The sequence below is a fragment of the Canis aureus genome, chromosome 12 (genome assembly GCF_053574225.1).
Source record: "Canis aureus isolate CA01 chromosome 12, VMU_Caureus_v.1.0, whole genome shotgun sequence".
Lineage (NCBI taxonomy): Eukaryota > Metazoa > Chordata > Mammalia > Carnivora > Canidae > Canis > Canis aureus.
The window spans coordinates 32,450,593-33,006,702 of record NC_135622.1 but is presented as its reverse complement, the minus strand read 5'-3'; the positions used below and the strand labels follow the sequence as shown (position 1 = coordinate 33,006,702).

At 38.6% G+C, this 556,110-nt stretch overlaps 1 protein-coding gene, 7 long non-coding RNA genes and 2 pseudogenes across 37 annotated transcripts; 6 read left to right on the top strand and 4 right to left on the bottom strand.

Annotated features, from left to right (window-relative positions):
* Window positions 1-39,727: 39,727 nt before the first annotated feature.
* On the top strand, window positions 39,728-109,256 carry LOC144280937 (uncharacterized). 2 transcript variants are annotated; one of them, XR_013349385.1, is made up of 3 exons: window positions 39,728-39,843; window positions 59,576-59,742; window positions 108,997-109,256. It is a non-coding gene; the product is annotated as an uncharacterized LOC144280937 (long non-coding RNA). The 2 variants fall into 2 exon arrangements; XR_013349386.1 differs by lacking the exon at window positions 39,728-39,843 and adding an exon at window positions 51,930-52,210.
* On the bottom strand, window positions 69,236-70,370 carry LOC144280932 (glyceraldehyde-3-phosphate dehydrogenase pseudogene; annotated as a pseudogene).
* A 6,766-nt stretch (window positions 109,257-116,022) lies between the features above and the next one.
* On the bottom strand, window positions 116,023-501,524 carry SLC8A1 (solute carrier family 8 member A1). 22 transcript variants are annotated; one of them, XM_077843500.1, is made up of 12 exons: window positions 501,209-501,524; window positions 447,144-447,440; window positions 425,819-427,653; window positions 184,050-184,156; window positions 180,847-180,867; window positions 180,396-180,413; window positions 180,269-180,283; window positions 174,657-174,725; window positions 170,245-170,375; window positions 166,240-166,339; window positions 143,208-143,483; window positions 116,023-119,490 (listed from the first exon to the last, which is right to left on the bottom strand). In XM_077843500.1, exons 3-12 carry the CDS (start codon window positions 427,615-427,617, stop codon window positions 119,114-119,116), a joined length of 2,913 nt encoding a protein of 970 aa, XP_077699626.1. In that variant the 5' UTR covers window positions 427,618-427,653; window positions 447,144-447,440; window positions 501,209-501,524; the 3' UTR covers window positions 116,023-119,113. The 22 variants fall into 22 exon arrangements, with proteins under 22 accessions (XP_077699626.1, XP_077699623.1, XP_077699624.1 ...); XM_077843497.1 differs by having other exon boundaries at window positions 425,819-427,650; XM_077843498.1 differs by lacking the exon at window positions 501,209-501,524 and adding an exon at window positions 447,756-448,025 and having other exon boundaries at window positions 425,819-427,650.
* On the top strand, window positions 177,782-178,990 carry LOC144280933 (methionine-R-sulfoxide reductase B1-like; annotated as a pseudogene).
* Window positions 225,304-231,931, bottom strand: LOC144280939 (uncharacterized). Its single transcript, XR_013349388.1, has 2 exons — window positions 230,994-231,931; window positions 225,304-225,607 (listed from the first exon to the last, which is right to left on the bottom strand). It is a non-coding gene; the product is annotated as an uncharacterized LOC144280939 (long non-coding RNA).
* On the top strand, window positions 231,827-248,516 carry LOC144280938 (uncharacterized). The gene is made up of 6 exons (XR_013349387.1): window positions 231,827-231,863; window positions 236,448-236,537; window positions 238,317-238,448; window positions 239,203-239,357; window positions 247,641-247,667; window positions 248,164-248,516. It is a non-coding gene; the product is annotated as an uncharacterized LOC144280938 (long non-coding RNA).
* LOC144280929 (uncharacterized) lies at window positions 361,383-363,146 on the top strand. 2 transcript variants are annotated; one of them, XR_013349377.1, is made up of 2 exons: window positions 361,383-361,425; window positions 362,257-363,146. It is a non-coding gene; the product is annotated as an uncharacterized LOC144280929 (long non-coding RNA). The 2 variants fall into 2 exon arrangements; XR_013349376.1 differs by lacking the exon at window positions 361,383-361,425 and adding an exon at window positions 361,466-361,896.
* Window positions 453,548-459,865, top strand: LOC144280928 (uncharacterized). 2 transcript variants are annotated; one of them, XR_013349375.1, is made up of 4 exons: window positions 453,548-453,595; window positions 453,946-454,228; window positions 458,664-458,815; window positions 459,476-459,865. It is a non-coding gene; the product is annotated as an uncharacterized LOC144280928 (long non-coding RNA). The 2 variants fall into 2 exon arrangements; XR_013349374.1 differs by lacking the exon at window positions 453,548-453,595 and having other exon boundaries at window positions 453,605-454,228.
* On the top strand, window positions 500,454-555,670 carry LOC144280934 (uncharacterized). 5 transcript variants are annotated; one of them, XR_013349382.1, is made up of 9 exons: window positions 500,454-500,945; window positions 503,458-503,536; window positions 507,264-507,444; window positions 511,272-511,329; window positions 512,635-512,733; window positions 516,313-516,481; window positions 521,812-521,865; window positions 552,531-552,701; window positions 552,859-555,670. It is a non-coding gene; the product is annotated as an uncharacterized LOC144280934 (long non-coding RNA). The 5 variants fall into 5 exon arrangements; XR_013349379.1 differs by lacking the exons at window positions 552,531-552,701; window positions 552,859-555,670 and adding exons at window positions 512,481-512,579; window positions 524,686-526,356 and having other exon boundaries at window positions 500,476-500,945; window positions 512,658-512,733; XR_013349381.1 differs by lacking the exons at window positions 512,635-512,733; window positions 552,531-552,701; window positions 552,859-555,670 and adding exons at window positions 512,481-512,579; window positions 524,686-526,356 and having other exon boundaries at window positions 500,487-500,945.
* LOC144280936 (uncharacterized) lies at window positions 505,370-520,561 on the bottom strand. Of its 2 annotated transcripts, none has more exons than XR_013349384.1 (4): window positions 520,258-520,561; window positions 519,488-519,602; window positions 516,323-516,505; window positions 505,370-505,648 (listed from the first exon to the last, which is right to left on the bottom strand). It is a non-coding gene; the product is annotated as an uncharacterized LOC144280936 (long non-coding RNA). The 2 variants fall into 2 exon arrangements; XR_013349383.1 differs by lacking the exon at window positions 520,258-520,561 and adding an exon at window positions 519,904-520,035.
* Window positions 555,671-556,110: the final 440 nt, after the last annotated feature.

The window sequence follows — 556,110 nt, the reverse complement described above, 5'->3', positions numbered from 1 at the left end:
TAGCATCTGTGCTAAAATCTGTAGAGGCTAACGGTAGAAGCCATGGGACTATGTAGGGGGATTATTAATCTTTCTGATGAGAGACAAGGGTGGTGGTTGCTGGTATAGTGATGAGAAGTAGTTAGATATATTTATATGGATGTGATTTTCCTGTGTTTCCCTGGATTTGAGGGGAAACAAGGATTTATTAATCTTGACTCATGAAACTCCTGGCAGTTGGTTGACAGTTATGAGACTTTTTCTCCTCCTGTCCTTTTTTTTTTTTTTTTTAAAAAAAAAAAAAAAGCCTACAACTTCATTTTGTCTCTGCTGCTTGGATTATCACCTTTTTATTATTTAAAGTTATGGAATGTTGGGAGGAATAGTATTTGAGGTTAACCTTCACCAATACAGACTTGGGAACAATTTAGCAGCTTGTATTCCATTTTTAAGTTTTATATCACAGATGGGTGTCTTTCCATTAAAAAAAAATCAGGAGTGGCAGCAATTGTCAATGTTCCTTTCCTCATAATTTTAACTTGAGTATTTAAGATAGAAACTTTTTAAAGAATTCACTATTCTGGGAATAGCAAATATGTAGCAAATATTGTCACTCCACCACTTTCTCACCAATGGCAGACATTGCTAAATAATCATAACACTCTTTGTCATTGAGCCCTGATGGAGCACTGGAATCTTTATCAAAATAACCACAAATAGATCAGAGTTGGCATTAGTTAAAAACCCGTTTGCCATTTTTGTGTGTAATTATTCTTTCTGACATCTGAATGGGATTGGACAGGAGACTTGTGTAGTGGTACAGCTGGAGCCAGACTTTATCTTTGTCTTATCAAATCCTGTTGCCACCACTTGCTAGCCCTTTGATCCTACACTAGCATCTTAACTTTTCTAAGCTTCTGTCTTCTCCTCTATAAAATGGGGAAAATATTAATACCTATCTTATAGGTAGCTAGGAGAAAAAAAATGGTTAGTACAGGACCTTACCAGATTCATTTAAGTACTTAATCTCAAACATTATTACTTGAGTTAGAGCTTGATACACTGATTTCTTCAGTACACGAAGTTTATGGAAGCATCCTACCTTTGTCACTTTGTCCTTATCTTTTTTTTTTTTTATTTAAAGTTTTAGCTTACAAGCATACCTATGTTTTCTTCAAGAAAGGAAATCATTCTTGAAAATTACTCCTAAGTCCACACAGGCATTATTGGAGTCCTTTATCTCTAATTCAACCTCCTCTTGGTTTGGGGTTGGGTGGGGTTCAGGGTCTAGAGGCAGGAGGACTGGTGGATTATGTAGTGGAAAAGCCATGGGCTGGAGGTAAGGACTTTGGTCTTCTGGTCCTAGATCTAACGTTTTTACATTGCATCTACATGTGGACGTTGCCTTAGGGACAAGACACATTAGTGAAGTGGGATCCAGTAATACATATTCTGTTTCAGGTTCATTATGAGCAATGCAGATTTATGTCAAGTTGGTTTGAGATACAATCATTTTGTGTTACATAGTTGATATGGGAAAATATATTCCAGGTTCCAAAGCCTTTACGTACTTCATAGTCTTAATTTTTTTTCAATTTAAAAAATTTTAATTCCACTATAGTTATATACAGGGTTATATTAGTTTCAGGTGTACAATATAGTGATTTAACATGTACTTCATAGTATTTTAGTTAGAATATTTCCTTAATTTGGAAAACTAAAACCAATAATGATTATGTGGACATCTGTACTCATAAATGCTAAGCCATTGTTGAGGAAAATGCAGCTTATCAGGGCTAGTCTGGTATTAGCTCCCTGAAGTTTCATCTTCAGTCTCCATGACACAGGGATCAACTTCTGCTGAGTTAAAGAGACCACGTCTGGGTGCCAAGTGCTGGGTTCAGAGGCCATTGCTGAAGGCTTTACAGCAGTGTCCTCACAAATGCCATTCCATTTATTGAACACAAATCTTTTCAGAGACATGTTCTATACATTATCATGATTCTTGAAACCTCCTTAGATAAAGGCCATGTTCGTGAGATTCTGGCCATAGAGGAAAGATGTTCTCTGCTGTGGGGTAGTAATTTCACTGAGCCTCACCATGGCCTGTATCTTAGATGGATCTCACTCAAACCCCCCACTCTGGAGTTTTACTTGCCTTTCTTTTGATAATGACAGACAACAATAACTAAGGGATTTTTTTTTTCCCTGTTAGAACTAAATGAATTTTAAAAGCCTTCTAGGGAGATATAACTAAATAATGGAGGAGGGCATACAAAATAAAACCTACTTGTCCTCTCTGGCCTAAATCAAACTCCTTTTTAAATTCATTCCATCAAGATTTTATTCTAGTTTCTGTTCTTGAACAGAAATCTGCTAGTCTAATTGTTCCTTTTTTCCTTGGTTAATTCTGATTTTTCTTTTGTATGTGTTTTATGCAATTTCAGAATTTTTTATTCTTCTTGGGACTCGTTATGATTCTTGAATCTTCGGATTAGTGCCTTTTTTGTCATTCTAGGCCATGTCAGCCACTACTTCCTTGAAATCTCCTTTCCATTTACCCCTAGATGTAAATTAGAGCTGCTTTGTCTTCTATTCCTCTGAACTTTTTATATTTTCTAACTCTATTTCTGTTTTATTCTGGATTTCCACAGATCTGTTTTCCAGCTTAAGTCTCTAAAACTGTTTAATCTTTTATTCAATTTCACTGCCTACATTTTTTTGAGATATATTGGCTTAATTTTTTCCTATAATGTCTCATTCTTCAGCTTCTGACTTTCCTTTTTCTTTTTAACATTTTATATTTTCTTTGAAATTCTATAACATTTAGGTGAAGTTTTCCTGAATTGTGTATTTTTTAATAGTATCATCTTAGGACTTTGATTCTTCCATTGGTGTATGTAGTAATTTTAAAAATACTGGTTTCATATTTTCTTGTAGATTCTTTGAGAATACTTAACTGTCTCTATTTCAAAATGGGTTGTTCCTTTGTGTATTTATTTTCTTTTAAGATTGATTTATTTTAAAGAGAGCATGGTGGGGAGGGCAGCAAGGGAGTGAGAAGGACAAGCAGACTCTGCACTGAGCACGGAGCCCAAAATGGGGAGTGGATCCCACAACCCTGATATCATAACCTGAATTGAAACCCAGAGTCCGATGCTCAACCGAGTGAGCCACCTATGTGTTCTTTTTTGTATATTTTAGATCACGGTGGGGATTTACAAATGGAAGCTGTAACTGTTTTCACTTGACATTTGGGAATTCCCCTTCCTTGTAAGCTAGTAATGTATCTTAAAGATTTCTTAGGTTTCATTAGTATTTGTAGGTGTTTGTAGTGGGAGAATTTCCAAGTTACTTTGCTGTCACTTCAAAATCAGAAGCCTTTCCACATCAAACATTTATTAAGGACTAGTTAATACTAGAAGATGCCAAGAAAGAGAAAAGATTTACTTATTGGGGTCTATATGAGACAAAAGGGAGAGGGAACAGGAGAAGGCAGAGACCACTCTAATGCAAATCTCACACTTCTTAAAGGAGAGGGGGAAAGAAGGAAAATCGGGTAGGATAGGCCTTAGACTGTGATGCAATTCTAAGAAAATGTTTTCCAAACTAAGGGGAGCTCTAGCAATTTCCTATAGAAGGAAGACCTAGGTTGGGCAGAAATGGCCAGGCCTATGGAAAGGGAAAGTCTGTGTTAGGCAGTTTCCCTGCTCAGTGCTGTACTCAGTAGTTGGCAGGGGCTGCCAGGTAAAGCATAGCCTCTGCAGCAGATTCCTAGGATCTAACCACACTCATTGTGTCAGGTTTGCTTGAACTTCCATGGCTACCACACCCCAACAGGAAATTTCACAAATTGACCTTCTGGTTTATACACAAGTCTCATTTGAGTTTAATTTTGTGCCTATTAGTCATAATCTGTTCATTTCTGAGTCTCCAATACCAAGGACTATAAGGTTGAGAATTAGAACCATGTCATGATAGATTTATCTAGGTGTAATGTCCAATTGGCTTCAGGCTTCTTTTCAACCTGCCCATTTTGGGCAAAAACCTCTGTCTTATGTATCATATGCTTGCCCTTTCTGTCCTAAATTCAGACTATTATCCTTCCTATCCTGGCGGTATATCATTTTCCTAGGTGTACTTGTTGTCCTATCTTCATCTAGACTGGAGAAGGCTGGAAATTACACTATTAGAAAACTTTAGAGAATAATTATAAAAGGATTGAAGATATTTAGAAAAATTATACATTAATATAAAGAAGATATTGGTAGATAACTATCATACCCTCCATCCCAGGAAATTTTTAATTGCTGAGGGATTTAACACATGTCATCGAAAAATCAGTCACATAATTTGAACCTTTGAAATTACATGGTGTTTTTAAAAATTTGAGAGAGTGAATCACTGAGAATGAATCATTTCTGTTCCCTTTGTACGCTAACCACCTCATCAAGATTCAAATTCACATGCACCTGTCCTAAAATTCTTAGGGCATAAAGACAACGGAATGTCTCTGCCTTTAAGGTTTTCATTTTCTTATTTTAGGGTACATAGAACAAATGGGATTAACAGTGAATCTGCTCTGGTTATACACCTCTGAATATTTGTTGTCTGTGCACAGAACATCATGTACTGATATGTTCTGTCCTTGACACTTATTCAGCCATTTCATTGCAGAACAGTATACCATAGTGACAAATTTTTTTTTCCAAAGAGAATTTTAGTTTTACAAACTGCATTATATATCTCTAGCTTTCATTTAGACTCAAGAGGTGTATTTTTGAGAAAAGTATTTTTAAAGCAAGTGATTTAGACACACGAATCTAAACCACATCTTCCTTGGGAACTGAGTCAAGCTGCCAAGGACCTAAGCATGTAGGTTCAAGGAATATATATTTATAGTTTCTGTGCAAGAGGATGGTAAGGAGGAAAAGGATGTGATAGGATATTGAGAAAATAAGGTCAGAGAAATGGCTCCTTTTAAAAGTTTCCCTTCAGGCTAAAGAAATGGACCTAGAACTACAAAAAGGTCTTCTAAAATTATATGACATTTTCATTTACAGCTAAATGCTAGAGGTTTTCCTGATAAGCTAGTGTACATGTAGTGGAAGACTCATTTAGGATTTTAATCTAAGACCTTGTGCCTTCTGTGGTCATGGAAGGTCTAATTCCAGACAAACACTCTCATGCTTTTCTTCCCTGTTGTTATCCCATAGTGTCCTGTAATTACACCCCACCTATGTTTCCAAGGCTCCCAGGCATATCTCTGAATCAAAATGAATATATGTGTATAAGAATGACACCTAAGTAAGGAAACACCCTATAGCATCTCATTAAAGAAAATGAATAAAGATGCAGAAATCAAAGGACATAATAAAACAGATAGCAAAGGCCCAAACCTCCAGAGATATGCATATGCAAATTAACTCTCTAACCTGGCTAAATGTTAACTGGTCTTGCTTTATAATCATCTTGCTCTGTTTATATAATTACTCCAGTCTTTTTCTTAGGATGTTTTGGTTAGATAATTCAACTAAATGTTAAGGTATCAAATGAATAAATAGAACTGCAATCGACTGGGGATGATGCCAGCCAGCATTGAGTATCATTATTAAGGTTATAGGTTTTAGTAAAGATTGGATTAAATGCTGATTATGCTGAAATGCTTCAGTGGGTATATTATTACAAGGTCTTTGGAAAGACATTTTTTTTAAACATGTGGTATGCATTTCTTTGACAACTGCTTAAAATGTATCCCATAGAGTCTGATCTATAGAAATCTCTCCTTGTCTGAATTTTTAATTCTGTAACTTCGTTTTGTATTTCCCCTTTTACTCAAGAATTGTTTAATAAAAGGTTCATAGATTTCAAGATAGACTTTCTATTGGTTAGTGATTTCTAGTTTTATTGATTTGATCATAAAATACAAATAAATGATACTCTATATGAGTGGTGTGCTAGAGTGGACTTATATATAATTGGCTTTCATAAGCCAGTACCTCTCTTCCCAACTTCTTGATCAGTGACACTACATGGATAGCTTCAAATCGACCATAGGATTTACGTATGTATTTTTATTTTTTATTTTAAGATTTTTATTTAACTATCCATGAGAGAGGCAGAGACACAGGCAGAGGGAGAAGCAGGCTCCATGCAGGGAACCAGATGTGGGACCTCATCCTGGTACTCTAGGATCATGCCCTGAGCTGAAGGCAGATGTTCAACTGCTGAGCCACCCAGGTGTCACATATGTATGTGCTTTTAATGACATTAACCTAAGTGGGTTACTCAATGTGAAAGACATATTACCATGGGCTTAAAAATTTCTTTCTGTGGGGTGCCTGGGTGGCACAACTCTTGGTTAAGTGTCCAACTCTTGGTTGTAGCTCAGGCCCTGATCTCAGGGTCCTGAGGTTGAGCCTCTTGTGGGGCTCTGTGCTCAGTGCAGAGTCTACTCGGGATTCTCTGTCCTCCGCTCACTCTGCCTCTCCTGCTAGTGCTCTTTCTCTCAAATCTTAAAAATTCTTTCTATGGCAAGTGGATGGGAAGGGAAGAGAGTTGATATTTTGCCACTAGTTCAGTTTATGGAAAATAGCAACATAGCTGCAGAATAACAAAATGAATTGAAGAGGTTTGATTGTTTTTTTGCCAGTTATAGAGGATAAGCTTCAGCTAACCAAAATATTAACTAGGAAAATTTCAGCCAAAGGATTTTACTGAAAATCCTAAAACTCAGGTGAATATTTCAGTATGTAAATGTAGATATAATAAAAACTTGGTGGGGAGAAGGGTGGAAATCTAAAGTACAAATGTTGTATATTGTGACAAAGTAGATAATGCCCTGGAAAAGGAGAGAGAAGAGAATTAGAATAAGCTTTTTGATTGTTGTATAAGCAGTAGATGGGAGTTAAAGCAGGATAACAAAAAGTGGTAAACCAGATCTTCAAAGGCAAAATCCAACCAAAAAATACCAAGAAATTAGAAGTACTAACAAGTACAATGATAATCACCAGAACAAAAATTTAAACACTTCAAAATATCAAAAAAAAAAAAAAATTCAAAGGGCAAAGAATACATATATTCTTAAAAAAAAAAAGCATAGCAAATGTAATAAAATACATATATTTTCCACAGATAAGACAAAACATCAGTCATATCAATAAGTGTGAATAGGTTTAACTTATGTACTAAGAGAAAAACATTCAATTTGGCTCATAAAACATATACCATACTGTATATAAGAGATATATACCTGAAGCAAAGTAATTTTGAAAGGTTAAAAATAATGGGTGAAAAAAGCACACCAGGAAAATGAATAAATAAGGAAGTAGGTATAGTAAGCATGATATTAGACAAAATAGAATTGGTAAACAGAGGGTATTTTTCCCTTTTATTATAGAATACATGTAACATAAAATCTATCTTAACCATTTTAAAATGCACAGATCAGTGCTATTAAGTACATGCATTGTTTTGTGTTATACAACTATTACTACTTTCCATCTTTAGTACTTCTTAATCCTGTAAAACTGAAACTCTATACCCATTAAACCATAACCCTCCCTTTCAACCTCTGATAACCACCATTCTAATTTGTTTCTATGAATTTGACTATTCTAGGTAACCCCTAAAAGTGGAATCATAGAGTATTTGCCTTTTTGTGAGTGGCTTATTTCACTGAGCATGATCTCCTCGAGGTTCATATTGTAGCACATGTCAGAATTTCCTTCCTTTTGAAAGCTGAATAAAATATCGTTTTTTGTGTATACCACAGTTGGAATATCCATTCATCCTTTAGAAACTTGTATCATTTATACCTTTTTAGCTATTGTGAATAATGCTGCTATGAACATGAGAATAAGCTTATTGATTGTTGTATAAGCAGTAGGTAGGAGTTAAAGTATGGTAACAAAAACTGACCAACCACACTGTCAAAGGCAAAATGAAACCAACCAAAAAACCTCAGAAAATTATGGGCACTTTTTGATGGGAAAAGTCACAATTTACAATGTAGACATAGCCTTGTGAATATTTTTTTACATCAAATAACATAGCAATCATCTTTATAAAAAGTACTAGAGATGCAAGGAAACATAGAATCACAGTATCACAGTAATAATAGGACCTATTAAAAAAATAGGACCTATTTATATAGCACTCTTAATACAGGAATGACAAGGTAGACAAAAAATGAGAACACCTAACATGATCAATGGAGATCATATGAATAAATATCAAACTCTATACCTGCACAATACAGAGTAAATTTTCTCAAGCTCATGTAACAGTCACATAATTTGTACATTTTCAAGTACAAAGTAAGTTCACCAGTAGGATGGTAAATAATCAGCTCTTTTGGTGGTGGTGGGGAAGCTCTGATTTATAGTACTTGCTGATTTTTCTGATATAAATCCTCCTGTAGCTGATTTGAAGCTACCCATGTAATGTCACTGATCAGGAAGTTGGGAAGTGAGGTATACAATTGGCTTTCATAAGCCAAGTACAAGTCTGCTCTAGCACACACAACTCATTTTCATAGCGTATCATTTGTAATATTTCTATCGTATGATCAAAGCAATAAAACTAGAAATTTCTAATCAATAGAAAGTCTATCTTGAAATCTAAAAACGTTTTATTAAGCAACTCTGAGTGAAAGGGGAAATACAAAATAAATTATAGAACTAAAAATTAAGACAAGGAGAGGTCTCTATAGATCAGAATCTATGGGATTCTTTTAAGCAGTTGTCAAAGAAATGCATATCCCTAAATACTTTTACCAGTAAAAATGAAATCCTGAAAATATTTACCTTAATAAACTAAAAGAACAATGATGTAAATAAAACATAAGGGAATCCTAAAGATAAAAGAAGTTAATGAAGTAAAGAATAACAAAATAGTAGACTCTAAAATCCAGTTCTTAACAAATCAACAATATTAGCTAACTTCATCAAGAACAAAGGGAGGAAAGATTTATATACAAAATAAGAATTGACAGGGCAGAAATAACTGTTGAAACAAGAAATTTAAAAATTATCAATGACTATAGACCTTGACATCAATGTTAAAATCTAGATGAAATAGAATTTATTTTTAGGAGAATAGAGCTTACCAAAATTGTCCTAACTAGAGTTAGAAAGTTCCATTTTCATAGTAGAAATAGTGAGTTATTAAAGAACTATCCCACAACAAAAAGACCAGGCTCAGATGGTTTCACAAACAAATTCTAGTAAATCCTCAAAGACCAAGTAGTCTTAATGCTCTATAAGTTATTCAGGGCTTTGAAAATGAGGGAAAACTTCCTAACTTTTATGTAGCAAAATTGAATATTGAACTTAATCCTGATAAACATGCTACAAAAAAAGGAAATAAAAGACCAGTAATTATGAATATTGATGCAAAAATAGTAAATACAATTTAGTACTACATTAAGAATATGCTATACTAGATCAAATGGGATTTATTCTGTTTGGCTTAATATTAGGAAATTCATTAATATCATACATGTTACTAATAGCTCTAAAGGAAAAAAATCATGTAATTCTCTCAGTAGATGCTGATAAAGCCATTGCTGGAATTCAATTTATGAGGCGAATTGAGGAATACTTTTTCTGGTATATGTATTATGTACTGTATTATTTTTTTAAATTTAAATTTAATTTAGTTAACATATAGTATATTATTAGTTTCAGAGGTAAATTAAGAAATTAAGGGTGGATGAATTTCATCAGACATTAAAACTTGCTATACAGCCAGTTATGATTAAGTACTGGAATGTAAATAGATCAGTGGACTAGAAAAACTCAACAGACCAAAGTTCATATGGAGATTTGGCATATGCTAAAAGGCAAAGATGGGCTTTTTAATAAAGGAAGCTTGGACAACCTGGTTTAGCCACTTGGAAAAAAGATTAGATTCCATATTTCACACCACACAAAATTAACTCAGTGTGCATCAAATATCTAAATGTAACAGTAAAACCATTCGGTACTGTAAGAAAACAAGTGAATTCACCTTTAATCCTGTAGGAAAAGCCTCAAAATCTATAGACAGTAAAAGAAGACTGATAACTTGGACTACATAAAATGTTTTTGCAGTCAATACACCAGAACTGAAAAACTAGGAGACAGTATTTGTGACATATACTACAAAAACCAACTTCCTTACATGTAAAGAAGAAACCTTAAACAATGAGGAACAAAAGACCAAAACCCAACTAAAAAGTGGGAATGGAGATCTGATCAGATGATTCACAAATTAACATAAAAATGGCCCTTGAACACAGCAAAATTTCACATTATTGAAGAAATGCAAAGTAATAAACCCCACTCTGATGCCATTTTAACCTATAAGATTAGTGAAAAAGTATTTACAACATGTTCGGTTAGTGAGGCTGTAGGGAGACCATTACTCTTGTACCTGCCATTTGTGATGTAAACTCATATAAACCTTCATAAGTGCTATTTAGTAATACCTAACAAAACAACATAGGTGCTTACCTTTTGACCCAGCAATCTCACTTATAGGAATCTATTCTGAAGATACAGCGCCAACAGTATGAAAATACAAATGTACAAAGCTTATCATTAGTAACTGTAAATATTGGAAAAATCTAAATGCCCATCCACAGTAGGGATGTTGCATTGACTGTGGTACCTCCATACCACATAGTGGACTTCCATGTGGTTGTGAAAAGAATGAAGTTCCCTATGAACTGATACTAGAGTGTTTTGCCAGAATATATTGGTTAAGTGAAAACAAAGTCCAAATAAGGTTTATAATACAGTATTCTTCATGTAAGAATGAACTAGAGGAAAAAATATATCTGCTCATTTGTGCAAATTAAATACGGGAAACTTAAATTAGAAGCTGATGACAGGCTCAGTATATAAAACTGGTATCCTGAACTCTGAGATCCCTCTCTTCATAGTATAAGTCCTTTTTTCTTCCTGGAAGCAAGAATATGTAACATGAGATTTATCCTCCCACCCACCCTCGGGCCCTAGAAACCACTGTTCTATTCTCTACTTCTAGGATTTTGACTATTGTTGTATTTAGCCAGGGATACGCTTTGCTTCTAATCAGATACTAACGTCTCAGGGCTGGGGTTAGAATAATTTATTCAACTGCCTTTTAGGAGGCTAAATCTTATTTGCTATTCTGTTAAGTATTTGATCTTCCAACTCTTACAATCAGTGCAAATAAGGAAAGAAATCGTAGGTTGATACAAAACTCTGATTATTCAGGTACCCAAACCGCTGCCCTACCAGCATCTGCCCCAAACCAATGGAAGTGTGTAGCTTGAGTTACCTGTAAACAAGACTTCCTATCCCTTTGGGGGCCCTCACTCTTACTGTTTCCATATTAAGTCCTAAGGAATCTTGTCCTGAGATGCCTATGATTAAAGGTTAGGTAGAGAAAAAACTTCAATAGAAGGCAAAGCAAGAAGCGTGCAGTCAACCATGGGGAATTCCAATAATTAAACAGCTAAGAAGGTGAATGGGAACTTAGAAAAACATTTAACGTAGAAATCAATGTAAAGATGTAAAACTATAAGATAAGAATTGGAGGGAATGACCTAGCACTCACTAAAACTCTAGTATACTGCAAATATACACAGTGCATTACCTAGTTCTCACTAGTACAACAAAAGGAGCTGACCTAGCTTTCCACATAAGGAGACTAAAGCCCAGAGAAGCTAAGCACTTTGCAAATGTTGCACTGACTTAAGTGCTTGAATCAGGATTTAAATTTGGGTCTGATACAAATCCCTTCTTCTTTGCCCTTACACCATTGCTTGTCTAAAATAGTTTTTCTTTCCTATTTCAATTAATAGGAAATATAAACACAGATACAGATGTAATGTGTTTGAATTTCCACCTCTCATATCTAATTTCTGCCTCTTTCTTACTATTTCCCTATGTATCCTATGCCCCAACTTGAAATAATGATATTGATTTTATTTGGTTTCCCTTGATCAAATCCACTGGACATTGGAGATACTTCTATCAAGGAACTATCAGGACTGCTAATCTTTAATGAAAGCAGAATGATACAGATAAAATAGAGATGCATAAAGCATGTTATATGGCATTAGGAGGAGTCATTAATTATAGCCAGGGAAATCTTTGTTTAAAAAAAAAAAAAAGATGCATTTACCGTGGATCTTGAAGGAGAAGGATTTAAAGAGGAAAATCATGTGCAAAATTGGATAAAATTAGGCTAAATCACCAAATAACCAAAGTGTATAAAAGGGGTAGAGCAGAAATCTAAACGGATCAAAATAGACCAATTCACATTCTTCACGTTTCTCTCTGTCAGGTGGAAATTTTTTATAGGGTGGAGAGTTGTGAGAAAAGGCCTTCTTTTCTGCATTTGAAGTATTTACTCAATTAAGAAATTATGTCTTATTGAGACTAGCTAAGGAGTTGGTTTAATGAAAACCACTCAGAGTTAAGGGGGAATGATAATTATGATCAAATCCTCTTGTTATTTGGAAACAGCAGAGCATTGAAGCCTAGCTGCAGACAGGAGACAGATGCCTAGAACCTTGGCTTTGGAGACATTTTGGAGGGAGATACGAGTCTAAATCGTACTATGTTTTGGATGGAATTTGTAAAACGATTGCCTATTGAGCAGTAGTCAGAATTGATTTAAATAAGAATACTTTATCTGTAATTTATTGATTTGTATGGTGCTTTGAATAAAATAGCAATGCAAGCTGTATTGTGAAGGACAGGAAATCTGGCCTCACAGCTGATGTCCTTGGGGACCTCGATCTCCCTAGGGTTCGTAAGATCAAAGGTTTAAGTACAGATGAACTCAGTTTAAAATTGTTAAGGGCTTTTATTCATGTCAGTTATTCAAGGGCATAACATTTAATCATCTACCAAATTAGCAGACACATGGTATAGTTTACCATGTCACAGGAAAGCAGGGACTGTTCTCATTCTGTGGAGAAAGCCAGGAGGTCATTGAGTTCATAACTTAGTTGGTTTAGATAATAGTTTACAAATAATGACTGTGTCCTCCAAAATAGTGTTTTTCAAACTATGTTTCAGCTTCTTATTGGGAATTGCAATCAATTTAGAGTTGTCACCAAGGCTTTTCTCCTTAATGAAATAGACAATGTGGAATAGGCTAGAATAGAAAAATAGATGTATTTCATGTAGTAAGGAAACAAACTTTTAAATGTGTATACATTATATATTGTATACATTGTATATTAAAATGTTATATAATAATATACATTATATATAATTATAGGTGTGTGTGTACACACACATACTTTAACAAGGACTAGTTAAAAATGTCAAATGTATTTCTTCAGTTGGCTTGCAGTCAATATTTGAAAAACTTTAGAGAATTGATGAATTACACTCACATCTTTTATCTCTTATAAGCTTTACTTTCTATGTTCTTATCTGCTAACTAGACATTTTCTATGAGTTGTTTAGCTTTTATCTCAAACTGATATTCCTAAAACTGAACTCTCTCTACCTTCAAACCATTTTATTCTACCAAATTTCTATTTCTATTTATTCGCTATACTAGTTACTCTTGGTCAAGCCCTTATAATTTTCAACTCTTGCCTCTCTTCTTCATCTTTAATCAGTTGTGGGGGGGGGGGGTCAAGAGGGTATGGAATGAACATTAATTATGTACCTGACATTTATCAGGCAACTTGCCAAATATTTTATATATGTTGCTTTATGTAATTCTCACAATACACTTATATTCAAATGAGGCTCAAAGAGGTTGAGTAATCAGCTCAAGGTCACATGGATTATTTATGTAGAGCAGCTCTTTTAACTTTGTCAGCCTAGGTATCTGACTCCAAATTCAAATGCTTTTTTACATCCTACCACCTTCCCAAATGCACTCTTTAAGATTGTTTCCACAGGAGCTCAGAAGTACTGTAAGAGCAGTAACAATACAGAATAATAATCACTACATGATCTTCAGTTGCTATCAGGCCCATATTGCTGGAAAGGACTTCTGAGCCCTAAACTGTTATTTTGCTGAAGACGTAATTAAGACACAGAAAGGTTAAGTGACTTGACTGATGCCATAGGCTAATTCATGGTAGATCCTTGGCTAGAATTCAGGTCTTGATTTTAGAACAGTATTCTTTTTATCTTTCCTACTAGCTTCAGGAAGTAGAACAAAGGGTGAAAAACGGCAAAAACAGATTCTATATGGCAAAGAGTTCTTGAACACCCCAAGGTGTCAGAGTCTTTAGATGAAATTGACTTCTTATCAAATCCTTAGGATCAGAAATCTTTTGAGATTTTCTTCTGAATCATCAGGGGTCAATAGACTTTTAAAAAGCCCTTTAATAGCTGTGCTTTGTGTGTGGTTTGAATGGAGGTCTTTCAAAAAAGAATAAAGTTGTTAGGAGGGAAGAATTATATCACTGGGTCTCCTGGTGAGTTAAGGATTTCAAGTATTAGAGAAACAGATTCATGGAGTCTTGTTTTTGTCTTTCTGTCAGGGCTTCCACTGACCAAGGTAGGGTGGGGTTTAAGAGAGTCAAGCTCAAGATTGTAGAAACATCAAGTTGGATTCACATGCCTGCTCTTCATTCTTTTTTATCTCCTGATAAACCCAATTGATCCCAACCTTGGTCCCCTGACTCACTCATTCATCTCAGCTATTGGTAGATCCATTATGATCTTTATTATTTTTCAATTTAGCTTAGTTCAAGTTAAAGTTTCCTTCACTTCCATTTTTCTTTTCCCACTCCCTATAAAACCACTTTTACATTCCTAGAAACATGCTTTTTTATGTTCTTCATTGAGCTTTAGGAGATTTTTAGTTCAGATTTCTGACAGTTTTGCAGATAATACTTGGTAAGGGTGGCACAGTGGTTAAACAGTGTTCTTAAAAGATTTTATGTATGTATTTTAGAGAAAGGTGGTGTATGTGCCTGAGTGGGAGGAGGGGCAAAGGGAGAGAGAAAAATCTTAAGCAGACTCCCTGCTGAGCATAGAGCCTAAAGTATGGCTTGATCTCAGAACCCTGAGATGACCTGAGCTGAAATAAGGAGACATGCTCAACTGATTGAGCCACCCAGGTACCCTTAAACAATGTCTTTAATATCGGGGTTCCACTGTTCTTGAAATAGAAGTGTATCAAAAGTCAAATTTTTATTTGAACACATTCTTTTTATGATATGCAAAGGGATTTTGGATTATTGCTGGATTTGCCTGAGCTTTCATATTAAAGACCTACACTGTAAAAAGACTGTTCTATATACAAATCAGACTCAGTAAAAGTATAGTTTGATCATTTCAGAAAAATAGACCTCTAGATGTGTGAGACCATAAATAATTTTATTGGGTGAGAAGTCCCATTAATATTCTGAATCAGTATTTGTTTTTATCTAGAAGGAAAACAGCATTCCAAAATAAATGGAGAAATGAAATTCTGCTCTATGTTATGTGTGCCAGGGTATTTCTTACCTTTGTGCTTTATACTTGTGTCAATCCCTTCTACTTTCCATCTACAATTCCCATTTAGCCAGCTCCTCTTTAAATCCTACCTGATTAAATAATGTTAAATTACCAGAGAGTGCTTGACAAGTCCTGAGGACCAGAAGTTCTAGAAGATGTTCTTCTAAATCATTATGAATAACACACTTTTAAATGCCTATCTTTATTGGCATTTGCTGTGTGAACTTATTTGAATATAATTCCATCAAGAAAAGAGAATAGTTAAAATTCCCAGCTGTGCCATGAAATCTTTTTTTCATACACTGTGCCACACATATAGCCCAACATTCCCAGAACTCCTAAACTTAAGTCTACATAGCTTAGTATTTAATTTTTCTCTATTTGTTTTGAAGTTATTTCTTATATCCATATCTAGACAAAAAATCTATATATACCTTTTTAAATGGAGAAATAATTACTGATCTCAAATCATTGTCCCATTTGTTCATCAGACAATCATTCATCATTTTCTGTGGGATACACTATGTGTTAGGTACAGGGATATTAACTTAATCACTTAGCTGTAATTAATAGGAAACCCAACCAACAGGTACCTAAACCAGAGTCAGTAAACTTTTTCTGTAATGGATCAGTTAGTAACTATTTTAGGCTTTTCCATAAGGTCTTTATTGCAACTACACAGCCATTATAAGAGCAGCCAGAGGCAATATGTAAGTGAAGGGGAATGGCTATATTTCAATATAGCTTTCTTTACAAAAACAAGACATGGGTCTCATTTGGCCCAGAGCCATACTTTGCTGGTTTAAACAGGTGGAACTTTATTATTCTCAGGTAATGGGATACCCACAGGTAGCAACTATTGTGTTAGAGGCTCAATTCAAGTTAAGCCTGAAATTTTTTGGCTTTTCCCTGTGGTTGCAAGATTTCTGCTGTCTTCCAGCTGTTAGGATGACACATAAGATAGAAATAATAGGGAAAGGAAAAGGGCTAGGTCACTGAAGAGTATTAATAGAAGTCCTCATGGCAGTGTTGTATGTCTCATCGGCCATAACTCCTAGATAAAAGGAAGGCTGGCAACACCAGCATTAGACTTTCCAATCTGTATTGTGAGTCATGGCAAAGGCTTTGGGGGAAGCTGGTGTCTATTGCAAATATGATGGTCAGGACAATTCCTGTCCTTAGGGAGTTAATAATTTGCTAGGGATGATGAACAATTACTAGGTAATTCTACAAATACATACAATGAAAAGGGTCAGTGTGGATTCGTATAGGAGCAGACAGAAAGGGTATAGGGATAGCCATGGTGGGGAGTTAGGTTTTGGGGGATGTTAGGGATGCCACATCTAACTTGAGTTATCAAGGAGAGGAATGGCTCTTCGTAGGTGAACGTACTAACTGCCATAGTTATGGTGGAAATGAGGAGCTGTAGACATTCAGAGGGAAAAGAGATCAGGTGAATTCTCTGGGATAATTTTATCATTTTATTTGAGTATTGCTCAGGCTATCAATGGGGGAAGATGATACAGTTAGCAAGTTTTCAGGTGGTGGGAATGGAGTTAGCTGAGATATGGAAAGAGAAAAGGAAATGGGGTAGACAGGCCCAGTTCCTTCTGGCACACCAAGGGTCAGTCCTGCATTTGGATATCATGGCCAGTAATTGCTAAGGGAGGAAGAACAGTGCACAGCTATCACTTGACATATGATTCCAGCCAAACAAAGCCAAGCTGGTGCATATTTGAGACACTGAGGTCAGTAAAGTCAGGAAGTAAATTACACAGGTCACCTGGAAGGCAGAAATCCAAGAAAGTTTAAAGCTCAGAGCAGTTACAGAGCAGGGTACCCATTACAGGTAGGGATAAGGGCAGATTTTAAGCTGCTATAGTCTAGGTCCCAGGACTGGCTGGCTGAACCATGTTAAAATTGATATTGTAGTCTGTGGGCTTCTCCCCAATGCATTAAATCAAATATTTATCTTTTATAACAAAATACTTACTATGGGATGTTAGGGAAATACCAGAAAAAATACAGCAAAAAAAAAAAAAATCAGTGATTTGTAGATATATGATTGTCCTTTTCACACAATTGTCTGCTGGTTTTGTCCATAGTTTTTTTATATAACATTTCACTTGATATTTGAAACTCTTTATAAACATAATTTTTAATGATCTAATGTTCCATTTCTCAGATGTACTGTAACTACTCCCCTAATAATGAATATTCAGTTTTTGTATTTTTACTGATTGACATGTGTATAATACCTCAATAAATATCTTGGAATGTACATTTGTATTAATGTTTCTGTGGAAGTTTAAAACCATGGCCTTTATATTCTTTGATAATTCTCCTATCTAGAGATAGGTTCTAGGTCCCTCCCTTTAAATCTTGGGTTAAAGGGACTTGGGTCAGTTTCAGGGTCTATGCTTTAAGACACTAGCATAACCCACTTCCTGTCTTTGGCCTCCAGACTCCATGCTATGAAGAAGCCCACTCAGCCTGTGGAGTAGTCCATATGCAGAAGTCCACACTGGGACTGCGGGGAACTGAGGACTTCAGAACTCAGCCCATCCCAGCTCCCAGCTCCCAGCTGGCTCCAGTTTATTAGCTTTGGAAGTGGCTCTTCCTGCTTCAGGTGCCTCAGCTTATGCTGCACGAAGCAGAGATGAGCCTTCCCAGCAGAATCACACATTTGTGAGCTAAATATGGGTTACTATTGTTTTAAGCAGTTAAGTTTTGAAAGGTTTATTACACAGCAATAAATAAACAGAACACTTTCTGTTTGTCTTCTTAGATTAGATTCTTAGTAAAGGACTATAAGAGTATAAATACTTTAAAAGCTGTTGATCCATATTGCTTTGCAGACCTTGAAAAGGGCTGTATCAATATCTACTCCCATCATTAGTGTACCAGAGTCTGTTTCACTGTATACCTGCCAGCATTGAATATGTAAAAATCACTTCTCATTTGTAAGTGTTAACTTGTTTACTTAATATATTTCTATTAGCTATTTTATATGAACCATTTTTCTTTTTGTAGAAATATTTTAGTGTAATGTTCTTTTTATCTCTTACTAGCCTCAGGAACTAGAATAAAGAGTGAAAAGGCAAAAACAAAACAAACAACAAAAAAACCCAGCTTCTATAGGGCAAATCTTCTTGTATAAAAAAAAACATTCTGGTGAGTCCTTTAATAAAAGGATACTACCTTATTATATTTGTTGCACATTTCCCTAGCTTATTTGCTTTTAAAACTTTTATCCTTTTAATTCTGTTCATAATGTTTATGTTAATGAATTTGTAATCAAGCCTATTGTTATTTCTCTCCATGAAAGAATAAGCAGAGAAGATTAATCCTTAGAGAATGGCCAGAAATAATACCTGAGAATCCTGTAGAGACAGCCAGATCATAAAACAAAGCAATCTGTAGACATCACATGTATAGGAGCAGGCAGTGGTAAGCTGCTTTCCAGAGGCACGTGCTTGTGGCTGTGATTGTATCACCAGGGAAGGGCTAGTTCCTTTGGGGATTATCAACAAATGAAACTGCAGAAAACATAGATGAAAAAACATTTCCCAAGTCTATGGATTGGTTATACCAATTAACAGATTATCACCTCTATAATAATCTCTGTATGTAAACAGGCTAGCTCTACAAAGCAAATACTATTGTCCTATATAGGAATCTGCATTTTAATGTAGATAATGTAAAGATTGAGACAAGCCCAAGCATTTATTAACCTTTTATCTATTTCTTTAAAATTATAAACTTAGAGTGTAAATTCTCAAAGAAGAAATTATGCATTTCCAGACATCTACCTATTAATATTTTTGGTAAATTTGTCTTCTTTTCTAAGCGTTTCTAACATCTGAATTCTTTTTTGCTTAAGCAACAATGTATCCTGCACTTCTCACTTAACAAAAGGAAGTGCTTTCATTTAATATTATCTAAAACTATCCATAAACATTTTAACAACGGCATAATGTATATTCAGTTATTCATTTTGTAGCCTATTTAGCTTTTTTTCATTTTTGTCACTGCTACAGGTAAACTTGTGATGAACATCTTCCTACTTTTCCTGCCTTTAAAAAAAAATTATTCCTTAAGTGAATTCCAACAGTCAAAACATGTGAACTTTAAGTCTCATATGTATAGGACAAATTTTTACTTTCTCAGAAAGAAAACATTGCTGTTTTCCATAGATCTAATTTTGCCTGGCTCACTAAATTTCTGGTTTAGGTTTAAGGACTTTAGGTTGGTGTGTCGTTGCTAGCCTCAGACTTTATCAGAAGGAAGGCTGAAAGAGATGGGTAAGCATGGCAGTGACCCAGAGGATGGGTTTCAGATGAAATTGTCTTCTGAATGTTTTGGTGCTTGGAGGGTTTGGGGGGGTGGGGGTCGGGCTTATTCAGTGACTTCCCAAAGCTTCCTTATACCAGGCAGTGATTTGGCTGGGTTATACCACTAATATATAAGCTTTTCAGAAGCAACAAAGGTTCTACTGAAGACAGGTATAAATGAACCTGTGGACCTTGTTGGCACAATGAATCAGCCTTTGCAGCACCAGGCCTGCCAGGCTCGTGCTGATGTATTGGGCCCCATGTCCCTGCAAGTGCCTGTGGACAGACATATGGAATGGATGGCCAACTACAGATAATGCATCCATACTTACAGAGGAGTATTTGCCTACAGGAGCTGCTGAGGGGAAAATTTATTTTTAGGCAAGAATTTACTTTGTAAGTTACATTGAACATTGTGGAATTAGCCAAATTTGGAAATTTTCTTTAAGTTCTTACTTGGCTTGGCAGCAAGTTTTTCTTTTTCCCATTGTATAGCTGTTCTTAATCTTCACTGTGGACCAAAATTGCCCATGGAGCTTATGAAAATGTGTGCTCAGGCCTTACCCCTAGAGACTGATTCATTAGGTTGGGAGTTGGGACCCAGGAATTTGCTCTTTTGGGTGATAGTGATACAGGTGATTGTTTGACTGCAGGTAGGGAAACACTAATCTGGGGCTGTGAGAGACAGCCAGTTCTGTTACCCAAATCATCCTTCTAAAAAGGATTGTTGCCCCAGCCATTAGGAATGCTATCAGCAGAGAATCTTGAGTTCTGTGACCCTTCAGAGGATTGCCTCTCCTGCAGAAAATTGCCTCTCCTGTGTGCCACTTACATTTGGCGACTCTAGCCAGGGAATACAAAGGCCAATTCATCCAGTTATAGGCCAGTCTGATGGGCCATTTAGCTCCAGAGCACCCTATGGGGTCAGCTTAGGTGGTGGGCCTTGTTTCACAGCTCAACTTCCACCAGAATTGATCCTGAGGGGATATTTTAAGAAATTTCTTGCACATTAGATTCTGTCTCAGAGTTGGCTTCCCAGAGAACTTGATTTTAAACAGGTGTTCATTCAGCTTCTGTCCAGAGGACAGAAGAGAAGAAGGCTCATCAAGGTGCCTTCTACTCCATTTGTAAGCCTCATCTTCCCACCTCCCACCACCTCAACCTCTGCCACTTTGCCCTCTGCTATATGCAATATCTTGTCCTTTATTTTTTGCAGACTTCTCTTTTCACTACCCAAGATTTATGTTTGGTTCATTTGCTCATAATTCAACAAAACTTTGTTAAATAAATTTTTGTGAGAATTTTCCTGTTTGAAAATATTAGAGTCTGGAGAAATATGGAATACACAATGATTTGTTCCAGGATTCCATCCCCTCTAAAGAGATCATGGTTTATAAGTCTTTTTCTGAATTTATATGAGTCACAAAGTGAACTATTACAAGTCTTGAGTCTACTGGTGCTTAGCTCATCCATCTTTCATCTAACTGTCCATCCTCACTCACGCCACCTACCATCCATCATCCAGGATGGATGCTAGAACAATGATTAAGAACAGAGACTCCAGTGTCAAACCAACCTGAGATACATAGGACTTCAATAACATTTGAGCTAATATTTATAGAGCATTCATTCTCTATGATGCACTATTGGTTTAATCCTCACATAGTTTTATGGGGTAAATATTATTCACACTATAGATTGAGAAACTGAGGCACAAAGAAATTGAGTAACTTCTAGGTCACATAGCTAGTAAGTGGTAGAGTTGAGATTCAAACTCAATTTTCTGTAACTATTAAGCTATCAAATAAAATATTGATAGTACATGTTATTAATAATTATGGAATCACCATCATTATTGTTAGTATGTGGAAAGCAACTACCTTTTTATCAAACATCTCTCAGTACTCTCGGAAACATTCCTAATTCGTAAAGTCAGTGACTGAGGTCTGGTCTAACAAAATCCACTTGTCATTTAGCAGTACATTTGGCCTATTTCCAAGATTATTGGACACGGGGTGATACTTCAACAGGCTTCATTCCCATTACCCAAGTTGTTAAGGTTGCTATTCTGAGAAACATACATTTTTACAGAACTTTGTTTTTCCAAAGCTGTATTTTGACACTGGTTGCTCCCTGCATTCTATCTGTAATTGGTCTCCCATCCAACACCTAAATGTTCCTGGAAAATTGGTGATGGACTGGAGTTTCAGCAATACTTATAATGAAAACACACTTTAGAACTCCTTAGATAGTTGCTTTTGGTTTATATTTTCATTCTCTTAGCCCATGTCCTTATTTATACCAGGCCTGGAAAAAGGGGGAAAAGCCAAATTCTGAAGCAAAACTTTGGAAATGAGTTAAATTCCATCTGCTTCAGCAAAAGGAAGCAGCTGTATTCAAGCAAAGTAAATGATAAAAACTGGATTGCCCTTCCTTGCTAAGGACCAAAAGAGCTTCAAGATGTTTGGGACAAAAATGGAATTATTTTTTTATTTTTAATTTCAGTTTAGCTTAAGGCATTCTCTGAAATGCAGATATTTTAACTTCATTATCCTCCCATGGAACCAGGATAAAATGGTCTTTTAAAAAAAAATGACCTTTAAAGATAGATAGAAGATAAAGATGATTGGATAATTTTTATCTTTTAATTATAAGTGAAAAATGTTTTAAGTAGCTCATCAGTAAGTACTGGAATTGTCGTCATTATAATGGACAATTGCCAATTACTGAAGGTTTACTGTGTGCCAGTCAGTGGGGTACATAGATTATTTCTTTCTACATCATGACCATATCTCAATATCACTAACAACTGACCTGACTTTGCACAATATGATTCTTACTCTCCTTTGTTGAAAATATCGTAGTCACCAGATAATCTCCAATTAATCAGTTTGCTCACATATTAATCCATTTATTAAAGAATTATTGAGCATCTATTGTTGAGTATGCACTAGCACTGTATGAAGTGCTTGTAACCCTAGGGGAGATGGACTTATGCACAAAAAAATCACAGTGCAGTGAGATCTATGCTTTAATGTGTGCACTCTCCAAAAGGAGGAAGTGGTCATTGCTGCTTAGGAAATGATTTCATGGGGGTAAAGGATACCTTATGGAAGAGGAGATGGAGAAGGAGGAGGAGATGCTGAGTTGGTCTTGAATAAGCAGAAGTTTTCTAGCCTTTTCTCAGAGCTTAATTATCTTACTGTACTTCATGGGCCTTGAACACTGCTCAGACATGTTTTGGGGGTACCTGTCCAGCCAATGCTCGCAATGGTAGGTCATGTTTGTATGACATGGCTGTATCTAATCACCCCAGTTGATTGCACCAAGAATGAATCTCTAACCTTGGCTGCACTGATGAGATTCTCTCTTTTTTAGACTCTTAATAGACATACAGGCCATGGTTGAGGGATAGAGAATACTGGAGTGAAAAGATCAAGAGTAAAATAATTTCAGACTTAACTTTTTTCTCCCTTGCATAAATTGTTAAGAGGGGCTCAGGGATATTATAGCTTGACCCCAAAAAAATCAACAAATGAATGATCATATGGTGGTAATATAGAGCATGAGATTTGGCAAGGGAAATGAAGAAATTAGAAGTCATTTTGGATGGTGTGGTTAGGGGATGGAATCTATCTTAGTTGGTGTGGTTAGGGAAGACCTTTCTGAGTAGGCTGTGTTTCAGTTGGGGTCTGAAAGATGAGGATTAATAGGCTATCAAAGAATGGGGGGCAAGTGTAGTCCAGGGAGGGGCAACGGCAGGAGCATAATCCTGAAGTCAGAGCAGCATGGCTGGAGCAGTGAGAAGGAGAGAGAATCTGAGCCAAATGACCCAGTATCTATTGGCATTTGGTATTCTCGATGCAACCAACAGCCAATAATGAGTTTTAGGCAGAGCACTGACACTAGGTAGTATTTTAATTTATTTCAAGTTCTCAGTGACCTGACAGTGGAGTCCTAACACATGGTGTAGGCTGGTATGATCAAGCTGTTATGCTATATGTGTCTGGACTTCACTTGGCCCAATCTGACCCTTTTTTTTTCTCCACCCATTATCTAGATTTCCAGCATTCAGTGGCATAGGAAATTAATGATAATCATGATAGGAATATTTATAGATCCCTTTTAATGTGTTGGGGTGTAAATATTTTCAATATAACTAATTTTACTTAATCTACATGTATTAGGTCAACTAAATATTAATGTATACTTGGGGATTACTATTATCCCCATGGAAAGAGAAGTTCCATAATTGATTTACATATACACACAGTAAGTAAGTGGTGGAACTGGGATAGAAGTTAAGGTTGGTCTGACTCTGAAAGCAGAATATTTAACCACTCTTTCATCCTGTTTCCTGTTCTGTTGGAGGTGACTGGGACTTCTGAATCAAGTCCTATACTCTCATTTCAGAAGTAAGGTAGTCCGGGCCAATTTTTAAGTGGTCTAGGCAAGGTCGAACAGCGGCTAGTTGGTGGCTTGGCCTTGTTCAAGAATCTGTACTTATTAGTTCTCACAGGCAGCATTGAAGTGCATGTATCCTGGTATTCCATGTACTAGTGCTAGGTACTTACATTATACCACAAGAGTCTTTGATTTTTGTGATGCTTAGAAGAGACCATTTTTGCACCAATGAGAAAATAATATCCCTGAAGCATTAAGAAGGAAAAATGACTATCTGGGAAGGAAGTCAGGTAATATGTCATACAAAGGTAGCTCAGTATCACATGGTCCTTTACATGTCCAGAGCAATAAAGACTTCCTGTGTAATAAACATGTCAATGATTTTGGCCGGTCTGCATCTTATTCCAGCAAGAAAACATCTGACAAAATTACAACCCCCATCATCCTACCACTTGATTTTTCATTTGTGAACACCAGTCAGTGGTAATTTTATTTTTAATGCTATATTGCTCCTAGGCTCTATCATCTCCCTATGATGAAGGAGAAGTTAATTATGAAGATCAGAATGATGTTGGGTCAGTCCTTCCCAAAGAGTGTTCCTGGAATACGAGATCTGTAGTATGCTAAGAGGCCTTATAGGGAAAATATTGTCTGGTGCAATGGGTCTGGACAGGTCTGAGCTTTATTGAATTAGGTAGTTTTTACTAATAGGAACCTTAGGGTCTTTAATATGTATTGTGAATATCAAAGACAGAGGGATAGAAACCTTCTCTCAGGGTTTCTCCTAAAACTTACAGAACTGTATGTGCCATCCAATCTCTGACCTAATTCTCAGGCACATAATCTGCTACAGCCAGGCTTGCTCTGTATAAATAAAGCCTGCTCCAAGTATAATGGTAAGAGTTGATCAGTTTCTTAGCCTTTATCTCCCAGACTTTTTCCCCTCATTTTTCCCCCTTTGTAGTATCAGCATATGACAATTTTTTAACTTAAAAAATGCAAATTGATATACAGGTGAAAAAATATCTAGTCTGTGTAGTATACTTTCAGAAACACAGAAGAGGTACTTTTGCTCAAACATATCTGTATTTTTCTTTAACCCATTACATGACCTGAATGATATACTTAATGATTCCTATATATAGCTTTATTAGTATTGCCTTAGGAAGAATATATTGTACACAGTGATAGCGTCTGGCAAACTAGATTTTCTAATTCTGTTTTCCCCCTGAAGGGTTTAGAGATGGGCCTTTGAGAGGGTGGGAATTCTGATGAGGACTATGACAGCTATTGCAGTTTCTCTTAAGAAACTTCTGGCCTAATTCTTTATCATGTCTACTCCTCCTTGGTCAGGGTGCTCCTTATTACTCAATCCACCTGATTTTGATTCTGGAGAATCCCATAATGTGTAGTAGAGATCTGCAACTCTGGAACTTGATGAATGTTGAAGAGACAGATAAATCTGCATATTGACCTTTTAGGTCAAACAGTGATACCAGTTACCAAACCATAAAGTCAGTTTATTTTGATATCATCTGATTTTACATGATATGTAAAGTGGCTGGAATCATGGTTTAAAAGATGCATTTGAACATTGAGCTGTCTCCTGGGGGATGCTGTTAGGTAGCTAATAGCAACCTAGGTAGTATATGGCTATTTCATTCAGCATGAACTTCTTTCCCTGGTTGTTGGCTCCAATAAGAGGAGATGGGAAGGTGGGTAGCCAATAGGTGTAGTAGGGTAGGAGATTAAAGAGTTTGCTATCCTCAGTCATGGAGACAGTGTATCTCATAACTAGAAGGGACCTTTACATTGAGGTTAATTGCTATCTTTTAGAGATTAATCAGACCAGAGAGAGTAAATGACCTACCTACAGACACTCCTCAGAATTTGGACCAGAGCTCAAGTCTTGCATTCTGTTTCATTAGACTATACTTCCAGTGACCTATAGACTGGGTGACTTTGAAAAGCTGGTGGAGTCAGGAGAAAATGTGTGCAGAGTGGTCTCTTCTCTACCACCTCCATTCTCCCACTGCCCCCTCAGTGTTCTTCTCTTCACAATTTTCCTTCCTTTTCTATTTGTCATAAAATCTGCCTCTTTCCCCCTGTCTAGCTACTTTAGCTTCTTTCTTTTTCACCCATTTCTTCACTCTTTTGTATTCCTTTCTCTGCCAATAATTTTATCTGTTCATTCATTTCTGTCCTATGTCCTGAATGTTTCTCCCCCAGGTGTCAATTCCTACAACTTAATTGATTTGTTCCTTGGTTCCATTCAAAGTGGTTGTAAATGGCCATATATTTGAGCACTGCAAAACTCCAGAGGCTGCAATCCACACAAACCTCAATATGACCAATGTGGTCCTCTGGTCTCATCCCCACACATCCCTTGTATAACAAAGTGGGGGAGAAGTGAGGCTTCTATTAGCTATGACAACTGCTCTCTATGAAGGGTGGAGCTTATATGGTCCTGCTGAAGAGTTTTTTGGGTTTGGTGAATAAAGGTAAGCTGAAACAGTTTTGTTATCTTGGGAAAATTGAATAGCTAGTCATAACTCAAGGAGAGGAATTTGGAGTTCCATGAAGAAGAGGTGAAATGAAATAGGTTGGACAAGAAAACCATAAAAATGGGGTGAAGAAACTGGTCTCATAAAAGTAGCTAGCAGAAATTTCCCAAGGTGAGGTGACCACAAGACCTCTTAAGAACTGGAATGCATATAAAAGTTCTGATAAAACACCCTCTTCTGTCTCCCCTCACCCAGGCCTTAGGTTCATTGAGTTATAGTCATATGTGCTTTGGGGATGTGTTTGATTGAGTGAAAATTGCTTATAAGGCTAAGTTTGACATTTGGGGAAATTCAGTGCCGAAAAAGAGGAAGCACATGAGAAATAGCCTTGAGCAGAGGTGACAGTAGGATGAGACTGCCTGGGAAATCAGAAGGAAAATTTGGAGGGAGGCAGATGTTTTACTGGTCATGGAACAGAGATTGAAGCTGATTGTCTACATTTCAAGGGGCCAGGATTCCTCGGCCAACATCTGGTTTACACATATATGATTAGAACACTGATGGGTTTCCCTGGGTCCAGCTTATAACCACGTAGCATCTGCTTCTCATAAGCTGCTGAGAAAGAAGGTCAAAGAGGCTCTTATCCAAGGACAATAGCATGTTTACTTTTCATTTAGAGAGAAAGCCTTGGAAAAAATCAGATGGATAAACTTGTTAATACAGAAAATGTGAAAAACCTGAGGAGGAGTCTCTTAACTCAAGAGCCCATTGCCAGCTGGCACATGGCAGTTGCCTGAAGGCTTGGAGGGGGCTGGGAGGAAGATTAGAAACCGTGTCTACTCACAACTGAGCCAGGGATGGCAGGTAGTAAAGTGTTGATTTCCACAATGAGAAGATACTTTTCCTAATGAAATAAAAAAGGATTTATTTTTCCTTTGGAATTGACCCAAATGGCTCTATATTCACCATAACCATTACCCTTTCTTTGATTAAAACAAGTGTTGGGGAGCTGACCTGGGCTAGGGTATTGGCAAGCAGGACACAGTGGTCCTCAGTTTCTTTCATTGCAGAGCAATGAGAGAGGTTCCAGCAAAGAGGGCATCTTTAATTGAGAATGCTTACCCATTAGGTACATATACCAGGCTTTGTGCTAAGTAAATTCATCATATATATCAATTAAATTTAATTCTTAGCATGGGTATTATTTGTGGCTGGTGGAGGTCCTGTGGATGTCCCACCTGAGCAAATGTTAACTTTTTAGGACTTTGGAAATGACTGAAGCAATCTGTCACCATCCCTGCTGACTGATTAAGTACCAATTAATTCTTACTGCAGTGTCCTCACTCAAAGAATGATTCAAATACAGCCACATATATATATATATATATATATATATATGTGTGTGTGTGTGTGTGTGTGTGTGTGTGTGTGTGTGTGTAGTTGGTAAGCTGCAAAGGTCTGCTTTAAAAATATGGACTACTTTATTGATTACTCCTGAAGTCCTTGAGACAGATCTGTGGAAGTAGGAAAAAGAAAACCCAATCCTGGGACAAAGCCAGGAAACTTGGACTGTGTAACCTTGGATAAATTAATAATATTTCTTAGTCTCTGATTTCTTATCTGTAAAATAAAGGATTTGAAATCTGAAATCTTGCTCCTCCAGCTGAAAAATGTATTTGTGTTTTAAAGCCCTGAGAGCCATTACTGTCTGTTTTATGCTGATTTGCCTGATTCCTGACACTGGCCCTTATAAATAAGGGATGAAGTATGGATTAATCATTCAACTGAGGAACTGAGGATCAGGACACCTGATGTCCCTGAAACCAGCCCAGCAGTTTTTTTTTTTTTTTTTCTACTCCTCTTTTTTCAATTGGAAATGGAAGCTGTCCTCACTTTTTCTAAGTAACAATGAATAGGATACATTTGATCTCCTTGAGTTCCACAGAAGAGAGTCTACATAAACAGGACATCACAGCTAACATGGACAGAAGTTCTGAACATATTGTTGCAGAAAAGCAAGTCACAGAATATGTAGATTGTAACACCATTTATGTGACATGTATAACAACTGTGTGTGTGTGTGTGTGTGTGTATGCCTATACATAATGCATAAAAAATGATTGGGGTAGTGGTCAGAGAGAATTTAAGGCTTATCTATGATTTTTATAAGAGGAAAGTTTTGGGTTTTTTTTTTTTAAGATTTATTTGAGGAGTAATTGAAGGCAGAGAGGGACAGAGGCAAAGAATCTTTAAGCAGGCTCCCTGCTGAACACAGAGCCCAGCAGGGCCTTGATCCTAGGATCCATGAGATCATGACCTGAGCCAAAAGCAAGAGAACTGGACAGTGAACCTACTGAGCCACCCAGGAACCCCAAGAGGAAGGTATTTTTTATTTAAATAATTAAAAACAACAGAACTATGCTATAATTTTTGCTGGTGATAAAATGATTTGCCATTTTTAGATGGAAACTATATTGGGTCACTGAGGATGGACCAGAAGAAGTTGGTCACCTATGTGAACAGAGGCAGTTGGTGTATGTATGGTGGGAAGGAGAGTGGGTGTCGGAAGCATATTATAACATGGGCATTGTGATATAGAGAAGTGATACAGGTGTGTATTGCTCTATTCTTGAGTACCAGCCTCATATTTTGCTGTTTCTTTGTCTTCTTCTGAGGATTTGGTGCAGGTCATTTTGGAATGTGGGCTTTGGTTGGACTCGCCAGCAACTCATTTGGGATTATTGAAGTCCTCTCAGCCTTGCCACATCAGCTGGTCTCCACCTCCTTACCCCGAGAGCTATAGCTATCTCCTTGAGTGTACCCAGCAAAACTCCAAATGTTAGCAGACAGTGTAGAAATAGTAACCTAAATAGCACTAAAGTGAATCTGCCAATGTCTCCAGATACTTGAAAGGAACGATGTTGCTTTGAGGAAAGAAGTTGAGAATGTTTTTCTTGAGAGAAAGGGAAGATGACATTGTGTCTATGAAATAGAGGACCGGTGTCAGATGTTAGAGGAATACTGTACCTCGTTATGTGCAGGTTGTATAGCAATTAATAGCTAAACATTTTTCAAAAAATTCCCACATACATTTTACCCATTAAACAATCTTATGGATGAACATACCCAATTTTAAGGAGAGGAATCTGGGATCAGAGAAATTAAAAGATTTGCCTGAAGATATTCAGCATATAAGTGACAGAATTAGACTTCTATCACAATTCACTGTATCCGTCACCAGCCTCCTGGTAGCTCAGCTCTACTGTGGACTCTGAGTTTGGCCTGATGACCCAGCTGCCAGCAAGGGGTTACCAGTAAAGGAATTAGGAAATAAATAGCACCGGGTATCCTGCTGGCCATATGATTGATCCAGAAAAAGTGGCAGTTAATATTCTTGTTGCTATGCATTGCTCCAAATAGTTGAATTTCAGAAACAATAAATGATTCTCTTGACTTTGATAAGATTTTGATATGGTTCTGCAGTCTCCCCACTCCTTCCCACCACCCCTAGAGTTCCTTCCCTTTGCTTTTTAGATACCTTGATGAGCACAATTTACTGTTTGCCACCACCAGAGACCTGTTGTTGAGTTTCCCAAATAGTTTGGAGTCCCTGACAAAGATTGAGGGCTCTAGCCTTAGCTGTTTCAGGAGGCAGTGGTGTGCATCTGAATAAACTTGGCTTAATCACGGCAAGTCATGGTTGGCGCAGTTTATCAGTGACATAACATCAAATGAATAAATGGCTCCTGGAAAACAGCTCATTCTAAAGCCAGCTGCTTTTATTGCTGAGCTCTGATTTCACTGTGATTAATGAGAATGTGTTCCCTCATCCTTGGAGATCAGAACAGCAGCTTCTCAACCCTCTTCCCTCTACCCCAGCACTATCTTGCATTAATCTATATGACTCAAGATGACTGCGTTTCATGAATACTCCTTGGCTTGGGAAACTCTCCTGCTTGAGTAAATAGGATGGTAATAATATTTGTATCATTTTAAGACTAAGTCTCCCTCTGCTAAGAGAAGTGTAGCTTCAGGATAACACTGGTAATAATCACCTCCCATCCCCCCAACCCACACCTCATATATTTTAGCACTCTGCAGTACCCTTAAAGGAATTCACTGGTACTGAAGAGGGGAGACTTTTCCTTCAAGAAGGGTTCTAGTTTTGCTACATAACTGGGGCCTGATCTCCATGTTCTTTGAATTTTTCCTTTGAATTTCCTCTGGGCTTGATCTTGTTGTGCTCTTTATTATGACTTCAGTTATGACCTAATACATTCTCAAATAAGACTGAAACAATATGGAAGCATAGAGAGCAAAACCTACAAGTCCCTCTCGTTTCTCCTTTCTCATTTTTGTTTCTTAGCCCAGAGGTAGCCACTGTCAGTGGTCAGTACGTGTCTTTTAGGCCTTCACTAATACATTGACATACATGCATCCATCTATATGCCTCCCATTTTATTTATTTTGCAGGAATGTGATCATTCCAAATATATCGAATGCAATATATTGTATTCAGCAATATATTAATACTCAGATTTTAAAAAATAAGGTATTTCAAGAACATAGAAAATATAGACAATAATATAAATATCCACACACCCCCAACCTAAGCTTTTTGAATGGTTACATTTTGCTTTACTTGATTTGCATATTTTAGTGAAGTTATATATTAGCGATATTGATGCTTCATTTGTACCTTTCCTTTTTCTATTGTCACTTCAAAAGTAATCTGTTTTGAATTCAGGGCTAATTGAACTCCAATGTGTGTTTTTATACTTAATATGTAAAAATGTTAGCATTATTTTGAACATAGTTGAAATTCTGTCAGTGGTGAACGGTACGTAGTCTACAACTTTTTTTTTTTTCCCCCCCACTCTCTGTTACATTTGTTCACATGGCCAAATAGAATTCTGGTTCATTTATATACTTCACGGTGTTCTATTGTGTGAACATACTGCAAGTTATTCAGTCATTCTCCCATCTGGGCATGTCGGTAGGGTCTCCAATACTTGCTCTAACAAACAGAATTGTAACAATTGCTGTTGGTATTTTTCCTGTGCAAGACTTGAGAAAGTTTCTGGAGAGCACTGACCCATGAGTGGAATTGTAGGGTTGTAGCTTATGTGCTATTCAGCTTTAGCAAAGAGTGCCAGATTTTTGAAGGAGTTAAAGGAGATTTTGTAATTTTAAGAATTATTTTTGTTCCCCACATCTTCCTCAATACTTGGTATTTTCAGATACTAATTTTTGCCTATGACTTTCTTGCTTTAACTTGCATTTCCCTAGTTGCTAGTGAGGTTATGAATATTTTTATGTGTATTAGGCATTCAGATTTCTACTTCAATGAATTGCCTATTTTTATCTTGCTAATTTCTTATTTCCCTAATAACACCTAACACAAAGCACTTGTTGCAAGTCAGGCAAAACTTATAGGGCTTTATATATAAAGTCATTTAACCTGAAAAAGAATCATATGAAAGACCTCAGCCAAGCTTATCTGGGCAGTTACGTGGGAGAACAAGGATTCAAACCCATGAAATCTAGTTTGAGAGTTTGTATGCTTAAACTATGCTATGGTGTCTGGGTAGATAGTCTTGTTCTTATTCATATTCTCCTCCTTTATATTTTTCATGGCTATTCTTCGCCCTTTTCCCTATGAGTTTTAGGATTACATACCTGCTAGATTTTTCCAAATTCTGTTAGAATTTTAAATTCCGTGGAAATTATAGTTTGGGAAAACTTAATACTTTTACACCATTGTTTCTTCCCATGAGTGAATGCATTCTTTCTCTCCTCTTAATCATCTTTGTCTCTTTAAATGATTTTAATGATTTTTAAAATAATCTTCATGAAGGGATGGCATCGCTCCATTCTTTAAATTTATTCCTTTAAAAGACATATTTATTTGAGAGATAGAGTGTGCACAAATGTGGAGGGAGTGGTGCAGAGGGAGAGGAAGAGAAGGAATAGTAAGCGGATTCCCTGTGGAGTGTGGAGCCTGACACAGAGCTCAATGCCACAACTCCAAGATTATAACCTGAGCTGAAATCAAGTTGGATGCTTAGCTGACTGAGCCACCCAGACCCCATTTAAGTTTATTCCTGAAAAATGTATTGTTTTTGATGCTGCTGTAAATAGTAATTTTTTTTTACTAGTTTATTCTTAGTTTCTAAATTTCTATATAAAAACACATTTGCATAATATATATTTAGTTTTTATGTAAGATATTTCCTATTTTTTCCCATTAGTTTTACTAGTTTGAATATAAATCTTTTGGATTTTCTAAAATCTACAATTATAATTTCTATGAAGGAAAGTTTTTTTCTTCTTTTCCAAATCTCATACCTTTATAGTCTCTTATGATCCATGTCTGATATTGCAATCCAGGCTTTACCTGTCTCTTAAAAAGAGGGAGAATTTCCCTTTTCCCCCCTCCATATTGTCAGGAATACTTTGCATAATAATATTATCTATTCCTTGGATATTTGGTAGAATTTGTTTGTAAAATCACCTGCGGCTTTTTTCCCCTCCCCCAGTAGGTAGATTTTACTCTTTCATTTCTTAAACTGTTTTAGGTTTATTCTTGTTTTATTTCTATTTTATTTTGATAAATTACATGTTCTTTAGAAAATTGTCCATTTGTTCAATGTTCACAACACAAAATTTCTCACAAATTTTACTCTTAACATTTTAAGCCTATTGAAAAATATATGGAAAACAATATAACAGTCATATAAAATCCCATCAAATTAGGTTCTAACTATTTGCATACTTGTTTCAGATCTCTCAAAGGAAGGAGTGGAGGAAGAACGAAATAAGGAATGGTGAAAATATTATAGAAATTGCTAAAAATAATCCTTTACATCCCATTTCAGTCTTCTTTCCTGAGATAATCATTAATCGGAAGCAACTGCACATTTATGGTTATTTTTAATACCTTTGCTATGTATATGCATAATTAAATAATATATACTATTGTTTTGTGTGGTAAGCCAGACTTAGATATATGAGAGCTAGAGGAAAAATAGTATTCAGGAATTTCCTGGGAACCAAATTCATCACTTAAAAAAAAATCTTTTTTTTTTTTTTTTTTAATTACATATGAATGTATCCTTAACAATATGCCATTCCATTTTCCTTAATTGGGCTTTGGTATTATGCTATGTGTAGTCTTCTGAAACTTGCTTTATTCATGTAACTTGTATTTCTAAGAGCCATGTATGTCTTCCACATAGTTTCATTGGTTTTTCATTATTAAATATTTTTTGTGTATATACCACAATGTATCCACTCAAAGCTGGAAAAGAACAAATATCTTTTTTTTTTTTTTTATTTATGATAGTCACACAGAGAGAGAGAGAGAGAGAGAGAGAGAGAGAGGCAGAGACATAGGCAGAGGGAGAAGCAGGCTCCATGCACCGGGAGCCCGACGTGGGATTCAATCCTGGGTCTCCAGGATCGCGCCCTGGGCCAAAGGCAGGCACCAAACTGCTGCGCCACCCAGGGATCCCAAGAACAAATATCTTTTCCAGCTTTTTGCTACTATGGACAATGCTGCCCTTCCTTCCTCTTCTTTATTAAAAGAAAAAAGTGTTGAATACTAATATGCCAGGTACTATTCTAAACACTAGGGATGGAACAGTAGACAAACCAGACAAAGATCTCTGTCTTTGTAGTTAGGTTATAGAGGGCAAAGAGCTAATAAATAAGACAAGTAAAACGTATATTCTGTTATATGGTAATAAATATTAAGGTTGAAAAAAATACTTGGCAGAGAAAGGAGAAAGGAAGTCCTGGAAACAGAGGAATTATAATTTTGGAAAAAAATGCCAAGGAAGTCCACACTAAGGAGGTGTACTCCTTGAAGACCCAGAGGAGTGGGGAGAATGAACTATGCATATATCCAGGCAAGGAGAATTCCAGGAAGAAGCAGCAGCGAGTTCAAAGGTCCTAAGGCAGGAGCATGTCTGGGACACCCAAGAGCCTGCAGGGAAGCTAGTATGGCTGTTACAGGGTGGAGAGAGAGGGTGACCAGAGGTAAGTTTAAAGAAGTATGGGGGGTGAAGGAGAGGGAGAGAGTTCAAGTCATGGAGGACCTAAGATATACAAGAACATTTTGGCTTTTGCTTTGAATGAGATAGCACATCCTTTCCCTTACCATTTCTATCAGGATCCCTTTCACTACAGTGTTGAGAAAATCAGTAGGGGCTAGAGTAGAGGCAGATTAGGAGGCTATTCCAGGAATCCAAGAATGATATGATATGGTGGCCCTGTCAAGGTATATACTTGATCGTAGGTGTTCCTTACAACCACTTTTTAAGGTAAATATCTTATTCCCATTTAACAGGAAGAAGTTGAGGTTCAGAGGAGGTCAGTTCTTTATCTAACTCTGTTCCACAGAAGTTATGTATTCATGCAGAAGATGACTTGAATCTATTTCTGACTTTAACTACTTTGCTATATTGACAGCAAGAGTTCACAATCACTGCAAAACCCTGTTGCCTAATTTAAAACTTAAAATACTCACAAGAGATCTTGCAATGGACTAGATTATTTGAACCAGGCATTTTGCAGAATGTGTGAGCTGTAGTGTTTTACCTTTCAGATATTCATAATACATAAGGAAGAGGCATCATCCAAAGGAAAAGGTAGCCCAAAGCCTGTGAAAGACACTATTAGAATCGTGGCTGCTGCACTTGTCTACAGGCTCAGCTTTCAAAGATGACTCAGCAAAGGCGTGACTGCAATTAGATTCATTGAGCAATGTCTGCTCTTTTCTGCTGACTACTCTCAAACTTTCAGGAACACCAGTGACAATTTGTTGCCCTCCAGGTTCAATATTTGTAATTGCCTATTGAAAGTAATTGCTGACACAATGTTTAATCAATAGATTATAAACAGGATTTTGTGTTTTAGGATTTCAAAAGCTTCTGTGGTCCTGGGGAGCCATTGCTATCACACAGTGTGGTTTTCAGCAGTGGAATTCACATGGTATGATAAGGTTGAAAGCAGGAAGAAGCTCACAAATTACTTGGTGTTTTGTCTTTATTTTATAGAGGAAAAAATGGAGCCAAAGAGAGCCTGTTTAAAGGCATTCATTCTTTTTTAAGATTTTATTAGAGAGAGTGGGCATGCACAGTTGGGGAAGGGGCAGAGGGAGAGAAGCAGACTGCCCACTGAGGGTGGGCCCGGGGGATGGGATCCACCTGAGCTGAGGCAGACACTTAATCAACTGAGCCACCCAGCTGCCCCTTAAGGTATTCATTGATCTAGAACTGAGCAAAAATGTTTGGAGAGGTGCTCCAGTGTAGTTCAAGGAAAACACTTTCAGACATCAGATAGACCTGTCTCTCTTACTGTCTGGCTTGGGAAAGTCAGTTAACCTTCCTAAGCCTCAGTTTTTCCATTAGTAAAAGCTAGATAGTAACTATCTAGCAGAATACTTGAAAGAATCATAAACATGTCAAAAGCTCCCAGGCACTGCCTGGTACCAGGTAAGTTCTAGCTATACATTTTGTTTGTTTGTTTTTTGTTTTTAGTAAAATTGTCTTAAAAAAATTCTTTTTTTTTTTTTTTTATTCATAAGAGACACAGAGAGGCAGAGACACAGAGGGAGAAGCAGGCTCCCTGTGGGGAGCCTGATATGGGACTCCATCCCAGACTCCAGGATCATGCCCTGAGCTAAAGGCAGAGGCTCAACCACTGAGCCACCCAGGTGTTCCTAAAACTATCTTTTCAAACCTACTTCTAAATTACTTTCAAGTCTAAGTCCAAGCCAAACCTCAAGCCTCATATACACTGACAAAGAAAGCAACTTTGAGCCATATATATATATATAATTTTTCACCTAGATATTTAGATACATATTTTAGATACATAATAGTGAATGAAATATTTTATGAAGGGCTTAGGGCTCCAAAGAAGAGGGAGAAAAGAGTGACTGGTATTGATTATACTTTCTTAAATTGAGGTATAATTGACATACAATATTTTTTGGTGTGCAACATAATTATTTGATGTTTCTATACACTGTGAAATGATCCCAATAAGTCTAGTTATGTCTTCCTACAAAGTTAATACAATATTATTGACCATATTCTGCATGCTGTACTTTACATCCTTGTGACTTACTTATTTTATAGCTGGAAGTTTGTAACTTAGTCCTTTCACCTATTTTGAACCCCACAATTCCCCTCACCTCTGGCAACCACCAATCTGCTGTCTGTATCTATGCGTCTGGGTTTTGCTTTTTCTTTAGGTAAGTGAAATCTCATGGTACTTATCTTTCTTGGACTTAATTCACTTCGCACAATGACCATCCATGTCACAAATGCAAGATTTCTCTTTTTTTTTAATGGCTGAATTGTATTCTATTGTGCATGGGAGAAGGGAGAGCGTGTATGTGCACACATATCTTGGCTATTGTAAGTAACACTGTAATGAACATAGGGATGTGTATATCTTTTCAAATCACTGTTTTTGTCCGTCTGGATATATATCCAATAGTGAAATTACAGGATCATATGATAATTCTGTATTTAATTTTTTGAAGAACCTCCATTCTGTTTTCCACAGTGACTGCACCAACTTATAGTCCCACCAATAGTGCACAAAGATTCTCTTTTCTCTACTTCAGAACATCCCAGTGAAGGGACTAGATAATGACCTTTTTCATAGAGAAACTGTGTAATTTCCCATTTTCAAGGGACTGAGATCTCACATGTGTACCCGGCAAGGATCTTTGCCTTGGTGCCACAAGTATTTGGAGTGTCTTGTTGTTTCTAAATAGGTTTTCAGTGTACTGTAGGGGATTTGATTGCCTAGTCTACCTCATTGCACACATTTCCTTTGGGTGCTAGAATGAGAAATTATCTAATTCACAAGTTCACAAGTTTGAAGTACACTTATCAAGGCTTCACAATAATATCCACCTTCTTTGTTCTGATATCTGCCTTCAAAACTACCGTTCACCAGAAACACCAAACATAGGCATGATAGTAGTGGATGCGTTTGATTTGTCAAGAGCACACAGTGCTGTTGGAGTAAGACTGAAGAGTACTTAGAACATTTTGTCTTTTCTGCTTTAAAAAAAAAATACTGCTGAATGAAATCAACTATATAGCTAGCTTAGCTAAAGCTTCAGTATGTATTTCTTGGTGGGGATGCTATGGGTTAAGGGCAAGAAATAGCTTTCTGGATTCAATTTTCCCAGAGTTCCAGGGGCTTTTAGGTACTGACACACACACCAAACCCTCAAGAAATATATGATAAACTAAGAGGTTGATCTATTGATTTACAGTGGGGCCAATGCCTTTCTCATGAATGGACTAATAATGTATATACCAAATAATGCATTTGGTATCCAAAATATCTTCTTGATGTGTTATTTGGCACACCAAATTAATGATCATAAAGCTGTTTTCAACTCGTGGAGTCAGAACAAAAGCAAGAAAATTGTCCTGAAAAATATGCTATTCAGATTTTTAGAGCAACATGATGAATTATGAACCATGCCTGTTCTACAAACAGATAAGACCTAGAAAGTACCTTACCTAGAAAGTATCTACCAGCAGATACTTGAGAAACCTCTGTGCATATCACTCAACTTCCTTAACACAGTCTCTCCTCAGATAGGTTTTGGGACAAAGGATTCCTTTATAATTTTCATTAATTGCTGGCAAGCTATACTGATCTGGGGGGTTTCCCAATTCTTCATCAACAGTGTGTTTGCAAACCACTTTTTAAAAGATTTTTAAAGATTCAATTACTAAGATTGAATTTTAGTAATTTCCTTTCCCAGGGATCACTTTTTCTTTAAATTTTAGGAACCAGTATTTTGAGACTCCTGTACTGTCTGATTGACCCTAAATATGCAAGTCCTACATTTGGATGTCATCATGTTATTTACAGGGCACATGCTACAGACTTGTTACTAAAGTAACTATTTTACTGATCACCACCCATGTATAAAACCAATAAATATTCTGCCCATCTTCCCTTTGCGGGCCACTATCCCACACAGGCTTCAAAAGTTGGTGAAGAGCCCTCAAATGAGTTATACAAAGTAAAGCAAAATGTATCTCTGAATCTTTTTAAATTCAAGTAAAGTTAACATATAGTGTTACATTGGTTTCAGTTGTGAAATAGTGATTTCCAACAGTTCCATATATCACCCAGTGCTCTCATGATAAATGAATTCAGTAAAACTGAAGGATACAAAATTAGTGTGTAGAAATCTGTTGCATTTCTGTACACTCATAATGAAGCAGCAGAAAGGGAAATTAAGAAGATAATCGCAGGTACAATGGCACCAAAAATAATAAGATACCTAGGAATAAACCTAACCAAGAAGATGAAAGACCTCTTCTCTGAAAGTTATGACATTGATACAAGAAATTGAAGATGACACAGACAAATGCAAAGCTATTCCATGTTCATGAATTGGAAGAACAAATATTGTCAAAATGTCCATACTATTCAAAGCAATATACAGATTTAATGCAATCCCTACTAGATTACCAACGGAATTTTTCACAGAACTAGAACAAACCACCCTAAAATTTGTATGGAACCACAAAAAACAAAAACAAACAAACAAAACAAATAGCCACAGCAATTTTGAAAAAAAAAAGCAAAGGTGGAGGTATCACAATTCCAGACTTCAAGTTCTATTACAAAGCTGTAGTAATCAAAGCAGTATGGTACCAGCACAAAAAAATAGATACATATCAATAAAATAGAATAGAAAAGCCAGAAATAAACCCATGATTATATGATAAATTAATCTTTGACCAAGCAGGAAAGGATCTCTGAATCCTTTAACTTCTAAAACCCAGTGGCAATGGATATTCACCACTCTTTCATCTAAAATAAGGTTATGACCATATTAGGAGAGAAAAACCGTTTTGTTGGTGTGCCATGTTTTGCTTATAACAAAGCAATTTGTATTTTAAAACATCTTACAAAGAATCAGACATCAGGAATATTTACTTAGTAACTGCTTCACTAACCCCACCTAAACATTCCAGAATGTTCTGTCATAGATTGTTATCACCCATTATCATATATGAGAGTCATCTTTTCACAGTAAAGACTAGAAATGCTAATAAGATGCAGTGAAGGCAGGTTTCTGGTCGGTATGTGAGAACTTCTCCTTTACCTCCCCAGGTGATAATAGAATAATTCTACTGGCTGATTTCAGCAACACCTGGCAATGGGTGGGGCATTTAGGTGTTTTAGTGGAACTCTACCACTTGATGAATCTCTCCTTTCTTTTCCCAGGATTAATCTTGTTATTCTATTCCTTCCCTCTTCTTGTTTCCCTCCCCGGGATTAAGAATGGAGAGGAGTGAGTAGAAGAAAAACAGATGCTAAACTCTTAAGAACCTATTTCCCCCTATCCCTCACTCACAGTACTTGGGGGTCTTGCTGCTAGTTTATCAGAATTGGTAACAGACAAGTTGGGTACTTTTAGGGCAATATGAACACAGGGCAGCCATAGTATTAGAGGAATATCACTATAATACCCCTTTCTTTCCAGGTCAAATGCTAAATTATGTAACATTATAAACATTTGTGGCTTTTAGTTTTTGATGCTAAGTGCAATTTCTTGGGTGTGAGTAAGTCTGGCTGAAGAATTGTTTTTATTAAAGAATGAAAATTTAATAAAAGAGTTGTGGCTGCTCAGTTCTGCAAAAGGGCCAGTGATGAATATTTAAAGTTTGTAACTGAACAGCTCAGAGACCAGAATAACAGGACTTTTGAGTATAACAGGACTTTTGAGTTCACTTCCATCTTTTTATTCTTGTGAGCATTTTCCTTTCATGAGGATAAAAAGGGATTCATTCTTTAATATTTTGAGACCATTGTTTTCTCACTGAACTCTGTCCTGTGTAGGCATTTGAGGAATGTGTATTGATGAAGATTTTTTGAAAGGTGATAGGTAAGAATAAATACTACATTTTTTAACCTTTGTCTGATGGAAGCCCCTCACATCCTAGCAATGTATTTTCTTGCCCTGCACCAATTTTTTTTTTTTTTTTTTTTGCCTCAGAAATCATAGTTCTCTGTAAAATATGGCAAAGTAGCAGCTCTGTAACAGTGCTCACTAAGAAGACAAGCAGCTTTATTGTGGCTCCTCACAGAAGCAGCCATAAGTAAGTTATAAGTTGGGACTGCAGAAAAAAGTTTTATGGTCTCATTTCCACCCATTCTTCTCTGCTGCCAACTCCATGCCCACTCCCATGTGAGTGCCCCCACTTTTAACCTCAAGATATTGAGCTCCTTGGATAGGTACAACATTGCTAGGCCTCTTGTTCCCTACCCCTCATCCTTCATGATGTCCATTTGCCTATTTCCCATCACTTCACTCAGTGTTTCTGTCATGTTCAAGCTGGGCCTCTGTGTGTTGTCTGCCCATGTTGGGGTTTATTATGCTCCTCTTGTTTGGGGCCAAAGTATCTTTGCTAGGAAAGCATCCCCTATATTATTATAGCCTGGTAGATTTTCCATTGTTTCAAGAAACCCATATGCTTTTTCCCTTGATGGAGAGATTAGGAGAGGCCCTGTTGATATCAGGTGTTCTGATTCCTCAGAAGCTGAGGTTATTAGATTTACCTTCATTTTATTGTGAATATGCTTTAGCTTCCTGGTCCATGAAGAATTCTGTAACCCAACAGCAGGATGCCTTGGGTAAGGGAGGAGGTGAGGTAAAGAATCTACATTTCTTTTTTGAAGATTTTATTTACTTATTTGAGATAGTGAGAGAAAGCACAAGCAGAGGGACAGGGAGAGGGAAAAGCAGGCTCCCTGCTGAGCACAGAGCCTGACTTGGGGCTTGATCCCAGGACCCCAAGATCCTAACCTGAGCTAAAGGCAGAGCTTAACTGACTGAGCCACCCAGGTGGCCTGAAGAATCTACATTATTGAAGATAAGATAGGCCTTGTGAGAAGCACCTTCAGTCCACAATACAGAACTAGGGAAACTTTCCACTGTGTGCTGGAAAGTAGGATCCTGGTGTGATATTTACTAAGAAATTTTGATTTCTTCAAGTAAACCATTTGGTTAGTTGTGGTTTGGCAAGGTTGATTTGCATACCAGTAAATTCCTTCTAAAAAAAAATGTCCCCCTGAAACATGTATGGTGTTTGTGGACTAGGAGGACCTAATATTTTGGACTTAAAGTCCTGAAGGCTGATGGAAACTTCATGTCTCCTCTCCATAGTATTTCTGCTATTCAGTGCTATGTACAAGTTGACTGGAACTGACATGCCCTTTTCCCTATTACCTTCTTTCCTTTCCCTTTAGCTATGAGGCGGGAGAGTGAATTTGTGTATGTTTGTTAAATTTTCTCAGTGTAATCAAAGCCATTCTCCTCAGATGCTTGCATACCAGCATCCATCAGACCTTTCCCAGAGCTTCCAACTGGCTATAGCATAGCATGCTTTTTTTCCAAGGAATCTCTGCAAATCATACTTATCATAGTGCCTGTGTGTGGTCCTGTTAACTAAAGATGGACTTTATTCTTATGTGTTTGTTTGATGGTTTTGGTAGAACAACTCCAACACTGCCATCCCCTTGATTTCTGTTTTTCCTTCCTTCAACCAATTTTCACTTGGTTATTGGCTTTCTCCCAGAAGAGACTTATTAGCCTGACTTTCTAAAGATTTTGCTCCTATTTCTCTTGACCTATTCCTCCTCCACCAATGCCACTACTTCCCTTTTTTCCCACATGTGTAACATTCATCTATTTCTTTGTCTGTATCTTCACCAACTCAGCTTGAGTTAATATGATTTTTAGAATTGAGAACTTTACTGACAAACTACTGTATAAGCTTTTCTTGAAGAGCTGTGTCTCTTTTGTGAGATAATAATATCTTAATTAATCTTTAGATGCCTGTAAAGACAGACTGGATCCAGTAGACCTAGTCCAAACTATTTTGAAATAGAAGAGCCTACTTGGGTTTTATGGTACTAAGCTCAACCCTTACATGTGCATTGGTCAGTATCTTTATGAGGTTTGCTTTGGGGATCAAAGCTTAATCAGCTAAGTTTTTAAGAATAAAGACTAATAGAAGGAAAAACTAGGACTCAAAGGGGACAAAAGCAGAGCTTCACACTTACTGAGAAGCCTGCAGAGTATAAAATAGAACTTTGAGAATGGTAAGCTTGGTTCAGGGTCAAACAGGATATACCCTCTGACTGAGAATGCTACAACCTTTGCAAATCTGCAGAGGCAGGCACACAAGTGACCTGGAACACAAAAGCCATCGGCGCATCCCCATCACTTTGTGAGAAAGAGGATGCTCAAGATTGGTAGCTGGCATAGTCCATTCTCCTGGGTAGATCTGTTTTTTCTTGTGAGTTAATATGCTGGGTTTTGGACACACATGTTTTATTTTTCCTTCAGTGGCCTACATGAAACAGGGTTTGATGATTCCTTGAAGATGATTTTGATTTGTAACCGTAACAGAATATCCTCTGGGCCCCAGCTAGCCCTCCTGTCAACACAGTGGTGCAGGGCTTAAACTGATAAGGTTAAAGCTCATTGATAATACATTTAGCCTCAGGTGTCAAAATGTCAGGATAATTAGTATTTGAAGATGGTGAGTTTTCCCTTCTTACTAATGAGATTGAAAAAACACTAAATGGGATGTTTTTGATGAAAAAATGAGAGCTTACATGAAAATGTAACAGGTTCGTAATCTCAATCATTTAAACCCTGAAATTGTGTTAATATTGCTTTTTTTTCTTTTTTTGGTACAAGTCATTATCACCATTATCAGATTCATCAAGAAATATTCACTGTGAACTAGCTTTGTGCAAGGCATATGTCAAACACTAGATACAGAGAGATCAGACATACCCCTGCCTTCACAGTGCTTACACTGTGGGGGGGCAGGCCCTGTGAACTGTGACTATAACCTACTGGGACTGCTTGTGAGTGACTTGGGGACTTAGTCTTCTTTGTGTCCATTCCATCATAACTCTTCAAAGAAGACTCCCATTTTTCTAGGATCATCATGATGAATCTATTCTTATCTATACTTCTTTCCTACTGTAAGATATTTTGGTATCTATATATTTCTCTTTGTCCTAGAGGGACAGTGGAAGTTAGAAAGATTAGAGGAGTATGGGATGGTGGGGTGGTATTTATGAAAGGAGAAATGTTATATAAAACAAAGAGAGGGGATCCCTGGGTGGCGCAGCGGTTTGGTGCCTGCCTTTGGCCCAGGGCGCGATCCTGGAGACCCGGGATTGAATCCCACGTCGGGCTCCCAGTGCATGGAGCCTGCTTCTCCCTCTGCCTATGTCTCTGCCCCTCTCTCTCTCTCTCTCTCTCTCTCTCTGTGACTATCATAAATAAATAAAAATTTAAAAAAATATATTAAAAAAAAAGAGAAAGTAATGGCTTTTTTTTTTTTCTGAATTGTTTGAGGATTATCGATTCTAGCTCATTGTAGGTAAACCTGATTACCCTGGTGTGAGGTCTTAGAGTGATAATAATCACTAATGATTATTATTACTAATAAGTCATCTACTTGAGTGTTCCTGAGACTGATGGTTTAAGTCAAAACAAGAGGAAAAATCTTGTTCTTCTTCTGCTCAAAAGTCTTAAATCACTACTCATTGCCACTAAATTTAGAAAATATGTTAAGAGAAAAAAAATGAAAGCTGATTTAGGTATAAATTAGGTTGTTTATTTCAGATTTTTCTTCTTGAGGTAGGCCTGTATTGCTATAAACTTTCCTCTTAGAATAGCTTCGGGAGCATCCCAAAGATTTTAGACTGCTGTGTTATAATTTTCAATTACCTCTCTCTTTTTTTTATTTCCTCTTTGATTTCTTGATTGACTCATTCATTGTGTCATTGCTTGTTATTTAACCTCCATGTATTTATGTTCTTTCCAGATTTCTTGCAGCTGATTTCTAGTTTCATAGCATTATGGTTGGAAAGGATGCATGAGAGACCTTCAATCTTTTTGAATTTGTTGAGACCTGTTTTGTGGTCTGACATGTGATCTATTCTGGAGAACGTTCCATGTGTACTTGAAAAGAACGCACATTCTGCTGTTTTAGGATAGAATGTGGGACGTTGGATGGTTGGTCAGCTTTCCCTAAGGCTCCTGACAATGGGTAGGGAACTGGGTTATGTTAAAAAGAGAGAGAGAGAAGAAAGATAGATGAGCATTGATTTTTTTTTTTTTTGGAAGAGAACTCAAAGTATTTGCTTCAAAGAAGCATCCCTGTATGCTCCGAAGTAGCTCCGCGACCTCCCATTCAAGGGCAACCCAATCCTGATTAACTCTGCAGTAAGCTGAGTTAGTTCTGGATCATAAACTCCTTGAGAACAGGGATAAAGATTTGTTCATAGACTTATTAATTATTTATGCTTTGACTGCTTTCAAAAAGGGCTTGAAATGACTTACAATAAAACTCTTAAAACCATGGTAACCAGAATCATGTTATGAAAGGGTGGGAATAAGATTCATCTTTTTTACCTTTTATATCACCTAGCTTAGTGCTTTACACACATACACAAATTCTTAAGAATAAATATTTAAATAAATGGCCATCTCAACCCTTGGCTGTGAGCATAAATTTTATGAAATACCAAGAGAATCATCTTACATTTAGCAGCCAGTGCTTCCCTGAGGAAAGACATCAGAGTTGCTTATCAGGCTAAGGTTGAGCAGATTTTTTCATGCTAAGGGCAAACAGTACAAATGATGATTGACCTTGCCATTGGCAGCCACAGATAGATGGATTGTTGTTCTTAACACTTTCTTTTCAGTGAGGCACCATTAGCAAAGAACCATCCAGACAGCAGCATCTACAAAACTCTACAATAAAAAATATATGTGTCAATTAACAGGGACAAACCAGTAATGTATACATATTATCTGTATATCCAAGGGGCTCTAGAAAAATCATTCTCACCTGCTAAACTGTAATTTAAAGCATCCCACATTTCCTCCTGTGTTCTTTAACCATCCCTACCTTCTCAAAATGTATTTCCTTGAAATGTAAATGAGTGACAGGCTTAATATACTCTTTGTTGGTGTTTAGATTTTAAGTAGGAGCAAAGTCTTCAGCCAAAGACATCTATCCAATGGGTGATATTCCAGGCACTTGGAGTTCATTTCTGATAATGGAGAACTAAGTCATTTGGGCCAATCTTCCCTCTGGGAATAGTGGAAAAACTGGATGAACTATGGAAAACAACTGTTCTAAGGCTTAACAAATTTGTAAGACAATGACAATTTAGGGATCAAAGATCTGGGAGAAGAACAAAACCCAAATAGATGAGGCTAGGCTTTAAGGGCTGCTTTCCTCAAGAGATTTCTGCAGGAAGAAATTCAAAGGCTGAGAAGCTTACGAAGAGCTTTTATAATCTTATAGGGCTGGTGAGACAAAGACAAGAGGGTTCACCAAAGAGGGAGCTGTGTCAAACTCATCAGGTTTTGTGTTCAAACCTCAAAGGTGCACTCCCTAGGAGGAAGGGTAAATTGGAAGTAGATAGGTTTTTCAGTCCTATCAAACCTTGATTGATTTATGGTAATCTGGAATTATGAACATCCCTAACCTAGATCCAGAAGCAAATTTAAAACTCCTTAACAGGAAGATGCTGTATTGCAGAGCCTTAAGTTTTCTCTACATTTTCCCACATAATATGAGGAAACAAATTTGTGACCACAAACCAAAAGAAACAAGAGACAAAGGAACCAGACCCACAGAGGATCCAGATACGGAGTTAGGAGACCCTATGAGACTTTAAAATAACTATGCTTAATATTTTCAAGAAAATAAAAGGTGAGATGGAGAGTGAGAAAATACGACAATATTTGAAAAGAGATAAGTGGTGTAGAATTTTCCAGAAGTGACAAAAACCTTCAAGCCAACAGATACACACCCCAAGCAGGATTGGTACAATGAAAACAAGATAATCAAGAGGAAAACAGACTAAAGATAATACATTCAATAAATCTGAAAGAATCCAGGGTGACGTGGAGGGGAGAGAAGAAAAGAACACAGACCAGATGGAACCAGTAGACAGTAAACAGTAATATGGTAGTTTAAACTCAAATACATGAGTAATTACATTTGAAGTAAACATGCTAAAAATACTCCAATTTAAAGACAGATTGTCGGGTAGATTTTAAAAACACCAAAACTCAATGACATGTTGTTTATCAGAGATCGATCTCGTAAAATGTATGTATACATTAAATATAAGAATATGGAATTTGAGACACTAAGGAGTTAAGTAAGGCAGGGTTTGGGACAGGAAACATTTAGTATGCCTGAAGGAGCTGCAACACAGAGCTGCTCTTCTACCTGTTGGACTGCATCTATAGCTTAATGGTGATTTATTAGGGCATTGGGGAACCTCTGACTGACCAGATGCTTTGCCCCAGATTGCACTGTGAGTGTTAGCAAGGAATATAGATTTAGGATTCCTCATCTTTTCATGATGACACAATTAAAAAAAAATGTTTCTGAAGTCTTATGTCATTGGATATTAGGCAAGAATGGAGGTAGCCGTGGAAAGATGGGGGATTTCTCTCTTCTCAAAATCTCTGAAAACAATGGGGTGAGCCTTAAGCAGTTAGATTTGGGATTAGCCAGGGGAGTTAACCATATTTTTTCAGGTTAAAAGAAACAGTGAATGTGTGGGTGTTTTGGTGATGAGTTTATTAGAAGAGTAGATGAGGAAGTGAGAAAGCACAGGAAATCATCTCAGTAGGAATAGGAAGAAGTAGGCCTATATTCAGTGCCACTTGGGGGTCCAAAAAGGGTCATCTAATTTTCTCCTTAGAATTATTTCTCCAGACTTTTAAATATGTTTCGTCTTAATCCTTGCCATGGAGAGAATGCCTCTTATTGGAGGGTAGGGGAAGCAATTTCAATTGTTATGATTGCTGTTAATAATAGAAACTAGTTTTTAAGATTTACTTTTTTTTTTAAATTAAGATTTACTTCTATAAAGTAGTTATTACTGTGATATCAGCCATACAGTTTGATATAATTCTTTATAATCATTATAATAATTGTCCATGGTAGTAGTATTAGCATGATAATTTTTATCCTAATAGGGCTCTGATATCCCTCCTACACACTACTGCTTGTTTTGTGTGCCTGGGGATAGAGGACATGAGAGGAAAGACAGCTTTGGTTTTAATAGAACTTCCTCTCTCTTCAGTTCCAGCTCATCTACACTTCAGTTTTAATTAAGTTCTGCTTTCATGTCAGTGAATGCTCCATCTAGTTTATTAAAACCATAAGGTTAGTTCACTTGGGGATTCTTCTAAATTGCGGTTGCTGGTCTTGGAATCCAAGACCATTTGGAACAAAAGGAAATCCTAGATCTTTATGTTCCTGGGAGGTAAGGCTACCCACTGCTTCTATACCTTCTTTCCACACCTCTAGTATTTACCACAGCCAGGCCTTCCTTGTAAGTTTGTTGAATTGAATCCAGAGACAGAGTGTCTGAAAGAAGGAGCCTTTGGACACAACATTAATTTCATCCATCCCATTAAGTCTTATCCCATATTTTTAAGGCACTAATGCACCATTTGAAGGAAACCTTCAGAAAATCTTACGAGGTAAAAATATTATTTTAGTAATAAATCCTTCACTCCTTCTTCCAATACATAATTTGTACACAGACTTTGGGTTGAAATTTTAGAATTTCATAAATTGGATTTCCCTAAAGTGGGGAGCACTTTTAACTTGAAATGTTTTCCAAAAGATGTTCTTTCCTTCAGGTCATTTACTTATTATATTTATCAGTATTTTGGCAAAAGACTAAACATTTTGAAATTAGATGAAAAATAGAAGGTGTGTTGCTCTTCTTTTTTTTTTTCATATTAGATACTGAGATCCAATAAAGAGAATAAAATTTTTTTTTTTTTTTTGTAAGAGAGCACATGAGCTGGAGGAAGAGGACAAGAGTGAGAGAATCAAGAGCCAAGATCAAGAGTTGGCACCTACTGAGGCACCCAGGTGCCCCCAAAACAATTTTTAAAGATTTTATTTATTTATTTAGGAGAGAAAGTGAGACAGCCCAAGCAGAAAGAGCAGCAGAGGAAGAGGGGAGAAGCAGGCTCCCCGCTGAGCAGGGAGCCTGATGTGGGGCTTAATCCCAGGATCCCGGGATCATGACCTGAGCCAAAGGCAGACGCTTCATCAGCTGAGCCACCCAGATGCCCCCAAATTATTCTTCATAATCAGGGTAAATTAGTTGATGTATGTTATTTACATTGATCCAACATGATTTCCTAATTTTCCTATCCTAGCTGCCCACAGGGAACCTGAGGTTTTTAAATATGGACCAATGAGATATAATATCACTTTTCCAAAGCCATCTGTAAATGAGAGGAAAGAAAGCCACATTAAATCGAATCCTAGTCTCTCCAAGCCTGCTCTGATGGTCTTTCTGGTCTTTCTGGGATTGTGGGTTGCTACTCACTGAGGTGTCACAGCATGGACTAGGTACAGCCATGTCCCTTTGTATAGTTCCACTCAAGACTTGCCACCAAATCTGATTAAGTCAGTTTCTTGTCTTCATTATCATCTTCAAACTGGATCTTCCTTTCTTCCTGGGATATATGATCTATTAAAAACACTAGTTAGATTCAATAAACACTTATGAGGTTTCTGTCATGTAAATAATGGTGCCTATAGATGGGAAAGCGCAACATGATTAAGACTTGGTAGTTTCCTTTGTTGAACCATTGAATTTCCTGTATGTGAAAATGAAGGAAAAAGATTTAAGCTTTTTAAAGGCTACTTTAGCAAAAGAATCCCTTTATTCATATTCTTTGGCTTTCTAGTGAGAAAACAGTGATAGTTTCAAGCTGGCTGTATCCCACAAGCCAAAAAAGGAATGATTTCATCACATCACTAGAGGGTAATTCCTCCCAGGGCTGTCTGTCACATGTACTCTTTTGCTAGAATAGCCAGAGCTGTTGGCGGGGTGGGGGGGGGGGGCGGGGGGGGGTAGTGGCAGGAAGATGACTATGACTCGAATGGTCACCAGTAGGGTGAAGCCAAGTCAGATGGGGAAGCAAAACTCTGGAACTGTGAGGTTTAAGATGGTGAATTTTTGAGAAGATCTCCCACTGGAAAAGATGATTGTGATTTCTGAGCCAATATTGGGAAGAGTGTCCAGCATACTTTGAGTAGGATTGAATTTGAGTTCTTGTTCTACTGCTTAAGAATTCTGGGGACCTTGCAACACCTGGGTGGCTCAGTGGTTGAGCACCTGCCTTTGGCTCAGGGCATGATTCCAGGGTCCTGAGATCGAGTTCCACATCAGGCTCCTGCCGAGAGCTTGCCTGCTTCTTCCTCTGCCTATGTCTCTACCTCTGTCTCTGTGTCTATCATGAATAAATAAATAAAATCTTAAAAAAAAAAAAGAATTCTGGGGGCCTTAATCTCTTCAGATGTGAAATTGGAATAATGAATGCCTAAGGATTATTGGAAGTTAAGAATAGTGTATGTAAAGTGCCTAGCATAAAAATAGCCTCAAATAATGTGGATGATGACAGTGGCAACTATTGATAATATTAGCTTTAAAATGCTGAAGCAGCTTACATCAGGACATCTGATTCCCATGGATTTATGCTTGTTCTTTCCTGGAATTAAACTGGACTTTCCCACAGGCACAATTTACTGTTTATCACAAAGAACCTCATTTTGCTTTCCTTTCCCCAATTCTTCATGACTTATTCACACCAAATTTATGAATCTCAGTGCTATCTTTGGAAAATAACCAATTCCACAACCTTAGAGGTTGAAAGTTTATTCAATTAACAAATATTTATTGAGGTCCTACTATGTGCTAAGTGTCGGTAATTCAGTAATAAATAACAAATGTAACTTGGTTTTTGCTCTAAGGCACTTATAGCCTGGTAGTAACCCTCTGGATATGAGACTAATCATTCAAGTGAATATAAAAATACAACCATAATAATTGCTATAAAGGGACCACATGTTGCTATGAAAGTTAATATAGTTTGGGAATGGGAGCTGGGATCTAGGGAAGGGAAAGTTATAAATTAGTGGGTATTTTCAAAGTTACAGCAGAATTCCTGACATGAGTTACTAAGAGGAAAGGCAAAGCATATTCACTAAACACTATTCCCTTGACAACTGCTTGTGATGTCATCTGATGTTTTAATTCCTAAGCAGACTTCTCTCAGTAAAACCTCTAAATGTTAAGAATTATTCACTAGTCCACTACCAACATATATCACTCTCCCCTATTTTATGGAGAATCAGAGGACAGACTCCTATTACTCTTATTTCTAGGTTCTAACCTATAGAGTGCATGACCTGCAGAAGATGGTTCTGCTGTTTTCATTAAGGGAAATCCTAACAGTTCTATCATATTGTATCCACGATGCTTGCTGGCTTTTAACTGGGTTAGCTTGGGAAAACTAGTAAATTAACCTTGATTTCTTCAGCTTTAGTAACCCTATCACGAATATTTAGCATAGGGAATTGTTTCAAAAGGCTTAGTGTTCTGACTCCTTCACTTATTATCAACACAGTTTCTGATTTTGATGGACTGGCCTTTGTGTACTTTCCAGTTTATGAAAGCTATTTTTCCCCTAGCATTTGGGATATATTTTTATGCACAAGTGTGGCTCCTTCAAGAGCCTCCTGCAAAAAAAATAATAATAAAAAGGAAATAAACATTTTTTGGCTTCTTTTAAACCCATAACATTTTCAGACCCCAGGGCATGAAGGGAAAAACTAAGCTGGTTCAAGCTAGCAGGCAACCCATTCAACCCTGGTGGTAGAGATTTTGCTTTGTTCAGCATTGCATCACAGCATCTTGAAGAATGTCTGTTCTTGTAGGCACCCAAATAATTGAATGATTAGCAAGCTCCAAATTTGATGTGATCATAGGCTCATTGGCACGTTTCACTTCTTTCCTTTGGAATTGTGAAGACCTCAAAATATGGCACAGAAATTTGCACTTTTCTGTCTCAGCTGTGTTGTATTTTCTTCTACCTATTCACCGTTGATTTCATGTGTGAATCATGTCAGACTTTCCATTGTTGTTGGCTGCTTTATCAACTCACTCCCTATTTCCTCATTACCCTCCAGTTTCTCAAATTGATCTGAAACTGGGCAACATTTCAGACTGGTTTTACTGAGGTAGAGAGCTTAGAGAGTATGGCTCATAAATACTATATTGTGAGCTAAGGAGAGTGAGTAGGAAAATGCATAATCAGGGTGCCGCTGGCTGGAGAAAACTACTCAGTGCCTTTGAAGACAGCTCTAGTTAAGGTTCAAGAGCAGCCACTGCTAGCATAATTACTATCAATGAAAGTGGCAACACCCGTGGTGAGTTCCCAGAATAGCTGAGATTCTAATTGATAACACACAGAGAACACAAGCAAATCAGGAAAAAAGGCTATTAATTTTGAGTATAAACTACATGAAATGAAAATGAAGACAAGGAAAATGTGTTTTAACAGAAAGAAAGGACTCTGCTCAGAATCGGCTTCTTCCTTTTATGGGTAATTTATTATATTTAGTATAGTGCTGTTTTACATGCATTATCTCATGTGATCCTTTAGCAGTGCTATGGCCAAGGATTGTTGGGTCTCCATTTAATTGATAAGGAAATTGAGGCTAAGAAATCTTAGGTTAGTGGACAATGGGAACAGTCAACCTAACTAAAAAAAAATCCAAATTTTAGCCACTTTGCCATTCTGGGTACCTTATCTGGGTCACAGCCACAGTAGTATTTGATCACAGCTTACCTTGATCACAGCTATAGTAGTACTTTTCTTTCAGTTATTTCTTGTTGCTCATTGAGGATGATGTAGTTGTATATATTTTTGGTTCTTTTGAATTCATAGTTACCTTTGGACTTAGCCTAAAACTGGGTACGTGGGCAGAAGAAGTACAAGGTCATTTTTACTAGTTAACTTTGACTACCTTTCTCTTAATAATTTTGGGTAGAGAACATAGCACTCAACTCAGAGGAAGGAGAACTGAGTTTGAATGTAAACAGAGGTACTAAGATGTAACCTATGAAAATATCTTGAATGGTGCCTGGCACATAATAAGACCAGGAGAAGGTGAAGTAGTGATAGCAACAGGAAGGAAGAGAAACTGGAACATATGTCCAAAGATGTAGGACTCCATTAGGTAGGAGTCCATCAACCTTCTCGGTCACCCCTTTACCTTTGTCCTCTGCAACTTCTGCTTCAAGTTAGTCATAAAGACAATTGAAACGTGAATTTCTCTCCCCATCTAATAAAGATTCACAGTGAACTTTAATTTTGAACCAAACTCCAAATGAAGGTAGTGGTCTATGGAGCAAAGTTCCAGGTTTGTAATCTGCCCCTCTTCCCTGATAGGGGAACGCTCAAGAGAAAGAGTGAAAAGAGGACAGAGTGGGGGACTGAGGGCACCCGAAGAGAGTAGAAGTTTTGCTGACTTTTGCAAGATCAGTCCTAAATGGATACTGTGCTTCGAGGGCAGAGGGAGATGGGAAACATTTTCCGGAAGTTTTCAATGCCATCAAGTGTCTGAGGCTCTTTCCTGGGTATTTGAGAAACCATGAAAATGCTCACCTTATTTTTCAAATATCTATTAGGTTATAATGAGCTAGTTTAAATATGGAAACAAAGATCATAAACTTGTGTCTGACTCCAAAGTCAAAGCTATTATGGACTCCCTTCTGTTCCACTCAGCCTCCCTCCTTGCTTTCTAGATGCTGAGCTGAAAAGCTCAAGCTACATACTAGCCACGGGGCAGAGGGACAGTATTGTTACCAGTGCCACATGTGATAGTCAATTGAGTCAATTCTTCAAATTTCTCAGTATGTTTGGAGTCTTGCCATAATAAAATGTTCTGGTTAACTGAAAGGTACTAGCTGCCCACAGATGGACTGCCAATTTTTGAAAAATACCACAATTAAACTTAATTTTTTTCTTTGACGATAGAGCTTGAAGATCATGCAATTAGTGTTTCTGTCATCATTAGGAATATAAATACTCATATCAAAAAAAATCGTGGAAGTAGTGGCTCATGGAGAAATGTATACTAAGGGAATACTTATACTAAGAAATGTCAATGAACTAGTATTTACTCTCTGAGTGTAGCTAACATTGGGGAGATTCTGCTGGTGGCAAAGGATGTGATGCTCTAGAGGGGGTGGGCAGAGGAAGGCTCTGAATTGTTGCCATCATTGAAACAGTGCCTCCTTGAACTGATTTGTAAACTAACAACATTGACTTCAGCCATCTTATGTTTCTGGGTACTGTGATGAGTTACAAAAATCCACTGTCACTTTACAGTGCTCTTCTAATGTTTACACTTTAGTTGTATGGCAAACACTGATTCAAAGGCCTGGTTTTGAGTCTGTGTTGGTGCTGGCTCATTTAAGGGAACAAATTTTCATTATGGCTATGGTAAATTAAAATCTAATTGAATTCCACAGACATTTAATAGTGTGTCTAATGTGGGCAAGGATCTATAGTAGGTGATGGAAAGTACAGAGATAAGATTGGTGCTTGGTAATCCAGGTTTCCTGGTTCCAAGAAGCTCTTAGCAGATTATATTATAGACAGATGTGAACAAGCTCCTGACTGAAATGTTGACTTTCTCTCTGTCTTAATTCACATCCTCCCAAAGCAGTCCCTGCTGGGAGTAGTTTATGTGGGAAGATATCTCAGGAAATACAGCTGAGGAGATGGGGAAAGGAGAAAAGCCCCCCCCAAAAAAAAGGATGTTGATGAGCAGGTCCCAGTTTGGACAGGTGGGGGTGGATCCCACTGGAGATCTCTGAAGTACTCTCTGGTACATATGCCAGAATTGTCCTACCCGAGGATGGGGAGTTTAGAAATTTACTGACTTCCATTTCCCATCAGTTAGGGATTGGCCCTGAGGTCAGCAACCCCACAGCACTTCAGGTGCATGACGCTGAGCAAGTGCTCCGGGTGTTTGAGAAAGCTTTTTGACAGAGAAGCAGAAGGAAATAGGAGCTGTGGCAGGCTGGAAACCATTTGTTGGTGAACTCACCTCAGCCTAGGAGAGTGCTATTTATTATAGCAGTTACATGAGTTCACCACAGAAAGTTTGGAAAATAAAGAACATTTCATATCCACTTCTCAGAAATAACTACTGTCATCATTCTATTGGACTTTCTGTGAAATTTTTTTTCCTACTGTGTGTGTATTCTATATGTGTATATGGCAGGGTTTTCCTTTGTTTTATTTGAGACTTTGTTTTTCTTACCTTTTCCCCATCTTCAAGGAACTCAATCCCTAATATTTACCTCAGAGTTTGGAAGAATTGAAAGTAGACAGTATGAGGTTAGGACATCATCTTGTCTTTTGTAAAGACCTAAAAATGTTGTGGAGATTATTTTGGATATTCTGGAGGAAAAGACAGGGCACCAAGGAACCCCTGGGTCTTAGTTTGGGCTACTATAATTGAATACATAGACCAGGTGGTTCATAAACAACAGAAATGTCCTAGTTTTGGAGGCTGAAAGTCTAAAATCAGGGTGCCAACATGGCTGAGTTCTGGTGAGGGCGTCTCTTGATATGCAGGCTGCCAATCTCTAGACTACTCCTATAACAGAGAGTTGTCTGGGGTCTCTTTTATAAAGGCACTTATAAAATTCCATTTCTTGAGTGCTAATCCCACTCATGAGAGTTCCCTCCTCATGATCTATTCACTTCCCAAAGATTCTGCCTCCAGATACCATCATTTTCAGGGGTAAGATTTACCATATGAATTTGGGAGAGGCACAGACATCCTGTCTATAGCACCTTGACAGTAGCAAGGGAAAAGGAGATTCAACCCAAGATTGGAGGGATGCTACAGGCCTGAAATTCTTAGATGCATCAGACCTCTCCCCAGTCTATGGCTATGCTTGGGTAAATGACCAGAGTAGAAAGACTGACCTGGGGCACAGTGGCTCTCAGCCTGACCAGTGCTCCCAGGACCCCACAAGAAACAGATCTGCCTTTCTTAAAGTCTCAAACCTGTTGGGCAGTGGTATATGGCAATGGGAGTGAGTGACTAATGCAGGCCATGAGTGATGACCTTGGGGCTCCCTGGTGCTTGGCTCTACATAATGCTCTAAGACTTTGCCAAAACCTTGAAGAGGGGGACTCCCAGAAATGACTGATATGAATTATATCACCACCCCTGTGGATGTGGGATTATCATTGACTTTAGTTTGAATAAGAAATACAACTAAGGAAGGATTTAAATTTTAGATTTTCTACTTTTCCTGGGAGATTTTCTTGTGGCCTCCATGGCTTCTGTCTCCCAAGTCCAGCCTACGGCCTCTGATCCAGACGTGTAACTCTTTAATCACTTTCCACCAAGAAATAAAAATTACTTATCCTGCATCATCTGATCGACTTTATTAAAGACTGGGGGGTCAGGGAGAGATCACATTATGTGGAGTCTCATGCCATTTCCCCAACTATCTTTTTTTCATTCTATGTCTCCCCTTTCCTCTGGTAGCAAGAATGAGATGCTGTGGCTGCCCTGCCTCTTTAGGCTGGTGTTTGTTCCTATTTGGTCTGTTCTGATTAGTTATTAAACATATTGTCTTTTCTTTTTAAATATTTATTTATTTATGAGTGAGAGAGAGAGCATGCACGAGTGGGAGGGGGAGAAAACCTCAAGGAGACTCCGAACTGAGCCCACCTGATCTCATGACCATGAGGTCAAGACCTGAGCCAAAACCAAGAGTCAGGTACTTAACCAACTGTGCCACCCAGGCTCCATATTGTCTGTTCTTGATCATCCTTCTAAGAAGCAAAACAAATTTCTCTTTTGCATTTTATTATGTTACTAACGACATTTTGGAGCTTAATCATGCCCTTGAGAGTTTCCTATTCATTCACATAGTTCTTAATATAGGAAATAGTTCTAGATATAGATAGTGCCCTTCTTAAAAGGCATTCTGTTGATTAAAGTTATATTTATCCTATATAAAACAGCCTCTTTAAGAATTTTCAAATTAAATGATTGAGAACATTATGGCAGAAACACCAAATTCCATTTCATTTTTCTCTTGGGCACTCAGGAAGATTCCCTGGCTCCCCTTGTACTTAGGATGTAGCTATGTGATTAGTCTGAGTTCTGAGCCATGAGCAAAGATGATACATGTCACTTCCAGGTGGAGTATTTACGAGGCAGTGTGCCACTCTCCAGCTCTCTCTGCTGCAGCACCTGTGGAAGCTATGTGCTGAGATAGTAGAGCTGCAAAATGGAAGCAACCTGGGACCGGAGGTCCTCCTTCTGGAGAATTGCTTGACTGAATTAGACTTTGTGATTTAATTGAGAAATTAGTTGTTATCTCAGGTTACTAAGATTTAGGGTTATCTTGTAATAGCATATCCTAAAGTAATTGTTAAGCCTAAATCATAATTGATATGACCAACTCTGGAATCAGCCTTACTAGACTCCATTCCATGCCCTACCGCTTTCTAGCTGTTTGACCTTACAACAAGTTAACCTTATGAAGCTTCAGTTTCTTCATTCTTCTGTAACAGTACCTTATGTATAGAATTGCCAGGAGACAACCAATATGAGGTACTTAATATACTATCTGGCACATAATAAAAAATGTTGAAAAAGCAATAGCTTTTTGATGACAATTATGCATAAGGATGATTAAAATCTAAAACAAAATTGTTAGAATAAGCATGTAAGTACTCCCAAGCAATTTTAATGTCCATTTTTTTGTTTATATTTAGAACCAATTATTCATCATAAGAAATAGCATTAGGAAAATTATTGGTTGAGTCAATATGTGTTTACTGAGGTCAGTAATAAAATGTTTGAGCCTGAGTTTTTCACATTTGTTGCCACAGAATTGCACGTAGCACTCTCATTTTAATCTTCTACAACTCACACAATTTTGTATCTTTATCATTTCTGAGCCAAGCCTGTTTTTGCTCCTTTTTCCCCCTCTCTAAATCTGGTTTGTTTTCACCATATCCTCTTTCCATGAAGAGATAGCCTGTTTTGCCTTTTTTATGTGAGTGCACATGGCAGTACATTCCTGACTGTCCATCTCCCTTTTTTACGTTGGTGGTAGGGGTGATCCAAGAGGGTTGGGGAGGGACCAGAGAAGATGCTCCATGGTTTAATGCTTGGGGAGGCTGGAAATTAGGCAGCGACCATGGTGAGGTGTAAAGGAGATGATGAGCTAGGTTTGTGTTTGTCATGTATGAGACATGTGCACTCTGGGGGTTGGGATTTCAGGAACATCAGCACAGAGCAGTTTTGTCACTGGAGTTCGTGGTGGTCCATTAGGATGGAGATAGTCCATGGCCTTTTAGAAATAACTCGAATTTTGGAGAGATTGCTCCTGTAATTAGGAATTAACTCATTTCAGAAGCTAAAAACAAAGGGATTAAGAGAGAACACAAAAAGATTCCTTAAGGTATGGAAGAAGGAACAGGAACCAATTAAGAGGATAGAGGAGGACCATTGTAAGAAGACATTGCTCTGAAAGCTAAGGAGGGAAGAGTTCATGTCTGGCACACAGGCACTAAATATTTAATTATTACAATAAATGGAAGGGCATTCAACCGTACTAAATGGTACAGGCTAATTTAGGAAGAATGCAGCCAGTCTCTCTCCTGGCTCTGGTTTGCATCCCTTTGTGCTCATTTGTTAATTTTATTTCTTGTTTGGTTTGGTGTTTTCCCCCAACTTAGTTCTAATTTATTTTACCTTGCTGCATTAACCCGTTTTGGAACAAAGTAAGATATTTATAAAAATATTTGTCCCCCAAGTAATTCTAAGTGAGCAAGATTTGAAAAAAAATAAAGAAAATGTCTACTACTATTCTAACCTCACCAAGAGATTTCTACTGAAAATGACATTATTATAAAGCTCTGAGTAAGCACATTGTCATAAGGATTATACCCCAGATGCATCTGGATAGCGGTCCTCATTATAAAAATAGATGTTCATTCATATAATATTTCTATATAACTTCTATTCCAATGAATGAATATAGTACTATTACATAAGGGTCTATATTTAATACCACGTTAAGAAAAGATGAGTGTGGATGACGTTATATACACACATATATATTTATATATAGAGAGAAAGATGAAATTAATAGATCTACATACAGAGTATTTCTGGGAGGATCAAGATGTGGCTGTTTATCCATACCTTGAAAATTTTCTTTCCTAGATATTGAAGAAGTTAGGATTTTTATTTCAGCTACTGCCAGTCCCAAAACTTTCCTATCTCTCCACCCCACAAGCTGCCTCTCCTGCCTTTCTTTTGATTTAAAATCAAAGACCCTGCCTCCAGCCAGCTGAGTCTACAGACTTAGTCATTTCCACCCCTTGCTGCACACAAGTGGCAGCTCCAGGGGGGCAGTGGCTAAAGGCTGCGGAAAGTGTAGCTCTCCTGCTGGAGGCTGCTGGCTATCTACCTCCAGCTAGAGGCACTGGGCATTTTGCTGCCAGAGGCCAGTTTCTCTTTCTGAAGGCTTTTCTGCTTCTTTGGCAGCAAGACTCAGAAGTTGGGTGAATTGGTAGTGGGCCATGGGGCGGGTTGGAAGGGAGTAGTGGGACTCTCACAGAACCTCTTAAGCATGAGGCTGTTCTTTTGACTTGGCTATTCCCATTTATATCTCATATAAACAGCAAAAAAGATGGGCTGGAGAGATCAAACTAGGAAGTGCATATTCCTTTGATAGCAGATACTTCATCTCTATCCCATGTTTTCAGAGTACTGTTGACAGATATTAGCTTAAATAAATGTTTCTAATTCAACATATGAGTCAATAGTAATGCAAACAGACATGGCTGATAAGTGCAGTAGATAAGGTGAAATTATTATTATTTTTTTAAATTTTTATTTATTTATGATAGGCACACAGTGAGAGAGAGAGGCAGAGACACAGGCAGAGGGAGAAGCAGGCTCCATGCAGGGAGCCGGACGCGGGATTCGATCCCGGGTCTCCAGGATCGCGCCCTGGGCCAAAGGCAGGCGCCAAACCGCTGCGCCACCCAGGGATCCTGATAAGGTGAAATTAAAGGTATTTTGCGAATCTTCAAGATATGTATATACTCTCATTTCATGTTTTTCCCATTTTAGGGTGGGTAAAAAACAGATAACATATAGGAAAAGCACCCAAAATGAAAGAAACTTGTGTGAATTATTGCTAGTGCCACATCATTCACATTTCATAAACTTGGATTCCTTAGGTCTTGCTTTTTACGATCTTTCTGTGTTTTAGAATTTAGAGCTGGCACTTATGTACCACACATACAGTTTCATTCACATTTAACACTAGATAAGAATTTCTTTTTAAAAACCAAAATTATAAGTAAATATTGTATATTACTGAATGATTTAAGCTCAAAGTTTCAGAGTTCTTTAGTATTGGAGCTTTGAATGTGATAACTGAGCAATTCCTGTTGCTATTTATGAAAATTCCTTAGTGTTGGCAATGATTTACTTGTTATTTCATGTTTTTTGTACTTAGTAATCAGTGTTTAGCTTTCATGTAGTATCTTTGGAACTAATAAACCAATGTCAGTACCTTGATGGGTGGGCTGTTTCACTTTTAATATATGTAGTTAATTACAGTAGCCTAATTGAAAACCAATAATTGCCATATTGCTTAATTTGGCAAGTGGTTCTCTTATTACCTCTTATCAGAAGTGTATCTTCTCCAGATCATTTCAACTGAATTTTTTTTTACTGACCTCTGGATCTTTTGCTGGCTGATATCACACCTGTCATTTTATGTTGAGTCTACATTTTTTCAAGCTTTTAGTGTATTTTTATTTAAATAAAAGATATTAAGTTTAGAATTTTCATGAGTAAGCAGTCTTATATATCAATGTGAAGTAAGAGAGAGATGAATTGGAATCTCCCTGTGGTGCCTAGGATGGTTTTGGAATCCCAAAGAATTTGAGTGATATAACTGCTCCTTTTGTCTATACCTTCCAGGATTTTTGAATATTTTTTCTTTCACTGCACTTTTAACTTATTCTGCACCTGGTAATCTCTCTGAATTCTGATAACAGTTGATTATATGTGATTATCTGAGATAATCCAAGTAGTTAATCTTATAGATATATTTTATACTGAATGTAATTTTGTGATTAAATTTTAATTGCTGTATCTAGAGTTGTGGGAATTCTCAGTATTTCTTCACAAATAATGTCACCAACACAAAGAATGTTAGGAAATACCCAGGTTCTCCTGCTTCACCATTTCTCAACAAATCCATTTTCTTTCATTTGTGTTGGCAGTAGGTCATACTAGTCTCAGAAATAATGCGTAGAACCAGTCCAATTCTTTTTATTTTATTTTATTTTTTTATTGGAGTTCAATTTGCCAACATATAGCATAACACCCAGTGCTCATCCTGCCAAGTGCCCCCCTCAGTGCCCATCACCCAGTCACCCCAACCCCCCACCCACTTCCCCTTCCACTACCCCTTGTTCATTTCCCAGAGTTAGGTGTCTCTCATGTTTTGTCACCCTCACTGATATTTTCACTCATTTTCTCTCCTTTCCCTTTATTCCCTTTCACTAATTTTTATATTCCACAAATGAATGAACCAGTCCAATCTTAAGTGACCTATACTCCTCTTCCTTTGTCTTCATCCCCATCTCAACTCAACTTTGTGTGTGTGTGTTTTTCTTTTCAAATTTTTAAGTTTTAGTTAACATATAATGTGATGCTGGTTTCAGGAGTAGAATTTACTGATTCATTACTTACATATAACACCCACTGCTCATCATAACATGTGCCTTCCAACTCAACTTTTTATTGGAATAGGGGAGAATATCAAATGTTGTTTCTTATGTGTTTTGACTCCTGAGCTAAAAAGGCTTCATAAAAAATATAACAGGTTTCTGATTGCAAGCAAACTATCTTGACAAAAGGATGCTTGCCATCAGGTTGCTAGGAGGGAGTCCTTGAAGTAATAGCTGTCTCATCCAAAACTGGCCAATGGACAGCAAACCAAGGGAGTCCTGGAGGTGGAATAGCCAGATACCCAACTGGGGTCACATTGCAATGCCACTTTGGCCCAAGTGCCACTGCTCTTCCATCATTTCTCATCAATTTTACATCTAAAGGTCTTTCTGTCTTGGTGGTAGTTGCTCAAGATTCTGGGTCCCAGGAGCCAAGTATCCAATGGACTGATCATAGATCTGATGAGTTTCCATAGGTGCTGGTACAGGCAGGTGTTAGAAATTACCCTTCCAAAAGGCCCCACAGAGAGATGGAGTGCTGATTGGAAGGGATGTGGATAATATGCTAGACAACCACAAAGAAGTTAATAAATATCTGATAATCTTTAGAATCAAAAGTCTAGCAAATAGTACTTGAGGAAAAAGCCTAAACTGTACCACACTGAGTATTACAGCTAGCTGCCCAGTGGAGATTCCTTCTCAGGGGCTGACCCAAACTCAGAGCTGAACCCAAATTGCAGTTGAGGAAGGTGGAGAGGAATCTTGACCAACCCACATGTGCAGGGTATCAAGTTCCTGCTCACCCTTTTGAGTCATGCATCAGCTGGTCCTTCATAGAACCAAGAGCCCCTTGCTCTGTTTCAAAGCCTTACTGCCTCCTCTGCAAGGACACACTATGAGGTCTGGTTTCCTACTATCCTAACTCTCTTGCTTCATATTATTATCTCAGGCATCCTCCCAAAGACCATCTAATCTGCACATCTGTGCTTTCTAGTAGAAGGAGATTAAGGGACATGTCAGAATTCTTAAGAAATGTTAGAAATATGGAAATCTAGTTAACTCAGATTTCCTATTAGGAAATATAAATTTGCCTCCTTTCAGCTAGGATTCCCTAATCTTTGACAAGGGGCACCTGGATGGCTCAGTTGAGTAAGTGTCCAACTCATGGTGAGATCAGGCCCTGCCTTGGGCTCCCTGCTCAATGAGGAGTCTGCTTGAAATTCTCTCTTTCCCTCTGCCCCTCCCCCTGCTTGCACCCGTGCTTAGTGTCTCAAGTAAATAAATCTTTAAAAAAATCTTTGATGTAAACACTTTAAAAATACTTTTCTTTTTTCATTTCTACCAATCTTGTCTTTGTGCCTACACATTATACTCATCAGCCTTAAGATCAGCCATCTGGCACCTCATGTCTCAGTTGGCTAGAAAAACTGAACAATGTATGGCATTGTTCCATGTAATAAAAATGAGTAATTTATTATTTAAAATTCAAATAATTTAATATGCTTTCTAAGAAATTTTCTGGTTTAGACAATTATGAAGGAAAATCGAAGGAGAAAAACCACAAATAGGAAATGTTTCTGGCCTAAAAAGGAGAATAAAAGTTGAGCTTATGTTGAGTAGATCTCTCTAATGATGAGTCAGAAAATGGGAGAAGGGCTTTTGATCTTCCAGTCTGTTCTAGTCACTGTAGCATTATCTCAGATTCTGAGACTGCATGGCATTATTTTCATTCCTTAAGGCTTCCAGAGCATGATTCTACTCCTTTGCTTCTCTGAGGCACTGAATTTTGGTTCCAGCATCCTCTAATCTCTGTCTGTCTTTGCTATTATCTATTGACCATCTAGTTTCTCCTCTTCATTGAGTTTTTAATTCTGACTGTGGTTTCTCTTTGCTCCCAAAGTTCAGTCCTTATCCAGGGTGATTTTCAGGCTCTGTGGATGACCCATCCAACACCTTGATCTGTTTTTTTTTTTTTTTTTCTCTCCAAGGACCTCTACCTCCTTTAAGTTTCATCCTTGCACACCTATAGTCTGGAGCCCATCATCAGCCAAACCTGTTTCAAAGTCATAATTTAGACTCATCATGACATTTTTTATTCTATTATATTAGGACTTCTCATTCATTGTCCCCTCTACTCTCTGCCTTTCCCAATACTCTTTTCTAGCTTCTGTGCAATATTCTATCATTTCAACTACTCTCTTCTTATAATTTAACCTCCCATGTCTTGTGTTCATTACACCCTCTTGGAGAAATCCCCAAATCCTAGATGAACCACTCTTTTCTTTCCTTTTCTTTTCTTTTCTTTTCTTTTCTTTTCTTTTCTTTTCTTTTCTTTTCTTTTCTTTTCTTCTTTTCTTTTCTTTTTTCTTTCCTTCTTTCCTTTCTTTTAGATTTTATTTATTCATGAGAGACACAGAAAGAGAGGCAGAGAACATAGGCAGAGGGAGAAGCAGGCTCCCCTCAGGGAGCGATGTGGGACTCTATCCCAAGACCCTGGGATCATGCCCTGAGCCAAAGGCAGACAGACACTCAACCACTGAGCCACCCAGGCATCCCCACCCACTTTTTCATGTACTTGTATCTGCTCTCTTGGGTATTTCTTGAGAAAATGATTGGCACCGCTATGAATTTATGGTCATCATCTTAATCTGAGTGTACAATACTAACCAGAATATTCTTTGAAAACTGCAAGTCTGATTATATTCCTCCTTCTATTTTTGTAGTTTAATAGCCTTCAACTACATATATTTGCTCCTAAAATTAAATCTAAAACTTAAGCAACCTTTGCCTACTTTTCCTATCTCAGTGCCCCCTGCTCCCATTTAGCCACTTGGCTACCTACTGGGTATCTTTTAGTTTTCCTGTCTCTAGGTGTTTAAACATGCTCTTTCCTACAACACTCTTCACCATCCTCTTCTACTTTGCTAACTCCTATTAATTCTTCATGCTTGGTACTACTCACCCCTTCTTCAGATAAACTTGATCTGACCTCCAGGCAACTTTTGCCATTATACGCTTCCATAGCACTCTCTGCTGCCAATTTCATAGTACTTTTCAAATCTTTAAAAATGATGCTATATTCCATGCTAGCATCAAATCTGGGACTCTTACTGTAGTTTCCCTAGCATTTATAATAGAAATCTTTGCTGAGTGAAAGGATGGATGTGTGGATGGATGGTTGGACAGATGAATGAAATACTCACCAATATGAATAATTCATGCCATCCCACTCTATTAATATAGTTGACTTTTATATTACTTTTGTTGTTTCTCCATCTTTCTTTTCAGTTTCTGAATTCTCATTTTGCCAGTCTATGAAGTGTGAGATAAGCTGAGATAGACAAAGGAATTGGAGATGTGATGTCTGTTTTTATGTTAGTAACCAGGATTGCTTTAATTCCTTGCAAGTCTTCTACTGAGACATGTTCTTCTGACCTTGGACATAATCAGATCTGAAATACCTTTGAGTCTGTCCAGTGATTCTTAATGCAAAGCACCTTCTATCTCTTTGTATGTGGTTGGCAAACTAAGGGTGAGTTTTTGAAAAGTATAGTTGATAAATCCATCCATTTCAATTGTGGTTTAGATTAAATCATTTCCTGAGGGTTTCATTTTTACTGCTGGTTTCATTGGCAATTGGCAAATTTGTCCTTATATTAAACTATGTAAAAACAGTTCTAAAGGAATTGGCTCCAGAGGCCATTTTAATATTTTTCATATGAGAGACCGTTATTGGCCACATTTAACAAATTATTGGCCAACATCTCTACTTAATGTACATCTCCAATGTTACCTTTGGAGCATTTTAAAGAAAAGAAAGCTGAAAAATCTCTTAAGTATGATATATAGATTTCCTTTTAGCCTCTTGGAAATGACAGTGAAAAAGAAATTGGACAGAGAAACAGAAAAAGTGTGGGAGGATAAAGACATTATTTTTCTTTGTATTTTTATTAGTTGGCCAAATATCTTAACCTGACATTCTAAACCCTCCTTCAAAATGATTATGGAAGTTTAACCGTAGATGAGTTTTCAGGAAAAATTGGGGCAGTGGGGGGACTGATCAATATTACCTTGAGGCATCAGGCTAAACATATAGAAATTTAGAGGCTGGGAATCAGTTATGTGATGTAACTTCAGGGGAATCATCTATGAACAGATTTCTCCCCCAAAATACCACCATCAAGAACCTATTACAGTACTAGGAATTTTGCCAATAGTTATTCATTCCTCCAGGATTAAGGGATTATATACTTAGCAGTCTTCTTTAAAAATGCGGAGTTTTTTCCTATGATGTCTTAGAAGTGTGCACAAATGTGCATGCACACCCCACTTCCCAGTTATGGATTTGGAATTAGTTAATCAAATAGCTATCTTTATGGGAAGGAAACACCTATAAGGGTTTCCTGATAGGTGAGACCAGCATATAACAGTTCTTTAGATGGAAGCAAAAGAGAAGTTTTCTCTGTTAATAATAACTTATTGGAAGGACATTGGTGTGCAGCATTAGAGGAAGAGGCAGCCAATCAGGCCTTAAGAAGGACAAAAATCAGAGTAAGTCTGGGAACTTAGGCAAGATGATACCTCCTTATGCCTCAGATTCCTCACTTAGGGACTTTGGAGACAAATATAGTGCTAACTTTGTGAAGTTGCTAGTAGGATGAAAGGAGTTAATACTCATGAAGTTCTTAGAACAGGGGCTCACATATAGTAAGCACTCAGTAAAAGTGATCTCTTAGTCTGGATGCAGAAAGTCTCAGGGTCCGCCAATGGAAAGACTGGCTAATGGAGAAATGGCATGGGCCAGGAGAGATGGTGGTGGAGGTGATAAGAAATAATTAGAACACCACAGGTAGAATGCCAACAGTATTTGCTAATGGATTAAACATGAAGTATGAGCAAAAGAAGAATAAGAATGATGTCATGGTTTTGGACCACAGCAAATGGAAAGTTGATGGTTGTCACCTATTGAAATGTAGGTGATTGGGACAAAGAGGCTATCTTTAGATATATTAAATTTCAGATGCTTATGAGACTTCTCAGAATAGTTATCAAGGTCAACAGGATACAGAAGTCTGATGCTCACTAGAGAGGTCCAGGCTTGAGGTCCAGAATATATATAGAAGCTGAAATAATTCTTTACTAACTACTTGCAAGGGTCTAGTTGTTATTAATTAATTTTGTTTGACATTACTGATTCTTTATTCTCCACCCCCTCCTCTCCCCAGCCAAAGATTTAACTGGTTGGGTTTCTTTGTCTAATGAAGTGATCTAGACTTTTATTGGAGAGGTTTCTGGGACTTTGATGGAGCTATCAGTTGTACCTTTGCTGGAGTCTTTCATTAGCATTTCCTGTTGGATGTGGTAGATAAAGGTGGTACCCAGAGGATCCTACTGTTTGGATGTGTCTTATGCAATTTTGTAGAGGAGAACTTGGCAAAATAGGACCATAGGAAGTACCTTGGGGGCAACAAGTACTGGGAGTGGGGAAAGGATGAAGACAACAAGAAGAGAATGTTCTAAAGACAGGTTTTTTTCTGCCCTCCTGATCACTGCTCAGTGTCTTTAGGGAACTGAAACAGTCTCATATTACACTCAGTATTCTTTCTCTCTCCCCAGCCCTTGTACTCGTGGGAGACACGGCCGAGGGATCACAAGAAGACCTGTCTCAGTCCCCTTCCACTTCAGCACACAAGGTCAAAGCATGTCATGCATTTCTCTTCTGCTATTAATCTTCATTACCCAAACAGTCATTAAATGAAACTCAGCCCACGTTTTTTTTTTCCTGTTCAGTTTTTATTACCACCACCTGACTAATTATTAAAAAGCAAGCAAGCATCAATTAGATCCAGACACATACATGACAATTACACTGGGGAGACACGACAGGGTTGAACAACACATCCCCCTGGAGTGCATAATAATCTGGCAGAGACCAGAGCTCTATGTATAAGCAACAAATGCATCTAATTGACTTCCTGGGAAGCGAGGTCCTCATGTCAAAACATCTGGGTACAATTTTCTGGGCATTTAAACAGCTCTGACTCCAAAGAGACATGGAGTAGGCCCTGGGCTGCATCTAGACTGGATTTACACAACCCCCTAGCACCTTATCCTTGGTTCTTGCCCCACATATGCCTTTTTCTTTAGCTCTTGGTCCAATTCACCTGTTATAGTTTGAAGTGATACACTTTTCTTCCTATATTTCATCAGCCAATCCTGTACCACACTGAATTTCTGGCCATCCCATGGACAGGAAAGGAGGGTCAGTAGGCACCTTACACATGTTCTTTCCCCCCTTGTTTTCCTAAAAATGTGCACTCATTCTTCAACTCCTGGTCTAAATGTCACTGAGTTAATGTAGTTTTTACTGATTGCTCCCAAGCATTTAGCTGCCTCCCATTTTCTTTTTTTTTAACTTATTTATTTATTCATGAGAGACACACAGAGAGGGAGAGAGACAGAGATAGAGACAGAGACACAGGTGGAGGGAGAAGCAGGCCCATGCAGGAAGCCCGATGCAGGGCTCGATCCTGGGACTCCAGGATCATGCCCTGGGCCAAAGGCAGGCGCTAAACCCCTGAGCCACCCAGGGATCACTCCAGCTGCCTTCTACCTTCTATCTCTGAACTAATACTTACCAAATTTGTGCTGTAATTTAACTACTCAGGCATCTGTCTTTTCAACCAACTTGTAAGCCACTTGAGTTTAGGGAATATGTGGTTCTGGTTTTGTAATCTAAGATCCCAGTACATGAGCCATTCAGTGAATTCTGTAGCATTAATTAACTAGCTTTCACTAGGTCAACTAAAATAATTATGTTAGAAAATGTGGCTGAAATAAGTTTTTACTCAATAGTTTGTATTGTTTTCCTGTCAATGGCTTACTAAGAAATATTGGTAAGCTTCATATCGTCCTCATATTTGCACTTGTGATACATGATAGAGGAATGGTTCTCTGCATGATCAGAGGAACATTAGAATCACCTGGGGGTTTGATGGGCACACAGATTCCTGATCCCTACATCAAATTAGAATCAAATCCTTAGTGGGAACTGGGAGTCTGGATGTTCAAGAAAATTCCTTCAGTGAGTCTTATGGACCTATACGTTTGAAAGCCACCAGAGTAAAAGAGAGTGGGAGATAAGATAGTCCTTCATAAATGCAGCCAGGATGCACTATGACATAAAACCATCAGAGGCCAGAAATTGAAGCGAAAAACCATATTCCATTCTGTGACAGAAGAAGAATATCCTTTTATCCCAACCTTTCTTGTCTGCATTCTCATTCCCCACCACTTCAACTCTGATGCTGTGCATATATCCTCAGGTCTATGTGCTTCATAAAATTTTTCATGAAAGAAAAATGAAAGAAAATGAAGTTATACTTCTGGGATTCTGGAGGTGGAAGGGTAACCCAAAGAGGCCTCTAAGAAAAAACATTTCTGTAAAGACTGGTTTTATCTCACATATTCATGTTGCCTGTACATCTACTCCATAATGTACATATTTGTTTTAAAATAAAAATGTTTTAAAGCACTATTGAATAAAATTTAAGCTTCAGGAGGTTGCACCTCTTTGCCCTTTTCCATAACCGCAGAGTTACTTTTTTCTCTGAGAAGGCATCAACTTTTAAAATATCAATGGATAAGGATTCTGGTAAGAGGAAAATAGTTATAAAACTAATGTAACTATAGGAATGTTTGGGTGGTTCAGTCGGTTAAGTGTCCAACTCTTTTTTTGGGGGGGGCGTACAGTATACTTTATTGATAATACATGACAAGATAGGGCTCCCCAACCCCCCCCCTTCCTCGGGGTCTGGGATGTAAATTGGAGGTCAGGAGATTCTCAGTGTGTTGGGGGATTAAGTTGGGGCAGGGACTCCCCAGCAGCTGAGGGCCTCTCTCTTCCTCTTGTTCTTGCTGGGGCTGGTGATCCAGGAGGCTCTTACTCCTTGGAGGCCATGTGGACCATGAGGTCCACCACCTAGTTGCTCTAGCCTAATTCATTGTCATACCAGGAAATGAGCTTGATGAAGTGGTCACTGAGGGCAATGCCAGCCTTGGTGTTGAAGGTGGAAGAGTGGGTGTCACTGTTGAAGTCACAGGAGACAACCTGGTCCTCAGTGTAGCCCAGGATGCCCTTGAGGGGGGCCCTCCGATGCCTGCTTCACTACCTTCTTGATGTTGTCATATTTGGCAGCTTTCTCCAGGCGGAAGGTCAGATCCACAACTGACACATTGGGGGTAAGGACACAGAAGGCCATGCCAGTGAGCTTCCCGTTCAGCTCAGGGATGACCTTGCCCACAGCCTTGGCAGTGCCAGTGGAAGCAGGGATGAAGTTCTGGGCAGCCCCTCGGCTGTCACACCACAGCTTCCCAGAGAGGCTGTCTACGGTCTTCTGGGTGGCAGTGATGGCATGGATGGTGGTCATGGATGACTTTGGCTAGAGGAGCCAAGCAGTTGGTGGTGCAGGAGGCATTGCTGACAATCTTGAGGGAGTTGTCCTACTTCTTGTGGTTCACGCCCATCACAAACATGGGGGCATCAGCAGAAGGAGCAGAGATGATGACCCTCTTGGCCCTGCTCTTCAAGTGAGCCCCAGCCTTCTCCATGGTGGTGAAGACCCCAGTGAACTCCATAACATACTCAGCACCAGCATCACCCCATTTGATGTTGGCGGGACCTCGCTCCTGGAAGATGGAGATGGACTTCCCATTGATGACAAGTTTCCTGTTCTCAGCCTTGACCATGCCGTGGAATTTGCCATGGGTAGAATCATACTGGAACATGTACACCATGTAGTTGAGATAAATGAAGAGGTCCTTGATGGCAACAATATCCACTTTGCCAGAGTTAAAAGCAGCCCTGGTGACCAGGCACCCAATACCGCCAAATCTGTTCACTCTGACCTTCACCATCGTATCTTGGGGACACGGCTGGCACTGCACCAGAAGATGCGGCTGTCTGTCGAACGGGGAGGAGCAGAGAGCCAAGCGTCCAACTCTTGATTTTGGCTCAGGTTATGATCTCAGGGTTTTGAGATCAACCCCCATGTCAGGCTCTACACTCAGTGGGGAGTCTACTTGAGATTCTTTCCCTCTCCATCTACCCATCCCCCGATCATATGCTCACTTGAACATGCACACACACATTATCCCTCTTTCTCCTAAAATAAATAAATCTGAAAAAAAGTTAATGAAGTGTAAATAGAACAGCAAAATCCATATAACATAAATGACCAGACATGCTGATCTTTGCTAAACAATAAAATATCAAAAAAAGAGCCAATACTTAATGGAGAATCAGATTTATTAAAATATACTGTTCATTTAGCACTATTCACAATAGCCAAGAGGTAAAAGCAACCCAAATGTTCATCAGCAGATGAATGGATAACTCTGTGTTATACTTACAACAGAATATTATTCAACCTAAAAGAGGAAGAAAATCCTCACATGCCACAACATGGATGATCTTGAGGACATTATGCTAAGTGAAATAAGTGTGTCACAAAGTATCTGGTTACTATATGATTCATTTATATAAGGTAACTAAAATAGGCAAATTCATAGAAATAAAGTAGAATTTTTATTATCAGGGACTGGGGGAGTTGTTTAATAGGTCTAGTTTCAGTTTTGCAAGATAAAGTTCTGGAGATCTGTTTCACACAATGTGGATATATTTTACCACTACTGAACTGAACACTTAAAATGGTTAAGATGGTAAATTTTGGTTTAACCACAAAAAAGTGTATAAATTCACTTCAAACAACAACCCTGTGAGGATAGACAGTATTAAACCACTTTAAAGGTGTGGAAATTAGATTCAAAGAAATAGTGATTTGTCCAGTACCCATCTATGTTAATAGCATAATAAGGATTTGAACTCAGTCACCGAACTCCAAAGCCAGTGCCCCTCCTAGTCATCTTGCTCCACAAGAGTAATCAAGCTCTTTACTGCGGGCTGTTCTGCCACTTGGAGGTCCTACACCATGAGGAAGTGCTCCTTCCTTAAATTCCTTTGTATGTATCTGGTTTTCTGCTTTTCCTCTGAAGACATCTTTGTTCATCTCACTGGGGGAAGATTTTGTATGCTTATGGATATTTAGGCTTGATAACTTCAAACACGTAACCAGAGTTTTCTACTTTGTTTTGTGTGATTTGGGTGGCATCATAAGTGGGGACTACACTCAGTGTCCCTAAAATGATCTGATTTTACTTATTTAATATTCTGGAATTCTGTGTTAAGATTTCATTTACAGAAAATGAAAGGGTGCTGCTGCTGGGAAATTAATCTATTCCAACTACCAGAATGACTCACCAGAGAGGAGTGAGTGGTACACTCACTCACTCATTGGTGAGTGGTACAGCCAGGAAGAGAACTCCGATCACTTTCATGGTTTCTACTTGAGTTTGCTGCTTTTTGAGATTCTATTTGCTAAACACCTGTAATGCTTTGGTCTTAAGTGTGGTACTACCTCATTCTATTCACATTGATTTTTTTTAAAGATTCTATTTATTGATTCATGAGAGAGACATACACACACAGAGGCAGAGACACAGGCAGAGAGAGAGAAGCAAGCTCCATGCAGGGATGTGGGATGTGGGACTCGATCCCTGGGACTCCAGGATCAATGCTCTGGGCCGAAGGCAGGCGTTAAACCGCTGAGCCACCCAGGTGTCCCCATTCATATTGATTTTGCCTGTATTTTCTCCTAATGTCTTTGAGGGCATGTCACTTATCTTGGTGTCTGCCTCTGGGTAAGGACAATGTTTGCATTGTGGTTCATTCATTCATTCGTTCATTCGTTCATTCATTCCACATTGCAGTTACTTGATATGTACCTGCTAATTACATGAATATGGTAATTACAGTTTCAAACCTATATAGTCATTAACCTCAACCTCCTGTTGTTATGCTTGTCAGGGGTAAGAAATACAGGCAAACCTTGAAGGTCAGAGACTTTTTATAGCAGTTTCATTTGTTAAAAAGTATGATTAATTGGAATATGTTCCCATGGTGAAAATGAAACTTTGCTGCTTGTCTGTATGGCTCTTTGATGAAAACAGAGGGGAGTAAGTGGAAGATGGGGACTCTGGGGAATCTGTGACAAAGGGCTCCATCTGGAGAGCTACATTTTGGATATGTTCCACCTGGTAAACACCTTGTCAGGTGTTTCAGATTCAGTGAACTCAATGTATTTTGCTTAACTGCCTTTTCCATTTGCTTCTCAACTCCTTGTGTACTCAGTGGCAATTTAATCCATCTGCTTCATACTCATTTACACCTAACTCCTCTAAATGTTTGGAGGGAAAGCTGAAAAGTCTCTTCTGTATTTAGTTAATACAGATTGATTTTTCAGTTCCAGAAAGGAATGGCATAAACAAATACCAGGATCGTTTAGTCTGATTCATAGTATGGGAACCCTCTATTCAAGCCCTAGGCAACATTGTGATTAAAGTATCTAACCTTTACTATCTCTTGGTGTCCTCCTCTGGGCCCCTTGTATGTCTGTTTTCACGTAGTACTCCAACCTCATGATCCCCTAACATAGTTCCCCATATGCTTTACTCATTGGCAGACTATTCATTCAATAAAGGATTCCATGATTAGGTGTTCATGGAAAATATTGGGATGGAACCAGCAATACTCAAATTTCATTGAAAGTTTACCACATGTCAAAAACAGGATTAGTTCATTATACTCTCATAACCACTCTGAAAAGAAGTAGTATTGCTATCCTCATTCCAAAAATGGAATTTTAGGCATGGAGAAGTTGAGTGACTTGCCCTGGTCATACTGCTTGCACATTGTGGAATAGAAATTGAAACACAGGCTATCTGACCTTAGGCATATACTCTTAATCCCCATGCCTCCTGCTTCTTGTTGACTTACAACCCTCTCAGTGTGTTTGCATTGCAGTGGTACTTCTAGGATCCTTAATCTTAAAGAATGACTCTGATGGGTGGGAAGAGGAATAGGCCCTGAAAGCTACAAAACAACCACCCAGGACTCTTGAACCATAAAAGTTGGGTAGGAGGATGAGATAATTACTCCACATTCATCTGGGGCTGACTCATAAGATGCAAAGATACAAAAATATTTTCCTTTGTGGGTACAAATCGACTTATTTGAAGAATCTGCCCTGGTACTTTCACTGTAGACAATAAACATGAAATCATTTAAAAATGTGCACTGGATTTCCCAGGTGGTTTGAGGTTCTGCAACCTGAATTTGCCTGCCTTCCTACCTCCCCAGAACATCACTACCCATCTCCAGCCTCTACCCCAGCATGGTTATATCAATGCTGTAGTTATCAAAGTAGGTCTCCTTAGTCAGCATCACCTTGGAACTTGTTGAAAATGAAAATACTTAGGCCCCATCCCAGGCCTACTGACTCAGACTCTGGAGCTAGAGCTTAATAATCTATGTTTTAATCAGTCTCCTGGGTGATTCTGATCAATGTTTAAGTTTGCAAATCAGTGTCTCTGTGGCAGGAACAGTGACAAAGGGTGTACCTTACTCTGTTTTCTCATCTGTAGAAAGAGAAAACCTATTCTACCTCTTGATTATCTTTGGAATTGTGAATTTTGCTTATGGTAAACCCTATAAACTCTAAAGAACTTAATCACATGAAAGTATCATGCAAGCTGGTAACAGCTTAATGAGTCCTTGCCTGTCTTCTGTTCCCCTCTTCAGTCCACATGGGATTTTGAAGGGCATTGAGGTTTCATACCAAAACATACTGTATGGTATGGGTCGGACACAACTGCTTTTTCAGAGTGCAAGATGTTTTTTTTTTCAATTGCTTCTAGAACTCTTGAGAAGCCATGGAGAGTTAATCAAATTGCAGAGTAGGTTGCTAGAAGAATGATATCTGCTATATCACCAACGTGTCCTTAACCTCTGAGGCCCTTACTTTTCTGATTGCCTGTAGAGTGGGGATTGGACTCTATCCTAGCAAAAGAATGTCATTAGTTGCTCAAGGACAACCAGTGAATTAACAACCATGGCAGAATTTCTGGGAAAATAACAATCTTATTCTCTGTTCTCCTTTTACATCTAGGAAATTCTCTGAGTTAAAGTTTCTCATTTAATCTGGGAAAAATGACAAATGAGAGCTTTAATTCTACCTCTAGCACTTACCATGTTACATGATAATGTGTAAGAGGAAAGTAACTTCTCTGAGACAGTTTATTTTTTTAAAAAGATGATAAAATATTTATAGACTGGAAGGTTATAATGGTGAAATAGGATAGTGAACATAAACACCAAGCACAGTTCCTGGGTGCTTGGCACTCAAAATATTGGTTCTCTTCCTATCTTGCCTAAGTGGGAGCCATTCAGTGTTGAGGAGCAACTGACATATAGGTGTTGGTGATGACCTGGAGGCCAAGTGCACTGAAATTTGGGGGATTTTCACCGTCTTTACCATTTCTCATAGTCCCTACTCTTGACTTCCTTTCTAAAGAGAATTCTAGTGCTAAGAAATCATGTTTAAAAGCCATTAGTTTAAGCATAATAACCAGATATCTTCGAAAAGGGGTAACATTAAAGATTAACTTGTGTTGGGAAATATGGCCTGTATTGAAGGAAAGCCACATCAAACAAATAGGGAAGAGACTTTGGCAGAGGGAAATAGGGATTCATCTATCTGAAAATTACAGTTTTGTGATGGAATTTCTCTTCTCAGGTTATATATTGAATATTATAGCATCCACCAATTCCAGGAAAGGCTGTTAGAAATCATGTCCCTAAGGGAATTTACTGTAAGCAGGAACAAATGGCACATGCCAGATAAATGAGTTTACTCATTTTCCCACAGGTTGATCTTTTATAAGGAAGAGTCCCGTCTTGGGAGAATTCCTTCTCAGGTTTCTAAGATTCCCAGGTATGATGAAGACCCCTAATCTACTTCTGCCTTTACTCAGGGATTGTTCTATGGCTGAATGGAGGAGGAATCAAATTTAGAACTGCCTAAAAGGAAATCCAGATACAGGCTATTATTAGATGAGAAGTGAGCTGAGGTGGTATCAGCTTGTAAGGTACTACCAGTTATACTTGGATTTAAGAAAAGATCTTAAATAAGAGCATGGACCTAAAACCATGAAAGCAGTAGGAATAATGAGTTTTCAAAAATTCTACTGTTCAGAAGCCAAGGTTACAACCATGACTTGTATATATAAGGAGGCTCACTTCATGTTACAAAAGAAATAAAAATGTGTTTTTAGGAAAGGACAGGACATTAAGGAAAATAAAGTTAATTGTGTTTGGAGAAACTATCTTAAAATTTCTAATGATGCTGTAAGATGGGGAAAATGAGAAAATGCAGAGTAATTGTGTTTGGGAAGGCCTCTCTGGCTGCTGAACTTTGCCACCTGACATTTAAAATCTTTCATCCTCTGGTCTCACTTTACCTATCCAACTTTGCTGGATCTCAGTGATGCACTTCCAAAGTCTTTGCTTGATTGATGCAAAAACTGATGACCAGAGATTTTAAGAACTAGCTCACTCTTATGCAATTGGTTAATGTTAGAATTGATCATGGAAGTAAAATCTTCTATGAAATATATTGTTAGTAAAACTTGTATTAAACAGTGCATCTCCATATGCAATTGAGTGTGTGTGTACTTATTTCTGAGTTAATAACTATAGTTGATTTTTAGTATCTTCTCTCTTGAATATATTTTCTTCAATATGCTTTAAAAATATTTTATTTACTCATAGAGACACAGAAAGAGAGAGGCAAAGACACAGGCAGAGGGAAAAGCACGCTCCATGAAGGGAGCCTGATGTGGGACTCGATCCTGGGACTCTGAGAGATCATGCCCTGATCCGAAGACAAATGCTCAACCGCTGAGCCACCCAGGCATCCCATTCTTTAATAGGCTTATGACTGGGAAGTCTACAGGCACTATTTCAGCAACAGGCAGAGCAAGGGGCTCAAAGCAGAGTGCTCTTGTTCATTAAATTTCTTGATCCTGTTTCTTAAGTATTGGCCTTATTACCACCCACTGAAAATGAGCTTTCTACATGTGGCCAAGAAACACAATCAATAGCAACACCAGTCTTTGTTTCTACTCCGTAACCCCAGGAGGGGCAGAGTTTCCAGGAGGTTCTAACTGTTCCTTCTTGAATCATGTGACCTAGATGGAATCATAACTGTGGTTGGAGAGAGCGGGACCTGACACATTATGTACCTCTTGTGTCACTTAGGGCACAATTCCATGATAGATAACCCTTCACAATACTTTATAACTTCTTCTTCTTTTTTTAACTAAAGTCTTTTGGACTTTTCTGTTCTCTTTCCAACATCCTATAGACCCTCTCAATTTACTGTCCTCACTACTTTCTACTTCCACCATACTTCCTCTTGTCTCTGTGATGTTGCTGAGATTTCCCTCTCTGATCTAAAGGAACATGTGACCTACACAGAGACCAGGGTTCTGATCCAACCGCTGCCATTAACTAATCTTTAGTCTTGATTGTAACACCATCTCCTTGGGCCTCAGTTCTCTTAAATCTGTGAGTACATGGGATGAGGAGGGATTCAAATGACTATTATACAGACATAAATAGGAGGACACTTCAGATAAGGTATTTCCCATTTTCCCATTGGGAAGCATCATAGGCACACAAAACCAGTTTTGTTCAATTATAATAAGTACACTTTTCAGGATACAAATGAATGTCAAAATATATTTTAGTTATGCAGACATGTTAAAATAGCATATTTTGTACAGACTGATTAGTCATACAGCATTTTTTCCTCTCATGTTTCATAAATTTTAAATATATAAAATATTCAGCATTGGTATCATCATGAGTGGAACTACTTTTGAATCATCTCAGTTTTCCAGGGTATGCTGTCTTCACTTGCATCTAAGACATAGTCCTTTTTGAATCTGTGTATGATGATTTAACTGGCATTGATTGTCCCTCATCACAAATACCCTTTCAAAACACTTTACTATACTTGATTTTTATTTCTTTTCTGTGGGTTTGATAGCTACAACATAACTTATGTTGATTTTTCAAATGATATTTATTTTTTAAATTATTATTGGTGTTCGATTTGCCAACATACAGCATAACAACCAGTGCTCATCCCACCAAGTGCCCCCCTCAGTGCCCATCACCCAGACACCCCAACCCCCGCCTACCTCCCTTTCCACTACCCCTTGTTCATTTCCCAGAGTTAGGTGTCTCTCATGTTTTGTCACCCTCACTGATATTTTCACTCATCAAATGATCTTTAAACTTGTTTATAATGATATCTAACACAATTATGAGCTCTGTCCCAGGAATAATTACTACACCTTTATTAGATTTCTTTTTTTTTCATTGTCCACAAGATAATCTGTCATGTGAACTCTATAAACATTTAACTAACATAGGTTATGGGCATTTCATGCTAGCATGTTAGCAAAAGACACTTTATTCCAAATTTTTATAGAATGTGCTCCCCTTGAGATTTTTTTTTTAAGGATGTTTTTCTCTTTACTGAGAAAAATTTTGGGAAAAACCTTCACCTTAATACTTGTGATGGAAAGGGAGGAAGAAGAGGGACATTGATTAAAGCTAGTTCTAAAACTGCATATGGTAGAGGAGAGACTGGTATGATGCCAGAGGAGGACTCAATGGTGCAGAAGAATTAATCTAGCGTGACCTGCCTGTGGACTGATACAAAGGCAGGTATGGGCTGTTTTGAGCCAGCAGAAGCTTCAGGAGGACCACTGCCCCTGGAAGTATAGTCAGCATGAGTTAAAGGAAAAAGAAGAGAGGGTAAGTTTTAGAAGGATCTCCCCACATGGTGTAAGACCAGGAGAGAAACCCATCACACCTCAATTTACTTCAGTATTAACAAGTCCTTTCTCTAGGGCACTTGCTATTCACGAAATGTCAAATTTCAAATCTGAAACAGTGTGAAAACTTTTGATGAATATCACTGGGAAAACTGAGTAGATGAATAGTGAGTATAAGGAATATAACGAATAATCTATCTCATTTTCTGAGAGGCTTTATGAAATTGTGTCCTGGATATAAGGGTGATGCATGATCATCCTTAAAATCCTGCTGTATCTGAAAGTTAAGACTGTTGAAACTCATATTTCACAAAGGATGAGAGAACAATGTGCTGTACTTGCCTTGGTTAATTAGTACAAGTAAGGGAGGCATTTCTGTGACATCAGATGACCTATTGTACATGTAAGTTAGTGTTTTCTGAAAACTATTCCAGGGACCTAAATGAATAAAATAAATGATGATGTTTGTTGATGAAACATTTTCTTGAACATGACTTCATTTCATCACACAAACCTCTGAAGCAGGCAGGCATTATCATTCCCAGTTTGCAGATGAACACAAAACGGAATGTGGGTTGTTTCTTTGGTGTTGAGTTTAATAAGTTCTTTATAGATCTTGCCCTACAACCCAGCAATTGCACTGTTGGGGATTTACCCCAAAGATACAGATGCAATGAAACACCGGGACACCTGCACCCCAATGTTTATAGCAGCAATGTCCACAATAGCCAAACTGTGGAAGGAGCCTCGGTGTCCATTGAAAGATGAGTGGATAAAGAAGATGTGGTTTATGTATACAATGGAATATTCCTCAGCCATTAGAAACGACAAATACCCACCATTTGCTTCAACGTGGATGGAACTGGAGGGTATTATGCTGAGTGAAGTAAGTCAATTGGAGAAAGACAAACATTATATGGTCTCATTCATTTGGGGAATATAAATAATAGTGAAAGGGAATATAAGGAAAGGGAGAAGAAATGTGTGGGAAATAATCAGAAAGGGAGACAGAACATAAAGACTCCTAACTCTGGGAAATGAACTAGGGGTGGTGGAAGGGGAGGAGGGCGGAGGGTGGGGGTGAATGGGTGACGGGCACTGAGGGGGGCACTTGACGGAATGAGCACTGGGTGTTATTCTGTATGTTGGTAAATCGAACACCAATAAAAAATAAATATTAAAAAAAAAACGGAATGTGGGGTGGTTAAGTGCTTGAATCTACCTTTTGGGAGAACCCAAAGAATATTAGATTAGTGATGCTCCCTCTTCTCTTGAAAGTTCAGAAACCATTGTATAGACTGGCACCCAACACCAGGTGATAGCAACATTCCCGCCTCCCCCTTGGCTCAGCAAAGTCCAGGCAGTCCAGCTGCTAGGAGCAACTTCTACTCTGAGGGAAAAATGCACAGATAAAACTTCTGTGGATGCAAAGGCAGGAATATTGTGTTTCAGAGTTTTTTTGTTTTGCTGCTGTTGGTTTTAGTAAGAAATGGATGTGGTATATTGCAAATAGTACAGAATGTTACAGTGAACATGTTTTTGTCTTATGTGCTCCTGACCTTACTCTTCCAGTCCCAAAAAGGAACTCTCAAAACACTTGTGAATGGTTCTGAGAAATTCTCTCTAATCTGAGGACATCATTGCTTACCCCTCCTGATAATACTTGTTTAGCACAATTGGCAGCATATTGAATCCTACACCTTCTGTTATATCTTGGAGTTTATTCCATATCATTACACAAAAATTGACCTTTTTCTTTATAGGGACTATTTAGTATTTCATTACATTTGTTCTGAATACATAGAACATTATTAATGGACATTTGGGTTTGTAAACAATGCTGAACCAAATATTTATTAGACTGTGTTCATATGGAAGCCAAATCCTTACAGAAAAAAAAAAAAACAAACTAGGAGTACAAATCCTATATCAGAAAGTCTGTGCTTAAAATTTGAAAATTACCAAATGTTCTCCAAAGATAGTAAACTAAGTTGCACTCCTACTAGTTATTATTAGAGTAATTGTTTCATCAATGTTGCACATTATGAAACTTTTGATTATGGCCAATTTATTAGGGGAAAATGTTTGTATTTCATATGTTAAGAGCACATCTGAAGATCTAACAACATGAATATATACACTGAACTGTGTACTTCAATGGTTAAGTCAGCATAAATTTATATATTTTAATAGTTTTAAACCCTATATTCCTTGTTCCTGTCCTTTTTTCTATTGGTTTAATGCTCTTTTTCTTATTCATTTCTAAGAGCTTTTTTTTATACTAAGGAAATAGCTCTTTGCCTTCTGCTATGAATATTTTTCCCAGTTTTTAATTTTTAAGGTTTATAGCATTTTTACACTTAGATTAAAAAAATCTGTGTAATTTAAAACACCAATTTGACATTTGATCTTTCAGAAATATTAGTTTTGTGGTTATATTTTTGTCCTTTTACTTTTAAATTCTTTATTCATCCAAAATATTTTTTAAAAAGACTTAGAGATAGAGCATGAGCCTGGGGGAGGGCAAAGAGAGAGGGAGAATCAGACTCCCTACTGATCAGGGAGCCCCATGTGGGGCTTGATCCCAGGACCCAGAGATCATGACCTGAGCCAAAAGCAGATGCTTAAAACCGACTGAGCCACCCAGGCACTCCCGAAATATTTTTGTTGTAGAGAGTGAGGCAAGGATATAACATGTTTTAAGATGAATGTGCAGTTGTTCCAGTGTGTTCTCAGTTTTTCCTCAGCTAAGTTAGAATGCTACCAAATTTCCACACATAATTGACTTTATTTCTGGACTCTAATTTATGTCCAATTTATTAATCTCTCCATTCTTCATTTACACATCCTAAACTGTTTTTGTTACTGTGATTTTATTATACATCTTATATACTTAGAAATTTAACATTTTTACATTTTACTATTAAGTTGTTAAATGCTTTACTACCAATAAAGAAAAACCAAAATGGAAGCCACAATTTGAGTATACCTGTAAGCCAACCTCCCATAATCATGTAACTAAACATGTAACTAAAACTGTCCTGATTTCCATGAAATGCTGACTCTCACCTAAACAATAATGCTTCTTCATGTCAGCATGGCCTTACTAGCCAATCAGCTACAAGCAAGTAAACTTAGTGCTATTAAACTAGAAACAATGTAAGTTTCAGAGGGCTTCTGGGAAAGATGATGGAGTAGGAGGATCCCAGGCTCACCTAGTCCCAAGGATACATATAGATAACACCCACATCAGTGTAAATAATCCATATAATCACCTGATGGCAGAACAGACTCTCCACAGCTAAATGTAGAGAAGAGGCAACACAGAAGAGGGTAAGATGTAATATATGGTCGGGAGCCAAAATGACCTCAGGACTATCCCTAAGAGGGAGGGATATTGCATGGAGAAGGGAAAGTAGACCCCATGCCAGGCACCTCAGGCACAGGGCACCCACAATAGGAAGATGAATTCCCATGACATTTGGCTTTGAAACCCAGAAGGGTCTAAGTTTGTGACTATTAACGATCAGTGGGACTTAACACCTGGAACTTAAAAAAATTGGTGGGCTTGGCTCTCAGAGCTGGAGACTGATAAGAAACTGAGTCCCTGATTTTAAAAAGCACAACAGCCCCGCTGAGATACATCATAGAAGAGATAGTTTTAAAAACACCTGGGGTACACAGGAAGGAGATTTATTTACTAATCTGAGGGCTGGAGGGGCAGGGATCTTTGGGAGACTTCTCTAAGAACAAAAGAGCTACAGGTGCCATTTCCTTTCCCCAAGCCTGAGCTGCAAGAACCAGCATAGCACATATAGTATGCATCTAGCTTGTTAACAGCATGCCCTGCCCCTGTGCTCTTAGAGGACTTGCCCTCTCCATCCCAGTCTGGACAGTTTCCTGAAGGGCTACTGGTTCCCTCCTGCAGCTGACAGCACAGACTTGCTGGCTCTTCATGTCTTGCCCTTGCATTCTACAGACCTGTCTTCCTTCAATATGCCTTTGGCCAGAGCACATCCAAAGTGGTGCCACAAGCCAGGCAGTGTGTAAGAGCCCCTACTGGGGCTGTCACCACTCCATTATGACTTCTGCCTCAGGGAGAGGGGAAGATAATCACACACCAGTCCAACTGTATCCCCATGGGTAGGCTAGAGGAAGACATCAAGTCTGACTGCAGGTCCCACCCACTGGTGAAAGCTCAGGGGAAAGGCAAAGTGTGCTTCAATTCAGTGCTACTGCATTTCTGGCAAAGACTTGATCGGACTCAACTCAAGCCCAAGGCAGCCCCAGACTGGTCCCCACTAATAACACAGCAACCAAATCCTGCCCACAATAGGCAGAACAAACAAATGGAAAGATAGCCCATGCTTGTGGATTAAAAGAACAAATATTGTTAAAATGTCCATATTACCTGAAGCAATCTGCAGATTTAACGTAATCTCTACTAAAATACTAATAGCATTTTTCACAGGACTGGAATAAATAATCCTAATATTTGCATGGAAGCACAGAAGACCCCAAATAGGAAAGCAGTCTTGAAAAAGAACAAAATAGGAGGTATCACAATCCTAGATTTCAAGATCTACTACAAAGCTGTAGTAATCAAAACAGTATGCTGCTGGTACAAAAACAGATCAATGGTACCAATAGAGAGCCCAGAAATAAACCCACAGTTATATGTTCAATTAGTCTTTGACAAAGGAGACAAGAATATGCAATGGGAAAAAGTCTCTTCAACAAACGGTGTTGGGAAAACTGGACTACTTTCTTATAAACAAAAATAATCTCAAAATGGATTAAAGACTAAATGTGAGACCTGAAATCATATAAATCTTAGAAGAGCGCACAGGCAGTAACTTTTTTGACATCAGCCATAGCAACATTTTTCTAGATATGTCTCCGGAGGCAAGGGAAATAAAAGGAAAAAAAATACCTATGGGGACTGCATCAAAATAAAATAAAAAGTTTATGCACAGCATAGAAAACGATCAAAAAAACTAAAAAACAGCCTACTGGAAGAAGGAAAATTTGCAAATGACACATCTGATAAAGGGTTAGTATTCAAAATATAGAAAGAACTTATACAACGTAAAAAAAAAATCCAAATAGGGATGCCTGGGTGGCTCAGTGGTTGAGTATCTGCCTTCAGCTCAGGATGTAATCCTGGGTTCTGGGGATCAAGTCCCACATCAGGCTCCCTGTGAGAAACCTGCTTCTCTATCTAAGTCTCTGCCTCTCTCTGTGTGTCTCTCATGAATAAATAAATAAAATCTTTAAAAAGAAATCCAAATAAAATGGGCAGAAGACATGAACAGACGTTTATCCAAAGAAGACATATAAATGGCCAAGAAACATGAAAAGATGCTCAACATCCCTCATCAGAGAACTGCAAATCAAAACTACAATGAGATATCACCTCACACCTGTCAGAATGGCTAAAATAAAAAACAGAAGAAACAACAATTGTTGATGAGGATGTGGAGTAAAAGGACACCATACACTGTTGGTACAAATGCAAACTGGTGCACCTGCTGTGGAAAATAATATGGAGATTCCCTAAAAAATTAAAAATAAAATGACTGTAGGATCCAGTAATTTCACTACTAAGGTATTTACCCAAAGAATATGAAAATACTATAGGAGTATGTACATCTTTTTGAATATTAATTACAGTATTTACAATAGCCAAATTATGGAAGCAGCCCAAGTGACCATCCATAGAGGAATGGATAAAGGATATGTGATCTGTTTATATGATGGAGTATTACTCAGCTATAAGAAAGCATGAGATCTTGCCATTTGCAACAACACGGATGGAGCTAGAGAGTATAATGCTAAGTGAAATAAGTCAGCAGGGAAAGACAAATCTCAAATGGTTTCACTCATGTGGAATTTAAGAAACAAAGAAAAAGAGACATACCAAAAAAACAGACTCCTAACTATAGAGAACAAATGATGGTTATCAGAGGAGAGTTGGGTTGGGGGATAAATGAAATAAGTAAGAGATCTAAGAGTACTCTTACTGTGATGAGCACTGTGTAATGTATAGAATTGTTGAATCACCAGATTATATACCCAAAACTAATATAACGTATATTAACTGTACTGGAACTCAAAAATATAAAGTACGTGAGTTTTGGTAACCAATCACAATGGAAAACAATGTACTTCCATATTCTTTATAAACTGAGGTGTAATTGCTGAGGGCAGAGTTTGCTTCTCAATAAATAAAGTGCTCATATCAAGTGTAGCTCTCTGAATTCTCTTTTTATACTACTGCCTAGGAAGAACTATCTTCTCATTTTTCTTGTAAAGTATCCTGAGCTAGGGCGGCCCTGGTGGCTCAGCAGTTTAGCCCTGCCTTCAGCCCAGGGCGTGATCCTGGAGACCCGGGATCAAGTCCCATGTCAGGATCCCTGCATGGAGTCTGCTTCTCCCTCTGCCTGTGTCTCTGCCTCTCTCTCTCTCTGTGTGTCTCTCATGAATAAATAAAATCTTAAAAAAAAAAAAGTATCCTGAGCTACACTATTCTGTATTTTTCATGAGAATTTTTTTAATCTACTGTCCTGCCCTTACCCTAAAAAGCTGTTGGTATTTTGATTGGGATTATATTATAGTTACAGACTAGTTAAGTGTAATTTACCTTGTTATTGAGTTTTCCTATATAAAATTAGGGCATTTCCAAATATGCAAATATTCTTTTAGATCATCTCATAACTTGTTAATTTTTAAGAGCTTTTTGTTAGGGGAGGGGCAAGATGCTGAAGAGTAGGGTCCCCAAATCACCTGTCCCCACCAAATTACCTAGATAACCTTCAAATTATCCTGAAAACCTACGAATTCGACCTGAGATTTAAAGAGAGAACAGCTGGAATGCTACAGTGAGAAGAGTTCGCGCTTCTATCAAGGTAGGAAGACGGGAAAAAAAGAAATAAAGAAACAAAAGGCCTCCAAGGGGGAGGGGCCCCGCGAGGAGCCGGGCTGAGGCCGGGGCGAGTGTCCCCAGGACAGGAGAGCCCCGTCCCGGAGGAGCAGGAGCTGCACCGACCTTCCCGGGCGGAAAGGGGCTCGCAGGGAGTTAGAGCAGGAACCAGGAGGGAGGGGATGCCCTCGGGCTCCCTGGGACACTAACAGACACCTGCCCCCGGGGAGAGTGCGCCGAGCTCCCTAAGGGCTGCAGCGTGCACGGGGGGACCCGGAGCAGCCAGGAGGGGCTCGGGCGGCGGCTCCGCGGAGGGGGCTGCGCGGCCCGGGAGCGCGAATCCACCAGCGCAGGCTCCGGAGCACAGGGCGCCGGGACACAGCCCAGGATCCCGCCTCCCCCGGGACAGGCAGAGGCCGGGAGGGCCCAGGACAGCGAGGATGCTCCTGCCCCAGCTGAGCAGATCAGCGGCCCCGCCCCGGAGCCTCCAGGCCCTGCAGACGGAGAGCTCTGGAGTTCCTGCGGGGGCTGAATCCAGGTTTCCAGAGCTGCCCCGCCACTGGGGCTGTTCCTCCTGCGGCCTCGCGGGGTAAACAACCCCCAGGCAGGGGCACAGCAGCTCCCCCAACTGCTAACACCTGAAAATCAGCACAGCAGGCCCCTCCCCCAGAAGATCAGCTAGACTGACTGACAACTTCCAGGGGAAGCCAAGGGACTTAAAGTACACAGAATCAGAAGATACTCCCCCGTGGTTCTTTTTTTTTTTTTTCTTTTTTTTCTTCTTTTTTTTTTTTTTTTTTGCTTTTTGATTTGTTTCCTTCCCCCACCCCCTTTTTTTCTCCTTTCTTTCTTTTTCTTTCTCTTTTTCTTTTTTTTTTTCGTTTTTTTTCTTCCTTTTTTTTTTCTCTTTCTCTTTTCTTTCCTTCTTTCTCTCCTCTCTTTTTCTCCTTTTCCCAATACAACTTGCTTTTGGCCACTCTGCACTGAGCAAAATGACTAGAAGGATAACCTCACCTCAAAAGAAAGAATCAGAAACAGTCCTCTCTCCCACAGAGTTACAAAATCTGGATTACAATTCAATGTCAGAAAGCCAATTCAGAAGCACTATTATACAGCTACTGGTGGCTCTAGAAAAAAGCATAAAGGACTCAAGATACTTCATGACTGCAGAATTTAGAGCTAATCAGGCAGAAATTAAAAATCAATTGAATGAGATGCAATCCAAACTAGAAGTCCTAACGACGAGGGTTAACGAGGTGGAAGAACGAGTGAGTGACATAGAAGACAAGTTGATAGCAAAGAGGGAAACCGAGGAAAAAAGAGACAAACAATTAAAAGACCATGAAGATAGATTAAGGGAAATAAACGACAGCCTGAGGAAGAAAAACCTACGTTTAATTGGTGTTCCCGAGGGTGCCAAAAGGGCCAGAGGGACAGAATATGTATTTGAACAAATCCTAGCTGAAAACTTTCCTAATCTGCGAAGGGAAACAGGCATTCAGATCCAGGAAATAGAGAGATTCCCCCCCCAAAATCAATAAAAACCGTTCAACACCTCGACAGTTAATAGTGAAGCTTGCAAATTCCAAAGATAAAGAGAAGATCCTTAAAGCAGCAAGAGACAAGAAATCCCTGACTTTTATGGGGAGGAGTATTAGGGTAACGGCAGACCTCTCCACAGAGACCTGGCAGGCCAGAAAGGGCTGGCAGGATATATTCAGGGTCCTAAATGAGAAGAACATGCAACCAAGAATACTTTATCCAGCAAGGCTCTCATTCAAAATGGAAGGAGAGATAAAGAGCTTCCAAGACAGGCAGCAACTGAAAGAATATGTGACTTCCAAACCAGCTCTGCAAGAAATCTTAAGGGGGACTCTTAAAATTCCCCTTTAAGAAGAAGTTCAGTGGAACAATCCACAAAAACAAGGACTGAATAGATATCATGACACTAAACTCATATCTTTCGATAGTAACTCTGAACGTGAATGGGCTTAATGACCCCATCAAAAGGCGCAGGGTTTCAGACTGGATAAAAAAGCAGGACTCATCTATTTGCTGTCTACAAGAGACTCATTTTAGACAGAAGGACACCTACAGCCTGAAAATAAAAGGTTGGAGAACCATTTACCATTCAAATGGTCCTCAAAAGAAAGCAGGGGTATCCATCCTTATATCAGATAAACTAAAATTTACCCCGAAGACTGTAGTAAGAGATGAAGAGGGACACTATATCATACTCAAAGGATCTATCCAACAAGAGGACTTAACAATCCTCAATATATATGCCCCGAATGTGGGAGCTGCCAAATATTTAAATCAATTAATAACCAAAGTGAAGAAATACTTAGATAATAATACACTTATACTTGGTGACTTCAATCTAGCTCTTTCTATACTAGATAGGTCTTCTAAGCACAACATCTCCAAAGAAACGAGAGCTTTAAATGATACACTGGACCAGATGGATTTCACAGATATCTACAGAACTTTACATCCAAACTCAACTGAATACACATTCTTCTCAAGTGCACATGGAACTTTCTCCAGAATAGACCACATACTGGGTCACAAATCGGGTCTGAACCGATACCAAAAGATTTGGATCGTCCCCTGCATATTCTCAGACCATAATGTCTTGAAATTAGAACTAAATCACAATAAGAAGTTTGGAAGGACCTCAAACACGTGGAGGTTAAGGACCATCCTGCTAAAAGATGAAAGGGTCAACCAGGAAATTAAGGAAGAATTAAAAAGATTCATGGAAATCTCACAGAGGAAGACATAGACATGGCCAACATGCACATGAGAAAATGCTCTGCATCACTTGCCATCAGAGAAATACAAATCAAAACCACAATGAGATACCACCTCACAACAGGAAGAAATAGAAAACCTGAACAGGCCAATAACCAGGGAGGAAATTGAAGCAGTCATCAAAAACCTCCCAAGACACAAAAGTCCAGGGCCAGATGGCTGCCCAGGGGAATTCTATCAAACGTTTAAAGAAGAAATCATACCTATTCTACTAAAGCTGTTTGGAAAGATAGAAAGAGATGGAGTACTTCCAAATTGGTTCTATGAGGCCAGCATCACCTTAATTCCAAAACCAGACAAAGACCCCACCAAAAAGGAGAATTACAGACCAATATCCCTGATGAACATGGATGCAAAAATTCTCAACAAGATACTAGCCAATAGGATCCAACAATACATTAAGAAAATTATTCACCATGACCAAGTAGGATTTATCCCCGGGACACAAGGCTGGTTCAACACTCGTAAAACAAAGTGTGATTCATCATATCAGCAAGAGAAAAACCAAGAACCATATGATCCTCTCATTAGATGCAGAGAAAGCATTTGACAAAATACAGCATCCATTCCTGGTCAAAACTCTTCAGAGTGTAGGGATAGAGGGAACATTCCTCGACATCTTAAAAGCCATCTATGAAAAGCCCACAGCAAATATCCTTCTCAATGGGGAAGCACTGGGAGCCTTTCCCCTAAGATCAGGAACAAGACAGGGATGTCCACTCTCGCCACTGCTAGTCAACATAGTACTGGAAGTCCTAGCCTCAGCAATCAGACAACAAAAAGGCATTAAAGGCATTCAAATTGGCAAAGAAGTCAAACTCTCCCTCTTTGCTGATGACATGATACTCTACATAGAAAACCCAAAAGTCTCCACCCCAAGATTGCTAGAACTCATACAACAATTCGGTAGCGTGGCAGGATACAAAATCAATGCCCAGAAATCAGTGGCATTTCTATACACTAACAATGAGACTGAAGAAAGAGAAATTAAGGAGTCAATCCCATTTACAATTGCACCCAGAAGCATAAGATACCTAGGAATAAACCTAACCAAAGATGTAAAGGATCTATACCCTCAAAACTATAGAACGCTTCTGAAAGAAATTGAGGAAGACACAAAGAGATGGAAAAATATTCCATGCTCATGGATTGGCAGAATTAATATTGTGAAAATGTCAATGTTACCCAGGGCAATTTACACGTTTAATGCAATCCCTATCAAAATACCGTGGACTTTCTTCAGAGAGTTAAAACAAATTATTTTAAGATTTTTGTGGAATCAGAAAAGACCCCGAATAACCAGGGGAATTTTAAAAAAGAAAACCACATCTGGGGGCATCACAATGCCAGATTTCAGGTTGTACTACAAAGCTGTGGTCATCAAGACAGTGTGGTACTGGCACAAAAAGAGACACATAGATCAATGGAACAGAATAGAGAACCCAGAAGTGGACCCTGAACTTTATGGTCAACTAATATTCGATAAAGGAGGAAAGACTATCCACTGGAAGAAAGACAGTCTCTTCAATAAATGGTGCTGGGAAAATTGGACCTCCACATGCAGAAGAATGAAACTAGACCACTCTCTTTCACCATACACAAAGATAAACTCAAAATGGATGAAAGATCTAAATGTGAGACAAGATTCCATCAAAATCCTAGAGGAGAACACAGGCAACACCCTTTTTGAACTCAGCTACAGTAACTTCTTGCAAGATACATCCATGAAGGCAAAAGAAACAAAAGCAAAAATGAACTATTGGGACTTCATCAAGATAAGAAGCTTTTGCACAGCAAAGGGTACAGTCAACAAAACTAAAGACAACCTACAGAATGGGAGAAGATATTTGCAAATGACATATCAGATAAAGGGCTAGTTTCCAAGATCTATAAAGAACTTCTTAAACTCAACAGCATAGAAACAAGCAATCCAATCATGAAATGGGCAAAAGACATGAAGAGAAATCTCACAGAGGAAGACATAGACATGGCCAACATGCACATGAGAAAATGCTCTGCATCACTTGCTATCAGGGAAATACAAATCAAAACCACAATGAGATACCACCTCACACCAGTGAGAATGGGGAAAATTAACAAGGCAGGAAACCACAAATGTTGGAGAGGATGTGGAGAAAAGGGAACCCTCTTACACTGTTGGTGGGAATGTGAACTGGTGCAGCCACTCTGGAAAACTGTGTGGAGGTTCCTCAAAGAGTTAAAAATAGACCTGCCCTACGACCCAGCAATTGCACTGCTGGGGATTTACCCCAAAGATACAGATGCAATGAAACACCAGGACACCTGCCCCCTGATGTTTCTAGCAGCAATGTCCACAATAGCCAAACTGTGGAAGGAGCCTCGGTATCCATCGAAAGACGAATGGATAAAGAAGATGTGGTTTATGTATACAATGGAATATTCCTCAGCCATTAGAAACGACAAATACCCACCATTTGCTTCCAGGTGGATGGAACTGGAGGGTATTATGCTGAGTGAAGTAAGTCAATCGGAGAAGGACAAACATTATATGTTCTCGTTCATTTGGGGAATATAAATAATAGTGAAAGGGAATATAAGGGAAGGGAGAAGAAATGTGTGGGAAATATCAGAAAGGGAGACAGAACATAAAGACTCCTAACTCTGGGAAACGAACTAGGGGTGGTGGAAGGGGAGGAGGGCAGGGGGTGGGGATTAATGGGTGACGGGCACTGAGGGGGGCACTTGACGGGATGAGCACTGGGTGTTATTCTGTATGTTGGTAAATTGAACACCAATAAAAAATAAATTTCTTAAAAAAATAAAAATAAAAGAGAAAAAAAGCTTTTTGTTAAAATATAGTACACAGAGGAAAGTAAAATATGCATACATTTATGAAAGTTAACATACCCATGTAACTACTCTCAGATGAATAAATAGAAAATTATTTGCATCTCAAATATTTTTATCTTATTTCCTCCCAATTACTACTCTGCATCTTCGTCCAAGGTAATTTGTGTCCTGACTTGCAGCATTACAACTATTTTACTCATTCTTGGACTTATACAAATGAAATCATACAGAATGTATTCTTTTATGTATGGCTTCTTCAACCTTATGTTTGGAAGATTCATACAATTTTTGAATAGCTTTAGTTTATTCATTTTCATTTCTATATTGTATCCGTTTATAAATATACTACAATCTATTGAACCATTCTCTTATGCATTTTTCCCAGTCTGGATTATTAATATACATGTGTATGAGTTTTGGGTAATATTGGACACATTTCTGTTGAATACTGAGGTATAAAATCACTGGGCCGTAGGATATACATATTTATGAATAAAAGAGGTGATGCTGAATGATTTTTTGAAACAATTCATCTAATTCACACTTCCAAAGACAGTGCATGAGTTTCAATTAACTCATGTTCTCGCCAACACTTGACTTTGTCTTTTTAATTTTAGTCATTTTGGTGTCTATGTAGTAGTATTACTGTGTGGTTTGAATATGCAATTTTCTGCTTGCTAAAGTAGTTAAGTGCCTTTTTGTGTTTTGTTTGTTTTGCCAACTTGGATACCCAGTTTTGCAAGTGCTTGTTCATACACTCATGTCCATTTTTCTATTAGTGTTTCCCTTTTTCCTATTTACACATAGAAGTTATTGAGTTTTTAAAGATATATATATATATATATATATAATATTATATATATTATATATATATTTGTTAAGGTTATTCTTTTTTTTAAAAAATTTATTTTTTATTGGTGTTCAATTTACCAACATACAGAATAACACCCAGTGCTCATCCCGTCAAGTGCCCCCCTCAGTGCCCATCATCCATTCACCCCCACCCCCCACCCTCCTCCCCTTCCACCACCCCTAGTTCGTTTCCCAGAGTTAGGAGTCTTTATGTTCTGTCTCCCTTTTAGGTACTTCCCACACATTTCTTCTCCCTTCCCTTATATTCCCTTTCCAAAACTGGAACAGGAAGAAATAGAAAACCTGAACAGGCCTATAACCAGGGAGGAAATTGAAGCAGTCATCAAAAACCTCCCAAGACACAAAAGTCCAGGGCCAGATGTTAAGGTTATTCTTATATTCTTATATATTCTTATATTTTTCAACTGGCATTCCAAATAAGATATATTCTATGGTTATATATTTTAATTTTTGGTGTTTTTTTTTTTGCCAGAATATCTTTGGGTTTTTCTAGGGAGATCAAGGCTCCTTAAATCTTTTTTCTTTGCTAGTTCCATTAGTGTCAAAATCTGCTTTTATTTTGCCATCTTCAGTTTGCAAAAGGAAACTTTTATAGGTAGTGATGGAAATTTATCTTGCTCAAGGCTTAATCTCTTCATACTACCCTCATCTGGATTGTTGTTTTGACACGCATACTGGTCAATAGAGACACTTTTAAGAGTTTTTGATGAGAATGTTGGCTCACTCGCTGATTCTGCCATAATGGAATGTCCAGCCCTCAACCCAAAAGGCCTCCAATTATGAAACTAAGGTTACCTCAGAACTCTCTTGGAATTACACACCCTAGCCTCTGGAATCAATTCATTCCTTAGCAGAGACACACTAAGTCTCTTGGGTCCATAATTTCGTGCCAGAGTGAAGGATTTTGCCTTTTTGTGAATTCTGTTCTCACCTTCCAACTCTACTTCCATGACCGTATTCTGTTCGCCCAAACACCCATAGCATATCATAGAAACAGTTGGATCCCTGTCTTGTTCACTTGAACTTCAGTTTTCTGCCTCGGTGGCTAATCTGATGCCCCAATTTCTCTGGACCTGGGAGGGTTTACTTTGACCTCCATAAATCTTTCCATGGTAAAGTACTGCTTCTGAACCTGTATCCCTAGCGTAGATTGCCAAGTCCTGGGTGTCCTAGACATCCTAGTTTGTTGCTGTTGTATTTTCTTGATGTCATGCTCCACCTGCTTATCTTGGTAGAATTCAATGGAGCTAAATACTGTACATTAGGATGTACTGGGGGATAAGGTTGCAGATATAATAAGGACTCCAGTTAAATATGAATTTCATAAAACCACACAATTTGTAGTATAAGAATGTTCTGTATAACATATGGGGCATACTTAAAAATTATTCTTTATTGGAGGGGATCCCTGGGTGGCTCAGTGGTTTCGCGCCTGCCTTTGGCCCAGGACGTGATCCTGGAGTCCCTGGATAGAGTCCCCTCGGGCTCCCGGTGCATGGAGCCTGCTTCTCCCTCTGCCTGTGTCTCTACCTCTCTGTCTATCATAAATAAATAAATAAATAAATAAATAAATAAATAAATAAATAAATAAATCTTTTAAAAAAGTTATTCTTTATTTTAAATTTAAATTTAACTGGGCATCCTATATTTTTATTTGTAGAACATATTTACTCTACTTAGTAAAGTTTTTGAGAAATGCTTGTACCTAAGTTGTACTATTTACCCTCATATGTCAAGATTTTGATTTAATTGGTCTGTAGTGGGTTCTAAGCCAAGTATTTCTATAAACATTCCTCTAGTGCTATTGGTGTGTGGCCAGAGTTAAAACCATTGCTTTAATTGTTTAGGACTGAAATCTTCCCAATAACCTGATCTATTACAGTGGGTCTCTTCTTTAGAACCTGACGCTTCCTGGGCCATCCATCCATCTATCTATCCAACAATCCTTCTGTTCATTTATCCATTCAATACACAAGTGTCAACTCTAGGTCAAGCATGTGGCTTTGGCTTAATTTCCTGAACATCTTCAGTGCGACTAACTAAGGCAAATTGGTAAAATTAACCTCCAGACATAGTCAAGAAGGAATTCTCTACTCTGGCATATGAGGAGGGGAAAAAAAGTAAATCTTCTATTGGTTCTAAAATGTTTTAACTCACTTTTAATTCTATTTAATCAGTTACATTAAGACAATAGTTTATTCAATATTTCTAATTATAAGTAGATCAAAAGGAAATGCCCTATCCTGGTCATAGATTTAGTCCTAAATTCGTAAGTAGTCTTTGATGCAAAGTAATTACCCTTAAAGCACTTCACCAATTAAATACATGTTATCCCTAAGAGATTCTCATATATGCAGCATGAAAGCGATCATTTGTCATCTTGCCAGTTAGAGGAAGTTAATCCCAACTTTGAACAATGACTTTTTCTCTTATGCCTGCCATGGATATAGTGCTACAATGTCATTACTTTGGAATAAAGAGGACAATGTATAAGTCAGTTAGTTTAGATGATTAGTGACCCTTCGTCTTTCTCAGGGTGTCTTCAAAGATTTCTGTTCAATTTCTTCTGAAAACATGCTTTATGAGCTTTATGATCACAATAAATGTTTTTCACCTTCTGACCTGGTGCTATGGAAATATGAAGGAATTATGAAAAATTCCTAAGATAAGAACTTTGTCAAGTATCTATGATGCAGTGTTAACTTTGACATAATTTTTTGCAATTAGTTTTCTTGTGTAAAAGATCTATATGCATTAAAAAAAACTGTATTTCAGCTTAGAAAACGATGTATTTCAGTCTTCTGGAATGTAATCATTTATCAAGCATAAGTGCCTGTGGTTATAAACTTAACTTCTCATTTTTCACATTTTTTCCCCATGTGGGAAAGTTAGACTTAATTTATGATATTCTGTGTGGGACAAATATATATATATATATATATATATATATATATATATATATATATATATGTAATTTTTAAAATAAAGATTACTTTTATCCTGCTCATAGTAGAGGTGTGGTTCTGCAATTATGCTGCTTTTTGAAGCACTACTGGTTTTTATTTTTTGTTTTTGCATACATGTAGTAACAGCATCCACATGATTAAGATCATCAAAGAGTAAAAGTTCTTTGCTACTGGTGGAGTTGTACAATATAAAACTATTAACACCAAAAAGAAACCTATAAGGAGAACAGGAGAGAAAAGTTCAGGAGTAGGACTTTTTTTTTTTTAAGATTATTTATTTATTTATTCAGAGAGAGAGGGGCAGAGACACAGGCAGAAGGAGAAGCAGGCTTCATGCAAGGAGCCTGATGTGGGACTCGATCCCAGGACTCCAGGATCACACCCTGGGCTGCAGGCGGCGCGAAACCACTGCACCACCGGGGCTGCCCAGGAATAGGACTTTTTTATGGTGGTTTCCATCTAGCTCAACATTTGGATTTTTCCCAAACTGAATCCGTGTCCTGACATCTGCATGGGACTGAGTACAGCACAGTGGTTGGGAGTGTTGCCTCTAGAGTCAGACTGGTCTTCATGTTGGCTCTGCATTGATTATCACATAGGCTTCACACATTAGGAAGCTCTTTAATTTTCAAGTCTTTTATTTGAAATATGGGAATAATAATATTGGACTCATGGAGGGGTTTTTTGTGGGGGTTGAATGAGATAATGTATGCTAAGTGCATAGCAGTGGCTGGTACTTACTAAATGTGAACTATAAATAATATTGTATAATAAACTATTCCTGTTTATATACTATAATATATTGTAATATAAATATAAATAATATCGTAATATAAATAGTAGTTTATTATTATAAACTGTTCCTGTTTATTATACGATAATAAAAGTCATGGAGTACTTTAGGAGGCATCACTAATTGTATCAGTATTCTAACCCACCAAGTTGCCTTCCTCACTAAACATTCCTTTCCTTTTTTCTACATTAAAGAGAGTCCTTTCAGTTCTATTTCATGTCACTACTTTCTTTTACTTTTGTATTTTTCCTTTTGTCTTTTCCCAATTTGTGTCTCAATGGCTTCTGTTCTCCTCTGCTTCTATTTTCCTAAACATTAAGAGTCAAGTCCTACTTCACTATGGATGGATAGCAAATAAAACCAATTAGAGCTCTCTGTCTTATGGCAGAGAAGACAGTATGTGACATTTACATGGCATTCTCTAAGGATTTTGTGTATTTTAACTCATTTGATTTTTACAAGAACTCCATGAGCTAGGTGCCATTATTTTCTCATTTTACTGATGAAGAAACTGAGGCACAAAGTAAGTAACTTGCCCATGATCACAGAGCTTAGCAGTACTGGGATTTGAACCCAAGTACTGTGGCTTCAGATTTTTTGCTCTTACCCATTATTCTGTGGTGCCCCTCTGGAGGAATATTAGGAGTTAGGCAACTGCAATATGGTGACACTTAGACTTACATGTTCCCCCAACACAGAACTAAGGCATAGCAATTTTTCAAAGGTTACAGCAGGTCAAGTGCTAGTGCTTCCCATGACTACAAAACATGTTGCTCCATCTCAGGCTTCCTCTGTTTCAAATAAAATGAAGTGCCCTAGTTGACTGACCTTAAAGGGTCTGATGTTTGCCTATTTTTTTTTTCTATTTCATCCTTCATCAATTCTTAAAAGGCTCTGATTTTTTTTTTTTTGTTCTACTTGTAGCCATATGTATATGTGTTGATTTTTTTTTTTTTTTTTTTTGGCAATTGGACTTTTTTTTGACATCTAGACTTTGCTACTGATCATCTTTGGAAAGGCACACTCTGGTCTTTTGTTTCTATTGAATTGAAAAGCCTTTGGGATGCCTGGGTGGCTCAGTGTTTGAGTGTCTGCCTTTGGCTCAGTTCATGATCCTGGGGTCCTCAGATCAAGTCCCACATCAGGCTCCCCACAGGGAGCCCGCTTCTCCCTCTGCCTACATCTCTGCCTCTCACTCATATGAATCTCTCATATGTCTCTCATGAATAAATAAATAAATAAAATCTTTTAAAAAAAGAATGAATTGAAAAGCCTTTGAGAAAGATGTTTGAGAGAAGTCTCTGTTCTGATTTGTCAATAGGAGGAGATTAGTTAAGAATTTTGAGTTAGTCTTTCCTTTGGAATTTATGGAACTCTGGCTTACAAAGAGTCCTCACTAATGTGTTTAGGGATGAAGCATCATGAAGGCGTCAGTCGCAAAAATACAGATTTTCTGTATTCAGTAACAGAAACCATAATTTTTATCCCATTTTTTATTGCAATGTCCCCAAACATGAATGCCTTCTGATTAATAAAGATGAGATTTTATTTTTTTTTATTTGCATCTTTAGGTTCTGGCTTCTTTAGACCTGGGACTTACATACACTTGGAATTTGTTGGCTAGAATTTTAAAACAGATGGCCACGTTTTTTCCCTCTAGGAAACTTGCTTGGTTGTTTGTCCTCTAGTTTTCATGGTAACCAAAGAAGGTTGTTAACATTTTTCTTCACAAAGTAAAGCCAGCAGAGCTGTCAGAACAGGTGCAGCTGTTTGTTGAGGGCTTAACCTTTTGTTGTAATTTCTAGTTTGTGTTACTGGACTCTTATTCTACTTGTACCTTATTTTTAGTTACATATAGTAAGAAAAGAACCTAGAATAAATTCTTTATTGCATATAGCCTATTTAAGAATTTTGCATTGCAATATGAACATTAAAATTTCCCTGCAATATCAGATCTTTGGTAAGGTGGGCCATGGTTATTGCTGAGATGAAATGATTTCCTTTCAGCAGATGGGACATGTGTGGGACCATTGTAAATAATCCTCATATTATAGATTTATCATCTCAGAATTTCTGAAAATATTTTATGGAATTCTATATTCAGCCAGTAGTTGAAATGTGAAAGCAGAGACATTTAAGCGTCTGACGAAGGTTCCAACCAAGGATTGATTATGAACTTTGATGAATTATATATTTATTATGCATCCACTATTATTCCTTAAAATGTGGTGAGGTTTTTATCTGCCATTGAATAGCTAAGCACAGATCTGGGAAGAGCTCATGGTCCACATACATAAACATATAAAGTTGTAGGATCTTAAGAGCTTAACTTAAACATGTTCAATTATTGAAATTGAAAAGAAAATCAAGAGTTTACTGGCATATCTCTGGATCTGATTTTGTTCTTCCCTGTCTGGGTGACTACATGTTATGTAGCCAGTACACACAGAAACTGGACATAATTGGAGAATCACAATTCATAGATGATGGAAGTGGTGCTGCAACATAGCTGCTATTATGGACAGTTTTAGAACAAAGTGGTCATTTGCAATAAGGGAGAACTTGTGGCATATTCAAGCACATTTTGGACTATTCATGGATTATGTACATAGGCATGGCCTTCTTGTTGCTCTGGATAATCTTGTAACTTGATTTCTTAAAAGAATTTTGCTTAAATTTGTGAGTGAAATTAGACTTATTTTTGTTCCCAAATCAGATGTCTACAGATAAGCAGGCCAAAACAGCAAGAAATAAATATATTTGTTCTCCATGGTTGTCTAAAATACTGAAGGTGATGTTGGATGAGCTGTGTCTAAGGTGACTTTGAGGAGGCATGAAAAAGTTAGTGAGCTTTCCTTGCATCTGGGGGTTATTAGCTAAAGTCTTTTTACTCATATGACATTCTATATCACTTCTTGTCACAAGCTATATAAGAGCTGAGATAATAATGATGTAGGATTGCTACTATGGAGTTATATATCAATCTGTATGGAGTTTTTTGACCTATTCATAGTGATGGCATAGATTGCATATATTGGTGCATACTGCTATCATTTTATGTCATCTTGGAAGTTTTCTCAAACCAAGTAGATACTTTTTATCTGTCTTTATAGAGGCAGAATGATATAATGATCATAAATTTGGTCTTCGGGGTCAGACAGACTGGAATTCAGATTTTGGTTCTGCCACTTAGTAGCTATATGATTCGGGGCAAATATGTAAGTTCTCTGGGCTTCAAGTTTTCATGTGTAAAGAGGGGCATAAATTATACTCTTTTCAGAGGTTATTCATGAGGAACAAGGATATAATCCAGATACTTAGTACATTGCCTTGTTGATAGCAAGCACTCAATAAATGTTGGGTGAAACTACTACAACAAAGAGAGTTAGAATTAAGCTCATTTGGTCTTTTCATCTCTCAGCAAGGAAGATGTTGCTGGTGTTAAAGGAGAATTTATTCAGATACTTGCTAAAGACAGGAAAGCTTTATTCAAGAAGGGGACTGCTGCAATGGGGAGTAGGGGAGAGAGACTGAGCTCAATTCTGAATAGAATGAGAACAGTGGGGGGTTATAACTAAGAAACAATAAGGAGGAACATTACTAAGATAGATGGAACATTACTAAGAGGATACATCCAAACTAGGTAGATTTTTGCTAGACTAACTCAACAGGATTCTTCCTGAAGGCAAGCCAGGGTGTTAAGATATCAAGGGTGAGGGATGAGGAATTTGATCAGATATCAAGATGGGAGGATTTTCACTAAAATGACTAAGCAGGGTCTTTACTAAGATGGACCAAGCGGGCCAGGGACAGATCTCTAAGGTCAGGGCCTTCTCAGGAGGGCTCATTAGGAGTGTGACTCAAGTTTGGTCAAGGAGAGAGTTTTTGTCACTGGCATCAGGGACATTAGTATCGTATAAGACATAAATATCAACTAACATTTCTTCAGTTGCTTATGAGTATTAGGTAATGTGCCAGGCATTTAATAAATGTTAATTATTTCATTCAACCCTTAGGACAATCCTAAAGAGCAGGTGCTATTAGTCTGATTTTATTCACCAGGAAATTGAGGTTCTGAATGGTGAAGGGATTTTCACAAGGCTAGACTACTCAGATAGACTGACAAAGCTGGAATTTGAATCCAGAGTTTTCTGATTCTGTAAACCAGTATCTGTGAGCACTGTTTTATCTTGTGAATGTGTGGCTGTATGGATGGATCTAATGTTGCCTCCAGTGAGTAGCACATATTTACAGTGAATAAATGACTTAGTGAATACCTATCAGAGGGACACTTGGGTGGCTCAGCGGTTGAGTCTGACTTTGGCTCAGGTTGTGATCCTGGGGTCCTGGGATTGAGTCCGCATTGGGCTCCACACAGGAAGCCTGCTTCTCCCTCTGCCTATGTGTCTGCCTCTCTCTGTGTGTCTCTCATGAATAAATAAATAAAATCTTGAAAAAAAATAATACCCGTGAGAAAGGTAAGTTGAAATTGGTGTCAACAGATTCAGAGGACTTCAAATGCTGCCAAGATTAATTTGTGATACAGGGTCAGGGCATAGAACATCTGTCATCCTCATTACCCTTAGCACCACAATGGAAGGAATCACAAGGTTTTACTTTGGGTTTCATTCTTTGACCATGCTCATCTGCTTTCAGACTTGAATGGATCTGAAACCCTCTTATCTCTGTCGTAGCAACAATTCACCTTGAAAGACAGTGGCAGCATCTCCTTGAATAAGAAAAATGAGAATGTGTCACATTTCAGATGTGAATCTGGCTGTGAGTGAGTCGGTGACATGTACAAACACTTTTAAAAGTGGTAAACAGACATGATACATGTAAGGGAATCTGTCATTGAGAGAACATCCTAGGTATGTTCCCTTTTGTGCTATTATGTAGATAAATATTTATCCCTTCATCAGCCATCTTCCTCCTCTTTCACAGAATTCCTTCATCCCTTGCAGGAACACCATTTTAGGAAATGTTAAAAAGAATCTTAGTGTTTTAAAACCAACACAATATACAAATTTCAAGAGGAGACCTTTTAAGCATTTCTTCAGAGTTAGGGTCAAATCTCTTAAACTGGGTTTTATTTTCATTTATTTTTAAGTATGGCTTTAAGATATTACTTCTGTTACAGTTGCATTTTCTTGAGCCTGATGGACCATATTTTAATTCAAGATCTTTCTGTGGATAATCTCTGTTATAATGTAGGAGGAACAAAATAATTTCTTAAGTCTATGGAAAGTACAGAAGGATGGTAGAGGGGGAGTTCAGAAATTCCTCATTGGGAGATAGAGGATTGTGATTTCCCTGGTTCTTGAGAATTCTAATATTTGGGGTAGAGCCTGATTCATAGTAGATGCACAATAAATATTTGCTGGATGAATGAATGAATTTTTGCCTAACTGAAATGTCTCTAGGCCTGGACTGGACTGTGACAAGAAAGGCTTTGATTCTTCTTTGTTTCAGGTTAGTTAACTGAGTCACACTGAAGATACATAAGAGTTGATTTAAAAAATTGAATGACTAATTTACAAACATTTATATTTAAGTGTTAGGAAATATGGTTAAGATTAGGAAAACAGTTAAGACAATGATTTGTACAGAGTAGACTAGTTCAGGCAGCGAATACTTCATAGATTACAGTTTAACAAGATTAAATGTCACATAAAACATGTATGACAGACAGTGCTTCTGATTTTTATATTAACATACCATCGATTATACACATGAGAAATATTGCTGGTTCAATTTGGGTTATGAAATATGTAGTTTTTTATAAGACATTTCAAATTACAACATATCTCAGGCAGCATGCAGGAAAGGCATTTATTGTACATTTGTTAGGACACACCTTGCAATAAGCTTCCAGTTTTGGGTAGTTAGATCAAGAATATAGAAACCGTTGGAATGGTAGTATGGTTGAAATCAGCAGTTGTATTTACTGACTGAGAGATCATTTCTGGTAAAAATAAAACTCTCTGAATTCATTCATTAGGAAAATGCACAGTGAGCATAAACTCAATTCTTTAAAATTTTTTTTTCACAATTCTCATTTATTGGTGATACAGCAGCTGCAGGAAATCTGAATTCTGAGAGCTGGTTGTACATAACAGCAGGAATTCTGTGGGCTCACATGATTACAACAAAGATGCTTACCATTTGAAATCACATATTATAACAACGGTGCTATACAAACATCACAAATATTTGGTGTTTCAGAGTCTTAACAAATATTATGCTGTGGTTATTTCACAAAGAGACTAGATTAACAGGCAGTGTAAATCACATATATCTTAAGATTTTAAAAATACATTTTATACAACAGTTTTCTAATTTCTTCACTAGAATTTAATTTTGGTTTTGTCTCATACTTAGAGTCCTTAAAGAAACTATGAATCTCTGGCTCATGCCAAGAAAGTCAATAGAATTGATATTTCCCCACAGGAATATGGCTGAGTGTACATTGAATCACAGAGTCAATAAAGCAACATCTAACTTATAACAGATTAATTTTTAAAATTCAAATAAAATCGAAGTATTTTAAAAGATAGCAGTTTGAACAAAACTATAGGAATCAAAAATTTTATTTACAAAACAGTTGAATGTATTTTGTAAATGGCTAGTTCTTGCAAACTGCACAAATTAAATATCCTTGGTACACATAGTCTGTTAACCATCTATGCAACATTGTTAGACCTTGGAGTTAACCTACATGAGATGATTAGGTGGGAAGATTAGATGGTAATTTCCATCCACTCATGACAGTGCTTGAAAGGGAACATTTTAATGCCTTCCATGTTAGACAAGATCTGTCATTAATGTTGGTGCCTTTCATTTAAAAGAATTAGCTGAAATTCCCAAAAGTGATTCAGTGCAGTATGACAATTATAGAGAAGACTCATGTATATACCCTTGAATGTTGGAGTGCTAATCCAGCATTCTGCAGGTGATCCAAGTTACTGTACCTTTCATTCCTAAGGTGTCTGTGTATTATACTGGTTTAAAGAATATTGTCCTGGGCCCTTAGGAATATAAAACATTGATTTTCAAAAAGATAGAGGATGATAGGGCAAACATGTCTTATAATCATATTCATAATAAAATTAATCTACATTTTCATTAAACAGTGCTCTTTGGCAGAAGACTATAGATAACATCCACTTTTAACTTTTCATTTAGGCCATCTTCCCTTTTGATGGTATCAGGTGTATGGTCACTTATTCATTACTATTAGTTAATAGGAAAACACCACAGATATAAAAATATTTAAGTTTAGCACATATTTTTGAAAGTTGAATTCAAAATGTATTGATTCATTGATAACTAGAGAAGTTATTTTACACAGGCGTTTTTAGCAGTGTTGCTTACAATTATAATTTTAACAATGTGGTCAGCAAAGAGGATATGAGAGTACCTTTATTCCCTACTACATGTTGTCACTGAAACACACTGAATAAATCCACGGGAATTTCTGTTTTTATACACTGTGTTTCCTAGAAAATGAGTAATAGATGATGCATATCCCTTAATATATGTGTGCATGTGGTTGTGTGTGTGTGTGTGTGTACTCAGAATGGCAAGTTTAGAGATTACATTCATTGGCATAAAGAATAAAAAACTGAAAAACTCAAGTATCCAAATGCATTACTGACATACCACCACTCAGGAATTTAAAAGTGCAGTGAAGTTATGTTATTTTAAAAATAGTTTTAGACGTGAACATTTTCAGGATCAACTAAAGGAATTTGAGGATTGCTTACCATTTTTCAAGGTAAAATCTCCTCCTCTCCATTTTTAATCTCTTCCCACTCTCCTTGCTTTGAAGGATATTTGTAGTGGGTCCTTTAAACTACACATACAAGATGTGAACAAGTGATTTTTCCTTTTTTTTGCCTTGTACAGACAATTCATGATCACCTCCTCAGGAGAGGTGGTTTCTGGCTCAATGATCTGCCACTTTTTTTCTTTATGGATTGCCTGTTCTGGCTCAGGATGAGTTCAGTTTACTTTAACAGTCTTTACCAGGCTTATTCAGTGGGAACGAATTGCCATCAGTAATCATCAAAGGCAAGAGAGAAGTTCTACTGCCTAAATTTTCCCTTCTCTTTTGCCTCTTTAGAATACTCACAGTGGCACAGAGCAATGGATATATACAAGTATGTACAATACGCTAGTTCCTTTCCTGGCCCTTGTCTAGGAAGTTACCAATATCTTCTCAGTGTGAGCTCCTACTGTCTACAACAATTAATAGATGAAACCCAGGGATGTCCTGTTGTAATAACAGTTGTGCCGATGATTATTATGGCTTGTTAGAATAGTGTTGAATTGCACCACTGACCTATGAAAATCACCATGAATGGCACTGAAAGGCAAAACTGTTGGGAGATTAAAACAATTATCTGTCATCTTCTAATACCAAGGCTTTTTTTTTTTTTTTGATTACATAAGTAAGACTCTTTAGATCATATAACTTTTCCCCCTGATCTTTCTGAAAGAAATTTTTTATCCAGGTTTGTTTCAAGGTTTTGGGACTTGAGCCAATAATACACACCATGGGTTGTGGACTAAGGCAAGCCACCAGTGTAACTTTGCCTTGAGTTTAAGAAGTGTAAAAATACCACAATATACTCTGAAACTCTGGAAGAAGGTCAAGGCTCTGGATCTGCATGAATCCCAGACAATTTGACTCAGCCCCTATCCCTAGAAAGGTGTACATCCCATCACCAAAGTGTCTTGACATTGGTAATTATTCTAGGAAGCATCCTTTTAGTGAGGTTTTAACTTTTAGTTAAAAGAATATGTAAATAGATACTATACAATTGTGGAGACAGAGGAAGGGGGGACTTTTAGCTGGAGGTATTTGGTAATCAGGTATGAAATAGAAATAGGATAATGGGGAAAGAGCCAAGGGGGAAAGATTCTTGGAGACAGAAAACAAATGTTCAAATGCTTAAACTTTGACCAACGACAGGAGAGCAATACAGATTTTAGAGAAGTGGGCTTTTCAGTAATTCCTGAAAAAGCAGTCGTTCCAAAATATCTGACAAATCTGACTCCTTTTAAGGGAGGCCTGGAGTGAGTGACAGTTATAGAATTCTTCTCCAGGATATCATTGTTAAGCCTCCATTATAGGCTGCTTTTTTGTACACTTGAATTAGTTTTCTGGATCTCCAAAATAGGGGAGTCAAAATATATATGGTTGTTTTAAGTACCTGTAAGTGGGTTCTTTTCAGGTTAGATTTTAGGAAAAATACATACATGTGCACATACAATAACAATCTTAAGTTGTATTTTGCAAGACCTCTTTATAAACAAAGTCACTTGCTGACTCTCCATTTCTGGATCAATTCAAATGAGAGAGCCTAGAAAGGAACTCCTGAGTAACTGGATCGTGCCTACATTGTGGTTTCCAGGTTTTATGAGCTATACTGAGCCTTTGAAACTATCTTCTAAAACCCAAATTCACTCATAACCAGTAGTCATTTTAACTTAATTAGTTCACACCCAGTCTTTAAACCAGTAGACTGTATCATTAAGTATAACTCAGTACTGATACACACACGATGGTGCAGCATTAAGGCAAATGGTCCAGAGCCTAATCAATTAAGAGAAAAGTGTCCAAGGTCATTCTAGAGGCCCCGAGCCAGTCAAGCAAGGCAGATTAGTTGTTGGTTTTTTGAAAGAACTAGAAAAACTGATTAGAAATCTCTCTGGAGAGCCTGCCTGAAGCTCATTTATGCCAGGAAAGAATATTTGTAAGGATTAATTTGCCTTCAAATTATATTTTAAGTCCAGTGAACATTTCTGTCCATATATCAGAATTTATTGGGATTGTAAAGAACCTACCATTTAAGCTTTTAAGCTTTTTCCTCTGAGGAAGCAGTTAAGCAGTGGGCAGCATTTACTTTCCTGGATCTCTCAGAGCTCTGTTCAGTAGCTCTCAAACTTGAACGTGCACCAGAATCACCCTTAAGGGCTTGTCAGAGGTTATATGGCTGGGCCCACTTCCATAATTTGATTCACAGGTCTGAGCAGGGTCTCTGGTAGGACTAGAGAATTTGCATAAATAACAAATTTCAAATTTTTGGCTGATACTGCTTTGTTAGGAACCAAATGTCAGAGTCACTACAGTAGCTTATTCCAAAACATATTGTCATTACCCGAATCACCTTAATGTGCTCCCAGGACAACGGTTTTCCATGTGGAATGTGAAGGTGGGTATTGGAGTTTTCTGCCATTTTTATAATGTAGGTAAGGGACAGATTCAATAGATGCTAATTTAATATAAGAGTTTCAGAAGTTAGTGCCATATCTGCATATATACAACAAACCTATAAGTTAAATGTGACTCACTCATGCTCTAACTTGTGACCTTCCCCTGAAGGAAATATTTTTCTATATCACTAAATTTGAGTCTCTAGAAGGCTTTTTAAAAATTTATTTGAGAGGGATAGGGGAAGTGGCAGAGGGAGGCCGAGAATCTTAAGCAGGCTCCACATCCAGCATGGAGCCTGACATGAGGCTCGAGCTCACAACCCTGAATTCATGACCTGAGCCGGGAATCAAGAGTTGAATGCTCAGCTGACTGAGACACCCAGGCCCCCTTTAAAAGGCTTTGTAGAAGACTTTACAGTTTCTCTTCAGAGGGCATTATTTCAGTAATAGCATTAAGAGTCTCTCTTGCCACACAGGTGATATTATTCCTATTACCTTGAGGTGATTAACATAATAGATTAGTTAAGTTTGTTCAGGTTCTTCATTGAACACAAAGGTTTGTTGATTTCTTTTTCTAGTAAAATCCCTTTTAAAGTGTATCAAATGTAAGGATCTATTTGCATGAGTAAAGAGTTTGCAAGAACATCAGAGAAATTCAGTTGATGAGAAATTAAGTTGAACAAGCTGCCACACTTAGACACTACTATTTGACAGGTGGAACTGGGTCAGTTCAAGAGCCTGGATTGGTATAAGGACTTGAGAGGGATGGGACATGAGGGTCTGAATGAGCAGCTGCCTTATTCAGAAGGGAGGCTCAATCTATTCACAAGTTCTCTGCCTTATGCCAAGCACCTATCACTGATTGACAGAGCTACTTAGATGGCTTAAGGCATTTTTAGAAAATGCTTATGGTGCAGATTTGTTTAAAAAGAGACAGAAAATCCAACCTTTCCAATTTAGGATCTCCTAATGAAATGTGAAATGAGGGTCAAAATCAGTATGAAGGACTTCTCAAAATATAAAAATACCATGCCTACTGCAACTGAACAGAAGCTTTACATAAAGATTAGTCATGAGAAGGAAAAAATAATTTTTTCCCTAGGTGAAAGTTCTAGATATTAATATAGTTATAGGAAAATATTATCTATTTATTTTTTTTCTTAGTGGGGAGGCTCACAAGATCACTTTATCTGTTACAGTGCTGGGAACATTTGTTTACCTTTCCCCCTGACGAATTTGGCGTCGTGCCTCAATGCTAATAAAGTTAGAATATATGACTGTTATGATGTTGAAATGGTTTTGCCATTTCTAATGACATTCTAACTGGGATTCTTTCAAGAGAAAGCTTACATTTATTCCACTAAAACATTTTTTGTTTATATAAGCAGAGTTCACCATGGTTGCTTTTTCTTTTCCCCATGGCAATGCCTACATCCTCTTGCTGTATTTTCTCCAACTGTATGCAATTTCAGATTGCTAATGAGGCATTTGGGCTGTGGGCAAACCAGGTGACTGCTAGGGGTGGGATTTAAGTCTTTGTAAAACCATTTTGAGGAGTCATCTTCTCCGTAACAAGGAAGGCTTTAGAAAGACAGTTGAATCTGTAAAATGAAATTCCTTTTTTGTCTTCCTTGACAATCTGTTAATATCTTTCTGTCTGGTCAACAAACACCCTGTTTGTATTTACTCACTTTAGTATAAAATAACTGTATCAGTCTCTCTCTTAAAAGGTGATCATTAAGTACAAAGAATGAAAAAGTACGTGGAATTATTGCGAGAAGCTGTAGGAATGTAGTTTACATTCAGAAGAATAACATTCAGCTTTACAAAGGTCACTGATGTGGAATCCATTCCAATCTCATTAAATTTTCTATTGTAGTTTTACTCTGAAGGGAGAAACTTTTCACTCCCTGTTTGGGAAGGGAATTTTTTTTTTCCAGAAGTGCACAAAGGATTTTTTCAAAATAAACCTTTAAATTCCCATCAGACTTAATGTGGTTTTATTGGCTTGACACTTGCAATCAAGTATTATGAGGAGAAACTGGTTCACAATGGAAAGTACCTTCAACCCATACCCAGTGGATGATAACAGGGAGCAAGAGATCAATCATGTAGTGCTTGATGTGTTCTGGGAAATCAAGCTAAAGGTAGTCTTTCCTTTAATGATAAGGGAATTCATGTTCAGAAGGAGCCAAAGATTCATCACCCTCTGAAACAAATACTCATTTTTGAAAGAGAAGAGTCCTTGGGTCTCCTCTCTGATGACATTTGATGTTAAAATGAAGAGAACTTTGAATATTCAGACATAGGGACTAAGGTATCTTCTAGTTGGCTGTCAAAATGTGACAGCTGGAGTTGAACTCACTGAAATATAACCAGACACCTCAAAGTCAAAAGAGCAACAGGTAGAGTTAAGAACATCCAGTGATGAATTAGTATCAACACTCAATAGAAAAAAATTCAGGAGTGGGGAGGCAAATGATATTTGTAATCAGTTCTTCCCTACTTGAAATGTTAAAGATCATATGTCAACTCAGAGTTGGCTCATTGTAGACTCAAGATCTGTTAGTTGAGTTTGAATTCATTTATCTCATTGGTGAAAGACTATGAAGTTAAAGAAATTAGTATTTCTATTTCTATTAAAAGCTTCTTGAAAGGTTTCAGAATGGCTCCATTAAGCAGTCTCAAATTGATAAAATGTCTCCACCAAAGTGGAAGATTAATTTGCATCCCACAAGTGGACTCCTCTTAACTGAATTCAGGGCTAGTATTAATTTTCTTAGAACTAATTTGTCTTGAGCTCTCCATATCCTCTTAGAGTGCCTGATACAATACTTTGTACAAAATAAATGCTTGAGGTTTATAGAATTCAACTAGGATTGAAAAAATAAAGATTCTGATGTTTGATTTAAAAATTGTTTCACAGCCTGGACTGTATAGATGTTTTTTTGAAAGTTTTGACTGAATATAAAGTCAATCAACAATTCTGGAAGACATAGTTGCTAAGTTCACTAATTTTCTGCCCTCTTTGGTTTTAACTTCTGGTTCTTTTTTCTCAGGTAATTTGCCATTTGATATTTATCTAGCCTCAGTATCCAGATCTGAATTTTAATTGATCAGCACTGTCCAAACATACTCTGTAGCAATCAGTCCTTATTGATTTGTGAGGACCAGGCAAGAGGATCAAGTGACATTTAAGATCCTGGTGTCAAAGCAATTTCTGACTTTTGATTAAAGTAGTTGAGGAAACATTTCCAGTTCCTAAAGATCCTCCGAATGGTCTGTGCTTTGGTACAAATCTTGTGAATCAACCAGTGAGACAGCTATCATTTCTTTCTTTTTTCTTTTATATTAGGAACTAAGGAATGGCTGTTTCTCCTGGGAGAATTAAGAAATAAAAGGCAGACTCTGGAGCTGTGTCAGTATCCTCCCACAGAATGAGTATGGGGAAATACTCTGCTGGGAATCATGACAGATAAAAACTTATGAGGAAGAACAAAACATCAAGAGAGCCTGTCAAAAGCTGTGCCCTCCTCTTTAACCCAGAAGCCTGTGCTGAACCTTTTTCATTGTCTTCAAATGTTATTAAATATCTTGTCTGTTGTTTTAAAGAGACCAAAACCAGTCTGGTTTCTTTATAAGAGAAAACCCAGTCTTTGGGTAAAGTCATAATGATACTACACATGGTTACATGGTTTTGGTTAATAGAAGTGTCAAGTTCTAAGGAGGTATGATTTCTAAACAGGAACAAAATAATTATTATTTTCATTTTACTACTGAAACAACTTCTAGAGTTGCAATGAGAGTATTGGCCAGGAAGAAAAAATACAAGCCTGGAGTCCTTTAAGAATGGACTCCTTGGGGCAGCCCGGGTGGCTCAGCGGTTTAGTGCCGCCTTCAGCCCAGGGCAGGATCCTGGAGACCCAGGATCAAGTCCCACATTGGGCTCCCTGCATGGAGCCTGCTTCTCCCTCTGCCTGTGTCTCTGCCTCTCTCTCTTTCTGTGTCTCTCATGAATGAATAAAAAAAAAAAAAGAAAGAAAAGAAAAGAATGGACTCCTTGCTAGGTCCAATCCACATTAGCTCTGCTACTTTCTTAGTGTTTTTAAAAACTGGGTCCATGGCAAGCAGTTTGAAAAGATGGGTTCACTCTCTAGGCAGGCATCAAGTATCTGAGCTGCATGACTCTGGAAAGATTTGAGTCAAACAAAACAGCCTGGCTCAGAGAGGAGTCATTATAGGTAATATTCACATGAAGTGAAAAGAATACTCTGGCATTGTTCTAATGTTCATACACCATATCCATTATGGGGGGGAGCAAGGGTGGTGGTGGTCTGGCTTGAGAACTAGTATGGTCCCATTTATACTGCCCAGTTCCTGACCCCACCTAGTAACTAAATGGTGATGTGACTTATGACATTGATAGTGATTTCTCTCCTCTCCCCAACTGCTTGTTTGCCTCTATATACTCTAAAATGGGATATGGGAGGGCAAGGATTGGACACTAATGTTACTAAATCCCATGTCCCAGTAATTAACATGCATTTTCCTTATGGCTTTGCAAAACATGTACTCTTTGCTTCAGAATTGGCATTTAAAAGCATCTCTCTTGGTGTTTAAAGTTTCAAAATTTAAACACAATTTTCAAGGCGATAAGCAGATGTAGTCCATTTTGAAAATGAGTATAACCCTTTTCTTTTGACTTTCTCATCATCTGCAGTTCTACAGTTGTTTCTGAAAGATGTGCCCTAGACATTGAAAGTCAGGAGTACGAAAAGGGGCATAAAGGTGGGGTTGCTGATGCAATCCTACTGCTCACAGCTTCTTTGGGTGCTAGACTCCTTTCTCAACAAAATGAAACCAGTTGGAAAAATTCCCAATCCATTTTGATGAGAAAGATACTCATTTTTTAAAAAGTAAATCTATGCAGGATCTGTGAGGACAACCTGAGAATATCAAGAATATTTTAAGCCACATGCATACATTTACCACAGTATCATCTGTCTCAAAGAAGACTCAAAGTGTCAAATTTCCTAAGGGATTACTAATGGAAGCAAAATCCTTGTTCTTAAGTTTTAGACTGCAACTTCAAAGGTAATATTTTCTTAGTGTAACAATAACAGAGCTAATAAAAATGGCTTTCAGTTTTTGCATGATGTTATCTTTTGCTTAGATCCAATATAACAAGAATTTTATTGAAATAGCAATAAGATAAAAGTCCTTCCAATATTTCTAGTAGCATGTGTCCCAAACAAGGTCCTATATGTAATGAAGCAGTTGGTTAAATAGGCTCCAGTGACCTGACATCAATATTACTACCCCTCTCTGTACTCACTCCTTACCCTGACTGGACCATCTTGGAGAAATCTCATTACCAGTTAGTTGAAAGGGTTGGGTTGCCTGTTAGTAACATCTTGGATGGAAAATGCTAGGTACAACACAACCAATGTGTATGAAAGTTGAGGGTTGCTTCAGTGAAAGTAAGTCAAATTACAGCTAGTGGAGGATCTATGGTGGTAAATGATTAGATTTTTATGGCAGAAGTGGGGAGGAGTCTCATTCCTACTGTCCTGTTGTGCCAAAACATATTTCTAGAAAATGTCAAGTCATGTATAGGAGCCTGCCTGCTCAGTGCTATGTTTCCAGGGAAAATATAAAATCTCATCCTTTTAATCCCTCAGGATTTGGCCTAGACGAGCATAATTTTTTTCAAGAGCTGTTTTCAACACCCTCCAAATAATAACAGAGAGCAATTGGAAAAATCAGAAGGGTACCCTAATTGATCCTAAAGGCTTTCTATCAGAAATGCTTGCTAAATGAAGGGAAGAAAAGCATTTTTTTTCTTTTAAAGATCTACTTACGTTTTTTAGAAAGATTCATATAATTAACATTCTAGGCAGTTTTCAAACAACTGAATTTGCATCTTTAACAAAAAAAGAAAATCGGGAATGTGTTTTCTTCTGTATTTCTCTCCCTTTTTTAATTTATAAAAGACACCTGATAAAAGGAATACTATCTTGACATGGGCTTTTACAGTAATTTTAGACATCTGTAAATGTAATTCAAGTTATTTGATATACATTGTCTGTTTTTGTATTTATGTATAAATATCTTTGTGTCCTAGGAAAAGATGAAATAGAGATTTAACACTGAAACTGTGTCTGATTATTATAGAATAATCTTCAAACTACCATTTCAAATACTTTTTGTTTTTACCTTGGTTGAAATGGCAACTTCTGGTAGAAAAAAAAAACACTAAAAGCAACCCTTCTATTTGCTTTGCGTGAAAAGGCCAGTATTTCAGAAGCCTTTTAACTACTGGTAGGTCTTTCAGGACTTTGTTGTTTGTTTGGGTTAGACTCAAGCTCAATATCCCATCTGATGATTATTTAAAATATTAAAATTAATTCTGAAATGTTAATATCAAAATGGAATCAGCCTTTTTTACATTAAATTGTCAAGTTATTAAGTTCTGAAATTAAGAAACTTCTTAGCCTAAAAAAGACAGTAAATTGTTGAAGGTATTTTTATGAGACACCTGTATTGATCAAGTTGTGTTCCACAAAATAACTCAATAATTTGGAAAAGAGTAACAAAAGCATACCTTGTAACAAAAGTCAAAAGTTATGTATGCCAAGCTTTGATTCTCGTATAAAAACAGAATACAAGCTGAAATTGTACTGTTTTTTTGAAACTGGAAATTTATCTTCCTTAAGGTTAATGACTTTCAAATAAATTAGACAAGAGTAATCTGTGGTGAAATACTACCTCGCACATTTTATTTGTGCTAAATTCTTTCATTTTTAAAGTATGTCTATCAACAACATAGATACTTTTCACTTAAAATATTTTAGCCATATTACTTACTTACATGAACATTATTAGAATATATTTCAAGATTTCTTCTTTGGAGCAGTTCTCAAAGTTTAATGTTAGGATAAGTATAAGAAGGTAGAGAAATGTACCTACAGAGAAAATTATTTTTCTTAGAACTGGTTAGGTCTTATAATTTTTATCTTAAATATTGATATAATTTTTAAGTGAAACATTTTGAAAAGTGGTCATATACTTGGTTATTAGGATTGTTCCTTCCAGTTAGAAAGAATGGGACCTTCACATTAGAGGATAGGTCATAACAGACAGAATCACATTTTTAAGAAAGCTCTCCCTAGAAAATTTATCTGTGGCTTCAAGGGGATCTACTAAAAAGTACTATAAATTAAAAGCAGGTTAATTCAACTTGGGAATGTAGGGGAGAGGTCTTTGGAAATTTCTGGGCCACATCCTTCCTGGTGAGTAAACAAATTCCAATATAGAGGGTTGCCAGTATGTTAATTCCCCTGTCACCCCCAGTACACTCTTGGATTTGGCTAGGTAGCTCTGTCTCTGCAATCAACAAATTAGGAGGGCTGGGCTGTGCAGTAACTGTCAAAATCAAGTCAGTAGATTGAAGTTAGCTAATTTCTCTTTTGGTGTATGGTTATTGTGGAATTTTACTATCATTTGCATATCAGGAATATAATACCCACAGAGAAACATTTGACCCACTTGTATTTTTTGGAGGCATTATGTTTTTCTATGTTTACATATTTCACCTTTGTAGAAACTTTCATAGAATTGAGTGTGAGTGTGTGTCTGTGTGTTTTGGGGGTGGGCTCCTTCATCCTGATCCATACTTACATATATCAATAGAATAAAAGGCTAGGTAGATGGCACTGAAGCATGAAAAATGTGATCCAAAAAGGAAAATCAGTACTGCTGTAATGTGTAGCTGTAGGGTATTATCTGTCCTAAACATTTATAGAGATACATAGTAAATGATTGTTTTCCAAGTAGAATGCCATTATTTTCATTTCTTCCTATGATAAATTCACTTTCAGAAAAACATCCCAGAGCACATTATCATGATCCTCTCTCATTGCTGAGAGGCAATAGTGAGCATTACTAAGGGTGATGAACATGGTGGGAATAAGCATGGAAAAGTTTGGAATTGGGGAAAAGAAAGACTAAGATTGCCTATTTCCAAGAGAACATCTCTCTGGATCTTTGATAAAGGTTAGGACAGCATGATTCTAAAGAATGTGAGTGGGACCAGCAGCTGTGAAATACTTCATTGATTACAGATATGTGACCATGGGCAAGCAAATCTATCCTGCAAAGATAGGAATTGTGGTTTTAACCACAAAGTCCTCTTCCCTTTTGAAGTTATGAAGTAATGTTCTTTCCTACAAATAAATCACAATAGTAATATGTATAATGACTGTTTATTTAAAGGCCCCTTAGGAGAATAAATCAGAGGAACTTTGACAAAACTGAAAATTGGTAGAGCCTCTTAGAACATCTTTTTGGACATCTTGGCAGGCAGGGGGGAAAGTCACAGAAAGCTACTCACCAGTTCTTGTGGGCTGGAAAGCTGAAGCACTCTGTCCCTTGGGAGACCTAGGGACAACTCTCAGTGGTTGTTCTCTTCTCTAGGACATTCTCTACCTTGAGAGATGATTAACTATGGCCTGATTAAGTTCCAAAAATCAACTATCTAACTATTGCAATTGTTTCCCCTTCCTATGTCCTTGAAAGTAGAACACCATCTGAGCTACCCAACACAATGTGTTGGGTAGAAGACTACATTTCTAGAAATGATAGAAATCTAATATTAAAAAGAAGAGCAGAAATGCAGTCCGTTAACAAAAATCTGTAGGTAGATCTGAATGAAAGCCAATAGATGTACTCATAATAGCATCTTTCTTTCTCTGTAAGAAAAATATGATTGTGTAAAGCTCTTCTACATAATACACTCATTTGTTTATCAATTAAATATTATGTTCAATTTTACCAACAGCTACAATGCTTTTGCCAAGCGAAGTGATTACTATAACAAAAGTTGTGAATGCCACTTGTAGATTTGGGTGAGAATTAAGGTTGTGCATTGTCAATCATGAAATGGCCAAGTGTTTTTGAAGTTATGAAACTGTACTCAAGACTTGCTCTGAATTCAACTGCCCAAGATAGGAGACAGAAAACTAGAATCAAAAAAGACACTCTACATCTTGAACCAGGAGACATTTTTTAAAAGAAGTCTTAAAGGGGCTGATTTACATTCTTAAGAAGGTGAAGTTTTGTCACTGTCTACTGGAGGAAATGTATTACGTTTCTAATTGCAGTTATGTGTAGAACAAACCAATCTATTTTGAAAGATTAGGACCAGGGATCCTGGGCTGTGGAATCAATGAATCTAACCCTGTATGGAAAAGGTAATGTGCTTCTATTAACCATGAGACTACTGGGGGAAAGATGCTGTGTTGGGGATTCTCACTGTGAATGAGATTCATCTATCAGAATACCTATAGGGGGTTTAAAGGAGCATATTTTATAATTTTTTTTCTTTGAAAAGCAACAAGAAAAACTGTGCTTATGCTGTAGAGAAAACAAAGCTCTCTGAAATCTTCACTGGTGGCAGGCTTGAATCATCATCTTTGAATTAAAATTAGCTTATAAGAGGTTGAGAATCATTGAACCATGACATTTTGTTGAAAGCTAGTTAAGATAGTCAAGACTACTGTGGCCATTGAATTACTGTCTTTGGTATTTAAAGAAATAAATGTTGGCTGCTTATTTTGTGTTAAACCAAAGATTGGTAACTAGGAGACATTAATTGTTGTTGATCCAAGAAAATATTTAAATTATACTTTATTTCCTTCACATGTGAAAGTGTGCCACACATGATCATATATGGATATAATGAATTCAAAGGAAATTTTAAAGATGATCAGATGAGTAAAATTCCATTTACATGTACAGAGTGGACAGATTCCAAGAACTGAATCCACTGATATTAATGTAGACTTGCAAATAAGTATACAAACTAGAGGTCACATTTTTTTTCACAAATTCTGATTTCTAGTGTCACCTCTTCTTGTACTGTTGATTATATGATACGTAAAATAAATAACATGTAGTTAGAAATTAATGCAAGCAAGTTCTATTAGGAATTAAGAGAAATATAGTATATGATACTAAGGAACTAAGTATCACTTGGGAAACAACTGTTACTTCTGATCAGTTTTATTGGGATTGATTTATTTGCTGTAATATTCTGCTAAAAAGTGGTTTGATGTGGAGCTGTTTATAGGTCATGTTCTTGGATGCAGAAAGGATGTAGATAAAGTGGTACTAAAAGATGTAAAAAAAAAAACAATTAGTGAAATGGAGAAACATCCAACATTTATCCCTATACCATTGGATAGACACATATTCTGACACTGTGCTCTCTTGGGAACATTAAAAAGGAAACCTTGTATGACCAAAGAGTTGACATTTGCATGAGTTTGAATATTGGGTATCTACTTTCTTTCTTTTGGATGAGATACCAATTGCACAATAATACCTTTTTGGTCTTTATTTCTTCAAAACATGAAAACAAAAATGAAGTAGATGACAATGAGAGGAAACATTCCATACAGATTATGCTGTATCACTAGTGATTAAATCAGAAACAATTAGAAACTTTATTTGTCTGTGTCAATAATGTGTACCATTTATAAGGAACAGCACAATTAGTGCACTTCCCCCCTAAAGCTGTGCACAATACACACAAAATAAACAAAATGAAATAATTTTACACAACTACAATTATTAACAACTCTGAACAATCAGAATCATATTTTCCCTATAACATGAAACTTGAAAAAAGCAAACAAACCAAAAAGCTTTGAAATTAAAATTCAATGGCAGGAATTTCTGAAAGTCCTCTGTGAAAATTTGCTATGGGATTATTGATGTTCCAAATATGGCTAAAATTGAGTGCAAAATCTAATTTTTAGACAACTCACATTCTTTGACAATATTTACTTGGTGTTTCTAGGCTAGATTTCCATTTAGTAAATCTTAAAAAAAATGGGTTAGCATGTGCCCCCAAAAGACTTAGACCATCAAATGTTGGGCCATGGCCTGCTGGGGTGAGTCTCCTGGAGATATGAGGAAACTATAGAGGTGTGGGGCATAGAAAAGTACTGCTATCCAACAAAGATAAAAACTGGGGTTAATTGGAGCATTTCAGTTATCTGGATCACCAATATATTGCCTTTCTTGGCTTACGATGGGAGGGGGGGTGTGTACGGATATATAAGAACAGCTAAGGATACATAGGATGCTTCCCTTAACCTGTGCTTTATCTCTGAGTTAAAATCTTAGATATTTGGACAACTCCATTGGTAACAATTTCAATGTGTTTATGTCAAAAGTTTTATAATCCTGTTTTTCCTTGCAAGATAAAAGTGTTTCCATTTGGCTGTGCTAACTTTTACCCATGGAAATAGCAATCACATTAGCTGTGAGCCCCCTGAGGGCAGGGATCTGGGCTGTCTTGTTCATGGTTTAGGTCCCAAGAGTAGCACAGTACCTGGCATATTGAGGAGTAACCAGCATTTAATAATTCATTCAGTCACCAAATGTTTATTAAATGATGAATGATTGTGATTACTGAGTAAAATAAGAGGAAATAACTGAACAGCTTTTTATCTCTTAAGTATCTCTGAATCAATACAGAGGGCCAGTGGTGTCTCTGGCCTGGGATTCTTTATAGATAGAGAAGTCTCTGAGACAGGACCAACGTCATTCCATTTTTCCTCATTACTGGACTCACTACTTTGGAATGTTAGGTTTATCCATGCTCTTTGGTATTTTGAAATAGAAAGAGCCATTCCTTTTCCAGGGTTAAAAACCTCCCAGTGCAATCCTCCTGGGAGACACTAATCTCATCTAATTGCTTCCTCCTTAGTCATAAGTACAGAAGATGCACTAGTAAAGGCCCATTGGTCTCCCTGGCTCCTTTCCTACTCAGGAACTACGGATACAATCAGAGGAGTCTGGGTGGTGAAATAAACAGGGCTCAAAATAGCCTTTTACATAAAAAAATAAAATGAACAAACCACTATCTACCATCTGTGCCAGACAGAGCAGAAGTGAAATAAATACTTTGGGGTTAGGGGTGTCATGAAAATGGAGGCTCTCAAAGCCCGGGGAACATCGAATCCAGCCACTGCTCTACACCTTTCTCCTTGGCCTTCCAGAATCATCAACAGGTGACTGTTTAGAGGCCTCCGGTGTATTCCACATGGCTAATTTTCCATGAAGATACTTGGTAGTTTGCCTCCTGTCCTCTCAATAGCTTTAATTTCCCAGTGAACTGTTATTGCTTCTTAGAAATGAATGTGCAGGTCCATGAACACTAAGCCATTTTCTCCTCTTATCCCTAGTAAAATCAAACTCAATAACAACACAAAAGTTACAACTCAGGTGAAAAGGAAACTCACTTATGTCTTCAATGTCCAGTCAACATTGCTGAATGGGAGAACAGTATACGCTATACTCTACTATATACAGATACGCTTATTTTGTTTTTCATCCATGCACTGTGTAACAGGTATCACAACAACATTCCCAAACAGGCACATGAAGAAGGAGCAAATGTTCAGTCATGACTGGAACAGGATTGTGCAAGCCATGAATGCTTTTGAAAATAAAACCGACGAATGATCCCAGGCAACAGCAAACATGGGACTGGGACATATCGAAGCAAATGGAAGAGGGTAATGTGCTTTTTGAATGGGATTATTCCTGTTTGCATGAGAGGTGGTGGGCAGGAGGAGGAGGGTTAGGATGAGGGCCTGGGGGTTTAGTCAGGTTGGAAAACCAGAATAAGGGCCTTGCTAATCACAGTCCAGAGCTAAAGAGATAAGAAATAAATGCTTTTGCATGTTCTTGGGAATCTAGGCACATTATTTCTGTACCTGTTGAACAAGAGTGCCAGGCATTGTATCTTTAAATATCAGACTGTATCTAGAACTACCACTTTTCCTGGCTGCATTCGAGCTCCCATGCTTCTTCCTGGAGGCAGCTTTACCTCTTCTCATGTTCCAGAGATAAGCATGAAATTTAGTGATGTAGTGAAGACATGCTTCTTCTTCCATGCCCATATCCTTTCTTAATCCAAAATAATTTTTAAAGTTTTTGGAGAGAGTAATTGTAATGATTTAAATTTTTGCCAAAAGCCCATTTGCACTTAGATTGGTCATCACCTCCCACAAGAGAAACAAAAACTTTGACTCTCCCAACAAAACAATACAAAATAAAAGTCAAACATCAGCCACCTCCCAGCCCCCACCAAAAACGAGCAGAAACAGAAAGCAAATAAAAATTTTGAACGATTTATGAACCTGGAGAGAACACAGTCCTTCTAGGCTGAGCTGCAAAGATGCCCCTGCCTCCATGCCTTGTTCAATGTGATGACGCCCCTGGGAATGGGAGGTGATGGTTTCTCACTTCAGCCCTAGTACAGAGTATGCTCTTGAAGCTGGATTCCATCAGCAGGTAAGTGAACATGACAAATGTCAGTTTCCTCTGTTCATTATACATAATATTTTATGTATATATATACGTATATATATATAAATTTACTATATCTGATTGTTCCTTTAGAAGCCTTTTATGTGGCAGTAGGCCTCCAGGGAGGAGAAGAAAATGTACAAGAGCCATAGGAGCACGAAGAGGCAGGATGTGAGGAGCTTGGCAGTCCGGGGCCCACCCAGCTCACCTCCGATCTCTGGCCTCCGCCGATACAGCAGCACCCCCACATTGATGAAAGCAAAAATGGTGAAGAGAGTGACAGAGAAAGCTAGCGTGCCAGGGGACACTTTGAACTGTTCCCCATTGGCTGCATGGTAGATGGCAGCGATGGACCAGGCCACGCCGATTCCCAGAAAGACGTTCACCGCGTTGCTGCCAGTGACGTTACCTATGGACGCGTCTGCATACTGATCCTGGGTGGCTGCCACTTTGCTTGCAAATGTGTCTGCAGAGGAAAAAAGAAAAAAGGCAGTGACACTCAATATTTTAAAGAGGTCTGCGGAGTGCTGGAAGCTTCAGCTGTGCTCTCTAGGATCAAATCCCCCAATGGAAGCCCAGTACCAGGAGAGGGTTTTGCTGTTTTCTGGAGTCCCAGTCCTGTGGCCAGAACTACAGGATCAAGACAGCAGCAGCCAAAGGTTTGGTGTTGCCTGCGTTGCTGACCAGATCATCTCGGCCAAGTTCTTTATCCACAGGTACCACAGTTCTTTGTAATATTGATCTTGCAGGGTAGCCTTTTTCAGAGTGATCATGGCCCATCAGAATCATGTAGGGGTCCTACATAAGTGTGAATTAGCACAAGGCTCCACCTGGTTGGTCTAGATCAGAATCACCAGGGCCCAGGAATCCATTTTAACAACCTCCCAAAGGATGGTAGGTTGCCAAAGTTTGTGAATGGCTGCTGGAGAATATTACTAAAAGGTTTGGTATCATTAGTTCTAGTTTATATATATAAGAAAAGTGAGGCATCAGGAAATCTCTCCAAAGATTCAGGAGCAAATCATTTGTGGAACTGAAACTAATGGAACCATAGTAATAGGTGGCATTTGCCTAGAGTCTTAGGGAGAGGAAAGCTGACTCACCTGTGTTATGGCATTAATTGTGACAACAATTTTATGTGCCAAGGATGCTTTATAGGTGAGAACACTGGGCTTAAGGACAATAAGTAATGGATGCAACATCATATAAGAAGGAAGAAGCCATTTTAGGGCTGGCACTTGGGCCTCCTGCCTTCACTATAAATGCTTTTCCATGGTGCCATCTTACCTCTCACTATGCCATGTGTACCGATGGCCATCCTCAGAGCTTTGTTCACCAATAATCCTGAGTGCATCTTTTTCTGAAGGTAGGAAAATCATGGTCCATACAAGGAATAGGACAAAAAGTGACTTATATTTTTGATACGTGGAGCATAGGGATTTCGAGCAGGTTTGAGCTAGAAGATTTCAAATCCTGCCTTCACAATTGAATGTGTGACCCCAGGCAGATTACTTGATTTCTCTGAGCCTCAATTTTTTAATCTGTGAAATGGGGATAGTGACATCCACTTCAGGGAGCTGTTAGCCTGAAATACTACATGTAAAATGCTTATCCTTCTTGGTACAAAGGAAGAGTAGCTCTTTTTGTGGTTTTGCAAAGACCACGTAAAGCAGACTAGATCAGTTTACTAAAAGTTGAGGCAGGATCCGAAATAACTCCCTTTATTAAGCATCTGGATAGAACTTGCAAGATAGTATCTTTTCTGTATAACTGTCTTATTAATAATATTAAAGTCCTTTTGGCTACCTTGCAGTATACCGTACACAGAAGATTTATAGAAGACCTGAGTAACTGTCAGATCGGGCTCACATGTGCAGAGCCAGTAATGGCTGATATGACACTATGGCAGGGTGTTGGGTCATCTGCTCTGGTCCCCTGGAGGTTCCTGGGATGCTCTGAGTATGCGTGGCCTTGGGGGATATCTGGACTACTTTCTCCCCTCTGTGGCTATTCTGTGGCCACCATCATCTTCCCATAAATCCCCAATGGGGATGATACATAGAGCATGTAAGCTTACATCAGCCTGTAGGTCTTTGTGCTTCACTCTGGCAAGTCAGTTATTTAGGCTGCTCAGAGGATACTGCAGAAGCAATATCCCTTTCTTTTTAAAAGGAAGTCAGTCAACAGGGAGGACCTCATCTCATTAATCCTGACCTCTGTGGTGGAAAGCAGTTTTTACTTACTGTTCTATAATTAAACTAAGGCAAACACTCTCTACTCTGTACCAGGCACTGTCCGACACACATTACACATGTGTTCTCATTCAACCCTCTTATCAGCTTTAAAGATGTGGCTGTTCCTCTTCTATGATTTGGGAATGCCTCTTGGACAGGTCGCTAGAACACGGATTTTTAAAACAAACTGATTCAATGTCCGAGCCCATTCTCAGCCCACACCACCCAGCCACTCCCAGGAAAGATTAAAGTCTTCCTTTCCTCATTTCAGATTGCCCTGTTCCTTCCACTCGGAAACTCCGAAACAGGTTCTTGCAGAATGCTCTTTCCTGTCTCAGAGCAAAGACTGCAGAAGGGGTAGGCAGTTTGCCCACCTACCCTCCTGGATGCATGCTGCTTTGTGCATTCAGATCACACATGGCATTGAGGACTATCGTGGAAGCTAGTGAGTAAAAGCCAAGCAGGACAAATCTTAATGGTCTCTTGCACTTCGTTGTTAAGAGTTATTAGGAGCAGCAGCAACAGCCTCAGGAAAAAAAGTGGAGTCGTTTTGCTTTTCTTTTTCAATCAAGGACAGACAGCTAGCTGAGCAAGGAAAGTAAAGGAGAGAGGTGGAAGGCAGGAGTTTGCAGTTTATAGTTCAGCTGCTGCTGAGGAACACCTGAGAGGCTATTCTGTGCTGACATGGCTGCTGGCACCAGCTGGCGGTGAACAGATGGCCGTGTTAGGCTGGGCCGTCCAGGTGGGGACATTTCCTCCCCACGCTGCTGGGGCAGGTGACCTGGCGCTGGTCCACACCTGCTTATCTCCCCTGGCATGTGGTACATGGCACACTGGACTTCCTGGGTGCCCCCTCTCCACCTCTAAGACTTTCTGGAGGTTTCTGCTGTTGTGCCTGAAGTAAATGAGGCATAAATCAAAGATTCCTGGGACCAAGGACCCTGAACACCCAAACCAGTCCTTCTGCCTGAAATGCAGGGCACACCTGGGTCTGCAGGGGTGTCTCCCTTTCTTGTTTTTCAATAGCCTATTGTGCATATTGAATGGGAATCCTTGTAATAACAGGCTCCTGTTTTCAAATGCCTCTCTCTGGATTCCCTGCAAAATTAGTAGCCAAAGTAACTAGCTTGTCACATAAATGAAACCTGTTTGGGGCTTTTTTGAGTCTGATAGGTTTTATTTACCTGGGTTACACATCAGGCCTTTTGTCTGGTTTAATTTGAAAGCTATATAAAAATTATAGGTATATGCAAATCCAAATCATTAACCTTAGCTCCAGCAGAGACAGCTCTGTTTTCCAAATAAAGTATGATGGCATCTCCCCAAATTACCTTCTATCACTGCTTTGCTGCCTAGTGCAAAGAGCGACACATCGCACACCATATGTTAGGAGCTGCCAAGCCTTACCCTGAACACTGAGCCCATAACCTGTTTACAGTTGAACAAGGCAAAAGCCACTCATATACCACTCCCCAAAGTAAAATCCAAGAAATAACTACTGCTGTGGTCTCAGAGGGGTTGTAATCATATTCAGAACTTGGCCCATTAAAGTAACATATACAAGTCAGATTTCCCATGTGATTGGCACAAATAAGACATGTTGATATATATATATATATATTCCTACATATACATCTTAGGTCAGATTTCCAGTAGGGTTTTTTGCTTTTAACTCTCATCTTGAATTCTAATAAATTTTGAATTAGTCACATAGTCTTAGACTTTTGGTTCTGCTTCCTGGTACCTATGACTATAAATCAGTAACAGGAAAGATTCAGTTGGGAGACAGTGTGGCTAGAACTAAACCATACGTCACTGAGTCAGGACATAACTGTCCTCTGCAGACCTATCTTGAGTTCACTGTGTGAAACCTTGGCCAAGTCATCTGGTCAATGTGCATAATAGGTCAGTACACTCCCCTTTCCTCCAGAAATTATTTTTACCCGAATTTTTCAAACTTTATAGCTACATGCAGAATTAAATGTCTCTTCTGTAGGGCAGCCTGGATGGCTCAGCAGCTTAGCGCCACCTTCAGCCCAGGGCCTGATCCTGGGACCCAGAATCGAGTCCCACATCAGGCTCCCTGCATGGAGCCTGCCTGTGTCTCTGCCTCTCTCTCTCTCTTTTCTCTCTCTCTCTCTCTCTTTTTTTCTCTCTCTCTGTGTCTCTCATGAATAAATAAAAATTTTAAAAAATGTCTCTTCTGTAAAAAGGATATGTATTATGTTTCTATAGGTCACACATAGGGTTTATTATCTAGAGCAAGGGTTTCATCCTAGATGATTTATTCTTGACTCTTATCATATTTTGAGGGCCAGCTGTTCAACCCTGGAGCAGTTTGTGCCCAGGAACTGACACTGACAGTGATTTTCATTGGAATCAAGCCTGCTTATGAGGCATGCTTGCTTCCCCAGCACCTGTGAATTACTGACAATGTAAGAGATGGACCAGGGGTACAGAGCTTCATGATGCAGTAGTGAGAGAAGCTTCATTAAGGAGACCATTTTATCTCTTCTATCTATGTGTTCTTGGGCAGGACATCACTTTTTTTAGGTTCTAGTTTCTTCATCTAAAATAAAGGATTTAGACTAGAATATCTCCATGACTGTCCCTAAGTTTATTGTTTGGGTGGTATGCAGAATACATCAAAATACTAAATTCTCATGTATGATTTTAGTGTTTCTCTTTTTTTTTTGTAGGAGTTTGAACATAGGCACCCTTCTTCATTAAAACTGATTAATGTTAATATCTTCTCATTTTTAAAGAATGGCCTAAATGAAATATTCAAAGATCCCAGGAAGATCTCTAGAGCTGAAGATACTGCCATTGATCAAATTGTGACAGTATTTATGAAATTAAACCATACTGCACAGACACTTACCTTTTCCAAATAGGTAAATGTTTGCAAAATTATTTACTCGAAGTTACTTTGACCAGTCATCCATTTATATGAGTAAAGCTTTGGTATAAATGGTGGCATTGACAACTGTTGCAAACTGTGTAATGTCAAGTTTGCATACCACTGGCATGAGAAATACTGGGAAAGCCAGGTAAAAAGATCTGGAGCTCCACCCTCAACCCACCTAATCAGACTCTCTGATGTAAGGACACAGGAATATGCATTTTAACAAGTGCCTCAGGTTATTCTTCCTTACACCAATATTTAAGAACTATGGCTCTAAGCCATGGAAATGGCTATTGCTCCAAATGCCCACAGTGTGGGGGGCCTTGCTGAAAGAGATAGAAGTTTCAGCTTGGGGGAAGCAGCTAATTTCTCTTAGAAACAGTGATGCCCTCAGATAGAGGGGTTATTTTATTCACAGAACCATTTGGGTGGGCTTGGTGGAGGGACTGGGGCTGCTTAACTCTAATGTTCACCCACTCTCAAGACATGGTATGCTCTTATTACTATTTTTTAAAGATTTGTTTATTTTAGGGAGCGTGAGAGAATGAATAAGTGGGGAGAGGGGCAGAGGGAGAGAATTTTCAAGCAGACTCCCTGCTGAGTGCAGAGCCGGTGGGCTCAATGCCAGGACCCATGAGATGATGATCTGAGCTGAAACCAAGAGTTGGACACTCAGCTGACTGAGCCACTCAGGCGCCATAATGCTCTTATTATCTTTAAACCTTAATCCAGCATAGATGCTATGAAAGGCCAAAGGAGGAGGGAAATGTACTTTAGTTGAATTCTGGCTCTGTCACTTGCCAGGTAAGCAGCTTACCTACTTCATTTTTGAAGAAAATGAAGTCTTGACAGAAATGTGTTAAGATGAATCGCACTCAGATTAGGGTCTGGCAACTAATGAGGGTTCAGTATTATTAGCTATTTTTATAAAACAACAGCACCAGATCCCAAGAGAATGAATAAATGGTAAGGAATTCTGACTTAATGTGTTAATTCTCAACTTTTAGGGAGTCGGAACATCCTTTAAAGCCTGACTTAATGATCCTATGCATTTAAAAATGTGATAAAGCATAAAATTATTAAAAATCAAAGACTTTTTTTTTTATTTTGAAAATTCCACATAACCTAAGTCATAAAATGACATTGGATGTTCTGGTTTTTAAGGCAGGCATCTCTGCTGAAATAATGCTCATATTCCTCTCTCACATTCCTCTATGCACGTTTTTCTCTTGCTCTTTCAGAATTCAAATGGAAAGAGTTTATGTACTAATTCTGTCACTGAGGACTTTGAACAAGGTTTTGTCTTTAGTTGTGACATTTACCCAAGTAAATACAAAAACCACACTGCCTCATGCATTCCACTGGTTCATCTCAAAAGAATCCTTATTTGACTTCCAGGCAAAGTTCAAGAGATCAAGGAATTGCTGATGTTTGATTGATTAATGGCCAGTCAGGAGTTGTAAAAACAGAAAAAGGGGAAAAACACTTAAATGAGATTTCTGCCCATAAAAGCTGCTCCTGAAAAAGAGAAGAAAAGAGATGGAGATGGTGACATGACCTATTTTTAGAAGAGAAGAAAACAGAGGTAAGTAAAAAGCTCCAGAGGACTCGTGTTGGCAGATCAGAACACCTGCTTCTAGGCATTTTATCCCCAACTGCAAATCAGAAGCACCAGGGCAACCTCTGAAAAATACCAGCTTTCTAGCCCTACTCGAGTTTCTGCTTAATTGGTCTGGACACCGGTAATTTTTTTTAAAAATTGTATTTATTTATTTATTTTAGAGGGTGTGGGGGTTGCTGAAGGGGAAAGAATCCTAAGCAGGCTCCAAACCCACTGCAGAGCCCCACATGGGGCTTAATCCCACAACCCTGAGACCATGACCTGAGCTGGAATCAAGAGTCAGACGCTGAACAACTGAGCCACCCAGGTGCCCCTGGACACCAGTAGTTTTTTTAAAGCTTCCCCAACTAGATTGAGATACACTAACCATTTGGAGCCTTTGTCTCTTTGTCTGTGGAAGGACAATGGCATGTCTTGCACATTAGCCTGGATAACATATGGAAGAGCTCTGACACATTTTTTTTTTGACACTATTTTTGTTTTGATATGTTAACTTGCATGTTTGTACTTTGCAAGGGTACCCCAGGACTTTACTTCCCTGTTATGTATTTGAAATCCTGGTAGATTTTAAATTCAAAGAAAGAGATGAATTCTAATTAAAAGAGAAAAATAATAGAGGTTTATTTTCCTGGGAACATAAAGCAGAGAAGAGAACACAAACCAACAGTGCCATTTGATCTGTATTCCAAAATGCAATTTGATCCATGTTTTCAAAAGAAAATGATAATACTCCACTTTTAAATACATCCATAATGGGACACTTTTTCAGTTTGATGATCATGAACATCCAAGAGAGGATCCAAGGTTCCTCTTCTTTGTTCAAACCTCTAGCTTCATGAAGTTTGCCAAAATTTTCTAAAATCCCTGGTTCTAGATCTTTGAGGTCAATAAAGACATTTGAGTCTCTTGAAGAACTCTTAAAAGTTTGTCTGGAATGGGGCTTATTCTATTCACTCCATCACTCTCCCCACTCCCACTCTTGACCCTGAAAAAAGCCCTAAGCCAACTAGCTGGGTATGAAGCAAAGAAGTGGTATTCTGACCTGGTTGTCCCTTGAGGCTTGTATTAACATGGTTCAGGAATGGACTAGATTCTATATGGTAAGGAGGTTTGGTACTTTCACTTTGGGAGTCCTGCTTGTTTACGTCCCCCAATAAAAAGGTTTATGCAGATTATAGTGGTGGAATTTCCAGCGTGTGCCTGATAAACTAAAGGGTACAGGGCTGTCTGTCTTGAGAGAAATCTCCTGTCTCTTGGTCAAGTGGTGAACAGGCTAGCTTGGTGATGACCATAATATTGCACAGTTCCCAGTGGGTTCATGTGAATCAATGATTCTGCTTGGCATTGAGATACTTATTAAGCTGAAGTCACTGTAAGTAGTTCATTTGGTCACCTGGTTTCATGTTACTCTGTGGTTAACCACTGTCATTATGGAAGAACGCCAATCCTGATTACTGTGGACTGCATAATCTCTCTAGTTATAGCAGTGAGTAGTAAGGAGCCTTTAGTTTATAGTACTAAAGGAGCCTTTAGTAAGTAAGCTAAAGAATAAGACTTGGTCCTAGTCCCATTTGCCATACACTGGCAGTGTGGCCTTGAGGCCTTAACCTCTCTTCAAGCCTCTGATATCTGTAAAATAGGGAAAATAAGAGTCCCAATTTATATAGCCATAAAGATGATCAGAAATATTACAAACAGCTTAGCATGGTATCTGAAATTTAGTAGGTACACAGCAAATACTATTATATTTCAGAATTCTTTGTTCTGATGATAACCAAGGAAATGTTAATGATATTAAAATCTTTCATTATGACTTCCTTCAGCTAGGTGATTTAAGTTTCATAGAAATTATGTAGAATTTTGGGAGAATGTGTGTCTGTGTTTGATGTCCAGCAATAATGGTGGTGATAAGGGCAATAGTAGATAACATTTATGAGTTTCCTAGGTGAGGCTCTATACATAGCTTCTCATTTTATCTACAAAACAACCATATGAAGTAGGAACCTTTATTATCTTCATTTGGTAGATGAAAAAACTGAATCCCTGAGTAGAAGGGATTTGTCCAAAGTTATATAGCCAGTAAGAAGTGTAACTAGGATTCAGACCAAATGAATGTGATCCTAGCTAGGTTCTCAACCACAGATCTATGATGGGTTTTTTGTTTGTTTTGTTTTAGATTTATTTTTTAAAGAGAGAGAGCATGAGCACAAGGAAGGGTAGAAGGAGAGAGAGAATCTCAAGCAGACTCCATGCTGAGCACAGAGCAAGCTCTGACCTCAAGATCATGACCTCAGCCAAAACCAAGAGTCAGATGCTCAAATGACTGAGCCACTCATGGGATTTTGACCTTAAGCACGAGAGCATGGGTATTAACAAGGACTAAATAACTAACATATCTGAAATTTGAAAATGGACAAAAAGTTCAAAGAAAACAATCCAGAAACTTCATCATGTTTACCTCTGGCTATAACTACACAATATTAAAACAGCTGATCAGTTGAAAGAAAAGGATTAAAATTGTTCTACAGAGAAACATCAACCTGACTCCTTTAGGAAAATATTTGCATGGGTCAGAAACAAATTAAGAGGGGACTATTTTCATGGATGCCCCTTCATTCACTTAGAACAATATTAGAGATTACTGACAAAGTAATTTTTTCAATTCCTTAAGTTCTTGGCTTCTCTTGGTTATTACACTTACACGGTTATTACACTGTCTTTCTATTACATAAAAATAGGCTTGAAAGAACCTACTTGATATTTTCAATTTTGAGCCATAATTCTATTTTATAATAAGCCTTTATTTATTTTTTTTAAGATTTATTTATTTGAGAGAGACAGACAGAGTGAGTGGGGGAAGGGGTAGAGGGAGAGAATATCGAAGCAGACTCCCACTGAGCATGCAGCCTGACTCAGGGCTGATCTCACAAAGTTTGAGATCAGGACCTAAGCTGAAACCAAGAGTTGGGTGTCTAATAGACTAATCCACCCAGGTGCCCCTATAATGATCCTTTATTTTATTAATACTAAATCCATGAGGGTAAAACATTGTTGTGATTTAGTCAAGCAACATTTTGGTAATTTTCAAAAGTTTGCAAAAAGGGGGCAGGTTTGGGGGTAAAACAAATATCTGACTGTCATCTTCCCAAGCCAGTTAGTTATTAGATACAACTGGAACTCCTTGCCTCAAACACTGTCCGGGGCTGCCCTGCATGAAACAGCATCCCTCCAGCTCACTTCTCCCTTCCTTCATGATAATCTCTCTCTTTACCTCAACCCTCCTAGCCTTTGAAGTCTGGATCATTCTTCTATACTTTGCTCTATTTCTGGAACATCCATCTCCTATTTGAATCTTTTCAAGTCCTACTTTAGAGATACTAAAGCCACAGGTGCCCCAAGTCTTGCTAGAACTAGAGGCAGCTGAGTGGGACCTGATAGAAAGACTGTACTATAACTTGGAGAAAACAGAAACCCTCACTCTTACTTCCAGGTAGCCTTAATAGGTTCAAAGAAATCTTCCCTGTCAGTTGGGCTATATTAGTATAATTCAAAGTCTACAGATCTGAAAAATACACTGAAGACACCCAACATGTGGCTTTGTCCTGTGGATATTTACCCAATTATTTATTATCCACAGACCTTCTCTTTTTGAAAGAGGTTGCTTTGTGCGTTATGCATTCAGGAAAGCCTGAATACTATTAAAAGTAGGCAAACAGAGGGAACTCAATAAATAAAAATTGTCACTGCATACAACTTCAACCCAGCCCTGGAGGCAGCAGGTGCTCCTTAACAGGTGGAAGTTGAGGGAGTTCTGGAAAGTTGTGATAATTCTCTTCTTTCTGCTCCTACTTTGCCTCGACATGGTGTAAATTTTTTTTTTCCATTAGCTTATTCCTATGGATTAATTATATGGTCCCAAAAGGCATATGTGTCTATCAAAATTCTTAAAAATCCATAAAATCTTTGATCCAGCAATTTTATTACTAGGGGTTTAGAAGTAATTCTGCAAGTGTGAAAGCTTATGTATGGGGGTGGTCAGTGCAGAGTTTTTATGTTAGAGAAAAATTAGAAACCTATCATTTCTGGTAAAATTACAGCTTTAATGTGCAACTGTTAAATTATAATTAAAGGTACAATAACAAAGTAAAACTACTTTCACTACTAAGTGAAAAAGTTCTGTAACTAAGCCTAATATAAGCCCATTAAAAAGTGTGGGTTATATATATGTTTGTATATATGTTTTTGTGCGATTTATTTAAATGTCCCAGGAATTTAAAATGATATATATATATATACAATAATGCAAATGTATGGTGGGATTGCTGGATGATTTTTTGTTCTGTGCTTATTAATATTTCCCAATTTATTTACAAAGGGAATGTGTTTAGGACTAATCTACATTTTTAAAAGTTTCCTCTAAATAATAGAGTCTGTATGGAAAGGGATAGAAGGTTTATTTTCAGCCTTTTCTGGTCCTTTCAGGGGTCAGGGCTATGGTAGTGGGATCCTAAGAGGGAAGGTATACATACTATACACAGAGCAGGTGCATTTCAATGGGCATCAGCATGAGGAGGAGTGGAAGTGATGATAAAGGGATTTCCTGGCCATCAGGGGCTAGCCTGGAGTTCAGAGTCAAGAGGTGCCCAGGACAGGCCATAAAGTGGCACAAGAATTCTGAAAACGAACTTCACCCATTATAAAAGTTTTCTGAGGACCAGCTGTGAAAGGAAGAGATGTGTGGGTCTTTGTTTCCTTCCAACCATTCCTGTCGGGCAATGATGGACTATAGAGCAAGGCCAAAATCCTCTCAATTTTTGTATTTGTGTTACAGCAACATTATATTGTATTTACTAATAGAATATTCCATTGATTTCAACCCACAGAATTACTTTGCATATTCATTTGTTAAGAGCTCTGTCCCCTTGAGATTTCTGGGAAGGGATATAATACCCAAGTGCTCATTTGTATGTGAGCTCTTCAAAGAGATGTAATTTGTAATGCAGAGACTAGAAAGTAAGGTGTAGAGCTATATCCAAACTGCTAAGGATACATGATGAGGCTGAAATCTAATGTCAAGTTCTGTCCTTGTCTCTCTCCCAGGCACCTAGTATAGTTCTTGGTAGATACTTTTAAAATGTCTTTTGACAAAAATTTCTTAATTTTACATTTTAGAATTTTCAGAGCACTTCCAGAGATGTTATACTATTTGCTCTTTCTGACAATTCAGAGCAGGGGGAGCAGCTACCATCAGCCCTGCTCTTTTCAGAGGAGAAAGCTGAAACTCTCTAGGAGTCAGATGGAATGTGAATGCAGGGATGGGCTTAGAATTCACATTCTGTGAATCCTGGTGCCCAGGTCCTCCTACTGCAAGCTCGTTTCCAGTATCCTTCATTAATCCTGCTCTCAACAGATATTATCCCATGCTCTGAATCTGATAACACATCTAGATTGCCTAACTTCTAGGGCTGCTGTGGATATCAAAGAGATAAATTATACAAATATACTTTTTAAACAATGAAGCTATGCAAATGTGGCTACTGTTGAAACACTTCGTGTTAAATGCAAATGCTCTACTCTTATGAAATCACCATGAATCACTAAGGCCTTTATGTGGATCATTTGTTGGATATTCCAAAATAATAACTAACATGGAACATTTATAAGGGGAGGGGAAGAAGTGCTGGGGAGAAAAACCCAGTGCAATTGGGTACTGTCCCATAAGAACAGATGTGGTAGTGATAAAAGAGTTGCAGCTGCCCAGAGAATCAAACCACCAAAATAATTCAAAGTAGTTATTTAAAGGAATAAGCCAGGAAAAAGTAACACCTTTTCATAATTTCTAAGATTAGAACTGCCTGGATAAATTTGCAGGGGGGATAATCAGACCTTTGAGTGAGTAGGCAATTTGCCAAAGGTTAGTGGCCTAAGGAGTCCTACCACCCTACTAGAATACTCCTCCATGTGTATAGAACATATGTATTCTTGATTTCAGGATTCCATGACCTTGTTTTATTTTCTTCTCAACAATGTTCATCCTCACTACTGTCTGACACTTTATCCTATTTTTGTGAAGTATCTGTTTTCTTCCACTGGAGTATGAACTTTGTGGGATTCAACATCTGTCTTGTTTATCGCCCTGTATCTACTGTGTTAAACAGGGCCTTCTACTTAGTGTGTACTCACTAAATACTTGTAGAATCAACGAATGAAAATGAGTATAGAATGGTTCTGAATCTATGCCATGCCCCTGTATCCTACTTCTTTCTTTCATTTAATGTTTAACAAAATGGTATTAATCTCCTTTTTAATGCCTGATGACTAGTGCAGAGAGAAGACCACTTGAATATTTAATGATCGAGAATGCCACATTGTCTCACTCAGTTTGCACATCCTAGCTACTGGCATCATCTGTCAGAACATAGCCCTTTATTTTGAAGATTATTTTTCACTAACATCCTACTGTGGACTTAGGTGTAGAAATTGTATAAGAAAGGGTTTAATCCATATACTAAGGACAAGAATACTTGATACCTAAGTTACTGATGTCAGGTTCTTCTAGATGGTTTGACCCTTTTCTCCCTAAATGTGAGACTCTAGAAGTACAGACAAAAGGACAAGTAGCACCTGACCCACTTCTAATTCAGCCTCACCCTGAGTGTTGACCTCTCTCTGAGCAGCCATGTGGTCCTCTAGTTTGACAATTGGGTTAGTTTAGGGGTTTTGGCTTGCCAAATTTCAGCTGTCTAAAGCATCATCATACATAGAATCCTTCCGAGGATGTCTTTATGATCTTTTTGCACATTTGTGGGGTTTTGTTTTGTTTTACAACTGTAACCCAGGAATGAAATGGTATAATTAGTTCTCTGCTGGGTCCATTTGCAGACCCCACTGGGGATCATTTCAGTTTGGAACTGCAGCTAGTCTTGCTTGTTGTCTCAACCCATGATTTTTTATAGTGATAACCTAATAATAGCTTACAATTTATGGAGGACCATGTCAAAAAAGCCCCCTGGGCTCCAGAGGGCGGAGGAAGGGAGAAAGAAAACAAACACAACACATAATTTCCTGATTGTCAGTAATAGAACCAAAGCAAGCTATTTTCTCCTTAGCACAAAATATAGGATTTATACGTGCTGAGCTAAACAAAGTTTATCAGATATGGTCACCTATAGATTTGGCATTTCTGGGTCATGTGCCGGGAAGAGTGAAGAATATAAGGCATTTTATGGATTTAAATCCTTTTCTAGAATGAAGCAGAATATAAAGTAATAATATATAGTTTATGTTTCATTCCTGGGAAAAGGCAGGATGTGGGGTCTGTGTGCCAAGGAGCATTGATGGCATTCCAGCTGGCTTTGTGCATAAATGCCAAGTACCATGATTTCATGTCTATAATATGCACTATCCCCAACAGACATTAAAATGCTTTTACAGTCACATGTAAGATTTACTTTTTAAATTGAATACCATTTTATTTGCCTTCTCGTCTAAAAATACCAATGGGCTTTAAATTCATTTTGCTGTTCATGCAGTGCCCATGACATGGCAATTAAGTTCTGCTTTTTTATGACACACTTTTTTTTTTTTTTACTTTTGAATTTAGTAATATGTCATTCTGTGTGTAGGGAGACAATGCACATGGCCTCTGTTCAAGGCCTTGGTCTCTACTCTCTTCCTAATGGATCCAGGGGCCAATGACAAATATCTACTGGGTTACAGGCTGGGGCCAGGGATAAGAGTAAGAAGCTGAATTCATGAGAGCTGCCTCCTTAGCATTGTGTTATGATTACCTGACTATAATTGTCTAAGGATATTTAGGCTCTATAGATCATTAGACATGGTGTTACCCCAAGATTCATAGTGCTAATTCCAAATACCATTGTGCAATATTTTCCCCTAGCGGTTTTGAATATACGAGCCAAGGTTACTGTTGGGGGAAGGATAGTGGGATTGTTTTAAGGGATGCACAAATTCACATATGCACAAAGCAATGAAGATCAAAAATATCTTACACTTGTAGTTTGCAAATGTCCATAGAGATTTTGTGGTGAACAAAACAAAAATTATGTTAAAATCTTACAGACTCTGAGATGAATTCCTAAATTCTGTGTTACTAAAATACAGTTACTATCGTGGAGAGAATCCATGCCATATTTGTATTAAAATTGATACTTGTGAAATGTTGAAAAAAAGACAAATCTGTGGGTTAGAAAGTTACATTAGTGGCTGCCTAGGGCAGGAGGAAGAAGTGGGGATTAACTGTCAGTAGCTATGAGGGATCTTATAGGGGTGATGAAATGTTCTAAAACTGGTTAGGGTAGTGGTGGCAGGGCATTGTAGATTTGCTAAAAAAAAATCACTGAACTTTCTCCTTCAAGGAGTGACATTTCTGGTATAAAAATTATGTCTCAATAAAGTTGTTAAAAAATGCAGCCTGAGGCCTGAATTTGAAAGAAAAAAACGCAAAACAGTGGTTCTTGACATTTTTCATTTTCATTATCTTCTTTTCAAATATGAGTAGGGAGAAATTTGAAAGTTACCACCTCAACATTGTTTACAAGTCACTTGTAAGAGACTCATACTTTTGTTAATCCCTTTGGAGCCAACAGCCTACAGCCTTCAGGACACTTGAAGTTTGCTCCCTTTTGGGATGTCCTTTGAGACTAAAAAGGAGAGGAAATTTATATTCATTCACATTGCACATTCCTAAAACCAGCTCTCTGAGCACACAGTCACATACACACACGTACACACCCCTGAGCAGGGTGATGTTTCTGCCAATGTCCTTGCTTTGGCTGACCTAGACTATGTAAAAAGGCCCAGATAAGACCAAGATGAGGTATTTTTAGCTCCCCTTCTTTAACACTGGGATTTTTATGGGACTGAGTGAAGGTGGCTGGTGTGGGCTTGAGGCACTAATCTAAAGACAGTGGCGTTTGGGACTGGGCATGACGCATGGTGAATTCTCAGCTCCCTGGACCACCTCCGGGTAGGTGACATCACTGTGAGCATCTCGGTCCTCCTCCAGCCTCATCCTCCACGCCAGGTGGCCATGCAGTGCTGCCCCTTGGGACCAATCAAGGATTGAAACTGCTAGCAAAAAAACTTAAAAGTACTAAATACAACCTCTTCCTTGGGCCCTAAGAATAAAGGATGCAAATGGTTTTGAAATGGGTCTTTCCCAGATTTTTACAAGATGCTTTGAGTCTGCTGCATTTTGTGTTACCCAGTGTTTTGTAGTGTAGGATAACAGGCAGTTCTTGTGCCATTTATGGAGCAGGTCTTGTGAAATCTGGTATCTAGCCTTCCTTTGTTTGGCTCTGTCCTTATAAACGTTTGCTTTTGTAAGCTGCTTTCAATTCCTTTGAGTTGAAAGGTGAAAAAAACCTATTTGCAAGAAAGTGTGCTGAAACATACTGAGTGTTTTACCTCCAGCTATCTGGTCTCTGGCATAAGGTTGAGATAAGGTCCCGTGGAAAGCCCTCTGAGGAATTAGGGCTGCCTGGTGCTGCACTCTGGCTGTATTCCAGGGTGGCTCTGCCTCTTGGCCTGACTACGATCAGAGGACCCATTTTCAGCAGCACTGACCTTTCTTAGTGGCAAAGAAACTGACTGCTTATTAGGGTATCTGGAAATGAAATACACCTGCCCTTTAGGATCCTCTTGGGGGAACCGACATTAAAGCCACAGGGGAATCTTGATGCAGAGTAAAGCAATTCTGTTTTCATTCCCATTTAAACTGATGTGAAATGTTAATCATCCAATTAAATATGTATACACACTGTAGCTATGGCACTTCCTTATCAACCCGGGGCCGAGTTGAAATGCCAATGTGCAGAGTATAAAGCTCAGAGAGAGTAAAATGCAGGAGACAGGAACACAATTGGGAATGTCCACCTCACCAGAGTTCCTAGCATAGGACCATAATGAAGATAGGCTTGGTTTGCTCTTTTTACTTGCTATGATAGTGCTGAGCTAAACACTGGCAGGCCTAAACCCATTCACCAGTACATTGAAGAAGAAAAGAAGAGATCTAACATTTTTTTTTTTGAGCATCAGTTATATGCTGGGCCCTTGCTGGGTACTTGGTAAGGGTGTTTTCTTCGTGTCATCGTCACTGTAACTCTGAGAGATTTTCATGTCCTCGTTATTCAGGTTAAGGAACTAAACCTGAAAGCAATTTGCCTCTAGGGGTGCCCTACATCTTGGAAGTGGTATGAATGGGTTTGAACTCCTGTCTATCTGACTCTAAAGTTCATGTTCTTTTATACCTCCCTGTGGATGTCCATTAATACTGCACTAAGAGAAGATTTTGCATAATTTTTATGATACTGAGAGTGTTAACCAGTTCATCCGTGAGCCCAGAAATGAGAACACTAAATTTATCTCAAGTTGGATGGAGGCAGAGGAAATGATTGCATCAATCTGAATCCTTGTTTTTCTCCAGGCCAAACCGGATGGCTCTGGGATTTCAGAATGGCTGGATACAACTTACCCTGAAAAGAATATCTGATTTGTATGGGGTGCTGTGTTTCCCTTTGACCCCATCTCTGTTGTTAAGTAAGGGGGAGGCTGAGTGTGTTACTGGTAGATGCCTTGGACAGTTAGCTCTAGTGGTCGTACTCCCAGACTCCTACTTCTACTCAGAAATTTAGAAGACTGGGCTTGATATCCAGAGTTCTCAGTAAGTCTTTGAAAATATGACTGCCGAGAGAACATCCCCCATACGTCCTTCTTGGTTCCCACTGACCCCAGTACCTCGCCAGCCGTGTATCACAGGAATCTCTGATCTTAGCCCAGAATGACCAAACCTCCTTTTGTGGTCAGTTCCATTAGCAACATATGGCTGTGCCGATGTGGATTATCTTGTATTTTTATTTTTTTGCCAGCTAGGTCAGAGCTGAAAATGTTTAAAAGGGTTTCCAGTGGTTTTAGTGTTTAAATTTTTACAACGTAGGAAATGCTAAGTGTTTATGGGTATAGAAATAGGCCTTTATCATTTCTGAATTTTTTTGAAGCATGTACTCTTCTGCTTTCCATGCCAGAGGGAATGATGATAGTACCTGACCTCAAAGAGCTCGAATATAATTCTGCTGCTACATGTTTTAAATTGGGAAATACTAAATTAAAGCCAAAGAAAGAAGTAATTTCCCTCCAATCATAATATATGTGGGAAAGAATGCATAGAATGCTTACTTTAAAAATGAATCCAAGGTGGAATGATAGAGTGGTTGAGCACCAGATTATAATGGAGACACAATTTATCATTGATTTTAACTGGAACTGAATATGAGCAAATCATTTATTCTTTTTTGAGCCTTAATTTCCAGCTTACTCTCTTGTTCTGATAAAGTGACTTTTAGACAGGACCACCACTATATACATCCATGGGTATGGTACCCCATACATCTCTAGGGATGTCATTTAGATTACAATGATCCCTTGAGATTGCAGTATACAACCTGCACAACCATACAAGTTACCTTAGGATCCACTGGGAATTAAAATAGCAAGACACAATAAATTGTAATGTACTATTACCCAAGTATACAGTATTTTTATTTTTAGAGTTACTAGAAGTTAGGAAACTAAAAATCCATAGTGAGTAGTTTTTTTCTGTAAAAACAATGTTTTCCAGCACAATGTCAAATGGTAAAAAATAAAACTCATTTTTAGGTGAAGGGGCTAACGGACAAAAAATAAACCTCAGAGGAGACAAAATCACTTTGTACCACTTACTGATATAACCTAAGTAAGACAATAGATACTGTAAATACAGTGAGCATGCCTAGCACATAGTGGAGCTACATGACAAATATTTTAAAATTTCCATCTCTGTTCATAAGACCTTTCCCATTCATTCTCATGTTCTTTTTTTTTTAAGATATTTATTTATTTATTCATGGGGGCGGGGGTGCAGAGACATAGGCAGAGGGAGAAGCAGGCTCCCTGTAGGGAATCTGATGCAAGCACTCTATCCTAGGACCCTGGGATCCCAACCTGAGCTAAAAGCAGATCCTCAACCACTGAGCCACCCAGGTGCCCCCTCATTCTCATTTTCTGATGGTTTCTATTCAACATTTTGAGAGTGTAGATAATGAGAATTATTTGCTGGATTTATACCAATGTTCAGTTGACAAAGTGCTTTGAGATCCATATTATTTAATCCTCTTGTCAACTCTTAAATTTCCATGTATTATCATGCCTATTTTATAGGCAAGAAAACCAAAGCACTAAAAGAACATAATGAACAGCTAGTTTAACCAGTTTTTTTGTCAAGTTCTTCCTATGATATTTTGAAATCTGGAAGTAATGTAACTTAAAAATAGTACACATTTTCTCTAAAATAAGGTCTTATTTTTTTTAAGTTCTATATAGAGAGTAGGGAAAAATGCCTAAAATCATCTATTTTCTTTCCCTTCATGACTTAAAATTTCTACAGTGAAATAATTCCTACTTGACAAAACTTAAAGGATGTTCAAAACACTGGAAGTGAACAGAAAATCTAACAATGCCAGGGGCTAAGAAATAGCCCTAAAATACCCAGTTCTCAAAGCATTGTGGTCACAGGAGTAAACAACTCATAACAGGAAATTACGGGGGGTAGTTGGCCAGATCCAGGCACAAGCCTAATCAAGATGTATGGAGAAAGACCAAGGCAGAACTGAGTGAGGTAAAAATCTTCCCAACTCATTAACATCTAAGAGTTTTCTCTGCAATTAAGGAAGAATGCTTGATTCTACTTGATTCCAGTAGGAGCAAGAGATGAAAAGAAAATCCATGTTTGGAATGTGATAGAGAAGTTGGAATGTCTTGACCCAATATACCCAGTTTTATTCAAGTAAATAATAGTAAGCTAAAAGAGCATGTGATCAGGGTAGTGGCTAGTGCAAAAAATGGCTGGGTTCTAAACTTCTTGCATTAATTTCTCTTGAATTTTGAGCCTGTTTTCTATAGAAACAATCTGATGTAACATAGTTACATGTTACAAGACCCAAGTCAGGCTACTGCAAAATGCCTAGTTAGCACTACACAGAATGCATCTAAAATTTTAAAAGTATTGGCCTAAGTTCTGCATCCTAAAAGCAGGGATGATAGCAGAGAAAAGAATGAAGAAGAGACAATATCTTGCTCCCCATCACACTTCCCACAATAGAGGAGACTCGTGCTCGTAAGCTGTGCTTGCCCTTCTAACTACAGTAACCTGCCCACATGTATTCCTCAAGAATAAGACACACTATAAAAGTATCTATTGTTCCTCTCCCTCAATAATAACTTTAATTCTTTGCTGTCTCTAAGTGTTAAGAAGAAAGCCATCTGATCTGAGTAACCCATACTAAGGTGTAAATGACTGATTTGTACATTGATTTATAGATACAGCACATCCACACACACGTGCAAACACATAGGCATACAATTGCATTACTTATTTGTTAGCTAGGCACCTTTTTGGGAGCCAAAGAAATGAGAGATTGAAAGGGCAAAGTTTTCTGCTCCCATGAAGCTTCCATTTCAGTGGGCAGAGGTAGACAATAACATTCAAAAACAACCCAGAATATCCAGAAAGTAATAAAGACTCTACGGAAAATAGGGTGATATAACACACTTCACACTGTGTGGTTAGGAAAGGTCTCTTTGACGAAGTGACATTTAAGATGAGATATAATGAAGACAAAGACCCAGTCTTGTGTAAATGAAGGGGAAGGGCATTTTAGATGTCTAGTGCAACCTTGAGAAAGGAGTGAACTTGGTGCACAGAGGACAGTAAAAAGGCCAGTGGGGCTGAAGAACAGTGGGCAAGGAGGAAAAGAGAATGGAGAGACAGGCTGCAGACAAATCAGATTGGTCATTGTCAGCCAGGGACAGACTTCTGAAGTGTATCCCAAGTAGGGAGACCTTAGAAGATTGTAAGCAGAAATGTGGTCTGACTTACATCTTAAAACAATCCTTAGCCGAAGCATGGAGACAGACGGGAGGGCCTTGCAGCAGTCTGAGAGAACAGCCTACCTGGCCTTGGTGGTAGACAGAGAGCTAAGTGGGTCCCATCATGATATGATATACTTTAGGGGTAAGATCTGCAGGAGTTATGAATGGCTTGACTGTGGGGATGAGGAAAAAGGAATCAAGGACACTGAGGAGATGATACTGTTTTCCTGAAAAAAGGCAAGATCTGGTTCGGTTCAAGGATAAGGCAGTCGGATAATGGAAATAAGCAGTTCTACTTTAGACATGGTGATTTGGCAATCATTGGCATGCTGGTGGCATTTAAGCCTCGGAGACTGGTGTGATGGGCCAGGGAGTGAGCCCAGAAGGGGAGGAGAAGAGAGCTAGAGATCAGGCTTTGCTTACTCCAACATTAAAAGGTAGAAGGAGATGATTCAGGAAGCTCCTCTTCTCTAGACAAGTAGCTCTGCAGAAGGGGAGTCAGGAAAAGAAGGCTCTTGCTCTTGCTCTCCTAACAGGTGTGGGTCTTTAAGGCCTTCTAGGCATACTAAGGTTGAGGGGGAGTGAAGACACTCAGGCTCCCCCTTCTGCCCGTAGATTATAATGAGCATTTGATTCACAGTAGTAGGAAGAAGCTGTCTCACCTGGAAAGGCATAAGCTCCTTTCCCCATAGATTTTGAATATGATGAAAAAATACTTTAGATGAGATATTTAAATATTTAATCCTGCCTCAGGGCAAGCCATCGCAAGCTGAGAATCCAAGAGTCTCACCTACAAAGAGGCAGCAGTACATCAAACACTAGCTTAGAGCTCTTCTACTTTAGGAAAAGGGTCAAGACATCAGCCCAGAGAAAAGCTGGGCCTCAGGACCAATGCCCATTAATGGTAAGCTTTGAGTGAAAAGAATTAGTTTCTTTTATTCTTCCACCTGTAGAGACTGGGCTTTGTCATCTCGGAATAATAGAATACTTTTTTTTTTTTTTTGAGTCAGGAAATATAATAAAGCACTGCTCTGAATCATCAGGGTTCAAGAATAAAGTCAGAAATATTATGTTTGTTCAGCATCTTGTTCAATTTGCACAGCTGTTTTGAGGGGAATGGGATGTCTGTTTATATAAATATGAGATTACCTGTGAATATTGTGTGGGGAACACACTGCACAGCTAATATTGCAGCAAATTACAGGAATCCTCCTGATGACAAAGTAAAGAAATCTGTTTCCCCATGGGAAGAATTTATGGCAGTGAAGGAAAACCATTTTGACAGTGAATGTTTCTGTTGTTTTCTCCCCAACAGGCTTTCTTACCTCTTGATGCCCCTACCTGGGTTCTGAGCCCGTTTTAAGTGGCAGAACAAATGACTCCTCCAAACACTAAGGTTTAGTGGAATCCACATTTCATGTTATGGAAAAATGATATGGTATGGCTTCCACACCCTTCAAAAGAATTTAATACAAGAGATGCACAGAGCTACTTTGGAAGACCAGTATATGGGAAAAGGAGCCAGTTTTGAGGTACTGAGATAAGGATCTGGGAAACTTAAAAAAATATATATTTTTAGAAACAAGGATTTGATGCAGTAAAAGCATTTTTTTTTTTTTTTGATCATTTGGAAAACAAGAGATGCATTTGATGGGACCAACTGCTGACTTTCCAGAGAGGTAGGTTGATTTTGAGTAACTCTGATGAGAGACCTAATTTTGCTTTCATTATCATAATTTGCACATATTCTCCTCAAGGGTTAAACCCAGGGCCAGAATGTGTGCTAACTTGGGCACCATTTGATACAGTGATTTAAGCCTTAGGAAAAGTAGACTACAAAATATTTTCCTGTAGTAACCTAAGATAGAGTGATTGGTAACCATTATGTTTAGTTCTTTTTGGTAAATGTGTTCTCAAAACAAAACAAGTCACAGTATGAATATTTCAAGGTCTTCCTTCTGCTTGCTAAATTTCTCGTTATTTTTGGAAAAAAATAAAAATAAAGACCCAAATTGGAACTGATAGAAACAGCTGGTGTTGAGAGGGAGTCCAATCTCCTTGAGCATCAGCAGTCAACTGGAAGACTTTGCCTACTTCTGGCCACTAAGATAGTAGTAAAAGGACCCGCTAAATCTCCTGAGTCCTCCATTAACTCAGTGATACCAGAACCACATCAGGCCCCTTTATCAAGACACTGAAATGGTCAATCAGTTGGATAACACCATGTGCAATGGCTCACCACTATAGATCTGGATGGTTTTTTCTGGTTACTCAAGGACGAAGTATCCAAATTTATACTGGTCAGATCATCCTCAGCTATTCATAAATAACTAATAACAAAAGCTGGTGTTTTAATTAAATTCCTTCTATGTTTCAAATGCTTTACCAGATGCATAATTTAGAGGCGTTTTCTCCAGTCCTTACCACAATTCTGCAAGTTCAGTATGATTATCCCTATATTACAAATAAAGCAAGGCTCAGAGACACTGAGATGATATCTGAGTGGAGATGATAGATATTCACAATTAGTGAATTCCAGTGAAGAGATATATACATGATTTAAACTGCAGTCGTTTTTTAGACTCAAAACCAAAAGCCAGGGTTAGCTGTGTATCTGTCAAGATGTCAACTAGTACTGGGGCCTGGGTCCAGAACCTTGGTTACAGTAGGCTCTGATGTGCACCAGAATTACCTGTGAACTTAAAACACTCATGTTTGGGTCTTTCCTCTAGATCTTTTGATTCTGCAGGTGGATGGTGGGTTACAGGCATTTGCATTTTTTAAACAAGCTCCCAGGTAATTTTGATGCTCACCAATGTCTGAAAATTACTGCTATCAATGTCATGTTTGGGAGGATGATTTCTTAGAAGGCCAAGCAAATATAATGAGCTACAGTTGTAGACTGGAAGAAAAATTCAGCTTATAAGAAATGCATGAAGGGACATCCATGAAATGTGTACTTATTCTAATTGCTTTGGCTGGGATTACTTATGCCCTGTCCTGATCAATGTCTACTTTTTTTTTTTTTTTTTTTAATTTACTCACATTAACATTTTGGTCAAGGGAATATTGTATCAGGTCTTCAGTAGATATTTATCTCAGTTACCCAACCAGTCAGATTCATGGAAGTCATCCAAACGTTAGTAAATATATAAAAGTCAAATTCTGTGTGTAAAGGTGATTCTGTAATTTGGGTTTGTGTTTTTGAAATTGCTGATTGTAATGGGAAGCTGATCTATCGATCTAGCCATCAAACCAATCTGTTCTCTCAGTCCCCCTGGGAATGCTTTCCTGTCATCATGATGATACCGACTAGCTTTCTAACCTTGAAAAATGCCATGACGGTCTTCTGGCAGTGACATTATTTATATCTGTGGGCTCTTGTCTTTCATAGGCCTGTTTGTTATCATAGTCCTTGAAACTGTGAGAAAGAAAAGGTCAAGAAGGCAAATGGGCTTCCACGTCTGGGGGAGATCATATATGAACGTATTCTCTACCTGGTACCGAAGTTCCAAGTGCGACGAACACTACCGCAGTCACAGAATCTTTCAAGCCGATGGTGCATCCAAAGTGGGAAGCCAGGTCTCCAATGAAAGCTGTCAGTATGCCAATCATGAGGATGGAGACAATGAAACAGGCCCAGCCATTCCAGTATTCTGTCGGGGGGACGAAGGCGAAGAGGACCTTCCAGAACACAGTCAGAAAATGCATCACATAATCGAAACAGGAGGGCAGCTTCTCCTCCCCACATTCATCGTCGTCGTCATCTTCCCCTGGAGGGAGGAATGAAGCACATGTCATCACAACCTGTGCTCGGCGGGGTCTTCCTGTCTCCAACTCCCTCCTTCCTCGGCCTGTCATCCCTCTCCTCTGAGTAACCGGGAGGTCATTAGAGGTGATTGAAGCTTAGGGTTTTCTAAGAGTCCATCATAATCAACCAATTAATTATTAAGCTACTGACACACTCCCTCATGGTTCATGGCTGAATGGCAAAAGCTTAAGTCCTCATCCAATTCTGGTTACATGCAATCAACACACCCTTTCAACACACCCTTTCCTACCACCTCCAGGGAGAGTTGTCATTTTAGGGAAGTGAAAAGGATTTCTTCCAAAAGACTGGGAAGCTCTGTGCCAGGCTCAGAAAGAAGTCTCTTTAGACAAAAGATAACTATGATGGAGTTCTTCTAACCAAGGATCTTCCAGCTTGGAGCCTGGCTTTGGGGATTCATGGTTAAATAATCACACAATCACAGCTCTGGGCCCTACATAGTTTTTCAGCTTCATCTCTTGCAATTACTTCAGACTCAAACCTCATCCTAGCCAAACAGAATTATTTCTATTTTTTTTCAAACCATAAGTACTTTCTCCTACTGTTGTCCTTTATAACTAAATGTGTTCCACATGTCCTAATCCTGCCCTCCCTACCTTTCCCGGCTCATCCTTTAAAACTCACTTCCTTTGTGAAATGAAATTCCACCTCAGAGCTTCCGGAACCTCCTAACACTTGAGACACTAGATCGGTGGTTCTTAAACTATTGTCCTGGACCAGTAGTATCAGCATCACCAGGGAACTTGCTAGAAAAGCAAATTGGCCCTACTGAATCAGAAACTAGAGAATGGGGTGTGGGGTGGCTCAGGTGATGCTGATACACACTCGACTTGAGAACCAGTCTCTCTCTAGACTAGCCCATTACTCTCTTCTTCAGTTGATCATGAGCCCAACGAGGGCAGGAGTTTGTTCATTTTTGTGTCCCTAGCACCTGGTCCCATCTCTGGCTTGTGGGATAAGCTGGTTAAGGGCTTGTTAACCAAATGAATGCATGCACAAATTTCCACTGACTTTGCATAATATATACACATATATCCCAGTTCTGCCAATTACCTAACACAATTAGTACATTAAGAAATGCACCAAGCTTACTATTTAAAGGAACCAGGAAATCAATTATAGTATTCTAAAACAGAGACTTCATTTATAATGGGATATAATCCCCACTCACATATTTTAAAATTGGGATACTGAATGTCAAGTCTTCTTAAAGTGGTGGCAAATACAATTTCATGTGTTTTGTGCCATTTTGGAAAGAGCTGCTTGGGGACTTTGTTCACCACCTTCCCATCCCCACAAACCTTGACACCAGGGATATGCTTTCCTTTGTCCAACTAATGCAGCTGGCAGCAGGCGAGGCTGTCAGACTTTCCAGCTGACTGTGTGGCCTGAGATTACCAGCAAGGAGCAAATATGTGTGTTCTCTGGGGGACACTCAGTTGTGACATTGTCTGGTGCAGATCATTACTGGGAAAACCCTTAAAGTTGAGGAGTTTTGAGGGAAAAGTGCCTCTCACAAAACATGAAAAGAAGAATGGCTCCATTTGTCACCTGTCATCTCACAGGAAGAGAAACGAGGCAATGGCTTGCTCTTAGGGAGCACGTGGTCAGAATTATTATGCAAACACACTTTGGGGATCTGTCGAGAAAACAGTCTCCCCTTTGAGGCTTTGGACCATCTCCAGTGAACTTTTGGGAGGAAGCTCCCAGCAGATGAATAGAATCCTCTTTGGAGACTAGGTAGGTAAGGATCGCAAGTTAGGCCAGCTGATAGAAAAGTGTGTGACTTGCTAGAGTAAGACAGCATTGTTGACCATGTTAAAGTGACTGAGGTAGCTCTAATGCCTTGGTGACCTATGAAAGGAAATGAAAACCTAAGCCACATCAATTTCAGAAATAAACTTGTATCTGAGAAAACAAAATTTTAAAGCAACCAATCACAAGCAGCCGCCTAAGCCTTTACCAAATAAGGCAACCACTGAAGCTATAGCCAATCAAATAATTTCCTTGCCTTACTTCCACCTCTGCTCTATAAAAGCCTTTCCTCTTGTTTCTCTTGGCAGTGTCCCTAAACCACTCTGGTTTGGCTCTGCCTAATTGGAATACATATTTGCTCAAATAAATTCTTAAAAGTTTTAATGTGCCTCAGTTTATCTTTTAACAACCATTTCCTATAGTGTCATGCTGAATAGTTATTACACATTTCTAATATCTGGCCTGAAAGCAGAGATAATTTTAAATAAAAGCACATGTTATGGGCTAAATTATCTCCCCCACATTCATCTGGTGAAGCCCTAAGCTCAGAATGTGACCATATTCTGAAATAGGACGTTAAAGAGATGTCGAAGTTAAAATGAGGCTGTTAGGGTGGAGCCCTGATCTAATCAGGCTGGTATCCTTATAGGAGGAGGATACTGGGACACATGGACACCAGGGACGCATGCAAATAAAGGAAAGACTCTGTGAAGACACAGCAAGAAGGCAGCCCTTCTCCCAAATCAGGGAGAGAGGCTTCCGGAGAAACTAAACCCACCAACACCTTGGTCTTAGACATTTATCTTTCCAAACTGTGAGAAACTAAATTTCCATTGTTTAAGCTACCCAGACTGTGGTCTTTTGTTAAAGCAGCCCTAACAAACTAACACAGTCTCTTTGGAAGCCTCCAGTGTCATGACATTGATATTTAAGGCCAACCACTCAGTGTTTCTATTATCCATTCTTTTCTTGTTTGCTCATCCATTTCTTCGCTCCTCCTTTTACTTTTCTTTCTATTTCCCTTTCATCCTATGTTTTAGCTCCAGGAAGAGCTTACTATAAGAGCTGCAGTTGTTAGGGTTTATTAGAAAGAGGAGGAAGACAATCATTAATCCTCTAACTCCTCTTCTCCCCCACTTCCCATCCCAGAAAGAAGAGTTGCATATACCCTACAAAAGCTCAGGAAATGCACTAGACTTTATAGTTATATTTATTTTGTATATGATCCTTATGAGTTCCTATATTCTATAGTTTTGGACATTTTATTGTTTCATAAGGTATATGATTAAAACGATTTGGAAAACACTGAATTTTAGTCATTTATGGAAACATTATTCTGCCTCTAATTCTACTTAGCTAATTTGGGGTGTATAAGAATCATATTGTAAGTATGAGCATGAAAGCAAATAGTGAAATTTCTCATAAGAAATGACACTTATAGGGATCCCTGGGTGGCACAGCGGTTTGGCGCCTGCCTTTGGCCCAGGGCGCGATCCTGGAGACCCGGGATCGAATCCCACGTCGGGCTCCCGGTGCGTCGAGCCTGCTTCTCCCTCTGCCTGTGTCTCTGCCTCTCTCTCTCTCTCTCTCTCTCTCTGTGACTATCCTAAATAAATAAATAAAATATTTAAAAAAGAAAAAAGAAATGACACTTATAAATCAGGAGTAGACATTATATTCATCTTCAAGATGGAAATAATAACACCTTTCCCATGAGGGATGTGCAAGGGAATAATTAGATCATCTCTTCAAAGTGAAGATATTTCGAGATAATGATGAGCACGGTAGTTACCATCATTGTCCTCCACTTAGGACTGTACTGTGTTTCCCTGTCAGTTCTTTTTTTTTTTTTTAAGATTACATATTTATTTATTCATGAGAGACACAGAGAGAGAGAGAGAGAAAGAGAGAGAGAGGTAGAGACACAGGCAGAGGGAGAAGCAGGCTCCATGCAGGAAGCCTGACATGGGACTCTATCCCGGGTCTCCAGGACCAGGCCCCGGGCCTTCAGGCAGCACTAAATCACTGAGCCACCTGGGCTGCCCTCCCTGTCAATTCTTAATTGCTTAGTCAACATGCTGGGTCCTAAAGTTACAGCCTAAGCTTTTAGAAATAAAATTTAATCTTGCCCTCTGGAGTTATCTTCATGGTCTGTAAGCATGCAATGCAAAATAAGTCAGTGTCTGAGAGAGAGGGACAGAGAGAGAAATTTCCTTCCCTTCTGTAGGGTTCCAGCATTACAAAGTATCTTAAATATCTTAGCACTTAAGTCTGGAATGGGAGGCCCATCTGCTTTATTGCATTTGAAAGTGGAAATGGCTTCCCATCCTTTTTCCTGGGATCACACTGTTCTTTATAAATTTTAATCTGCAACTCAGATGCCATTAAAATATTAAACATGACCACTGACTGCCATGTGTGATATACAATTACCTCGTCTTGGAGAAGGAAAAGGAAATATGATGTTCATTCGTCACCATCAGGACTATACTTAAAAGTTTGTTCCTTGCAAAGAGCAGTGGAACATTAAAAACACAAACACAAACACCTGGAGTGTCTTTTATGGGATGGCAAAAATGATGGTAACCTGCCAGTTCTGTAGGTGTGTCAGCTCAGGCTTATTGGAGGCTGCGTAATTTGTTCAAGTCCCTCCTCTGCATTAGCAAAGAAATAGGCAGTTTGGGGTGGGGGGAGCTTTCCTTTTATAGGATCCCAAGCAAAAGATCGGCTTATCTCAGAATCCTTCTTTTCAGCTTTATGGATTCCACTAATGGAAAGATAATAAGCTGCATTCGATTAATCCTTCCTGTGGCCCTTCAAATGGTTTCCTTGAGACATGCTGGACTTCCTAAATAGAACTACAAAAATAGCCTATCATTAAAACCACAGATAAAGGAGAGAACATCACTTCAACTACTGACATAACAACTTGGACTGACCCTGTTCTACGGCATGAGAACAAAGGTGGCATCAGCACCACTGATCATGAACAGGAATCCTGGGCTTGGCACTTGCAGATGACCACACATCTAATAGACCCGGTGTTAGTGTGCATCCCTCCAGAGGCACTCAGGGTTTGGCCTCAGGGAGAGCTTTGACAACCAGAAAAAGGGGCTACTGAGGTATAGTAGACTTAGTCTGTAGTAGACTTAGTTTGACTTAGGTCAGAAGATTTAAGACAATTTCTCGTTCTCAGCTTGTGTTTGAGAGCAGAACTTGACCTTCCTAAGCCTCAGTTCCTCATCTGTCAAGTGAATTTCCTAATTCTCACATTTTAGATCAGTGGTGAGGACTGAAAGAGGTGATATGAAAGTCTCTTGTCAAACCATGAACCCCTTTACAGCCAGATGTGCCATATTCCATCACTGCTACTTGTCAGAAGGAAGGCAGTAAATCAATATGATCCGAGTATCCTGATTTTACAGAATCTATATTCTGTTTGAATGAGTCATTATCACCACTGCTTTCCCAAGCTGCTTGATTTTAAGAAAAGAAGAAAGGAGCAGAGAGAGGGAATGATAGAGTGGCTACTAAGTGACAGGCACATAAACTAAACTTTTTCACACACCTAATCTAATTTAATCCTTATAATAATGCTGCATTATTAATCCCATCGTACGTACAAAAACCCCCTGAAGTTCAGAGAGTTTAAGTGACTTTCTAAAATAATCACAGGGATGTCTGGGTGGTTCTGTTGGTTAAGTTCTGTCTTCGGCTCTGGTCAGGACCCTGGGGTTCCGGGATCCAGTCCCACATTGGGCTCCCTGCTCAGCAGGGAGCCTGTTTCTCCCTCTCCTCTGTAGCTCCCCCTGCTTGTGCTCTCTCTCTTCCTCTGTCAAATAAATAAATAAGTAAAATCTCAAACAAAATAATCACATAATAGGTAAGTGGCTGAGTTGGGATTTGATCTAATAGCCCAAGGAACACTACACATGATGTCTTTTTGAAGCAGATAGAGTTTAGCATCAATCACATCTGATTCAAAGTTTGAATTTGAGAATACTTTATTTATTTATTCATTTTATTTCATTTTATTTTTTAAATATTTTATTTATTTATTCATGAGAGACATACACAGAGAGAGAGGCAGAGACAAAGGCAGAGGGAGAAGCAGGCTCCATGCAGGGAGCCTGATGCAGGACTCGATCCCGGGTCTCCAGGATCACACCCTGGGCCGAAGCCAGGTGCTAAACTGCTGAGCTATCCAGGGATCCCCAAGAATACTTTTAATGCCTACTGCTACATAGATACAATGTTACCTTTTTAGGAATTTGAAAACACTGTTGCATCTTATTTGTCTTGTAATTTATTTTCTAGATATGACATATTTTTGGCCAACTAAACACAGAAAACAATAAATAAAGGGAGGGCATCATGGTTGTGACCATTTCAGAATCTCTACTTGAGTAGAGCAAGGTCTAATTTCCATTTCTAGCTGTCAAAGGTCAGCCAGGTAGTTCTGAATCAAACACCCTGGTGTACATCTAGTTCTTTAGAATTTGGGAAACTGGCCTATATTGTCACCCGTCTGTAATGGAAAGCAGTTTGGGGAATGTATGCTGCTGTTAATCTGAAGGAAGGTCTGACTTTCAATTACTTCTTGGTACTTGCCTATAATTAGCCTATTTTTATTTTGCAAGAGTATTCTCCAACTAAGGGAATAATGAGAATGACCAGATGCTTTCCAGGAGTATGACAGAGTGAAGATAGGATGGTATCTTGCCAACCACATTGCCGTGCATATGATCCAGGCCCAGCAAGTCCTACATGACAGCCCATGTAATATAGAAATCAACAACTGTGAAGCTAGATCACTACAGTGGTTTTCTACATTCAATACACACTGTTCTGAGCCAAAGTTCTTGATGAAGTTTTATTCCTTTCTTTCCAAGTGTGGTTGATTTGATTTTGTGTCTCTTTAGTTTCTGAGCACAAAGATTTGTTGCCACCAAACAAATTAACAAGTTTATTTTATTTGATTGAATAGGTTTTCTCCTCCATAGCTATCACTTTTTTTCCTGCAACCTGATACACAGTCATTTCAAAAAAAGTTCTTTTCAGTTGTAGATTTCCAATTCTTTTTGATTTCAAAGGTTCTGACAGAATCATAAAATGTTTAAGATGAAAGAAACCTTAGCAATCTGAAAATTCACCCCTCCTCATTTTAAAAGGAATACTACAAACTGTGATTTGATTGAATTTTTTGTTCTCTTGTTTTCCTATATCTCTCCCTCCCCAACCATCCCCCATTTGATACATGAGGGCTTGAGTTAAACCCAGTGGCTTTTACTGTCTTGATCACTTAGGGATCTAAAGACGTTTCTTCCCATTTCCCCTATTATATGCTTATATCTTATTTCTAGTGAGAAAACATTTATTCATCTCATCCCACTCTTAACAGTTTCTATATGCACCCAAAGATTCATTCCCAAACAAGAATTTCCCTCTTGTTCTGGATTTTGGAGAAGTGCTGTAAACATTTTCCTATAACCTAATGGTTGGGAAGTACTTACAAATATGTTCTCTGATGAAAAGTAGAAGATATCAGTAATTTTTCCACCAAGTATATTGCATGATTAATCCTTATCAAAACACAATTTACTCAGATTCCTAGATCTGTGCATTGTCAAAGCATAGAGGAAAAAAAATGCAGGCATTTGCTTTTATCAAATGAAACATATGGGTATTAGAAAATACTTGGACTTAAACCACTGGGAGGGTTTCAGAGCTTGCTAAGGTCAACTCTCTGCTTAACATGAATTCCTTTAAAATCTGTCTACAAGGGGGCAAGGAGGCCCCAAAATGCAGAATAAAAAATGCTCAAGCCCCAAAATGCGGAATAAAAAAAATCTGTCTACAAAATGGTCACCTGTGCCACACTGGAGGGTCTTAACTACTAGAGGGTTTATGATCTCACAATCCAAATTTTAGGGGCCCTGGCTGGTAGGTTCCACTCATTTTCCCAGGTCCCATAGGACCATAGGCCATATGGAATAGGTCCAATCTTGCTCCACATGCCATTCCATCAGGCAGTTGATTCCAACCTCAGTCCTTGCTCGAATTCCTTTATCAGGCTGGCCATGCTCCTCTGAGCACTAAGGCATCCTTCTTTTTTAGAATATGATGCATGGCGTTGAATACAACTTCAAGAGACACCTAACCCACCTGCACTGGGGAAGGTCTTTAATCTTGTGCATTCTGGACACTATTCACTTACATTAATGTACACATTGGCTTTGGTAGCCACCTCACACACCGTCCTACATATAACTTTTAAAGCAACAACAACTCACTCTTTCAATGTCATTTCTAGCTCTTGTCTTCCTTTTCCCATACTAGTATAATTGATTCAGGGGGACACAATGGTTTTTTTCTTACAGATTTGTTTATTTTAGAGAGAGAGAGAGAGGGTGAGAGAGTGAGGGGGGACAAGGGGGAGGAGCAGAGGGAGAGAGAGAAAGTCTTAAGCAGACTCAGCATTGAGCACTGAGCCTGACACCAGGCTTGATCTCATGACCCTGGGATCACAACCTAAGCTGAAACCAAGAGTCAGATGCTCAACCTTCCATGCCACCCAGATGCCCCACAACTGTACAATGTTTAATCTGTCCTTATTATTATTCTAAGAGAAATGATTCCTTATCATCTTTTCAGTACAGTAAAACTATTATTAGAATACCTGTATCTTTGACATCATGCCAGCTCTTTCTAAGAACTTTCCTTCTTGAAGCTTTCTCGGAAATGTATTTGGACTGAAAAAGTCTCTCTGCGAGCTAGTCATCCTTGGTGTGAGGCTTGCTGGTGGTCTCTAGTCTTCCTGCCCTACTGCCCTAAGGCAAAAGTCTGAGAGCAAGCTTAGGCATATACTGAGAGGCCCTTCTTCACTACCTAGTGGGGATTTGAATTAGTGTGGACACTCGATGTCTGGAATACGTGTGCCTGCATGCCCACATTTAAGTGTATGTAGTTTACTCCTAGATACTTGAAAGCTTTCTAGTTTTTATTCTATGCCCCTAGATAAATAAATATATTGGGTATTAACACCACTGTGCATGAAATGTCAGTTCAAGATTGCTATATATTTGCAACTTGGACTGCTGGCCTGTTCTGGGATGCAGAGGACACCTCCATGGGCCCTGTTAATCATCCTTATCCCCCAATTCCAAGCCAGAGACAGCTATGGGCCATCCTCCTCCATAGGACCAGTGTTCATTTCAGTTCATACTTGAGGGGCTGGGGACCCGTGATATGTGACAGTGCTGGAAGGGACACAAGAAGGCAACTCACTCTCTGTGAATAACTTCAACTTCATCTGGAACAAATGAAACCCTGGATGAAAGAACAGGATCCTTACCAGCTTAACAGAATCCTTAATGTTAGGAAGGTTGATGCAAAAGATGTCTAATGTGTCGGAAATATTTCTCAGCAATCATGGCCAGTGTGAAAAGGATGAAATGAAAAAGGATCTACTAAGGAGTTCCAGTTCCATGTAAGTTTGATTACTAGCAGAACAAATCAGTTTAAAGCTGAAACCTGACTGTGTAGCTTAGCCTCCTTTGTCTTATTTTAGTTTAAAGATTTTATTTATTTATTCCTGAGAGACATACAGAGAGAGGTAGAGACACAGGCAGAGGCAGAAGCAGGCTCCATGCAGGGAGTCCTATGCAGGACTTGATCCCAGGACCTCAGGACCTTTGGCCCTGAGCCAAAGGCAGACGTTCAACCACTGAGCCACATCCCTCCTTTGTCTTTCAAAAGACTTCCTCTTTGTGCCCTAAGTGTACCTAAATCATCGCAGGGTGACATGATTAGTCATGTGGTTTTGTCCCAAGCTTTGTTTTCTGCAAAATAACTTCAAGTCAAGCTAAATATCTTGAAATTCAGTGTACTCTTACCCTTTACCAACTGTACGATTGACAGAATTGAGGCTCCTGTAGTAGAGAAGCACATGCCCTGTAGACATGAGCACCTAAGAAATAAACCTTCAACAAGTAGAACTAATACTCAGCAAGTGTAGATGCCTCCTGCTGGTTTAGATGGGTTAGTAATAGTGGGTGGTTTGTGAGCACACCAGGTTCTAAGATGGGCCTGAGGGCCCTGATAACACTTTGTAAATATCAGCAGCTGCGCCTGAATTAGCCTCCTAGAGTGTAGGAAGTTGAGCTTTGGAGGAACTGTTTGGGCAGCAATAACCCTGTAATTTTCAACAAACAGCTCAATGTTATGTCCTAGGAAAGGGTTGAAATTTATATAAGGTTAGATGTATACCAAAGCCTACCCCACATGCAAAGGAGCATAAAGGCTGCTGTGATCAAGCTAAGAGTTCAGGTTCACTTCCTGAGCGCTTACCCTCATGTTCATGAATAAATATATACGTCCCACCTAATCTTCATCCCCTAGCACACTGCTCAAGTAGGTATTATTTTTTCCATTTTCAAGATGAAACCAAGACTCGAAGAGTTTAAGTGACTTGCTTATGAGATCTAACCCCTTTCCACCACTTCACTGAAATTACTTGACCCACTGTTTCCACAGAAAAAATTCTCTGTGGTTTGTCTAGCAGAAAGCCATTCTGATAAAATCTAAGCTCATCTGGCATTGATTTATGGAAAACTTGAATTAGAAAATAACTACCCTTTTTTCTGAGAGAGAGAGAGAGAGAGAGATCATGAGGGGAGTGGCAAAAAGAGAGAGAGAATCTCAAGCAGACTCCATGCTGAGTGTGGAGCCAAATTTGGGGCTTGATCTCATGACCCTGAGATCATGTCCTGAGTCAGACACTCAACCAACTGAGCCACCCAGGCACCCCAAATAATTACCCTTCTTAAAATAATCCTCTGCATACATCATTTTAAAAAAGATTTATTTATTTGACAGCGAGAGTGCATGTATGAGTTGGGGGGAGGGGTAGAGGCAGAGAAGAGAATCTTTAGAAGACTCCCTGCTGACTGTGGAGCCCCATTCAGGGCCTGATCTCATGACTCTGAGATCATGACCCGAGCCAAAATCAAGAGCTGGATGCTTAAATGACTGGGCTACCCAGGCGCCCCCATATATATCATGTATAAAATACTGAATGCTCTTTCAGGGAATGAATGGATGGCTCTAGTTTCTGTTTTCCTAAGAGTCTGATTTTCTTTTCATCTTGGGAAAATCCTCTATGGGTGGTTTATATGGGTTCTGTTGAGAAGTGGGATCCTTTTCATTCTGGTGGCTCACATCTACCTCTCTGCGTAGCAAACAGAAGGAATCGGCACTTCAACAACTGCTCTCCACCCCCAGCACCCCTGCTCCTTGCCTGCCTTCCTGGTCTGATGACCACTTGACAAGACTTTGTTCTGATCCTGAAGTTTGTGAGTTGATTTACTGGCAAAGTGGCAATGTAAGTTGAGCATCTAAAACTCTGATCATGGGCTTTGGTTTCCACAATACAGAGTGATTGCAATTACTCGGCACTCCTCATCCGCTTGCCTGCATTTCCTTCTCTCTGTTGTGATTTTCAGTGAGTCCCTAGTAAACTGGCCTGCCATGGACACCAAAGGGACTTCAGTGATTTTCATGTTCTTGGGCACTTCACAGATGCTACACGTGCTTTGGTTTCTTCTCCTGGAAACTGAGGATAGCCATTACTAACATACTCCCTAGTGCTGAAGATAAATAAGATTTTTAAGAGAAGTTGTATGTTTTATATGTAGTAGAATCTGTCTTGGGTGGGGCAATCAGCTCATTCAAACACAGCATCTTCTTTCCCTCCCTGCTCATGTACGCTTGTCTTAGAGGGAGGCTGGCTACAGTGGATGCCAACAATCAAGTTTGTCTGCCAGTCTCATAAATAACAACCCTGAATGGAGCTGTTGTGATGGCTTTCTTCAATATAAACCATCTGAAAAATATCTCTTTCCCTCTCATTATCTGTAAGTCTATGGTCTGTTTTTCTTATCTGGCTAAAGCAAGGAAACAAATGTTATTAAGCTTAGAGGTCAGAGCTCTAAAAATATTTTAAGTCACTGTTTTGCACCACATGCCCAGGCTGAACTCCTCACCTGGACCAGTTATCTGCAGTAAATCTTTAAAGGGAATAGAGTGGTTGAAAGAATGACTTTAATTTGTACCATTCTTTTTTTTTCAGTGAATATTTAGTAATAATTTATGTGTCAGGCACAGTTCTAGGCATTGGAAATGTAGGCAAATAACACTGCATAGAACTTCCATTCTGTCCAGGAGAGAGAGATAGCAATCAAGTAAAACAAATGAACAAACATGGTGGTTTCAGATACTGATATGGGCTATGAAAACAGTGAAGTCAAGTAGTGTACTTATGACTGGGTAGTTGAGAAACTCCTCTGAGGAGATTACTTGTGAGCTGAGACCTTAATGGTGAGAACATCCAGACAGAGGGAAAGTCTTCCTTGGGTTGGGTTGGGGCTTGTGCAAAGGCCCTGAAGTAAGAGCATAGTATGAAGAGTAAGAGTACACCTATGGCTCACAGGCATTAAACTCGGGGAGGCACAAGTGTGACAAGATGGAAGGAGGATTGAGCTTGGGATCAGAACCTGTAGATTCTGTTTCCCTATCTTATAAATGGGTTCATGAATACCTGCTGCACAAAGTTGCCATGATGGGTTCATGAATGCACAGGTCCACCAATGGTACAACTGTTTACTCATTCAGTGCTGCTAAGTAGTTGGCTCAGGAAAGTTTTGGTCTTTGCTTTGCCGAATCCCAAGACATCATGTCATCAAGAAGCTCGGAGGTTCTTAGGTAAGATCAAGGGACAGGCATGGATGGAATAAGCACTAAGGTGTGGGTTCTACAAACACCAGCTCAAAAAAACAAAAAAAAAAACCAACAAAAAAAAACCCAAAAAACAACTAAAAGAGACTAATGCCATAAAGTTTGGCAAGAACCAAGAATTCTAAAACAGGTTCTGTGTGACCTTGGATAAGACACTCTCCCTCTCTGGTCTCAGTCTCTTGTTTATTAAAATAAGGGGAAGCTGGACTAGCTCTGGTTTTGCTCTGTGCTGGATTCTGGGCTAAGATGCTCCAACAGGACAAAAGACACAACACCCAGCCAGACATGTTCAGGCAACTCAAGGCAGGAGAAATAAATAGGGTAGGGGTTAGGGTTGGTATCAAAACCTGTTGGCTTATGTAAGTGGCTTTTAGTTGCAGGAATCAGCATGGCAAGATCTTTCTCGAGAACAGACTGAACAGCAAGAATGAATGCTGCAAGTCACCTTTAGGAGGCTCCCCTCTGCCTTGGGATGTGTGTATGTGGTGGGGGTGGCTATGTTTTCTCTTCCTTCCACCTCTTTGGATTATGATAAAAGGTTTCCCCCACTGTAAACAGTGTACAAAGGCTCCAGCCTAGGGATGAAGAGCCCTCCCTACCCCGTGCCTCGTGCACTGATCTGTAAGCAACCATTAAAACTGTATTCACAGCGCAGCAGCCAATGCCAGCTAAAGAGCTACTGGATCCAGTGATGGCGCATTGTTTGCAGGGCTGAGCTGCTGTCTCCACACAAAAGCTGCATCAGAGACGTGACTTGAGGCTTACAAATGAGAGCGCTGAATCATTCTGGAGCCCTTTGGTGCATGTTTTCCTCAAGATTTTGTAATAAGCAATTTAAGAGAAAAACAGCTCAACAAGCCAATATTATTTTCAGAAATATCGGCTATAGCGTATCCAAGGGCCAGAAGATAATTGCTCCTTTCTCCCACCCTCTTGTGCTCCCATCCCTGTGTCCCTGGCCTGCCTCCTACTGAAACAGAGTTGAAGCTCCCTGATTATCCTGCTACCACTGACATTTTTAAGTTGATAGATATTCCAGATTTGCTTTGCCTACCTACCAATATGGCCCCAATAGTTTTCTCTCTGGAACTTACTATACTTACTTACTTACTTACTTTTTTCCTCACGCCCTCTGCTTTTCTTCTTTTTCAGTTAGGATCATGATTATCAGCTAAATAGTAAAATTTCACTATGAAAACTGATAGATAAGGCCATTTTTAAATAAAGATTAGCATATCTGATTTGCATTTATGAGGATAGTATTTTAGGTGTACAAATACATGCATCTGAGTATCTGCATGTCCTCTGTAAAGGGTATTTATTCTAGATGAATTACACATGTCTGAAACTTTTGGAAAGGTGGCATGTGTCTATGTAAGAGCATGCATGTATCTATACAAATTTTCTTCTAGATCATATGTAGCTGTATGATGTAGTGAAAACAGGCTTTTTAATCCAGTTACATGGGGACTGAATAACATTGATTCACACATAAATTCATTCATTCTTTTCCCATAAATACTTATCATTGCTGGACACTGTCCTAAATGCTAGGGAAATAATAGTGAATGGGACAGATTTGCCGTGATTTAAAACAACAACAAAAAAATGATTTTAATTTAGATTCTTACTACTTCTAAGAGGACTTGGATCTGTACCTGCTAATAGAGCATAATATATTTTAAGATAAAATGAGATACTGATGTCTGAAGGAAGCGAAAATAAAGGATGCTTTCAGTCATCTGAAATGAGTGAATTTTGACCACTTGGGGAAAAAAATAGAATAGGCTTTCTGATGGCCAAAGCAAATAAAAAAGCATTGAATTATACACTTATGATTTTCTAACTGCAGAAGTGATAAAAATTAATTTGTTGGAAAAACTTCTTTAAAGTAGGAATTTACTGCTTTTTCTTTATAGTGAGTGACATTATGAATAATTATTCTAACTCTAAGGAAAGATAAAATAACACTTTTCAAAAATTATCTTTTAAAGATAAAAATCAAAGCTGTAACAAAATTATAATCCAGTGAAGGCAGTTTTGAAAAGGGCTCTGATAAAAAGTTAAAGAAGCTTTACCTCCTTAATATCTTCTTCAAAGCAAGGAAGAACAGCTACTAAATTTAGTTAATGTGACCATCAGACCGAGTATCGTAAGCATTAGATGTCTTAAATGAGCTTTAGCTGAGTTGGTGTAATTACCCAATTTATCTAACGGGTACTGTAAGGCAGATAGTCCACTTGATTAAAGTCAGAGCCCTAAATTTCAAGCAGCAGGACCAGGGAAAGCAAGTTGACATTTATTGCTGAAAATGAAGGGTCCTTCAGAGGATCCTTCAGTATTTCCATGTTCCAGAGACAGAGGTCACCTATACCAATCCCCCAACTTCACAGGTGAAGTTAGAGGACTTGTTTAGAGCTATCCAACTAGTTGGTGGGTCTTTGACCACTTGAACTTAAGTCTTCAGAGAAGCCAAAGATTCCAACCTACAACTTTTACATGAAATGCTTTGTCACCCATGGAATATGCACTATCACAACAAATAAGAGTATTTTAGCTATATACTAGAAAAAGGAATGAAAGCCAAGTTGGATGACACAGTGTTGTTCACATCTCCTGTTAGAGTTTAAAATAACTGCTATTCCTATTAACGCAAGCAGGCTAGTGCTCAGAGCATGAGAAACCTACCAGAATAACTAATCATACTATTAGGATTAATTGGACAGTGAGGTAGTCAGGGCCAGGGTCCCCAACAAGAAAATATGGAGTCAGGACAGCTAAAAGAAAACAGCACTGACATCCTGTTTTGCAGCTTAGCTAGGACTTCCCTGACCTTCTGCTTTGCAGCCTTTGCAGAAATGACTTCTGCAAAACATCCTAAAAAAAGACAATGAACCACAAAAGCATCTGTCAATATCACAGGCAGAAGCAGTGAAGACCTAAACCCCCAGATGTCAGCAAAAAAGACCATCAGCACGTGGATATAACCTAATAAGTAGGCAGCTATGGGACTAAAGCCCTGATTGGCATGACTCAGTACACCCTGACTGCTTAAGAGAGTTGTACAAAAGAGCTCACAACTTAGAAACTCTGGGGGCAAGCCACTCGGGCCCCCCTCCCTCTCCAGGGGCTTTATGCTTTTGGTTAATAAACTTTTCTTTGCTGCCCACCGTTCTTCATCTGGTCTGCCTCTTCATTCTTTGAACACACAGATCCTGTAACAATACCACTAGGAAACACAGTAGGAGCTAAAAAAAAAAAAAAAGAAGAAGGTGGGCATTGATCCTGTTTGGTGTCCAAAGACCTGACATGATTTCTAGCGGTAGATATAAATACAGTTCTAAGATCACAAAAAAAATTTGGAAGTGTTGCTGGGTCCTTTATGATGGGATTAACCTTGCAGTACTAATGCTGTCCACTTTCCACAATTGGTTTTCTTTCTGGTGCTTCTATACTTCTGTCCAGTACTTTCACACTCATTTCCAAACCCTTCACTTCACCATGTGTAACTGAGAGTAAAGGGTTCATCAACATGGTCCCTTTTTCCTACATTGACTCATTGAAATCTGGCCACTTAAGACCTGAATTAAAATTGTAGAAGGGACATCCAGGGTTTTGCTAATAGCTTACCAGTGTTAGACTCACAATGATGGGGCTTCCTAGTCCAGCTGGCCACTTGCTCGTTGTGTGACCCTAACTAGATATGTTTACATAAGCACCCTGGGCCTCAGAATTGTAAACTCAGGAAAAAAACATTACTTACCTTAGGGTATAGCTGTGAGGAATAGAAATAATATAAATAGAGCATTGGCCAGGTAGAGACAGTCAATGAATTATAATATTATTTAAACAGAACATGAACCATAATTTCATGCATAGGTCTTTGATAGACTTTCTTTTAAGGCCATTGTACCTATTTCTCATAAAACCAGCACCTTTGTCCTTGAAATGAAAAAGTCAGCTTATGATTTTTAGATAAACGATAATTAAAAATCTGTATAGTCACACAAGAAGCAGGGAAAAATGAAAACTCCCAGTCTCCACTCCAGCACATTCTCCCTCCACTTTACTTGTCTGCCTTCCCTTTCCCTCCCTCCCTCCCTCCCTTCCTTCCTTCCTTCCTTCCTTCCTTCCTTCCTTCCTTCCTTCCTTCCTTCCTTCCTACCTTCTTCCCTTTCCTTCTTGTCTTATAATTATGTTGAGGCTGTGCCAAACTTGACCCAGCAGCCTTTTTCCTAACTGCTTAAATGGCGCTTTCAAATGTCCCAGGGTTAACACATTAAGTAATGAGAGTATCTCCTTTGTAATGATGTTCAATAATAATAGAAGAGAGGCTAGGAAGATTCTTCCTTAGACTAGGTTGTGTGGCAATCCGGTGAAACTCATTGGAAGCACCATTTTTATTACTCATTTAGGCTTACAGAGTGGGTCCATCTTCAGGCTGACAGTATTTTCAAATGAATTGATGTCTGGGGCCCCATAGACTTGACAGTTTCTGCTATTCAATAATTCAATTTAATTGATGGCACCTATTTCTCCACATAGCATGCATGGATGATGAGCTGATGACAGAAGCATCCCCAAACTGAACTAGTCTCTAAATTGATTTGGTAGGCTGAGGAAAACATGCCCTCATTATGTAGCTGAAGTCGGGTCTCTGGCTGTAATCTACTGTGAAGCAGAGTGAGGGTGGACAGGCCAGCTGCACTTACCAGCCTGGCCCAGTGTTGAATGTTTGCCCTTCTACTGTGGAGGATTTTGCAGGCATTTCTGATTTCCAGTTAAGGAGCAGGAAGAAAATTAGGCACTTTTAAAGCAACCTCTCACTTGTTTTTGAAACCACACTTTGAGTTTCTTTGAGGCTACACTTTGAAAACTCTCTTTCCATCCCTTTCCTTCTAGAATAGATGTGGACTGCATTCTGTTATTGGGCTAGAAATACCTAACTTAAGCAAGGTGGGTTGGTGGGAAGAATATTGGTTTCCATGTCCAAATCAGGTAGGCTGTGACGCACAGCATCATCAAGGATGCTGTGAAGCATTGGCCACTGACAGAACTCCCCAGTTTTGGGACACCCGGGTGGCTCAGCATTTTGAGTGTCTGCCTTTGGCTCAGGGTGTGATCCCGCGGTCCTGGGATCGAGTCCCGCATCAGGTTCCCTGTGGAGAGCCTGCTTGTCCCTCTGCCTGTCTCTGCCTCTCTCTCTCTGTGTCTCTCATGAATAAATAAATAAATCTTTAAAAAAAAATCCTTAGTGGTGGTAAAATTATCAGGTAAAAGAGAGGGCAGCGTGTTGACTTTCTTTAGAGAATATCACAAATTATGAGGCAGGAGAAAACTATAGATGCATCAGGCAAACAAAAGCACCCATTTGTTCTTTAAGGGAACTAGCGGGTATTCTCTGTAGGGGACTATGAGCAAGGCTTCAGGAGACTTAATGACTATTAAAGGAAAAAAAAAAACACTTCCTACTGTCAGCTGTGGCTCGGTTGTCCAAAGGATGAAGAGACATGCTCTATATGAGATACCTGTGCATGTCTCAGTGCCTGTCTTGTGTGTATCTGAGTGTGCACACTTCTGTCTGGGTCTGTGTGTCTCTGTGTATTCATGCGTGTTTGCATGCACACACATGCGTGTCTGTGTATCAGAGTATGTGTGCATCCGTGTGCTCATCCCTGCATGTCCATGTGTGTATGCACAGGCACGTACTCAGCCCCCAGGTATAGCAAGTGAGTGCACTCTTCACATTGGGTAGGATTCTGGGCCAATTTGCACTGCCATTTACCAGCTTTGCTTCTTGGGCAAGTAATGTTTTTCTGATTCTCTGTTTTTTTTTTTTACCTATAAAATGGTGTGTGTTACTCTTACTACAAAAGGGAAAAGCAGTGTTTTTAGTCACTTAATCATTTTAGTTAATTAAACTGAATCGACTATATTCACACAAAATTTGGTTATCTTTTATTGTAGAATCTTCAACGAGATTTGCCTCGCAAACAGCCAATTGTGGTATCTAAATGTATAGACAGCCCTCATGAAATTATGAATTGCCTTAATTAATCCTTACAGCAGCTCCATGTGTGAGGAGAAATTATCTCCTTTACATTCAAGGGAACAGAGACTTAGAGGGGAGGTGATCTGCCCTGAGTCACCCAGGGAATTTCTGGAGGTCTGACACAAATTCACATTGGACTCCAAAGCCAGGCTTGCAACCATTCTCCTTCACCCAACCATGGCCCAAGACTGTTGTGAAGAACAATAATAGGGTGGTTGTGGAATTGGCAGCATTGACATCTGGTTCTCTTTACCCAGATAATGTTTGCCCTCTTCCTTGACAAATCTGTTTCTTCTCTATATCTCAGCTGGTACGCAATTTCTTAAGGTCATCCCTCCATTCTGCTTGGCTGGAGATGCGAGGAAGAAAGATTTCTTCTTCCAGTGCATGGGTGGCTCAGTCAGGTGAGCATCCTACTCTTAGTTTTGGCTCAGGTCATGATCTCGGGGTCATAGAATCGAAGCCCTGCATTGGGCACTGCTCTCAGTGTGGAGTCTGCTTGAAGTCTCTCTCCCTCTCCCTCTCTCTGTCCCTCACCTGTTCCTGCATGTGTCTGTGAACACATGCTTTCTCTCCTAAAATAAATAAATCTTAAAAAAAAAAAAAAAAAGAGGACTTGGGGAAAATTCAAACTGGACATGTAGTGAATGGTAGCTTCACTTCTAAGTGCATCTGCTGACACATCTTAGAAGTACCTGATGGTACTGGACTTGCCTAGCAAGCATCTGACAGCCACTTAACTTGCTGCGCGCCATTTCTCTTGGAATTCCACCCAGGAGGCAACAGAAGGAGAGCTGCAGGGACATGACTGTTGAATTCCTACCTAATCTCTGGAGTCTCATGAATTTTGAACTCTTCAAATGTTAGACCCTAAGAACTTAGTTCTCAGAAACGATAGGGTCATAGGAGGCCCAGATACTGAGCAGGAAAAGTAGGGAAACAAAAAGACTGCCAGGAGTTACCTTGAAACTAAATTTAATATAATTAGTGAGAAACAGAGGCAAAATCCTATTTCCAAAATTATTATTTTAGTTTAGCAAGATATATAGACTCAATTTTGCACAGAAAATTGCATAGGAAAAAGCCTCTCAGAAGAGCTGTTTAAAAGGAATTTAATATTTTTAATAAGGCAAATGGTTCTGATTTTCAACTCTTTAGCCATGAAATTTCAAAATCCAATGAAAATCTGTTTTCAATAAATGCTGCTTTACAAATTTTATTGTCCATTTAACAAGTGAAGAATATTAACATTCTTTAGACACTTAAATTTAATCAAAATGACAAACATTGAGCTTTCTAACTGCCCTTCATGTAATTCAGTGCCTATAAAATATGGGTTTGCTTTTCTGATATTTTGTCTCCAAATTGTAAATAAGGTCAATTTACCCAGCAGCCTGCAAATTTCTGAGCAATTTTGTGTTATTCCCAAGCAGTCATTTAGAAACATAAAACACAATTTACTGCATGACAAATAAGAACACTTGAGAGGTTTTACATCGCATTCATTAACAACAGTTCTTCAAAGGATTTGGGCAGGAACTTGTCCCATCCAGAGTGCTGAAACCATGGCACCAAGAAAGGTGACAAGACCAGAGTCCCTCAAGAAGACAGAGGTGGGGGGCAATTTCCCTCATTTGAAACCTCTCTCTCTTAAGAGAGGTAGACAGCCCATTGGACTGGTATTTGGTAGCCGGGGCTCTGAGCACTGTTCCAAAGCTATGACTGCCTCGCCGATGCTCAGATGCTACAAGAAAAGGATAATCCTAATACCTATGAGATACAATTTGGAGAGGATTTAATTCAACATTATATATGAAAATGTTTGCAAACCCAAATCTGCCCCCTTTAAAGTAAAGAAGTACTAGCATCTTTATAATTACTTCATTCTATATCAATTCTGATCAGGATCACAACTTTGGACTTGTGCACGGCATAATCTCTCTCAGTGTTGAAGGCTGCCCTTTGCTACTGCCAAAGAGTGGCCATAAAATGTTTGCTCTGGTCCCTGAGAGTTACGAGAACATGTGAATAAATCAATACAAACCCACGCCACTGCGAGAAAAGAAAATGTGCCATCAACGTGTCTGTTGATAGCATCTGTTGGCCACAGTCCATTGCAGCCCCTACATATACTTATTGTCTCTCTCCATGACTTAGTTGTTTTCTACAACAAGCTCACCATCATGCATACACTTTATTTTCTTATTTGCTTTGTTTACTATCTCCTTCACTGGAATATAAGCTCCATATGGGGAGGGATGTTTGTCTGTGTCACACACTGTGGTATCTCTTCCCCCAAGAACAGTGATTGACATGTAGAAACATGAATTAATTATATCCAGCTTGTGACCATTATATAAATACTCACATATCTGCAGCCAGAGGAAACCCAGGAACTGTTGAGAATGGTTCATTAAAGTTTATGTTGTTTTTAATGTTTTTAATGTTCTGATTCTGATATATATTAAAGCCCATAAAACAATTGTATTATTTTTAATGTTTTCAATTGGCCTTGTCAGCAGTTTCTTATTCAAGCTATTTTTGTCCTTTTAGTTTTTATTCCTGTGAAGATGGAGTAGAGCTCGTGTCTCAAAAACTAATGTTGGATTTATAGAAAAACAAAAGCCATAAGGTAGGAGTGCTGTAGACTGTTTGTGCCCCCCCTCAAACCCACCCCCAAATTCATATGTTGAAACCTAATCCTCAGTATGATGGTATTAGGAGGTAGGGTCTTTAGGGGGTGATTAGGCCATGAGGGGAAAGCCCTGTGAATGAGACCTCAGAGAGCCCTCTTGCTCATTTTTCCATGTGAAGATACAGTAAGAAGACAGCTGTTGTCTCTGAACCAGGAGGCGGGCTCTCACCAGATACCAAATCTGTCAGTGTCTTCATCTTGGATTTTCCATCCTCTTGAACTGTGAGCTTGTTTATATACCACCCATTCTCTGGTATTTTGTAATGGCAGGCCAAAGGGACTAAAGACAGGGGGTTATCCCCTCCCCTAAGTAGAATTGGCATGTAAATTCTAAATCTGCTCTCCAAGCAATTTCCCACCACTTAATGTGCATAAATTTCCTTTGTATACTCAATTTCAAGAAACTAAAGTATGATTATAAATAGCACTCATAATAAAAAGGCACAAACATTTTACCACCCTCTGTTCCCACAGCACTTCAGGGATTTGTCAAATTATTTTGGGGCAGATTGGAAAGAGGGGGGTTGTGTTAGAAGTCATGGCTCAACTGCCAGTGATGCTGGTTACATACTTGACAGTAGGAATCACTATTTTAAAAATTCTAGTTTTGTTCATTAGCTGCAATAGTAGAAGATGAACCTTTGGGGACTGTTAAAGAGAAAGAACCAGTATAGATTGAGCAGAAGAATTGGGGGGCAGGGGAGCCCATAATGGTGCTGCTTTCATGCATCTTGGGGAAGGACCTTCCTCTGTCTTTATAAAATCATACAGGCAGTGGATATGGTATGACAATCAAGGGAAAAGATACTTCCTTCTATATTTAATTCTCTCAGGTCTCTGACGCCCTGAGTTTGAAAACAACTTCATTTTTGTAAGATTTTCCTAAATAAGACTCTGTACTTTGCTTATACAGGAAGAAACAGAATGTGATTCTATTTCCACTTCTAAGAGCCACTGGAAACGCTTATTTGTTAGATGTTGCTGAAAAGAGCGTAAAATGATACAGATGGCAGTGGTGAAGTGTCTTAACGTCACCTTATCCCACCTATGATTTTGCTGCTTCCTTTGTGACCTTCACTTGGCCACTTCTCCTGCTTTCAGGGGATTTTCCAGACAAAGCCTCATGATTGGCTGTGAGTTAGAGACACACAAGTCTTTAAATTTATCTGGTCTATTTCCAGAAAGACACAGTGTAGATGGAGAAGAATGCCAGGTTTAAGACACTTGCTTCATCGAGACAGTCTAAATCAGTCTCAGAAATGCGCAGGTATGCTACAAGTACATTTAACTCTTTTAATTTTACCCTGAAAGTTTTTCGGTGCTTTGATCCAGACCAAGTGGTCACAGTAGGAAAAGCAAGCTCAGCTTGGACCGTTGTAATTCATAGCAGAGAAAGGCACTCACCAGCACTGACGGTGATGGCTTCAATAAACTGCTCTCTCCAGCTGTTTGTCCCAACCACAAGGGCTAAGTTTGTCTTCTTAATAAGTTTGTCCACGGTACTCTAGAATGGTTGGAAAGAATAAGATGATAACTGCTGGGTTGGTTAAAGCCTCAGGAAATCTAAGACCTTGTTGATTTTGAAACCTCAGAGTTATACAAAGGATAGTGGATGTTAGGCTTGGAACAACAGTATTGACATCAAACAGTGTCACGATTATGCAAACAAGTACAGTCCTTGCTTGGAACCATTCTGAAATAGAAATTTCTTCATAGCAAATATGAGCCTCCTCTCCTGCCCGATGGCCAAGGAAGAATGGCCTCAGTGTTTAAAATAGCAGATGTTGCAAAAGCGCATCCCTTCCCCTTGAATGCTTTATGAACTTGTTTCTCTGTTGGCTTCACCTATAGGGTGCTGCCTACAACCGAATTAATATATGACCTGCTCAGCATTACATATCTCTGAATAGCTGGAATTGGCAGATAGATTATGGAACTAAAGACTATTATTATCGTACTTTTGTTTGTCAATGAAATGCGGCCAGATAGCAAAGCCCCAAGATCGCTGCTGCATGAGCATCAATAAATAGATTTTTCTTTGGCTCCTGATTTTGTCAGCCTGGCAGCTCTTAGAGAATTGACTCTAACTGTACTTCTGTCGCAAACAAGAAAAGGTTAATTCATATGGTTTAGGCAACATTGCAATTGATGTTGCACTGAATTTCCCCGTGCTTTGCTTTACTTTTCTCTTTAGACATTTTTTTCCTCTTAGATTTTTTTAAGCACTTTTTTTTTATACAATTAGCACACTCTAGCTTTCTAAATGTCAGTTAAGGTAACAATAGAACAGCCAAACGTTCACAGGCAAACTAAGCAAGCAGATGTACCCAAAGCACTACCACACGTCATAGCAACTACAGGGAGAAGGGTCACTTCCAGGACATAAGGCTGCTCTCCCCAAAGAAACTACCACATGGACTAGTCTACCACATGTCCACACTTACTGTCAGAGCATCCTCGAATTCCCACTAATTGCAAAGAGGCAGAAAACACACATTATTTTTCTTAGGCCAAAATCCGTACATGTTTAATGCAATGTACCTGAATTGACTATGGTTTGGGAGGGAGCAAGTTATCAGCAAACTGGGAGGAAGGAAAATGTGATCTGAGCAGCCTGTACAGAAGTCTAAAGCTCCATCAGAATGTCAAGTGCATTCATTCCACAAGCATCATCTGAACATTGAGATGATAATAAACATGAAAGGGCCCATCTCCAGCTGGCCCACTCTGTACCTTCAACAACATTCTCTGCTAGGTTGTTCCCTTAGGGTGGTGACCTTTTCTGCCCCTAGCCTCATGTCTTGTCCTGCCAGTGGCCCTGATAACAGCTATACCCGTCACTGCTCTTGGCCACAGTAACTTGAAGCACATGACAAGCATGTCTTTTTCCTCTGGACTCAGCCCCATTTTATTGAGCCCTCTGAATACCTTGGCTGATGCCAACTCAAAGTTCTGTGTAGAATGTTGCATGAAATGACCTTGATTTTTCCTAAATGTAATGGAAACGTGGAACAGGTCTCCCCAAAAGAGCCCTCTGTTCTGATGCCAAGGCAGATAATCCCAACACCTGGCAAATAAACAATAAAGAGACAAACTGCTGTAAGAGTTACACAGACGTGCCTCAAGGAATATCTCTAAAGAGCAAAGTTTTAAAATAAATGAAAGTTAAAATTTATGTGTACAAAAAGCCCAGGGTAGATATAAACTTTGTTCATGTTAACCCTGGGGAACTATGGGACAGCCTGGGTTCTTCCTAGGACTTAATTTGCATACATCTCCTCCCTTGACCTATGGGAGGAGGGGGGACCGAATAAAATGAATTTGAAGTTTGGACACCTGAACTTGGACATGTCCATCTCTATTCACCTCTATTCTCTTTCCTGTAGGCCAGTGATCCACTCTTACTGCCCTAGCCCTGGAAGCGACTATTATAACCTCACCCTTAGCAATGGGTGTTAGGAAAGTCAAGCTCTTAGTCACAACATAGTAAACAGGAAACCAGTGGGTAGGGGCAGAGTTGGACATTGTGAGGTGTCAGATTCTGGTCTTTAATGCAGTTCACAGTTCAGTAAAGCTCTGAACAAGTTCTTTAAAATAGGTATGGTCTAGAAAAAAAGAAATTTCCTAAAAGAATAACAAAATATCAAAATTGATATTTGAGGACATTTCGAGAACATGTTCCCAATTTCCCTTTTGTGTTAATAGTAGCTACTGATGAATTTTGAGGAGATGGGAGGAAATAGTCTATGGGAACTATTCTAGGAAGATAAGAACCCTAAACAAGTGAACTTATATAAGGAAATTGGGGGACTTTCAAATGTATGGAGCATTGGAGAAAACTTTGGACCCAAGAAAGCCTTGCTGCCTGGAAGACTGTGCCCTGCCATACCCAACCCAATGCTTCCTGCAGAAAGTTTCTGTGATTGTTCCTCTTAGCCATGGGTACATGAAAGGTAAAAGTTGAAAGTTGTCTCATAAGGGAAAGAACACAGTTATTCCCCACGAGAGCCCTGAGTGGGGGAGGAAGCTCAGATTCTAGGTGAAAAGAAGGCGCATGAGGAAGAGTGAGGTTAGATACATCTGGACAAACTGGTCCATAGGAATGGACAGTCTGAGTTATCTGGTACCCCAGAATCACAGGGAACCTGTGTGAGTATGTGTACGAGTCATATGTGTGCAGTAAGGCTGATTCTAGATCAAACAACAGGTGAGCTCTGACAGTTGGGGTCTGCCTAGAAAGCAGTGGTCACGGTCTTTACCCCTGCTCCTTCTTTCCGTGACAATGAACAAAAGAAACAGTGATTTGTAGCAACCTGAAGGGGAAAGTCTAATTGCATTTTTATCCTTTAAAAAATCCCACTTTAATTGCAAAAGACATTTTTCTTTCTACCTGTCTCCTATCAGGCACCTCAATTTGTGAACCAATTTTTTTAAAATAATTCATGGACCCAGCTAAAAAAAAGGAATTCACTACTATGAAACATCAAGCCAAAAAATACTGAGGTTTCCAAGTTCCTGGCCTGCTTCTCCCTTTTGGGATCCTCATTCTGGTTTTGCAAACAGGAGCAGAGTCTGCTTTTGAAAAATAAGTGAGGGAAGATACATCTACACTCTGGGTTTGTGGTTCTGGAAAACCAGAGAATGATGTTCCTTTCCATGTCCCACTCCAGAACTAAAGTGTGGCTCTCCTGGGGTCTTCCCAGATGTCAGGGCTGTGTGGACGAGGTGGAATGGAAGGTGGGATGGGGTAGAGGGACCAGCTAAGATGGACAGGAAGTTTCACCTCAAAATACTAAGCTCATCCTAAGACCCATCCACTTAGCTTCTGAAAAATGACTCTCATCATCCAGAGAACCAAGAATCAAATTTTATCAGCTCAATTGTAAACTTTCTGGTTATAGGCACTATATACCTTCAGTATGTCGACTGTGCTAATATGGCCCAGGATCTGAAGAGGAGGACTAAATATGAATGAGAACTTGTCAATGGGATGGATATTTTATAGAGATAGCTTACCATCCCTTTCCAATACAAAAGCCTCCTAATTGTCAGCAGTGTAAGTGCTTTGCTTTTGATGAATGTATTTGCTTATTCAAATAGAACTTGGTTTCCCCCACACATAACAATCTCTCAGAATCTACCTTTGCTTCTTTCTTGCTATCCCCTCAGAGGAAGTCCTCCCTTTGGGGTACCCCTGACCCTGTGTAGTGATGGATCCCACCCGCTGAACCCTGGCTCTGATACCGTTTGGTTTGCAGGGCCTCTTGGTTCCCTGTCAACTTTCCTATTTCAGTTCTGCTCTGAAAAACTTCTCAGTTAATGAGCCAGCCCAGAAATTGCTAACACTATGAGCAGTCTTGGTTTCAAGATGGGCCTAGCCTCCCCTGTGGGCAGTGTTGGTAAGCATACCTTGAATTCATAGGATTCTTCAATGATCACTTCCAGCTTGGTGTGTTCTCCCAGAATGGGCCGCCCCATTTCTGCAATGCGCCTCTCCTCCTCCTCTTTGCTGGTCAGCGGTTGCTTGTCATCATATTCCTCTGTGAAAAGGGAAGGGCAAGACAATTAGCAATGTGCTCAATCTTATTTGGAGATCCCTGGATTCTGCTATAAGAACACCGAGAAGAAAGGAAGCCCTAATGACCTACTCAAAGTCCCTCGGGTGAGATCAGAAGTCTGGAGGGCAGAACTGACCAGAGGCTGGGCATGTCAGGCAGTGCATCACTGTTGACAGCAAGTGGATAGGATGACCCACAATCTGAGCACAAGCCAAAGTGGCAGATCACGAAAGCAACTCATATAGGCATATCATTGAGAAAGACCCTGCCCGCACATGATCTATTCTGAGGGAGTCACCTGGCTGTCTCCTGTGATGCTGGTTCATTTGGCTGTTTGTACACATTCCTTTAGCAGGTGACTGAGGGAACCACAATAAAAAGTACTAGAGTGACTCAAGGGGTGGAGGAATCTGGCCTCCTCCTCTCCACTTTCTAGAAGCAACAGAAAATGCTCCAGGGCCAAAGAGTTGGTGGAAGGGAAATTCTGATTTTAACCAGAGCTCCTGTTGCCAGTGAAGAAGCAAAACATCCATTCCATTTCACTGAGATATCTGTGCTTTCAGGCATCCTCTCTGGGGGAAAGTTCAAATTTGTTAAGAAGACCCTGACCACGTTCATCTTAAAGTAAATAGGGAGGGCAAAGGTGATGCCTTTGGGAGTTAATACTACTCACCATGTGAGTGTGATTATTTCCAGAACCACCATGTAGCTGACACTCCAGGAGAGGCTAGTGGGTGTTAAGAAAATGTTAATGGACTTGAGAGTCCATTAAGGGGGGGCGGGGGGAAGCTCACAGATGGCTCCTCTTGTTGTGAAGGTCATTAGGATAAATCCCAGACTGAAAAGGCCATGCACATGTGAAGGGCAAACACTATTTCTGTAATCACTCTACCTGCTTACCCTTCAGGCACAGAATGCTGGAACAAGCCAGGTTACTTCCCCTCAGAGTCAAGTCAAGTGTACCTCATCTCGAAGGAAGTAGTATGGGTGGTATGGAAAGACCTCAGTGCTGATACCTTTGCTTCTAGAACTTTCCAGGTAAACTGCCTGCAGTAGGAATCTGTTGACTGAGGAAACATGAGAAGGGGAGGGATTTCTAGCCTACTCTTCTTGCCTTTTGCATGTAGGTATCAGCTCTGTAGGAGTCCACACCTCCCATTCCCTCCAAAGACATGGTTTCCCTTTGCTGAGGACCCTGCTGTGGTGGTTCCATATGATGCTCTAGCAAATTTTGTAGAGAACTGGTTCCAAGGCCAGTTGTTCACTGCTATGGCATGGAGCAGATACGCTAGGGACACTGCTAGCATTTTACATAACCTAGTGTCTAAATAAACCCAAGGCAAAAGTAGAAAGTAGCATATTAATTAATTCTTTAATATGTCCTCAATAGTGTCTTCCTAAAGGAATACTTTAGAATCTGATTTTTCTACCCCCAGTTTTCACAGGGCCCCAAAGAAATTAGATGAAGACTAAAAATAAGTGATTTTGGACTGGCCAAAAACTGCTGAAAGTTAGCAGATGCAAAGGAGAGTTGCAATTTTGAATGTAGAAGTTGTAATGCGTTTTATAGTAGGCTTGGGAAGTTATGACCCAAGAGAAGACAAGGGTTCCAACTGGTGTCCACAACATATGTCCTTGAAATTATGTGTGTGTAGTCAAGGAAGTGATAGGCTTAAATTTGTGATTTCCAATCAACCCAGTGCTCAAATCCATCACATTGTGATTCCCACTGCTTTCTGATCCCAGGAAAAGGTTAGTGGTAGTTTCTAAGCAGTATGTTATGTTAGTGTCTGTTCAAAACCTTGGCTGAACATGGATGTCTTAGAGACGTACATCAAATTAAAATTATTTTTCCAGAAGAACACCTGGGCTTATTATTTGAATTGCAAAGCCACTGGGAAAGAATATTTATTTTGGCTTTCTTTTCTATTGTTTATTTATAAATGGTAAGTTGCTTTAAATGGGACTCAAGGCAACTTAGGTAGAAAATCGGGGAGATTACAAAAGAAAGGTGAGGTGGTTGCATTGTTTAATGCCACATTTCACAAAATGAAATTATTTGGAACATGGTATTAGATACATGGACATGGTAGTAAATCAAATCCAATCACAGTGATTAAAAAGGCTATTCCCTTTTAAATCATCTTTCAATCCTTCTGATCAGAAAGAAATGCTTATTTGGTGCCATTATGTCTGTAACTAGTTCATGACATTTGCTCTATGCATATAAAAATCCTTTGTTCATTGTTCACACGGGAAGTGAGGCATAGAGATGGGACAACTTCTAGTGTAGCAAGGTGAGGGCTGAGGGATCAGGGTGGGGAAGCAGCTTGCTCTGCGTAAGGGAGTCAGGGAAGGCTTCAGGAAAGAAAAAATACAGGAAATTCGCGTTGAAACCTGCAGAGAAGCTTACCAGGGGAAGGTGGTGCTAAATTTGGGCAAGAGGTGGTACAGGAAGAAGGGCCTTTCCATGCAGACAGAAGTCAAAGCACAAAGGCATAATGTCACAGAAGGGTCAGGGCTATTTTCACTTAATAAATGTCATGAACATTTAAGACAGAATGATATGCAGCAGAGAGGAGGCAACTGGATAAATCCTATTGTTGCTCTACATGATACTGATAAATTAGTTTCTATGGTACAGATTTTTGATCCTGGCAAAGAGACCTGGGTCTATTTTTTAAAAAGTGTCCTCTCAGTAGATATCTTTTATTGATTAGGGACATAGTTTAACATCCTATTTTTGGATTGTCTATTATGTTTGTTTCCTTTTCACTTTGTTTTTTGTTTTGTTTTGATTTCCTTTTCACTTTGAATGCTGGAGCAAATACAGTCCATTTTACTCTGGCCAAGCCAGTTTCACCTCCTTATTTATGCCCAGAGACAGCACATTGTGGTTTTAGTTTTGCTTCTAAGACAGAAAATTCGTTCTCTGCCTCTGTCTCTCCACACACATACATGTATACTTTTTAAATTCTCCATATTTTACGGAGAAGTTGATAATAAGTCACATAACATCAGAGTCTTAACCAATACAACTTGAGGATCAAATGGATAATTAATACATTAATACCTACTGTTAAAATCCATATTGACATGACATAAAACTATCCTGTGATAAAACCAGCAGTATAGGACCTTCCTTCTTTTTGAGTAATTGATTTTGCAAATGACAAGTAACAGAAGCTAATAGGTATCTGGGATCTCTGAAAAAGCTGCTGCTAATGCTCTCTGGCTTGGCTGCTTTTTGAAGCAGCAGTTCTCTAAGAGGTGAAGGGCTCAGAGTGAGATTCCCTATTAGAAAACAGTACAAGCCACATGCAGGTCTGCACCCGAGGAGCTACTGTTGCTATTCTTTCACATAGTTGCAATCTTTAATCTTAACCAACAATGTCATATTTGGGAAGGGGTACAAGGACAGCACTGGGACAATTTGCTCAAGGTTATTTTAATCCTTCACTTAGATCTGTGCTGACAAGTCTGAAAGTAGAGACCTCTTGACAGTTTTCAGCACCTGATTGGCCTCTCTGGTTAGAGCCTAAAAAGACTGGCCTATTTATTTCTACGAGAATATTCTGTAACAAGTCTGTAGTCAGGTCTGGGTATTATGATTATGGAGTTGGGAAGTGGGATGTGAGGATGAGGAAAGGAGGAAATGTTTCTACCACCATGGCCAGTGATGGCGATGGGGATGACTGAGGAATAAATATCCCTGTCCTCATCCAGACTTAGAGATGACCGGGCTCTCAGCTTACAGTGGATCTGGGATGGTTGTGTGATCCTCTGGTCATCTTGGCAATGTTCCCTTTGGAGAACCTCCACAGATGTACCATCATCTGTGCATATGTGGCTAGCATATTGCCTGGAGGCAAGAAAGGCAGGCTCTAGAAAGAAATACAGCTTGCTTTTAAAGAAACTGCATTATACTTGGAATTAACAACACATGTTTGAGAAGCAAGATTTGTAAGAAATCTGGATTATATTGAAACTTGAGAAGGAGAGGCCATGGGGGTCAATCTTCTTTGCAGGTCCACATGGCTTCCTCTACCATGCCTCCTGTCTTGCGTGGATAGGTTTGTGTTTTGTTGCTGACTCTCCATATTCGGAGCTTCAGAGAAGCCACTGCATTATTTAGCAATGTTCTAGTTGCGCTGGGGGCCAAGTTGTGTTACTTTAATGTCTAGAGACTTAAAGAACAATCAGAAGGCAGTTAACTTCAAGCTAATCAAACTGGTTTTTCAAGGACCATGATGCAACGAGTACCTGCAATGGTGATTACAGTAGAGGGAATCGGATGTTCTCTAGCATGAACTTTCCGGAAGACAGGTTGGCCTAGCGAAAAGGATAGGCAGAAAATCAGCAGGATGGACTGTGTTGGTTTACCACCAGAGCTTTGTGGAATTAGTAAGCTAAACATCACACCCAGATGCACATATCACAAGCAGTGTTAGTTTGGGGTTTGAGTAGTTAGAGGCCACTCCTATGGAGGCTGCAGAAGTGAGCAAATAAATGGGTCAAGTGTTCTATGAGTCAAACCAGATTATGTGAATGAGCCACATACTCCTTGGGAGGGGATGCAGCTAGATTCCTGCAGGCATCTGAAGTGGAGTATTCTTGTCCTTCAAGTTATTGCTTCTAGAGGCATCATGAAACAACGGAAAGCACTTAGTACAATGACAGGTAACCTGGTTTGGAAGCCTATTGGTGCCAATGACATGGCCTTGAGCAGGCCATTTCCCCAGTTTTCCCACCTGAATGGGGATAGTAGTACCTGCTCCATCAGTATCACAGATTTGTTTGAGGGTTGAGTAACATAGCATCTGGGAACATGCTTATTTATTTCCTGAGCAGTCCGAACAGGAGAATGTTTAATATACTGTAGGTGTTGCAAGGGTATGCTATCATCACAGTAACTGTGGGGGTACTTAGGCCGAGAGTCTTCATTAAACTCCTGGCTCAGCTGGCTGCCAAATCTACCTGCTGCTGGCTTCTATGAAGAGCTACCTAGAACTAAGCTGAGAATTGTGAGACTGGGACTTGGTGCCAACTCTGCCATATGCTTGCCATCTAAATTTGGGGAAAGCATTTCTCTTCTCTGAGACTCAGTTTCCTCAATTGCAAATGAAGCCAAAGTTGAAAAGGATTTGTTCCTCTCCCTTAAGTACTGTAGTGATTGAAATGTCTTAAACTCTCAGAATTTTCATACTTTGGCTTTCTTAAACGGCCATGGACCTTGTTAAATCTATATGATGACCATAATATATTTGGGAGAGCAACCTTTAAAGAACTATATTGATTTTTAATTTATAACTTTATGGGGGATCCCTGGGTGGCTCAGTGGTTAAGTGCCTGCCTTCGGCCCAGGGAGTGATCCTGGAGTCCCGGGATTGAGTCCCACATCAGGCTCCCTGCATGGAGCCTGCTTCTCCCTCTGCCTGTGTCTCTGCATCTCTCTCTCTCTCTCTGTCTCTCTGTCTCTCTCTCGTCTCTCATGAATAAATAAATAAAATCTTTAAAAAAATTTAAACTCTATGACTACCTGTTTGGGGACTTAGACAAACAGATTGAACCAGAATACTTAATTTTATTAAACAATCCAAATTAATGTGCTCTAGTTTTCCCCTTTGGGGCCCCCCCTACATGTTTCATTTGACTGGAATTCACACTGATGGCATTCATAGGACATATCTGGACTTTGGATTGCCAACGGGTTAAGATAGAGGTAGGAATAAAGAGATTGAAAGGGAGGACATGAAAGACATCAAATGGCTGTGGACTTAAAGTCAGAGGGCCAGAACCCTAGATGGGTTATGTGGGGGTAGATTGATTAATCACTTTCAACCTTCATTTCCTCCCTATAAGTGAGAACAGTAAAATCTTACTCTGCAAGGCTGAAGATTAAATTATATAATGAATAAGAAATGCTTTACAAACTCTAACAAGCTATAATTTATAGGGGGTTATTATGTTATATGGCTAAAAGGGCAAGGGACAATGAGGTCAGAGGTTCCAACAGGGCCTTTCAACAAGGCAAGGTCTAGGAGCAACACGCAAAGATTTGCAAATTCCAAAATCACCTCCAGCACTTAATGTCCACAACTAATGAAATCTCTGAAATATATTGGGCTGTGGACCAAATGACTTCTTCAATTTCCATATATCCTGCTTCAAATTTAGATTTTCACACTTAGCTGCACAAGACCACATAAAAGCTGCAGGCAGTGTCCAAGGGCTAGATTAATTCTTCTCTATTGCCCCTACATCTCAAAGCCTTGACTTCAAAGCTTCAAATTGACTTCAAAGAAAAGTTCTTTAGACTTAAAGCTGCTTTTCACTGTGTAGACCTAAGTTTTAGAAACTTCCCCAGGGCATCTGTATATATAGAGTAGGGATCTCTGGGTGGCGCAGCGGTTTGGCGCCTGCCTTTGGCCCAGGGCGCGATCCTGGAGACCCAGGATCGAATCCCACGTCGGGCTCCCGGTGCATGGAGCCTGCTTCTCCATCTGCCTATGTCTCTGCCTCTCTCTCTCTCTCTGTGACTATCATATATTATTAAAAAAAAAAAAAAAAAAAAGAAATGTATATATAGAGTGGATCCCAGGCTTTCTGACCTGGACTGGGAGAAGAAGGGTCATACACAGTGAGAAGAACAGGCCAATGTAGAAATTCCCAGAGAACTTTAGAACATTATCTTGTTCTAACTGTATCAATTTCAAGTGTTGGGAAGAGATGGCAACAATAGAAAAGCTGTTATTTCAAATTGAAGCCATTAAGAAAGAACTTAACGAACTAAGTATATGAAATGATAGAAATATTTGGAGGAAGTGATTCTGTTCTCTCAAATGCAAGATATGTCCACAGCAGGAAATGTTGGACACGACTGGACAGATATTCTAAAACATGATATGAACAGTTTCTGAGAAAATAAAACTAGGATTCTGTTATTACCTAGATACTTAAAAGGGAAGATACTTCAAGTAATGTGGAAGGAAGGCCCTAAAAGCAAAATTCTGACATATTCAATAAGGAAAACAGGAAAATATCTAAATACATCAATGCATTTTAACAAGGCTTTCTATAGCCAAAGATTTTTAGTGAAGATCTCATTATCAGGCTGCATAGTGCTGAAGATGCTGCTAGACACTACAATATTTCTACAATGTTTAGCTTTTTTCTTTCTAATTACTTCAGAAGCCATGAAGGCTGCTTTGCCCAATTTCCACCTCCCTCAAATCTCACAAGGATAACCAACTTATTGGGTGCCAGGAATAGAATATTTCCAAGAAGGCTTCAGTGAGTTAAAATGATGGGATGAGAAAAAGAAGATAACAATTTTTAAAATAAATATAAATTCCTGCATTATGTTTAAAAATAGCATCTTCAGTTAGTGGCCGCGGAGCTGTCCGAGGCGGCGGTTCCCGTGCTGTCCTGCTGGCGCCATGTCCTTCTGCAGCTTCTTCGGGGGAGAGGTTTTCCAGAACCACTTTGAGCCGGGTGTCTATGTGTGCGCCAAGTGTGGCCACGAGCTCTTCTCCAGCCGCTCAAAGTACGCACACTCATCCCCGTGGCCCGCCTTCACGGAGACCATTCATGCAGATAGTGTGGCCAAGCGTCCAGAGCGCAATTCGCCTGAAGCCTTAAAGGTGTCCTGCGGCAAGTGTGGGAATGGGCTGGGCCACGAGTTCCTGAATGACGGCCCCAAGCCGGGGAAGTCCCGCTTCTGAATATTCAGCAGCTCACTGAAGTTCATCCCGAAAGGCAAAGGAACTTCTGGCTCTCAGGAGGCGTAGGTGGACAGCACATACCCATTCCAGCTGGCACTGCCCTCCGGCCATCCCACCTTGGAACTGGAACCCCAGACATTGAGACAGGGGAGGGGGCTCCTGAAGCATCGGGAAATCTTGGCTCTGTGCAGGTTCTCTTGGGGGAAAGCACTGCTAGCCCAGGATGGGCCTGCTGGGCCCAGCTGTGGGCTTACCTTGGCCTCCTGCTCCCATGGGAGGCTCAAGGAGGTAGGCTCTCAGCCTAGCTCGCCTTTGAATGATGGCACACCCCACCTTTTCTTCTCCACAGCCCACTGCCCTGTCTGGACTCACCCTGTGGGACCCGATTCTGAGATGGGCTCTGGCCCTCACCCAAGCTTGTGCTCCCCACCCCCACCGCCCCAGGCTATCCTGGGAGCCAGAATGCCAAGGGGGCAGCCGTTGCTGGCTGCTGCAGCTGCAGTCACTACATGATTCACTCTGGTTAAACCCTTCCAGGCAGCCAGAGTGGTGATGATCTGTGACCTGCTAGAGGAACAGGCCAAGGGGACAGACCTGTGATGTGTCAGTTACGGGAAGAGAAATCCTCAACCCTGTTTCACAATCTGGATTGGTACACCTTGCCTCACTCAGGCTTAGGAAAGTGGGTGTTGCTCCATTACCTTGATTGTGCAAGGCCAGGGCTGGGGAGCTCACACCTTCCCAGGAGTGTGGCTGTGCCTTCTTGCACACACTTGGAAGCTCCTGCTGCCTGGGAGGGTGGGTGACACCAAAGCCCCTCCCATCTTCACTCCTCTCTGGCATCATCAGGAGATAATAAACAAATGGACCGCGGGCATGCTGTCTTCATGCATGTCGGGGAGGCCGGGACAAAAAAAAAAAAAAAAAAAAAAAAATAAAAATAGCATCTTCAGCAGTGCACAATCAGGGAGATTTGACCTGGGAGAGAGCTTCAGCTGGTTCAGATTTTAAAAATCCTCTACTAGGGCTTGTCCTGTTAACATTTTCATCCTTTTCAATTTGCATGTCTCTGAGAGAGTGTGGATCATTTTGCCATTAAATGTGGTGTTGGGAGAGAAACACTGGAGAGAAAAGAGCCCCTGTGAAATTGCTCTTATTCAGAAAGTTCTACTTTGGACAGAAGCATGTTGGAACTACCTAATAATGAATTTACAAGAACAGTGGTTTAATTAACCCTCAACTTCCCTACCACGGCATTTGCAAAAATTGGAATTTTAAGGAGCATTTCCTTCCTTAAATATTTTCGTTCAGCTGATTTCAGAAAAAAATAATTACAGAAGTGATATCTCCACAATATATCAGAAAATGCCGTGGCCATTAGGATGTCTTTAGAGATATCGTCAACCTGCAGCTTCAGACACATTACCCCTGCCATTTGATATTTCTCTCTCTAAATCTGCATAGATGATTCTGAAAGAATGGGAAAATACTTAGTGTCAAAAGAGAGGAAACTGTAAGGAGACACCTTCTGTACACAAGAAAATAACTTTAGAGTTGTACTAAGTATTGTGACTTACACAGGCTGGATACCAGTATGAATTTAAGAGTTTTAAACTTTTTGAGTGGCATCTTGGGTTTGTATAGAGCACTTTGTAATGCACTTCAAGTGCTCATGTTAATAATGCTTGAATTTCCCAAAGGGGCTCAGATTGGTGTCCTGGGATGAGGGGAAGGGACTGCTCTGTTCCCTGTCAACAGCACATCATGTATTATTAGGAGCTGAAGTTTGGGCCATGGAACAGTCCTGGATGTCAGTTGCTAAGTTTCCTTGAGGCCAGCAATTGTCTTATTTAGTCTGGTGCTCTGAAGCATATAGCCGAATATGCCACACATCATCAGTGCTATATGGATATTTACAAATAGACCAGTATCAAAATGTGAACAATTACAGGTTCTCCATACAAATTTGTTTGTACATAAATACAACACACAGTTAATGTGTAAAATGTTAAATGTGTAAAATCAGCAAAAGCACACCATGTGCCACAGCTAAATGTTAAGGTAGGTTACGTAAAATGTGGTTTTGGTTTGATTTTTTAAAGGCATTTGGGGGAAATGAAGAACATTTAAAAAAAAAAAAAACTGTCTTACCATACAGGTATTTTCCTTCATTAAAAGAAAATAAAAAATGAGAAATGATTTTTAAAAATGTAAACAACATATGGCAAAAACAGAAAGCAAAACAAAAATTGACGTCATTAGATTTAAAAATTCCTACCTGTTATTGTGAAGCCACCTAAAAAAGAAAAAAGAATAAATGTTACAATTTATTTAACTTACATGCCAAATAACAAATACCTGTGACATTGGACTGCCTGACCACCCATCCAAGATACAAAAACTTGCCAGATAATATTTACAATTATGAAAGATCTGAAAATATTCATTCATGATCTAATCACTACTCATTCTTTTAAGATTAATGGGATTTAGTGCACAAATTTAATTCTTGTGCATCCCTGAGCAATCACTGGTTTTTAAAAAAGATTGTATAAACTAAAAATGGAATATAAGCTATCTAACCTACACAAAAATGAGGTAATGGCCCTAAACAACAATCTTGCTAGTAAATCAATAGAAATAAAAGTCAGAAAACTACTGTATCACCTGACATTCATGGAAAATCACCCAGAGAAATGGAAAGGAAATGGAAGAAATGAAATGCTTACCAAGCTCATTCAATAACAGGGCTGTGAAGGAAACAGACAAAGACAACACAGAATAAGAGACCAGATGAATAATGAAAGTAAGAGGAATATCAGCAGAAAGAAATCCAGGCAGATCTGATTCCAGTGGTAGGAAGCCACTGCTAACATGGGTGCATCCCAAGGAAATGTGACAATGGGAATTTTCCAATAAACAATCCCAACACTGATTTTTTTTAATGTGTGTGACTGATATATATGTATACAATTCACCTCATCTCTTATTTTTTGGCATTTAATAAAACATTTCTACTATATATGTTTACATATAGTATGTATATCTATCTAGTTTACCAATAGAGTAGAAACGTTTTATGAAGTTAATCTTAACCTCATTTGAGTGAGTCTTCCTCATTAAACATTGCCCAGGAGTTACTGACTTCAACATATGGAAGTCTTAAATCATCCAGGATCTCAGGTGTTATACCTTTTGTTCAATGAAAACAGATAAAACATCTCAGGAAACTCCATTTTGGCTGCCCTGCCTGAAGGGGACTTTGGCCCAAGATCTGGAGGTTCTATTTTGTATGGTATTCCTTGGCCCTCAAGTAATGTTTCTTAAATCCTCAAAACTTGAGTCCCAGGAATTAGCACTTATTTGTGTGTCCTTATCTATGACTTCTGCATATTATAACTGGACAACCACTATACTTCTTGTGGACACATAGATCCATGGACACTGACAAGGCAGGCTAGAGGAGAAGACATCCATAATTTGTCTTCCAGGTTAGGTGCTTTTATACAGTAGCACTTTATTTTGGTGAAAGCTTCCCAGCTAAACATATTATATAAATTTCTTCAGTAGATGTGGAGGGAAATGCTACAATTATGTTTTCAGCCCCATTTTGCTGCTAATGGTAGTGGCATTAGAGGATACTTTATAAAAGAAGTTAGTATTTTATTTGTAGTTCCAAGAAACCACTTGGAGGGTGTGAAACCACATAGTGCTATCAAGGAATTTTAATCTGCTTTTACATGGGGGCATATTTTACTAAAATGACAATTGAAAGAGCCATATCCAAGATACTCTTCCTTTATATAAAAAAGAGTGTTTTGGAGGAATACATTTAGAAGTGCTTTTTTCCTGTATATTAATAAGGCACTTTTGATCCCAGCTTTGTAAGAAATCAACTCGGTTTTCTAAAGTGTCTTTTTCTTCTGCCTACTGCCTAAGAAGCATATGAAACAGGCTGCATTAAAATGGGTCCCCAGTGCTCCTTTCTCCATCATTCCAAAAGGCTCCTGTTACCATTTATGACATGAGTAGGTCAGAGACATACATTTCTTTTCTTTTCTTTTTTTTTTTTCTGATGGACTCTGAAGTCCATCAGTGAGTTTCTTACAAATGTGAGATTAAATTCCCCCAAATGTTGTGTCAATATAGGAATTAGTCCTATATTTTGACATTTTTCCTTACATGTAAAAGTCTAAATTTTTTACAAAGTGGTCCATCTGATCAACTTCTATGCTAGTCATCAATTGTTCAGATGCAATGAGTAAGAGCTATTCATGTGTAGTATGCCCATTTTACATATAATTACATAATCTCTTTAAAATGGCCACTATTAGAGGATAATTGTAGGAAGCCTTTGTAATAATTCAACATAAAAAATTATCTTTAAGGGTGGTATAAAATTCTTGTCCTTCCTTATCAAAAATAGGCCATAGAAAATAGGAATAAGTCAAAGAGGAAAAGAAATTGGCTTCTTTGTTCAAATATTGTCCTTAAAATATATAAGTACAAATCAACTAAAAAGAAATCTAGTTGTAAGGACACTGCCGTTTATTTTTTTTCTTTTTTTAACTATGCATGTTAGAAATTTGTCAATTCTATAAGGACCAAAACATTTTGGAGCATAAGGCTGGCTAGGCCATAAGCAAGGGCTAAATTCTTCCTGAAGGAACATATCATTCCTACTAAAGAAGATTTGTAGGACTATAGTTTGCTACATCTGGTCCCTTTGAAATGTCATATTTGATGGTATAAAATATCGTAGGCCAAAATGAATGCTAGAATGTGGATAACACTACTCTCCTAGGATCTTTGTTCTATTAAATATATATTATTTGAAAACTGGATTGTCTAAAGAAGCATAATTATTGAATTCTTCTGAAAGTTCCTATCAGCTGCCATTTGACTCCTCTGTCACTACTCATAGGTATTAAGTAGTCTTTATCACTAACATTCAAAGGGAGATTTAGAAGTTGGAAGAATATTCTAGAATGATCCCTGAGTAGTAAATAACTGAACACAGAAATCATGCTTTTAGATCATTCCTTCTGAATTACAGAAATCCCTCATGTATTTCTTAAATCTGGTTTCAATCAACGTTAGTGGGCATTTCTTGAAGAAAATGGGCATTGCTGGGTGCACTTGTGGATTAGGGAAGGGAGATGAAACTGTTAAAGCTTCAAAGGAAATGAAGGATAGTACTTGGAGCCGAGGAAGAGGAGAGAGTTAAGTGTGAGAGTAGGAGACACGGAGAGAGAAGAGTACAATTTCTCGCTGGTATGTCTTTGTATACTCTCACACCTTTCATTCCTCTTCTTATCCATTTTGGTTCCTCAAGCACAAGGGAGAAACTGCACTCTTTCTCATATTCCTCACGGTCAAATATTCTAATGGTAATGATCTTCCTGTGGGAACACAAGACAAAGGCAAAACAAATGGTTGGAGTCACACGCTCATGCTAGGTGTTCACCAAGCTGCATGTTACTGTGATGTTATGCAGGGAGAACTGGCAACACATGGACCTCCAGAAGTATGTAATAGGGCATCATGGCTACTCTCAGCTGGCCCCCTGTGAGGTCTTCTCATTCACCACTTTTGCACATTCTTCCTGCTTCCATTTGGTGTCAGGAAGCACCCCAACTTAGGAAGAGAAATCAGAAAGTTGGCTTCATTTTGGCATGGCGAGTATTAGCACCACCTTTCCCAGAAATGGAGGCCTGATTGGCTGTGTTGAAAATTCCTATCTTGGACCTGCAATGTGCAGAGTGGCCCAAGTGGCCGATGGAGCCCACAGTGGCCCTGGGGCGAGATCTATGCCCTGTTACATAGGCGGAGGGATGTGTGTGTTGTGAGTCATGTCTGAAGAGTGCAGGCATCCAGGGGTGGCACAGGCCAGCAGAAGCTGTTGGGCTCAGCCCTGGAGCAGCTCCCCCACCTTTCTTCTCACTCATCTCCACCAGGCGGGGCTCTCCAATCTCAAGGAAGAAGGTCTTGTTTTTCTCATACTCCTCATCATCAATTACCTTGACTGATATTGTTTTGCTGAAACAGAGAAGAATAGAAATTGACGTACAAGGGGAAGAGGAAAGAGAAGAGAAGGGACATAGAGAAGAGGAAAGCAAGGTTAACGAGCTGCACTTCCAAACGGCAACTGAGAAACGTCTGTACTGTGACTTTGTTCTTCCAGAATGGGTATGGGGTAGGTCTGAAGGACCGAGAGGTTACCCAACGTACCCCTGCCCAAGGTCATGGAATGATTTTAGAAAATATATAGCACACAGGTCATGACTGAGAGGTTCATCATCATCATGAGAAGGAAAAGCAGAAGAACACAGATCACAATAATAAGAAAAGAAAAAATATATTTATTTAGTAAATGCCTTAAACTGTAGGATTCTCTGAGCTGTGCCCTGGAATTCACTCCTTTAGAACAAATCATTAAATCAGATCAAAATATCAACAGAGGTTACCTGTGAGTGATAGGCTTATGGGTCTTTTTTTTTTTTTTTGCCTTCATTCTGCTTTACTGTATTTCCAAATGTAATATTTTTGTAATAAAATTACAAATTTATTAAAGTAATAAATGTATAAGACCATCACAAAATAAAATCACGGCAGCCTGGGTGGCTCAGCTGTTTAGCACCGACTTTGGCCCAGGGCGTGATCCTGGAGACCAGGGATCGAGTCCCACATCGAGCTCCCTGCATGGAACCTGCTTCTCCCTCTGCCTGTGTCTCTGCCTCTCTCTCTCTCTGTCTCTCTCTCTCTCTCTCTGTGTCTCTCATGAATAAATTTAAAAAATAAATAAAAATAAAAAAATAAACCAAAATAAAATCAAACTCTTTTATCTTGTCCCACCCAATGTCCTAGAATCAAACTCTTAATTCAGGCTGGCAGATTTTCCACCTAGATCACAAGGGGAAGATGTTCATATTTTATTTGCCTTTATAAAGATGAAAGCTGAGGGCTCCCAAGAGCTGTTTTGAAAGGTGGGGGGTGTGGAGTCATGATGTTATAGTTATTTTCATCCCTCCAAAGCTGAGTTTCAACTTTGACAAAATATACTATTTATACTACTTTCCAACTTCACCCATACAGCAAGGCATTTAGCTAAAAATTTTCCCATAATCTATTCATTAGCGCTTCTAGCCTTAGGGTCCTCTGGTTGTGAGTGACTGGTAGACAGTACGACAAATGCAAATATTACACAAATCTCAATTTCCCATAAGCCTGATGACTCTGAAAATAAATCTAATAATGTCACCTTCTAAGTAATAAGGGCTTAATTACTTCCTATATTACCACTTACTCAGAGGCCCCAAAACACTTGTTTGCCCTTGAAAATTTTTTTTTCTGGGAACACTGGCCAAGAACATTTCTGACTAAAGTTTTTGAAACAATCAGTTTACATAGACACATAGTTTTAAAGTCATGGACATTATTTAGTTTTGGTGAAATTTTCTAGGTCTTCTAGAAAGAAATTAGTTTGTAATTTTTTTTTTTTAAGAGAGGGAGAGGGGCTTGGGGAAAAGGAGAGCACATCTTAAGCTGACCATAGAGCCCAATGTGGGGCTCGATCTCATGACCCTGAGATTATGATCTGAGCCAAAATCCAGAGTCAGACATTTAACTGACTGAGCCACCCAGGTACCCTTTTTTCCCTTAAATTTTAAATTATTGATCAAAGCCATCAAGTTTCATATAAATGAAGATGTAAGAAATGATACATGTGCTCTTTATTTCAGAAATGAATTTGACATTATAAATGAAATCAGGGATCCGGGTGGCTCAGCAGTTTAGCACCTGCCTTGGGCCCAGGGCATGATCCTGGAGTCCCGGGATCGAGTCCCACATTAGGCTCCCTGCATGGAGCCTCCTTCTCCCTCTACCTGTGTCCCTGCCTCTCTCTCTCTCTCTCTGTGTCATGAATAAATAAAATCTTTATTTTTTTTTAAATCTTTAAATAAACAAACAAATAAATAAATGAAATCAAATTTACTCTACAGAAACCTGCCAAAAGTATATCCTCTTTGTCATCAAACTTATGCATTTTGGATATTGATTTCTATCTTCCTGTCTTATAAACTATAGTTGTACATCTCTCCTAAAGCAATCAGCCATTAGACCAAGTGTGGAAAAGTATTGATGGGCATTAGAATGGCTGGGCCATGCTACCATCTTGTGGACATCATGACCCAATACTTGTTATCAAGGCACTTCATGATAGGGTACATTAAGATGGATTTCATGTTGCAATGCTCTTACTTATATTACCTAAAAACATTTGACTTCTTTATCTCCATCTTGTACCCCCAACCCCTCCTGTATCTCATCACATATTTTATTAGATTGCATACATAGAGTGCAGGAGAGATGGTTGGAGTAGCCTGGCTAACAGGGTGAGCCTTTGTTTAGAAAAGGCTTACCTGTTTTACTCCCAAAGAGCAACATGACCACACATTCAGAAATAAATAGAAACAACCAAATAACATTGTTTCTTATTCTTGGCAAATCCAATCCTCTATTGTCTTAATAGCTCTATTTTCTACACTCTGAGTAGCTGATGAGTGTCAGAAATATGAAGCCCCACACAATTTGTTTGTATAATAAGATAAGCACTGAAATTTTATCTTTAGATTATTTATTGTTTATTGGATCATAATCCTTAGAGATTCCATATTTGATAACCGTGACACTGGAATATCAAAGAAGAAAAAAGGAACCAGTACCTCTGTAGGTGCCTGGCAAAGACACCTAAAATAGATGGGATTTGCATAATGGCGTATTATTTGAAAATCATTAATAATACTATCAGCAGTGTCCTTGACAGGAGAAGCCATTAAATTGTAAATTGATTTTGGTGCTCTTGCATAGTAAAACTATTAATAGGAGACTTGCTTATTAAAGGAACTTTCAGTCAATTTAAAGAGACAGGATGAAGTCAATCCTTAAGAATTAGCCCTTTGAATCAAGAGAGGGAAAAATCAGAAGCGATTGCTAATGTTCACCTTTGGCTTCTCTCCTCAGCAAAGGTATCAAAGGTGAAATTAACCAATGTAATTTTTAAAGGAAATATCCTTAGGCTGTCTCTTGCTCACTTCCCAAAGTCTAATGCCACTTCTTCCATCACATGGGAAATTACAGGAGATGGGGCACATTTGGTGAGGACTCCAGTTATACTAGTTTGATAATCAGCAGAAGCACACCTCTGTTCCTCAGAATTCTGCACTGAGTATAGAATGTCAAGGATTGAAGGGACTTTAAGGGCCCTACCATTTGTACCCTCTCCCCCGCTACCCTTGCCCCTCCCACATTGCCACACCAGTCCTATATTCATGGGGCTTTTGCTCTGTCACAAGGACTCTCTTTCCCTGAGAACATAGATTCATGTTGGCTGTTCTTTTGTTCTCTTTATCAACAGGACACAGTGAAGTTTTATTTCTTTAGATTGACAGGTTAACCAAAACAAGAGAACAGTCAGATAGACATAGCCCTTCATCCAATGGCAACTCTTGCACTCTTACAGCCCCAATAAGGAACAAATAGAAAAACTGATGTCATGCGATTTTCAACTACCATAATTATGAAGAAGGTAGTGAGAAGTTTTCACTTGATTTTTGAAACATCTCTCTAAAGTTGAACAGTATGTTTTCTGGAAACCAGCAAAGAAGTTACAAATCTTATAGTAACACTAAGTAATTTCTCAATATGGCCAAAATTTTTATGGAAATATATCTTTGTTCCATTTCTAGGGAAAAAAAGGGATTTGATTTAAAAAGATCAATTTATTTATTGGAAAAATACTGGTCATTCCTTTCTATTTTTTTTTTTTTGCAGTACTTTTTCTTTGGTTATACTAAACCAACATCTACACTTGACTTCTCAGTCGCTTTCTTATCTGATGGGTCTCAAAAGATCTGAACACCTTCCAACATTCTACCAAGGAGTTCATATGTCTGGTGGTGACTCAGGTGGATGGTGGTAAAGGAAAGAAAGAGGTGACTTTATTAGTGGAGGTAAAAAAAAAAAAACCCACAAAATCTCTTTAACATATATACTGATCTCTCCTCAGTAAGCCAAAGTAACATCAGGACTTCTTTTTCTATTGCAGCCTCGATTTGTCCTTCTGTGGTTTCTTTTTCTCAAGACTGCCCTTGCTGTTGGGAGAAGTGAGGAAAAAATGAGTTTGGAAGGTTAAAGAGAAGAAGAAACTCTCCTTTTAAATCCTCATGCAAAAGATTTTAGTGAGGATTTAACATATTTAGATACTGCAATGGCTGTTTTAAGAATTATTATTTAAAAAATTAAACTCTCTTTAGGACTAATTAAACTCTCAATGGACCTCTGAGCACTTTACATTTCTTAATTCACCTGTGGTTCATAACAGCCCTAGAAGTAACTTCTGCTACTTATATTTACAGAGGAAACAATGACTCGGAGAAGTCAAATAACTTCTGAGGTCACAAAGTGAGTCTCCTGTAACTGGTTCCAAAGACTGAAACCTTCAATTATATGACGCACAGTTTCCTTTTTTTTTTTTTTTTTTTTTTTTTAAATTTTTATTTATTTATGATAGTCACAGAGAGAGAGAGAGAGAGAGAGAGAGAGAGAGGCAGAGACACAGGCAGAGGGAGAAGCAGGCTCCATGCACCAGGAGCCCGACGTGGGATTCGATCCCGGGTCTCCAGGATCGCACCCTGGGCCAGAGGCAGGCACTAAACCGCTGCGCCACCCAGGGATCCCGACGCACAGTTTCCTTATTCATTCAGCTGTGCAGTATCTTTATGACCACTTTAAAGGATCTGGATCATTATTTTAAATTAATATAAAGGTTTATTGTTTTATGTTAACAAGGACTACCTAGATTAGCAATAGAATTTCAACTCTGTTTTTAAAAGGAGAGGAGCACATCTATATGATGATGGCTGTTCTAAAAAGGTGAATCCTTGAGACAGTGGTGAGAAGTAATTGAAAAGTGCCATGAATATGTAGGGGCTCACCAATTCTGAGAGCCACCACCAGTAGCCTCAGCCTCACGGGGAGGTGGGAGGAAGGGGCTTATTAGAACTGCAGAGTCCCAGGATTCACCCCAGACCCTCTATATCAGATCTACATATTAACAAGATACTCAGATGATACTATGCATGTTCAAGTTTGAGAAGCATGGTCTAGAGAGGATCTAGAAGCATGTGTTTTTTTAATTAAGTCAGATAATGAATTAAGAGGTTGGTAAAACCTGGGCTTGTGTTTTGGAACTGTCTGCATATTAGAATCACATGTGGAGTTTTGCAAATTTTGCATGTAGGGCTGGACCCACTAGAAAGCAGTGAAATCAAACTCTCTGGTTGCGGGGCCCCAAGATGAATATAGTTTTTAAAAGGTTTTCAGGTTGTTCCAATATGCAGCAGGGACTGGCAACTAACTAATGGAGAGTAAGAATGTATGCCTGATGTTTAAAAGAATGTATTAAATAGATAAAATTGTCAGAAAGAGTCAAAACTAAATTTCAGATATAATTATCAATCTAGACTGAAACATGGTAAAAACATTTTGCTTTGTTCTTCACCAGGGTTCTTTTCTGGATTACATAGAGTATTTAAAATTGTTTTCTCCTCTGAGGAAATGCTGGTCCCCCCAGGTTACCTTAATAGTATAGGTGAGAAAACATTGACAGCAGAGTTTACACTGCTGCAAGAGTGATTTCCTTCCCAACAAAGTGATAGGAAGTCTGGTGATAAGCTTTTACACAATGGAAATTCTATTTGGAGAGTCGAAAAACTATGGATTTCAATTGCCACAGAAGAGAGTGCTCTTCCAAAAAAAAAAAAAAAAGAAGAAGAGAGTGCTCACATCTCCACTCTCAGAGAGCTTCTCAGCCATGCCAGTGAAAGACCACTTTTGTGGAACTGAAAACTTCCCTCAGGGCCACCACATTTAGACTCAAGAAAGAAATGACCCAGGATCCATCACATATGAAGGGAAAAGATATGGCAACTTCTCTCATCACAGAGTGATGTCAGCTGGTGAAGCAAATTTGAAATTTTATCCCCAGTACACCTGATGTTAAAAACTTCAAGATAAACTATTACTCAAAACAAACCAACTTAAAAATGGGCTAAGGATCTGACTAGACACTTCTCCAAAGAAAATCAACAAATGGCCAATATGTATATGAAGAGATGCTCAACATCATTAGTTATGGGGAAATGCAAATGAAAGCCACAATGAGATACCAATTCAAACCCACTAAGGGGCTAGAATGAAAAAGATAATAACAAGATTTGTAGAGAATATAGAGAGATTAGAACTCTCACGCTGCTGGCAAGAATGTAAAATGCTGCAACTGCTTTGGAAAAACCTAGCAGTTCCTCAGAAATTTGAATTTAGAGGGATCATATGATCCAGCAATTCTACTTCTAGGTACATACTCAAGAGATTTAAAAACATATGTCCACACAAAAACTTATACATGAAGATTCATGGCAGCATTATTCATGAGAGCCCCAAAGTGGAAACAACCTAAATATCCATCAACTAATGAATGAACATAAAGTGGTCTTAGCTACACAATAGAATATCATTCAACAATAAAAACAGGGATCCCTGGGTGGCGCAGCGGTTTGGCGCCTGCCTTTGGCCTAGGGCGCGATCCTGGAGACCCGGGATCGAATCCCACGTCGGGCTCCCGGTGCATGGAGCCTGCTTCTCCCTCTGCCTATGTCTCTGCCTCTCTCTGTGACTATCATAAATAAATAAGAATTAAAAAATAAAATCTTTTAAAAAAAATAATAAAAACAAATGAAATTTTGACACATGCTACGAAAAGGTAGCAGGACATGCCACCCCAGGATATGGCACTTTGACATTTTGATAATGTGGAGATATAGGCACCTGAAAAATAGCAGATGCAGGGAGAGCTTTTCTCTGAACTCCCCTATCTGCCTGAAGACAGTCCGAAAGGAACTCGCTTGTCATAGATCCCCTTCCTGGGAGTGTCATCAGCCATTATCACAAGAGAGGAGACTAGAAATAGTTGCAGCATCCTGACAAACTTTTTCACAAACCATCATACCTCCCATCTGTTCTTCTAAGGGTCTCTTCATCTTTCCTAAAAATCATTTACTTTCCCCGAAGAGACCTTTATCCCTTCCCCCTTTCCCTGCTAAGATGGTCTTTAAGTCTACATTTAAAAGACAGAAAAAAAATTTTTATTTATTTATTTTAGAATAGATAGAACATAGCTGGAGGGTCAGAAGGAGAGAGGGAGAATCTCAAGTAGACTCTGGGTGTCCCTCATGTATACATGGGATATACATGTTAATAAATTTGTTTTTTTTTCTCTTGTATATCTCTTTTATTACATGACCTTAGCCAAGAATTCTGAAAGGTAGAGGGAAAATTATTTTTCTTTCCTTACACTACAACATGGATGAACCTTGAAAACATTACATTGAATGAAGCCAGACACAAAAGTTCACATATTATATAATCTATGAAAAGTCCGGAAAATCCATAGGAACAGGAAGTAGATTAGTGGTTACCCAGGGCTGAGGGTTGGGGGGTAAGTGAGTGCTGATGATCAATAGCTATTGGTTTTCCTTTGGAGGGGGTTGAAAATGTTCTACAGGGACCCCCGGGTGGCTCAGCAGTTGAGTGTCTACCTTTGGGTCAGGGTACAATCCCGGGGATCGAGTCCCGTAACCGACTTCGCACAAGAAGCCTGCTTCTCCCTCTACCTATGTCTCTGCCTCTCTCTCTGTGTCTCTCATGAATAAATAATAAAATCTTTAAAAAGAAAGAAAGAAAATGTTCTACAATTGACTATACCAATAGTTAAACAATTCTGAAAATACACTAAAACTCATCGAATCACATATTTTAATTAAGTGAATCTATGATATGTGAATTATATCTTAATAAAGCTGTTATTTTTTTTTTTTAAAGCAAATTCAGCATAAATCCTACTCCTCAGAAAGAACTGTTTCTTGGGTGAGAAAAGGTGGTAAGAACAGTTAGGCTTTTCAGTATGGAGTTTCAAATTTTGCTGGTCCTGCCAAATAGAACACCGAGTGCCACATGTCACAGACAAGGGGAGCCATGGGCCTCAAAGCTAAGTGCCATGGCTCAGCCTGTCAGCTCCACTGGTCCTCAGTCCATCCCCAGGTTCCCCACAGAATTCATCCCTCCAGGACTAAGAACTATTGATGCGGTACTTTAACATGCTAAGCATTTCTGGCGGCTCTTGCCTCAGGCCTGGCTTCCTTGGCTGGTTTCTTTTCCCCAAAGTACAGAATGTTATGGAAATGTCAGAAGTGGCATTTCCTTCATGGCATTTATTTAGAAAGAAAAGGTGAGGACTGTGATCCTAGGTCGTGCTGCTGCCCTTCACAGAGTCCACAGCTCTGTTTGCATCACCTCCAGCATTACCCAACACCCTCATTGGCATTGATTTCTCTGCCTACAAGGAAAGATGGGCTCACTATGGATTGCCTTTATATTCCTTGGTTTAAGTTCCTAGCACATTTCAGCTTTTTTTTTTCCCCTTTAAAAATTGATTTGATGGGTGACTTGGGGATTTGGGATTAGGGAAAGAAAGGGTCAGAGACAACCCATGCATGTATTCTCATTTTCCTTAAGCGACACAAATCAACTCCCCTGTCCAATGAATATTCCAAATCAGATAAAAGCGGCTGCTATTTATATTATTTTCAATAACATTTTCCCATCATTTTTTACTTAGGAGAAACGTTAGGCATGGATTCTCTTGGGAATTTGCTCAACGTCCCATGTTAAGTTGGGTCATTGAGGAGGGGCCAGGCAATACATGGCTCAGTCTGTTATTTCCTTTGATAACCCATCAGGAGCATCAGACTGGGATGCAGATTACCTAGGTTCTTATCTTGATTCTGCCATTTTCTAGCTGAGGGATTTGGACCAGTTCTGGCATCTTTGTAAACATTAGTATTATCGTCTATCAAGTGGGGATAATAAAACTCACTTCACCATGATTGTGATTATCAAATCTTAGGTGTCATCAGTCATCAACTGTAGATGATACAACCTCATAGGTTGCGGCAATGATCGAATAATACAATGCATGCCAAATAATTTTGCCAAGGACTCTAAAATATTAGGAACAGCTGTTATTACTAGTTGAAAAGGAGTGGACTACCATTACTTGCCTATTTACCCAGGCACCAAAAGGAGCAGTTGGCAGATGGTGGAGGTGGTGGTCAGGAAATATTTGATGGGATGATGGGTCATATGCTCAAATTCACTCTCATATGAAGCTTGGGATCACACCCCATATGATGGGCTACCCAAGAACAGAGCCCTAAATTCAGAGAAGCAAGGGGGCACAAGGGTTACTGTTCGGTTTATCAGTCACAGCTCTGCCGGGTCCCCTTATACTACATCAACTAGTTATGAGGAGGGGTGTGAAATCATGCTTTTCCTGGAGCTCCTATGATGATGCAGAACCTGAAGAACAGGGATAGTGCAATTCTGTAATTTAAATAGACTCTGAGGTAGAGAGTTGCTAAAGTAGCTAAACCAAAGTAATTCTCCAGGAGACCTTGTCATCTATGCTTTGATCTCTGCATTATCAAGTGGTAATTGAAATGATTGGTTCAAACAAGGCAAGAGACAAGGACAGCCCAAATCCTGCTGTTTCCTGGGAATACCAGGAAAATTTTACAGAGCACTGGAGTGGGGGTTTTCCAATAAAACCTTGGTCTATTTCATTTTCTTCTGCTTACTTTCATAACAGAAAGGCCACCAATGTATTTTTTTTTCCAAATGCAAAATAGGAACAAATGTAATTCATTTTTGGTGTCTCTCCTTTTAGCATTGGCAGATTTAGTCTCAAAAGCAAAAGCTGTGAGCTACCTTCCTGTTCCTAGAAGACATGCTGGTTGACCACTTAAGAAACACTGCAGGGATCCTAGAGTTATTGTTCCAATAAAGAATATGCTAACAATTCTAGTATACCCCAAGGTTCTCTTCTATGATGGCAGGCTAGTGTGAAAACCACATGAGTAAATGTTTAAGAGAAAAATGATATGAATGTGTTAAAAAGTGACCATAACTTTGTGATATATAAAATCGATACCTTACCATTGCCTCACTTCTCTGCAGTCAATAAAGTTCAGTCTTAAGGAGGGTAGAATCATAAAGGTCCTGGGTTTGTTACCTAAATGTGCATGCTGAGACAATTTGTCAACTTAGTGAAAAATAAAGTGGATCAAGCATTGGACATCATGCTGAATACAGATTTTTGTCTAGATTTTTAAAAATTGTTTATTGGCATTGTGCAAGTTCCATGATAGAGAGACTTTTAACCAAATGGTGGAGGGTTCCCTTCATATTGAAACTGCTCCCTTCACTTGTCAGGACTACATAACTGTCTATAATCTGAGATCTTCACTGCATTCCTTAAGGGAATGAAAAAGGCCCCCAATTCTCTAGAAAATGTTGTTTTGACAAACCCCTCAAAGGTGAGAATAACATTGAATGGTTTGTGGCACCAAGCATCTGTTCTTTAAACTGAATACAAACATCTTTGGTTCAGTTTTAGAAGCTTCTGTGAAGTCCTCATTTTTCCCCTGCCCTTTATAGGAATTTGGAATTAAGTGGAATTGATGCTGTCGAATTGCTAAGAAACTTTTGTTTTCCCATCCTTTTCAAAAGCTCTCTTCATATTGGATTTTAGAAATTTTGGGGTTGTTACTGAATGCTCTCCAGAGATTATTTCTGCCTTTGGACCTTCCTCCTTTGTCAAGATTCTTTGTTCAAAGTAGAGTATCCCTGGAAGACAGTAGAAAGATTTCACTCCTAGAATGTTACAGAACAGCAGATAGTGTATGCTGAAAGCATCTCTATCCGAGAGAGGCAAGCTTTAAAAATAGAACACCAAGAAATAGAGCCAGGCTTTTTCTTCAGTTTTTTAAATTCACATTCTTTCTCTCTTTTCCTTCTTTCCCTTCCTTTCTCCATGGCCGCAAAACATTCGATGGCAAATCAATCTCTCTCTGCATGCATTCATATGAAATACTCTAAAAGACAAGATATCAGATATTTTCTTGAACAAATCCAAACTAAATCAATAATTAGTGAATTGTTGCTGATTTTTATATTTTGCATTTCTGTTACATATCTAATATTTTACTGCTATTTCACATTAGATTAAGCCATCAATCCTTACGTGTTCATACTATATATTTTATAAATATGTTTTGATTTTAGGTTTGCATTTCACAATACGGTTTACAAAAAATTTAAAAAATAACAAATAATTATATTTATTGACTACCTACTAAGTAGGGTATAATAGAAATGTAGGTTGGGCTCAGATTTGTATATCCTGAGGGTGTCATGTAAGAAGCTCTCCAAGAAGTCTATTAAACTATTCCAATGTTCGTTTATTTCCATAATTAACATAATTATTAAGACTAATTAATTATTAAGGACTCTTTGACCTTGACCATGCATGGCTCTAGTGATTTTATGATACAGGTAGAGAAAATGACCTCCTAAAATGCTTTCTTAAGAAAGGGAATCAGGTTGCAAAATTCTCCCCCTGCCATTTACTAGCTGCACCTGTGTGAGTTATTTATTCTTTCTAAGGCTCAAGCTTCTGCTCTGTAAAGTGGTTGAAATGATGGTATTTATCTCATCTGATTGCTACAAACAGTAATTGTGATAATACATACAAAACGCTTATCATGGAGCCTGGCATATATTAAGTGCTAAATGAATATTAGCTATTTCTATTATGACCATGATAGATACTGTGTCACACAGGAACTGGGACTTTTGAGAATGAATGGCCTATAACTTCTGCAAGTGGCTTAATCTATGCATTAGTTTTCTCCTCTATAAAAATGGAATAATTATATCTGTATCCTATACAGATATAATATCTATATTATAGATATAATCAATCAATAATGTGGTCCTTTTTTAAAAAAAATCAAAATTTCAGTGGCTTTTGCTTTTCCTGATAATCTAGAAAAAAAATCCTGGATTCTGAGCAGAATTCTGTCCTTGTTCATGTAAAATATCAGCAAGCCTATATTTCGGGCTCTTTTTCACTAAATGCAGTGAAAATAATATGAATTGCTTTCCAATAATTTGTGTTATTTCTCTTAAATTGCTTTTCCTGCCTACTAAAGTAATCCTTGCTCATTGTTGAGAGTTTGAAAAAGGCAGAAATTAAGAAAAACAAAAATCATCCATAAGGTTACCATTAGAGATCACTATTTAACATTTAAAAATGTTTGCATTTAGCTTTTTAAACACACAACTACAGAATTTGCACCATATTGCATTTGTGTATCAATAAAATTGGGTGTCATGATTTTTCACTTAATGTTGTATTGTGAACATCTCCTGTGGCACAAAAATTTTTAATCCTTTACTTTAGAACAGCACAAGATAGTCCACGAAATGTCTTTACAACAGTGTAATTAACTCAGGTTTAGCATGAATGGATTGTGGGCCATTGTTTTTGTCTTTGCTGTCCCTATCCATCTACACTGATCTATACTTTATAGGGGGAAATAAATAAAACAAGCCAAAAAGTCATGAACTTTTGATACTTTCCTACGGATGCACTACTTGGGATCACTTCTGTTAGAGGTAAAGGTTTGTTTTCCCTATAATCTTCCTTCCATGTTTGGGTCCCCTCTGGACTCCTACCCTAGCTGGTGACCTTCCTCAGGTCCATCTTCTGTTAGCCTTTTTTGAAGTTGTTGTTGGAATCCTGCCCTGTAGAAAATTTGTACATCAGTTTTTAAATGGGGAAATTCTCTTCTCAGTCATTACTAACCGTCTGACTAGTTTTGCTGGAAAATTCTTTCAGGAATCCTCTGCCAATGTTGTTTCCTTAGAAGGCCATTCTGGCTACCTCACTAAGCTCCTGTTCATTCCATAACAAATAATTCCTCATGCTAAATCATCCACAAATACCCACGATTATGCCCTTCTCCCAATCACCCACTCCTGTTTGTCATCAAAATAGCATGAGTCCTTTTCTAGTCAAATTCAGAGCTTACCTTCACAAATACCCCACCCTCTAGCCGAGAAGCACAACCTCCCAGTCCTGGATCACAGAAATCACCCTCTTCAGCTCCCCCCATACAGGTGAGCAAAGAGACTCACTGACATTGGCCAACACCTCACAGCGAGGCAGCAGAGTCGGGATTAACATTCATCTCCAGACTTTCAGCCCACATCTGGTCCGTGTTTACTCGGCTATTATCCTAGTGTTTTTCTCCTCTAGTGTTGCTGGCATCCAACTCATCCCTCTGGAGAAAACCTTTCCTTCCCTCCTCTTTCTAATGAAGTAAAAACCGGTGCTGATAACAGAGGGAAATGCGTAATTGTCTTTGTTAACTCCCTGCCTTTTTATCGCTGTCATGCTGATGAATGCTTTATAAATCAAATGGCCCATACCTTAGAAATATGGACTTCCTCTAGGAAGGATGGCTGTGTGGGCCTCAGACATGGAAAGTCTGCAACATCCACAGAAACACTAAAGGAAGAAGAAATCAAAACCCACCAAGAGCCTTATTTCTACCTCAAGTTTATCAGCTGACAATCTCGGCCTTTTCTTTTGTTTCTTTCCTTCTTCCACCAGAGTCCTGGGCCAACATGTTTAGCAGCTGACAATCTCTGCCTTTTCCTCTTGTCTCTTTCCTCCTTCCACCAGAGTCACAGGTGTACCTCTATTGGCCACTAGATAAGGAACCTAAAGATCTACTGGTACCGAGATGAGGATGCTCAATAATCAGGTGTAATTTTTTTCCACTTAAAGCCTATAGTTCAATTTTAAAGGAACCCCATTTCCTTAATTCAAAAAGAGTAATTATGGAAGGAATTGGCTTTCAGCAATGTAGTGAGCCACACATGCTCTGAATAGTGTGCCTCTATGTAAAATACTCCTGTGGTGTCTAATTCAACCAGGCAAAAATTAAAAGTGATATAAATGGTGAATCAAAAATTATTACCAGCAAAATATCAAGGGCCTTGATATGCTCCCTGCTTTGTGCTCCTGCTTTCCACTCTCTGCAAAACACAATGATTCACTGGCTGTGGACTCTTGCTGAACTTTTCAGGGTAGCACTTATTTGGATGCTTAAATCTCTTTCAGGTACTCCACTTGGTTTAAAACTGCTCTGAATGGTTATCACTTCGGAGCTCATATTCTTAACAGAAGGGACCCAAGGCACTTTATAGGTAATCATCGCAAGAAAAAGTCAGCAAGAAGACAATTTAGCCTCCTATTGAAGCCGGCAATTTAAAGCTTAAAATCAGAATTAACCAAAAGCAAAATAGAGTTTATTGGCTTTGAACTGGAAATGTGTTTTGCCTTTTTCCCTTTTATGTTTTTTGTTCATAATGGAAGTTTTCCCCAGTTAGAACAGGTTTACAGAACTCAAATAATGCCTTGTTTAGCAAAACTGAACCACTAGACCAAATGCAGTGAGTAAGTACTTGGTGAGCAGTTCTTAGATTAATTACAGGGGTTCTGATGAGATGCATTCAAAGTGCACATTGATTTTAGGAGGAAATCTGTAAGGAGGCCTTTAAATTTTTTATTTTGTAATGGATTGTATAATGTTCACAGTTAGTGCTCAAAAAGCAAACCCGGGATCCCTGGGTGGCACAGTGGTTTAGCGCCTGCCTTTGGCCCAGGGTGCGATCCTGGAGACCCGGGATCGAATCCCATGTCGAGCTCCCAGTGCATGGAGCCTGCTTCTCCCTCTGCCTGTGTCTCTGCATCTCTCTCTCTCTCTCTCTCTGACTATCATAATTAAAAAAAAAAAAAAGAAAACCCTCACCATTATTTCAGCTTTTGACCCAGATGTAATCTTACAGGTAAGGGTTATTGTTGTTATGATTTGTTCTATTTGACAAATTCTCTAGAAAGTCTGCACTCTTGTTCAAAAAATCTGGTAGGTAGAGGGGACATAGGCTATCTAGACTGGCACTTGCAGCATTGACATATTTATAGCTGTGAGCTGTAAATATAAAATGTAACAGCTCTTAGCAGCATGACCTTGGTCAATTCACTTTCCCTTTCCAAATTTCAATTTCAGCAAATGTAAAGTGAGAACCTCCCAGGGCTGACATGAAAAACAAATGAAATACTCTATATGCATGAACCTTTTGCACTTGAAGCATTTCCAAATGTAAGGTGCTTTTATGATTACTATCTAGCTTCACCTTCTCATTTCACAACTGAGCAAGCTGCGGTCTTTCAATTCCAGCCATCTTTCTGTTATGGCTTCCTCAGGTCCACTCTAAAATATGTATAGGGTATTAATATTAATCTTGCAATATTAATTTTGGAAAATAACAGCTTACTGTGTGAATGGTAAGGCAGTAATATCTGACACCTATCCGTGGATCTCCTTTCAGAGTTATATTTTATGTTTATATCATTAAAACTTGGAAATTATAGCAGCAGATAAAATTGACTGCTAGAACATGAGCTAATACTTTATTATGTATGTATTATGATACTGTCCTATTGGATTTTAACACTTCTAACTTTTATCATGTAGAACTAGTTTTAACTCATATTAATTACAATATATGGTATATTTAAAAAAATAGAGAAATAAGGGAGACATAAGAGTACATCTCTTGGATTGGTCCATCTATCCTGAATAAATCCTACTAATTCAGTAGAAGTAAGAATTTTTTTTACTATTTTGTACTAATTAGGCCAGAAAAGTTTATTTATGGATTTTCCTCTCTATATCAACTTGCTGTCTTGGAATACCGTTCATAGGGCCTGAATACTTTTTTCTATTCAGTCATCTTTGAGTCTCTAGAATAATCAAAATCCTCTCCATACTTTTAACTAAATTACTTTCATGAGGTCAGACTTCCTAATATTGATATTCAAAGCTTAGTGAAGGTGGTGGTAAATTGAAAAGAATCCATAAAAACACAGTTCTGGGTCTTCAGAGCCCCAATAATGTAAAATCTTTTGTCCAAGCCATCAGTACTCAATAGCAACCCAGCTGCCAAGGGCCAGAATACCACTAAGTACATCACATGTGTTCCTCATGATAGTGAGCACAGTGCCAGCCTACGGTATTTGCTTCATAGACATTTGTGATGACACAGCTATTCTTATTGTCACACATTTGTACTTGAGTTTGCATTGCTCTATCAAGATCTCTGAGATTTCTTGGTAAAAAGCAGCCCACATATTTCTGACATGAAAAGACAGGCTCCTCAGTGTAGGTTTGGCCATGGGAGTGAACAAAATGGACAGTGTGTAGGTGATTCACGCTCATGACTTGGACCTCACTATGAAGGGCCAAATGAGGTTATCAGGCACTTTAGATTCCTATGGCATGTTATTCTGTCCAGCCATTCCACAGACCTTTACTTAGTATCCAGCTATGTGTCAGGCCCGTGTTAGGTGTCAGGAATAGAAAGAATATGAATCCACAGCTCAGTGGGGTGATAGGCATGTAAACCAAAGGTTACCTATATTACCTTATGTGCAACATATAAGTCAAAGCTTTGCGCAGATGGAGCTCAGAAGGTGGGGAACTTCACAAATAGCAGGAATAACTGGACTGGGTCTTGAAGGAGAAGTAGACTTTTGCCAAGCAGAAATACAGCGAAGGCTCAAAAACAGTAAAAACAAACAAACTTGGTGCAAATAACAGAGAAATGAAAAGGCATGAGGAGTGTGAGGTGCCGGCAGTCCTGGTGGCTCAGCGGTTTAGCGCCACCTTCAGCCCAGGGCCTGGCCCTAGACACCTGGGATCGAGTCCCACATTGGGCTGTCCACGAGGAGCCTGCTTCTTCCTCTGCCTGTGTCTCTGCTTCCCTTTCTCTCTGTGTCTTTCATGAATAAATAAATGAAATCTTAAAAAAAAAAAAAAAAAAAAAGAAGAAGTGTGAGGTGCTGTTGGGCTCCTGTTTTGGTGGTCGTGTTGGTGGAGGAGGCTTGACCGGAGACCAACCAGGAAAGAGGGCTTAGGGTCAGAAGAAATACTAAGTCACATGGGCACAATCTTCTAACAAAGAGCCAATGGGCATTTTTGATTATAGGCTGCCATGATCAATTTTGACCTTAATGACAATCAATCTTACTGAGTAGAGCTTGTGCTGTAGAATAGAAAGACAGTGAACGAGAGGACAGGGAAGCAGCCATGTAGAAAATGCCATCTCTTGGATGGGAAGAGCCTAATGTCCCTGCCAGAGTAGCTAGCCAGGTATCCCGCCAGCAGCACATTTTGAGAAACTGGCCCCCAGCCTCTAGTCAAAGCTGAAGAGCTAGAAATGGTTTTAATTTTTAAAAAAGATTTTATTTATTTATTTGTCATATTGAGAGAGAGAGAGAGCTCGTGCACAAGCAGGGGGAGTGGCAGGCAGAGGGAGAAGCAGGCTCCCTGCTGAGCAAGGAGCCCAAAGGGGGCCTTGATTTCAGGACCCCAGGATCCTGACCTTAGCCAAAGGCAGCCATTCAACCACTGAGCCACCCAGGGCCACCCCCGCTCCTTGCTTTAATGTTTTAATTTGTTTTCTGTAAACTCTCCTTCCTGAAAACTTGTCTGTGGATTAGAGAAAACAAATTGAAATTCCATGAAATGGTCTCTCTGAGCTCCTCCTTTCTCTTGCAACAATCAATTTCTTACAGAAAGGTGAAGGTAGTAAAATACAAATTTTGCTGGAGAAAACATCAAATTGTAAAGCTGACCTGATTTTCATGAACAGAAAATCTAATTATCTATCATCAGTTCAGGTCTGAGCACATATTTCATTTTACTTCTTTCAAGTGTGAGCCGTTTTGGCAAGCTTTATGACAAAATATCTAGATGTACACATTGAATTTTTAAATGAAAGTATCAAAAACTGAAGTCTCAGGTTAATGAATTACATGGAAAATTGCTATCACATTACATTATCTTATACAGTATTGGCAGGAGGGTTGGTGAGAGAATTACAACCAAAGTGATGTAATGAAATGGAAATTTACAAGTTGGGGTGTAGAAAGGGTAAAAAGAATATTACTCATCTGATACAGTGAGCAGTCACTAAGAGTGATTGATTCTTAAGTTACTTAGCAGGTTGGGTATGTGTGTGGGCATGCACGGGAGCCCATGTACATTCAAGAGTCCAGAGAGAGAGGAGACAGAGGGAGACAGAGAAAGAGAAAACAGAAAGAATAAAGTGTCTTAAGGTCTCTGATGAGAAATAGCAATTTACTATTGGAGGCAAATGAGATGTAAGAAGATTGAAGGCATGCATAAAAATGACATCTGCTCCATGCTCTTCTTTGTTTAGGCAGACAGGAACAGTGACAGGTTGAAGGCAAAAGAGATAACCAGGGTTCAGCAGCAGCAGTTGGTGTCATGTCTGAGGGCCAGACCTGATTCATCACAGTGGGATGAACCAGACTGAAAGTGGATGAGACTGGAACAAGAAGTAGCCCACTGGACAAGGTCAGGGGGCTGGAAATGACAGAAACTGTACAAAGCCATCCAAAGAGAGGAAGTCTATTAGGACACAGCAAAACATGGCACCCAGAAGGTGTGGAAATGGTAGATGGAAACTAGGTAAACCACTGTGTGGGATGGGCAAGAAAACATGGAGCTGAGTGGTTCAAGGATAAAACAAAACCAAGAGAGCTAAGGACAAAGCCCTGCATCCAGCATCACGTGACACAACCCCGTTCTCCTGGGAGAGAGAGGCACAGTCCACCAAGGGAAATGACTGCAGGAAGCATGTGCCTTCATTAGGATGAAGTGAAGTCCTGAAATCAAGACAGAAAGACAGAAACTGGGTAGGAAACCAAACCTGACTTTCAGATGGATTTCAGAAACCTAGCGGTTCACTGTTGTTTTTGTTGTTGTCTTTCTTGAGTGCCTGAAAGAATATGTGGGGTGCATAGCAATTTCACAGTGTTTGGCCAATCACACGGCTGGACGACTGGAACTGGAGAACAGGTCAGAATCTGATGATCAACAAACTTATTGTGATGCTAGGCTAGACTAGGCTAGAGGGCTAGGCTAGGGTTTCTAAAATCCCTCCTACTTCAGGTCAGGGTGGGGCAGGTTTGAGAAAGCTGGTGGGGATCAGTACAGGGGTGAGGAGAACTGAGGAAAGGCATAAAGCTGAGAATTTGGCCACCACCATGCCTTTCCTTGGACTCTTTCCCCCTGCTTCCTCTCAAATCTCTTCTGTATGGTTATGCCTTTCTTTGCGATTGTTTATAAGATATTTAAGTAAGTGGTGTTTATAATATTCCAAGATATTTAAGTAAGCGTTGTTTCCAATATTCCAAGGTCCTAAGTGTGGGAGCTAGCTGACATAATAATACGGAAGGCTAAGGAATTTTGTGGGGAGGAGATAATAAATCTGATCTTGATATATTTAATTTAAGCTATGATAGGTAAACGTCTTATCGTGTGGCTTTCAGTGAAGATGAAGTGTCTAGAGGAAGGGTCTCTATATATTTGTCATGCATGTTGAAAAGGAAATTGAAGCCCTTGGTGTGACCTGATCGACTTTCCCCAAAGGAGTTACCTCAAAAAAAAAAATAAGAAAAAATAAGGAATGTAGAATCTGATATTATAATATCTCTGGGTAATAGTGTGAAAAAGAGGACACACACACACACACACACACACACGAAGGCACCAGTTATGGGAAGGTGGGAAACTGAAGCTTTGGGTAGGACATCATTTAACTTGAAGAGAGAGCCTCTAACATGTCAAAATCAGATCCATAGAGAAAAAAAAAAAAAAAAAGAGGTTTGGGCCAAGGTGAGACTATTGGTAATAAAGCCAAAGAGCAGTTTTGTGTAGTGATTTGAAGGAGTTAGGAAAGATTTTGAATTAGTATTAGTAATGTTGTTGGTAGTTTTAACACAAAAGAGAAAGTGAATGAGATGGCATATAGCAGGGGTAGTAGTAGTGAATGATGACTTTCTCAGAGGAAGTGACCTGAAATGGATTCCTAGAGCAAAAAAGACTCGTGGCATCTTGAGAAATAAGACTGTAAACTTGTGAGGTCTGGAGGCATATGGAAGGAATATAATATCAGACCAATACGTCCTCAGCTCCAGCTGACCATTAGAATTTTCTGCAGAGTTCTTTTTTTTTTTTTTAAGATTTTATTTATTCATGACAGACACAGAGAGAGAAAGGCAGAGACATAGGCAGAGGAAGAAGCAGGCTTCATACGGGGAGCCTGATGTGGGACTCGATCCTGAGACCAAGGATCACACCCTGAGCCAGGGGCAGGTGCTCAACCGCTGAGCCATCCAGGTGTCCCATTCTGCAGAGTTCTTTTAAAAAAGACAGACACGTAGATTTCTTGTCCTTACCATAGACTCTTATTCTCTGGATGTATAGCAGAAGGGTGAGTTGGGCGGGCGGGGGGGGGGGGGGGTTCTCTAGAGTTAAAAAGCTCCCCTAATAATTCTAAAGCAATGATCCATCCATTGGCATGAGGAAAATATTTTACTCTTCCTGTTTCTAGCCTCAGCCTACGGGGCTCAAACATCATTTAGACAAGAGCCTTTAAAAACCCATCTTTCATATCATCTCACTTCCCATATTTAAACAGTTCACGAGGGGCACCTGGGTGCCTCAGTGGTCGAGCATCTGCCTTTGGCTCAGGTCATGATCCCAGGTCTGAGGACGGAGTCCCACATCGGGCTCCCCACGGGGAGCCTGCTTCTCCCTCTGCCTGTGTCTCTGCTTCTCTCTCTGTGGCTCTTATGAATAAATGAATAAAATCTTAAAAAAAAGAGTTCACAAAATTCATCCTTTTCCATAACAATTTCTTAGATTGATCAGATATCATATTATCTATTCAGGGTAAAAGCAAAAGGTAGTTCTTTACAGCCTTTGTGAATTCTGCTCACTGTAATAAAGCAGGTAATTTATCTATCAAGTCTACTCTCAGTACATCGACTAGTGGTAACATCCATTTATTATCTCATTGAACTACTAAGTCTATAAAGCATTCTGCAGAGGGGGTATTCTTTATGGTAGACCAATTTGTTCTGTAACCTGTATAATTGTTGCTTAGAAGATCTCATGGAAATGCTCCTGGACATATTACATACATCAGTGGCTGCAAATAAAACGAAGTCTGGCATTTATTATTGTGGAATTGCACCAAGTTTGTCTGGCACTACTCCACAGTCATTTACCCAGTTCCTATTCAGGGGCCAGATGAAATAATATTCAGTGTGCTTCAATAGTGATATCCTTCCTGATAAATTTAGCACTTACTGAGGGATCCACTTTCCACGCATGCGGTAACTGCACCATTTTCTCTGAGCCCAGAGATTATTGGCAGGAGTTAAGAGCTGGTGCCTCAGGACGGAGCTATAAGTTTATGGTGTGGTATCTAAGGCTGGAAATGGAACTAGTAAAACCACAAATGCCAAAGACATCATAAAGAAAAATGTTTCTTAGGAGGAACTTGCCAATTTCTGGGCAATCCATTATTCCCTAACCTACACGCTGACTTTTATGAATAAAACAGCCTAGGAAATGCATTTAATTAAGCAGACAGTTCGATAAAATGAAGTGCCTTCCCTCTTTAGCAAGAGACCTCTCTTTCATCTCCTCCCCTGGCTTGCACCCTTGCTCCCTGGTAGATATGCTCTTAGGTTCACTTCCATTTCACAAACTCTTTTATAAACAAGGACCGTCAGGAAAAATGAGTGATCTTAGAATGGGAAAGAACTGAATATGGAGAGTGAAAGTGATTGTTTCCAAGACTCTTTCCTCTTTGGAAATCTTCTCATCTGGCTCTATTTTTCTCCTATCTCTGAGGAACCAAGAGAGTGGTGTTATCTGTGAGGTTCAAAATTGGATCTGTTAACAAAGTCCCGGGAGAGAATGACTGCCCAAGAATGCTCCTGGGGGATGGCTTTGGCGGTGGGGGGAGCAGTGCCTCTCTCCTGTATCTTCGGCTCTCTCACTTGCCTCTACTGCCAAAGAGCAGCCAGGTCAGAAGGACCCCCATGAGGGCCCAATGGAACCAGTCAGAGGAAGACAAGTAGAAGGCCATAAGATTTAGATGAGCTCCAAACCTCTAGAAGGACTTGCCAACTCTAGTCTGGCCTTTGAGAAGACAGAAATATTGGGGACCTTTGAGTCTATTTCACTGTGAAAATATAAGATGAACAACTTATATTTATGTCTGCCTTAAACACTTGACAAAGTCGTATGTGTTAACTTCTCAAATGAACTTGTGGTAGTTTAAATGGAAGACACAGGTACAAAGAAACCATGTAAAAATGGGTAAAACATAAAAATTAGAAATAAAAAAAGTTAGTGGTAGAGAAGATAATGGTAGCAAAAGATCCCTTCACTCGGGGAAACAACTGTACTTGAAATGGAGCATTAGTCACATGCACACTGGCTTGAGTGATGACCTTCTTTTTTTTTTTAATTTTTATTTATTTATGATAGTCACAGAGAGAGAGAGAGAGAGAGAGAGAGAGAGGCAGAGACATAGGCAGAGGGAGAAGCAGGCTCCATGCACCGGGAGCCTGATGTGGGATTCGATCCCGGGTCTCCAGGATCGCGCCCTGGGCCAAAGGCAGGCGCCAAACCGCTGCGCCACCCAGGGATCCCCTGAGTGATAACCTTCTTTCAGGGGATGCTACCAACCAGAGTTGGTACCTGCCTTTTCCTAGCCTAGAAAGATGATAAATGAGTAACGGCATTCTATATTTATGTATTATCATCTCTTAAATCCCCCAAACACTTGGTGACATATCTAAATCATATAAATTCTATAAAATATTTCGTGTTATCAATTTCATTTGCTATGAGAAAATTATTTATTGATTTTTTTTTTTTTTGCCAGATTGCATGTAGTAAAACTGACTCAAGGTGTAAATACAGAATACAACTCACAGTGAAAAATGAATTCCACAGTGGTATGGAAAGTAAGGAGAACAAGACCCCAAGTCAGAGATCTGGATGTCTAATCTACCCTCCAGTTTTACTGAAAGCAATCTTTGGAAGCATGTCAATAACACCGGCATGGTGCTGGGTAGTTCCCCCTTTCAGGCGTTTACTCCCCTAAAGTTTAGGCTGACTTGAAAGTGGAACTCCCAGGCCCTAAGGACTGTGGCAAAATTCCTATTAACTCAATTGTCAGTCCTTTTCATTATGGATATAGGGCTGAAGGGGTTTCTCTGTGCTCAGCACTTGGAGCCTCCAGAGGAACTGCACAGCTTTATGCAAAGCCAGTTGAAGAAAAAATATAAAAGGAGTCAAACTAGGATCTACTGTAGGGCCCATGACATGATTGTCCATGTGAGTTTCCTGGTGGAAGGCATGATATTTTTACCAAGTCTTTGGTAATGCATTTAATAAATACAGAAATTGGCTGCTAATATAATGGAAAATTGTTCAATTTTAAGACTCTAAAAATTAACATGATCCCATTTCAAAGTGGGGCTATGAGTATTTCCATATTTTTTAGTCATCAGATTTAAGGTATGTAATGAGGCCGGCTAGGGGTCCTGGAAAATGGAGGAATTAAATAATATAATCTGCATTATACAGCTTGACTGCAGTGGTGGAACTGGATACTATTCACTTTGGGAACCTTGACTGCATTAACACTGGGTCACTGGTTTGCTTAGGATGGAGCTGGGGATGCAGGGACTGAATCACCTGAAGTAGTACTCCTATAGACCAACACACAATGATCTTTATCCATCATGGTCAGACTACAGAGAATGGTCTCCATGAGGATAATAGAGTCTGTCCATGTTAGACCACAAGTGATCAAAATGCTGGCAGCCAATAGGATTTCTTTTCCAAGGGATAGATTCGACTCCAAAAGAATGACTAGATGACAAAGGAAGGTTTTAATGATTATGCAAACTTGTTCAAGGTGCAAATCCCTCTTTCTATTACTCAGACCATTTGAATTAGGATTCTGGAAACAACCAGAGCAAATTCTCCTATACTACTTGCCAGGAAACTATGTCCTCAAAATTCCTCTCCTCATTTAGAAAAACCCAACTATAGAAATTTGTGCGTTTTGATACATGTTGATTCTACATGGTAATTGATCACTTGGAAATTGACAGGACTTACATTAGGCTCTTGTTCTTAGCTCCAGTCTTAAGAGGGGAACAAGGAGAGGCATAAAGCATTACTCATCAGTGGCCATATTTGGCAAAGGCAGGTCTCTCTCCCCTACTATTATCATTCATCCTGATAGAGCTGTGACACAGACCAGATGTCATTTCAATGTTAAAATTACATTGTTTTCATAACAAAGTCAGCTTACATCACTCTTAAATAGATCACACTAATGTTCCTCTGTATACTGTCATGGAGAGAGTGAGCGAGATCTTTCCAGAGGACTTGCCAAGCACAAACTATAGGAGGAGTTAAGATTTTTCTCAGGGCACTCACTAGCTGGCTCACAGCCTATATATCTCCATATCTCTCTGCAGCATATTTCAGGTCGTTGCAATATAAAATGCCCTTTCTACCGATTTCTTTGATTCCTGGAGGAAATTACAGGTACTTGTTCCTGTGGCAGGTAGAAGGCCAAAGATTTCATTGGCTGGAGCTCTTTTAGTCCCTGTTTTCTTCGCCCTCCCTTCTTGGGCCCTGGTGACTTACAATTAACTTACAAGTCCAATGTTTAAGAGTGTCTTTCCCATTTAACAGTTGGAACTTGGAAGGTATCAATTTTAAATCCAGGATCAGAATCCACATGGACTAAGCACATATAAAACATAATTTTGGAAGCTTAGTACATTCTCTACCTCTCTGCTGTAGATCCACTTGCTTCATCATCTCTGTGGCACTGATGATAGGTTTGGAGACCAAGAACTGCAGGCACTAACAAAAAGTCATCCTCAGGATACTGTCATAGTAGAATGCCAAATGAGGATAGCCCTTGCTAACTGAATCCCCAAACTACTGCAATGAACCTAAAGAAAGTTTTTTCTCTCAGTTTTAGAGATTTTGTCCTTATTTGACCTCATGCTTCTATTTACAATACACATTTTGATATGAAAGGTCATATTAGAAAAAACCCATCTGTGTAGATATTTACATATGTAAAGCCAAAGAGTATGAGCAGGATTGGTAAAACAAGCTTATATGTTGAATATTACAGGGAACACTAACATTTCTTTATTTCCTCACCATACTCCCCTCTCTCGCTCTATTATTTCCCCTCATTTTTTTTTTTTTGCCTTTTAAGAAAAAAAAAAGACTCAAAGGTAGAGTGTAAATTACTGAATGAAAATACTCAGAAATATTATTCTGTCCTTGAATGAAGACCCTAATCCCTCAAAAAAGAGGTGAAAAATTATTCGTGAATAATATACTTCTCCTTCAAGGTTACTAGGACATATAAGATAAATGCCACCGTTGTTTCTCATGGGTCTTAGTCTAGAAATTTTATGGCTTTCTGTTTTTCAGTTTCTTATGACTTAGTTAAGGCCTGATAGCTTGGGATATCAGCATTTCCTACTTCTTCAATGCTCTTTGGCTCTAAATCCAAACAAAATTGAATTTACTGACTTTTTTTGAAGTATATTTGAAATTATCTATTACCCTGAACCAGAGCTTTTAAGGCAAACATGTTATTTTGGGGAGAAATGAGCATAAAGCTTGACCTAGGTGATCAACCTCAGCAAAGTCATCCCTAGCTGAGAACCACTGCTGTAGACTGAAAGCATCTACTTGCCCTGAATAACTGCACGATATTTAACCAAGGTTTGGCTCTGAAAATCCAAACTTAAGGGGTCCTGGATATTCTGGTTTGAAGAAACTGATGCCACTGTGGATCATGGAGGCCAAAGGGTTATACATCTGGAACATGTTTGGTCATAAAAAATGTTTAACATATTATCTCTAAGTGTGCATGTGTGTGTGTATTTGTATGTGTTTGTGTGGGTGTGTGTATGCACGCATACCCAAGACTTTTCTCTGCTGTATCTTTGGTGGATAGGTTTCCAGAGATTAGATCAGTACCATGCAAAGAGCAAGGGTTGAAGATGAATCCAACACTGTCAACTCAGTGTCAGGCAAATGGGTACAAGAGTTAAAATTCTCATTAGGATCCAATTGTATTTCCTTTTGGTTCCTCCTGCCCCACCTTCATCCATGTTTTTGCATGTCCTAAGCCTACTCAATCTTTTAAGATAAAGCTATAAGGCCACCTCCTCCCCAAAGCCCTCCATGATTCATCATTTAGAATTACCTCTTTCTTTTCTGAATTTACCATCACACTTTTTCTGTAAATTCACATGGAATATGTTACTTTCTGATTTGTATGGTGATTATGTGCCTGCCTGATCACCAATACTGGGCTAGAAACATGTCGGGAACAAAATCTCCCTCTGCTTCAACTCTGTATTTCTGAGGAGAAGGGAAAGCAGTCAAGGACTATTTTTGAATCCAAATATATAATGATAGCCATACATATGTATTTTTTCTTCTAGGCTAGTACCATTCCCCCCATCCACACCCTCACCCTGCCTTTCTAAAAAAAGCATTTGCAAAAGGCACCAAGGCTCACAGTATAACAGTGGCAAGGTTTAGAAGTATACTAGAGCTCAACTGTGGGCATCCAGGCAAGCAGAGAGAGGCTGACCTCACAGAGTCACTGGAGTCGTGCCTCTGGACAGCCAATATGTCACTTTATTAAAAAGTCACTGTTCATGAATCGCAATTACCATTTGGTTTGAAAGCATATGTTCATGACTAAGAAATCATCTCTAGGCCCAGACAGAGTATCTTGCTAGCTTTTCTAGAGGAAGTGAATGCCAACCAGAATGGCATCTATGTAAGCAACTTTAGGCACGCTTTAAAAAGTGCCCCCGTGATGAGCCACGAGAGCTGACATACTATGTGAAAGAACTCAGTGACTCTACAGCCATGCTATGCTTGCAGCCCACTCAGATGATAACTTGGGATTGCTGCTCTTATGCCAACTGCTCACATTCATTGCAACAAAGGGATAGCGTTAGGCAGCCTTCCCTGTTCTCAGTAACTGACTGATGTTATTAGTGCTGCTTCGCTCAGGCCCCCTTAAGCATTTTTAATTGTGATTCCCTCCAAATGTCACTTATTAGAAATTCTGCTTTCCTGATCCTGGAGGTAATAAACCTGGACACAAAGCTTTCATTAGCGAACGTTAGGAGGCTCAGAGTATATCCAGAGATAAACAAGTTAAAGGGCATAAAAGATTGGGGCAGTTTACAGCTAAGAGCATCTCACTGCAATATATTTAGAAATCAGGCATTCTCTTCCCCCATAACATTGCACTACTACTGGCTCTTTATGTTTACCCAGTTTGGTTGCCAGCAAACCTAAACAGAAAGTGTTCCACATCCATGAACTATTCCCAAATCACTGGACTGAAAAAATGCCATTCTGTAGTATGCCTACTGCTCAAGCTTCCATTAGTTGCCCAAGAGAGCTGCAAGAATAGCTCAGAGAAGTCTTAGCCAAAAATACATAATTACAACATATGGAGAAATCCCAAAGAATGGTAAATGGAAAAAGATTAACAAATTCAGTGCTGCTAATGGGGCGGGGGAGCTTTAATCTAAGTTCGTTCATTCTAACATGATGAGGATTAAAAGCAATTTTATAAACCTAGTTTAAGAGAGGAAGGAAAAATAATTCAAAAAGATCTGTGTGTTCTTTAGATGACATTTAAACACTCACATGTTTTTAGAAGCCATTTGTTGCTGTTGTTATTCAGGTGGTATGCTTGAATGTTCAGGAAACATCTTAAATGTAGGATTCATTGTTGTATCCTTTAAGATTAGATTGCTCCTTACTTTATAATAATTGGGGAATTATTTCAGGTGCAACACTTACAGAAAATTCGAAGGTCTGAAAATTCCTATAAACCTACAAAGGCATTTTAAATTTGTCATATTTCCCATGATCCTTTAACAAAATCAACTACAGATTTTCAGATTATTTTTTTCATCCCAATTAAGGGCAACCACAATAACAACTGCGTACTTCAGTTTTTGAGCAGAAGCGACCACACATTTTTGCCCTTAACTGAAGGGAAAACAACCATATGGACCTTGTTCTTAGCCAGCGCTCCATTAGCTAATTAAATTTACAAAGCCCAACCAGTGAGCGACCATGGATTAGCTGCATTTTAATGATTCCATCCCTTTGGCAGAGCTAATGGTATCTTGTTTCAGGGCAGCCTAAAGAAGTTTGCCTCATTTTAACAGGTTAGACAGATTAGTGCAATAGGAATGCAAAGGAAATCACATATATAATTTTTTTAAGGAAAAAGAAAAGGCAAAGTTAATTTTAATCACATATTTTATATACCCAACATATCCAAAACATTGTCATTCTGACATTCGCTCAATATAAATTTTTAATGAGATATTTTATATTCTTTTCTTCATACAAAATATTTGAAATCTGCTATATATTTTACAACTGTAAAATTGTTTCATCTCTTAACATGGATTGGCTACATTTCAATTATTTGGTTTTTAAGAGCCACATAGGATTAGTGGCTAGTATATTGAACAGCATAGGATTGAGTGGTAAAATGTCCCACTCCGTATCTTTCTATTGCTCACGCCCATCGTCTTTTTCAAGAGTTTAATCCTTCACTTTTCACACTTGAACGTTAGACATACAGCCATTCATAATGGTAAGTCTCCCTAAAGATAAAAGAATAATAGCTAGCCTGCTCCCTATTAAGAAAAACATCTCTAATGAAAAACACATCATATTTTTTTTTAGGTCTAAAAAATGCTAGGGGGAAGAATAAGGTCCAACCCTTTAGCTTGCTGACCCATTTTGAAGTAATGGATTACAGAATGTTTCAAGCATCTTAAGGCATGATGTGAAAGTTTGAGTTTGAATAAGTCGTTTCCAAAATTTTGTCAACTTTCTGCTTCAATTATGTTGTGTACAACTTGCCTACGGGTATCCTGATCATATTTTCCTATCTAGAAGTAGGGAAACATGATCTGACAAAGGACTGAATTGTGCCTGTGTGATTTGTTGACATAAAAGTCCTCACCCAGACATGGGAATAAAATATATTTAATGAAAAGATGTGACTGGAGAAAACAAAATTATAGAAAATTAGTTTGTTTTCAGAGAGTTTGCCAAACTTAGGGGGAAGAAATAACTAAGGTTGTACTTGGCAATGATAATGGGACAAAAGAATTGGGGCTGAGAAACCAACAGATATCCCATTGGATCGAATCCTTCTTTAATTTCTGGAAGACCAGTATGAATAAGTCAGTGTTATTACAAACATCAGAGCTGAGGAAAATTGTTGAATTTTAAAGTCAGGGTATCTGCCACTTCCCTCAATATCTACTTCTAGAAATAAAAGATGTCATTTCATCACCTTGGGACATTTATTTTAATCTGTCCTGAATGTAATTATTCCATCAAGCTATTGTCACAAAATCCTATTAACTCAAAGAGTGATTGCATTATTCACTCCTCACTCATTCCTTGATTTCAGGGCCTATTAAATGCAAGTTTCAGGCAGCCAATATGAAGGATCACCTTAAGAATTTTTAAATCCTTTTGATTTTAAGAATTGTTTTCTACCTGAAGTTCTGAACATCAGTCTTAAAATGAAAATGCACTAATATTATGGTTCATTATAATGGTAAACTAGGCTGAAGAAATTCAGAGAAGGTCTGAGGATTTTAATACAAATTAAAAATAAGATCATCAAGTGACCCAAACACTTCCTTTGATTACCCTAAGAAGAAATCAACAAAACCACAAGAATAGATCCAGTATAGTGATGGATGCCTACATAAACAATGGGATTCTACTTCTTGAATAAGCTCTACAGAAATCAGGTTTACAGATTCTTAAACCTCAACAAGTGATCCAAGGTAAGACAAAAGAACTTTTTAGTTTGATTTTCTAATTTAATTACTTGAAATGACTGGACACAATACAAAATGGATTGTATTTATACATTTAACAAATTCACTTAACTAAAAAGATAAAAATTAAGTGAAATGACTGCTCAAGAAAATAGGAGGCATGAGGTCCCCATATCATAGATGCTGGTTCCAAGTTTCTAAATGAGAATAGGGAATCATGACTTCTGGAATGATTGGCTTGATCATCTATGTGGCTGGTCTTAGAAAATGTGTTAAGTTGGTGAAATGTAACTCCTCTTCCCCCTTTTTAGCATCAGTGAGATTACCGCTCTCTGGAGCTCCCACTAGTTGCAACTTATTTGATTTGAAAGGTTTCCAAGGATAAGACCCTAAAATATATGCTAGATCTCTCTTCAAAGTACTGCAGCTCTTTGAAGTTGGCTAGATGGAAGTATCCTTAAGGTGTATGAACCAGACCTCCTTCATGGCCACACTGGAAGGACTTCCCTGTCTATAATCCAAGCCGTCTGAAAGAACTGTTATCAATATTTTATGCACCTTGAATATCTACAGCCAAGGAAAAAGAAGAGAACATGGAGGATGAAGGGAGGGGCAGGAACAAGGAAGGACAATAGTAGTGTCTAGCTTATAGAAAGAACCCAATTTATGCCTTAAGCCAGTGAGCACTGAACACATTCATAAAGTTGATTTCCTGGACCTCTCACTCTCTAGTTCTAGACGTCTCTTCCTGGTCAAGGTTTCAAAGACCCATCTCCTGTCTTCCTTATCAAATCCTTCCTGCAAGAATAGATCTATGTATCATTTATATATATGGCAGATAACTGCTTAAATCTCCTGTGAATCACTAGGCACTTTTACCTCAGTAGGGAGTGAAACTGAAGTCAAGTGAATACTCTGAATGTTAGTCTCTCAGGTACCACTGGTCAGGAAGAAAGGGATGGGACAGAGATCCCAATACTGTGTCAGAGAGTACCGCAACTTGTCTGGGAATGCAACAGGAAGCCCTGTTTGTTTCATGCCTGGGTTTGGGTTGCTATACTTGGAAGTAAAATTATACAGAGGGCAACAATTTTCTCTCTGGCACATTAATCAATCAGCTCTGCTTACAAGGTCCCTTAAACAGGGAAGAGTGAACCAGATGAACCCTCTGGTCCTCAGCAGGCTACTCCTCTTACCCTTTGGGAGGCAAACAAGAACTGAAATGAGAAACCAGGGAGCAAGGAGGGTCTTTTTCCCCTTCTCCTCTTCTATGTCCGTTTAGGCTTAACTGTCCTTAAAGAAGTCAGAACTCTGCACACTAAATTAATGCTTACTTTTGAGGTGAGAAGAATCAGAGAATACCAAATTTAGGAGGCTTTTGAGATTGTGCAGTCCAGAGACAAATGCTTCCATGTTCCCTTTCCCCATTCATGCCAGATACCATCTGTTGACTCATTCATTTAGCCAGAGAGAGCTGGATATAGATCAGTAAAACAAAAGAGGAAAAGATCCTTGCCTTCTCCTTGAGTTGAGACAGATGTATATAATATATATAATAAATAATTAAACCACAGAGTATGCTAGAAGTGCTATGGAAACCATAAATTAGAGTTAGGTGGTTGTGATTTTAAATAGAATGGTCAGAGTAGACCCTATTGAAAATGTGGCATTTAAGAAAAGACTTCAGGAAACCAAGGGAGTTAGCTATCCAGATTTTTTTTCAGTGGGGGATAGGGTGAAGCAGAGGTGAAGAAGGTCCAGCCAGGACACCTATGTCCTAGGGTAGGAAAATGCCTGGCTTGCTGACGGTTTAAGGAGGTTGCTGTGGTTGGAGAAAAAGTGATCTGGAGGTAAGAGCAGGGTTGGGAAGGAGGGTGATCGCTGAGGCCAAATCAAAGGGGCCACAGAGACTCTTGAAAGTAAAATCAGGAACACTGTTTTGAGCAGAGATTTAATTTGACTGGAGCTTTAATGGATCACTGGCAATTTGTTGAGAATAGATTGTTGAGATAAGGATGGTAATCCAAGGGCTACTATAGCTTTAGGCAAAAGGTAATGGTGCTTCAGAAAGGAACGGTAAGTAACACTCAGGAAGGCAAAGTGCATAGCTCTAGATGCTGGCAGATGTTAGTGGTGGGAATCTGCGGAAAGTCTGTTCTAATTGCTTCTCCTTCTCTTTCCTTAGAGAGATAGGAAGCCAGATCATCAGGTGAGAGTGGGGACAGAGGAGGGGAGGCACTGGACATATGAGTAAGGAAAAGGCTGGAGTGAAATAGCTGGATGGGGGAGAGGAAATGAAAATGAGGGAAGGGATCCCTGGGTGGCGCAGCGGTTTGGCGCCTGCCTTTGGCCCAGGGCGCGATCCTGGAGACCCGGGATCGAATCCCACGTCAGGCTCCCGGTGCATGGAGCCTGCTTCTCCCTCTGCCTGTGTCTCTGCCTCTCTCTCTCTCTCTCTGATGACTATCATAAATAAATTAAAAAAAAAATAGAAAATGAGGGAAATACACAGTGACCAATGGCATCATCAATGCTTACTACTCAGTATTGCCTCCATTCCCACAGGTATCAATATCTTTCTCCACCTGGAACTCCCAGGCAGCCCTATTGATTGATTGATCTAAGTTGACAGATGAGGGAATGTATATTTGCCAGTTCTGATCTCATCTAACCTACCTGTTTGGTAGAGTGAAGTCCAGAAAGTATCTTTTACATTTCCATCTTTGAGAATCGTTTGAATTGCCAATTAGCAAGTGCTTTAGTAAGGAAAACAATTAGAATGCCTATCTAAATATCATGCACCATGAGGGCCTGATAACTATGGCTTCTGGGAATTCTTGCTATAGGATAAGGACTGCAGCTGAGGGTCTGAAACATGTTTCTGTTAATCCAACAGGAAGAAGACACCTGCTCGATGGATTTCTACTTAACTCGTAGCTCTCTGCGTTTTGGTTCAAAGTTATATCTTCTGCACATACTGCCTTCCTTTCTCAAAAGGTTCCAGGGAGATCGGCCAGAGTTGGTCTCTGGAATAGAGTGGCATGACTTTTAAACAGGACCCAACAGAGTCACAACTGATTTCAAGAAATTGAGGAGATACTTAAGAATGTGTTAGTCACCACTGAATGTAGTTTTTATGCTTGCTTCTTCTATTTATGGATGGGGGAGGTCCATTTAAGTCAACCTAAAAGGGTACAAAATAAAAATTAGAGAAGGGGTAAATCTGAAACACAAATGACTTTCCTGCTTTACCAGTAATTTAGTATTACCTAATGAATGCTGAATAATCCAAGTATTTATTGACATTTCTGCACCCACACTGGGAGTTGGTTTGTGACCTTCAGATCTCCCCACTCTTCTGAATTGCTTCTCATAGGTTCTCTCTCAACTCTCCTTCCCACTCAGTTTACTTCTTAGAAAGCTTGTTGACCTTTACAACCATTTCCTCTCTCTCAGCTGATATCATTCTGCTCATAAGCCATCCCTTTTCTCTCCAACAGCTTCTTAGAATGGATGTTTATAAGGCACCATTAATACCATAAAGCTGCGTGCAGTTATAAACAGAGGCCCAGGGCTAGCTCACACATGGGAAAGTCCTTGCTTGCTTTATTAAGACCCTCATTTTCAAGGGCTCTATCACTTTTAGAAAAATCAGGCCATTCTTAAGTAGATCTTTTCTGTGTTTTTCCAGCCCAGAAATAATTGCTGTGTCAAGTTCAATAATAAAATGAATGACTGCTGTTGACTGAGGACCTGCTCTGGGGTGTGGACCTAGTGAGAGTCTCCCCTGTCACTTTGCAACAACCATGCCAGCCTTGTTCCTTTCCTTTTTTTTTTTTTTTTTTTTTTACTGTGGATACTCATTAGATCTGAAATTCATGCAGATTGGCACTTCTAAAATAACTGCAATAGTTTGTTCTATAAAAATTTTTTAATGATGTTGGGGCTTTTAAATTCAGATTTTGACATTTTGTTTGTCATTATGAAGAGCCAGTGGAACTCACAGTTGGGTTTTTCCAATAGATGGCTACTAATGTGGACCTGAAGTTTACAACTAAGACTGGGGCTGAAGCTATGGATGAGAAAATTATCAATGCTGAGAGTAGAAGATAAGTCTAGTGAAAGCGAGAGACACCTGGAGGCACAAGAAGCAGCTGACAGCAGCATCTTGGGAGGTTTTCATTTGGGGCATGGCTGAAACAGGTGATGGGGATTAAGGAGTGCACTTATGATAAACACTGGGTAATACATGGAAGTGTTGAATCACTGGATTATACACCTGACACCGATATAATACTGTATGTTAACTCTACTGGAATTAAAATTAAAAACTTTTAAAAAAAGAAATAAAAGGAATTTTGAGTGAATTCATGATATATATTCTCCAGCACATTGCATTTGTCTTAGTTTTTAAATCCTATAAATATTTTATGTAATTGAAATAAGCAATGAAGAAAAGGAGGAGAAGAAAGCAATGATCCAGAAAGAGGGCTGAAGAGAGGACATAATTCCTAGGCATCCAAAGAGAGGACATGTGTGATAGTTCCTTTGCCCCGTGACGATCTGCTACTTAACACCAAGTGCTAGTCAGGAGAGATGCAATATCTTGAAGGCATCATGAGCATCTCAAAGAAGGAAGGATGGAGCATGAAAGAGTGAAGACCTTCTAGCCCCTTTCTTTTGTCCAGGAAACTTAAAAATTTTTCAAATTCTTAGGCAAAGCAGCTTGGGTTCAGAGTTCCTCTTTATTCAGCTGTGCTGTCTCCTTCTAGCAGCCACGTGGCCTCTGGATGGAGCTATAAATTTGAGCAACAAAGTGTGTGTGTGGCAGCGGGTTAGGGGTGGGCAGAAGAGGTTAGACTAAGTCAGGGCCAACAGCCACCTACAGGCAACTCCACAGAACACTCATGTCTGATTTGTGGAAGTGACATCATCACTAGCCTCAGATCAATAGTGGCCAAAATTTAAGAACTCAACTGTAGTATGCCAGCTTTAAATCTTTATAATCTAAAATAGAGGACCGAGTTGACTCTTTCCTGCAGGCCCCCTCTTTGACTTCAGAATCAATGGCACATTTTCATTTCTAATTTCCAGCCTTGTCCAGTTCCTGGTGATATTAGCATGCATAAATAATTTGCTGGGGTGATCATAAAGCAACTCAGGAGTGAAAGCTACTGTTCAAGGTTCAAGATGTTGGGTCACCTGGGTGGCTCTGTCACTTAAACTCAGGTCATGATCCCAGAGTCCTGGGATTGAGCCCTGCATTGGGCTCTCTGCTCAGTGGAGAGTCTGCTTCTTCCTCTGCCGCTCCCCCTTCTCATGCTCTCTCTCTCTCTCTCTCTCATTCACTTACTCTCTCAAATAAGTAAATAAAGTCTTAAACAAAAATAAAAGTTCAAGATGTCTATTTAGAACTACATCCCTTGCACCCCATCCCACCCCATCCCCCTGCACCTATGGTCTACAGCCAAGAGAAACAGCCTTTCAAGACAGAATGTGTTTTACCAGTAGATGGAGTAAGTGGTTCCCAGTACCCTCTACCTGCTAGTTAATGCCATAGTCTTTCAAAAAGAGCCAAAGCCACCACCACCAACTAAATTATGGAACAATGTATAACTGCAGCTTCTGAAGGTAACCAATGACATGGATGGCTCTTGCCTGCCATGTTTTGTAGGAGAGGAATCATAGATCCATATATCCATATGCCCATCATATATCTGGATATATGAATATATATATTTATATTCATATCTCACATAGGGATGTATGAGTAATTGAAGGGAAGCAGTAGGACACAGAATAAACCTGGGGTACTCAAAATCCCTTCATTTCTTCACAATTTTGCCTAACACCAGCCTAACATCTGGGAAACAATCCCAAGTGCATTTTTTCCCCTTCATCTTAAATGTTTTTCAAAAGTGATCATTTTACTCTGTGGTTTGGTGAAAGGATGGAATGGGGGGGAAGTCCACTTCGCAGCTGGTACGACACAGAAGAGAGCTGCGTCAACTCTCAAAGGCTGCCAAGCCTTTCTTTTGGCAGAAGCACTGGGGATATTACACTGGGGATAATTTATCACGCTTGCTTTGGATGTTCCAAATTTGCAAGCTGTGGCTAATTTCCAGAGACAGCAAGGCAATAAACTCCACTTTCCTAAAAGAAAAACAGTAACCACACCACCTTTCAATTAAATGGGCCATGGAAAATGCACAGCCACAGATGATCATGGATATTCAGACATCCTCAGAAAGCCTGAGTGTGGCCACTAGCGGTGGGAATAATGACTGTGTGCCTGAAGAAGCCTGGTTTCATGGTTATTAGGAATTGGCACATGCATTTGCTTCTACATCTGTCTCTTTCTGTATATTTTCCTGCATGAATATGTACACACATGCACATGCAAAGCCTCACAGGTGCAAGACCAAAATGCACAAGTGTTAGGTGCTGGTAGAAGAATTATAGCCTCTTCTGCTATGAATCAGAAGTTTTCTTTACAGTCTCTGGGATCTGCTTTTCTCTACTCTTTCCTCAATATCCTGATGCCCTCAATGTGCCTCCTTGATCATCCAAGGCCCCTTGGAGCACGAAACAAACAGCACCTCCCTCTAGATCAGGAGCCATGTTGGAAAGTTTCCTTAATCCCCCAACTCTCCCTAAATATGTCTGTTGTCTTTTACATTTGCTGAACCAGCTCTTCAGAAACTGCCTTAGTGGATCATCTATTTGTATATTATGTGAATGGATCAGTATTTTACAGTATTTCCAGGCCAACATTCAAAGGAATGCAGATGGTGGGCATTTTGAGTGGGTGATTAGTGGGTAACAGGAAAGATATCTGAGGGGGAGAGTCTTAGCCCAAGGAGGAAGCCTTCTTAGATGTTCCTGCCACTTCTGTGGTCCAGGATCATGCCATCTGATTATGTTAACATCCCAAGTATATGTCCATTACAGAATCCAGACCAGGGCCACACTATGCCTCTAACTTCAGAGGAAGCACAGCAAACCCAGCTGTGTGAGGGTTGCACAACAGAAGAACTCAAAGGTCAAAGAGGAGTACATTGTTTTTCTCCCCTCTCCAGTTCACACAGGGTAGGCTGCTAGCTTTTTGTCTCCTGGTTTTTGTTTCTATGGATATGTTAATGATTTCACAGGATCAATTCCTGTGGCACAGAGGAACAGCTTGAGTCAGCCTCCACTTTTGAGTTCAGGAACCCTGTAATGGCAGGCAGGGTCTCATGAATTCTGAAATGCACTAGAAATATTTTCCTAATTTCTTTTTTGTGCTAATTAGTATGGGTACTTCGACGGTTTCCCTTCCTTGACTTGCTAAAACATTCATAAAAGTATGCATATAGAAAGGGCTCAATATATGTTAGCTCTAATTATTTTTATCCGATAATTGCTGAAGTGAATCATATTTCATGGTTCCCAGCCCCCAAACCAATGGAGGTTCCCTTTTGTCTTTCATGATCCTAACGAACTCCTCTGCCGTGGTCTGTTACCTGACAAAGTAACTTGCGTTTAGGTGTTAACGGGTGATGATGGGTTGACGCAGTATGCCTCCCTAGTGCATGTTATTTCACGACCTGACCTCTCCTTCGGGCTTCTGCTGCTTTCAGGCTTCTCCCCTGTCCTGTACAGTTCCTCAGATGCCTTTCTTCTCAACCCTAAAGCTCCTTATGTTTGGTAAGTAGAGGTCATCTTCTGAGTTCAGAGGATTCCCACTTTCGAGTGAACTGTGACCCCAACCTCCACCTTCAACTGTGTGCAGGAGCCAACTTAAATAGAACAACAAGGTAAGGCTTTGCTAAAATTATCCCATCTGTCAGTCTGTGAAACCACTAGTTCGAAGATTTTAATCACAACATTGACACACATAATGCTAATTTCATACAGTTATATAACTTCACTGATAAACCCATCTAAGTTATACCTGCATGGCAACAGACCTGAGGTTGAAAAGTGAAACAAATTAAATGACCATATGCTTAATTTATATTTACCTAACAGCAAGCGTTTCTGTATTCTGAAATAAATAAACATGTGGTGAACGGATTGCATGAAAGCGTGTCTTCACATCCAAAACCAGTATTAAGAGGAAAGGAACAACTAATTTGTCTCAGTTGGGTAGTAAAGGGACACAGCCTTCAGAATGTCATGGGAGGTTATATTACAACTATTTTTGGTTATTTGAAAACTGACTGAATTCTGGCACTGTTATTAACTAAAGTATCAATTAATAACCAATTTGGATCTAAATTTCACTTCATCTGTATTCCTCCCGTCTTCTAACTATTAGGATGCCTGGACTACTTGACTTACGTTAAAAATGTCCTATTTCCTGTAGCTAGTTGTGTTTTGCTTTGATAAACTCATTGCAAATTGTGTGTAATTACTACATTGTGAACAAGGGAATGGCAATAAATTAGGCATTGCATTTTTGAATAAAATATAAGCAGCTTGAAAAAACTATTTCTGGATGACAACAAATTTGGCATGACCAAGTAGGTTAGAATTACCACTCTACATTTTTATTTATTGAATTTTATGTCTATAGAACAAAGGGGGAAAAGAGGAAGCATATTGTAGGCATTAGCCTGTGTACTTTTCTGATTTTATGGATGATCACATTTATCTAGGGCCTAGAATGCTTTATAAAAGATGAAAACATTCTTGTGGGAGAAAAAAACCAATTAACTTCCTTGCTTGTAGAGATGGGTAACCTTGTTCCTTGCATCTTAGATTTCAGCAGGACACCCCTATCTTTGGATGAAAAATGCTGACCGGTGTGTTCTGGGAATCTTGGCTCACCCCAAGGCTAATGAGCACAGTGTCCTGGCTGTGTGCCCGGTTTTTGTGGCAGGGAGTTACCCCCGAGTGCTTTTTTTAACTTACGCTAAAGTTTTGACTTAGAAAGCAAGATCTGCCAGTGCATCAGAGGAAATTGGGCTTTCCCTCTATAACTGTCAAACGCAAATCCTATTTCCACCTGCAACCCTGGATCAGCCTCCATGGTCTGATATAATCACTATATTTACACAAATCTCCATTGGTGCAGCTGAGGGAAGAGTACAGATAGGACTCTCTTAGTTTGGGGAAACTAATCTTTGTGACCCTTTCAATGGGGCTACAGGAGAGGGGTTAGCTGGTGGAGAGGAATCCTAAGGGGTGCGTGTGTGCACAGAAGAGGAACAGCAGAGCATGCAAAAAAAATTGGGAAAGTGAAGAAGAATAGCTCTCACTTGACCTTGTAGGCTTCCTGCATGGGATTAAATTTCAGAAACTGGCTGAGGCTCACAAGAAGTAATCATAGCAATTGCCTTATCCCCTACTGTCATCACATGGCAAGTTCGCTGTGGGTAGGACAGCAGGGAGTTCTTCCCAAACATTCAAAATTGGTAATATTTTCTTAAATTTCTCATCAACCTCATAGACATGATTGGAAACATCAGAAATTCTCTGTCCAATTCAATGCTTACAGGTTATTCCAAAGCAGCAGAACTACAAATGCAATTGGCATGTGCGCTTGCAGTCTCCTTCGGTGACACTTTCTGATGTACAATAAAACTTACTGGTATTTTTTAATAAGCCTCAAACACCCCAATTACAAGGTACTTTTTCCCCTTCTGCCTTCATTCTAAATAAATTGTTAGCCTATCTCACGAGTAATGTCTTCTGAAGTCACTTTGGCCCATTTATTTTTTTTAAGTTTTAGAAATAGCCATAAAGGGGTCAAATCAATATTTTCACTAGCATTACTAAGTCCATAGGAGAGATGTTGTATAATTCAGTTTCCCATCCATGAGATGGCTTGGAAAATGTGATGCAGCCCCAGTACAGCTCCCTTATGACAGGATGATTTTTTTAAAAGCAGTCTATCCTTCTGGCAAAGTTTGTTTAGGCACAATTTGAAATTGCAAGTAAATAAGATGATTTTTGTCTTGCCTTAGAGAGATGGATCACTGTTTCTGAGGTTTCCTTTTCTCATCTCAGGCAAATGAGGCCCGAGTCCCTTTACTGTTCTTATATCTTTGAACCTGTGGCCTTGCAACTGGCTAGCAACGAACCTGAAAAAAAGAATAATCGTGGCAGGCCTTATGAGGCTTTTCTCTGGGGAAAAAGAAGAAACAGAAACAAAGGAAGAGGAGAGAGGCAGGGAAAGAGGAAGAGGGAGGAAAAGAGTGGAGAGAAGAGAAGATGGAGAGGCAGGGAGACCTGCAGGCCAGCTGGCCAGCTGATCCCGAGACAGGTTCAGTCTCACAGCCCTTCTGTTTTATTTTTCTGACAGAGCAGTACTTCATTAAGAAAAAGGCACTCAGCTATTAATTTGGGCTCACTCTTCACCTGGCCAATGAAGTATAAGCATGTGCCATTTTGCGTCTATTTTAGGGCATGGATGTGGGGGCGGTTCAAACTCTGCTGGCTGGCAGCTCTCTGCATTCATCTCACTCTTCCCCGCGCTGCTGCCTTCTTTGTTCTTCCCTCTCCTGACAGGCTGCCTGACGGGTACAAGAACCGTGCGGAGTCGGAACAGGCTCACACTGGATGCAGGAGGCAAAGAGCTCAGGAATAGTCCCTTTCTTCTTAGTAGTTTAAAATATATATAAAACGTTTTCTTAAGAGAATGTCTGAATGCTCTTAAGTATTAGTCATTGCCATTTGGATGCTTTATCTGCTGAGAGGAAAAATTAAAATCCTCTTGTTCCCCTTATGCCCTCCATCTCTTCCTAGGTTGTAGAAATGACAGTAGGGGGGCAAGTAGGGGGAGTAGGGGGAGAGGTAGGGGGCAGAGGGAGGCCCATTTGTAACTAGTCTCTGGTGCTGTATTATGCAACTTCACAATATCTAAGGTACTAAGTGTTGGCCTCAGGGGATGAAACAGCAATTAATGGGTTAGATACACAAATGATTCAATATGTTTGATTCATTTCCATCAAGTAAATATTTTTATCACAAGAACGACTTTTTTCCACTCATCTGTTGATCTGTTGGATTGTCAGTGTATTAGAAGTGAGCATATTCTGATTTACAGGAAAAGTGGGGGAGGATGAGCAAGAGGTTCACCCTGTCTTGGTAACCATCAGAGACAAAGCAGGAATGAACCTTGATGAACCAGATCAAGTCTTGCCCAGAAACCACACAGGGAGCCACGTCCCAAGTAGCTCAGCTATGAATATGTCCACCACAAAGATACTCAGGGGCCTGAGATTCTCATTTCATGGGGACTCATACAAGATATTTGGCAAGGAAATGACAGCTAATTGTCTAGTGAGACAGAGTCATTTTTTAAAAATTTTTATTTATTTTTGATAGTCAGAGAGAGAGAGAGAGGCAGAGACATAGGCAGAGGGAGAAGCAGGCTCCATGCACCGGGAGCCCGACGTGGGATTCGATTCCGGGTCTTCAGGATCGTGCCCTGGGCCAAAGGCAGGCGCTAAACTGCTGTGCCACCCAGGGATCCCCGAGAGACAGAGTCGTTTTAACGGATCACTTAGCTCCTTACTATTTTCACTGAACAGCAAAGATCTGGGCTTATGAGATGAAGCTGTCTCCTAGTATCTGGTTGGGGTCCCAGAGAGTTAGAAAAGGTGGAGACCCTGTTAATGAGAGGTTTCAAGAGAGACAGAGTCAGAGAAGCCAAAGATGTACCTTGTCTCTCTTACAGATTTGGTAGGAATCAGACCTTCCTCAAAGCCCCTTATTAGGGACGCCTGGGTGGCTCAGTGGTTGAGCATCTGCCTTTAGCTCAGGTCATGATCCTGGGGTCCTGGGATCGAGTTCTGCATCGGGCTCCCCGCAGGGAGCCTGCTTCTCCCTCTGCCTATGTCTCTGCCTCTCTGTCTCTCATGAATAAATAAATAAAATCTTAAAAAAAAAAAAAAAAGCTTCTCATTAACTTCACTGTTCAGAACTGGAAGATAGCAAGAACTCCGACTCCATCACTTTATGAGAAAGGGACCTGAATCTCATGGAGCTGGTAAAGAAGTCACAGCTGGAGAATAGGAATATTTTATATGTGCTTGGCACTGTGCTAAGTGGTTTGAGGTGCACATACCTCAGTTAATCCAGTGATTACCAGCCATGACCATGCATCTTAATCACCCATGGAAACAAAAAAATACATAGTTGCTTATGTGTTCCAATCCACCACCCACTAGACACTCAGATTCCTTAGGCTTTGGGTTAGAGTGAAACGCCTATAGTGTTTTGTTTTGTTTTGTTTTGTTTTGTTTTAGCTGCGCAAATGATTCTGAGTTACTTCAGGGTTGAAGACTATTTGTTTAATTCTCACAATCCTTTGAGGCAGGAATATAACTCCATCTTCTGCACTGAGTGGGGCACTTGATGGGATGAGCACTGGGTGTTATTCTTTTTTTTTTTTTCCTGGGTGTTATTCTATATGTTGGCAAATTGAATACCAATAACAAATAAATTTATTTATATATATATATAAACTCCATCTTCTCCAGGAGATAAAAGTGAAGTTCATGTCTTCAGGGGACTAGAACCCAGGTCTATAATTTCTGGTTCCTTGTTTTTTTCCGTTTAACACAACAGCTTTCCTGGAGGGCTGAAGGCTTAGGTTAGAGTGGATAACCCTGCGACTTCCAACTGTATTTCACTTTATCTTTTGAGTGATTGTTCCATGAGAAACCGAGGAATATATTTGCCAGCAGCAGAGTAAACAGAAAAGAGTGTAGGGATTTGCATTGTGGTGCTTTTAATGCTGGTTAGTTGTGTGACTTATGGGCAGGCCACCTGGTTCAGCCTCAGTTTCTCATCTGTATAATGGGAATGGCAAACAATATCTCAAATTGCATTTGAATATTAAATGAGAAAAAACCATATAAAGTAATTAAAATAATGCTGGAACACAGTGGTAGTGTGCGAACAGTTCACATTACTAAACAGGTCCTAATGCTTGTTGCTACATTGATGGCTACTAATAGTTTTCTTTTTGCCAGACAAGGGCATTTTTCCATTCTTTTATTCTCTCCCTTTTTCTGTAGACAAAAGAATGTGGTGACTGGAGAGAAGGCACTAGAGGTAGGATAGAGTCAGAGATCATAATGAATCACGCAGAATCTCTCTTAACCACCCCTCTCCCTACTCAGGATACATAATTTCTAGATATGGGGCTCAATGGGAAAATCAGGTTGGAACAGGGGATGCATCTTAAAACTGCATCTGTCTCTGCCTATCAAACCCTTTATTTTTTTCTCAGATGGAGACTGGTATGGGGAGGTGAAAGCCCCTCCCAAAGATGACACCACTCCTTAAGCATCACACTCTACCTTGGCCTCACTTGAATAAACAGATTCGTCTGGTGTAATCCTAGGAGCCGCTAGACAGAGACAAGTACGTTCATCACTTGAATGGTGAGCTGCAGCGTTAGAGTTTCTCTATTTATACTTTGTTCTGCAGGCAATCCTGATGCTTTTACATAATTGGTGAGCCCCACTGGCTCAGCGAAGAAGGAAACAGGATGAGAAACAGTACTCTCATTTCTGTATAGGTAAATGATGAATTCACAAGCCAGCTTCACTTCCAATTGCTCTAGCTAACCTACCTATTTTAGATTACATGAGATGACAGTGTGTTTTATTGTTTTCCCTCTAAAAGTTGGGCCTTGATGACAGTCAATTTGCCAACACAGGGGAGCCTGCAGGATGATAGGCAGGGCAAGAGATGGTAAATCAGGCTGGCTCATAATTGCTCAAACTTAGCCTTGCTGAGTCGATTCAGAACTTCTGTAATTGCATAATACTCCAAGGTTCAAGAGGATGGATGTTTGGAAGCATTACATACCATGTATACACTCCATAGTGCAAACTTCCATGGTTTCAAAGATTAGCTTTGTGTTCCATACAAAATTGAAATTGAGGCTTGTGAAGTCATAGACTGCACGTGGGAGCCACACACCTGCTCAGGTATAGGAAAAGCCTAGAATGCCAAGGCATTTGAGAAAAATCTGGCTTTTGTATATAGACCTCACCTCTGGATCTTGCCTCCACAGAGGAGTCAGGTATAGACAAGTAGGATTCTGGAAAAGACCTGGATTCTCCTACTCTACCCCTTCCACTCTGGAAGCAGAGGAGAACCAATGGTGTAGGTATTTGACTGACTTGCATTTTGTTTCCTTTTTAGAGATGAAATGGAAGCATCTTTGACTAATGTGTCCACACTTGAATGTCCATAAAAGTAGCAAATGCTGGCGTCCAACTGTTAATGAATGATCTAAAAGATTACTTGGTGGCTTTTAGTATAATCCTGAAATTAGTTAATGGAAGTGCCACTAATGAACATCTATTAATAGGGGCAACTGATGTAACACAGCTAATGTAATGGCCAGGAGGTGTAATCAAACATGTGGATAAAGCAAACCTAATACTGTTCTGTATCAAAGTAGCTCGCTTGAAAAATGTAAAGCTAGAAAATGATCACAACTGAGAGACATTTTAACAACAGGGTCATTGCTTAGGGGGCTTACCTTCGAGTTTTATTATTTTTTTTAAAGATTTTATTTATTTATTCATGAAAGACACAGAGAGAGAGAGAGGCAGACACACAGGCAGAGGGAGAAGCAGGCTCCATGCCGGGAGCCCGATGCGGGACTCAATCCTGGGTCTCCAGGATCACGCTCTGGGCCAAAGGCAGGCGCTAAACCACTGAGCCACCCAGGGATTCCAACCCCCCCCCTCCACCTTTGAGTTTTAAATGGAGAGATGGACAGCTATACTTCGAGACCCTCATTCTCCATAGGCCTTTTCTTGATTATTCTTAACTATTCTTTTTTTTTTTTCCTTAACTATTCTTGATTATTCTTGATGTCAAAGCTCTGATCATTTCTCTGAACTCTTATTACGTAACAAGGAGCTTATGCCTTTTAATTCAACAGTTAAATTTCTTTATGGTTCTTTGTTCTAGGAGTGTTGTAAATCATTAGCGATAGAAACCAGGGACTCTATCCATAATAGGATGTCTTCCCTAACTCTTTTCCTTCTCACCAAACTGCAACTCAGGGGTGAGTAAGTCCCATACTCTGGAATCTCATAGAGTGTTTTGTTTCTTTCTTTATATCCTAATCATACCACGTGCAAATAATCGCTAATGTATCTCCTTGATGAGGTTCTTCAGAATCTGGGCTTGTGTCTTTTATCTCTGATTCCCTACACCAGCACCAGGCTCTGCAGCAATGCCAGGGCAGTGCTGATTATTGTGACCAAAGAGATAATTGTGTTGTTCAGACTTAGTTTGTGCCTATGTCTTAGGCAATTCAGAGAACAAAGAGCTGCTCCCTGCCTTCAAAGGGCTTGGAGTCTAGACATACATACATAGAATTCAGATCATGCTGCCAAATGAATACCTCCAAGAGGAAATGTAATTAGCGTATTTGTAATGTGTGCTTAAAATTACCTTTTCTCTTTCTAAATGAGGTCATTTATTTAAAAAAAAAAGCCAATTTGCCTTGATTACTGCTCTTAGTAAATAAAATTATTGGCAGAGTTCTGACATAGCTCTCTTGTTATGAAATATGGAATCTTGAGAGTCAGTCATTCTCCACCTAATTTCATCTCAGTGTAAAGGATACCCAAGCTCTGGTATCATATATGTGATATCTTTTTTTCTTCTTGCAATGGACACTTGCTTTAGCTATGTCTTTGTACAGACAACATACACACAAAGCAAGAACCAGGGATGTCTATGTGAGATGGAGTTCGTTTTAGCTTTTAGGGACACACAGCTATGTGGAAAAGGCTGCTGTCTACACTGGCATGACACTGGAATCTCAGCCAACTGGAAGCAGCTGCAGCTGCCTGAAAAACAAAGCTGAGGGACTTTGACAGCAGAGGCAAACGGCTGTAGCCCAAATCCCAGGGCATCAAAAGCCCTGCTGTGGGGCCTGGCAAAGGCACCAGTGGACTGGCATCACTGAACTTCATTTAATGAAAAGAGCCCTAGGTCTTCATCGTGGGCCAACTCCATTATTGCCATATTCTGGTCCTCATTAAAGGTTTGGGCAGCAGGGAGCTGTTCACATACAGAGACCTACTGCCATGTACGTGGAAAGCAGAAATGGTAGGTGTGGCTAGAAGTGGTTTACAACAAACCTACATTGTGTACAAATAATCGAGTATGCTAGATTCTACCACCAAACCATGGAGGGGATAACAGTGGTGGAATCATGTTACACCTAGACTTATAGACATTACTTGCTCAATATTTTATGTGAAGGGTGCTCACTTTTTAGTTCTTGCAAATAATGTCTTTTGCTAAGTTGCATCCCTTTTATTAACCTTTAAGAAAGGGAAAGCAATTGTTCTTTCATGTAGTCAAGCCATTACTGATTGAAAGGCTACTATGTGCCAGTCATGATTAATTTCATAATGGTTTCATATGTGTATATATATATATATATATATATTTGTATATATATATATTTGTATATATATATAATGGAATATATGTTCACATGTTAATAAATTGTATTTATTTTTATATGTAACCTAATAACCATAATCATGAAGATGACTGATTTCAACCTTTCATTTTGACTTACACTCTAAAAGCTGTTTACCTGGCTGCTGTTCACATATAAACTGAATTTGTTCCATGTACAATTAACAGGGGTAAAACTTGAATAGAAAAGGTGCCGGTTAGAGATAGCTAACGGCCTCTGACCCCACTAAGTTGCAAGAATATCATTTTCATAATTATAAAAATTAGGAAAATAAAAATGCCACTTCAGGGAAATATATTTTCCCATAAATAAAGATAAATTGTATTTAAGAACACAACTTGGGAACTAATTAAACAGAGCAAACACTTCAAAAAATCAATGGTCTGAGAAACCCTATAATTCTTTTCAAAGCTAATAGAACTTGTCCTTGCATTTATCTCTCTTTTGTATTTTCTGTATAGCAACAAAACTTCATTTGTTTAGTCAATCAAGAGTTAATGTCTACAAGACGCTCTACTGACCTGTCTCCCGAACAAATACTGATAGACCTGTGTTTCCACAGCACCACATCAGTGTTGTAGGTGCACTTTGTCTCCATGTCCTCTCCTGGAAGGGTTCACTATGATCTCCTGAGCATAGTCCGATGACTATAGTTTTCTAAAATGCTCTGGAAATAGCTTGGCAACATCTGTGTTGTGTAATACACATTATCTTTTTGCTCTTTTGTATTCTATCCTTGGTTTCTTAAGGAGCAGTAATTCGTGGGTAAAAGAAAGAGTATTAGGAAAAAGCACGTAGGTTGAAACTATGAATCACATACATCCATGAGAGTCCCATTACTAATGACTATGACGTTGACACAAAAAGCTAGGTTAGTTCCTGACTTATTCGATGGATTCAGACACTTCTGATCTGAGAAAAGTCTTAGGAGAACAGCCAAACAAAACTCATTATTCAGATTTGGAACTAAGGTCTAGAAAGATGAACTGATTCTTTTTTTTACAAGTTCCAAAGTTGGCACCAGAGCTGAGGCTATAAAATATCTCTAGGTCCCCAGTTTGGGATCTTTTCACAGATTCCAGGCTCAAAGACAAACCACTGTATTATGAGAAGGGTACTGGCTTATGGTGCACCCCAGTGACTCCAGAGACATTATGGGTTCCTCTAAAAATTCAGCTTTTACTAAATTTTGTTTGTATGTTTTTCCCATGTTGTATACAAACCCTCAGCTCCAAACAAACCCTGGGCACTTTTGCTTTCCTGCTGTTTTGACTTTGTTTGTGCCTTTCCCAGTTCTAGAATGCTCTGACCATCATTAATTCATTCTAGTTCCCTTAACGTACATTCCAGAGCATGGCTTTCATCCTAACAACTCATGCATTACATTTCAGGTCAGCTGAGAAGCACAACTTACATCTACAATGTAAAACAAGATAAACACTTGCTCTTATCTGCTTTACAATCTTAGTTCAACAAATGAGATGATTGTAACTTTCCATCTCAACTTTTACTTGATCACTAGAAGGATATACATGATAAGCAGGAGCACATTATGAATGACTCAGTGAATGGGAAATGTTCATGCGTGGTTCAATTTTCCTTTAAAATTATACGTAATTGAATGCTGTTTAGGATTAATGAGCCTATATAGACATTTAATATAAAATTCAATGCAAATTTTGTATACAAAGCAAATTCTGCTCTTTACCACATGTGCTTTATAGCCTACAAGAACAAGAGCTAAATGTACTTTTATAAATAAAAGGGTGACTCTGCTCTCTATTTGGAAGAGTCCCTTTGTCTTTGTTTGAAAGCTTCCTTCATGTGGGAGGGAGTTTTCCATATGCAGATATCTGCAGCCATATACGTAGAAGACAGAAATGATGGATATGACTAGAAGCAGTTTAAAAGAAACCTGTTTTGACGTACAAGTAGTTAAATGCTCAGACTGTATCACCAAACCAAGAGGGAGGGTAGAAATCAAGTCTGATCTTTAATGATCTGCCACATTTCTCAAGCCTTGCTTGATTCTCTGAACTGGACCCATAACTGCTTGCTAAAATCTTTCTGGTCTGCTTCGTCTTAGGACACATGATAAGGAATACTTAGTATTTGCAGAGGAGTAGTAAATGCCACCTATGCAAGAGATGTACTGGTTCTTGGCACAATTTTTTTTTTCTGAACTGGAAAAAGGTGATATGAAAAATATAAAGCAAAAACCGAGTTAAATTTCGCAGAATATAATATGTGTAAATATAAAAGAAATGGAAAATATCCACTACCCTTTTGGCATTAACATCTAATTTTGGTGACAATACCTGACACACAACTACAGATCTCTTTTGGTGGCTCAGGACTCCAAATCTTCCCACTTTGTCTTCACAGGGAACATTTTGGAGGAATGGCTGTCTATGTCTTTCAAAATGGCTGTATCAGTGCTGTGTTTTCATCCCCTCTTTTTCTTTCTTCTTGATTCAAGGGCAAAATACTCATTCTTTTCTTCCGGGATTCACTTCAAATGGGTTTCTCCATCTATTGTGAATCTGGTATTCTCACTTTTCTCTTAAAATTAATTCTTCTGCAGAGCTCCTTACGTGGATCTCCTCCCCTGAGTTTTGGGCAATTATATTCCCTCATCTCTTTCACATAAATCTCACTTGGAAGACAAACCCCTCAGGTTAGACTGCTGTCGGGTGTGTGCATTTCTCATCGAGAGCCAGCAACACCTACATCAATAGCATCCACCTTCACTGCCACCTGCGAAAGCATCTTACGCTTTGGGAACCTATTTTCTTTTCTTTAGCATTTCTGTTTGAATGTGAATCTGGCCCAGGACAGGGACACTGGAGCCAGGCCTGGCTGTCCCTGGGCTCTGCCTGGGACATATAATGTGGGGGGCTCTGGATTAGGGACTAGAGTCGTTAGGAGTAAGATAAAGTTTCTGAGATCCAGGAGCATACAATCTGATAGAATGAGGCTGTGTGTCCTAAGACAGAGCAGGCCAGGAAGGTGTTAGCAGGCAATGAGGTCCAGCTCAAAGATTAAAGCAAGGCTTGAAACAGGTGGTAGATTATGAAAGGTCAAGTAGACAAAGCATCAGAATCTGGTTAGGTGTTTGTCGAAGTAGAAACCCCGAGGAGAACTTCGTTATGAGCCAAAAGACTCTTTGTGCTCTGTCTTTTGGACCTTCCACTCTATCTGGGCACCTAAGTCATAGGATAGTAACTAAAAGCAAAGAAAATCCGGGTCACATAGGTGGTGATGGGGTGCTTACTTTTGGCTGGCACATAGATGCTCCGATTAGAGACAAAGTGTGTTATTTTGAGAGAAATGGAGCATGTGAATATGGCACAGATCGCTATTTTTTGCTCTTTTGTGCTTACTTTAGCAGCACATATACTGTTTTTTTTTTTTTTTGCTCTCCAACTTTTTTTCAAGGAATTACAAGGGATATATATTCAGAATGATGTGCTGTTTAGATGGCAGTTATCTACACACGGAGACTGGAAGTTAGGAGAGTAGGACTAGATGGAAAAATGAGGATTTGATGCATATTGTCAAACTGAATGGCCTTTGTGAAGCAGCCCTAACCACTTTATGTTACTGCCCAAATTCCTCTTCTGTTTCTTGCTGGCAATACCCCCTAAGGCAGAGCTGTGCAGTAAGTCTTCCAAATTCCTTGAATCTGCATAGTCTATGAAGTTAAGTGTGTTTCTATTATATAAAATAACTCAAACATTGTTCAAAGAATATCTTTTGTGAATTTCTTTTTCTTCTGGAGAAGATTAATGTACATCATTAGCTATAGAAGCCCTTCTCTCCTAAAAGTAACAATGTAGGTACTTAGGTGTTATTTGCAGTGGAATTTACCTTTATAGTGATAATTGCAGTAACCTTTTAAATGAACATATGCATCTACCAGAACCTGCACCTGTCATTATTGCCGTGGAAACAGCTCCAAAACATAAGATACAATTCTATTATTGAGGCCATATAGTTTCCCAAATAAATTTTAATGAAATTGTAACAGGAAAAAATAAAAGAAGAATTTTATGGAGAATAATTTTAAATTATTTAGTGAAGTTTGCAAAAAATCTTACTAAAACCACATTGGTAACCTTCATCTGAATAAGAAATAATGGTCAGTGAATGTCAAGCATACATAAAGGAATATAAAGGAGGTTTATTTAAAGGTAAATGAAGCACCCAAATTTTACCTCTTTAAGTTTATCTTTAAAGATTTATTTTTTTATTTATTTATGATAGACACACACAGAGAGAGAGAGAGAGGCAGAGACACAGGCAGAGGGAGAAGCAGGCCCATCCAGGAGCCCGATGCGGGACTCGATCCCGGAACTCCAGGATCGCGCCCTGGGCCAAAGGCAGGCGCGAAACCGCTGAGCCACCCAGGGATCCCCTAAGTTTATCTTTAACACTGTTTTCAATCACTATTCCTATCATTGGTTGAAGCATAGCATTAGCTGTCTGGTGGCACCTACTGAGATCATGGAGTTACCTGAAGATTTTTCTAGTTTCTGTCATCTTTGAGCTTTCTGTTGTTATATGTGAAACAGATTTAGAGCTACGTTACTTTCAGAGCTGAGAGACCTAAGAGATGTCTATTCCAGCTCTTTACTTTCCAGATGAGGGAACCAAGGTCCAAAAAGGTAAATGGCGTGTCCAAGGTACACAAGTTCATATGGCTGGACCAAAACTCAGGTCCCTGATTCTCCTCCCCACATACAATCACTGTGCTGCCTTGGGAATATGGCCCACCTCCCCACCAGGTAAAGCTGGTGCATTCTTTCATGGAGGGAGAAACTCAAGCTCTGGACTTGAATATCTGGGCTTTTATTGCTCAAAATCTTCAAAATGCACTAGTCCAATTTGTTAAATGAAATAAAATTTGAACTTCTCCCTTAAAGGATGTGTCTACTTACAAAATCGATTGATTACATGGGGATTACTACTTTGCACTTTAGAAACTGAACTAATACTTTAATATAATTTTTAAAAGGGGAAGTTTTTTCGATTTGTAATCATTGCTTCATTTCTTCTTTACTTTGATGTCATGCGAATCAAATGTCCCAGGCTCATAATAAAGCCAACTGTGAAATCTGTGTGCAGTTCCAAGTCAAGAGCCTGGGAAACCCATTGATAGGTCTGAATTTAAAGATATCTGATGATGGTTGGGATTTCAATATATTATTTTGAGCATGTAGTTATGGCGTTATATGTGAGGAAAGAAAGCCCTCACGGTCATAAATTATAACTAGGAAATGGGTACTCCCAGAGACAGAGAATACTTATTATGTAATGCTCGTTAAGGGTTGATGGTGTGGCAGGCTCTGGGCCGAGTGTCTGGCAGAGCCAAGGACTCCCCAGGCTCTAGGAGGCTCCTGAGACAATGTGTCATGTAGTGATGATGGGTGGAAAATACTCTCACTGTTCAAGATGTGGATTGTTTTGGCTTCCTTCGGGTTAGGCTTTTGGCACTTGAACTGGTCCCAATGTAACACCACAGCTGGAAAATGACATTATTTGGATTGGTTAAGAGGAGCTTTTGAATTGAACTCTACTGCAGCATTAAAGAAGGGAAAATGTGCCTGCCACATTCAGCAAGTCTTAGAGGAGACGTCTTTCTATTGTTCACGTGTTTGCAGATGAATATGATTATTAACACTTTTTTGTATAGATATGCAGGTATATAAGACACTCAAGGTTATATAAATCTGTCTTACTAGAATAATTCATTCCATAAATATGTAGTGGGCACATATTCAATGGAACACTGTTCCAGTATGTACATGTGCATACACACACATACAGACACACTTGCGTGTCACTTTTAAAACAGAGATAATGAATTCCTTCCTCACAGGTATTATAAGACATAGCATGAGTAAAGCACATGGGGTGTAGAAGGCTGCCATAAATATTAATTCCCTTTACATTTCTTCTTTGCCATCCCTCAGCTTTGGGATATGAATAACCTTTCTGTCCTTCCAAATTCTGCAAACCACCCCCAACATGAGAGAGAAAGAAGAGTGTGGAGATGATCTGTTGTAAGTCCAATTCAGAGCCTGGGACACCCATGCTAAAACTTCTCCTTCTAAAGAAGGAGCCCATAGACTCTGGCTTGTCGCCTTTTGGATCCAGAAAGGATAGGAGTTTTTTTTCATCATAAATATCACCAACTTGTCCAAATCCAGTGAGAGTAGACAAATAGATATAGGTATTTTTTCTAACTATACAATTAATACATTTATGTTGTTGAATATTTGGGATAGAAAAAAATAATTATGTATAATACTATAATTCAAGTAATGTTCCACTGAACAATTTGGTGTATTTCCTATAGCTTGCTCTTGACTTTGGGGCAGACTCCTAAGAAATGAACACGATGGGACTATGCTATCTCAATTTTGACTACACATATTGTTATATATAGCAGCAATGCCTTATGACTTCCCCAAGCAGAGGAAAAGATATGTAATGTGAGAGAGAGAGCGAGAGAGGGTAGGGAGAGAATGTATATGTGAATACTGAGGAGCAATGAGTCCACTAGAACTTCACGACAAGCTGGAACCGAAAACATCAAATATATTTGATGCTCGGTCTTTGTAACTATCATTTTAGAATACAAACTAAGACATAAGGGTAAGAAGTCTGCATGTCATGTCACATTTGCAAATAAAGCTAAAATGGCTTTGTGTAACTTGTAATCTCACTGTTGTCCTGGATATTCCCCTATCAGGCCACCTTGTGTTTATGTAGCTTCTCGCTATGGCATGTGCTCGGAGCAGAAAAGGATATAATTATAAATCTCCATCCACTAACAAGAACAATGGTTGCACCCAGAAACCAGACTCTCCTTCTGTGAAGCTCTACATAGGAAACGGAATGGTGTAGATACCATTTTGAATGTCAAAGGCCTAAAAATGTTAGGAAAATGGCTGCCACTGGTTCTTTGTACCAGGCACGTCTTTGATCATTTACTCATGGTATTACTTTATCCATCCTGTCCCAAGCAAACCGAAGACCAGGGATTTTAAGATACCATGCTTATAATTACTCAACAAAAGCAAAAGACAAAGAAGTATATGATCATAGTGCATTTCAAGACTTTCTAGGCTTACTTAGAAAGAAAAGAAGCTAAATTTGTGTCTCTGAGCAAAGTAAGCCAGACTAGAAGGAGAAACTTGAAATGCAGAGTATACTTTGTGCTATCTCCATTTGATAGAAGCAAAGCTAATGAGGTTCTGCTCTTTATATCACGATTATTACGACTGTTTTTCTAAATCCGGCATCTTCGAGAAGATAGTGCAATTACCACAAATCATTTGTTCCTTCAACAAACATGCATACAAATGCCTACTGAATGCCAGTAAGAGCAGGACCGGTGACATGGAGGTGTCATTTCATGAACCATAGTTTCTACATTAAGTAGCTACAATGATTTGGATACTAAGGAACTAAACTAAACTTTTAGAACAAACTAAGGAAGTATTTACTGGAGTTATTTCCGACTCAAGGAAAGAAGCTAGAAAAATTTTTGAAGTCTAAATTTCAACATAAAGTATTAGTGACATCATAGCTTTAGGGTAGGTTTTACCTGCTTTAGATGAAGAAATACATTCAAATGGAACCTGTGGCCCATAACCTCACTCTGGGAAAACCGACAAAGAAATGCAAAATTACATCAGTGCTATATAGCTCCTGAAGGGTAGTATTGCACTTCTCCTTTCTGATGGATCCACCTGTGCCCTCAAAGTATATTCACAGTGGAGAGGGCACCAACTCCGCTGTGCATTTATAGTTGAATCTATTTTTTTCCCTGACAGAGAAAAATATTCCGATGGGAGAAGAATTTCCATGCTCTAGGGCTTCCCTCTGATAAGTCTTAAGTGCTGGCTAAAGAAATATTTCCAAGACCTCAAGAGGACCACTTGAATCAGGAGCAACGTAAGAGGAAAGTAGGTAGAATGGGGACAGCTTGCAGGCAGATTGTGACATTTCTGAGTAATTACTGAGTGCAGAAGGTTCTGGAGTTGGAGGGCCAACTCTCCATCAGCAGTCCGCCTTCTCTGATACGAAAAATGAACATTTGAGCAATTTAATGGAAAGCTGTGAAAACGCAGCTGCAAGCATTGCATTCCAGTGAGATTGCTTCCTCTAAGCTTTCCTATTTAGAACATGTGAAGCCTTCCAGACTTTCTCCCTCGGGGATTAGAAAGTAAGCAGAAGCTCTGGGCCCTTGGCTTTAGCAATGGGTGGTGAACCAGGGGAGAGTCAATGCAAATGAAGAGGGCCACAGTCTAACCACCATCATTGCATTTACTGAGCACCTACTATGGGAGAGTCTTGTTCTGAGCGTTTCACATCTGTTATCTCTTTAAATTTCCCAACAACACTAAGGTAATGACAGCCTTTCCTGCCAACCTATGAAGCCCAGGCTGGGAGTTGTCCAATGACTTTTCCTGTATAATCTCGCCCTAAGGGAAGACGTTACTCTGATTTTTCCACCTCATGTTTTTCCCTGGCAATTGCTGTGAGAGAATGTTGTTTTTGGAGTTGGGTAGGCAAGTGTTGTACATGATATGAAACCCCCTCCCCCCAAAAAAAAAATCTGACACAAAGCATTAGTCAATTTCAGCCCCTCTATGCATGATCAAGGCCTTTTCCCACTGCTAGATATTTTTAAATGAACAGATTTGCCTCAATTTTCAGCTGGGCTTTTGCTCTTTGTGGAATGCCACCCCAGCCAGCCTCAGAAGCACTAAAAGAGGATCAGTTATACTATGGAGCAGCCACACGGGGGCACTCCTGAGATCCAGAGGAGTCTTCCTACCAAAGAAAGAATCACTGGAGTCCCAGATGAGCCGGTGGGTGTGTTTAACAAAGGGAAAGAATGTCTGGAGGATAAGACCCAGTGCACTCATTCTTTGGAAAATGTCTGCTTTATGTATTTGCCAAGTGATAAGGAATCTAGTAAATCTAGTATAATCAAAGGGCATTTGACTATTTATAGTGTTCGAAGGTAGCTTCCTAGCTTTTGAGAGAATTATATAAATGGCTATGTTAAAAATAGGCAACCAATATAATTGAGCAACCTGAAATAGGCTATGATACACACCATATGTTATGGCTATGGAAAATAAAAAGAAAAGGAATTCAGTATAAATTGAGAATCATTCTCACATATATTGACCCAGTCTCATGGAAGAGGCACATAGATTGGAATTTTACCCCTTGTGCTGTTGTATGTACAGATCTTTCTCCCCAGTATGACACCCTCCTCTTTAGCACCCTCTTTGAAATAGCTTTGATCTATTTGTTTTTGATCAGTCTATGGCTGATCCCCAATATCCCTTCCGGCTCCCAACATGTACTAATAGTCACATTAAGTGCCTGTAAATGAAGAGATATGTTCAAGCCATTTTTATCTTGTGACAGAACTAACAGTGAAAGTAGACAGTAAACAGTAAATACCCACCTAGAAAGACTAATGTGTAAATCTAAAGTAGATTAGTGAGAATTTCTCTAGACAGAGTGCTTGAGAGGACAATTTAGCAAGCGTGGAATTTGACAAGGTAAAATTTTTGCACGTTCTAACTTTATGCTGTACATATCTATTTGTTTCTGCCTGGAAAAGAACCATTAATATACAAGACCCACTTGAACCACCTAATTTAGCAGAAGAACCCAAACCAAAGAAGGCATGTCTTAGCATTAATATTTTCATTTGGTTTCATCTTATTTATAAAGGTGACTCTTTAAAAAAAAAAAATCACTCCCTGGGGTTCCCTGGGTGGCTTAGCAGTTTGGCACCTGCCTTCAGCCTGGGGTGTGATCCTGGAGTCCTGGGATCGAGTCCCGGATCAGGCTCCCTGCATGGAGCCTGCTTCTCCCTCTGCCTGTGTCTCTGCCTCTCTCTTTCTCCCTCTCTCTGTCTCTCATGAATAAATAAATAAAATCTTAAAAAAAAAAACCACTCCTTATATACACCCTTATGTTTATTACAGCATTATTTACAATAGCTAAAATATGGAATCAACACACATGTCCATCCATAGATAGATGGATAAAGAAGATGTGATATATATATGTATAAATTATTTAAGTAAATAAATATATATATATGCGGAATATTACTCAGCCATAAAAAGCATGAGATCTTGTCATTTGTGACAAAATGGTTGGACCTAGCAGGTTTTATGTTAAGTGAAATAAGTCAGACAGAGAAAGACAAATGCCGTATCATTTCATTTATATGCAGAATTTATGGGGCACCTGGGTGGCTCAGTTGGTTAAGCATCTGATTCTTGGTTTTTGGCCCAGGTCATGATCTTAGGGTCATAAGATCGAGCCCTGTGTTGGGCTCCCCACTCAGCAGGGAGTCTACTTCTCCTCTCTCTCTCCCTCTCTCCCTCTGCCCCTCCCCCCACTCATGAACTGTCTCTCTAAAATAAATAAATATTTAAAAAATTTTTAAAAATAAAACATAAGCAAACAAACAAAAAACAGAATCAGACCTATAAATACAAACTGATGGTTACCACAGGGAAGGGAGGTAAGGGGAGGGGCAAAATGGGTAAAGGACAGTAAGCGATACAGGCTTCCAGTTTGGCTCCAGTTATGTTATTAATAAATCATGGGAATAAAAGGTACAGCATAGGGAATATAATGATACTGTAATAGAGTTGTATGATGACAGATGGAAGCTACACTTGTAGTGAGGGCAGCATAATGTATAAACTTATTGAATCACTATGTTGTACACCTGAAACTAATGTAACATCATGTGTCAACTATATTCAAATTTTAAAAAGTAAATAAATTACTCCTTCCCTGCACTATTTGCTGCTCTCTTGAGATGCATGTTATGATAAATGCAAACAAATATTTTAAAATCATACCAAATATCCCCAAACAGATATCATGTCCAATTTCTAATCTGCAATAATGTTTTATGTATTATTATATTTAATATAATCATTTATAATTATGTATTATATGTGTGTCAGAGAGATGTTGAATGTTTTATATACATTGCCTTATTTTATTCCAGAAAATCCATTTTATAAATGAGGAAATTGATGTTTACAGAAGTTAAGCAACTTGTCTACGTTTGCATAGTTAATAAGTAGCTGAACTGAGACTCCATAGGTTTGTTTCAGCAGCCTATGATTGTAATTGTTATACTCTATGACTAGATTGGACTAGTTTATCAAATAGCTCTTCAATTAACCCCTCTTCTTTTAAGAGTTTTAGCAGATTTTAAGTATTTCTTTTCCTAGCTAGTCAAGAACTTAATTTTTAAGCTGTAGACACACATAAGTTACGATTAAAAAAAAAAAAAAAAACCAAATACATGCTCCAGATAGAGACTAGAGTTGCATTTCTTGCCAGTGGGTGGCTACAGCCACACTATAAAGCACATGATACACATCCATCCAGACCTTGCTTTAGAAACCCATTTTGAAGAGGGAAAACTAGAAATACGTAGACTGTGGTCTTCATTCCATTTAATAAGGCCTGCTTTTATTGGGTTTCCCCTATAATTATGCAACTTTTAGCCAGAGTCAAAATAAGGCAAAGATGTTTTTCTGCTTGGATTTTATTCAACATGGTTCATTTGTAAATGCTTCCAACTGGTCCCCATGACAGACTTTGTTCACTGTAGTTCTTCTTGACTTTCATTAAGCAGAACCTCAGATCTGAGCAGTGTGGCCCAGACATTGGGCTGGTCAGCCTGCTCAGCAGTTCATCTTCCTGAACATCACCTTTAAGATCTGCCAGTTGAGTGTGTGGTGTTTCCAGCGTTGCCTTCCAAATAGACATTTTATAAGGAAAAGTGGCTGCTGCATAATTCATTTCAGAAAGAAGATGGTGAACACGTTTTGCTTTGATACGCCTTCACACGAAGTCTGTTTGTTCATGGGAGGTTTGCGTTCTCTTAAGCATGCAGTTTTTTAAAAAATTCTGACTACTTGTTTATGGGCTTCTATTCCAACACTTTGGAGAAGATTTTTTTTTTTTTAATTTGTTTTCAATGCTGTCACTTTAAAGGAAAATGGTCAGATGTGACTAGGGCTGGGCAAATGTGGTCTTGCTTTCACTGCCTGACAAAACTTGCAGTCTAATAGACTTCTGTTTAAAACAAATGAGCATGTTCCATCATTGCCTCAGATTCTTCCTTCTTTCCCCATATCTTCTGGAATGTAACATCTAAGGGTGGGAAACAGTCATTTTAGTGGGAAAACATGCTGGAGGGGAAAGGCCATTTCCTACAGACTACCGCTAGAGGAGAATTTGGTCCTCATCTTTGGCAGAAGTGGGGAGTTAGTACCTTTGAATCAACTCTGAGCTATGTGAAGCCTTTGAGCCTTGGTGAATTTTCCAAGCACAGGGCATTGGCTTTCTGTAGCCTGGAATGAAGAAGTCTACTGTCCTCCAGAGAGCATGGCAAGTGCGGGTGAGGTGCACTGCTTAGCTATGGCCCACCATGGTCCTGACCAGTCAGACTCCCGGTTAGGCCTAATCACAGAGGGCTTTGTTGACAGATGATTGGAAATGCTCCTGACCAAAGTAACTTTAGAACACAGCAGAGGTGTGTGTATAAGTGTATGTGTGGTTTTCGGGTGTGTGTGTGTGTGTGCACATGCACATAGAGAGAGAGGAGTCTGAGGCATGGATCTCACTAATGTGATTATTTAAATAAACTCTCCCAAATGCTAGAGTAGCAGATGGCACTACAAAAATGAAGAAAAAAGGCTCAGGGCATATATGTCACATTAGCTATATTGGCCTGCATTCAAATGATAAACATTTTCATCACCCCAGGTTATAGCTGTTTTAAATTTTTTGTTAATATGTTAATAGAAAATGCAAATTCACACATAGAATTCTAATAAAAATGCATAAATAATTAGACTTTACAAGAGCAAAGGACCTTAGGGATTATTTCCTCCAGCCCTCATTGTAAAGGTGAGGTCAAGAATTAAACCAAATTGCAGAGAAGTTCAGTGTCTTGCTAAATGTCTTACAGGTAATTGAAGGTACAACTGTGATTAAAATATAGATTCTCTGACTCTATGTTCAGTGTTATTTCCACTATCACCTATAATAGATTTAGAGGCAAAGATTAACTTGTGTCAGCTATGCGCAATTCCCAATAAAATGTTGCAACAACCCTTGATGAGTGTGTATTCCCTGATTTCATACTTGGTGGAAGGTAGTGATTCTGAGTCCATTAAAATGATTGCTTGATTTTTTGAATCGTAGTTCTCTATTACACCAAAACTATTTATAGAACTTTTTTAAATATTTTATTTATTTATTCATGAGAGACATAGAGAGAGAGAGGCAGAGACACGGGCAGAGGGAGAAGCAAGCTCCATGCAGGGAGCCTGATTTGGGATTTGATCCCGGGACTCCGGGATCACACCCTGAGCCACAGGCAGACGCTCAACTGCTGAGCCACCCAGGCATTCCTATTTATAGAACTTTTTAAAAATCACTTTCAAGGAGATAAATAAATAAAATTTTCAGCTTTTGAGGACACTAAGGTATATTAAGCAAATGAAATATTCCAGATTGTGGATTAAAAATAAAGTACAAACTATAGGGTGCCTTTTTTCCACAGTTATTTGAAATTTATTATAATGTTTTCCTATTGAGGTCTTATTGGGAGAGAAAAGAAAATCTGTCAGTTTTTTCTAGATTTAATAAATTTCCTTTGAGTGATATATAGCTGGGAACAAAAGTACTGCATATATAAACAAATTACGATGACAGTAGCCAAGGAGAAGCCTGAAAGTGGGCCTACCACCTATTGATGGAGAAGATCTAGCTCTAATCTTAAGAACCTTAGGTCATTTCTGGTTTTGAAGGGTGGTATTATTTATTTATTGCAAAGTAACATTTTGGTCATAAGCAATTTCAAAACAAACAAATCTATACCCAATGATGTCTTCTATCTTGATTTTTGCATCACCGGAGGCAAAAGATTTTTATTTCTAGGGACATTCAGTGGGAGCAGGGTGGGTAGCAGGGCTGAAAATGGGATAAGCCAATTGTTACAGGACTGTGTCAATTTTCTTATGCTGTGATACCTCTAGGAAACACATACAGATGAAACCCAGATTTCACAAAAGTCAATTGTTCTTGAGATGGAATTATGGCTCCTTCCAATTCTCTTCATGATGTTATAAACAGAAAGCAATGACTGAGGAGGGAGACCACACTAAGAGATGCATACCGCCCTGACAATTTAAGCAGATGGATTCATTTGGTGTGGCACCTCTCAGGGTTGCCATGAGCTCATCAGAAATGTCTCTGTTACAATGTCAGCCAAATGGAAAACAGGCCTATTGCTCTAGAGATGCCCATACATTGTTGAAAGGAGCTTCTCTCAAGACCTTTTGAAATAAATAGAATAGTTATAAAATTTTAAGTATCTTTACTTGGGGTAAGTGCTAACAAACAAAATGACATGTCCCATTTATTATCAGTGGTTTCCAAAATTCAGTGCCTGCTTGGTTCATTCCCATCATTCACCATGTTCCATATTTTCATAAGCCTTCAGGTTTTCATGTGGGTGGACAGGCCTCGGTCTTACTCTGCCAGTCTCCAACAGCGGGGTAAGACAGAGAGGAGGTATTGCTTTTCTCACCCTAAGAAGCATTATTCTAGATGAATCTTCCAAAACTATCTAAGCTTTTAAATGTGTTTTTTTAATTATATTTTATTTTTTTAATATAAAGTTAGGTAAATATTACCATTGCTTTGTTTCTCAGGTTGTATCATAGTTAAAATTGCCAAAGAATCATCTAAATACTGAGAGTAATGACAAACGATAATGTATACTGTGGCTCAAGCTGTTTTCCAATCTGATTAGCTACCAAGATCGTATTTAAGACTAGGAAGGGTGGAGACTTCACTGGAAATGACTCATGGATGTTCGGTTTGTGGATTTTATTTGGAAAAAAAAAAAAAAAGATGTGTTTTGATATGTAGCAATAGTTGTTTCAAAGAAAAGTGTTGAGTCAATATTGAGAAATACACCTCCAAATCTATTAATCGAGGTATTTACTCTTAAAATGTGTGTGTGACATTCTTAAAGTAATTCAAGGTATCATTGTTGATACCTGGACTTGACAACCTATGAAATAATTCCTTAATTCTTAAATGGATATTGTGATGAATATTAAAAATGCTAGCAGAACAAAAATTGTCTGGAAATACAGAGAATGGTTTCTTCAGTATTGCTTTCTTATTAGGAAAGGAAGAAATTTAATATGGTGTAAGAATAGAATTTTGGAATTAGGTTGAGTTAAAATTCTTGCCTACCAGTAAGTGGCATTAGACAAATTACTTAACATCTTGAGCTCAGTTTCTTAATCTAGGAAGTGAGAATAGTATATGTATTATGAAGAGATTATAGATATTGAATAGGTGAAACAATCTAAGATATGCTTCGCCAGTAGCAGGTGCTTAATATATCACGCCATTAAAGTTGGTGATTATTAACTAGGGCTTTACAATAAAATAATCGATTCAAATTTTAAAGATGCACATGCCCTGGTTCTATGACAGGAAATTCTAAATCCAGAGGGGTACTTTTGTGTTTGGAGAAAGCTCCCCAGATGATTCTGGTGCACACTCTGGTTAAGAATGACCAGTCCAGAGGCACCTGGGTGTCTCAGTGATTGAGCAGCTGCATTCAGCTCTGGTTGTGATCCCAGGGTCTTGAGATCGAGTCCTGCATCTGGCTCCCCACAGGGAGCCTGCTCCTCCCTTTGCCTTTGCCTATGTCTCTGCCTCTCTCTCTCTCTCTGTGTCTCTCATGAATAAATAAATAAATAAAATCTTAATAAAAAAGAATGACTAGTTCAGTTAATTTTCATCTTTTCAATAGAGGTACACATGAAATATTTCTTGGACACCCTTGGACTGAAGAAACTTTCTCCTAACCAAGCCTCTCTATGGCCAGTTATTTAATTTGGGGTTTGGGGAAGGACAGTTGGGATATTTTCCCAGAGTACTTCAGTGCTATATAGCTAAACAACAGCAACAACAAAACCCACAAAAAACTAAACCAAACAAAAAAATCTTAAGTATATTTGTATGCGAAAAAGTGCCTATGTCTATCCAGTAGTTCCACTAATGGGATCATGGAACTATGGGAGGTAAGAGTTTGATTCCCACTCAGGCTTTTTAGTTTTCTCAGCTACTCAAGCCCTGCCCCCCACAAGCCATTGCATGAAGGCATCAGGCAGCAGAGTGTATACAGATCTACAGAACCTCCTGAAATTACTGGGAAGAGTTAAATATTAGCAAGTGGTAATAAAAAAAAAAAAGTGCTTTTTTCAATAATCATTTTGAAGGTTTGTTTTTTTTTTAAGAGCCCCCCTGAAATACTGGGTGTCTGAATGGGATATTACTAAAATACTAGGGTATGAAAATAATTCTCTTTTTAACATTAAAAAAAGAGAAAAATCTCACTAGAAAAAACTCAGCGTATGAGGTGGATAAGCTTCAGACAAAGGGAAAACCAAATCTGCTAATCAGTGACACAAAAAAATATCAACCTCTACTTCATGTTGCCAGAGAGACCGTGTAAACAGACTTATACAAAGAGAAGTGGCTGGCTGGCAATAAGGCTAATGTGGAAAACCTCTTCATTGTTGTGTGGCATGCTTCTTTTCAGAACAGCAGGAAAAGGTGGTGGGCAGAGAGGAAGGAAAACAAGAATAGAAGAGTCTTTCTTCCAAAGAGGGGCATCTGAGTCCCTGAGGGATGAACTTAGCCCACTCGGGATGACATCTTAGTAAATTACTTGGAAATAAAGCCTGGAAGGCCTATGAATTGTCTCACAATTCCCTTAGTACTCTGTTCTTTGATCAGCTGCGTGAGGAAGTAGGCTCATAAGGGATTTTTTTTTTAGAGGGAGGGGGAGGGGCAGAGAGGGAAGGAGAGAGAATCTCAAGCAGAATTCCCTGCTGAGTACAGAGCCCAGGGGCCTCGATCTCAGGACCTGAGATCATGACCTGAGACCAAATCAAGAGTCAGATGCTTCATGCATCAAGCCACCCAGGCGCCCCACAAAGGAGATCTTTTAATTCAAGCTTTCAACCTATGTTTACTTTGTGTTTTCCATGCAGGGGCAATGCCTGGAAGTTGGGGAAAGGGTGAGTAACTGAATCTGTCTGACTGCTGGAGGTCACCATTTAATAAGTAAATACAGAGTAGGCCCCATCTGACTTACAGATCTTTCCTCTTAAAAGTTTATCTAGTCTAACCACATACCTAAATGCAATTATTTCCCCTGCATTAACGTCAACACAAACAGGGTATTATATATAAATACAGTGGAGTTTCAGATGATCCTGTTCAAGATGTTTGCAGTACATGGTATAGAAAAATGCTCTCATTATAAGCTTTAGAGAGAAAAATGTTGTTTTTACACCACCATACATGCAGTACGATTACTTATCTGTAGAACTCTTCGGCAAACAATAAGTAAACAGGGGTCTTTAATGATGGATATGAAAACTAGGGATTATCGTTTTCTTCCTTCTTTTAATTTGTCTCCAAATTTTCTATAATGTGCCCATATAAGAATTTATAGTTTATTAATGTGAATTTGGCTGCAGATGTTGAACTTTGTAGTTTATTCTTTTATAGAGTCTGAAGTGAGCACCATGAAGCTTGACAAAAATCAAGATATAAAACAGTTCTTTCTACATCTGCATATTTGTCTGCAAGTTTTTTTTGTTTTTTTTTTTAAGAAAATGCCTTTTTAAATGTGTTTCTTCAAACCTGTCACCATAGAAGTTGCTTGTTTTGAGAGGGGATAAAATAAGATTGCAAACCAGCTCTTACTTCATTGCAGTTTCCACCTAATCAGAAGGCAAGTGTTAGCATTGGTAGTTACACATTAAAAGGAAAAAAAAAAAAAGGAGTCCTTTCCAATTGCTAAGTCATCGATAGATTAAAAATAGAAATGAGATTGGGGTCTTAAGTCATTTCCCCACAGTGTGAGGGTCAGAAAGAACACCACTTTGGAAAAAGGCAGCCAATGCTCAGTGCCCAGTCTTGGCAAGTTGAATTAATAACACTGCTTATCAAGCTGCTCTTAACTTGAGTTGTTAAATGTGCTTTTTTCTTTGTAGGATGTTCTGCTGTTGGATCATACGGACAGCCTCTTCAGAAAGGTCATCAGGAAACATGAAGTTAAATGTAGCAAAGAATTGCTGTTTTCAACTCTCAAAAATATCATTTTCTTTATACAACTGGGTGAAACATTACCCTGTGTTTTCATTTCAAATTTTGCTCCAGAAAATTATGCTTTAACCATCAAGACACACACTCCACGACAATGCCATCCTAGTGAGATCTAGTCAGTCTGAGTAGCTGGTAAACTTATCAGATCCACCGAACTCTCAGGAGATTGTGAACTTCTGCTGGCACATTGGTTTCTGTTCATTTTCACAAGATTGACAGGCTCATTATGGTAATACGGACATCTCTACTTGAGAGCTCATACTGTGCAATTGTAATTTTGCATATGTTAATGAGGAGACATATCAAAGAGTGAACATTTGGGCTGATGTGCAAGGCACCATTTAATTATCAGAACAGTATGGGATTGAGCTCTGTCATTGATTCTTCCATCCCTTCCACCTTGTCTTTTCTCAGATTATTCTATTTCTTCCTAGGTTTTCTTTCTTTCTCTTCTTTCCTTTGTTTCCCCCCAATAAATGACAGATTTTTTTTTTAATGCCATCTCTATGGCTGCACTGGAAACAAGAATTCTTTCCTCCTAGTTGTTGCTTAACATCTGCAAATGTGAGAGAATTTTAACATGACAAACAACAAAGAATTAGAAATAAACTGACACGAAACAGCGGCTCTTCTCTCCCCCACCTCCATGGTGGAAATGATGATATCCTCACCATCTGCACATTCGCAGGCTGTTGAGTGGGTAGAAAACCAGCTGGAGATGCAGCCCATGGCAGGGATCCAGAGCCTAAGCTTCTGGGAGGTCCTAGAAGCTCAAGATGCCTCTCAGCTATTGGATTATCTCTTGCCATGTATATTCAAGGGGACAATGTAAAACATGTTTCCAACCTCTTCGTATGGAGAGGATTTCCATAAACAGAAGGCTAAGGTAGAGTAGGGGATGGTGTTTTGGACTCAGTGTTCAGGAACCAAGTCCTTGGGGGTCTTCATTTGCAATTTGAGTATCTTAGGTCTATCACTTCACCTCTCTGGAGTCTGGTTTTCTCATTTCAAAAGGGACAGCTTCCAGCTTTAAAATCCCATGATTTTGTAATGGAAAATACGTGCAGAATTAAGAGAAGGATGAAAATAGTTTAGGGATGTCTCCTTCACCTTGGTTGACAAATTATGTTTTATTTTATTTTGTTTTGTTTAAAAGATTTTATTTATTTATTTGAGAGACAGAGCATGCAAGAGCAGGATGAGGGGCAGAGGGACAAGCAGACTCCTGGCTGAGCAGGGAGCCCAATGTGGGGCTCCATCCCAGGACTCCAGGATCACGACCTGAGCTGAAGGCAGATGCTCAACCACTGAGCCACCCAGGTGCCCCAACAAATTATGTTAAGAGTAGAATATCACTGCACTTCCAAAATATGTCCCTGAGGCAAGAGTTGTGGTGGAAAAGTAAACAGAATGCCATACTCTTCCCATCAGCTAACTGAGGAAATATGATTATTCTGAGCCCAAGAGACTCTGCTAAAAAAGATAGAGGCGATGGCTCCATTTGGTTCCTGCAAGGCGCCAACTTGTGTCCATGTGTGTGCCAGAATGGAAGTTAGGGCCATGGTACAATCATCCCAGTCTGCAAACAGGGAGAGTGGGGCTGACAGGCCCTAGGCGCTGTTCCTGGTGCCATGCTGGAACACAAAAATCCAAAATAAGCCATAGGAGGGCTAACCACAATGGAGTACAATGGAGTAGTGACATGGCAATATTTGTATGAAAAGCCACCTTGTAGCCTCTTAAGAAATGTAATAAAACCATAAGATACACAACATTTTAGTTTAATTCCTAAAATGAACATTGGTCCCTCCTCTCCTAATTGGATGTCATAGCAATAGTGTTAAGGATACTCCACAAATTCTTGTGGAAGAAGCCAGGAGAGATATGAAATATGCAATTATTTTTGGGGGTGGCTGCTTGGAGTTCTAAGGTGTTAACTCTAATATGTTTTAAAACCAAGACTCATTGGCCAAGATACACTTTCCTGAGTTTGAGAATATATAAAGGTAATGACATAGCGCTATACATGTGCATGTATTTATATGACAAAAATGCCAAAGTGAATGTAAAAGACAATCCAATCCTTGTTTCAAATGCCCTTAATGGAAATAATTCTGTCTTTACCATCTATAGTCGTTGTTTGGATCTACTTAATATTCTTGTTTCCTCTATGTTACATTATATATTCCCTTTAGGGCACATTTTTGTACTACACATGAGCTAAATAAGTTTTGTTTTTGTTTTTGATATCACTCAAGGCTCCCTGAGGCTTAAACCAAGCACTCAGAGGAAACATAGTCTGTAGGGAAGCCGCAAAGCCTGTCCTCAGTCCTAAGCTGGGCTTTCTCCTGAACACACCCAGGCCTACTGTATGGTTGAGGCCAAAGGCACTTCCTGCATCCACATTCCTGGGAATGCTGGATTTGTTCCTCCAACATGCCACTTGAGACGAGACAGGGGGTCTGTCACACCACACTCTGCTGTTTCCCTCTCTATAGTTGGGGGTAGCAATGGGGGTGGGGTAGGAGGGAAAAATACTGCTGCAATTCAGAACAGCAGGGTAGCCCATCATAAGTCCAGATGACCATCTCTGTAGCTCCACCTGCCCAAATATGGGACTGAGTCCATCAAGAAAAAAAAAAGACATTTTACACAGGGAAAAATACATTTACCTATATGTATATTTATATGTGTACATAAATTTTATATATATGGGCATATATGTGTTAAGGTACATATATACATATATTCATAGTTTTCAGCCTAAATCTTATAGCCTGCTATAATCTTTCTAGTTGCAGTATAGCTAACAGCGTGGTGAAAACTACTTGCAGATCTTGGCTCATTTTATTTTATTATTTTTTTAAAGATCTACTTATTTTAGAGAGAGAGAGAGAAAAAGAGTATACAAGTGGGGGAGGGGCAGAGAGGAGAGGAAGAGAAGCAGAAACCCCACTGTGAGGGGAGCCCAAGAATCCCATGACCCTGAGATCATGACCTGAACTGAAATCAAGAGTCCGCCGCTTAATCGACTGAGCCACCCAGGCGCCCAAATCTTAGCTGATTTTAAATGAACACTGGTGTAGTATGGAGGCTGCCTAACCCACCAACACTTTTCCATGTATTTCAGAAAACCTTTTTAGATATACTGCAGGGGAATATCTTTTGAACAAGTTCCCTTCATGCAGCTCCTAAACAGATGATGGCATTTGACTCATTGTGTCCCATTCGCTTGTCATCAGCTACTGGGGGAGAATTAGATGGGTCAAAGAGGAAAAGTAAGAAATAATAATGAAACTCCTGGTTAAAAAAAAATTCAGTGACAGTTACGGAAATGAGCTCTTTACCACCCTTTCTGTGACCTTTCCTTCTTCCTTTTTTTTTTTTCTTTTTGGACCCTCCTCATAGGCAAGCCTTAGTTTATGGCAGGAACATCATCAAGTGAGGTCCCAGAGAAAGAAAAATGATTAGAGAAATAGCCGCTATTTCCAAGAGCATATCAGATCATGGCCAAGCACATTATGTCAACACTCCCCCTGCGACAATCTAGTTTTTACTGGAGTTAATTAAAGCAATTAATTCCCTTCCCTTTCAAAGCAGGGTGATTACATAAATAGATAAATTCCCAATCCATACCCGTAAGGCAAGTGATTTCTCTGCACCTCCCTCAGTGTGTCAAAACCTAACTGAACTAAATTATCCGTTTTTAAGATATGACCTTTCAGAAATTCTCCATCCACTTTTTCTGCTTTGTCTTCCTATCTGGTGGGATGGTAGAACCACATCTCCACACAGACACAGGACTCCAGGTTAATTAAGCCTTTCACGTAGCAAAGATCGGTGACGTTCAAAGGGTGACCCCAGTGACGGGAGTAGAATGGTGGATATACACCCTGACAGTCACCACTGAGTTCTCTTCAACAACAATTTACCAGTGTGGGTGATGCTGACAATAATTAGGCAAACAGAATGCCAAACAATCGTAAGAAAAGCTGTCAAACATTTTGTGTTATTATCCCTTGCGCAGGCCTGTGATTTATCATCACAGAAAAAGTACATTAAAAAAAAAAATCTCCATAAACAGCGACATTTTGTTCAAATTACAACCCCCGGCTTTCCTGTCTGCCTGCAGACTGACATCTCCAATGTCAGATACAATGTTCGGCAATTTTTTCCCTCATTCGCTGGGTTGGGTTCTAGCCACTGTCGGGGAGAGCTGGTGTGCCAAAAGCAGGAACAAAGCACTCTCAGTACATGGGAAGCCACTTGCCTTTCAGATGTCAAAACGAAATAACTGCCATCCACATTTCCTTCTTAGATTCTCTGGGTCACATGGGTCCTAGAACTTGAAATATGGTCTTTTGCACCAAGGCTCCTACCATCACCTTTTCCACCCTTTTCACTCAAGACCCAGTTTGGGGTCCTGGACTTGGTTAAAGTGTATTTTAAGGGCTTTGATCTTTTCAATATAAAATCAACCTTCTAGATGATGTCCCCAATGGCTGTAATTGAACCAGAAAGAAAAAGAAACAATACTTTTCTAATCTAATTTCTTTAGAGTTTGGCACAGTTCTACAGATAAATTCTTATAAATTGAGAAGTACTGCAAGGATACCTCCTTCCAGGGATGCTGGGCCAATGAGACAGACGTAAGGTACTAATATGATGATTTAATAGAGTCCACAGGCAGTCTCTAACTTAGATGTCTGGGTTGCTAAGTGTTGAAATGGACCTTGGAGGTCATATAATCTACCTTTTCAACTAATGAGACAAATCCTGTCTATGATACTTCTGGCTCAGGTTGGGAACTGGAATGTTTCCAAGGATGGGGATGTAGCAGCCCTTCCCTGACAAACAGCTGGCTGCTGAAAAAACCTAAGATTTGGATCTTTAGTGTCTGCAACAACCCCTCGTCCTATCCTATTCAGACATCAAGATCCACTTAAGGATGAGAACCCCTGCCCCCCTATGTATTGCCTTGTTTGAATAGCCATTTCCTTCTATCCTCTTGTAAGGGCTCTTTCCCACTCCTTCCGTCACCCTTTCCTTAATCTTTACACCCACAAGAGAAACTTTCCTTCTCTTGACCCTCTTTTGTGACAGTTTGGTCAGTCACTGAGTATCATCAGTAGAGTCAATCTTCATTTTATTTAGATTTTGATTTTTAGAAACAGCCAACAATAATTTTACTTGAAATATAGCAAGTCATGTAGGTTAGCACACAGAGTAAATGAGCTCTAATTTCCCCCTAACCATGTATCTTCTTCTAGTAACCTTTCCACAAGGCATTCAATACCTCCATGCTGACTGCTGGCTGCCCAGGGGCCCTCTCACTAGGTTAAGGCCTAGCGGATGGCACTTAGGACCTTTTCCAACCATCTTTCCTATCAGAATTCACGTGTCCTGTGTCTCATAACCGAGAAGGTTGATAATAAATTCAATGGACTAATTTAAACTAGGGTGTTGACAGCTTCTATCAGAACATTAAAAAAAAAAGGATGCTTTAATATATTGTAACCCAACTAACATTTACACATAAACAGTGACTCATTTCCTTAGCTAACAAAGGAAACAGAGGTTTCATTTTCTTTCTTTCTTTCTTTTCTTCTTTCTTTTCTTTTTACTCTCTCTCTCTCTCTTCTCTTTCTCTTTCTCATTCCTCTTCAGAGACAAATATGAGTTATACCCTACAACCAGTTCATCTAATTCTGGCAGCTGGTTTCTCAAGGGAAAAGGAAAATTCATAAGGAAGGACCAGGTAAAGGATGTGTAGAGCTCACTGAAAACCCATCTCAGCTACAGAATGAACAACTCACAGCTTCTCGACCAACCTCACCAAATCAATTTTAGCATCCTTTTGTCCTGTGGGCTCCCAACCTACCCTGATTGATCTAGGCTTATCAGAAACAAAAGCAAGCAGTAAAAACCAAAATAAATGAACTATCTTTTAGAAGCCTTCTCTCTTGTTCAAAACATTTAAATTTATATCAATTATACCTACAGTAACTGGAGGAAAGGTAATATGAACCCATACCTCTAGTAAAGAAGAGGCTTAAATGAGAACTTTGGGTTCCTTTCAAACCCAATTATGATGTAGTCTAACATGTGATATGACTGAAATATATTATCTTTCCTTTCTGAGGTATGAAGTTGAATATGCATGTATGTGTTCGGTTTTGGTTTTTTTAGATCTAAATGAAACAAAGTGGTTCATTTTATATATCTGGACTCTTTCAGGCAACAAAACTAGGTATGCAGTTTTCTATCCCTCATAATCATACCTAAGACATGTGGCAAGCATTTCAGAATTCAAAGTTTTTTCATGATTTTTTCATCTTGTTTCCATATACAAATTAAAAGGGGGTAGAATCACTCTATGTAGTCACAGCTGGGAATAAAGTTGGGTGAAGAAACAGAAAGGAATAGAAATGGAAGGACTTTTATATATTCTTCTTTACAATCTAAGTATGTTGTGCACATGAAGATTGCAACAGAACTAGATCAAAATGGCCCTTGCTCTGCTTGGGGAAATATATATTTTTTTAAATTTTTAAAAGATTTTATTTATTTATTCATGAGATACAGAGAGAGAGAGAGAGAGAGAGAGAGGCAGAGACACAGGCAGAGGGAAAAGCAGGCTCCATGCAGGGAGCCTGTCGTGGGACCTGATCCCTGGTCTCTAGGATCACACCCTGGGCTGAAGGCGGTGCTAAACTATTGAGCCATCCGGGCTGCCCATGCTTGGGGAAATCTTGGTTGTAAGGATCTTCTATAGTAGAAAGGCAGGTGGGTCTATCACACTACCTGGCAGGCAGTCCGGGGTGTGCTCACTGGTTGTATTGAGATCAATTACCCACAAGTCCCTATGGAGCTTCCCTATGGAACAGGGGAAGCCTAGGCCATTGGTATTCTGCGCACACACACACTAACAGCTTGTGCTCGCAGAGGCAATCATTTCTCAGCTGCTTTCAGATTCTATTTATTGTTTATTTTCCCCTTTGGCTGAAAAGGTTTCTCCTTCATACTAAGAAGAGACACCAATCTAAGAGAATGCATTAGAAACTGCTCGATTGGTATTTTGCTGGAATTCTACTGGGGTTGAAATGCTCAAACAAAATGTGATGAAAATTTTAGGGTGTTTTGGGTGACTTCAACCCCAAGGTCTTACTAGGGTGACTTGATTTCCTGCTCTTAGAGGTTTAGGCAAAGCTAGTTTGAGATCAGAGGTCTGGTAGATTCTGAAAATGAGGCAGCTTTACATCAACCATTCAGTGGTGGAAAATCCCATGCTATTCTGGATGTCAAAATACTATACCTGCATTTGTGTGCAGGTGTGAATGAATTATTTAAAGAGGAAAATGTGGGAGTGGGCACAGCATAGCGATGCAATTCAGACTCTGCACTGGGTTTTTCGAGAAACACAAAAGATTTTCTTCTGTTGTCTTCCTATGACAAATAGAAAATGATGATGGGAGTTTTAGGGTAGATAAGAGGACATTCCTTTATTACTCTTACTGAAGTTGACAATTTTGTCTTCCTTTGTGTCCTGTTTTCTTAAAAAATATATTATTTATTTATTCATGAGAGACACACAGAGGAAGGCAGAGACATAGGCAAAGGAAGAACCAAGCTCCTCGCAGGGAGCCCGATGCAGGACTCGATCCCAGGACCCCGGGATCACAACCTGAGTCAAAGGCAGACACTCAACCACTGAGCCAATCAGGCATCCCTGTGTCCTGCCTTTTGGGTGCTTGCCCCACAAATAAATTGTAAGCTCCATGGAGACAGAGAACTTGTCTGCTCTGTCCATTACTATATTGCCAATACCAACCACAGTTCTTGGAACACTGCAAGAAAAGACAAATAAATACTTTGTCTCCTTTAAACCACTAGTTCTCATTCCTCTCCAAGTCTGAAGTTGGTATGGATATTCTTGAGGTTTGATAATGACCAAAGCCAGTAGTGGAATAATTATCTGGTAAACATGGTCTCTGCTTCACTGGAAGTTCTAGCAATATCTGACTTGGATACTCAATGAATAAAATTCTAATATTTCCTAATACATTTTAGTGTACTAAATATGTAAACACATATTTAAGCCATAGCATAGAAACACTAACTCTATCCTTTTTATTTTTATTTATTTATTCATGAGAGACACAGAGAAAGAGAGAGGCAGAGACACGGGCAGAGGGAGAAGCAGGCTCCATGCAAGGAGCCCGACGTGGGACTCGATCCTGGGTCTCCAGGACCACACCCTGGGCTGAGGGCTGCGCCAAAGCGCTAAGCCACCAGGGCTGCCTAACTCTATCCTTTTAAAATATAAGATATAGCAGCATTCATTTATATAGTTAAGAAATATTTCCAGAGACCCTACATGGTGCCAGGAACTGTTCTTGATTCCTGATGAATATGGCACATTGTCGCTCATGGAGCTTTCAGTCTAATAATGCATATATGATTAAAACTGGTGGGCATGGAGTCCAAAATAGCAGTTCTAAGCCAAACTGCTCTGAACAAATGATGTGACTATCATGGGGGAATATCTACAATTTTGATTATATTTAGCTCTCCTGCCTCCTCTCTCACCAACTAAGTTGGATCCGAGGTGCACCTAGAAACACAGAATGAAGTGGGAAGAGAGGTACCTAGGGATCAGTACAGGAATGTTGTTCTTAGCAAATGGTCCTCTGTATTTTTCCAGAAGGTAATATATTTAAGTACTGAATTGGTCTCATGATATGGCCATGCCAACTCTATTAGAGTGGTTCCATAATATAAACCTCCCTTCAATGAATAATCTAAGGTTTGAACAACTTACAGAGCAGGTTGGGGAGTCAGTTATCAAGGATAAATTGAAGCCCACAGCTTCATTATTTGCTGATTGATTCATGAGAAAGTTACTTTATGTTTCTAAGCATCAGTTTCATATGTAAAGAGGAGATAATAATATCTAGGTTATAGGGTTGTCATGAATACAATATAAAATAATATAGTGCATTGTTAGCAGGGTAAGTGACATATAATAGCAGCTGAATGCATTATTATTCAGTAGAGATAGAGCCCACATTTCATTAATCACAACACTCAGAAAAGCACAGTATATATAATTGGTAGGTAAGAAAATTGAGGCTTAAAGGGGTAAAATATCAATACTTTAACTGCTCTGGGCACAGGGGAGGTGTGCTCTTCACCTTTCCATTGAAATTAGATATGGTCATGCAACTTGCTTTGGCTAATGAAATATTAGGAAAGAGGCACGTGTTGCTTTTGGGTGGAAGCCTTTAAAAGCCAAATTCCCTTCTGTTCCACCATGAACAGTACGTTTCAGAAGAAGGATCGTCCAGCATCTTGCATCTCAAAGTGAGGACAGTGCAGAGCAGAGCCCCCAGCGGATGCTGTTGGAATGTAGCATGGGCAAGAAAGAAATCTCTGTTGTTTCTGCCACTGAGATTTTTTGGAATTGTCTGTCACTGAAGCAGAACCTGGCTTATTCTAAATAGCCTAACATTAAAACTATTTGGATCCAGGAGTCAAACTCAGGTCTTATGATACTGAGAGAGATCTGATGCTCCTTGTACCACCTTCAGATATCCTAATTGCTTATTACTAATAAAAGACCCAGTGGATGTAACTTCTTCAGGAGAAAACAGACTTTCCTATTGCTCTTATCCTTGACTTGGAACAAAATTATTTTTTTTTTTCCCACAGATGCAGGAAGAGAATTCTCTGAGCAAAGGTCAATGGAAGGTAACTAAAAAGTCGGAAAGAGGTGGGCAGATAATAAAACTGTTTGAAAAAATTCATTCGTTTTGCAGAACTCTTTATTTCCCACAGGTTCATGACCTGAAGATTACACGGGATGAAGGGAGGCCCTTATCAAAAGCTTGCAACTCTGTAGCGACAAAATCAATTTTTAAATGATTTATGTGATGTTCTTCAGGACCATAGGCAGTAATTCATTCCCCACATGGCACTCAGGCTGCTGCTTAGATGTTGAAAAATGATTAATTTTTATTTACACCGTGCCTCTCTCATACATTACTAGAAACAAGATTTGAGAGCATGACATGTCTATAGCATGAAATTATTTACTGAGGGCAGTCTCAGGCAAAAAGAAAAAAATATATACTTAAAGCCAAAGATCTCAACATGCACTAAAATAACCATTGTAAAAACTTTCCAAGGCCAAATCTTCCAATCTATTCAGTTCAATCCATTTAAGGTAAACAAGCCAAATTAATTTCCCAAGGGGAGCCATTTTTATAACAATTCATATTCACTATGATCTTCAACCATGAGAGGATAAAGAATTTAGAATTTCTTTGGTTTTTGTTCCCCCAGAAGACTAATTTCATAAAGTTTCTAGAATTTGGTGCACATAGTATATTTCAACTTAATTTTAAATAAATGTGGCATTTAAAAAAATATTAGAAGAATGTCTCCTCTGGGCCACCATATGTTGGTATTTCTTTTTTTCAAAACCACAGAAGAACTATATCCTCAGACTTCCTACTCTTCACCTTGCCAGCCTGAACCAATATGTCTATCACTCTCTGAGAATCGATTCGACTCAATGCCAAGTTCAAATTTTTCTCATTGACCATATTGCCCTGAGACTCCTAGCCCAGGACCCACAAGCATCTGATAATGAGGAGTTACTTTATATTTCCTTTTCACCTGTGACTTTTAGGTTTGGGGTAAGGACCTTGTATAGCAAAGAGGGAAAACAGAAACTACTCCGAGGCCATTGGAAAGAAGTCTGCCCATTGCTACTAGACACTGGAAAGTTAGAAGGCTACAGAGAATGGTGTCTGCCATTTTATCTTCTACCATCTTCTAGGACAAAATTTCCTGAGGGAACAGTGAGAAGTCAGCTTGGTTAATCACCAGATCCACACTAGAGACCATTCACCAATTCATGTACATTTCGTACCACATCCTTTTTCTTAGATCAGTGCATGTCTTCTCTTCATCAGGCTAATGACATTGGCTAAGCTGCAGGTTGGTGCCTATGGATCACTATTACCTGCATCATTAAGCATGCCATAACCCTCGAGTGGGTTACGGATCAAATCAGTACTCTGCTTCTACTCTCAACTAACTTGGATTGTTTAAAAGGCATGGCTAGCTCATCAGCAAATGGCTTGAACTGGTATGACAAAGGATGTAATATCCTGTCAATACAGGCTATTTGTTAAGCCTTGTACAAATACAAGATGCACAACCAAAGGGCAGAAGCCAGGGGCTTTTTTTCTTGTTTGTAGTTTGTTTTATGCCTGGTGTTCATCACCTATCAGCAAACTTTGGGAATCCCAGTTCATTAGGTTTGTTGGGCAAAAAGGTGGGCAAAGTTGTAAAGAATAGAAAAAAAAAAGGACTCTTTTACCACCAGTGATGCTGAGACACTTTTTATTAACTGGAATATAAAACAGGAAAACAAAATAACAGGGCTTTGCTGATGTATTAACAAGACCCTGGATCCTTCCCCTGTAGGACAAAGGTTATATTTGCTTGAGTGACCTTGATGAGTCTTATGTCTTCAGATAACTTCAGCTATAACCCTTAACATTTTTAAATAACAGAAGTAAAGGGATGTATGCTGGAGACTATATGGACTGATGTCCTAGAAACTTAATAATATTTGCTTAGTAAGTGAGCTCATAAGGCATAAAAATGCCTACGAATGATTTTTTTCATTCATATTTTCCTGTCAATGCACTTTCTGCATGCTATGCTTTTTTTTTCTTCTCCAGGCCTAGAGATGCCTCTACCATTACCAGTCCAGAGAAAGACACTAAGTACTCAACACACAGTACTGTCCTAGCCTACTTGCCCCCACTCAGTTGCAAGCTCTGTGAAAGCAAGAAACACCTACATTGACTGTCTATCCCTGCAGTCACTGAAGGGCCTGATGGGCAGGAGATATTCAGTAACTGTTTGTTCAATAAATGAGAAAAAAATGATAGAAGCTGCCCATTAAGCCCCTACTGTAGGGTAGGGAATGCAAGGCGTTATATTAACCATATTTTGATTCTCATTAACAACTCTACAAAGTAGATATTATTTGTCTTGTACTATAGGAAAAGAAACAGCTTCAGTGAGCTTTTCAGGTGTGTGTCCTGAATAGTTGGGAGCTGTTGGGCAGTGATTGCTCTCCCCTATGACAATCAGAACCCTTCCCATATATTTGGGAATCTCTGTGTCTGGTCAGTCGGATGGCATGAAAACGACTGGTTAATGACAGCTTGCCTTGTTTGTTGAGCACTTGCCCCTTGATCAATGGGCTGGGATGGAGAAGGAAAGCACAATTACTGAATCATGGTGGGTGTTTTACATACTTTATCATGTTTAATCCTGGAAAAAAACTTATCATGTGGACACTAGCAGTCTTATAATCAAATAAGTGACCAGAAGTTAGGAGAGAAGAAGTGGCTTTTCCCAGACTCTAATCCACAGTGCTTGTGCTATGGGTGCTAAAGATGAAGCTTCCCGAGCCCTGCCCAATCATTAATATGGAATTCCTGAAAATGGGGCCCCAGAATCTACATTTTTAGCAAATCACTAGATGGTTCTAGTGGCAACTAAAGTTTGAGAAGTGATGGTGTACGTCCAGCTGCCTCTAAATGCATATTCTTGGGCAAGAAATTTTTCCTGCCCTTGCACAATACTAGGAGCCAGATGTTCTATAAATGGAAGATATGTCCCTTTAGCAAGCATTAGGGTTGCATTTGTGGCTTGGAGTATGAGGAATGCCTCCATACTCCCCATTAATGTTAATGGGAATCATGTGGCTAATTCTCTATATTCCATGCTGAAAAGTGTTCCCTTTAGAACCAGGAGAGGCTATATTTAATCAAACCATCTGGATTCCTATGCCTATGTATAAGGGCAGAAAATAGGTCACAGTTGGTAAGCTACTTTCTGGAAACAATTGCATTGTATCAGCAAACTTCAAAGTCCTAAAAGGGCCCCTATTCTCCTGCCTCCCTCAGTTAAGTGATAGTCCCAAAGCTAAAGAGAGGTCAGAAAGAGTCCAAAATTTAAGGAAATGAAGTTTTAATAGCAAGAAAACACATAAAGCAAATCGTCCCCAAAAGATAAAGTGTGGAATAAACTTGTTAAAAGCTATTAACCTCCCCAAATAACACATTTCTACTCCAGATCACCTCACTTGCAGTTTAGAGAGCAGCATGAAATTAAGAAACACAATTTGGACAGCATAAGCACTCCAGATATGAACTCATGACGTCCATGAGGTTTACAGGCACTCAAGTTCCTATGAAAAGCATGAGGATGATGGGTCTCTAAGCCCTGAGAAAGTCAGGGAACCTGGCAGAAAAGAGTAGTGAACATTCATAAGGCTTTAAGAATTCAACATTATTATTGACTATTTCTATTAAAGGAGAGAAAATACAGAACTGGGTGAGAAATTTTAAGGCAAGAGAGGACCTATCAAGCTCAATCTGGATATGAATATTGGTCAGGTCTTAGAACAGGGAACTATTGATTACAATGGAGTGTGAGGGCTGGTGGGTACTGGGCTCAAGAAAATTTATAGGTTGTTACTTCCTCTCACCACACTGCTGTTCAGTCACTTCTCATGGGTCATTTTGACTGTTGCTCTTTGTACAGTACCAACTAAGCCAGGGCACGGAAAGGGTGAAGTCTCCCAAGGCATGTAGCAGGGAGGATGAATGGCATATCTTATACATTTGCCTTTTGGTGTGTCGGAGAGTCTGAGAGCTCCCTCAGAGTGGGAAATTGCACAAAACCCCACAGGATAAATTATCAGTAGGCTTTCAAGCTAGCACTGGTGTAAGTCACACTATCCTTGAGACATTGGGCAGAGTGCAAAGCCCTCAAATTACCACCACTTTGTCCCCAGGGAAATTCAAGAACCCAGTTTTGAATCTTTTTTCTTTCTCTAACATGAGATCAGGAACTTTCTAGATCTAGCATCAGGTTCAAGGTGGTGCCAGGAGCTCTGAAAAAAGGGATGGTATAGGATGTTGTATTCATTTTCTAATGCTCCTGTAATGAACCCCCACAATTTAGTGCCTAAAACAACACAAATCTATTCTCTTACAATTCTGTCGGTTGGAAGTCCTAGACATGTATCAGGTTGAAATCAAGGTGTCAGCAGGGCTGTGCTTCTTTCTGGAGGTTGTATGGGAGAATCTGTTGCATTGCCTTTCCTACCTTCTAGAAGCCACACACATCCTTGCACGTGGCCCTTTCCTCAAAGCCAGCAAGCAACACTGCGTCTCTCTACTTTTCCATAGCATATCTCCCTCTGACTGCAGACATGAAAGGTTCTCGGCTTCTAAGGACTGGTGCAATTAGACTGGGCCCACTGGGAAATCCAGAATTTCCCCCACCTTGAGGTCCTTAATTTAATTACATCTGCCAAGTGCCCCTTGCCAAGTCAGGTAACATGCTCATAGGTGCTGGGAATTGGGACATGGATGTATGTGTATGTATGTGGTGTGTGTGTGTGTGTGTGTGTGTGTGTGTAGGGGCATTCTTCTGCCCCTACAGAAGGAGGAAAAAGTGGTGAGGAAGGAGGTTCCCAGAGATTCAAAGAATTTTAGTAAGAAGCTAGCTGGGAGTCTATCTTTGCAGGGCCTCTGGTTGGCATTATCTTTCCAGGACCCTTTAAGTAGTTCAGACTGGTTTTTTAAAGTCCCCACTTTTCCATAATTACCTTCACTGCTACTACTGTCATCCTAGCCCATCCCTTCTCACCTGGATTATGCTCTAATCCTTCTTCACTGGTCCCCCCTGTGGCCCTACATCCAAATTTGTCCTGCCCCAGGCTTATTCTCCACGTAGCAGTCAGAGTTATCCTTAAAAACTCGGTCATATTATGTCACTCTCATGTTCAAAAACTCTTTAATACCTTTCTCTCCACTTACAAGATGAACCCCAAGGCCCTCACCATGGACAACAGAGCCCCAGCTGGCCTGGCCTAGGACTCCTCTCCTATCCACCCTCACCCCACTGTCTCCAGGGTCACTGCTTCTTTGGTGTTCCTCCAGCTGTCCACGCCAGCTCTCACCTTGGTCCCTACTGAACCCTTTGTGTGGTTTATTCTCTCCTTTCTTCCCAGACCCAGATAAAATGTCACCTCCTCAGGGAACTCTGACCACTCTCACTCCCTTTGACCAACTCCTTCCTTCACTCTATCCCTCTCACTGAACATGTTTATTTTTTATGTTCCTTACACTACCTGACATTGCATTTGTTTGCTTGTTCTCCTTGTGGATTATCTATCTCTGTCACCAGAATGTAAAAGATACCTCAGGGCAGGGAATTCCCATAAACCAATAACAGTGCCTCATACCTTAGAGGCACTCAAATATTTGCCATTTGAATGAATTCAACACATATCAGTTAAGGATCAATTTTGTGAAAGACACTGTTAATATAGCAAATGAAAAAGACAGACATGGTCTACCCTTTTCTCCAAGTGTCCCGTTGACTGATTGGTTTTCCTGTCCAGAGTCAGCTTTTACTGATGACCTAAGTTATTTTTTAATTCCCATTTCCATTTTATGGCTCTCCCCTGTTCACATTCATTCTTTTGTTCATTCATCTAATCAATGCATATTTATTTTGAGCACCTATGCTAGATCCATAATAGGTCCCTGTCCCTGAAATAAGAATGTTATGAGTTAGGGAGGTTACGTTTGCTGGTGGCCATAACGAGAAGCAGATAAGGAATAGAAAGATTCTACACACACTCAAACCATTCTCTCCTTCCTCTAATCCTACATACGTCGTCTTTTCTCCTATGAATTTATTTGCAGACAAAGATGAAAGCGTCTTGAAATGACAGCAGAGATTTTCTAGATAATCAAAGTATTTCAGTAGTGTAGGAGACAGGAGACATAATCCCAGTACCAACAATGCAAAGATTGTGCCAGGGGGATGGAATGAGGTCACTGTGTCTCTGTAGATCCTGCCACATGGATCTAGAAGGTCACCCTAGCTCACCAATGGCCAAGTAGGAATAGGCGTGCAATCCTAATTTCCAGCCCAGCCTAGGTGACAGTGCACTAGGCACTGCCCTTTTAACCTTTTCCACTTCTTGTTCACCATTATGCTTGTAATTCTATGCTTTTCTTAGAGAACATATGCTACATAAGTGGCTCCAAATTAACCTGAGCTAATTTCAACCTTGAGCTCACTCTGTTGCCTGTGGCAAATCAGATAGGGAGCATTGACACATGCCCTGTGTGTGCTACAAGATGTGTTATGCAGAGTTAATCTGGGCTGTATGCAGGAAGATGAACATATTTCAAATATTCTTAATAATTAAGATACACAAGGAGATGCTTCCTATGAACAGAAGAGTCAAGAAGAAGCTACACAGGGCAACACACATCTTCATCCTGCTCACTAATTTGTGGTAGAAAAGAAAGGGGGAGGGGAAGCTGGATGTCAGAAACTTTATTTTGAAGCATAAGCAATGTGGAAAGCCACAAAGTACTTTATAGGGTATCCAAAATTTGGTATCATTTATTGGTCCTAATAAGGACAAATAAGGACTAAGCATAACTCTATATTTTGAAAGTGAGGCTCGATAACCAGTAATTCACATATAAGTTTGTTAAATAACACCACAGCATTTCTATGAACTTTTCCTCTCTCTGATATAATGCCTCAGGTTGGAGCAAAATTTCTAAGTCATTCATTCAGGAACACCCACGCAGCAACTCACACAGCAATGAGGAGGAGGAAGAAATAGTTAATACATCATGTTCCTCTCTTCATTGTAGCTCATTCTGTCTTGGCTGGAGCATAGAGAGGTGGTCCTGCTTCTTTGGGGGGTTCTGTGTCCCCCAGGACTGCTGGGTGTTGGTACTCTGGGAAGGGTCTGTGTACCCTCTATGGCCCTGACCTTCAGCCTCTTATAAAGAAAGCATTGCACTGGGGCTTTTCAATCATTCTGTCACATTTGCCCATTTCTTCACTGAGGAGTCTTGGATGAGAGAACCATAGAAGGATGTGGAGCAATCCTTCTGGACAGAAGAGACTGGGTACCACTTCTTCCCGGCTGTTTGCCTCTTGTGAGGACATTCACACACTGTCTTCCACCAAAGAAACCCGGGCACAGCATTTTATGGGCCTAGCCCAATCTATATGTATGGATTTATTCAAATTTGCTTGTTGTGTAAATAAATATAATTTCTAGGGTTAAAAATAAATGAGTAATGCCAAAGCTAGGCTGTCCAGCTTCCACACTGAAGGGCTGTGGAAATTGTGGGCCAAGACTTTCCAACCACAGCCACGTGAAAAGCACAGATTAGGGCTGTTTGGAAAATGAGAATATCAGAGACACTTAGGGATTCTGTGTGGGAGGATGTGATCAATAATGGGAAACTTTCCTGACCATTTGACTTTATAAGTGTTCATTAACAGTTTTGCAAAAGAATAGGTAAAATGATGTATCAGCATATCAGCAGGCTTCTATTTGTTCTGTAGAGAATTCCAGGCATAGGGATTCTCATTCTTTTTATCAGAAAACTAATTTCACTCTGATAGTAAATCAAAAATGCTCCATGGCCACTTCAATAAATAAAAATGTAAAAAAAATATGTTACACATCTCCATAGAAAAAAGAACAGCAAACACAAAACTCAAAGTGCTCCTACATATAATCTGAGTGTTTTGAATGGGGCCTGGCTTATGCAAAGGTCTCCCAACAAATGGACAAGGGTTGAAGCTGTGTTGTGCATCGACTATTTGGTTTTCCCTTTATATTAAATTGAGGCTATATAGATATGTAACTATAATGGCACAAAGTGCCTGTTTTTCATAAGTAGTAGGTAGACTCTGAAAATATGAATTCATTCGTTTCTTGACTGTAGAAGTACATCAACGCTGAAGTATTTTTGTTTAATATACAAAGGTTAATCAAATTGGTATTAAAATATAAGACAAATGGCTAAATTCCCCAATATTGCCTTATTTTAAATAAATGGAATAAGAAATATATACTTGTGTCTGACCAGGAGGTACCTATAGGATAGAATGGCCATGAGCCTCAAATCCTTATTATCTGAACAAAGGAGAGAATTGTTTTATGTTAAGGATCCACAGATTTAGCCATTGGCTACAAATTCACTCCAACCTTAATAGTGTACAAGTTTTTGCAGATAAGCTGGTATATTACCAATGGAGAAAATTCTTAAAATTAATTTCCAAAAGGAATATATCCTATGTTGCTTGGGGTGCAGCCTGCTTTCATCCAATAGCAGACTGTGTGGAAGACTGGAAGAAGAATGGGACCTAAAGCCAGAAGAAGGCCTGTGCCTGAGGCCCTTCTCATCACTTGGCCTTTATATAAGCTTGGGTAAGCCACAGTCCCCAAGTAGCCTGATTTTCCCTGGCTTTACGATGAAGAACCTAGCACTGTCTACCTCGAAGGGCTGTTGTGAGGATCACATGGGATAATTATGTGAAAGGTGCTTTGCAAAGTGAGAAATACTTTAATAAGGCAGGGCACTGGGTCGTCCAGATTCGAATCTGGATGTTCTGCAGGGAAGTCAGCCCAGATGCATGCAAGGCAAGGGGTCCAGAGAGGGATGCGCTAACTTCTCCGCTGGATAGTTACTTCCTTCAACCTGTGGGTGATGAACACCCCTGGGCCGGACCCTGTGCACAGCACAGTGCAGTTAGACTCCGAGAGATTCATATGCTATAGCTTCTGTTATCCATCACGAGAGCCGACTGAGCACCAAGGATATTTCTATTCTAACTGATGAACACATCGATACAGCCAGTCATAAAAATCAAACAGGTGAAATCTGGTCTCAATTTTGCCAATTCAACGGCTTTATATTGGCAAATTTGACAAATATTTGGGAAATGTACCTTCGAGAGCTAATTAACAGCTGCTTTCCCTTTGCTTCATGTTCCTGCACCTGTTCTAAAGCCAGAGTGAGAAGTGAGAGCAGCAAGCAAGGGCCCCTCTTTGGGACCATCTACCTGTTCCTTAAGCGGAGGTCTTCCTAAGAGCAATCAGTTAAGCTGCTGGGTTGTGTGGTGAATCCCAAGGATTCAACAGTGAGATTAGGCTCCCGATCACATCTCTGAGGCTTAATGAGACAATGGGTGAAAACGAAAAAGCCTTAAACAGACTCCATGCATTTTCCTCGTTTCAGAGAATGTCTCTTCCTTATGCGTTATTCTCTAGTCAACAGAAAAAAGATGCCAGCTCGTTCTTTCTTCATGGGTACTCTGGCTTTAAAGGACAGAAACTCTCAGCTACCAGAACAGTCTAGTGATTTCACCTCCTATCAAGGTCAGCAAAATGGATGATATAAAATATTCAGGGAGGGGTGTGGTGAAGCACAGGACTTCTTCTTCTTTGTCTTATTCAGTGTGTTGATAACTTCAGGAAATGAGGACCTCGTCAATCTTTCAAAATGCATTTTAGAGAGGGTCTTGCTTTTACTGGGTATCTTTATTCCAGAGTGCAAGAATTTTTTTGTTTCTCTGCTTTGTTTACATGTCTACTAGTCATTTCTCAGGGTCAAAATGATTCACATTAGGGGATCTATTCTGGACATTGTCAATGCCTAATTTATATTGAGGATTTTATGGGGAAAACTTAACCCTTTATTATGGTGGTTCAGCTTAGAAGGGCTATTTTGAGTGAAATGGTCTAGGTTAGAAAGTCTAGATAGAAAGACAGTGACATTCTACCCAGTAGCCTAATGTTATCTAAAAAATAATGTTGACATGTAAATTAAAAATCAACAGTGGGATCCTGCTGCATGAACATCATAACACAAGGTACAGGGTAGAGGAAGAGGAAGCAAATATTACAAAAGTCTAAGTGGGTTATGCCGATAATAACAGCGATCAGATGGGCATATTCTAGTTCTACTATTATCACTGGCAAGCTTTGCTACTCTGACAAGTTACTTTCCCTCTCTGTGCCCCACTTGTGGCTTTTTCATCTTTCAAATAGGGATAGAAACAGTAACTACCTCATGAAGTTGTAATGTAAATTAAATGAAATAATCACTGCAAAATACTTAGCACAAGGTCTGAAATATTGTAACTACTCAATAAATATTAGTTGTAAGATCAGTAACACTTATTCATTTGACTGCCTGAATAAATAAAAACTAGAAAGAAATGAGAATAACAAACACATATATAGTTTGTCTACTACATTCTGGGCACTGTCCAGCATTATAAATATTAATGTATCTAATTCTAACACCAACTTCATAAGGTACCTATTATCCTCATTGTACAGACAGGGAAACTGAGGCACAGAAAGGCAAACTGACTTACCCAGGTCTCCATGATGGAGCTAGGATTTGGCTAGGCAATCCGCAGATACCTCAATCTTTTCTGAAGTGAATGAGCACATTTTTGTTTCTAGAATCTTGTTTATTACATCACTGGTTTCTGTCTTTTAAAATATTCAATGGTTACTGGATAGCAGCCATCAGCTCTCCAATTTATTTATTAGTATCCCTCAGAATAAAGGCATCACAAAATGATGATATGGGGAAATGAGAGTTGCTTTGTATGTTAATCCAATCATATGTGGGGGAAAAAAGTATCTCATGCCAAATGTAGGCAAAGCAATATCCTTTCAGTGTTGGAGAGTGAGCTCTAGAGATTAAAGGCATTTTAATCTCTCTTCTACTTTTTCTTACAAGGTATAAACCGATGGGATGCTTGGACCTATGATAAGGTAGCCCTTTATCCGTCTTTTCTTTCTGTACATCGAACTCCTACTTTATAACTAATACCCGTATAAGAAAACGGACACACACCCCCACCATCCCTACTTGACATTGGAGCTCTTAAAAATCTTGTACAGTTTCATCAATATTCCTTTTTTACAGCTTCTCTTCCTTCTTATTTATAATGATTTCCCTCTACTTTTTTTTTTTTCCCTTGTCTTCTAAGCCCAGATGCTTAAATATTGGTTGCTCTGGGTCTTAATGGTTACTCCAGAGCCATGGAATTTTAAATTTGATCTCCAACTTTTAAGATGTGACAGCTTGATTATTTTACAAGGCCAAAACCCTGAATCTAGTCTGTAATTTTAAGAATCAAAACTGTTTTCCCACTGATGTAGACATTTTGAAATGTGTGGTCCACAGCTATTTATGAGTGGTTTACAGCTGCGGTCTCTTTGTGCATGACATCTCGGAGAGCCCAGAGCTGATGCTCCTGGGGCTGCTATTAATTTCATTCTAGTTTTAGACAGCTTTTCCCTCAACCATCAATTTTTGGCTCTCTTATGGGTACTATAGCCTCACGGCATTCAGGCATTTGCAGGGCACTTGGGCAATTTAGCGATGATCTATAATACAGGTTTTTAAAACGAATGGTGTATTCAAACACTGGTGAAACAGAAAATGAGTCTTGGATAAAAAAGCAAGTGCCAGAGACTGAGAAAAAAAAATCGCATAAACTAGTGTCGGGGTCAGTAACTTCTTTAGTGTAAGGAGACATGATTAATATAATCAGTTTTGGACATTGTGATATCTGAGACCTAATGGAATGACTCCTAATGTAGTCATGAAGGAAGAAGGCAAGACTTTTACTGCAAACTAACCAACTTGTATTGCACATGGACATGATTTTGGAAGTGTTTTATCTCATTCCATGTTTGATAGGGCCTGACAGCTCTCTTTCCAAGTGTGCACTGGAAATCCAGTTCCAGGCCTTCTTTTAAGGAAAAAAGTCATTATATCGGTCTTGAAAATGGGATAAACCTCACATTCACTGGTATACAGTGGTATACAGGTATGTGACCTGGGTGAAAAATGGACACATTCTGGTTTTTGGCCTCCAACATGCAGACTTCACTAAAAAGTTCTAGCTCGACCCTCTTATTGTTTGCATTTGCTTTTAGCCTTTGATCACTTATGCTTCAACCCTCTGACATTAATGTTATCCCTTATTTTACCTATCTATAAAACGGTAGTAATAATATCATAGGATTATTATAAACATTAAACTCAGTTATATTTATAAAACATTAGAATTATGTCAGGCACAGAGAGGGCACTGTATAAATGTTTGATTTAAAAAAATGCCCCCTGGGGTGCCTGGCTGGCTCAGTGGCTGAGTGTCTGCCTTTGACTTAGGGCGTGATCTTGGAGTCCTGGAATCAAGTCCTGCATTGGGCTCCCTGCAGGGGTCCTGCTTCTCCTTCTGCCTATGTCTCTGTCACTGTGTCTCTTATGAATAAATAAAATGTTTTTAAAAAAAGTCCCCTGCCTCTTTTCTATTCTCACAAAAAATAATCTGATTAATACAAAATTGTATCTGTGTGTGGTAGGCCATTCAGACCATATGATATTTGAAATCATGGAAGCCATTTTTTTTAAAGAATAAGGCATTTCTGAATTGCAAATTATGGAGAGCACTGAATGCCATTTTGAGAAATTAGATGAGGACAATAAAGGATTGGAAATCTTAGACATTTGGATATGGGTTGCAGCTTTTTAGGATTATCTCTGGCCCACGTAAATTGCAAAAGCAGACATTAACACTGACAGTGTAAACTAAAATAGGACCCAGCTAAAATAGGACCCTAAAATATGAATGTCTGCTATTATAAAAGATTCTAGTGATAATAAAACCTGAGGAAATATTAGAATGAGAAAATAGCAGGTTATTTTCTCTTCCTTAAAAGTTCTGAAATTTAATTTCACCATGCATAGTCACAGGATAAAACATCTGTTCTAATGGAAAAATAACAAAAATCCATTTCTGAAAGCCCCACAGAGAATTTTTCACATGCGTAGATGGAAATATGTATTCCATTTTTAGATAACTACTCTTTCTTGATGTAAAAAAATCAGTGGTGAAAAAGCACAAATATCACATTTGCCTTCAATCATGAAAGCCCGATAAGTCCCAGAGTAGCAGTGCATTGTGCTTCCTGAACTCATTCACTTATCCATTCTTTTCTTTTGAAAAGTGAGTGACATCCAGGCACTGGGAATGCTGAAATAAGAAATGCAATCCCTACTCTTAGGAGTTTGCACTCTTAGGAGTTTGCACAGCAAAGTCAAGCACCGAACAACTAAAATGCAATATTATTAGCTCTGTGATAGAGATAAATACAGGAGTGAATGGAGGAGAGACAAGGAATCCAGATCAGCAGTATTGGGAAAAGCTCCTAAGAAGAGGTGACATTTGAATGGTGTCTTTGAAGGCCCTGTAAAGATAGCTAGGCAGAGGTTCTCTAGGCGGGAGGAATGATTTGTGCAAAAGCAGAGATGGGTAAAGATGCATTTGCCATTTCTCCGACAGAATTAATCGATCTCATATACAGCACCTCAACATGTTGTCTAGAGTCCTGTTAGCATGAATCTTAGGCCTATTTACACTGATCTACATGTCGCCCTTGACAGACAGTAAACACTTAGAAGCGGGCCGATCCATCTTTGTACCTCCTATTTCGGCTCGTGCTTATAACTTGCCAGCATAGGTTTGATGGAAAGAACAAATGAATTACCGTGAGGTTTAATGAGATCACCTGTGAAATATATACTTAGCCAAAACATCCGCTGAACCACTCACTAACAAGGGAAACTCTTGGGTTTCTGCAAACATGGCCCCATTCCCAGGGCAGGGGCAGAAGAAAGTCTGAAGTTTTTTCAAGGGATCTCATCCCCAAGACATTTTTGTGGTCATGTGAAAAAAGGGTCTGGGAAATGTGCTCTCAGATGGCATGGCTGGAATGAGGAATGGGAACCGTTTTTGCCTTTCTACGGTTTCTGGAAAAGGCAATAAGAACCAAAAAAGCATCAGTGTTGGTTAGCATTCTCAGTCCCTGAGTCGAAAGGTGCTACAAACAGGGAAAAGTCTGATAGACCATTTTCAACCAGGCCCCATGCCAAGAATAGCTCCAGGGTGGCAAATCAAATCAACCGGGGCTGGTGAGCTCTGTCTCACAACTTTGGGGTCCCAACCAGCACTCATGAAAGTCACTCTGAAGGGAAAGCCACCTTTCCTGGGACAGCCAGGATCCTGGCCAGGTCCCACAGGGAAAGACGTTCATTTCAGAGCAAAAGCAGGGTTCCGCTCCCTTTAGGCAACTTCCAAAGTAAAGCTTTAAATATATGGAGCTGGGAATTTCTGGAAAAGGGGAGTCTTAGCATCTAAAACTGAAGTTCATTTTTTAAGGAAGTAAAACAGAGAGCTGCAATTATTTCCATGCCAGTTCTCAGGGGAATGTCTGTAGCCAGAATCAGCTAATGATGCTTATTAAAGGTAAATGTTCCCTGATCCTCAGGAAGTGATTTTTCATCCTGGTGCTTCTGAGGCTTTGTCTTCACTTGAGACCTGGGTAGAAAAAAAACCCTCCTGGATTCTTTCTAATCTAATACTCAAAGTCGGTGATTCACAGGAGTCTGTTTATTCTTCTAAATAGTGTAGTAACGGTAGATTCACTCCTGGCTCCTATGCTTCAGTCCAGTCCTATCAACAGTAGAGTACAGCTAGCTTTATGACTAGAGCTGGTACAGCAGCTTTCTTCCTTTTAACAGCAAAATAATAAAAAAAAAAAAAGGCAATAAAATGCCACCGTTTCTGTTTTTCTTTTTTGCTGCTTCTTCTAGGGCATTTATTTTTCTTATCTAATTCAGAAGCATGCTGGGAAATCTAACTAGATCTGAAAGGAAACATTCTGTAAATCCTTAGGATTGGGGTAGTAGTGAGGAATAATTTCTGATCCAGGATCAGCTCCACTTATCAGCTTTCTTACCCCAGGTACAAAACACAATAAAGCCAACCAACATTTAGAAGAGGAAAGAACAGGTGTTACAGTTGTCACATGAAGTCTTTTTCACACCCAGCAGAGGGTGCAGACTAGGTCTTCTGTGTTTCTATGCTAGCCAGAACAGAGTATCATATTGTGAGCAAGCATAACACTTACTGAAATGCAAAGGCTGTCTACTTTTGAAGGTTGCATGTGTACATTTGGTCATGCACTCTGGCGCATACAGGCTGCTAACATTATTATTATCCAAGATTAGAAATATAAATGGAAACTGAACAACTTTGCTCTCAAGAGACTTTCCTTCCACCAACTGAAAGGCTAGGTGAGATGTATCAGTTTCATTTCACACCCTTCTTTTGCTTGCTTCAGTCTGGTACCAAAAGAAAAACGTTATTCTTTTGGGGGAAGGGTGAGGTTCTGTTCTTGCTGGGTTCAGTCACCAGGAATTTTAAAAGGGATCACCATCTTCTCTGCCCAGTAACAAAGAACAGCTATTCAAAGTATCCAAACACTGACTGGCAAGGGGACCTTGACCTCTGAGCCAGTATAAGCCCAGCAGATGCAGACATCTTTCCCATGTCCCTGACCGCATGCCTCTCCCCTGCAAGAATATTGAAAACCCTAGAGCTAGCCTTATTATTTTGACCATACAGTGATGGCCTTAGCATACATCCAAGATCCTGGAAGGATCTTTTTTCACCAGTTTTCTCTCCCCTTCACTTTATCAAAACAGCTTTGGTTCTTTATCAAGCCACTGGTTTTGCTTTACTAAGTTAAATATTCTAACAGATTCCAAAACAATTCTACTGAAGTTGCAACATGATATTAGAAAAACCGGCCCATTCAGTGAAAACAACGCCCAAGAAAATCCCAAAACCTTTTAACACCTTCCCTTTTCTTCTCCCCAATGAGAAGAGGATAGGAATGTGAAGAACCTAATGCTAGTGTCTCCACTGATTGCATGACTTCTCATCAAGTTGTCCTGGTGTCACAGTAAGAATGGGATGCTAGTATAATCTTTGTGGGGGTTTTTTGATAAACCTGAAAAACGAGTTAAACAAATGGCAAAACACGTGGATCTCTGACAGAAATGACATAAAAGAGAAAAACAAATAGTTAATCTGGAGAGTGCTTTATGGTTCATCAGGGATCACTTTAAAGGTGTTTGTTCAGAGCCTCCCTCTCAAAGACACCTACACAAGAGCCATCAGCTACCAATGACACCGAGGAAGATTTACATCATCCAACACAGTCTTTATGGCTGCCCTTTCAAGAATCATGAAAGAAAACAAAAACCAAGACAAAGCACGAAGAGTGAAAATGGATGCTGCTTCATTTTCTCTTGCACCCAGTCCTTGAAACCGTCAAAGCCAAAGTTCTTTATCCTGGCTTCACTTCGGCTGTCCCTTTTGCCACATGCAAAACAACTCCATCTCTGGAAGAACCTGAATGCCCTACCTATCCTTAAATAGCCTTCTCAGTAACGGACACTGAAGACGGGATAGAGTTCAGACTTTCACAGCCAAAGAAGCCTTTGTGAATAGAGCTATGAACAGACAGAAGGAAAATAATTGGAACAGTCATTGGTTTGGCGTATTTATCCATCCCCTCCCCCAATTTTCTTTCTTTTTTTTTTTTTTCCTGAAAAGCAAACTATATGGCCATTCACCAGGGAATTTTGGCAGAATCTGGGAACAGTGGGCTTGTAATTATTCATGTAATTTTAGCGATTTAAGAGAAGCAGTTGTCTTGCCCATATTATATACTGTATCTGAAAATATGCATTGCCCAGATGCTCAGGTTAATCTTAAAAACAAATTTTTTATCTGTATAAAGCCCTGCACATGAATCTTGTTTTCATTTCTTCTGAAGACTTGAATTAAAAAGTTATTTATTATTTATATATATAAGAGATATATGTATATGTGTGTATATATATATATATATATATTTTTTTTTTCCCCCCCTAACTGAAAGACTTGGCTGCACATTAATGGTTTGTCTGTAAGATGGTCTGTTAAGTCCTAAGGCAGCTGGGCTGAAGTACAGGCAACTTATTCTGGTGTCTCTCCACCAATGACCCTCTGCATAGTCTTGAGTTAAGATGGGCAACTATATTCACACACAGTCCATTGAGAATTGTCCTTAAAGTAACTTCAAGTTGAACCCAAATAACCATGAACCTTCTATGTGCAACTTGGAACAACTGATGATCCTTGGCCTGCAGGGATCATGTCTTCTAAGTGGCATGGATTTTTTTTTTTTTTTAAGTGACATGGATTTAACTGGTCAGACCGAAGATATGATTGAACCAGCTCTACACATATGTTCTTCCTCACGCTTTTCACTTTGGCATCCCTTGACGAGGGGAGTATGGAGTCACGCCTTCAGGTCATTATGAGTGCAATTTAGAGTCAGACTTTAAAAACATGACTTCCTAGGGTATATAAGGAGCATCTGCCCTCTTCCAGAGATGCAGGCGGCCATCAAGCTCCCCTACCCTCACTTCCTAAAAGATACTTAAAACAATTTGAGCTGAATCAGTGATGGTATACTGAACTTCCAAATCTTGCTTACCTGGCAGAGAATATTTAAAAGGATGTAAGACTCCTCATGTTCCCGGTCTGTCAGTAACTATGTATTGAACAATACCACCTTGAGACAAAAGCAAAGTATAACATGCGGTACTGTGGTATCTAGTTGAATAGAAAAGACAAACACAAATGTAATAATTATAGAGCAATAGAAGAGAGCCTAGATGTAGAATTAAGTGGTTAGTTGAGATGTCAGTGAGTCAAGAGCATATAAAACTGTTCTGCTTCCAACACATGTTTGTGAGTTGGCAGCAGTCTATATATGGTCTCAGAAAAATAATGAGAGTCAGGCACCTACAAAAGCTGACATTATATATAATGCCCCTGAACCAGAGACTTAAGAATACAAACTCATGGTGTTTTATTGTTCCAAGAGGAAGAATATCTGGAATGCCAGGAATATTCCTGCCCAGAAGCTTGCTGCAGAGGATAATTCTATTCCTGATTCTCTCAGCCAACACAGCAGGGAAGAGGTTGTGTGTCTGTATGCGTGTATATGGACAAGGACAAGGGGGTTCATAGCTCTACTCACCACACTAGGAGGACAGGGGCATGAGGCTGGAGTGAGGGACAGGGAGGATGAGATGGAGACTGAGGATGGGAAACTAAAATGGGGGTTCTGCAGGGTGTGATAATGAGGAGCCATCCTGGCAAGTGGGAGGATGCAAGTTTGTCTCCTCTCCTCCCACCTGCTCTACATTAACTCAGCTGTGTGACTCTGAGCCAGGCACTTTCTTCCTCTACATAAAGACAGAGTAGCACAGCGGTAATGCGTAAACCGTTGTTTACTTCTTTAATTCCTGGCTGCTTCTAGAGGGCAGAGAGGAAGGATGGAAACAGTAGGCACTTTCCCTTTGCTTCACTGCTCCTCACTGACACCCTTGGCCTCGCTAAGCCCCACACCTGATTATGGTTCCTGCAGGGATTCTGGAAAGGGAAGGAGCGGGTTATAAAACTTTAGTAGGTGGTGACCTAAAGCAACAAGAAAGAGAAAAAGGAGTGGAATTTAGTGTGAAAGCAGTTCCTGATCCTCTGGCTTAGAAACCACTTCTTTCCCCTTCCACTGTCCTCAGCCGTACTGCCCCCTGCAGACTCTGCAAACCATATGTGCTGCTTAAGGCAAGGTGGTCTGTTCTGATAATAAAACTGCCATGGAGCCTGGATTCATGACACTGTTTTCATGAATTTTCATTTTAAAAGGCAAATAAATACACTCCTGGAGAATTATTCCTATGGCTTCACATGCGAAATGAACTTCTCATCTGCTTTGTTTTTATTTAAAAGAACCACATTTCAGGAAAGCTAAGTCATTTGTCATTAAAAAAAACCTAACACAGAGAAGAGGGTTTTAAAAATAGCTTTCAAAGGGAATGTACGTTCAGTTGAAGAAAAAGAAAAATGCCAGAAGTTCCACTGGGGAAATTTCTGGCTTCATTTTGGCTCCTGAGTATGAGATAAGATGTTCCCGCTTGCCATAATTTGGGCAAAGTTCTCCCCAACCTCCTGCCCCCTGACTTCCACTTCTCCCTCAGCTGAAACACCCACACGGAGGATGACTTCAAAGTGACTATAACTCCTGTGTTGTGCAGAAGCCGGCACATCCTGGCTCTTGAGAATCCATTAGGCCTATCCCTTCCAACTCTATGTTCAGTAAATTCATGTTGGTAGCTTGAAATCATCCATCGCGTAAGTATTGACATCATGGAAGTAGACAACTGCCACAAATCAGGATTTTTCTTTGGAGGGGACAGTCTACCAGCATACCACTGGGTAAAAGTAAAACAACAACAACAACAAACAAACAAAAAACACCTTTTTTTCTGGACCTCAAAAAGTACTTCACTTCTAAAACATCTCTTCTAAATGACCTGATATTTTGACTCAGAATATAACTACATGTTCTATAAAAACATAGTCTAAGAGCTGAAGTTCATGCTCAAGTACAGTGATTTTTTTCTTTGTCGCTCGAATGCACTATAAAATCATAAATGATATCATTTTTCCCCCTTTGGGGAAAGTATAGGGATGGAAGCTATAAAAGAATAGGAGAGTAAGTAGACTAACCAAATCCTAATTTTTCAAAAAAGAATTTCATAGAGTCTAATAAAAATGTTAAATTATTTGGAATACAGTTTCTGGCTATAAGATTTATGAGTGTGGCTTGTGTTATGATACAAAGGGCAAAATTTTTCCTCTTCAAGTTACAAACATAATTTCACATTTTGGGGGGGGGGAGGTGAGGGAATCACAAAAGCCTCTGGTGAATTTTTTGCCTATGTGCTTTAAAGCCCTAAATGTCTTTTTAGTCTATCCACAGCATTGAGCTACTGTGTCCAGACAGTCTCATTAAAATACACACTGGTACCCTGAAAAGGTAACATGGCAATAAAAGATTATCAAAAATAATACATTTTTTTCTCAGATTAGTGGACAGAGATAGGGCTTGAGGAGTGGGGTGGAGGACAAACATATTTTGGTAGGTAGCTGGACCTAGGAGAAGTCTTGAGCAAGTATTCTCTTATAGGAGTAAGAGATCCAGAATAGCGAATCTAGGGCAATGTAAGGGCATGTGGAGGGAACCTGAGTGAGGCAGAAGATTTGTCCATGATTTGGTCTCAGTTTGAAGGGTAGACAGTCAGCTCCACTAAATCAAGGATTCTGTGTCTTCCTCACTGCTGTGTCCTGATGGCACCTGGATTGTATTAAAGTTCAAATTCTGCTGAATGAATGAGGAATGTGGTATCAAAGTAAAAAAATTACTATTTTTCAATTCTTTTCTTTTTTTGTCACAGTTTAAGACTTTTTAAAAATTTTTTTATTTATTTATGATAATCACACACAGAGTGAGAGAGAGGCAGAGAGAGAAGCAGGCTCCATGCACCGGGAGCCCGACGTGGGATTCGATCCCGGGTCTCCAGGATCGCGCCCTGGGCCAAAGGCAGGCGCCAAACTGCTGCATCATTCAGGGATCCCCAGTTTAAGATTTTTATTTATTTATTCATGAGAGAGGCAGAGACATAGGCAGAGGGAGAAACCTGATGCACGACTCAATCCCAGGACCCTAGGATCATGCCCTGAGCTGAAGGCAGACACTCAACCACTAAGCCACCCAGGTGCCCCTTTATGTCATAGTTTAGAATATAAGTGAGATAATATAGTTTTGGGAAAATTATTTTTTTTCTTCAAGTTTTTATTTAAATTTTGGTTAATATATAGGGTAATATTGGTTTTAGGAGAGTTTTAGGCGAGTTCTATGTCTTCTCTTTGACCCATCAATAGAATCAATTCTCAAAGGTGTGGAGATAACATCGAATTTTAAACTTAGATTCTTTCTACAGTGATGATGCCTTCCCTTCCTATAGATGAGGAAGCCAAGCTGATAAATTGTCAAGAGAGAAATCCTATGCCAGAACCAGGGCTACATTTGCAATAATGTATTTCCTGAGATGTCTTATTGCTTTCTCATTTTCCAGGTTCACTGCCCCAGGAAACTCTGTTAGATGCTCAAAAATAAAAGAATTATAGCAAAGGGAAATTAGGTCTCTAAAAAACAACCATGCATTTTTTAAAAACCAGAAAACGAATTGGAGTTTAGTCACTGTAGGTAATTTTATGTTTTAGTCATCAGGATTTGAAGGACCCTAAAGATCCCATTACCATGTTTTATAATAAGTAATGACTTCGCTGATTTTTTTTTTTCCTCCTCTGTTTTCAAAGATAATCTAAAGTGGTTCATATCAGTACTTCTCGGTCTTCACCTTTGATACACAGCAGTTAAATAACAAAAATGAAACCAAAAATATTCCAAGCAACTTGGTTAAGCTCTAATTGACTCCCCCAGCAACTCTGATATTTTCTCCATGGTTTGTGCCCATGACAGATATGTATAATCACTGGGAATATTTTCTAATAAAAAGTCAATGTCATTTACAGCCAGGTGAAGTTTATGCCAACTAAACATCTGTGTTTTTTATCATAAGAAGAGCTTTCTCAAACAAGCTTGCCAGCCTACAATGTAAAGCCACAGATGAAACAAAGGAAGGCGGCTCCTAAGTGTTAAGTGGATGGCTTTGAGAGTTTATGACTCAAGGCTTTATGTCTCAGTACGTTACTGTGTTTAACAAAATTTTAAAAATGAAAACCAAGTCTGTCCATGAGCAATAGGGAGGTAAGTTTCCCTGCTAAAATTCTGGATTGTTCCCTGATCCTAAACTAGGAGTCCCTTGATAAAACTCAGGGTTCCACTGTCATGATATGCTCCCATCCCATTTGTAGATGAGTCACTAGTGTATTTCCCCTCAAAGAGGCGGGAAAGTGGGGTACGCTTCTATAAATGTCATAATGGGGATCTGCATTTTGCAAGGGCCTTCTGGTGACTCTGCCACCCCGTCACTCCAGTCCAGTGTTGCTTCAGTCACTTCTGAAAGAATCATATGACCTCAAATATTTAAAGAGTAACTTTCCATTGTTTCTCAAAAGGTCTTTTGTTATTTTACATCAATGTATTTATCCATCAGATCTTGCAGTTAATGGAAACTTCTTATTGTATTTTTATAAAGCAAGGGAAAATGGATTCACTCTTAATTTTTGCTGTGAGACTGAAGTCCTACTGAGTCACAAAAATACAGTGATTATTGGAAAAGGCTCCTTTATTTCTATCACCACCTACCCGCTCTACTTTTAAAATCTTACAAGTTGCCAATCATTAAAAACACCTGTACTGGGGCACCTGGAGGCTCAGCAGTTGAGTGTCTCTGCCTTTGGCTCAGGTCATGATCCCGGGGTTCTGGGATCGAGTCCTGCATTGGGCTCCCAGGAAGGTGCCTGCTTCCTATGTCTCTGCCTCTCTCTGTGTCTTTCATGAATAAATAAAATCTTAAAAAAAAAAAAAAACACCTGTACAACCCACATACCTGAGATCTAACGTCACATTAACCTCTAGCACCACATGGTTAGCTCTTTCATTATTTTATTTTTAGTCTTTACATGTACTTAGTTAAATATAAACCATATGAAAAGTATTACATGTGAGACAGTGGAAAGCAAGTAAGAAAAGAGGGAAGAAAAACCAAGCCTGAGCTCAATATACAGAGTTTTCTCTCTCTATGACCCATGTGCTCTCATCAAAGCAACGATAAATGAAAATATATTTCTTCAGGACTTTTCTACTGACAATGCTAATACACACTGGAGAACACTTCAAATGCCAACTACTGCCAAGTCAGACTATTGACCCAACCGCACTGTCATTTTGCTTCCCCCTGCATTGTAACACAATGACCTTTAGAGACCAAGGTGCTAAGACTGCCAAAGGACCAGAGAATCTCATGTGAGGCTTTGGGCTTTGTCTCCAGTGTCTGAGCTGGGTGTGGAGTCAGACTGCTGTGGAACAGCTGTTTCCAGAGACATCCTTCTAGAGACATACCTGGTCACCTGTCACAATTTACATGGTTCTCCATCATGGGGATAAATGCATCCAAGGAAAGCTCACTTCAGAACAGAATATGGTATGGATTACAGACCTAATAGAGAGAAGTGCACCCAAAGGGGTGATTGTAATCTCTTAAGTCAATAAAACCTTGGAAACCTTCTGTAAATTGACCTCAGAAAATCATGGTTCCCTTATCAACACACCACTGTATTCTTTGATTTGTCTTTTCTTAAGCCATTCTGAGCAAAGGGCCTGGCCAGAGGATTTTAGACCTTGAATGGTGTTAACATGGGATAAAAAGAATGTTCTATTATTTTGCCTATTGTCTTACCAAACTCAGTAATCCAAGCTTTTCTTCCTTTATGTAGTGGACTAACAGGAAAGGAAGAGAGAACAGGCATTTGGTAATTCATTCTCAACTGACTTTGAGAAACCATAAGTCACATTAGAGAGGACCTGTGTGCTTCTCCATCTTAATTCTGGTCTACTTTCTCCCTCATTTTGTTCCAGTGGCCTTCTTTCCCTTCTTTGAATTGAGCACATTTTTTTTTCCTGCTACAAAATCTTTGCACATGTTGTTTATTCATCTAGAATGCTTTTCCTCTCTACTGATCATTTTCTTAAATCTTATACTACAGGCTTCCACCTAAATACTACTTCCCTAGCAAGGAATCTAAATTAGGTGCCCTGCTCCGTCCTTCATTGAACCTTTTAATTTTGTACATTTTTTTTCACAATCCACTTATACTTTTGGTTTGTCTCCTTTCTTATTTCTGAATATGCCATGGGCATGAAAGCCTCACAAAGGAACATGTAGGAGGAGCTAACACATAGTAGGAGTTAAGAAATATTTTCCATATGGAAGAACTTTTTAAAAAGATGTTTATTTATTTATTTGAGAGAGAAAGAGAGACAGAGATGACACAGGAGGGACACAGGAAGGGGTAGAGGGAGAGGGAAAAGCAGACTCCTCATTGAGCAGGGACCCTGACTCAGGGCTGGATCCCAAGACCCTGAGACTATAACCTGAGCCAAAGGCAGATGCTTAACCTACTGAGCCACCCAGGCACCCCAGGAAGAAAATTCTTTTTTGAAAAATGAATGAATAAATAGAGTTTCTGAAAAAAAAAGTGGCAACAATAATTGTGGATTTTATATTTTTTCATTTAAATTCAATTAGCCAACATATAGTATATTAATTTCAGTTATAGTATTCAATAATGTATCAGTTGCATATCACACCCAGTGTTCATCATATCATGTGCCCTCCTTAATTGTGGATTTTAAATAAAGTTGTACTGATGTCATTGTTTTCAATTAAGTAAACTTCAAAGTAAGAGTTTAGTTTGTATACAAATCAGAAGATTCAATCATACATATTTAAAATCCCGTTTTTCTCAATAGAAGCATGTCCTTTAGGTCAAGTTTACACACTTCTATCTTCCTGCAATATCAGAGAATTTTTAATAGCTAGCTTTATAGGGCTTTGTAGGTACAGGAAAAATCACTGTATTGATGTTAAGCGAAGGGTAGAGAAGGCATTTCTATTAAGCTGTTGACCTAGTTTCTTTCTCTCTGGCTTCTTTAAGGAAATTGAAAAGTCCTCAACTAGGTACAATTTGAGGGTGGCTTTACACTGCTGTCTGGTCAGACGCATATAGCTAGAGTAGGTTTTATAGACTTATGTATGTTCTATTCACTTACATAATTTTCTGTCATCAAGAAGAAAAAAAGGTCAAATTCTTGATGTTTCTGAATCCATTGTAAAACAAGGTATCTGGATGTTACTTTAGAAACAGTATTGATTGGTACAGAGTTCAAAGCATTTTCGATTATTATACAAAGGTTTATGTGGCAGGTTTAGTAAATTTTACATATAGAAAATGTTGGGATTAATGGAGTCCATGACAAGCAGTTTAATGTTTTAAATAAAGCACTGAATGGTAGGAGAGAGATCAACTAGAATGTGCTACCATTTGCCTATTACTGCAGTAAGATACCTTTATTGTTAATGTAGTAAGATTATTTATCCATGCCCTTTAATCCAGCAATTTTACTTCAAAAAGTTCATTTTACAGATTGTTACACAAGTGTATAAAAATTCTTTATGTAACATTTTTGTTGAAGAACAAAAACCCTAGAAACAGCTTAAATGTCAATCAATATAGGACTTTATCCCCTAACATATATTGTCGGCTCTCTGCCAGAAATTATTCAAAGTATTTTTCACACATTCAGTTAATCTTCATAATGACAATCTTCAGTTATTGTCTTCACTTTAAAAATAAAGTAAAGTAGCTTGTGGGAGGCCACAGAGATATTAAGTGGCTAAGCTAGGGTTTGAATGTAAGCAAACATTTTAAAAAATGAGGTAGACCTAAATTTACTAACACAATATCCAGGACATATTTTTGGATTACAAAAAAGAAACAAGTTGCATATTAAATATAGTTCTAAATAAATAGCACTCTAAATGTATACATATATGTGTCTAGAAAAGATCTAGAATACCTATCCAAACCAATGAGCTGTTAACTCTTATTTCTAAGCAGAGTTTTTTTTTTTTAAGATTTTATTTATTTATTCATGAGAGACTCAGAGAGAGGCAGAGACAGGCAGAGGGAGAAGCAGGCTCCATGCAGGGACCCCGACGTGGGATTTGATCCTGGGTCTCCAGGGTCACACCCTGGGCTGAGGCAGACGCTCAACCGCTGAGCCACCCAGGCATCCCTTAAGCAGAGTTTTAAAGTGGACTTTCATCTTTTACTTTTTTTTATATTTCTGAATTATTTTAATTTTATATATTTAAATGGTAAAGAAATGAGTTCCTGGGTTATTAAAATTAAATGCAATCCACATTCCCACCCCTGCCTTAAAGGCAGTGATTAAAAAGTATAACATTTACTGGTTGTATTTTTATTTCCTAATAATGAAAAGGTGTTATTAAAGAATCCAATTTTATATAGTCTACATTCGCATGTACATGAATTCTGTATATAGCAAATGTAGTCTTGAATAGATGACTTTCGTGGAAGAAAAAAAAGAACACAAAGAAAGTTAGATTATGTTAAATTCAGAATTATTCCCCAATTTTTTTAGACACACAGCATATGCATGAGACAAATGATGACACAATGAACCCATAAAGGTAACAGTATTGCTTAATAGTGGATTTAAAAGAAATACATTGAATGAAAAGTCATAATGGGAATTGCAATGATTTGCTGTATACCATAGTTATGCTTGGAGGATTCAGTTTAAAATTTTAAAATTTTCATTTTTTACATTTATTTTTAAAATATCTATCTATAAAACATGACTGAAGAAATTGGAAATTTCTTTGTCTTGATATTCATTGTGTTTGTTTAGTGTGATGCTCTAAAATCCATCTATGTGATGAATGTTGGAAGGCAGCATTATAGCTCAAGACTAGATTTCGATCACAAGAAGGAAATATGGAACAAGAAATACCTGTGAATCATGACATGTTGACATGGAATTTTGATAAGTCCTTATAGTAATAATGCGGTCAAAAGATTATTAACCCTTTAAATTCAATTCAATTTAATAAGCTCCTGTGAACATAAGCACTTTACTATCAGTCCATCCACAAACAATATACATTTAGAATATATCATGTCTAGAGACACAGCTACAGGAAGACTGAAAAGCAGAGTCCTCACTCTTGTGAGCAGGAGATGGAGGTGTGCCTGCTTGTAAAGAGAGAACTGCAGTGTTCAAGCACCATATTGAGAATTTGAGAAGTGCCCTCACTCCCTATAGAACTAGTCACTGCTCTTGAGATTTTGGCTAGAAAACCTAATCTTTTACTCAGTTTTACAAGAAATGAGGAATACACCTAAATCCACTCTTCTTAACCCATTTAGTCAGATCTGATTTTCATTACACATTAGTACTCACTCCATGGCAACTGAAGGATATTAAAAGTGATTCCAGGAAAAAAAAGTATGCCAGAAAGTGCTTCAGGTATTTTTTTCTTAACTAGGAGAGCCCAAGGGCAGAATGAGTAGGTCCCCAAATTTCTAGGAATGACATCTCCTTGTAGGGAGCAACCTGAAATATGCAGTTGCTACAGTCTAACTCCTAAGAGACACTCCAGTTATTTAAAGAGAGGGTAAAGATAACACCAGCAAAGCAATAGCAGTAAACGGATTTCTTTTTTATGAATATCCTTGCCTCATTTAGGAGATCTACTAAATTTCCAATCAAAATGAGATTTTGTTGCCTTCTGTAGCTTTAAGAAACATTTACCTATTTTCCCCTATTAACCACATGGGTGGGTAAAACTAGTTGATGGTCTCTTCAAACGCTCCATTAACTAAGTGACTTTTGGAAGTGGACATTTGATGTTGGACCTAAAGGCTAAACTATGTTTTCTAGACAAATTCCTACTAACAAATGAAACTCAAGAAGTAGCTACTATGTACTTAACACATCTATCATATCTTCTGCAAATGTTTTGAAACAAAATACTGAATATAAAAGATTCACTATCTAATGTAAAAAATTCAAACTGTTGCTTTTAAGGCAGTAATAAACCCACTCCTTAATATATATTCATAGTATAATTTCCAAAAATTTACATTCTTTTTTATTTCTCTTTTTACCAAATAAAACAAAAGAAAGGCAAAACTCTGCTAAAAATATTCAAAGGAAACAAAACAGCTACGCCATTTTAATTAAATGTATTTATCATCAAGCTAGATGGCTCCATGTAATATTTTATAGTTATTCCTGTTACTTTTCCTTATTTTAACTCATTTTCCCTCCTGTAGGAATTGTTAGTTAATACTGAAACTATCACACAGAGTTTTTGTTTCTTTCTTTTATGTCATCATCAAGTTCATTAATCACCCAGTGTTTTGACACCCAAATAATTGACAAAGCATTGGATGGACCTCTCCAAGGACTCTTCTATGCTACTCCACTAGAGTCTCCCCCTAGGCCAGGTTGACACTGAGCACCATACCTGGTGTGGTTGCTCCTTAGCAGTTCCATAATCCAGGCTTCCCTAATCTCATAGCTTTTCATCTTGGTCACATGACTATAATGAAAACTTTTCTTTAATGTCTTACTGAACCAAAGGCACGTAATACATATGGTATTCTCCTGGTCTTCCTGCTAGGAGGTAGATCAAAGACAAGAAATATCAAGTGGATTCCTTAAGTGCAGACATTATATCCTATCTGTTTCTGAATTCCCAGTTTCAGGCCCAGTGACCACATGACATTAAATATAGGTTAAATAATTTTTATTACTGGGAGAATCTCAGGTTTTTGAAGAAGTTGCTTTGTAGTCCTAACTGTGCCATCTTCTGTGTGACTACTGTGCGACTCGTAGTCGCTAAGAATCTAGTTCTAAGATCTCTTTCAGATATAAGAGTCCACCTAGATTGAACACTCTTTACTTTGTGACAAAGTGGAATGGGGACCTATTTCTCTAACCCTATGTATTTTTCTGAAAAAATTTTTAAAGATACATTTTTAGTGTGTCAATATATCCTGAGATAAAAGCAAGTGTTCTATCTCGACATATGTAAAGCAAATATCTAATCACATGTCTAAAAACTTACTATGGTGCCAAACCATTTGTAAGCTTGGAAAAATAATGCAGTCTGGATCTTTCATCCAGCTGTTTAACATATGTAAATACAAACTTAGAAACCCTAACACACTTTCCTGGAAGTGTGATAATCTTAGCTTTAGATTGATATAGATTGGTAATTTCAGAGAATGAAGAAACACTTAATGATTCATCTTCACTCAGTCCTTTATAGAGGAGGGGCTACTACTTTGATATGTTAAACCAAAAAATTCTGTGCATAACTGAGAGAAAGAGGTATGATTTAAGAATGAGCTTCATACGGAGTGGGAGAATTATGAAATCCATATTCTAAAAAAACTCCAGTGTCTGTTTACTATGGTTAACTAGTGTGTGGGTGGTAGAAATGGAGAACAAACCCCAAACACAAATTGGCTACTCCGTCCAGTAAATTGCCTCCACCTGCTTCCTACTGGGAGTCACACTGACCTCTTGGCTATTTTTTCCTATAAATGGATTTAGTTATAAGGCTTGGAAAATTGGATATATTTTATTTTCAGCAGCTTTAGTTTAATTGGGTTTATGAATGAAATCTTCTGTTATTATTTTTAAAAGTGCAGTTTACTATGGGATAAGGTGTGAGGCATATAGGGAATGGATGAAGGTATTAATTTCAGAGAAAAAAAATACAAAGACAATATTCACCAGCATATTGCTGTCCCTCAAGCTGATGAATTAATCTTTTTAGATTAGTTGCAGAGAAGTTCAACTTTTACTCCATTTTGAAAGATGTTAAAAAGCTATGGTTTCAACATTGTGATCAACATTTAGCTTGTAAAATGGTAATAATTTACATATTCTGGGACTCTATGGTAAGGATGATGTGAGGGACAGCACAGAAAAGCAGGCTGAAAACTATAAAAGCTCATATGAATATTAAATATAATTGCAGAGTACTATTATTGATGGTGAACTATAACAGATGATAGTTTACTTAGACTTTAAAGATGTTAATATAGAGCACTCCAACTGAATGATTTAGATATTTACAGCAACTATTCAGTTAGTCCATACCCTGTCCTGGGGTCATCCTTCCTGCCCTCCACCACCCCCTCCCAGCCACATATAGGTAGTGAGAAGAGTGGCAATAAACCTGGATCCACTGGGGCCAGACATGTAGACTATTCAAAGAATAACAGAAAACAATGTTCCAGACTTGATTCTCCAGCAAGGCAGTTACTCAGGCACCTCTCCCCAGTGACCTGGGTTTGAGGCTGGTGGGCACTGCACAACCCAGCTCTCTGGGGAGCAGAGCCATGTGAAGTGGTTGTGCTACGCCTACCAGCTAATATTTCTGTGGCTCTGTGTCACAAACAATTTGTTTCTACATCTTGTGCCATCAGGATCTCAGGAAAGATGTCCATACTTATTATTCATGAAAGGAGTTGATTGTCTAAGTGATTTGCCTGCTTTCCAGAGTGGGGAAAAACTATTAAAGGCACTTTTAGCCACAAGATTGCATTGTCAGCAGTTGGCCTCTTCTTCTTTCTTCCTCTCTCTCATCCTCATTCTCTAATAAAAATTGTAGATCAACTCATTCCCTGCTTGAATTGTTCATCTTGAGGTCAACATCCCTGGGACAACCTTTAATCCTATCCTGAAACTGGATGTGACACGAAGGAGCAGAGAGTGATGTAAGAAAGTTACAAATTGCTGGCTCACTTCTCAGGAAGGGGGACTGAGAAGTGATTAGGAAACATTTGGACTTGTAAGAGTGATGATCTAGGGACCTGGAAGACTGACTTCTTGCCTACATCCTCCTTCACCTTCAATTCCATCGCTGTATATTTTCTCCTGTGAGTACTTTCCACCTGTCTCTGTCAAGACATCGTCCAAAGTGGAAATGCAGTTGAGTGGAAGAGGGTTTTAGCCCAGAAAGCCCTAAGCCATATTCTATACTTAAGAGAAAAATAAATTGAGTGACTTGCCAAGGAACAGATCTTTCTTCATACTAATCAGTTTAGGGCAGTGGTAACAAAACAGTGGCAAAATCTCCAGAAGAATCTCCCTGTGAGCACTCCTAAGCCTCCTGAACTACTGAACCCCAGGCACATATAGCTACGTCCGTCACAACCTGGCTCCTGGGAAAGAAATGAGCACACTGCACTAGTACTTCCAAAAGGAAAAGACATCAAACCAACTACTTGCTTTGGTGACAAACACCGAAAACAAGCATGGTTTCAAATTTCCTATGCACCAATTGCTCTCTCAATAAAATCTAGGACACTTAAGTTCCTCTAGCATATTCCAGACGTGTGTTGAATACTATCTCATTTTATCCTCACAGCAATCCTACAAAGTCATTATTGTTTTATACACTACACACAAGAAAACAGGCTTTGAGAGGTCACGTAATTCACAGAAAGTCAAGAAATTAGTAAAATGCGAAACCAGGAGTTCCATCCAGCTCTGGATGATTCCAGAGTCTTTATGTTTCATTGTGTTAGAAAGTTGGATGCTTGAAATCTAGAATGTTCTAGTCTATAGAGAGGACACTGCATTTGCTATTTTTTCCTAGGCTGGCTCATGATAAAGTATTGTTTCAGCTTCTCAAAATAAGGCTGAAACAAGAGAAGCACAGGAGACTAGAATTCTTCTGAGTCCCACTATATCCCATGAGTGAAGGAATTCTCTATAGCTCAAGCCTCAGAACACAAGCTCTGAGCTGCAGCCTTAAATTTTGCCACAGCCTAGAAAGTGAGCTCAAACTTGGGACCAGAAACCCAGTCATCCTGATCTCTGAGAGGGACTAGAGTGTTAGGACAAGTGGTGGCTCTCCAGAAACAAAGTGGGCTAAGCAGCCTCCCCTCATGGAAAGGCTGAAGACAAGTAGCCTTCTGAGAATTTACTCCAGCTACAGTGCTCATTCTTTATTTCACAGAGAATCTTTTTGCTTTGATGATCTTAAAGAGCCATATGGAGAAGTATTTAACCAAATATGTAGACCAAAGTACTGGGAAGGGGTTACCACCACATGTCTCACACTGGTAGGCAATTAAATTCATATTTGGGAAAAATCAATATTTAATCATCCTTTTGGAGGACAGGAATTTTTCAAGATGAAGAGAGACAGGAAAATGTGATTAGGCCCTACAATTTATAGGAACAGAGAGAGGAGGTCAAGTAAGTTCCCACAACTCGGAGTCAGGCAGTCAGGCTTTGCATCTCACCTCTTGTGCTGACTAGCTTTGTGACCTTGCACAATAACAACAATAAAATAGGGATAAGCTTTGTTTCTTGAACTCTATATGTCAAGCATTGCTAAGTACTTTATATGCATTCTTTCATTTAGGATTAAGATCAACCCTATAAACTACGCGTTATAAGGCGTCTCTTAGAGATAAAGAAACTTAGTGTGGAGCAGTTGATAGAACTTGCCCATGGTCACAAAGCTAGTTTAGTGGCTAAGCTAGCAGTGGAACATAATGAATCCAACACTCAAACTCATGGCCTTTAGACTACTCTATCTTCAAGTCTCTGTTTCCTTATCCATAACATTCTGAACTTGGGCCACAGGGTCTGAGAGTTTGCCAGCCTAGTTCTGGGAGACCATGGAGACCTAAACATTTAAAAGGCAAAGCCAACAAGGCATTTTCAAATTCTTCCCTCTGTAGACTATAAGCACTAGTAAAACGCATTGAATCTGAGTGCTATGACTATTCTCTGCCAGAATCTGATTTATTTTGGACAAGTGGCTGTTTCCAGAGGTACAATTCTCAGCTGACCATGGGATGCTATGTTCCTTCAAGTAATGCCAGTGACTCTATGAAGGGACTTGTGTCTTCATCCAGCCACAGGCTCCTTCATCTTCCAGAGTAAGTAAAATGCCCAGGCCACGGTTAGGCTGTGATAGAAGCCCTGAACAAGATGCCATTTACCAAGAGACCTTGGTTAAGTCAACATCTCCCTAAGAAAGGGCTCCAGTGGCTGCTGAGCAAACACACAACATCAAAGTCTTTTAACATCTGTCATATGTTTTAATAATGTCACAATGTTCCAAAACAATGGTAAGATTTTGACCACAGGCAAATAAAAAAGGGCTACTGAGAAACCTGACAAATGCTACCAGAAAGAGCCCCTCAGAGATTTTCTTCGTCTAGTTCATATTTGCCCTTTTGCTCAGATTTTTAGTCCACTTGATTCTTTGTGAAGGAAATAAGGAGGATGTTGGGATAGCAATTTCCAATATCCAGATTCCAGACATATCAGCCTGCTACAGACAGAACTCCAATCCAAGGCATTCCTGGAATCCCCATGTTAATTACCACATTATCAGGTCCTGGAAGGAACTATGAGCTATTGTATAAGGATTCTGAGTAACTCGATTCCCCTAATGAACTCAAGCCACCCAGACAATGGAATGAACAGCCTGTAGCCAGTCTGGGCTGCTGCCTCTCACCCCCGCAGTCTCAGAGCCTTGGCCTCTCCCGGATTTGGCACATGGCCTGTCCTTTCCCACTGTCAGCCTCCTTGGCGCAGCTTGGCAGTCTTTCTCTTCCACATTGACTGCCTGAGTCTTGTTCCACCTCTGTCCCTTGACCCAGACACTGCCACTTGTGACACAGCATCACCCATTCATCACCACCTCTGCCTTCTAGTCTATTGATACTGCATTGTTTCTCCTGGGCTACCAGCTGTGACTCTCAGCCCCCAATTCCAGTTGTATTCCAGGCTGCACCCACGCTCACCTAAACCTTGCACTACACAGACAGATCCAGGTGGAATTCCTGAGCTTGGACCTTTGCTTCTGAGCACCTTCAGCCTCTGCACTCCATCCACTTAACTCTGAAACCCTTTTGGCCAGGGCTTCTCAACCTTAATATGCGTATGAATTGCCAGAGGGTTTTGTTAAAATGCAGATTAGGCTTCAGTAGGTCTAGAGTAGGGTTTGCAATGTATTTCTAAAAACTTCCCCAGGTGGCAGCAATTTGATTGATTCAAGATCAACCTTGAGTAATAAGCTTCTAAAAAAGGGGTTACCTCCTCTTCCCCTTCGCACTCCTGGAATTTCAACCTTATTATCACAGCCACCACTACATGTGTAGTAGTAAAGGTACAAAATAATTATGATACACATTGTGAGATGAATGGGTAAAGAAGATGTGGTGTGAAATGCAGTGGAGTATTACTCAGCCATAAAAAGAATGAAATCTTGCCACTTGCAACAATATGGATGGATCGAGAGAGTATAATGCTAAGTGAGATAAATCAGAGAAAGACAAATATCATATGGTTTCGCTCATATATGGAATTTAAAAAATGAAACAGACATACAAAGAAAAAAAAGAGACAAACCAAAAAGCAGACTCTTAAGTGTAAAGAACAAATGGATGGTTACCAGAGAACAGGTGGTTATAGGGACAAGTGAAATAGGTGATGGGGATTAAGAGTCACTGATTGTGATGAACACTGGGTAATGTATAGAATTGCTGAATTACTATATTGTACACCTAAAACTAATAAACACTGTATGTTAATTATAGCAGAATTAAGATTTTAAAAATGACTATGATACAGTCCCTGTTCCCAAGAGCACACAGTTTAGGTTGGGGTTCTCATTCTCAATATTATTCACATTTTGGGCTGATAATGCTTTGTTGTGGTGGGCTGTCCTATGAATTGTAAGATGTTTAGCAGCATCTCTGGCCTCTAAGCACTTTTTTTTTTCTTTTCAGTTTGTTAGTAATAGATTCTTTTTTTTTTTTTTTCTCTAAGCACTTTATACTAGTAGCACCTTTACCCACTGGACACTGAAACACCTACCTAATTGTGACAATAAAAAAAAAAAACATCCTCAGGCATTGTCAAATGTCCTCTGAGGGAGAAAACTGTCCCTGGTTGAGAATCCTTGGTCTAGGTGGGAGACAGACATGTAAATAATAATTGGAATGAAGGATCAAGTTAAACAGCATAATTTAGGAGAAGGGGTTACTCACATTTCCAAGTGTGTGATGAGCATCAGGCACATAGTAAGTACTCAAGAAAAGTTTGTTGGGTAAACAAATGAACTGCCGATGTCCTCACATTCCCTGGTAACTATTTACATTTTACCTTTCTGGCCTCAGCGGAAAAGATACTTGCACATTCCAAAGATAAATATCTAACTACTTTACTGACATGATGAATTTCCATGGACATTTTTACCAGGTGCATCAAAAGGGAAGAAAGAAAGCTTATTTTTCATAATTCAGATGAAGTATGGCTATTCGTAAAAAGATGAGGCTCTTCCAATAATAAAGAACAGTTTTTTAAAGGTAGTTTTTACTGGGTATTTTTTTTTTTGACATAATAAGCACATTCATACTAGAAAATGACAAAACAGAGTGTGTATACATATAACTCTGTAAATGAATTCAAGCAGAATGGTGCATTTTTAGCTTGGCTCACCTTAATGCATTCTCTTAAGCAGCTGTGTCTTTTCCCCTACAGGTTTTGTGAGGATGAATGCATTTCCAAGACACTCTATTCTGAGATGCTCATGTTCCTACACAGATGCATCTGACATCTGACCATGCATAAAAAGGATGGCAAGCCAGCAAGCAGATAAGCTTATGGAATCCACATAAGAGGGAAGCTGGAGAGAGTTAACATCTCTGGAATGGAGATGAGGAGCAGAGCTGTAGGCCTGTGGTCTTCATATCAAGTGGTAGAGCAAAAATAATGTCAGCATTTGGATTCATATAATAGGGTTGCAAGTTGAAGATGTTTGGGTGATTTATCTTATTAAGGAGGCAGCCATGGAGAAGAGTGTGATTTGGAAGCAGAACAATGGGTCTGTGACTGGAGATTACAGAGGTGCCAGGGCATTTGAGGACATATAAAAAGAAGAGGAGTGGAGAAGGGGGTGCATGGCATGGAACATTTTGGTGCAAATTTTTAGAGACGTATTTGGTAGATGTTATTATCCCTTAACATTTTGCAAAGGGAAGCCCAAAATAGGCTCATGGGGAAAGTTCTTGGAAATATATAACAATTGGACTGGAATACCCAGAGTTGCCAAAGGAAAGTGTGACACTTGGTCCCGTTGCCAAAGTCAGTATGCCTTGGCCCAAATAATGGCAAACCTTTCCTTTTAGAATACAGTTTCTTAATTTAAACACCAATGTCAGTTCCTGAACAGAAGTGGAAATCAGCAGATCTGATGCACAGGCCAGGCTCCAGGGCTGGTTGGCTATGTGAAACAACAATCTTGCTCCAATTTTCCTATCTGGAGAATGGGAAAGCTAATCCTTTCCACCAATCTATGCTAAATGAATATTGTGATAAAGCAGAGGACAAATCTCTAATTTTTTGTTGTTACTGAATGAAGAGCATTACTGCATTTAATATAATAATGGCTTCTGTTTTAATCCACAAATTTTGAAAACAGCAACGTAAATAATTCAACCAAAGAAAACCCCACACCCAAAACCCTATAATAATGGCCTTTGGTTTTAGCATCAGAAATTGGCTAGAAAGATACAATTTCTGGTTAGATTTCTTAGCAAGGGTAGTCTAGGCTCTGCTTATCAGAGGTGTCTGGTTAGTAACACAGCTCATATAAAGGAAGTAAATCCACAAATGTCAATTTAGGACTATTATCCCATGTTCTATCTAGTTTGTGCCTTTCAGTGGCATGTGATAACAGCAAAGCCTCTGGAACCATCCAGAGGAGAAAATGGACAGTCAGTACTGAGTCTGGGTTGTCTGCCATTGACAGCACAGGGCTGTAATTATGTAACATCCAGAGCAACCAACTCTGAAGACAACTGCCAGTTCTGTGTCATTAAGAGCAAGAAAAAAACACTAAGACATTCAGAAAAAAAATAAATAAAAGGAAATGAAATGACACAAATCAAAACAAACACTATTCAAGAGAGTTTTGTTTCTTATGCCTACGAAACCCATGTTGGCTCAATATACCAGAGAACTTCTGGTCCCTATTAAAGCACAGAGGCTCTTTTTTTTTTTTTTGAATCTGTCTTTTGCTGGTTTCAGAACAGAAAATTGCCTATGTTTTGCTGCAGTGATATCATCTGAATAATTCTTACTGTTGTGAAAGGAGCATGAATCTAAGTGGAATGATAGGAATCTAACAGAGTGGCAGCCTGGCATGCTGGGAGTAGGGAACCACTCAGCTAGTGCTTCAAGATCTGGATCTCAATCAATCACTACTTCACTGGATCATCCTGGGCAAGTCTGTACCTCATCTTCACTTCTTCTGAGAAGTGGCAAGACTGTACTAGATGCCTTCCAATCTGCCAGGAAAAGATCAAGGTGGTAAAGTAGGAGAGTCAGAAGTTACCCAGAGGCAACGTGTGATGGAAAGTAAGCAGTGACTCCTCGGTTGGGGTGAACCTGGGTCATTTGTGTGGGGCAGCAAATGAAAAGTAGCAGCCTGAGAAGTGATGCTGTGAAACTCAGAGTCACCAGGATTTCTGGGGATCAAGACCAATATCCTAATGTTATACTTTAGTCTGTGAGCAGAAGGAATTTCTCCGTTGGGAAAATAAGCAAAACAAAATAACAACAAAGCCCTAAAGGTGTGTTGGGCTCATAATTATTTCCGAGAGTGGTTCAGTCCTGTGGGGGAGGAGGGAGCCAGGTAGACGCCATGGAGATCAGACACCTGGCCAATTAGCTCCACAGGGAACGCTGCATAGGACAAAGCTCTGTCATCCCATCTCTTTGAAGAAGTGTCTTCTCTGGAGGCCTTTAAAAATAGGACATGCTCTCAGCGGGTAAGATGACAAGCTATAAACCTATCTGGGGGAAGTGGATAAGGAAGATGGCCTTCCAAAATATTTGGGGCATTGGGTCTTGTAGATTGTTGGACTCCAAAGCTGACTGAAGATTTTGAGATGATGTTTATTCAGCCTAAAGCTTCTGGACCCTGTGAACTATCTAGTTGAATTCTTTTGGAAAAAAAAAAAAAAACCCTCTGCCAGTGAAATCCAACTTATTTTTGTTGTTGCTGATGTTTCCTTCTCTATCATCTGCCTATCTATCTATCTATCTATCTATCTATCTATCATCTATCTATTATCTATCATCTACCTATCTATCTAGATCTTTTTTTAAGGATTTTATTTATTTATTCATGAGAGAGAAAGAGAGAGGCAGAGACACAGGCAGAGGGAGAAGCAGGCTCCATGCAAGTAGGCTGATGTGGGACTCGATCCCAGATTTCGGGATCATGCCAAAGGAGATGCTCAACCACTGAGCCACAGGCGCTATCTATCTATCTATTATCTATCTATCTATCTATCTATCTATCTATCTATCTATCCATCATCTATTTATCTATCTATATCTATCTATTTTGCTGAATTTAGCTTTTGAGGGGACAGATACCAAAGGATCAGGGCCTCAGGAAAAATCTCATTTCTTCCCTATTCATATTCTTAGTCAAAATGCATTTTAATGTTTTAGACAGGAATTACATTACCAACCTGGGAATAAAGTTTGCAGACATTTGCTGTGCCCTCTCAACAGTAACTAAGAGAAGCACCTCTCTAGGCCTTGGGAAGCACCGAGATAAAAAGCACTTGTGTTTTTGGCTGTACCTCCATGATCCTGACCATCTCCCTAAATTGGTTTTTGAAATATTTCCAAATGTCCAAGCAATTCATATTATATAAATAATGATTACCTGAGTATTTTCATCAAATTTTTTATATAATTTACATGCCATAAAATCTACCTTATTAAAGTCTTTAATTCAGTAGTTCTTAGTGTATTTACAAGACTGAGCAACCATCATCCCTTTGGAATTCCAGAACATTTTGATCACCCGAAAAAGAAAAAAATCCTTGTACCAATTACTAATCACTCCTCTTTCCCCCCTCCTCCAGGCCTACAATCACTAACCCACTTTCTGTCTCTATGTATTGCCTCTTCTGGATATTTCTTGTTAATGGAATCATGCAATATATGGCTTTTGTGATTGGCTTCTATTACTTAGCATCATATTCTCAAGTTCAAGTATAGCATGTGTCAGTACTAATGTCTTATAAGCAATTACTATGTATGAGATGGCTAGGGGTTGAAGCTTTTCTTTTCTTCTGGATGTATGGAGTTGAAACACACCCAACTCACCCTCACCAACCGTGGATGCCATGGGTCACAGGCTACATGTTTGTGGTACAGGCCAAGGGTTACCAGTTGGGTTAACTCAACAGGGCATGGTGGATTTCATAGAATATAAACAAGAGATAGGGCATAACTGGAAAGTGAGGAAAGAAAAAGCAAAATAAAGGAAGTATCCAAGAGGCACAGTTACGATCTAGGTGCACAGGTAAGAAACCAAATAATAGAGAAAAAATAGTGGGTGAGATGAGGTCAATGGCCAGGGATATAAGCCAACCAGCTAGGGTTGAAGTTTCTGGGTCTGTAGCAGCAGCCCTGACTAAAGGCTCCAGAGTTCTCTGTAACAGAACCAGAGAATATTTACACTAGAGGAGCCTAGAGCTACCTTCTCCAACTCCATTATTTCAAAGATGAACAGTATGGGCCCCAGAGAAGCTGAGACCTCCCCAAGTTCACAGACTTTAGGTACTACCCCCTTAGTCTCCTTTCTCCCCATAGAATACATTTTCCACAATAGCTAATTGCCACAAGGTCAACAATTGGATTTGGTCATATGTTGGTGTCAAAATGTAGCTTAGCAGGGATATACTCATATACCCTCATGGTATATAAGAACCAACTAAAGGTCTTAAGATATTTTTACATTAGCTTAAAAGAAAAACTCAGTGTCCTTTAACCTAATGTTTATTGGCTAATTGTCTAAACATAGGAGGTTCCTTTACATTTTATTTATTTATTTATTTATTTATTTATTTATTTATGATAGACATAGAGAGAGAGAGAGAGAGAGAGAGAGAGAGAGGCAAAGACACAGGAGGAGGGAGAAGCAGGCTCCATGCTGGGAGCCCAACGTGGGACTCGATCCCGGGACCCCAGGATCAAGCCCTGGGCCAAAGGCAGGCACTAAACCGCTGAGCCTCCCAGGGATCCCCTCCTTTACATTTTAAATGAATTTCATAAATTAGTATCAATGTATAGATTTAGAAACTGAGGAAAATGAATGAGGTTCCCCAAGAGGTCAAAGGAAAAGTCCTAATTCTGTTACTGGTTAGAACAGTGATGGCCAGAATTTGCACATAAATATCATGTGATGACCACTAAAAAGTGCTTAGTGTTCAACAGCATTGGAAAATTAACAGTTCAACAGGCCTGACTCTAAAGCACTTTTTCGTTTAAAATTCGGAACTGTTGGGATCCCTGGGTGGCGCAGCGGTTTAGCGCCTGCCTTTGGCCCAGGGCGCGATCCTGGAGACCCGGGATCGAATCCCACATCGGGCTCCTGGTGCATGGAGCCTGCTTCTCCCTCTGCCTGTGTCTCTGCCTCTCTCTCTCTCTGTGACTATCATAAATAAATAAATTAAAAAAAATTCAGAACTGTTGTACTTTTTTAATATCTGTTTTGCTAAAATTATGTTATAGAGGAAATCTTTGTTCCTTCAGAAAAATTGAAGAGAAATTAAAAATAAACAGAAACAGACCTTAACAGCCTTGAGATTGGTTAAGAATTTTTGGTGCATTCATACAATGAAACAATTGAAGGCATTAAAATGATGGTATGATGTATATTTATTGACATGGAGAGTTTGACAATTTGTTAAGAGGCTAAAGGCTACTAAGAAATATTGAAGATTTGTTGTCAATAGATAGATAGATGTATGGATATATAGAGATAAATAAATATATACACCTAAATATAAAATATATACCTAAATATAATTTATTAATTTATAATATTTATAAATATAAAATATATATTATACATATATTATATGGACATCCATAACATATTAAGAACTATACTCCCAAATGGGATTACAGGAGAATTTAGTTTTTGTTTTGTTTTGTTCTCTTATCTTAATCTTCTAATTTTTCCACAATAAAAACAGATCCTTTGTATAATTAAAAATGCTTAAAATAGACCTTCTTTTGAGTATTGTGATTGTAAGGCTGGTTCATTATTACTTGTTCCTACAAAAATATATTTTATAATTCACAAAAAAAATGAAACCTAGTCATCCTTATCATCTATGGAAACTCATCATCTATGTAAAATATTCAATTAATCTACATCAAATATGAATCAATACAAAAGGAAGCTTGTAAAGGAAACAAATGCCGGGACACCTGGGTGGCTCAGTGGTTGAGCGTCTGCCTTCAGCTCAGATAGTGATCCTAGAGTCCCAGAATCAAGCCCCACATCGGGCTCCCTGCATGGAGCCTGCTTCTCTCTCTGCCTGTGTCTCTGCCTCTCTGTGTCTCTCATGAATAAATAAATAAAATCTTTTTTTTTTAAAAAAAAAAGGAAACAAATACATGGGGTCTTGATTTACTTCTTACCCCTCCGCCTTGGTGCCCATGCCCCTGTAGCTCAAAGAGGTACAGCTTCTTTTCATTTATTCTGATTTATTAAATCAGCGTCTTCTCTCTAGCCCCACCATATAATTAATGGTTTAGAATTTAGTCTCAAGCTTTAGGTTGTCAGCCTTACATCTGAAACATGCAAGTCAACTCTGCCCTATTGCAAATTTTACAGATTCATCTCTTCCACAGGACTATCTGCTGAGTTTGTTTTCACCAATGTTTACCTCAGAGAAAAGTCCTATTAATAATAGGGCACTTTTAAATCACCCCATTTCTTAATTCATGAAGTTGAAATCTATAAAAACAGATCATGTTTATGTTCCAAGGACTCAGACTACCAGGGTCATCATGATGAACATTTGTGAAAGGCACTATTTTCACCATATATTACAGTTATGGTTTTCTCTAGAGTTGTATTGTATACATTCTCTAACAATGGTCCAGGAAACTGCATTCTGTAACATTTTAATCTAATTCTGTTTTTATTCAGTATTTGACAATATGTACAGGCACACTGTCTTCATGTATCCTGTAAATTTCACAGCTATTTTTAAGGGTAGACTTTTAATTCCAAAACCTATGGACCACATTTGTTGAAAAACACAAGATACGATTGGATAGCAAGTTGATCATAAAAACAGAAACAAAACTCCTACTTTTAGATATAGAATCATGGCTTGTCAGATATAGTGATAGACTTTATTAATTGTAGCAAATATATGTCAGTTTTATATATTACATTTTTTCATAATTATTTTCATGTCCTCAATGCCTAAAGCTTCAGCTTTCTAATAAACATTTTTATTGACATATCACTAACATACAAAACACTGAACATATTTAAAGTATTCAATTTCATAAATCTGGCAAGTTTTGAAATATGTATCTGTGAAAATATTGCTTCAATCAGATAATGAACATATCTAATCACCCCCAAAATTTCCTCAAACACCTATTTGTCCCCTCCTCAGGCAACCACTATTCTTTCTATTGACTCTCCAATAGTTTTACAAAGATAGAATGACCCATTGTTACATATTTTTGGAGGAGGATGAGTCTGGCTTTTGCTTTGGACATCATTATTTTGAGTCATCCATGGTGGTGAATGTATATCTTTTTTATTCCTAAATAATATTGTGGTATATAAAAGTGCCACCATTTGTTTACTCATTCACTTGTTAATAGATATCTGGGTTGTTTTTAGAAGTATAAGTCTTTGTCTAGATATATGCTTTCTTTTCTCTTAGGTAAACAACAAGAAATAGAATGGCTGGATCATATAGTAGAGATATGTTTAATTTCTTAAGAAATTGTCTCCTAAGCTAAATTACACCATTTTATATCCAACCTGCAGTGTTGGAGATTTACAGTCACTCCATATACTCACAAATATTTGGTATGGTCTTTTAAGCTTAACCATTCTTTTTGGTATGCAATGGTTTTTCATTATGATTAAAATTTGCATTTCTTTAGTGACTAACGGTGTGCTGCATCTTTTCATGTGTTTGTTATCTGTGTATTTTCTTCAGTGAAACATCTATGCAAATCTGCGAACTTTTATATCTTCTTAATTGTTGAATTTTGAGCATTCTTTATGTATTCTGGCTAGAAGTCTTTTGTTGGATAAGTTATTTGCCAATATTTTCTTTCAGTCTTGCTTATCTTTTTATTCATGGAATGGTTTCTTCAAAGAATAGAAGGTTTAAATTTTATCAATTTTTTTTCATGTTTTTTGTGAGGCAATTAAAACAGTCTTTGCCTAACATGATGTCTCAAAAAATTTCTCCCGTTTCTTCTAAAAATGTTATAATTAGGTTTATGATCCATGTTGAGTTAATTTTTGCAATATAGTATGAGGTATCTTTCTTTGCATATAGGTATCCAATGTTTTCAGCAACATTTGTTTTTCACTTAATTGCTTTTGTGTTTTTTGTGTTAAAAAAAACTGTTCATTAAAAAAAGTTGTTCATATGTGTGGATCTATTTCTTTATCACCATTTTGTCTGATTGATCTTTTATTTTTATGCCACTACTACACTATCTTGATTACTGCAGTTATAAAATAAGTCTTGAAATCAGGTAGTGTCATCCCTGAATTTAGTTCTTAATTTTCAAAGCTGTTGAGCTATTCTAGATCCTTTGCCTTTCCATATGAATTTTAGAAAGAACACAATTTCTACCCTGCAGAAAAAGGCTACTAGGATTTTTGCCGGAATTAATGTTGAATCTTTAGTTAATTTGAAAAAAAAATTGATATCTTAAAATATTAAGCATTCATGGAAGGCACATCTCTCCATTTATTTAGGTTTTCTTCAATTTCTCTCAGCTACGTTTTAAGTTTTCAGTGTACAGATCCTGCCCATCTTTTGTCAGATTTATCTTTAAGTATTTCATGACACTGTTTTTCTAAGTTCTATCTATATTTATTGCTAGCATCTAGAAACACAATTAATTTTTACATATTGATCTTGAAGACTATAAACTTGTTAAATTCCCTTAGAAGTGTTAGTAGTTCTACTTTTGTAGATTCTGTTGAATTTTCAATATAGACAATCACGTTTTCTGTGAATACAGTTTTACTTCTGCCTTTCTGACTTGTATGCTTTTTTGCACTGCCAAAAATCTCCAGTATAATGCTGAATAAAATTGGTGAGACCAGATATCCTTGTCTTGTTCGTGATCTTAGAGAAAAAGCATTCAGTCTTTTACTATTATGTGTGATGTTAGTTTTAAACTTTTTGTATATAGCATTTATTAGATTGAAGAACTTCCTCAGCTTTTCTGAGTCTTCATTAGGAATGGCTGTTTATTTGATCTTTTTCTACTTCTATTGAGATGATCATATGTTTTTCCATTTTCAGTTTGTTAATATGGGTTCATGAACATAATCATATGGTTAGTTTATTATTTTTGCTGCTGTTAAATTCTAAAACAAAGCAGTTTCTGAATAAGCAGAAAGTTACTGCCTCCATAACATTAGGTTGGCCTGAGCTAAGTAAATAAATAACTACTTTCTATCCTAGGACCACTTTGAATTTCAATTGTCTAAATCTGTTATAACTGCCTTTCTGTCTGTATTTGCTAGATGCAAATGAATTAGTTCTGAACTAGCATTGGTAAAGGGAAAATGCGCAGTGAATTTTAAAGTTGATATGTAACTTAAAATGTGGCCTCAAATCATGATTCCTGCCTGAAGAACTAGTCAAAATAGGTAATTACAAACAAAAATGAATCACATATCTTTAATGGCACTCTCTTATCCAAAATAAACCTTCTGGAATATTTATCTAGAGTCTTTTCATGAAGCTACAGTAGCAACCATCTTAGAAAATGATTTTCCAGCAACAGGGTCCTAGAGATATGAATTTATCTAAATTTTACTGTGGTTCTATGTAGCCTTTGGCACATGGTTGCAATACATTAAGAAAGAAAAAGGGGTAAAATTCAAAAGCTTCTTGCAATGAGAATATTTATCACTGGGCTGTATCAAGAAATGAACCTGGGCATGCAACCAAGATAAGTAATTGCACTGGGCCCAGGCCAATTTAAATTGTGTACTATAGACTCTCTATATAGAAAAAAGTTCACAGGCTTTGTATTCAAACACTATGTGGATAAAACATGATATGAAAGTCTTTTGTTCTCCAAGCAGGACCTGAGTTTCAGTTGGCAAGACAACCTCTGTGGGTATGTAGAAATCCTCAGACATAGTATGTGTAGTGCAAGGGGAAGTGTTGGTTTGTGCTGATCACAGTCAATAAAAACATATTTGGTATTTAAACCAAGATCTATTCATACTAGTATGATTCTGGAGTAAACTAGACTTTCTTTTGCAGTTTAAGGGCATTAGGAGACTGAGAGGTAATCTTGCTAGAAAAAAAGTAATTTACTAAAAGGAACACCACTTGAATAAGTTTAGATACCTCCACAAAGCAATGTGTTCATTTTACTACAAAAGACCTAGAGACAGTCAAAGGGCTTAAAGGATTAGAAGGATTTTTTTCCCCATTAATTCAAGCATCATATATGAACATTGAATTTGGTTGCATACTAGTAAATACTTTCGTATAAAAAGCCTGCTTAGCTCATTATAAATATTAAAATTAAGAGCATATTTTCTTTGTTTAAGCATGATAACAATTTAGCTGAGATCATGAATTTCAATGAATTTAGTCAATATCAATAAAAACTCAGACAAGGAAAAAGTTGATGTTCCATAAATACTTCTGCATAAACAAAATGAATTAAAAAATAAAAGGAATTTGGAAAACAGAAGATTAGACTACCTTATCAGGAATATTATAGAGGATAAATCTAGTTGATTTGGTCAGTACAGTGTTCTAGAGACTAAATTGTATTTTTCTCAGAATCTGCCTACAGTGTCTTCCAGATATATTTTTGAATAGAAACACACTGGGTTGAGCAAGTTCACTTGCAATTCCAAGCTACCGATTCTTGAGAGCCTCAGAGCCTTCCGTTTAGTTGATGAGGTTTAAAAAATTACCATATTGGGGATCCCTGGGTGGTGCAGCGGTTTGGCGCCTGCCTTTGGCCCAGGGCGCGATCCTGGAGACCCGGGATCGAATCCCACATCGGGCTCCCGGTGCATGGAGCCTGCTTCTCCCTCTGCCTGTGTCTCTGCCTCTCTCTCTCTCTGTGTGACTATCATAAATAAATAAAGATTTAAAAAAAAAAAAATTACCATATTGGAGACTACTCACATCTAACTCTCCCTCTTTCACTTTGCCCTTCATTATCTGGGTTTTAAATGTAGTCTTGGGAAGGAGTATAGTAAGATATGGGTTTGTTTTTCAGGTTTTCACACCTTAATTCAGTGAAAAACCTGGAGAACTCTGCTTAAAGATATCTTAGTAAAAAAAACAACATAAAGATAATCAGTGTGCAGAAAGCTAGCATAGCTAAAGTCTAATGTAGGATACTGTAAGCCCGGGGACCATCTACCGTCATTTTGGAAAGTCTTTTACCAAGTGCCAATGAAAGTCTCCATTACATTCGTTCTCTCCCTCTCTCTCTCTCTCTCTCTTTTTAATGAAAGCCTCCATGTACAGTTCCATCCGCTGGACCCATAGGCTTGCATGTCAATTCACACTATGATGTATAGCTTACACCTTAAAATATAGCCCTTGGTCATGTGCACCAACACAAAGATGTGGCAAGAGAAAAAGAAAGAAAACATGCCAGTGCTAGACATAGACAAGTAAATAAAACAACCCCTATGCTTCATTTTATTGGTCAGAGATTTTATTATCAGTGTAAGTGGGTGAAATAGGAACTTTCAAGGGAGAGTCAGGAGAAGGCTTCACAGAGATGATGGCACTGAAGCTGTACCTGGAAAAATAAAAAGGTGTCTGCTGGCAGATAATTCAGAAGTCATTGATATATGACTTTGAGACGTATTTCTATACTACCTCTGAATGATGGTGAATTTAAAATTAGAAATAGCAATATTACATTAATACGTAAGCCAAACTGCCTGGTTCTATATACTAGTTCTTCCACTAAGCTAACTCTATAGTCTTGAGCATGTTATTTAATTTTCCTGGGCTTAGTTTCCTTATCTTCAAAATGGGAGTAATAATATATTGCATCTAAGTTACAGTGATGTTAATGAGATGGAAGATTAAATGGCATATATATTTAACATGCTTAGTACAGTGCCTGGTACCTAGGAAGCATTCAAAAATGACCTACTATTATCATTATTAACACTATCCTCATCTTAAAGATGATGAAATAGAGCCATAGTGCCTCCATTTTCTAACCTGTAAAATATGTTTAATAAAAATGTTAACTTTCAAGTGCTGCTGTAGAATAAAGGTTTGAACCTAGGCCATTTGAAGCTGGAGCCTGTGGTTAGGACACCTACATTTTAATACATTCTCAGCACATCTGGCTGCCCCAGCATCGTGGACACAACTGTTCTGATGTGATGTGCTTAAGAGCTTAGCAAACCCTGTGAAATTTAACTTAGCTTTGTTTCCACAGGTGCTTTCCATATTGGCCCATTTGATTATGCACTTCTTTAAAAAAAAATCCTTCTTTTCATTCTAGGCTTCTCTTAATGGAATCATACAATTTTATTAACACTTGAATAGGTTTTGTTATGCATGGGTGGAAAACAAGAAATGGTCCCAAGCCCCCTGCAAGAAAGACTTTTCCCCACCATCAGATCCTCAGAGATCCTACAGAAAACTTCAAAGAGCTTCCTTACCTTAACGAGGGGGTCCCTGGGAGCTGGTCAATAGCCTTATTTAAGGAAATTGCTCCAAGAGAAGGAATGGGAGATTAAGAGTAAAGTTCCTTCACAGTCTAGGAGCCTCTTCAAAAACAAGGCTCCAGAATGACCTGATCATCCTATCAGAGACAGACGGCAGGGTTCCATCTCCAGAGTTCAGTAGGTCTGGGATGGGGTCAGGAATTTGCCTTTTTAACTAGTTCCCCCAATAGGAAGACAATCCAGAAGAAAAAGGGAGCCACAGCAAAATGAAGACAGTAATATATGAAAAAACAAACAAACAAACAAACAAACAACAAAAGACAGTTACATATGAAGGCGCTGGCGACTCCCCCTCCTGCAGTTTTGCTGGATTGTATTCTTATGCAATCCTCCTCACTTCTGCTTCTTTTCTTCTCAGAGCCACTCTGAGCATATTTCCAAATGGGAGTCTCGCTTTACAGGCAGAGCCCTGCATGGCTATCATCCAAAACACCTCCCTGCCTCATTTGGCATTTTCTCTTCACATATGACCCCATGATAGTTCAGAATCTCACAGTGGCCAAGATCTAATTTGAGGGCCTCTGCCCTCTCTCAAACTCTCTGTATCCCCCTTATCCTGCCTTATGTTATCACCACCTGACTTGTTTATTTATTTTTGCCCTCTTCCACTCAAATATAAGCTCCACAGGGACAGAGAATTAATTTTGTCCACTGGCTTGTGGTAGGTGTTCAAAAATCTTGTTAAACTGATAAAATTCATTTTAGTAGTATTAGTAACACTGAAAATAAATTCTCCCAGAATTAAGTTGGTAAGTTACTAAAAATTCCAGCTTTGAACTGGAGCTAATTCTCCTGACTCAAGTACAGATATCATCTTCAAACTTCTCCTGATTTTTATCCAGGCTGTAGATACACAGAAACCATCACTTTTCAGATTAATGCAAGGCAGTGGGAATAAAACAAGCTACCGCATCATGAAGTCATATTGGTTTTATGAATCATATTTTTCTGAGTTAGGAAAAATAGTGGTTTTGGTTTAGGCTAGAGCAGAATTCTGACTCATGTCAACAAATCACTGGCAAACCAGGCACTGATGGAAATAAAAAACTAAAAGCAGCTCTTATTAGAGAAAACCTACAACAACTCTACATGAGTATTGGTTAATTACAAGTTGGCTCACAATTCTTTAAAACAAAAACACACACAGGCAATGTGCCAATGATTTAAAAATAGAATATGTAATTAGAAAGAAAGGAATATTTATTTAAAAGGTTATTCTGCATTTTGCCTTTTTAAAAGATAAAAACTACTGCAAATTGAAACAAGTTCAACTTGTAACTTGAATCTAAAATTCCTCAAACCCTTTATCGCTTATGTAAAAGAACTCTTTTTTTCTCAAAATCATGGCAGCATGTAAATAAGACCATAAGTTGTGCTATTTCCTCAATTTTTAGAAATTATATTTTATATTCATCACGCTAGAAAAATGATGTTCCCATCTACTTCCCACCTTGAAGCGGTATCTGCATTCTTTGATGTCACTGCATGGATATTCAGTGTGCACTGACAGGGCCGATTTCCTGGTGGGATCAATGCTGAGCAACAAGAGGCTGACCAAGATTCAGAAGGAGAAGAGTGGTTTAAATATGGATCTACAAGGGTTCCCCTTCCTCCACATCCTCACCAACATCTATCGTTTCCTGACTTAGATATTCTGACTGCTGTGAGGTGAAAATAGAGCTATCCTATGACCCAGCAATTGTACTATTTACATGTATCTTACCCCAAAGATACAAATGTAGTGATCCGAAGGGCCACCTGAATCCCAGTGTTTATGACTGCAATGTCCACAATAGCCAAACTGTGGAAAGAGCCCAGATGTCCATTGACAGATGAATAGATAAAAAAGATGTGGTATATATATGTACAATGGAATACTCCTCAGCCATCAAAAAATTGAAATCTTGTCATTTACAACGATGTGGATGGAACTAGAGGATATTTTGCTAAGTGAAATAAGTCAATCAGAGAAAGACAATTATCATATGATCTCACTCATATATGGAATTTAAGAAATAAAACAGAAGATCATAGGGGAAAAGAGGAAAAAATAAAACAGGATAAAATCAGAGAGGGACACCAACCATAAGAGACACTTAATCATACAAAGCAAACTGAGAGTTGCTAGAGGGGAGGAGGATGGGAGGACAGGGTAACTGGGTGATGGGCATTAGGGAGGGCACGTGATGTGATGAGCACTGTGTATTATATAGGACTGATAAATCACTGACCTCTACCTCTGAAACCAATAATACATTATATGTTAATTAATCAAATTTAAATAAAATTTATAAATAAATAAATAAAGATTCATACTAACAAGTGCTAAGTTTTGAACGGCCAAAGTCCATATCATCAGGTAATTTTCAAACTCTGGCGTGCATGAGAATTTCCTGGACAAATGACTCAAAATTTGAGTATCTGACCCTCATCTCAGAATTGCCTAACCAGAGACTCTCATGAAGTGGAGGGGACATCTGTATTTTTAAAAATCCATTCTAGGTGATTCTAAGTCTCAGCACAATTTCAGAGGTTCTGGCTTAGACTTCATACTCACTATGTACCATAAACTGTACCAAACTATTTCTAGGTACCACATTAATTAGCTTAATAACCTTGCTACAACTCTATGAGGCAAGTATTATTATTATTCCCATCTTGAGGAGAAGGAAATCAGCACTTGGTAACTTTCACAAGATCACATGACCAGTAAGTGAAAAGACTAGAATCATCTGCTTCAAAACTCACACACTTAACCACTATACAAACTGCTCCCACCCGTATGGAGTATAATGACCCATATGAATGTAGACCATTTGCTGTCTAAGAAAAACGAGCTATTTATGAGAACTGATCCAAAAATAATGCTACTATTTTTATCTACTGAGTGTAACCATTACGGAAAAATACCTGTATTGAAATTCAGTCATCAGGACTCTTGAAGTTACAGGAGGATCGATGGGGCAGGAGCCTAACTGTTGCATTAAGTGCCTTCTATGTGTAGCACTTGAAAGGGTTATTCTTTGGAGGTTGTTTTTCTTTTTCTCTCACCCTTTTAATGAGACGTTCAGATGTAAAATCGGTGCCCAGGGTAAAGAATTCCTGTGGATGTTAGAGTGTCTCAGATTTGAACAACAATGCCATGGATGTGTCAGTACTATAAAAAAAAAAAATGCCAAAAAAAAAAAAAAAATGCCCACTGGAGGGCTTTCAGCTTCCAAGAAACTGGATTTGGAAAGTAAGGCATGAACAGGCAGCTGAGGAGGTAATATAGGTAGACACAATGAGAAGGCCTTTATTTCCTGGCATACTCCTGTTTATAGGGGGTTGTGAGAATGGCTTCATTTCACATCAGAGAGAAATCAAAGTGACAAATCATTTTACAAGATGAATGCAATTACAGTGAGAATTTCCAGTTTCCTAAGTGGAACAATTAGCAGGTGCTCATGAAGCCTCTAGCAGGTAATACCATTTGGAGGAAGACACAGATTGCTTAACACTTACTCTATTTAATTTTGCTTTACTTCACTCTGCTCAGAGGCAGCTGGACTAAGGGACCGACTTGCCTGACTTCACGTCATTAGGTTTTTATTCCTCTCTGGTTCCCTGCAGGCTGGATCTCTACAATTGCTATTCAGTTAATTCTTAGAGCTTCCTTTGTTACCTGGGTGCTCCAGCTTTGACAGTATCGATCCCTCCCTGGGCCATATGTTCTTTATAGGAGTGTTCAATACATGTTTCCTGAACAAACAATTAAATTAATGAAAGAATGCATGCCTCACTAAGCAGCCCAGGCCATAATCCCATGCGTGAGCTGTTCTGCCTGTCATAAAGCTGCTCACGTTAGATAGTACTCTCCCTCACTCAGCCCTCCATCAGCCACCATGCTTCCTCTCTGGAGCTACAGACCACTCCCCTGGAAAGCAACTCCTTTAATATCTGAAAGAAGTTATGATGAACTCCCAAATCCTAATTCTTCTTCCACATTTGTTGTCAAGTGTTTCTTTTATAATTCGACTTCTAGATATTTTACAATATTGGTCACCTTTCTCTAGAGAGAGTTGGACTGTGTCTCCATGAAAAAGTGGTGCTAAGAGTCCAGCACAGTATTCCTCATGTGGGCTGAATGAACATTGTAGTTTCTTTTGAATCTTTACCTTTCTTCTCCTCAACACCCTTGCTGCCTCCAAAATATGGTATGTTTTATCAACAGAGATTACAAGAACTTATGAGTTATTTTAGGATCAGCAATGGCTTACAGTGAACTATAATGTCATTATTTTTCCTCATGCTACATTTCAAAAATATGGGAAGTAAATGCTATTTTTTTGAATCCCTACCACGTGCAACGAAATGGAGGTGCACTTAGCCTATATGAAGAAGAAAAATGAATAAGGGTAGTCTCTGGATCCAGGAAGAACTTTCTCTATTATTCAGTACATTGGTCTTTGTGTCATCTGAGCAAAGAGGAAGTATTCAATCAATGTTTTCCTGAATAAGTGGATAGTTGCTCTTTTTGTGGGGATTATGGTATCTCCCTCATAAGGTTGTTGTGAGGTGCAGGATGTAGATAAACTGCCAAGTGTACAACCATGCATTGAGTTGGGATTCAATTAATATTAGTATTTGTTGTCACTGTTGTCATCATCATCACCATTATCACCATTATCTAAGTCATAGCCTGTGCAGTTGCAGGTGTTTTTCATTTTTAACTTAAGTGCCATATAATACATTTGCATGCATATACATATATATTCAATTTATTCCAGAAAAAAAATGGAGTGATTATTCTGTTGTTCAACACAAACTTAAAAAACATCCAGTGTCTTCATTAAAAGAATGGTAAAGCTGATAGGCTGGGGGGGTGGGGCAACAACCTTATCCTCCATTATAACATAATTCTCCAAACCATCATGTCCCATAGAACTCCTGTGCTTAGTTGGCTGGTCTACTTTGCCTGGGAGTAGCTGATGCCTTTTTGAATATGTGGTCAACTTTCATGTATGTCTCAAGCTATGGATAACCTTAAACAAATCCACGTCAAATTACAACTTCATGGAAAAAATGAAAAAGAATGGGATCATCCTAAGCTCAGAAATGTACTAAATACAGTAGTAGTCCTCTCTTATCCACAGGGACACATATCAAGACCCCCAGTAGATGCCTGAAACCATGGCTAGTACCCAACCCAACTACTATGTTTTTTCCTGTGTATACATATGTATGATGAAGTTTAAGTTATAAATTAGTCACAACAAGAGATTAACAACAGTAATAATAAGTTGAATGATTATAATGATATGCTGCAATATACATTCTGTGACTATGATCTTTCTCATTCTCAGAATATTTACTGCATTGTACTTCCCCTTCTCTTTTTATGATGATGTGAAAAGATCAAATGCCTACATGATAAGATGAAGTCAGGTGAATGATGTAGCCTTATCCTACTACTGATCTTCTGATGGTAAGTCAGAAGGAGGACCATCTGCTTCCAGAACCCGGTTGACAGGGGGTAATGGGAACCACAGAAAGTGAAACCAAGGATAAGGGGGGATTAGTATAATAAGAAAAACACTTTCAGATGAGGAGTGTTAGGTTTCTTTAAATTCTTTACCATTTCCTCTTTGAGTCTCTTTGATGTGTACCTCATTGTTAAGGACAGTGAGGAACGGCTTGATCTTAAATGGATCATGTAACATAGATCATACTTAAAAGGGATATTTGCCTCCATTTTCAATATTTTTAAAACTTGATCTTTTAAGACTCTCCTCAAAAAAGAACTTGGTGAACTCCTGAAAATGCATTAAAATCAAACGTGGCTGATTTCTTTCTGCCCTCAGAACATCCCGTCAGAACAAAATCAGCCAATTTGGCCATTAGTCATCAATAGTTTTTATCCCACCATCCTAATAGGCTATCCCACTGGCCCTCCCATTTGAGTCATGCAAGTAGAAGGAATGTGAGTGAGAAAGTGCCAATGCAAATCAAAGGTAAAAGACTACAGAATCCCCAGGTTGAGACTTGAAAAGCCTGTGTTAGATTTGGCTCTACATAGTTTTCAAGGTCATACACCTACTTATGGTCTCATTGTCTCAATTTCTTCAACTACAAATTAAAAGGCATATGAAACCTGATTTTTTCCTAAGTCCTAGTAAGTATCTCCTTTTGTCACATAAATCCAACAGCTGGATTTTTTCATTTGAAATCATTACTTTAACATTGCATAGAAAACATCTGTTAAGAAATGTACTTGATTTTTCTGATATGTTGGTGTATGGTTTGCACAAGTCAATTATCTAAAACATTCATGACCACCATGACCATTTGCCACAGTTGTAACTGGGATTCTGTTCATCAGAGAAGAAACTGAGCCTCAAGATTGATATGTTCAGACAGGCAGTGATCTAAAAACAAAACTAGAAGGCTCTCACTAAGGCTTGGGGTCTATGGATTATCTTCCATGTCATGAGTCACTGGAGATACAAATACGTAAAGTATTTCCTACTCATTACATCAATTCACAAGCACTCATTAAGTCTCTACAGTAGAAGCTTAATAGTTGAAGCTTCCTTCAACTAAGGAATCCTGTTACTCATTAGTCACCTTAAAATTTGCTGCTGAGGTTCTATGAAAATGGAAAGGTCCATGATGCTGCTACATTTATTCATAAAATTCACACATTCTTAAGCAGTAAATCAATTTCTTAGACTTTCCTTACTTCTGTTACACTGTACTGAATTAGGTTTAAAAAAGGTTGCATTGGCAATGATTTCAGGAAGGCTGCTCTGTGGCTTTACATAATATATGAACAGGGTTTTCCAGGTATCCCCCTTGGTTCAACAGCTAGGATTCTCAAATCAGAAAACTATTTTAAACTTTTTTTTTTAATTCCAAGGAACTATCCTGCAGTAAGTATGGTTAATCCACAAATGTTTGTTGACGGTCAAGTAAGCCATGATTTTCTCACACGTAATACTTCCCAAGTTGCTATTAAGCCAAGTTTGAATGATATCATTTTAATCAATTTAGTATGAAATAACAACAAGGATGATCATATAAATGCTACTTGTATTGTGCCTATCGTATATCATGTATTGGGTTTTATACATATATACACACATATATACATATACATATATTACTATACACACGTATCTACCATATCATCTTGTAATTATATAATACTCTAAAAATATAAATATAAATTTATAAATTTATAAAAATATAAATTGTGTGTGTATATATACATATATACATATATATGTATATATACATAAATATATATATATTTCCACTCAATGCTTAGAACAATCCTTTGTGATAGATTTATAATCCATATTAAAGATAATTGTGATCTATTTAACATTGTTCAGGAAGGAGGAGTCATACATTCCATTCCATTCCTACCAAAATTTTGGTCCAAGGAATTTTATAATTTAAAACTCAATTGATTAAATAGCAGTTAAAATTAATGATGCGTAGATTCTCAGGTTACTGACAAAGCGGGTAATGTTTATAGAAATATTCTTCATTCTTTGTAAAGCAAAACAACATAGGCCCACAATGCTTTCCTTCCCAAGAGCTTCTACTCTCTTTATCATAGACAAATTACAAAGTTGATAATCATTTTCCTTGAAAAGCTATAGTGACATTCATACACTGTAGATATCTGATAATCATCCTGATTTTTATCAATACGTTTTTTTCAAGATTTGAAGTACAAAGAGAAGGAATTTACGACTTTGATCCCCATGAAAAAGTAGTGTTTTTTTTTGTTTTTTTTTGTTTTTTTTTTTGAAAAAGTAGTGTTAGTGAAAAGTTCAAAGTTCTTGCAAATACAATTGTCATTTTGGAGTCTCAAATTATTTCACCTGGTTTAAAAAAAAGTCAATTTCTTTAGCTAAAAATAACTGACTGAATAATCTATCTGACATAAAAACAAGTCTGGATTTCTGACTCACTTGCTTATCATTATCTTCTTTTTAAAATCCCCAATTTAAGGATTCTATTAACACCCCTTCCCCAAATATTTGTATGTCGGAATTCAAGTACCAGGAAATAGAATAATGCAAAATTAACAGAGCAGCATTATAAAGGAGCATGTGACCAAAACAGCTGCAACTCTATGATTATTTGTCCCACGGCCCAGTTTCTGGAAGGGGAAATACAACAAAAACAAACTCTCCTACCCAAGCAGCCTCTGGGAGTGTTTAACTGGACTCTAAATGCATTGTAGGGATTTAGAAATATTCCAAATTGTTTAAGTGATTTGAAAGGATGTCAGATAGCTCTCTCACTAAGGTGCTTATTTTGTCGCTAATCAGAAAATAAGGAGAGAGGTAATTCTAGTTTTGTGAGTGTAATTTTTTAAAAGAATTATTAGAATAAGAAGTAGTCTGTAAAAGTATTTTTCTCATTTCCATGCACACTTCACCTATAAAGAGTTACCATATAACTACATTCCAAAGTGGGACATTTGGTGAGTAGAGGGGCACTATTAATAATTACAATATGTGTAAACTGAGATTGCCTCATGAAAACTGGGACATACAGTCACCTAATTTATAAATAAACTTATATAATAAATAGATGGAGATCTTAAACAGAAATCCATGAGAACGCAACAGGATGAACTTAAAAATCAGTAAAGAGCTTTTAACATCTCAACGACACTGGATGGGAGGTAAAGAGGTGTCATTAATCGATACTATACAGGCGAAGATAAGAAAGGCCCACATTTTTAAACAGGGGAAATGATCACAAAAATCAAGGAATGAGAATGAGAGTCACATCTGGTTTTTAACAGACAACTGGAAAATGGTGTTCAAGGTTAAAATGAGGTGATCTCAGAGGCACTTCCTAAATCTACATGGCAGGATTATTTAAATTTCCTGTCGTATGCCTAAATAGGACTAAGCATTCCATTTTCTTTTCTTCTAACTCTGCAGAAGTGTCCTTTCTCTTTCTTGTCACTATAACAGGAAATGTCAAAAATTCCTGTTCTAAATATGATTCAAAGTGAAGTGGCTCATGCATTTATTAAGAATGTAAGGTTTGAGTCTGCACAATATGGCCGCTTTCTGTTTTCTTTTTTTTTTCCTCTTTGTGCCCCTGCCTTCTACCCTCCCTCCTTTCCTTTCTTTCTTTTAATTAGTAGCACACAGGTCTGAAATCCGAAGTTCATCAGAAACATAATACTTCTGACTACTCATAAAAGCTGTATCTTGCCAAGCTCTTGGTTTAACTGGAAATGTCATGGTGCCACGACTTGTTACAAGAGCCTGTCCACAGCATCTTCTGAGGGAGCAGGTTGTTTTCAGGTGAGAGTTGCCATGGCCTCAGCTCCTGCTATGGCGGGACAGAATGGCTACCAGACCACATGGCCCATAGTATGTGTCACAAGCTTTAGTCCCTGCCTATTTCCTTCCTATAATTCCCTGCAGACCCTGGCGGGGTGCTCAGCACAGTGCTCCTGCTGTATTCCAATGCTATTCCCTGGAAATTCCCAACACATCTCTTCCTACTCTTTCCTTAAATAATGACCCAATTTATTTATTTAAAGGCCTGCTTTCTTCCAACAAACTCTGTAGAGAAAATCTGCAATTAATTCTTGTATGGAGAATAGAACGTATTTTCTGTTTCATGACCTGAAAAACAAGCAGTTTACTTGTGAGGCTCTTGTAGATGCTTGGTGATTTAAGGGAAACACAACTCTGCCCCTTCCAGCGAATACAAGAAAAAACTTGACCTCTTGAGGTCAGAAGGAGAACATTTTTTTGAGAGGGCTGTCAGGAACTAGGGAGGAGTTTCAGTCTGGCTCAGGGGTGTTGCTCTTCCCTTTCAAACTAGGAGTGCAGATCAATAGTTTGGCTAACCGTGTGCTGGGGTACCCTACCGGGCCTGCATTATGTCAGGAAGCTTGGGTTGTCTTCTTCAATAGCCCAAGAGAGAAAACCTGCAGCTCTGAACTATCCAGAACCAATTCAATTCACAAGCACATGTTATGCACCTCTGTAAGCTGTCCTGCAGTTTGTATGGTGTTGAATCAGGGACCATTTGTTCTGGATTTTTCAGGCAAGCCTAGGTAAGGAGGGAGACAGAATCTGCTCATCAGCACCCACCTTTTCAAATTCAGAGGTGAGGCCTTACCATGGTAAAGGCTAAAGATGTCTGAGGAGTGTGTCCCACAGTTTCCCTATGAGCTTACATTCTCACGTCCCCTTCCTACTATGGGTATTCTATTTACCCCATTATTTTGTCCAGGTCTTGGCCGGGAGTCTGAGGTTCCCACTTCTGGTATAGTATACTCTGTGATTCAAGAGAGTAGGTCTTTTTCTTGCTGAGACCACCTCAGAATATTGATTAGAGGAAAGATCAAAAATAGTCACGGCTTTTGAAAATACAGTGCTTCTGTTTGAAAGGCTCCATTGAGCAGCAGGGAAGAGATTTTTAAGAAGTGAGGAAAAAGGCATCAGAGAGAAGCAGACACACTTCTCTTAGAGTGAAAAATCTTTCTTCTTTGCCCTTGGTCTTTTCTTGTCTCTTCCTATTTCTCGCACAGCCCACTCATTGGCTTGCTCCCTTCTTCTTGGATTTCCACCCTCTTGACTTTCCTCTTACTTTTTCTTTCTCTTTTACCCTTAAAACTGCCAACCGTTAAGAAACAAGATGGTTACCTTGTCCAACATTATAAGCTGAAACAAATCGGTGGTGCCAATCAATGGTGATGGGGCTGATCAATACTGCCATGGGCCAGTAATGAATCCTGACAGCCTTGTAAGAACCTGTATATTTACAAATGACACTTTCTGGGTGGGGGCATTAGAGGAAATGGATAAAGCAGATTAGTAGTACACTTATCATGATGAGCACTGAGAAATGTGTTTAATCATTATATTGTACACCTGAAACTAATATAATACTGCCTACTAATTATACTTAAATAAAAATAAATACATAAATGAACAAACAAACAAATAAATAAATAAGATACATTTAGCCACTTCCAGAAGGGTCTGTATCTTAAGTGTATGGCCTTAGTCACATGTATTTGATCTATCTGCATCAACAATGTGAGTTCAAAGATGAATGTATGGAAATAAGAGAGAAAGGTCCTAACTAGAGTTCAGAGGTATTGATCCCAAGACCTTGGCTCATTAATAGAAACTTCTAATGGCCCTAGTAACCTTCCACATTTACTACACAGTATTAGATTCTCCATAAGAAAACAAAACATCACTTTGATATATGATGACTTATTACAATAATATATTACAACAAATTTTAAAAAGAAAAGAAACCACTTGCAATTTTACCTCTTATTTTCATCTATTCTCTTCCAATATTTTCCTATGCACATTTTATACATTTCAAACTATAGTGCACAAATTATTTTGGGCCTTGTTTTTAAAAGAATAATACTCACATTTGTAAGCTGGTAAATCATCTTCATAGTTTTTAATAGTTGTATAATTGCATTGAATGAAATATTCATATGATTCACATAAACATTCCATTATTACAATACTGGACTTTTGAATTATTTTGAATAGAACTCTGGCAAGCATGTTTGTGTGTATGACGTTTTCACATTTCAGATTATTCTTATAAAGTACAGTCCTAGAAGAGGTATTAATGTGTCAATGGTGGTAACCATTTTATACCTAATGCATATTACTAAATTTCAATTCGTAGTTTGTCCAAAAAGCAACAACAACAACAAAAAAGTTGTACAGACTTTGCCCTGAAACTCATACAATCCAGTCGATGAAATAAGACATACACATGTAAAAAGAGAACTCACTATATCAATGACAGGGATTCAGGGAAGAAAGAACAAGATCATTTTCAGCAGGAGTAGCTGAAGAGTAAGGGTTTTGAGTCTTAGGACATTCATAGTTGTGGATGATTTGCGATGAGAGAACATCAAGGCTGATAAATAGTGTGATAAGAAAGAAAATTAAGCAATCTAAGGAATTCCCTGTGACTCAAAGCACCACATGAATAAATGCAACTCATTAGCCTGATTCACATAGAGTGCAAATTCCTGAAGGATAGTACCATTACTAGTAATAGTTATTCACCTTGTCCTTGAAATTTCCTCTTTCCTTGTTACATTTGATATGATACCACGCAGGTTCACCTCCTCCACCTCTAACCAGTCCTTCTCTTCTTTCTTTCAAGCTCTTCCTCCAACAACTCCTGTAAATAAAGCACTTCTCAAAGATCTCTTTCAGTCCTTTTGTACCTTTATATTCTTTCTGTAGGTAATGTCACACTTGATATGTTGGCTCTAACTATAACTTCTTGCTTCTAACTCCCTAATCTCCAATATCCAGCTCTCAAATGTCTTTTTTGGCCCCATCCATACATACATTACCACCTGCCACTGACAGCATTTAAAATTCATCTCCAAAAACGAACTCTTTCTGTGTTCTCCAGATCATTTGAGAGCACTGCAGTTCAGAAGAACATCATCTTTGCTGGCTCTTTCATCTTCATAATTCACATTCAGTGAAGTTTCCAAATTTGGTCCTAACAACACAGCAAATCCAGCTTCCTTCTATTGTAGGCCATCAAAATCCCTCACCTAGACTACTGCAAGGATTCCTATCTGATCTGCTTGCCTCTGGACTCATTCCCCTCAATCTGTGCTCCCCACTACTACCAGGTACCTTCCTAAAGCACAGAGTAGATTATATCACTTGTCTATCCAAGAACAGATCTAATTGGCAGGCAGAGTTGAATCCAAACAAATTGATGTGTCTCCCCGGTCCTTTATTATTTAGAACCTTTCTACTTCCCTAATTCTGTCTCCCCACCCTATGACTGAAAACAGACATGGACTTTCAGCAAGCTGAACCTTTTCTTCTGCAACTACCTTTGAAGTGAACACTCACACACTCTGGACTACTGAAATCATATACAATCTTTAGATCCAACGAACTTGCAAAAAACTTTCCTAGACCTCTGTCTCCTCAGTTTGAACTCCTATATTCTAATTTCCTGTATTCTGCAGCACAAAGTAATTTACATTCCTATCTTGTATAACTACAATGTTCCCTTTCTGAAGGCCAAATTAAGAAATTCAATAAATGCAGGTATGTTTTCAATTCTTAATCTCTCTGGCCAAAGGCTGAGATTCTTCTTGCCACTTGGTAAATGGCTATTAGATAAGGATCACCAGCTAAAACTAAAAGCCTTCAAGATGCTCAATAGAATCTTCATCTAATAGGTGTGGAGAAGAGAAGGAGAAAAAAAAGGGAAAAAGCTTTGAGAGGTTACCAATGATTTTTCTTTCTAATCAGCCCTAGGGCATGTCTTCAAAATGAAGCCAAGATCTCTAATCACTTATTCTAGGCAGTTCATTAGCAAGAATGTGGCATTGCAAATCCAAGTTATTGTGCCTGGTTCTTTTGTCTTCATTCAAGGCCCTTTCTTAGTTTTGTTTTTTTAATTTTTATTTTATTTAAATTCAATTTGCCAACATACAGTATAATACCCAGTGCTCATCCCATCAACTGCTCTCCTTAGTGCCCATCACCCAGTTACCCCATTCCCCCTACCAACCTCCCTTTCCACAATCCTTTGTTTGTTTCCCAGAGTTAGAAGCCTATCATGGTTTGTCTCCCTCTCTAATTTTTCCCACTCAGTTCCCCTCCTTTCCCTTATAGTCCCTTTCCCTATTTATTATATTCCCTTTCACTATTTTTTATATTTCCTGTATGAGTGAAACAAGATGATGATTGTCCTTCTCCAATTGACTTATTTCACTGAGCATAATACACTCCAGTTCTATCCATGTCGAAGCAAGTGGTGGGTATTTGGTTTTTCTGATGGCTGAGTAATATTCCATTGTTTATATAGACCACATCTTTATCCATTCATCTGTCAAAGGACATCGTGGCTCCTTGCTTAGTTTTAAAGTAAAAACTTGAAGTTCACAAGAGTCCCAAGCTGCAAGTGTTCCTCAATCCCTTGTCACTCCACATGAGGCTGACTGGTGTCCTAGCATGCCTGAGATGCCCTGGCCTTCAAAGAAATCTGAGGTATGATAGAGGGGAGAGAGGGAAGGGAACTTGCAACTAACACTCCAACTTTATTTACCACTTACCCTGGGAAAGTACTGAGCTAATAAAAAGAGGAGGAAAAAAACCAAGTTATTTAAAGAGCAGGAGCTAAAACATCAGAAACATAAACTAATGTTTCTAAATTAAAAAGGGTGTGGAGCAGGATTTTTTTTCAAAGTAGATGCTATATCTTAAGAAAGCTGGGTTTTAAATGATATTTTTGAACGATCTATACTGCCTTGTTTATTAGAATTCAGGGTTATTCACAAGACCCATTTCTGACTTCCTGGGTTCATGACATTGGGTGGCAGTGTGTTTTTTCCATTTGCGTAGTAGAGGCAGGTTAATGATAGTATCTGCTTTTGCCTGAAATGACACTGGTAGAAGAAACACATTAAAATGATGAGGATAAATGGGCATGTCTCATTAAAACCAGTTCTTCCTGCTATTCCTCAGGCTGAATTTCCTGAAATTCTCTTATTTGTTCAAAAACTGCACATGTTGTTGGATTAAATGTATGAAAATAATAAAATAGCCAGCGAATGATAAAAGCAATCTCTAAGGCTGACTATATTTAATCAACTAAAATGAAAGAGAAAGCTAGAAGACAGAAGAGTGGTGCCTGAAGCTTTCCCTGAATCACCAAATCGGCCAGTTATTCCAGCCTGATATACATACACCAACAGATGACAATCCCAAGAGAGAAGATTGTATACAGAACGTCTCATGTTTTGAAGTCTGTTGCTTGTATTTGCAAAGTTGAATGTAGAACTATCATTTTACCAATAACTAGCTCAGGAAAGAAAAAAAAATCAATACATGGTCCCTTTTTCTCATTGACTACTAAGGAACTGACTGTTTATGATTCAGTAAATTAAGGCATTTTGGATAAATGGCAGAATTGGAATCTAATGAATGCATTTGTCAAATCTAGGCTAATGTTGATAGATAAATATCTGATTGAATATTATCTAGTTACCTGTAAATAAGAGCCGCATACAACATGGAGTGGAGAAACCGTATCTCAAGACAATCGCAAATCATTTCTTTTTTTCAAGTGTAATAAGGTACTTATTATGCTGTTTAGAGTAGTACATGTGCAGGCTTGGAGCCCTAGCTTTGTATGTCCACAGTCAAGGGTTCAAATCCTGGCTCTGCCAAGCACTTACCAGCTCATGATTTCAGGAAGTTGACCTAACAATCACTTTGTACCTCAGTTTCCTCTCTTGGAAAATGAGGTTGATAATATCTATGCTATGGGATTGTTATAAAAGTTGAGAGAATGCCATAAATCATGCTAAGCTCAGTGTCTGACATATGATACATTATCAATAAATGTGGGTTTTTTATAAATATTATTATTAGTGAAGCTGAAAAACTGAACAGTCTAGACAGTGCTCTTAACTTCAGATTCTACGGGAAGTTTATAGAATAATCTAGTTCAAACACACACACACAATGAAAATATTTCCCTCAGTGTTCAACTGTGCTTGATACTTCTCTGATTCACTTCCATGGTCCATTTTGGTGCAAACACAACCCTATAGCGAAGAACCCCCAGGAGAATCAGAAACTGTTTTATATATTAGTGGGGTTTTGTATGAGTTAACACCATTGAATGGAATGGGCTTTGTATAGAATCTTATCAATTATGTTCCTTTATGATGGTTTTTCTAAACAGAGATTTACTGAAGGATTTCTGTGGTGACTTGGCAAACTATAAGTATTTTATTTCTAAATCTTTTTATGTCTTTGTAAAGGTCATGGACTAGGTCTATGTAATTCTCTTTGCAGCACCACATGCAATTGGCTGCTTAGGAAATGCTTTTTGAGATGGTGAAGAGCTCTGTTTTTCATTAAGTGGCTTTGAACTTTGGCACTGCAAGTCCTGACTCTGGATTTACCCTTCACTTTACCACATAATTCAATTCAAACAGCAAAGTGATTATGTTCTCTCTCTAGTACATGTTGGCGGGGCTAGGGGGATGGGCAAGGAGAGTGTTTCCCTCTTGTGCCTTCTCCTGTACCTTTATCAAGCCAGTCCATTCTAATGAAAGGATTTCACTCTTCCCTAAACTTCCTTATTCTGACTCTTCTTTTAGCTTTATGCTTCAACACCTTGTGGTGAGGCTAGGGGGAGAAAAGACCAGTAAGTCAAGAATGGGTTAGGAACATAATCCTCTACCATGCTGCAGAAAAGAAAAAGGGAGTTGGCTGAACTCCAAAGGTCAAATATATACAGATTTTCTTATGGGAAAGGAATTTCAAACCTGTTTAAAAATCTTCTAAACTGAGTTTACAATCCCAGACTACCAAAATTAACCACCCAGTTGAGTCATTCTGCTATTTCCCTGAGTTATGTTAGATTGATTAGCTTCTCCAGGGTTATCTATTATCAGATAAACAAAGCAATATATTTTACATGAATACTTTTCTACCAAAATGGCAATGTGGAGCACAGGAAGCTTAAGAGATGCCCTCTGGGACTGCCCAAGTTTGTTCATAGACAGAAAAAGCAAATTAGCCTCATGAATGTACTTTTCAATGCAATACTGTGCAAGCTGAAACAAACATACAGTCTTTTTTCCTCACTTTTTTTTTTTTAATGTTTCTAAATTATGTTAGAATTTAGGGCTTCCAGTTAGATTGAAGGTTGGTTGAGAAGGATGATAAATCGTGGGGGGAAGAACTCTTACAAAAATGCTGTTGTACTCGATAAAAAATCTCTTTCATTCCAAAATTTCATTTATCAGAATGGTGAGGCAACCAGTGTTATGGGGATTCTCAAGTCTATTTTATTCAACACCTAGGCCTCCCATTTGAGTTTATTCTGCTTTGTAATGGAAAACATACATTTTTCTGATCACCCCTATTTTATCAATAAGATAAGGAAGAATAAATTTTGATTTGATTTTGATTTTTAGGACTTCCATAACTTACTATTACTTCAGCTTACAATCAGGTATCCCCTATAGCTTGGAGTAATCATCACATTATAAATATATCTATCTGCATATCCCATTTGTTGTGCCAACATCAACATATACATAGAGACACAGAATGTTAGGGTTACTAAAAAGAGTCTTAGAGATTATCCACTCAACTTTATTTCAGAAGCAAATAAACTGGGGTTCAGGGAGGTTAGTCATTTCCCCCAGAAAAGCTTGTATCTGACCCTCCACTCCCACCCCAAATTCCAGTCCAGTATGATGCTGTGGATGGAAGAAAATAATACTACTGTGTACTGAATATTGTATGAAGCTTCCATGCCTTTTAACTCATTCAAACACACTCAACAATTTACTATCATATATATTATCACTTCAGCTTTATATATAGAGATGTCTTAGTGTGGCCTAAGTTCACATATCCAGACAATAACATTTTTTACAGTCCTTGGGCATATTTTTGAAATAACACTAAAAATGAAACTTATGAATATAATTTAGTTTATAATAAATGATAAATATGCGTTCACACTCTCCAAAGCTGCTTTTATTGGTATCGGTACCAAAAGCACCAGCTGTGATTCTACTATGGAGAAAGAAGAAAAGCACTCTAAGGGCAAGAATCACTCTAAGAAGAATGCCCTTAAAACGTTCCCCAAAACATTTGTATTCAGCCATAAATATGAATAACTGAACTGGAGGGTTTTAACGACAAAATTCTCAAACCATTGATGAAGTGATGTGTCCTATTTTCAGGCAGATAATACCATAATAGCAAAGAGAAAAGATATCTAATTTGTGTCTGGGACATTTAAATTAAATCCAATGACAAAGAACTGCTGAAATGTCCTTCCTGTAGTCATTCTCTCTCATTCTGATCCTAAAACTCATCCCTCAGCCTGCTGGGGTTTGGTGGGACACTTCATGCATCCTGCCACTTTTTCTCCTCTGACTTCTACCGAGGCCTCAGTAAAGGTTGCTTGTCCTCCTATAGCCAAAAAGCCAAAAATCTTATTTAGATCAACTCATGGATCTCAACCTCCAGGTGGACACCAGTGCTCCAGTTTTGTAAACAGCCATATTCTGAGCCCCAAATGAGTTTCTAGTTAACTAGATAACTGTGTATATATATTTATATTTATATTTATATGTGTCTATAAGATAAAACACATACATATATATAATATGTATATGTATATTTTTTATATGTGTCTATATTTTTTAAAGGTCTTTTTTCTTAAGTAAACTTTACCCTCAATGTGGGGCTCGAACTCACAATCCTGAGATCAAGAGTTGTATGTTCTACTAACTGAACCAGCCAGGCAGCAACATTTCATATATATTTTATATATGAAATACAGGTAGCTTTCATTCCTATTATCTTAGAGATTTAAGTTGTTAAAACAAAATGCATAAATATATGCCCAGAAAGTTAGCAACATGTTCATATATTTTTTTAATTTCCTAAAATATCAAAGCATCAATAACCACTCAAAGAACTAACATTTACCATTTATTTTATTTTTTTCAGATTCAAGTATGGCTTTATCTGGAAAACACACTCCCTCTAAGCAAAAATGGTTGCTCTGTCACTGTGATGAAGTTTACATTGTCTTGTCAGGTTAAATCTGCAAAGAATGCTGTCTATAAGCAGGAAAATAAGATAGAAATGACAGTAAACTAACTTCTTTTAAGAAATATGATGAGCATAGCTTCCTTTCCCTTGTATTTTCTTAAAAACCATGTAAATAATATAAAGGTATCTTTGCTTCAAACTTGGAACTGTGACAGCCCCAAAAAGAAGAATGGGAATGATTCTTTTCCATGGTCCCCAGGTCCAGCCCAGGATTGCCTTTTCATACAAACTGGAAAAAAGTCAAGAAAGAGATAAATGAATGAGTTTGGAAAACACTGTTAGTTGGTCTATGAAAACCAAGTGCTTAAGAATGAGTGGGGAGGGGCAGCCCCGGTGGCGCAGCGGTTTAGCGCCGCCTGCAGCCCAGGGTGTGGTCCTGGAGATCCAGGATCGAGTCCCATGTCAGGCTCCCTGCATGGAGCCTGCTTCTCCCTCTGCCTATGTATCTGCCTCTCTCTGTGTGTGTCTCTCATGAATAAATAAATAAAATTAAAAAAAAAAAGAATAAGTGGGGAGAAAGGAATGAGTCCACAGGGAAGGTAATGTTAGAGCTAAATCCAGAAAAAATTGGGATTTACAAGTCAGAGAAGATAGGGCCGTATATTTCCGTATGATGTCATGCCATGGTTACAAACTAAAAATCTCTGATTATGACTAAGGGCAAATGGCTGGCCTCTAAGACTCTCCACTTTGCCCCAGTCTCAAGGATGACTTTGGCATCCTCAGGACCAGTTTGAGTAGAACCCCAAAGATGTTAGCATCTCTAGTACAGCAATGATTATACTGCCTTGTAATCATCTGTTTGCACGTCTCCTCCACTTGAAGACAGAAGATGTATTTATATCACACTGCACCAGTGTCTGACATATTCTATATACTCATGACTAAACAAGTCAATGCATGAATAAAGATTTAACCAAGACAGCAAAGGCCTTGCAATGGCCACTCTGCCTGCAGTTTATAATCATGTTCACTAAAAAAGCTCAGAATGCCCCTATAGACAGCCAGTTCTGAGTACCCCTGAAAGATCTAAATTAGTCTAGAGGGCTCCCCAGAGTTCCAGATAAATCTTGTTTAACCAAACTTCTCTTCTCTGAAAAATAACTTCACATCCCTTAGGGAGGTTATTTAAACTGGCCCTTTCCACTGGGACTCCTCCAGCTCTTGGTCTAGGCTCCATTTCTGGAGATGCTATCATAGACATGGGTTGCTAGGTTAACTTTGGTTCACCACCAAAACAGGCACAAACCTGTCTCCTGCCAGCATGTTCCATTTTGGGACACCATAGTATTTTTATTCCTGCTTCCTTTTTTAAACAAAAACGTATAATGTTAAATTCACAGAAAGATCATGGACTTTGGTGTCAGAGATCAGAGTTTGAATCTTGGCTCTGACACTTTCTGCTTGACCCTGGGTAAGTTAATTCCCTGAGCCTCAATTTCCTTATCTGGAAAATGGGGATAATAGTACTTAACTTCATAGGGGGTAGCAAACATCAAATCTGATACACCAACACAGTCTACCAAACAGGTATGCAGTAAATAATGACCTCATGCCTAAGAAACAGGAACATTTTTGTAATGCACAAAAGCCAACCAATTTTTCTCAAGATAGCTGGAAACAAGGCAAATGTCTGTTTAAATAGAAACATAGTAATTGTGTTAACTACTTAATTAATGTACTGGGTATATTTTTCAGCTGCTGTTTATCTTTAAAAACGTAAAATAAATTTTCTTCTTCTTTTTTTACTTTAAGAAAGGGGGAAGGAAATAAATTCACTGTCTCAGAATGGTATTTTGAGATTTATACCTGAATTGAAATATTTTGTTAGGAACGACTTTCCAGGAAAGGATGCATCATCAAGAGTGATATTGTTTTGTAAATATTGGAATGCAGCTCTGAGCAGCTGATTCATGCAGAATAGTTTCACTTTCTTGCCTTCTGACCCTGAATTCTCTAAGCTTTAAGAAAGTATCTGACTCAATAGAGAGCCTATCAAGGGATCCCGGTGGCTCAGCAGTTGAGCATCTGCCTTTGGCTCAGGGGGTGATCCTGGAGTCCCGGGATCAAGTCCCACATCGGGCTCCTGCATGGAGCCTGCTTCACCCTCTGCCTGTGTCTCTGCCTCTCTCTCTCTCTCTCATGAATAAATAAAATCTTAAAAAAAAAAGAGAGAGAGAGCCTATCAAGAAGTTAAAAAAAAAAAAAGAAAGGCAAGTAAAACAACAAACTACTCATCTCCATTCAGCCCATCCTCAATAATGCACCTGTAGTTAGTAGGTCCAAATAGTGGGCATGCAGGGATAATACCCATATGGACTAATCTCTTACTTTTCTCTTTCTCTATATTCTTTTCCTATCATCTCTTAGACTTTTTCCCCTTGGTTTCCATTCAATTTATTTTTCTTCTTAGTTATATTCCTATATGCTTACTTGCCTGTAGGACTATATGAAATTACCCTTCCTATTTGTGGAGAAATATACCATCCTGATGACTCCAGGAAGTCTGCCTCTTTCAATTACTGTTTTCCAAAGTACATATTAATATGAAATTCCTTGATTCCTTCTCACCTATCAGTTCTCTCTTCCATTCAATAATCCTAAATCATCAAAATTAGATCTGTTTTATTGGTATTTAATTCACAAAATCACATTTTATCATGAGATGTAACTGTAAAGCAGAGGTATGAGACATAGAGAAGCAAAGTAATATGAACAGTATCACCCAGTTCATATAAACATAGAAAATATGCAAGTTCAGAAACTGTGATCTTAACCTTCTCTCCCAATCTCGCTCACTTCTCTCTCTCTCTCTCTCTCTCTCTTTCTCTCATACACACACACACATTCTTCAATGAGGTTAAAATTCAGTCAATGGATAATCCTAGGAGGTCAGTATCTAGTAACTTTTCTAGAAGGCAGGAATATTTACAGATTTACAATGGAAGCATGTAGGACATCCTGCCTGTAGGACAAATCCTGACACACGTGAAAATAACTTTGGCACCTCCTAATCTGTAAAAATAAACAAACAATAGCATGTTTATGTATGAAGGCCAGTTTTTTGTTTGTTTCATTTTGTTTGAGAGAGAGAGAGAGCAAGAATCTTAAGCAGGTTTCATACCCAGTGCTGAGCCTCTCATGGGGCTTGATCTCGTGACCCTGAGATCATGACCAGAGCTGAATCAAGAGTCTGATGCTTAACAGACTGAGCCCCCCAGGTGCTCCAAGTCCAGCTTTCTATAAACTGGATAATATAAATGAACTTCATCCATTCTGAGAACACTGAGCCTAATGACTAAAGATTACTCTGGAATGGAATGCAACCCAAGTCAAAGCTTCTGGCCCACGAATCATGGCTTTGATTCCATTGCTGCGCTAATAACTTCTTCACATGGCATCAGATCCTACTGAAAGCACTCAGTAAATATATGTAAATGATTACTGAGAAGCAAAATTGATGACTATGGTCATGTTTCTTTTTTTTTTTTTTTTTAAAGATTTTATTTATTCATGAGAGACCCAGAGAGAGGCAGAGACAAAGGCAGAGGGAGAAGCAGGCCTCATCCAGGGAGCCAGATGTGGGACTCGATCCTGGGACCCCAGGATCACCCCCTGGGCTGAAGGCAGACACTAAAACCGCTGAGCCACCCAGGGATCTCCTATGGTCATGTTTCTATCAATAAGTCACAATAAAACAAGTTTCCAATCCAAAAACTAGTAGCTATTCTTATTTTGAAATTAAATCGTGAATGTCTTCAGTAACTGGATTTTCTGCTTTTTAAAATTTCCCTAATAGGGACTTGAAAATGTCCACTATACACTACAGGAATCCAATAAAATACTAGCTTAGCTTGAAGTCATAGCTGTATTTTGAAAGATTTGAAAACAATATGATATACATTATAAATACAAGTTAACATAAATTAAAAATAACTATAATGAGAAACAGGGATTAAAATTTAAATGACAAATTAATTCATGATCTTCTGATAGAACTATCTCTAAGCCAGACACAATGAACTTTCCCGGAAAGTAAAATGTTAGCCATAGATAATGTGGTGTTCTAATATTCCTAAGACAAAGAACACTGGCTACCTACAACACGGATCCCACACACACAGAGAATCTGTCCAAATTTCAAGAACTGGACAAATTAATAACCAAATATGGTTATTTCCCTCCAGCATCTTCTTCCATGTTTCTTTGTTTAGTTCTTAGTAAGCATGGAAATAAGAGGTCACCCATTCCCCAAAATGCCATTACCAACAGCAATTGCTGTTTTGAAGGGTGTCACATTTCATGTTGGATCACAGTATCCTGTTTAAAGATGGCCCCTGATTAGATAAAGGTAATATGCGTGCTTTTGTTACATTGTACTCCTGTAGAAGCAGGGATGCTTTGAGCCTCTCTCAGGAGCTATAGCAATCCAGTTACAGGGAAGTCAAGGGTTCTCTAAAGTTAGGCAGAGCCAAAATTCGCTTTGTTATTTTTTTATATACACTTTGTTTTGGAATTTGTTTTAGAAACATGTATGTTACCCTTTTCACAATACCAGACTGTGAAAAGAGTAATTGAAACAAGCCACGTACCTGTATGAAAAACTGTCTGGCAGGTACTATGAAGTGAATGATGTAGGTTATAAAATAGAAGGCAATCTATGATCCCATTTTGCCATTTTATATATAACCACTGAATGTTTAGCACATGTAGAGAGAAATTTTGAAAGTACCTGATTACTAGCAATGAGCTGGATTAAGGAAGGATGAGTTGGGTATTGTGGAATACTTTCAGTTTCTAAAACATATTTAGATAGATGTTACTATGTAATCAGAAAAATCTTGAACAAATATCATGATGCAGAAAATAATCAGTATATCCTATTATATACCTATGTGTATACCTTCACAAATTCAGTTGAAAATGCTAGGTCAATAAAGAGAAATATAGAGAAATAGAATAAAGTCCACTAGTTCATGACTTTTCAGAGTTTTTAACCTGCAGTCTAGATGTCTATTGAGAATAAATAGTGAGGCAGAACAAAAATGTTCATATGCATAGAATAGAACCTCCTGTTGCTCATTGTGGCATGTACCCCTGGTAACTTTTGGCCAATTTGCTTTCTAGTCAAGATATATTAGGTACTCTTTGGATATTAAAAGTGGTGGCCTGTGATTCTGACCAACGTGTATACCTTTAATAGCCATGAGGAATATGTTCATTTCAAATGTTCTATTTCTGTGGATCACTTGGGCAAATTGGTCTCAAAAGAGGAGTTGGGAGGCTGGGAGTATCAAGCACAGCTCCCCATCCCCTCCTTGAGAATCCCAGGTTCAGGATTTTTGCTCTGCAAATCCTCTGCCCAGCATAAGGGCCTCACAGTGCTCAAGGTATTCTGAATTTAATTCCTCAGTCTGGCCTGGGCTCATCCATTTCTTGCTAAATTGCCAGCTCAGTGTGGGAGTAGGGAAAATGCAAATTCATCATGCTAATCAGCCTTATGGGTCTTGAGGGTAGGAAGAAATTAAGGCCTTCATTTCAGAGACAATGAAAAGGCAAGCTGCCCTCTCTCTGCCCAAAACACACTGGAAAGTTACGCTTGAGTTTTTGTTCTTTTTGCTCAAGTCTTCAATCCTTGCCAAATAACAAATGACCTTGAGAAAGTTTACCTTTTTAGTTATTAACAGCCATTTAAAATCTACCATGCATTGTTCTATGTGATTCATATGGGAGAAAGAGCTTGCAGGGGTCGATGCCCAAGTGTAAAAAGAGGTGGAGTGGCACGGAGGAGAGGGAGCAGCCTGGCCTAGTTCCTTGTTTGGTGTAGCACTAGCTTTGCTTTGCGTGGTCCTTCATCCTTTGTGCCTATTTTTTCATATTCAGAAATGTGAGATCAGGTGAATTCATTTTCAGGAAGGAGCTTAAAGAGCATTAGCAAGCACTCTTCCCTAGTGGTTAACTTGATTTTCTTTTCTTTTTTTCTTTTTTTAAAAGATTTTATTTATTTATTCATGAGAGACACACAGAGAGAGAGAGAGAGAGAGAGAGAGAGGCAGAGACACAGTCAGAGGGAGAAGCAGGCTCCATGCAGGGAGCCCGACGTGGGACTCGATCCTGGGTCTCCAGGATCAGGCCCTGGGCTGAAGGCGGCGCTAAACCGCTGAGCCACCGGCGCTGCCCGGGCTAGCTTGATTTTCAAATGCATGACTCGAATTTGGATGGAGAAATAAATAAGCAAGAATGGCAGGGGTAAGAGCTATCTTCTCACCTGGTCTTGACCATCCTGCTATTAGAATCACAACATCACAACTCATTTAGAAGACTCTGGAGTCCAAATCAAGTAACTGAGATGGTAGCTCTGGGAATCTGCAGGTTGCTTTAGAAAATTGAGATTTCCTTCTATGACTTTGCTGATTTTGCAAGGTCCTTCCTTAACTTACCCTCTATTTTCTTTGTTATAAGGGACAAAAATGTTTTAGTGTTTTCAAAATAGAAGATAAATCAAATTGTGGTGTCTTTGAGGTATTATGAGAGTCAAGAAAATATCAACACACAGTTAATATATTATGCTTCTGGATCTAAATTCTAGTCCTTAATGTTGCCACATATTAACATTATGTTTTGGGTAAAGTTTCTTCACGTCTCTGAGTCTTTTTTATGTATAAAATACAATTAATATCACCTACTTCTTAAATTTGTTTTTAAGATTATACAAGTGTGTGTGAATGTACTCTACTAAACCATAAGGCTATTTTTAGAACATTATTATTAATGTTGGTTTTATGCATGACTTCCATTTCTGACATCCACAGAGCAATAGTGATCATAGGTCAAATCCCACTGCATGGACCACCAAGGAAGAACATAATTCTTTTTTTTTTTTTAAGATTTTATTTATTCATGAGAAACACAGAGAGAGAGGCAGAGACACAGGCAGAGGGAGAAGCAGGCTCCATGCAGGGGGCTCAATGTGGAACTCGATCCCAGGACTCCAGGATCACACTCTAAGCCAAAGGCAGATGCTCAACTGTTGAGCCACCCAGGCATCCCAGAAAACATAATTCTTATCATTGTAGTAGATTTTCATGTAAGTAAGTCCTTCTAAAATTATATACCCCATCTGCCTAAAGCATGGAACACTGTTTATGATATTAAGGAAAAATATAATCTTAGAAAAAAGCAGATGTTGGGGCATCTGGGTAGCTTAGTCAGTTAAGCATCCAACTCTTGGTTTCAGCTCAGGTTATGTTCTCAGGATAGTGACATCAAACCCTGAACTGGGCTCTGTGCTCAAGGGGGCATCTGCTTGAGATTCTCTCTCCCCTTTGCCCTCTGCCCCTCCCCCAGCTCACAAGGGCATGTGCTTTCTTTCTCAAATAAGTAAATAAATCTTTAAAAAAAAAGAAGGGGAAAAAAAAAGAAGGGTAAATATGGGTAGCTTGTCCTTTCAATAGCATATGAGGGCAGACATCTAATCAAGGGTTATTAAATTATTTAGGGAGAGTTTATTTTCTTGACTCACTCTCTTTATTATTGATGAAAGGTACAAGACTTAGTGAAGTTTCATATTAACCTGAAGAATTTTGTCTGGTAGAGATACAAATAATTTTTGTCTAGTGGAGAAGATCACCTCAAAGTTTGCAATTTATTGCCCCATAAGGTATATATTAACTACTTCTATAGATAACATAGAAATCCTATTCTAACATTTATTTATTATGTTAGAATAACAAATAATAATAATTATTATTATACATACTGAGCTCTTTAAAATGATCTCGTCATCTTACTAGATCCCTGAGTAATAAATGAGTTTGAATGAATTTTTGGACATATATTCATTTTATATATGTAAGCCATGTTTTAAATTTTTTTTAAATTATATTTTCACTGTGGTAAAAACATTTTGTTTTTGTGGAGATAGCTATAGGGGATTTGGTAGATTGTAGCATATATTCTGGTGTTGGAAAAAAAGAATATTAGTATGTGAATGGGAAGAGAGATGGATAAATGGCAAGCTAGGAACAGAGTTTCTGGAAATTTTAAATGATGAATGTTAAAATTTCCTTTTTCTCAGTATTCCTCTCAGGGGGTATCAACATGCTGTTATATGGTTTATGGTCACAAGTTGAGGAACTTATTTAAATAGTGGCACTTTCTGACTAATAACTGGAATATATACTATATATACTATTACAACTCTACTCTGTGATTCTAAATTCTCACAGAATGAACGTCAGTGAACGTTATCATCCCCTTATGCTTTATGTTCGAGATGGTGGAGACCCACAGAGTTTCGGGGGTTACCAAAAAGACAGGTCACTGAAAATACAAACAGTATTCAGTATCCTTGACACTCTGCTAAATGTACTAACCACTTTAAGACTTATACCTGGGTGAAATGTGTCCTTGTGGAGGTCCTCATCACGTACAATATGAGACTATACGAATATTTCCAGTTGTATCCTGAAATTTCCGCATAAACTTGAGCTTTTAGGACTTAAGGTTTCAGGACCTCATTTCAATTCTGAGTAATATGAGAATATTGGGCTAACTCAAATTTCTCATTCCTCTGTGAAATGTTCTATACAAAAAAGGGAAGGCAAAAGACACATGATCAAATGTAAAACTTGGAAAACACTTATTTAAAAAGAGAGCCAGAGCAACATCTAGTCGGCTCTTTAAAAAGTTCAGCTGCAAACTAACCTTTTCAATTCTGTTTAACTACACATTTCCTCAGTCTAGCCATAGGCTGACCCTCTCCTGCCTCATCTTTTCTTGTCCATCACCTGTGAACATGCCTATGAACATTACCTATGAACTGAAAACTCAAGTCTGAAGCAGCACCTCAGGAAACTCTGGATTAATCACCTCTGAGGTCACTTGAGATTCTTTTTCTTTGGTCTTTTTCTTTCAAGATTTTATTTCTTTAGGGACACCTGGGTGGTTCAGCAGTTGAGCATCTGCCTTTGGCTCAGGGTGTGATCCCTGGATCCAGGATCGAGTCCCACATCGGGCTCCCTGCATAGAGACTGCTTCTCCTTCTGCCTATGTCTCTGCTTCTCTCTCTCTCTGTCTCTCAAAATCTTAAAAAAAATATTATTTATTTAATTGACAGAGGGAGTACAAGCCGGAGGGAGAGGAAGAGGCATAGGGAGGGGCAGAGGGTGAGAGAGAAGGAGAGGCAGACTCCTGGCTGAGCAGGGAGCCTGACACCAGAGTGATCCCAGGACCCTGAGATCATGACCTCAGCTGAAGGCAGATGCTTAACTGGCTGAGCCATCTAGGTGCCCTTTGAGATTCTAACTAGCACAACTACTTAATATGTATGTAGCAGTCAGTATCTGCCAGGCCCTGCTCTGTTCACTCATCAGATATCAATCCATTCAGATCAAGTCTGCTAACTACACAAGATGTTGGTAATTTTTTTTGCGACATTCTTTTATGGTGTTAAGGGCTGAGTCTATACCAACATAGGTGAGGTAAGATGCATTGAAGGGAGGGATTCAGCACACATTTGTAATGATTTCTACCTGAACCTCCCTTGCCCCTCAATGACACAAAAGCAAAGGGACAAGAAACCAGGTCACTCCAGGTGTGCACTGCAAACATGCCATAGTGGTTTTGGCTCTAAAAGTATTCATCTTTGAGTAAGACACCCAGATCAGCTATTTATTTTGATGTAAACTATTACAGAGGAAAACATCTGGGAGAAAGGCACTCAAAAAAGCATCTGCTGAAGAGTAAGCAATCTTATGAAGCAATATTTAAACGCTGTGAGGAAAAAGAAATGCCAAATCTTCAGGTCTCCCAGTCGCCTTAGTTTTGGCCAATAGCCCAATGTACACAAATCTAAAACCTTGTGGTTGGGCCTGCCAGGAAACTCTTGTTCAGAACTGGGCATAGGTTATGTACCTAGCAGGACCTAGATTCCCAGACTGATGCCAAGATTTCTTGAACCTGAGCCTCAAAACCAAGTATTAAACACAGTAATAAGTATGTGTGATCCCAGGGCACATATATGTGTTTCTTCACCCCATCTCTCTTGCCCTGACACCTGCATTATGAACCAATCAGCACAGGTCAGAATGAGCAAACTGTCAAGAACTCTGAGAGTCACGTGCAGTGTTTGGTCTGTCTGTTTCCAGAAAGGGACAAACATCATAAGCCATGGATTTTCACCTTTTATAACTGGTTCAACTAGAGTCCACTCTTGGAAGGCAAAGCTTTTCCAATATTGCTTGTTCCTCCAGAGTCCAGACACTAATTGCTGTGTGGTAGCTACTCATGTTTCATGGTGATCACAGTGGATGCTAGATATTTTAACATATCATCTCCTTTGGTCCCAGAGCAAGTGCCCCAAAAACCATTCACTGTGGGTCCTGCTACTCTTCCCAGATCCCTACCTCCTACCCCTTGCCTTAAAAGGAATTACTACACCCTTGTCTCATCAATAACCACAGAAATTGTTAAAAATAAACATGCTTTAAAAATGTTGGGGATGTTTCATAAATTCTACTTCCATTTTCCTGCAAAGGAAACTAGAGTGATGGGGAAGAAAACATGTTTATACCTTAATTATGCAGGAAAGCAGTCAGAAGATTACTCTGAGCCCAAGGAGAATGTCAGGGGGAAAAAATCCATACAGTTAGGAACAAGAAAAATGATACCCGTCAATCCCTAAAGGGTCAGGACCACTGATTTATTCCCAGAGTTGTGAGTCTCTGAATAAAAGAAAGAAGCAAAGCAAATTTGTGTCTGGGTATCTCTAACTCTCAACCAATATCCTTTGAACAATGAGCAGCAAGCAAATCTGCATTTTGAGAACCTCTGATTTTCTTGTAGGCTCTCAAATGTAATCTTCAGAACTAACAAAAGCTGTTTAAGACTCTGAAGCAGTTCGTTTCTCAGGAAGTCTGGTTCTACACCTCTGTTTGTGGGGTCACTGTAGTTCCTCTGTATTACAGACAGTGAGTGATTGATGGAGTGAGTGACAAGATAACTAAGCCTTCCCTTTCCTGAGCTGTTCTTTTGCTAGAGTTGGGACGGGCGTTTCCTGCCTCTTCATGAGAAAGGGCACTGTACCCCAGGATCAAGTGGATCAGCATCACCAGGAACTTGTTGGAAATATAAATTCCAGGGCTCTGCCCCCCATGAATTAGGATCTCTGGGAGTCGGGCCCTGCACTCAGTGTTGTAATAAGCGCTGCTTTGCGGTCAAGGCCCCATTCCTCCCAGGGTCACAGCCTGCCAGTGGTGAGGATGGCCCTTTCTCGGAAAGAGAGTAAAGCTGGAGTCGATGTTTTATTCTCTTCCACCAGAACTCTTGCTATGACAGAATTTCCAAGTCTGGCCTTTCAAGTGTAGTCCCCAAAATGGAATGCAGCACACAGGAAGGCAGAGAGGGAAAAAAGTCCGAGTGCCAAACAGAGAAGAATGACCTGTATGGCTAAGTTGTTTTGTCTGCATCCTGTCTAAAGGCACCAAAATTTACAGAGAATAAACTAAGGGAAGGGCAAAAAAAATCTTGGAGCTCAATGATCTTTCAAGTTTGGAGTAATTTTAAATTGAGCAATAATCTGAGCATATTTTCATCTAGTGTGTGTCTTCCACAAAGTTTTAGACTGGCTTTTACTCCTGTGAGTAATCAGCCCACATACAAACAGGTTAAAAGAAACACACATTTCATTTTCTATTTCCCACATCTCTTTTTGTATACACATCAAGGTATAGCATGTGCCAAGAACACCCTCCAAAATAACCAGGTAACAGACAGCATTGTAGACAGACTTTGGGCTTCTATGCATGGGTTCAAATTCCATCTCTGCTACTTACTGGCTATTTGAAATGTGGCAACTAAGTTACCCTCTGTAGGATTCATTCAACACTGATGCTTTGGGTTCCTATTATGCACTAAAACTATTACATACAGAATGCATACACAGTGAACAAGAATGATGCTCTAATCTCATAAAGCAAACATTCCAGAGGAAGCTTAAAAAATCAGTCAAATAATAACATATATACAATAACAACACTATAAATAAAAATAAAGTGGGGGTAGTGGGGACTGAAAATGGGTGATAATGAAGGTGCCATCTCAAACATAAGGGTTTAGTAAAAGCCTCTGAAATATTAGCAGAGAGCTGAATAAAATGAGAGAAATGAGAGAAATCACACTATTTGGGAAAAGAACATTCCAGAGACAACAGTAAGTGCAAAGGGCCTGGGGCAGAAACGAGTGTGGCATGACTGGCACATCAAGAAGGCCAGTGCAGCCAACAGGCATAAGGGAGGATGAGAGTAGACCTAGATCACACGGGGCCTGTAGCCAATGGCATGGATTTTTATGTGTGTGTGGTAAGAACACTTAACATAAGATCCAACCTCTTAGCAAATCTTTAAGTAGACAATTCACTATTGTTAACTATAGGCACCATGCTGTGAGGTAGATATCCAGGACTTAACTCATCTTGCAAAATTGAAGCACAGTTCCATTTAACTAACACCTTTCCTATTTCCCCTCCCTCCACTCTCTGGCAACCACCATTCCACTCTTTGCTTCTAGGAGTCTGGCTACTTTGGATTCCTCATATATGTGGTATCATGTAGTATCTGTCCCGTGTCTGGTTTGGTTTTGTTGGTTGGTTGGTTTATTAATTAATTAATTACTTACTTAATTTATTTATTTATTTAGTGTGATAGAAACACATTGGAGATTTTTAAGCACGAGAATGTTAGCACCTGGCTTAGACTTTGAAAGGATCGTTCCAGCTGCTGTGTAAGGACTCGCTGTGGAGCTCACATTAGGGAGCAGAGAATCAGGGAAACTGGAGAGAGATGGTGGTGCCTTGGACAAGCTGTGGAGGAGATGAGAGAGGACAGGTAGAAGGTTTTTCTGTTGGAGTCAATGACTGCCAGGTTTCTGCTCTGAAGAACAAGGTGAATGGTAACCTGGTTTTGTGAAATCAGGAACCCAGAGAGGGAAGCAGCTTTGGGGAAGGGAAGGAGTGTAAATGAGGAGTTGCTTTGGAGGGGTTGAATCTGAGAAGCCTATTTCCTAATCTTCAGTGTGTACAGCAGACAGCTCGTAGGTGTGCAGAGCATTAAACGGATATAGTACATGTGAAACCCTGAGCACAGTATAAGGCGTGTAAGAAATATGCTGGAAATCAACAGTGAGGAGAGACATCGCATCTCAGACCTTCAAGGGAGGCTTGAGTGTTGTTGTTTTTATCAGGCTGGAGTAAGATCATTTAAGAACAACGAAACTGGTTGCAATAAATAATCAACCAGCGTTACCTCAACACTTCTTTTTTTTTTAATTTTTTTTTCTTTTTTTTCAGATTTTATTTATTCACGAGAGACCAGAGACACAGAGAGAGAGGGAGACACAGGCAGAGGGAGAAGCAGGCTTCATGTGGGGAGCCCGATGCGGGACTCAATCCCAGGACCCCAGGGTCACGCCCTGAGCCCAAGGCAGATGCCCAACTGCTGAGCCACCAGGCGTCCCTACCTCAACACTTCTTAAAGAAAACCACACTTCATGCTTCTAACCCATACATTTAAACACACAGGAGGGAACAATGATGAGAACCCATGGCTCTGGGCCAGACAACTCGAGTTCAATGTCTAGCTCCACCTTTTGCTATATATGTGACATCAGAGAAGTTATTTATCTAACCTCCCTGACACTGAGTTTCCTTATCTGTCTATAGGTATAACACCCACATCACAGGGCTCTTGGAAACCTTCAGTGGGAAAACATAATTTTCCTTCAGTGCTACTAAGATTTCTTTTAGCTGTGTAAAACATCTACCAGTGTTAATGAAACTCCGTACTAACAATTGTCAAATAAAAGAAACTAAATACCTCCAAAACATTGTGCATTAACTTAGGACCCCTGAAAAAGATGTCAAACTTTATTGACCAGAAGAGAGATCTTTATTTAGTCTCCACTTACTTATCTTTTTGGCTGTTACATTCTTTATTTTAGAAGACATTATTAAATAAACGCATCGATTCATGGCCTATGGTGTCTTTTGACTTCAGTCACACACAATAATAGCCTTGTTTAAAAAAGTCAGCAATGAAATCTGAGAGAACACACACATTCTATGTTAGAGACAAGGAAAGACCCAAGAGTTAGTATGATAGGATACTGAATGGAAACACTGCACAATTAGGAAATGATGTCTTTCTTTATGCCATCTTATCCCATTTAGGGATCTGTTAGTAAAGAGATTTTTGTACCTCCCTCATCTGTTATATACACTTAGTGAAGTAGAAGTTACTAAGCATCTTCTATAAAACAGATTACCAGTTGCTTTCATAGATCACCTTCTTTATTCCTAAAAGTACAACGATTTATTATCATCCCCATTTTACATATTTGCAAGCAGGCTTAGAATGATCAAATGTGAAAGCCAACAGAGATGTGCATTTAACCCTAAGTTTAAACCCAGATTTCTCTATTTCTAAAGCCCATGTATTTTCACATTTACATCAGCCACATCACTAATAATAAAGATTTAAAAAGAAAGAAAACAATGGCTCACAGTCTGTATGTCCTTTGTGTGCATGTGTGCATGTGTGTGTGTGTGTGTGTGTGTGTGTGTGTCTGGTCTAAAAAGGCACATTCAAATTTATCAGTAATTGGAGTTAGATTTTTTTTAAAAGTCACCTATGGGGTTTTTTTTAAAGATTTTTATTTATTCATAAGAGAAACAGAGAGAGAGGTAGAGACATAGGCAGAGGGAGAAGCAGGCTCCCTGTGGGGAGCCCGATGTGGGACTCGATCCTCAGACCTGGGATCACGACCTGAGCTAAAGGCAAACGCTCAACCACTGAGCCACCCAGGCATCCCACGTCTAAGGTTTTAAAACATCAGCTGTATTTGCTCTAGCACTTAGGTATCTACTGAAAGAAGAAGGTCAATAATTTGGCATTCATTTTATGTATGTATTATTATTTTAAGCTTAATATACCTCTTGTACAACATTGAAAGATGTCATAAATTATAAAGTCCCAAGAACCAATCTTTGGGTAATGAGAATAAATGACCTTTTTTTGAATACCAATAATGGGCCAGACTCTCTGGTAGGTACTTATTATAAATGATCTCTAATCCTCAAAATATTCCTCCAGAGAAGATATTATTACTGTTGCCACTTTACAGTTGATGAAATTGGGACTTTAAGAGGGATGTGACCTGTCACAGGGCCCAGGGCTATTATGTGATAGAGCTGAAAGCAAAGGCAGGTCTATCTGAACCTCACAGTCATATCCTTCTTTTGTTGCCTATGGTGCACAAGATTAAATAATCTTCCCAGCAATATTGAATATAAAAAGAAAATTTAGACAATCTCAGGTAAAGCATTATTACTCGATATCCTCTGAGAATGAAACCTCTCACTGTACTTTGTGTCATATTTTATAATATTTGTATGTTAGTTATTTATGTCAAGAGCCACATCTGACCCATTTTATAAGGCAGAAACGGAGTCTGAATTATATTTCTGTACAGAGTAGATATCCAAACTCTGAGAATATGGGTTTCATCCAAACTATATGAAGACAGTGTATGCAACGGGAAATCCTAAAGGAGGGAAGAGTGCACCTGTCACAGAGGCTCCAGCTCAGCACAGCCCCTTCTGTGTGGCTTTCTGGCTGCCCAGGACTTACTTTCTCAGATGCCTCAGTGCCCTAATCCCACTCTCCTGTCTGTTCTCAGCATCACATTAGATCTGAGGAGACTGGCCTACTGCATTTACCAAAGAGCCAGAAAACCTCTATTTTAGTCTCATTTCCACCCCGCACAGACCAAACACTCCCAACAACCCTATATATGCTAAAATCTGCTCCTTTCTCATAAAATTGAAGAAAGACAGGGCTGGGAGGTTTGACAGGAACAGTGAAGAACGCCATAGAATACAGTTAATGCGTTAGCTCGCCTGAGTATTTGAGGTTGTGCAGATTATCTGAATGATCCCTTATGATCCAAAGGCAAGGGGCAAAAAATACAAATTAAGGGTTTATCAGAGATCCCGCTTGTACTATGCAAAATGCATGTATGTGTATTTATAAAGATTCAGCTCTTTTCCAAAAGAAGCAAAAAGCTAATATAAGGAACATGGAAATGTTTTTTTAAATGGACATTGCTTCTATCAAATCTACTAATAATTATATCTAGCAACTGTGACAAGTTATTCTTTCAGTAATAAATTAGATAAGTGGTTTTTAGGTGCTTAGTTTGCCTCCTTTTTAAAAAATTATTCATAAGAATTCAGAGAAGAAACTTGCAGTGTATTAGGGTTTAGAGACAATGTATCCTGTGAACAATTCAATTTAAGAACATACTCAATTAGGGAATTAAAGTAGCAGAAGCTAAACTTATCCCAGAAAATTAAGATTATTATCTCTGAAAGAATATTTTCCAAAGCTAAGAATAATCCATTATGTTTATGATGGAGCATTAGATTTCAATGAATATCTCAAATAGCTACCATATGTTTTCCCATGTTGTTCCTTCCATTGGGGAATGGACATCTCTACTCATTATCCAAAAGCTGGTAAGTTATCTTTCTATAATCTTTGGGAATTCAAAGAAGCCTATGAGTCATCAGAATTCATTATCACAAATGGGAGCGGAATCTAGTTTCCTCAACACTACGAAGACTATCAAACACAACTTTGGTCTCTAAAAATCTGGATGTAATTTTGGTTATGGGCAAAAAATGACTTAAGTGACCTTACTGCCATGGTCTAATTTTAGTCAGAAAAAAACATTAATTTTTTTTTCATACAACTTGACTGACTTAAGAAGTAGAGTATCATTTTAAATTAATACCAGGGTGCTAAGCCACTAAAAATAGGCACTGATGTTTGTCTGTTGGATCCAGGTGAGCTTGTCCCTATTTTCCAGTCACGTCTATACAAGTAAGAGTCTTCCAAGTCTTTGTAGCTTATCTGGTGTATCTATGAGAAATCAGGGAGGGTGTGAAAAGCTGGCAGGGTGGAAAGCTCACTTACGGAAAGTCCACACCCCACCTTATTTTTCATGTCCTTATCTTTGACTTCCGAACAGGGTGATTTCATAGCCCTGCTTTTGTGTTCAACTTCTGACTTACTCCTGATTCCTCTACAACTTTCTATCATCAGTTATGAAATTATTTGGGGGGAGAAGGGGGAAATCTTTTTCAGAGCTAGACAACAATACTTTTTTTGATGAGAATGTTTTCAGGAAACCTTCTTCTACCTCCTCAAATCTGCCCTTCCTCAAACACGTGCAGGCAGTCATACAGCAAGGTCTCCGGGTCTCTTTGGAGGCCACCTCTTGACCGCCTAAATAAATAAATAAATAAATAAATAAATAAATAAATCAAAGAAAGCAGTCCTCCTGCTAGAGCCCTTCCTCGTCGTCCCATCCCTCCGCTGGTCACTCAACCATGAAAACCTGGCTTCCTCTGTGCTCCTCCCCTGTTCTTTGCAGGCTCTCCAAGGACTATTGGTGTTTCATTAAGGAAACTGGCCCTAAACCATTATTAAACAATTTCTACCCAAACCTTGCTCCTCTCACCTCCCCACTTGGTAACATCACTAAGACACGGAGTCCAGGAGTCTAATATTATGGGTACAAAACATTGTGTCTCCGGAGCTGCAAACTGCGAGAATCCCCAACTGTAGTATACTTTGGGCATGGTATGTAATCCATCCTTCTCCCTTAATACTGCCCACACACCTTTCTACTTCCTCGCCCCGTCATTTACTGAGACCTTTGGAAGCTTCTGTCCCATTTTCATTCCCGGTGTTGGTCCCTGATCGTGGTAAATGATGCTACCATAACTGGGATCACCACCCTGCAACCTGTACATCCTTCAAAACACGTAAAGCCCTTTGAAGGGAGGAAGGGATCATTGTAGATGTTACTTCCTCATGGCCCTCCGACTCAGAAAAGGGAAAGGCAATTAGGCACTTAATACGCATATTATTTTACCAATCCCATACACAGTAAGTGGTCAAACAATTAAAAACACCAGCAAACTGAAAAGCGCTCTACATAGGTCATTTCATTCTTGTGCAGATGTTTTTATAGGACAGAGTCCCAGAAATGAGGCTGCCAGGTCAAAGGACAAACGCATCTCTAATTCTGTTAATTATTTCCAGATCGTCCTCCATAAGGGTTATACCACTTTGCATCCTAGAGATGTACAAAAGGGCTTGTTTTCTCCCAGCTTTGCAACCGAGCATGATGTCAAGCGGCTGAATTTCTGATAGCCTTATGAAGGAGAAATACTTTCTCAGTGCAGTTTGAATTTACATTATTATGAGTGAGATTATCATATGTTTATGGGCCATTTGTATTCTCCCTTAGATTTCTGTATTTGACAGAAGGCATTTTTCAATCCAAAACCCTGTCTCTTTACCTCCGAGTCCCACCCATAGGCAGCCCACCCATCTGCTATATATCAGGCCGAAGCTACTTATACATGTTCTGGGAATTCAGTGAGGATGGATGTGACACATGTGTCAGAAGAGCCAAAGGGCCTCAAAGCCTTCATACTTCTCATCAGCAGTTGTTAGTTACTGGTTTGGCAGAAGCTGAATGAAGTATGTGAAGGCGACTCTGCAGACCACAGTCAGGAGGGGTTGCTTGTTCTGTAATTTACATTCTGTGCTATTTGGGGATGTCGCCTGGACGATTTGCCTTCTCCTTTTTCTGAAATGTAGTATTTGTGCTTCTGAAACTGCAAATCTGAGAGAGAGAGAGAGACAGAGAAGGAGAGGAGGGAAGTAGGGAGGGGGAGAGAGAGAGAAAGAAAAAGAAAGGAAGAAAGAAATAAAAAAGAGAAGAAGAAAGAGAGGGGGAGGGAGGGAGAGAAAGAAAAAGAAAGGAAAAGAGAAGAGAGGGAGGGAGGGACAGAGAGAGAAAAAAGGAAGAGAAGAGGAAAGAAAGAAAGGGGGGGAGGGAGGGAGGGAGGAAACATCAAGATAAACTTCTCACACCTGACCTTCCATGTGGTGTATGGCATTCCATTTCCAGACACACCTCATTACATTTTATTTATTATTTCTTTCTCTTGTGGCTTTTTTAAGCCGAGATATAATCGACATATAACATTATATTAGTTTCATATTGTAGTTTATTTTTGACAAACATGGGAACGTGGAGGGTGCTGATGGTACCTTCTCCCTTTCAGATTGCCTCCAGAAACCCCGGGAACACGTTAGGAGTAAGCAGGCAGCATGGCATAGAGAAGTGCCTCTTATAGCGTTATATAGAATAAAATTTCTATAAACTAGTAATAAGTGCTTCTTGAAAAAAATAAGTGTTCTGTTGGCAAATACATGTGGGACGTGCTGGACTGAATAAAGAGAAGCAAGGTGTTTTATTGCAAGATCTCTCAAAGCCTTTTAAAAGGAAGAAGCCTTAAAGTAATTGGTGTCTCCCTGCAGAATCCTTGTCCCAGAAAAACAAAAGACAAAAAGCAAAACAAACAAATAAAAAACAAGGATCTAGTGTTTGTGGTAGTGCTGGGAAATGGTGGTATAGCAATAAAAGCATCTAACGAGGGGATCCTGAGGAGTCAGAGTTGTGACAACACATTGTATGTCTCAGTCTCTCGGGACTCAGGTTACACATCTCGAAAGTGGGGCACTCCCACAGGGTCACCTTCAATTCTCACTGCTTTTGACCAACTACAAGGTGGAGTGTGCTGCACAGGACATCCTAACGGCCCAGCCTTTAAGTCACTCAGCAAGTGGCTCCCTTGGTCTATCTCAAGGGCACTACCCAAAGGGAGTGAGTCAACACTTCTATAATGCCATAAAAAACAGAGAAACACTGAGGCTCTTCTCTTGCACAATATCATGGAGACTTGGCACGTATCACCATTCTTCTCAGATGGAGAGCCCGCCCTCTTCTCGTTGATTTTCACGGACTTACCTGTGGAGGTAGCAGGTTACCCTACAATCAGGTGACCAAGTCAGTCAGAATCCAGCTTTGCTTAACTTGTGGTGCATTCATATGACATACACCTGTCTTCTGAGCCAGCTCATCAGTCAAATGTCAAAATAAACCCACAGGTGGTTCCAATCATTTTGTTTCTTTGGCATTCGCTCTTCCTGGCATTTTATGTCATTCTATTATAACAGAGATTCTAATCTGTCAATGTCACCAAATTATTAAGACGTAATCAGGTTCTATAAACCCCTGAAGTGGGATTTGTTGCAAAAGCCTAAGGCTCTGCTTGGCCCCTTTACTTCTGTCATCAAATGTTTTGAGCCTATGGATGCCAGGCACTCTGCTGAGGGCTGAAGGTGCAAAGGCATTCATGGTTGTGCATGCACTGTTTTTTCCCAATGCTGTGCCACACTCCCTACAGAGGTAGCTCAGATGCCTCCTCCTCCAGAAAGCCTTCCTTTGCTTCGCCTCACCTCAGTCTGGATTATATGTTACCCACCACCCACCCATCCCCCTCCACACACATTCCCAACAGCTCCTTCTACAGATACAACATTACACTTATACTACTGCATACGCGCCTCCCTGCTTAATCTCCATCACCTCGGCCTCTATGGCAGTGACTGCCACATAGAACATACTCAGACTTGTAACTGATTAACTGATTAAGGTATGAGAAAACAGTTCTTTTTCTCAAACATCACATAAAATCTAGTTCAGCTTTTCTAAGTCACTTTAAAATCTAGTAACATGTTTATAACATCTTAAATACCAATTGTATGAGCGCCTCTTAAATACATTAATAGTTTTGAATTCTGAAATGTTCAAATATGCCTTTCAAAGATAATTTGGATAGTGTTAAAATTATTTGATGTTGGTCTCAAGCTCAATCAATGGGCCTGCAGAAAGGACCCAGCAGTGAGACCAGACTAAAACACAGTTGAAAGACCTGGGTGGCTCAGTAGTTGAGCCTTTGGCTTAGGTCGTGATCCCAGAGTCCTGGGATCCCCGCAGAGAGCCTGTTTCTTCCTGTGCCTGTGTCTCTGCCTTTCTCCCTGTGCCTCTCATGAATGAATAAATAAAATCTTAAAACACACATACACACACACATACACACACACACACACACACACACACACAGCTGATAGAGACCTCTGGCACTTTCCCCTATTTGAATCTGCCTACTTTTAGGGGGCTGTCATCTCTTCCTGCCTCTGCTTTTGCATGTCTATTAATGTGGGGAGAAATTATTGCGAGACACTAGCAGTCACATTTCTAGGTTAATTACAGAAGCACAAACCTTCCATCTCCAGAAGCCTCAATTATTAAAAAAAAAAAAAAAACAAAAGGTACATGTCATGTCTTCTCTGCTTCTCATCACTAACCATCTTGCCCTATTGTAAACAAGGACGTTCCACAAGTCTTCAGAGCATAATTACAACACACCAGTCAGTGTGCCAGTGACACCTGCAGAACCCTGCAATGAGGATTTTCATAAATGGACACTGGGGTAGGAGGCATGTAAAAAAGAGTGCCTGCTTCATCTGAACAAATCACCTAGAGAGTGTATTTTTTTATGATAATCACATACCCTTGAGATGACATTCTAAAAGACATTTAAATGTATTTCAAGAAAGGATGTAAACAGCAATATTCCTGTGCTCAGTGTGGAAGCCACCTCCTCACATTACTAACTGTCATATAAAATGCCAGCTATATCCCTGAATGCTACTCAGATAAATTCAGACCCCATGGCTCATGTGGCCTTCTTTGGTACACATCATTCTTTTTAAGGAAAGTCCAGCTAATGGCTTCTTGCTCCCCTGTTCCCTCTCTCCTCCAGCGCCTGACTTGAGGGAGACTTCAGCTGTTAGGAAGACAAGTCTTTGTGAGTTGCATAGTTCCTCTCTACTGGCAGATATTTTATCCTGATTCATTTGTGAATCCATCACAAAATTATTTTTGCTCACTGAATGCCAAAAAGTATATGCAACCAAAGCAAAAAAAATAAAATAAAAAATAAAGAGGGGGGATATTGGTAGTGACCTAGCCCTGTTATGATGGGGAAATAGGAGGAAGGCTGAATGCATCCATCCATCCACTCCCTGCCCCATCCCCCATTCATTCATTATTCATTCAAGCTAGATTCAGTAACTAGATGTAGGTTTTACATCATTCCTCAAATGCATATACTTTTTTAAAATTAAAATCCAGGCAGAGGATTAAAAAAAAAAAAAAGCCTACCACATGGTGCCTATGTTTAAATATGTCCTAAAAAGTGTGGTTGCAGAAATACCCATAGTCCACATAGAGCGTATTTTTCATAGACATCCCGATAGCTCAAGAACTGGGTAGTTGGGAACATCAAAGGTAATGCCTATATCAGAAACTTCCCAAGTTTGGGTTTCCTTCTTCATTGCAGTGTCAAGGAAAGAACGAGGGGTTTGGAGTATGAAAATCCTAAATGTAAGACCTAGCCCTGTCACTTCCTACTTATTCTATTTACTTTGTGGAGCTGAACCAACGATCAAAAAAGTCAATTCATGCAACAAGCATCTGGTTCATGCATTCATTCATTCATTCATTCATTCACCCAACAAGCCCTACAATGACCAGGTACTGTCTCTCGGGTGTGGTAGGAATACAAGGGTGAGAAAAAACAGACAAGGCCCCTACTCTCATGAGATTCTTTACCTCTTAGGAAGCCAGATGCTGATAAAATAACCACACTAGTGAATTCATAATAACAAATTAGAGTGTGTGCTCTGATGGAGGGACCTGCTTCTTCAAGCTTGAAAAGCAAACCAACGAAGGCAGGGGCAGGCTTTAAGGGAGACACTTTGTACCTAAGAAGTAAATGAAAGAGTACTGGGTGAAGCGGTAGAGATGGGTGCACATGAAACAGTATGTGCTAAAGCCTCGGAACAAGACAGAGAGTTGTTGGGGGTACTGCAAGAAGGTCAATGTGGCTGTAAGGTCAGGAATGGGCGGGAAAGAAGAGAGAGTGAAGCTCAAGGTGGGGAGGGAGTGTTTAGCATGGATGTAGCTGTTTGAAATGAGATGGGCTATGACTGTAAATCTCACACTGGACTTTGAAGATTCAGCATGAAAAATGTAAAATATATCAATAATTGTGTATTTTGGTTATGAAATGATAACATTTCAGATGCAATGGGTTAAAGTACATTATTAAAATTAATTTCATCTGGTTTTTTTGACTCAATGTAATTACTAGAAAAATTAAAGTTACATGCATGGCTCACACTATATTGTTATTGGACAGTGCTAGTTGTACATGCAGAGCCCTTGAATTCTGGACAAGAGTTTTTAACCTGAGCACAATGGGAAGCACTGGAAAGCTTTAGGCAGAGGGATGATGGGATCGTTCTAGCTCCTGGATAGAGAACAGATGAAATCATAGCCAGAGGCGATATGGAAAATCAGCCATGTACTGCACTAGACAGGCCAGAGGCTTCAGAATAGCTTGGTTTAGGGTCAAGAAGTACAGAGATGACAAGTGGAGAGAAAGAAAAGATATTTAGGAGGATCTGGATCTGGTACCAAGAACCTCCACAGGGAGGTAGCCAGCTGGGAATATAAAGATATATATGGAAATATAAAATGTAACACCAGGTGTCCTATACTAGAGGTCTGAATTCAGGGCAGTGGGAGCATAATAAAGTGGTAAGAAGTGCTTTTTACACAGTATACAGCATCACTGAAAATCAGGTTCTAATGTCACATCCAGAAATTGCATTCTGATTGGAACATTAAGTATCTTTTAACCAGAGTTGATCTTAAAGCTACATGAGTGTCAACTATGCACAAGACACTGTGAAAGGCTTTCAAGAGAAAAGGAAAAGGAACTAACATTTATTCAGGGCCCACTACCATGTGCCAGGAGCTTTGTATGTCTGATTCATTCAATCCTCCTAAGAACTTTATGAAGTCATTTCATTATCCCATCTTAGAGATAAGGAAAATGAGGCTCAGTGAGGTTATAAAGTTGACAGAGACTCTGTACAGACACAGGACATTTTGTTCTTGGACCTCACTATATCTCTAATGCCCAGCGTACTGCCTAGCATATAATGAATACTCAACAAACACAGGCAGAATGAGTGAATAAAGTCTACCCAGGTCATGAGGGGTAGAACCAAGTTCCGACTCTGTGGTATTTTCACTCAGGCACAGGGTATCAAAGTTAAAATTTTTAAAAAGTAGAAGCAGTGATAGCTATATATTTGTATGTGGTTAACAGGTATTTATGTAAGAGCTCTTTATCAGGCAGATGGCTATCCCACACTTCATTGAATAATAAAAACTGTCAACATTTCCTGAAAATGTACTGTGTGCCAGACACCGTTCTAATCATTTCACTTGATTTATCTCATTTATGCTTCATTCTCAGCAACCCTGCAAGGCAGGTACTACTCTTTTTCTCACGTTACAAACTGGGAAACTGAGGCACAAAGAGGTTCAGTCATTTGCCACAAGTCACACAGCTGTCAAGGCATTACGCCCAAGGTCACTAATTCAAGAGCCCCTATCACATTCTTAGCCACTGTGAGACAGCCTTCTACTCCATGGCACCCTAGTTCTTACAAAGATCTCCCCAGGATTATGGCAAAATCTGCCATTCTGGCATTGGTCCAGTGCCCTCTCTTGGGGCCACACAATGTGATGATTTATTAGGGCACACCCTCTGTGAAACTAGGAAATCATTCAAAGCTAAATAGTGAGTCAGACATTTGGAGAATCAGAGCAAAGTGAGTACAAAGAGAGCCTGTGGATCTGTGTGCATCTCATTCAGTGCAAAGAGCACATTTATCCTGGGTCTTGAAATGTCCACTGTCAGGAAGCTATCAATTGTCTCTGATGGCATCAGATAGAGCAGGGAAAAGAGGTGAAGCAAGAGCCTTAGTAAGTTGAAGATTTCCCAACAGCAGAGACCATCTCAGTAGGGAGTTAACAAGAGAATTCAAGAGACCCTTGTTCACTAATGGAGTTTAATAGTTAAGATACTCTCTAAGCACACTGGGCATTAAGTGCTTGCTAGCAGTTCGGATAATGAACTGGATGGTTATGACCAGCCATCCAGGCATTTTATATGTGCCATTTACTTCAAGTGTCAAATTACAGATTGATCCTGGATAAGAGGGCTTAGTGCTCTGATTTGGAAAATCTGTTGGCCAAATATGGCCTAATGTGAACACTTTACTTCTTTCAAGACTTTAAAATTGCCATGCACATTAGTAGAGTTCCTAAAGGAATCAGATTTTGTTGTTTTCATTTTCTTTAAAAAAAAAATAGCCTTACTAATACTGTAAAAATTTTAGAATGGTATTCAGTATTTGGCAGTTTGATACAAAGGGATCCCACTGGTGCCCCATTAGGATGGTCTGAAGTACAATCTAGACTTCATTATAGAGTGGTTTAACTGCCTATAGATAGATCCTTCCCTACTCATTGATGTCATCTGCAGCCACTGTAGAATCATAGAAGTAGACAATGCGCTATATGCTCAGTGGCCATCCGTAACAGATAGGCGAGACTCTCCCAGGACTGTCCCAGCCCACTCAGCAACCACGAGAAGTAATTCTGCCAAGATTCCCAACACTTGCTCTGTCAGAGAACTTCTTATACCATATTATAATTGTTTGTCTAATTTTCTCTTCTGCTAGACTGATAACTCTGGGAGGGCAAATCCTGCATTTCTCATTTTAATCATTATACCCATAGCATCTAGTACTATGCCTGACAGATAGCAGACACGCGACACACAGTTAATTAATGAATACAATTACTTATGCACATTGCATTTGATGTTGTCAGTAAATTAACAGTTTTAGAAGAATGAAAATAATGTTCCAGAAATGTATTGTTCAAAATGTTCTGTGATGGCCTTTCTATGTGCTAATGTGCTAATGTTCAGACAAAATTCTAAGACCAGAAAACGAAGGCTGGTAATAAACTGGATTGGGGTGAAGAGAGAAGAGTTATGGAGTAAGGAAATGGGTAACTGGAAGTATTTACTTAGGGATTTATTTAGTGAAGAAATAAAAGGCATTCAAAATTATTTAGTCAGATACTTCATTTGGAGAGAGAAGATCAGGAATTGATGGGAGTGGGGGTGGGGTTGGGAGGTTTTGCAGTTTTTATGTTGTAACATAAAGCAAAGAGGAATACTACATTATTTTTAACACACAATTATTTTTATAATTCACCTAGGAAAAGATTCTTCAAAACACATATAGCTTCCTCTCTGAATATTGCTTCTTTCTTTTAAAAATCCTATCAATTGTTTTTTATTTCAGTCAATTTTAATGCAGTAGTAACTTACATTAGCTCCTCAAGGGTAATTGGTATGGGATATTCTAGAACTGGTCCCACACCATGGAAGGAGGAGAGGATAAGGACTGAGGGGACCGTGGCCCACTTCACATTGCTCCTGGGTAAAATGACTGCTGTAGACAAAACCAATGACTATGGTAAACTTGTTCAAGAGGGAAATTTTAAAGAAAGTTATATAAAAACTAGGTGTTTATGCTTCCTCAGGTTCTTTTCTCTTAGAAGATCAAATGGTTTGGAAACTTGGATCAACTTCGTGAGATAGGTCATGTGCTTTATGTTACTTTGAAGCTTTATACGACACCTCCATGATTTATCTACCAACCTTTCAACCACTATGGGAGTAGTTTATGTCTCCATCTGGACATCCCATAAGTATCTGAAGCTAAATGGCTCACACACCAAACTAACCTAGCATGTCCCCCCAGACTCCTTAGAATCTGGAGTTTTCTACCTTAACGAAAGACATTTACTCAAGGTGGGAACTTCAGGACCATGTTTACTTCCAAGTTTTTCTCCTGCTTCCTTCTTCCCTTTGCCCAGATCCTGTCAGATACCAAGTTTTATCAATTTGCTTTCCAAATATCTTTTAGATCCTTGTCTACATTTCCACACCCATTAGCACCTCTGTTTAAAATTTATATAACTTGCAAAACTGGTTTCTTTTCTCCAGATTGGCTCCCTTTTTGAAAATGCTTTCCCCATTATGTCATGACTATCTTCATAAAATAAAAGCCTCATCCTGTCACTTCCCTGCTTAAAAACTTGTGTAGCCCTGTGTCACTTCAGTCTAAGTCACAACTCCACAGATCATCATTCTCCTAGCTTTTCCCAGTCTGGCCCTACTTGCCTTTCCAGGATTATCTCCTCTCCATATGGCAATTTACCTTGACCAGGTGTGTCTTCCAGAGCACGAGTCTGTAAGTGAAAACAGGTCCACCCCAGCAGGAACCAACAGTATTTCTATGGCTCTATTTCTACATAATGTGAAGGAATGGCAACCCCTTCAAATTCCTCACAGCCAGTTCCTGGAGATCCTGAAAGGAAATTATATTTGTTCCCATATGAATTATAACTAAATTTGATAATCTTTTTATCACCTTTAACACTAGTTCCATATTATTACCTCACAAAAATCGTTCCTTAGGAAAAAAAATAATGATGAATGAATGTTTAAGGGATTGTTTCTAAATGAGCAGCATTTCCATAGTTTCACTTAGACTGTTGTCTATAAATCTTATTAGATCCAATTCCCCTTTAAAACAAATATTTTATAACACCCTTCTTCATTATCTTGAAATGAAATTCTTAGATAATTAAACTTATCCACGTTCCTAATCAAAGCCAAATATGTACATATAATGCCTAGATTGTAATATAAATGAAAAATAAAAGAAATTAATTTATAATAAAAATTGTATAATACTTTATAATAAAATATGTAAGTAGTCAATAATTTCACTAGAGAGCCCATAGTTATACCTCTCTATAATGAATAGTATGAATGTAAAAGAAAAGATTAGAAGCCATTCCTGTCTAAAGGATACTGAGAAATGAGAAACAGATAATATGTAGGTAGGTCCTAAAAGAGAAAAAGAAAACAAAACCAAACACCAGTGTTAGGATAAGTAATGACAGACAGATTTCTGTCTACGTAAAAATAGAAAATGTAAATAATCTTAATTTATATGTCCAGGACAAATTACCAACTAAAATTGAAGAAAGAAAGGATTTATCATTGTGCCACCGATTTTTTTTTTTTTTAGTATATAGGATAGCAAAAAACAAAATATTTTTAAATGCTTCACAACTTAATATTATTAACAAGATACTATGTTAATAAAATTACATTTTTGCATGTGACAGTTATAACTGCAGATTGATATGGATGTGTTGCCTTAGTGACTCAAATGCCATAACTGGTATTGCCTGGGTGATGTGGTGTTCCAAAATTGTGAATAATTCTCGGCAAACTTCTAAACCATCTCAAGTGCAATCTTCCCTTGATTCACATGATTGCATTACTCAAACATTCGGTATATATTAAAACTTTGCCAAGAATACATTGCGTTTTGAGTTTAGGTTCTATGGATCAGATGCTTATCAATTGAATTTTTACTTCTGTGGATTTCTCAGAGATACTCAGAGTGGCATTAAACTCAAAGAACTTTTTTGTTATTTGAGATCACACCGTGCACTGCAGTTTATGCAGCAACCTTAGCGCTCACTCACTAAATTCTCACTCTTCTCCCTCCTAGTCACTAGGATAACAATCACAGACCCCCACAAATGCGCCAAAGCATCCTGCCCCTGTGCCTGTAAGCCCAGGAGATACTGCTTTCATTTAGGACCACTGGCTTAGGACTCACCTGATCTAGAGGAATGAGATCGTTTTTATCAGTGCAGGTTAGTATTAGATGATTGTTATAATCATTCTTCTTCACATAAATAAAACTCCAAGATACAAAACCCTTCTTCCAGTCAATGAGATTAGCCATACATTCAACATAGTTTCTTTTCAATGGGAACTTAAAGCTTACTGTCCAGAGGATAAAAACCAAATGTAGTAAAAACTGTCTTCCTGTCCTTTTCCTGCCCAATGTTTAGACCCACTGAAATGATGATGATGATTTACATGACAACAGTTAGCATCTATTTACTTAAACACTTATTTTTTTGCCACTAAACTAAGTGCTTTAAAGATTTTATTTATTCAGGGGAGACACACCGAGAGAGGCAGAGACATAGGCAGAGGGAGAAGCAGGCTCCTGGCTGGGAGCCCAATTCGGAACTCCATCCCAGGACTCCAGGGATCATGACCTGAGGCTCAACCACTGAACCACCCAGGCACCCCTAAACTAAGTGCTTTAAAATGCACATAAGCTACACAATAGCCCTCTTAGCTCCTTTGGGACGTCCTTGTTAAGTCTAGAAATGATCCACCAGAATCCTGACCTACCATCTCACACATGGTAAAGGGTTAAAAACCAAAAGCTATGATCATTAAATCCCAAAGCACCCTGAGGCAATAACTCAAAAAAGCAAGGCTTACTGTCATGTCAGTTGTTCAGTAATTATTTATTTATGCCATGAACAATACATTTCTTAAAATATGCATGGAAACAAGCCCATCAGAGTCAGAAACTTCCTTTAGATTTGCACCTCTTTGGCAGGCAGTAACCCGTGGGCTTGGCTTAGATTATGTATAACTGGTTGTCATTAGCACCCTGCCTGGTGCAGCGAATGGTAGCTTTCTGTTTGGGTCCTGAGTTGTAACATCCATTTCTTTATGGTTGATTGATTCTGGACAGTCACATTATTTGCCTGGGCAGTAGGGCAAGAAATTTTCCAAGGGAGATTTCTTGGGGGTGCGTTTACATGTGTGCCTGTGAGTCTGGGGAGAAAAAGAATTTGTGAGCATAATATAAGTAGCTTTAAAAATGGCTAATTAGAAATACCCTGGATTTTTTGCACCCTGTTACCTCGCACCCATAGCACTAAAGACCGTTTTTATAAGAGCAGCTTTTATTTCTCCCTCTATAAGAGTATAAAAGGACAACTGCCTGATAACAGTTTGCTCTTATAAAAGCATATCTTTCAGATTTTTAAAAAGAAATAACAGTTGATAAAAACAATTAAAACATATCAGTTGATAATGATTTTTCTCAATGATCAAGAGATGAATTAAATGATGGGAACATAAAGAAACAAAATAATTTAGAAAAAATATTTCTAAAACCATAAGGTCTTAACTTTATCAAATTTTAAAGTCATGTAACTATTAAGAGCTTCTTTTTAGGATAATAGGCTTTAATGATTCATTTAAAATGTGAATAAAATAAGCTAGGGTATATGTAATTAGAACTATAAAAATTAGAGCCTTTCCATTTTAAAGGTTCACAATCTAACACAACTGAGTAACTTTCTTTTTGTTCCTTCTCTAAACAATTATTTTGTTCCATTCACATGTATGTCCACCAAATATTTTCAATTTATTTTTCCATCCTCAGGGAGTTAGATTAACTTTGTTGGGAAGATGACAAATGTACTAGCTGCTCTTACTACTGCCCCCTCCCCCAATATTAATTTACAAGTACACAATACCCAATAGGGAAAATATTTTCTTTATTAAAAATGAAATCCATCCCCAGCCTCTTTTCCTCTATCTGTTAAAGAAGTCTATGCCCTCCAGGAAGATCCCCGCTTGCCAGCCTGTTTCTTGGGTTATTTTTATGGGGAAAACGAGGAGGAATAAATAAGGAGATAAGAAAAAGGAAAGGCAACAGATACCATTTTTTTATTCTTTTTAACTGTTTTTATTGAGAGAAGAAAGGGAGCAGCTTGAGGGTATGTGCAGATAACAGATGGGAGAAGAAAAGGGGATTTTAAGTTTCTAGCGAGAGCACATGTCTCTTTAAATCAAGAAATCAAGTAGGAGATTCTTATCATATCACACGGTGTGTATTCTTTCGAGCCCACCACGACCCTGGGACTGGTCCACACTGGCCTCTTCTCAATGAATTATTTACGGTACTTTACCATTTTTAGACTGTATTTAAATGCTTTCCCTTATTTGAAGCTCAGAAAACCATAGGGCCAGCAGGGAAAGAATTACATTCATATTTTACATACAACTGGACTAAAAAGATGGAAATCGGACAAGACTTCCTAGTACCTGAGTTGGTCCTTCTGTCAGCCGTATATTGATATATTATATCATATTTTGACACTTAATGTGGATTTGCTTCAGAGATGTGTCACTATAAATTCAAACATCTAAATAACCTGCAGAAAATTAAATCAGTGACTTATGTGTTTACAATTATCCAAATATTTGGCATTCACACATCACAGAGAAATGATTAACTGCCCCTTTCACTTTTCATCCTTATATATGTGGCCAAATTTCTACTCTCTCTACTTAACCACACCATTTAAGAATTCCTATAGTAGTGAGACTTTGAATCCCCTGGCAAGATCTCTTCAGGAATAGTCCTTCTCATGCAAATGACATAGGTCTGGTTTCTTGTTTAGCTAATAGCCTAACCATACCTACTTTTACACACACACACACACACACACACACACACACATACACACACGTCACTCTTTTGCATTGTACTTAAGAGTATAAAAAATGCTTTACCATACCTTTTTTAAAAATAGATTTTAAAGCCAGAGAATCTGGTCTTCATTCTTCTCCAGCCCATTATAAGCTCCCTAAAAACAGGTAATTGATATACCTCCTTTATCTCTATATTCCCTTTTTGTAAAATGAGAATAGTAAGACTACCTGCCTCTATGAGGGTACTGTAAAATGCACTAATCCATATATGTTCTTAAAGCACCTTATAGTAAGCACTCAATAAATATTAGCTTTTAGTTTAATTAATATGACATTTGCCAATGCTTCTTCCTTTTTTTTTTTTTTTTGCCAATGCTTCTTAAGATAGTTCTAGCACGCAGTAGTCACAAAATAAATGTTTATGGGGTGCACAGTCTGTAAGTCTCAGTTTTGCCAACGTGTGATCTATGGGAAAATTATTTCATCAGGAAAATAAGAATATAACACCAACAATAATGAAAACTGCTTCACAAGGCTGTTCTGAAGATCAAATGGAATAATATATGTCAGAAATGCTTTATAAATTATAAAGCGTGAAATAAATGTTAATGATCATGTTTATACTCTATTTTCATCCTCACAGATACACTGTTCTGCAGATGTGATTATCCATTTTATAGATGAGGCAACAGGCTTAAAGAGGATTATGTAACTGCTCAAGGTCATTTAGTTGCTTGGAGGAAGAATCAGACCAAAAATAGGTCTCTTTTTTTTTTTTGTACCTCCAATTCCAGGATTCTTTTTTTGTACCTCCAATTCCAGGATCCTTTTCACTACTTCCTAACTGCTTCATACAAAGCTATGATCTCTCCATAACACTATATCTATGCTTGTTTTTTTTTATAAATGGCATTTGATATGTTGATAAAAATATAATTTATATTTTAGGGATAGTCTGTCATCACCAAGGAATTTAAAAAAATGTGTGTAGCAGCAAGCCAATGACAGTAATGAACAAGTTTAATCAACCTAAAGCGCTCTTAAGAGGACTTCATCTATTAGTTTTAGATGACAAAAATTAAAACTAAACATCTTAAAATCTCACCTGACTTTAACCTTTTTAAAGATTTGAAGGCAGTGTTGTCAAAAAAGAAAGAAGAATTGCTCTGGTTCTGGGTGATCTCACAGGGATTTTTCACCAAATCAAACTGGTAGAATTTAAGGTCCCCTTAGAGAGCCCAGCCCCCTGACAGTGTGCCTGTTCCCAGGGACAAATTTTCACATGGCAAAAGCTCACACTGACTCCTGCTTCAGCACAAAGATGGTACTGTGTAGGATCTGTAGGCTCAGCTCTCTCACTTGTGCTGGACTCTGAGCTGCAGCTTCTGGTCTCCTTGTTCCTCCTCCTACTCTGCTTTCTTTAGTTTCTGGACATCAAATGTCAAGCCTGTGTCCTCTAGACAACTTGGGATTTCCTGACATTGGCCCCATTCACCATGTCTGCCATCATTTTACAACTTGTAACATCCAATTCTGACCTGTCCTTTGCCCTCTGGGTTCTTGGCACCTATGTGTTCCCTTTGCCCTTACTGATTTCCCATCAAGTTGTTATTCCAGCCCCATTTCTAACCCGGCTCTGTTGACTTCTGATGAATGCTGGCAAATTGCTTCTTCCAATGGAAACACAACTTTTACTAAACTGCAGTAGGTCTTTTCCTTATCCTGTTGAATACCAACCACTCACTCCCAAGTGAGACAAACGTGTGTGTATTATCAGCCTGTGCCACTTTGCTGTAATTGGTAACCATCTCATCAAGATATCCTCCAGATTGTCAATGACATCTGAACATGCAGGTCCACAATGGAATTGAATATGAGAGCTGTGGTCTACTCAGTACAAAGCGTAGGGAGGGAGACAATGACATCTAAGGGTTCTGGATACATTGTTTCTGTTAAGTGCCATCTAGGGTTACACCAGTTTTGTTCACAGACACTTTATCCCATTGATTCACATGAAACTTGAAGGCAATAAAAATTTCCATATCTTCTTCACTGGAACTGGTGTGAAGGGTCTCCTACATCCTTACTATTTTTGTTTAAATCAAAATTCAGCTCTTTATGTTTATCCCGAATTCTGTCTATAATCTATTTAATATTAATTAAATATTAGAATATTACCAATGTTATAAAAATAATATTAATTTAACCATCAACATAATCCTCAATCTTTTAATATAATCTAGTTATTAATATTCTGACTTTGGATTTTATTGGGAAGAACTGGGATTTGCTAATTCCCAGATAATTCCCTTCCTCTTTCATGAAAATTGGGTAACTTTTTCTATTATTACTATTTGTGCCTGTTATCATCCAAGATGGGTTGTTTCCTCTGTGTCTGCATCCTCCATGATGCTCAGGGATATAACTATATGACACATTAGCTGAGCACATATAGTATTAAGTTGGGAACAGAAACATCAGCACATCATCTCTCAATTGTTAACGTGCAGGGGCTTGAACAGCTCCTTTCTAAGAAAGACTGGATAGTGTTGGCCATGCTAATTTTTAGGAGTGTGTCTTATTTTTCAGCCATCAGTTGTCCTGAGATGTTTCACTGTACTCCAGCCAAATCTCTTGTCTATGTCATGCTTAGTGGGTCATGGACTGGCCAGCCCCAAGGCCCCTGTCCTTCTTTCTGTGGCTGTCAGCCATTTCAATGCATGCTAGCACCGACAGAATGTGCTAACACCAACAGAGTACACAGGCAACACAATTCTGGCAGGTCCACTTTGATTTTCTTTAGCAGCTTTTACAAGTCTTTCAGGTTAAATTGTTGAGCCATTGGCTAGAGCTAATTTGGAGAATCAGCTATAAATTAAACCTGGCAGCCAATTCTGAGAGATGAACATCATGAGGAAGAATGATGCTTACTGCTGCTGGGGTAGAACAGAAAGGCAAAACACTGGTTGGAAACACTGAAAAAATAATTCAAACTTTCCCCTGTGGTTTGATATCTTTGTGATATTTCTTTAAGGATAAAGATGCATGAAATAAAGACCACAGAGACATAAAGTTGAGATGAACATAAAACCTTATGTGACGCTGGTAGTCTTAGCAAAACATGGCATGGACAGATATGGCATCCAAACAGCTGCACATCTATAATTTCTGGATATAAATTCTAGAAAATAGATTCAACAGAGATATAATACATATTAAAATTAAGGAAAAGGATCTCTTTTCTCTGTGTTTGTCACTGAGTCACTGTAGGGGCAGGAGTGATAACCTTTTGAGAACTTCTCCCAGAACTTTACCATACGTTGGCGAGTTCTTAGGGCTTGGGCATTTTTCTAGAGGTTCCACAGAGGACTGCACACCAGATCCCTAGGAAATCAATTTACATTTCCAACCTTTCCTCCAGTGTATACTCCCCTCAATTTCTCTCAAATGCTTTCTTTTCTCATTTCCTCTTGATTTTACCTCAAGCTTGTACGTTGGTCTCACTGGCCTGGTATTGTTTTTAAAGTAACTTTGCTTTGTTGTGTATAATTAACAGCTTATTTTACTTTTGAGTCTAACACAATCTCCTGGTGAAAATTTTATTTTTTAAGTATCTTATTCTTATCAGACTGATTTGAGCTTCTGGCTAAGAAGTGTGTTTACCTCTAATAACGGATTACAAAATAAGTTAAATTTTCAAAGTATATGAAGATAATAAACATGTTTCAGTGAGAACAAAGAAAGCCTCTATTGTATTCTTGGGTCAGTATCTCCAGAAATTAATATCAGCTCCAGTGTTTTACAATTTACCAAGCACTTTCACCTCCATACTCGTATTTAATTAAGACATAGTATTAACAATGTGCTTAATACCACATTATTACTATCATCTCCAATTTACAAATAAAGAAATGGAAGGTCAACGAAGCAAAGTAACTTGGGATATTGGGGAATTTAACCCCAAAACTCATGATTCTAAATTCAGTGCATTTTTAGTCTTTAACCCAGCTCACGAGTTGTATTCTGAAAGCACACCACCTCCATAGCTAGAAGGACCACCTACATTTCATTTCAGTCTTAGGAGGCTTAAGACTCTCCACCCCCTCCCAGTTTCAGAAGAGTTTATTTTATTTTATTTTTTTAATATTTTATTTATTTATTAATGAGACACAGAAAGAGAGAGAGCCAGAGACACAGGCAGAGGGAGAAGCAGGCTCCATGCAGGGAGCCTGATGTGGGGACTCAATCCTGGGTCTCCAGGATCATGCCCGGACTGAAGGCGGCGCTAAACCGCTGAGCCACCGGTACTGCCCAGAAGAGTTTATTTTAAAGCAGCAATAACTAGAGGGGTTTCTTTGGGCAGAATTATGCCTAGTGTTTAAGAATTTCTAAGTATGATACTAGTGGTCCAAACCCCAACCCTGGAATAATTCTAGTTTACTTCATTTGGGGACCTTTACACAAGAACTGAATTCCAAGGGTAGGGGTCAGCTTTGAATTAAGTGGAAGAAAATTTCTCAGGTTAAATTTCTACATTTTTTAAAAGATTTTATTTATTTATTCACAAGAGACACAGAGAGAGGCAGAGATTTAGGCAGAGGGAGAAGCAGGCTCCCTATGGGGAGCCCAATGCAGCACTTGATCCCAGGACCCTGGGATCATGACCTGAGCAGAAGGTAGATGTTCAACCACTGAGCCACCCAGGTGCCCCAAATTTCTACATTGTTGTGGGGGCACCTGGCTGGCTCAGACGATAGAGCACATGACTCTCAATGTCAGGGTTGTAAGTTCAAGGCCCATGCTGGATGTAGAGTTTACTTAAAAATAAGCAAAGAAATAAAATTTTTAAAAATTTCTACATTTTGTCTTTCACATAAACATCACAACTTCAAAAATAAGGAAGCTTTGGTGGGGGTGGGGTGGGGGGGAAAATAAGGGAAAAAGCGCAAGAGGTCCAGGGCAGCCCAGTCAACTATTATGGACCTGACTGGGAAAGTCAAGTATAGTTTCTGGTGCTTCCGAACACGGACTTTTGTGTTTGGCAAAGCTTTAGCTGTAGTTTTACCAAGCCTCAGTTTCCCCATTCCTAAAAGACAGAAGAAGACTAGTATCTTCTACCTCAGGATTTTTGTGAGAACTGAATGAGCTAATGAGAGTAAAGCACAATGCAGAGTAACTTGTACATAGTAAATGTTCAATCAATCCTAGCTCTTTTTATTATGATGAGATGTTACCTGATTCTGCAGATAGAACAAAGACAAATATATTTAAAGAGAGAACATGAAAAAAATGAAAGGTTAAAGTGTAATTCTTTGGAATGGGGTATGCAAAATTGTCTGTGTGTAGGGTTGACCCTGTTCTGTGGAAAGGTTGTCTCTGGCAGGCAGATTCTGAGCATGTGACATCACTGGCTCCTTCCTCTGTTGCCCTAGCAGCAGCCCAGCAGCCAGACAACACAGTTTTACAACAGAACAAGGTTTGGAGTCAGTCGGGGGGGTGGGGGGGGCAGGCACAGAGATCCAAAAGTAGGTCTATATTCGTACATGAAATCGGGATGCAACATCCTACCCATTTCTTATTTTCTAAGCATTGTTTATTCCCTTCAGAGCAAATTCGATGCTTTTCCAAGGTACAGTTGCAAAAGCTAAGTAATTTAAAAAGAAGAAAATGATAAGCCCCTCTTAATGCGGGAAGGATTAGACAGCTTGCTACCAAAAATCAAGAAATATTTATAATAATCACATTCAACTCCAGACTTACTCTATGAACCTAAACAGAAAATTTTAATCCTACACACTGAAAACTGATGCCATGGCTATATATGGTCACAGAACTCCTAAGGGGAAGAAAAATGAAAAGGAGGAAGAAAAAAACCTCAGATGCTATGTCTCATAATTTGTGTATATGCTCCACCATGGGGACCTGTTAACTCTGGCAAAATCTACAAGTAAGATTCATTAATCAGCTTTACTCAAGCACACGTAGCACTCTCTGTTTAAAGAAGCCACAAACTCCCCTCCCCTTGGGAAATCTCACTGTTTATCATGCTGAAGTATTTTCTTCACAGATAAAACTGCTACAACAAACATCAGAGACAGCTGGATTACATATTCTGTGGGTTTAACAGCTCCAAAGGGGGAAAAAGAAATTAATTTTTCTTATGTTCAACTTTATAAATGCTGTCTCTACTCCTTTTCTCCCCCTCCTTCTTCTCTCTACCTTTTGTGGCCTTTTCGTTCAAAAGAATGTATCTTGGAAGTGTTCAAATATTCTTGGTAATGACCGTATTTTTCTGTATTCTTTCTAGGTTGAAGACATTTCCCACATTTCCGAGATCAATTTGGGTTCTAAGGAATCCTGCTGAAGACACTTCCTCCCCAGCAGTTAACAACCCATTGTTTATAGGATGATAGTTTGTTGTTTCATTTCCCCAGTGTAACAATGGAAAGTCATTATCTCTGGCTTTGATCTTAACATAGGAAGGGAATCACAAATCGCCTCACCTACTAGTGAATGGAAAGAAAATCCCAGTTGGTTTATGAGGAGAGGTGCTGAGGGATACAAAGGAGGAAGAATGCTAAACTGAAAAAATGAATTCTTACCAAATGTCAATATCAGCCTTATAGACTCCACTGAAACTTATCCAACCAACTTAGAAAAAAAAAAAAATTAAACTATGTCTTTAACTGTAAACTGAAGAATAGAGTCCAGAAATGTCAAAATACTTCTGTCATCAACATTTTTATTACTTTTTTGCTCTGAAGAATGTCACTTTAAAAAGCTATTACTTGTAGATTTTGTTTTATTCCAACATTAAGAGTGAATTTACAAAGCTGCAAATGTCATGTTTCCTGATTTCAAACTATACCACAAAGCTATAGTAATCAAAAACGTATGGTACTGGCACAAAAACAGACACTTAGATCAATAGAGTAAAATGGAGAGTTCAGGAAAAACACACACACACACACACACACACACATCAATAGTCAATAAATCTATGACAAGAATACACAATGGGGAAAAGTCTCTTCAATAAATGTTACTGGGAAATCAGGATAGCTACATGCCGAAAGAAAGAAAGAAAGAAGAAAGAAAGAAAGAAAGAAAGAAAGAAAGAAAGAAAGAAAGAAAGAAAGAAGGAAGGAAGGAAGGAAGGAAGGAAGGAAGGAAGGAAGGAAGGAAGGAAAGAAAGAAGGAAAGAAAGAAAGAAAGAAAGAAAGAAAGAAAGAAAGAAAGAAAGAAAGAGAAAAGAAAAGAAAAAAAGAATAAGAAAGAAATTGGATCACTGTTTTACCCCACACACAAAAATAAATGCCAAATGCACTAAAGAGCTGAGTTTTAGCCCTGAAACCATAAACTCCCAGAAGAAAACATAAGCAGTAAGCTCCTTGACATCAATCTTAGCAATATTTTTTCTGGGCTAGTCTCCTCAGGCAAGGGCAACCAAAGCTCCAATAAACAAATGGGATTACATCAAACTGAGAAGCTTCTGCACAGTGAAGGAAACCACCAACAAAACAAAAAGACGACCTCCTGAATGGGGAAGATATTTGGAAATCATATCCAATAAGGGGTTAATACTCAAAATATATGGAGAACATACACAACTCAATATCAAAAAAACAAACAACCCAATTAAAAAATGGGCAGAGGGCATGAATAGCCATTTTTCCGAAGAAGATACACAGATGGCCAACAGACACATGAAAAGATTCTCAACATTACTCATTATTAGGGAAATTCAAATCAAAGCCACAGGAAGATATCATCTCCTATCTGTCACATTGGCTAGTATCAAAAAGACAAGATATATCAAGTGTTGGTGAGGATGTGGAGAAAAGTGAACCCTCATGCACTATTAGTGACAATGCACGTTATTGCAGCCACTATGACAGAGTATGGAGATTTCTCAAAAAAATTAAAAATAGAACTACTATGTAGGGCGCCTGCATGGCTCAATTGGTTAAGCATCTGCCTTCAGCTCAGGTCATGATCCCAGGGTCCTGGGATCAAGCCCCGCATCAGGCTCCCTGCTCAGAGGGGAGTCTGCTTCTTCCTCTCCCTCTGCCTCCCTCCCCTCTGTTCATGCTCTTTCTCTCTCACACACTCTCTCTCAGATAAATAAGTCTTCAAAAAAATAGAACTCCATGCAATCCAGCAATTCTACTATTGAGTATTTAACCAAAGAAAATGAAAACACCAATTTGAAGAGATACATGCACCCCTATGTTTATTGTAACATTATTTACAATAGCTAAGATATACAAGCAACCTGTTCATTGATAGATGAATAGACAATTGAATATGTGGTGGTATATATTGAATATAAAGTGGTATATGTATACAATGAAATATTACTCAGCCATAAAAAATAACGAAATCTTGCTATTTGCAATATGGGTGGAACTAGAGGTTATTCTGCTAAGTAAGTCAGACACAGAAAGACAAATACCATATGATTTTGCTTATATGTAGAGTCTAAGCAACAAAACAAACCAAACAGAAACAGAAACAGAAACAGACTTGTAGATACAGAGAACAAACTGGTGGTTGGTTACCAGAGTGCAGAGGGGAGGGGGGGTGAAATGGGGGAGTGAAAGAGTGAATTTATAAAAGGGGGAATGTCAGTTGCAAATATGACTCTTTCCTTTTGCTAATACACAAAAATCATCTTATGTCTGCTTTTCTACCCACAGGTCCTCTGCTTGGGTCAGTCTCAGCAAAAGCATGTATCTTCAAAAATAAATAATCACAGTTGTCAGTAAATCTCCCATGCTCAAAATTTACAGCCTATAATTCAATGTCAATATGAATAACATCCTAAGTCACCAATAACAAAGTTATAGTCATTCTCCTTCCTTCCTGCTAAAATGTCTCCAAGACTAATTTAGAGGCAAACTAAGATCTCTTGAGTGTCTATTTTAAGGTAGGCATTTTGCAAAGAGTTTTACACATACCACCCTATTTAGCTGGAATAGGTATTAATATATCTAATTTACAGATAAGGAAATGAATGCTCAGAGAACTTGAGTAACAAAATTGCACAGTAAGATCTGAAGCCCAGAATTCTCATTTCTCCTGCCAACAAACCAACCAACCAGTAGATAAACAAAACAGGGTAAAGATGGTGTGGAGGTATTGGGGAGATATATATATATATATCTCACTCATATATATATATGTGTATAGATAGATATAGATATAGATATCTCACCCCTCCTTTCTCCCACTCTTTCCTATTTGTTCTCTACATCTCCTAACACTAAAGCAGTAGGTTTAGGTATTCTTAGTAAATCTTCAAATGAGTATGGATCATATGAGTTGGGAGGCAATAAAAGTTCATGTCACCCTCCCAAGAAATCTCATAGATACTGGTCTATTTACAGATACACTCCCTGCCTGACCCAGTAGGAAAAATGAAATCAAGGTCTGGATTTTTTGTACCTTCAAGGCATGCACAAGTTCACAGAAGTTCACAACAAACATCCAGAAATAATGCTAAATTACTGAAAGAACTCTTTAAATGTCAAAAATCAGGCAGCCAGGGTGGCTCAGCAGTTTAGCATCTGCCTTCAGCTCAGGGCGTGATCCTGGAGACCGGGGAACCAGTCCCACATCGGGCTCCCTGCATGGAGCCTGCTTCTTCCTCTGCCTGTGTCTCTGCCTCTCTCTCTCTCTCTCTCTCTCTCTCTCTATGTCTATCATGAATAAATAATAAATAAAATCTTAAATTTTTTTTAAATAAATAAATGCCAAAAATCATACAGACAATGAAAGGGAAGTCACTTCAGGTTCAGGTGATCAGGAAAACTTAAAAGAAAGAATGGAATGAATAAATAGAATTTAATAGAATTTCAATACAGAAAAGGCTTAGGCTACTCTGGGATGTGTGTGTGCGTGTGTGTGTGTGTGTGTGTGTGTGTGTGTATAAATAATTTTGCACAAGGGAGACTAGATCACAGCAAGGGAGACATTAATTTGGCTATGAATTAGGCTTATAAAGGGAGAAAACTGGCAAAGAAACCATTTAGAAGCTATTATCCAAATCCAGTCTTGCTGAGGATAAGATGTACCAAGGTGGTGGTAGAAAGAGAAAGGACCCTCAGCTTCCTAGCCTGACTCACACACAGGATCTACAAGAACCCCATCATTCCACATTGTGGTCATAAGGCAGTTTCAACTGCTTTGTGAATAATAACCAAAGATGACATAAGTTTAAGGAGGTACTTAAAAAAAAAAAAAGGAGGTACCTTGTTTTTTGGAGTTGGTGCACTGAAACATAGACTAGACATTCAAAAAGAACCATCCTTATCCTTGAAAAAGAAGCCCCTTGCACTGTCATCTTTCTTATTTACCAAATCTAGCTTCATCAGGATGAGGGAGAAAGGTAATTCCAGAGCAATAAATCTTCCATGGAAAGCACTCTACCTCTGGCTGCTTGATAATGAATTTAATCAGTCGGGAGAACAGCCCTGTCATTACGGATTAATCACCAAAGGCTCTGTTTTGGTAAGTTAATTGATGCTGTGTTTGCAGCTGATGGTGGTCACAAGACACACTTGATATTCTAAAGAAATTTAGAGATCGAAGGAGTGCTCAATCAGTTCATTAGCAACCACAAAACACAGCAAACAGACACAAAAATGGAGTTGTAGAATAGCAAATAGCAAATACTCAGACATCTATACCTTTGGCTTTGATGAATTCAAGGCAGAAGTCAGTCAAAATTGGGTAATATTTCTCTTCTTGTTGGTTTGTTTTGTTTCTTTTTCAACCCAATGGGAATGATAAGACAATGGAGTCTGAAGCAGGGATTTTTCTAACAAATTTACAATAAACCCATTTTGTAAAGTGCAGCTCATTTTTAAGATACATTTTAATTGGGTAGTTTTAGAAGATTTTTTATCTGTTCTATTTTCAACATGATGTCAAATACTGTTCAGCCTTATTAAACTTGCATGTATAACATATGACTCTAGATCATTACCACAGAATTAAATGAAATTGATTCTGAGTTTTCTAGCCAATTATTCTCTTAAAAGGTATTATAGATTTTAAATAGGGTGAGAACCATCCCTCCAGACACCAAAGCAACTGAAAATTTCAGCAAATGTATGAACCCAGGTGTTTAGGTTTGTAGGTTGACTTCTTCAGCAAGGTATTTAGAACTCTGAATAAAGAGGCAGACTTTCCAACTTAAAGGTTTCCCCTGAGTGCATTTTTTCCAACATCATTATCATGCTATTTTTAAGTTTCACTAATTGCTACACAAATTTGTGATTTAACTGTTAACCTAGCCTTCTAGTATTTCTTGGCAACCTCAAGTGTGTGACAGTGAACAATGTTAAACACCCTAATGAATTATTTCTTATATAATCTGACCTAAGCCAATTTACTTCTTAATATTTTGGAAAAGATTCATGGTCACCTGAAATTAGAGGTAAATGGTAGCTATGGTCTCTTCTACAATTTCACTATCAAGTGGGCTTTTCCATGAAAGCTAATCTTAAGCTAAATTCTGCTAAACTTTAAGTTACCAGTCACAGGCAGGCACAAAGATGGGCATTGTAAACCCGGGGAAGTCCCCCATTCTGTTGACACTCTGATATGTGCCTCGTAAGAAATGCTCATGCTGAGGCAGATGGAACCACCTGGCACAGCAGGACCAGGTAACCATATAGGCAAGTTGGGAGGCACATCCCTCTAGATAATGGGACAATTGATACTCTTTTCTTCTTTTTTTTTTCATTAGAGAGAGACAGAGACAGAGACAGAGACTTGGGGCTCAATCTCACAACCTAAGACCATGACCTGAGCTGAAATCAAGAGTCAGACACTCAACCGACTGAGCCACCTGGGCACCTCAGGACCAATGATACTCTTACCAAGAGAATTATTTGAAAGGTATTGGGCAACTGGGCTTGTGGCTTCTACACATGCTTGAGATAAGCATAGTGGAGCCCATAAAATCTCTCCGGTCAACCATATTCTGAACAATTATTTCTGATCTTCTATCTCATAATTACCAAACTCTCTATTATGGTATAATAGACAAAATTCTAAGATGACCTCTGATGGCTCACAACCAGGTCTATTCCAATTGCCTTCCACGTAAGAAGTACTTGCTTCTAACCAATAGAAAATGGCAAAGGTGATGGGATGCCACTCCTAAAACTAAGTTACATGATATGGCAAAGATGAAGGGAGTAAGCAGATGTATTAAATCCCTAATAATTTGACTTAGAGTTAATCAAAGAGAATTTTTCCTGGGTGGATCTGACCTAATCAGGTAAACTTTTTAAAGGGGGTCCAGGCCTTCACTGAAGAAGATACTCCAAGAAATTCTCCTGCTAGCCTTGAATAAGTGAGCCACCATGAAGTCTATGGGTGCAAGGAAAAGAATTCTGCCAACAACCACATGAGCTCTGAAGAATACCCCCAAGCACCAAATAAGACCCCAGCCTTGGCCAACACCTCGTACTGCAGTCTTGTGAGACCCTGAGCAGAGGGCCCAGTTAAACTCTGCAAGGCCTTCTAACCCATGGAAACTGTGAGATAAAAAATGCATGTTGTTATAAACCACTATATTGCTGGCAATTTGTTATGCAGCAATAGAAGACAGGTACATGTGGGTTACGAGAAAGAGATTGGAAGTGCTTTCTTTAAGCACCGCTGCTGGGATGGGTGCTTTTCAGATGCTAAGAGCCCCAGAACAGGGATCAAAAAGAATCAATACACACACACATCACACTGTTTATTCGTGGGTGTGTTTCAGTAAATGTCCACACAGACAAAAAAAATGTTCTGTCCCACATATTTGAGCTTTGGGCTCTAGGTATTACATTACAGAGTAAGAGCTGAAGTATACACAAATAGTGCTTAGTCCTCTCCCTGCCTCTCTACTTCTACTACCCTCTCCCTATTATAGCATCCCAGAAATTTTCAGTGACTTCCTCAAGGCCATTCAGGTGAAGACTAATACTAAAGCTTCACATCTTGGAAGTCTCAGCCATTTAAAAGATTTGTTACTCCACAGAGCTATAACCCTTCTCGTTGCCTTATACTTCACAACCTAAACTCACCTTCAACTCCTAGGCCTTGTAGAAATTAATCCTTTACCCCTTGATAACCATTCAGTCCCTCACTGAATTATTATTAAGCACCTACTATATGGCAGATATTGGTCCAGGATCTGCAGTTAAATAATGAATAAAACATACAAGGGGCGCCTGGATGGCTCAGTGGTTGAGCGTCTGCCTTTGGCCTGGGTCATGATCCTGGGGTCCCGGGATCAAGTCCCACAAGCCTGCTTCTCCATCTGCCTGTGTCTCTGCCTCTCTCTGTGTGTCTCTCATGAATAAGTAAATCAAATAAAATAAAAAATACAAGCGGCACCTGGGTGGCTCAGTCGGTTAAGTGTCTGCCTTCAGCTCAGGTCATGATCTCAGGGTCCTGGGATCAAGCCCCACATCGGGCTCCCCACTTAGTGAGGAATCTGCTTCTCCCACTTCCTCTGCCCCTCCCCGTTTGTGCCTTCTCTCTCTCTCTCTCAAATAAATAAAATATTTAAAAAATTTCAAAAGTCCCTGTCCTCATTGAACTTAAATTCTGATGAATAGGAAACAACAATAAATAAAATAATCAAAATATGTAGAATATTTGATGTGGGTTAAGTGCTAAAGGGAAAAGGAGCGTAGGGAAAGACAAAGGAGCCATGATTTCCTAGAGTCTCAGGGAAGACCTTCTGGAGAAAGTGACAGTTGAATAATGGCCTAAAGGAAGGAAGGAAGCACCAGACACCAGGAGACCAAGTTTGGGGAGCTTTCATTCTGAATGAGGCAGGAATCCTGGAGAGGGGTTTGAGCAGATGAGCATCTAGGAAAAACAACATCCTTTCTTGGGAGTTTTAAGTTGGAACCAAGTCAGAGTGGAAGTGGCCTCTACTCATCCTGTGGCACGGAAGCAAAGGCCCCGTTTGCAGAGAAAGAGGAATGAGCTAGATCTGTGGAGAAAAGCTGAGGTCAGAGGCTGGGAGAGTGCTCGGCCTGGTGCTTCATGCTCCTATTCTTCTTAGATCCTTCTGTCCCAGCGCACTCTGTGCCTTCTTTGAAATGGCCTTGCCTCTCACTTTACTAAGGCACGGCTCAAATGTCACCTCTTCAGACAGGCTTTCCCTGACCACATTTTCTAAAATAGCAGTCTCTCATGCTCTATCCCCCCATCCTGCTTTGCCTTTACAACATTTCTCTCCACTTGACATCACATCATTTGCTTATTCAGTTGTTTACTCTTTGTCTCCCAGGCCAGAATGTACACTCCTGGGCAGGCTCTCTGTCCACCTTTTCCACTGCACATCCTCCAGTTTCTAGAATAATGTCTGGGTCATAAGCCATGCTGTTTTAATACTTTGACAGAATAAATGAACAAATGCAAATGTTTAAATCCCCCATTGCTCTTTCCTCCAGTATCAGTGGTTCCTCTACTCAGATGACTTGCAGAAACACGAATGGCTTGACCTTCTGTCCAGAATTTCTTTTTTTTTTATTTTTTTTTATTTTTTTTTATTTTTTATTGGTGTTCAATTTACTAACATACAGAATAACACCCAGTGCCCGTCACCCATTCACTCCCATCCCCCGCCCTCCTCCCCTTCTACCACCCCTAGTTCGTTTCCCAGAGTTAGCAGTCTTTACGTTCTGTCTCCCTTTCTGATATTTCCCACACATTTCTTCTCCCTTCCACTATTATTTATATTCCCCAAATGAATGAGAACATATAATGTTTGTCCTTCTCCGACTGACTTACTTCACTCAGCATAATACCCTCCAGTTCCATCCACGTTGAAGCAAATGGTGGGTATTTGTCATTTCTAATAGCTGAGTAATATTCCATTGTATACATAAACCACATCTTCTTTATCCATTCATCTTTCGTTGGACACCGAGGCTCCTTCCACAGTTTGGCTATCGTGGCCATTGCTGCTAGAAACATCGGGGTGCAGGTGTCCCGGCGTTTCATTGCATTTGTATCTTTGGGGTAAATCCCCAACAGTGCAATTGCTGGGTCGTAGGGCAGGTCTATTTTTAACTGTTTGAGGAACCTCCACACAGTTTTCCAGAGTGGCTGCACCAGTTCACATCCCCACCAACAGTGTAAGAGGGTTCCCTTTTCTCCGCATCCTCTCCAACATTTGTTGTTTCCTGCCTTGTTAATTTTCCCCATTCTCACTGGTGTGAGGTGGTATCTCATTGTAGTTTTGATTTGTATTTCCCTGATGGCAAGTGATGCAGAGCATTTTCTCATATGCATGTTGGCCATGTCTATGTCTTCCTCTGTGAGATTTCTCTTCATGTCTTTTGCCCATTTCATGATTGGATTGTTTGTTTCTTTGCTGTTGAGTTTAATAAGTTCTTTATAGATCTTGGAAACTAGCCCTTTATCTGATATGTCATTTGCAAATATCTTCTCCCATTCTGTAGGTTGTCTTTGAGTTTTGTTGACTGTATCCTTTGCTGTGCAAAAGCTTCTTATCTTGATGAAGTCCCAATAGTTCATTTTTGCTTTTGTTTCTTTTGCCTTCGTGGATGTATCTTGCAAGAAGTTACTATGGCCGAGTTCAAAAAGGGTGTTGCCTGTGTTCTTCTCTAGGATTTTGATGGAATCTTGTCTCACATTTAGATCTTTCATCCATTTTGAGTTTATCTTTGTGTATGGTGAAAGAGAGTGGTCTAGTTTCATTCTTCTGCATGTGTATGTCCAATTTTCCCAGCACCATTTATTGAAGAGACTGTCTTTCTTCCAATGGATAGTCTTTCCTCCTTTATCGAATATTAGTTGCCCATAAAGTTCAGGGTCCACTTCTGGATTCTCTATTCTGTTCCACTGATCTATGTGTCTGTTTTTGTGCCAGTACCACACTGTCTTGATGACCACAGCTTTGTAGTACAACCTGAAATCTGGCATTGTGATGCCCCCAGATATGGTTTTCTTTTTTAAACTTCCCCTGGCTATTCGGGGTCTTTTCTGATTCCACACAAATCTTAAAATAATTTGTTCTAACTCTCTGAAGAAAGTCCATGGTATTTTGATAGGGATTGCATTAAACGTGTATATTGCCCTGGGTAACATTGACATTTTCACAATATTAATTCTGCCAATCCATGAGCATGGAATATTTTTCCATCTCTTTGTGTCTTCCTCAATTTCTTTCAGAAGTGTTCTATAGTTTTGAGGGTATAGATCCTTTACATCTTTGGTGAGGTTTATTCCTAGGTATCTTATGCTTTTGGGTGCAATTGTAAATGGGATTGACTCCTTAATTTCTCTTTCTTCAGTCTCATTGTTAGTGTATAGAAATGCCACTGACTTCTGGACATTGATTTTGTATCCTGCCACGCTACCGAATTGCTGTATGAGTTCTAGCAATCTTGGGGTGGAGACTTTTGGGTTTTCTATGTAGAGTATCATGTCATCGGCGAAGAGGGAGAGTTTGACTTCTTCTTTGCCAATTTGAATGCCTTTAATGTCTTTTTGTTGTCTGATTGCTGAGGCTAGGACTTCCAGTACTATGTTGAATAGCAGTGGTGAGAGTGGACATCCCTGTCGTGTTCCTGATCTTAGGGGAAAGGCTCCCAGTGCTTCCCCATTGAGAATGATATTTGCTGTGGGCTTTTCATAGATGGCTTTTAAGATGTCGAGGAATGTTCCCTCTATCCCTACACTCTGAAGAGTTTTGATCAGGAATGGATGCTGTATTTTGTCAAATGCTTTCTCTGCATCCAATGAGAGGATCATATGGTTCTTGGTTTTTCTCTTGCTGATATGATGAATCACATTGATTGTTTTACGGGTGTTGAACCAGCCTTGTGTCCCAGGGATAAATCCTACTTGGTCATGGTGAATAATTTTCTTAATGTACTGTTGGATCCTATTGGCCAGTATCTTGTTGAGAATTTTTGCATCCATGTTCATCAGGGATATTGGTCTGTAATTCTCCTTTTTGGCGGGGTCTTTGTCTGGCTTTGGAATTAAGGTGATGCTGGCTTCATAGAACGAATTTGGAAGTACTCCATCTCTTTCTATCTTTCCAAACAGCTTTAGGAGAATAGGTATGATTTCTTCTTTAAACGTTTGATAAAATTCTCCTGGGAAGCCATCTGGCCCTGGACTCTTGTGTCTTGGGAGGTTTTTGATGACTGCTTCAATTTCCTCCCTGGTTATTGGCCTGTTCAGGTTTTCTATTTCTTCCTGTTCCAGTTTTGGTAGTTTGTGGTTTTCCAGGAATGCGTCCATTTCTTCTAGATTGCCTAATTTATTGGCGTAGAGCTGTTCATAATATGTTTTTAAAATCGTTTGTATTTCCTTGGTGTTGGTAGTGATCTCTCCTTTCTCATTCATGATTTTATTAATTTGAGTCTTCTCTCTCTTCTTTTTAATAAGGCTGGCTAATGGTTTATCTATCTTATTAATTCTTTCAAAGAACCAACTCCTGGTTCTGTTGATCTGTTCCACAGTTCTTCTGGTCTCGATTTCGTTGAGTTCTGCTCGAATCTTTATTAACTCCCTTCTTCTCTTGGGTGTAGGATCTATTTGCTGTTTTTTCTCTAGCTCCTTTATGTGTAAGGTTAGCTTTTGTATTTGAGTTCTTTCCAGTTTTTGAATGGATGCTTGTATTGCGATGTATTTCCCCCTTAGGACTGCTTTTGCTGCATCCCAAAGATTTTGAACGGTTGTATCTTCATTCTCATTAGTTTCCATGAATCTTTTTAATTCTTCCTTAATTTCCTGGTTGACCCTTTTATCTTTTAGCAGGATGGTCCTTAACCTCCATGTGTTTGAGGTCCTTCCAAACTTCTTGTTGTGATTTAGTTCTAATTTCAAGGCATTATGGTCCGAGAATATGCAGGGGACAATCCCAATCTTTTGGTATCGGTTCAGACCCGATTTGTGACCCAATATGTGGTCTATTCTGGAGAAAGTTCCATGTGCACTTGAGAAGAATGTGTATTCAGTTGAGTTTGGATGTAACGTTCTGTAGATATCTGTGAAATCCATCTGGTCCAGTGTATCATTTAAAGCTCTCGTTTCTTTGGAGATGTTTTGCTTAGAAGACCTATCGAGTATAGAAAGAGCTAGATTGAAGTCACCAAGTATAAGTGTATTATTATCTAAGTATTTCTTCACTTTGGTTAATAATTGATTTATATATTTGGCAGCTCCCACATTCGGAGCATATATATTGAGGATTGTTAAGTCCTCTTGTTGAATAGATCCTTTAAGTATGATATAGTGTCCCTCTTCATCTCTCACTACAGTCTTTGGGGTAAATTTTAGTTTATCTGATATAAGGATGGCTACCCCTGCTTTCTTTTGAGGACCATTCGAATGGTAAATGGTTCTCCAACCTTTTATTTTCAGGCTGTAGGTGTCCTTCTGTCTAAAATGAGTCTCTTGTAGACAGCAAATAGATGGGTCCTGCTTTTTTATCCAGTCTGAAACCCTGCGCCTTTTGATGGGGTCATTAAGCCCGTTTACATTCAGAGTTACTATTGAGAGATATGAGTTTAGTGTCATCATGATATCTATTCAGTCTTTGTTTTTGTGGACTGTTCCACTGAACTTCTTCTTAAAGGGGAATTTTAAGAGGCCCCCTTAAAATTTCTTGCAGAGCTGGTTTGGAGGTCACATATTCTTTTAGTTGCTACCTGTCTTGGAAGCTCTTTATCTCTCCTTCCATTTTGAATGAGAGCCTTGCTGGATAAAGTATTCTTGGTTGCATGTTCTTTTCATTTAGGACCCTGAATATATCCTGCCAGCCCTTTCTGGCCTGCCAGGTCTCTGTGGAGAGGTCTGCTGTTACCCTAATACTCCTCCCCATAAAAGTCAGGGATTTCTTGTCTCTTGCTGCTTTAAGGATCTTCTCTTTATCTTTGGAATTTGCAAGCTTCACAATTAAATGTCGAGGTGTTGAACTGTTTTTATTGATTTTAGGGGGGGATCTCTCTATTTCCTGGATCTGAATGCCTGTTTCCCTTCCCAGATTAGGAAAGTTTTCAGCTAGAATTTGTTCAAATACATATTCTGGCCCTCTGTCCCTTTCGGCGCCCTCGGGAACCCCAATTAAACGTAGGTTTTTCTTCCTCAGGCTGTCGTTTATTTCCCTTAATCTATCCTCATGGTCTTTTAATTGTTTGTCTCTTTTTTCCTCAGTTTCCCTCTTTGCTATCAACTTGTCTTCTAGGTCACTCACTCGTTCTTCCACCTCGTTAACCCTCGTCGTTAGGACTTCTAGTTTGGATTGCATCTCATTCAATTGATTTTTAATTTCTGCCTGATTAGCTCTAAATTCTGCAGTCATGAAGTCTCTTGAGTCCTTTATGCTTTTTTCTAGAGCCACCAGTAGCTGTATAATAGTGCTTCTGAATTGGCTTTCTGACATTGAATTGTAATCCAGATTTTGTAACTCTGTGGGAGAGAGGACTGTTTCTGATTCTTTCTTTTGAGGTGAGGTTTTCCTTCTAGTCATTTTGCTCAGTGCAGCGTGGCCAAAAGCAAGTTGTATTGGGAAAAAGAGAAAAAGAGAGGAGAGAAAGAAGGAAAGAAAAGAGAAAGAGAAAAAAAAGGGAAGAAAAAAAACGAAAAAAGAAAAAAAAAGAAGAAAAAGAGAAAGAAATAGAAAGGAGAAAAAAAGGGGGTGGGGGAGGGAAACAAATCAAAAAGCAAAACAAAACAAAAACAAAAACAAAAACAAACAAACAAAAAAAGAACCACCGGGGAGTATCTTCTGATTCTGTGTACTTTAAGTCCCTTGGCTTCTCCTGGAAGTTGTCAGTCTAGCTGGTCTTCTGGGGGAGGGGCCTGCTGTGCTGATTTTCAGGTGTTAGCAGTTGGGGGAGCTGCTGTGCCCCTGCCTGGTGCAGGGCTCGGTGGGGGTTGTTTACCCCGTGAGGCCGCAGGAGGAACAGCCCCAGTGGCGGGCCAGCTCTGGAAACCTGGATTCGGCTCCGGCAGGAACTCCGTCTGCAGGGCCTGGAGGCTCCGGGGCGGGGCCGCTGCTCTGCTCAGCTGGGGCAGGAGCGTCCTCGCTGTCCTGGGCCCTCCCGGCCTCTGCCTGTCCCGGGGGAGGCGGGATCCTGGGCTGTGTCCCGGCGCCCTGTGCTCCGGGGCCTGCGCTGTTGGATTCGCGCTCCCGGGCCGCGCAGCCCCCTCCGCGGAGCCGCCGCCCGAGCCCCTCCGAGCTGCTCCTGGAACCGCGCAGCCCCCTCCGCACGGAGCCTCTTCTTCTGCCCGAGCCCCTCCGAGCTGCTCCCGGGGCCGCGCAGCCCCCTCCGCGGAGCCGCCGCCCGAGCCCCTTCAGCTGCTCCGGGTCCCGCCGGGTCCCGCCGTGCGCGCTGCAGCCCTTAGGGAGCTCGGCGCACTCTCCTGGGCGCGCAGTTGCTGTTACTGTCCCCGGGAGCCCGAGGGCATCCCCGCCCTCCTGGTCCTGCTCCAACTCCCCGCGAGCCCCTTTCCCCCGGGAAGGTCGGTGCAGCTCCTGCTCCTCCGGGACGGGGCTCTCCTGTCCTGGGGACACTGGCCCCGGCCTCAGCCCGGCTCCTCGCGGGGGCCCCTCCCCCTTGGAGGCCTTTGTTCCTTTATTCCTTTTTCCCCCGTCTTCCTACCTTGATAGAAGCGCGAACTCTTCTCACTGTAGCATTCCAGCTGGTCTCTCTTTAAATCTCAGGCCGAATTCGTAGATTTTCAGGATAATTTGAAGGTTTTCTAGGTAGTTTGGTGGAGACAGGTGATTTGGAGACCCTACTCTTCCGCCATCTTGCTCCTCCCCCCCTGTCCAGAATTTCTGATTCAGGTTTGAGGTCCCAGGTGCTGGTGCTGCTGTTCCACAGGCTACCTTCAATAACTATTCTTCTCTATCTAGTTAGCTTCTGCATCTGTCAAGAAGTTGTAGTGAACAGAGATAAAAACTTAATTCTTTTTTTTTAATCTAGTGAAGTTCTCAGGCTAAATTTATTTTTTATAAGATTTTATTTATTTATTTGTGAGAGACACACACAGAGAGAGTGGCAGAGACATAGGCAGAGGGAGAAGCAGGCTCCCTGCAGGGAGCCTGATGTGGGACTCGATCCTGGGTCTCCAGGATCACGTCCTGAGCCGAAGGGAGATGTTCAACCACTGAGCCACCCAGGCGTCCTTCAGTCTAAATTTAACGTAAAATGCATACCTACTGTAAAAACTTAATAGCTCACTCAAATATGTTGCCAGCATGGAACTATTAAGAAAGAGCTCTGGTAGATCTAATACAGTTTGAGGTGTGAAGATTAATAAAGCATTTCACATCTGGTTTATGCAACTTGATAGCACACACCAGCACTTTGTGGCACTATAATTGTGTTATAATGTCCACAATGAGCGTTATACAAAATTGCAAATTAATACTTTTAACTTGGTTAGCACTTTGCAATTTGCAAAGCACTCTTTGTTGCTTCATCTCAATAGCAGTATTCAGAAGTCAGCCAGACAATTATTCTATTTTTTTTAAGATTTTATTTTTTTATTCATGAGAGACACACAAATAGAGGCAGAGACAGGCAGAAGGAGAAGCAGGCTCCCTGCAAGGAACCTGATGCAGGACTTGATCCCAGGACCCCGGGATCATGACCTGAGCCGAAGGCAGGCGGTCAACTACTGAACCACCCAGGTGCCCCCAGACAATTATTCTTGTACTTATTTTCCTTATAACAAAACTGGGGTCAAGGGCTCCTGCCTCCCAGCCATGCTGATAGGCAGTAGGAGTTAAATTCAGTTATGTGTCAAGGTGCCATAAAATTCTTTGCCTCCAAAGAATGTTACAAAACACCCCAGAAAAAGAATGAATCAATCATAAGAATTTCTATGAAATGCCACAAATGTAGGTATTAATGTGTGACGGGTATGTGACTTACTCAATTTTTTTCATGAGACTCTCTAGTCTCACAAGGAAAAAAAGTTTCATGAGAAAAAAAAAATATCTGTGTCATCTTTCTTTTTTTATTTAAGCCAAGGGCTCTAAGACAGATGTTTAGATAATTCTTTGATTTGTTGGTCAAAGTTTGACTTAACATCACAAATTATTCCACACAAGTGGGTTCCACCAGCTGCACTTGAAACATGCTTCATCGTTCTAATAAAGCAAAATAAAGTAACTTGGCAAGTGATGAGTGCCTTAATTACTTTATTGCTACACTTATTAGGATTTCAATGATTATACCTAATAGAATTTCCTGAGTAATGAGGGTCCACATGGATCTAAGTGGGCTTTTCACAACTTCAGGAAAGCAGAAATTACTTACTAATTTGGCTACAGCCAAATTTGGCCTTCCTACTAAAATAAGGGTTACCAGGTGTCCTACTTCTTTAGGGAATGTGCTACTTTTCAACAAATCACCCTGCATATCTGACCCAAAGTAGGGCAGTAAAAATGTCTCTTTTTCTGTGACATGCCAGATTCTTCCCCTCCCTCAGCTTTGACTCACTGAGTTTCCACACTTTTCAGCATCTGAGTTTGAAATTTTTCCCAGAATGAAAAAACCCAGAATCTATGGGCTCAACGAACCTCTATGCTTCCTATAAGAGAATGTGACCACAGAGAGAAAATTTTCCACCAAGCAGGCTAGCCAAGCTCATCAGTTTGTATATCCATGTCAACAACCTCTGTGGTTGCTCCAGACTTCAGAATCAGGGCTTGGCTGTCCTCTGCAACACCACTAGCCCTGCCTGAAATGTTTTATTGCATGGCTATCACTTCCTTCAGGAAGCCTTCCCAACTATCACATCTTCTACCCCCCCCAACCCCCATATCACATACCCAGCTGGAACTAACCTTTCCATTCCTCTTTCTTTCCATAACATTTTTTTTATACTTCTCTTCAAGTGATTATAACAAGCTGCCTAGAACCATAGAGGCTCCAATGTGATAAACTTCATGGCTGCTACTTGTTGCATATATCCATGAATTTGTAAACCTCAATCTTTATTTCTACAACAGACTTCTCCCTCTTTGGTTTGTCAAAATTCTATTCATTTTGCAAAATTCTCTACTGTGTGCCATTCCTCCTGTCGCCATACAGCAAGTCTAACCTTCCTCCACAATTTCAAACACTCACGCATCCCTCTCTTGAAGCACTTAATACTATACTACAATTACTTCTTTTTTTAAGTTTCAGTATAGTTGACACACTAATTGTAATTATTTCTTTATACCCCTATCTTCACTAGACTGTGAATTCATCAAGATAGGCTAAACCCAGCAGCCTTCCACAGACCCTAGCACATTGCAGGCACTCAGTAGAGACTTGACAGAGGAAGTTCCCCTAACCAATCTCTACTTAATGATGAGCTGATGATGACCTTGATGATAAGCTTAATGCTCTCCATGATACATTAAACACCTGGACCAGGACACCCGGGTGGCTCAGTGGTTAAGTGCCTGCCTTCGGCCCAGGGAGTGATCCTGGAGCCCCAGGATCGAGTCCCACATCGGGCTCCCTACATGGAGCCTGTTTCTCTCTCTCTGCCTATGTCTCTGCCTCTTTCTCTCTGTCTTTCATGAAAAAATAAATAAAATCTTAAAAAAAATAAACAACTGGACCTCGTATATTATCCTCAGGTGCCTGATGGCAGACCCACACCAACACCAGGGGTCCATTTGTTTATTCCCAACATGTTATGCCACTTTTGTTGTTGTCATTACATAATTTGATCAAATATTATATGAACTAATGCAATAGGATTATTTTAAAAGACAGTTAATCCTATGCCAATCAAGTAGAATGCTTTATAAATACTCAACTAATACTACCTCTTTAAAAAATGTCTAATTTTATGTGAGAAAGACAATTGTGAGAGATTGGGAAAAATATGGATGAACTCTGTAATTAAATTGCCTTGCAACTAACTATCTCTAAAGAAACTGAAATCATACATTATGGGTGTGGTTTAAACAAATAAGAAAACAAAGATTTACTACTGCTAGAACCTTACTTACAGAAATATTTTAGTTATTCTATAAAAATATTAGTGAATGAAGGTACATTTAGTTTTGGTTAAAATGAAATATATATTTATTCTAAATCAATTTAAAATTCCAGGGACGCCTGGGTGGCTCAGTGGTTGAGCATCTGCCTTTGGCTCAGGGCGTGATCCTGGAGTCCCAGGATCAAGTCCCACATCGGGCTCCCTGCATGGAGCCTGCTTCTCCCTCTGCCTGTGTCTCTGCCTCTCTCTCTGTGTCTCTAATGAATAAATAAATAAAATCTTTAAAAAATAATTTAAAGTTCCTGCTGATTAACTACCAGGTATAAAATTAGAAGGATTCTATTGCAATTATTTTATGTCCAACTTGATGGATTCATCTGAATACTGGATAAATACTATACTTGCTTAGGTATTATCTAATGCACAGTCTATTGTCTTATGGTGATAAGCATTTTGACATATCAGTATGAGATATTGTGATTGGCAAATTAGAGGTACCCAATGGTTGAATAATTAATGAATTAATGGACCTGTTGATTCTTACTTTGATTTTGTGTTTTTAAATGTGTCCTCCTTTGACACATTCTCTTACTTAAAAAATGTAGTTGACATATCACACAGGGGTAAAGGTAGGAAGAAATGTATTTTTTTAAGATTTTATTTATTTATTCATGAGAAACACACAGAGAGAGAAAGAGAGAGAGATAAAGGCAGAGACATAGGCAGAGGGAGAAACAGGCTCCATGTAGGGAGCCTGACACTGGACTCGATCCCGCATCCCCAAACATCAGGCCCTGGGCTGAAGGCAGCACCAAACCGATGAGCCACCCAGGCTGCCCAAGAAATAAGTTTTTCATGAACTGGCTAAAGTATTCAAACATCAGATAGGTTTTTCCACATCTTTACAAAGCTAATTGAAACCAGCTGCGTAGCCAATCTACCTAAGAGGAGTTGATTGTTCCTTTTTGGTTGTTTCTGACTTTCACTGCTATCTGCATAAAGGGGCACCACAGAATTTAAGGCTATATTTTCATAATGTAACTAGTTATGCTGATTATGTTGAACTTTACTGTAGTCAGCAGGATATTAATTTAGAGTTAAAAATCAGTTCAGATTGATGGGCCATTAACTAAGGGAATCTCTCACATTAATTAATCAATTTGGCCAAATTGATATATAGAAGAAATTAGAGTACAGATGAAAGCATAATCCTGGTAAGCATCTCAGATTGACCCCTGGAAATTGTGACTGGAAACTATATGATCCTTTTTCAAATACAGTCACTGTGAAAACTGTTTCCTCTTAGGCCAGATAAATAAATGTTCATGCTATCGACGAGTGGAGCTACTAGGAAATCATCATAACTTGTTTAGGGATTGCTGTTATGGACAATGATTAAGATACTACATTTGAGAGTGTAATTAAATGCATGAAAGTGATTAAAACGGGAATTGCTACAAATATAGCAGACATTTGGAAATGTTTATGTATCATGCTAATGTGTGTGTGTCCCGAGTAAATATAAGATATGTATTTGTTGTTGCAAGTTGTGTTCTTCCTGTAGAAGAACACATCTTCATAGAAGATGACATTTATCTCAGCAGTACCACAATTCTCACTCCACAGTATGCAGAAAATGACTGCTAATAGAGAAAATACTGAAAAACACCTCTTTCAATACTGACTTTAAGTTTCTAGACCACAAGTCTAGAAGATTTAGATTTAAGATTTAGATTTAAGATTAAGAAGATTTATTTAAGATTTAAATTTTAAGTTCATTTATTGGTGAGAGTGGGCAAAGCAAAATCACCCTACACATCTAAGCAACACTAGGTAATATTGTGAATAGTTCATGTTCCTTGGTAACTACTTTTGTTAAACCCATTGCTTTTGTGACACCTTTTGTTAAATGTTTTACTTTTCTAAATATCTTGTTTTGCTCAGAGGTGTGGGCTAAATCAAATGATAGCCTAAAATGAATTATGTGTATATATATTTATGTGTGTATGTATTTATTTATATTTATTATATATGTATATTTACACATACCCTCTTACCTCTTTATGGTTTAGTAATCAGAATTCCTTATCCCCAATCAGCTGGTTGAATGCCCTATGTACTAAGAGAGTGATCTGAACACCCAATTCATAACCCCTTTGGTGACAATCTTAAACCATGAATTCACAATATTTCCCATTTATTTATTTTTATTTATTTTATTTATTTATTTTTTTATTTCCCGTTTATAATGTCACCTAAGCTTCCAGGATTTTCTTCCCCTGATAGATACAATGGACATTTTAAAATATTCACCATGAAGCATTAGTTTGAGAAAATGAAGTTGTTACAATATGGATGGGACTAAATAGGGTCACAAAATTCTGTCAGTTACCAAAAATCACAAATCTACTACTTAGACTACTCTTATGTCTCACCTAAAACAGCTTATTGCCCCACACCATCCAACTGAAGCAACAGCCCCAATCGCCTCAGTGTTACTCTTTTCCTGACCCCCCCTGTCAGTCTGTGGGTCTTATAACCAGGAGTAGGGAAGCAAAGAAGTTTAAATTATAAGAAATTGTTTTCACATACATTTTTATTATGAAACTTTAAAAACCTGGGAAATATGGAAAAGCATAGTGAAGAAAATTACTGTTATTATAAGGCAGTCTCCCCAAAAATTACCACAGCCAATAACCTGGTTACTTTCTTCCCATTTATACACACACACACACACACACGCACACAATTTGGAATTTTACCAGTTAATAACATGTCATGAACATTTTCTCATCATTCAAAACTCCTCAAAATCATGCTTTTCAATGGCTAAATGATATTCCATTATATGGATACAGCATAATTTATGGTTGGGCAATAGTAACAGAAGCATTTTTCTGGAAGATCTGGATTATACTGCTTCATCACAGTAGTAAAGGAATTATTCATAGAAAGTTTAATATTTTCTGATGTTGTTTAAGTGACAGATTCAGCTGCCTTTCCCTGTTTTCTTAATTAGTGTTCCTTAAGTGGAAGACTCTGTTTATCTTGCAACTATCTCTTGGCTTAGAATCATATAATTATTCACTGCTTTTTTTTTTCAAAGTTTTCAATTGTGAACAAGGTGTTATCTTAAATGGTGCTGACTCCTCAACTACAAAACTTTAGCAATTTCTCACATACTTCCTGCTAATTATTCTAAATAGTTACAGGAGCATAATTATGATCCCAGTGGTCCTCCAAATGTGATCTCTGGACCAGAAATATCAGAGTTACCTGAGAGTTTGCTAGAATGGCAAGTCTTAGGCACGATTCCAGACCTACTAAATCATAAACTCTGGGGATTAGATTTAGCAATCGGTGTTTTAACAAACCTCCAGGTGATCTTGATGCTTGCTCAAGCATTATCTTATACATAGACCATGCTGTTGAGGTAAGCCGTTTTCACACAAGCATAAATCCACCAAGGCATGCATCAATTCTTTTAACAGTCTGATGCATAACATTCATCCAAGCAACATTTTAATATCACTAGTCTGCATTTATCTTGACCTGAATACTTTGGTGTGATCTTTCCAAATGAGCTGCTTAAAAAAAAAATAAGAAGTAAATTTCTTTAAAGATCTCTAACCAATTTAATGGAGGTTTTATCATATCCTAGCATTCCCATCCCCAGGTGGGAAACTGCCTGAAGGGGCAAATAGTAAATACGGAAGCTACCAAATCATTCTTGGTGCACTCATCTTGAGGCAGGTCTAGAATGCTGTGAAGCTGTATCTAGACAAATTATTGACAGGACAGTTCATTGTACAGAAACTGGTTTTATTTCCTTTTGATTTTTTTCTAACATGAAAAATGTAGCTCCTAAAGAATGCTCTTCTACTGTTCTTTCCTGCCAAGTGTTCTTTTCTCCTATAAAATATATGTATATGTGTTATAATGTATTTTAAAATATATATAAGTAACTCCATTGTAGGGGAAAGGTTTCTTTGAGGACAAGTAGTTTATTATTCAGAATGAGAAGGTGATGTTGGTATGACTTTAAGGGATTTGTATAAATAGAAAGATGCATCCTTTCGAAAAAGTATAGAACTAGAAATACTTTCTGGAAACTCTGATCTCTTATTTAAGAAAATCCAATTGTTTGGGCTAATGGTAAACCCGGAGCTTACAGCCTTATTTCTCTCCCCCCATTCAATGTGGGGGTAGTCATACAGCCAGGAGGGATTTGACACTAACCATAAACACTCCTCCTGTAAATCTCCCAAGATTAATGAGAGCCTTATGTCTTTCATGCTTTCTTTGAGTTTTTACTTCAAAGTCTTCTGGGACTGGAAGAGCCATTCCGCAATCATACTGCCTTCACACTGTAGAACTCCACACCTTTAGAATTACCGAACCCTAGAAGAAATTTAGGGGGCACTGAAACCACTTGTCAGCTGATACAATGAAGTCAGGTAGACATAGAGGTTTACCCACACCACACAGTGACGAAGAGCCAGGGCTCCCCATATTCAAGCAGAGCCCCTAGTCTCAAGACACTATTCTCCATCGCTACCAATATCATCCTAGTGACTAAATATTGTTACTACTGGGGTATTTTTACACAGAGCTAAACTAAGTTATCCATGACCAAGTTCAACATCATTTCTTCTTCTTCAGTCCTCGAATGGAGACAGCAAAATGCTCGTAAATCCATATACCTAAAGATTTTTTGTCATAGAATTTCAGATCAGAAGAAATCTCAAGAGGCCACCTTACCTACCCCTTGCACCTGGACATTACTGAACGGAGAACAGCACAGCTAGAAACCTCTCTGTTGCTAAAGATTTCCAGAAAGGAGAAATGCCCTGGTAAATTCAGGACATGTAAGTGTGTAGGCTTATGTACTGATGAAAGTGAACAAAATGAAATCACTCTGCATCTAAGTAACACTATGTGGTATCATGTGTCTCTTGATATAACAAGCTGGCATCAATTGTTGTAGATAAGTGCTAATTGCTGAAGAGCTACCAAATTTGCTCTGTTCTTTTATTAAAATATCTTTGAAACTTCCAAGACTTTGCAAGATTTTACCTACTCTATCCTGTCTACCTTCTTCACAGCCACTCTTGCTTGTTTGCAATGAAATGCTGATGATCAAAGTATTCAAGGAAAAGGCAGGAGAGTGGATAAGAGGACAGGGAAACATCGTGGTTATGATTTATGGAGCAAAGCAGGGCTTCTGGCATTAATGTTAACAAATATTGAGGCAGATTATACTATTCACCTCTGGCTTCACTTATTCTTACCCTACATGAAGTCAAATACTCATTTGTACCTTGTGAGAACCCTAATGTTCATAGTGTACTAGTAATGCATACATTTTTGGTGACATTAGTCAATAGACAAAATGGGGCAGAGAAATAAATTGTCATAGCAGTACCAGTACTGACTGAATTTTAGTGTCCTTTCATTTTTAACCCAGATATATAAAAACATTCACATTTTTAAAAATAACACTTAAACTGTCTAATCTTTTATATTTGGTAACTCTTTACAGAATCATAAAATGTCAAGAACAAAGTAGTAATATCTAAAACACACAAGTTAGCATCCTTTCAATTCTTTCTGAAAATTCAAAAAATGGGATGATTAGAACATACTTCTACCCTCATAGATCTGTATTATTTAGTTAGTTAAAAATCCCAACAACCATCCAAGAATATTCTATTATACTTTAGGGTCATTTCTCAGAGCATGTACATTAAGAAACTTAGCAATCTTTGCTCGTGATCACTTTATCTGGCATTATAATATAATAAAATCTCACAAATAAAATTTACCAGGCACTAAAAGATCAGAGGAGGGATTTCTATTCTCAAAATGTTTATCTGTGCTCTTTTAATTCAATGGTTTTTCAGTCCATAAAAACAATCTACTCCTATTTGCAGTAAAATATTATTACACTCTTATTTCCATTGTGAAATCTTAATTCCACAAATACATATTCCAATTTATGTAAATCCTTTCCAGTTCCGTAGAAACCCTTATGAGGATACTCCCAGCAAAAACAATTGGGGAAAAACTTTTTAAGGTAAAGGGGTAAAAATTTGGAATATTCTCCATGTTCTTTGATTTGTCAAAATTCACCTTGTAACACAATTGAATACCACAGCTGGAAAAATTAGTCATTTTATTTATATAATAGGCTCTGTCATTAGACAAAGAATGAATGTCATCCAAGTGGGTTAAATCACTGATAGTCATCGTCTGAGTCACTCAATCAACCAGAAAGTTGAAAAGTTCAGTCTTCATACTTAGGCATATTGCCCTTGGCATAGCAGTGGTCTCCTTTGGATATTGTGAGGACTGGAAACACAGCTAGGTTACTCTAACCAGTGGTTCTAAACCAGTGACCATCTCCTTTTGTCCTCTAGGTGACACATGGCCATGTCTAGAGACATGTTTAGTTGTCACAATTTGGGGCATGCCACTGGCATGTAGGGAGTAGGGCCAAGGAGTGCTGCTAAACATCCCAAATGCACAAGACAACTCCCTTAACAAAGGATTATCTGGGCTAAAATGTCAAGAGTGCTCAGGTTTGAGAAAGCCTGCCCTACACACAGAAAAGAATCTGTACACCTGATGCCATTGCATCATGCACAAATCCCTACATTCTAGGGGGTTGTGGTTGGGGGAGGACAGCCATTCCAGGAAGAATCATTTGTTCCACTTTGGGATTTCTGACCTCTAAACTAATAAGATATTTGCTCCTATAATGTAGATTTATCAGGGCAGTGAAATGTAACTATTATATTTAAAACATGATGTATGTTCCTTCTGGTTTTTGTACGTGTGTGATTTTCTACAATAGAGATCATTGGGACAAAGCAAATGACACTTAGTTTTATCATCAAGTTTCTGCTGCACTCCTTGCTAAGATCATGCAGAGCCTGTAGTAGATTTCAGAATATTTATGGATTTGGAGGGGGAGGGAAGTTCTTAAACTGATGTCTGCTCTCTTCCTTTCTAGAGAACCATGATTGCATTTTCCCTCTTTTTCTAATATGTCTAGGGTACCTGCTGCCATAGCAACCACTGATCTAGCACAACAACATGTTTCTTCCTCCTCCTTCTTTTAGAAAAATTAGTTTCCATTCCTGCCAAGAAGGAACATATTAATCTACCCATTATGCTCGCTTAGGGAAGTTGAAGGCCATAGAAGTTGTCACTTATGCAAAGATTACAGAAAGTTAATTGTTAGTATCTTTTGTGTCAAAAACTCTACCCCAGAGAGGAAAATGGGACAAAGAAGTAAAAGACTCTGGGGCTAAGGAGGTAAGATCTCTCCTTTCCCACAAAGTTTCCCAGCAAGGTGTGAACCCTCAAACTCCCTGGTACAATATTATGTCTGTCTACTAGATATAGTTTTAAAAGATCACTGGTGCCCAGAAAACAGTGACTAAGTACACAATACTTTTTAAGACAAGAATTAACCTTAAAAGTTCATCTACATACCCCTGAGGGAAGGGCAAAAATAAAAACTAACCAAAAAAAAAATCCTTCGAAGTGACTGATATACAGAGCAGGAAAACCTTATTGAAGAAACCAAAAATCAACTGTCCAATTCTTGATAAAACAAAAAGTCCTGCAGGAGTCTGACTGGCTAAATTCTTTCTAGTATTAGGTAATTAGATCTTAAATCTGATCCAGCCTTGCTATTCTGACTTCAGAATGCCTCTAAACATACCTATCTAGAACTGTGTCCAGGCCTGTTGTATGACAATGGTCTATGCTAACCTGGATTTTTATGAATGACACTCCAATCTGTGAAGGACAGATTCTTCCCAATTTCTCAAGACAAATCCACTGGCTGTTCCATCTCTGGGGTTCCACATGCATGCCTAACCCCTGATGGGAAATGCCACCAATCCCGGCCAGAGCATTTGAGCCAGAGGAAGAAGGATCAAAGGTTGACCTCAGACTCCCTCAAATTTCAGACCTATTTACTGTTTTAAGAGAAGAAAGGCAGTGGAGGGAAGACAAATAAAGGCAGAACTGAAGGATTTTCAATATTCAGAAATGTCTGCTTATTATCAGAACGATGAGAACTCAAAATTAAGGCACTGGGAAAGAAAAGATTCAAAAGGGGGAAATAAAACTGTCACTTCCTCAAAGGCTTTTACAGAAGTGGATCCTGGCTTATACAGAATTAAACCAAAAAAGACCTGCTATAAATGAGAACAGATGAAGGAACATTCATGTTTACTAATAGTACATATGGAGAATGAACACACACCACCTTTCAAATAGGGCCTTAGAACCGTCCATATCATCCTGTAAACTCAGCACATTTCCTATTGTTTTCCACAACAAAGACCTGGCTCTGCATTTCCTTTCAACTTCATGGAAATGGGCAAGGGTTTAAACGGAAGAAAGATATTACTTCCCGAAACCTTGGATGTTTTGCTGGAAACAGTCTTCAAGGAATGAATCTTTGTTACAATAACAAAAACAAAATGTTTTTAAAACAATTGGTTGCTAAGAGAAAATGTGAGAAATGTGTCATTGGGAGCAAATACGCATTCTATGGCAGTAAGACCACTGTTCTGCTTTAGATCTTCCCTTCAGACAGAAAGCATTTGTTAATAAGTAGGCAGCGAACTGAGAGGTTATCACCTTTCCTCCAGATGTCAGGTATCAATTCATCAATCTCCAAGGTTACACGAACTATGAATGGTCTACAAACCATTTGTTGCCCTACTTTCAATTCTGTTGTCAGTAATAATAATACCACCATTCTATTCCAGTAATCTTTTTTTAAGATATATTTATTTATTTGAGAGAGAGTGTGTGCAAGCAGAGAGGCCAAGGGAGAGGGAGAGAATCTCAAGCAGGCTCCCTGTTGAGCATGGAGCCTGACAGGGAACTCGATCTCTGGACCCTGAGATCATGACCTGAGCAGAAATCAAGAGCCAGTCACAACCAATGGAGCCATCCAGGCACCCCTCTATTCCAGTAATCTAATACAAATTAAAGATCATTAGAAAACAATGGCAGTGGGATCCCTGGGTGGCGCAGCGGTTTGGGGCCTGCCTTTGGCCCAGGGCGCGATCCTGGAGACCGGGATCGGATCCCACATCGGGCTCCCGGTGCGTGGAGCCTGCTTCTCCCTCTGTCTGTGTCTCTGCCTCTCTCTCTCTCTCTCTCTCTCTCTGTGTGTGTGTGTGTGTGACTATCATAAATAAATAAAAATTAAAAAAAAAAAAGAAAGAAAACAATGGCAGAAATTTGAAACAAACAGAAGACTGCCTAAAAGGATAAAAGGCAATGCAAAATTGACTACACAGCCTGGAGAAAGGAGTTGATAATGAAAATTGTGGTGAGAAGTTCCTCATTGACTCATTAAATTTTTCTAGAACCTGATGTTCCATTAAAAAAGAAGTTATTGGTGTAAATGAACTTTTTATCTTTGTCAGGCAGGATCCTTTAGCGACCATCATCTTTAGAAACTAAGTAAAACACATGGATATATATAAAAGAAACAAGCCAGGTGGCTCAGTGGTTGAGTGTCTGTCTTTGGCTCCAGGCATGATCCTGGGGTCCTGGAATCAAGTCCTGCATTAGGCTCCCTGTAGGGAGCCTGCTTGTCCCTCTGCCTATGTCTCTGCCTCTCTCTGTGTGTCTCTCATGAATAAATACATAAAATCTTTAAAAAAGAAAGAAAGGAAGAAAGAAACAAGCCAGAGAAACTATAGGTTGCTGTGTCGACAGCATGATGATGACCATGATGACAACTTAACTCTCTAGGTCACTCCTCCATCAAGTCTATAGGGACCTACCTCTCAGGGAGGAGCGGGCAAAGTGTGCTTTGTCAGTCTCCATACATTTTGACAGGTTCTAGGCAGAAAGACCAGGATTTAAATCTGCAATTCCTATGGCCCTGCAAAAGTAATATCCTTTGTTTCCTTAACTGAAAAGGGTGATGGGCGTCCCTCAGCACTTCATGTAGGTGCTGGATCAGCAAGTTTCATTCAACTGAAAAAAACAGAAGTGCTGTTTTATGGATTTTTTAAAAAAAAAAACCAAACACATAATGTTTAAAGCAATTTCTGATAGACTGCAAGTGTCTAATAATGTGTCTGATTCCATTCTTTCCCTTTCTCTCTTTCTGAGGTACAGTCTAGTGTTTGGTATTAGTGGTGTAAACATGTCAATAGCTAACGTGCTCATATGAAGGTCGACTTAGTTTATGGCCACTGGTCCAGTTTTCTCAGCTGATAAAATGAGAATTGTAGCCAATAAAGTTCAATATCAGTTCCAACAAGGATTAATTGGCTTGTCTTATTCCAAAGTCAAAGGCCATCTTAACCAAGTTCTCTATCACTTAAAATGAAGACAAGGGAAGAGACTGGCTACAAATCTGCTTTCGCTGGTGGAAAGTCAATGCAAGGGGCATTGTCCACCTATCCTGGCCATGAGCACCATCTGTGCACTCAAAAGTTTTCATATTGTCATTATTATATATCTGGATACATTTGCTGGGCCTGACCATTCCAGATAAATCTTCTCAATACTGGCTGCACATGGGACTCACGCAGTTTCATAAACATGTCCATGCTCAGGCTCTGCCCTGAGAAAAGTGGAGCAAAGCATTCTGAAATGGAAAGGATTCTTACCAAGATGACCACCCTGAGAATCAATAGAAATAGAGATCATGGGTCAAAGGAAAATATTCTTTCTCCTCTGGGAATCACCAGCATTTGCACAGATCTCTATGGCTGGCTACATGACCTAGAGCACTTTCTTAAAGTGGGACACAGTGTGCTCTGAATCCAGACCTGACACTGAATTTATCATGGTTGGGTAGCTGCTGCTATGGCCCACGAGACACTGAACTTACACATTAGACAGCTGAGCCAACGGATGCCTCAACAGCCAAAGAAATAACAGGATGGGGAGACCCTCTGTGCATCTGACACGGGTGTCAGCTTAGCAGAACAGCATTTTTCCCCTGCAGCCTTTGAAAGAAGGTAATTTAGCAATACCTATAGCCTTTTAGCTCCTAAAATACAGAGCCATAGTTTCTCTTCCAGCTTATTTTCAACCCAAACCAGATTCCAGGTTCAACAGGAACAAAAAGCATGCCTTGGTGCCTCTTTGCTACTCCTGATCTGCTTTTTCAATTCCTCCAACTGAACTGGGCTCCAGTCTGGCTGGCTTTCCAGAAAAGTCTATCAGCACTATCTACAGAGTGGTCTTCTGAGCTATGTTGCTAACAAATATATAGTATCTAGATCCTTTCCTGTTGCTGATAACTGGTAGTATGTTGGTTTTTCTTCTGTATGTTGTTAAATTTAAAATAACATAGAAAATTATAATATCAGTACAAGTTCATTGTAAAATATATAAATAAACAGTATGAAAATGTCAATTTTGATGCCACAAAAGGTTAACAACTGTTAGCACAATTTCCAAACAATTTTCCCATGTATATCTTCTTTTTGGTCTTTACAAAAATGCAATCATAAAAATGCTCAATATTGTATAACCTTCCTTTTTCATGAAATAAAATATATGAACACCTATTTGTCAATAATTACTCATTTAGAATATTATAACTCATGGCTGTATAGTTTCTCCTTGTAACTTACATAAGCACCTCAACAGCGACATTTAGTTGTTTTGAATATTCTGCTGTTAAAAACTATGCTCCGGTGATACTCATAAGCTCTTCAACTGCTACTATGCCATCATGAGTGGCTGAGGGCCTAGGAAGAAGCAACAGATTCTGATGTTTACAGAGTCTGTCACTGTGGCTAATCAAGAAATAGGCCACTATGCATTATCATCATAGCTAATGCCTTGAAAGAAGAAAGCATTGCTGTTCACTGAAAGGAGAGTTTATGTGTGTGTGTGTGTGTGTGTGTGTGTGTGTGTGTGTGTGTATATATAATTTTTTTTAAGATTTTTTAAAAATTTATTTATGATAGAGAGAGGCAGAGACACAGGCAGAGGGATAAGCAGGCTCCATGCCAGGAGCCCAATGCAGGACTCGATCCTGGGACTCCAGGATCATGCCCTGGGCCAAAGGCAGGCGCTAAACCACTGAGCCACCCAGGGATCCCCTATATATTAGATATATATAATTTCCTATTAGTTGGGGAAAGAAAATGGGTGAGGAGAGCCAATCTTAAGTTCTTGCCCTGTTACCATTTAAAATTTGTTTTATTTTTCAAATCATGGTCAGTGCTTTATCACTGAAGTTATTAATTTGTTCTGGGCTTTTTTTTTTTTTTTCAAATTGTAACACATATCTATCATGTGAGTAGTTTTGGTGATGGGGAAATGTGTTCAGGTGGGTCCTGTTTTTGCTGCAGCCACATATGGTACAGGCCTAGAGCTTGGAGATCCCCCCCCTTTTTTTTTTTTTTTTGGCGATCCCTTTTTACTGTGATATTAAGAGTGGGACAACAATAAAGTCCACCATAATGCAAAAAAATATATATGATATATGATAGACATATTTGGCAAAAGACTTTAAAAACTGACTTTTAAAAATGAAATGAGGAATGTGGAGGTACAAATAGCCCAGAGCCTCAATCAGGAAACCATCTCTCAGAGATTCATCAAGTGCGATTAGCTGCTGTTTAGAAAGTCCACTTCTATTTGCTAACATTTCCCTGGTTATAAAAAAAGAAAGGAGAAGTAATGTAGCTGAGGTATGACTTCATTTCCTTTGCCTGGGTTAGACAAGAACTGCAGAAGGTTCTCCATGAGCTTGAGCTTCTCAACAGGAAACCTAGAAGGTAGGCTGTGGCTAACAAGACACTATGGGGGAACCAAAGGTGAGATTGGCTAACATGACTTTTGTGAGGCCCACCCTCACCTTCCCTTCCTCACATCCCCAACCTGGCGATCAGGGCCATCTGGGGAACCATGTCAGCAGGACCACATACCAGAATGGTTGTGGTCATGGGGACTTTGCTCCACATTGGGGCTACTCTAGCATAATTTCTGCAGAACACTTAGAGAAAAAGTCAGTTGAGGGAATTTTACTCAGGTCCAGAATGGCCCAGTCTCTAGAGGTCTGGATCCAAAAAAATAAAGAGACTTGCATTTTTTTTTTCTCTGACTCTCACCAGAATGAAAAACTATCTAAATGTTCCCTAGGGGGCCTTAAACTGTTATGTTTCCCAAAATGTTATTCTGTGGGAAACACTAATATTCAATAAATAGCCCCTCTCTCTTTTACTCAGAACACATGAAAAAATAAAATCCCTGATGAAGCACTGGATGCTATTTTAAGTTGCCCAAACTGACAAAATATAGATCATCACTTTTCTAAATTCTGGAGCCAATTAACAACCTCTTTCACTAGTCGCTACATTAAATTCCATTTCACAAATAGGTATATTAAGTTTAAGGAGAACAGACTTAGGAGGCTGAAGGCAGCTCCTAGAAGGGAAAGATGAGGGTGGATAATTGAGGGGAAGACTCATCCAGCAGAGAAAAAAAAGAAAAGCAATCAGACGGGGCTATCTGAGAATTCTCCAAGGAAACTAGAAGCTGTGCCAGTCAAAATGTCCCTAGCAACATAGCACAATCATTTGAAATCAAACCATACATTCACTGGATTCTTCTTTTTCCAATCTTTTGTCTTCTCTTGGCCTCTGGGTAAAGGTCATTTGTAAAACTTTCTCGTGGGTCAGATGGGGAGGAGAGGGGAGAAGGAGAGGAAGGCAGGGAGGGAGGAAATTAGAGGGTGTCCCTGCTGGGGCGCAGCAGTCACTGAATTGCCTACCCCAGGGCTAGAATGAAGTGGGAGGGCCAGCCTGCCAGGGGAGAGAAAGGTGCCAGTTCCTTTGCAAGTAGGGGACAGTGGAGGGCTCTTTTCAGAACACTGGGAGAGATTTTGGTGGTGATGTCAGAAATGGAGCATCTGTCTTCTAAGGACCTTGCCAACTGGCGTGGGGGCCAGAGTCTAGAGTGCCAATTCCCTTTGTAATAAGGAAAGCAGGAAATGGGCAGAGAGCATTAAACACAGTGGGAAAATCCACCTTTGAAGGACAGGAGAGGGGAAAGAAAGGGACCCCCATGGAGTCTTGGTATCCTCAGGTAGGAAGGATAACATCCGTGTTTTATATTTGAATTGTGTTTTACAGTTTACACAACACAGAGACCCTCATGTTGAAACCTCACAGTGGTCCATGAGGCAGGCAGGATTATCACTATTTTCCAGATGAAGAAATTACCACCCAGAAATAAGTAATACACTGGCTTGCAAGTCTTCTTATAGGTCAGATGTTCTAATGTTCTTTCTACTATGTTTACCTCAGTAGCTTCTCTGGGGGCAGGCCTGCACTGAATGAGTAGAAGGAGGGCTTTGCAAACAGTAATGAATTCTTCAATTACTTAATATACCTATTTGCAATGTTATTAGGCCAGTTCATACCCAGAAACAGTCTTACCACAGGTAGAAGGAACAAAGACACAAACTCTGAGTTTAGAAGGAAAATAAGATATCTCCCCAAACATAATTCATCCACTGACCTCCAAGAGACCTCCCTTTGACCTCCAAATCAGTGTCACCCAAAAAGGACAGATCTTGACCTCTCCTACCTTCTTTTCTTTTTTCTTTTTTTTGGACATCTCCTACCTTCTAAGTCATCTTACTAGGCTGCCTCCCCAACCACACCTTCCATGTATTGCCAGCCCTCTTTATCATGCTACAGCTAAGTGATAATTCTGTAACAGCAGGAAATAAATGGGAATACGGTATCAAATCTGAGGATCTTGTTTGGATCTTGTCATGTGTTCAAATAGCTGTTTCAAAAAAAGACTCATTTCATTGGGTTGAGGATTCTCATTTAACTTCCTACTGCTCTAGAGTACAGAGTTTACTGTTGAAGAAGGCCCTTGTTGAACATCTGGGTTTGGGCAGCTTTTGCCACTTTGCAGTGAAGAGAAACAATATAGCATCACCAACAGGCTGCCAGACAAGGATAGACAACCAAGTCTCAAGCCTGATTCAGTCTCCATCTCCTAGTGACATGTTAGAAAATCCTCACAGTAGCTACCTTTGAGGACCTCTTACATGCCATGTGCTTTACATATGGTATCTTGCATGTAACATGCAAAGTAGATCTGTACCCCATCATGCAGATGAGAAACTGAAGCTCAATGAAGTTAGGTAACTTAATTATCTCAACCAATCAGCACATAGGGAAGCCATCCTTCCCTGCATCTAGAACTGTAAAACTTTCAACTTTCTCCATGACATCAGAAAATCGTTTTTCCCTCATCTACTTTATAAACTTCAAAGATGATGGACAGTACCTTTTGAAAGTTGCTTAAAACACACACACACACACACACACACACACACACACACACACACACAGATTCTTTCTTTATTTATTTAGAGACAGCAAAGGGAGGGGAAGAAGAAGAAGAGGGAAAGAGGATCCGAAGCAGACTCCACACAAACTGTGGAGCCCAATGTGGGGCTCAATTTCATAACCCTGAGATTAAGACGTGAGCTGAAATCAAGAGGCAGATGCTTAACTTAATGAGCCACCCAGGTGTCCCAGATGTTGTTTTTAAGATTTTTTTTTATAAGTATGACAATCCATACATTGATCAGTGAAGGTTTATGCAGTGATTCCACAAATGTTTATTAAGTGCCTGTGTGTGCCAGCCTTGGGGTCCCAGCCAAGAATAAAACTGACAACTGAATGTTGCCCTTAAAATAAGTTTGTATTCACAGAGTCCTATCCACCTATCCACCTGTTCTTTGGCTTTCTTCCCCTACATGGTGAACCTATTGCTTAGCCCTCAGGCTCAATTCCACATGCGGCCCTATAGTCTGAGAGGAGAGGCCACATTCCCACCTAATGAAGAGTCACACTTTTATACAGTTTACTCATCACTCCAAAAGCTGTAAGCCAAATATAGCTAATGACAAGTAATTCCATTTATCCCTCATCTACACTTCTTAATGAAATTTAGCAATAAAAAGTCTTAAAAATCCTGGTCTTAATTGTATGCAATGCATATAACTGTAGTTAATATGGCATTTCAGGTTGAAATTCTTACAAATTTGAATATAATCACAATATAAGATGTCCAATTTTGATATTTTCTGCTTGTATTTTTATTTGCTATTTATTTACGTAGTATTTTCTAAATAAGTGGAAAATGTCAGAGAGGGAGACAGAACATAAGAGACTCTTAACTCTGGGAAACAAACTAGGGGTGGTGGAAGGGGAGGTGGGCGGGGGGTGGGGTGACTGGGTGATGGGCACTGAGGGGATGAGCACTGGGTGTTATTCTATATGTTGGCAAATTGAACACCAATAAAAAATAAATTTATTTTTAGTATTTTCTGTGTTTAAATATACATTTCAAACTGTAGAGTCAAGAACCTTCTGGTACCCTGGCTTTGAAGTAGCTTGCCCTCCATTCCAGTGTCCTTTTCTTTATTCTAGTGCATGCACAGCCATCCTTTAGGAACTGCTTCAAATCCATGATCTGAAACTCTAAAATTCTTCTTCCTACCTCAATTTCCTTTCTGGCTATTCTTTACATGTCTTTTTTATTGACTTCAACCAGTTGCCAAGCCCTATACATTCTTAGTTCACAATATCTCTAAATGTCATTGCATCTCACCAAGGCATATTCCTTCTTTCTGTTCTGTCTTCCTTTGATGTTAAAGTTTTTTCTCCAATTCTAATCCAACTACCTAACAAACCTATACTAAAGTTCCATTAGAGTAACAGTCATAGAAAATAAACCTAATCTTAAGCTTCTGCTCAAAATTGCTCAGGCACTTGCCCTCTGAATATCAAAAAATTACCTTGGCATTCAAGTTAGAGAAGTTGAGCCTGACTAACTTCTTCAGTGGTATCTTCCAAACACCATTTGTTTTCAGGATCCTATACTTTACTATACTTTAGACAAACTATATTAGTATCATTCTTTAAACATGCTGCAAGTTTTCCTGCCTTTATGCCTTTGCTTATGCTATTTTCTGCATCCTGGACTCCTTTGTCCAAACTGGATTGTTAGAATGTTACCTACATCTTTCAAGGTCTAAATCTCCATATTAATTGTTTCCCTGCTATGATATTTTTATTAAGATTCTTTGTATTGCAGATATTCATATACAATTCTTCTCCCATAGGAAATTTATCTTTGTATTCATTGTAATGCCTAATAAAACTCTTTGCATATTATAAAAACTCAGTTTTGAATGAATGGACTGGCAAAAAAAATACTTTTTGAGTTTTTAAAATGCATTTCTTTGTATATTAAATGAAAAATATTCCCTAAAACCAATTCTCTTCACAATTAGTGTAAAGTTGTACTAACTGAATTTTATTTCCATATTTATGAAGAACTATCTGTATCTATTTCTATATAATGACAAAACAATTTGTGTGTGTGGTTGTAGAGCTGTTTAATTCATTAAAATGAGTGAAAAATTTTCATCTCTGCTGAGTTTATGAGTCACGTCTAAATACAGAAGTCAGTGCTCACTGAAATATCATATTCAGTCAGGTACCAAAAATTCAAGTGTCAATTGTCCCATATCTGGATTTCTAGCTTTAAGTGTACAATTCTAGGCATTTATTGATTAAAACTTAGGTACTAAATATAACTTCAAACTTCAAACCAACTTCTGTCATGACCCAGATTGGTATTCATTTTTACTTTAGTTATGGTTGCCATGTTTCCAGTGCTAAAGAAAAATTATCTTCACCACATCACTCTGCAGTGCTTCCATCTTACCTTTCCCACCAGAGGAAAGTGGGGGGGCGGGGGGGAGTTTATAGGTACTATTCTAGAGTCATCCTTCAGCTACTCACCTTGACTATACTTCCTCACTCACTCTTTCAACTCTGGCTCAGTATATCTCTCTCTCAGGTTAAAGCCTTTGCTGTTAGCTACTGGCACAATTGCACCATTTGATTTTTATTTGTAACTTATTGCTCCAAATCACAGTTCACAAAATTTAAGCCATGAACTTCTCCCCCAGTGAAGCATTTGTGCCTTTCACAAATGACACTCAGATGTTATAAGATATAGGTTCTATACATAATACCTATCAATAGCACCACATGAAATCATTTTGGGACTTAAATTTAGATTCAGATTGGTATTTAGAGTTAATCCTTACTGAATAGGAAACATTAAAAATGAGGCAAGTTTGAAAAATACCAAGCAATTTGGCATTATTCAGTGTAGCAAGCCAGTTCCCTTTATTCAAAAGCAAACATTTTCCAAAGCAAAAAATTCTCTCATTAAATGCAAGCATTAAGAAGAAAGTAGAGTCTTAATTACTCAAGGAGGAAATTCATTTGCTCCATGGTTAGCTGTGTAAACAGCCCAGGGAGCTTTCTCAGTGGTTGCCTCCTAAAGAGCCCCACTCTGATTCTGCTTCCCCATTCCCGCCAAGCCACAGGAGCCAACACCTTTGTCCATTAGCCACAGTTTTCCATATTGAGGAAGACATTATTGTCTACCGAGGGAGTGCTTAGGTCTTTGCCCTCACCTCCCCTACAGGAGGAAATTCAGTAGAACCCTTTAATTGGTCTGAAACAGTCAAGTCATTGTCCATCTGACTCCTAGGCGTTTTGGGCAATCTTCACAGTCATCTGGAAAGCCCTTCAGTTATAATTTCCTCTCTCTGTTATTCCTCTGCTCTTCAGTTATAATTTCCTCTCTCTGTTATTCCTCTGCTCGTACAGAGTTAGGTTGAAATTTAACATTAGCTTCAAACTAGTAAGAGAACATTTATTGTGTGAGATGGAAAAAGTACAGAACCTATTCATAGAAAGCACTCTGGCATCCAAAACAAATGTGTAACTAATAATGAATAATAATAGCATTGTCTCTGAAAGCAAGAACACGAATATATAGCTATGAAATAAAAATAAACTCCTGACAGGGCCATATGTGCCCTTAAAAAAATAAGTGGAAAGCTTTTGTTGCTTTTGAATATTGTGTCACGATTTCACTTGATTATTTTAAAATGTAACTTTTCACAAATTTGCATGATATGAATTTGCAGATCCACTGATATCTACTAGAGCTATATTAACCTGAGACTATCAAGATAAAGTAGACCCATGAATTTTAATATATTTCTCTACAACTTTCTCACTTGTCAATCATTAGTAGGAGAAATGCTTCTCTATATACATATCTGACAAACAAATCTTTTTTTCTGTTTTTTTTTTTTTTTTTTTTTTTTGTCCTTATGTGCGTATGCCTATGATCTTCAAACCTGGCACTAGTTCTAGTCATTTGCAAACACTAAGATTCCTTCTCCACTCCATCTGTAATGCATGGCTTTTGCTGATGCCTTCAGGCATATATTTTCTGAAATAGATATGGTAAATTGAAAAGGCCATATTAAGATGTATCATTTTATGCAACGGCGATCAAATTTGTAAAATTCAATATCCCAAAGAGTTTGTGCATACTAGGGAAACAAATCCAAGAAATATTTGACTAAATTAATGAATCATCATTTCTTCACTGTTCATCAATGCCTTAGATTCATTAAAAAAAAAAAAGAATATAGGCACTGAAGTTCATGGGTTTGACTTATGGTGACATTTCCTGTATTTTCACGATTGGAGAGTAGAACTGAAGCATTTCAGCAGTGTCAGGCTGGCATGAATACTTTGCTTCCTGGCTTGAAATGCATAATTAACCAGAAAACTAGTTGCTGAACAGCTAAACAGACTGTGTAAAAATGACCCCATTACTGTTCAAATGAATGCTGAAAAGTAGGGTGCCAGGGTGATTTTTGTTTTATAGAGAAGCTAAATCCAAGCAATTGACAAAGACTTTTCCTTTTTTTTTCCCCCTTTGTCAGAAGCTGATGAAAGCTTACGGGTAACAGCAATTATCTCTGTTTGTGGATTTATAATCCCATGAAAATTCTGTAATTTACTGAACCACTGAGCAAGTCCATGCTACTCCTCCTCCCCAGCCTCATAGGATACAGCTCCTTTCAACAGAGAAATGGAGTCAATGATGTAAATTAAGTAGTCCTCATAGGTGGAAGGCAAAAAAATGCTAGAGAAACATGCCGCCCATATCCCATAAGAAAAACCCCAATTATCGGACAGAATAGCCACATTTCAGAGCACAAATGAATCTCATTTTTGTTAGCTAAGTGAAGATGTCAGGGCAGAATTAGTGGCTTAGCATTAGGTTGGGCCATATACCTATATTTGCTAAAGTAATTACTATAATAGAAGATAAATATGGGAAATATTGTAGATCAAAGCCAAGGAATGTCTTAAACATGTACTGCTTAAGAAAAAGACATGGATATTTCCATATCTGGTAAATGGTAGTTTTTAAGAGGTTATCTTTAAAATTAAATGGGTGAGTCATGATATAACAGCTGGTCCCTTTTCCAGCACATTCTACAAATTAGAATTCTTGCGAGACCTCGTGCCCCAATTCATCTTCCAATTTCCAACAGAGAAGATACTTCACCTTTTTATATTGCATTTAGATTGTATTGCAGTGCTTGAATAATGGTTTTGGTTGGTCTGGACATGCTTCCTTCTTAGAAGTATTAGAATAGAAAGGATGAGATAATTCTTCAACTGTCTCAAAGTTTAACAGTTTTAACAAAATGCAATGTTATACTTGAGCTAACAGGTGTTCTATTTATTTCCCTGTCTGCTCTACTTTTTTTTTCTACTCTGGTCAATCCATATAACACACTAGCTGCAAATTATTCTGATTGTATTATTAAGCTTTGACATGAAATCAAATTTAAATTTCCATAAATTTGCCATGTTCCTTGAAAGCAATTAACATGAGTTTGAAAAATCTGTTAGCTGAGTCCTCAAAGACTACCACAATCTTTACAAAATCATTTTATGCATTATGTCTTACATCACTGTATGCTACCTATACATCGTCCTCTTTCCATAGGTTGGAGATTCTAAATGTTTTTCACTCTTGGGAAAATGCAATTAATATTGGATTCATCTGTCATCAGTTATCTTTACAATATATGCATGTACACAAATACACACAAAGAAGCTCCAGTTTTTAAACAATCTATTTCTTCAAAGATCCCATACAAATGAGCCAAAGATTATGCTACGTGTGGTTTCAGGAAACATTTAGAGCATGCTCCCTTTGACTTACTTACAATTTAAAAATAATAGAAGATATCACTGCTCTTGGAGCTTTGTGCATTCCTGAACTTTCTAATTCCTTCTGCATGCATAGTTATTTTGGCAAGACGCCAGAATGTTCCCCAAACAATGTAATATTAGCTAGATAAATGACAAACAGGGAATCTTAAAACTTCTAAATGAGTTGTAGAGCTATCAACGTCTATAGCTTTTCACTGACAGACAGATAAAAGTAGGAAAGGATGTTAATGCATGCCCTGTAGGGGCATGAGTGTGGAGGGCACACTAGAAAGCTAGAAGAGTAGAGTGTCTTCCCAGACCAACTGATGAGATCAGTGTGGTAGAGCTGTGGGAAGGCAAAGGGGCTCAGCCCCATAACGATGCTACATGTATGGTACTGAGGGCCTGGCCATGAAGACAGAGCCAGTATGGCTGGGCATTTCTACCAACCTTAGGATGTAACTGTTGTCCACTCATCCTCTGTTATTTTCAAGCTAAACTTTTTGGTAAGTCTCTTCTCTGATGCTCAAAGGCATCCACAGAAGAACCTAATGTCCCACATTTCCCACTTAGGGTTTAAACTTAGGAAAGTTGGCATGTGATACAGATTCCCTGTATCTATGTCACATGCTGATTGCATATTCATAAAACAGGAACAAGTCAGTCCCTCTCTGTGTTCTGTTCTCCTACTTCTGCATAATTTTCTTACTTCATCATGCAAATGCAGAGTGGACTGAAGGTTAGGCTAAGTAGGTTCTAGGCAGTTCCTACTGTGTGATCTTAGTAGGTCACTCCCAAGGCTTCTTTTAAACTGTTTCCTGATCTGTGAAAGGAGATGTTTAACTCAATGCTATCTATAGTGCCTTCACTTCCAAACTTCAATGGTTTCTCCTTTCTTGGTACTTTGCTCTCTCCCTGCTTGTTGCCTGTGTCTATTTCATTTCTATTTTAGGAAGTCATAAATCTTTCACTGGGGTGGAATCTCTCCCACTCTACACCCTACACCCTGGGAAAACACCACCACTCAGTAACCATAGCTCCCACAACTCTGGGCTCCGTTGCATTTCTATTGCTCTGTCTCCATAAACTGCCAGCTTCTTTCAACAAAGACCTCCTTGTTTCCAACTTTGTGACACTTAGCGTGCATTCAATAAATAGTTTCTGAATAACTGATTTTTCTAACCTTTTCCTGGAGGGTCCCTTTAAGCAGAGGGAAGAGACAAGAGGAGTCAACTTTGCTTTTTGACCAATTCTCTTCACAAAGAGCCAGACTTGTGTCCTTCCTCCTCTGGGGTGACTCTTTTGAGCTGTGGATCTTCCCTGGTAACTATAATAACTGATCACTTCACACTTATTCACTCACAAGTGTAGGTAAATAACTGCGTCAAGCATCAAGGGATATATCCCATAGGTAATGAAGTTACAAATAGGTTATCTCTGTAACAATTTAATAATCTTCTATCATACTAGACCATGAGGCTGGCCATGGAAAGGGCCATATTTTCTTCATCCCTCTAAATTTCCTTGATCTCTTTGTCCCAGATACCCAGCTCCTGACATTGTCTGGGGCATCAAATATTATGTTTAACATATTCTTACTGAAAGTTTGTTTGGGGTTGAACCAGATCCCATTCAATCTGAACTCATACACTTAAAAGTCTTTTTTTTTATTTTTTTTAATTTTTATTTATTTATGATAGTCACACAGACAGAGAGAGAGAGGCAGAGACACAGGCAGAGGGAGAAGCAGGCTCCATGCACCAGGAGCCCGACGTGGGACCCGATCCCGGGTCTCCAGGATCGCGCCCTGGGCCAAAGGCAGGCGCCAAACTGCTGCACCACCCGGGGATCCCCTTAAAAGTCTTGATCTTATGTTGCTCTCTGTAAGATATGCAGGCACTCAAGAGAACCCTCTTGGCATTAATTTATCAACATTTTCTTTTATCTGTTTTTGGGGGCAGGATTATCAACAATTTAAAATTGAGATCTAACTGACATATAACAATGCATGAGTTGTAGGTATACAACACAGCGATTCACCATATATTGTGAAATGACTGCCGCAGTAAGTTTGGTTAGCTTCCGTCACCACATATAGCTACGAAAATTATTTTTCTTGTGATGAAGACTTTTAAGATCTATACCCTTAGCAATTTTCAAATATACAATACAGCATTATTAACTACAGTCAGCATGCTGTACATGTTATGATTTTCTACATTTCCCTTCAGAAACTACATGGGGTTTTGGTACTTTGGGCATTCCCTTTACACAATACGACATAATTCAACTGCCTGAATCTGGGTGAGGGAGATAGCAATTAGGATAGCTTTGGGAAATAAGAGAGTGACAAGTACATGCCCTAACTAGGGGAAACTGAAACTACAATGACAGAACTACTAATTCACAAATCATGGCACGCTGAAGCATGCCTTCATGCTCACAGAAGTGGTAAAGAGGCACCAAAGGCCCATATTTTGGAGTGGCTCTAGATAGATACTTAAAATTCATGAGCTTGATCAAGGTTTAGCAATATAAATTACTTGTCCCGTGGGCTTGACCAATTCTGCTACATTGAAAGATATGGCCTCGGAATGCATTTGAACTGCAATACTGAATTAAAAGACATAAATATAAGGAATAATTTATAGCCTTGATGCCTCAAAAAATGAATTCTCCTTGGTAACCTAACTGCAAATGCACAGGAATGAAAAATATGTTATAATTATATAACATGTTTAAATCAGAGTAAATGATTACATTTAATCATTGCTTTTGATATGATTGCGAAACACCAATTCAAGAAAGGTCTATAAAATTCTTCCTATTTTTGAGAGAACAAATCTCTCTGAAATAGTCACACTGGTTCTGTTCTGGTATTCATTTGAAATTGCCTATTCTTTGAATAAAATAACACCTATAAGTACCCAGTCCTATTTTTTTACAGGGCTATATCCTGAACTTTTTTTTTCTGGTGGAAAAACAAATCTGCAGATTCAGGCTTAGAAATACACTTGGAGTCAATAGAAAAATCAGGGTTTCTGCCTTGCTTCATAGCCAAAAGATAATGGATTCTTAGGCAATTTGTCAAGAACTCTTGCTTCAGAATTGTCCAAAGCAAACGCTGGCCAGAAATAAATTTGAACCCCCCCAAAGATTTTTAAATTCACAAACCTTCAGAAACATGCCTGCAAAGTACCACATCAGAGCTTTAGCTTATCAAGTGTGGGTCTATTGTCAACAATTTAGAATACTCTAATTCTTACAATACAATCTCCCTCTGTCCTCTAGCTGGCTGAGGAGAAAAAAGTTGGAGGTAGTGGCAAATAATGTGGCTGGAGAGTGCAAATGACTAAGAAAAATAAGATGCTTAGGGTTTTGGAAGTGATTGCAATAGAAATCATCTTGCTCAGAATACAGTGGAAATTATGTATTCCAGTGCCATATCGTCCAATGGTTGCCATTATTAACCTAAAAAGCAGAAGTAGTGATAAGAATATACTCCTCCATATATGCGCCCCTTGTTCCTGCTTCACCTCAGTCTCACAACTGCCTATCAACCAACCAATCCAGCTGCAAATTTACCAATGGTGCTATTCCATACCTTCCCTACCTTTACCACCAAAAATGTGCTGTGTGAAAAACAGCCCCAGTGAATTGGAGCAACCACGGGCTAAGAGTGAGAAGAGTAAAAAGAGGAAAGAGGAGAAAAAAATAAAGAAAAAATGAAGAGGTAAACTTTCTAGTGGAAGCAAATACTAGGGGAAACCTACAAAATAAAACTTTCTGGCTTAATTTCTCAATAAATCACGGGGCAAGGGAAAAAATGCAGGCCTCTTTTCACTAACACCTTTGGCAGTAAATCTTAGAAATGCTTTGTTAAATTATTACAGTAACCCTCTGGGGGCAATAAAATGATGCAATTAAAAATCAATATCATAACACTAAACTACCCCAATTTACAGAAATCACAGCGAAATCTTTCAATTTGACTTGTTACTGGCTGAATCAGGGTGAAGGCAACATCCAATACTAGAGATTCAAACTGAAAGTAGTTTTATTTGGTTTTTATTAAAAGTTTCCTAGACAGTGACTAGTAAGAGGCCTATATGTTCTACCAATACTTTAATATTCATGTGCATTACAGAAAAGAATAACATTTTGCAGATACCTCTTTCCAGGAATAGCAGTATAAAGTAGAGTTATAAGTGAGATTTTTTTTTTTAAGATTTTATTTATTCATTCATGAGAAACACAGAGAGGAGAGAGAGAGGCAGAGACACAGGCAGAGGGAGAAGCAGGCTCCATGCAGGGAGCCTGACGTGGGATTTGATCCCGTGTCTCCAAGATTACGCCCTGGGCTGAAGGCGGCACTAAACCGCTGAGCCACCAGAGCTGCCCAAGTGAGATTTTTTTTACTATATAAATATAATCATCATCATAATTCTCACAAGCCATTTTAATATGTCTTCCCACTCTTTGAACTTACCTACAAATTATCTCCAATATTTTCTAATAATAATATTACCAAATACCATTTTCTCTCATTTCTCATTTTCACATACCTTATCTTATGACACTCATTCTAGCACTTTGGTTAAGAACTAATTTTATGATTTTTCAGAAAAGGAAACTGAGTCTTAAGAACACACAACTAAATTAACTGTGGCCCTAAAGCCAGCGAATTGGATTTAAAATGAGATTTTTCAGCCCCAAAATGTTCTCATTCTGTAATTCTGAAATACAGGTGCAAGCTTGATATATAATTTTGAAAAATAATAATTTCCTTATATTGGATTTGATTTGAGGACCAGCCTAAAGTTGTTTGGCACTAAGACTTTTGAATAAGGTGAATGATCACATAAGATAATGCCATTTGAAAAAAAAAAAAAAAGATAATGCCATTTGAAATGTTTAAAAGACAAATATTATCTATGGTTCTCAAGATAATTTCAAGAGAGGAATTTAAGATGTCTGAACAATAATGGTATATTGGAATCCAGGCACACTTTAAAGGCAACAAATTTAAAATATGATAATGACTGGCATAATATTTTGCACATAGTAGGCACTCCCTAAACACTAGCAGGAAAATTTTAAAGGTAGCGCTTCCATATACAAGCACTGATAAGGTTTTCTTTTTTAAAAAAATTTATTTATTTATTTATTTATTTATTTATTTATTTATTTATTTATTTAAGAGAGAGAATAGAGTGAAGGGTTGGGGGTGGGGAGGAACAGGAAATCTCAAGTGAGGCTCAATCTCATAACCCTGAGACTGTGACATGAGCTGAAACCGAGTCAGATGCTTGACCAACTGAGCCACTCAGGTGCCCCACTGATGAAGTTTTCTAATATATTATCAGTGTCATCAGAAAACTATCCATAGATATTAGAAATACAAATTGATACAGATGCTCCTAAAATAACTAAATGAAACTTAACATATAACTTAACATGTCTATAGATTTTGGTCTATTCATTCCAATTTAAGGATTTAATCTAAAGAATTATTCTAAGATGTCAACCAAGATTTTCTTTTCTAAATGTTCACTATGTAAACTATAAAATGTATTAAATGTTACTAAATGTTTAAATGTTCACATGGATTCATTTTTATGTGTATACACTTGTAAAAAGAAAACAATATAAAACAAAAACCAATAATAGAGGATTCATTAAGTAAGACTGTATGCATATAATAGAATATTATTCAGCTATTAAGATCTTATTTTAAAGATAATTTCATTTATTTAAGAATACTTTAAACACAGACCTGCAAGAGCAAAACAAAGATTACATATACTAAAAGGTAATCATCTCTAGTTTGTGAGATTATTTACAATTCTCTCCTTATCTTTTGAAAATATTTGGGATACATTACTTTTATACAGACACTGAAATTACTTTTCAGTAATTAAAGTCAGTAATTAAACAATAGTCAAGATGGATTGAATTTTTACCATGTCAGGCATGTTTCTAACCTTTTCATACATATGATCTCATTTACTTCCTATAAAAATTATTGATACAGAGCTATTTATCCTCTTTAATAGATGAGAAACTAGGGCAGAGAGATGCTAAATAATTGGCCCAACATCACCTTCCAAGTAAATATGTGAGCTTGGTTTTGAACCAAACCATCTGATTCCAGAACTCATACTCTTCCTGGCCATACTATCCTCTTTACATTACACATTAGTGATGTGTCTGAACACATTAAGGTTATGGAGAAAGTGATCTCTTATCCCTGTGACGCTTGCCTATGAAGTTTTATAACCCTCCTGGTGAGTTGGCTTGTGATTCTGATGGTGTATTAAGTGTACTTTATATACAACCAGTTTTCATGAACGTGTCACTTATAATCCTGAGAACACCAAGGCTGTTTAACATAGAGGGATATTAACATCCATTTAAGTCCATTTTGTGATCATCTATTTACAGTATATTGAGCACTAAAGTCAAGAATAATTAGCTAGTGCTAGCTCTCCTTGCCATAAATTTAACACTACCTTGGAAGGGGCATGTGGTCTTAATTAAAGCTATTTCTTGACCACAGGAAAAGGAGCACTGTTTTAAAAGCAGGGAAATTCAGAATGTTTCTTACTAAAATAGCTTAAGACATTATTACCTTCATAGATCAAAAGACAACACAGTAATTTCATTGGTTTCAGAAATTCCCATTATATTCACCAGCAACCGTGTCCACAAAACTACAGCTGCTAAAACTGCAAAGGTGTAAGTCAGTCGTGATAATAAAAATGGAGTATGATAATGACTGCATCAAGTAGGAAGACACAAACCTAATTTTACTTCTGATGAAAACTATTGATGGACACTTATTATTACTGATTCCATTTAAGTATCCTCTGAAATATTAGAGTCTGATAGAGAGCATGTTTTTTCTGGTTGTTATTGTTGGTTATTAAAATGATCTATTTACAACCAGATCCCTTTTTTTCTTAATAAAGAAAAAGTCAGGAAGAATATTACCAGCATGGATTTACTTCATACCTTATACTTCTTCCTTCTCTCCAAATACCGTATGGATCTCTTACCAAGTGCAAGTGAGAACACTCATGTCCTATTGCTTCTCTGAAGCTGTATTATATATAAAAACATTGCACAACATGCTATAAATCAACATCTTTTAGGTAGGAACTCAAAGACAGGCAAAAGTGTAACGTATGTCACTAAGTTTTATTCCAACTTTTTTTGTTTATAAGGCAGATATTTAGATTTTCTCATTCCCAGATAAATAGATAGGGATATAATAAATGTAAATAAAAGAAGATGCATTATGTTTTCATTAACTATGACTGACCCATTGCAGGCATATGACAAGTTATTTCACCACGTGTTGCATGTAATAATACATACTGGTTTACCACTTAACAGCAGCAAGAAAATAGGTTTCTTGAGTACTATATTTTATACCAATTGAAAAAGAAAATTCATGACAGTCATGCAAGAGAAATAACTCAATGTCTAAATGGCACCTTAATTATATTAACAGTTTACAAACAGAAAATTAATAATCAAGTTTACTTTGATTTCTACGCAGTAAAAACATTATTCATATCCTTCAAGTATTTTGTAAAATGAAACAAATCAACGTGTATACAGAACAACTCATGATTGAAACTGCAATCTTTTTTGTCTTTTATTTTAGGTACTGATCTTATTGGAAAACAGTATCATATATTGAGATCAAAAGTCTGGGAACTATTGAGGTTCTAGCCACGGAGACAGCTAGACTGTGGTGATGCAAATATCTATACACATCTGCATCCATATAAGGTCCCATATGAGATATAGGAACAACTTATGTCTTAATGAGCCAGTGTCGGTGACGTACCGAGCACACCAGGACCATTACATGGTGTTACCCATACGCTGTGCTGAGTAACTTCAAACTTGTGGTGAATTAAAACTCTCAGATATTCTTTTGCTTTAGAATATTTCTAGGTCTACTTACTCTGATTCTTGTCTGATTGATTTTTCCTTGTGCTAAATTCTGTATTGTCCACACCTTCACTGATCTACAATTATCTATCACTTCATTAATTAAAATATTCCATTCTTCAACTATTTTTCTGTTCCATCCACAGTCTTATATTTAAATAAGGACTTATTTTAGTCTCTTGGAGGTTCATTCATTGTTCATGTACTTTTGCAATATCTTTTCCCTTTTTTTTAAATCAATAAATAAGCTTCATTTGTCATACCTTTAAGATAAGTCAACATACACTATATGTAATATACATAATAGACATAATATGCCCAGGGATATATATTTTATTCTTTCTACCTCTATAGCCATCTTGAAGACTGCTATTAGTTAAATAAAAAAGGTAAAGATGGTATATTTACAAGAGGACAAAAGGCATCGATTTGAGAAACACTTTGCAAATGGCAATATTGGGGGAGAAAAGACAAAGACAGATCTGAATACCAAAGAGCATGGACTATCTGGCTTAGATAGTTGTTGTAGAAGAGAATGGAAGAACATTTAAGGACAGAGCCCTGAGGAGTATCATGAGCGTCAGCATGAAGAAGAGGATGGGGCTAGCCTAAAGAGGCATGGTAGACCAGAAGCACACCAGGTATTTCTCTATGCTTGGACAATCAAGACTAAGGGGCAAAATAAGGTTAAGACGAGGTCATGGGGTCTCATGAGGGTATAACTCTGCTAACAATCACATTTTAGAGCTGGAAGAGATATCAGAGAATTTAAAAAAAAAAAGACATAATTTGTAACTTTTTGAGTGATGCAGAGACACTATACTTAAAATCTCACACAGATCTGTTTTAGCTGCAACTCTACAAGTTCCCTGAAGTCATAGAAGAAAAAAAGTCAATTCTTTAATCCATGTGAAAAAAAGAAAAAAAAAAAAACAAAACGCACCTGTGAATGTGGTTTAACTAGCAAACCACTGGAGCTGTGGTTTAGGTATAATGGATTCCCTCTTCCATTGCCTCTAATCTAATTAATTCCTCTTATCTGTCTCCATTCCAGCAGATGTGTCTACTAGTCAAGTTGTATTAAGATGAATTTTTAATAGCTTCATTGAAAAAAATGGAGAGGATGTGGACAAGTTAAGCAAACAGAAACATCAAAGTCTTTCATTTCTTAGGCCTATTGCTTTCTTATTACAAATGTCTTTAAAAGAAAAGCAATCTCTATTTTTCTGAGACACCACACACATAGAGAGTGGTTAAAATAAGTTTGGCTATGCCACGTTTCTTAATCATTACACCTGCATAATTATTCATAGTGCCCCCTTTTACTCCAAAAAGTGCTCTGATTTGGACAATAAATTAAGTAGTTTCCTTAGATACATTGTGACAGGAATGTCAATTTACATAAGACATTGAAACAAAACTTGATATGACTCCTCTACCAAATCTATCCAGTGGACATATATAATTTTGCAAGTTCAGAACTTACCAAGGCTTCATGAGAAAGGATGTAAGCTTCTCTTATTTGATTTTTGCATTTCTTGTCTTTCAACATGTTTCTTTATTTTTAAAGATTTTATTTATTTATTTGAGAGAGAGCACAAGTGGGGGTGGGGAGGCAGAGGTACAAAAAGAATCAGACTCTGCAGGGCTCCATCCCAAAACCCTGAGATCATGACCTGAGCTGAAGACAAATGCTTAACTGACGGAGCCACCCAGGTGCCCCTCAATATGTTTCTTTTTAATAAAAAACTATGTCAAGAAAACTAAGGCAGGGAGTGATTTTAAAACACAAATAGAAATCAAGTTTCCTCATACTTGACTGTAAATCTTATTCAGTGTTATGTGATTTTTTAAAAATGTTTTCTCTCAGAAAAACAGCAACCATTTTTGAGATAAAAGAAAACATAGACTGTTCACTTCAACTCCTTGATTTTACTTTCAAGAAAACTAAAGCTCAGGGAAATGAAATGACTTGCCCAAAGCCGCTGGTCTGGTTAGTGCAGAGCTAGGTCTGAGGACTCAGGTCCAAACATGTGTGCTTCCTTCTGCATTCCATTCTGTCTCCTTCATTATACTCTTTACTTATTTTATGACTGATGATTGTCCAGGCAGGGATAAAGTCATAAAAATCTAGCTTTTCCCTAAGCATTACATTTTGCAATAGGGAAAGACAGATAAAGAAATTGAAGGACCCCAAATAAAAATTTTAATTTACCAACTTTTCTCTCAGGGGGCAAAGTAAGGTAGTGTCTATAAATTAGCATTGTAAAATTTCTTAAGACTGTGGGTATTTTACTGCTTCTTGAAATAATACAAAGCAGGTTATCCCAGCTCTGTTTCTTGTCCCTGATTTCAATGCAACGTACTTTAAAACAAAAGAAGAGCAGGGACTTTGGGAGGACTGGCCCACAGACATTACTGGGAATTCTGAATTTAACTAAGAAAAACATAGTCAAGATTTATTTCTTAACATTCAGTGTAATACAAAGTTTAATTGGTTCTAAAGCAAGTTGTTAGAATTAGTTTTGCCAAAGAAGTTAAAGGTAAAATTTTAAAAAAGCAAATGTGTCCAAAGCAATGTACTTGTTAAAACAAAACTACTGTAGTAAAAAGCCCATTTTAAGTGTTTTTATTTCCTTTTTTACATAGATTTATGCATTATGTTAGTTACAGAGTTGAATTAGAATGTGCATCTGAATTCAGGGAAATATGTTTATTTACAGGATTTACATTATCAATAAATTCATGGAGAAGCCATTCCACTAACTGGATTTTAACACACTGAAATTTTTTGCATTAAGATTTAATATATATTTGATGACCCCCATCTGTCCTACACCTATGCAAATTTAGATGAATCATGTTTACTTAGGAATTATTTTCCATAGATGAATCATGTTTACTTAGGAATTATTTTCCATCAAGGAATCAGTCAACATGCTATGAATATCCAGTACGGTCATAATTGTGAAAAAATTTATTACACTTCCAGACAGTTCAAATGAGATTTCCACATATTTTCCACAAATTACCAAGAGGATTTAGTTGTTTATAACAAACATGTCCTGGGATCATTAAAAAAAAGAAGAAAAAGAAAGGAAAGAAGACAAGAAACTAAAGTAATAAATTACAGACCAGAGTTACTGAACTCCCCTGGCATTTTGTGTATCTCTCTATCATCAAAATTATAGCACTTTGTGTTGTAATTATATTTCTTTTTTTCCCCCACTACATTCTAAAGCTTGGAAAAAAGACTCTTAATTGTCTTCAAATCTCTAGATTGAGTGCAAAACAAGCTACAATTGAGAAGTTAATAGATTTGTGCTGAATTAAATGGTTAACTAATACATGATGGATGCAGAATCACACTTGCTGAGGGGTAAATATAAGTTTAGACAGTAAGGACAACAGTAGTGGGTCAGGCATGAGGAGAACTCATGGGTAAGTTGCTAATGGAACCAGCTTATTTTAAGGCAGCAAAAGGAACAGGAATCACCCAATTCCTCAGACCGGTTTGTTCTGGTCTAAGAGTAAGAATGTGATCCTGGCAGCAGCCCATGAGGAATTTCATTCCACAGAAGCCGTAATAGAAGTGAACATCCCACTACTTCTATACAGCATATTATTATCCTTACTATTTCACTCATAACCCTCCCCCAACTCTAATCTTGAATGATTTGATGTGTCTTATAAAAACTTCTCAGGCATTTTTATATCATCATCATGGATAACCTTCTGAGTCAAGGAGATGCAGAGCACAGGGAATCAAATTGCAACACATTTTTCCCTCCTTGGACAAACAATTCAATCCAGATGGAAACTTGTAAAATACTCTTTAAAAGGATGCCATGAAACGTTTGTGGGAGCTGAGCAGGTACCCAGTCAGGCAGCTTCTCCTGAGTTAGACTTGCTGGCAGCATATGAAAGAGCCATAGGTGAAGTCCTAGACCCGATAACTACTCAACTTGGGGGAACATCCAGATTACCAGAGGAGGGACACCTGGTGGCTCAGCGGTTGAGCATCTGCCTTTGGCTCAGGGAGTGATACCAGAGTCCTGGGATCGAGTCCCACATTGGGCTCCTTGCATGGAGCCTGCTTCTCCTCCCTCTGCCTGTGTCTCTGCTTCTCTTTCTGTGTCTCTCATGAATAAATAAATACAATCTTAAAAAAAAAATTAAAATTTAAAAATTAAAAAAAAAAAAAAGAAGATTACCAGAGGAGGTGCCAATGTACTTGGTCTCCAGTTTGGGCTCTGCCACTTAGAACAATTCATTGAACTCTTCGAATTCAAATTTCCCATCAGTAAAAGTCTTTGTTGCTTCCCTCTTTCTTTCTGCTGTCTAATAAAAAAACATTTGTTGAGCTTCTATTAGGTATTAATCATTGTGGCACTCCTTCTGCCCTAAAATAGATGTGCTAATGCCTGGATGGTGTGAAGATGAAACAGACATGCAGGAACCTTGTAATAGCACAGTGTTATGTAAAAGGAAAAAGTCTGATCTCTGCACCCTCCCCCATGTTCCATAGCAGCTCTAGCACCTGGGCTCCATATTATATCTTGTTTGCCTCCCTTCCCCACCAAAATGATGACTGCACTGATACAGCAGGTACAGCATCTTGTTATAATTTTGATCACTTTCCATGGCTATCATTTTTATTAGAGGAAAACCATATGCCTTGAGTGTCCCTACCTTAAATGTAAGCATGCACACACATACACACTCATACACACCATACACAGAATCACAAAACCCAACAAGGTGCTTTATTTTTTTTTTTAAGAAAAGGAAAAGGAGAAGCACCTGTGCCTAATTCCCAGCAAGCCTAGATTAGACTTGTGCAAACAATCATCTGGAAAGGAACTAAAGGCAACAATAATGAACATTTACTGAATACTTATTATAAGGCAGGTACTGGCTAACTGGATGTAATCTTTTATAATAAGTACTATTAACCCTCATTCTATAGATGCTGGAACTGAAATGGAAAGAGTTTACATATTTATGCATTAATGCCATTTCTGAGTGAGAGGGAGGATTTAAACCCCTGCTCAGCTAGCCCCAAAGCCTGTGCTCCCAATCATTATATTGCTGCAGAAGATGTCTCTGGGTGGCTGTAACAACTGTCATGAAACCCATCCACTAAGCAAAATGCCAAGCCCTTGACTTCATAATGCTGTTATTTGTGTCCATAAAGAATACCTACCATTCATTCTTATTCTATGTGCAAGTTTGGGAAGGAACAAATTTAAAATGAACATAGTTAGAATTAGGCACACTGATACCTTGATAAAGGAAAAAAAAAAGGAAAAAGGAAAAAGGAAAAAAAATATTCTCTATATTTATGTTACGTATGTAATAAATATATATGACACATGCAAGGACTCAAAACTCAGTAGACCAGAAGACTGGAAAACTTTAATGTAGGGCCCAAGACCCAGATTCACCTTGAAATAACTCAAGGGCTTCATACGCAGGAATGAGTCATTAAATTAATGACCAAATAAAAACAGATTCATTTAAGAGACTATAGTACACAATGATATGGAAGTCATTAGGGGAATATTGGAATATTAGGGGAGATGTTCCCTTCCTGAAAGAATTCAAACATATAGAATATGCTTCAATTACTCAAACAACTACGTTTTACAGGATATTTTAGCCATAGAGATTGCCAAGTACCCATCCAGATGAGGACTTAATATGTCTGATGTTATTATTTTATGATATTGATTTTTATATTTTTATCCTACTCATTTTTATGTTGATTATACATTAATATTAATACTGTTCATATTCTATGATTCTATTAGAGTATGTGATGAATCATTTCCTATAATACATCAATTTAAAGCATCCCCGACTTCATCCATACAGAGTTCTCTTTTTTTTCCATATTAACACAGCTCGAAAAGACCTCCCACAGCTTACTCTTTCCTTGGTAATCTGGGTGTCATCCTTTAACACCACATCAGGATATTCTGAGTGCTAGTCTATCTGAGTCTGAGACCCTGAAGGGACCAGCCCCAGTGAATTCCTGGCTAGGTAGCTATGGTGTCTGTCTTCACCTAGCTTGTCCACACTCAGTAAAGTCATTTCACTTAGAGGAAGGACTCACACTGAGTGGCATAACCTCCCCCGTAACACGCAAGATTAGCAAACTGTGAAGCCAGGTGAAGCGAATATTGCCACCTTTCCTTACTTCACATCCCTCTGAGTTCATCACTGCTGTGAACAAAGAATCGGATTTGAATCATTCCCAATATCTATTGTTTGATCTCCATTAAAAAGGGCAGCCAAGCGGTGACAAGAGACATCTGGAGTGGAGACAGGGAGGGAAGAGCAGGCACAGAGTGGGTTGCTGCTGCCAGAGGTGATGGCGATGCTGTAGGCTCAGGCTCATTATCATTTGTTCTCAGCCTCCCCACCGGCAGCAAGAGCCCCATCACTGCTCAGAGCTCTGAGAGAATGATGCCAAGAAAGGCACAGAGATAGTGAAACATCCGCATTGGTTTTTGACTGAATGTCTGCACCCCCATCCCAAGGCCAGAAAAAGACATGAGGTTCTGCATGGCAGGGATCGGGTCTTCGTCTCCATTGTTGTTCCCTAATCTTGCAAGGAACCTGACACAGAACAGGTGCTCATAAAACACTTGCTGCAAGCAGGAACCAGTGGAAAGGTACCAGCCCTATCCATTCTAGCAAACCTAGGAAGATTCCACAAGCCTCCTCTGGCTCCCCAAACATACTCGGGCAATTGTAGGTACATTTGATTTCAAGGACAAAGTTGCTGTCTATTTTTAATCAAGAAGCAGCATGAGTGAACCCCTGTCTACTTTCATACTCTCCTACTGCCTTTTGTTTGCCTGAGCAAGAATCTGGATGAATTTCAGGCTTTACTTCATTTTAGTAATAACTGAAATCTCATCAAGGTTGAAATTCTTTGCCTCTGTCTCTGTCCCTCTACCTGCCCACCTTCTTTCCTCCTCCCACTTTCTCAGCCTACCCCTTCTTACTCTTGAGCCTCCCTTTTCCCCCTTTCTCCCTTGCTCTCTATCCCTCCCATCCTCCCTCTGACTCCAGGTTCTGCTCTGCCTCTCTTCTCTTCCCTCTCCTTCCCCTCCTCCCACTCTCTCTGCTTCCTCCTTCTGTCACTTCCTCTGGTGGTATGGCCACACCTCTCTGCCCACCCCCCCTCCACCCCCTTTACCCTTCCTCCCCACTCCCTCTATCTCTTGCCCCTTGCTGCTCCTTTCCTGATCCTCAATCTGGCCCCCTCTGACCCCTCTCCTTCTCCCCATCTCTCTCTGTCTCCTCTCTCTCTCTCTCTCCCTCTTTTCCTCTCTCTCCCTAATACATAAGTCTCACACTCAGAGAGCTACACCTTGAACTAAAGAGCTCATTTTAAAAACCATGTCAAGATTATAACATTTTGTATGTGAGAATGAAAGATGTCCTCTGGGAATTTTTCATTTTTTTTCAATTGTGCCCTATAAATTAAACTCTATGTAAACAGGACTTAATTTTACTTTCCCACCTTTATCTTGGTAAATAAATGAGTATATGTTTGTGTGTGTGTGTGTGTGTGTGTGTGTGTGTGAAAATTTCTCTGTTGAAAGGGAACATTTGGAGGCTTCTGCTAAAGGTTATAATTAATTATATTTATAAACATAGTGACAATAAGTTTATTCCAAAAAGACCAATAACCCACTTCCAAAACTTAAAAAAAATAATAAAATAAAACAACTCTATTCAAAAGTAAATTAGTTGTAGACACACTTGAACACTGATTCTGTATAAAGTGTATACAAGTTGTCACTGGACAGTCATCTGATTGTAGATAGGACTTTTCTGGTTATTGTTTTTGTTCCCTAGAGATGGTGTAGTTCGGAAGCAAGAGTGATTTGGAATTGGACTTTTAAAAAAGTATTTAAAAATTCCATTTGCCTTGAGATGGTTTATATCAGAGGAACTGCCATGGGGAATCACTTGTTCTAGGAATTCTTACCTTCTTTCCAGGGGCAGAAAATTTAACTTTGTAACCTCTCAGTTGTGCTGACACAAGGTAACAAGCATCCTCTGGTACTGCTTCTCTGTTATCATTAATTTACTTTGTCTTGTAATATACATTAAAAAGATAGGCCAAGAAACTACTGTTTTAAGAATACGGAAAAGCTGCATTCATTGTTCAGCCATATAAGGAAGTTATATGGTACAGGGCAGGCAATGTCACAAAGCTACTAATAAAGAAGTTTCTTTTTTACTTAGGAACAAAGGGGAAATAAATACCACAAGAGACAAAAGAATAGACAATAATTGAACAGGTCAGGTACATGGAGGGATTATAACATTAGCATTTTTCTTGCTTTTCAAACTCAGTTTAATCATGGCTCTTCTTAAGGTTAACAGAGAGTGGGGGTGGGGTACAATGTGGTTAATGCAGGTTCAACAATTCCAGAAAAGATCAATGACTGCTCGAGTTTCTTATCTTCAGAGCTGCATGAATAAATGATATAGTTGGTTGGGGTCATAGCACTACAACACCCTTGCATGGTCATCCTCACCTATGAAAGCCATGACAAAGGAGAACAGCCCCCATGAAGCAGGGCAGATTTTAAAGTCAGGCAGTCCTACTACTAAATTCTAGATCCATCCTTATTAGATATGTAACCTTAAGAAAGTACTCTCTAAGCTCAATTTCTCCATCTGTAAAATGAATATAAATGCACCTATCTAAAAGAGTCTTCGTGAAGATTAAACCAAATTAATATTGTAATAAAAACAGCATGAAACCTGGCTCTCAATACACTGTAGCCCACTATGATCATCACCTCCTATACCACCACCATATCCAGAACCACCACCTCCAACAACACCAACACCACAATTACTACCATCATCACCAACAGCTTCAGCACCACCACCACCACCACCATTGCTAGCACCATTACCACCATCACCAGCACCACCATTGTATCCAAAGCTACCAACACCACCACCATCACCACCACTACCACCACCACCATCATATCCAAAATCACACCTCCACTACCACCATCACCACCACAATCACCACTACCACTGCCACCATCTACCACCATCATCCTCAATTTACAGGTGAGATGAGTTTAAGTAATTTTCTGAAAATCACAAAGCTTGTAGGGAACTAAGGGAGAGCTCAAACTTGAGCATGGAATCCAAGTTGAGGACTCCTTCTAAGTCCATCTATATCTCAGGAAGTCTAACGTGAAGAATCAGAATGGTCTTAGTCTCAAGGGTCATCACAGGGCTTCAAGAGTATGCAGAACTCTAGATCCTTCAATCCTAAACCTACTGGAAATAAAATATCCCAGGCTGCTCCATTAACATCTCAATTGCCAGGTCTAGTGAAATTTCCCTGGTTGGCCTGTTGTGCACACCAGCCTGAAAGGCAGAGTTCTGTGTTTGGCTCTGTTTCTGCCCCTTGCCTCTGTATCTTCAACTGTCACCAAAGAACACAATGTCTATTCCCCTATCTGATCCTGTGGAAACATTGTAAGAAGCAAAGCAAATGTCATCTAGAGCACAAGTCCTCACGAGAAAGGCAGGAAATGAAAAGGCATTGTTTGTTTCGCCTGGCTCTACAGTGAGACAGCTGTATAGGCCTGTGAAAAGAATGAGCCCTGGCTGGCTCAACCTTTGGCAAATAGATGGGTATTACGTAGGCAGTGTGTCGAGCCAGGAGAGGAAGCAAAGGAGGAGATTTCCTTTAATTCTGCCCATATTGTTGACTGCTTGCTTTCCCTCCCAGGACCTTCTGGACTTCCCCACTGCTGGAGCAGAAAGTGCAAGGCAGTGCGGGAAACCAGCAGCTAAACCCCTCGTTGCCTGCCGAAGCCACTTGCTTATTAGTTGGTCAGCATCTTCCATGCTCCTCCCTTCCACCAGCTAGGCCTGAGCAGTCATAAAGATCATTGCCACTGCCACTGATCCACCCTATATTTGGCTGTCTTCTCTTCCTTTCCGGCCACTTGTCCCAAAGCCACTTCTATTCTTTCCTTGCAGGGATTAACACTTAAGAATTGCATGGCATGTATAACGTCACAAGGGCCTAATAGCTTCCCTATCCTCCCCAAAATGAATCTCCAAGGAGATTTCAGTCATCAGGACAGCACAAGATGGAGATATTTTATGGAAAAGCCTCTACAGTTCTCAAGATACTATAACCTACAGGCAAGTTTCTAAGCCTCAGCTGATAAGGACAGAGTAGCATAACAACAAATAACCCCATGATAGGTGTTACACCCTCAAGGTTGCTCCACACAAAAGAATTAAGTGTGCCTAAATCTCTTTCCCTGGGGTACCAGTGTCCTCAGGAGAAACATACAAAAACAAAAACAAAAAATTAAACACCAACAAAAAAACACAAAGACAATCCCTTTCCATTTCATAATTTGTATAAAATCGGCTCAGGTTTTACCAAGGTATTGCTAATTCTAAAAAAATGGGACAAGAGTGGCAGGCACAAGGACTGTTCCAGGGGGTATAGGATTAAAGTTTGTCAAACCTTTCCTAGAGATCACGGACTAATGCACAAAGTGGGAAACAAAATATTGACACATTTTGTTAGAAATCTTGTAAATTTTCCTTAAAAATACAAGAGGCAATCTGATACAGAGGGGCAAGCACGTAAGCTTTTTTTTTTTTTTTAAAAAAAGTAGATCAGCCATTCTATGTATATTTTTAAATTTTAAAAATAAAACTTTTAACATGAGATTTACCCTCTTAATAGATTTTTTTTTAATTTTTAATTTATTTATGATAGTCACAGAGAGAGAGAGAGAGAGAGAGAGAGAGAGGCAGAGACACAGGCAGAGGGAGAAGCAGGCTCCATGCACCGGGAGCCCGACGTGGGATTCGATCCCGGGTCTCCAGGATCGCGCCCTGGGCCAAAGGCAGGCGCCAAACCGCTGCGCCACCCAGGGATCCCATCTTAATAGATTTTAAGTGTGCGGTAACAATAGTGTTAACTACAGGCACCATGTTGTACAGTAGCTCTCTAGAACCTAACCATTTTGCATTAATGAACCTTTATACCTGTTGATTAATAGCTCCCCTTACCACCCTCCCCCTACCCCTGGCAACTACAATTCTGCTTTCTGCTTCTAGGAGTAACTATTTGAGATATGTCATTTAAGTAGAATCATTAGATATTTGTTCTTCTGTGACTAGCTTAAAAGGATATAGACTCAGATTAATTTAAATACTTTTGTGATGATTTAAAATTCCATTAAAGAAAATAAACATTCATTGAGTTCATTGAGTCTTTTATTCAGTTTGATAGCCATCCTATTTAGTGAAATCGTCCATACTTTCAGGTTTACCAAAATACTACTCCATCTTAAAAACACAACATTTTTCTCTCCAGTTACGCCTTCTGTCCTTCAAATATTTTGTTCAAAATTAAGATTTCTCCTACAGCTTCCACCATGTCTTTATAATGATGTTTGTACTTATCAAACATGAGTTATTTTGTCATCTCTCATTTTAGAATATAAGGAGTATATTTCTTCTGTTTCTTTCACAATCGCTAGCCCAGTACCGGGTACAAATCAGTATCTTATTAAGCATGTGTAGAGTAATTGATATATAAATTCTTCTCTAGCCCTAACCAAGTGAACCAATGATCCCCCCTCTGGAATGGCCTTGAATGATGATTCAGAAAAGAGTCCATAATTTAAACACTTCAGTGTGTCTGAACTATGAAATCTCCTCATTTGCAAAGCTAAAACTTCTTTACTATAACTATGTTATAACCCTAAGCTCTAATTAGCAGTGGGAAAATGAGATTACAACAGTATACATGGCAATCTGATTGACACAGTAAACAAGCCTGCCGCACATAATCAATTTAGGCTCCTGGTAATATTGAATGGGGAGTCAAAAAATTTTTTGGCTCTTACCCTGTCTTATTTTTATAATAGTTGTGCATTCATGAAAACATATGCATTTATAAAAACACTTCTTGTAGCTATAATTTATATTTGCAGAGGATACTACAAGTGGTTTGGATCTAAGAAGAGACAAATATTCCAGTCTGAAAAGATAATCCACCAAAGTAGAAATCCCTAAAATTCTAAAGTTATTTCATCTAAATTTCTTACTGTAGTGTACTACCTAAGAAAATTTTACATCAATATAAAATCATGATTAGGTCATTTTAATAGGCTAAACATAGCAAATAAAATTCTTCTTCCTAAAGTAAGTCTTGAGTATGTTGGATTCAAATATGTGCTAATGGCTTTTCTTGTCTAACACTATTTTCTGTAGTATTTTTCATCATTTCTGATTTCCCCAAACACACAAAATTATTCTTCCATTCTTACTACTTCAAGTTTCCTTACTATTTTTGTTTTCTCTCTCTCTCTCTCTCTCTTTCTCTCTCTCTTTTTTTCTTTTACAGCTGGCTACTTTCTTGTATTACATATTTGTCCTACTCTCAGAACTGAAATGCTCGCTCATAAAGCTAGGTCTTTACACTCCATGGAATTCTATAGAGCAAGAAAAGAATACTAGTAATATAAATAGCAAAAACAAAGTATTTATTTATTAATAATAATTCTGTAGAACCTATATAATACTGAAGTGTTATTTCTTTTCTATTTCTTTCTCCAGAAAAGGCAATAAATTTTGTGTCAAACAGCTATATTTGTTGGATGTCTTGCATATGATATTTTTCCTAAAGTTAATGAAGTTACAATCATACTTGAAAACATAATAGTTGTTAGAACAAAATTAATTTTGGACAGATCAATTGATTAATAAATTACGTTGTAGCTAGGAACCCCCAGTAAATTGATTTGCTAAGCAACATATTACATGCATTTTCCAACCTACATGCCTTGTCTTTCAACTCTCCATTTTAAATATGTAATAGTAAATGCTCATGATTTTTTGAGTCCTCCTCCAAAAGTATTGTTATTGGGTTACAACAAAGTAATTGAATTTGATTGTATCTACATTAGCTAATTAACCTTAACATTTTCCAGAACAGTCAAGCTAATGTCAGACCTTGGAAGACCAAACAACATTTTGTAATAATTATTACTGCTAAACTAGCATCATTAAAAAAACAACTACTAGTAGCACATCAAAGTTGTGGATATCACCTACCAAACCACAAATCGAATTAGCATGTTCTTCAAGTCAAGATTAGCTGGCATGGGCTTAGTATTTGTCATTGATTGAGTTTATACAAAAGCACGTGCTAATTATTACATTTATCATTAGGTTTTGCATTATAGTTTTAAAATGTCTTGCTGAGAATACAGTTTATTTAAAACTACAAGAACCATTTATTACTTATCAGTATCTTTCTCAGATACAGATTTTTATCTTTAAAAAAGATCAAGTTGAAATAATTCAAGTCATTTATATAAAAATGTGAACAAATGGGTATAGATATGCTTATATTACAAATTTAAATGACTTTACAAAAATAAGAACAAAGATTAGGAATCTATCTTATTCTTGAAACTGAAGAATCAATAAAGCTGATTACCTCTTGATCTCCATCCCTGATTACATTGGACCCAAGGTAGAAATAACTACCTTGGTTAATGCCTTTTTGAAATAGGTAAGCTTTAAACCCAGGCTTTTCCAAGAATCTCTTTATAGTGCTCTAGAAAGAATCATAAATTCTGGCTTCTTGCACAACATTAAACAAACAAGCAAAAAGACTTTCTTAAGCAGTTAATAAAGTTCAGTGACATCCTCCATCCTATCTATATATTGTAGGTTTTTAAGAAAGTAACTGTGCAAAAAAAAAAACAAAAAAAAAAACAAAAAAAAAACAAAAAAAAAAGAAAGTAACTGTGCAATTGGATGAGACATAAATTCATTCTTCAAGAAAAATTGGGTTGAAGTCCACATGGTTCAGCTTCACTGCCTGATGACAAACTCTGTCACTTCGATCTGACTATGTGGACCTGGCATTAGAAATGACCCAGAGGAAGAATGATAGAAGAAGGAGAAGGAGAAGGAGAAGGAGGAGGAGGAGGAGGAGGAGGAGGAGGAGGAGGAGGAGGAGGAGAAGAAGAAGAAGAAGAAGAAGAAGAAGAAGAAGAAGAAGAAGAAGAAGAAGAAGAAGAAGAAGAGAAAGAAGGAGGAGGAGGAGGAGATCTTTGATAATACTATGTTTTTCTAGAAACATTTAGTTGGAATCCTTGATGCCTAGTTGAAGTCTAAGTCCCAGTCATCTAAACAAATTTATTTAAGCAATAGATGGATTAAGCATCTACAAAGCTTGTTAGCACTCTGTAATGTCAGGATAAAGACTCTTTAGAACTAAAATTCTAGAAAAAAAGAAAAAAATGGAGGGCTGCGATTTTATTCCCCTGATAAATAAAATGTTTGACATTTCTAAAATTTCACATTTCAACTTAATAAATAAAATATAGTAAGAGTTTTATTAAACTAGGAACTAGTGATTGATCTAGAATACTCCTAAGAACACATACAGAGATGGCATGCCAATAATTCTATCCATTCTTACCAATTTTCAGAAGATATTTAAATTTTTAAAGCTGGAATTTGGCAATATTCTCTTCCTTAGCAAGAATTAAATCAATTTAATGGCATAGGGTGAATGTTTTAAAAGGAACTTGGCAGAATAAATTATTCCATCAAATTACTGTCAGTCTTTTTTTTTCCTTCTTCTTCTTCTTCTTCTAACACTGTGTCCAAAAGAAGATTATTATTTACAGTTTGATAAAAGTCCTGGACAGCAGAATAGATAAGAAAAGACTGCCTCTCAAATAAATAAGTACAGAGCCATTATTCTTAACCAAAAGCAAGACCAAATTTTAAGGAGAAAACATCCTAAGTAAAATGAATAAACAAAACAAAACACCCATTGGGTCATATTTAAGTGTTACCCGTGTGAGTTCATTTAATAATATTCAATACCCCTTTAGTAACATGCAATATTATTTTCACATGGATTACAAGTGCTATCTAATACAAGAGGGTTCAATAACTGAAATGATCAGAAAACATAATGAGAAAGAATTTCAAACAAAGGAATAAAGTTTATGAGCTAACATGGGCAGGATCATATTCAATGCAAGGCCCCTGAGAAAACCCTTCCCAGTATGCAGGATATTCATTTGCTTTTATATTACTATCTTTCAGTAAAATAGACATCCAACAAAACACACCTCAATGCTTGGAACATTAACAACATAAGAACCAACATAAACTAGATATTCATCCAAAGTTACCCCCCATACATCTGAAGGTGGATATTATAATCTCTGCTTTGCTTGATTTCATCCTGATACTCCACTGTAACTGCTCATCTCTATAATATAACATCAAAGAGAGGTAAAGACACTGGAAGGTTTCTGCAGGAAAATCTCTTCCTTCTGCCCATTTGCCCTGCCCCCCTCTACTCTTTCATTTAGGGAAAAAGGTACTTGGCATTTGACATAACACATAATGTTTACACAAGAGTTAACCATTTTTAGAACAAACTGCATGTTTTTTTTTTCCTGGAAATCCCTAAGTTGCCAATGATTCAACCAATATAAGCATTCATTTTAATGTCCTTTTATGTATTACAGATATTATACTTTCTTTCTTTCCTTTCTTCCTTCCTTCCTTCTGTCCTTCCTTCTCTGTTTCCTTCCTTCTCCTTCCTTCCTTCCTTCCTTCCTTCCTTCCTTCCTTCCTTCCTTCCTTCCTTCCTCCTTCCTTCCTTCCTTCCTTCCTTCCTTCCTTCCTTCCTTCCTTCCAGTTTGGACACTGCTCATTGAGTCAGACTTCTGCTTTGCATTTGATGAGTGTAATGCCCCTTCCCAGGCAAGGAAGGAAGAACAGCTCTAAACAGCAGCTGTCAATGGCAGAATCATTGTACAACCAGGCACTTGGTGTTACAAATTGGCAAGTGTCATTGTAAAGTGCCAACAGGAAGAGTAAATTGTTCCCAGTTTTGTTTCTCTGACCTGTTCCCTGTCAACTAGGATGCTTGGACAGAATCTTCTTCTCTCCCCGTCACTATATCAGTAGGGTAAAAGCATTTACTTAATCATAAAAAGAAAAATCAGGCTAGAACTACGTAAGAGCTATGTGACTTTTCCCACATTGGCATAAAACCAAATAAAAATTAAAAAAGCAGGTCTGGTCATTAAGTCATAATTAAAATGAGCATGTAAGCAGAAACATTACCTTATATTATTGCAAAAACACAGGATCAGATAAAAGCAGCAAAAAAATGTTCCAGCCAGCCTTGGTAGCCAGGAAATTCTTTTTAAAGGTGTTTCCTTTTTGGGCTTTCCCAATTTGTACTCAGTAATAAAATTAGGGACTTGATGTGATGATCTAAACATTCACTTTTGATAAATAAGTAAGTAAATATTCCCTTTCTGTGTGTCTATGATGTGATTCAAAATAGAATACAAAATTTCCAACCCATCATAAGCAGTTTGATAAACTGTCACAAAACTCATTCTGTCATAATTGCAACAGTGTACTTAAAATACGCACAAGTAGGAAAGTAAAAAAATAAAACCCATTTAAGATCTCTGTATAGAGCAGATTGAAAGCAGGGAGCACCGACAGTTTTGAAGTGGTCTTGCGTACTACACATTCCATTCCTTGTGTACCATTTAGCTTAAAAAAAAAAAAATTACATGCACTCTCACATCCACAAACGCACTCGACCCCAGGCTTACGTATCAAAAAGGAACTTACACAATTTCATCGTTCTGGAATTCGAGCTCTCCACAAGTGTCCTCAAAGTCCTCCCCTCCACCTCTGGCAGTCCCTTCGATGGTTTTATAGGGAACGATAACATTTCCTCGAGCTCCAGATGTTCGCAATACCTTCACCTCCATAATGCCAATGCTCTCACTCACGTGAGTCACGGGCTCCTCAAAAGTAAAGATGCCAGCGTGGTCATCGTCAAAAATCGTCACGGTGGCGGTGGAGGGAGATCCCAGGCAAGCGAGCGCAGAAACATGATTGGCTTCCAGGATGCCGTCTTCTGAGGCCTCAGAAGATACTTTAACATTGCTCAAGTGCACAAGGAAATTCTCATCCTCCTCAAAGATGTCATCATCGATGATGCCAACTCTGATTTCCTTCTGGGTCTCACCTGGCTTAAAGACCACAGTTCCTTCAGTAAATTCATAATCAGAGCCAGCGTTGGCCGTGCCATCCTCTGTTCTGAAGTCAACAAACACAGTGTTAGTCAAATCGCCACCTCTGCGGATAATGGTCAGGGCTACAGTCCCACAGTTCTCCAGACACTGATAGGTCCCTTGTTCAAAGAAGATCTTACTCACGGGGTCATTTTCAGCCACTTCAGTGTTGACCTCATGCATGCTGACAGCCTTCCTTGCCTGGTCAGCTGCGTGCCTCTTTAAAATGTTGCCAGCTCCAGTCATCAGGCGAGTAGCTTGGATGCGGTAAAATGCTCGGCTTTTCTGCTGCTGACTTAGGACTTGGTAGTTAGCTAATTCAATCAATTGCTCTATTTCTTTCTCCGGATGCTTCTGCTTGAGCTCCTTCAGAATCCTAGCCATTTCTCGCCTCGCCTCTTCATCATCTTGGTCCCTCTCATCGACCTCCAGAACCAGAGCACCATCTAAGAAATTGTCAACGTGGGAATTGACCACTTTCCCATCCATTTCAATTTCAGTCTTGGAAGATGGCCTGTCTCCTTCGTGCTCGATGATCATTCCCCTCTGCTTGCCGGCCCGATACCTCTTGTAGACATACTTGTAAAACAGCAGCCTCCTATCTGCCACCCAAGCGAACACAACACAGATAGGAAAGAAGAAGAAAGTAAGCAAACCTTCCCAGACTTCCACGACCCCAGGAGAGATGACAGACAAAATAATGTAAAGCCACGTATAGGCAAAGATGCTCCAGGCTGCTGTCACGAAGAACACACGCAAATGCTTAATCTTCCTTGTCTCTCCATCTGGGACCACATAAACACAAAGCGCTATGATGATGAACATGTTGAATGCAGCACTTCCCACAATGGTGCTGGGACCTAGGTCTCCTGCAGTGAAGTTATGGCCACATACTTCAATTACTGAAAGGAGAATCTCTGGAGCAGAAGATCCCAGGGCCATCAAGGTTAGATTGGAAACAGTCTCATTCCAGATCCTCACAGTGGTCTTGGTGGTCTCTCCATTGGGTTTCTTTATGGTTATTTCTTTTTCTTGAGATGTGATGACTTCTATAGAGGACATGAACCGGTCAGCAATGATAGAGACTCCGAGAAACATGTAGACCATGGCCACAAAATACACAGTAGCTCTGGCAATTTTGTCTCCAAAGGAAGGGTCTTGGGGCTCCCAAATGGGTAAAATCACCCCCTTCTTACAATAATATGAGCCAGTACACTCGCCGGTTTCATTGCCTTCTCCTTCCATTTCTGTCTCTGCACTTATAAGGTCCACGTGGGAAAATAAGAGAGCCACAACGGCTAACAGATGACATCCCATTGAAAAGGTAGGTAATAGTCTTAACTGCAGCATGTTGTACAATGGTAGACCTCCAAGTGTCCCAACCTACTGGTAAAAATAAGATGGAGGGAGGGTGGGGGAAAAAAATCACATCATCAGAACCAGATCCAAAGCATGACCAATTACTTTTTTTTTTTTTTTTACTTTTGCCAATGATTTGCTTATATTTGACTACCATAACATCTATGGTGAGTCATTATTCCAAGTATCCATAGGTGATTAAGCAATCCTTTGCAAAATGTACAACTCAATCTCTCCGCTTGTCGGTTTTGTACATGTAATCTCCATTCACTGAGAAATGTACACAATTGACTTACTGGAAATGAAAAGTTCAATTATAGCCTTGTCTTGTTAAATATATAGTTATGGATTCTAAGAGCCAATAAGGAAAAAAAAAAAAACCCTTCTGATGCATCAAATAATCTTCTCCTTGTTGCTAATACAGATTTTCTTTTACATTTTGATCAGTACAATCACCTCCCAGAAACTGTTAAATTACCAAAACCCCTTTATTAAGATCGATGCTTTAAAGTTCAGACCTTAAAATCTTAACCAACACAAGACCTCTTGATGATCTTAAACTCTGGAGCAGACCTTATACTGCATGTTTTGAAATCACACCCTATTGCTCCAAACTTCCTTGGAAACACAGAGATACCTACAAACATCTCTGCAAAGTCAATTGTAGTTGTACTTGGGGGCGGGAGGGGGGGGAGTCTGCTGTAATGCAATCTTTACACACATTAAGTACAGTTTTTAAAAGAATAATTTGATGAGAGCACATTTCCTCCTGATTTTCAGCAAGCCCCGTACTCCTGATAGGTTAGCAGCTGGGCCTCTGGTTGCTGAAGCACAGCTCTTCGCATCTGGGTACAGATCTCGCTGTAGAGTCTGCAGGCTGTCCACAGCAGGATGGGAAACAAAGCCCGGGTCTAGTTGTGTGTTAAGACTCTTGTCCGGCAGGCTGTGAAATCAGCTTCACCAGCCGTAAAATGTTCCTTCTCAGTGTTGATGTCATCCTTTCCATGGTCATTCTAAAACACTTATTAGTTCTACAGAGGGTTCAAGTGACTAAAAAATACAGGAGCAATAATTTCATCCGCATCAGCTCATGTGGCAGGACAGCAGTGACCACAAAGTATCCATATGATGAAGGGCTGTGGGCAATTAGAGATACCGAAACAGAGTCACTGAGCCACACAAAGCTTGGTAAACAAAGCAAAGTGGGGGACTGAAAAACCATGGCTCTACATTCACCCACCAGCTTGGGCAAAACTCCACTCAGACCGTACATCTCTTCTGCCTCTCAGGCTTGGTAAGGTGCTGACGTACAGGAGGGTCTTCTCCACGTCAGGGTGACTCTGGCCTGGAAGGCCAGTTATGACATCAGCTAAAGTGGTGGCAAGAAGAGGCCCTGAGTCAGAACATAGCCTTGCGGCCTGATAAAACGTGAACAATGGAGCTAGAAGGGAGCCTTCCATTGTCTGGGGCAGTCTCAGAGCCACCCACACATTCACCTGCATTCTCCGGCCCATGTTTGCGGCTGATGGCATAGAGTGGAAATTCACCAGGGCCCAGGAGAACCCCCTGGCCCAGCACATTCTGGCAGACCTCAAAGAGCCCACTATAACCTAAAGCCCCCTTTATCTCATCACTATTGGGAGATAAGCATTGACATTTTTCCCAAACTAACACACAGCAGAGGGTTGTGAGGGGAGAATGACATTCCACATAAAAGGCTGAGAAATACAAAGAGTGTATCTTCAAAATATGCAAGGTTCATGGTCAGTGATTCTACCGATTCAATCATTACAGGGCTTAGGTGAGATCACCGCTTAAAACAAGGAGACACTGAAGCAACCTCCAAGACTCATGGAAGAGCTAGTTCTAATTCTATGATGCAGCCATTTATTCCACAAATATTTATAAGTGCCACCTAACTACATGTTTTAGGACCACCTGCTAGCTCTCTTCTAAGTCCTAATTGTGCATCAAAGAATTAAAACAAACAAAAAGGGCAGCTCCAGTGGCTCAGCGGTTTAGTGCCGCCTTCTGCCCAGGGCGTGATCCTGGAGTCCACATGTCGGGCTCCCTGCATGGAGCCGGCTTCTCCCTCTGCCTGTGTCTCTGCCTCTCTCTCTGTGTCTCTCATGAATAAATAAATAAAATCTTTAAAAAATAAATAAATAAATAAAACAAACAAAAACCACAGTCCTGTCCTTGCAGACCATATATTCTATTGGGGAGGAAACAAACAAATAAGTATAAATTTCAGATATTAAAAAGTGCTAGAGGGGTGGGGGCAGAAAGTAATGTAAGTAAGACAGAGAGTCTGTGCGTGTACACACGTGGCATGCATGATTTTATACTGGATGGTTAAGGAAGGCCTCTCTGATAAGGTGAAACTGGAGCATAATCCTAAATGAAGTAGGAAACCAAGAATCGTGGCTTCCACACAGAGTTAGGAGGGTCAGTAGCAAAAGTCCCATGGAAAGTTTCCCACAGGCTAGCTTTTATCTTATGGATTAGAGACTCAAATAGACAAGCATTGACAGCTGTGATGTAATATGTGAGCTGGCACGTTCCTAGAGATGGTTGCCCTTCACCTGACAGTTTTTTTAGCAATCACCTGCCACCTCTCCCTGACATACTCTCAGGGAAATCTCTTAAATCAGCCAAAAAAAAAAAAAAGCCTTGCTCTGACCCATATCTCACAGTTGTTCTTAGCCAAAAGGGCACATATGTTTAAGAAAGGATGCATCTCTAAAAATTTCTATCAGAGAAAAAAAACAAAGGGAAAGGTTTGTGAGGTTAACTCCAAAACATCACAATTACATTCAAAAGGTGGTAATATTACAATTTGTGAGATCAGTGGACATAAAACACTGATACAGATTTTTGGCAATGGAGCAACTAGAATGAACTCTCTGGACTTCAGTTTCTTTCTCTATTAAATTAATACCAAATTCAACTGTTTGGGAGGATGTGGAACAGATAACATCTGAATGAGAGTTCCTTCTTCATTCTTTGGTTTCAGGACCTTTTCTCTATCATCAGATTTAAGCAGATCCACCTGGCCCTCTGCACTGTCTCCTCAAAACTATATTTCCATAAAATTAAGCAGGAAATAGAGGCTGGCTGTTAATATGTTGTTCTGTCATGTGGCTTTTTTTTTTTTTTAAATTCATGATAGAGAGAAAGAGAGAGAGAGAGATGCAGAGGGAGAAGCAGGCTCCATACCGGGAGCCTGACGCGGGACTCGATCCCGGGACTGCAGGATCATGCCCTGGGCCAAAGGCAGGTGCTAAACCACTGAGCCACCCAGGGATCCTCATCCACTTGGCTTTTTCACATTCTGCCCTGATCTACTGTACCCTGTAACAAGGGGTAGGCTGGTTTTCATGGTGCCTTCAAATCAATTCTCACATCTCGGGCCAGTTCTTGCTTAGCAACATCCATTACATCATCCAAATGAGCTTTCAGCACAGTATTAAGAATACCCAGATTGTCTTCTGCTCACTATTTATTTTGAAACAAACAGACAACCCCAGCACCTAGAGATTACAGTTGTGAATGGCATTGATGAGGCAGGGTGAAAAGATATCCATCTGAAAAAGCCCAGACCCCAGCATTGAAAGGAGAGGTCAAAGGAATGAACCATACACCTGCAAGACAGATTTTTATCAAACTGCCTCCATAAAGAGTGAGGAAGAGCCCTCACTGCAGAGGGAGTCCTAAAGAGTAGTCAGGCAGCAGAGCTCTGGGTTCCTTGTGGGAAGCCACAGCCAGTTTTGACCACCAAGGAGGACCTGACTTGGAGAGAAAAAATCCGTTTGGCATTCCTGTCAGTCCAGCGCACAAGGTAGCATAATCTCATTCTACTGATTGGCAGCTGAGGTTATTCAGAGGAACTCCTTGACTCATCAGGACCTGGAATTCCCTTCAATGTAATTCTTGCTGACTGAAAGCATCAAAGCCAAGCAATTAATCTGTTTCTAAGGCAACTTTAAAGCAACCATAAGTTCTCATCCACTCCTGAGACAAGCACTTTCAAATGCTTTTAGACAAAGAGATGATGCCAGAAGACGACTTTCCTTATCTGACCTTCCATCTAGGGGGCAAATTACCGCCCTGATACCACCCAACCTCAGGCCAACCGACCACGACTACACGTTACTAGGGAGCTCTGTCTCCATGTTGACTCTCTGCTATCACCTTTTTCTTTTTTCTTCTCAAAGAGAGCATTTCCTCTTTGTTACTTAGTAAATTGGGACAGGTCCTCTAGAGTACAGGCAGAGAGAGGTCATATAAGGGGCTCACACCGGTTGAACGTATGAGACTACAGTCAGAGAATCCTGTGCCACGTCAGAAAACAGTCACCTCATTCATCAAAGGAAGCCCCTCGGGTAATGGTCAGGCAATGTGGCCAAAAGCAGAAAGGTGAGTTTCAGATTTAAAATAGCGAAGAAGTTATTGAAAAGTCATGAGATGTCATCCATGGCCCTTTCTCCTACTTTGTGTTTCTATGTAGAACTTATTACTGTTTATGTGTTAATATAATTTATGTAATGGTTCTATTTATTGCCTTTCTTTCTCTGATAGACATAAACTCTGTATAGGTGGAGATTTTTGTCTCTCTTGTTCATTGATGGATCTCCAGTTCCTAGAGCAGAATCTGGCACATAAAAGATACGTGGCACCTGCTTATTGAATGAATAAAATAGTCCTCATGGGGTCATGTGCTGATTCACCAAATCTCTGAAGGTAAATCAGAATCTGGGAGCTCTGACTAGGCATTTGCATTTAAAAATGTGCCCTGTGTGAAGCGGATGCCCCTAAAATGAGCAGAGGCCAATATCACACTACACTGAAAAGCCAATATCAGTATTGGGTGGAGGAGAGGAAATGTGATACAGGCTCATAGGCAGAGAACCTCAGGCTGGAAGAACTGGCCTCCAGCATAGAGGAACTGGGGCTCTGACACTTTCCCCGGCACCTGGGGATGGGTCTTCCTACATGAGCCCTGGCTGGCTGATTTCTTTTGTAATGCCAAGTTCATCTGCTCTGTTGAGAGGGTCCTGATATTTTGGACATCCTCAATTAAGCATCTCTTCTCCTTTCAGAACAATAAAAAGACATCTGGTCAAGCACCAACCAAAAATCAGCTCCATTACAGATGCCTCATAAAAGGGAAAGTGCATCAAGAATTTAAATTTAAATAAATTAACTCTGCACACTGGCATGGAAATATAAGAGAAAGAAAGCCGGAGAATAAAGAGAGTCTTTCAATACTAAATAAATAGAGAGGAATTCAAAGGGAAGCTGCTCTGCTAATCTTGGGCCAGGACCGTCCTTGGATTCATTTTGCCAGTGCCAAGGGTGGAGTAAGGGCCCCCCTTACTGTCATAAATGCCAAATTCTGACAATAATGACCAAAACCACTGACTGAGCACATGCTTTGTCCCAGGTGCTTTACTGACTGCTTTGCATTCACTGTCCCTGACCTTTCTGACAATATTGCAAGGAGGTATTATTCTCATTTTACAAATGAGAAAAATAAATGATTTGTAAAAGTAAACTAGCTGAAGTTGTTCAAACATAAGTGAACTGGGATTTTAATCCAGGCACTTTGTCTTAATTATACCATCGTGCTTTCTTTCCAAAATGGCAGCATTTTTTGTTTGGTTTCACTACCTAGGTGAACAGTACTGTTCTCTGGTTAGCAAAGAACTCCCTACTTAGTGCGGAATAACATTTCCATGCTGCCCTCCTTTCCCCCTGAATAAATGTATGTCGTTGTTTGCACTATCTTAACAAGAGCCTTCATGCTTGCCTCTCCTGTCTCGTCCCTCCCCACCCCCTGGAGTAAGGGCTTTGTAAGCCTTCTTACTCCTCACGTAGCGAGGGAAAGATGATCCATTTGGGGGATCATCAGCTAAAATCTGAGGTCTGAAATCACGCCAAAGCCATGTAATAATCTCAAGGTTTTTCCATTTGGTCAGGAGAAAAAGAAAATAGAGAAAGAAATCCTAGCAGTGAGCAGGCAAAACTAAAATACAAGATGGGTGGAGCTGGGGAGAATGACACTGAATTTTAGCACAACAAGTTAATACTTTAATAACAATAAACCAGTATTTTCTCAAGAATTTCAATGCAGCTCACAAATTTGCTGTCCTAGGGCCAATACTTTTTATTTTATTCTATTTTATTTTAATTTTTAAACCAGTAGGTAATCCAAAGCTACAGGAAAACAACACATTCATTCATGGTTTTGTCTGCCAAGCTTTTCTTAGCCACTCCCATATGCCAGATATTGTGTTAAAAAGATGAATAAGATAATATCCTCCAAGAAGCTCACATTCTACAGAGGTATTACAAAAGTCAAGTGTGAATCTCCTTTCTGGAACAGAAAGATTCATTACTAGAGAATCACAGTAAAGGAGAGGCTTTCCAGGCATTCAGACAGTGAGATAGATCATGGATGCACCTTGACACCCTCAGAGCAGACTGCCTCGTTCCCAGGTTAATGCACCTGAGCTCCTGGATTAATACAACCAGGTTTCTAGAAACCGCAGATTGCTCAGCCTACTGTTCCACCACCTAAGGTTTCTAAGCGTAGTGAACTCCTGGAAGCAAGGCCTTGGAGCACCTTGATTGTACCCTGCAAATCTTTCAGAGGCCTCATGATGGACAACAATAACTATTTCAGATAATAATTTGTTCACCATCCACCCTGAAGAGAAAGAGCAGCCTCTGATGTCCAACCTTACACACTGGTAGCAAAAAATGAGGTCATATGCGTGCCTTTATATCTGGGTCACCGAAAACGATTTACTACCTAAAAATATTTTCCACACTAGCTTGTTGACGTTTCACCTTAAGAAATGTGTTTCTGAGTGAAGCACAGCCCTCTCTGTATTTCTGGCTCTAGAGAGTGGACCAGTCATTTATTCATTGAGCATGCACTGTGTGTGTATATGTGCAAAGCACCAAAGCCAGCACTATGGGGATTACAGAGATAATTGCACCTGCACCAGATGAACTGACAGTCTTCAAGCAACTCAAACAGTTAGCTAGAAAGAGAGGACATTCTAGAAGGAAAGAATGGTGTGCATAAGGCATAGAGCGCTGCTGCTTCCATTTAAGTTCACCTACAAAACACTTGGGAAATTCATTAATATCCAGATAACTGGGTGCCATCACCAGATGTACAGTATCTCTAAAGAGAAAACCCAAATTTGAACTTTAGCAAGCACCCAGCTGATTTGATAGAGGCAGTCTTGGCACCACCCCTTAGGGCACCGGCATAAAGGGCAGAACTAGGTAGGGAGTAGAACCAGCAGGGAGTCTTCTGAGCAAACACAGATTGCAGAGCAAAGCACTTAGGTGAGGTACTGGATAGCAGTGCCTAAAAATTAGAGGATAGTGTTTCTTGCAATATCAGTAAAATGTTGATGTGAAATAACAGATCAAAAGAGCTTTCTTTCTCACAGATTAGGACTGCAGATAGCATCAAAATATAGAACCCCTTAGTGAATCAAGGGGGAAGCAGAAGAGATCTGGACAATGGAGAAGATAGGAGATCTCATGGGCCCCCAAAGAGGAGGTTAAAGCATCGGGAGTAACTTATATCTACTTCATAATTTTGCCAAGGGTTTGGCAAATTGAACACTAATAAAAAATAAATTTATTATTTAAAAAAGGAAAAAAATGTAAACAAGCAAACAGACAAAAAAAAAATTTGCCAAGGGTTAGTTCTGCTGTCTTTAAATAGAAACATCTAAGGATTGCTAGGACACTACACCAACATGTGACAAAGATCCAGGATAAATGGAAGCCTTTGGAGACCTTCCATCCAAGTTCCATGCACAAGTCCTGAATAGAGTAGACAATATGTAGAAATAGAAACCCCAAACCTGAATCCTTGGGTGGTGTGGAAAGTTGTGCTTTTGAAATTATAGGGTCTTTACGTGCATCACCCTTCCCTCTCTTTACCTCAGCTCAAGGGTAAATTTTGTTGTCGCTTTTGCATTCTAGTCTGCCTCTTGGGACTAGGGCTGTTTAATACAGAATCTAATTTCAACCTATGTGATAGGAACATCCAGCATGTTTTTGTTTTTTTTTTAATCTTTTTTTACCAAGGAAAATGCTGGTTATGTGAGCAGAGGCTGGTGAATTTCATCAGCTTTTTCCCTGAGTCATTAAACTTCATCTTCAAGTAGATTGCTTTTCAAGAGATGGAACCCTATCAACTTGAAGTTTGAGTCTTTTAAATTTTCCTGCATAGTGTTAAATCACAGTCCTTAAAAGAATAAGATGCTCTTAAGAAAAGCAGAAGAAGGAAGTAAAAAGAAATATTTTTATTTTTTAAAAGATTTTTTACTTATTTACTTATGAGAGACACATAGAGAGAGGCAAAGGGAGAAGCAGGCTCCCTATGGGGAGTCCAATGTGAAATTCAATCCCAGGACCCTGGGATCATGCCCTGAGCCAAAGGCAGACGCTCAACCACTGAGCCACCTGGAACCCAAGAAATATTTTTTAAAACTCGAGTTGATAGATGCTCATGTAATGGTGACCCTTCATCAATATTCTGTGCTACAATTTCCTTTTTTTTTTTTTTTTGTGCTACAATTTTCTAAAGTTTCTGACAATCTACACAGTGACATGGCTTTAAAACCAGGTGTATATGTACATAGAACAAGTAAAGTTTTTTTTTTTTAAAGATTTTATTTATTTATTCATGATAGACATAGAGAGAGAGAGAGAGAGAGGGAGAGAGAGGCAGAGAGACACAGGCAGAGGGAGAAGCAGGCTCTATGCAGGGAGCCCGACATGGGACTTGATCCTGGGACTCCAGGATCGCGCCCTGGGCCAAAGGCAGGTGCTAAACCGCTGAGCCACCCAGGGATCCCCCAAGTAAAGTTTTTAAAATGGAAGCAGCTTACAAAGGAAGTAGCCAAATTTTAGTATTTAGAGGAATAAATTGAATAGCTTATGGGAAAACATGAAACTTTTACACAAATCCCTGAGCAGAGTTTATGAAACACACAGTTTCTCCATGAGATAAAGCATCTAGTGAATATGTCCTTTACACCAATCCCTTTACACGTATATTTGAAGAATTGTTTAAATATTGGCTGAAGGGTTACGGTTTTAATGTTAGTAACTATGCCAAGACCATTATGTTATGGTTTTCTTGTGATAGGCCAGGACTGGAGAAAAGCCAGTGGAGAAGATTGGAGAAAAAAAAGTCAGTGGAAGAAGAAATGCCAATCATCTGATTATTTAATTAGCAAGTGAAGAGAGTAACTTCTGCCTTTTAAGCAAGAAATGTTTTCATCAGTATCAATGACTTATGCAAGAACATTCATTCACTCATTCATTCAACAAACCCTAAATGTCTATTACATGTCTGGAGTGGGAGAGGCACTGGGGCTAGAGCCATGAAGTAAACAGACAAATCTCTCCCCTTCTGGAATGTATTATGCAGCAGGGAAGACAGATGACAGGCGTTAATTTAAATTATTTCGAAAAGAAACATAATTATTAACTCTAATAAATGTTGTAAAGGCAAAACACTGCCCTACAAGAGTAACTAATGGAGGACCTGACCTCCTAGGGTATTAGGGAAAGCTTTGCTTAAAGAAATAACATGTGAGCTAAAAATTAAGATAGTCAGCAGGAAGCCAGGCAAAAGATGGTTGGGTTGCCAGGTCTTGGGTTAAACTTTTTGCAATTCACTTTCTGTGTAATGGTGATACTCACAGACCTTCTAAGATATGCTGGGAGATGAGATCATGTTTAGAAAATACTCAAAGCCAAAACCAGGGGGAGGAGCACCTGGGTGGCTCAATTGGTTCCCGACTCTTGATTTCCGCTTAGGTCATGATCTCAGGGTTGTGGGATCCAGCCTCACAACAGGCTCCTTTCTCAGCGTGGAGTCAGCTTAAAACTCTCTCTCTCCCTCTCTCTCTCTCTGCTCCTCCCCCTGCTTATGCAAGCTCTTGTGTGCTCTCTTTCTCAAATAAATAAATAAATAAATAAATCTTAAAAAAGGAAAACAGTCAAAATGGCTTCTGTAATTTTTTTGACTTGCCCCTCTGAGGTCACAATCACGTAATTGCAGTTAATTTCATTGTACCACTCTGCTGGGGGCAATGAGGTGGGGAAAAGGATCATTGGTCTGGGAGCCAAAAGAAATGAGTGCTGGTCTCAGTTCTCCAGGACCATTTTTTTTTATTATTATTAATAATTTATTGTCAGTAAGAAAGACTGGCTAATGGTAGTTTTTCAGTAAAAACCTTTACAAGACCATTGCATCACAAATATACAGACACTATAAAAACTGTTTCATGATGGTTTTGATTTCCTGTGGCACTGGACATGGCATTTGCCCTTTCTCAGACTAACCTGTAAAACTGGGGAATTTTGCTAACAAGAGGAAACTGTGATACCCTAATCCCTTGCTTTGACATTCAAGGTCATCATCATAATACAGCACATGTCTATGTTGCCAGGGTTACTGTTCCTGGTAGTCAACTAAGCTACTAAATAAAAATTACCCAAATATGCACCATGTTTTCCTTTCTCATGCTTTTCTACCTGCCTTCCATGATCCATCTTAAATTTCCAATTTCTCTTTATAAAACTGTTTTTATTACCAGGAAGGCCCCTGACAGCCATCTAACTTTGCCTCTACCCCCTTTCCCCAACACGAAAACTCAGGCCACGATAATTTAAGACTTTTTCAAAGCCACACATCTCAAATTTGACAGAGTTTGGCTCTAACACAAGGTCTTAGATTCTAGGCCACCTCTCTTCGCAGGACACCAACCCCAACTGCTAGGATTCTTCAAGCTCACTGATTTTGCCTTTGCATCTCTCACAATCTAGCAGTGTGTCGGGAGTTGGCAAACTACAGTCAACAGGTCAAATGTAGCCTGCCGCATATTTTTATGGGGCCCATTTCATTAAATTTTTTTTTTTACTTTTTTAAATAACTAAAGCAACAAAAAAAGAATGTGTCATGATGTGAAAATTATAGGATGTTCAAATTTCAGTGTCAATAAATAATATCTTAGGGCACACAGCATGCCCATTCATTTAAGTATTGTCAATGGATGCTTTCATGCTACAACAGCAGTGTCGAATAATTGTGACAGGCGCTGTGGTCCACAAAGCCAAAAATGTTTACTATGTGGCCATTTGAAAAACAGTTTTGTGACCTGTGGTATATGTCATTATGTATGTCCTTATCTTCCTCCTCTCCATGGCAACCTCCCACAATCAGCATGTACATGTAAAGGCACACAGGCAGAGACAGAGACTCACTATTCATCTCAAGGAATAAGAGCAAATCTTTACTGAGCACTCACATGCCAGAAACCCTTCCCAATGTTTTACAAGTATTAATGTATTATGCCTCACAAAAACCCCAGATGGCTTCTTACCGTTATCATTTCCATTTGATAGATGAGCAGAATGAAGCAGAGGGAAGCACCTAGCATGATGTTAGATATACCATTTGTTGAATTCAAATAAATATTATGACTGTCATGATATGCCTATTGACCTGAGAGAACTTTAGCCTGACTATTCTAGGGTTCCTCATTCTGTTGGTCAATACCCTCAACCTAGAAGGAAAAGTCATCATTGTCTTTCTACCTTGGGGAATCATTAAGAGACATCCAGGGACTCCTGAGGCCAGAAATCACAGATACATTTCTGGAGGCCTTCTACAGGATCAGACAAAAAAGGAAGATGTGACTTTGGTGACATGGCCTCAGAGCCCTAGATATGAATTCAATCTGCTCCTATTTCCCTCTCAAAAGTCATTTACTTTCTATGACCTTCATTTGCTCATTTGTTTAAAAAGAACCGTTTGATCTCTGCTGTGATCCCTTCTAGAGAAAGCTGTGGTTCTAAGCAGCAAGAGCACGAAGAAGGAGAAGCTAATCCTAAAAGGGGCTGTTAACAGTTGCAGGACCAGGAGAGAAGAGGCAATGAGGAGGTAGGGGAAAAAGAGCCATCAACTCTGCCCAGCACCAATTCATAAATTTCAGCTTCAGGGAGCTCCCATCCCCCAACATCTGGCAGGTGGATTATTTTGGAAGAGTGGCTTGGAACTTCTGAGAGGCATTTGATATGACTTAGCACCTCCCCAAACTCTATCCTTTCACTCCTGCCGGATGCCGTTCACTTTAGAGGCTCTACCATGGTCTATGCAGGAAGTTTAGGTTTGTGGGAAGGGTAAGCAGTTGAATTCTCTAAACTTGCTGTTAGGACTAGGTGCTATATATCGAGCAGGGCAGAGCCACAGCTGGCCCTGGGTCCTGTGCTTTATGAGGAGCAGGAAAAGTTCAAAGTTCAAGAAGCTCAAGAGAGAAAGCACCAGAGCCATTCAGTGCCAAAAAAAAAAAAAAAAAAAAAAAAGAGGAGGGGGAGCGGAACAAAAACAACCTGTAACAGCCCAGAAAACATAACCATCAAATTTAAGAGTGGTCTATCCTTTGTCTGACCTCTCAGACTCTTACAGTGTCTCTCTTTAAAGGCCATGCTGGGGATCCCTGGGTGGCGCAGCGGTTTGGCGCCTGCCTTTGGCCCAGGGCGCGATCCTGGAGACCCGGGATCGAATCCCACGTCAGGCTCCCGGTGCATGGAGCCTGCTTCTCCCTCTGCCTGTGTCTCTGCCTCTCTCTCTCTCTCTCTCTCTGTGTGACTGTCATAAATAAAAAAAAATAAATAAATAAATAAAGGCCATGCTGGAAATTCATCCTGAATTTTGTAAAATACACATGTGCAGTGGCTTATGCTATCATTTGTTCCAGATCCACTGTTCCCATGGCATGGTTCTGACTGGGACACACAGCTGATTTTAAAAGTCTAGAAATGGCCCTAACATTGCCCCAGGGTTGTGCTTGGCATAAATTAGCTGGGTCTGGTTTACATGTTTCAAAAATGGCTAGGCTGTATTTATGTTATTTTATTTATTTTTGAGAGAGACAGTGCATGTGTGTGCATGGTGGGGAGGGGCAGAAGAGAGACTCAAGCAGATTCTGAGCATGAAGCCCCACTCGGGGTTGAACGCGGGGCTCTGTCCCAGGACCCTGAGATCATGACCTGAGCTGAAACCAAGAGTCGAATGCTTAACAACTGTGCCATCCAGGGCTTTATTTATTTCAGAAGCCCTTTTCACTCTTTAAAAATGAACTAAAATGCCTCCTCCATGAAGTCTCTTCCAATATTCTCTTCTTCCTTTCAACTCTACAGCATTTTGCTCATTAGACAATTGTAGCAATATTTCTCCATTGGCCCAGCATTTAGGTGTTCTAGACCATGACATCCTGAAGAATAGAGAACGTGGCACAATGAAAGTAGCTTGTGAACAGCATCAAAAACTGGTACTATCACCTATTAACTCTCGAATAAGTTATTTAACTGAGCCACTGTCTTCATCTTTAAATCATAATAAGGATGCTTCCTTGCAGGGCACTTATGAGCATTAAATGAGAAAACACATTCAGAGTGCCTAGATTGGCCCTGGGCATACAATGAGCACTCAGGAGCTGTCAAATAACTCCTCTTCATCATCTGCATTGTCTGAAAAGCCCAGCACAGTGCCTTGCATACAGTTAGTGCTCAATAAATGTCACGGTTGGGCTGGAGTAAATTGCTGAATCACCCTCTTGGCTGTCTGATTTCATTTCACTTTAGATCCAATGAAGAAACTATTAATTATTTTTGACTTCACGTGTAATGACACCTAAGTGATTCTTTTTTTTAAAATTAAGATGAATTTTAATATTTAAATTTATTTTTCTATGTCTACTGTATACGCAAGCAGCCATTTGTCTGAACTGGCATTGCATGTGCGTTTTGTAGGGTACTGGTATGAATATTCCAAGATGACATATAGTAGAAGCCATTCAAGATTTTAGGGATATAATTGGGGAACATTCACACTGGGGAACATAATTTGCCCCTTCTCAGAGGAATTCAAGAGGCTAAGTTTTCCAGAAAGGATCAGATTTTTTATATTTTTGCTGTGCCAGAAGTAAAATTTCAGCATGGAAGTGTATGTTGTCTCTGCCTGGCTACTCTCTACTCCCCCACAGCGGCCCTGTTCCTGGGCAGGCAGGTCCCTCACACTTCCCCACCAGAAGGAGCCACTGAGGGCACAAACAGGGCACCAAGCTAGTTTCAAACTACTTTCACTTCTCCTGTACCTTCCTGTGTTTCAGGCCCTCAAGACTTTTCTGTCAGCTGACCTGATAAACCAATACAAGTTGACGAATGAACAGATGTCAGTGGTTTATAAGAATTCAGGGTGGCTCTTTCCTACCTGGTGTCATTGTATTTTGTTAAAGATCTACCAGATAGAATGACTTTATTCAAGCGAATGTCTAATAGTGAGAATTTCTGATCTTATGTTGGTAAATGGATAAATGCTTCCAATCCAAGGATGTTTTGCCCACCCCCGCCCCCACCAGATCACTTTAGAGGCGGCTGCCTAAAATGTACTTGCCTTTGACCACACACACATTTCCTTCATTTTCTCTTTCCCTATGTCCTCCTCTTCCTCTTGAAATTGGCTAGAAAGTTTCAGGTAAAGAGGGGGCACCTGAATGGCTCAGTGGTTGAGCGATCATGTGCAGGGCATGATCCTGGGGTCCTGGGATCAAGTTCCGCATCAGGCTCCCCGCAGGGAGCCTGCTTCTCCCTCTGCCTCTGCCTCTGCCCTCTGCCTCTTCTGTGTGTCTCATGAATAAAGAAATAAAATCTTTAAAAAAGAAAAAAAAAGTTTTTCAGGTAAAGAGCAACTGTGATTCTCTTGAACCTCTGTCTATCTTGTTAGGTACCATACTCTCTTCGCTACGCAGATCAAAGGACAATCAGAGATGTGGATATAAAACATTTAGAGTTCAATCAGAGTTGTCAGCAAGGAGTCTACACAAAACACTTGAGGCAGTGAGGGCTGCAAGCAACTGTCTTCCAAGTTGAGCCAACACACTGGAAGAAGGCACCCGATCTCCTCATTTGTATTCTGAGCTGCTCTTGATGAAAACATGCCAGCGAGAGTAGTTTACCCCACAAGTCTCCAGTTCAGAAAGTAGGTTTCTGATTTACAAACCTTACTGAAAACCTAATTATTAATTAGCTTAAGTCTTCAAAATATGTGTCGTATAAAATATATTTTGTGGTGTGTGTGTGTGTGTGTGTGTTTGTGCATGAGAGCCTGGGGAGGGAGGCAGTGAGAGAGAGAGAGAAAGAAAGAGAGATGGAGAGACATAGACACACAGGGAAAGAGGTATCTTTTGGAAGAGAAAGAAAGAAAACTGAAAATCATCTCACTGCATTTAATGAGGCCCCACCGGACTAGCTCCGAGTCCAAATCAAAATCTCAGAGGCCAACTCTGAAAGCTCACATTTCCCAAATCTATTCCATCCCAATGGGTCAGAAAGCATCTGACATTTACTTCCACTAAATCTCAAGTATGTCTCCAGGGGATAGACATCCCTTTGTTCAGAGAGAAAACGGGAAACGGGTAGTTCAGGAACCCACTGGCTCGGTTAGCCACAAGTATTACTGGGATTAGAACCCAAGTGATAGACAGCTAAGGGAGCTGTGAGTGATGTGAGCTGTAATTCTTAAATCAAGGGAAAGTCAGGGAGAATATTTGCCACAAGAGGGAGCAGGAGAATTTGATCAGATGGGAGACTATCTGGTATAGGTTATGGTGAGGGAGGGCTCTAAGTATGAGGTATGGACAATACTAGAAGATGTTCTGGCAAGAGACATCTATCCCTTGTGAGGAAAAAAAAAAAGCAGGAGGGATGAAAGGAGCAACAAGAAGAGAAAGATTGCAACACGTTGATCCCTAAATTCTCAGCAAATGTAAAGCAACAATTTAATTTTTGGTTCAAAATGACAAACATCCACACTGCAAAAATATAAAACATACAAGGTAGAGCTCTACCACCCTCTTTTAATCGTATACTTCTTATTTCAGATTTAATTTTTATTTCAACTTGCACCTGGTTTATTTCCATGCTGATGGGGTAGACTGCTTGCTACCTACCTTTATGATATGCTCCCTCTACCTGAAGACATCATGCAGAAAGGGCTCCTCTCACTGAACTGCAACACGAAAATCAGATGGCAAAGTTCTAAAATGCACTTACTTTGGGGGAAACATATCCATGACCTAAATGAATGCTTTAACTTGCTTTAAAGCAGGACTGCAACCTCATTGGATCTGCAGAGTTTTTATCATTATTTATTTTTTCAAAGAAACAGATTAAATACTGAGAGGGAAGAAACCATGAGTTTACTTTGCAAGATAAATAAAAGTCTATTTTTGTCTGATAAAAAACATGTTAAATATAGCTTGCTAACAAAATGCTGAAGCTCTCTTGGAATTTTTTTTTTTTCAAAACATAGTAAGCTTCAAAGAGCAATTAATGTAATTTCTGCATACAGTCCTGACTACACCTTATCTTCCTTCCAGTGAAAGCACTGCTATCACTCTCTTCCCCTTCATGGTCAACAAAATGGTTAGCTAGCTCTTAATCCAAAATGATATAGCAGAAATCATTAAATAGTCATGATAAAATAAATAGAAAGATAGATGGATAGGTAGGTGGGTAAATATATAGACAGACAGACAGATACAAAGCACAGCCTTCATATTCTTTTAATTCATCACTCTCCTCTTCAGCCTTATTAAGCTTTCAAGACAGAGTAAATTAAGTCTGATTGTCGTGGACCCTTGCATCCTCTGCAACCCTTGCATAGCTCAACAGTCAATAATCGTTTACCTCTATCCAGTTCCTTATTTCCCTAGTAATTAATCATTCCATATTCAATGCAAGACAATAGCCATTTTAGGGGGAAAAAATCAGGGCTCTTTTTTTTTAGTAGGTGGGAAAAATCTTAGCAAAATAGCCACCAGAATCAAATGGAATTCTTCAAGCAGGCGGAATTTGTAAAATGAAAACCATTTAAGAAAACACATCTTGCTCCTTGATGAAGTGAGTGGGTCTTCCCCCACCTTCTCACTCAGAGGCCCCAAAGATGGAGCTAGCTCTCCCTTCCTTCCTCCTTTCACACCAGCCTAAGCAGCCAATTAAGCAAGTTTAGAAAACCCATAGAGCTAAATCCAAACGACACAGGATTTGAAAGAGGAACCTAAAAGCGATCGCCCTTATTCTGGTTTTGTTTTCTTATCTGAAATGAATTAAACATCTAGATACATTTCCACCCGCTTTTCCCGACTTGCTGCAGGAGTAGCTTTGAGAAAGAGAAAACATGTAAGTGTGTGTGTGTGTGTGTGTGAGTGTGTGTGTGTGTGTTTAGGGGGGCGTGGGTGGGAGGTATACTTGCAGAATCCCCTCCTGGTTGCTCCCCGTTTCCCCATTTCCCTTAGCAAATCTTCACAGAGATGCTGGATTGTGGGTGTTCAATTGCTCATATTTGGAGATACTCAAAGCTATGCCTTTAACCAGATCTGATCAGAATCTCCACCTACTCTGCTAGCTCCTCCATGATCTGGATGCCAGCACTGTCTTTACCACATCTGTCATTTTTTAAAAAGCTTCTTCCACTACACCTCCTACTGATATCCTTTTTTCTCTTTTTAGTCTTTACACCTCCAGCAGGACAAAGTTTGTATTGTTATAGTCACAACCACTAGTGGCTGACTAGCAGGAGAGATACAGAGCGCCAGCAAGGGAGCCAGGCTAAGGGGGGGTTAAACAGATACCCAGTGCAAAGCATGACTTTATTTCCAATGACTGCGGACACCATGCACTATTGCTCTCTTCCAAAAAAAAAAAAAAATTCTTTGTTAAATTTGATCACTCTGCTTTCAACCCAACCGCTGCCACTTTGTCTGGAGAGGGAAATACAAATTGCCAGCCCCAGTCATTCATCAAATAGTCAACAGAATCCTGGGGGGTGGGGGGGGGGTGGGGACGGATTTTTAAAATCCAGGATGCACACATACTGTATTTTTAAAAGCATCAGCTGGGCAGATTTGGTTTCTTTAGCCGAATGTCCACCCATAAGACCTCCCTGTTCTTCATTAAGGAGGAGCCAAGAAGGATATCCTCACATCTGAGAACACAGACCATTTCCCCAAGAGCCAGCAAAGCTCCAGAGGCAGATAATGCAGCTGCAAAGTTCCCTTTGAATCTCGTGGGGGGAAGATGCCCGTGCGTGCAGAATCCCCAACGCACACCCCTGCGGAGTGCCCAGAGACGGGGACCCTTCAGCCCCCTCTCCCGCTGTCACCCCCGACCCCACCCCCGCCCCCTTGCCTGATCCGCCTGCCCCGGCCACAACTCCCTCCTCTCCGCAGTCCGTGGTGAAGGAGCACCCAGAGCTGGCCGGAAAAGAGACTCGCGAGCGTGGCCTCGGGGGAGACCCCAGGGATTACCAGCAGGAGGGATGACCGCGGAGCCGAGCCCAGTGGGTGGGGACGCCCGGCTCCCCAGCAGCGCTGCATTCCGGGTGCACTTAGCTCTTCGCGCCCTGGAGCCCCGGAGCCCAGCGCCGTGCAGGGCGCAGCATCTCCCTGAGCAGCCCTTTCTTCCTCGGCCGGCAGCCGGCTCCGGCAAGGCAGGCACACTCACGCCCAGACGCACCAGCCCGAGCAGTCTCGCTCCCCGAGAAGCGCGGACACCCCAGAAAACGTGTAGGGACACACGCGCGCGCGCGCGCACACACACACACACACACACACACACACAATTTAGCAGCTGGTGCTTCGCCAAAGCAGAGGGAAGTGTAGCCTCACGAACAAGAAATGGAAAATAGTTGGCGGCAGCCGACCCCTTCGCTCCCGCTGCCCGTCGTGCGATCCTACCTGGTTTGGGGGCAGTGTGGATGGATCCTTCCCCAGCTCCTCCAGCTCGCAGGCGATACGGCGCACGCCCTCCTTTTAAATAGCTCCCGGCCTCAGGGAAGAGGTCGCTCGCATCCTCGGGGGGGGAAGCACGAAGCGGGCGGCGGCGGGCAGGCTCCCCCGTGCAGCGGCGGCGCGAGCGGCAGCGGCGGCTGCGGGCAGCCGGTGCGCGCGGGCGGGAGGCAGGCGCCGAGGCCGGGAGGCTGGGAGGGCCGGGGCCGGGCGGCGCGCGCGCTCCCCCTCCCTCCCGCGCACACTCGCCCGCCCGCCGCCCGCCGCCCGCCGCCCGCCGCCCGCAGCCTCGCACTCGCTCCCACGCGCGCTCGGCCCCGCCGCCGCCGCCGCCCGCCGGGCCCCCGCACCCTCGGCGACCGCCCCGGGAGAGGAGCCGGCGCGTTTCTGGAGCCCCGGGCGGGCGGGCAGCCTTTCCACCCCCCGGCCCCCGGCCTCCGCCGCCGGGAAGGCTTCTCGATTCGCTCCCGGCCCCGGGCCCCGCAGTGCGTGGCGGCCGCGCGCTAGCGCTCCCTCGGGCACCCGGCCCATCGGTCACACGCGCGGACCCGCGCTGCAACTTTTCTGGGCAACCTTCCTCGGAAAACCCTCACCCCGACTTGCCTGCCCGGGTCTCACCTCTGAAATGGTTAATCCAGATAGATCTTTGGTCCCCCGCTTTCTAGCCCTCTGCTAAAGCAAGCGCCCGTTTAGCAAAGGGACCTGGGGATGGATCAATGATTTTTCTCTTGTATCTTCCCTGGGTTTTTCCTACGTGTAGACATGCACAGCAGAACCGAGGCGAGAAGCTGCTGACACAAGCAGATGAGGATGTGGGGGGTGAGGGGTGAGGGGTGAGGGGAGAGGTATTCCCCAGCCAGGATCCCTGAAAGAGGCTCCGTGTTGGTATTTCCCTCAAAGATTGCGGCTCCTCACCTGGGAATAAAGACCAAGGAGCTGTTTAAAGCGAAAGCCGTGCCGGCTTCTAAGCTACACAGGGGAGTAAAAGATGAGCATTAGGGTTGAGTTAGGAAAAATCTGATGCAGCAATCGACGAACCATTCATTGGCCTTTCCAAGAGAAGCATTATCATTGCCAATACATCACTTCCCCATAATTAATAAAGGAGCATTGCACCAGGCCCTTGCTCTCTTGACAGCTCATTCATCCTTACAAATCCTTAATGACTTGGCAGGATGAAAGGCTAGACCCACTGTGGAGTTCACAAACCTGGCTGCACATGAGACACACCTGGGAAGCTTGTTAAAAAGGCAGATTTTAGCATCTCATCTTGAGACCCTGGTGGTTGTCGTTCTCAAGAGTGACTCCAAGCTTTTGTGTTTAAAGCATCAGTTGACATTCACCAGTGGTGTAGCTCGCCTTGGTGTGAGGGGTCAGGGGTCGCTGTATGGAGGCGATGAGAGGATCAGAGCACCAGGCAGAAAGTTAAGTCCGTAGAGCAGTCCTCCGCACTGCCTACCCTGCAGCTCTGTGGCGGCCAGGCCACAGGAGAAAGGCGATTCTGACTCCAGGAATCCCACTGTTGGACTATAAAAATCCCAGTGCTTAGGCCACACCCCAGACTGATTAACTTGGAATCTCTAGAGGGGTAGGACCCAGGCCTCAGTAACCTTTTTTTTTTTTTTTTTCCCTAAAGATTCACTGGTTGATTCCTACTTCTAACCAAGGTTGAGAACCACTGTTCTGGACGCAATACCCCCTCAATCCTGGAATGCGCATATGAATCACCTGGGAATTACAGTTTCTTATGTGGCAGATCTGGAGCAGGCCTAGGATCTGCATTTCTAGCAAACTTAACAAGCGATGTTGGTACTGCCTGGAGGAGGACTGTGCTTTCATTAACAAGGATCTGCTGCGTCCATCTAGTGGCGAAGGATACACATCCTGATGGAGGAAACCAAGCTACTCCTTGTATATTCCCAGGAATCATTCATTGTCCCCTAAAAACATTTTCCTTTCCTGGCTAGGAGTTAAATGTTCTTGACTTTCCACAGACTTCGTTAGACGGCACTGACTAGGAGGTATAAACAGAATGACATGTGGGGGAGACGCAGAAGGTCACCATCTCTCTGTGAGAGTATGTCCTTAGCCAAAAATTACTTTGGGTACTGATTTCAAGGGAGTGTGAGAGGCAGACATTTGGCTCACACTCAGTGAAAAGGACTTGGAGAGAAATGTGGCTGCTTTCTAAATGACACAGAGTGTAGCATGTAACTAAGGACTCCTCCCGCGGGAAATGGGACGAGGCTAAGCGAAAGAACTGAGCAATAGAGCTAAATGCAAGTATGAGTGGACGACAAGTCATTGGAACAGCTTCTGTGGAAGGGGCGTGGCCCATTCCTGCTCTTAAGGACCACTCAGTGAGAGCTCAGACTCTCTGGAAGTATAAGCATGCTTGTGACCTGGGTGACACTAGCCCTGTTCTTAAATGCCTGTATCCTGGTGGTGCCCAGTTTGCCTTGTCTGTAACTGGCAAAGCATTAAGGCTCTACCTTGCTCCTTGTTATTCCTCTACTTTTCCAGTCTAGTCTGCTATTAGGTTAGTTTGGATTTGAGGGGGGTGGGGGATCTACTTGAAGGTCCTCTCCTTACCTAGCACCATTGAAATGCAACCTCACCTTAATGATTTGGCACCCTTTCTGATTTGGCTTAATCTCTGAGTCTATATATATATATATATATATATTTAAATTTTCTTTTCTTTTCTTTTTTTTTGTCTTTTATTTCTCATTAAAGGCATTTTATAAGGGTTCCAGAGCCCCAGGCAAATCGAACCTTTCGCTCCCTTCTAAATGTCATACATGACTGGATTTTTATTGCAAGAATTATCAAAGGCTACATCACTGGCACAAGGCTCCAGGTAAGGAAATAGAGTGGTTTCTGCAGGTTGTGGCTTTGGAAAGAAGAAATTTACGTGTAGGAAGATGGTGATTTACATTCCAATCCAATAGTATTTCTTAATTGTATTCTTGAATGTTGATCACCATTCTTTCCTTTGGGCTTAGGATTCAGAGTTATGGGTCTCTACTGTTAAGTATCCAAAGGGGTAGGGCATGACAATTTTGGGGACTCCACAGAGAAATCACTAAGGTTTGATATATTCTTTTTTTTTTTAAGATTTTATTTATTTATTCATAGAGACACAGAGAGAGAGGCAGAGACACAGGCAGAGGGAGAAGCAGGCTCCATGCAGGAAACCTGATGTGGGACTGATCCTGGTTCTCCGGGATCACGCCCTGGGCCGCAGGCGGAGCTAAACCGCTGAGCCACCCGGGCTGCCCAGATTTGATATATTCTAAAGATGGTTCAGATTTTCATGAACTAATGAATCTTCAGGTTCATACAAACCTTCAGGAGATCTTTTAGCAAATAAACTCACTTTCAGACCAAGTATAAATGTTGTGAATTAGGCCCTATGTTTTTATCACGTCTTCAGAGAAATTGGACACAGGATCAGGGCTACCAAAATTTTAAAAAATATTGAGTATTTTAGTAAAATATTAAATAACTCTTCATCATAAGAAAAACAAGTACATTGTTGTAATTTCTTTCATTTTTACTTTGAATCACCTCAGTCAGAGGTACCCATCATTGTTTCTCTAGTCCCGGGTCTTTTTGCAAGTGTGTTAATATGGAGCTAGTAATTCCCCACCTCATTTCCTACTCTGCCAGCCTTCACACTCCACTACCTGCTCATTCTTGAGCTCAGTCTGATGCTGATTTCTACCTAAGAAAAAAGTAGCATAGCACACTGAGCCTGGTCAGCAGGTGGAGCTCAGCATTAGTCATTCTCCCACACCTAGGAATGGGCATCATTTGTCCTTTGGGTTTCCTTTGCTGTTGATTGGGTCCAGGGTTTTTTGCTCCAAGGGTGACTGCAGGGATTTTTTTTGTTGTTGTTGACTCCGAAGTGCTATTGTTCCTCCTCCCTGGGGCCCTGTTCCTGCAAATAAACTTTTACTTCTCTGTTTTGTTTTGACTGGTTCAGCACCACCCTGAGTTCCATCCAGTAAGTGGATCCTGCCTCTGGGTGGAAGCAGCCTCCCTGATAGACTCACAGTTATAACCCATAATTCCTGCCCTGGGGGATCACCCATGTCCTTTGACTTTGTCACAGTGTTTGGATCAGGGATCTGCACTTCCACATCCGAGCAATTTATCATCAAGGATTGGGCTTGTCCAAAATCCTGACACTCTTTTTTTCCATTTCTGCCCCTTACTACATTAAGGACATTCATTATCCAGTGTCCCACAACTTTACCAGTGAGTGACTTCATGGCGGAATAATTATCTAGAGCCATTCATGGGTCAGAAAAGAACAGAAACTGGTTAAGAGTTAAGAATTTGGAATCCAAATATCTGGCTTTGAACCTCCCCTCTGACTTTGTGGTCTTGGGGAAGGTTTTTTTTTTTTTTTTTTAAGATTTTATTTATTTATTCATGATAGTCACAGAGAGAGAGAGAATGAGAGGCAGAGACACAGGCAGAGGGAGAAGCAGGCTCCATGCAGGGAGCCCGACGTGGGATTCGATCCCGGGTCTCCAGGATCGTGCCCGGGGCCAAAGGCAGGCACCAAACCGCTGCGCCACCCAGGGATCCCCTTGGGGAAGGTTTTTAATCTCTCTGAGCCACAGTATCTTTGTCTGGAAAACCTAGGTTTTAGAATCTCCTTAAAGGAGTTATAGGTAGGACAAAATATATATAATATGCTTGACATAGTCCTTGATTATAGTAATTATTCAATACATGATGCTGTTATTGTTACTATTGTTGGTAAAGTTCCATTAAGTGATATTCATAAAGTAAAAAATAAAAAGTGTTTATATAATTAGGTTCTACATAATCGGGTCATCTCATTATCAATAACAATTATGCTATCATTTGTACTATACAGAATTCTATACAATAAATAAACCCAGGAAAATGAATCCTCTACAGTATGAGAGTACTTTCCTTCTCTGTAATGAAAGAAGCTGTTGCGCACTTTCTAATTTTCTAAGTATGGAATGTAGTTATATGTTTGATAGAGGAGGCACCACATCTGTTGTATATTGGTTTGGTACAATTTCAAATCCACTTACTTATGATAAAGCCCCCCAAAAAGTTGTTTTTAGAAATAAAGTTATTTTGATATAAGAATGAAGTATGTTGTGTCAGGACATCATCATCTCACCTCTTCTCACCAGTAAGAATGCAGCAGCTCAGCTGCTAGAGGCCCCTCCTGGGGGCTTCTTGATAAAAACATATAAAGAAGCAACTTGGAAAAGGACATTTAGACTATAAATACCGAGAGTCTATGAGGACCATCTGAGAGTGTTCGGTCTGGGCAAAGTGACTCCTTCTCATCTAAAATAGCTCTCCAAAGACCTTGGGGCATTAGCTCTTGCCTTGGTAAAGGCGACTCTTATTGGCAGCAGTGATAACCAGGCAGCAGCCCTTGGCGAAGATCATCTTGCCCATCGACACCAGAGCTACCGTTCCCTAGCAACATGCTCTAGCAACAGGGAACTTTTGCACTGACAGCTGGACATCAGCTCACAGTTGGCTGACCTGTCTCTCTCAAGTACCAACTCCTGTAAAGGTTCAACCCCACTGACTGTGGACTTTATTCCTTTCTTCTCCTTTTGCCTAGAACAATAGTGTGATTAATGGATCATTGATTTGATGTATATTATTTCTTTATTGGCTTATTAAAAGACATCCTGTATGCTATTGACTTGTGAAATTTCCGCAGTGAAACTGCATTAAATAAATTGCTGGCAAAGAACAACAACGACAACAACAGCAACAACAACAACAACTCAGTCTCTGAGCATTAATTTGCTTTCCAAAACAAAACAACATTCTTGCTGGATCAAAATATTTCTTTTCTTTTATGTCTGGGTATTAACTTGATCCCATCTCCATTGTGTAATCTGAGGGCATAATTTCCAATAGAGTCATTTTAAATGAATTTCACTGCAATGAACGTTTTTCTTGTCCTATCCATTATATTAACAGATGATCTTATCTGTGACATAAACTTCTTCACTAAGTTTGCACAAACTTTCCTCAATTAATTCAAGGACTCTCTACCAGTAGAGACTCCAGATAAAGCCCCCAGCATGCTCTTTACCAGACAGTTATTTGTGTAGATATTAAATTATTTGCCATCTACAACCTAACTTATTTTAAAGAAATCCTTAGGAACTACTGAGGGAATTCTGATTATCCTCATTTTATAGATTGAGACCAAAGAGGTTTGCCCAACCTTGGCTACACAGTATCAGTCATGTTGTTCCAAAATAATACAGAAGCTCAGACCCACTCTTGGAGATTAGAAGTAGAGTATGGGCATTGGAAATTTATTTATTTATTTATTTATTTATTTATTTATTTATTTAGGATCCCTGAGTGGTTCTAAATTTCAGCCAGAAATGAGAACTTCTTGCTTAAGATCAAAGAGTTAATTAGTGGTAAAGATGAGTGAAAAAAAAATCCCTTTACATCTGCCACAATGTTGCTTGTATTCTGCTGCTCCATCAAACATTGATATTTAACAGAATATAAAAATGGGGGCTCTTCTTGAAAACTTAAGAGAGCTTACAAATATTTGAGGGCCTCTTTACATCTCTAAGGGGCACAAGTGGATTTTTGTAATTGACCTGACAAAGGTATATAAGCAAATTGGAAAAGATCAAGAAAATGGAGTCCGTTGACTGTGTGGCCTCTTTCTGTTTTGTTGAACACTCAATCCCCAGCATCTAGAGCAGTTTTTGGTACATGGTAGATGAATTAATAAAGCACATATTGTCCCCTGTAAGGGACTTCCCTGTGTTGACAGAAGATGGATTTTGGTTCTAGGGTAAAGTAAACTCTTTGGCCCTTGTCCAGTGCACTTGCAACTCAATAGCAATCATGTCCTCTTAGCTATAGTGCAGGCCCTGGTTAGCAACTGACTTTGTCACCATATCCCCACCCACAGTCCTGCCTGGCCACCTGCTCTGTGATGACAGACAGATTGTCTGTGACATTGCAGGAGGCCAGACCACACAGAGATGGCAATCTGACCAAGCCTCAGGCTTATGCCTGTAAGCTGACCCTTTGTCAATTATCTCAGGAATTACTTATAAGCTCATTTGGCCCACTTTGTAAGAATGTCAGAGAATCTCTTATTTCCTGTTGAGAGAGGCTCTTTAGGAGTATAATTTATGGATATGTGCTTGCTTTTTCATTTACTATTTTTCAAGAATCAAGGGACCTGTGAATTTTCTGATAGTTCAAAGTTAGTCATCAAGCAACTCTTATTAAAGGCAAAAAGCTGGGCAGAGCAGAGACAAAACAGAGTTCACGGTGGAGAATAGTCATAGTAATTCTTGTTTTCATTCATTCCTTCATGTATTCATTCAACAACTATTGATGGGGACCTACTCTGGCCCAGGCACTATCTCATACCTAGAGATACAATAGAGAAAACATCAGTTAAATTTCCCATCCTCTGGGACCTACATTCTACTGGAAAAAAGAAGAGGCAATAACCAAAATAAACAAATGAACTCACCCTGGGTATCAGCTGGAGACGCTGCTATGGAGAAATGAAGCAAGAAAACAGGCTAGTGCCTTTAGGAAGCAAGTACTAGTTTAGATGGTCAGTTTCTCAGAAGCCTCAGTGAAGTGAGAATTTCTTCCTGACCTGCTATCCCTGTTTTGAGAGTCCCAAACAGGTAAGCAATAGAGCCCAATGTTTTGTTTGTTTGATACTTTGTTTCTGCCCAGAGTCAAGTTTCCTTTAGGAATTCCTACCTCTAAGTAGCAGCCTTCCTGAGGCTCAGCTGCAGAGGCACAGCCACAGGGTTTGCACCTCCGCATTCAGGTGCATGTACGTCTGTTATAAATCCAAGAATTGTTCCAAAAAGACGGACCGCTCCCTGAGGCTGCACATAAAATGGTTGTATCCTTTCTAAGGCAGAGCTGCTGCAAGAGTTCTGACTACCCCTTTAGGTTTTATTTAAAGAATGTTGTTTTAATGCAACTGGATGGCAAACTTTATACAAGTGAGCTTTCCTGGGTGAACCTCTTACCACAAAGTCAACAGCACTGGGGAGTAAGGAGGGGAATAACATATGTGTAGCTTAGGGATGGTTCCAGGGCTTCTTTCCATGAGTTAGTCACACCTCCTGTAGCCTTCTTCCTATATTCTTAACTGAGATCACATAATACACATAACATGCACACATACACACTGCATTCATACACACACACTCTTACACAAACACACACTTGCATACCAAGTGTTAACTCTGGCTAAATATCTTAATTATTGGAAAATCACCGTTTGCAAATTTGCAAAAACACATGGAAATAGCAGCTGACTTCTTATTTTTCCTAATTTTATTTAACCTTAATGGTCTTTTATTGGCCAGATCTTACATACTTGATTTCATGTCTACTTAGAGGCTCATAGGCTAATGCAGAGTATCAGCCATTCACTGCTCTCTTTCAAAATGAATGATGATAGATTTCGGGCTTAAAAAAGATACTTGAAAAAAAAAAAGATACTTGAATTATGTATCTTTTTTTTTTAATTTTTATTTATTTATGATAGAGAGAGAGAGAGAGAGAGAGGCAGAGACACAGGCAGAGGGAGAAGCAGGCTCCATGCACCGGGAGCCTGATGTGGGATTCGATCCTGGGTCTCCAGGATCACGCCCTGGGCCAAAGGCAGGCGCTAAACCGCTGCGCCACCCAGGGATCCCGAATTATGTATCTTATAGATCTTGAGAGACATTTAATTTTTAGTTTTTGTCTTCCTGTTTCTTTTGTCAAATAAAAAATATCTCTAAATCTAGAAATTGCTCAAGGTAAGATTTTAGATAGAAATTTTAGATGGAAATTATTCACAGCAAAATGCCAACTCAACTCAAAATAGATGATCAATAAATATATGTTGAATAAATGATGCAAATTAATGGAACATGCCTTATTATAAGGCAATCATGTAAAGGAAACTTTGTAGTACATTTATTGGCTGAATTTGTAAATCATCCAGGCAGCACACAGTGAGTGACCACTCCATTCAGTGCCATGAACTAAGTCCTGTGGTAATTAAAAACATGAATTAGATACCTCTAGGAATTTAGCTTCATAGTGAGAATTAGACTCTGAGGATTTTTGAGTATGTGAATGCTATAGCCAGATACGTACTTCACGAAGGTACATCTTGAGAAGGGTATGAGATGTGTCCAAGTGAGCATGGTCAGGGATATAAAGACCAGTAAGGAGGTGATCACAGTCATGTCACAGAAACCCCAGCCAGTAGAAGGACTTTAAGCAATGACAGGAGAAGAAAGGGAAGAATACAGTTATTTTTCTCCTTGGCTCAGAACTTCAGCAGAGTCTCATTACTGCTCCTTTTTCAGCCCCGTACTCCCGTACTTTTTTAAATTACTGAGTTTTCACTTTCAGGGGAATCCTTCTGGATAGTTCCATTTGGAACACACACAATTTCTAAAGGCTGGTAGTATTCTAGGAAGCAAGTATCCTTTGAGTGTGGCATACTAATAAAGGCAGGGGTGGGGGTCATCTGCTCCAACAGGCAAGGAGAGTATTTTATCAGTGGAACACTACATGGTGATAATAAAGAGTGGACAACCCTTAGTTGATTTTATTATTATTTTTAGAGTCTCTATGGACAGTGCATCCCCTTATTCTTTGTACCTTAGCGTCACTCCTCCCACTGCCTGACCTCTTGATGTGTGGCTGCCTTTTTAATAGGTTATAGGAAACTGAGAGTGTTTTGTCTTCTATGACATAGATCTGACTTATAAGTGGGAACAGGAGACCAGATCCTTTGCCCATCACCCCACCTTCACAGCCACTCCGCTAGTAAATTGCCAGACATTTCAATCTACTATGCGGGAAGGCCTTATGGAGCCAAGTTTGACAAAGTATTGCCTTATTGAAGAGCCTCTTGCTTCCCCTAATTACAGCTGCTTTAAATATTATTTTAGAAATACACAGAATCAATAAGGAAATCTGAATATAGTCTGAACATTTAATCAAGTATTTTTTGTCTTTTGAACACACACATTCAGAAGAACACTGTTTTGCTAAAAGCAGTCTTATTTGTTGGATAACAGATCCAAGTGTACCAATTACCTTGATTTTTCACATGTATTTCTGACATTTCTTATTCTGATACACACCCTTATTCTGATACAAACTAAAACATTATACATTTGTCATTAGGTGAAATCTAGTGCTAATTTAACACTAACACTATTTGACATTATAGGATATATTTTTAAAATGGAAAGCATTTGCTAGATTTTTAGATCTTCATTCCTTTGGTTTTTTTTTCATCCCTTTGTTTTAAGATGAAATGTCACTTATTTTATTTAAACAGATTTAATACATTTGATTATTAAGTTTTAATAAATTAAATAAAATTTCATTTAATACTAATATTAGAGGGACACCTGGGTGGTTCACTGGTTGAGCATCTGCCTTTGGCTCAGGTTGTGACCCTGGGGTCCTGGAATTGAGTCCCACATCAGGCTTCCCGCAGGGAACCTGCTTCTCCCTCTGCCTATGCCTCTGCCTCTCTCTGTGTGTCTCTCATGAATAAATAAATAAAATCTTAAAAAAATACTAATATTAGAAAAATGCCTAAGGAGTTTTTCTAACAAGTTTGGAAACTTTCTTTCTTTCTTTCTTTCTTTCTTTCTTTCTTTCTTTCTTTCTTTCTTTCTTTCTTTCTGTGAGAGAAAATATCTTAAGGTTAGAGCAGATGTGTGCTTGAATTTTGTGGAAGTGGGTTTGAATTTTGGTAGTTACCTGCTAGCTATACAACCAAAGATAAAAATCATTTATTCACGTGATCACTTGTTGATTGCATTTTTAAAAGTAACTATTAAGCAGGGGACATGTTAGACATAAGGAATCATCAGTGAACACATGAAAAAATGGGGCTTTCATCTTAGGGAAAAAGAGACATTAACCAAATTACACAATTTCCAAAACAGGAAGATGACCATTTTTAGAAGAGTCTGTTCTTTTTTTTATCTACATATCTTCCAGAAATGCTCTTCTAAATTACTCTCTTATACTTATGGATAAGAAGAAATATTGATAGCCCAAGTGAACAAATTACTTCTGGCTCAATTCTGGCATGGAGACAACAACACATTTCATAACTAAAAGATTTCTATATTTCCACCTGTTTATTCAAAGTTAAAATTTCTGCATTGTGGCATATCAACAAATAAGCAACTATGCCTGATGTGTTACACAATCTGTCAGGAGTTGTGGAAGGAGAGTACTCAACCAGTTTCCCTCTTTGAGGTAAAGAGTGGAGGCTCCCAGAAGAATTGCTTTGAAGACTTAAGAAGCAGAGACTGCTAGCTGATTTCCAAGTCTTAGTCTCCATTTGCTTTTGCATTATATAGTCCTGGGATGGTGGAAAGACCACTGGGGAGAAATGGGGTGTGACAGTCTCAGGAATGGGCCCACAGGAGGGAAATGAGATTGGGCTGTAGACCTGCCATGGATTCCACCACAGGAAATAAGACAGATGACCCAAAATAATATTCCAATTGTACAGAAACTCCTTAGTGCCTGGAAAAGATGCTGAGTAAAAGGTCCCTCCCCAATGGGAACAGTTGAGGACTTTACCCAACGACACTGACCATATAACCAATGAGATGGCTCAGCATCAGGAAGAAACTAACATGAGGAGGTGCGGCTTTGCCCCAAGAGGTGTTCTCATTCCTCATTGTCTGCCCGAACAGTACAGTGTCGAGGAAAGAGGGTGGGTGGAAGGTAGACAATAGCCCATTCTTCCCCAAAGTCTCTAGAACACTGGTTCTTAATTGGGGTGGTAGGGCTCCTTAGGGGAAATTTGGAAATTCATGGGGGAGTTTTGTTGTTGCCACAATAGTATGGAAATTGCTATAGACATTTACTGGGCTAGGGCCAGGAAGGCAATACATCTCACATAATGCATGAGCCAGTCCTGTACAGTGAATAACTTGCCTTCATTTTGTATAACTTCGAGATGTTCTATGAATCATATAGGTGTAAAACCTATTATGTGAGCCTAAACCTTTACTCTAGTTTTTGTGAAAGAGCTAAGCATTTTTCACGTCTTAACTTCTACAGATTTTTCCAGGAATAAAGCTACTGTGTACATTGAGGAAAGACTGTACTTTGTTTTATTTGAAATTTAACAAAAGCTGTTCATCATTTTGGAAAATCACTTCACTGATGGCAATGTTACTTATTAACCAACGTTTGTAGCTGTTGTCCTCAGGGTAAGTTCTACATAATGGGATAAGCATCTGACTGCTCCCACGTATCTTTTGAAGTGGTCATCCCTGAGATTTACAAGATTTACAAATTGAACAACATATTAGCTCATCATAAAATGTTGGCATTTATTTCCCTTTTATACTATAATTAGAACATTTTATAAAATTTTTAAAAATCATATGTGGGGATCCCTGGGTGGCGCAGTGGTTTAGTGCCTGCCTTTGGCCCAGGGCGCGATCCTGGAGACCCGGGATCAAATCCCACGTCGGGCTCCCGGTGCATGGAGCCTGCTTCTCCCTCTGCCTGTGTCTCTGCCTCTCTCTCTCTCTCTGTGTGACTATCATAAATTTAAAAAAAAATCATATGTGGAATAGATTATATTCTCAATTAATTTTATTTCAGAATAATGAAGAGGTTGCCACAGCACATTTGTTGTAAAAGAGGGAAATTGGATCTGAAGGGTTTGATAACCTCTCCAAGTTTATAACTGTCCAATACAAGCAAATATAGCCTGTGGGGTCAAGGGCTGGAGTTGTGGGAGAAATTTTAATCTATTATAAGATTGAAATTCAATGATACATATGAATGAGTCAATTACAATAATGAGACTCTTAAAATTATGAAAATTGACCAAAAATGTTCTTAACTTCTATGTCCTTTAGGGACCCACTGCAGGAAAGGAGCTCCACCAGAGCTTCCCTGGAGACAATTATTCCAACATGACTTAAGGATCTTTCTTCCCTGAAGCTTTTATTTCCAACTGAATGATCGCATACTGGAAGTTATGGTTTTGCTACTAACTAGCTGCTGCCAACTTTGTCTCCATTGATATCTTCTACAGAACAATAATTTGCTACCTCTTGCTTCTTCTAAAGGTCGTAACCGTGTTCTGGACAACTGTGTGGCTCAGTGGGTTAAGTGATCAACTCTTGGGTTCCATTCAGGTCATGATCTCCAGGTGGGGAGATGGAGCCTTGCACTGGGCTCTGTGCTTACTGCAGAGTCTGCTTGGGATTCTCTCCCATGGCCCCTCCCCACTCATGTCTGTAAATAAATCAATAAATCAATAATAAATAGATACATTTTTTTAAAAAGGTCGTAGCAGTGCTAAGCTTTGTTTCTCCTGCAAACTGAGAATACTAACACATTTTCTGTCTCTTTCAATATTATTCTGAGAATCATTTGGTGCATAAAGTGTTTATAATCATAGTAAATGTGATTCTGTACCTTCTTACATTCCAAGGTACTCAGACCTTTAAGTTCATGTTGGTTGGTTGAGTATGTCCTCCTCCTATCCCCAACCCAGCAAGCACAGATGCTGGAAATTCTGACTTGGTCTTTTATTCCTGATGGATGATGCTACTTTCTTTATTCACATGCATGATGTACCTGAAAAAGCTATGATTACTTGACATCATTAACTCATTTATAAAGGGCCCAAGAAGGCACTAAATATAGTGGTGTCTAGCTATTGAGGTGAATTAATCATATATTTTATAGGAATGGGTACTCTAAAAGCATATATAAAGAGAAAGGAAGAAGCTAGATAAGTGTTTTAAAAGATGGATTAATTTGAGACTGAAATCCCACCAGGGGAGCAGTTAATTAAATCCTGTGAAAGGAGTAGAGTGGATCCTGAAGGCTGGCTGGAGTCTAAACTGGGAGAACACAGTGTTTATTGTGCCCTTTAGATTTGTATGTGACCCTCAGGAGCATTGTTCAGCTTCAATTTTTACCCACCCAACGACTTCACTGTTAAGCCCAAGCTGTCTATCTTGCAAACGTCTCCTATTGCATACAGCTGAGACTATGATGGGAGATGATGCAACCCAATGCCCCTGCTAAAGGACAGCTCCAAGTGAAAGGGTCTGCGTTATAGAGAATGGCTGGTAGATCACACAGCAGCACTGCCCTCCTAAACAAAGGGCAGCATCCTGATGGTTCCAGTTGCTTCTGATGCAGGGTGCTGTTAATTGTTTAAGGATGATGGAAGAAGAACAAACTCTAAACTGTTCCATTCACTTCTCTTTCTCCTCTCAAAAACATTACTAGCTACCATCTTCGTCTCTTTTTGTCTCTTCCACTGAAAGATGATTTGCTATGCTTTGCTCCTTCATGAAAGGTCCTATAATGTCTCTTTGCATCTGACATTCCCATAAACAAACTTCTGTCCTTGTTATTCCCTCCAGAAGGCTGTTTGCTTTAATTAAATCTTGATTAATTTCCACTTTTTCCCACAGAAAACAATAGTGATTTCCTTTGATACTTTTGAATTTACTTTGTGCTCACCATCTTTCTCGTATATTCATGATATTAAATTTGTATGGCTATCACCTTGTAATCTTCACAATGGAATTTTTAGTAGCAAAATAGGAATGAAGGGGATCCCTGGGTGGCGCAGCAGTTTAGCGCCTGCCTTTGGCCCAGGGAGCGATCCTGGAGACCCGGGATCAAATCCCACATCAGGCTCCTGGTGCATGGAGCCTGCTTCTCCCTCTGCCTGTGTCTCTGCCTCTCTCTCTCTCTCTCACTGTGTGCCTATCATAAATAAATAAAAAATTAAAAAAAAATAGGAATGAAGACTTTTTTTATATATGACCCTATTACTGTGCAAAAATTAACTTAACTATTATTAACTATGTGCATAACATTAAGCAAACTACTTCAGGATCTTAGAACTCGGGTTGAATATCTGTAAAATTGGTATCTGGAACTGATTTCTCCTTTCTTCCATTAAAACATTGAGATTTCACGATGTAAAATCTCCAGTGCTTATGCTAGGTTTCAAAGCTCATGTTCCATTATTTCTTCTACACTGCATCTTATAAGAGAGATGATAGAGGGCACCTGGGTAGCTCAGTGTTGAGTGTCTGCCTTCGGCTCAGGTCATGATCCAGGACTCCTGGGATTGAGCCCCACATCAGAGGGAACTGCTTCTCCCTCTGCTTATGCCTCTGTGTCTTTCATGAATAAATAAATAAAATCTTTTTTTTTTTTTTTTAAAGAGAGAAGTGATAGGGAACTAGCAGTATCCTCCTCCATGATTGAAAATTCTCTATATTTTGTTAAAAACATAGTAATTCATTTTCTCTGGAAAGATCACTTTCAGATAATACTAACTTCAACGGCTTTTACTCATTTTTTAAAAAAGCAGTGTTAATGCATTTTTCAACCCTTTACTGCTATTATTTTTTACAGAAAAGTGTTCTTTCCTATCCATCTAAACAGTAATGTTTAAAGTCAACAATCATCCAATTATTTTGATTATTAAGACTTTTCACGTCTTTCCACATGGTTCCTGGCATTGCCCATTAAGTATAAGTAGACTCCACTTGCAACCAAAGCAACCAAAAGAATTTTTATATTATCACAATTTTCTGTTTTTATTTTAGTTTCTATTAATTAAAAGTTTCTGCATTTCATGCATTCCCGGTGTGCATGAATCTTTTGTATACAATAATCTAAGTTTAAATACAATCCTTGCTTTTCATTGTAGTAAGTTTCAAAGATAAGTAGAGAGAGAAGTAGAACTAGTCCCCACATATCCACCTTTGGTTTCACCAGTTAACAGCAAATTGTCAATTCTGTGACATATAGATCTACCCCCACCATTCAGATTTGATATCTCAAAGCCACTCCTGGATACTACATTATTTCATCAGTAAATACTTCAGTGTATTTTTCTAAAAGAGGACTCTTTGTTTTTCATAACTGCAACAACATTGTCACATTTTTAAAAATTAACAATAATCACTTAATTTCATCATATATTCAGTGTAGAAATTTCTCTGATTCTGATTAAACAATATGTTTGCAGTTAGTTTGTGAGAATAGTGTTCCAGATAACTTTAAAACATTATGTACGTATGAAATGTCTTTAAGAAGCTCTTTATCTATAAATTCCTCCTCTTTATTTTTACAATTTAATATCCTAAGAAATCAAGTCCTATGATCTGTCAAGTTTCACACATTCTGGAATTTACTGAATGCATCACTGTGGTATCTTTTAATGGATTTCTGTCTTATATCTTTTCTATAATCTTGTTTATCTAGCATGAATGTGTAATAGGGAATCTTGTGTATATATCTTCCATTTCATCATATCAACAGACAAATAAAGCCTGTTTGCTCTCCTTCTGTGTTGATAAACTTAGTGTGTTCAGGTATCATCAGCTTGATTCAACTATCATAAATTTTTCCATCTAGTGTTTTCAGTAGCCATTGATGGATTCTTTATTTCATCAAAGATTTCAAACAGAAAATATTCTGTCATTACTCATAATTTACTAGTTGGAATTCTTAAAAGCAGAACTTTCTCTTAAAGGGGAACAGAATTTGCCACCCCAAAATATGTCTCTTTCGTACAAGGATTATTTTAGGATGATTATTTTTCAGAAGCAGACAATATAGAAGAGGCTCTGAAACTGAGTAGAAGCTACCATGTTGTAAGAAACACTTAATTTATAGGGAAATCTCCATCTGTAAGACTGTCTCTTACTTTCTGTACCAGGGGAAGGGGGATGACCAAATCTCTAAAAACTCTTATCAACTGAGAACACTTGTACTTAAATCCAAATAACAATAAACCTGATTTCTGTGTTTTTCTTGATGGCCTTCCATAACTGGATGCTTCCATGCTCAACATTTTTCTTTTGTCTTTATCTAGAGAGAGCAATTAAGGTGATGGTTTAATTCTGGGAATTACTCAGTTTTCCTGCATATTCCATGTGTACAGAAGGTATACATGTTATTAAACTCCTGTTCGTTTTTCTCCTATCAATCTGTCTTTTATTATAAGGGGTCTCAGCTAAGAACCTAGAAAAGTAGAGGGAAAATTATTTTTCCTCCTCTACACTCTCATCAACTATTTGGTTACCCTGAAGTTCAATTTGAACAGTGTTTTAATACTTTCACTAATTCTGCTCATGCTCACTCTTTTCCTATTTTCTCTTATTTGGCTTAATCCACTTTTTAATGTATCCCCCTCCCTTTAGACCAGCATTTAATTAAAAACTTAAAACAGCTTTAATTCAGTTAAAGCTCCCTACTTTATAGAGACTTAAACATTTCCTGTTATGTTTAAGTCCAAGCAGTTTTTTCTAGAGGGCAATCTGGCAAATTTTTTATTTTTAATCTACATGCCTTTAGTCAGAGTAATTCTACATCAAGCAACTTAGCCAAAGAAAATAATTGAAAAGTATGCACAAATATAAATGCACAGAAATTCAACACAGCGGTTTATAATAGCTAAAAATTATTGCAAACAATCTAAATATTTACCAGTAGACTGCCTAACACATTATAATAACTATGAGTAGCCATTAAAAACAGATGTATAGGTCCATGTTGACATGAACAGAATGATCTATAGATCAATATAGAATATAGATCTATACTGACATGAATATATATGTGTTAAAAGTAGGTACAAGAGCACCTGGGTGGCTCAGTCAGTTATCATGACTTCAGCTCCGGTCATGATAGTCCTGGGATCAAGCCCCAAGTCGGGCTCCCTGCTCAGTGGGAAGCCTGCTTCTCCTGCCTCTGCCCTTTCCCCCTGCTTATTTCTTTCTCTCACTCACTCTCTCTCTCGAATAGATAAATAAAATCATTTTTTAAAAAAGGCAGATGACAAAATATCATATATAGTTAGATGCTATAATTATAAAAAGAATAATTTTATAAGAATAGAAACAGATATATAGATATATACATAGAAAAGTTAAGAAAGCCTATCTTTTTTTATTTTAAGATTTTATTTATTTATTCATGAGAGATACAGAGAGAGAGAGAGAGGCAGAGACATAGGCAGAGAGAGAAGCAGGCTCACTGCAGGGAGCCCAGTGCGGGACTCCATCCCAGGACCCCAGGATCATGCCCTGAACTGAAGGCAGATGCTCAACCACTGAGCCACCAGGCATCCCAAGAAGTATTTTTAATCAACAATTAAACGATTTCTTTAATCACTAAAACACCCAATAAATCAATTTTCAATTTGTAAATAAAGAAGATCCCCATTCCTTGTCCTGTAAGCTAACACACACCACTCTTTCTTCTTCCCTTAAACATCATGGTGCAGATTACAGAGAAGTGGTTTTGCTATTGCTATGCTATGAATTCTACCTTCCAACTTCTAAAATTTGATGTCTAGACTTGATGCGTCTTATCACCAGGGAAATTGCTGATTTTATACTGAACTGGGCTGCTGGAAGCTTTACATTGGAAGTGAAGTCTCTCAAACAGAAGCCTTTGCCACTGCTAACATTCTGTGGTCCATGAAGACTCTATACATATTATGCTGCTTATTCTTTAGAACTGCTCTGTGGTATAAGCATTGATAACCTCACTTTATAGATAAGAGGAGACCCCACATTCACACAGCTAATAAACTCCTATGCTGGGAATCAGACCCAGGATTTTTGATTCTAAAGTCCTTTCTTGCCCACTTGGCCACTACATCCCCCACTGGTTTCATTTCACCTCTGTTCTACCTTGAAAATCTTATCTGACAAGTCTTAACCACACAGAGAATATCTTACTTAATTCTCTGCCACCACATTTCTGTTGGAATAGATTACCTTATCCATCAATGTCTAAGCTCTCATGTGCTAGCACACCTTCGGCTCCTGTGAAAGACGGACATACAACTTCCTCCACCACCCTAGCTACTCAGCCAGTCAGAAATTGTGAGCCAAGCCCACTGAATTGCTGTTGCTGCCTAAACATAATGTTTTTCCATCAGTCATATAGAGGAAGCATACCCTTCATTAAAGTAAGAAGTAGCTGACCTAGACAACTGTCTGGAAATACCCTATTCGTGCAACCCAAGGCAAGAAAGTTGACAGGAAATCTGAAATGATTACTGTAGTTGCAGTGAGCTGAACCAGGTTGTTTGAAATTGTAAGTAGTGAAAAAGTCAGATAACTTTAGCAAGATAGGGCAAGAGTCATTTTTTAATCAAAACTTTCTAAGACAAAACTGTAATATACATGTTTCTATATCACACTGGCAAATCTTAAAAAATAAGAAGTTTTAAAAGAGGTTTATCCATCTGTGATACATCATCTGATCAATGAAAAGGGCAGGGCATCAAGTACATATGATAGAGCACTCTTCTGGCTTGGGGTTGGAGTGACTGAGATGCCCTGTGAACAAACTTGACCTGTGTCTAAGCCAGGAGGATTAGAAGCATGGGCATGAAAGCAGAGGAATCAAAGTGGTATAGAAAGCCAAGTGCTGTCAACAGCAACCTTCTGACTTGCACCTGATGTTCTTGCCTATTTCGAAGATGTATAGTCCTCCAACAAATGTTTTCTGAGTGCCTACTATGTACTGGGCCTGTGCTAGGTGCTGCAAATAGAGCACAGTAAAACTTATTGCTATTCTGGAGTTTACATATCCAATCAGTGGAGACTAAAATTATAGGCTAGTGGATTTGTAAGGGATGTTAATTCATCCAATTCAATAGATATTTCTGAGGACCTACACGCATCAAGCATAATGATGGAATGAATGGAATGTAGTACTATGTGTCATGAAGCTTCTGGCTTAGAAGGCAGCCTGGAGTCTGCCAAGTGTAAAGTGAGCTGCTATACAGCAAACTACAGCTAAGATACTGCAAAGAGGAGACACATAGCTCAGATTTAGGAGTCAGGAGAATATCTTGAAGGACGTACTGCACAAGCTAGAAGACTGAACATGGAGAAGAGGTATTGGTAATGCTCCCATTCTGCTCGGGCATTTTTGAATATAGCGTTCCTGGCTGAGTATGCCTAAGCAAGGACATGAGGACTTGAGACACAGAGGATCTACAAATCCTAGCACATGGTAAATGATGAAAAAAACCTGAAGATATTTATCTTGGAATATGAAAGACTTAAACATAATACATAATTATAAATAAAATAAATTTATTTGGTGTGATTTCAGATAGCATATCTCAGTCAATGGCCAAATTGACATCTTCCTGAAATCCCCACTCCCATTTCTTCTATGTCTTCTGGAAAAATCCTTCCCTCACTATTTAATCAGCTGACATCCCCTCATCTCCTTTCCAACATTCCTTATCCTTTCTGCTTTGCTTTTCTCCATAGCACATAACACCTTCTGATAATGTGTATTTGACTTATTATTAATCTGTTTTGTCTCAAAATAATATGTCATGTGAAGGCAGAGTTTTTATATGTTTTGTTTATAGCTATATTTAAAGTTCCTAGAAGAAATGTCTGCCCTATAAATATTTATTGAATAAATGAATGAGAGTTGTCTAGAATATGAAATGCCACATAGAACATTCTGTTTCTATTACAATTGAAAGTTAATGGACTTGTTTATTTGAATATTAATGCAATGGTTAAGGAATATAATCAGATGGACCTATGATTTTTTTTTTTTCTGATAGAAAAATACACTTTTCCTTTTATACATTCAGTGGTGGGGAACTCATTTTCTCAGGATAAGTGGGTAGACAACTCTGATCTTTCCTGTTTTCTTCTCCCACTGAACGAAATTCTGCCACTCTGAAAACTCTATTTACTGATCCTAATTCTGATATGAATTGATATCCAATATAGAAGTAGATGTAAACCAGTATAGGATGGGAAACATGCCTAGAATATAACTTTGACAAGTCATAGTCATATGGGTTCATTTACATGACCTAGAGCATTCCATTTGTGATTATTCCCACTGCTGTCCTTTCTGTAGTGCAAATGATGAGACTGACTCTCAATAGACTGTCTTCCTAGGAGGCTGGTTTCACTGACTCTCAATTATCCTTTTTCAGGATAATTGCCCTCTAGCTAGATAATTTTAAATATAGTGTTCTGGCTTGGGAAACAATGTTATCAGGAAATGATATTCTTAGCCCTAACAGGTTATCTTTTCTATAATTACTAATCTTCAAAATACATAGTCTTTGTTTTCTTCTTGGGGCATATGTTTAATCTACATAATGAAGCCTTATCACATGATTATGAGAGAGAACACCAGAAAGGGAAGTTTACTCTTGGGCAAAAACATATATGATTTATCAGAAAAGGATATTGTCTCAATGGTAAAATAAGGTCTCAATTTATCTTTCAATTTCTAATTGCTTTGAAATCTCCTAAATCTTCCTAAAGTATCGATGTCAACTTCCCTTATTTTGGTATTAGTCTAGTAATGATCATCATAGTAGCTAACATTTCTATGTTAACTCTAATAATACCTAACACTTATCAAATGTACCTAGCACCATTCTGGACACCTTAGAAGTATGAAATTATTTAATCTTCTTACCAGCCCTCCGAATTAGGTATTAGTGATACCTACACTTTAAAATGAAAGAAACCTAGGCGTAGAAGGGCTGAGTAAATTTAGGCACTTTTCCTGGAGCCTGTGCTCATGACCACAGTGTTAGATCTTAAGATTTTCACATGGGTTTCCATTTGGATTCGGGTTGGAAAGCTTTAGTTAATTGCCTGTGCAAGTAAGCTGAAACAATTGTCTGAGTGTACACTAAAAACATTGTGGAAAGAGGAAGATATAATGAATGAAAAAAAAATCGTCATTTTCTTGGAGCCCTCAGAAACAAATCTAGCTAAAGTAACCAAGGTATTTTTAACTATGTCTTCATCTTCTTAAATTTAAGTTATAAGATATTTATTTAGGAATCTATTTGTTGATAGTTTAGTGTCTTAGATCAGCAATTCTCAAACTTTATGGACCCCATCATACTCCTAAAAATTAGTGAGGAGGGAGAGCTTTGGTTATATGCTTATATGTATAGATATTTATTAGAAATTAAGAATTTATTAAGTAGTTATTTATTCAATAAAAAAGAACAGTAGCATATCTACTGCATGTTAATATAAATGATAAAGTTTTTACCAAAATAACTACATTTTCTATAAGAAAAATATTTAGCAATGAGAATGGTCTTGTTTTCATATTTGCAAATATTTCTAATGCTTGGCTTAAGAGAAGACAGCTGCATTTGCATATCTGATTCTCCATTTAATCTGATTTGTCACAATATCACACACTATGTAACCTCCAGAAAACTGCCGTGTAGAGTTGTGAGAAAATGAGAATGAAAAAGGAAAATAACATCTTATATTATGGTGAAGAAAATAACATTGACCTTATGGGGCCCCTGAAAGAGTTTCCAAGATGTTCAGGAGTACCCAGATCACACTTTGAGAATTGCTGTCTTACAATGACAGACTAGGAGAAAACCAAAATAAACTTTAGGATTTCCTTTAGATAATTACATAAACTGTAGATTCTCCTATTTTTGATTCTGTTTGCCAAAAAGCCATAGCTTTCTATGATGCTTCCAAATTTTTAAGGAGGAATTTTCCTACCCTCAACAATTTTCTATTCAACAGTAGTTAACAATCTTAACATATTCCCAGACTTGCTTTATCTCTAAAAGCTTTTGTTTTGTTACAAAGCATAGGACTAAATAAGTAATGAGAAATTAAAAGCAATTTTTACAAGTCAGTTAAAACATTTTGAGGGAAGTTGTGGAACATTGGATTTTCTATGCAAGTGTAAGATTCTCTTTCAAGAACTATGATTGGGCAGCCCGGGTAGCTCAGCAGTTTAGTGCCGCCTTTGGCCCAGGTCCTCATCCTGGAGACCTGGGATCGAGTCCCACATCGGGTTCACTGCATGGAGCCTGCTTCTCCCTCTGCCTATGTCTCTACCTCTCTCTCTCTCTGTGTCCCTCATGAATAAATAAAATCTTAAAAAAAAAAACCAAAACACTATGACTTTTTCCTATGTGCATATTCTTCATATCATCCAATTTGCAACAGCCTGTTTTTCCTTGTTTTCCTCTAAAAGGACCCTATAAAATCTCTGGGCCTAAGGCCTAAGGCAGAGTACTGTACCAGTTTCCCAGGGCCACCATGTGCTGTTGTCCAGACTCCTTTGCCTGACTGCAATTGCAAGGAGCCTGAATTTTTGAGACCTCTGATATGAAAAAGCAAATCCACAAGGGTGAGTGGATTTTTCAGTTAGGCAACTGAGTTAATGTAGTTGCTATTTACTAAGATAGGGAATCCAGGGGTTACAAATGAAGTTTTGTTTTGAATGTATTAAATTTGAGATGCCTAGTAGTAGGTATCCAAGAAGAGATGTTGACTTCTCAGTTGAATTTGTGAGTCTGGAACACAGGGCTGTGGCCTGAAATAAAGCTTTGAGCATCATCAACACATGTATGGTTGTTAAAATCTATAAAAAGTGGGGAGCACACCGGAGGCTGGCATCTCCAGTATTAACTTCTATCATGAGGGTTATGACTATATCAAGAAGAGTAGAGTATCTTATAATAAATGTAGATTTCTTTTCTCTCCAGAGAAAGCTAATTGGGATGGAAGATACACATTATTCTTCTGATTTCTGAGTCTCTGGGAATAGTAATCATCCATTTTGGATGGCCTAATATAATCACCTTTCCTCAGTCTGTCTTGTTCACTCCTTTGTTTATATCACCAAGCCTAATGCCTAGTGCATATTAAGTACACATTAATTTTTTGAAAGGATGAGTGAACCATTAAATCAATGAATAAAAGTTAACAGTTTATTTTCTCTGATATTTTAGTCTGGAAAATCTGGTTATGATTAATGGATGGGTGCCTCTTACCTATAGCAAACATAATATGGCAATGACAGTGTCATGCATTATTTGTGAAATTCAATGTTTAAAAACATGTAACACTATTCTCTGAAAAGAGGAGTAGAGAGCTTATTAAATAAACAGGTAAATTTCTTGGGCAACATAATCTTTTAAAATTTACTTTTAGTAAGCTGAACTACTATGGAGTGAAGAAAACTTCAGATTTCTATTACCTTAAAAGACAGAGTACCTTTCAATGTAGTCCTAGATTGGAAGCTGAGGTCTTGTAGCTCCCTATTTCTGGAACCCTCTGAATGCATGCAAATAAATCAATTCGATCCTTTCTTCTTCAGGTTGTTATCTGTAAAACAATCCACCTGCTCCTCTCCCCCAAGCCCCTCCCTATTTCTTTGCCTCAAATTATTAAAAAGAGGTAATTTCTTGCCACATAAACAATATTTTAGAAACCATTGCTCAACTTTATCGTCACCAGCCAAATGAAAAAGACTCTTGACCTTTTGCTGAAGGAAGAAAAGAGGTCAGCTGGCATGGAAAGTTTCCTTCCTCTGGCTGAAGATGAACTAAACTGCATTTTTCTCTGCTCTGTACACTTAAGCTGCATGAGTAATTTACCCTTGAGTTGAACCGCTGAGTTTCAGTAGATGTGTGTGTGTGTGTGTGTGTGTGTGTGCGTGCACAGGGGCGTGTGTGTGTATCTGTGTATAAGGAGAGATTTGGTCAACATAGGAACTGAATGCAAAGATGTTGGTTAATAAAGTTTCACGAGGCCCAGAATATGTTCAGTAAATGTCCATTTTTAGAGTAGCTTGATATGGCATAGCAAATTTCCAGAAAAGTACTCAGTACTTTTCAGGAGCTCTTTAGATTGCAGCTTGGGAAAAAGCCAGAGATGACCACAATGTGTTAACAGCTTTTTAGAAAAAAATGCTGTATTAATACATGGCATTGTTATTGTTCCAGTCTGCCTCCTTCAGCCACACATTTTGATCAAACTGTGAAAATACAGTGATACAGCTTCTAGGTGGTTATTTTACTCTCCCTCTCTTTTTCCTGTTCACTAATATTATTTGAGAGGTAATTTCTTTATTTTGATAGAAGTCCTTTTCTCTCTCAGTTTTTCTACTCTCCACACACACATTATCTTTCTCCATGCACACACAATTACTATTTTTCTGAAAAACAAAATAAGCCACCTGTTGAAGGCTGTCCTACTTGTCATAGTGAGAACAATTGTTATTTAAGACATAATCAGCATAGCACTAGGCTGAACCAGGTGTCTTTCAGTCCCTGTTTACATATTGCAGAGGCCAACTAAACTCAAAGTGACCTTTACAGAGCTAAACTATCTGACAAATTGCAATAGGTAGTCATCTTTGTATTTATAAATCCAAACATTAAAAAAGGTATTTAAAGCAACATTCGTCAGAGAATCAAACGTTCTGTCCATTTAAAAGCCTGATTTCGAGTAGTAAAAAGCCAAGTGGTTAGTTTTTTCATTGAAAAACTCTCCTGTGCATATAGAATGCATTTCTCTCTCCCTTTTAAAAGATCAGTTTTTGTTGGGTTCCACAGGATCTCAGAGATAGCCAGATTCTTTTTATTTTATTTTATTTTATTTTATTATTTTATTTTATTATTTTTTAGATTTTATTTATTTATTCATGAGACATACAGAAAGAGAGGCAGAGATGTATGCAGAGGGAGAAGCAGGCTCCTTGTAGGAAGCCTGATACAAGACTAGATCCCAGGACCCCAGGATCATGACCTGGGCCAAACACAGATGATCAACCACTGAGCCACCCAGGTGCCCCAACCAGATTTCAATACCATTTTATTCTTTGGTAGACTTTACAAGGAAATTCACATCCATTTCACTAGATGTTGTATTTCATTATTGATCAACTAATTTTAAATTTCAGGAAAACTTTCAAGCTTCATCTATTCAGACCACTAATTCAGAATGTGCAAATGTTCAAAACAAGTGGTTACTATTGTAAACACTTCAAATAGTTGACTGAATTTCTGAAGTCCTTTTTGAGAGAATTCAATTCTAAATCAATATTTTAAGAAAATAAATGTTAAAGAGATGTCAGAATTTGTAATTTTTGTATGTAATTTTAACTTACAATTACTTCTTTGCATGTTTTTATGTTTATAGCATAAAATCAAAATGAAATCATTGTTTACCGGAACCTGAACGCCCAATTTTTTTATATACTATTTATCTTCTAATCATAAATTTCCTCAGGCCTAGGGAAATCTAAATGTTCTTTAAACTCATAAAAACCTTTCTCTTGGTCAGTTGGCTGGATAACATTTTTTTTCTCAAGGTTTCCTCTTATAGAGATAATAGTCATAAATACTTATATTCCATAGATAAGGAAACAGAAATTTCTTATCTTGGTTAGAAAGAGAAAAAATTCCAGGGCCAATAAATAGAGTTTTCATGTTCTTATCTCTGAAAACATTAGTTTCATTTCTAATTGGGAAAATTTACTAAGGTATTAATGATAAATGTATCCATTTTAGCTTTGAGTCAAGCTGCTTTGACATCTTACCACTTCTGGATTTGTGAAAACCCTTTTAAAAGCCATGACTATTGGGAGAAAAATACAAGCCTATTTAACATCTTTTGCATTGTTTATCATAGTGGTCCTTTTAGTAGCTGTGTGAATGCTTATCCTCAGTCCCCACCCATTGGCCACTAATTAATGTATCGGGGCAATTTCTTCCTGACGCCACATCTGTTGATATAGCTATGAAAATTGACTGAAGGTACATGATAAGGTTTCCATAGTGACTTGATTTTACTGAGGAATGGGAGAAAAATGGGGCAAGGAAAGATCATAAGAAAAAACTGCATATTTTCATTATTGTTTTCTCAAATTGCATTCTAATTTTCTGTGGTGCCAACAGAGAGGCTACAAACATTGATTCTTTAGGACTAAAACAAAAAACCTCACGAAACTTTGAAAGAGGAAGCCAAATGTTGCTCTTTTCCCCAAATGAAGTGCTTTTGGTTGACAAAGGTTAGTTGTTAATCACCCTAATGATGCTTTGATGAAGGAGGTTGAGTGTATTAGCTAAATCCTAACCAACAGGTCTTAAAGGGATGAAAGGGGCTCTTTTTCAAGTTGTGCTGAGTGACCGCTCCAAAATACATCGCTTTTCCCAGTCCTACCTTGTCAGGAATGAATGAACTCAACGATATGCTAAGAGATGAAGACCACGATATTGCTCAGCATTTGTGACCAGCACCCACTGTCTAATCTTATATTCTGAAGAGGTTTATCACTGTCTATAATTGCATTGATGCTTAAGTACAAATACCTAACAATACAAAGCATCACATCCACAATCTTTTAATTATGGAGATAACCTTTAATGGGAGAGGGAGTGTAAGAGCAATCCTTTGCTCTTAGATACAACTGTTTTAGAAAGATGGCATCATTCAGAGTCCTTTTCCAAAAGGGAGCAAATGTTCTCCTTTTGTGTGTGTGTGTGTGTGTGTGTGTGTGCATGTGTGTTTGCACAAAAGCAACATGCTCTTTAGTATTTTAAAGAATATGAGTTCCCATGGAGAGAAATGGATTTTAAAAAAAAGAGGGTAATATATTGGTTCTGAGTTATATCATACTGTATCTTTTTGAAGTTTAGGCTTTGAATGTCACTGCACATACAAATAAATGCCATATTTATTTGTAAGCACCATGGTGTTGGGAAGACAAAATAGGTTTTAAATTCAGTCATACCTGGGTTTGAATCTCTGCCACATGTTAGCTGTGTGATTATTGCAAGATTATTTCATCTGCTTGAGCTATAATTTTCTTATTCACACAAATAGGAATGACACTGACACCTTTCTTGCAAGATTGTTGTAAACGTTCATCAAGATCACATTGGTAGAACGTTTAATGGTGTGTCTGGGAAAAAGTAACAGTAACTCTTAGATCCCTTTTCTCTCCCCATAAAATAATATAGCTTGATTTAGGCTAATAAAATCTCATATTACAGAGAATAATCATAATTTTTGCCACTGGGCTTATGAGAAGGGGAAGGAAATGAAAGAATTTATTTATTCTTGAAAATAAACCAAAGGAGGGGCAGCCCCAGTGGTGCAGCGGTTTAGCGCCGCCTGCAGCCCAGGGAGTGATCCTGGAGACCCTGGATCGAGTCCCACGTCAGGCTCCCTGAATGGAGCCTGCTTCTCCCTCTGCCTGTGTCTCTGCCTCTCATTCTCTCTGTGTCCCTATGAATAAATAAAATCTTTAAAAAAAAAAAAAAAAAAAAAGAAAATAAACCAAAGGAGAACTAGTGGTTCACAAGTCTTAACACTTGTAGACAAGTTGTGTTTTGGGGCTGAAAAGTGGTATCTCAGCTCTTCATAGCTTCACCCCTGTCTGTCTCACTCAAAATTCAGAGCATTCATTGCCTTGGGCAAACCCTGAAGGAGGGGGCCAAGTTTCTGATTCTTCCACAGAATCTTCTGATTCTTCTTTTGATTGGTGATTTCTAAATCAGGATTATGTAGTTTAAAGTTAGAATTTCAGACTTGGAAGAGCTATTACAACAGAGTGGCTTAAATTTTAAGGCACATTAGAATCACTAGAGAAGCTTGATCAAAATGGAGATTTGCAGGACCTATCCCAAAAGATTCTCATTCTGGAGATATAGGCTCCCAGTACCTGCACTTTTTAAAATTTTAATTTAAATTCCAGTTAGTTAACAGACAGTGTAATATTAGTTTCAGGTGTACAATATAGTGATTCAACACTTTCATACAACATCCGGTGCTCATCACAACAGAGCACTACTTAATCTCTGTCACCTATGTAGCCCTTCACCTTCCCACCTCCCACCTCCCTTCTGGTAAAAAGTATCCTAAGTATCTCTGATTCAGTCGCACACACACCCACATAGAACATCCCATGCCTTAGGGCTGTCTAATTGAAGGTTTTAACCAGTGTGGGGTCATATGGTTTCTGACACAACCGAACTGCCAGGGGAGGCTTTGGGTTTTGTGGAGACTGAAGCTTATATAGTTTGGGGTCTGTTTTAAGAAAAGAAACAAAGGGCAGCCTGGGTGGCTCAGGGCAGCGCGGTGGCTCAGTGGTTTAGCACCACCTTCAGCCCAGGACATGACCCTGGAGACCCGGGATCGAGTCCCACGTCAGGCTCCCTGCATGGAGCCTGCTTCTCCCTCTGCCTGTGTCTCTGCCTCTCTCTTTCTCTCTGTGTCTCTCATGAATAAATAAATAAAATCTTAAAAAAAAAAAAAGAAAAGAAACAAAAAGTATCTTACTTTTGTAAATGATGTCAAAGCACAAGATCACGTGAACATATATTGCCAGACTTCTCCTGGGGCCTGGGAAGGGACTGATGGATATGAGGGTGCCTGGACAGAAGCTTCCCTAGCTTAACAGCACATTAACTTCTGAACACCAGCATGACAGTCTATCCTTGCTATTGTCTCTATTTTACACAATTAAGAAATTGAGCAATGAGACATGCAGTAAATCGCCATGGTCAAGAGCTAGTAAATGGCAGAGCACAGGTTTGAATCCAGGCAGCCTATTTCCAGAGCCTTTGTTCTTTTTACCATGACAGCATAATGTCTCTTATAGTTACTTCCTGTTTTCTGAAAACTATAGAAAGATGATACTTCTTCTTCTTTACATTACAAGACCTCGTCTTACTAGATGAAATAAAGTGCTGATTATGATAAATAAAAAAGATAAATTGATCAGTCAAGTAGTTTTGCACTGTTACTATGAAATTAATCTATTTACTTGTATATTTTTATATTTTAAAATCTAAATTTAAAATACACAATCACTCAGAATATATATTGAGATACATCTATATATGTATATCTATACATGCAAATATGTATATGGTAAATACATATCCAGTGGATGGATGAAGTCTCTGGTTGATTAAAAGTAAAAGAAGAAACAGTTGTCACGTCCGGAAATTTATAATCTAATAAGCCAAGGATGTGGTATACCTCGGGAGCTCAGTGGCTGAGCGTCATGGTCCCGGGATCCTGGGATCAAGTCCCACATCAGGCTCCCTGTATGGGGCCTACTTCTCCCTCTACCTATGTCTCTGCCTCTCTCTGAGACTCTCATAAATTAAAAAAAAAAAAAAAAAGACAACCCATGGTAGTGAATGGGGGGGGGGGGGCGTAGTATATCTCAAGGGTGAGATAACCATGAACTTTATAAGCAGCTTGAGGAAGTATGTGGAGGACTTCAGCATTTAGAAATGGGAGAAAGTATGATCCTAACCTCCGCAAGGGAATAGCGATGTGAAACAAAACCAAAACAGAACAAAGGGAAAAAAATACAAGAGAGCTAATTGTCTAGTCCAATATTCTTTTAGCAACACACTCCTCAATTTTAACTGCTTAGAATAAAGATGACTTTGCAGGAAGGCTGGTCACATGACTAAGTTCCGCCTGATGAGATGAACAGAATTGTTACATGACAACTTCCAGGAAACCTTCTTTTTAGAAAGCTGTCATGCTCCCTTTGTTCCTTTCTCTTCCTCTTTCTCCTTTCCACTGACTGGAATTTGAACAGCCACCATGGTCCATGAGACAGCACATGAAGGCTGGCAAAGCTTCAAGATAGAGAGGAGTTCTAACGACCATAAAGCCACTGTATGAGCCCTGAACTGCTTGCTTATTGCCAGACTATGTTCATCAGAGAAGGACAGATCACTGTTTATTTAAGAAATGTTTATTTCAAAAAAAAAAAAAAGAAATGTTTATTTCAGGTTTCTGTCATTTACAGCTGAATTTAATCCTAACTTATAAAAACCTGTACCAAGAATGCTAACCCCAGCCATCATTTTCTTAAGATTTCATTGTAAAAAGTAGGTATAAATAACATTATGTAAGTACACTTAAAAAACCCCCAAATGCATCATTATCGTGCATCCAAATAAAATTATCCCTTATAAACTCTCAATCTGGAAGAAAATATAATTATTCCAATCATGCCGCCATTAGTCAAATTAATGTTAAAGCTTTTCCTTTGGAAGTGCATTCAGATGACTTCCATGGATAACCCTCTTCTAAATTAGGTCCCTGTAGTGGATATTTATTGTATTAAAGGTAGTTAATAGAAGGTGATTCTACCAATGCTGGAATTTCTAGCAAAAGAGAGAAGATATCTTAAATACAGTACCTTTCTAGTGATGCTCAAAACATATGATGCAGAAAATTTCATATATGATCTGAGCATGTCAGGCATTCAACATTTGTTGAATGAATAATTTGATAAATAAATGCTGTTCTATAAATAGCATCATTGGTGGATGTGATCTAAATGCGAACATCCGAGATACGAAGGAAGTTGGTGGAAAGTGCACTTTCATGGGATAAGAAGAAGATGTGTAGAAGGTAGGAGCAGATGTTTGATCAATGGAGCAAGATCAACAATTCATGCTTGGAGAACCAATACTAGTCATGAAAAATCATCCATATTGTAAAATAATTACTTTTAGAGGGATTAATAATTAATTAAACTAACAAAACATTATCTTTCAGAAAAGAGAAAATTTGTTTCTTCTGAACAATTAATTCAAATATTAGCGAAAGAAATAATTGCTAAATAATTATTTGTTGAAATCCTGTTAAGTGATCAACACTGTGGAGGATGACATAAAATCTAAATATGCCTCAGCACTGCATCTTTTACTTTAGTGTTAATGCTAATGATTCACAGTCAAACATTTTCTGTATTTTTCCTAATTGGTTGCATTTTTGTTTGTCTCATAGATAACATGGTCTTAGAGGTGGAAGAACTCTTTAAGATCACTTCACTAATATTTAGCCCATATTTTGCTAAATGTAATTTTTTACCTGCAGGACATGTGCTTTTATCATAAACATGATGATGATATAATATAAATAGCATATGAGTGTATTATATATATTTAAAGCGACTTTCTATAGTGCCACGTGCTTTTCCATTGTCCATATTTATGCATTTTTACTCTGTTGGTATAGAACTGCTATATTCTATCTATAAGCATTTTAAAGTTTGGTTGCTATTTTCTCATCAGTCAGCTCATTAGGGAAAATGTCATTTCCATAAGAAAACTTTCCCTGATTACTTGGACCAAATCAGATTCCCTGCTATACACCTTCTACTTCTAGAAATACACTTACCATAACTGTAATGAGTTAAAAATGTAATTTGTGTTTAATACCTCGCTCTTCAACTGCAATATAGGCTCATCGAAGGCAAAGAACGTTCAATCTAGTGTTCCCAGCATCTAGCTTAGTCCTTTGTGCAAAGTACGTGCACCTAGCACATTGCCAGGCCTATGTGAAGTGCCCAATAAAAGACTGCATGCCTAAATGAACACAAAAAATAATTGAGAACCTACTTTGTGCTTCCCTTAACTGTGCAAATTATATAACAGCAATAATATGATTTGGGATCCTCTTTCTTGGCCAACCCACCATTCTCCCTCATGGGAGATGGCAGATTTCATACTCAGGCCCCTTAGGAATAATTCTTTTTTATTCCTTCAATTAGTATCTGTTTTCACCTGTTATGTGTGAAGCTGAATTTATCTTCTGAATCTTCCATTTTTTTGGATAACTTTTTACCAGCCAGCTAAGCAGATCATTTTAAATTATTTGAGTTGAAAATGCCCTTAAAGGCTAGATGTCCTTCCCTAGCACATCTGAAAATTAATTGTCTGGCACTCTTTGAACACTTTTAATCACCCTTAAGAAACACACTTCTTTGCAAGGAAGCACATAGCTCCTTGCTGTATCTCTCAAATTACTGGAAATTTCTTTATGTTGTTTGGAGCTCTTCCATACTGTAAAATCTCTGGTGGGGTGCTATTGTTACACTCTAAACATAACCCTCAATTTTTGGATGATGGACCTTTCCATACAGGAAGGAAGCTTTTATGCCTTCTCAAATAAATGTAAGCATCCACCGCTCCTTCATCTGTTTGCCACTGACATTCTTTCCAGATGTTTTGCCTTACTGGTCATTTACATTGTAACTCTTTAAATATGCAGTGTCTTAAGTACAGGATTCCCCAGGCGAACAATTTAGCGCTTTGAACAGTGGGTATTTTGCCTTATAAGAGTTTCATAAGGATCCCAGGATTCACTATGAACTCACTGGCAGATTGTCCTGAGATTACAGGGCATGATCAAAACACTTTTTTTATTTGTTAGACTGTGCCAAATGGCACAGAAAAATGAAGAGCTTGATCACTGGCAAAGGCACAGTTATATTTTATCAATTCATTTTCTTCACAAATGTTAATGGTAATGAACCAATCAACCATTGCTTTGGATTGCTCTATGTGTGCTTTACCTTCTCCACTTTGACAGGCTAATGATACAAAGCAATAGAATTGGTTATGCTACAAATTGTTAAACAAATGATCAACAAATTTACTCAAACAATGTCTGCCAGAAAAATACACTCATGATGTAGGAGGAATAATATAGAATGTGAAAAACAGTATCGAAATCCTCTGCTTCAGTGTGAGTATCAAATATGATGGAATTTATTTCAGCAGGTGCCTTAGTCCGGATGCTTAATCAGATTACGTGCCTTGAAACATAATTCTACTCTCAGACAATAAGATGTATATCTCTCTTTCCAACAAATAATTCTCATACTCCAAAGTATACTATATGAGTCATTCCATGTTTTAAAAATTCTGAGAATCGTAACATTTTTATAAAACACAGAATATAACATATCAATGAAGAGAAGTTAGAAAGAATATGTAGAAACTGGGAAAATATGTTCAAGAACACCATATTTAGTGAGGTTTCCTATTATTATCATCCTAATCTATTGTATATAATATTGTTCCATATATCTTTTTTGAGAAAAATATGGCATAAATACACCAAATATTGTTGAAATATATACTTCATTTTTCCCCCAATTATTCCATCTACACCATGCATTGTATGTAGGAAACATGCCAGGCTTTCCAGTCGCCAGAGGTGAAAAATACATTCCGTCAGGCTTCTTTGAGAAGGTGGCATTAGAAATGAAATATGTAAGATGTAGAGATCCATATCTCTAAACACCGATATATCATTACTCAGATTTTCTCCTTAATATTCAGCAATTTTCAACACTTTAGATCCATAACATACATTTTCCCTAGGTATTTTAGAAATTCCTTTAGATATAGAAGATAGCTGATTGAGAAGAACATTTCACATTCCTCTCTTTTTTGATTTTCCAAATGATGTAAGTCTAGTTTGGATTTCCTTTCTAAAACTAATATCTCCAAGCTCCTAATCACCTTTTATTTTGCTTGAATACAGCAGCATATAAGCCTTTATCATTCCTGAGGTTTTGGCAAAGATAATTGGATATACTGACACAGTAAACTGAGGGGGGAAAAGTTTATTGCAACTCACAACTCAAAATAGACAAGCACCAGTTCAACTGAGATACTTCCTTTAAAATAAGCAAAACTGCCAACTCTCACTACTTTGGTGTTTACTCTGACTCCAAGGAGGGAGGAACAGGAATGAAAGGAGCCCATTGCGGTGCCTGCTGACTCAGACTGGTTTTCCCATTGCTGCTAGGAAGGCAGCACAGGTTGCATAACTGAGACAGCTTAATGCTCAGCCATGGCATCGACACAGACACTTGTGCTTAAGCACTTTTTCATGCTCCAGTAAGTAAATTGTTAATGGACAGATAACACCATCTTAATCTCTGATACTACTTCATGGAAAAACGATACACCCAGTCCCAGGGAAGGAGAACTTTAAAATAATAACAGCAAGCAGTTAAAGAGATGAAAGCCAGCAGACTGCATATCTGGCTTTGAGTTTAGCATTAACCTTCAGATAGGAATGAGTATTTGAATAAACGTTTACCCACTTAGAGGCACGCGCTATTAAAGGGTGAATAGACAGAAAACTAAAGGTCTTTGTACATGTGTGAAATACCACAAGATTAGATGAAATGTCAGACTAGCCTTTGCTGTCACCACAAGGGGGACACCTTCTGTGGATGGAAATAAATAGACTAAAAGAAAGTGAAGGCTTTTTTTGTCCATAATCCTCCCCCCCCGCCCCCCCGGCCCCACCAAGTTCACTGAGAAAGCTGGCAAAAGACTCTAAATGCCAGGGAACTGCCGTGAGATAGACTTTAGGAAATTCAGGCCCATTAATATGCTCTTAGGGTTGACTGTTGCTGGCTCCTTTCATAGATATGCAGGCAAATTCTCTTGAAACACAATTCATAAACTGCTTACTCTCTCTCCAGTTTTTTGTGTTTTGTTTTGTTTTGTTTTGTTTTGTTTTGTGGGATTGTTTAGAGCTGCTCAGCACGTGGAAAGAATAAGCATGTTCCTTTTTAACTGTCAAAAGGGAAGTCTCAGATGACAGCGTACTTTTGAGCAAAAGCAACTGCTTTTCTTTTTAAGTGAAGTAACCAAAAAGGGTGGGGTGGGGGGAGGGAGGAAAAGAAACCCAAGCATTTTGCACTAAGCCATTAATCTCTTCATTCATATTTTGTGTTCCTCCAGACCAAAAGGTGACTTAAATTCACAGGAGTTCTTTCTCTGTGCCATCTTAGTATGAAGTATGATTTGATTTTTCTCCTTGACTGAGGTTTTTCAGGACTGGGCTCATATCTTACTCTCACATCTTCATGAATTACTCATTATAATCTTTCAGTGAGAGCAGAGAGAGGACACACAGTGTTCTCTGATGGAGACTTCTATCTACGCCAAGGTCGATTGCAATGCTGGGTGAGTCTCATGCTCTGTGATAGAAAAAAGAATGGTGGGTTTGGGAATGGAAGATCTGTGCCAGAATCCCACAAGATAATCATAACTGTGGAAATAATCATACTGTATGGACGGCACCTCTCATTGATGGAGTGCTTACTCGGTGTCCTGAGTGCTTTGCAAACATCTCATGAAGCTGTTGCATCAACCCAGGAGGTTATCATTGTCCCTGTTTTACAGATAGGACACTGAGGCTACGGTGACACACTGCCAGTCATTTATAGCAGAAACCGAATTTGAAATCAGATCTATCTGCTCAGTTTCACCATCTGTAAAATAAAGGTATAATCCCCCCACCCCGATTTTGCTGTGCATAAATGGGAGTACAGAAGCCCTTTAAATCAAAAAGAAATATACATGCCAAAGCATTGTGTTAAGGACAACTCGGCATATAGACCAAGTGCAGAATGGAAGCTGGGCTCTTCATAAGGCGAAGTACAAGGCAGAGGAAAGTAGGAGGAACTTTCCTTCCCAGGGCCATGGTTCTACTCCTTGTCACTAACCTAGAAGTTTCTTCTTGCTTTTCTGACATTCAGCATTAGTCCCTTGAGGTGCCAGAGCAGCTTTGTCTACTCTCTGGTAGTAAGGGGACAGTGGCACATTGCTGGAAGGGGAAGCGGGAGGGAGACTCAGTTTCACTTTGGGTTTAAAACGCTTAGGTTGGAGAAAGAGAGAGGATAGAAGAGTCTGGAAGGCCAAAGAGCATACAGATTCCGTTTTCCCCCTTGAGACCGACACAGCACTTAACTCTCAGGCTTCCGCTCTAACAAGAGCCATTAAGTGGCTTCCTGACACCCTTCCTCTGTGGGGTTGGTCTCTGAGCAGGAAAAGGATCAGGTTTGTTGGCAGAATTTTCCCCTAGAAGCAATCCCAAAACTTTAGCCAATAAAACACTTCTTGCAGTCCTCAAGGAGCCAATACAGTATCACTTTATTAAAAAGCCCATCCTCAGATTTTTACAGCCCAATGTGAAATGAAGGAACTCACTCACCTTCACAGGAGGATACACTTCTTTTAAAAATCTACTTGTTACAGTAAAACATACTTAACATAAAACTTACTCTCTTAACCATTTTGAAGTGTGTAGTTCAGCAGTGTTATTATGCAACCATCACCACTGTCTATCTCCAGAATTAGTTTGCAACAGCATGGATGAAACTGGAGAACATCATGCTAAGTGAAATAAGCCAGACACAGAATGACAAAAGCTGCATGACATCCCTTACACGTGGAATACAAAAACCCAAACAATCACAACATAAAACAAAACCCCCAAACCCAAACACAGAAAAAGAGATCAGACTTGTGGTTACCAGAGGCACAGGGTGGGGATGGGGAACTGGAAGAAGGTGATCCAAAGGTACAAACTTTCTGTTATAAGATGCATGAGTACTGGGGATGTGATGTACAGCACGGTGACTACAGCTGACACTGCTCTATGGTACACGGGAAGTTGTCAAGAGAGTAAAATCCTGAGAATTCTCATCACAAGGAGAATTTTTTTCTTTTGTATTTTATTCTTTCTTTGTTTTTAGTATATCCATATGAGATGTTGGATGTAAGCTGAACCTACTGTGGTGCTCATTTCACAATATTTGGAACTCAAGCCATCATGCTGTATGCCTTAAATTCATACAGTGAGGTATGTCGATCACTTCTCAACAAAAATTGGAAAAGAAAGCTGAATTGATGGTAACATAGAGTACAAAGGCACTTAGCAGAAACTGGGGAGAGAAGGAAGGGTCATATTTTAAAAAGGTGTTAAAAAAAGGGAAAGAGAGTAGAATGGTTGTTGTCAGGGTGGGAAAAGGGGGGACATGATGATACATTTCTAACGTTTTACATTGTACCACTAAATCTGTGTTAAAAACAAATACACACAAAAATATTTTTCCCCTTACCTATCAAGACACATTCATGAGACCCATTTGATGACATTAATTATGTATATGTTTTTTTTTTCACCAAGAAACTAGGGAAAGTGTGGATATTTTACTTGTACCCAAGAAAAATATGCATCATTTAAATATCATCAATCACTTGGAATGTGCAATCACATATTTATGAGGGCAGATGCACTGTGCTTGACTTTAAAACATGTGGCTCATTGGAAAGCATGGAGAGAGAGATTTTTGTTATTATTTTAACCTTTGCTTATTGATGTGGGCTCTAAACAGAAACTTTAGTATTTCAGAAAGTAATAAGCACAGAATAATGTTTTCAGATCTTCATTTATTCCTTTCATATCTTCTAATTGTTTGTTTTTCTAAAGCTTCCTCTCATATATGGAATGCATTTACTTTGCTTCTTTTTATAAATATAAATACATTAATTTATTCAAGACTGATTATAACCTCCTAGATACCTACTGTTTCAATAATAAGTGTTGAGGAAACAAAGATGTGTATCTTTTAGGTACTTAATGAATCTTCATTATGAAAAATTCTAGGTATATCCTGAAGGTGCAAAGTTGAATGTAATGTAATATTTTGAGATGATTTGTGGGGTGTGAGGTAGAATCATAGATTCGGAATTACCTATTCAGGTAGCCAGGGATGTCCAAGGATAAAACTCAAAATGAAAGACATATGATCTCAATTTGGCAAATATATTGAACATAAGTATTAATAATATCACTGAAAAGAAGCAAAAATTATAAAGTACAGTAAACCTTTATGATGATTGACATCTAGTTGGAACATATGGCAAAGAGGAAAATCATGTTAGAAACATGTATTATACTAGACACAGAATAAGAATATCTAGAAATCAGTAACAATGAGAGATTGGCAAACAATATTTTCTCAAATCTGGGCTTGAAAACTCTGCCATTCACTCTACTTCCTACCATAGTTCTACTTCTTCAAATAAGAATGTGAAAATAACAAGAAGTTCTACTTCTTCAAATAAGAATGTGAAAGTAACAAGCCCCCAAAATTACTGTTTTGAAGTTATGAGGCCAAAAGGCAAACCAACACAGAATAGATTCTCTCCACATATATATAAAGGGTATTTCATAACATTATCTGTGTTTCTCCTGTGCATACAACTTAACAGTTGTGAGGGACCTTAGGTAATCATCCAAGTCAAGCCCTTAGTCTAACCTAAAGAAGCTTAGGTCCAGAAAATGAGAATGGATTTACCAAGATCACAGAACTAGAGAACTAGATCCCAGTTCTCCCTCCATTATAATCCAGCAGTCTTTCCCATATTATGTATGCCAATGGACAACCAGTCAGTAGCTATGTTCTCTTTGTGATGAGATTTCCATCTTCTTCATTTTCTCTCTCCCAAGCTGCTTTTTTTTTCCTTTAACACACTTGATACTTTTTCCCTTTTTGTAGCTCTGCGAAACTTCAGATCAGGTCTGATCCATCCAAATGTGTGTGCCATCTCCCCTCTGCAGGCTTCTGCAATCACTACAATCAAATACTTGAATCATTTGGCCCAAATTCGAATAACAGGTCTGACAGGTCTGGCTGTCCCACTGCCTTTTGGTGACTCATCCATTTAACTTGTAATTTCTTTCAGGTACCTGGACATTTTTGTCCTGAATCCAATAGCTTTTTTGAAAAACATTTTTAGTGCAAACACTAAAAATAAGCTCCAGGTTCCAAAGAGGAAGCACAGGCATGAGAAATTGTTTCTGAGACTAAATAAATTACAATTATGTAACGCCAAATGGGACCTAGAGATTATTTAGTTCCACCTTTCCTTTGGCTGATGTTCAGAAAAGCTCATGTCATTCATTCATGAGTGTAATTTGTGTTGGCCATTGGCAGAGCTGGGATCAGAAGCAAGTGCTTCTGTCCTTCTGTCTGATGATCTTAGGAAAATATGGGGTCTGGGGAACAAAAAACTCTTTGTCATGTATCATATTTTTAAGCTTTCTCATTCATTTTTTCATTTGTCCACACACCCTCAAATGAAGTGAAATCATTATTATTATCATTCATTTACAAAGGAGGAGGTAAAGCTAAAAGTGAACTGAAAAGTCATACTACGAGATGAATTTTGATACTAGATTTATCAACTTTGTACAGTTTACTTTTTACATAAGTACTATACTAAATAAAGCTGAAAAGTTATACATCAGTTGATACACAATTTTATGATTGTTCATAGACATGATTTCTTCAGTGTTCATGATAACAAAAGCTGCCATTTTGAATGATGGTTACTCAGATCACAAGACATATGGAAAGAGCATAGATTTTAATGTCAGGTAGACATATGTTCAAATTCTGGCTTGTCTACTTTCAATGTAGTAGCTCAACAAGTGGTAGTCATAATAATTTTTATTATTATTTATGTCTGAAAGTAAATCATCTTCTTTTGGGGGGTGTCGTTTTGTTTGTTTTGTCCTTCAAATAACACATATAAGCGAAATCACACAGTATTTGTCATTATCTATCTGATTTATTTTACTAAACCTAATACCCTCAAGGTCCTTCCATGTTGTTGCAAATGATAAATCATCTTTTAAATATATAGGACAAAAGAGGAGGGTCTAAGTCAGGACAAATTCTTAAAGCATATTTTTACTTCTTTTACACTTATGCCTTCTTATTTTTCATCAGATGATAATGACTAGGATAATTCATGTAAAATGAAAAGCCATACCAAGAAACAAAGAGTGAGTTTAGGATCAAATTATGGATGTATCAGTTAGTGAGTAAAAAATCAACATGTATCATGAAAGCCTCTCTAAAAGTCTATTTCTCTACTGTTACATACACTTTTGACGATGAACATTACAGCACAATGGCATTCCAGTGGTTATGAAGTCCAACTTCTTCATCCCACAGAGAAAACAAAGGTCTGGAAAAAGATTAGTGACTTGCTAACTATTGGACCTTAAAGACAGGACTTGGGATTTTAAGTGTAGTAGTTCTGTTCCTAGTCTCCAAACATTGAAATTGATGCCTATTTAAAGATTTACCTCCTTTTTGGATAGACTTAGCCTTTGTCATAAAGGACTGTCAGTAGTTATTCAATTATTAGATGCCAGAAATTATTTGGCTCTCAAATGATATCATTTTACCCTTAAAAAAAAAAAATAAAGCAGACCCATTCAGGAGCTATGTTCAGGCATTTATACCTTACTCATTACCACATTTTCCTCATTGGCAGGAGGTACTTTGACTCTAATAAATGGAAGAATACGACACCTGAGTCAAATTTTAGCTGTTATCTCAGTTTTTGATGTTATCTAAATGGTATATCCATATTGGTCTAAATAGATGATTTGACTAGGTATACTTGGAATATCTACTTGTATACACTGGTAAACTGAGATCAGTTTCCAGATCCAAATGGAGGCACTACTCAAGTGGTGTCTGGTGTTGTCAGATTAAAATCCATTTCCAAAAGTAATACACAAAAGGATTTCAGAACCATCTAAAGATAGAAAATATTGCTCTATGGCAAGTACTTCAAACAGTTGTATCAAGATCTGGATAATGTTGCTAAAAATGCTAATGGAAAGTTCTCACTATCATCATATGTTATTTTTGCCCTCATAGCCAGATTAACTAACACTTCATTTTTAAAAAGTTATTCTCAGAATATTTGTGGGTATTGGAATATAAAATAATGAAAAGAGTATTCATTTAAAAGAGAAATATTTTAATCACCCTCTCCTCCGTGTAAGTTCTCTCATATTGAGGCTGGTGAGGTTGATAGCTTTTGCAGTTGGTGAGTTTGGATAACCTACAATAAATGGACTATATTTTGGAGCTAATCAACCACCAAAGCCTTCAATGTGTAATGAGTAACGTTATTAAAATCTGTTTATTAGTCGGGTGGACCTTATGATGTAAAGAACCAATAGGATTCTTAAAATTAACAATTTAAAACTAAATGAGGAAGGGACAGGCCTCTTGCTTGGGGCATGTGGAAGACTAAAGAAACACATAACTCCTTACAGAACATTTTCTTCTAGTTCTCCATTCGATGAGAATTATTTTGGCTCATTTGCTTCATTATTCAATAAACATTTATGGACTACACCCACTGTATGTCAGACACTGTGCCAAGCCCTTCATATACAAAGATGAGTAAGATAAGTACATGCCCCCGAGTTGCTTAGAGTCTAATGAGGAGGCAGAAAAATACACGTTGACAGTACTAAGTAGGATCATGGAGATCTTTGCAGGGCTCAGTAGGAGCCCTGCAACAGGATAATACAGATCAGAATATGATTGGGGAAGGGCATTACAGAGAGAATGGTTCTTATTTTGAGTCTTAAAGCAAGGGCAGGGTTTGTTAAGTGAAAAGATAAACACTAAAGAAAGAAGGTATGAACAATTAAGAAAATAGAGATCAGAGCCCTTTTGACTGTTTCAATGAATCAGCAGTAGTTTGGTAAAGCTGAGACAAAGAACATTTTTTGGGAGATAGAGGACAGGCTTAGAGACATAGGCAAGCCTACAATTTCAAGGATCTTTGGCACTAACCTAATAAATTTTATCCTGGAAGTTATGAGGATTCATTAAAAGATTTTTTTTTTTACATATAAGGATGCTGATTAAAATTGTGTTTTCGCAAGATCATGTTGGCAACTAAGTGGAGGATATTGGGAGTGGCCAGGCTGGAGGAAGGGCATCTCTTAGCATGCTACTGAGGTAACTCATGTAGTAACTATAAAAGGCACTGGCTATAGATATAAGAGACATTTAGGAGACATGAACTACAGGATTTGAGGACTGATTTGTTGTGGTAGGGGGACAGTAAGTCAAGGAAAGTAGTCTAAGCTGACTTTTTGGTTTAAGGTTAATCAAAGAGTCAGATAAACCACAAAGATCAGTCGGGTGGATAATAAAAATAATGCGTTTAACTTTGAAAACATTAAGTGTGGGTATGCCTGGGTGGCTTAGTGGCTGAGTGTCTGCCTTCCGCTCACGGTGTGATACCAGGGTCCAGGGATAGAGTCCCACATCAGGCTCCCTGTGAGGAGCCTGCATCTCGTTCTGCCTGTGTCTCTGCCTCTATCTGTGTGTGTCTCTCATGAATAAATAAATACAATCTTAAAAAAAAAAGAAAACATTAAGTGTGAGTCAAGGGATCTGCAGACATGGGTCAAATAGACAGTTGGATGTATGGATAGGAGTGTGGACAGTAAACATTAGTAATGGGAAACTAGAATCAAAGGTAAAAGTGATGGTAAGATAGCACCTGGTTGCTCCAAATTCGTTCAGATGCTTTGCATAAGTAAATTACATACCAATGCATGAAAACTTTTCAAAAGAAAATCGTGAACCAATCAGTGGACTGAGGAAATCTGGAGATTGGAAGAGCGGCCATTAGATTGCAAATGAACCAATATAGTTTCAATGTTCAAAGCCAAGTCAGCCTAACCTTATAACATTTAGGGATTTTAAACTAGCTGGCACATGATTTCTGACTTTCATCATGATATTTTACATAACTACACAAAAGTGCTTTGAACCAAACGGAGAAATACAGACTGATTGATAATGCAATTAGGTGAAATCCTTACTAAACAATTGTGCTCAAAGACTGCTGACTCAGGATGGATAGAAAGTGAGTGGTGTGCTGCATGGCACTGTCTTTGGCTTTGGTCAAATACTTTGTCAGAGTATCAGATAAAGACATAAAAGCCACTCTCACAAAAGATATCAAAGTTGAAGAATAAAAACAGGCTGGATGACATTTAGGATCCACAAAGACCTTAACAGATGAAATTTGATAGGGATAGGTCTCAAGATCCTGCACATGGAGCTCTTAAAATTATTTGCAACATATTTGTTGGGTGAGTTGTAGTTATCAATCCCCTTGACACATAAACTAAGTAAATTAGAAAATAGAAAGAAACTAGTGCACATTTAAAGAAGAGTTTTTAGGCATTATTGTAAGCTGGAATTCATACACATGTCATAAGAGACTCCACTGAAGAAACTGGAGCCATAGAGAAAGTTTGAGGGAAATATAGTAACTGCAGGTCTTCAGAGACTCCAAGGGATGTCAGTTGGAATAGCAATTATGTTTTGCAAGATTATAAAGACTAAAAGTAGTATTACTAGATACAAGAAGTTACCTTTCTTTATTATGCTCCTTTATGCACTTGCCCGCAGTGGAATGGATAATGTTGACTCTGGACCCATATTTGTCCAGCTCTACTATTTACTATTTATTAGCTGTGTGACCTTGGGCAAATTTCATTAGTTCCTCCCCATCTCTTTTTCCTTATCAGAAAATGAGGTGGTGATAGGGTCTAGCTCATAAGGTTATTGTCAAGATGTAATGAGTGAATACAAGTAAACACAGTGAGAAAAGTGCCTGCCACATAGAAATTGCTTTGTGTTAGCAACTATTGTTATTAGTAGTTATAGGAACATAGAGGACAATTGCCCTCCACTCCCAAGGAAATACTAGGAAGAAAAAGAGATTTAAAGAGAAACCCTTTAAGCAGCTTTTTAAAATTTATGAATTATTTGTAAGCCAGTTGATAGAAGTTGGTGACAGTTTCCAAGGCTTCTAGTTGCTGGTTCATCTGTACAACTCCCATCAGAGTATATGGGAAATCAGCTGCAAGTAATAACTCCACCCTAGAGCCCAGGACAAATTTCTGCTTGGGTATCTGACAAAGTTAGGTACTTCTTTAATTTCTTAATTTCTTTTTTTTTTAAGATTTTATTTATTTATTCATGAGAGACACACATACACATACACACACACACAGAGAGAGAGAGAGAGAGAGAGAGAGAGAGAGGCAGAGACACAGGAAGAGGGAGAAGCAGGCTCCATGCAGGGAGCCTGATGTGGGATTGGATCCTGGGTCTCCAGGATCACTCCCTGGGCTGAAGGCGGTGCTAAACTGCAGAGCTACCTGGGCTGCCCATACTTCTTTTACTTCTGAGCTCATCTTGCCATCATACTTTACATACTTTAGATTTAGATTTAGATTTTACATGCAAGTTTTTGACCTCTATATCAATGGCAATTCAGTATCTTTGACTGATTCCAAGTCCTATTCCAGGAAAAAGAAAAGGCCTCAAGCAACTTTTACTTTTAAAAATTCCCAGGCATAAACTGAAGTCCGAAGAACCACAAGCACAAAGCAAATACTAGATTTTTATGGGAAATGGAAAAGACTTATTTGTATCTCTAGGAGATCAGAGCAACCTTGACATTTTGGTAACAGCTAAATCAGTGTGACACTGCTTCTAAATTGTGGTTTGCAGTTTTTCATACCATCGAGTTATCTACCCAGCAATCTCATTAAAATTTCTGGATCAAATCTTGAAATCGCATTCATCATCCCTTCTACTCCATCCCTGAATGACCGCTTTCTCCTAGAACATCATTCTACAGAAGGCTGAAGTCACAAGATATTATCCCTTGAAAAAATAAAATCTATGGACAAATGACTTTGAGCAATACTGTATACCATAAAGAGTGCCTAGATATTCCCAAGGCAGATTGTTTTATTAAAAGCTCCAAGAATCAATTTACCTAGGTTTTTTGTAGTGTCCCTAGTTTGTTCATTCATCAAATTATTTTTAGTCTATAGCCCATTAATATATTATACATCTTATTTGGTGAAAGACTTGGTAACTATTACTTTTAGCTGCTTTTCCTTGAACACCTACTCAGTCTCATTTATTCTTGAAAATAGTCTTTTAGTTAGGGCAAGCATATGTTTCAGTTTGCCTGGGACATTCCCAGCTCTTTGCTGTTGATCCAGTGTAATTATTAACAGTTCTCCCTTTGATTCTCAAGAATGTCCTCATGAATTGTATAGACATTTGACCTGCAAGGTGTCTATTACTATCATCTGAATTTTATTTTTAAGGAGGCTCCAAGCCTAGTGTGGAGCCCAATGCAGGGCCTGAACTCACAACCCTGAGATTGAGACCTGAGCTGAGACCAAGAGTCAGATGTCCAACAAACTGAGCCATCCAGGTACCCCTGCATTTTTTCCTTTTGCTTGCCTTTCTACAGTTTACCCTATCTACTGCAGTCAGAATTAACTTTAAACAATGTAAATTAATATATTTCATTTCTCAGTCCATAATCCTCCAATGGATTCCTAGTACCCTCAGAACTAAAGTCCCACAACTGAGTCTTCTCAATTGTGGGCTTCAAAGACCTAATAAATTGGCTGCTAGCTATATCTCTGATGTAATTTTTTTTTTTTTTTTTTTTTTTTTTTTACCATTCCTATTTTTTATGCAGCCTCACTGGACTCCTGACTGTGTTTGTAGAACAGATCAAGTATGCTCCTACTTCAGTGAGTCTATACTTGCTGTTTCTTCCCTCTCTTGAAAATCTTCCCCCTAATCATTCACATGACTTGTGTCTACACCATATTTAATTTTCTGTTCAAGGTCATTTCCTCCAACCACCCTATCAAAAAATGCTTTCCTTCTTTTTCTCTCTTTATCCTACTGTACTTTTATTTGGTGTAGGTATTGTTTGAGTTATATTTCTAATGCCCCACTTATATTAGCACTGTGGAACCTCCATTAAGGTGTATGTATCATTTTATATACAATTTCTACTATGTTCAGTTCTTCAACACAAATTGGCAAAATAATTAAAAATGATTACACATACTTTCTTGGAAAGAAAAAAAATTGACATAGAAAACTGACATTTTAAGACAATGTTACCAATTTTTCTTAAATCTCTCCAGTCCTAGGTGCTTTGATTAGCAAATACTCTCTTTTGACATGCATGCAGTCTTTTAAAGAACATGGATTCAATCTGTGTTTTGTTTTTGAAAACTGATATGTAATTGAGCCAGAGACAGTTGGAAACAAAAAACTTTCTAAAGATCAGCGGGTAAGACTCCTAGTAAGATCAAGAAAATACTCAAGAAGAGAAGCGTTCCTTTGAATCCTTGACTGGGTGTGTAGACATCATCATGCCCTTTGGGAGCTACCTCTGGCCCACCTAGCAGCAATTTCAATCCTGGGCGCCATCTCATCTACCACACGGGAGGGGCCTAACCAAATCTGAAGAATAAGAATATACCATCCAAGGGGAGCTGTAGCTTCAACTTTCCTCAACTCATAGCAGTAACCCTACTGGGATCCTATGCTGAGAAAACTTTCCTCTGCAGAGACTGCTGGCCTAGGGGTCCTAGGGCTCTCTGACCTCTGGGCCCAGCCAAGACAAGCTGTGGTCTCAGTTTCATTGTGTTGCTGAGACTTTACCTCTGGTGACAGACTTGCCATTTATTTTGAGAAAAACTATTTATTTTGAGAAAAACACAAAAGCCTGGGGCCTTTTGGTCAGGCAAATTGCATAGATGCATCTAATATCTTATTTTAAAAGAAAAAGGTTAAAATTGTTAAGACGAGAGAGAGAGAGAGAGAGAGAGAGAGAGAGAGAATCTTTCATTCCCCCACTCCCCACCCCCTGGATTTAGTAAGTGGGACAGGTTTTGGTGCTGTAACCAGGGAATCAAAGTATCAAGGAACTTCTTCTGTCTTCCCACTCTGCTTTAGTCTTCATCCTAAACCAAGCAATTACCATGAAGCAGCAAAGGTTGTCTTCATGATGTCTAGACATTATCTTAATATAGTCAAATAGATGATTGAAGGGAAAAAAAGAGCTTTGGGACATACATTCTCTATATTACTTATTTCATCTGTGTTCCCAAGAAAACATGGGCCTCAATTTTGGCTTTGGGATCCAGGGACTGAATTTAAGTTAAGTATATAATGTTACTTAAATTTAGTTTCTTAATAATGAAAATTTTGGTGTCTGGTATGTTTTTGTTTTTGTTTTTCCACACTCTGAATTGCTCAGAAAGTTTAGTTTAATGAATTATCATTGCTGTTTACTCCTGATATGGTTGTTGACTATTGATAGTTAAAAAAAAATTAAAAACATGACCTATTAGGACTTATATAATTATGGGGTCAGCAGGAGCCCCACTTTTTGCCTGCCTCTGATCTTATTTGCTTTTTCTCTCTCCTACCTGCATCACAGTAGATATTTATCTATCTAAGGCAAAAGAATATTTAAATTAATAGTAGCAAAATCATCTCTGGGGAAACAATAAGATAAATGATTTTGCATGTGTGATAGAACAAAATAAGTGGTAGAGAGTGGATTTGACCTTTATTCCTCTGCATATGCATGATAAAAAGAGGAGAAAAGAGGTAAGTTTTCATTGCATGCTCTTCACAAAAATAAAATAAATAAATAAGTGGCTAACTCCTGTACAATTTGTATTGCCATAGTTAAAATATATTTAATTATAATTTTCATAAAACTAATACATAATTCTGCAATGTTGTATGCTAAATTTCTGAAGGTCCCATGCTTATAAGCATAATTTAAAATGTAAGCTGAATGTCAAGTGGAGTTCCTGTTCTTCATTTTAGTTTTATGAAATTGGAATTTCAATACAATTTAACAGGTATGTGAGATGGGCCTCTGAATACAATACTAACTTTCATGATTCTTATCTCATTTTATACTTTTTGTCTAACTCATTTTTGTGACATAACAGTGAAGAATGGGGAAAGGATGTCAAAATTTTTACACGTTTTTATTGAAACACAGTGTAATGAACAGAGAGAAGAAGAGGATGGAATATAGTCACAAAATAATAATTTAACCTCTATGTCTGAAAAACATCCAGTCAGCATTATAAATGTTAGCTTACAAAGAACAATCAATATTATTTCTTTTTCAGGAATGTTAAATATAAATATTTAACATTAATAAATAATATTAAATATTAAATAAATATTGGTTCTTATTGTTTCTTATTCAGAAGCACTATTTTAAATGACTAGCTTACTCATTCAACAGGTTAAACTAAATGAACAGTAATCTGAGAAGAATAACATTGCTTGTTTTTTTTACCAGACACTATACTGAATAATTTTCGACATTACTTTTTTTCATACATTAATTTATTTGTTTCCATTTGTAAAAGGCCAGGAAACAATTGCGAGACAGTTGTAACACAGAAACTAAGCACAGGCTTCAAATCCTGCCTCTTCTATTTACTTGCTGTGTGACCTTGGGCATAGTACTTAACCTTTCTATGTATCACTCTGTAAAATGGCTGCTTATCTTACAGAGCATTTGTCAGAATTAATAAATTAATATATGTGACTTGCTTAAAAGCATGCTTGGGAAATAATAGAGCTCAACATATGTCAAGATAGTTACTAGGAAACGTGCTCAGCATGGCATTAAGATGCATAGTTGGGAGTTAATAGATTTGTCTGAGTCTAGAATTCAAGGCTTTACTTCCCCTCCCGAAAAAGACTTTTTATCTCATAGCATGTATTTTATCTATATGGGTAAAACAGCAGTAAAACTAGGTAGGATTTAGAAATTGTTTGTAAAATTATATTTCTTTAAATGAAATTCAAGAATAGCTTGCAGTCGATATATATGATCATATATGATCACATTTTTTTTTCTCTCCAGGGGCAAGCTGCTGAATAGACTAAAGGACTAGACTTATAATTACTACTATATATTATTATTAATTAGAACATAATGCATTACTCTGAATAGAGTAACTATTCAGTGGATTCTTCTATTTCTATCTAAAACACACCTTTACTCAGACAATGATTCAAGAAATGTCTTAACTGGTACCCTTTTCTATTTATGATACTGGTTCATTTTTGAAATTGATTTTGTATGTCTCTTAATATTCATGAGTGAGTATATATCTGTATTTATTTATTCTTGATATAAACGGACAGTTTCCAGGCTCACCTTCATGGTATGATTTGGAGTAAGAGAGGAATTCAATGCTCATAATCAACAGTCAAAGAGTATATTCATTTAGTGCCTCCCAAAGGCTCAGTATTAGTGCTTGGTTGATTTTAGAAACTGGGTTGAAAGGCAGGCATTTAAGAATTCATCTAGAGGCACTTGAAGGGCTCAGTGGGTTAAGTGGTTAAGTGTCTGCCTTTGGCTCAGGTCATGATCTCAGGGTCCTGGGACCAGGCCCGGTGCGGGCTCTCTGTTCAGTGGGAAGTCTGCCCTGGCCCCCCACCCCCGCACCCCCACTGCCATTCCTGTGTGTGCTCACTTTCTCTCAAATAAATAAATACAATCCTTTTTAAAAAAAGATTTCATCTATACTCTTTTTGAAATGTGATCACTCTTCTATTTGGTGTTTTTAGTTTCAGAGACTTCCTCAAGAGACTAATTTGATTTTAATATTGCTTACAAGGATGGTACCACCATTTATTGGTCACTATGTTAAACTCCTTGTTTGCATTTTGTTACTTAATCCCTTCACTGTAGTTTCTGCTGTTATTGTTCACAACTTACAGAGAAGAAAATGGAGGTCACAAAGATGATGTTACCTGTTCAGGGTCACACAGCCATGAGTATATTGAAGAGCCAGAATGAAATTCAGGTTGTCTGATTCCACCTACCCACAGCAGTCAGAACTCTGATTGCTGCTTCCATCCACTACCTTGAATTGTCTTCTTTATCCTGGGCTGAAAACTAAAAGTTTTAAATTTTATTTACCTGCATTTAGCCTAGACTCATTCCTTGCAGGGTTTGGACAACCCAGTCTTCATTTTCCACTTAAATAGAAAAAGTCTATGGCTCTACATATCATCATATTTTTGGCCAGTGTTAGTTTCTTATACATGTACTTTGATGTGTGATAAATTAATATATCTCCTGCATAAAGTCATGCACCCTCTTTCTAAAGGACTTGCCATTTTAGAGGGGCAAAAGGCAGGCAGCCCGGGTGGCCCAGAGGTTTAGTGTTGCCTTCAGCCTGGGGCATGATCCTGGAGTCCTGGGATCGAGTCCCACATCGGGCTCCCTGCATGGAGCCTGCTTCTCTGCCTGTGCCTGTGTCTTTGCCTCTCTCTCTCTGTGCCTCATATGAATAAATAAAATAAAATATTTTTTTAAAAAAAGGCAATGATTTGCCTATTCCTTAGAAAACTGTTGCTATCCAAAATTAACAAACCCTTTCAAGATGGCTATTTGATATTTGCTAAAACAATATAAAATTTCATTTAACATCTGTAGTTCAAAACCATAATGTAGCATATACATATATTCTTTATCTTTCAATAATTGTGGCTAGCATGCATATGTTTCAGGCTAAAGTAATATGAGAAATGTCAAATAGATCCATATCAATCCTCTGGCATAGAGAAAACTTCTTTTTAAATGTGCTTAAACTTCTAAAGAGGAACTCCTTGTCAGCCAAGATTACATCAATAAAACTTTCAAAGACATAATCTCTTTGGGAAAGAGCTCATTTTTAATCTTCAGTTGTGGTTCTGTTAACTCCCCCTGTTGAAATAAATTGAAGTGGTTACCACTTTTTTATTGCCAAAAGGAAGTGGTTCTTAACCTTGGCTGTGTATTTACATTTCATGGGGTAGATTTAAAAAGTAAACTACTTTTGCCTGGACCCCATGAGCATATGTAGTTCATCAGAGGTGTAGTGGAGACATATCTCATCCCAAGTGATTCTCATGTGCAGGTAGAGGTGAGAAGCATGGGAAGAAGTCGATGGGATAGGAAAAGCCCCTTTTCTCCTCACTGGCACTAAAGTGCCACAGGAATTTATTCCCTTCTTGCTACTTTATATACCTTAAAACTACCTTTAAGATTTTCCTCTATCACAGAATTCTTCCAGTATCTTTCCATTACATTTGAAAATACTGTATAATTTTAAGATTAAGAAAGAAATGCAGCAGGGCACCTGGGTGGCTTAGTGATTGAATATCTGTCTTTGGCTCAGGTAGTGATCCCAAGGGTCCTGGGATGGAGTCCTACATCAAGCTCCCCGCAGGGAATCTGCTTCTCCCTCTGCCTGTGTCTCTGCTTCTTTCTATGTGTCTCTCAAGAATAAGTCAATAAAATCGAAAGAAAGAAAGAAGAAAGAAAGAAGAAAGAAGAAGAAAGAAAGAAAGAAAGAAGAAAGAAGAAAGAAAGAAAGAAAGAAAGAAAGAAAGAAGAAAGGAAGAAAGAAAGGAAGAGAGAGAGAAAGAAAGAAAGAAAGAAAGAAAGAAAGAAAGAAGAAAGAAAGAAAGGAAGAAAGAAAGAGAAAGAAAGAAAGGAAAGAAAGAAGAAAGAAAGAAAGAAAGAAGAAAGAAAGAAAGGAAGAAAGAAAGAAAGAAAGAAAGAAAGAAAGAAAGAAAGAAAGAAAGAAGTGCAGCAAGAGCAGATTAGTTTTGATCAGAAAACCAAATGATCTGGATTCTAGGGAAACTTCACCTACCATTGATTAACCTCCGAGAAACTGTATCGCCTCTCTGGTATTCAAATCTCTTCCTTGGTCTCATGTCTTCTGTCACTTTTAAGGTTCTTGAAATCATCAGTGGTTTGTCTGAGACCAGTCAGTCTGAGACTAACCATCTGAGAAAATTTTATTTTATTTAAAGTTCCCAAAGGGATTTTTAAAAAGTAATGCTCTCATTTCCTTGAAACTTAATGACCTTTCTTGTGGGTCAAAATCTTTCATACCTCTGGAAAAGTAAACCTCTACTCTTTCTTTCATACCAACTCCCCTTTACATATTCAGGTAAGTTGTTTTCCATCAAAGCTCCTAAAAGCATTTGCTCTTCCTGATCATTGGAGTACAACTGTCCTGGCCCAGGAGCTATTCTGACTGGCCCTGTCGTATACATGTGAACCTCAAATCTGTGCTGTATGTTTTTAGATAAATTTTGACTTCTTTATCATTCTTGGTTACCATGAATTTCCTTCATATCTCAGCTAACTATAGCATAGAGCATCCAAGTCTTTTTATTTTTCACATAAGACTGTCAATACTCCCAATTCTCTTCTCAAAATATGACCTTCCCAAGATTTTCTGCACATACCACTAAGTGCTTAAGAAGGTGTAGTCAAAAGGTCAAGTGGTTTAACTATTTGTCAATTTTTTCCATATATATTTACATACTATATATAAAAATAGTAATAAATCTTTCTTTATTACTTATATTACACCTTCAAATTTGCTCACTAAAGAAAAACAGGAGTAGGCATGTCTCATGAGAAATGTACACTTGAAATGTACTTGGCAGTAAGCAACTGAGAAAACAGCCAATGATGTCATATATGCATTGCGTCTGGTCACAAATACTAGTGACATAATTTATAATAACCTTTTACTTATTGAGAATTTCCCAGACTCCTGCTGTGCTGTTCCTTTCAAAAAACTGGTTGGTATGTAGTGTTTAATTAAGTATCTTAAAGCCATCCTTTTGTAGGCCTGTTCCACTTTAGCCAAAGTTATGACAACTTGTCTCTGCGGGTTTAAAAAAAGAAGGCATAGTTTATTGCCTCTCTCTCTCTCAAAGTTACAGAGTATTAGTATTTTTAAGCAAGGTAAAATAGCCTATTTAGAGATGCATGAAGGGTAAGCTTCAATGTGCTGTTAATTTAATGTGTTGTCAGTGTAAATAACCTAGACATGAAAAGGAATAATTTGATAAAAACACCCATGTTTTAGTATTATAATTATTTTAATAATAATGAAGTATTATTATTGGAATAGAACCATGTTTTCTCCTTCTCTGCCACTTTTTTTGTATTACAGAACATTCACAATTTGAGAGAACCCACTGCATAACTATAGTCATCTTACCTATATCTCCTAAGCCGATTGCTTTTCCCGCTATCTGATTTATCCAAAGGACATCTCCTTGGTCAGTATTACAAATCATTTTGTTATTTTCTTACACTTGTTTATGAATCATTTTGCATGTTATGCTTTGTCATCAGGAAAGGAAAAATCACATTCAATTTTTCTTTCTTTTTTTTCTCCCTCTCATGCTCTATTATAAGATTGAAAACCTAAATAATAAGGGAGTTCAAATCATGTGTGAAGTATAGACACATTATTCTCAACAAGAGAAAATTTAAATTCACATTTCATTTTCTTGTGCAAAAATTATTTTAATTCAATCTTGGAAAAACACACACATTTTACAGATATGACCTATAAATTTTTCTCTTGACTTTTGTGAGTGTTTGGTAATAGTTCACAGATTTTTGCCAACAATTTTAAAAAGACTGCGTTAATGATCTAATTATTGCAATTTGCTAGTTAACTAGAGTGGCATTTCAAAGTATTATTGATATGATTTGCCTGGATTAACCAGTATTTTAGAAAATAGACTAGAGTCATATATATATACTGGTATTGTTTTTGTCCTCACGTTTATACTTTTAGTTTGGATCCCTGAGACAGACAGCTTTTGTGGTTCTGCCACAATCTACTGTTCTCAAACATCACTTACAGTTAAACTATAATAATCTTTGGAGAAATCTCTCCTCAAGTTCGTCTGTTTCCAGTCATTAACAAAAAGGAAAGAAAAATGTTAAAGGTACGGAGAAAAGTCCAGTGCGTACAGCTGGTTTCAGCAATTTCAACTTGCGCAAGACCCGTGTTTGTGAAAGCAACTCAAGAATCTTTGAACAGGATGTAATCAACCTCCGATCTGCTGAGAAACACTGCAAAAATGACTTCCCCTGCCAAAAATAATAATGTCGTTTACAAGCAGCTCTTCCATGTCTAAGGAAGAACTAGCCACACGTGTGAGTTTATACTGGCTTCAGAGGAGCAAGCAAGAAGGGCAAATCCCACCTACCCTCGCCTAAAATACTCAGTAGCAGAACCCACGGGAATCTGTGGCCGGTTCCAGAGGTGCTGGCAATATCCAGGAAGATTCGTATCGACAGAAATCCAAATGGTAAGTGACCCCAGGACAAAGGGATTATATTTGGCAGCAATTCTGTGCTGTCACTTTCCCTCTGCAACCAAGCTGCCTTGCTTTGTGAAGGCAGAGCTGTTAAATGCTTCTTGGTCACCAGCCCCAACCCAAATCTTTCTTTTTTTTTCCCCCCTTTTCAAAATATCATTTGGCAGCTTCCCTTAAAGGACATCAAGAGCTCGGGAGGGAATATTCATGAATGATCCTTTAGATAAGTTTCATCACAAAAGCCCTGCACCTACCTCTGTCAAGTCTGGGCTGCTCAGTCCGCATGAGTTGGATGTGAAAAAAGACCCGGGATGATGGCTTCTCCGAATTTACCAGAAAGAAAGGACCTGGGATGCTTGTCCTTTAAGTGTCTCTAAACATGGTTTGCATAGCTGGATCTCTGCTTATCTGTGCCTTTCGGCTTTCGCTTCCATACATGGATCTGTTCCCAACAGTAACTCCAAGCTGTGGAAAAGAAGCTATCTGGCAGCTCTCCGCTTCATCCAACACATGGACGATAAAAATACACATATAGAGATCCTTCCAGCCAGGCCCAATTCCCACCCTGCCGTCCTGCCACTATGCCTTTTTGGAAATACACTTTCAGATTGGCATTTCTACTCCCCAGACGTTTAGAGAACAACCACCCTTCCCCTAATTCCCACACAGGGCTTTTAGGATGTGGGTTTGCTTCACTTTATGAAAACAGAGGCACAATTATAGTTCCTTACCAGGGTTTTCATCCTTAAAGATTTTAGCAATCAGATATGTACAAGACCTGCACAATGTTTAGTGAATGGATGAACATATAAATGAATGGTTAAACGAATGGACACTGTATGTGAATGAATATGATACATATTTATTGTATTTATTTAATTAAGAGTAGTTAAAAAAATTAAGAGTAGTTGTTAACATTCGGAATTATTTGTCTTAAAGGATCGGGTAGGATCAGAAGGTCAAAGTAATCAAAGTAATCAAAATCCCTAAGACCTCCTAAGAAGGAGAGGCCTTGTTCTTTCTTAAACAGCTGCTCATTTAGGATACGGTGGCAGTTTCTACTAAGCTACCATCTAGTATATAGTTTGAAATTTAATGTTAAAGAATATACACTTGGATAGAATACTAATTTCTACATTTGTTAACTGTCAACGATACTTTAAATGACACATAACTGTGACCTAAGTTTCAAGGATGGGGTTGGGGAAGGAGTCCTGCTCTGGATAATAAAGATGTAGGTGAGACGCACTCCTTCAGGGGCCTGTGGAAACTCCACTTAGCCTTCCAGCTCCTGGAAATTGGGCTTTTCCGCTTTAAAATTTCTCTCTTTTTTCTCAGTCTGTTCTTACTCTTGTGTGTATGTGTATGTTTATGTGTGTGTGTATACACATATATGAGAGAGAATTTCCGAGTGACATTTTTCCATTCACCATTTTTTTTCCAAAGTCATGTTAAAACTCTTATAGGATCTCCTGTCTGAAGAAGAAAAAAATCAATTTGAGGTATACAGCGTTAACTCATTTTCTTGTGTACTGAAATGGAACTAGTTTGCTTAAAACATTCCAGAGGAAAAGGGGAGGGGTAGATGAAACAAGATTGGCAAAATGATAACCATCACAGGTGGTTGAGTGGTCAATAGGGCACTCATTATATTATCCTCTCTACTTCATGTACGCTCCAAAATTTGTACAAAACAAAAGAGAGAAGAGTACAAAATAGATATATTAATGGTAAGTTTGAGGAATCTAGATTTGTGTAATCTCTGCATAACACACTAAGGCTGGAACAAGTAGGGGCAAGTTTTTTTTTTTTTTATTCAGAACATTCTGACATTCAAACCTCCCATTCTCTCCCTTTAATCAGGCATCTATATTTGTGTGTATGTACATATATATATTCCATATAATAACACATTTTATTTTGTATATCTATACAATGTATCATATATGCATAATAATGTATTATCAATATAATAATATATGTCCTATATAATAATAATATATATCAAAGGAAAATTAAGATGTGATATATTTTTTAAAGATTTTATTTATTTATTCGTAAGAAACAGAGAGAGAGAGGCAGAGACATAGGCAGAGGGAGAAGCAGGCTCCTCACAGAGAGGGGAGTCCAATGTGGGACTGAATCCCAGGATCCCAGGATCATGACCTGAGCCAAAGGCAGATGCTCAACCATTGAGCCCTTCAGGTGCCCCAAGATATGATATTTTAAAAGCTGACCAAAAGTAGGTCAATGATGGACATGGCAGATGGTGACTGCACACATAAGCCATTTCTGAAAGGAAAGTTCTTTTTTTTTTTTTTTTTTTTTTTTTACTGTCCCTTGCAGCTAGGGACTACCATGTAACACTGTTCTGGCCAAGTAGGTATACATAGGAGTCTCCTGAGTGACACTTCAAGAAAGTGTTTATTTATCTGTTAAGAAGGGACAACGTTAGCTTTTTTCCTTCTTGACCTTATACTGCTTCTACCTATTTTCTTCCCAGAGAACAAACTTGACACCTGAAATTGCAGCAGCTGTTTGGTGACCAGAAGGGGACATGCAGGAGAAGAAAAGGCTGTGAGGTAAGGAGGCTGAACCAGACAGAAAGAACATCAGCTCTTGACAGCATCATTGAGTTGCTGTAGCAGTAAACTACCCACCCCTGGACTTCTTGTTCTTTGAGAAAAATAAAAGGATAATTAATACAAATAGTGGATTTCATCCATTTTGAGATCAGGCTTTTGTTGGGAATTCTTTTCTTCAGCTCCAAGTATCTCGGTGGACGATGGTAACGTTCAAAATTAAATTCCAATTTTTCCCCTCTGCACTCAACACTTCTCGATCCTTCCCCAAATCATTTAGGATAAAATATAAATGTCTTAGCTTAGTTCTCAGACATGTTTCAAGATTTACTTGCAATTCACATCTTAATCTCATCTCTGGTCACTCACCCACCAACCTTCTTTCATTTCAGCCACCTTAATGACTACCGTGTGTGTGCAGCCTGGCCCGCTAGAATGCCACGGTTTTCCTCATACTTCTTATGCTATTTTCCTGTGCCTTTTCTTTCTGCAAAGAACATTCTTCTTTCTTTTCTATATTTAGCTAAATCTCCTTGAATTTCTAGGCTCAGATCATCAGTTCTTTTCTCTAGAGAGAGGACCCTGGCCATTCCTGGGTGGTTTAGGGTTCTAGGGGCACACATTATACATGTTTGCCCTCTTCCACTCTATAATTGTGGGGTACCTGCTGTTTCACTGGTTTGCTTTTTTTTTTTTTTTTTAAAGATCTTAGTGTGTTTTTTTTAATTTTTATTTATGATAGTCACACAGAGAGAGAGAGAGAGAGAGAGAGGCAGAGACATAGGCAGAGAGAGAAGCAGGCTCCATGCACCGGGAGCCCGACGTGGGATTCGATCCCGGGTGTCCAGGATCGCGCCCTGGACCAAAGGCAGGCGCCAAACCGCTGCGCCACCCAGGGATCCCTGGTTTGCTTTTTAAATCAGCTTCAAGTTCTATAAAGTCAGGGAACAGACTTCATTTGTACTTGTATTATTAGGACTCAGCATATAATAGACATTCAACACAATATTTAAATGAATAAATGATGAAATGGATACATCAATAAATTACTCTTGATGAGAAAGATAAAGAAAGATGTCATGGAATAATTGTATGGCTTTGAATGAGACACCTCACTCTTGAAGCAGGGTTAGGATTGAGACAGGGACAGATACTGGCACAGACCAAGGAACAAGTACATATGTCCTGAGTTCTCGAGGGAATGAATGGGTAAATGAGAAGTCAAGAATTCTAAGTGGACAGAGTTTGAGTCATTGCCCAGGAGCAAGAATCAAGAAGTCAAGCACCAATCTGCCTGACAAATTGTGACGAGTCCAGGTTGGCTGAGGCTTGGGATCGAGGAAACCCTAGGACCTCAAGTGACAGACTGCACATATTGGTTTGGGGTATATTAAATGGAGGAGTTTTGGCACAATCAAAATTGTGATTTTTTTTTACAAGACTTAATTTTCCTTCTTGGTGGGACTTGATGATAATGGGATACTACAGCAATCTTGAAAGCAAATGTTTACCGAGATGAGCAAGAGGGTAGGTTCTTACTTGGCACCCTCTGCAAGAAAATTCTTAATGTCTTCTTTGTTTCTAAAGGGACATCTTACTTTCTAAATTAACTGCTGAATATGTTAGAAGAGAAGAAAGACAAAGAGAAGAGATGTGGTAGTGTGCAATCACCCATCAGAATGAAATGTTGGGGCTTCAGTTAGTTTAAAAATTGGTCTGCTATGCTTATATGATCCCTTGCATTTTAAATTCTGCCCGGCACATGGAAACACAGAATCATTGTACTTAACATAACAGATTGCATCTGGAAGGTCTCTTAAGTAATTCTAATAGTTCTATATAACAGGAATATTTAATTCATTTGGTGTTTTCATTATTTAAATATTTGATTATTTGTGCCATATATCCTTATATGTCAAATTACATGATCTGATTCTTTGAAGTCATCAATAGCAATTTAGCTCTAATCGAGCTGGCAGTCTCCAGGGAGATGATCTTGAGTAAATTCATCTCATTTTTGCTCTCTTCCAGGATTTGATTTTGCTCTTCTGTGCCATTTGCAAATGATAGGCCCTCCTGCCTCCACTTCTTTCTAAACTCATGTTCCATGATCTGCAAGAAATATTAAAAAAAAAACAAAAACATTTGCAAGCAGATTTTTTTTTTGTCTTCCAATTATGAGCCCTTGAACAACAGAACAGAAAGCCCAAACTGGTCTCATATTCCTTCTGGGCTTTAGTATCTCAAGCTCATCATAGGTGTTCAATGATACTCTTTTGACGTTATGTGGAACATAAGGACTTCCCTCCAGGAGAAAGCAAGCAAGTTGGGATAGCCATAGTTACTTGAGAGTTTAGTTCTATATTTCACTTAAAAAGCAAAAACAAAGCAAAGCAAAATGAAACAGTATTCAATTATTTTTGTTCTCTATTGAAACTGTAGATTCTCCTTTGAAAGTGGATTAGGATATTCCTAGATTCAGGCACTGAGCCTAGTATATACTATATAATCTATTTATAGTACCTATTATAATATTCTATTTGTAAGCAAATAAATTCCTAAAGTAATATTTCTAAATAAATAAATTTTAAAAAATATTAAGGTCATTAATCTACTCAGGTTTTGCTGTTATTTGTGTTTTTTTTTTTTGTCACCAGATACTGACTATAAAAAAAAAATCAGTGTTTAAAAGACTTTATGAATTGTAGTAGTGCATCATTTAAAGTCTATTCTATATTATTCTATCTTCTATGTAGACAGCCCAGTTAAGCATGATCACGTCCATGGGCTTATCTCTACAGGACAAGTAGAGACATTAACGTACAATGAAGAAGTTTTTTGTACTGTTTTGTCTTTTCATATGTTTCATTGAGCTGTAGACAGAGTTTGATGAGCTGAGCTGAAATAAAGGTAAGCAATTTCAACGTACTTTGATTGTAATTGTTGGATGCTTGAGTAAAGAGAAAATGTTGGAATGCCATAGCATTCTTTCTCAACATCCTCCTTGGACCCCAGAGAACATTTTTTTTTGCAAAAGAAGGTAATTAAAGGCACTGGTGAATGAGGAATCATTCTGTCCCCCAGGACAGTTGGAGCCAGACTGAGCAAGGTCAGTAAGGTTGGTACAAACTTGGAAGAACTCAGTGGTGATTGTGAGTCTGTAAAGACAGGAAAGCATTTCTCCAAACACCCTTGGCCATTGTTCCAAAAACTCAAGAGACTTTGCAAAAGTGCATGTTACTAAGCATTTCTTAGGAACTAACCATGTCCAGAGGCTCACACAGTAGCCAGCAAAGCCTATAAAGCATGTTCATCATCTAAGCTATTCATTAACATAGTAAAAAGGCATGGCAGCATTTAGGAAAATGCACAGATATTACATGGAAATATATATCTATATTTCTCCAAACCTGAGCTTATTTTATATGAGGTACTGTAGAACTACCAATGAGATTGCTTTCTGAAGGCAACAAGTTCAGTAAATCACTCTGCTTTTCTCCAGTCTTTTCATCCGGCATGTAAAATGTCAACCATGATGAACAGAGGGAGTCTCTGGTCCAAAAGCCCCAAATTTCTTATCCACAAATACAGGCAAATGGAAATTGCAGTTCTTCAAAAACAGCATTCCTCATTGTAATTTGTTTTTCACTTGTTACAGAGTCAAATAACATTGGTAAGTGTAATAAAATGTTTCAAAATATTCCTGTGCTTGTTCATTTGCTTTGAGGACATAAAGAGGCAGATCTTAAAGCAATGTATTCTGATCGAGAAACAGCTGGAAATGGCAGCAACGTGATATGGAGCAATCAAGAACGGAAGGTTTATTTTGAATGAGAGGTGTTGTCCAGCTGTGAGACTGAGTGATTGCAGCTGAGAATGAGTGCAAACACAATCACTAGTGGCTCCAGGTATGAAGTTATTGAGGACCTGTCTTGTTTCATGTCTTTTTCTGCTGCCACATTCACAATACATCCATAGATTGCAATCCTGTCTGTGGAGGAGGAAAAAAGTTCTTCAGTTTATTCTTATTCTTAATGACAGCTTCTGAGCTGTCATGATTTGAAATTACAATGATAAAAAGGCTCCTTTGAAAAAAAAAGAATATATTCCAAAGCCAAATTGTGTATCGGACAGGTAAGAATGCTTCATCATTAAATGGTCTTGGATATGCATTGCCTCTACAGCCTGCCATCAATTTTTATGTCAGTTGTGCTCTGTTTTCTGGACTTGTATAGCTACGGGCAGAGACATTTCATTCTTCCTGGTCCCTGACAACATTATTATTTTATTGATATAGACCAAAGGAGCGGATCGATAATGATGTGCTTTGAATAATCTATAATTGCAACATTTTATATTTAGATACCACTTGGGTTTGGGCAGTATCTTAGCATACCTCATTTAATGAAACTTCGCTTCAACACAAGTATATTGTCCAAGATATGTGTCTCTTTAGGTCTCATTATTTTATAGTCATACTTTATGTGTCACACACAGATATATCACAAACACATAAAGACAGGTACATAACTACATAAGAAACATTCCCCAATCTTGGGGTACCTGGGTGGCTCAGTCAGTTAAGTGTGCCTTTGGCACAGGTCACGATCTCAGGGTCCTGGGATCGAGCCCTGCATAGGGGTCCCTGATCAGTGGAGAGTCTGCTTCTCCCTGTCCCTCTGCCTTTCCCCTTCCCCCTGCATGGAGGGGGAACTCTCTCTCTCTCTCTCTCTCTCTCAAATAAATAAATAAAATGTTTTAAAAAAAGAAATAGTCCCCAAACTTATACTTGGTGCTTTGTTTAGAATATCTTAACAATATATTTTTTAAATAAAAATCTTTCTTCCATTTATATTGCAAAAATGACCACTTGATGATTAATAAATCTTTACTTTCTTGTGTTCCTGTATCTGTGTAAGGCCTTAATGGGCCACTAACCACATGAAATACAAACTTGAATAAAATAGAGCTCTTGACCTCAATGAGATTAAAATTCACTTGTTTCTTCAGCTAGTCCTTTCCAACTAGCATTCTCATTAGACAATTTCATTAAAAAAAGAAAAAAGTGCACTTATTTTAGAATCTTGGGAGTCAAGCTGGAGCCTGGACAGCCTTTCTACTTATTGGACTCTTCTGTCTATGCTTAGATGTACAACACTCTTTTTCATCTGGTTGCTTTTATAATGCAAAGGGCAGGAGCAAATTATTTGGAGTACAATCAGTGGGACCAGAGTACTGAAACATTCCTTTTCATGACAATGCCAAGTTACTTTATTTGTTCATGAAGCTCTTGAAAAATGAGAAAGAACAGCAGGCCTTCAAGAGAGAACAGAGAAAGAGTTGGCTCCCAACGCTTTCATTACCAAAAGAGGGTGTTAAAATGCATAGAAATGTTAAATCTCTACTAAAAAAAAATCAATGAATGACACATCCAGTTGCAGCTCACTCAACCCTGATTTAACAATCATAGGAGATCTTACAAGGGAATGGTTCAAAGTATAAAAAGTATTTTAATTTCACCTGCTGAGTGTTAATACATTTGAAACACTGGAGGGGAAGCTGTCAGAGGGAAATAGAATATCTGTGCCACCACCTACACTCTCTCAAACAAAAATTATAATGTATTTGTATGGAAGGAAGTACAAGTAGTGGAACACTACTTTTATTAAAATGTGTGTGTAGGTTTAAGTGTCAGGTCTGACCATGAGACAAAATAGTTAATACCACTTATTGGTATTTGGACAGCATTTTTCTTTTGAGGATCCCAAAGCAATTTATGGGTACAACTCAATCTTTTTTGCTATTTGGAATCTTTGCCAGTGTGTTTTAGTACATCTAGCAACCTGGAAAGTGACCAGGTCTTAGGGTAGATGAAGCTTTTAGGGATTTGATTTCTTGTTGAGCCTGGCAAACAAGAGGGTAATGACCCCTAAACCAAGGCAACCCACAGGCAATGTCTTCGTGGATTGTGGCTACATGGATGTAGGGACATTATTCAGAGCTCCAACCCCAACATTGCTAGAGTCCACATAATGTTCTGCCAAATAACAGATTAAAAGGTCCAACTCCTTTGAAGATCCAGCGTCCATACTCCGAAATGGCAGACAGTTTATTCCAAAACAAAGATCTGGTGAAAAGGCTACATCAGACTTTCTAGCATCATGGCAATATTTTAATTTTTTTTAAAAAAGTTCTATTTAGAGCATTTATATTCACATCAATATAGTTATTTTGGGGTTGAAATGCCATACTAAAGAACCATTGGGTCCTATGATATTAGGATTTATGCAGGAAGGAACACATTGTTGCCATGGGGATGGGTAAATAGTCTTGATCTGAGACACTAGTTCCCACTGCCAAGACATGGGTGGAAGAAGGTGGTTCCCACAGACTTTGTTTTCTCTAGACTAAAAATAAAGCATGATTTCTATTAAAGGGCAATTAAAAAAAATTCTCGGGGATGTAGCCTAAAAGGAGTATACCCTATCATTTTCAGAACAATTAAGCAGTGAGCTCACTATCTAATATTTTGAGATTGTATTTGTATGCAATATTAATTATGTTCATTCTCTGTCACATCAAAGGTGGTGTTGCCACTGCAGCTTTTCTTAGTGCTGTTCACACAATCTTAAAAAAGAAATGGTTTATGGAGATTACATATATTACAGACACAAATTACTTCCTTTTAAGAGTTACAATATAAACTTAGCACTTTGGGGTTAACTCTTCAAAACTGTCACTCCAGTTTGTGAAATATTGCTCCAAATGGTTGTGATGAATGTGAATTCTGTTACTTATGGCTTTTCTGGCCTCTAGTCAAGAGATCTGCTACCATTTTTTTACTCTTAAATAATATGTCCAGATATCTATAAGTAACCCTCAAATTCATAAGGGTTTGCAGTGATTTTACCACCAATGATTTTGCCCTACGTACTTCATGTTCCTGTGAGATAGGCAGGGTTTGTTGTGAGTTAACCGTCTCCTTTTTTTTTTTTTATGGATTTAATTTATTTATTCATGAGAGACACACAGAGAGAGAGGCAGAGACATAGGCAGAGGGAGAAGCAGGCTCCCTTCAGGGAGCTTAATACGGGACTTGATCCCAGGACTCTGGGATCATACCTTGAGTGAAGGCAGATGTTCAACTGCTGAGCCACCCAGGCGTCCCTAACCATCTCCTTTTGTATGTTGAGATGGAGCCTTAAAAACATCAAAATGCTTGCCTAAAGCTACATTGATAATATATGTAAGATTGAGCAAAAGTTCTCAAAATGAAAAAGACTTTTTGCCTCTACTGTGGCATTAGAAAAATGACATACTTCATTGCATACCATCAGTCCTATAAACTCTATCATTACATCATCGAGACTTCTAGATTTCATCCTGTGACAATTAATACTAGAGTAGCATCTGAATCATCTAAAAATTTTGTTGAGCTAAATAGCAGTTAAGGAAAATTATCCATTGGGCAGGATATCATTCACAATCCCTGAAAGGGTATTTATTTTAAGAAAATTTGACACACCTGGAAAGGAACGCATTTTCAGTTCATTATAAATTCCACTGAAATTAAGTTTTATTTTACCACTTTGAAGGTAGATTTCCTCTTCTTCCTCTTCCTCCTCTTTCTCCTCCTCCCTGCTTTCCTCCCATGGCCTTCTTAAGTTTATCATTGCACAACTTAACCTTTTTTTTTTTTTTTTTTTTTTTTTGCATTACTTTGCTGGATCTCAAGGCAGCAAAGCCAGGTTTAAAAACAATTATTATTCTCTCTCATGCTGTCTTCCTCTAAGGTATGTTCTTTATACAGAATATTTGTTGGGGTGGTGGAAGGGGAGGAGGGCGGGGGGTAGGGGTGACTGGGTGGCAGGCACTGAGGTGGGCACTTGATGGGATGAGCACTGGGTGTTATTCTGTATGTTGGCAAATTGAACACCAATAAAAAATAAATTTATTATTAAAAAAGCAATTAAAACCAGTTTAGAAATAAAAAAAGAATATTTGTTGGTCTGTTTCCAGTTTTAAATGAGTATAATTCATCGAGGGATTGACACTCACTAAAGAACTAAAATGTATTTTGAATAACTGCTTCTCAAAAGTTCTAAAGAACCTTTCCCTCTTCTTAAACAACTCTCCTTTTCATGCTGGCTCATTCCACCCTGAACATTATTTTTAAAAGCGCTTGATTTGGTGAGAACTTCATTTTTTCAGCTGTCCCCTGGGAAAGAATTCTGTTGGTTCCTACCACCCAGGTCCCTAGAGTCAAATGTTTCATGTCTCCATGCAGCTTCCTTGTCATCCTACCCTTCATTCACATGAGCCACCCCCATAACCACCCATATTTTTATTTTCTCCTTAAATTATAGAATTGGCATCTTATGTTTGCACCAGAGAATCCTGCTTGTTACACAGAATGAAAAGAAAGTGTTGTAATTAGTGCTATTTCCTCGCTTGAGCAATACTGTAAAATAACCAAATATTTTTTGGTTATTTACTACAAAAAGCATTATTTACTACATAAAGCATTATTTACTACAGCAGTGTTACATTTCTTCAAATCACTAGCATTCATTTACTGAGATGTGGTACATTTTACTTGGATCTCACATTGTTTTTCACAGGCAGCCTCCTTACCCCATTTTGGAGGAGGGAGCCCAAATGAGATAGATCTGTTTTGCAAAGCTCTCTACAGTCTTTATATGTATAGCAGTGGTTCCCAAACCACATCAAAATCAGCTGGGTTCGAGACCCACTCATTTGGATAGTGTAGCACTTACCGGGCTCAATTAGGAGACAGAAAAACTGAAGTACTGGTTGCCTAGGTAATTTCTCTAGGTCAAAGGCAAAAGTCATTTAGCCTTTTCTCCAGTCTAGGAATCTGTTTGCTCTGCTAATTGAACTACCCTAATCAGATCAATAATGTCCCTTATCTGCAATGAGGCAGGTAAAAAATCCATTCCAAAGTGGTGGTCGAGTTGCTTTTCCCTCCTTCACGCTGCCTGCTAATGTGAACCTTGGCATAACAGACACTACTTGGCAAAAGGTAAGTGCTCGGAAGTAAAAACCATATTCTCAGTGAATTCATTTATCCTTAACAGAGGCTTGGGTTTCCCCCTCAAAGGTCACTATGAAGTCACTGTGAAGAGATGCCTTCCTATCTTTTGAAATCCTGAGGAGTGGAGACTGGAGAAAACAGGGTGAGACCATTGTCCATCAGGATCCCTCTTAATTCATGTCTCCCTCTTCTGTGAATTTATAATAAACACAGTTCCCTGGAAGCCAGTATTCAGATCAGGGCCAGAAAATAAGCAGAAGTATATTCTAATCCATTCTTATCAATTATATATATTTCCCCTTCTCATTATTATGTTAAAGAAGGGATGATGAAAATTTGTCAATGGGAAATAATTAGATTGGAAACTTCTTTTCTCCAATCCAGTCCACTCGTCACTCTATGTTCCTCATGTCAGTAACCTCACAACCACTTGCACAGTCACTCAGGTTTGGAACCAAGCTTCCAATTGGTCTCCATGCCTCCTGCCTGGACTCCTCCTCTGTCCATCCCACATTGCATCCCGTATGATCTCTTCTAACCTTGTATCAGATTTTATCACTCTGCTGATTTAAATCTTTTAGTGGCTTCCCAGAGCTTTGTGGTTCCTCTCAAATTCCCTAACTTGCTATCCAAGCTCCTTCATGTAGCATGGCACCTGCCTGCTTCTTTTGGCTCATCTTGCATTCCAGTCCCACATGTATCCTCTACTCTGGTCCTACAAGCTCTGCCTCTGTCTTCAAGAATTTCACAAGTATAGTTTTCTTAAAACCTTTAGATTTTTTTCTCTACCCATTTAATTCTCATTCTTCAAGACCAAGCTCTTGAAAAGGACTTCTTCTGACTTCTTAGCAATGAAAATATTCTTTCTCTGTGTCTCTGAGACATCCTCAGCAGCTATTTTAACACAATCATATGAAATTACACTTGCTGGTTTATGGCTCTGTGTCTTCCACTGGATATAAAACTCTTATGAGGGGAAAGAATGTGTCACTTTGACTTTATACGCCCAGGACCTAGAAGTGTGCATGGAATGTAGAAAGAAATCAAATTTGCTTTTGGAATTAAAGAAACTGAATGAGTCAATAAAGCAAGGAGATGGGTGATGTAAAGAAATATGTGATGTTTGCCAAGAAGGCAAACTTGCAAAGCCTATTTTTCCCACAAACAATTTCTCATGGCTGAAAATCTCTTTTTGCAATCTCTCCTTCAATCATTCCATCCTGCTGAAACCATGCTTTTCAGGCCCAGCCTGCTGATGCTCCCCAAGACTCTAGATGAGGTTCATTTCTCTCTGTAATAAGCATTTGTTGGGTATCATGTACTCTTGCTTAATCAAGCTAACTCATTTCCCTGAACCAATTAACTCAAAATTTCCATCTCTTCTCATATGTTTTCCTCAATTAATTAGAAAAGAAAGGAAATTCCCCTTAGTACTCCTGTATCTAAACATAGAAATCATCAACAACTTCTTTAGCCCCAACTATAGGCAGCTCCACTGCTTCGTGAAGCTCCTAGCACATTAAGGAATGAATGAGAGCTCCAGACTAAAAGACCTGAATGTGAGTCCCAGTCTTTCCACTTTCTGTGTCACATGGGATGTGTTACCTCCTCTTTGACCTCAGGCTTTTTCCAGTATATTGTGGATTATAGCATCTTCCTGTGCACTTTTGATACCAGGACTGGATGAGATCCGGAAAGCCTCTACTCCCTATCTAGCACATAGGTTCTTTGGAGATGAGTAGTAATTACGTGTGTTAATATGAAGAAACTTTCCATTGATATTGGATATACTCAATGCATTGAGTTTTACACTCCCAGGTCATGGAGTTTTCAATAATTTAAATCAAATTAAATAGGGTATGCAAGACAAGAGTGTCTAAATTCTAGATAGTAAAAAGGTATTTTACTTCAACTGTAATAACATTATATAAATTGATGTGAATATTGAGATCACTTGATTTCCTGATTGGAAAGTTTATTGCTGTCCTTCAAACACAGATGTAGACACAAATGTGAAAGATAGCAAAAAATTCAGGCCTGAACATTTGCCCATATTGTCCTCCCCTTGGCCCGTTTACATAATTTTTGCCATTATTCCCATGGTTCTGTAATCCCCTTTCTGAGTACTCCATGTTCTTATTTTTTCTCATATTTGGCCTACAGCACCATTTAGAAGGCTTTATTAGACTCCTTTGTTTTACTAAATTGAATCTCCATGGTTTTCTTGTGGAAACCTTTCTGTTCTGATTTCTCTCCATTCGCATCACTAGATCCACCCTTCCTTTTTCTAGTTCATGCTCAGTGGCCTGAAAGATTAACCTCAAAAACATAATCACCTGGATTTCCTTGCCCTCTGGCTTTCAAATGGCCTCAGTCCTTCAAGAAGCTGTAGAAATGTATTGATGGCTGAGAGAAGAGCTAGACTGGTGAACTAGATTCCTCCTGCCACCAGCTCACTCCTTGCTTGGCCATAGTCCTGGTGGTAGTTGCCTTATGGCCACAACTTCTGTTGAACAGACCCACACCCATAGCTCCATTTCTCAGGAGGCTTCATTAGCACTATTCCTTCCCCTTATCTTTTCATGTGTAGGAGTGGTAGAGGCTTCCTAATATCAGAGTTCCTGGGTGGTTCATATATTCTTGTTGGACTCTGAATTCTACCTAAATAGCTCTAAAATCCCCCTTACAAAATCTTTTTCAGTTAAATCTATCCTTTGGAATCTGCCTGATTGATTCTCCACATACCCTCAGTTCCAGGAAAAGGATATTTACCTGCTGGTAGCTAACTCCAAGGGCTTACAGTGGGTGAGGAGATGAGATTACTTATTAAGTGTTGAAATTGAGGTCTACAGTGGTTAAATTACTTGTTCAACATCACATGGCTGGTCAATTTATGGGCAATTCATTCAAACATTTATTGAAACATAGAATTGATTGGGCAGTGGAGATAAAGATAGAATATTGCTCCTGCTCTTAATAATTTGTATTTCAGTGTAGGAGAGAGATGTATAAATTAATATTTAATATGTAGCAAGAGTCAGGGAGCCTGGGTAGCTCAGTGGATTAAGCATCTGAGCTTCAGCTCAAGTCATGATGTCAGGGTCATGAGATCAAGCCCTGAATCTGGCTCCACACTGGGCATGGAGCCTGCTTAGGATTCTCTCTCTCTATCTCTGTGTACATATGCTATCTCTCTCTAAAACAAATAAATAAATAAAATATAAAATAAAAATAAATTAAAATATAAAAAATTAAAATGTAGCAAGAGTAAATGGCCAATGATAAGAAAACCCAATATAATCTAGGCCTTGCAGATGAAACCAAAAGATGATATGGGAAAAAGATGGTCCTTTGAGTGGAGAGTAAAGCATGCCATGACACAGTTCTGGTGTTTAGAGCTTTCTCCAAGCAGCATCTGTTTTCTCCTGGACTGCTGCAATGGGCTTCTATAAAGAGGTATATGGCCCATGCTTCCCATCTTCTAATCCATCCTCTACGTTGTGGTCATAATGTTCTTTTCAGATGCAAATCTAAGACAATTTTCTCCTTGAAACTCTCAATTTTCCTTAGAATTAAAAAAAAAAAAGCAACAATGGCTAACAAATACTTATATGAACTGGTTTCTGCACCATCACCAACTTTACGTCTGGCTACCCACATTTTCTCTTTTTTGTCTTAATGTCTACAGCAGTCACCCCCTTATTTTCGTTTTGCTTTCCAGTTTCAGTTACCTCAGGTTCACTGTCATCCAGAAGCAGAGAATCCTCCTGACTTGACATCAGAAGGTCAATAGTTGCTAACACTACGTCACATTGCCTAGGTCGTGCACCTCACTTCATCTCATCAAACAGGCATTTTTATCATCTCACATCATCACGAGAAGAGCAAGGGTGAGTACAGTACAAGAAGATATTCTGAAAGAAAGACCACATTCACATAATCTTTATTACATTACATTGTTATAATTGGTCTATTTTATTATTAGCCATTGATGTTAATCTCTTACTGTGCCTACTTTACAAATTCATCCTAGGTATGTATTATAGGAAAAAACATATTATACTTAGGGTTAGTACTATCTGCAGTTTCAGGCATCCACCAGGAGTCTTGGAAAGTATGCCCACAAATAAGGTGGATCGCTGTATGACCTTCTCTTAAGTCCTTGAAAATGTAGTTCTCCTCTCACCACTGGACCTTTGTAATCTGTTCCCTACCTTTAAAGGCCCCTCTGAACCTCCTGCCATTTATTTTCTGTAAAATCTTCAAGCATTAGCTCAAAAAGGCACTTGCTTGAGGAAGCTACCTCTGAAAATCCTGACATAATAATCCACTACTTTTTGCAGCATCTATCACAATTCTAACAAAGTTAAATACATTCACTTATATCTTTTTCCCCTTTTGAGAACTGATACAATTTCCATTTCTTTACCACTTGACCCATTGTATTAAATCCAGTGCTGCACTGAAGGTAGGAGCTCAATAGATAATTAAAAAAAAAAAACATTTTTATTTATTTATTCATGAGAGACACAAAGACAGAGAGAGGGGCAGAGACACAGGTAGAGGGAGAAGCAGGCACCATGCAGGGAGCCTGACGTGGGACTTGGTCCCGGGTCTCCAGGTCACGCCCTAGGCAGAAGGCAACGCTAAACCACTGAGCCACTCGGGCTTCTCTCAATAGATAATTTTTGAATGAGTATGGGAATGATTATAAATGGCCTGGACTCCAGGTAGGCATTGTGCATTAGGGGAATGTGCACCTCAGGTGGAGTGATGATAAATGAGGCTAGAGAAGACTGCAAAAACCAAATCTTAAAGGGCCTTAAATGAAAAACAAATCCAGACTTACTCTTAAGTGTGATAAGCAGCCATTAGTATATATATATATATTTTTTAAGCTTGGAATTTTTCAACTTTGTTGACTAACTGAAGAGTGGATTGGTACAGAAAGAAGCAAGAACAATTAAGAAGCAAATACAAATATCAGGAGAGGAATATTAAGAGCATACACTAAAGTAGCGTTTCTCAGATTCGTTACACATCATCATCACATGGACAGCTAATAATGCCCACAGAGGCACAGGCTCCTTGAAGTAGGGGAGCTTGTGGGCCTTTATATTTTTAACAATACAAATTTCCCCCAGGGGATTCTGATAGCCATACATTTGAGAGCCACTGAAGTAAATTTAAGATAGTGAGATGTAGTCTTAATAAAGTTGAATGATATATATATATTTTTTAAGGTGGGGAATGGGTACAAGTAAGGAGTCCATATTAACTTGTAGGTTATGGCAACAATGGCTAGTTCTGCCATTGGTTGAAATGGGAAGAGATGATTAGTTTTGGATCTTTATTAATGGGATTAAAGTCAGTCTTTTCTCCTCATTTTATTGGTGTTTATGTTCTGCAAAATCTATCCCAGTTGGTCAGTGAAAATCTGGGGTCAAAATCCCTCCTGACACAATAAAAGAGATTATAATAGAATTCATATTTTATAGTTCACAGTCTATGATAAGGTCTTAAAAATCACAAGTGATAAATTATAAGCATCTTAGAATATATTTTTTTTCCTCTAAGTGTGTTGCTCCACTGTCGACTTGATTTATCTATGAAAGAAAGCATGTGAAATTCAGTGTAGTGCTTTTTTATTTCAGTAGTGTTAAGTATTTGCCCATTTGTTGCCAAACCCTTTGTGATTCACAGAAGTTTAGTATTAGCATCCAAACTCTGGATAATATTAAATCTTGTGAAAGATCAACTGAGAAAGTGTTTATTCATCATGTGAATTTAAGGAGGTACCACCCACAATTTAGTGTGGTGCTAATATTTGCTGATTCCTAATAGTACTACTGAAATTTTAAAAATGCATTGCAGATTTAATATTAGTTTGGCATCTTTATAATGCCTGGAGAATGGTAGATTCCCGGGATTTGCACTTTAAGAGACAATATAAGGCTGGGCAATATCCAGGAGCAGGAATCAGGAAAGGTCCAAAACATGCAATGGTCTATGTTGTTAATATTCCTGTACCTAATTTTACCACACAACACAATTTACCCTAAATATGTTTTTAAGTAAGATATTAAAATGTCCCTTCATTTGTCATAATGACAGACAATCTGGAATGGTAGAAAGGACTTAAGTTCTAGTCCAGACACATAACCAACTGTGGAATGTTGTGCTCCCCACTTTAACATTTGTGTGTCAATTCCTCTGCTTTAAAATGATGGGAATGGCTAGTCTCTAAAAATCCTTTTCTGGTTCTACAATTCTGAGATTCTGGGTTCTATCAACTGAGCATCTGTATAGTTTTTAATAGAAATGTGATTTCATCTGGGAACATCTGTTACAGTTTATAACATATTTTACCAAGTCCTTGACCTTAATTTTATCATAGGCATCAGATGTTCCTTCACAGATTCTACTCTGCATCTTATTGAAGGAACATCAGTTATGCTTGTGTCTTGAGTAGTGTCAATCTGCCTAAAAAAATATGCCAGATTTGTTAACATGATCATTAAGTGACTTCTTAATTAAGATTGTCAATATCACCAGTGATATAATTCAGTGCTATTTTAGCATTAGAAATTACATAAACTACTCATTTACATTTTTATTTTTATACTTACTGCAAAATAAAAGTATTTTTGTTAAAGGCGTCATACTTTTTCCAAATAAACATGGATTCTAAAATAATTCTGTGACATACATATTAATTGACTAAATATACTGCCACTTGATATCTTCTAATAAAACAATATTTCCTTACAAGTAATTATAACTTTTCTATTATTAATTTAGAAACTTGCTTCTTTACACTGGAAATTTAATTTTTACGATTTCCTGGCTATAAGAATAGTTTAGATAGGGCCATAAAATTCCCCCAGTTTTTTTACTTACTTGAAACCAAGGAGATAGGGAATTTTTCAATCTTTTCCTTTACTATTTGCTCATTAAAAGAAAAGTGCAGTCTTCTATGGTTAATTATTAAACCAAGGCAAATCTTTGGTTCTAAGGGAAGAAAGGAAAATAAAGTGTAAACAAACAACCTGTTAGACTCAGTGCACTTTGGTGCTTTGCCTCTCTGCATCTCTATTTTCCAATCTGCAGATGATGGTGGGAAGGCATGAAATAGTAATCATCTTGTGAAATGTACTGAAAATTATTTGACATAACAATAGTACAGCTCTTGACCAAGAGTTATAGTCGCCAAGAAGCTAATTTAATGTGCAGAATTAAGCGACATGTAAGAAGCTTCCCTGGGCTCATGCTGTTTTCTGATCGCGTGTTAGAAACATTCATTTTACTTTACCTCATCTACTTTCCTTTACAGCAAGTCTGACAAATGTCCATAAGTGTCTTAGGCCTCCTGACGCTGTCTCCCTTCCTTCTGTTCCTAGTGCTGTATTGTTGGTTGTAATTGGTCATGTGTTTTCAGCATCTGGGGATCAAGTGTTGATTTTCTTTCCCAATATGGTTGTTTTTTCAAATGAGCTTCCTATTCCTATTTTAGCTTTTTTGATTAGCCTTATCTCTGTTACTTCTCAGAAGTTCTTGATTACTCTATAAAGGAAACTTAGAATCAAGTATATATCCTTATGAGAAATAAATACTTTTACTAATTTGCAAAAGAAATTCTAGAAAGCATAGTGGAGGCATGCATTACCTTTCTCTGATTCTTTTACCGTATCGTATCTCTATCTTTCCTGGTTCCTTTATCCCTGGCTGATTTCTGACCTCTGCCTGTCTGCATTGGGTGCTTTATTCAGCCACTTGGAATCTTCTGCTGCCACAGAGCTGAGTCAGCTCTGCTGGTGCTTAGAAAGTCCCAGGACCTTGCAGAGAGGGATGGAGACCAGTGACAGAAGGAAGGGGAGGAAAAATATCCCCTTGTACTGTGCTTTTCAAAAGTAAAAAATATGCCTCCAAAGAGGGCCTCTTATGTGCTCTCTTTATCTCTTTGTGGTCTAACTGGGGCAGAAACTACCATCTCCAAAGACATTGGGACTCATAAGTGTTAAATGATCTGCTTAAGGTCACACAGCTTGAAAGCATTCCAAATCAGTTGTAGTCTGTATGTTCCAAATGCAACTCCAGGATTCTTTCCACTTGTTCATTCCGACATCTCTATTCTGGGACTATTATCAGAAGTGCCTGAACTTGTCTTTGGGAAATCCCGTCATTCACTCAAGTGCTTCATGAGGTGCTTTGATTATGAAAACAGAAGAAATCTTAAAGCTTTGCTATGATGACAACTAAGAATGTTAACAGTCTATTAAAATAAGATGTAAGGATTTAGGAAGATAGGTACATCCTCACTGTATCTTCTCAAAAGCTGAGTAAGTAGTATTGCTAGAAGGTTCACTCATAGCAGACATGAGAAAAACAATAGCAGTGGAAAAATTTTTGTGTCTCTGGAATAAGTAAGTGTTCTTCCATGAATGCAGGAGAAAAGGTTGAGGTTGTTAAAGGCTTAATATTCCCTAAGTTGCATTCCATTCAAATAGCATGGTACCAACTGTAGACAAGATACTAAAATGCCTTTTGTGAAGTGCAATGAAAAAGGTATGATTTTAGACTTTGGATCAATGACATTGGACTCAGGCTAACTTGAGCTCCCTATAAGGTCATGGCTAAAATGAAATACAATAAGATGTAAAAGTTGTTACAGAGTACCTCAAATGTGTGTTAGAAACAAATAGTTTTTGTTTTTGTTTTTGCTGTCAGATGAATGAGATGAAAGCATTCAGAAAATGCCCCTGGATTTCAAGGAAAGAGAAGCTTACTAGTTCACAGTGTAGTCATAATTAGTTATTTTAGTAAAAAATAAGCATGCAGCATAGTTTGGAAATTTTCTTTTTGTAAAAGTGGTCCTAAGCTCCAGATCACATTATAGTCATTTAGGAAGTAATAAAACATAAAAACAAAAACAAAAGAACCACAAAATATCCAAGTCTACTTCAGACCAATTAAATCTGAATCTCTAGGGGGCGGAGTCTGAGTTTTTTGTTTGTTTTGTCTTGTGTTTTTAGCTTACCAGGCCATTCTAGCATGTGGTCACAGTTGAGGAAAGTTGGTTTGTAACATCAGCAGTCTTGAGTAGCAATCCCAGAAAACTTCTTTTGGTGATGACCATGACTTATGTGTGTCTATTTTAGTAATAATGGCCCATGGTGTATCCTCTTTTCTTTCTCATGGTGGCCCTATTCATAATTTTCAGTTTTCTGAAGAGGATCTGAGGTGAACACATCAGCCTGCAGCGTCCCTAGCAATGGTAAGTGAAATGTAAGAGAAGAAACATAAGAGCTTGTCCTTAGCCTGTCTTGCAGCTGGAGGGAGTAAATCAATTACAGCCTTTTTACTTCTTTTTTTTTTTAAGATTTTATTTTTATTTAGTTGAGAGAGAGAGAGAGAGAGAATCCTGGAATCCCGGATCAAGCTCCCATGTCAAGCCTCATAACAGGCTCTCTGCTCAGAGGGGAGTCTGCCTTTTACTTTCCTTCTCCTTTTGCCCCTCCTCTACTCATGCTCTGTATCTCTAAACGAACAAACAAAGAAATGAATAAAATCTTTTAAAAAAGAACGCATTGCTTAATATCCACAGAATTATGAAATTTCCAGTTTTACTTCTGTTAATGATTTGTAACTTCCAAGGTGATAGGAAAAGTTAATTAGTATGATATCTATCTTTCTATATCTATTGAGACTTAACTTGTGGCCTAACATGCTCTATCCTGGCAAATGTCCTATGTACGCTTGAGAAGAATGTGTTATGCTATTGTTGTTTTGTAGTCTTTTCTTTGTATGTCTATCTAGTTGGTTTATTTATCTAGTTGGTATTATTAATGTCTCTTTAGTCATCCTTGGTCTGGTTGTTCTATCCATTACTGAGAATGGAGTATCAAAGTCTATATTATTGTAGAATTGTGTATTTCTCTCCTCGATTTTGTCAGTTTTTGCATCATATATTTTCATGATCTATCATCAGTTGCATAAACAATTATAACCATTGTGTCTTCTTGCTGTATTGAGGATTAAAAAGTATATAACGCCTTTCTTTGTCTCATAATCTTTTGTGATTTAAAGTCTGTTTATCTGATATTAATACAACCATCCCTGCTTTCTTTGGTTTTTATTTGCATGGAGTATCTTTGTCCTTCTTTTCACTTTTGGTCTATTTCTTTGGTTCTAAGGTGAATATTATATAAACTGAATATACATGTAATGGAATGTGTGATTTTATCTATTCTTCTAATCTCTGTCTTCTGATTGGAGAGCTTATTCATTTACATTAGTAATCACTAATAAGGAGAGGCTTCTGTCATTTTCCTTTTTGTTTTCTCTATGTTTATAACTTTTCTTGTCCTGGATTTTCTATATTACTGCTTTCTTTTGTGTTTAGTTGATTTTTTTTTTTTTTTTGGTTTAAATTCTCTTGTCATTTTGTTTGTTTGTTTGTTTATGTTCTATAGCTATATTCCTTGTGGTTACCTTGGGGGATTATACTTAACATTCTAAGGTTAAAGTACACTATTTTGAATTTATACCAGCTTACTTTCTTTTTTTTTTTTTTTTTTTATACCAGCTTACTTTCAATAACATTCAGAAACTCTGCTCCTTATAGCTACATCCCTTCCCATGTAGGTTGCTGATGTCACAAAATTACATCTTTATACATTGTGTGTCCCAAAATATAACCTAATAATTCTTTTGAATGCATCAGTCTCCTAAATTATATAGAAATCAAAATTAGGAGTTATAAACTAAAGTTGTAATGATACTAGCTTTTGCATTAATGATTTTTTTAAAAATGTATTAGTCTCACGAATCATGCAGAAAATAAAGTGAAGTTACAAACTCCACAAGCTTGTTGTTGTTAAAAGATTACAAGCTTTTATAATTTCCCTTGTATTTTCCCTTATTGAGATCTTTATTTGGCCATATGGCTTTGAGTTACTATCTGGTATCTTGTCATTTCATCTTGGCGGACTCCTTTGAACATTTCTTGCAGGGCAGGTCTAGAGGTAATGAACTCCTTCACCTTTTGTTTATCCTGAATATCTTAATGTCTCCCTCACTTTCAAAGGACAATTTTGCCTGATGTAGGATTCTTGATCGACAGTTGTTTTCTTTTAGCACTTTGAATATATCAGTACACTGCCTTGTGGCCATCAAACTTCTGGAGAGAAATCTTAATGAAGATCCCTTGTCTCTCTCTTGTGCTCTCAAGATTCCCTCTGTCTTTGTCTTTCTAAAATTTTATTATGTCTCAATATGAGCCTCTTTGAGTACATCTTACTCAGGGTTTGTTGAGCTTCTTGGATGTTCATATTCATATATTTCACCAAATTTGGGGAATTTTTAGGCATTGTTTCTTTATATATTCTCCTGCCCATATAACTGTCTCTTCTCTTTCTGGGACTCCCATAATGTGTATGTCGGTCCACTTGATAATGTGCTGTATTTCCCTTAAGCTCTATTCAATTTTCTTCAATCTTTTTTTCTTCTTCTTTCTCAGACTTAATAATTTTCACTATTTTAGCTTTAAGGGTGGTGATTCTTTCTTCTGCTTACTCAGATTTGCCTTTGAATTCCAAAAAAAACATTTTGATTATGTACTTCTCAGCTAAAGAATTTCTTTTTAGGTTTTCTCTTTGTTGATATTTCCTTTTTTTTTTTTTTACATTTTCTCCAAATCTTCTTTAGTTCTTTGAGCATCTTTAAGATGGCTATTTAAAAGTTTGCCTAGTATATCTGCCATCAATTCTTTTGTAGTGACACTTCTGTTGATTTATTTATTTCCTTGGAATGGGCCATAAGTTCCTATCTCTTTATATGCCTTATGATTTTTTTGTTGAAAACTGGAAATTTGAACCTAAAAATCTGAAAACACAGGAAATCAGGCTGTTCTTCCTTTCCCAAGATTTTCTGGGTTTTGTTGTTTTATTTCTGTTTGATTTCTGTAGACTAAAAAGTCATAATGATACTAGCTTTTAGTATCAGCCTGAGAGTTAAACATAAAGTCATCCCAGGTCTTTTCTGGGTCTTTTGCTGGGCATGTGTGGTTAATTTCTATTATCTCCTATATTTGCAGTAATTTTGAATGTCCTAGTCTTTAATGTCTGGATCCCAAAAAGGGGAAAATGAAAAGAAGAAGAAGAAGGAGAAGAAGAAGAAAGAAGAAGAAGAAGAAGAAGAAGAAGAAGAAGAAGAAGAAGAAGAAGAAGAAAGAGAAAAGAAGAGGAGGAGGAGGAGGAGGAGGAGGAGGAGGAGGAGGAGACAGGAAAGGGGAAGTGGCCCTTTAAGTCTGCTGGAAGTCTGGAAGTCATATCAGCCAGAGGGGGAGGGACTTGCAATAATGGGGATAAGTAAAACTATAATGACTGCTACCTCTTTGTCTGCATCTGTATGATCAGCAGCAGCAGCAACCAGAGGTCAGAACACAGATCCTTAATATTTGGAGGACAGAGTCCATTTTGCCCAACTTGGCTTCCACCAACTGTGTGTAAGCTTCTCTGGGAATATGTTCAATGCCTGCCATGCAGCAGGGAGTAGGTATGGGTAGCTGCTACTGTGCTAAGAGCTGAAACAGACTGTCCATGCCTTTCTTTGGAAGTTGCAAGGTTTCCATAGAGTTCATAGTTCAAAAAGAGTTACATCCGATGGATTCTTCCAGCGTAGTGTTGTCTAAGTGTGAGGACAGATTCCTGGTGCTTCCTATTCTGCCATCATCCCAGAGCGTCATGAATAGCGAATTTTTAATCATCTCAGTAAAGATCACTTTTTATTAAGTAATTTAGCTTCCTTAAAATGTGATTAATCTGGAATTTCAGGGAAAGAAAACGTTTCCAAACTGATTTCCCATCATCTTAGAATCCTTCGTTCAATCTTCATTGTCTAAAAGCAAAGTACATATTGAGAACAAAGTTCACAAGGGACTTTTCCCCTTTTCCCCATGATCTGACATGTCCAAGTTTCATCATTCATATTCAAGCATTATGCACTAGAGACGGTCACAAATAGACTTACACCACATTTCCTTCCTTTAATTTTATATTTACGTCAATACCAACGTCTGAGCAGTACAGTTTTTTTTTTTTTTCCTCTTTAACTCAACAATTAAACTCAAGATCAATCCCAGACGTTTCATGGCTCTTCCAGGTCACATTGATGCTGCATATGGGAGAAGAAAAAATTTCTGCTTCAATGAAGATTTTCCATAAGGATGAAGCTCCATTTTTCAATCCACATTTAATGAAACATCTATGCATTTAATACTTCATTCATTCATCTATAGTCTGAGTTCTTGTTTCCACTAGCACCTTTTTAGACCCTCATCACAGTCTAGTGAGTCTGATTTCTTAAGGAACCTTCTGTCTTTTGGGTGAGAAAGATATTTGGGATCAATCATATTTAGGCAGAGTTAAGTGAGATATTATAGAGCACAGAAGGGGAAAGGACATAGGCTGCTTGAAAGAGTCAGGAAAGGACATCACAGGGATGGTGTCTGATCTCAGACTTAAAAGATAATTAGGAGTTAATGAGGCAAAAAATATGAGAACAGTAAAATAAGTGAAGGGAGCAGCATATGCAATGACACATTGGCATGTGCAGAGATGTGGAATTCAGAATGCTTTCAGGATGTTTATGAAAGAAGGGATGGGTAGGAATAAGATTCTGAAAACTGAATTTTAGGTCCTCTGACCTAAGGACATTGGACTGATTCTATAGGCAATAGAGCATAAATAAAGGGAATTTTAAAGCAGAGGGTGGTTTGTGAGTATTTGTTTTGCTGAAAGTTATTTCTTTTTTTTTTTTTTTGAAAGTTATTTCTAATAGCACACAGAGGATTAATTAGACACTGGTAGTAAGTAAAGCAGTGCAAGAAAGAAATGTTCTCAGCCTTGGAAAGAAGATGGAGAAGAGGATTCATACTTGAGAGACCTTTATGGAACATTATTGATAGAACTTGCTATTGGTTGGGCTTAAAATGTAAAGAGGTTTGCTTAAGAGAAGGTTAACTATGAAGTACCTGAGGTCACTACAGGTAGCTAACAGGTCACTATAAATTCAGGCATGCTGTTTGAGAGAGTTGAAGTAATTCGTATGAGCCAGGTAAAGCAGAGTATCATTAGAATGAAAGATACATTAGCCAAGGGCAAAACTCCAATGGCAGCGTTTCCATTTCAGATCTTGGCTAGGTTTTAGTAGACTCTGCATGTTCAGAGTTTAGTAAGATTTCTGCAGGTTTGACTGGCTGAATTATCTTCTGAGTTCTCTTATATAATCTATTTTACATATCTCTTTAATCTCTGAGAAAAGATTGGGCCTAATTGGTAGTATATTACAATGCCTTATCCACAGGGAATACATTCCAAAACCCCCCTCTGAATGCCTGAGACTATGGATATACTGAACTCTACATATGCTATGTTTTTTTCATGTACACACATACCTATGATAAAATTTAACTTATAAATTCGACACAGTAAGAGATTACAACAATAAGTAATTATTATTATTAATATTTATTTATTTATTTATTTATTTATTTATTTACTTATTTATTTATGAGAGACACACAGAGAGAGAGAAAGAGAGGCAGAGACACAGGCGGAGGGAGAAGCAGGCTCCATGCAGGGAGCCTGACGTGGGACTTGATGCCGGGTCTCCATGATCACACCCTGGACTGATGGCAGCGCTAAACCGCTGAGCCACCAGGGCTGCCCAACAATAAGTAATTAAAAGCTGAATAGTAACAATGTATTATAAGAAGAGTCATGGAAATGTAGTCTCTCTCTGTCAAAATATCTTATCCTTACTGTACTCACCTTTCCTCTCCTTGTGATGATCTCAGATGATAAAAGCCCCATATGATGAGATCATGTGAAGTGAATGACGTAGACAATGTGACAATAGACTACCATTGACCTCCTGATATCGCCAGGAGGAGGATCATCTGCTTTCAGACTGCAGTTGAGTGCAGGTAACAGAAACCATGGCAAGTGAAACCACAGACAAAGGGGGACCTTTGTATTCTTTTTTTTTTCTTTGATTTTTCAAAAGAGTAAAGTATTAGAAAAGCAGTGATTTTTTTTCTTAAGAAGAACTGATCATCATTTTTACATGTTTACTAGAAGAGCAATGATGGGGTTAGATTCATGATCTATAAAGTAAGAACAAATCATAGCCTCATATTATAGAGGAGCGTAAAGGTTAGATAGTTTAATATTTGGAATTCCAAATCAGGTTCCATTGCTCCAGATCCCACAGTTTAAGCCCGTGGGTTTAAAACATGACTGATGCCTACCTTCACCCTCCAGAGATTCTGACTTAATCGCCTCAAGCGAAGTTCAGGCATTGATTCTAAAAACTCCCCTGGCAATTCTAATTGCAGCTAGAGATGCAAACCGTTGCTTCACATCTTATTACTTCACCACCTTCTGTTTTGGAAGATGTCACCACATCACACTATCTCAATGACTCTCCCTGGAGCTCAATGCAAATGGTGCCCCATGGAGATGTATAGTTTGGCAGCTGTACCTCAACACATATTCATCTCTGAAAAAACAACCCTTCAATTCCAAGAGTTTTAATAAGTATAATTAATTGGAATCTTTTGTTCATTTGAAGCCAGAATCATATGGTCATCGAAGTAGAGAAGTCTTAATTCTTACAGTTTTCTTACTATTTTGGAAAACATTTGGCTTCACTTACTCTTGTGAGGATTTCACAGAGCTCCTTACCAACTAAAAGTGGTCTTATCTATTAGAAAACAATAACAAAAGCAGGAAAGGGCTAGGACAGAGGTAGGCTAAGAGTTTAGATGGAGTAGACTTTGCTGTGATACTGAGTGGGTATAGTGCCATCCTCAGATGCCATCCAGAAGATTCCTGAATATAGGCAGTGGAAACAGAACCAGAGAAATTAGCTCTTATAGAAAGAGAATGGGCAACTGGAGACAGGGCCTGACAATTCACTAACTGCGGGAACTTGAGCAAAATTATTAACCTCTCTGAACTTTAGTTTGCTCTTCTATGAAAAGAGATGGTGATACCTTTTCCTCCGAGGGTTTACATGAACTCCTAAATGTGAAAACACCTAGCTTTGAGCCTCTTTATTGATTTCCCCTCCACAGTGGCTTTGGCTGAAGGGCAGTGGTAGCAAAAGCAGAAAGTGCAAGGAAATGGCAGCCAGTCGTAGTAAGTCAAAGACAATGATGGGACAATGAGGTGGGCTGGACATGGAGCACAGCTGCAAGATTTGAAGCCTCCATTATGGCCATAGTCACTCACAATCAATTCCATTTGTTTGCAAAAAAGGAACCACCATTTTAATTCTGTAGCCTCCTACCCATCGGAAAATAATTCAGCTTGCCCTACTTTCAGAAGGGTCAGCTTGATACTCTGTAGGTTCGCTTCAGAAAGAGCACGGGCTATAGTCATGTCATTTTATAATGCTGCTGCCTGAGTTTTCATTTAATTAAGAAGACTGACCTTTAGAAAGAGTTTATTTTTTTTTCTTCCTCTAGCTTAGCTTGCTATGATCCTAATGGAAGCTGAAAATCTGATGGTAAGAAGTGCCAAGTTTGCACTGATAAGGCTAACACATTGTTCCTATCCTTACAGAGAAATTAAATAAGCATAATTATAGATGCATAAGCCAAAATCACTTTCAGATAAACCCGATCTCAAGTAGATGAGAAGGTGGGAACAGTAGGAAATGAAAGATAAGCCCTAGAGGAATGTATACAAAAAAAATCCCATGTACCAAAGAACTAAGACCCCATGAACACATATCCTTGTAATTAGCCTCTATCCAAAGCAAATTAAAGTCAAATTCTTACCCAATCCTTTAAACCTCTGGAGATGGAGAAGTGGCTACTTAAAGGCTCTGTTGTGTACAGCATTTGTGGTGCTTCTTAGATAGAATGGCCACACAAACTGGTGAGACAGGAGAACGTGACCTATCAGAGTGACTGCCGTAGGACCATAGCACTGCACACTCTGCATTTGCTAATGGTTGATGATGTCATACCCTATAAGGTTAACAAGAAGATAGGGACCGTCAAGCTCTGGTCGAGTCTGGAGAAGACTCTGGCATTTGCACTGCCCTAGATTTATCACAAACTCCAACTAGCCAGTCACTGCTTAGGAGAGCTCCTGAGCTTCTGCCCTGACCCTAAGATCACAGCCCCTGCAGCTCTGTGTGTGTTCTGTTTTTGGTGCCTTTTTTCCTTTCTACTAGAGAATACATTGGTCTTCCTAGAGACTGTTTATCTGGATAGAATGAGATTGTGTTACCCACACAGACTACTTGCCTCTCAACCATGTCCTGACTGTCTGGTGGCCGAGTGCACAGTCATCATTACACGCACAACCCCACACTGATGACAACTCTGTAGGGTGGTGATGGGCTTATGTATGCCCCTGGAGTTAGCAACAACCTGCTTCCCAGCTTCATCCAATTGGTAAGCAACCTTTCTTCAATCAACTATCATTGATTGATTTGCAGATTAAACCAAACAATATGATGTTTACTCAAATTAAGGCTTTGGTCCCAAGATATTCTGGTTTGTGTCTCGCCGACTGTGAGCACTTTTATTTCTGTTCCTTAGCAGTAACAAGTGAGTATTAGAGGCAGAGGAGTATTTGTTTCCCTCCTTTTGAAGGTTGTAAAATATTATTCAATACCAAATGGAGCAAAGAGATAAAGAAACAAAATATGAATGGGATCTTTGAATAAATGATCCTAAATCACATTATTATACCCCCTAGTTTTTTCTTTTCTTTTTTTTTTTAAAAGATTTTTATTTATTTATTCATTCATGAGAGACACAGGGAGAGAGAGAGGAGGGCAGAGACACAGGCAGAGGGAGAAGCAGGCTCCATGCAGGGAGCCTGACGTGGGACTCAATTCCAGGTCTCCAGGATCAGGCCCTGGGCTGAAGGTGGCGCTAAACCACTGAGCCACCTGGGCTGCCCCCACCCCCCCACCCCTAGTTTTTTCTGGCAGCGTTAGTGTAGGTAGTAAATTAGGGTTACTTCCCCAGGTACATTCAGCTGCATGAAAAGAGAGACTATTTCTCATGTTGCTAACTTAATAGCCTTGCTCTGGGTATTTGCAATACCTTAAATGAAGAAAAGGTCAAGAAAGGATGAGGCAATAAGCAGTGCTTGTACTTACAGCATCTCTTTCTACCTTCCCAGGGGCCTTCCCACCCTTGCATATTTTTATCCCAGTGTACATGAATTCATTGCAGGTCATGTAATTTACCACATGCATGAGTGAACTCAAGGAAAGGAGTGTTATAAACAAAATTGCTTCTGTGTACCTATTGGTGTCTATTGCTAGACACACACTCACACACGAACACATGCATAGGCTCTCATTTTAGCATACCCAGGAAATGAAAGTCATTATTCAACTTTAAGCTCTAGTACATAATAGATCCCTTCTTACCTCAGCTCATTATATACCTTAAGGGAAATTTGAAGCTAAACAAGCAAACCTTGTAGCATGCTACTCCTTCTAACAGCAGAGTCTAATTTTATTTATTTATTTATTTATTTATTTATTTATTTATTTATTTATAAAATATTTTTAAATTTATTTATTCATGAGAGACACACAGAGAGGCAGAGACATAGGCAGAGGGAGAAGCAGGCTTCCTGCAAGGAGCCTGATGGAGTACTTGATCCCAGGACCCCGGGATCACGCTCTGAGCCAAAGGCAGAGGCTCAACTGCTGAGCCATCCAGATGTCCCCTATTTTTATTTGAGCTGGCATGGCATTTAAATGTATTCTCACATAAGATAATAGTAGTCATTGCACATATCACAGTGGAACTAAAATCCATCCACAAGGAGAATACTCAGTGAAGCAGGTGTGTGTTCTTGATAAAGGCCTGTGAGGAGAATCCTATAAAGGCTTTAACTTCTATTTTTAGTATGACAGATATTCTCTGATAGAAGGATTTTTATTTTCTTTCTTTTTTTTTTAAATATTATTTATTTATTTATTTGGGATAGAGACAGAGAGAGAGGCATGAGCAGGGGGTAGGGGCAGAGAGAGAGGGAAAAGCAGACTCCCCTCTGGGCAGGGAGCCCTAGGCCTCAATCCTAGGACACAGGATTATGACCTGAGCTGAAGGCAGACTCTTAATTGACTGAGCCACTTAGGCACCCTTCTTTCTCTTTTTTACCTATAATTTTTTTTCAGATATTGACAAAATCTGCAATATTTTCTCTAGCCGATGTTATGCTCCATGTAGCAGATTTAACACAATGCCTGTCAGTTGCCCAAATCCTCCCGGGGATTTACACACACGTCCTTCTGTATCATCCTGATTCTTATTTCTTTTCCCAGATAACAGCTATCACTGCTGCCCTGAACTAGTGACACTAGGCTCCTCCCCAGGGAGCCAGCTACAACTATATAAATACACTTTTAGGCGAGTGTGTGGGACACCTTTGCTATAAAAGGGCTCTGAAAAGAATGCAATAGTTTCTAAACATTGGCATATTGGCCTTGAATGAACAGGACAAAATCGGGGATTTTGCATCATTGTAAATGAGGGTCAAGATGATCTAACGTGGAAGTAAAGTGACATTCTTTTCCTTAGCATCTTATTGTTACTAGACTAATAATACCCAGGGAGAGGGGAAAATGCGATAGAGGCTCTATTTTCCTTTCTTGGTAATGACTGCTTATGACCTTGAGCATTTGTAGATGGACATATAGCTGTAAATCTGATTCAAAAATAATTTTTTCTTGATTTTCTTGAATTAGAAATCTGAGTTATTCTTTTCTAAAGATGCATATTCCATTTTCAATCTCGCGTCTCTTCTCTAATCCTTCTTTCTTAAAAAATAAAGACACCATGGCTTCATCTCTCAATTGAATTCATACCACTCCTCTTGGCAAAGAGAGATGAAAAGAGAGAGACCGGTGGCAGAATGTCAGGTGTGAAAGTATGATACCAGCATCAGGTGCAGTGACAAGGAGAGGGAAAGAAAGGTCCACGGTCAGAAGGAGTTATAGCTAAGGAGGATAATAGGATGGAACAGAGCAGAAAAGTTGGTGCAGGGTCTTTTTTTCCAGCAGCTTTGTGTCAAATGGCTGGCAGGCATTGTCTCAATGCTGTGCTAGACAGCTGTAAAACCCAGCCTCAGATCTCACAAAGGCAAGAAGTACTTGTTGACACAGCCACCTGTTGCTATTGCTTTGGCATCACTGAGGAAACAGTGAATGAATTTGCCTACCTCCTTCAGTAGGCCACCAGAGCAAGTGGTCTTTGTCTTACTCACCTCTATTTTCCCAGAGCCAGCCTAGAGCTTGGCACATGATACCCATCTAACAAATGTTGATTAAACTGTATGCTTGAAAATCAAGTCAATATGAATTGTTCTTCTAGAACTCTAGAGGTAAGACAACATAAATCAAGACCTCAAATTCCAAGGCCTGGGGCTAACCCCCAAAGAGGTCTTACATTTGATAAGAATGTTTTCTGTAGGATTGGCCAGGGGGTATGGGAAGAAAGTTTACTTGTTTTTCGACATTAGGGAATAGAAACAAAGCCTTAAAGAGAAAACATAGGACTTTGTGCAGCGAGAGAGAGAGAGAGAGAGAGAGAGAGAAGACATCAAGTAGAGTAGAAAAGTTTGCTTCTTGTGTAGAGGTTTGGGAAAAGACAGGTGCAAGAAGACCATGGTAAGCATAATCTGAGAAACTCACAAAGATTCCTAAATCAGAGAATAACTTGGGGTGTACAGATGTGTAACCATTAATTTCAGGGACCAAAGACACCTGACTACATATGCACGGACACTTATGTTTTAAAAATTGCTACAAAAGAAAGAGAGAAGAAAAAAAGAAAGAAGAAAGAAAGAAAGAAAGAAAGAAGAAAGAAAGAAAGAAAGAAGAAAGAAAGAAAGAAAGAAAGAAAGAAAGAAAGAAAGAAAGAAAGAAGAAAGAAAGAAAGAAAGAGGTTTGAATTGGATGCCTACCATTTATATAATCTATGATTGTGAATGGGAACAGAGCGGGTATAGGTGGACATAAAGACAGTGTTGAGAGGGGGAAATTTAAGTCAGATCCATGTATGTTACAATGCAACAACATAGCTTTTACTACTTCCTATTTTTCTTCTGGTCTTGACAGTGTCTGTATATTTGCTTCTATGTATATTCAATCATAGCCTTTAATTTATGTCAGTTTGCTATTTTACCTCCTATGCCATATTTTTAAAAATCTGCCCCTCATTTCCTGAAATACAGATTTGAACTAACATGAAACTATAAAAATGTATGTCTGGATTTTTCTAATATAGAGATTTTTATTTGCTAATTTTTAGAGCTTCATTTCCTTGCTTTTCAGATATTCTATTTTCTTCATTAATAGAACACTAAAATCCTTTCATTGGCCTCGTTTTTAATGATAAAATTATAAACTTTCACTTTGGTTGAGAAAGGCCCAACTCCACTGAAAGCCATCTGAACTACATTATCATTTACCTTTTTAACCATATAGACCAGTGGGAGCCAAATATCAAAATAAACTCTTCCTTTCCTCAAGAGAAGTTAGTAGCCTGCATCCTTGCAATACAATCAGGATGGTAAAAGAAAATGGAATATAGTATTGTAGACTGATTTTAGATCAGATACAGTTAAGTTTTGGGAAACCTGGGTAATCCATAGTCACACAGTAAGTATAATGTACACAGTAAATATAACGTTATTTTAGTTACTTTGCCTTTATCCTTCTCCTTGGGCTCTGCTGGTTTCACATGTAGAGCATCTTAATTATAGAGCAATCTTATAATAGTATTTATGCTTGTCTCACAGAGTGTAGATAGTCAAATGAGCTCTAGTCATTTTACTATCAATCTGTACCAGGAGAACAGCAATATGATTAGTGGGATTTTGGAATTCTCTGTGGATTTGCCTGGCATTTTAGTAACCAAAGTCATCCTTCTGGACCACAGTTCCAGATAATAAGATAGCTCCTAGTTCTAAAGCCACATAATTGTTCTTTATCCTAACTCCATTCATTTCATCAAGTTGTTCATTATCAATTGACTTCTGGTAAAAAAGTAAGACTTGGAAAATATTAAGTGAAAATTATTTTCTCTTGGTTAATTTGTGCTCTGTTCTGTTTTAGTTTTAGGAAATAAAAAGTTTGAAAATTATTTCACATTTAATTAATATTCTTTCTCAGAATGAACCAGAAAGCTATTGGCTTAGGGCAGATGTTTCACTTTCTAACAATGGAATTTAGCCTCACAGTTAATATTTTGAGTGAATAATTCTTATTCCTAATTTTTCCCATAGGTAATATTACATATTTTATTAAGCATTTTTAAAAGACAGATTCCACTTCATCAAATATTTACATTTTTAAAAATAATGATACAATTTCCCTAATTAGCTGTTCTCATTTTTTGTTGTTGTTGTTGTTGTTGGTATGGTCTGTTTGACACAAATCTTTTTTCTTCCTTTATCTTCATTTGTGAAATGATCATTATTATTGCCATTACTATTTTTAACTCATTTTCATGTGAAAGCTCCCATTGATTCTCATAGGATCCATGACTCTTACATTCAGTGAATGGAAATGAATAAAACACATCAATATGCATTTATTCAATTTAATATTTAAAAATGTGTTGACAGCGTTTCTCTGAGTGTCAACATTTCTGATGAGTATCTGTTTGACATTGAGACCAGAGCATCACTGTAGCCCTGATTTTGGAATCAGGGAGTGAATAAAAAACTATTTTGCCTTTTCTACACCTGTAGTTATTTAGAACAAAGCTCTGTGATAGTGTGTCATGCCTTACTTCAACAGTGTTAAAATATGAGAAGTGATATTTAAAAATTATTTTAAGTTTAGATTTTAGTCTTGATAAGCCAATACCTAATCTAATAATGGCATGAGAAACAATTCAAGCACATTCTGCATTAAATTTGAATGAGGAAATGTAAATTCATGGAAAGAAGAGCCACTGTAAATAGTTTAAAAGCCCAGAAAACAAATGTATCAGAAGTTCCTCAAAAGTTTTTTCTAGTTTGGTATTTTATTTTGTTACAGAGATCTCTCATATATTTGCTGTTGCTGGATACTCAATCTGTGATGGTGCTGATTTTCTATCTAGAGTAAAGTTCAAATGTCACAATCTTGCGGTAGATGAACACACCCTACAATTGATCATTTGAGAAGTAACCAATGAATAATGGGTTTTATTAATAGAACATAGGTCTACTATAAGCTCTGACTATAAGCTCTAAGCTCTGACTATACCTGCAGATCTGTGTGAGGTATATCCAATGGTCTTTGTCTGAAGAAGCTGTTCATTTTGAGAAGAGAAAGTTTATTTATGTGAAATAGGACACAAGGCAATATGAATAACAATGGTGTTTAGGTAAAAGGCAGACAAGATCTATGTTGTGTCAGAAATGGTGAGGCAAGCAGTGGGACTTGAGTCACGTCTGTAAGAAGAAATATGCTTTTATATATGGAGAGTGGGGTGGAGAATATTTTAGCTTGAAATAATAGTAAGAATGAGGGCAGAGTGATATGAATGTGGGTGACAGGCTTGGGGACCATTTACATTAGTATTCTTGGAGCAAAGGATATAATGTATATACATATGTGCAGAGGAAGATGGGAGTATAGTGGAAAGAAGCCGTGGATGATTATGGAAGACAAGAGGATTAGTTGGACCCTGAACTTTATTGTGAATTTTATTCTATGAATAGTACTGAAACTCTTAAGGACTTCTGAGCTAAACAAGTGGCTCATACAAAAGAGGTTTTTTGGAATATTAATCTGACAATGTTTTGAAGACTACTTCTGAAAAGGAAGAAGAGAGGGTTCAGTAAAGTATTTAATAATCCAGGCACAATAGTTGCAAACCAAAAATAGTATGGTAGAGTGAAAAAGGTAAAAATTCTAAGCAGCGGTTTTAGATATTCAGTTCAAGGCAAAGCAGAGGGCTATCTTATGAGATTTGTCTGCTGTTTTTAAAGGTAGCTTCCCCGTTTTCTTTTTGCCAATCCACCTGTTTATATCCTGACCTGATACTCTGATAGAGAATGTATTTTGGGATTGTTCTCTGTCTTTTATCCTCATTACAAAGGACTGGCCCAGTGATTGTGATGCCTGTAAAACTCTTAGCCAGTGTGAGGACAAAGAATCTAGCTAGGAGGAAGAAAAATAGATCTGTCTGTCTGGATGTTGCAAAATAGTCCATTTTTAGTGATCTTTAAACCCATTAGGCCACATATATTATCATTTACTTCTAAAAGTTTGTGAAATTCAAGAGCTCTGAAGTGAGGCCATCTGTATTTAATCCTAGATTTACCCTACTTTATGGGTGACTTTGGACAAATCAGAATTTATTATACTTTTGGACTTTGTGCTTCTAGTTTCTATCATGGTCTTATCTAATAGTGTTTGAGAAAAGGCACAAAGACATGTATAGTGAATAGAATGCTGGCTTTAACATGTCATTAAATCTTAAAAAAGACCTGTAATAAACCATTTCTCCTACCCCAAATCTTTCCATAATTAATCGACATCTAAGTATGAGCCAGCAGGTACTTGCTGATACAACAAAGTGCATGTTGACAAGAAAAGCTAGATTTCAGTTGATAAATGGAAAAAAGTACTCCATTCTGCTTGATTCTTCCAGCCACTTGATGCTAAAGCCAGTTGTGCTGTGGCCTGTGTCAATGGCTTCAAGTGCACAAGGCCTCCAGGCAACCAATTGGTAGCGTTAGTGGAAAATATTGGAAATTGTAGGTTACTTGTATGTAAAATTTATTTTTACAGGAAATAGAGGCTAAGTGGTTCAACCACAGAGTTTACAGAAAATAGTCTGGAATCTCTTATCATAGTGATTTTTTAGTGTAAAGCTATAATATTTGATCTTTGTGCTTTTGAAAGATACTCTTTAAAGCAGCAATGAGCTCAAAAAACACAAATGCACTTAAAATTTAAAAAATAAGTACTACATTTGAACTTTTCTGGAAAGTTAATGATTAGTGCTGAATTGCACAAATTATTTGTCAACATTTATCATTCTTCACTAGGGCTGTGTGATGTGCCTGGGTATGTGAAAAAAAGGAAATCCACTGAATAAGCATTTGCATCTACTTCAAGAGCTAATAATTATTTTAAGAAGACTTTTAAAAAGAATAATTTTACATGTGGAGCTGCAGAAAGCACATGTTCATGTCACTGTATATAATTTTTCATTTAGATCAAAGAATTATAGATTTATTAATTTTTAAGATTTTATTTATTTATTTAGAGCCCTCATGCAAATTGGAGAAGGGGCAGTGGAAGAGGAAAAGAGAGTCTCAAGCAGACTTTGCTGAGCACAGATCCTGACACAGGGCTCAATCTCAATACCCTGAGCTTATAACCTGAACTGAAACCAAGAGTTGGTCATTCAACTGACTGAGCTACCCAACTGCCCCAAATTTCACTCATTTCTAATTTCAAGCTTTTTTATGTCTGTATGAAAGGTGTTTGTGTATTTGTTCCATTAGCAGAAAAACTAGACATTGCTAAATTATTATATCAATGTCATCTGATTCCAAAGAGAAAGTGAATTAATTCCAAAATTAATTCAATTTTTAACTCAAAAACTTGAAAAAAAATATCAAGTCACACATGGTACTTCATAGTCTTTGCCTAAAGGAGGATTGCTTGAATAGCAGGGATTTGGGGCACTAGTTACTATTCCTCATAAGAAGTATAAGATTATGGGAGTTATATTTCTTCCTTGTAGATGTAACAGTTAAATAAAAAAATGTGGGTTACTCTTTGTTGTAGAAAGGAACACTTTGCAAAATTACTCCTCACTTCAAAGTAAGTTTCTTTTTTGCTTAGTTTGTTTCTGTTTCTCTCTCTCCATTTTTAAATGAAATGGTATGTGCATTTTACAACTGTAATTAAAATGTACCAGTTTTATATTTCATTTTACAAATCTAAGATATCTAAACACTCACATGAACTAAATTTTAAGTCGAGGTCTTAATTAAATCTTTAAATAATTAGTGTTCAAAGCAAAAATATGAATAGAATTAATGTTAATTAGGTTGTTCATTTATCTATTCCTTTATAGACAGACATAGAAATTCAGGTCATAACCATAAGTTCTTTTTACAGAGAAGAGACAGATGTTAGAGAAACATAGTAGAAATTATGTATAAATCTATAGTAAAATACAGCCTTTTTTCAGCTAGGACTGCTAGAGTTAATGTGTGGGTGTGGGTGTGTGTGCACGTGTGTGCATGTGTGTGTGTGTATGACACTGTTAAATTTGAATTTTAGAAGAATAAGTTATATGTTTGGTTAAGTATGTTCTAAATATTGCATGGACATACTCAGAGTAAAAATTGTTTATCTGACATTAAAATTTAACTGAGCTTCTTGTATTTTATCTGGCAACCTTATTTTCTGCATCTTGAATATATTTATTCAGACACTTTGGATTTCTGAACTAAAAATCTTTTGATATAATGTAATGTCCTCTAAGGGTGGGTGGGTTGAGAAAGCCAGAATTTATTTATGGACCACAAAGACTGTTCAGTTGTAATTTTAAAAGTTTGGGGGTGCCTGGGTGGCTAAATCAGTTAAGTTTCCAAAACTTGGTTTTTGTTTTTTGTTTTTTTTAAAAAATATATTTTATTTATTTATCCATGAGAGACATAAAGACAGAGGCAGAGACATAGGCAAAAGGAGAAGCAGGTTCCCTGGAGGAGCCTGATGCAGGACTTGATCTCAGGACCCCGGGATCGCACCCTGAGCCAAAGGCAGATGCTCAACCACTGAGCCACCCAAGTTCTCCCCCAACACTTGGTTTAAACTCAGGTCATGATCTCAAGGTTCTGAGATCAGCCCTGAGCCCCAAGTCAGGCTCTGCACTAGTCAAGGAGTCTCCTGGAAATTTTCTCCATCTGCTGCTTTGCTGTTCCCCTGACTCTTTCTCTCTCTAAAATAATACATAAATAAATCTCTAAAAAAAAAAAAGAGTTTGAAGACTTCAGGTTACTAAGCTCACAGATTTTTGTTTTAGATTTTATTTATTTATTTATTTATTTATTTATTTATTTATTTATTTACAGATATATTGAGAGAGAGAGAGAGAGAGAGAGAGAGCTTGCACAAGCAGGCATAGCGGCAATCAGAGGGAGAGGGAGGAGCAGGCTCCTCACAGAGCAGAGAGCCCCAACGTGGAACTGAATCTCAGAACCCCGGGATCGTGACCCGAGCCTATGGCACATGCTTAACTGACTGACCCCCCAGGTGCCCCAGCACACAGGTTTCTCATATGGGAAGAAAACAGACAAGTTATTACACTGTGAACATAAAAACAAAGAAAACCTTTGAAATGCTGAATTTCAATTCTTCAGAACTTGATACAATATTCTATTAACAAAATGAAAGTATGAAAACGTATATATTTCTATTTATGAGAAATAATACGAGAATAAATTTAAAAGGAAGAAAATCATAGAAGGATGTCTTTTACTGTTCTTTCATGATTAAGATCTTTTATACTTCCAATTGATTAGTACACAATATGTTCATATAATAAAAAATCTAATTGCTAACAGAAATGTGGGTGCCATTTATATAATAAAACCGTTTTCAAATGAGGATCTGGTGGAATGTTCAAATGAAGGGTAATTCAAGATTCACACATCTCATTAACTGATTTGAACTTAATAAATTGATTCGCATGGTATATATTCTTTTGTTACTTTAATTTGATATATCTGTTACATCCAACTCTTACTTATAGCTGTAGTTATTTTATTTTCTCTACATTCTTCCACTGAATGTGACTACTCATTCTACCATTGGAGGATATTTGGTTTGTTTCCAATTTGGGGCTATTATAGTGCTGGAATTTCTGGGTCATAGTATACAAACATTTTTGTCTTTAGTACAGAATGCCAAACTCTCTTACCTATAGGATTGAACCAATTGATACTCCCATAAACATTTCCTGAGTATCTTCATTTTCCAAATATTTTAAGATATTTATTACAACATGGCTTTAATTTGCATTTATGTAATGATTAACCATTGATGAATAATAGGCTTATTAGTCATTAGGGCATTCTCCTTGATGAAATATCTAGCCTTTTGTCCATTTTTATAATTTATTCTCTTTTTCTTATTAATTTTTGGTGGTTCTCAAAATATACATATTTCATGTCTGAGTCCTTTATTAAGCATATATATTTCAAATGGTTTCCTATACTGTGACTTGCCTTTTTACTCTGTGATGTTTTTGATAAACAGTCTAAGTTTTAATGTAGCCCAATTTATTAATTTTTCTTTATATGTAATGGTCTTGCATCCCATATAAGAAAATTTTAGGCAGTATAAATTCATAAGATAGTTTTCTGTTTTATGGCCTAGGAGCGTTTACTTATTATGTTTATTTTTACAATTCATTACTAACTGATTTTCTGATGCTGTGAAATAGGGGTCAAATTTCACTTTTTCCCACACGGTTATCCAATTACTCTAGCTGCCCTAATTGAAAAGACTGCCCTAAATTGAATTCCCACATATTAGCAGGATTGTTTGTAGATTCCCTATTTTGCTCCATTGGCATATTTGTCTATCTTTGAACCAATATCACATGGTCTTAATTACTGGAAGTCTATAGTAAGTCTTGATGTCTGGTAAAATAAGTCACCATATTTGTTTTTTCTTCATTTTTCTTGGTAATTCTTTGCTTTTTGCATTTCCATGTAAATTTTAGAATCAACCTTGTGTACACACACACACACACACACACACGCACACACACACCTGTTCAGATTTTGACTGGGAATGCACTGGGTTGTATAGAGTGATTTGACCTATGTAAACTTTTGAGGTTTTAAATCTATAAGCCATGTATATTCTTCCACTTTTAAAGGTTTTCTTGATAATATTTTGTAGGTTTCTTATATAGAGGTCTTATTCATCTATCATTAGATTTATATTTCATATAATTATGGATTTATGGAAAATATTTTGGTTTTGATGTTATTAAAATGGCATATTTTAAAATATCTTAAGCTGTTTATTGCTAGTACATTAGAAAACTATATTTGTTTTGTTCATTACAGTATCCAGGAACACTAAAAAAATCAGTTTGTAATAATTTATTATAGCTCTTATATTTTCAATATTCATGTGCACATTGGTTGTGCATAATGGCACCTTTTATCTCTTCATTTCCAGCTTTATATCTTCTTTTCTCTTACTGTTGGGGCTAGGACATTAAGCAAAATGTTGAATGGATTTATGAATAATGAGCATTTGTGTCTCATTCTCCATTTCAGGCAAAGAACAATTCATCATTTATCATTAGTGATGTGCTCCAATGTACTCTAAATTTATCAATTACTTTTTCTTGATATTTAATTTTATTTGACAGTTCTTGATATTCCTAGTTTCCATGAATGGAAGTTCAGTTTTATCAAATACTTGTTCTGCCTATATTAAAATGTTGACATAATTTTTCTCTTTTTTAAAATATTATTTTATGGTTGAACTATATTGATTTGATTGTTAAGCCAACCTTTCATTCCTAGTATGAACCCACGTTGATCATAATGTCTTGTTATTAATGTATTCTGATGAAGATCTGTTGCAGTTATTTTTTTCATATTTTAGGATTTGTCTATGTGTGTATGTCCACGAGAAACATCAGCATACAGTTTTCCTTTCAGCTTTTGATATGAAAATTATTTTGGCCATATAAAATGAGTTAGGGATGTTTTCTTCTGTTATCTGGAAGAATTTATATGAGATTGATGTATTTCTTTTTAAAATGTTTAGGAGAGTTTACTGGTGAAGCTATATTATCCTAGAGTTTTTATTAAAGAAAATTTTTATTTATAATTTAATTTCACTGATAATTTATGAGATTTTTCATTTTGTCATGCCATTTTATATTAAGTTGTGTTTCTTGTGGAGTTTGTCAATTTCATCTAACTTCCTCCATTAATGAACATAAAGTTGTCCATAATTTCAAAAATTTTACTAGTTTTTAATGCTGACTTTTGAGGTTGCTCTATTGCATATTCTAATTTACTTTATTAAGTTCTGCTCTTTATATCTGCATTTATTACTTTTTGTGCTGATGTTGCTTATTTTTAAAAAATGTTCTGAATTTTAAAAAACTTAACCCCATAGGGTATATGTTCTTTTCTTTTGTGTATGTATTGTTCTTAAATTTTAAAAAGTTATTAAATTTGTTCTGGTGTTTTTCTCTAGCGATATAATTGACCATGGTGTCTACAGGTACCAATGTTCATATAGCATCCATGGGATCCTTGTTCTAATGAATCAAATGTTTTATTTCCTTTTACTACTGGACTTATTCTATTCTCTATCATCCAATTTTAGTAAATGTCTTCCTTTTTAAAGTTGACTTTTGTAATGCTTGGCATTAGTAACTTATGTTCCTTGATTTAAGTGTTATCCTATTTCCTCCCAGCTATCAGTGATGGGACAATGATCAAACGTAAATTGTGTCTGATATTCTTCCTCTCTTCTCCTTCCTAGTTTCACTAGTTGTATCATTTCACATTATCAAGGAACACACTCCTTAAATTCCATTTTGCTACCTAAGCCCCCTAATTTGTTTGAGTCCCATTTCTTTTACTTTCTCAGATTTTATTTATTTATTCATGAGAGACAGAGAGACACACAGAGAGAGAGAGAGAGGGGCAGAGACACAGGCAGAGGGAGAAGCAAGGTCCATGCAGGGAGCCCGACGTGGGACTCGATCCGAGGTCTCCAGGATCAGGCCCTGGGCTGAAGGAGTCGCTAAACCACTGCTGCCCAGAATCCCACTTCTTATAGCAGCTCTTCACTACCAGGTTTCCTGCCACATTTCCTATTGTCACCTCTCCACAATGACTGAAGTTCTACTAGTTTCCTCAAGCCTGCCAAGGATTCATGGCAACAATATTTTATAGGTCCTTGTATGTTCATAATTAGCCTAGTAAAATATCCTTAAAATTGCATTCTACCTTGTTTTCCTTTCACCAAAGGAAGCTAGACAAAAAAGGTCAGAATTGAACTTGTTATTCATATATTTTCATTGATTTAAATACATTATAAACAAGTTCTGCAAGGCGCTGGAAGAACAACCCGCAGCATCACTCTCTGAACCTGGCCTCTCCTCCCTGATACAGGGGCAGGGCCTGTGGCTGGAAGAAGGCTTGGCTTTCTGTGAGTGCCAGCTAGAAGGCTGCCCTGGCACTATGGGCCCCTGGCTCCCCCCAAGTCCACATTAAGGCAACCTGAGTACAGGCTTCAAGGGGATCAGAGATATGTCAAGAAAGGATGCTCCATACTCTCGCCTGCCAGGACAGGGGCCAGCCCCCTTGACAATTGGACCCAATTTTCTTCTCATCACAGAGATGGTCAGGATGAGGGCTAACTGTTAAATATAAAATTCTTAGGTCACACTTTTCTTTCTTCATATTGACCAAAACAGCCATATCATTCCCCTCAGTTTGAGAGGAATTTTAAAATGTTTCTTCCTGATGATAGGCTCCTGAATTCTCTTTTCTTAGAGCATTTACTTTAAAGACTTTCAATTGTATATTCTTTCTCTGCCCCCTTTGAAATGTAAATTTTCTTCTAATCTCTTACCAGTTTTATAACCCAGAAATGTCTTTCTCAAGGACCTGGAAGCCATCCCTTTGAAATGTAATCATCAGGAAACATAGAGTCTCTATCACCCTGTCTTTGTGGACTAGTGGGAGCTTAACTTCAACATGTGCCAACTTGCAAACACAGATGGCCTATGTCCTTACATTGACCATCTTCCTGATGCCCGTCAGTAGTTTTGTACTAGCTTGCCTCAGTACTAAAAAACTTTAGTTTGTTTGTGAGGATTGAATTCGATTTCTCTTCACTATGGTAGTAGTAATTGAATAATATTTTCTTTGTCAATTTAACCATGTCTGCTGAAATTTTTTTTGGCAATAGATCTTGTAAGTATTCTTCCACCGTATCTGTTATTGTATATTTCTGTGAAGAGATTGAAGATCAGCTTGATTATTCTCTCTTTAAAAATATCTTGAATTTTTATATAGCCATCTAATATAAATCTCAGTAATTTTACCAAGACATGTTGCTTGAACACTCACAGTTCAGTATTCACTGTGGAAGGGTAAATCTTTTATTACAGAAAAGTTTTCTTTTTAAAAAAAATTACATATGTATTTATTTATTTGAGAGAGAGAGAGTGAGAGAGCAAGGAGAGGGTCAGAGGGAGAGAGAGAATCTCAAGCAGACTTGGAACTCAGCATGGAGACTGACAGGGCTGGATCTCACAACTCTGAGATCATGACCTGAGCTGAAATCAAGAGTCGGACACTTAACCAACTGAGTCACAAGGCACCCCAATAGAAAGGTTTTCTTAATGCATGGTTTAAGCATTTGTTTGGTTATTGTTTTGACTGCCATCATTGTTATCTCCAATCGATAATCTTGGTTATCTATCTCCTATTTGCCACACACTCCCTGATCCTCTTTTCATCTCTTTCTGTTTCATTTTTCTCAATTTTCCCATTTTCTTTTCTTTTTTTTTTTAAAGATTTTATTAATTTATTCATGATAGACATAGAGACAGAAAGGGGCAGAGACACAGGAGGAGGGAGAAGCAGGCTCCATGCCGGGAGCCTGATGCAGGACTCGATCCCGGGACTCCAGGATCACGCCCTGGGCCAAAGGCAGGCGCTAAACCACTGAGCCACCCAGGGATCCCCCTATTTTCCCATTTTCATACTTCCTTCTCCATGGTAGTTCCCTACAACATTTTATACATTCACATGTCGGTTTTGTTTTCCTTTCTATTTCACTTTTTGTCAACTCACATTTCAATGTCTTCTAGTTTTTCATCTCATTTACCCTGATCTCTTGCATTTCTTGTTTGGTGGCCTTCTTCCAAAGACATGATTTCTTCTTTATTTAAGCAAATTTTATGTCATAATGTTTCATCCTAATTCACCTATTCTATTTCACCACTTAAAAGTAATTCTATGCATGATAAAACTATTTAGGAATATGCACAAAAAATTACATTTTTATTAGTCAAGATCCTTGTTTGAACCATCATAAACTCATTATGCCTAAATTAGGCAGAAGTGGATTGATTTAAAGGCTATTAGGTAGCTAATAGGAAAATTGGAGAAGAAGGATCAGAAAATTGGCAGAAACCAAAAGGGGTTTTATGACCAGAGGCACATTCACTCTCATATCACTGAACTCATTTATTTAGCACACTGGTGCTAATCCTGCAAACAGAAACTGGGACTATCATTGTCCCAGCTGCCACTGGTATTAGACTCCACCATCAACTGACACAATGAACTATAATTTATACCTATTTCTTGTTTCTATTCAACATCCCAGGCAAAAACATATAATTAGTTGAAGATGGATCACTTGCCTGCCCCTGGTTGCCAGAGTACAGGGAGAACAAACATTTGACTTTTTAGATTCCATGAAGATTCACACATTGTGAGAATCTCTAATTATTTGATGGGGCTTCAGATTCTAAGCAGTCAAGTAATATTAGTATATGATCATTTAAAAAATTATACACTAGAATGATAAAAATGTGACTTAAAATGCCAAACTACTAAAGGAAAATAAAGATACATATTACAAAGAAAGTTCAATCCAGTATAAGAAAGGAAATGAGAAAGAAATAAAGGAAACAAGGTTATCATGGGGTAGTGAACAGGTGTTTTATTGTTGTTGTTGTTGTTTTGACTACTGGCTCCAATTTTTTCTTATTCTGATAGTGTTATCTAGATTTTACTTTGAGAACAACTATACCACTTCTAGTTTGGGTAGGGCAGGTTGGGATAACCCAATCCATTTGGTGGTAGGCTCAGTCAGGACTTGAGCAGTCAGGGCAATCTACCTCACTGGTGACTGAGACTAGCTGGGAGCTGCACGTGTTGCTCACACAAGGCAAAGAGCTCTGAAAAGAAAATCATGACAGACAATTTCAGGAATTATTGGAACAGAGATACTTCTTTTTCAGAATGGCTGTTCTTTGTGGTAGAATTTTCACACTTCTGGTAGCCATCTTGACCCTATGAGGGATGATGCCATGGATGGCTTAGATGGGAGCTGAAGAGAGGAAGCAGTGGACCTGCCAGAGGTGGGGGGACAGATTTCTGACCATATTTGTTCTGGTTAATTACAATCCTGCCTAAAGCGGGCAAAATTCCTAAGCTATGTTAACTTACTGACAGACATATAAAAGAAGGCTTGAATTTCCAGTAAACTTTTTTATTTCATAAGTGAAATCTTATAAATTCTAAAAATGATTTCAAAAACTGTTTGGATAAAAATAGCCTAGAAAATTTAAATGCCCATAAGATAATTAATAAATGGCAAAGCATACAGTAATACTTTAGGAATTAAAAAATGTGTGTCTGGTGCTGAAGCTAGTTAATTAATGGAATTAATTAATTCCATTAATTAATTAATTAATGGAAAGTCTAATAATTCATGCATCCATTGAATTATATTATACTATAATACTCATATTTCATATCAATATGTGAGAATAGAATGGGATTAAGTAAGTAATATTGGGAAAAGATCGAATGATAAGTTAGATCCATGTTTCACAAAACTACTTCTGTATATATATATAAAAATAAAATTCCAGATGAATTAAATATCTCTTTAAAACAATCAGAAGAATGTCTCTTTGTAATTGCTTTGGGCTAAATTCTGTCCCTCAGAAATGTGTATGGTGAAGCCCAAATCCCCAGGGCTTTTAGAATGTAATTAAGATTCAGTGAAGTTATAAGGGTGAAGTCCTAATACAACAGCATAGATAGCCTTATAAGAGAGAGACATCTCTCACATAGTGCACATGCGTAAGAAAGAGCACGTAAAGTTACAATGAGAAGGTATACTTCGGTAAGCCAGGGAGAAAGCTTTCACCAGAAACTGACCAGGTTGACACCCTGATCTCAGACTTCCAGCCTCCAGAAACTGAGAAAATAAATTTCTGTTGTTTAACCACCAGTCTGTGGTAGTTTGTTATGGAAGCCTGAGCTGATTAATGCAGTAAACTTAAATTAAATATCTTTCAAACATGTCATAAAGACTGGAAATCAAAAACTGAGAAGTTTTACAATTGATTACATGAGATTTTAAAACTTCTATATCACAGAAACTGCCACACTCCAGGTAAGAAGGAGCAACGAATATTGACAAAATATTTTTTCTATACATAATAAAACCAATAGCAACAATATAAAGAGCTTCTGAAATAATGAAGAAAATGACAACTCAATAGAAAAACAGACAATATGAACAGAAAATTTGCAGAAGGAAAAAAGATTAATAAACATAAGACAAGTTACTGGACCTCATTAGTGATCAAAGCAATGGATAAAGAAATAATAGTAAAATGTTTTCCCTTGTCAAATTATAATGAATGAGTTGAGTGGCAATATCTACTATTGGCTGGATGCAACAAAATAGCATTCCCATGTATCATGGATTGGGGTATCATATGTTGGTACAGTGCCCCAGTATCTATTACAATTTAAAATGTGTATCCCAATGATGCAACAATGCTCCTGTTCAGAGTATATGACAGAAGTCCACTTATGGTGAACAAATATATATTCATTGCAGCATTGTTTATAACAGCAGAAATAAATTTTTAAAAAAGATTAAACATCCATCAAAAGAGATAGACTTAGATAAATTAGTATATCTTCCTACTATGCAGGGGTAAAACTGGATACTACTATGCAGGGGTAAAAATAATATTTTCTTTGTATTTTTAAAAAAGATTTTATCTATTTACTCACGAGAGACACAGAGAGAGGCAGAGACACAGGCAGAGGAAAGAGAAGCAGGCTCCATGCAGGAGCCCGATGAAGGACTCAATGTGGGACTCGATCCCGGAACTCTGGGATCATGTCCTGAGCCAAAGATAGATGCTTAACCACTGAGCCACCCAAGCATCCCTATTTTCTTTGTATTTATAAGGAGAGGTTCCAGTAAGAATTGTAAAGCCTAAGAGTAACTCACAAATACACATAGCGTGGTGCCACTTACAAACATTTTAAAACCTGTATGTGTATGTGTGTGCGTGTGTGTGTATGTGTGTACAAAACACCAACATAAGGAAAAAAAGAACAGAAAAATAAATGCCAAAGTTTTAAGAGTGTACCCCAGAAAGGAGAGTAGTAGGATGGCAATCCTTTTGCTCCTTTAGTCTCTACTGCTCAGCTCTACTACACTGAATAATAATAGAGTTTGAAACAAATAGAATTAGCACTTATTCTGGAAAAGTTATGGTAAAAAAATGAAAAACAACTGCTGGCACCATTATAAAATAGTTCTTTTCTGGAAACAATAATTCATACAGTTGGAACCATAAACTTATTCATAACTTGTTATAAAAGAGATCGATTTTATACATTTGTTATGTTACTTTAATTTTCCTGAACAATTGATATTAAAACTCTGTTTTATCAGTGAAAACAACTTAAGCTCCACCAGTTACCAGTGGTAACTCTGGGCGGTACAGTTGGGCACAGATGCACACCTATCAAAGTTCTCTGGTTAATCCCTTCCTAGTTACTTACTGTTCTCTTCGTTCAGACCCTCATTGCCTGCCAGGTTTATTTGAATGGACTCTTATATGACCTCTCTCCCTACAGGCTCTCTTCCTTCCAATCTGTTCTTCTTGTTGCTGTTAGCGTTGTCTTCTTAAAAAGTAAATCTCACTTACCACCTTCTTATTCAATATCCTTAGGTGAGCCCCATATCTTCAGAAAGTATTTGAATTCAGTAGCATAACATTTATGTCTCATTGTGATCCAGTCGCTGCCAACCTATCCGTCTTTATCTCTACAATCTGTTTGTCAAGAAAGAATGGTGGTTGGAGCTGAAGATGTCAAAGACCTCAGCCCACTTAAGACTGCAGTGGAGGTTCTAAGCCACAGCCTACAGGAGGGAGCTGGGAGATGAAGACTAAGCAGTCTGACCTTACTGTCGTCAGTTTTCTCAATGCCTGTGGTACCTCCCACTGGGAAAGTCTGACTAGACACCGGAGGGCTAGGAGCCTAGTTGAGGCAATGTCTAATGCAGCCAAAAGGCAGTTCTGGAGCACAGAGCAGGGAGGGGAAGGGGCATATATAGCTGTGGAGTAACACAGGGAGAAGAACCACCCTAACCATCATACATCCAGGTGCTTTCCACCACCCATGCCTTTTGTACTTTCTCTCTTCTAGGAATGCTCCCCACGGAACACACCTTCATCTGACTAATTGTCTTTCAAAATTGATTTTAGCCAGTCTCTTAAATTGCTACGGTCAGGTGCAGCACTCCAAAGAGAATTTGAGTTCTAGGCGTTGGTGTATTTTTCCTATTGCTTCACACCTGGAACAAAAGGTATCCATTACAACTCCAGAAAGTCATGCAGGTACCAAATGAAAAACCTGGAATTTGTGTTTTGAGAACTATGAAACAAGAGAAAACATATGGAATATTATCAGTGACCTCAAAATTAAAATTAAAATAGCCAACCTTTATGTTTCAAATTAAATTGGCAGGTAATTTTACAATTATTGAAGACAAGAAGGAGGATTGCTAAGGATTACATTTAAAGTCCTCACATATGTTTGATACATTCTCAAAAATATTCTATGAAAGGAAAAAGAGACTTTTTCTCAAACATGTTCTCTAGAAAGCTTAAGTACTTAATATTGCTCCTGGTCTGGATTATGTTGTTATTTTCACAGGTTTCCCTCTTGCTAATGAAGCATGTGACTTAGTGTGGTAGCAGGTTTTCCCCTTGTTTCTAAAGGGAGGACCCAGCATCCAAAAATAGACTGATTTTATGCTTAAACACTGAAGTAATAGTTCTGGGAATAAGAGCCTTCAAAGTCTCTTAAGTTTCTTTATACCCTTATTTTATTTGCTAAGAATATTATGGAAACTCTGCCAATACCCTTTGGTAAGAAGCTAATTAACAATGAATGAGTATAGTCAATTGAGATATTGTTATGTAAGCAAATAGAACAATGCCAGGTTACATCGTTTATTATAAAACATGTCTCAATTAAAATTTCATGTGATATAGTGCATGCAGATTTTCTAGGATAAATAGCAATGTTTTAGAGACTAAAACCCTTTTACAGCATGCTAGTAAACCCTGAGACAGCAAATCAATAGAATATTCATGTCAAGCAAGAGAGTTTCAGAGGACAATTAACCTTAAACGTGAATGCATCTGTATTTATAAATTTACCTTAAATCAATTTGTATCTCATCTTCTTGTAATTATATCCTGTTACTTAGAAATCGTAAATATATTTTTAAAACTTTTTAATTGACATTGTAAAGATCCAAATTTAATTCAGAGTGGCCTTTATTATATTCTTATGGAGTTAATACCAAATTTGAATATTATGATTACAACTTGTTCAAACTACCTGGTAAGCATCAATGAAAATTGCTTATACAATTTTCTGCTCCCTGGATCCACCTTTTCACATTTGGTTTACTGAAAGCCTTCCTTTAGTCTTTTATTCCTTGAGATACAATTCACATATCATGACATTTATACCCATTTCGTGTTTCTAGTATATCCAGAGTGTTGTGCCATTATCATTATTACTTAATTTCAAAATTTTTTAAACATCTCCAAAAGAAAGTCTATAGCAATAAGCAATCAGTTCCCATTACCCCTCCCCACAACCCATGGTTACCACTAATTGATATTCTGTTTCCATGGATTTGCCTATTGAGGACATGGTGTATAAAATAGAATCATATAATACATGGCCTTTTGTGTTTGGCTTTTTCAACTTAGCATAATTTATTCAAGATCACCCATGTTATAGCACCAGTTACTTTATTTCTTTATACGGCTCAACAATATCCCTTATATGGATGTATCATATTCTGTTTATCTATTCAGATGGGATTGTTTTCACTTCTTCACTATTATGAATAATGTCACAATGAACATTTGTGTACAAGTTTTTATGTGGACATATGTCTTCAATTCTCTTGGCTATATATCTAAAAGTGGAATTGCTAGGCACGTGGTCATTCTATGTTTAACTTTTGTGGGATTTCCAAAGAATTTCCTACAGCACTGCATATTTTTACATTCCCGCCAGCCAGGTATGAGGGTTCCAACTTCTCTGCATCCTTGCCAACACTAGTTATTGTCCATCTTTTGATTATATCAATCCTATTCATCATTTGTAAATAAAAATCCACTTAACCCATTAGAATGACTTTTCCATATTGACACTGACTATTCTAGATAATTCAGTGATTAAAGTTTTTCTCTCTACTATTATTTTCATCATTTTGAACGAAGGAAATAGTATAATCTTATTATATTTATATTTGGATTGTCACTTTTATTAATTTATTTAGCTAACATGTTCATTAAAAGATGGAATGATATCTATGTATCACATGTGAAAAACCCAACATTCTCAAAGGACTATAGAATTCCAAAGCTTAAGTATTCTGGTTTTGCAGTTGGCTACTTACGGAAACTTTGGCAAGTTAAATAAATTATTCTTTGCTCCATTTTTGATAACTATGAAATGGAGAAAATGTTGCGCAGTTGAAATGAATTTGTAGAAATTTCATGAGTATATTGGTTTCCTGATGATGCTGTAACCATTTAACATATATTTGGTGACTTAAACAAAACAGGTTTATTAACCTTCTAAAGGTGGATATTCTGACATGAATCTCACTAGGCTGAAATCAAGACGTTGCCAGAGCTTCATGCCTATCTGTAGGTCTATTTCTCTGCTTTTTTGAGTTTCTAAATGCCACCCCCATTCCTTGATTCATGGCTTTCTCTTTCCACCTTCACAGCCAACAAGGACAGTCTACATAGAGTCCTTCTCCTGCTTTCACCTCTCCAGCCAGAAAAGATTTTCTACTTGTAAGGATGCAGGATGAGAACGGACCCACACAGATAACTTAGAAGAATCTTTCCAGGTCCTTAATTTAATCAAATCTGCAAAATCCCTTTTGCCATATAAGGTAATATGTTCACTGTCTCTCTGGTTTCCAATATAGACATCTTTGTGGGACCATTATTTTACCTATCATAATGAAATAATGTGTGTCCCATAACAAGTACAGAACTGGCACACAATGCTGGATAAATATTAATTTCCTTTTTTATCATTTAAAATAGGTACTGTATGATCAAATGGGAATGGACCACACTTCAGCTGTGCCAAGGAGATGGATGACCAAATCTGAGAGAGCAATACATAGAGACTTAAAATACAAACACTATTATTCCCATAGAGTAATTCCTGTCATGGGATATTTGCCAGATGAGTATCATGGCATTAATCTCCATCCACAACTGTCTCATCTTTCCTTTGGCCCAGCAGCCAAGACATCTTAGTACCATTTGGAGATACTTTGTTTTCATGATCTTATCACCAGTCCTTTACCTAAAGCAGAAAAGACAGCAAAGAAACATTGATAGAGGAAAAGAATATTGAGACAGTTCTAAGTGGACTGTTGGTTCTGTTATCTGTGATGAATGACATTTCTCCTTCATTTATTTACATCAATATCTATAATTTCTGGGTTTCTAATGCTAGATGTATATCATAGCTTTCTTTTAAAATGGGAATAATGGTCACAATAGTGTTTAGTGAACAAAGACATTAGCCACATAGTGGCAAATTACTCTAGGATGAAGAAAGTCATTTCTAATATCTCTCTTGCATCTCTCCTATACACACACACACTCACACACCCAATAGTTTCTATCAAATACCTGATGGAATGGCAAGAGTTTCATAGTTTCATTACTTGGCAACTTTTGGGTTTGAAAGAAGATTGGGTGGCATTAATGTAGTATATGTTAGTTATCTTAAAAACCACCACCACCACCACTACAGTAAATAGGCCTCTGTTAATAAAATTAAATAAATTTCTAGCTCCTCAGGAAAACAAAATATTGTCTCATTGGTGGAGACCAGACCCAAAGCAGATCACTTTATTTATAATAACTAGAAATGTCAATTTCCTTAGGGTTAATTTTTCTATAATCACAATCACTTTTTGACCAAGGGAATTAATTCTAAAATTAAGACTAGCCATTTTGTATCACTTTTTGTTTCTGATTAAAAAAGGCATTACAGACTTTTTGAATTAAAAATAAAACTTGATTTTTTAAAGCAATTCTTGCCCTAGATAAAACTTTCAGTCTGATGCCACCAAACTTTTAGTAGAACAATTGCATTATCAAAATGGCTACAAAAGAAATAATGTTTTCCTTATTCTGTGGACATTTCTTAAATGCCTCTGTCAATATTTCCAGTTTCAAAATACATTCTAATAGAAATTCAGCAAGTGGTATTTTAAGCAAATCCTAATTAGAAACCATTTGAATGTCAGTGATCAAAACATAGGAAGGGAAACTTGATATTTAATGATGAGATGGCACACTTATAGAATGCCTTTTCCTGAGAAGATCAAAACAGATAAGCACAAGTTTAAGTATCTGTTTAACACTGATACCTGGAGTTGGGCACGTACACTAACTTTTCCAGGTGGGGCTAGGAGGAGAATTGTGTATTTACCTTGCACATCTGACAGCACAGGAACAGGCTTGTTTTATTTAGTGGGAAAAAAGTGGATAGCCAGGGGTAAATTGACATGGAGGAACAGATAGCCTCAGTTCAAATACTGTTTGCCTCTGAAATCAGTGTTACTGTTGACATCTTCTGTCCACTTTGTTGTCAATCCCTAAAATAATTTAAGGATTTCGTTCCCTCAGAAAAGAAAGCTTTAATTCATTGCTTCGTGTATGTTGGCAAAAATGCTTCTGCCAAAGGCTATTTCTGAAATACTGCAGTAAGAAGATCTAAATCAATAAAGGATAAAAAAATGAAAAAAAATAAAAAAAATAATAAAGATGTCCAGCAATGCCATGTTCTATTTAAGTGTCAAGCTAAAAAATATGTTGATACAGAGCTTAGAAAAGAGATAAGTGCTCCAGTGCTCACTACTTTTACAGTTGGTGATTCACAACATACTTTTAATAAGAGGGTGTGGGTAAAATGAAAAAAGAGGAAGCTAGTAAAAATTGACTACACTGTCCTAGCAGCTGCACAAACTACTGTTCATCTTTTGGTGCATTTACTTTGTTTCTTTTCCTGCAAATTATTATATTTTTGTTTGTAAATTTTTTTGATATGATTTCAAGTTCACAGGATATTTTCAAGAAGAGTACAATAAATTCCCTGATACTTTTAACCCAGATTCAGCAATTGTTAAATCTGGCCTCATTGGCTGTATCACCTTCTTTCTCTTCACATCTGTGTGCATGTGCATATACACACACACTTCTGTGTTTGCATAAGTATTTGTAACCAGATACATATGCAAATATATTTTTTTCCTGAATCATTGAAAGCATTATGTCTTTATTACTAAATACCAATAAAAATCAAGAACTTGAACATTGTCGCAACACATTATCTAATTCATATGTTTAACTTTTGCCAGTGTCCCAGCAAGCTATTGTATAGTTTTGTCCCCTTAATACAGCATCTAGTCTAGATCATATGTTGCATTTATTACCATGTCTGGTTAATCTCCATTAATCTGAAAAGGATTCTCAAACTTTCTCTTTTTCTTGACCTTGACATTTTTTAAGAGATAATAATGATAACAATAAATAATTTTGTAGAATGCCTTGTAATTTGAATGTTTCTAGTGTTTCCTCATGATATAATGTGGGTTATGCATTTTTTTGCAAGAATACCATAGATATGGAGCTGTGTTCTTCTCACTTCTTATACTAGGAGGCATATAATGACTGTTCCAATATTGATAACAAGAACTTTTGTCATGGGATTAAGTGATGTCTGCAGAGTGTCCATGGTAAATTATTTTTCTATTTGTAAAGATCTGTAACTTGTGGATGTCTACTTTAAGACTATTCTTCATCAAACTTTTACCCATTAAATTTAGCAAGTGTTGATGATTTCTAACCCTATAATTTCTTCTATATTTATTAGTTGACATTGATAGATTTCTTATTTCCCCCTTCTATGTTTGATTCATGTGTATATGTATATTCATATAGGTTTATGGATTCCTATTTTATTCAATTATAACTTATTGTTTATTATTAGTAGTAGTAATAGTAGTATGCTCAAGTGGCCCTAAACTTGGCTATGGGAATCTTTATAATCTTTTTGACTCAACTCCATGATTTATTTTTAAAGATTTCTTTCTTTATTTATTTATTAATGATAGATAGAGAGAGAGAGATAGGCAGAGACACAGGAGGAGGGAGAAGCAGGTCCATGCCAGGAGCCCTACGCAGGACTCGATCCGGGATTCCAGGATCGCGCCCTGGGCCAAAGGCAGGCGCCAAACCTCTGAGCCACCCAACTCCGTGATTTATTGAGCATTC

What these genes read in the sequence shown, in the direction of transcription:
- SLC8A1 (XM_077843484.1), bottom strand. Translation starts at nt 446,114, where the DNA reads ATGCAGCGCTGCTGGGGAGCCGGGCGTCCCCACCCACTGGGCTCGGCT. An exon ending in TTCCAGAACGATGAAATTGT is followed by an intron (nt 184,157 to 425,818) that starts GTAAGTTCCTTT and finishes TCTCTGTTTCAG; the next exon opens with CAAAACAATATCAGTCAAGG. An exon ending in AGCCATCACCGTCAGTGCTG is followed by an intron (nt 143,484 to 166,239) that starts GTGAGTGCCTTT and finishes TCCTCCCTCCAG; the next exon opens with GGGAAGATGACGACGACGAT.